Raw genomic sequence first — 576,716 nt, forward strand, 5'->3', positions numbered from 1 at the left:
TGAAGAAAAGATTCTCAGGAACTACGCCCGGAAATAAAACAGGACAGGTAGGATTGGTCCAGATTATGGACAACCGTACAGAAACCACACCAGCATTCTGTCAGTAATTACGGAAAGAAAGACTAAAATCTGAAGGATAGTTTTAGAAACTCAGTTTGGATAAGTACGATGATTTTGAATTTTACAACTGGTAACAAATGCTTGTCTAAGGAATCCGTTGAACCGCTAAGTTATCCTTGCTCTACCAGCATTCTGGAGTTGAGAATCTACTTCTTCAGATTACAGAGAAGTACAGCACCTATGAATTGAGGATAAAATGGTGCCAAGAAAAGGAAGTATAAAATGGAGAGCAAGACAAGGACATGAATTCGCACATCTGACTGCAGAGCAGTTTCTGTTTGGAGAAGTATATTTAAAATAGTTAAGACAATCAAAAACCTCTTTAACTTTTTCTCTGCCACAACTTAGCCAGTACCTTTTGTAAACCACTATGTTTCTGATGGCCCAGTGGATAAAGAATCCGCCTGTAATGCTGGAGACCTGTGTTCCATTCCTGGGTGGGGAAGATCCCCTGGAGGAGGGCACCGCAACCCACTCCTGCCTGGCGGGCTGCAGTTCCTAGGGTCGCACAGAGTCGGACACGACTGAAGCGACTTACCTAGCACACACGCCTGTTACTTTTAGAGATCGCTGTCAATAAAGAGACAAAAAAATATGGGGAAAAAAGAATATTACATTTCTAAAAGACAAACTTTGACAAAAATCATATGGGAAAGGATAACAGAAAAGGATAAACTTTCCTGGTTAAAACAAAAGTGGCTTGCTAGAATCCTACCCCTATCTCCCGTTTTATTATTTTTCTTATTTATTATTATTTTCACTTTCATTATGGTTATATTCCACATTTGTTTGAAAAGTGTGTGGTGCTGGGATTGACGTCAAAGATCCTGTGTGCTTAGTCACTAAGTCGTGTCCAACTCTTCTGCGACCCCCATAGACTGTAGCCCATCATGTAGCTCCTGTCCATAGGATTTCCCAGGCAAGAATACTGGAGGGGGTTGTCATTTCCTTGGGGATCTTCCAGGGAAGATCCTGGAATCTCCAGGGGATTTTCCCAACTCGGATCCAACCCGCCTCTCCTGCACTGCAGGCGGATTCTTTGCCACTGAGATACCAGGGAAGCCCACCAACTTCAAAGATATTAACCACAAATAAAAGAAATTCCACAATGAAACCCCAGGGTGACCAAATATGCAAAACTGATTTGGGGTAAAATTTTGATTTAGAAGATTACACTAGATCTCGTGAGCACCTTGGCCACGAAAGCACGATGGCATATTTAAACATATAGAAGAGGGGGAAAGAAGCTTTCCCCCAAAGTCAGGCGCCCTGGCAGAGAAAGTCGGAGCAGGGAGAACGAAAAACACCGAGGGCAAAGATTATCACTCGGCCGCCAGCAAGCGGAGCCAGAAGATAATGTGACAACTCTCCCGCCACGGAAGATTCCGGGAGGGATCGGGAGGCGGGCCCTACCTCGGGTACAGACTACCACTCCCAAGTCCGCCTTGGGCTCAAGGGCTGGGCGGCCAAAGAGGCTTAACGCGCAAAGCATTATGGGACTCGTAGTCTTTGTTCCCTTGAGCTCTTTGGAGGCGGGGAGCTCCTGTTTTATGTAAATACCCGGCCCTTCCAGACCCTGCTTCCTTTCCTCCCTTTCCCTCCCCCTACGTTCTTTCGCAGAGAGTTTGAAATTCCCGCAGAGCAGGCGCCCGAGGCCCGAACCCTCGCGAGAACTCAGGTCTCCGCGCCGCGATCTCCTCTCTGTCTCCCACCTCCCCGCCCTTCCCCGCCCCTCCCCTCCCCTCCCCGGTGAGTGGGACTCCGTGTGCCTGCCGGGGGTAATGCGCAAAGCCGGGCCTGCGCTGCCGAAGCGGAGGAGGCAGAGGCAGAGTCGCGTGGGGGAGGACCCGGAACCGCGGCGCAGGCACCGGCTGCGTTTTACGCGCTGAGCGGTCGGCCGGTCTGCAGCCGGCGAAGGCGCTCGCGAAGTGGGGGGTGTGTGGCTCTGATCTGGCTGGGGCGGTCGCAGGCGGAGGCCCGCGAAGAGGCAAACGGCTTCCGCGGGGCGGAGGTGAGCGCGCCCTGCCGGTGGCGGCCGTGTCTCCCGGGAGATGCTGTGACGGACTCGCGCGGGAGGAGCTCGCGCCTCGCCTCGCGCGCCCACTGGACTCTGCGGCCGCGGCGGCTCGGTCACCCGCCCTTCTCTGGTAGGGGGAAGGGAAGCAGGGGGTTGGGCCGGGGCGGCGGAGGGTGGGTCGGCGCGGCCTGGGCCCGGAGCCGCGGCCCGGCTTCTCCCGCCGCGCCTGGCCCGCCGGGCCCTCCTCGCGCCGGGCCTAGGCCATGCTTATGGCCGTTCAGCGCGCAGCGGCGGCCGGGCTCGCGGAGCCGGCGCGAGGGAAGGAAGGCGGGCGTTGGCGGGTGCGGCACGCTCCACGGCTCCGGGAGTTTGTTATATAACCTCCTCTGCCGAGCGGCGGCACATGGCGGCGGAGAGGCGCCTCGGGGTCCAACCCCTGCGCCTAACGCGCCGGCAGCCGGGTCCTCACTCTGTCCGGGTGGGCCTGGACCGCGGCGCCTCTTCTCCACGGTCTTCCGATGCGGTTGAGACCTTGGCGAGCTTTCCCCCTGGGCAGCCTGCTGGTACTTTGAGTCTCTGTTACGTTGATGGGTGCTCCGCATGCTGCCGGACGTGGCTATGATGAGTCTCGGGCGGAGAAGTTTGACCGGTGATTTGAAAAGTGCTGTGAATTGGTCCGATAAAGGGGATTTAAAATAACTGTACATCTTGGAGTGGGTATTAATTTGCCTTGCCTTGTGCCGCCTGGAAACTTGAGGACGATGACTTTTGTTACTCGTTGACTGTTTTGGGGGGCCGTGGGGAGGTTAGTTTGTTCTCATAAGTCAGCGAGGTTCAAACTAGCCGTCATTATGTTTTTTCAGATAGGCAGTTTGAGAACGTGATTGATAAGAACCTGGGTCCTTTAGAATAAAATACAGGTCTCTTGGAAATCTTAACTTCAGTTTATCCTTAAAGAGACAGTAGATTTTAAGAACTTTGTTTAGTGCTCTTTCATTGATTGAGTCTGGGAGGAGAGAAATTAGGATAGATTTATTGATTTTGGAGGATTTGACTATGGATGACAAGCCCAGCTCAAGTTAATGTCTTGAGGGATGCTCGTGTGTTAAAGCTCAATGGGAAGCCTGCGTTCTCCCCGTACTGTAATTTTTGATTCTGATTTTTCAATAACCTAGTTCCAAAATGTCACTAATTCGCAAACAGCAATAATTATTATTTTTTAAATTTCAAAGATTGTTATATAGCAGTTTGGGGATGGGCATATATTTATTTTTAATTTTAAGGAATAAAGACTTGTTTCTTTCCTAACTTAAAAAAATTCCCGGAGATTTTTCACTGTTTTCTTCAGAATAGAGTTTCATTTCCCTCGCATAGATCATCGGTCTCAACAATAAATCTTGTCTACTGTCCACCCTCAACTCTTCACAGATGTATGCTTCAGCTATTCCAGAATCATCCCCAGTCCTGGGCCCGTTTTCTTGAAGATGTGCTTTGATATTCCTTTGCTCCTGTCCTTCAGCCTGGAGTGCCATCTCTGCCTTTTCAAAGTTGCATGCATGCTCAGTCACTTCAGCCTGTGTCCGACTCTTTGCGACCCCATAGACTGGGACCTCCCAGGTTCCTCTGTTCATGGGATTCTCTAGGCAAGAATACTGGAGTGGATTACCATTTCCTCCTCCAGGGGCTCTTCCTAACCCGGGGATGGAACCCTCGCATCTTAGGTCTTGTGCATTGGCACTAGCGCCATTTTCAGCTTTCAAATCCTCCTTAGCTTAAATGCCATCTTTTCTATATACTTTCATTTATCTGTATCCCACTTCTTTCCTGGGATCTCACAGAGTATATACCTTAATTGCAGCATTTATTCTCATGGTTTATTATGTATCTCCTAGAATGTAAACTCCTTGAGGTCAGGAAGTAGGTTATCTTTGTGCCTTTGTATTGCCTCCCCAACGCTATGTTTTAAAAGTAGTTGGTGTTTGATAATTGTTGAAGTTTGAAAGAACAACTACTAAAAGACTGGAAGTTTCTGGGTCCCTGGGTAATTTACATTTGTATCATAATTTTTAGTCTTTTTTAAAAAGTAAAAATGCATACAGAATGTTTTGTAGAAATGTTTGCTCAGTAAATGCTGCAGGACAGTTATTGAACAACTAGTTTAGAGTTTTATTTTCTGTGGTGGAGTTGAGCAGCTTTCTAGGATGAGTGTATTTCACACAGCTGATTTTTGGTACTGTGTCAGTATCTTTCCCAGTACCTTTGCAGAGTTTGCTTTGCTTCTTAATATTGAAACAATGTATATTTACTTAAAAATAAGTTAGATCCAATATTGAGTTTCTTCTTTTTAATACACTTTATTTTTTAAAGCAGTTTTAAGTGGAAGGCACAGAGATTTCCAGTATTTGCTTTCCCTGCTCTAATTCATGCATAAATTTCCCCCTTATCAGCATCCCTTAGTAGACTGGAACATTTGTTACAATTGATGAACCTGTATTAACACATCATCACCCAAAGTTCCTGGTTTACCTTACTCTTCACCCTTGTTGGTGTAAATTGTCTGGGTTTGGATAAATGTATAATGGCATGTATCTACCATTATAGTATCATTCAGAGTAGTTTTCACCACCCTAGAAATACTCTGTGCTCCCCGTCTTTCCTTCCCTCTGTTAACCCCTGGCAACCACTGATCTTTTTGTCACCATAGTTTTACCTTTTTCAGAATTGTCCTATAATTGGAATCAGGCACTGTGTAGCCTTTTCAGATTGACTTTCTTCACTTTATAATTCAAATTTAAGCTTTTTCCAAGTCTTTTCTTTGCTTGATAACTCATTTCTTTTCAGCACTGCATAATATTCCATTGTTTGGATGTACCACTATTTTATCCATTCACCTTCTGAAGTACATTTTGATTATTTCCAGGTTTTGACAATTATTAATAAAACTTAAAAATATCCATGTGCAGGTTTTTGTGTTTTATATAAGTTTTACCTAACTCCGTTGGGTAAATACCAGGGAGCATGATTGCTGGATCTTATGGTAAGAATATGTTTAGTTTTGTAAGAAACTGCCCAGTTGTCTTCCAAAGTGGCATTGTACCAATTTGCATTCCCAGCATCAGTGAATGAGAATTCCCGTTATTCCACATTCCCACCAGTGTTTGGTTGTTGTCAGTGACTGGATTTTGGTCATTCTACTAAGTATGTAGTGGTACATCATTGTTTGAATATGCATTTTCCTGATGACATAAGATGTGGGACATCTTTTCATGTGCCTATTTGCCATCTGTATATCTTTGTTAATGAAGTGTCTATTAATATCTTTGCCCATTTTTTAATTGGGTTGTTTTCTCGTTGGGTTTCAAGAATATTGAGTTTTTAAAAATTGATTTTGTTATTCAACATGTCAATTCTTGCCTTGCTAGTATCTTACCATCCTAATTTATGACATGTTTAGGACCTGTTGTACGGTATTGTGACCCTCTGGAACTTACAGGAATAAGATACGATTTTTGCTTTTTGGGAATTGATAGTGTTCTGGGGAAGACTGACAAATACAAATAGTGGATTTCAAAAATCATTTTTAGGATTGCTAACATAAATGTGGAAAGGAATGAGCTCAGAAATGAGATTAAATCGGAAAGGATTAATTTACCCAGACCACACTGGGAATCTAATCCTTAAATGATGTGTGGGGCCTTGGCAGATGGAGATGGAGGAAGGAACAGCATAAACAGAAGAATGAATATGCCAGGTAATAGAAAGCTGATGAAGGAACGGCCTTGGGGAGACAAACCTGTGAAGATAGGCTGACCCTGACAGATTGTGGAGGTCTTTGATTACCTGTGACTGAAGATGTCTGTCTTTATATGCAGTAGAGGAGTCATTGGAGGTTTTTGAGAAGGGAATGACAGTCCATCTGTGCTTTATCAAGAAAATAAAAAAAATTTTCATTGATATTAGGCACAGTGTTCCTGCTCTGCTTATCTAGAACTGGAAGGAGTTGGAAGTTTGTAAAGTACTTTTTAGAGGTTGGCAATATTATGTCATCAAGGCTAGGACTCTACCTAATTTTGTACAGTACTGAACATAGCTGCTTGATGCGTTTTTGTGAAGAGAGAGATATAGATAGGTAGATGTAGATATACATATAGATGTCTTTATATAAGATGTTCTTTCTAATATACTTTTTAGAAGTTCTCTTTAGTGTGCTTAAAATGTTAACAGGTCACACTGTAAACTCAGTATATGAAAGGTTCTAAGCCAGAAACCAGTTTTTGCCCTGTATTTTCAAAATGTTTGTGTGCTCAGTCGTGTCCGACTCTTTCAACCCCACAGACTGTAGCCTGCCAGGCTCCTCTGTCCATGGAATTTTCCAGGCAAGAATGCTGGAGTGGGTTGTCATTTACTTTTCCAGGGAATCTTCCCAACCCAGGGATTGAACCCGTCTCCTGTCTCTCCTGTGTTACAGGTTGATTCTTTACCACTGAGCCGTCATAGAAGCCCATCACAGATGCAAAGGCTCACTTCTAAATCTGGAAAACTTTTTCTTTCAGTGAACATTTTTTTGAACTCCTTTTGTGTCAGAATTGACCACTTTGTTGTCAGGAAATGACCTTCTTTATTCCTGATAATATTTTTTGCTCTGAATTCTACTTTGGTGTTAATAAGTTGCTTCTGTTTTTTTTTTTTTTTTTTTTTTCATTAATGTTAGCATGATACATCTTCTGTTATTTACTTTTAACCTATCTAGGCTTTTTATCTATAGCGTAAGAACCTGGTAGCAATATGTTCCTCTCTAGGCCTTTCTGCTGTTTTGTGGTTTGTTTCCCTTGTATTATAAATATGTTATGAACTCCTGCTTTAAATAGATGATTGCCTTTTTTTTTTTCCTTGACGATTGTCTTTTAGATGATTATCTTTTGTTTTCTTTTTTGATGATTGTCTTTTAAAGAAATTTAAAAATAAGGAAAAAAAGTGTTTTGACTGTTTTTGGTGGTCTGTATTTTTTTACATAGATCCAGGTTTCTGTTTGGTAGCATTTTGCTTCTGCCTGAAAGAATTCTTTTAACATTCCTTGTGGTGTAGATCTGGTGATGATCTCTTCAATGCTCCTTTGTCTGAAAAGTCTTTATTTTACCTTCATTTTTAAAAGATAGTTTCACTGGATATAGAATTCTAGGTTCACAACTTGCTTTTTTTCACAACTTAAGATCCATTACTCCACTGTCCCTTGCTTGTGATATTTCCAGTGAGACTTCTTTGAATTATCTTTGTTGCTCTGCAGTGTGCTACTTTTAAGATTTTTTTCTTTGTCCCCTGATTAGGATGTATCTTGGTGGAGTTTCTTCATGTTTCACATGCTGAGGTTTACTGACCTTTTTGATTTGTTGCTTTGTTCAGTTCAGTTCAGTTTCTCAGTCATGTCCCACTTTTTGTGAACCCCATGGACTGCAGCACGCCAGGCTTCCCTGTCCATCACCAACTCCCAGAGTTTGCTCAAACTAATGTCCATTGAGTCAGTGATTCCATCCAAACATCTAGTCCTCTGTCGTCCCCTGCTCCTCCTGCCTTCAATCTTTCCCAGCATCAGGGTCTTTTCTAATGAGTCAGTTCTTCGCATCAGGTGGCCAGAGTACTGCAAGCTTCAGCTTCAGCATCAGCCTTCCAATGAATATTCAGGACTGATTTCCTTTAGGATGAACTGGTTTGATCTTGCAGTCCACAGGACTCTCAAGAGTCTTTTCCAACACCACAGTTCAAAAGCATCAATTCTTTGGCGCTCAGCTTTCTTTATGGTCCAACTCTCACATCCATACATGACTACTGGAAAAAAACGTAGCTTTAACTAGATGGACTTTGTTGGCAAAGTAATGTCTTTGCTTTTTAATATTTTGTCTAGGTTTGTCATAGCTTTTCTTCCAAGGAGAAAGCATTCCTTCTGCAGTGATTTTGGAGCCCAAGAAAATAAAGCCTCTCACTGTTTCCATCGTTTCCCTATCTGCTTGCCATGAAGTGATGGGACCGGATACCATAATCTTAGTTTTCTGAATGTTGAGTTTTAAGCCAACTTTTTCAGTGTCCTCTTACTTTCATCAGTAGGTTCTTTAGTTCCTTTTTGCTTTCTGCTGGAAGAGTGGTGTCATTTGCATATCTGAGGTTGTTGATATTTCTCCCGGCAATCTTGTTTCCAGCTTGTGCTTCATCCAGCCTGGCAGTTCACATGATGTACTCTGCATATGAGTTAAATAAGCAGGGTGACAGTATACAACCTTGACGTACTCCTTTCCCAATTTGGAACCAGTCCATTGTTCCATGTGTGGCTCTAATTGTTGCATCTTGACCTGCATACAGATTTCTCAGGAGGCAGGTAAGGTGGTTTGGTATTCTCATCTCTTTAAGAATTATCCACAATTTATTGTGATCCACACAGTCAAAGGCTGTGGCGTAGTCAATAAAGCAGAAGTAGATGTTTTTCTGAAACTCTCTTGCTTTTTCCATGATCCAGTGGATGTTGGCAATTTGATCTCTGGGTCCTCTGCCTTTTCTAAATCCAGCTTGAACATCTGGGAGTTCATGGTTCACATACTGTTAAAGCCTGACTTGGAGAATTTTGAACATCACTTGGCTAGTGTGTGAGATTAGCGCGATTGTGCAGTAGTTTGAACATTCTTTGGCATGGTCTTTCTTTGGGATTGGAATGAAAACTGACCTTTTCCAGTCCTGTGGCCACTGCTGAGTTTTCCAAATTTGCTGGCATATTGAGTGCAGCACTTTGACAGCATCATCTTTCAGGATTTGAAATAGCTCAACTGGAATTCCATCACCTCCACTAGCTTTGTTTGTAGTGATGCTTCCTAAGGCCCACTTGACTTCGCATTCCCAGATGACTGGCTCTAGGTGAGTGATCATACCATTGTGGTTATCTTGGTCATTAAGATCTTTTTTGTATAGTTCTTCTGTGTATTCTTGCCACTTCTTAATATATTCTGCTTGTGTTAGGTCCATACTGTTTCTGTCCTTTATTTTGCCCACTTTGCATGAAATATTCTGTTGGTATCTCTGGTTTTCTTGAAGAAAGCTCTAGTCTTCCCCATTCTTTTGTTTTCCTCTATTTCTTTGCATTGATCACCAAAGAAGGCTTTCTTATCTCTCCCTGCTATTCTTTGGAACTCTGTATGCAGATGGGTATAGCTTTCCTTTTCTCCTTTGCCTTTTGCATCTCTTCTTTTTCTTGGCTATCTGTAAAGCCTCCTCAGACAAACATTTTGCCTTTTTGCATTATTTTTCTTGGGGATGGTCTTGATCACTGCCCCCTATACGATGTCATGAACCTCCGTCCATAGTTCTTCAGGCACTCTGTTTATCAGATGTAGTCCCTTGAATCTATTTATCACTTCCACTGTATAATCGTAAGAGATTTGATTTAGGTCATCCCTGAATGTTCTAGTGGTTTTCCCTACTTTCTTCAATTTAAGTCTGAATTTTGCAGTAAGGAGTTTATGATCTGAGCCACAGTTAGCTAGCTCCCAGTCTTGTTTTTGCTGACACTATATAGCTTCTCCATCTTTGGCTGCAAATAACATGATCAGTCTGATTTCAGTATTGACCATCTGGTGATGTCTGTGTGTAGAGTTGTCTCTTGTGTTGTTCGAAGAGGGTGTTTGCTATGACCAGTGAGTTCTCTTGGCAAAACTCTGTTAGCCTTTGCCCTGCTTCATTTTGTACTCAAAGGCCAAACTTGCCTTTTAGTCCAGGTATCTCTTGATTTCCTGCTTTTGCATTCCAGTCCCCTGTGATATAAAGGACATCTTTTCTTCTTGTTAGTTCTAGGTGGTTTTGTAGGTCATAGTTTTCATCAAATTGAGGGAGAATTTGGCCGTTAGTTTTCCAGGTATTTCTGTCTTCTCCTTTTGGAGATTGAAAAGACCCTGATGCTGGGAGGGATTGGGGGCAGGAGGAGAAGGGGGCAACAGAGGATGAGATGGCTGGATGGCATCCCCGACTCAATGAACTTGAGTTTGAGTAAACTCCGGGAGTTGGTGATGGACAGGGAGGCCTGGCGTGCTGTGATTCATGGGGTCGCAAAGAGTTGGACACGACTTAGCGACTGAACTGAACTGAATACATGTATTAGGTCACTCAGCTTGTCTCATAGCTCACTGATGCTTTCTCCTTTCTTTCCTCACCCCAGTCTTTTTTTCTTACTGTGCTTCATTTTAGTGTCTACTATGGGTGTTTAAGTTACCTAATACTTTCTGTGTCTAATCTGTTAATCCCATCCAGTATATTTTCTCATTGCTAGAAATTTGATTTAGACTTTGGATATCTTCCATATCTTTCCTTAACGTGTTCATGCTTTCCTCTATCTTGTCGGATGTAGGGACTCTAGCTAGAATAACTAATCAATTTATGTTTCTTATCCAGTAATTCTAACTTCTGTGTGATTTCTAGGTCTGTTTCAGTTTGTTTTTTTTCCACTAAAGGGTCGTATTTTGCTGTTTCTTCGTGTCTGCCATTTTTCAGTTGGATGCCAGACACTGTGAATTTTATTTTCCTGAGTACTGGATATTTTTGCAGATACTTATATATTCTTGAGCTTTGTTTGGGGATGCAGCTGAGTTTCTCGGAAACAGTTTTATTGTTTTGAGGCTTGCTTGTTTTAGACCAAAACAGCCTTTAAACAGGGCCTGATTTTTCTCCCCACCACTGAAGCAGTCAGGACCTTTCTGAGTACTCTGCTCAGTGCCCATGTGTTAGGTCCCCCCCCCCCCCCCCCCCCCCCCACTCTGGAGTTACACCTGGGCCTGTGAGCGTTTTGTGGATCATGTCCAGTGACTCATTCCTTGGTCTCTGGTACTTTCCTTATATGCTTATGCTAATCATATGAAGATTCAGGGGAACCCACTGCAGATCCCTGGAGTTCTTTGTGTGGCCCTTTGTACTACAGTTACTCTACCCTGTGACTTCTAGCCACCTTTGGAGCTCTCAACCCTGTTTCAATTCAAGTAGACCCTTGGGCCTTATTTGGGTTCCCTCTCATCTCTGTGTCCTGGATTCTCTCTATACATAGTAACATTGTTCAGTCCTAGAGGTCACCTTGTTTTTCTTCTCTGTGCTACCTATTGTCCTGTTTCTGAACAACTTGTTTTCATATATTTTCTTTCTTTTCTTTTAAGGTGGGAGAGTATATTGGGAATGGAAATGACAATTCTGTTCTTGAATATTATTATGACTGAGCCATTTCTTCTACATCATAATACTTGTTTTTTTTTTTAATTAAAAAGAGTGTAACAGAAAATACATCCAGCCTGAGAAATGAACACTTATTATATTTCATTTTCAAAAATTTGATTATTGTGCACCTGTCAGATGAGTTTTAGAATCTGTGAAAGTCTTCTAAGAATTCTGTTAGGGTAATGTTGATTGAATTGCAGTGATCCTGGAACTTTCTTGCTTAATGGCCATGAACACTCCCCTGATTATACTTTGGGTAAAGCTGCCCAAAGTGTTTGGAATTTTGAAGGTTTTAGCTCTAGAGAAATGATTTTGGTTTCAAGTTTAATAGGAAAAATGTATTCACTTCAGTTTACCATTATATTCTTTTAAATCAAGGCATTAAAAGGCCATCAGAGGTGAAATCCTCTTTCCTGCCTAAATTTGTGTAAAATTTCCTTTGGTGCTAAAATGTTTAGAAGAGGGATACAATCATTTCTGAAAACATAATGCTTTCAGCATCTAAAACTTGAGCCTAGGTTGTCATGTAAATATAAGATGTTAATATAAGAGGCTGATGAATGGACAGTACTTTTCACTGACTATATGTTATAGTAATAATAGTTTAATTGAGTTTGGTTATACTTTGGATCTGTTTTGGATAAAAAAAATTCCATGTTTAATGACTGGGAAATCTCAAACATAACTTTTTTTTAGTTTTTTGAGTTAATGCTAACAAATATGTTTTTTGAGGTAGTTGATTAGAGTTTTGTTTAGAAGATAGCATTTATAGCCTGAATAGAAAATTGTAGCTAATGTTTTATTAACTTTCTGAGTAACCTTTTCAAATCTGTTTTTTCTTTTCACATAAATTGGTAGTGGGACTAAGTACTTGCCAATTATAGAATGACCAGAAAGAACAGGAAACTGGAGATCAAAAGACCAATAAATAGTCTAGTCTTTGACAAAGACTGAATCACTGGAATTCAGAAATTTATTTATTTGTAAAATGAGTGGGTTTTATTAACAGTTTGTACTGCATGGTAAAGGGTGGAAAAATAAATCACTTATTATGGAGTTAGTCAATATTCTTTGCCCCCTTTAGTGAAACTAGTAGGGTTAAAGTAAGTAAGATCGGATCTGTCCCCTAAAGAACTTTCTAGTTGGGGATACAAAGAGTCAGTTACAGAGTGTGATATAAGTGCCATCCCTGATAGGGAACGTACCAGGTTCATCAGGAACAAACAGAATTGTAACTTAACCTGGACAAGGAAAGTTTTCTGTTTTTTTTTGAAGAATCATTGTTTTAACTAAGTCCTCAAAGTTTCTGGTAGTGATGGAATCATTAACCCAGAGAAGAAACAGAATAGAAACAAATCTGTGGAGAGGAGGGAGAAAGATTGTTTCATTTTGGAAATGTTGACTCTGAGGTGTCATGGTAGCAGCCACATAGGGAATGGTTAGTCATGTCTGTCACTTTGGAAGGAATGTGGTGTTGCTGTCTTAGAATATTTGAAGCCTGGATTTCTTTCTTCTGATGATCTGATGATGAGATAGAGGATATAGCATGGCATTTTCTTTTTCTTTTTTTAAGAAGGGTGATTTCATTTCTAGTGTCTAGAAATAATATCTAATTTAAGAAAATTTCCATTTTAAACATTTTATTAATTTCTATTTGTCTCTGCTCAGTCTTAGGATGGCACTCGGGATCTTTGGTTGTGGCATGTGGGATGTAGTTCCCAGACCAGGAATCTTTAACCTGGGCCCTCTGCACTGGGAGCTCGGGGTCTCTCTGCCACTGGACCACCAGGGAAGTCCCAACATGGCATTTTCTTGATTGTTAAGTGAATATTAGTTTGATTGGCACCTTCTTCCCATCTTAGGTTATATAAATATCTCCTGTATTTTCAGAGCTTTATTTTTATTTTAGATTTGTTTTTTTAATTCTTTAATTATTGATTTTATAAAAATCAAAGACATTAAAAAAAATTGAAGCCATATCAAAACGTAAAGAGAGGAACACATCACCCCAAAGTAAGTAGTGCTAATATGTTGTATTTCAGACATCGCTATAGCCAATACCAATAGAAGATTTCATAGAGATTAGTTTTATGAAATGAAATAGACTGTAAATGTCACTTTTTAGAAAGATTTCACATACAGAATAGTTTTATGAAATGAATAAAATTAAAATAATGTTATTTTTTAGAAAATTAATTTTATAAGAAAAACTGAAAGGACAGGAATTTAGTAATTCCTGTGTTTAGTAATTTATGATAATTTCTTTAACGCATCAGTCATTTCTTTCTAAAGGTGATAGTTTTTGGTTTGGTTTGATTTTTAAGAAACATCTTTTAAGCATGCTCAGTTTCTCAGCTGTGTGTCTCTGCGACCTGTCAGTCTCTTTGTGTGTCTCTGAGTTGTGACTCTTTGTGACCTCATGGACTCTAGCCTTCCAGGCTCCTCTGTCCATGGGATTATCCAAGCAAGAATCCTGGAGTGGGTCACCATTTCTTCCAGGAGATCTTTCCAGTGAGGGATTGAACCTACATCTCCTGCATTAGCGGGTGGATTCTTTACCACTGAGCCACCTGGGAATCCGGATCTTTTAATGATGTTTGTTAACTATTGTTTTGACATAGGTTCAGTCAGGTAGTATTGATTTTATTTTCTGAGAATGGCCTGGGCTGAGGGTTAGAGTTGTGTGTAGTCCCTGCTGGGGAACCTTGTACCTCGTAAAATGACTTGTACCTGGTTGATATCATTCTCCTGGTAGGGACTCTCCTTTGGACATTAATGCCTTTCTCCCAAGAAAGTAGCACAGTGCCCTGGAAAATGGCACTCTAACAAGGTCCAGGGCTTTCCTGATTGTTCGTTGGTAGGGAATTTGCCCGCAGTGCAGGAGACCCCCGTTCTATTCCTGGGTTGGGAAGATCTGCTGGAGAGGAGATAGGAGGTCCAGTGTTACATAGTATGTAATGAGAGGCTTTTTAATCTGGTGTTTTCCTCGGGTTATCTATATTCACCCTTTTAATTTACTTCTTTCCAAACTGAAGAGTATTCAAATTCTATGGATTTTTTTCTGTATTATTTCATTCTGTACACATACACATGTACTTTTATTCATTTTGTAGCTATTAGAGGAGTGTTTAGTAGTATGTGTGTGGATGACTTGTTTTGCTCTACCAATGTGTAGCTTCTTTGCTGAAAATGAGTAGCAGATTGTCCCAGTAACTTTAATTGAATAATCCAGACTTCTGCTCTGGTTTGAAATATCCAGATATTGTCTAAATTTTTGTGGTTCTGTGTCTAAATTACTTGTTTCAGTGACCTATTTGTGCATCACTAGCATATTACAGTTACTACAGTTCATCTATTTACCAGGACTTTGACAAACCATTCTTTTTGTATCTTAGAAGTTGTGTTTGATCATTATTCTATCTGAAGCCTTGCTTTAGAATTCCCTTTAAGGAGGATCTGTTTGTGCAAAACTTAAGTTTTTGTCAAAAAATGTGTTCTCATATTTGTTTGGGGGGATCATTTCAGTGATATATAAATTATATGTTGACAACCATTTTTTGCTTAGAATTTTAAAGATATTCCAGACTTCTGATTTCTGCTGTTGTTGAAAAGTCACTTCTTTTTATTTGATCTAGAATTTACTGCTCTTCCTGACTTCAGAAAATTTGTCTTTACAAATCTGGGAAACATCTTTTAGAATATTGTCTCTTCCTTGCTGTTAGTATTATATTTTGGGGGATTCTGAATAAACATATGTTAGATTTTTTCCCTCTGTATTGTCTATAACTTTTAAATACTCATCTCTGTCTCTTGTGCTGCATTTTTTTCTCTCTACAGCTTTTCTTATCTTTTGAGTGTGTTTTTGTTGACTATTAAGTAGGTACAAAATGATTAATTGTTAAAAAAAATATTTGTTGAGTGGGCACAAAAGAATATTTGTAAATAACAAAGAATCATGATACAAAGAATACCTGTGTGCTCACCACCACGGTTTAGAAAAAGAAAGTTAATTACTTGGTGTCCCTCACTGTTCCTCTGCATCCAGGCCCCTCTCTCCTCTCACTTTGTGTTTATGGTATCCTTTGTTTTATTCAGTTTTGCCAAATGAGTTTGTATTCTTAGGCAATATTTTGTTTAGTTTTGCAGTCTTTTAAACTTTATGTAGGGCTTCCCTAATAGCTCAGTTGTAAGTGTAATTCTGCATGTATTTTCTCTACTTTTAATATACTTTGATGTTGGTCCATATTGTTGCATTGTAGCTGCTACATTCTCACTGCTCCATTGAGGTTTTTTCCCCCCTTGAGTTCTAAATTTTACTTATTTCATTTTTCATTCCAGCAGTTCTTCCCCCATTCCCCAAATCTATTTGACCAATTTTCATTGTAATTTTTAGTTTATTCCTCATTAGCAAGCTAATAAACCCTTGGTTTCTTTAAACCTATTAAACATACTTATTTTTTATTCTCTTATTTCAGTATCTGAATGAAGTCTTTGATAGGTTAATTCTGCTTGTTACTGATCATGATATCCTTGTTTTGTTATTTTGACTGTAAGTTCATTTTCTTCGAAACTTCATCTTTGAGAACTCTTGAGATTCTAGAAAATATTTGGTAGTTTCTATGGGTTGCTTGGAGCATTACCAACCTGAGACTACTTTATATGATATTTTTAACCTGAGTATTTTCTGGTATCATGCCTTGAATTCTGGGTACTAATTTGTATGAAGGGAATTTTTCTTTTTCGTGTGTAGAAACTTTAGGTTGTGGTCAAAATGAACTGCTCCTTTTCCTGCACAGAGAGTGTTTCTATCACTCACCTATTTGCTGATACAGCCCTATGGAGTTTAATGGGGTTGGGGTGGGGTGGGGGGAGGCCCTTAGCTTCCACTGGCTTTGTTAGCCCTAGGGTTTTTTTCCTTTGGACCTCAGGATGCTCAAAACAAGATTAGGGTCACCAGGACTGTATTTAGTAGCTAACCTTCAAGATCCAAGCCAGCTTTTATATCTTGCAAAATTCATACTGTTTCTACATTTGGATTTGCCAGTAATCATTCAGAAAGATATTTTTATAGTTCAGCCATCATTTTTTCTTGTTTACAGTGGGAAAGTCATTTAGGACTTTCTAGTCTTCTATATACTGGAAAGGAAAGAATTTTTTTTTTTCTATCCAGTTAAAGACATATACCACACTCAGTTCCTGAGGTGAGTTTGGCATTTTTCCTGGACTTTCTCCTCTTTTACTGTGGTGGTAACTTTTCTAAAACAGTATCATTTTTTTCCTGTTTTGTGTGTGAAGTGCTTTTTGAGAGTGAATGTAGCAATGCAATTAATTGCATTGAACCCAGTCTTCAAAGAATCTGTGTAGGATTCATGTATATCCTTTGGACATCTGGTTTAATGAATCTTTACTCTCCTCAGGCTGTTTGGGAAATACTTTCTTAGAGAATATCCCAGACCTAGAAGCACATAATATGTATTTCATAATCAGATTTTAGTTTCAGTTTATTTACTTTTGTATGGTTATCTTTTTCTTTTCTCCTTCTGGTTAGAGATAATGAAATGTCTTATGGTACAAATATATCATAATAACCTTACTTTAAAAATTATTTGCAGTGGAAGTATGCGAGACCTAACGGCACAGGTGACTAGTGGTCTTCTGCAGTTCCCAGAAGTGACTATCCAAGCCCTTGGAGAAGACGAAATAACATTAGAATCTGTGCTTCGTGGAAAGTTTGCTGCAGGTAAAATAATGTTGCTGAAAATGTACTTATTTGATTTGTAAGATTAATAATAATAAACATATACTGTGATTCCTTTAATGTGGAAGAAAAAAAAGCAGAACCCACTTAGAGTGGTCTTATATGTAAGTATATTACATCTACAACTGCATATGTAATAATTTCTACCTACTTGAGCACATTTTCATTGAATATCCTGGGATATTATAGTTCATTTTTCTTTATTACAATACCATATATTTTATACCTTTTCGTATTGAGTATCTGCATTTAAAAAGTAGAAATAATACGTGGCTGGTTTTTCTTTATAATTAGGCAGTGGTGATGAGTTTAGATTAGTACCGAGTAATCGTATGGGTAGAGAAACCTGACTGTGGTGCCCTGTGTGTGCTGTAGCCCACCACGCTCCTCTGTCCTCTGTCCGTGGATTTTCCATGCCCTTCCCCAGGGTATTTTCTCACCCAGAGATGAACCTGCATCTCCTGTACTGATAGGTGGGTTCTTTACCACTGAGTCGCCTGGAGGCCTGTAGTGCCCTAGGTGATAAAATATATTCAGGAAGTCTTATTGCTTAATTCCATTAATCTGAACAATATCTTAATAATGATCATGTTTTAAACTATGTAACATAGCAGAAAATTATACCAAAGAAACCATTAAATTAGGGATTTCAGTCTGGTGAAATATATTGCAGAAGATTTCTCTAAAAATGAATTTGATAGCCACCCTTCCTAACAGAAAGACAGTATAGACATATAGATTAGTAATTTAGCTATTTATGGAGCTGTTCTCTTGACTATTAAAGGTAATAACACTACTTCTGTTCCCTGGTGGCTCAGACGGTAAAGCGTCTGCCTACAGTGCGGGAGATCTGGGTTCAATCCCTGGGTTAGGAAGATCTCCTGGAGAAGGAAATGGCAACCCACTCCAATATTCTTGCCTGGAAAATCCCATGGATAGAGGAACCTGGTAGGCTACAGTCCATGGGGTCGCAAAGAGTCAGACATGATTGAGTGACTTCACTTTCACTTTCTCTTGACTATTAAAGGTAGTAACACTACTTCTGTTACATACTAGGCACCATAACAACTTTTAATTGAGGGAGTACTAGGTTTTTCTAATTAGGCACTTTTCTTTGTAACTGAAAATCAAATAGGTTAAGAATTTGGTCCCAGTACACAGAAAGCAAGTTGTAAAAATGAGCTTTGAACCCATGTTTTCTGGGCCCCACTGTGCCATGCTATTTTTAAAAACTCTTAACTTCTATCAGCTATAGTCTAGTATATACAGCTACTTGTTTAGATACGTGGTTCAGTTCATTTCAGTGGCTCAGTTGTGTCCGACTCTTTGAGACCCCATGGACTTTAGCACGTCAGGCCTCAATTTAGTAGTAAAAGTTACATTGTTCATCTAACTGTTGAAGGAGAAATTCCAGGGTCTAGTTCTTGATTCTTCTGTGTTACTCACTTCCTGTATATTATTCATCAGCAAGCAAATCCTTTTAGTTTTGCCTCTCAGATGAATCTCTAGTCAATTCACTTTTGTTTATTCATGGCCACCAACCAAGCATAGGTTATCATCTCCCTACTGCTGCTTTGGCCCCAGCTTTTTGTCCATTTTCTGCTTAGCAGCTGGACCGACATTTAAAAACATAAATCAGATTGTCACTGCCCTGCTTAAAATCCAGTTACTTCACATTGCATGCAGAATAAAATCCAGATAAGACTAGTCAGGAGCCACAAAGGGATTCTGGTATTTCCTACTATACTAGTTATGTCTTGTCTCCTAGATTTTGAACTTTTCAGCAACAGAATCATGTGTTATATTTTTCTAACTCCTGTAACACGTAATTTAACTCTTAATGTATAATGTAGGAAAAATATGAGTTTGGGAGTTAAGGAGACTTGGGATCCACTTTTGGCTCTGGTATTCATAGCTCCATGGGTTTTGGGCAAGTTATTCATTCATACAGTTGTATGAAAGTTTAGTTGCTTTATTTCTGTATTGAAGTGTAACAAGGAGTAATGAGATAATGTATTTAAGCATATAGCACGGTACCTTTACTGGTTATTTTATTCTTATTGCAGTAGTAGTTCAATTTATTTTACTGTTTTGAGAACCACTGTGTTCTATAAATGCTTAGATTTCAATCTGAAGATAATGAGTTATAGATTATATATGTAACAGAGCTTACTGCTATTTAGTTTTGTTGTATACAGTATTAAAATAAGCAAAATTTTTAATTTCTTTTTTCTTTTAGGGAAAAATGGACTTGCTTGCTTGGCCTGTGGTCCACAACTTGAGGTAGTGAATTCTCTAACAGGAGAGCGGTTGTCTGCATATAGATTCAGTGGAGTAAATGAACAGCCTCCTATAGTCTTAGCTGTGAAAGAATTCTCTTGGCAGAAGAGAACTGGATTGTTAATTGGATTGGAAGAAGCAGAAGGGAGTGTTCTCTGTCTTTATGACCTTGGTTTATCAAGAGTGGTTAAAGCCGTTGTTCTTCCTGGACGGGTAGGTACTGCTTAAGATATATGGCATTCTGTTTTCAAAACTAAACCCCTGCTGGTTACATGGGTGTGTTCACTTTGTAAAAATTCATTGAACTGTATACATTTATTTTTAGATTACTTTTGGGAAGTTTGTTATTTTTCATTAAAATGTTTAAAGAGGTTAAAAATATTATCAAAGCAACATAACATTTAAAGTAAAACTTTAATTGGATAAAGAAGATATATGTATATATACATACATAGTGGAATATTTCTCAGCCATCAAAAAGAATGAAATAACGCCATTTGCAGCAACATGGGTGGACCTTGAGATTTTAATACTAAGCAGATTGTCAGAAAGAGAAAGATAAATACTGTATGTGAAATCTAAAATATACAAATCAACGTGTCTATGAGACAAAAACAGACTGACAGATGTAGAGAACAGATCTGTGGTTGCCAGAGGGGCTGAGGGGAGAGCAGAGGAGGGAAGGGTTGGGAGCTCGGGATTAGCACAGGCAAACTGTTATTTATAGGATGGATAAACAACGAGGTACTGCTGTGTGGAACAAGAAACTATATTCAATATTCTGTGACAAACTGTAATAGAAAAGAATATATAGAAGGAATATATATGTGTATAACTGAGTCACTTTGCTGTACAGAAGAAATTGACACGCCATTGTCAGTCAACTATACTTAAGTAAAATTTAAATTATAGCTTATTTTTGGTTAGAGAATTACAAAGTAAAAATAATAACATGTAGTGTTCTAATCTTATATGACAGGTATCATCTAAGTCTTATTGTTAACTTCCAGTTTTATGAGGACACTGAAAATTTATAAAAATACTGTATTCATTACTATGACATGTTTTCCTTGCCTTTTTTATTTTTTCTCTTTTAATTTGAGTCTACAGCCTTAGAGTAATATGGGAAGTATGTCTTTATTACCATTTATGATTTGAGTAATACATTTAAATAGTGGGTTTCTTTATATTCACATTTATTAATTCTAACATATGTATGCCTTCTATATGCCAGATATCTTATCTGGTAGTAGTTATAGAAATCGAGTTGTTTCTTCAGATTTATTACTCCTCTTTTTCCATGGTGAGAAAATGTATACACTCACAAATACACACAGTCAAAAATCATGGAAGAGTAGATGCCTGTGTGAAAGAAGTATGCACTTAGATACATACAAAAGTATATGTAGGTTTGTATGCATATATATATATATATATGTAATGTATATAGTCTTAGACAGAATTTTTAAACTTAAAAGGGAGCTTAATGACAAAAGATAATGTTTTTATAGTGAAGAAACAGACCCAGTGGGCTAAAGTCTGAAATAATTTATAGCCTGATATCTTAAATGTACTTACCAGTGATAATGATTTTAAAGCCAGAATTATTTGGCAGTTTATTGAGTGCTTACTGTAAATCAAGCTATGTGCTAGATTTTACAAATAAGTAGATGAATTGAACTTGGTCCGTGCTGTCCGAAAAGGCTTGTAGTCTAGTAGGAGGAGACAGATTATAGGATTATAGTATGAATAAGTACTTTGATAACATTTTAGCACTCAGAACATGAAGAACACCTGGATGACTTCTACTCAAAAAGATTGGACATTTTAGGCTAAGAGACCCAGCATGTAAAAAGTCACAGTATATGGAACATTTGGGAAACTAGACTTATTTAGAATGGCAGGGAAGAGTAGAAGGAGGAAGTGGGAGCCAGAAATGGTGAGGATTGAGATTGTGAATGGCCTGTTGTGCAGTTAGAGGCCTCCTTCTAAAGTCTGTAGGTGAAATTTTTAATTTAAAGCAGAATTGTAGTGTAAAAAGCCCTTTGGTTGGGTAGTTCAGGTAAATAAGGATGATAAACTGAACTGAGGAAATGACATAAGAAATGAAGACTGTGGAACAGATTGCAAAGGTATATTCCAGAAGTGACATGGACAGACCTTGTTGAGTTTTAATTGGATGAGTGGCTGATAACAGATGAAATATAGGGGAAGGAAAAGATTGGGAGGGGAGCGATAGATATCTTCAAAAGGAGTTCAGTCAACTGACTTTTTTTTTTTTTAAAAAAACAAGGGCACAGTACCCCCTCTTAAATTTGCTTTTAACTGCCTTTAAAATTACTTAAGGTAGCATTATCAATAGCTTCATATGTATTATTTATATGTAGAATGCAGATTACTTATCCTTCACTGAAGGAATTACAGAAAACATACTTCAGTATTATAGACATTATTATTACCATAATTTAGAAAAGGAAGATAATCCATGAAATTATAGTTTTCAGAATTAGAAACACTAAAGAATGTTTTGTGTACTAATGAAATACTGAGAAAGCCAGTGTTTTGTCTGTAATATTAGGTTACAGCCTGAAACAAACTTTAACCTTACATTAACACGTAAACCACTGATAGCAAATTTTCTCTTTTCTTTCTAGGATGTTCATCAGTATTATAGTAGAAATCACCAAATACTTAATTATCAAGTATCGTACCAAATTAATTTCTGTGAATCAATAGGAAACAGAAGGAAAGCTAAGTGTAAACTAAAATATAGACTATTAGGTACAGACATTGAAAATTTGACTCATGAGATGAAAAGGGAAAATAGAACTCCATAGTGTAACTACAGTATGATTTTCTTTAAGTAATTTCAGTCCTTGTTAAATTCATCCATCCAATTAGTGTGAAAGCTTTGTGTGAAATCCATTATAATGTAGTCCTTTTAGAGGTTAGACCTCTTCAGGTTTTATGGCATAAAAAGGACTTAAAAAAAAAAACATAAACAGTAAATTTTTATGGAATGATTTATTTTTTAGTCTTCTTTGGAGAAGAGGCTATATATACTTTTACAGTAGCTGGTTTAGAGTTTTAAAGTAAGAAGCATCTAGGTTTGAATTTTAATGGCTTAATGACTGTGTGACTTGAATAACTCAGCTAAATTTTCTAAGCCTCAGAGTGTTTCATCTTTGAACGGGTGTAACTATATATAGTCCAGTATCAAAGGGTTATCGTGCATTAATTAGCATAATGTCTGGAATATGGTAAACTCTAGGTAAACATCAATTGTTGTTCCAACTGCATGTTATAATTCTTACATCTAAAGATTTCATAATGTTACTCAGATTCACAAGTATCAAATGCAGATTTGTGCTTCTCTATTGAAAATGTTAATATCTGTATAACTGGTAACCTGCTTTAACTTCAGAATTTGTTTCTTGTGTATTTGTGTTTTCTCACTTTGTTTGAGGAAAACAAATGATACATTCTGCTTTCTAGGTAACAGCTATTGAACCTATAATTAACCATGGAGGAGCCAGTGCAAGCACTCAGCATTTACACCCAAGTCTGCGATGGCTTTTTGGTGTGGCAGCTGTGGTAACTGATGTTGGACAGATCCTTCTTATTGATCTATGTTTGGATGACTTGTCATGCAGTCAGAATGAAGTAGAGGCATCAGGTAATTAATTAGTCATTCTTGGCTTAAAACCCAAAATTGAGCACCTGAATATTCTGATCCATTGGGTTGTTTTGTTTTTTTTTTTTTTTTAATAATCAAAAAAAAAAAAAAAGAGTCAAAAACTTATTTATGTGTCTTTTTAAAAATTGTTTGCTTGTATTGTTTTATTGTTTTGGGCCCCGTGGATTTTTTTTGCGTGAGTTACTATGTTTTATTGATTAAGTGTTTATAGGCTAAAGTAGTTCTTGAAAGAGAGAGGGACATGTTCCCAGATATACAACTGAATAACGTCATTCAGATTATTAAGTAAATACCAGAAGAAGGGCGGAAAGGTATAAAATCTTGATCCTTATCAGACAATATAAAATTATCCAACTATGTAGGATCTAGCATACTGTTTATGTTCCTGTGGTGAGCCTAAGATAGAAATAAAGTAATTTGATAGAAAACAACAGTAATTTAAAAGTCTTCCCGCACAAAATAGCATCTTGAGATAGAACTAGAGCTTAATTAATTAATAAGTAAAGAGAGGGCGTTGACTCAGTGGTAGAGGATCCGCCTGCCAGTGCTAGAGACCGGGCTTCTATCTCTGACCCCACAGGATCCCACCTGCTGAGGAGCAGCTAAGCTCACGTGCCTCAGCTACTGAGCCTGCGCTCTAGAGCCTGGGAGCCGCAGCTGCTGAAGCCTTCTGGGCCTGGAACCAGTGCTCCGAGGCAAGAGAAGCTGCCCACACTGAGAAGCCAGCACATCCAACCAGAGTGGCCAGTGCTCACCACTAGAAAAAAGCCCACCCAGCAGTGAAGATGCAGCACAGCCAAAACTGAATAAATAAATAAAATTTTTTATAGACTATAGAGAGAGTTTCCCCTTTTAGTACTGTTGTGCTTCGTCGCTCAGTCATGTCCGACTCTTGGAACCCCCTGGACTGTAGCCCGCCAGGCTCCTCTGTCCTTGGAATTCTCCAGGCAAGAAGACTGGAGTGGGTTGCTATTTCCTACTCCAGGGGATCTTTCCAACCCAGGAATCGAACCCGGATCTTCTGCATTGCAGGCAGACTCTTAACTGATTGAGCTAGAGGGAAGCCCCCTTTTTTTTTTTCAGTACTATGGGTGTATTTATAAATCTACTGTTCAGTAGTAGTTTGTTTTTGTGATTTATGTTACTCTTGATTGGTTTATGTAGGGAGCTAACCTAAAAACTTTTAAAAATGTGTGTATTATCTATAAAGTTTTAGGAAAGGACTATTTAACCTTGAGGACCTTCTTGATTTTTAAAATAGTCCTGTAATATTAGTGCAGATCTTTTTATTTTTGGATCAGCTAAGAAACAGGTACAAATAATCAACATTTTGTCCCAATATATAAGAATGAGTATAACTATTAAGCACTGTTGGTATGTAATAAAACTGATTAAAACTACAATATTTTGGTAAAAATTATGTTTGACAAGAAATTGAAGAACCAGATTATCTGATCAAAATTTAGATCTGCAAAATATTATGTGGAAGAGTTTGATTTGGTAGAAATAATGGCCCCAAAAAGGCACTTAAGGGAAAAAAGTTGTCATAGTGATGGAAACTACACCTTGAGATTTGATATGTATTGAGGTCTGATTGATCTTAATAAAATTTTAGGTACAGTTTAAATGAAAAGAATCAATTAGTAAGAATGGCAGTAACTAAAAATGAATTTGTGGACTATTAGAAATGATTTAGCTACTCTTTGTAAAAAATTGATGAAAGAATTAAATAGTCTTAATGGAGTTTTGCTCCAGAGTGTGTTTGGTGCATGATATCATTATAGTTGTAAGGCTAATTAAAATACCTGTATTCATAATTAAAACTCATCAGATCGAAATAGTAGAGTTGAAAACACGTTTTATTTCAGTAGTCAGTAGTTCCTTTCCACACAAGAATAATTTTATAGTGAAATTTTATAATTTATAGTGAATTTTTTCTCAATTATGAGAATTAGGAAACTGGTGAATTTTATAGCATACAAAAAGTTGAGTTTTGGGGTTTAAGCAAAATGTATATTTTTGTTTACATAAATAATTTATGATTACAATTATTTAGACTTCACTAAAACACACACAACATAGAAAATGAAGTTCCTAACATTTATCATACTATAAGTACTGTTAACAGTGTTTCTTAAACATTCCAAACTTAACAGTGTTTCTTATACATTCTTTACACACATCACTACATAAAGAGTCTGCTTTATTTTCTTGAATAACTTTACAGTATTCCATTGAATGGATTAGTTATTTTGGCAAAGTTTAATCACTTGCTATTTTCTGAGGAGAAAAATCAGAAGCAGAATGGATTGGGGGGGTACTCATACAACTATAATGTGATAGGATTTTTTCCTCTTCATTAACAGCATTGAGGGAATATACCCTTGCACAACAGTTAGAGCAGTAAATGAGCCTGAATTTTTTTTATGTAAACATTTGGGACATTCTCAAGTAGAATAATAAAAGAATTCCCACAAACCTGTTACCTAAATTCAAGTTAGTTCATATGGTAAATTCAAAATTTACCATATGTGCATCTGTTCTAGTTCCCTGTCCTCCCTTCTTTCTTTTAGTCTATTAATTTAAAGCAAATAATGATTATTTTACTACTAATCATGATGCCATTTACCACTGTTAAAAGCATTAATGATTACTTGGTATAGTGTTAATTACTAGTCCATAATGAAATTGCTGTGATTTTCTCTGAAGCATCTTTTTGTATTTGAATTGTTTGAACCAGTATCCAAACACATTACATTTGACAGTTTGCATCTCATGTCTGTTTAAATGTAGAGCAGTTCTCCCTCTATCCTCTCCTTATTCATTTATTTATTTTTAGTTCCACTGTGTTGCTGAAGATATTATTTTGGAATGATCTATGTATCTTCACATGGTGTCATTTACATTTTATATTTTCTGTAAATGTAAGTTAGCTCAGATTAGATTCAGATTTAACATTTGACAGGTATCTTTCAAAAGTGCTGACTATTTCATAATGTTTCACATCAGGAGGCACATGGTGTCTTGTTTTATATTTAGTGATCAGTGGGTTTAGGTGATGACAGCGTGATCCATCAACCTTTGTACCAGTGGTTCTCAACTGGGGGTGATTTTTTTGCTATTATTTTTTATTGTTGTTCTTAAAAGTGTCCTGTTTTTGCTAATGAAGTCACCTTCATGGAATCTGACACATCACCTCAGAGTTTGATAGCTTCCTAGATTTCTGGCACAAGATATACCAGGCTCATCTTATATACTTTCTGTTTCTGACTTGGAACCAGCCATTCTCTGAGGGGAATATTTAGGTTGTTACTCCTAAATTTGAGTAAAGAAACCATCAGCTTTATTTATGATTGTTAAAGGAAATTAATTCTTATTTACTTACTTGTTTTTGGCTGTGCTGGGTCTTTGTTGCTGGGCACAGGCTCTCTCTAGTTGCGGTGAGGCAGGGGCTGTTCCCTAGTTGCGATGCACAGGCTTCTCGGCAGCGGCTTCTCTTGTTGCCGAGCATGGACTGACTCCAGGGCTCTCAGGCTTCAGTAACTGTGGTCCCCAGGCTCTAGAGCACAGGCTCAGTAGTTGTGGCGCATGGGCTTAGTTAGTTACCCCACAGCGTGAGGGAATCTTCCCAGATCAGGGATTGAACCCGTTTCTCTCTCCTGCATTGGAATTCGGATTCTTTACCACTGAGCCACCAGGGAAACCCCAAGAAAATTAATTCTGTTAAAATGGGCAACATTTGATATGTACTGTGAGATTTTAAAAATAATACACAATTAAATGTGTTTTGAAAATTATAACATTTAAAATAAAGGTGGCTGGTTCATGTAGTCAGTATGCTTTGTTATCACTAATCTTGTTTTAATTGACCCCAGTAGTTTTCAGCTGCTGATTGAATAATGGGTGACATACTTGGTTTTATGCTATTTATAATTTGTTAATCTTACTTGTCCTATTTATTTTTTAGACCTTGAAGTTGTAACTGGTATCCCAGCTGAAGTACCGCACATCAGAGAAAATGTGATGCGAGAAGGACGCCATCTGTGTTTTCAGTTAGTCAGCCCATCAGGAACAGCCGTTTCAGCCCTTAGTTACATAAGCCGGACAAATCAGCTTGCTGTAGGTTTTTCTGATGGCTATCTAGCACTTTGGAACATGAAAAGCATGAAAAGAGAGTAAGGACAACTTTTTAATTATTTGATTTATTAGTAATTTCTTTCTGAATATACTCAATTACTAATATTTAAAGATTGGCATAAACAGGAAAAGATAGGGTAGACTAAGGATTGAATGACTACATAAGTTTCCATTGCATGAAATAATGACTTAGTATAAAAAGGAGTGACTTAGCACATCAATTTAAGTTGAGTCAATGTATTTAAAAGGAATTTTGATGAATTTTCTACCAGTCTAGTGGTTTGGACTCTACACTTTAACTGCCGTAGCACGGATTCAATCCCTGGTCAGGGAACCAAGATCCTGCAAGCCGCACGGCACAGCAAAAAAGAAAAAAAAAAAAAAACCTCAAAATCTGGCATTTTAGTCATTGTGGAGTTCAGTTTGCTAGTAAACTATGACTCTACCAAGATATCTGGTATGAATTCTTTCAGAAGTACTTTTCTGCATAACCATAATAATAATAGTAGTTCTCAGTTGACAGAAAAAAAGACTTTTCAAGAAAATGGCAAAATACTGTGTTTAAAATTTTTATGCTGTCAAAAACTTCCCCCAAATATAATTGTATTGATACTTTTTAATTGAATATTAAAATTGCTGAGGAATCCATTTTATTAATTTACCTTAATTTATTGAATTATTGAATTACCTCCATTTATTAAGGGAGGTAAGGCACTATAGGTTTTAAATCATATCTCTGTTGAATTAAATAGATACCTATTTGTCCTTTAAGCTGTCAATTTAATATTTCTTCTTTTTTCTTCCAAGTAATATCAGAATATTTTCTTGAGTAACTTGTCTTTCAAATGAGTCAACAAAATAGTCACCTTTCCAAACTTTCTGCTCAGTTTGTCTCACCAGCAGATTGGTGCCTACTTGGCAGTGTTTGTTTGATTATAAATGTTTGCCAAGTTTGAAGTGAAGGAGAAAGAGAGAGATGGAAAATAACAATGTATATATACTAGGTCTTTTTTTTTTTTTTTTTTTAAAGTAAACATTGACTGTCCTTGCACTTCCTCACGCTCAATTTTTCTGCACAGCGCCAGTGATGAAGTGACAGTATTGTTGCCTAGTAGCTCCCTATGGGAATTCCATCTTCACTGTCTTTGTTTATACCCTTTTATCAGGTCTTGTCTTTGAATTGTTCACAGAGGAATGCCTGGAGAACCTGTCTTCTAGAGGATTTTCTTGAGCACTGTCTTCTCTTCACTAATTATGCTTTTTCGAGGGATTTGTGAGAACTCTTCAGATTCTAACTCATTCTGTTGTAGTAATGGGGAAACTGAAGCAGCTGAAGTGGAGTGTTGTGGTGGTATTTCATCTCTTTCTAGAGTACCTGCTTATTGGGGAACAGTATGTAGTGGCATACATTTATATGACTGGGAGGAATAGTTCGTGCTTTAGTGATTCTAACCCTTCCCAGTTCTACCTGGGAAATGGGGTGCCATGCTCATTTTCTTGATGTCTTGTACCCTGTGTGTTTTTGAAGATAAGATGATTGTAAGAGCAGTAGTTGTTCTAACCCAAATTCTTACACATGAGGCATCTTCTTCCTTTTTCATGAAATTGTAACTTAGAAGTATGAAGTGTACTGATTTTTGTGCCTGTTATAGATACTACACACAGTTGGAAGGTGGAAGAGTTCCTGTATATGCTGTCACTTTTCAAGAACCTGAAAATGATCCTCGTAATTGCTGTTACCTCTGGGCTGTTCAGTCTACACAAGATAGGTAAATGTGATATATGTGGTTTTTAATAATATTTGTCAAGAATGGCATGGCAGTTAATTTCTTTTGCAAAACTTTATGCTATATTGCCTCTTTTTAATGAGAGCCACATAATTCAGTGAATTAGTAAGTGGCAGTTGAAATGACTATAAAAGGTAAATAATTGTTCCTATATGTTTGAGTGAGTCTGAGGTATCAGTAAGAAGAAATTGCGCTTGCTTGACTTGTTTAGATGTAATATATATTTCAGAGAGTAAGCTGGTAACACATGAGTAGGCAACTTCTCATTCCTCAGACAGTTGTTATGGCCTTCTGTGTTCTCTCATAAGAACATTTTTCCTCTTTTATAATCTCATTCCTTTTTTTTCTTTATTGTATATGCCTCTCGTTTTTATGTATCCCTACTTTGTTCTCTGGTTCTTCTATTGTACTTGTCGTTTGCAGTATATTCCTAAGGTTAATTTGGTTAGTTTTTCCTTCTCTTTCACAAGCTTTAATTTTATCTCAGTGTAGCTTTTGAGAAATCTTTCCTTTCAGTTTAATTTCCAGCTGGTTAAGCTCATTCATTTCCAGTGCTGGAACAGTGTAAGTATTGATTTTCTCTTATTTTTCTTTGATGTTTAGTGCTTTGTTTGGTGTTATCAATACGTTCTCTTCCCAAGGCTGTTCTACTTTAAATTCTAGATACCTGAATTGTGGTCAACTTAGGTTTTTGTGTTAGCTTCCCTCACTTTGAGGTTTTGTCTTAAGCTTTAGTACATCAGTGAAGGAACAATTAATTGATTTGTCACTTCTGTCAATCCTGGAGGAAAATCGAAATAAAAATATAGAGACAGCTATTGGAATAGTCCTCACTAGGTCCATATTTCCATCCAAGTGTGATGTGGGCTGGCAGCAGCTTGAATAATGTGCCTTGTGAAGACTCCATATGGTGAATAAGAAAGGACATTTATCTCAACAATTTTTGTATCCCATTTATTTTTTCTTCCAATACTGTCTAACTAAAACACACCTATTGAAGAAAGGGAGAAAGAATAAATTTTGAGTAGAGTTATAGTCTCAGTCATGTAAGGTGTCACCTATAGTACACAAACAACATAAGCTTAAGTTAATTAGAATCAATAAAAATTAAATCAGCTATTATTTCAAAGGACTACATTTTGTGAAAACAACCAAGTAAAACTAAATTCTTTATAGTAACCTCAGTTTTGTCACATGCACTCAATATTTTATGCAAATTAAACTTATTTGAGCAATAAGAGGTGCTTAATGCATTAATAATGGTATTTAGTATTTCTCCTCAGCTAATTTTTGTTTCTTTCAGTGAAGGGGATGTTTTGAGTTTACATCTGCTTCAGCTGGCCTTTGGTGACAGGAAGTGTTTGGCGTCAGGACAAATCTTATATGAGGTAAATGGTGATATGGGTTGATAGTATCAGTTTTGTTTGTTTGCCTATTTTAAGTCTTTGTTTTAAGATACTGAGATATTACAATGTTTTCTTCTACTCAAGTTAATACTGTATTCATAATATAATGTAAAAAGTATTAGATTTAGGGATCAGGACACTGGTATTTTACCAAGGTGGCAAGCTTAAAATCTTCAGGTGTAATTTTTCTCCAGAATGAGGAGATTAGACAGGACTCAAGCTTACGGCCTAGTTGGTAGCCAGGAGAAAGAACCCCGCTTCGTTGCTCTCACACAACAAGCAGCGAGCCACGGGTAGGCCTTATAGTCCGGACGCTTACAGTGGTAAGAGAGGATAATACATCCAGCATTTTAAATGACTATTTCTGGCTGAATTCTTGAGGAAGTAGTGAAGTGCTGCTAATAACCAAATAACCATATTTGGTTAGCTGTCACAATACTTTCTCTAGAACAGGCGTTTTAACCTCGTATTTGAGGGTGTGTGGTTGGGTTTTAGGGAATTCATGAAGCCCTTCAATTTTGTGTGGTATTTTTATGATCACGGTGTCCATGTTGTCCCTGAACCCCCCTCTTCCAACTCTCCAGTTCCACATCTGTGGATTCAGTCAATCTTGGATCAGAAATATGGGGGGGCGGGGGGGGGGGAATTCCAGAAGGTTCCAGAACACAAAACTTGAATTTGCTGTGCCACAGCAACTATTTATATGGCATTCACATTGTATTAGGTATTAAAAAGTGATCTAGAAATGATTCAAAGTATATAGTAGGATGTGCGTAGGTTATATGCAAGTATTACACCATTTTATGTAAGAGACTTGAGCATCCACAGATCTTGATATTGGAAGAAGGTCCTGGAACCAGTTCTTCGTGGAGAACAAGGGAGAATTATGCATCTTCTAGAGAAAATTTCATAGCTCTTGTTAAATTCTTGCAGGAAGCAATGAATAAAAATTTAAGAACTAGAGCAAGAACTTCAGTGAAAACGTAGAAGTAGGTTTGCTGGTTTAGAGAATATATGTATTTGTAATTTCATTGCTTAGGTCCAGTGTATACGCCAACCAGTAATGCATGAAGGTTCCTGTGTTTGATAACAACTTTAGAAGATTTATTGGTAATTATTTTTGAGAAAAAAAATTAGCCTTTTTATTTGTGTTTTATCCCATGTGCAAATTTTAGAGCCGCCTTCAATAATTTGTTCTCTTCAGTCTTTTAACTTTTTTGTTTTCTTTATATTGTGTGGAAATTCTTGAACATTTAATTTTAGAATAACTTTTTCTTAGAATCCTATTAAGATACAGATTGGTGTACATTTTATATTTCAGGGGTTGGAGTACTGTGAAGAAAGATACACACTGGACCTCACAGGTGGCATGTTTCCTTTGAGGGGGCAGACTGGTAATACCAAACTTCTGGGATGCCAGAGTATAGAGAAATTTCGATCTCATGGTGACAGGGAGGAAAGCATGAATGAAGGTTGGTTTAAAGCAGTTTTATTATATATTATGTGAATGCTTGATTTAAGATTTGTCTTGATTTAAGATATATGACAGGTATTGGTTTCTAGAGTTTGTACTCCTGGCAATTAAGAAGTTGGAATACTAATTGTGGGATTTATTTAGGACTGTGTGAGATCCGAGATATTTCTTGTTCTCCAGATTGTGTTGTGTGGAACTCAAGAATTGAATAGATTAAGGAAATGAGCAACCTCTTTATTTTGACCCGGCTCTCAAAACACACACACACAAAAAGGTCTCTAGTTGTGACTGGTATGAGTAGTCTCTGAATAATGTTTACTTCTGTATTTTTTGAGACATATACAGCAAACATGCTTTTGTTGTCTTGGATTTTTTGTTTCCTCTAGTGTCATCCCTTCTTCCTGGTAAATATCATGACAGAATGAAAATGGCATAGATTTTAGAATGCAAAATGGATTCAAATCCTAGCTCTGTCACTTGTTGTAACCTTTCACAAATTATTTAATATTTGTGACTAAGCCTTTGTTTCCTTATCTGTGAGTGGAATAATATATTTATACCTTCTGCAAAGGGTGGTGGTTAAGAATTGAGTGGGATAACATGATAGATTTATTCAGTTCTGGGAGTGCTTAGTGGGGGCCCTGGTTTAGCTTGTTCGTATTGGGATTTATTCTCATGTATAGCTTATTCATCCCAGAGATTTCCTTTCTCCTGGTCCCCATTTTTCATATCCAACTAAACATATCAAAACGGAATTTATGGAACTCAGTCTCTTACTCCCCACTCATATCTTTTTTATATTTCCTATTAGTTATGTCTTGGATTTTTATTTTCCTTTCTCCTATTGGTCTCTCATCTTTGTTCCTATCTTTCCATTCCACATACCATTTGGGTACCTGTCTCTCTCCCCTACCACCACCTGCCTTAGCATATAGCTGGATCAATCCTTCTCAGCTAGAAGTCTTCTACAGAATTAAGCCCTAAAGTGCAAAGGCATCCATTTTAAGTATTAATATTCTCTGGGCTTCCCAGGTGACTCAGAGGTAAAGAATCCTCCTGCCAAAACAGGAGATCTGGGTTCAATTCCTGGGTTGGGACGATCCCCTGGAGGAGGAAATGGCAACTCACTCCAGTATTCTTGCCTGGGAAATCCCATGGACAGAGGAGCCTGGCCGGCTACAGTCCACGTGGTTGGAAGAGTCAGACATGACTGAGCTTGCACACGTGTGGGCACACACACACATAGTCGCTCATACTAGCAATGATTTATTTGTGGGAGAACTTTCATTCAAATCATTTTCTATGATTTCTCCTTACAGCATCTTGAAGTTGCCAAACTGTTAACTGAAGCCAAGCCAAAGTTACTCTTTTTCTGATGAATACATTTTAATAAGGTCTTGAAATAGAAAAACAGTCAAGACAGAAGTGAATGAATCTCTTGTTACAGAATAAATGATAGAAATGTGTTTTAACAAATCAGATATGAGTTAAACCTCTTAATTTATGGGAAAATCTTCCTAATTTTATTTGTTGTATTTATTTTGATATTATTTATTCTATTTTTAAAAATTATCTCTTCTTTTAGCTCTGTCTCCTGACACCAGTGTTTCAGTCTTTACCTGGCAGGTGAATATATATGGACAGGGAAAGCCTTCTGTATATTTGGGGCTTTTCGACATAAATCGTTGGTACCATGCACAAATGCCAGATTCATTAAGGTATGATCTCTCTATCTCTGTCTATATATGTATGTATTTATATTTATAGGAATTTTTATGTGTAGTAGTTTATTGACTTAATCATTGTATAAAATTTCTTTTAGATCAGGAGAATATCTGCATAATTGCTCTTATTTCGCATTGTGGTCACTGGATGCTGTTGTAAGTAGGACTTCTCCACATTACATCTTGGATATATTAGTACATGAGAGAAGTTTAAGTCGAGGAGTTCCTCCCTCATATCCACCTCCTGAGCAGTTTTTTAACCCAAGTACTTATAATTTTGGTATGTATTTATTTAACATTACTTTTTGAGAAAAATAATATGTAAGAGTATGTATATTTGTGCTGTGTGTAGTGTATTATCATTCATTTCTCTTTATTATTAACATGTATGGATAAGTTACGACGTTAACTTGATATATGTACACAAGAAATTTAATGATTGTATGTTTTATAGAAAAATTATCAGCATTTGAATTTGCTGTAAAACATTAACTGTTTCATATTAAGTGAAGTTGTGATAAGGTTTGGTGTCTTGTTAGGATTGAAATACATGGACAAATTATTTTAAAATTTATTGTATGTAGTAATACCATGCCTTGCCTAGTAATCTGTTCTTAGGATAAATTTTGTTGTACTAATACCATCCCAAATATAACATGTAAGTGGATTTTTAAAATCTTTTTTTCTTTTTTTTTCTAGATGCCACTTGTTTGTTAAACTCAGGAGTTGTTCATGTAACATGTACTGGCTTTCAGAAGGAGGTGAGTAAGAAATAACAATTTGGACAGAGTATTTCTTCCTGAGCTGAAGTCAGATCATGGATTTAAACTTTAGTGTTACTTATATAAACTACTCTTTGATCTTAAAAGTTAGCTTCTGCTGGGTATATGAGATAACAGCTAGTAGCATCAGTTACTGATGGCAACCTTCTAGGAAGAGGTATTAGGGTGTTTATAGCAGCTTTATATGGATGTTAGTTCCTGAACCCCAAGCAAAAGTCAGTCAGTACCTTACTTTCATCCACCCTCTTAATTCTCTTCCTTCTTAAAAAGCTTATGGGTAAATGAAGTAATGCAAAGAAGGTACCTAGCACAGTGGCACAGTGACCGGCTCAGGGTGGATGAAGACTCTATATTGAAAATACTTTTCAGGAAAACATGAAGTGGCATATCCTTAAAGTGGTAATCAGCTAGATATGGGTGAATGTCATATTTATACTTCATATCAGATCTCTTTCGCATTAGACCAAGAAGAATAAACTGCAAGTTTTTTCTTTTGTGTGTATTAAGTTTGTTAAGATCTGTTACCAAATCTGTCAGCTTTATAGAAGATAACAGGGTTACCTTCTATATAAGCAATTTAAAATACCATTATCAGGAGTAGCATCTGTGACTGACAGACACTGGTTACCTCTCTTCCTTGCAAGAAGTGCAGAAATGTGGTCTTCCACAGTTTTCAGTCACTGCCTTTTAGTTTTCTTCATGTTGTTAAGTGTAAAGTAGGGTAATGGGCTTATTAGTTATTCTTAAATTTGATTGCTTGAATTAATTATTGACTGATATCTTATTAATCAATCTGTTATAGACTTTGACTTTTTTAAAGAAATCAGGACCATCTCTCAATGAAGTTATTCCTGATGGTTATAATCGATGTCTTGTGGCTGGCCTTCTCTCACCAAGACTTATTGATATTCAACCTTCCAGTTTAAGTCAGGTGAGAGATTTTTAACTCTTGTTTCTTTTGGATCATGTCATTAGCTTTCTATCACAACAAAAATCTATTACATAATTTCTTAAAAAGTAAGTTAAGTAATGTAATTCCACCTTTGCGTGTCAGTAGCTGTGGTTCTTGGATTTGGCTTAAAATCCCCCAGGATCCCATAGGTATAACTTGACACCAGGTCTGTGGACTAGTGAAAAAAAGCTGACTTAAAACTCAGCATTCAAAAAACAAAGATCATGGCATCTGGTCCCATCACTATGTAGCAAATAGATAGGGAAACAATGAAAACAGTGAGCCTTTATTTCCTTGGGCTCCAAAATCACTGCAGATGGTGACTGCAGCCATTAATTTAAAAGACTCTTGCTCCTTGGAAGAAAAGCTGTGACCAGCCTAGACAGCATATTAAAAAGCAAAGACGTTATTTTACTGACAAAGGTCCATCTAGTCAAAGCTATGGTTTTTCCAGTAGTCATGTATGGATGTGAGAGTTGTACTATAAAGAAAGCTGAGCACCGAAGAATTGATGCTTTTGAACTGTAGTACTGAAAAAGACTCTTGAGAGTCCTTTGAACTGCAAGGAGATCCAACCAGTCCATCCTAAAGGAAATCAGTCCTGAATATTCATTAGAAGAACTGATGCTGAAGCTGAAGCTCCAATACTTTGGCCACCTGATGGGAAGAACTGGGTCATTTGAAAAGACCCTGATGCTGGGAAGGGTTGAAGGTGGCAGGAGAAGGGGACGACAGAGGATGAGATGGTTGGATGGCATCACCGACTCAACGGACATGAGTTTGCGTAAACACCGGGTGGTGGTGATGGACAGGGAAGCCTGGTGTGCTGAGTCCATGGGGTCACAAAGAGCTGGACACGACTGAGCGAGACTGAACTGAACTATAGGCTAGGACACATCATGGATGCACCAGGCATGTCATGAGTAGAGGTCATAGTTGTTTTAATAAGCCCTTGGTGTGATTTCTGATGGTTTGAGAACCACTGCTTTATAAAAACTGCTCTTATGAAAGCCTATTAGTGAAGATTCCAGGTTTCTGCAAAACACAAGACAGTTACAGGAGTCAGACTTAGTCACCGGAAGCCAGGCTTAATTTCCCAATAGATGCATAAATAAAAATATTATAAAATCCACACAGTTTTTAGAGTCACAATACATTTTACCAGTCAGGAGACATTTTTAAACAGTGTTGTCTGATGACAACTTATAATTCACATTTTAACTTCTTGGTATTTGCTGGAAGTAAACAAACCCCAGGTTGTTTTTCCTTGAGAAAGAGAAAATGTCTTAATAACTCTTTCCCCTCAAATAATATTTGAATTAAGTTATTTAAATAATTGCAGAATGTAGCGTAATGAATTGTTAGGGAAGGAACCTTTTAAATATCAGATGAATTGTGAATATTGCTGCTGACGATTTACACCTGCAGTTGGAATTAATACCTAATGTCATGAAAATAAGAGAAATAGTCAATCTATTATCAGGATTTTTTTTTCCTTTCTCCCCTCCTCCCTTTTGTACTACTGTACTGAGCAAATATTGACCATGTCGTCATGTTCAGTCAGCCCTCAGTACCCATGAGGGTTTGGTTCCTGGATGCCCATAGATACCAAAATTGAAGGATGCTCAATTAACTTATATAATAAGGCGTGGTATTTGCATATAACCTGTTCACACCTACCTATGTACTTTAAATCATCCCTAAAGTACTTAATACAACATACATGCATGTCAGTAGTTGCTGGCACATATCAAATTCAAGTTTTGTTTTTTTAGAACTTTCTGTAATTTCCACCCACCCCCAGATGTTTCCTGTCTGTAGTTGATGAGGAACTGACTGGATATCTAGGTCTGCGCACCCAGAGCCCATGCTCTGCAACAAGAGAAGCCAACTGCAATGAGAAACCCAAGTACCGCAACTAGAGTAGCTCCCACTCGTGGCGATTAGAGAAAAACCCACACAGCAACGAAGAACCCTGTAGCCAAATATAAATAAATAAGTTTTTTTAAATAAGAAAAAATTAGCTGTAATTCAACCATTCAGCCATGTTAGCCAAATAGCAGTATCTTTTTGTGATTATTTTGAATCTGGTGATCCAGTCCTTGGTTTCTTTCCACTTGCATAGATAAAACATGAATAATTTCTATTTAGAAAATTGAAGTATGTGGAGGCATGCAAATATTGGCATTTTGTTGACTTTTTTCATGTATCTTTTTAAAACCTATCCCTAAAATAGACCAAATTGAGCTGAATTGTTTAGTAATGGCTAGGTAGAGGTGAAACAAAAGAGGCAAGGAAGAGATTCCTTCAAAATGTTAGAGTGGTTACCATGGAGGATGGGAGGAGTGATTGCAAGTTTCTTTTGATTGGGTAGCAGGAGACAGGGCTTCTGGGAAATACTCTCAGTCTAGACTTGGACCAGTTTCTGCAGTGTCTAGTTGGTAATTAGTTGTTAGTTGTACGTATGGTATGTGGACTTTCTGATATGTGTACTTTCCTGTATCTCTTTATCCTGCCATATACAATAAAAAAAATGATAGCATGTATACATATATTTGTTTTCAGGGTTTGTTTTGTTAATTACATATTGATAGGCTTTACTTTTTCTCTAATTGGGTTGTTTATGGAAATTCTTTATAAAATATGTAGATATTTATCCTGTCATAAATCTTACAGATAGTACCCCTTTTGTTTACTCTTCACTGTTTCATGATATCTCTTACCACATTCAAAATAATATTTTTATAGTCAAATGCATTTTATAGCTCTGACTCTGGCTTAAAATTTAACATTTAACACCTTAATGTTTCTTTAAGGCTCTAACTCATTTTCTGTGTGTCAAATAAAAAAAAAGGTTCAGTTCTTTTTCCCCCAGATTATTAGTCTAGCTGTGTTATATCATTTGTGAAACAGGACCCAAAATATTTTTTTCTCATGCTACTAAAATAATGCCTTTATCTGATATTATATGTCTGTATCAACTGGGTTCTATTTCTGGGCTTTTATCTTATCTCATAAATCTAGTTATCTATTTCTATACCATTTTAATATATTGCTTTGATACTTGGAAATGCAACCTGGTTTTTTTTTTGTTTTTTTTTTATTTATTTTTTTATTATTATTATTATTTTTTCCAGTGGGTTTTGTCATACATTGATATGAATCAGCCATGGATTTACATGTATTCCCAATCCCGATCCCCCCTCCCACCTCCCTCTCCACCCGATTCCTCTGGGTCTTCCCAGTGCACCAGGCCCGAGCACTTGTCTCATGCATCCCACCTGGGCTGGTGATCTGTTTCACCATAGATAGTATACATGCTGTTCTTTTGGAATATCCCACCCTCACATTCTCCCACAAAGTTCAAAAGTCTGTTCTGTATTTCTGTGTCTCTTTTTCTGTTTTGCATATAGGGTTATCGTTATCACCTTTCTAAATTCCATATATATGTGTTAGTATGCTGTAATGTTCTTTATCTTTCTGGCTTACTTCACTCTGTATAATGGGCTCCAGCTTCATCCATCTCATTAGGACTGGTTCAAATGAATTCTTTTTAATGGCTGAGTAATATTCCATGGTGTATATGTACCACAGCTTCCTTATCCATTCATCTGCTGATGGGCATCTAGGTTGCTTCCATGTCCTGGCTATTATAAACAGTGCTGCGATGAACATTGGGGTGCACGTGTCTCTTTCAGATCTGGTTTCCTCAGTGTGTATGCCCAGAAGTGGGATTGCTGGGTCATATGGCAGTTCTATTTCCAGTTTTTTAAGAAATCTCCACACTGTTTTCCATAGCGGCTGTACTAGTTTGCATTCCCACCAACAGTGTAAGAGGGTTCCCTTTTCTCCACACCCTCTCCAGCATTTATTGCTTGTTTTTTAATCTGTAATTTTTAGAAATTCATTGGCACTTACTCTTTTTATTAATTATAAGATGGTTTTATCCAGTATTCCTGTTGGAATTCTTTTGAGAATTTTATTATATTCACATGTTAATTTGGGGGAGAGTTGGCATTTGTATCTTTCCATTTATTTAGGGTTTATTTTTACATCTGTCATAAGAGTTAATGGTTATTTTCTAGTGAGTTTCTATTTTTATCCCTAAATGTTTTATAGTATTTTTTATGAGTAGACCATTTTCCCCATATTCATTCAGAAATGGAGTTGATTTTTGTATATTCATTTGATGCTATTAATACTTGGCTAGATTAAAATCTCTTAGATTTTTAAGGCATGCAGTCATCAGCAAATATAGGCTTTCTGCACCCCTCCCGCCAGTTTATTACTTTATTTTCTCATGCCATTTGGTGGAACCTCTACAAATTATAGAAAAATAATGGCACTACCAGACATCCTTGTTTTGTCCTTGATTTTAATGTAAATTGTTCTATTGAATCTCCATTTAGAATCATGCTGTAGTTTTGGGGTATCTTTGTCATATTTTAGCTCTCTATTCCTTATCTATTTAACTCATCTATTTATTCCTGTGATTCCTTTTTAAAAAAATCTTTGTTGTAATGAATGAAATTCATAGATTCTTAAAGTGTAAAATAAATTGTAAATAAAGTGTAATGAAACAACTTTGTTGAGATTTAATTCCTATAATTCAGTTCAGTGGATAGAGTTGTGCAAGTGTCACAACTTTCAATTTCAGAATATTTTTATCACCTCTCTCCAAACCCCATACCAGTCAATTCCTTTTTCTCCTTTTTTCCAGTCTTTGGTGACCACTAATCTACCCTGTCTTTGTGGATTTATTTGCTCTAGACATATTGTGTGTGTGTCAGTCACTTCAGTTGTTTGTGTGTGCATGTTAGTTGCTCCAGTTGTGTCTGACTCTTTGCAACCCCATGGACTGTAGACTGCCAGGCTCTTCTGTCCGTGGGATTCTCCAGGCAAGAATATTGGAATGGGTTGCCACTGATGTTTTATATAAATAGAATCAAATAATATATGGCCTTTTGTGACTGACTGCTTTGACTTAGAACAATGTTTTCAAGATTTATCCATGTTGCAGCACATATCAGAACTTCATCCCATTTTATGGCTGTGTAATATTCCACTGTATGATATACTACATTTTATTTATCCATTCTTCAGTTTCAGGGCATTTTGGTTGTTTTCATTTTTTGGCTGTTAGAAATAATGCTTCGTATACAGTTTTTGTGTGGATGTTTGTTTTTCAGTTCTCTTGGGTGTATACCTAAGTGTGAAACTGCTGGGTCATATGATAACTTTATATTTAAGATTTTGAGTAACTACCAGACTGTTTTCCTAAGTGGCTGTCTCATTTTAACATTCCCGTTAGCAGTGTATGAGGATTTTCTACACCATCACCAGTGCTTGTTGTTTATTTGTGTATAGCCCTCCTGGGGAATCAAAATGATTTTTAATCCTTTAAAATTTTGTGTTGTGAACTGGAACTTGATACCTCTGTCTCTGATCACATATCCTTTCTTTTTTTTAAAAAAAAACATGGTTTAGGAAGAACAGTTAGAAGCTATATTGTCAGCAGCAATCCAGACAAGTTCTCTGGGACTTTTGACAGGGTGTATCAAAAGATGGATAACAGAAGGTAAGATTATGATTTTTAACAATTAAAAAATACATTGTAGTTTTAAAATTGTCAATTTACTGGTGGGGGGGTTCAGTTAACTTTATTTTGAGATGATTGTGGTTCACATGCAATTGTCTATTTCTATAATTTTATCATTTCAAAAGTGTTCATAAATGGAATCCGACAGTATGTAACCTTTTAGGGTTGACTCTTTATCACTCAAAAATTCTCTGGGGATTCAAGTTGTGTGTATTACTCTCTTTACAAACAAACACTTCACACACACGCATTGTTTTTCTTTTGACCATTTGATCAGAATAAAGTTGAAGGCATCGTGCTTCTTTATTCAAAGTATTTCAATATGTTTCCTTCTAAGAACAAGGATATTCACTTAACAAAACACTTTGGAGTTATAAAAATCAGGAAAATTAATATTGATACATGCCATTATCTAATCTACAGATTCTATTGGAATATCATTAATTGCCCCACTAATGTCCTTTGTAACATTTTTAGGGAGAGGGAGTTCAGAATCCCGTCCAGGATATATTTTGTATTTAGTTTTCATGTTGTTTTACTCGCTCATAATATTGTGTAATTCTTCTTAAGCATTTGTCTTTGAAGGCCCTATTATTTTGTAGCCTGCCTCTCAGGTTGTATTTGTTGGTATTTCCTCATGATTAGATTTAGATTTTACATTTTTCATAGCAGCATCACGTCAATTGACGCGCTCCCTCATGTGACGCCCTGAGCACAGATGTTAATATTGATGTTAACGTTGCTCACTTGGTTAGGGTGGTTTTTGTCAGGTTTCTTCACTGAAAAGTTTCTAGTTTTTTTTTTAATTAGTAACCATTCTTCATTTTTCCCTTCCATATTTACAAATAAGAACAACCAAATTCTGCTGCTAATTTACGCTTTGTTCTTGAATGGACATGGAATAAAGTGGTTCTCACAAAAGAGGAATTTGACAGACTATGTAAGTATTATATAAAAAACTAATTTTGGTTTATGTTTTGAGTACATAACAATAAATTTTTAATTATTTTGAAGTTGCGAACTCTGAAGAAGTCCCAGAAAGAAACTATTTCATTTTATATTAGAGTGACAAAATTATTTTTTTGATCAAGATTTTGCAACAGATTGTTTAAATTGGCAACATGTTAGGCATATTCACAGTAACAAGTTTCAGAATTATATCTTTTGATATAAAATGCACAAAAATGCATTTGTGAACTCAACCTTAAGCTTGAAATGAGAGGACAGCCAAGTCTACAATATATTATAGCAAGCATGCAGTTATATTAATTTCAGTGTCTCACTTTTCCAAAGACTGGAGGTGGAAGAAAGAGTTCTTATAAAATAATGATCACACAGCAACATAGCACTGATTTCTAGTGAATCTGAAGTTGAATCTATATCACTTTTGTCTGTGCTCACCTCATTCTGCATTTTTTACAAGTAGAATTTGTAGCTGTCCTTTCTATATTCCTTGAGGATATTTGTCATTTGAAGCTTGTCTTTTTAAATCTCATAATGTAGAGTGATTCTATGATTAAAGAAATTTGAGATATTTAGCATTTATTATTTTAATTAAGTCAAGATTTAGTGTGTCAAAACTAACCTTGTCTTTTATTCTTGAAAGGTACACCGTTATTTGATGGTTCATGTCGTTTCATTGATCCACAGACTATTCAGTCTCTCCAGCAGTGCCATTTACTTCTTAGCAATCTTAGTACAGTCTTAAGCTGTTTTGCAACTGAGGCCCACGACATCACTGAGAGAGGTGTGCTCCTTGTCTTATGTAAATGAATATTTCATTGACTTTTGCTTCTTGACTTTGGGACAGAATATATTTCCTATGCATTAGATGGATTATTGGGCAAAGAGGCCATTATTTCTCAAATGCTTGCCTTGTTTTTTCAAATGAAAAGCTACGAATGTTATAAGATGAACCATGAGTCCATGATTAAATAAGGTTGGGAAATTGGGGATTTAAGGATTGTTAAGGCAGTGTATTAGTGGTAGAACTTCAGATTTTTTAATTATATTTAAGTTTTTATGCATAGAGTTGGTCTTCATCATTTTTCTCCTCTGGTTTTCCATTGAAACAAAATAGCTAGTTTCATATAAAGGCCTGATTTGAACAGCCTGTATTAATGATACTGTACTAGCTTGTTTTAATGTATAAATCTGATTATTGAAATTAGCTAAATGGGAGCATAGCTAATATGGAAGCATATTTACTTAAAATGTCTATTTTAGTCAGTGAGTTAGTTTAGCATTTTGGAGATTATTTGTTCAAGCTAAATTTGTTTAAAAATACATGTATATTGTTTAAAATCACCAAGTAGTTACTGTTTTTGAAAACTGTAGAGTGCCTTGATTTTTCATTTGTGGTTGATAAATTGAAAACTAAACAACTGATTTCAATTCTTTACAGGTCTTACAGATTTAAGCAATAAGTATATGGTTACCCAGCTCATCTGTCAATATGCACAAGTGGTTCTTTGGTTCTCTAATTCTGGGCTTTTACCAGAGGGCTTAGGTAAAATATTTCCTTAATCTATATATATTAATGGAAACATTCTTAAATCTTTATAATTTTTTTGTTCTATTGTTGGGGTTTCCTTTCTTCTACCACCTCTCTTGTGTTTTCTTTTATTCTTACCTTCTTTTCTTGTTTTCTCTTTGTACCTTCAGTGCTTCACCCCATGCCTGATATACAGATGTTGCGTGCATGTTTATTGTGTTGAAAAAAAGAATATTTGGCAAAACATGGCTTCTGAAGATGGGTTCAGTGATATCACCAGCTAAAATTTAGATCCATAGAAGTATGAGTTTAAAATCTAATTTTTCCATCTTTTTCTCTTCAAGGTTCTTTTAATATGGTTATTAACCAATACTTTTTGCCATCAATTACTTACCCGTTTTGTCTAAAAATTCATGCTAATACCAGGAATTAGAGAATTTGACTTTTACTACATTTGTGTAGAACAAAAGCCTCCAACTTCTTGTATTTCCAGGATTCACAGACTTACAAGTGTTTCTGCCACTGTGCATAATTACTGTTGATCTTATTCTTTCATAATTCTCTTATGAAAAATTCTCAAATTTTTTATTTGAACAGATAGTGAATTTGCTTACTTTTAGATTATAATTTGTGCCTAAGGGAGTAAAATAATTTTCTAGAATAGTTTTTCCAGGGTCTTTAGCTGGCATCCTGTTATTACAAGACTTTCTTGAGACACTCAGTTTTCTCATTTATGCATCTGTTAATAAAGGGGTGTGCAGTGTTCTTTTATTACTTTAAGAAGCCTGCAATTTAAAGAACATTATAAAATTTGTAGTAAAATATCAATTATGTAACCTTAAGTTTATGGGGAGTGTTTTGGAAATATTACTAGCTTTTCTTCCAACTCTTATAAAACATCTAGATGATGCTGTGCAGTTGTCAAGGTTATGCTACAACTACCCCGTAATTCAGAATTACTACACCAGTCGTCGACAGAAGTGTGAGCGTTCATCAAGGTATAGTACATCCAGAGCCTTCAAAAACCATTTTAGAAGTTACCTGTATAAGAAATCAAAGCTTTCTCAGAATAGAATTCATTATGTTATAAAAAAAAAAGATTAAAGGGGTGGCATTCTCAGTAAAGTATATGAATTTGTCACCAGCATGACCTACTGTTTACATCTTTATTTTGGAATTTGAATATAGCTATTTATTATTTCTAAATCTGTTAACCACATGATTGATTTATTGGAGGAGATTCTATAAGTATACATTTTTTCCTGAGAATTCTTATTCAGAAGAAAACTTGACGCAACTGTTATTAAAGCCGAAAATATATCATGTTAGTTATTTTACGTTCTTTCCATTAACATTTGTATTTCAGCACTTCATTTTTTTCTTTATTGCCTTTATCTCTCTTTTCTTTAAGTATAAGCTCCCCCTTCCGCTTAAATACATATGTAGTTGGGTCCTTTGAAATAAAGATATAAAAGTAATAAAAGAAAAAAGAGTAATGTTTTACAGCCTTGATTCTACCTTGGAGTTATAAATAGCCTTCTTCCTCAAGTTGGAATGACAGAATTGTAGAGTGGCTTATAACATTTAGAGCAATTAGTCACAAACCTTGATTTCAGGTTTGTTGTCAGAATCACTTGGAAACCTGTACAAAGTTATGCATAGTTAGAGGATCCAGAATCTAATCTAGGATTAGATTAGAATAACTAATAACTAATCTAGGATAGTGAGCATGGACTTGGGAAATGTATAAGGTGTATTTAAAATTTTTAGATCTGTTATTTCCTAAGTGTATGACCTTGAGCAGGTTGGATAAACTTTCTAATCCTATTTGTCACAAATTATAAAGTCGATATAAAGTAAATGAAAAGATGAAATAAAATATATGCAAGGCACTTCTTTCAATGCCTTATTCAAGAAAATTTCATCCAATAAGTAGTAACTGCTACTGTTATTAATATTAGATGAGGAAACAGACAAGGTCAGTATCTGCTTACCACCCATGTGTGTTCAATAATATATAATATGTATTAGGAGGGAATTAATGAGGTTTAAAAACTAGTCCAGGTGATAAAACTGAAAGTAAAACTTTTTGACTTTGAACTACAGTATTACTTTCTCTATACTGAGATGTCATGCCCTTTGGTAATTTGCTTAAGATGGTAAAAAGTAAACAGCATTTTGCTGACTAGACCACTTTCTCCCCTGGAACCTGACCTTCACTAACCGACTTGGCTAATAACCAAACTTGAGGCTTCTTCAGGGTTTATCTGACTAACTTTATTTGATGTCCAGATTTCTCATGATGGGATCCTGTCCTCAAAGTTCTTCTGCCTTTGATAGTTGAGATTGTTACTTTTAAGAGTTTGGTGCTGGTTGTTCTGATAATAATAATTAGCACTAATGCTCAATATCCTTAATGTTGCCCTTATTGCAGAGGGAAGTGGAACCCTGATTGCTTGATGATTGATGGAATGATTTCTCAGTTAGGAGATCGAGTAGAGAAGTTGTGGAAACGGGATGAAGGAGGCACAGGAAAATATCCTCCTACTAGTCTACATGTAGGTTTGCAATAACAGGATATCATTTAGTCTCAAAAGTTGGGCTGGGAGAGGGAGGAATGCCTAATTGGATTTTTCATACCTGGCATGGGCTTGGGAAAAACAGGGAGCATAAATGAATGAATATGTAAAATGCACTAAATTTTTTTTTAATAGGCGTTACTTGACATATACCTACTAGACAACATTACTGAAGCAAGCAAGCATTCTGTTGTATCCTTTAAAATTTTATCAAGTAGTTCACATATTACCAAAATCATACAATGTCAGAGTAGTAGGACCCTTATGCATCTAATCCAATCTCAGTTTCACATTTGAATTTGTTTTAAAGAAAAGATTCTTAATCTAGGACCTGTTGGTTGGATTCAGATGGTCTGTTGTTAACCTTGAAACTATGCAAAATTTTTATGTTTATTTTTCTAGAGATACAGTTCTTGGCTTTCATCAGACTCAAATGTGTCCAAGACATTCCCGAAGTTAAAGACAGCTCTAGAACATTGCTAGCAAGTGGTCATTCTCTATGAGATTTTATGTGCTGAATGGGAATGCATTAATTAATGCATTAACTTAAATTACCTAGGCCTTATGGTCTCTTAAATAAGATTTTTGTACTAATGTCTATTTCTTAGTCAAAATGCATAGTTTTATTCATAATTTATAAAATAAATAATGTGTTTGGTTAAACTGCCAGGGTTTGCTGGATAACTGGAATTTCATCTTTGGCTTTGTTTCTTAAATTTGTTAATCTGCTAACTTCATGAAGAAAGTATGCTTTAGTTCATCTCGTGGTGCCTGTGTGCTAAGTTGCTTCAGTCGTGTGTGACCCTGTGAACTGTAGCCCACCAGGCTCCTCTGTCCATGGGGATTCTCTAGGCAAGAATACTGGAGTGGGCTGCCATTTCTTCCTCCAGGGGACAAAGTACCTTTGTGGTGGTACTTAATAGAGAATGAATGAAGTTGGTTGTGGGGTTGGCTGTACCCACATTTAATAAAACTGTCTTAAGCCTTTTTTTCTGATATCTTCTGTTGTTACCTATTGCAGATATATATGTAGGAGTTTTCCTTTTTGTTTATTGTCCTTAATCCTCTTTTTTTTTTTAAGACTATTTATTTGCTACTTGATATTATGTATTCCTTTCCAAACAAAACGGATACTTCCATTGAATCATTTCCAACTGCCTTTGCCATTTCTTGGGGCCAGGTTAAACTTATTCAAGGGTTTTGGCTAATAGATCATAATGACTATGAGGTAAGTCTGTATAGTTCATTTAGAATGTTAAGCTATTGTAAACTATTAGAATTTTAGGAAAAATACATTTAATATTAAAGATATGACACAGTCTACCTCCAGAGGTATTTTAAGGATTGAGTTTAATCAGTACCTTAACCAAGCACCATTTCAAGCAATAAGAATATACAAAGATAAAATAGTTTGGAACCCCAAGAGCCTAATTGTCTAAAGAATGAAACATACAAACAATTACCAGTAGTGCAAATATAGTGATTTTTATGTTACAGATATATTTGGTGTGTTGGGTGAACCAGAGAAGCCAGAATTTGACATTGATTTATGAAATTGGTGATGGAAAGATTTTATATACTCACTTGACAAGATCTCAAAAGTATGAGGCTTTTGATAAGGCTTTTACTTAAAATAAAATATACAGTAGATTAAAGTAGATATTTTCAGATATATTTAAACTGGTTTTATTTTAATTTGCGTAGGTTTAGTATATTGCCTTTTTTTTCCCAAAGTGCAAAGCATTATATTTAATTTACCAATTTTTATTGTCATTTTTGCAGAGTGGTTTGGATCTTCTGTTTCACCCAGCTACTGCAAAACCTGTGTCATGGCAACATTCAAAGATTATTGAAGCCTTCATGAGTCAGGGTGAGCACAGACAAGCCCTCAGATATATTCAGACAATGAAGCCAACAGTGTCCAGTGGTAGAGATGTTATCCTTCACCTCACTGTTTTGCTTTTTAATAGGTAAGTACCAATTTTGAAAGTATAGTCGAACTCTTGGCCATGTATTAATAAAATGGAACTGATGAAATAGAGTAATATATATTTTGATTTGGTTGCATTGCACAGTATTCTTCATCTTTCATCATTGAGAAGAAAGTAAAGCACCTTTTACCTAGAATAAGATGAATAAAAGAAGTAATGAGTAAAAGGGGAATTAGACTGAGGTTTAAAAATTATGTCGGTTTCTACCTGGCAGTATTGACAGTTTTCTACGTGGACAGTTGAGGTTTGATTATGCTGAGGAGCAGCCAGAAATAGAGAAAGAATGAAGTTTATGCTAAGTTGATAAATTATATTCTTTGACGGTATATTCCAGTGATGGTACTCTTGATATTTTTGTTAGTCTTGCTTGGGTGTTGCAGTTCTTTAATTTTGTTGTTGCATTATAGCAATACCCAGTTGCTATAATAATTATATTTGTCATGTATATACTAACTGACAATTAAATGGCATGATTGGAAATATAGTGGTCTGGTTATTGGGTTTTCTTAATACCTAAGTAGTTGGGAAACTTGTTTGGGACTGGAATTTCTTAGATTGTAACTATTTTTATTTAATTCATACTGGTTTTTTATTGAATCTTATTGGTTGAGTCATTTTATATTTTCTTTATATATTTAAAAATTGGCCACTTTATTCACCCCAGATTGTCATTTATGAATTACAGCTCTGAGGAGAGAGGATTGAATCTTTACATTTCAGACAGATCTGCAATTTAATAATAGACTTGTTAGACATTGAGACTTACATTGTCCTCAAAAGTAATGAACTGCTAAAATATTTGTTGAAATAATTTTGGTTAGCAAAAGTATTTGGCTTAGCTGAATAAATCAAGAATGAATATAAGAACAAAAAGTTAAAGAAGCTAAAGAACATAAATGTTTGATAAATGGGTTAAAGAGTTCTAGTACTTGATAATGTTTACAATAATGCAGCCTTTATATAATGTAGTTTCAAAATTGTATTTCTCAAGTACAGTAAAGTCTCGGTTATCTAGTCTCCAGAAAAATAGCATCATTAAGTGTCCTTTACAGGAAGTGCAAAAGTTAAAACAGGACCACTCAGAATGCCATTTGTGAGATAGCATGTTTTCAAATTCAGTAAATGTTTAAAATACTTACTGAGGTGTTTGGTTTTCTAGCTGTTGTGTGAATTTATATTAATAATGATACTGCTTATTAATTAATCTACATTTTAAAATGAGAACATTGGAATAATTACTGATTGTAACAGTTGACGGTCTTTAGACTCAGATAGATCTGAATTTATACCTGAACTCTGCTACATTCTGAAATATGATCAGAAGCAGTTAAATTGTCCTTTCTGAGCCCAGGTTTCCTCCTGGGTTAATAATGACCGCTTTGCAACATTTTGAGGTTTAGTTAAATGGCATGAGCACTATTACAGTTGCAAGTAGTAAATCATTAGTAAATGGTGATGAAAGTGAAGGTTGCTCAGTTGTGTCTGACTCTTTGCAACCTCATGGACTGTAGCCTGGCAGGCTCCTCTGTCCATGGAAGGGGCCTGAAGGACTCTCCAGGCAAGAATACTGGAGTGGGTAGCCTTTCCCTTCTCCAGGGGATCTTCCTAACCCACGGATCGAACCTCGGTCTCCCGCATTGCAGGTGGATTCTTTATGGTCTGAGCCGCCAGGGAAGGCCCAGTAAAGGCTGGTAGATGGAGCCTTCTTGAATTAACCATCATTGCATCATTTGTTTAACTTTCTGGCCTAACTCCTGCCTATATCCTCTACCACCTCTTCTTTATTAAGACCATATTTCTCTTTCTGTGAAACCTTTCTGCTGGTAGCTTTTCAGTTATATGAGCTTCCTTTATGGACATACCATCACAGTTATGGCAAATAGGTTTACCTAAAAGTAATCGTGATGCACAGTACACGATAGCCTCAAAGTAACAGTTTTGATTTTCAGCTCTTAACATCACATATTCGGTCTTGGTAAAATAGAAGTACAATAGAACTGGAAAACCTTTTTGTTGAGGCGTAATCATTATCTTTATTCTTTCCACTTTCTGTGGGTTTTATTCTGCCGTACTTTTTAACTCAAGTTGGTTTCTCATTTTCAACCTTTTATCTTTACTAACATAAAAATATAAATCTGAATGTTCTGCATATTACTTTGGCATCATCCCATAATTTTTATTATTTTTTTCTAAGTATTTTTAATTTTCATTTTGATTTTTTTATTTCCTTATTAATTACTTAGAACCTTTAATGTACAAATACGGGTTTAAAAAATTCTTTTCTCTCTTAATTGCACTGTGACTGAATAATATGATCTACACATGGACATCAGATGCCAACACCGAAATCAGATTGATTATATTCTTTGCAGCCAAAGATGGAGAAGCTCTATACAGTCAGCAAAACCAAGACTGGGAGCCGACTGTGGCTCAGATCATGAACTCCTTATTCATTGCCAAATTCAGACTTAAATTGAACAAAGGAGGGGAGACCACTAGATCATTCAGGTATGACCTAAATCAAATCCCCTTATTATTATACAGTGGAAGTGACAAATAGATTTAAGGGACTAGATCTGATAGAGTGCCTGATGAACTATGGACGGAGGTTCATGACATTGTACAGGAGATAGAGAGCAAGACCATCCCCAAGAAAAAGAAATGCAAAAAAGCAAAATGGCTGTCTGAGGAAGCCTTACAAATAACTGTGAAAAGAAGAGAAGCCAAAAGCAAAGGAGAAAAGGAAAGATATGCTCATTTGAATGCAGAGTTCCAAAGAATAGCAAGGAGAGATAAGAAAGCCTTCCTCAGCGATCAATGCAAAGAAATAGAGAAAAACAATGGAATGGGAAAGACTAGAGATCTCTTCAAGAAAACTAGAGATACCAAGGGAGCACTTCATGCAAAGATGGGCTCAATAAAGGACAGAAACAGTATGGACCTAACAGAAGCAGAAGATATTAAGAAGAGGTGGCAAGAATACACAGAAGAACTGTACAAAAAAGATCTTCATGACCCAGTTAATCACGATAGTGTGATCACTCACCTAGAGCCAGATATCCTGGAATGTGAAATCAAGTGGGCCTTAGGAAGCATCACTACAAACAAAGCTAGTGGAGGTGATGGAATTCCAGTTGAGCTATTTCAAATCCTAAAAGATAATGCTATGAAAGTGCTTCACTCAATATGCCAGCAAATTTGGAACACTCAGCAGTGGCGACAGGACTGGAAAAGGTCAGTTTTCATGGAAATGCCAAAGAATGCTCAAACAACTGCAAAATTGCACTCATTTCACATGCTAGCAAAGTAATGCTCAAAATTCTCCAAGACAGGCTTCAGCAATACGTGAACTGTGAACTTCCAGATGTTCAAGCTGGTTTTAGAAAAGGCAGAGGAATCAGAGATCAAATTGCCAACATCCTCTGGATCATCGAAAAAGTGAGAGAGTTCCAGAAAAACATCAATTTCTGCTTTATTGATTATGCCAAAGCCTTTGACTGTGTGGATCACAATAAACTGTGGAAAATTCTGAAAGAGGTGGGAATACCAAACCACCTGACCTGCCTCTTGAGAAATTTTACGCCGGTCAGGAAGCAACAGTTAGACCTGGACATGGAACAACAGGCTGGTTCCAAATAGGAAAAGGAGTACATCAAGGCTGTATATTGTCACCCTGCTTGTTTAACTTCTATGCAGAGTACATCATGAGAAATGCTGGGCTGGATGAGGCACAAACTGGAATCAAGATTGCTGGGAGAAATATCAATAACCTCAGGTATGCAGATGACACCACCCTTATGGCAGAAAGTGAAGAACTAAAGAGCCTCTTGATGAAGGTGAAAGAGGAGAGTGGGAAAGTTGGCTTAAAACTCAACATTGAGAAAACTAAGATCATGGCATCCGGTCCCATCACTTCATGGCAAATAGATGAGGAAACAATGGAAATAGTGGTAGACTTTATTTTGGGGGTCTCCAAAGTCACTGCAGATGGTGACTGCAGCCATGAAGGAAAAAGATGCTTGCTCTTTGGAAGAAAAGTTATGACCAACCTAGACAGCATATTAAAAAGCAAAGGCATTACTTTGCCAACAAAGGTCCATCTAGTCAAAGCTATGGTTTTTCCAGTAGTCATGTATGAATGTGAGCATTAGACTATAAAGAAATCTGAGCGCCAAGGAATTGATGCTTTTGAACTATGGTATTAGAGAAGATTTGAGGGTCCCTTGGACTGCAGGGAGATCCAACCAGTCAATCCTAAAAGGAAATCAGTCCAGAATACTCATTGAAAGGACTGATGCTGAAACTCAAACTCCAATACTTTGGCCACCTGATGCAAAGAACTGACTCATTGGAAGAGACCTTGATGCTGGGAAAGATTCAAGGCAGGAGAAGAAGTGGACAACAGAGGACTAGATGGTTAGATGGCATTACTGACGCAATAGACATGAGTTTGAGCAAGCTCTGGAAATTGGTGATGGATAGGGAAGCCTGGCGTGCTGCTGTCCATGGGGTCGCAAAGAGTCGGACATGACTGAGTGACTGAACTCAAGTGACTGAAGGAAGGTTTGCTGGACTTCTCGGTGGTTTAGTGGTTAAGACTCCTCACTTCCACGACAGGGAGTTAGCTTCAATCCCTAGTTGGGAAACTAAGATCCTGCATGCCTTGCAGCGCACCCAAAAAATAAACGAAAAAAAATGAAAAATGTTTGCATGTTGCCTCCTGTAGTACATATATGTCTATTTCTTGTAATACTGCTAACTTTTTGTATTTTGAATACAGTATTAGGTACATAAGAGTTTAAAATTGGTATTTTTTAATGACTTTAACCTCTTATTGTAGAATAATGAGTAATTGTTAATATAGCTACAACTTTCTGTTATTTATGATTCATCTTTTCCTAATATTTTAACTTTTACACTAATGACTGGAAATTAGTAGTTGCTTGTTTACATTTCTGAATTTTTTTTTTTCATTGTGATCTCCATGATCCATTTCAAAAGACTGTTTATATTTGATTTATCATTTTTAGAGCCTGTCACAGGAGTGTTGCTAAGGCTGTCTTCTTGCTGTGTTGCCAAGAACCCCCATACATTTCTTAACTTTACTGTTAGCATGCTAGTTTTAGCCTTTTATCAATTGAAGTGATTTTCTTACTGCTTTTGTTGGCATCATGCCTTCCTGCCATGGGGAGCAGGAGAGTAGTGGGCATATGAGAGTTACTTGTTTTAAAATTTATGTTTAAGTGTTGGCCCAAAATAGAGCATCAGTTTCTTGAAGTTGGAGGTAACTATGCCTTCTCCTGCTGTGGGAGAAACTGAGAAAAATATACTATCATTTGTCTTTTGCTTTCAGGTATGCTTACTGTTATTAGATTAGTTTTTGATAAGTCATAAATAAATTAATCTTATTAATATATCTGCTCACTGGGAGTGGATATCATACTTTAAAGTGGAAAACTTGAAACATATCCAGGGACTTCTCTGATGGTCCAGTGGTTAAAAAATCTGCCTTGTAGTGCAGGGGACATGGGTTTGATCCTTGGTAGGGGAGTAAAGATCCCACATGCATCAGAGCAACTAACCCCTTGGGCGGCAACTAGAGAATCTGTGAGCTGTGAAGATCTCACATGACACAGGGAAGATCCTGTGTGCTGTAACTAAGACCTAATGCAGCCAAATAAGTATATATATGTGTGTGTGTGTGGTTTATATATATATATATACACACATTATATATAGCATATATATAATATTTTATATATGTGCGACCGCATGGACTGTCGCCTGTCAGGCTCCTCTGTCCATGGAATTCTCCAGGCCAGAATACAGGAGTGGGTGTCTGTCTGCTTCTCCAGGTGATCTTCCCAATCCAGGGATTGAACCCAGGTCTCCCGCATTCTAGGCAGATTATCTACCATCTGAGTCACCAGGGAAGCCTATATGTATGTAGTCTGGGAGAAGAGGGGCAAGAATATGGTTCTTTTTGTTTTTTGAATAGTAAGATATTTACATGCTTTTTTCTAAAATTACAAAAGGATACACAATAAATTCCCAGCCTCCTAAGCTTCCTCACAGTACCCAAACAGTGTTAATAATCTCTAGTGTATCTTCCCTAAGACATTCTGGGACATACTGAACAAATGCACATGTATGTCGTTGCCACCCCTCCCCTGCTTTAAAAAATACATGCTGTCATCCATCTGCAGTATATTTTTAAAAGTAATTTAGTTTGGAATTCATTTCCTGATAGTACATAAAGAGCTTCCTTATTTTAATTCATGATATTTCATTATGTGGATGTACCAGTATTTGTTTAACTCCCTTCGCTTAGAGAACATTTGGGTGGTTTTAGTCTTATGCCATTTCAAACACTGCTATGTATGAGTAACCACCCATTTTACACAAGTGCAAATTTATTTTGTAAAATCCTGGGAGTGGAATTACTGGGTGAAAAGTGTAAGCATTAGTCACTCAGTTGTGTCCGACTCCTTGTGACCCCATGGACTGTAGCCCACCAGGCTCCTCCGTCCAGGGAATTCTCCAGGCAAGAATACTGGAGTGGGTTGCCATTTCCTTCTCCAACTGGGTGAAAGGATATTTGCAGTTTTAATTTTGATAATGGCGTATTGCCTTCCATGTATGTCTCACTTTGTGTTATACCCTTTAGACAGACATTTATCCAGTTGGTTGGTGAAAATGGTAATGTGATTAGTCTCACTATAATAATAGTGAGACTTCTTTTTTTCATGAAGAGTTATTTTATGAAGTTAGAATTGCCAATGTTTTATGACTTTTTGTCTCTTCTATTTCAATGTTATTTAATCCTCTCACTGTTTCTGTTACTACTTTGTGATTTTTGTTTTATCATTTAAGTTTTTGATGCAGCTGAAATTTATTTTGGTTCAAGCATTTTGTAAGAAGATTCCAGAATATGAAAAAGTAAAATAGTACTATAGTACTATGAAAATTCTATACACCCATCCTACATCAGATTTAACAGATACAAGATTTTATTATACCCACTTCATCTGTTTCTTTATATTAAAATTAATGATTAGATGTTCATTCATCTTTATTATCTATTTTTCTTTCTGTAGAAATGGTGTGCTCATTTTTAACACTCCCAGATTTTTGATTTAGGGGAAAAAACTCTCTCTCTTAGATACTCAGGTTATAACAACCACACTGTCATGCCTGTCCTGGTAGAAAAAGGAATGCAAGGCAATTTCAGATGTAGATTTTTAGGTAATACCCCTAAATGTTTTACTTATTTGCACTATTGTTTTTTATGAGTTTTGTAGAATATGTAAAATATTCTAGTCAAACAATAAAAATCTTAGGGTCCTGAACTACCAACAGTGGGATTTGCTTCCCCAAGAAACTTTGTATCTACAGAAAGTTTGGGACAGTGCTGCTAAAATTTCCTCAGATGCATTTTCATTATGAATAGTAATTGCTGTAACTTCGTTCATGTATTCTGTGTTTTTTATGCATGTCAGTTATTTATTTACAAGTTGTTGTTTCAATTTTTGTGATTATTTCAATAAAAACTATAGTTAAAGCTTTTGGTAGGGGGTGCTGTGCCTGGTCTTAGTTGTGGCATGTGGGATCTACTTCCCTAGCCAGGAATGGAACCTGGGCCTCCTGCACAGGAAATGCAGAGTCTTAGCCACTGGACTATTAAAATCACAATTACCTATTCACTTAAAATTAGGAATGATGACTTTTTTTAGAAAATCATTCCTATCTACTTGCCATTTTTTATTCTACTCCTGCTTCTGCCTTGACACTTATCAGCCCTTCCAAAAATTCTACATGTGAAACTAATCATTGTTAATCTTAGTGTGTGTCTTTCAAGACATTTTGTTATTTATATAAATACATAAAGGTTTATAGGCTTTGTTTATTGGTTAATTTTTAGAAATTCTTATTATTCATGTTGTTTTAAGCTTATTTTTATTTATCAGTGTATCATGAGATAACATTGCTTCTTTTAATGACCTATTGCCCACAGAAGGATGTTTCAGCAGCCCCACTTGTTTCTAAAACTATCTGATTTGACCTAAGTTCTCCAATCAGATCTTGCTGTAGATAAGCCAGAATCTTCTAAGATTCACTGAGCTAGGTCCTCCACTTTCCCGTAAACACAGCATGCTGTTTCTGTCTCTGCGTCTTTGCTCATTTTCTTTTCTACTCGTCTTATGCTCCCTGTCACTTTCTTAAGAACCTCACTTGAATATTTCAGTTCTGTCCAGATCGCATTAGATTTTTGTCTTCTTGAACTCTTTTCAGATGGTTCCTGACTTCCGATGCCTGAACTTATAATTTTTTCAACTTTAAAATGGTACAAGGCAGTATGCATAAATGAAGTAGTAACCATACTTTGAATTTTCATCTTTTCCTAAGCTAAGTATATGCAGTGTGATTCTCTAATGCTGGGCATCGACAGTGAGCTGCAGCTCCCATTCACCCACATGATCACAAGAGTAGACAACTCATACACTGAAAACCATTCTCTAGCCAAACAACAATTCTGTTTCTTTATTTTCGGTGGAATAGTCGATAAATTACATGGAATAGTCAACATTTTATGATAAAGTATTTAAAGATGCCTTATTTTCTTTACTACTTCACAGTGATTAGTATTCAATAAAATTTTAAAGTACTTTTAAATAATATGTACATAGTACCTTTTGGGGCTTCCCAGATGGCTCACTGCTAAAGAATTCACCTGCCAGTGCAGGAGACAGGAGTTTGATCCTTGGGTCAGGAAGATCCCCTGGAGGAGAAAATGGCAGCTCACTCCAATGTTCTTGCCCGGGAAATCCCACGGACGGAGGAGCCTTGCAGGCTACAGTCCATGTTGGTTGTAAAGAGTCGGACACGACTAAGATGCACGCACAAAGTATCTTTGGGATTCTTCAGGTGGATGTCTTGTTTTGAACATTTTAAATAGCTTTTCTAAAACTAAACTTTGATAAATATTGATTTCAGGTGCATGGTGGAGGCCTGGACTTTACTGCGACAGCATTCTAATAGGTTGAATATAGAGGAGCTGCTCAAGCACACATATGAAGTCTGTCAGGAGATGGGCTTAATGGAGGATTTACTGAAGCTGCCGTTCACAGACACGGAGCAGGTAATGATTTGTCAGTGTAAACTTACATCCGGAAATTCAGGATAAGTTAGTAGCTTACAAATCTATTTTGTTCTTTCTAGGAGTGTTTGGTGAGATTTTTACAGTCCAGCGCAAGTGTTCAGAATCATGAATTCCTTTTAGTTCACCATTTGCAGCGTGCCAATTATATTCCTGCCTTGAAGCTGAACCAGACTCTGAAGATTAATCTTATGGTACAGTTGAACTTGTTTTATTACGGGGGGACAAGAAAATAGGGAAAACAGATGACTTCATTATATAAGAGCTTTGTATAATCTTGAATTTAGAAAATCCTCACTTTCTGTAGCAGAATTGACAAACAGGGTGTTGTTACTTATCCAGTTCTTTTTATATGTGCTATTTCTGTTTAGGTATCTGCCCACAGTCTTGCCAGACTAACTGCTTTACGCACTCAGGGAAAATAGCAATTGGTAGAGGACAACAGTAGGAAATAAATAGTGCAAAAAGTATGGACTTCAGGGGTTGGACTAATTGTTCATTGGCTCTGTGTGCTTGGAACACACTCTGAGCCTTGGTTTCCTTAATTGTAAAATGACAGTATCTTTTGTGAGGATGCACAGAGGTGTGTGTGATGGAACATGTTGCTTAGTAAATGAAAATCATTGCTTTTATTAGTTGTGAATAATCAAGGCTGGGAAGGAGAGACTTGGAATTTATTGATGGATAAGAATTGATGAAGCAGTTAGGTTGTGAGTATGATGTCTTTGGTTTGCAAGAATGGGTATGTAGAAAGGAGGAAGGTATTCTTGTGTATTCATAATTATATTTTAAATAGTAAATAATAGACATAGCGCCTGACATTTTTGAAGACTAAATTTTTACCAGTTATGTTATGTTCTATAGAATGATCGTGATCCTCGTTTGCGAGAGAGATCAGTGACTCGAAATTCTATAATAGACCAATATGGGAAAATTCTTCCTAGAGTCCAGCGAAAATTAGCCATTGAGCGAGCAAAGCCTTACCATCTGTCAGCATCATCAGTTTTTCGAGAAGGTAAGACTTCATTGAAAAATGTCCTAAAATATTGCACTAGAAAAGATACTGAATGATTATCTTCTGAAACCTTTGTTATCTTCTGTTTAGCTCAATTTTGCTTTGATTCATCACAGTGATGCTTTGTGGGTTTGTTTGTTTGTTTGTTTTACTGGTGGTTCTACCGCAAGAAATCAAAAGCTTCCTTGGAACTTTTAAACTTCCTAGTTTATTTAGTACAGAGTGACAGAACTCTTGATTTCATTTGAAGACTACTAACTTTTATTTATTTATTTCATTTATTTTTATTAGTTGGAGGCTAATTACTTTACAGTATTGTAGTGGTTTTTGCCATACATTCACATGAATCAGCCATGGATTTACATGTGTTCCCCATTCTGATCCCCCCTCCCACCTCCCTCCCCATCCCATTCCTCTGGGTCTTGCCAGTGCACCAGCCCTGAGCACTTGTCTCATGCATCCAACCAGGGCTGGCCATCTGTTTCACACTTGATAATATACATGTTTAGATGCTATTCTCTCAGATCATCCCACCCTCGCCTTCTCCCACAGAATCCAAAAGTCTGTTCTATGCCTCTGTGTCTCTTTTTCTGTCCTACATGTAGGGTTATCATTACCATCTTTTTAAATTCCATATATATGCGTTAGTATGCTGTATTGGTGTTTTATCTTTCTGGCTTACTTCACTCTGTATACTGGGCTCCAGTTTCATCCATCTCATTAGAACTGATTCTAATGAATTCTTTTTAATGGCTGAGTAATATTCCATGGTGTATATGTACCACAGCTTCCTTATCCATTCGTCTGCTGATGGGCATCTAGGCTGCTTCCATGTCCTGGCTATTGTAAACAGTGCTGCGATGAACATTGGGGTGCACGTGTCTCTTTCAGATCTGGTTTCCTCGGTGTGTATGCCCAGCAGTGGGATTGCTGGGTCATATGGCAGTTCTATTTCCAGTTTTTTAAGTAATCTCCACACTGTTCTCCATAGCGGCTGTACTAGATTGCATTCCCACCAACAGTGTAAGAGGGTTCCCTTTTCTCCACACCCTCTCCAGCATTTATTGCTTGTAGACTTTTGGATAGCAGCCATTCTGACTGGTGTGTAGTGGTACCTCATTGTGGCTTTTATTTGCATTTCTCTGGTAATGAGTGATGTTGAGCATCTTTTCATGTGTTTGTTAACCATTTGTATTTCTTCTTTGGAGAAATGGAAGACTACTAACTTTTAGAAAACATGTAGAATAATTTATTTCACCATCTCCTAAAAGCCAAAACTGTTAAATTTCTGCACAGACATTGCTAAACCAAATATAATTTTAACTACTCATGTTTTGTTTTCTCCAATCACTTTGCCATATTAGTCTACTTTAAAATCCTGGTGTTAGAGATGAAATTAAATACTACCTTTTTTGTTTCACAGTTTCTAGACCAAAACCACTATCAGCAGTTCCAAAACAGGCTGTAACCGGGACTGTGTTAACAAGATCTACTTTCATCAATAATGTGTTATCTAAAATTGGAGAGATCTGGGCAAGTAATGAACCTGAAAATAGCATCTCTGTCTACAGTAGGTATGTTTTTCTTCCACCTTTTACAGTCATGCTACTTGCTAATCTTCCCTGGGTTGTCAGCTGCATTCATACACAATCCAGCGTTAGCGCTTATTAGTGTATATAGGAAAAGTGTTTTGTGTTGTCTACTTTTCTTGCAAGAAGAACATTCTTTATTCTTAAATTTGAAATCAGTTATGTTCATTGTTATTGTAAATAAGCAGAAATATACATGGTGAAAAAAAGAAAGCCCCCTTCCCATCGAACCTCACCTTCTTAAAGTGTTTGTATTGATAATTTAGTCTTCTTTGTGATACATAATCAAAAGTTAAATTTTTATTTTCTCTGTAGTCCTAAAGTAGAGGAACCATCTCCTGTAGCATATTCTCTCCCAGATCCAGAGCTGCCTGAGGCATTTGTTGGAACACCAGTTACAAAGGCATCACAAAGAATTTCTAGGTAGGAATTTATTTAATCACTTTTAAAAGGCAGTGTTATCAACAACAACAAAAAAAAAAATAAAAGGCAGTGTTAGACAAGAATCACACTGTTGAGATATTTGTCTTAATTTCACTTACTTCACTTAGTAATGGTATTCTCTAGTTTCATCCATGTTGCTTACAAATGGCAATATTTCATTCCTCTTTTTGACTTAATTCCCTTATATATATATATATGTATATTATATATATGTCCATTATATATTTTTTAAGGAAGCTCCATACTGTTTTCCATGGTGACTATACCAATTTACATTCCCACTAGCAGTGTAAGAGGGTTCCCTGTTCTCCATATCCTCTTTAGCTTTTATTATTTGAAGACTTCTTGATGATAGTCTGACCAGTGTGAGATGATACTTAATAATTACACTATAATTTTAAAATTATCTTTAAAGTCTTCATAAATACTGTTTTAAATTGCTGAAGGAGTTTTTAATGCTTCCTTTAAAAAAATAATTTGGGCAGTTTTTTAGTAATTTTAAGGAATTTTACATCAGCTGATAATCTACTTAGAATTTTTGCTTAATGATTTCAGACTGCTTAAAGAAAAGCAAACTTTGTTATATTAAAATCATAAGCAAAATAAATTATTAATTTGTTTTCTTAAATCTCTCTGATTCAGACCCATGAATGAAGGTTGTTTTTTGTAAATCCCAGCTAATCTTGGTTGGCTTCTTAAAACTTACTCCTGTTTAACTGAGCCTACTAAAATGGCTTAAGTGGCTTTAGTACAGTAATACTTTTATTTTTTAAACCTATGGTTATTAGAAAAGTAAATAGTTAAATTCAAATTTTGCATCCAAGTTGGAACTGTGGTGGTTTATTTAAGAGCACTGGAGAGTGAAGAAGTGTTCATAATCACCAATAGCAGAGTACAAAAAGTATCTCTTAATGTAATGATTCTTTCTCTTTAATGATATGACCATAATTGTTGAAAATTTTTGAATATTCTGATTGAATATTCTTGGTTTGCTAGAAATCTCAGAGCTGTGCTTAGTACAGAATAACAAATGCAAAGATGCTATATTTAGAGGAAGAAAATACTTCCTGTAAATATTTCCCCACCGTATAATAAGTTGTCTTGAAGCACCTATGATTTTGGTTGGTATGCCATCTCTTATAGCAAAAATCTTGAACTTAAAGGATAGAATGGCAACGAAGGCAAAGCAGCAAGAAATTATTATTTCTGGGCACCAGATGTATTTTTCTGGTTATTCTCAGTTGAAACACATAGGTATCTTGGGGTAGTGTTTTTGTTGCTAGGAATGTTTTTTGTAAATCCCAGCTAATCTTGGTTGGCTTCTTAAAACTTACTCCTGTTTAACTGAGCCTACTAAAATGTCTTTAGTGGCTTTAGTACAGTAATACTTTTATTTTTTAAACCTATGGTTATTAGAAAAGTAAATAGTTAAATTCAAATTTTGCATCCAAGTTGGAACTGTAGTTGTTTATTTAAGAGTAGTCCTAAAGTAGAGGAACCATCTCTATAAAATAAACTATTAGGAAATTGGGACAGGAGTGACCATATGTTTATAAATGGTCCACAAAAATTGTAATCTGAAAATTTCACCTTCAAGTTTATTTATTTGTAAATTAGGTTTTTAAGCTGTTTGGACTATGCATACTTAATACAAGTCATCAGTGAGATCATTTTTGTCATTTGGTAAGAATGTCCAGGACACTGTAGGGAAAAAAACTTTGAGTATAGTCCTGGGATTCTCTTTTGCTACTAACCTCATTAATTTGAGAAAATTAACATTTCCTTTGGTTGCTAAGTGTAGTGATCAGAACCTTAAAGGTAAATAAACCGTATTCATTATATACATTACATGTAGGTGAAAGGAATTTCTGTTGATGAAAGTGAATTTCAGTGAATGGCTTGCTAGGGAAGCGTTACCTTGTTTTCTTGAGTGCTTCAATCATTAACAGTTTGTCTTCATTTGAAAATAAATGTTTGGCACATAGAGGGGCTCAGTAAATAATGGTTAAGGGAGGGAGGAGGGCCTCCTTTTGGGGGGTGGGGAGCATGATCAGAGAAGGAAATGGCAACCCACTCCAGTACGCTTGCCTGGAAAATCCCATGGACGGAGGAGCCTGGTAGGCTGCAGTCCATGGGGTCGCGAAGAGTCCGGACACGACTGAGTGACTTTACTTTCACTTTTCACTTTCCTGCATTGGAGAAGGAAATGGCAACCCACTCCAGTGTTCTTGCCTGGAGAATCCCAGGGACAGAGGAGCCTGGTGGGCTGCCGTCTATGGGGTCACACAGAGTCAGACAGGACTGAAGCGACTTAGCAGCAGCAGCAGCAGGAGCATGATCAAATTGCTATCTAGGTTTCATAATTCTCTTTTTTCACTACTGAATGAATTAGTTCTGATTTTTGAATTCTCTTTTTTCACTACTGAATTAATTCTGATTTTTTAAACTAAGGGTAGCATTACAGACAGTAATATACTTATCTGGATTTATATTTTCATATGGTTATCATATTTACCAGTGAGTATAGAAGTTTGCATAATTAAATGGGATACTAATTCTTTTTGTTTCTTCAGTATAACTCAAATATGTTACCAGGATTTTTCTGTTTATATGTATACTGTGATTACAGGCTGCTGGATTTGGTTGTTCATCCTGTCCCCCAGCCTTCTGAGTGTTTGGAGTTTATTCAGCAAAGCCCCACAAGGTCTCCTTGGTCCCTGGCATCTAGTTCATTGCCAATAAGTTCACAATTAACAGGATCACGTCAGAATGCCTCCAGGGCTTCAGAATTACATTTACTTGAAACTCCTCTTGTTGTTAAGGTAAATATTATGTTACATATCTAGCATCTAGTGTTCATAGTGAAGCTAGGAAGTTCCTTACATATAGCAGAGAGAAATAAAACTATTGATAATTGACATCTCTGGGTAATAGGGATTTTAAGCCTTTATTTTCCCTTTTTCTGTGGATGTTTCCAAAATGCTTACTGTATTATAAATTAGCCTTTTTTCTTTGAAAAATGCTTTCATGTTCATGTTGTGTTTTTTTTTTCCCTGATACCATTTTGCTATTCTTTCATCAAATGCTTTCTCATTCTTAACATTTTTTAAAGTTTTATTTTAAAATTCTAGCTCCTTCAGTAAAATTATAAAGTGTTACTCTTTCCTACTCTCAGTAGGAAATTGCTTTTTCCTTCACCCTTTCTGATAAATTACTAGCAGAGAAACCACAGCCAAACTTGTGATGACAGGTGACAGTGGACTTTACCTTCCTGTTGGAAAGCCATTTTCACATATGTTGTCTGCAAGTTCCTTGTCCAGTATTCTGGATTGAGTCCCGGAACTTTTTACTTACTTTTTCCTTAATTGTTTCTGGATATCCAGCATTTAAAGTGAAGCCAAGGAATTCTTATTTTTCAAATTGGATAAAAGATACGTCAATAAATGCTGTTCCTAAAATAATTATTAAAAGAAATTGAAATGGTGGTTGCTAAGATGAAGTTCCTAATATTTAATATCCAGTATAGTATTTCTAACTTTTTTTCTTCTATTAAAAAAACACTCACATTTTATATTCTCTGCCATTAAGTTCAAATGAAATTAAATGAGGGAGTAATTTTGTACTTGCTACCAAAAAGAATCTGGAAAAAATCAATATATTCTTATGATGGATCTAATGGAATTTAATAATTTAATAGGATCCAGTCATTTGTTTACGAGTCCTTTAGAGGAGAGGTTAAGTGAGGAAATTGTTATTGCTAACTAGTTCATCTGCTAATTATTTGTAATCATTGTAGTAAACCATCAGAATTCTCATAAGTAGTTCAGTTACTATTGGATTCATGTAATGAAATTATATTTTTTCTAAAACATTCTTAAAGTCAGTCTTATTAATTTAGATTAGCTTGCTGTAATTAAACTAGGTTCTGTTCACACAGTATCATCTCTTTCACCTACTAAAGTTTTCTAAGCAATAGTTAAATAATTTATCTTATATCAGCACTTGATTTTTGAAGTTGAACTTAAACCTGGGAATAATCAAGGTTTAGAATGATTATAGATGCAATTTTATGTTTTATGCAAATTTACGTTATAAATAGAAAGCTCCTAGTAGAATTTTGTTTTCTTTCCAGTAATCTATAATAATTTTTATTATTGATGTTTTTATTAGAGATGAGAATTTAGTCACCATTGCCACTCATTTGGCTTTGTCTGTCCTTACGTAAGTGTCTTTTACAAACGCTAATGGTGAATTCCATTTGCTGTGTGTCATAGAAAGCTAAGACTTTGGCTATGTCAGTTACTTCCTCTGGATTTGCCGAGTTCACTCCTCAATCCATCCTGAGGTCTGGTCTTCGAACAACACCTTTAGCATCTCCCTCTCTGTCGCCTGGAAGATCTCTTACTCCTCCTTTACGACTCAAGGAAACTAGAATTTCGTTCATGGAAGAAGGCATAACCACGAAGTGGACTGCTCCAGCAGTAAGTTTGATAATAGTTGGAACAAAAAGACTTCTTAATAAGAATATATTAAGCTCCTATCAATGTAAATGATATCACTGTAGATTTTTATATACAGTCTTGCAGATAGTCATAAAATCAGAAAACGTTAGTTCAGAGAGAAACTTTAGGTCCTTGGCTAAGCCAAACCTATCATTTACAGGTGAAGAAAATAGGGCTAGAAGCACCAAGTTAAATTGTCTATAACCACATAGTTATTTGATGGAAGAAATGGGACTGGAATTAAGATCCATGGTTGGTTTTGTTTGTTTGTTTTGTAATATCTTTGTTTTTTAACCTGTATTGTACTGCTTCTCTTGGTAAGTTCCTAGTTTGTTGTCTGTTTGGGAGGGTATGTCTTTAGAGCTTCACTGTAGGTTAATAGGAACCCATTGGTGGTTATTGGGCATCTTGCCTATTCTGTATTCTAGTCTTTTGGAAGTACTGATCTATTACCAATTAGAGAATCATTAACAGTCATTAACTTTTAATCATCAGTCTGAGGAGAATGGATTTAGAGTAAGTAAATTTTGATGGAGAAAAGAATTTGGAGATAAACAGAACATGGAAAGGGTGGGTATGATTGGGATGGATAAGTTAGACTTAACTGATTTTTACTAGTAAAATTTTTTTTCTCCAAACTCTTTACTTAATAGACTATAGATGACAGCAAAACAAAAACATTTATTACTGCATCTTTACATAAATGTGGAGCTCCAGCAGAAACTGAATGGCTGAAGAACAAAGATAAGACAACATCTTTCCCCCTGGATAGCCCTGAAAAGGACCATCAAGAAATGGATGTCAGGCCACAGGATACAACTTCACAAAGTTTGGAGAAACTGGATGTGAGCGTAGAAAATAGCAATACTTCCACCAGATCAGACCAGACTACCTTAGAGTATCAGGATGCTCCATTACCAGAAGACTTTGAAGATATTTTGATAGCCTCTAAGTCAGTGAGCTCTTCCACTGAACTGATTACTAATTTAACTGAACAGACTGAGAAGAACAGTGATAAAGATACATTTGAACCAGGAGTAACTCCTCCAGAGCCAGAGAAACAAATGGGTAAGGACTCATCCCAGATATTCAAAATGGCCATTGATATCCTTCAGTAAAATTTGTAATAGAAGTTTTTCTACCATAAGAAAAGCAACAGGAAATCAACAGGGTTAAATAATTACATGATCATAGCACAGTAGGTTCTAGCCATAGTACACATATCTTATTCTTTCTACTTACAAACTTTCATTCTAAGTAGGTATGAGGTTTGAGGAGAGGAGAACTTAATGTGTGTTCTATTTTCATTTGGAAATGAAATTTAGAAAAGAACAGTAATGATTAAGGAAGCAATGTCAAATATCAGTGTGACTTAAGGTCTTCCTATAGTTATGAGAAATAATACTACTACCTTTACAGACTAGATTAACTTACTCATCCAGCAGCCTCAACTTTCTAGAAAGCTGCTCAGAAAACAGGAAGTTCATTCTACTCTCCATCCGTACCTCCAAAATAATCACTAGAAGGTGAAAATAAATGTCCAAAGACCCATGAATTTATTGTCTTTATATTCATTTATCAAAAAATGTTTGAGCCCCTAATCTTGTGCAACGGACAGGGTCCGCTTTGTGTGTGTTAGGTATTAAGGATAAATAAAGTAGAAGATAAAGAATAAAAATGCACTAGATGCTAAGGATACACTAAGTAGACGTGGTACTTGCCTGCATGTAATGTAAAGTCTAGTGAGTGAGTGATAGTTGCTCAGTCATGCCTGACTGTTTGTTACCCCATGGACTGTAGCCTGCCAGGCTCCTCTGTCCATGGAATTATCCAGGTAAGATTACTGGAGTGGATTGTGGATTATATCAAACAAGTGTGTACGGTGCAGTTTGATAAATGCTATGCTGGGAGACACAGTAGGAATGAGTGGAACACAAGAAAGGGGAGAGACTTTGCTTAGAATTGGTGGATCAGAAAACTTAGTCTATTTTTATCTTTCTTACTCCTGCACAGATTTAACAAGCTTATTTAAAGATAATTCGTATCTTTAAATCTGTAAAACCAGTGTAAAAATGTGTGTCATAGTGATTTCTTTGGGAAAACATTTTCTGCCTAGGCTGAACTAAGGTTTCTTAAATGTGAATCCAGTGAAGTTTGGGTTAATGTTTTTATTTAATAAACATACACATTATTAATTGCTCTAAGAATTACAGTTCAGTTCAGTTCAGTTGCTCAGTTGTGTCCCACTGTTTGTGACCATATGGACTGTGGCACACCAGGCCTCCCTGTCCATCACCAACTCCCAGAGGCTACTCAAACTCATGTCCATTGAGTCAGTGATGCCATCCAGCCATTTCATCCTCTGTTATCCCCTTCTCCTCCTGCCTTCAGTCTTTCCCAGCATCAGGGTCTTTTCAAATGAGTCAATTCTTCACATCAGGTGGCCAGAGTATTAGAGTTTCAGCTTCAGCATCAGTCCTTCCAATGAATATTAAGGACTGATTTCCTTTAGGATTGACTGGTTGGATCTCCTTGCACTCCAAGGGACTCTCAAGAGTCTTCGCCAACACCACAGTTCAAAAGCATCAATTCTTCAGCGCTCAGCTTTCTTTATAGTCCAACTCTCATATCCATACATGACAACTGGAAAAACCATAGCTTTGACTTAGACGGATCTTTGTTGGCAGAGGCATGTCTCTGTTTTTTAATATGCTATCTAGGTTGGTCATAACTTTTCCAAGGAGCAAGCATCTTTTAATTTCATGGCTGCAGTCACCATCTGCAGTCATTTTGGAGCCCCCCAAAATAAAGTCTCTTACTGTTTCCACTGTTTCCCCATCTATTTGCCATGAAGTGATGGGACCAGATGCCATGATCTTAGTTTTCTGAATGTTGAATTTTAAGCCAACTTTTTCTCTCTCCTCTTTCACTTTCATCAAGAGGCTCTTTAGTTCTTCTTCACTTTCTGCCATAAGGGTGGTGTCATCTGCATATCTGAGGTTATTTATATTTCTCCCGGCAGTCTTGATTCCAGCTTATGCTTCATCCAGCCCAGCATTTCTCATGACGTATTCTGCATGTAAGTTAAATAAGCAGGGTGACAATATACAGCCTTGACATACTCCTTTTCCTATTTGGAACCAGTCTGTTGTTCCATGTCTAGTTCTAACTGATGCTTCCTGACCTGCATACAGATTTCTTAAGAGGCAGGTCAGGTGGTCTGGTATTCCCATCTCATTTTCCAGAGTTTGTTGTGGTCCACACAGTCAAAGGCTTTGGCATAGTTAATAAAGCAGCAGTAGATGTTTTTCTGGAACTCTCTTGCTTTTTCAATGATCCAGTGGATGTTGGCAATTTGATCTCTGGGTCCTCTGCCTTTTCTAAATCCAACTTGAACATCTGGAAATTCACAGTTCACATACTATTGAAGCTTGGCTTGGAGAATTTTGAGCATCACTTTACTAGTGTGTGAGATGAGTGCAGTTGTGTGGTAGTTTGAGCATTCTTTGGCATTGCCTTTCTTTGGGATCGGAATGAAAACTGACCTTTTCCAGTCCTGTGGCCACTGCTGAGTTTTCTAAATTTGCTGGTATATTGAGTGAAGCACTTCACAGCATCATCTTTTAGGATTAGAAATAGCTCAACTGGAATTCCATCACCTTCACTAGCTTTGTTCATAGTGATGCTTCCTAAGGCCCACTTGACTTTGCATCCAGGATGTCTGGCTCTAGGTTGGTGATCATACCATCATGATTATCTGGGTCTTGAAGATCATTTTTGTATAGTTCTTCTTGTGGTGTATTCTTGCCACCTCTTCTTGATATCTTCTACTTCTGTTAGCCATACCATTTCTGTCCTTTATTGAGCCCATCTTTGCATGAAATGTTTCCTTGGTATCTCTAATTTTAGAGTTCTCTAGTGTTTCCCATTCTGTTGCTTTCCTCTATTTCTTTGCATTGATCACTGAGGAAGTCTTTCTTATCTCTCCTTGCTATTCTTTGAAACTCTGCATTCTTTCCTTTTCTCCTTTGCCTTTTGTTTCTCTTCTATTCACAGCTATTTGTAAGGCCTCCTCAGACAACCATTTTGCCTTTTTGCATTTCTTTTCCTTGGGGATGGTCTTGATCCCTGCCTCCTGTACAGTGTCATGAAATTCCATCCATAGTTCTTCAGGCACCCTATCAGATCTAATTCCTTGAATCTGTTTGTCACTTCCACTGTATAGTTGTAATCTTAAGAATTTAGGACTGTCTTTATAAATAACATATCTTTAGAAGTTCACATACTCTTTTAATGTGCTGTGTTCCACTAAAATATTTGAATGGTAATTGTTTGATGAGGATGTTATTGGCAGTATTTTCACTCAGTTCAGTTGTTCAGTCATGTCTGACTCTTTGCAACCCCATGGGCCTCCAGCACGCCAGCATTGAGTAGCATGGAGGCTACTCCATACTCAAACTCATTGAGTCAGTAATGCCATCCATCCATCTCATCCTCTATCATCCCCTTCTCCTACTTTCAATCTTTCCCAGCTTCTAGGTCTTTTCAGATGAGTCAGTTCTTCACATCAGATGGCCACAGTGTTGGAGCTTCAGCTTCAGCATCAGTCCTTCCAATGAATATAGTATTTTCATTGATTAGTCCTAAAATGATGAGGCAGTCTCAAATAGACATTTTTATTGTTTTGTGGGGGGGATTATATAGCACAGACTTTAGAGTGAAATCAGCTAAATTCGAATCTTACTAGCTCAGCTAGTTACTAACCCGTTAAGCCAAAAGTATTAGTTACAGATGAAAGAAGGGGTTGGGGTGGGGTTTGGCCTAGGCTCAGAGAATTAGAAGGAACTGGTAGTCTGATGCCAAAGGAATAAACTAAAAGTATGCAAAAAAGCAGACCCAACAACTTATTAAAAAGTAATAAACCAAGACTGGCAGTAATTGCTAAACATTTAGTAAATATATATGTTCTTAACTGTATTATTTACAGGCACCTTAGAAGATGCAGAAACAAAGAATGGCTTAGTTGTGGAGGGTGTACTTTCGGAATTAAATCGCTTAAGCCCCATTCAAGGAGTTGAAGCTTCTCTTTGTGTACCTTCAGTCTGTGAAGAGTAAGTTTATAGAGAAAATTTCAAATATTGATAAAGTTTAATGAAGCTGTGAAACAGTAGTAAATATTGGTATTTGTTCCATGCATAGATTAGCTCTTATTTAGATCTTTGTCTCTGTCATTTCCATTTTGGTACTGTATCTGTCATATAAGAAATTCATTTGTACAGTTCAGTGTTATTTAGTAGTTATTATGAAATGATACCAGATGTTTCCTAAACATACAGAGACTTGATAAATTGAGGCAAAACTCTTTAGATCACCAAAGAATATTATTTTTGTTGAAAAACAAAGGTTTCGCTTACGGCCACACATTCTTCCATGCTCTCCTGCTTTTGGTGGTCTCAGAGTAATCCGGTATGTATCCTGTAGCACCAAGGCTGATCATAAGGGAGATGGTTCAGATGGTTCAGAGGCAGTATTGATCCTTGCCATTTGGTACTACAAGACTCAAGTTAGAAGTTACTGTTTTTCAGTGATAGCTTGAACTATTATGCTCCCAGTTCTTCAGTTTCCTTTAGCACTTACACATTCAGCCAGTATACTAGGTGATGTAGGACAGTGCTACTTAAAGTGTGTACTAGTAAAGTTGATGCCAGTTACTGAAGACTTTATGGTCTGCAACAAGATAGCAGCTTCTATTAAAATACTTATCAGTCACCTTTTTGGAAGTTAGCTGAACTAATCATTGAGGTGATTGATTGACCTTCTGGCATAAGCTCCTTATCTCATTGCAAGACTGGACACATTGTATATCAGCACTTTGGAGAAATGAATGCTGTTGTAGAGAATACAATAAAAAGTTGCAGCTTCAATTATCAAGAAGTTGTAAGGATATAATTTACTAAGATTAACCCACATAAAACATGACAATTTAAGATACTGTAAGTGCTTCACTGTAAGTTCTGAGAGTGATTTCACAGACCACCCATAAAAAAATCAGTATTATAATCGTCACCTCTCATACATTGAACTCAGTCATATTCTTCACTTCTGAGAGTGAAATCGTGGTAACTGCAGTCTTTGCCAGTCCTTCATGGAAAAGGAGGGAGAAAATAGTACGAAAGGATCATCAAGATTGTTGTTTAATTCTAAGGTTTTAAATTTTTTATTGAAAATTAGTATAAATTATAATGGTTTCAGTGGATTACAGCAACGACAAATCAAAAAGCAGTCACTTGATCAGAAACTTGGCATTCATCAGTGACCATCTAGGCAAATATTCAACATCTTGGCGAGCTGGTTCATTTTTAAATGTAAACTTATTTTGTTGTTGGTTCTTGGTTATCCTTACTGTAAACATTGTGATTGAGATAAGTCTTACAAATACACCTATAAATAAATGTGTACATATTCCAAATGCATACTTTTTCTTGAACTTTATAATTGTCCCATTTAAAAAATCAGCATGCTTTAGTTGGCTTCAGGGGAAGGCCACCTCAGAATGCAAAGGGACCACTGTCAACATCTTCCTAGAACTTTTGTCAAGTAGATTAATAGAGGTCACATTGGTCTCCCATTCTGAGTCATTTATCATACTTTTTCCAGTTGGCCTTAAGATATTGAATCTACTGAGTATATAGGGAAAATGTCCATAATATTTGAGGAATTTATTTGAAGAACGTGGCCACTGATAATTAAAAATTGACATCCGTGTAATTTATACTGACCAGCATTTTAAAATCATTTTATTTGTAGTTTAAGGTTATGCCATTGTTTTCAACAAAGTAAAATATTAGAAAATAAGAAAAACAAATACAACATTACTTGTTTCTGAATTCACTTGTAAATTACATAATATTATTCAGAATGAAGTTGCATTGTATATTCTCTGAACCTTGGTTTTCATCAGTAGAGGGAAAAGTAAGAGTTGGGGCAAGGTTAAAGCAGGTCAGAGCAGATGGGATCTTCTTAAAACACTGAAGTATATGTTTCTGTTCCTGAAGGGAACTCACCGTGAAGTCCACAGAACCTGTTTTAGACGAAGGACTGGTCTCTGTTGAAACCTGTACCTCTGCAATAAGAGCAGGTAACAATAAATGTATGTATTATTTTGACTTCAGAATCATTTCACTTAGTGTTTTGTCTAAAGAGTGTTCTATTCTTAGGGCAAAAGAATCTGGATAACAGTCCAGACTGTTACCTGTTATGCCTCTCCAGTTGTTTCCCTAGCTAAAAATAGAATTCTGAGGAAGCGTGTCAGCTATCAGAGCAGTTGGTTGCTTATAAAACACTCTGTAGTTCTAACAGTAGAAGTCTTAGAATGGTTTTTGTGGACATGTTTAAAAAGGAAAAAAGTAAATTACCAGTCCCCACCCAAGACTGTATACTTGTTTTTTGACCTTCTGGGTTTCAGGTATCTACACAGGGTTACTTCCATATTTATTCTGTGTTTGTGATAACTTAAGGCCAAGATTGGCTTATTGTTATTAGAAAATAATCACAAACGTCTGAATTTGCTCCAGGGAAGATTAACAGATGTATGGAATTCATTTGACTTTTTTTTCCCCCAGTGAGTCTTCCTTCCTTCCTTCCTTCCTTTCTTCCTTCCTTCCTTCCTTTTTTTTTGAGTGTCTCCTCTCAGTTAGACACTGGCTTTTCAGAGATGAGTTTGTTTTGCTAATTCATTTCTGCAGTGAATGTTACTGTTTTTACATCTCTGCACGTTCTGTGTCAGTGTTTCTTCAACATAGATTCCCAAGCATGGCCTTGCTAGGTCAACAGTGTGCACAGGTTTTTAATATTTTGTTGTTTATATTTTATCTTTTTGAAAAGCAAATATGTATTGTCTAAACTGAGTGAGTGGATTCTGATGAAGGAGGAGTATTGTATAGATCCCCGTAGGCTTTTCCTCTTCGAAGATGTTAGAGATGTTTTGACACTCTTGACAGTTGTTCAAGGAAACATTAAGTGCAATGCAGCCTTTCCCCTTCTGTTTGCCTCCCCAATTGTGTATATATCTCTTTTTTGTTTAGCTTAAACCATGGAAGATTAACTCTCATTTTTTTTTTAGCCGTGGCCGAAGTCCCTGGTGATAGTGGAAGATCTGGACCTGTTACCTCTGAAAGCCCTATGGTTTCTGAACATAGACTTGACCAGGAAGTAGAGTTGAACTTAAAAGAAGATCATGAAATAGAAGTTGATGTACTAAAAGCAAGTGTTGACTTACCAGAAGACAAGCCTCCAATTTCTGATGATCCTCCTGATACTCAAGAAATTCATGTAAAAAAAATAATTTTTTATTTCTTCTTTAGTCTCTCAGTGTTGGTTTAGTTAGGTTTCAAACCATAGCTCTAATGTAATGTATTCATGTATTTCGCTACTATATAGAAATCCCTTTATAAAAATCTGTGTTTGAGAAAATATATAAAATACATCATCCTTTAAGAAATTGGTTTCATGAAAACCAAAAGACTATGTTAAAGAAGTGACAGTTTTATTAATTTTCACTCAGTATCCAGTTCAGATGAAAGGTCTTTTAGCCATAAGAAAACAGATATTAGCTACTCTTGAAACATGCGTGACATCAAAACTATCCAGAGCATATATCTGAAAATAGTTGAGTACAGTTAAATAGAATTCTCTTCCATTTCCCCTCCCTTCATACTTGTGGGAAAATGATATTCTGCTGCCTGGGGTTTAACTTCTTATATACGCCAGAAAGGTGGGATTTTTTTGCTATTTAAAATGACTTACATTTCCTAAAAATCCCACCAAATCTATTTTATTATCAACAAGTAAGTTTTTCATGATAAGTGACTTTAAGGTGAAGAAAAATAATCTCTTCTAATTATTTATGATTGTATAGTAGTTGGGAAGTTTAACTCATAAAAATGTCTTGGTTGTCCATATTCAATTTCATGAGTATTCTCACTGTGAATTAGATGGATAAAGTCCCTTTTCCTTCAGCCAGGAAGCTAATAAAATTTGTGGGCATAGTGTAAATGGGAATCCTCATTTCTGGGTATTTCCAGTCTTTCAGTGAATGTGTGGGGAGTGGGAAAATGTCATTGTTTAGGTGGGTGGTAATGTTCTACCTTCTTGGTCAGGAGATCTCTCTGTTACTTTCTGCCTCCTCCTTTTTCTCCCCTTCCCTTACCAAAAGGTAAATGCAAGGACCATTCCTTCTTCCACCAAACCCTTGCAAGAGAGGTACTGAACTTGAAAGCCTTAGGAATTTCATGGTTTATGCAGCCCCAGCAAAGGGAAGAGGATTGAGTCTAGCCCAAGGGAGCTTATGTAGGTGAACTCTTCTTCAACCTTATGGGGATCATGCTGTTTAGGAAAAGTGTGGTTAGTTAGGTAATTTGGGGATTATCATTAGAACATAGTTTGGGGGTTGTTTCTTTTTCTCCGGTTCATTTTTTTTTCCTTGGGTGAGAATAGAATAAGTCCTTAATTATTGCAACTGTTAGCATCATTATAATTTTTAACATTTTTGTTAAGACTGTCTTTTTTAGCCAGGGAAATGTAGACTTCTACTTTAATTCCATTCAGAATTTCGATCTTTTTCTATCTAGTTATTTTGACTGAGTGAGAAAGTCTGATTGCTTAAATGGCTATTTTAATAAAGTAAACCCATAAGTATATGCCATATCGATGTAGTTTATGTTTAACAATTCATACACCAAGGGTGAGATGGTCTTTAAAAAAATGTATGCTTTAGGTTAAAATACATACATTAACAGTCTCTTATCTTTAATTTATTTTAGGTAATTGAACATGAAAAGCTTGAAGGTCAAGATTCAGGACAAGAGGCTAGGAATCTTTCATTTAATGAGTTGTATCCCTCAGGAACTCTTAAGCTTCAATACAATTTTGATACCATTGAGCAACAGTTTTGTGACTTACCTGATAATAAAGACTCTGCTGAGTGTGACGTTGCTGAGGTAGATGGAGAACATTTTGTGGCACAGAGCAACTTTACCTTGATTTTGGAAGGTGAAGAAGGAGAAGTAGAGACAGATGATTGTGCAGCATCTGATGTGTTAGCTAAAGCAGCTAATGCAGCCGCTGAGGAAAAACATGTATGCAGTGAGGAAAGTGAGAATCACAGACATGTTGCAAATTTGCCATCTGTCGTAACTAGTGATCAGGAGTCCCAGAGGGTAGAGACATTACCATATGTGCCTGAACCAATTAAAGTAGCAATTGCAGAAAATTTATTAGATGTAATTAAAGACACAAGAAGTAAAGAAGTTACTTCAGATACAGTGGAACAGTCCATTCAAGAAAACATACCTTTAATAAGCCAAAAGGTAATGTGTTCCACCAAGTTGGCCAACTCTACAACTAAGACTGTTCAGGAAACAAGTGCAGTGACTATAAATGTCAGTGAGGTTAATGACATGATTTCCTCCCGAACTCGCAAGAGAGTACGTGTCCAAAACCTGAATGTCAAATCAGCACAACAGGAAGAGCCAGCAGCTGTTGCTACTCCTGAGATGCTGGGGCTTTCAGTTACAAAGAAAACTAGGAAAACAAAAGAAATTGCAGGGGCTTTGGAAAGTGCCTGTTCTGATGACAAGGGAGTATCTCATAACCAGCAAATACCTCAAAATTCTGTTACTCCTAGGAGAGGAAGGAGAAAAAAAGACGTTAATCAGGACATATTAGAAAATGCTAATTCTGTGGAACAAGAATTACAAGTTACTCCAGGTAGGGAATTAAGAGGGTTAAAATCATCTCAGCTGTTGGAAGCAGCAACTGAAGAAAGTTCTTTTAGAAAAGAAGTTAAGCTTTTGTCTGCTACAAAAAGGACTCCTAGAAGAACTAAATCTGTAGAAAATCAGGAAAGTGTTGAAGTTATAAATGATCTGAAAGTCAGCAAAGTAGCAGGTCCTAGCAGAAGTACCAGAAAATTGAGAAGTACTAATTTGGAAGCTTCTGAAGGTGTAGGATATAAACAAGAGGGGGAGTCCGCTGAACAACAACTGCCTATTCAACGTAATAAAAGGGTTAAAAAGAAAGAAGTTAGTGCGTTGGATGTTATAGAAGATTCCAAGCTTGATTCCTCCCAGTTGACTATTCAAGCAGATTTTGGTACGCCTGCTACACCTAGGAAACGTGGTAGACCAAGAAAAATCAATCCATCTGAAGATGTACAATCTAAGGCTTTTACGGAAGCAAAAAGTCTCAAGAAGAGAGAAGGTCTCAGCATCCAAAGGAGATCCACAAGAAATACCCCAGCTAAAAGTGAAAATACTGATGTCGGAAAACCAACTTTAGAAGAGTCAGTTTTCATGCCAAATGAGGAACTTGCTGCAGTGATGAGCTCTAAGAAGAAACTTACAAAAAGGACTGAAAACCAAAGCCAAAAACGTCCATTACGTTCAATACCAGAGAAGTACATAGATGAAGAAACGGCACACAAAGAGCCAGACGACCAAGAAGAAAAATTGCTTGCTACGGTTGCTTTGACTCAGTCTTCCCGTAGCACACGGACTAGATCTAGCAAGGCCATCTTGTTGCCGGACCTTTCTGAACCAAAAAATGAGTCTCTTTTATTTTCTCCTCCTGTGTCAAAGATTCCAAGGAAAGAGAAAGGTACTATTATTTCTGTTTGAAGAATAATTTCCATCTCATTTAAAGTCTTCAGCTTAAACTTAAATCAGTTCAAACATGATTAGATTTTGTTAAGGCACTATTGGATCATATCTCCTAAGGTTGATTTTTGGTTACAGGGAATTCCTCTCCCTTCCGAAACAGACTTTTTTGATCTTTTAATAGTAAAATATTAATGTTTTAATTTTAAAGTTTATTTTTAGATTCAAGAATTTTCTGCTTCACTGTAACTTTTTAAATCTTATAATTAACTTTGACATAGGTTTAATTTTTTTTTAGAATAGGATCATTTCTCTTCATTCTGTCCTTATAAGTGACTTGCTTTTGGGTTTTCCCCCAGATAGAACCTTCATTTTTGTCTCATATTCCAGATGATTTGAAGTCCACAACTTCAAATTGTTTTGAAGGGAAGCAGCAGTAGAATTATCTTGACTATGATACAGAAATTATTTAAATCCTTGTTTCTTGTTGTCCATGAACTGGCAAGGCTACATGCCCAACCTCCCTCACTGATGATGTGAACTTTTAATTGTATTGTTTGATAGGTATAGTTCATGTCATCTCAACAGGAGTGAAGTCTCTTACTCTTTATGTATAGTGTAGTCTTTATGTATAGTCACTCAGGCATGTCCTAGGCTTTGCTATCCCATGGACTCTAGCCCACCAAGCTCCTCTGTACATGGAATTCTCCAGGCAAGAATACTAGAGTGGGTTGCCATGCCCTCCTTCAGGGGATCTTCCCAACCCAGGGACTGAACCCAGGTCTCCTGTCTGAGCCACCAGGGAAGCCCATGTATAAAGTGGAGATCTACATAAAGTACAGAAACAGATGTACAGTATATTCGTGCTTTTAAGATTTCTTGTTGGGCAGAATTCAGTGAGGGAGACGGTTAAGAAAAAAGATCTTAAAAGGTGCTGATAAAGCAGATTAGGGACTTGTAAGTAAAGTGGGTGACTGTTGTACTAAACTCTTGCATGTATTTTTTAATGCATTGGTGAACATCCTGTATAGTTGCCTCCTGACTTGAGGAAGGCCAAAAGATGAGTCATTTAAAAATCCACAAATTAAAATTTTCTGTCTTCAGCATTCTCTGTGCAGAAACCTCTTTAAATATATTGTATTCATGCAAGTTGTTATATTTACATAAGAGCCTAGGAAAGGATGCTTTGCCGTAGATTTGATCACTTGTTCTAAAAATGAATCTGTAGTTATTAGGAATTCCTTTTTCGTACCCCATCCCACATTTCTGAGTACATTTTGATTTTTATTTTGGTTTATTCATGCTGTTAGGAAAGTGTGGTTATGCCTGTCTTTCCATGGAGGAAAACAAAATGACCAAATACGTGAGATTTTAGCTAACTTTACTAAGCTACTATTTTAGATAAAAGTTAACATGAAAAAGGGCAATGAATGGTAGAAGAATGTCATTAACAGTTCTTTCATACTTTTCTCATGACTATCATAGCCAAACACCTCAATAATTCTGATCTTTGTTATCTTTATGTTCTTCATCCATATACATATTAACCGTAACTTTTTTCTGTAATAAAAATAATACATGCCTGCCACAGAAAATTAGAAATTAAAAATATTTAATTTAGCCATCTTAAGGACCAGTAACCACTGTTTACATCTGCTTGTTTGTATATCCTTCTAGCTGAATATATAGTTTGTTTTTTTATAAAACCCAATGTGTAATAGTTTGTGTGCATGTATACATATTACTCCTCCCGTCTGCTACTTATTTCGTGAGCATTTTTCAGATTCTGGAAAATATCCTCAAAACCCTGCGTGTTCATGGTTTCGTGTTTTGTGTTTCACAATTGATAATGTGTAAAAGTTCACATGTGTAGCATTTCAGCTCACTCACGTGCCACAGATTGCTCAGACATTCTCCTGGTAGGTGTTTGAATCATTTTCAGATTTTCTAGTATTAAAATCTTCTAGTATGAGTTAAAAAGAAGTTTGGGACTTAGATCCCTCATTTCTGCCACTTAACTAGCTTTCTGAGTCTTGTTTTCTCACCTTTATAGTGAAGGTAATAATGCCAACTCTGTAGGGTTCTTGTGTGTATTCACTACTTTAACAAAGCAACTGCTGCCAAGATTAGTTTGCTTTCTTACTTTGCGCTTAGATCATAGGTTCTACACTCTTACAATTCCTTCTTGTCCCTTGTGCCTACTAACTTTTTTAGGGAGGGATAGGAGGTACAGAGAAGAGTGGATACAGAAATCCATGATTAGAAAGCTGGAGGCCATCTTCTTTTTAATTGAAACATGTCAAACACATATCTTAGAATCACTAGCTAAAAAGAATGTAAAGTTGGACATTTCAATAGATTTTCTGTAATTCCATTACTCAGCAGCAGATATTTAAGAAGGGTTTGCTTATATGCCTGAGTCTATACTAGGGTATACATTTATCAGTTCATTTGATTCTCAGTTTAACCAAGTGTGGTATAGGTACATTATCCTTTTTTTCCGCAGTGAAGAAATTGAAGTTCAGTGAAACTGAGCACCCATGACACCCAGTAATGAGTAAGTAGTGGTGTCTTGGAGCCTATTCCCACTGGCTGATGAGAGCCAATTGCTAAATACTCAGGGATTTTTTTTGAGTCAACCACGGAACATTTATAGCACTGAAATAGGCAAATGCTGTAAGTCAGAGCTGTGTTTTTGTTGTTGTTGTTTTCCTTCCCAGAAAGCTGTTTACCAGTACATTACTACAGGACTGAATCTATAGGACTTTTGAACTTCCTAGGCCTTAAGTCTGGGCATCAGAACTTTATCCCAGGAAGCTTACAGAAGTGGGCAAGAAATTGACATACAAAGGAATGTAATCAACTCTTGTCTGGCTGATAGAAGCATATGGAAGGAATATGAAGCTAAACATTTTTGCATGTGATAAGACATTTTTGTTCCTTTGGGTGCAGAGGGAAACTCGGTGAGGAATATGAGTTTGTCTTTGAAAAGCCAAAGAAGCTATTGCTCCAGGTAGCCTGGAAGGAGAAAAATAGAATGTATCACTTTTATAGAAAGAGTATAGGTTTGTCTGTCTGTTTTTTCACCCACACAAGAGAAGAATTACTACCAGTGCCATTTATGCCACTTGTCAGCTGGGAGCAGAGAGGACTTTTATTTCTGACCTCACTCCTCCTTTTTCTTGTATTAAGAATCACATGCTTTAAGAGCAGAATTTGGCATTTTAAAGAACTCTTGATTGTCCCAGTAGATGAAATAATATTGAACTCTATAATTTGGAAATTTTCTTTCAGAGATTGGTAAATTACATTATTTATATTCTTTAAATAATAATATAACATGCAAGCATCTATAAAACACTTCCCATATACTAACATTATTCTAATCTTTAATCTTCACAGTAATGTTAAAGCACTATTATGAATATTATAGAAACTGAGGCACAGAGAGGTTTAGGTGACTTGCTTTTGATACCACAGCTTGTAAATCCAGAAGCTAGGATTTAACTTGCAAACTGGTTCAGCTGTACCCTACCACAATGATTGCATTGCTAATCACCATTAATACGGAGACAAGAATGTGATAAATATTTTTAATTACATATTTTCAACTAATTCGTAAACTGTACAATCTGTTTCTCTATATTATTACTTTTCTGCTTGCTTTCTTCCTTTTATGCTGTGGACTTTTCTGTTCCTCTTGCCTGGAACAACTGGCTCAGAATGAGCTGAAAGGAAAGAGAGTTTGAGTGTCTACTTTGTAAACAAAATCGCTTTTTAAAATAAAAATCTTGCAGCTAGAGAAGTAGGAATTAAGGAACAAAGTAGTTCAGGTTACACCGACAGGTTATACCATGGAAATATTTGCAGATTAGTTTCCTTACTATCATAATAAAGCAAATATCACAGTAAAGCAGATCACGCACATTTTTTTGGTTTCCCAGTGCATATAAAAATCATGTTTACACAATACTACAGTCTTTTAAGTGTATGGTAGTATTAAAAATAACTCATTGGAAAAATAATGCTGATCATCATCTGAGTTTTAAGTGAGTCTAATCTTTTTGCAACAGTCAGAGATCACTGATTACCATAGCAAATACAGTTAATAGTGGAAAAGTTTGAAATATTGCGAGAATTACCACAATGTGCCAGACAGACATGAAGTTAGCAAATGCTGTTGGAAAAATGGCACCGATAGTAAACTTGCCACAAACTTTCATTTCACCTTATTTTAGACCTTCAAATATGCTGTACCTCACCTCTTTTGTTGTGCCTTGCTTTATTTCCCTTAATCGCACTTCACAGGTGTTAACTTTTTTTGCAAGTTGAATTTATATGTGTGTGTGTGTATATATATATAATGAATATATATATATATATGGTGTTTTGTTCTTTGTTTCTACCTTTAGCTAAAAAAATAGAGGCTCCTGCACAGCTGCAAGAATTAGTTTCAGACTTACCTTCTCAATTTGTCTCCTCACCTCCTGCTTTAAGGACCAGGCGGAAAAACCCATTGAATACACCCAAACGTACAGATGGACTGGTAAGAAATGCATGGTTTTATTTGTATGCATGCTTTTTATTTTTTAAGCAGTGCTTCCTAGGTAAACTTCTTTAAAAACAGCAGGTGTTTATACTCTAAGACCAAAATTATCTTTTGGGGATCCTAGCTTTAAGATAGATTGGTATGTTACTCTTGGTGTATTGGCAGCTGCAGTTGAAATTGCCTATTAGGGGAAAGGTTTTAAGACTGTAGTGTCCCATAAGAATTATTTGAATGTATTTATTTAAAATGCAGGTCCCAGACCCCCTGGAGTGTCATCCACAGACCACACTTAGAGTGTGTCAGAGTTGACTAGTTTTATGTAACTAAATTAAAAATAGTTTATGGATTAAGTATAAGCTTGAGACCTTTATATTTACCAATCTTAACTCATGAGCATTTCTTGAATTATCTGCTCTGAGCCATTACTATGCAGTGACAAAGACACAAAAATAATTCAGGCAGATTCCTTGTTTTTCAGGAGTTCAGTTTAAATGAAGAGGCAAAAATACAAATAATTATTCCACAGCACGATAAGAATCATTTATACTCAGATAACGCTGCAGACAGAAGGTGAAGGAGACAGGCACTGCTGGAAGAGAGGACAGCGGATGCAGAAGCATAGCGGCCTGGCAGTGCACGAGGGTGGGGGTGGGGCTGTTTACAAGCTGGCGAACAACCATGTGCGTGTTTTAAGTAATTTCAGTGAAAAGTGAACTCTAGGGAGGAAAAAATATTTGATGGTGATCTAATCCTTACGCAGCAATGAGAGCCTTGATTTGGACAGAGGCAGTGGAACACAGCAGTGGACAATGGAAACATTCCAGAATAAGATTGATAAGATTTGGAGATGAATTGAATGTGTGGGGATGCAGGATAATGAGCTGTCCTAGATGACCAAGGTTTCCACCAAAAAAATACACAAAGAGTCCATTTGATTATTTATTGCGGTTAAATTCAGTTAGCACTGTCTGGCTATAGTCCTTGACTCAGGATAGAACTTTTTCAGTTTAAATTTTGAATATTTAATTAGCTAATATTGATCCTTCAAAAATTTTAACCCATAGGAAGATGATGGCCAATCAACTGAAACTGAGGGAAAGCAACAAGTGAAAAGAATCAGGACTGCAAAAACAAAACAAGCAAGCAGGTAAGACTTTTTCCAGGCTGTAATTTTTATTTTCAGTTTTGTTTCTTAAAATTATATTGGTGAAGACTCAAAAGAGAGAAATGAAGCTCATCAGAAAAAGGTCATTCTTTGGGGTGTTTATATGCACTAGCTTTGTGTAATTGTTAGATTTCACTGCAGAAGGTGACTTTCTTACATAGCATGAAAGTCAGTCAGTCAGTTCAGTCGCTCAGTCGTGTCTGACCATTTGCCACCCCATGGACTGCAGCACGCCAGGCCTCCCTGTCCATCATCAACTCCCGGAGTTTACCCAAACTCATATCCATTGAGTCGGTGAGGCCATCCAACCATCTCATCCTCTGTCGTCCCTTTCTCCCGCCTTCAATCTTTCCCAACATCAGGGTCTTTTCAAAAGAATCATTTCTTTGCATCAGGTGGCCAAAGTATTGGAGCTTCAGTTTCAGCATCAGTCCTTCCAGTGAATCTTCAGGACTGATTTCCTTTAGGATGGACTGGTTGGATCTCCTTGCAGTCCAAGGGACTCTGAAGAGTCTTCTCCAACACCACAGTTCAAAAGCATCAATTCTTTAGTGCTCAGCTTTATAGTCCAACTCTCACATCCATACAAGACTACTGGAAAAACCATAGCTTTGACTAGACAGACCTTTGTCAGTAAAGTAATGTCTCTGCTTTTTAATATGCTTTTTAACATAGCATGAAAAGCCCTTCTTTAAAAAGGATGAGTGAAGGGCTTCCCTGGTGACTCAGACGGTAAAAAATCTGCCTGCAATGCAGGAGACCTGGGTTTGATTCCTGGGTTGGGAAGAATCCCTGGAGGAGGGCATGCAGCCCACTCCAGGATTCTTGCCTGGAGAATCCCATGGACAGAGGAGCCTGGGGGGCTACAGTCTGTGGGGTTACAAAGAGTCTGACACAACTGCGCGACTAAGCACAGTAGGTGGGGGGGTAGTTGAATTCAACAAAGCTTTGTTTTTTCACAATGAATTTGGCGGGGGGGGGGGGGGGGGGGGGGGGGGGGGAGTGCAATGTTTCACCTTTTCTTTAGTGAAGAGGGATAAAACTATCAGTAAAAGTCATTGAAAACATAAAAGTCCTGTGATTATGTCACTATTAGCAATTAAAACTTCATCCATGGCAAAATTACTCCCATTTCAGATATATTTTGCTTAGGTACGGTTGAATTTCGTAAAAGTACAAAGTAATTCATTTTATCTTACTTTAAAAACTGATTTAATGAGAGCTTTTGACTATAATTAATACACTACATATAAATTGTCTTTGTGTATATGTAGAAAACTACTTCATATTATGAAATACATACATAGTTTCTAATTGCTGGTATTTGAGAATTCCCATTTCTCATATATTTTATGAGCCTCCTGGGCTCTCCTATGGACCGACTACTGATATTTGGCCCTTCCTTGTAAAGCAGTAGTATTTATTAATACATATGAAATATTTAAATGAAAATTCAAACGGTAATTGTTTTGAGGATCCCAAACATAAAGGATAATTTCTATCATGTGAATTTTTAACTCTGCTTCAAATTAGTTTATTTGACTAAAGTTTTATTTTACTTCTCCTTTATAAAATGAAAGCACTAGAAAAAGGTAGTATCTAAGATTTCCTCATATATTGGAAAGTGGACTACATTTTATACTATAACATGTTTATTCTTACTTGAGTTATATCTTTATTTCAGAAACACAGAAAGAGAAAGTTGGTCACCTCCTCCAGTAGAAATTAAACTGATTTCTCCCTTGGCAAGCCCAGTTGATGGAGTCAAGAGCAAACCAAGAAAGACTGCAGAAGTAACAGGAAAAACTGTTGGAAGGAGCAGGAAGAAGTTGTCTTCTTTTCCGAAGCAAGTTCTACGCAGAAAAATGCTGTAATTTTTTCAAGTTTTTTAATGTACACCTATTTGTAAAGTCATCAGAATTGTGTGGATTATTAAAATCATTAATTTGGAAGAAAATAATTTATATAAATTATTGTAAATTTTTGTAAACAATGTCTTCAATAAGTAAAGTAACTCCATATGGAGTGTGATTCTTTTAGTCCAGGCAGTTTTTTCTATTTTATATTAAGACTTCATACATTTATATAATATGTAAATATGGCTTATTGGAATGTTAAATAAAGTATACTTTACAGTAGTCTGTGTCTGTTAGATTTTTGAGAGGGGATTTCTGTTTTAATAGTGATTTTATATGCTAGTAGATATTGGTTCCATTTTCTTTGTCTATAGTTAAAAGTATTAGACCAGTTTGAAGATGACTGAACTGTTTTTTTTTTTTTTAAGTTGCTATTTTATAATTTATGCACTTTGCTTCTGTGATTAAGACTTCTAATCTTAAATTGAGGGAGGCTGTTACTATGTTGAAATTGAATTATGGGCATGTAATTTTGCCACTTTTTTGTAGTTTAACATATTTTGTGTATTCTACCTCAAATTAGTAATTTTCCAAGTAATGCATTGATTAAATATAATGTTGGCATTTCTTGTTCAGCAAGCTTAAAGGCTATTACCTTTAAAGTCTCTTAATTATTCAGAGACTAATTATCCAGGTTAGACTGACCGGTTCACTGCTCACTAGCAACTTCTTAAAGGGGTTTGAGTAGTAAGAAAGGAAATGTTTAAAAAGAAAGCTGTTTCGTGGCTATTCAGTGCACTTTGTATGTGCCTAATATTAATAGAATGAAAAGTTTGAACAAATTTTATAAACATTCTTGCTGTGAAGGAGCTTGCTACTGAATCACAGAAATCCCTTAACATTCAGGTTTTAAAATGACAAATTCTCATAAGACCTCAGGCACAGAGTATTGAGGATGGGTAAAGAGTGTGAGTAGATGTGGAAAAAGGAAAAGAAAAACCACTCTGTTTTCGGCAATGTGACTGTGTGCAATTAAGTGGTGATACTTGATGTGGGCTATAAAATTCATCAATAAATAAGTATTGTAAAATTATAACAGGTAATTGATAGTGTGTAATGAGTGGACCATTAATAATTGATTGTCTAGAAACAGACTGCTTTTGTTGGCTAAGCTTTCAGTGTTTCAGTGTGAAGCATAAGCGGTGTACCTTCTACATTATTTTTCTACCAAATAACAATACGAATAATGGGAAAATGATGAAAACGCCTGTGCCAAGTATTGACAGCGTGAGAGTAGCAGTACGAGTGCGGCCTTTTAGTCAGGTTAGTGACAGATGTGACGTTGCCTTGTTGAAAGTTTGACTATGACTTTCATTTTATTAATTTTTTAAATAATAATTATCAGACTTGTATTGAAGCTGCTTGTCCTTTACCGAATATTAAATTTATTTAAATGAACTTGTTAAATGAGTAATTTAAAGATCTAAATTAAACATAATTCAGAAAACAATTTCATTCCTTTGCACAAGTAGCACAATAAAAAAAATTGACAAGAAAAATGTTTTGTCAATAATTTTTTAAACCAATGCAGTTTGGTGAATATAGACATGTGCTATGTATTTTTAATAATGTACTTCTCCCCCTCCCCCAAAAAAAACAACAGATCATAAGCAAACAAATTTGCAGTTCTGAATGAACTCTATGTATTTTATATGCTTTTATGTATAATTGTATTTGTATAACTTTTTACAAAAATATCAGTCATTAAACTGTTGCTACAACATTTTAGGATAAAATATGAGTTATACTTATTCTGGGACCTTTAGCAATTGCCTGTCTTTGATTATCAATGGAGTAGTTGAATTTCAAGATAATTGTGAACAGTTGATCCATTCAGCGGACTTTTGCTTATTTGTTGTGGATCAAACATGAACTAGAAACTGAGGATACAAAGGAAAGTCCTTGTTCTCCAGCAGCGTATAGTCTTATGTATGTTATTGATTTATAGCCATATGTACCATGGTGATGTGAATCATCTTGGCCCCCAGAGAAAGACTGGGTACAGTTCATTCTGCCTGCACAGAACTTGAAGACTTCCTAGAGCTAGAAGAATTTGAGATGACCATAAAGGAGATAAGTAAGAGTATGCTGAAACAACATGCAAAGCCTTATTTGATAATAATTCTGAATGGGATACAGTGTAGTGATGACCTCATATCACATCTACTTTCCCACTTGTATAGTTTGCTGCTTTTACTCTCGTCCATTAATACAAAATATTGCTTTGCACATATTCAGTTGATATCAATTCTGTCCTATCCCTTAACATTCCCCTGTATTGCGGAAAATACTTTAGGAATCAGGCAGACGTGATTAGATAACTTTATAACTAGACATGAGTGTGGTTATGTCTCACTTAAGTGTAGCCACTAGTTAAGGCTTCTAAAGTGACCTAGTTTCTCAGGGAACAGATTCAAAACATGTCAGAGTTAACTTGTGATCAGTAAATTAAATGACCACATTGAAGGACACTTAATTATGAAATAGAAATGGGCAGTAAAACAATTATATAATTAGGTCCTCTTTGATTCATATCTACCACCAAAGTTGATTATCTTAGGCTGGAATAGTAGGAGGAAAGAAAATGAATTCAGAAAATGTTTTGGGGGTAGTTACGGATCACATCCGGACAACTGTTAAACTGCCTTGGTGACCTAGACCCTGCCTCGTTTTCTAACTTCATATCCAGTCTTGCTTTCACTGTGGAATCAGAGATCCAACTTGATGAGACTTCCTTTGTTGTAAGACAATGGCTGTCAGGAGCCTTGGGGGTCCGGGGGCATGCTGGGTCTTTGTTGCGGTGCATGGGTTCTTCATTTCTGTGCTTTTTGTTGAAATGTGGGCTTTCTCTAGTTGCAGCAAGTTGGCGCTACTCTAGGTGCGGCGTGTGGACTTCTCATTGCAGTGGCTTCTTGTTGCGGAGCATGGCTCTGGAACTGTGGGCTTCAGAAGTTGCAACTTGCAGGCTTTAGAACACTGCCTCAGTAGTTTTAGCACACAAGCCTAGTTGCTGGCAGAACATGAGATCTTCCAGGATTGGTCAAGGATGAAACCCATGTCCCCCAGGGTGGATTCTTAACCACTAGACTACCAAGGAAGTCCCGACTCTCAGGAGCCTTTGAGGTCAGATGAACTTGAGTTCAAAACCTGACTTTATCCCTTACCTCCTGTGTGGCTTTGAGCAAGGTTTTAAGCTCTGAGCCTTGATTTCCTAAAGTCTAAAATAGAGATGTTGGTACCTCACAGGATTGCCGTTAGAAACACTTAGTTGAAGTAATCTGTAAATTACTAAGCACGATGTTTGACAAGTAAGTACTTTCAATATTAGCTGCTATAGTTTTTTTCACCATTGTGTTAGTCACTCAGTATCTGACTCCTTGCAACCCCATAGACTATAGACTCCTCTGTCCATGGGATTCTCCAGGTAAGAATACAGGAGTGGGTTACTATTCCCTTCTCCAGGGTATCTTTCCAACCCAGGGATTGAGCCTGGGTCTCCCACATCACAGGCAGATTCTTTACCATCTCAGCCACTTTTTAAATGGTTTTATTGAGATAAATTACATGGGACACATTTAGCTCACTTATGGTGTATTATTCAGTGACTTTTAATGTATTCACAGATGCAACCATCACCATGATCAGATTTATAACGTTTTGAATCACCTCATTGCCCTAGTCCTAAACAACCATTAAACTAATCTCTGTTTCTGCATATTTCCCTGTTGTGTACAATTCATATCAATAGAATTATATAGTCTTTTGTGGCTGGCTTCTTTCAGCATAATGTTTTCAAGGTTTATCTATGTCGTATCATGTGATAAGACATGATATTTTTATGTTGTGTCATCTATGTTGTATCAAAAGTTCATTTCTTTATGGCTGGATAATATTCCATTGTATGCATATACCACATTGTGTTCATCCATTCCTCAGTGAATGTGGGTGGTTTCCACCTGTTCGCTGTTAGCTTTTATGAATCATGCTGCTATAAATATTTGTTTACAGATTTTTGTGTGGACCCAAGTTTTCATTTCTTTTGGTTATATACCTAGGCATGGAATTGCTGAGTCATCTAGTAACTCTGTGTTATCTTTCAAGAAATTGTCAAGACTTTTCCAAGCAGCTGCACCTACTTGGAAAATTTTATATTCCTACTAGCAGTGGATGAGGGTTCCAGTTTCTCCAATCCAGGCCAACACTTATCTTAATTTCATTATAGCCATTCTAGTTGGTGTGAAGTGGTATATCATGGTTTTTTGATTTGCATTTTCCTAATAACTAATGATGCCATGGATCTTTTCATGTACTATTGCCCATTAGTGTATCTTCCTTGGGGAAATGTCCATTCTGATCCTTTGTTCAATTTTAAATTGGACTATTTTATCTTTTTATATTGAGCTGTTCTTTACATTTTCTAGTTATAATTTCTTATTAGATATACAACTTGAAAATTTTCTCCCATTCAAAGGGTTATCTTTTCATCCTTTGAAGCACAAACATTTTTAATTTTGATGAAGTCCATTTTTAAAAATTGTGCTTTTGGTGTTTTATCTGTCTTTGCCCACTCCAATGTCATGAAGATTTATATTTTCTATTTTAGTTTTAGCTCTTACATTTAGGTCTTTGGTCCATTTTGAGTTGCTTTTTATATATCATATGAAGTAATGTGAAGTAATGATCCAAGTTCATTCTGTGTGTGACCATTGAGTTTTCCCAGTGCCATTCCTTGTAAAGGCCATTCTTCATTTTGGCAGCCTTGAAAATCAGTTGATCATAGATGTTTGGATTTGTATCTGGACTGTTCACTTTATTACATTAATCTGTATGTCTGTCATTATGCCAGTGCCACACTCTCTTGATCACTGTTGGTTGTACTAAATTGTGAGATTGGTGTTAATCCTACTTTTTTCTTTTTTAAGACTGAAGATTTTGGCTATTCTGGATGCCTGTCAGGTCCATATGAATTTTACAATCAGCCTGTTAATTTCTACAAAGAAAGTGGGCTTTTGATAGAGTTGGATTGAATGTACATCCGTTTGGGGATTTTTCTCCTAATAATAGGCTTCCCTGGTGGCTCAGATGGTGAAGAATCTGCCTGCAATAATGCCAATTCCTTTGATCTATGAATGGGGTGTTTTTCTAAATTTTAGATCTTTAGTTTCTTCCAACAATGTTTTGAGGTATTCAGGGTATGTTTGGTACTTCTTTTGTTAACCTTATTCTTAAGTATTTTATTCTTTGTGGTAGTAATAGAAATGAAATTTTCTTAATTTCATTTTCAGATTGTTTAAAGTGTATAAAAACAGTCTATTATTGTATATTGATTTTACATCCTGCAACCTTACTGAACTCAATTACTAGTTGTAATAGTTTCTAGTGGATTCCTCAGGATTTTCTAAGATCATATCATCTGCAAATAGCCATCATTTTACTTCTTCCTTTTCTATCTGGATGCTTTTGTTTCCTTTTCTTGCTTAATTTCCCTGGCTAGACCCTCCCATGCAATGTTGAATAGAAACATCAAGAGTAGAAATCCTTGTCTTCTTCCTGTTCTTAGAGAGTAATAGTCAGCCTTGACTATTCAGTATGATAGTAGTCATGAGTTTTTCATAGATGCCCCTTATGAGATTGAGGAAGTCCCATTCTGTTGCTGATGTGTTTTGAGTGTGTTTATCATGAAAGGGTGTTGAATTTTGTCATATGCATTTTCTACATGTTGAGATGGTATGTGGTTTTTTTATTCTATTGATACGTATTACATTGATCATTATTTTAAAGTGTACCCAAGATTTGTTTTAATCAGATATAAAGTGACAAATTCAGCAATCACTACCTTATAATTTTCAAGAGAGAGGAGCATTTCATGTAGCCATACAGGGAAGTATCAAAGGGAGAAAAGGATGCCTGGCCCACACCCTTATTGTGGTTTCCACAGGAAGGAATGGGCAAGGCACAGTAGGCAAGTTTGAGCAGTTTTAGGATTGGATAGTATAGTTTCCATGAAATCTAGACTTCAGTTGGTCAGGTGCAGCCTAGTTGTTAGGTTCCTGGTTCTGGGGTAATGTGAGTTGGGAGAAACACTGGCTTGGAGTGTGAATTAGATAAAGGAGGTGCCTGGGATGTGGCCTTCAGATTGGTTGATATGCAGGAAAGGTTAAGTTGTTCACTATCTCTATGAATTCATGGATGTCAGAGGTCATAAAATTGAAACAGTAGAAACATTTTCAGATGTTAAACCCAATCTTGCATCTCTAGGATAAATCTCATTTGGTTATGGTGTATAATTCTGTTTATATGTTGCAGGATTCACATTAGTAATGACTTGTTGAGGATTCTTGCAGTATCTTACAAGAGATAGTGGTTTGTAGTTTTATTTTCTTGAGATATCTTTGTTTGTATTTAGTATCAGGGTAATAATACTGGCTTCATAAAAATAAGTTAGGGAGTATTCCCTCTGCTATGTTTTGGAAGAGTTTATGAAGAATTGGTATTAATTCTGTAAATGTTTGATAGAATCAAGCAGCCTAGCCATTTGTTCATGAGTAGCTTTGTTTTTACTACAATCTCTTCATTTGTTATGGGTCTATTCAAATTGTTTATTTCTTGAGTTTTTCATACTTGGTGTCTAGGAATTTGTCCATTTCATCTAAATTATCTAATGTAATCAGTTGTTTATATTATTCCTTTATAATCTTTACTTTATTTCTTTAATCTGGTTTCCTTCAGTGCTGTGAATATATTTATAGTTTTTACTTTTCTGGTAACTCCCGCATCAGGTCACTCAGTTTCTGTTGCCAGCTTCCCTTCCAGTGTATGGATCTTACTTGCCTATTTCTTTGCAGTCACAGTTTTTTATTGGACAGACTAGACCTTTTAGATAATGTATTGTAGCAAATCTGAGTGCTGGTCTTCCCACCCCTCTGTAGCTTGTTATTGTTATTCGCTTATTATTTGTTGTTTTGCTGAAAGATTTGCCTTCTGCTGAAGGACTTTGAGGTTCAGAGGATTCACTGGCAAAATAACCACTTTGTCTTTAAGTAGGCAAGAATTAAGGAAGTTTCTTATAGTAAGTTACAGTATGAGGACAAGCAATATAGCAAGAGATAAATATATATACATCACCAAATTGGGGAAACACTACATCCAGATTCAAGCCACAGCCCCAGTTGGAAGATCCACAAGCAGTATAGCAGGAAATACATATCCATATACATCACCAAATTGGGGGAACACCTACATCCAGAGTTAAAGAACACTGGGAAGTCCCTGGAACAGCAATCTGGAGTCCCCGGTTTGAAGGTCTCAGGCAGTGCATCCATTCCATGGGTGAGACTTGAGAGTGCCATCCAAAGGAGTCCTGCTTTTATAGCTAAGCCTCAGGCTGGCTGGTAGTCATCAGCTTACATGCAAATATGCAGCTTTGGCTGTTGTGTTAAATGTTCGTATTTCTAGTTGGAAGTCTCAGAATGTTCACTGAACCCTGGGAACTGGCCAGATTCCCAGGGCCCAGAAAGTTTTGTGACTCATTCCCGTTACGTTATTTATTCCCTTAACTGTTGGTTCTCAAGGCCTACTTGCAGCGTTCCTGCCAGTCAGCAGTTTGGCATGTAATTCCTTTCAGGGTCTCTCATCAGTCAAAGGCCTATTGCTGTTTCTGAAGCTTGGACAAGACTACTTGTATGAACTTCCCCAACATTTATTTAGTGATTGGCTGGATTATTTCAGTGGTCTTATCTCCTACCTGGTCACTGTGGGATGGTAACAGTTTTTGTAGGGCCCCCTTTCTCTCTTGACCACACCAAACTGTGAAGTCCACTGGTTGCTCTGGTTTCAACAATGTCCAGGGGCATAAATTGCTCTACGAACTATTTCAATCAAATTCTGGTTCCTTTTAAAGGATTAGTTTCTGAGATGAGTGATTGATTTTTTTTCTGAGTCCAGGTGGGTTCCTCCCCAGCAAACCAGACAAAAAAAAGTGAAAGTCACCCAGTTGTGTCTGACTCTTTGCGACCCCATGTAACTCGCCAGGCTCCTCTGTCCATGGAATTTCCCGAGGCAAGAATGCTGGAGTGGGTTGCCATTTCCTTCTCCAGGGGATCTTTCTACCCAGGGACTGAACCCAGGTCTCCTGCATTGCAGGCCGATTCTCAACTATCTGAGCCACCAGGGAAGCCAAACCAGAGAAACCTGTACTTTAACCTGTTATCTTGAATCTGAATTGCCCTTCATCACAGCCACCTCTGTTCTTAAGAGTGCTCTTCGTGTGGAACTTCTCTAAGGGGGCAAAGGAAGTCGGTTCCTTTGGGAAGAGTTTAAGTGCCCAGGCAGGATCTCTAAACCAGGGCTCTGGATTTGTGGGTGGGGACACAAGGAAGCTACTCTGTATGATGGCCCTGCTCTAGAGCCCAGTGTTTGGTCAGTGTGGAACAACTACCTGCAGTCTTTTCAGCTTGTCTCTCCTGGAAAAGAACCACCACCCCGGGAGCCAGGGCAGGTGTGATCAGCACCCCAGTATTCTCAGCACGCTGCAACCAAGGTAGAGTCTCTGTTCCATGTGTGGAAAGTGGGTAAAAGAAGGAGCTCCCACCTCTCACCCATACTTTCCCACATGAAGCCTCAGTCACAGGTAGGAGGCGGCAGGGTGAGAAATGCCGACACTCTCCTCTCAGGAAGAAATCCCTCCTCCTGGGACCCAGGGAGAAGGAGCCCTGTGCTCTCAGCTCCAGCGGTCTGGAGTTGTCTCTCCTTGGCTGAGCTGACAGTGGAGAGAGAAGGAATAGTCTTGCTTAAACACCATGGACTCTCCTTTCTTACCAAATTTTGATAGATTTCTGGAATAGATCTTTCTTCATTGGCTGTTGCTCTTAGAATCATTTCCATTTCCTTTTTTTTTTTTTTTTAATTTTTTTAATTAATACTTTTCACCAGTTTTGGAGAGTGGGACAGTGGAGCGTCTTACGTTGTCATGTTGGGAATGGATCTCTGATGCTGTAGTTTATGCTATTAGCATAGTTGAGCATTAGATATGCTATTCTCAGAAAGTTAATATGGCTAGAGACAAGCCTTTCAAAAATTCTGAGGACCCATAACAGCAACTGTTGTCCTAACAGCTGCTAAGAATAATCAGAGAACAAAATGAATGAACGGTAAGTTATTGGCTTAATTTCTTACTAGATGTAAAGACCTGCAAAAAAATTGGATGACAGGAAAACTGTAATGATTGACTTGAATTTGTGATTTTGACTATAGAGAGAGAAGAATTCTGGGAGCAAATGTGTGATTTCCATGCATTCCAGGACCACCACCATTATACAAGACCCTAAGAACCCAGGACATACGAAGACGTTTACTTTTGACCTGGCGTATTGGTCTCACAGTGGATTTCAAAAGGATAAAGATGGTGTGTTTATTTCAGCTGATCCTGGCAGTAAATTTGCAGGCCAGGTAAATTACTTTAAAATAGCATCAATGGAAGTTGTTTGTTTTTTTTTTTTGAGTGTTAACAATATATTAGTACCTTGATTTTTTATGAAGTCCAAAAGTGTAGCTGTTGCCTAAGTAATTTTTTACACACAAGTCTGTTATTTTTTAATGTATTTACTTGTTTTGAAAAGGGAATATTGGTCAAGTCAGTTATATTTTCCTCTCTGATATAAGCAAAATAAGCCAAACTTGTGTGGCACTCGGCATTTGAGAATTTTGGTTTATTGAGTATTTACCATTTGCCATACACTATTCTACCTGGAAGTTGCTCAGAATTTGGTGTAGGGAGACAGGCAAAAAAGTGCATTCAAATGTTCCAGGTTCTATAATAATATATGTGGGATACAATGGAGTACAAATGAAAAGTGGTCATTTCAATGTGGATAGAGCTCATTAACCTGCATAAATCCATGTGTTCGTAATTTCCATTTTGAAAAAATTTCAACCATAATTTCTCCAAGTATTTTTTGTCTCCCCTTATTCCTTCTATGAGTCCAATTACATGTATGCTTGAGATTTCCCCACAGGTTACTGAGGCTATGTTCATTTCTTCCCAACCTTTTCTCTCTGTTCTTCTTGTCTACCTACTCATCTTTGAAAACTCAGCTCAAAGATTACAGCCTTTATTAAACAACGCCTAAAAATACTCTGTCAAATTGTTCTGACTTCACAAACGGACTGAAAGAATTTCATAGGTCTTCTCGGAATGCACTTTGGGAACCACTGTCCTAGAGCAATCAATAAAAAAATCAATCAACAGAAGTATAACTAATGAGTCAACTGTGGGAAAATGAAATTATGAAAGAAACTTGGAGCATGGCAGGAAAAGAGTAGGAGGGAGAAACAAAGAGGAGATGAAATAAGCAGAATACAAATTGCAAGATAGTAGAGTCAATGCCAACCACTGGTTATTTTATCAGGTGTAAGTAAACACACTAATTAGATGGTACAGATAATCAGATTGGATAGGAAAATCTGGATCCAACTATGTCATCTTAAGTGCATAAGTGCTCAGTTGCCTCCCACTCTTTGCAACCCCATGGGACGGAGGCCGCCAGGCTCCTCTGTCCAAGGGGTTCTCCAGGCAAGAATACCGGAGCGGCTGCCAGTTCCTACTCTAGGGGAATCTACCTGACCCAGGGACGCAACCTGAATCTCCTGTATCTCCTGCATTGGCGGGCAGGTTCTTTATCACTGAGCCACCTGGGAAGCCTCATATTTGTCTACACAAACACAATTTAAATATAAATAAATAGATACTCGTGTTAACACTGAAAAGAAGAAAATTACAGATGCTATACTTATATCACACAAAGTAGACTTCAGTACAATAAGTATTTCATACATACCATCCTAAGTGGGTATGTACTTACTAACAACTTCAAAGTACACAAAGCAGAAGCTGATGGACACTGAAAGAGAAATATTCAAATCTACCATTGATTGGTGACTTCATCACTCCTCTCTGAGTAATAGGGCAAACAACCCCAAATCAATATTACAGATGACCAGAACAATATTACCAACCTAATTGACAACTACAGAACAATTTTGCTACCCTCCGTTCAGCTACAGCACTACACACTTTTTTTCAAGTGAGCATGGACTTTATGGTAAATTATATTCTGGATCATAAAACTAGTCCCAATAGATGTAAGATAACTGAAATCATACAAAGTATCTTCTCTGACCACAGTGGAATCAAACTAGAAAGGAATAATTGAAAGTTATTAGGAAACTCCACTAGTATTTAGAAAATGTCTTCTAAATAATCCATAGGTCAGGGAATAAGAATACAAGAAATTAGTAAATATTTTGAACTGAATGAAAATCAAAACATTCATCAAAACTTGTGGGATGCAGCCAAATCAGGGCTTAGAGCATTAAGTGATTATATTAGAGAACAATCTCAAATCAACAGCCTAGGCTTCCTCCACCTAAGAATTTAGAAAAAGAAAAGTATAGAAAAAGCAAGAAAGGGATTAAAGAAAACTAATATAAGACAGTAAAATAATAGAAAAAAAATCAATGAAACCAAAACCTGGGAGAAAGAAAAGATACAAAATACAAAGATGAGAAATGAAACAGATATTGCTATGTATCTTACAGACATTAAAAAATAATAGAATATTATGAACAACTTAATGCCAATAAATTTAAAAACATAGATGAAATGGATACAATCTACTGAAGTCCACACAAAAATAGACAACTCAAGTATCCCTGTATCAAAGAAATTTATAGTTTAACTTCTGCTCCCAAAAGCTAAGCCCAGATGACTTTTCTATGAATTCTACTAAAGGAAGAAATAGTGATAATTCAGAAAAAAAAAAAAAATCTTGTAGATGATAGAAGGACCATTCATTTTTGAAGCCAATATTACGCCAAAACCCAGCCAAATACTACAAAAAAACACAATAGATCAATACCCTTCTTCATGAACATAGACACAAACATTATTAACAAAATTTTAGCAAATAGAATCCCCAGCATATTTTTTAAAATACATCATTATAAAGTGAGACTTTATATCAGTTTAGCATACGAATATCAATGTAATTAATCATATGAACAGAATCGGGAGGGGGAAAATATATATGATCAGATGCAGAAAAAGCAATTGATGAAATTCAATACCCAGTCATGATAAAAACTCTCAGGAAATTTGAAATAGGAGGGAGCCTCTTAGAAATAGAACTTCCCTCAAATACATAAGTAACATCACATTTGATGGTGAAATACTGAATGTGTTGCCCCTCAGAATGGGGACAAGGCAAGGAGGTCCAATCTCATTATTTCTATATAACATCCACTGCAGGCCCCAGCCAGGGCAATAAGGCAATTAATAGGAAATGAATGATATGCAGATTGAAAATGAAGAAGTATAACTACTTGCAGATAACATAATTATCTATGAAAACAGCCCTAAGGAATCTGCTGGAAAAGAGGGTGAAAAGCTACTACAGTGAATAAGTTTGTTAACCAAGGTCAATATACAAGAAGTGATAGAATTTCCCTATGCTACATGCATGCTTATTTGTATCCAACTCTGTGACCCAATGGATTCCAGCTCGCCAGGCTCCTCTGTCCATGGGATTCTCCAGGCAAGAGTATTGGAGTGGGTTGCCAGTTCCTCTTCCAGTGGATCTTCCCTACCCAGGGATTAAACCCGCCATCTCCTGTGTCTCCTGTATTGGCAAGAGGATTCTTTACCACTGAGCCACCTGAGAAGCCATCTCTCTATGCCAGCAGTAAGCAACTGGAAATTAAGATTGTAATTTATTTATGTAATTACATATACTTATAATCACATATAATTACAATAATACAATTGTAATTAAGATTGTAAAATATTTACAGCAACATCAAAACCATGAAATGGTTAAATTTACAAAATCTATGCAAAATCTGTGCACTATAAAACATTAAGAAGAGGAAGACAAATCAGAAGACTCAACATTATTAAGAAGTCATATTGATCAACAGATTAAAAAAAATCTCAATCAAAATGCCAACGGTAACTTTTTACAGAAATTAGGCTATTTCAATAATTTACATGGAATTGTAAAGGACTTACAGTAGCCAACATTAATTTGAAGAACTGAAACCCACTGTAGATAGATCTACAGTAATCAAGACAATTGATAAAGAAAATGTATATATATATGCAGTTCTGTGCTTAGTCACTCAGTTGTGTCTGACTCTTTGCAACACCATGAACTGTAACCCACCAGGCTCCTCTGTCCATGGGATTCTCCAGGCAAGAATCCTGGAGTGTGTTGTCATGCCCTCCTCCAGGGGATCTTCCCAACCCAGGGATCAAATCTGGGTCTCCCGCATTGCAAACAGATTCTTTACCATGAGCCACCAAGAAATATATATGTATATATACATACATATATAGACAATAGAATAATAATTCAGCCATTAAAAAGAAGGAAATGCCACCATTTGCAACAACATGGATAGGCCTTGGGGACATTATGCTAAGTAAAATAAGTTAGACAGAAAAAGAAATACTAAACGTGGAATATTTTTTAAAATGAACGTGATAACAGAGAACAAATTAGTGGTTTCCAGAGGCAGGGGCTTAGTGTTTGGGGCTGGAGTTGAGTGGGGTGAGACAGGTATTTGGGTGAAAATGGTGAAGGTCATCAAAAGTTACAAACTTCCAGTAAGATAAACAAGTCCTAGAGATGTAATGTATAGCATGGTGATTATACAGGTGCTTTGCTTTATTGCAATTTTCAGATACAGTATTTGGGCATTTTGTTTTTGTTTTCACAAATTGAAGATTTCTGGCAGTCCTGAATCAAGCAAGCCTAAGTCAATTGGTGCCATTTTCCCAACACTGCTCACTTCATGTCTCTGTGTCACATTTTAGTAACTTTCCCAAATATTTAAGACTTTTTCTTTCTATTTCTCATAGTAATCTGTGATCAGTGATCTTTGATGATACTATTGCAAAAAGATTATAACTCCTTGAAGACTCAGATGATGGGTAGCATTTTTGAGCAGTAAGATATTTTTTAATTGATCTATATATATTTTTAGATGTCATGCTATTGCACACTTAATAAATTACAGTATAGTGTAAACACAACTTTTATGTGCACTGGAAAACCAAAAAAATTATGTGACTCATGTTACTGCATTACTTTCTTTATTGTGATGGTTTGGAACTGAACCCACAGTATCTCTGAGGTATGCCTGGAGTTAACAATCCAACATTGTATATTCGAAGGTTGCTAGATTTTAAGTGTTCTCATTGAAGAAAAAAATTGTTTAACTCTGTGAAGTAATGGGTGTGAACTTCTGGTCATCATTTCTCAATAAATTATTCTGGTAATGATTTCTCAACAAATACATATATCAAATCATTATGCTATACATTTGAAACTATTTAATGTTATATGTCAATTCTATCTCAGTTTTTAAAAGACAGTTTTAAAAGACTGCAAGAATTGTGATAGTTGACCTTGAACTTCAAGCAATCTACTCGACAATGGAACATATCCAGGGAAACCACAAACCACTTTTAACACATTCGATCAGCCACAGCACTTTCTCCATACACTGCATAATTTTTTTTACTTTTCTTGAAATAATATGCACAGTATGCCAAAATGTTGCTTTTGCTTTTCCATCTCCAATATTAAAATGGTTATACAAAAATTCACCAATTTCTGATAAGTTTTTATAAATGCACGCTGAGATGACAGCTGTCACAAGGCAATGTAACAAAATTGTTTCAAATGAAGTTAAACACTATTAAGGGCTACTGCAATCATCTTTCAGAAAAAAACAAATGAAGCTTTGGCCAACCCAATAGAAAACACTTTGGCTGGTCTGTGTCCCTTGGAGCCTTGAAATTTTTGTCTAATTGCTGAAATTTAAAGACCTATCCCATGTTTTGTAAAATACACAAGTCCGTTACTGATGGGTACTAGCTAGTTGAAGATCTGTGGTGATCCCATGGTGATCAGTATCTTCCAAACTGACAAATCTTTTTTTGGTTCCCAGCTTTATTCCATTGGTTCTAAGATAGCATCTGAGTTACATTTCAAGTAAGTTGAATGATACTTATTAAGGTGGAATTCTTCAAAACCAGAATGTTAGATTTTAAAAGTACTGTGAAAAATCTGTGCTGAACATAATACCTGCAATTTTCTTTCCAGAAAGAGGTTTTTCATGATCTTGGCAGAGGAATTCTGGACAGTGCTTGGCAAGGCTATAATACTACTCTCTTGGCCTATGGGCAGACTGGCTCTGGAAAAAGCTATTCCATGATTGGGTTTGGTGCAAACAAGGGTATCATTCCAAATGTGTGCGAAGAGCTATTTCAAGCAATTGAGAACCGAGACAAAAATCAAGAATACCAGGTATGCATTATTCTAGAATCTCTTCTTTAAGGAAAAAAAATTTGTTTTCATTTTGGAAATTCCTTGCCTCCAGTGGAAGTTATCAGCATGTCTACTTTAGGATAATGTTAATTTTCCATACCAAAACCCTTATATCATTACAAAATCAAATAAAATGTTGAATTTTTCTGGTTCTATGGAGGCAAACCCAGGAAAAGGTTTTTTAAAGGCACTTTGAGTGTCATAGAAGCAGGCATCTTAAGGTGTGTTCTCATCTTAATTTATTTTTATTTCTAAATTAAGAATATTATCTTGTTTCTTAATTGTCCTAACAATTGTCCTTACTTTCCCTAGAAGGTGAAATGCCTGTACACAGAAAACTATAGTACACTGATGAAAGAAACTGATGAAGACACAAATAAATGGAATTGCATCCCATGTTCATGAGTTGGAAGAATTAATATTATTTGAATGCCCATACTACTCAAATTTATCTACTGATTCAATACAATCCCTATCAAAAGTCTAATGGCAAATTTCACAGAAGTAGAATAATTCTAGAATTTGTATAGAACTGCAAAAGATCCCAAATAGTCAAAACAATCTTGAGAAAGAAGAACACAGCTGAAAGCATCATACTCCCTTGTTTAAAACTATACTACGAAAAAAAAAAAAAAAAAAAAAAACTATACTACGAAACTATAATGATCAAAAAAATATGATACTACACTGCTATATTTAAAATGGATAACCAAGAAGGACCTACTGTAAAGCACATGGAACTCTGCTCAATGTTATGTGGCATCCTGGATGGGAGGGGAGTTTGGGGAGAATGGATACATGTGTATGTACAACTGAGTCCCTCGCAGTTCACCTGAATCTGTCACCACATTATTAATCAGCTATACCCCAGTACAAAATAAAAAGGTTTTTAAAAAGTGAAAAATAATTACAGTATTCTTTAGTGTCAGATACTCACTTTTTCAAAAAGTGTTTTTTATGAAGTTTTCTGATTTTATCTTTTTCTTTCAGTGGTAGGCTTTTAAATAATTTCTCTGGAATTATATTTTCAAATATTTAGGAATTCATTAAATTTTTAAATTGAAAAAAATATGGTACTGGTACAAAAACAGACACAGAGATCAATAGAACAGAACTGAGAGCCCAGAAATCAACTCATACATATATGGATGATTATCAATTTATGACAAAGGAGTGAAGAACATGCAGTGAGAAAAGGAGAATCTGTTCAATAAACAGTGTTAGGAAAACTGGCTAGTCACGTGCAAAAGAATGAAACTAGACCACTGTCTTATGTCATAGGGCTTCCCTGGAGGCTCAGATGGTAAAGAGTTTGCCTGTAATGCCAGAGACCCAGGTTCAGTCCCTGGGTCAGGAAGATCCCCTGGAGAAGGAAATGGCAACCCACTCCAGTATTCCTGCCTGGAAAATTCCATGGACAGAGGAGCCTGGCAGGCTACAGTCCATTGGGTTGCAAAGAGTCAGACGTGACTGAGTGACTAAAACTTCACTTCATCTTATACCATACACAAAATTAACTTAATATGTATTAAATACTTGAATGTAAGACTTGAAATCATTCAATTTCTAGAAGAAAGCATAGGCAGCAACTGCACTGAAATCAGTCTTAGCAATGTTTTTGTGGCTCTGACTCAAAAGTAAGGGAAAGAGAAGCAAACATAAACAAATTGGATCGATAAAATGAAAAACCTTTTGCACAGAGAAGGAAACCATCATTAAAATGAAAAGGCAGCCAATTGAATGGGAGAAGATATTTGCAAATCATACATCCAATAAGAGGTCAATTTTCAAAATATATAACGAACACATACAACTCAACAGCAAAAAAACAAACAACCCAATTTAAAAATGGGCAGAGGACCTGAATAAGCACTTATCCAAAGAATATATACAGATGACCAACAGGGATGTGAAAAGATGTTCAACATCACTAATTATTAGGGAAATGAAGCTCAAAACCACAATGAGATATTGTTACCAAAAGTGGGGTAACTGCTCGCTGCTCAAAAGCCAATATAGATGACTGCACAATTTTTTTTGTCTTTTATTTTCATGAAGTGAAGTGAAGTGAAAGTCACTTAGTCATGTCTGACTCTTTGTGACCCCATGGACTATACAGTCCTTGGAATTCTCCAGGCCATAATACTGCAGTGGGGAGCCCTTCCCTTCTCCAGGGGATCTTCCCAACCCAGGGATCAAACCCAGGTCTCCCACGTTGCAGGCGATTCTTTACCAACTGAGCTATGAGGGAAGCCCGTTTATCTTCATACTAGTTTGTTTAATTGGTTGATCCACAGCTGTTATTATATATTTACCTTTACTAGTGGGATTTTTCGTTTCCTGTAGATTCTTACTTGTTGTAGCCTTTTCTTTTTCCACTGAGAGAAGACCTATTAACATTGCTTTTAGGGTTGACTTAGTATTGATAAACTCTTAGTTTTTGCTTGTCTGGGAAGTTCTGGAAATGGAGGGGCTAGGGTCAGAGCCAGGTGTGAGCTGAGGCTTCTCCTCTCTCAGCGGCTGTCACTGCCCAGTAGGGAGCGGCGTCGAGTCCCAAGTTGCCAGAGCAGAAGCCTAGAGGGCTGGGTCCCAGACGGCTCCTGCGTTCTGTGTCTGTTCTTCCCCTCCCAGCACCAGCACCCTTACCCCCAGAGGGCAGCAGTGCTGAGACAAGAGGGGTGGAGTGGTTACTCAACTCTGGCTGGGTGTGGGGCTCCGCAGGGCAGTTGCAGGAAACTGACCAGAGTCCCAGGCAGTTTTAATCTGTCTTCTGTGCCTTGTTTCTGGGGTGAGCAAGTGTGGGCACATTCTCATGAGTGGAGTCTAGGTTGCTTACAGCCCGCTGTGGGTCCCACTGGTTTCCGGCCCCGCTAAGGCGGGGACTCATCCTACTGGTGACAGATCCTGGGCTGGGTTACCCATTTTGTTTTCATACCTCTCACTCCCTTCAAGCCGGTGATCTCTCTCCTCTTCTGTGTCCCTCCCAGGGGAGCAGACCCCAAACTGATTCCTTCTCTTCCTTTCCTACCTAATTCTTTGTGGATCTCTTCCCACGCCTTGGTTGTGTAAGAGTCTTTCAGCCAGTTTCCAACTAAATTTTGGTGAGAATTGCTCCACATGTAGATATATTACTGATGTGTGAGTGGAGGGAAGTAAGCTTCATGTCCTCCTATTCTACCATTTTGACCTTCCCTCCCATTTGTTCATTTTAAACCTGTGATGCTCTCTGAAGCTAGCTGGAAGTTCTTGGGAGGTGGGGTTTGACTGGCCAGACTCACCGAAGGGTGGCTAACAGACAAGCCAGCTTTTCCCAAGGAGGGTATAGTGGCGGCAAAGTGTCAGTATCTCAGAGCCTTTTCTCTAGACTAGTCACTCAGTTTCCTCCAGTCTTCTGTTTAGGAGGTAGGAGATTGGCTAACGTTGCTCCAAATGCATGGTAAGGTAAAGACCAATCTTTTTCTCTGCATCTGTTCAGATTGGAGAGTGAACAATAAAGAAAAAGCTTTTTTTTTCTGTTCACAATTGAGACCAAAACACACACACACTTTTGAATCTGTTTTTGGTTTATATTAAGAACTTCCTCCACATCATTAAAATTATTTCAGAATCTCATATTGCATGTGAAATTGAGTTTCACTATTTTAATATTTAGCTTTTTCCTTTGTTGTACATTTATGTTGTTTCCATAGTCCTTTTTTTTTTTTCTTTCTCCCAAAGGTGACTGTTTCAAGAGAATCCTAATTTACTTTATGCTCTTCCCTATACAGGTTACATTCAGCATGCTGGAAATTTACAACGAACAGGTAACAGTGATTATATTTTCTGACAGACAATTCTGAGTGATTCTCTGCAGCTTAAAAAATGGCAGGGGCTCCCCCCCATCCATCCTACAGATAAAGTCAACACCCATTAGCCTGGCGTCGGCTATCCAGCCCTAACCTACCTCATTTTAGCCAGGTTCCCCTTCATCTTATGTCCTTCTATCTCTACACACTCCTTGAATCAGCCACATAGGACCTTTCTCCCTTTCCACAATACGTCCTTCCCTCCTACATCTATCCTTCCTCTGCCTGGAATACCCTTCTTGGTTTCTCTGGTCTTAGAGAAACCACTGAACTTCGAGTCCAGTTCAAATGTCAGCTTATCTATAGATCCTAAAGCAGCTGGCTTCAGTATGGGGGTTGGCAAACTTTATCTTCAAAGTACAGACATAAAGTATTTTAGACTTTGAAGGCCTTAAAGTGTCTATCACAACTACTGTACTCTGCCCTCAGAGAGCAAAACTGGCCACAGCTGAAGTGTAAGTGAAGTATAAGTGTAGGTGAGCTGTGTACCAATACAACTTTGTTTATAGACACTGAGGCTTGAATTTCACATAATTTTCATATGTCACAAAATATTTTTCTTTTGATTTTTTTTCAGCCATTTAGCAAATCTGATCATAGTTGGAATATGGTTTCAGATCCCAGCTCTCTCAGTTATTAGCTTTGTGACTTTGGACAATTACTTTATCTCAGAGCTCAGATTGCTTATTTATAAAGCAGAGAATTTAAAATAAGACACAACCGGGGACCTCCCTGGTGATCTAGTGGCTAAGACGCCACACTCCCAATGCAGGAGGTCAGGGTTTGATCTCTGATCAGGGAACTAGAGCCAACATGCCGCAACTAAAAATCCTGCATGCTGCAGTGAAGATCAAAGATCCCCCATGCTGCAAGTAAGACCCAGCACAGCTAGATAAATAAATATTGTTTAAAATAAATACAATAAACTAGACTGCACATTGAGACGTAGTGCTAAGCAAACACTCGGTGTTCAGAAAGTCCTTTTTCATTCTACCCTTTCCCTTTGCCCTTACACTATAAAATTTTATTTCCATATTTATATTTCCAGAACAAAGGATTACACCTTTCTATTTGCAATACTTAGTATAATTTGGTTTAGTTTGGTTTGGTTTAGTTTAATATAGTTTGGTTTAAAATGGATGCCCCTAAGTTTTGCTGAATGGATAAATTCACAAAGGTATCTTTAATTGTAAGTTTCTTAAGGGCAGTTTCATATCCTAAGATTTCTTATATAACTCCAAGCACTATCCAAAGTCTTACACTTAATCATTGCTAAATAAACATTGATGGAATAAATCTGTCCACGTTTTTCTCTTTATATTAAGGAGAGAAAATACCCATATGCTTCCATGAGTCATTTACTATTGTTGAAGGTTGATAGCAAATTCAAATGGGTTGTTATGCTAAAGTCACTGATTAAGTTTCTATTTCTTTCAAAGTGATGGGCCTGGAAGACAGTATGACTCCTTTATCATACCAAATAGGCAGCTTCACTTCGTTACCAAGTTCAGATGGAAGGAACAGGGAAATGGCATCACATTGTGGACCCCCGACTGATACCTATTAATGAAGATAATCTCTCTGGAATTTCGTTTTCTCATCTCTAAAAGAAGGACATGGACATGCTTATAACCTCTTCATGTCTCACCAGCTAGGAGTCTGGTATTTTTCCAGTAGTACTTCAATAGTCAAAGTGAAGTTTATTAGATACTTTTAATGTTTCAGACATCACACTAGACTCTGAGGATGAATAAAACCTAAGACGTGATTTCTGCCATGGAGAAGCTTGGCGGGAGATTTTACATCCTCTCCAGACAGTAATAAAATATATCATGTATGCTGCATGAATGGTAAAAAGTCATAGAAGAGAGAGCAACTAACACTACCTGTGAGTGTTGGTGCTGTTTGTAAACAGAGGAGTTAGACTGGGTCTTGAAAGATGCTATGAGTTTGGTGAGCCAGGAGGAGGAGGGTTGGGGGCATGATTAGTACCAGCAAGTCCAAGAACATGTGAAAGCACACGGCGTTTAAGGGAACAGTGAGGGCTCTAGGTAGCCAGAGTTAGAAGCATGCAGGGAGATGAGAATGGGGGAGCATCAGGAGATGGAGCTAAACATCAGTTGCCAGAAGGCAAAGGCCCTTTGGTACACAATGGAGCATCAGCGAAAGATTCTAAACAGGGAAATAAGAGAATCAGCCTTGGTTTTAGAAGATTTCTCTAGCAGCAGAGTGAAGTTGTATTTGAAGGAGTGCCAGATAGAGGCAGAGCTAGGAGAGTCCCATAGGGGCTGAAGTGAGTGAGGAAGGTCTCATGATAATCACTGACTCAATCTCCAGGTACAACCTGGAGAGTCCAGTGCCAGGAACTGCCCTCATCTCTGGGCCCTCACACTTGCATTCTATCCGGTTAAACCTACTTAGCTTTTTTTCTAATGAGCCCTATTCAGACATATCTTCAGCCTTAGATGCCACTTGTTAACAATTTATATCGCTCAGTGGAAGTTATAGAAAAGGCTTCCTAGCTAAGGCAGAAGTTGTCACCATTTCAATGTCTTCCTATCTCTAGCTCTTCTGTCTACTGTCCTAATTTTTCTTGCCTGAATTCAATCTGTGTGTGATCTTGCCTCTGTTGCAGGAAGGGGAACCCTTTCCTGGGCCAAGAGCAGATTCTTATCTAGCCCTCAGAAAAGAATTATCTGAGAGATACATAGGACAAAGCAAAAGACATTACTGGGAAGGGGGCACCTGGGAGGAGGGCAGCGGGGTAAGGGGATCCAGGAGAACTGCTCTGCCACGTGGCTGGCAGTCTGGGGTGTTGTGGTGATGGGGTTAGTTTCTAGGTTGTCTCTGGCCAGTCATCTTGCTTGGCCCACAACTCAGGATCCTTCCTTGGAGCGTGAGCAACTCTCAGCTAAGATGGACTGCAGCATGAAGGATTCTGGGAGGTTAGTAAGACATATTATGGAGTGGTGTCTGCTCTCTCCTTTTGGCCCCTCCTGAATTCTCCCAGTTAGTTTTCTGCGCCAGCACTAAGTTCCTTATCAGGAGGGACCTCCTGGTGTGAGACAGCTCCTGCAGGTGGTTATCATTGTGTCTGGCCGAGGGCGGTGGTTTCTGTCAGTGGTTCCCGAGCAACTTGACCCTAGGACTTACAGCTACAGAATATTTGAGCTGGGAGAGATCTTAGAAATCATTTAGTCCATTCCCCTCCTCTTATGAGGAAAAAACTGGCAGTGTAGGAGACTCTCCAAAGCTCTCACAGTTAGGAGGCAGAACCAGAAGTAAGAACCCAGGTCAGATTCCCAGCCCAGACCTCACTGCATCATGTCACACCAACTCTCCTCTGCAGGGGCTCAGGCTCTAGCAGGCTCCCATAGCTCGACCTCCTGTGCCCGGGCAGAACTGGCTTTCTGGGGGGAAATGCAACATGGGCTTTCACCTGAGGCCACGGTCTAAGTGTGACATCACATAAATCTCCAATAATAATAATAATGAGATCCAAAGAATTATCTATATTCTTGTGTTAGGTTTGCCTATAGAAAATCCTGTTTGGGTTAGATAAGTTTCTTGGAAGTAGAGATTCAGAGTGGTGGCAGCATGATTTAACCTAGGCAGAACATTAGGTACTTTGAATGTTATGAACTTTTAATTAAGTTTCATTTATCACTGTTCTTAGAAAAGTAAGACTTCATTATTTAGTGTTACAAAATTTGTGACAATTCAGAAAGAGATAATTTATTTTTATGTTATCCACAAAGGAGTTGCTAATCAACTGCAAGAGTTAACAAGGTTACTAGGAGCATATTTAGGTTAATAAGAAAACAATATTTTCAACCACAAATGCTTTAAAATCACCACTGGGGCTTCCCCAGTGGCTTAGATGGTAAAGAATCTGCCTGCAACACAGAAGACAAGATTTGATCCCTGGGTCAGAAAGATCCCCTGGATAAGGGGATGGCTACCCACTCCAGTATTCTTGCCTGGAGAATTCCATGAGCAAAGGAGTCTGGCAGGCTCCATGTGGTCACAAAGACTCAGACACGACTGAGCAACTAACAGTTTCACTTTCGTTTAAAGTCAGACAACTGTAGTTGCCAACTAAAAATTTTTTCAAGCTATAGAAGCAGTTCCCCCAATATCCTACATGCAATGTATTAAACATTTCTTCTTAACTTAGCTCCAGTTACACTGTTCTCTCCAGAAGCATTTCACTGGGTGCCTACTATGTGTCAGGAGCTATGTTAGGATTTACTAGTCAACTCCCACCCTCAGGGAGTTTGCAGTCTGGTTGAACTGCCCTTGTTGTTGTTTAGTCATTCAGTCATGTCCAATTCTGTGCGACCCCATGGACTGTAGCCCACCAGGCTCCTCTGTCCGTGGGTTTCTTACTTCTGGTTCTGCCTCCAAACTGTGAATACTGGAGTGGGTTGCCATTTCCAGGGGATCTTCCACACCCAGGGACTAAACCTGTGTCTCCTGCATTGGCAGGCAGATTCTTTACCATCTGAGTCACCCGGGAAGCCCTGAAGTGCTCTAGGCACTTGAAAATAATAAAACTGAATTCCTTAAAAAAAAAAAAAAAAAGCTTCTGATTTCACTAACTACAACAGTGTTGCAGGAAGGGGGACCCCTTCCAGGGCCCGAAACTGGGCTCTTGTCTAACACTTGGAAATGAATTGTCCGAGGAGACACACGCTGACAAAGCAAGAGATTTTATTGGGAAAGGGCACCCAGGTGGAGAGCAGTAGGTAAGGGAACCCAGGAGAACTGCTCTGCCGCGTGGCTCGCAGTCTTGGGTTTTATAGTGATGGGATTAGTTTCCGGGTGGTCTTTGGCCAATCATTCTAATTCAGAGTCTTTCCTGGTGGCGCACGCATCGCTCAGCCAAGATGGATGCTAGCAAGAGGGATTCTGGGAAGTGGACGGACAGGTAGTGTCTCCTCTCGATCTTCCCCGAACTCTTCCGGCTGGTGGTGGCCTATTAGTTCCGTATTCCTTATCAGGATCTCCTGCCATAAAACAACTCATGCAAATAGTTACTATGGTGCCTGGCCAGGGTGGGCGGTTTCAATCAGTGTGCTTCCCCTAACAACTCCCCCCTGAGAGAGTTCATACTCAAGATGCTTCTTGGGAATTGGGGCGGAGGTCTCCTTCTTCTGTAACTTCTTCCTGCTGTGCCTGGGCGTAGGCCTGCCTAGCAGAGCAGAAGTCTCCCTCTACCTGATCTAAGTTGGGGTGTTTCATATCTGAAACCAGCTTTTACTCTTGTAATAACAGCAACTTAGTTTGAAACTGTCAGCGCCTCTCAGAGGTAAAATAGACAGGGGCCAAACAGGAAACCTAACAGGATGGTCATCACTGGTCCCCAGAAACAGGAGGCACTGCTGGGATGATTGGCTGGTGGTCAAGCAACAGAGCTGTGTTCTAAGAATCTTATGTTTAGTCTGAAGTTACCATCTTTCACCTGGGTGGGGGCTCTAGTTCTGTAGAAGAACTCAAAAGACATTGTTATGCATTTTTTTTTTTTTTTTTTGAGTAGGAACCAGGACCCGTCTCAAGGCTGTACCACCATTTGATTGTTTCCCCTCTGTTTCTGTATTTTTTTCTTTCTCTGATTGGCAATTGTTTGAATCTACCCTTTGGAACTCAGGGAAGGTCAAGGAGGCTGAATAAAGCCTATATTTTACAGTACAGCAGATCTGTACTCCAGAGTTGCTACCCTGCAGAGTCCTGTTCAGTTTTATTTAGGGAACAGGGCAACTATGACTGTGATAACTTTTTGTCAAAATGGGGCATAGGACCACCTCAGCTTGGAGAAGAGACACTGAATTGGAAGTATTTCTGAGTTCCAAGTCTTAGATCTGAGCGTTGTATGATTAAAATCTCAATCCCTTGGTCTGCCATTTTGTTGTAACATACCCAGTTAGTAGTAGCTAGAGAAGGGATAACTGGAGTTTTAATAGACAAAGTAAATCTCTTTCTTTTAGAAGAATAGACCTGAAATCCAGTCTGGACCTGGCACTTCAGGGAGACTTGTAGCCAGGTGGCCAGTTGTCTAGTTTTATAAAAAGTAAGGTAGAAGTTACTAGCTTCCAGCAGACATTGTTTTGAGAATGGTGGCATCTAAGCCTGACACGACTCAGAAAACTCAAGTGTTTGGCAATACAATGTCTAATCTGAAATTACACCCATAGTAACACCTGGTTATTTCCCAGGATGTCTGAACCATAGCTGAGTACTCCATTTTGACTTTTAATTGTAAATTTTTTTCTTTAATAGCCAAAGCAGATGGCACCATTAATGATGTCAGTGTTTCTCTAGGTATGAGAAGATGCAAGAATTGGGACTCATAAAATCTCTTGAAAAGATCTAACTATCTGAAGGCCTGTTCTGCCAGTTTTTCCCAGAGCACGGAACACCTCATTCTTGATCTTCACCCTGAACTCCTTTCAGGGCCGTTGGAAGTCAGCAGTTGCAGTGGTCATGATAGAATCGCTGTAGATGTAGATGGCAAGTGTCAGTCTTCAGTTGGCAAAGCCCCTTTTTGCTCACAAACTTGACCACGACTTTGAGGGGGGCATTTCATGACCATTTTATCCCATGGTGCTGAGAATGTCCATTCTCAGGTTTGGCAAAGATTTTGTCGACCGGCCTCTCAATGTGCTGTTACTGGATTAGGCCATAAAACAGTATCTAAAATTTTCTGGACCACCTGTCTTACTAGCCTCTTGGTCCAGGAAAACATTCCCTCTTGTTGCTTTTTCTCATATCTAGAGTTATACTGTCATCATCATCGATTTTATAAGGAACTATATATTATTCTATCAGAGGCCTCAGTCACACATTTGGCACTGTAAGAAATAGCAATTCTGCAAAACAGGTGAAATATAAAGAACATAGCCAGCAGTACTAGTAAAGTCACAAGTAACACTTAAGAGCTTCCATTAGATGTAGCCCAGCATATCCCAGGTCGTCTGTCTTAGTCTACTCTGTACGAATCTTTATCTTTCATGGAAATTATACATTGGCACCACCATTTATAAGGCACATAGCCCAGTTTTTTAGTGTTACTAGACTGATTATCCTTAGTATGATTTAATTGTTTTTAACACAGAGGAGACTTTAAACCTAAATTACCATAGCCTAGTGTTATCTATATAAATCTATCTCATAATTGTGGGAGATTTTTTTTTTTTTTTTGCTAAAACCTTTTTTGTTGCTCTGATTGAGCTTGAGGAATAGAAAAAGGCTCAAATTTATAGCCAGAGTCAGAGTAGGCATTATTAATTGGCCCAGTGAGGGGATCCCGTCTGGTAGTATCATAGTAACCTGAATATGACTATAATTTTTCCAAGTAAATTTCCTCAGGGCCAACCAGTTAGAGTCTTGTAGTAGAGAAATTTACCAAGGTAACCCAGAGCTAGACACAGATAATTGGCCACAAACCCAGCAATTGGATTGATTTTTAAAACTAGCATAGTATCAGGCCTATGATAGAAAAGCATTTGATTTATATACAAAGGTCTAAGAAGTCAAGAGAACACTATAAACGATCATACGAATCAGGTCCAGTATCTTGGACAAGCTGTCTACCTCTGATGTCGTTGTCTTCTCATCTTGGTGTACTGTAGTTTTTCTTGTTTGAGCATCATTTTAAGGTGAGATCAGGTCAGCTGTCTTCTCTATAGACCAGGAAGGGGCCTTTGGAAGTGGGAATTAATCTAAGAGTTAATTTCCCTTCAGTTTCATTGTGCATGAGCTAGTTAAGAGTACCTGACAAAAAGTCTTTCCATCCAGGTTGGAGACAGTCTCTTAAATTATGTCTTTTTCCAGTCCTGGTTGCAGGTCATGAGGCATCTGATCTTCGTCCAAAGATAGATTACTGAGATAAGCTTCAGAAACAAACTTAGGGTGTTCTTTAAGAATTCAATTAAATTTTGCATTAATATCACATAACAGCAAAGAACTATCCAAGAAATGAGTCTTACTACATGCAGACCTCCATGAACAAACTGGGATTTAACATTTTTTGAAATATCTTTTTCCCCAAAGTTACCCTCATTTTTATCAAATATAACCAAATTAAGGCTAGTTTTTTTTGCAAAATAGGTCTGTTTTTACTAATTTTGGTCTGATGATTTATATAACCATAATTGATTATAGACTTTTTATTTTGCTGAAACACTTATAGAATCTCAAACTGAACTTTTAATATAAAACAGGGCTGGGAAACTCACACCAAAGGCTTATCACAGATTTTGCCTAACAAATCTAGGTGAACTCTTTTCTTTTTAAGGTCTCAAAACTTCCTTGAGATTTTTATACCTGTTAGTGAGATAACCTTCCTAGCTCATTTGATAAACTTACTGGAAACCTAAGAGTTTCAAATTTCTGGAGGAGTCAGAGAGAGAGAAAATATAATTGTTTTGTTCATAACGTATAATTTTACCAAATTATTTTCATAATTAGTTTGAGAGGAATGTTTTCCTTACTCCTGGAAAACACAAGATTCAAACCTGTAATTTTTCAGATAGAAACCATAAAAATTATAAGCATATTCGCTGGTTCATTTAGTTCTTTGTTAACTTTTGTGAAGTCATCAGGTTTCTCATTAGAACACCAAGACATATCAAAATGTTAAGAACTCTATATAATTTCTAGGATATCTGTATTAGTAATTTTACCATACATTATAACGTGAGCAGATTTATTGCTCATTTGATAATCTTTTTCATGTAATTTAACCAACCAAATAAACAGTTTAATATCTCTCTTTGGGATGTTTCAGGGGCCCTCTGAAACACCCCAAAGTTAGCTAGATGTCAAAGAAACTTCAAAAGAATTCGATTCAGGAAGTTTTATCGAAAAGATCAATTAAAAGCTTTAGAACATTTGGTCAGATTCATTCAATGTTGATGGGTGTATCATTTAGCTTATTGATATGTCACAATGGGCGCAAATACCAAGGCTCAAGGTCTAGTGAAAGTCAGCTCCGCTATCTTGGACCTAATTGGCTCTAAGCAGTTTTCTTACAACCATGTCATTTTTAACAAAATCCACTTATCTAACTAATTGTAATCCAATTTTAGAAAATCCTGATCATGCATAACTCTTTTTAGTATTTTTTTCATACTTTTTTGCTGAAATCACTCTTCCTGCTTTCCTTTAGCAAGCAAGAGCTAACTTTTATATTAGCATTTTATAGATTGGTGAGCATAAATACCAGTGATAATTTCCAAAACCCTTGCTTTCTTAAAACATTTTAGGATGGCATCAAACATTATTCATTTATAGTCCCAAATCTCTTTAGTTTTTCTGTAAAAGGAAATCAGTGTTTAGTAGTAAATGTTTCAAAATCTTATTTCATTTGGAATAGACCTAATTATTTAATAGACTTCTAATACTTAGTTTAGCACAACCCTTAGAAATTCAAGTTACACCAATCTGGGGAGACTATTGTAGACAGATATTTTTAAAGAATAATTATTCTTAATAGAGTTTATATATAAACTCATACCTCATTTACATTTTTTAGAAGTTTTTTTCACTCGAGGTAATTTCTTTGTTGACAAACTTGTAATAGGTATAATATTTAACTTATATTAAACCTAGGTACAATGAAAATATTCCACTTGATGTTAATTATTCTAAGACATGTCTATATTAGATAGGTCAACAAAAAACATTAATATCAGGTATTTAATACTGAATATTTCCCAGTTCACCTGAACCTGGAATTTATTGTTTAATTTAGAATTATTTGATTTGTAAGCACTTACCTTTTTTTAAGCCAATTAAATAGAGCTCATTTACAAATTAACCTAAAAATATTACCCAGAGACAAAAACATACCAAGACATATTTAGACAGACACACTGCAAGATCTAGCTTCATTTTCTAAGTTTGGTCATGAATTAGATATTACAATATAAAATTTACTAGTTTATAAAAAAAAGCTGAAATAAATAACATTTTTAAAGGCTTTTTGCTTTTTTTTCTCAGTCTCAGGAGTTAGAGATGGTCTAGATAAGTGTTCCTGATAGCCCTGGTCTCAAGGCACAGGGAAAGAAAATCAAGCTCTAACAAAATGGTGGCAGGTCTAAATGGTAGCCAAACAAAGCAAAATGGCCATCACAAATCACAACACAGAACAGACTTAAAACACACACATATAAACCTGGCAGTCCTCATCAGACACTCTCTTAAATACAAGAATACAGTCTCTCAGAAAACCTTTTATAGAGACACAAAACTTCAGATGTCTTCAAAGATTTCAAAAGGAGGAAAGGAAGCCAGGTTGAAAGAAGGGGGAGGAGGCGGGAACGGGGGGCAAAAGGGGTGGCCTTACAGACGTCTCCTGCCACCTGCAGACACCCAGGCGTTACGGGACTTTTCCCTGGGCTTCCAGAAAAGGGAGGACTGGAACTCGGCCCTACCAGAAACCAGACCAGAAAATTCGAGTTCTCTGCCAAGAGGAGGTGATCAGTCTCCAATCCTCAGCTCAAGCTGAGGCCCTTCGACCAGATTCCTGTGTCCAGGACCGGGGGACTAGAAAAATGGGAAGGATAGGAAGGGCTAAGGAGAGGAAAGAGAGAGGGAAGGGGAGGGAGGTCAATAAAGTCTCTTGTTCCTTACCGGTTGGGGCACTCTGGCCAGTTGTCCGCGTCAGGAGGAGACCAGGGACAAAAGGGTCCCAGTTGTGGCAGCTGGGTCTGGTCCATTGGCAGGCAAGTTGGCCCCTGAGTACCCCAAGTGGTCAGGATGTCAGTCTCAGCGAAGAAGATGTCCCTTCGTGGTCGCCATTTGTTGCAGGAAGGGGGACCCCTTCCAGGGCCCGAAACTGGGCTCTTGTCTAACACTCGGAAATGAATTGTCCGAGGAGACACACGCTGACAAAGCAAGAGATTTTATTGGAAAAGGGCACCCAGGTGGAGAGCAGTAGGTAAGGGAACCCAGGAGAACTGCTCTGCCGCGTGGCTCGCAGTCTTGGGTTTTATGGTGATGGGATTAGTTTCCGGGTGGTCTTTGGCCAATCATTCTAATTCAGAGTCTTTCCTGGTGGCGCACGCATCGCTCAGCCAAGATGGATGCTAGCAAGAGGGATTCTGGGAAGTGGACGGACAGGTAGTGTCTCCTCTCGATCTTCCCCGAACTCTTCCGGCTGGTGGTGGCCTATTAGTTCCGTATTCCTTATCAGGATCTCCTGCCATAAAACAACTCATGCAAATAGTTACTATGGTGCCTGGCCAGGGTGGGCGGTTTCAATCAGGGTGCTTCCCCTAACAACAGGTTTCTCTATTTTCTTACTTGTCACTTCTCTGTTTCTTACTTATCTAAGCTATGAGGCTGTCTGGTACCTACAGAGCTTTAACCTTTATTTATTCATCCAATATATGCTTACTGAACATGTAATATATTCAAGGAGCTATAGCAGTGAAGTAAACAAAACTCCGTGCCTTCCTGAAGTTTGCATTACTTGTTTTGCCACAGGTAAGAGATTTGCTATCCAGGACCAAGAAACCCGGAGGGCTAAAAGTAAGGGAGGACCAACAGCTGGGCTTTTATGTGGATGGTCTGAAGTCAGTGCCTTGTGAGAACTATGCCCAGATTGAAAGACTGATGGAACAAGGAGCAAAAATAAGGACCACAGCTCCGACCAGCATGAATGCCAGCAGCAGCCGGTCTCACATGGTCATCACCATTCAGTTCAAGCAGGTGAGATTCAACTGGATGCCAGTGTCCCCACCTCTCACCAAGGGGGTCTGGGGATGTGTTCCCAGTAGCATTATGGGCTGCTGAGTATTATGGAGTTTTTTTAGATTTGATATATGGATTAAGATAGCTATTTCCAAACATAGACTATAGGGTCAGAAGCATAGACTATAGGGTCAGAAGCAGGAGAAAGTAAGACACTTGTCTTTTCCTGCCTCCCTCCCACCACATCCATGCCCCACTCTGGCCTAAGTGATCTCATTACCGATAGAGGGTCACTAGTAAGGTGCCAGAAATGCCCATAGGGCTAAAGGCTGTTTTCCCTCAAGTAAATTACATACTTTGAGACACAGGTTTTGACCCCCAGTTTGATGAAATTGTGGAAATAGGAGAATGAGTCTCTGGTTTGTCATGGAGAATTCCTATTAACAGTCTTTCCGTGCATCACCAATATAATGATGGTCAGCTTTCGGATCCATGAGCCTAGAGGACAACCAGATACTGAAGTGTCTTTCTGAAATTTGAAAGTCCAAGATAAAGCCTTTGAAACCATATCATCCATGTAATGCTCCACTAGCTAGAATATTTGATAAGCTAAAGCACACTTTTCTCCTCCATTCTCCTTGGTTGGGAACGATGTAGGGAATGATAGCTACAGTTATGGACAATTTGATTCAGAAATGGTTATCATAAAGCCTGGGTAAGCAATTTTACCACCCCCTTCTCCTAAGCCACAGCACTAGTAATAGATAAAATAGTAATAAATGAAGATTGTCCTGTTCTAACCAGGATTGCTAGAAGAACACTAGACCATGTATGACTCCGTTTACCAGCTCTGAAGTTGTGGGAAATAATTTACCTTTCCTGAGTCACAGCTTCTTGTTCTGTAAAATGAGACAAATAGTTATCCTCGTAGAAATGTTGGGAAGTTTAAATATTACATTAAAAAATTTTTATTTATCTTGTTTTTGGCTGGGCTGGATCTTCATTGCTATGCAGGCTTTTCTCTAGTTGCAGTGAGCAGGGTCTACTCTCTAGTTGTTCTCATTGAGATGGCTTCTCTTGCTGTGGACCACGGGCTCTAGAGGACAGGCTCAATAGTTGAGGCACATGGGCTTCGTTGCCCCACGGCATGTAGGATCTTCCAGCACCAGGGTTTAAACCCATGTCTCCTGCATTGACATGTAGACTGTTTACCACTGAACCACCAGGGAAGACCAAGATACTACATTTTAAAGAACTCTGTAAATTTCCCTGGTGACTCAGATGGTAAAGAATCCACCTACCATGCAGGAGATCTGGATTCTATCCCTGGGTCAGGAAGATCCCCAGGAAAAGGGAATGGCTACCCAACTCTAGTATTCTTGCCTGGAGAATCCCATGGACAGAGGAGCCTGGCAGACTACAGTTCATGGGGTCACAAAGAGTTGGACAGAACTGAGCAACTAAGAACACAAGTAAACTTTTAATTATTATTCACTTGATTTTACAATGTGGGTAAGATGTTACATTGATAGACTTTATATGAATATAACATTCACTCCATATTCATAGACTTTGTATGTACTATATTTACAATGAATATAAAGTGTTACATTCATAGACTTTATAGATGGTTTTCTGTGCTATTTTTTAATTTTGAATTTTAGAGGTAGGAGACAAAATTAACTGGATAAAAACAAGCATACTCTGTTTATTGGTGTCAGTAGCAATATTAGCACGTAAAGAGCCTCTTGATGAAAGTGAAAGAGGAGAGTGAAAAAGTTGACTTAAAGCTCAACATTCAGAAAACTAAGATCATGGCATCTGGTCCCATCACTTCATGGCAAATAGATGGGGAAACAGTGGAAACGGTAGCTGACTTTATTTTCCTGGGCTCCAAAATCACTGCGGATGGTGACTGCAGCCATGAAATTAAAAGATGCTTACTCCTTGGAAAGAAAGTTATGACCAACCTGGACAGCATATTAAAAAGCATAGACATTACTTTGCCAACAAAGGTCCATCTAGTCAAGGCTATGGTTTTTCCAGTGGTCATGTATGGATGTGAGAGTTGGACTATAAAGAAAGCTGAGCACAGAAGAATTGATGCTTTTGAACTGTGAAGCTGGAGAAGACTCTTGAGAGTCCCTTAGACTACAAGGAGATCCAACCAGTCCATCCTAAAGGAGATCAGTCCTGGGTGTTCATTGGAAGGACTGATGTTGAAGCTGAAACTCCAATATTTTGGCCACCTGATGTGAAAAGCTGACTCATTTGAAAAGACCCTGATGCTGGGAAAGATTGAGGGCAGGAGGAGAAGGGGATGACAGAGCATGAGATGGATGCTGGATGGCATCACCGACTCGACGGACATGGGTTTGGGTGGACTCCAGGAGTTGGTGATGGACAGGAAGGCCTGGCGTGCTGCGGTTCATGGGGTCGCAAAGAGTCAGACACGACTGAGCAACTGAACTGAACTGAGTGTATGCCAGGCATGATTAGAACCATTACATCTATTATACTTTATCCTCGTAACATCCCAATAATATGCTATCATCCTGATTTTACAACTGAGAAAAGTTAAATCATAGCTCAGAAAAGTTAAATCATTTGCTCACAATTGCAAGACAGCAAGACAACCTGTAGCATTCTTTCCCCTACATGACTACACCATCCTGAACAGTTACTTATTTTGCAAATTTCACAGTATCTTTAAAATATTTATTGATTGGGAAGTGGTTAGGGCTCTGCCCTTCCACTGAAGGGGGCACGTGTTCGATCCCTGTCAGAGAACTAAGATTCCATGTGCCACCTGATGTGGCCAGAAGAAAAAGCACTTAATGATTACAGAAATATTAGGACAATAGTTGGTATCTAATACATAACTGGAAATAACGTTACAGAAGGGAAGGGGCAACTGAGATGTTTGGACCTAATAATGTTATTGTAAAATGTCATTGTAAAGAGAATGACATTTTAACTTGCAAATTTTATTATATCTTTTTTGAGTGTGAAATACAATTCAAAAAATATTTCGGAATGTAAATGTAAAATAGATTGACTTCTCGTGTAGCCTGCTACATCTCTAATAGCATTACTTGTGGTGCTTTCCTGCAGGTTTTCCTAGACAGAGACCTCACCAAACAGTCCAGTATTAACTTGGTAGATTTAGCTGGAAGTGAAAGACAGAAATCTTCAGGATCGGAAGGAGACAGACTGAGGGAAGGATCACGAGTTAACTTAAGTTTAACCAATTTAGGAAATGTCATCAGGTAAATAATCAGTGGGCAGGTACTTATTTGTGCCATAAAAATGACCTCAAATATCAAAATTTAGATTAATCATAACCCTTGGTTCATGACCAACTAGCATCATTGGTTTATTCCTGGTCCTCTCCTAGATTTTATTTTAAACTAATTAATTGCTTTTAGATGAAATAACAAACACTAATAAAACTACCACCAAATCCAAAAAACAGTTGGAAGTAATCACCATCTTGCTCCCCTTGGAGGTGACCATCATCTTGAATTTTATGTTTTATGTATGTCCCTCCCTCCCACTTTCTTCCTTTTCTCCCCTTCCTTTCTTCCCTCTTTCTTTCTTTTCTTATTTTATCACACGTGAATATTATATTCAGTAGCACTGATTTTTGAATTTTATAAAAAGGTAAAATATTATATTATTTTCTGGATCTTGTATTTTTAAAGTTATTTAGGTATAAATTACATTATAGTAAAGTGCACAAATCTTAAATGTTCAGCTCAATGGATTTTTATATATGTATATATCTATGTAATTAATAACTAGACTGAGATACAGACATTTCCAAAACCCAGAAAACCCCCTCATGCCTTCTCCTTGGCTTTTAATCCCAATGAAAGAAATTAACCTCTGTTATCAAAGATTTATTTTTGCCTAGCTGTATTGATTTTCATATAAATGCAATCATTTATATAAGATCATTGTCTTTTATATCTGGCTTCATTCACTAAGGATTGTTTCTATGGGACTTATCCATGACGTTTTGCTTTAGCAATTATCAGTTCTTTTTCATTGTTATGGATTATTTTATTGTAGGAATATACCATTATTTGTCCATTCTTCTATTGATGGGCATTTAGTTTGTTTCCAGGTTTTAACCATTATGAATAAAGTTGTTACAAACATTCTTGCACATATAATTTGGGGAAAATAATTACTCATTTCTCTTAAGTATATACCCAGGAGTATAGTTTGTTTTTAGATTCAACATTATTAACAATATCCATCTATCTTACGTGTGGCTCTAGTTAATTTATTTTCTGTTCTTTTACTAAACATTGTGTCTATGAGATTCATCCATATTGTTATAGTAGCAGTTGTTACAGCATCCATGTTATTACTTCTTTTTCATTATTATGTAGTCATCCATTGTGGGAATATGCCACAATTTATTCCTTCATTCTCATGTTAATTGATGATTTGGTTGTTTCCAAGTTTTTCTTTTTTTTTTTTTGCTTTTACAAATAGTGCTACTATGAACATTCTCATAAAGTCACTGAGTATCAGTATACTAAAGGATTTTCTGATATCGACAGAACTGAAATTATTGTGCTTTATATATAAGGTGTGTGAATACCTAATTTTTCAAGATGGTGATAAATTGTTCTCCAAAGTTGTTGGTTCAGTTAATACTCCCAGTGGCAATGTATAACATATCCCAATAATCCACATCTTTTCTAAGGCTTGATGTTGTCAGATTTCTTGACATTTACCAATTAAATGGGCATAAACATACTTTGGGCTTCTGGGATAGCTCAGTTGGTAAAGAATCTGCCTGCAATGCAGGAGACCCTGGTTTGATTCCTGGGTTGGGAAAATCCCCTGGAGAAGAGATAGGCTACCCACTCCAGTATTCTTGGGCTTCCCTGGTGGCTCAGCTGGTAAAGAATCGGCTTGCAACGCGGGAGACCTGGGTTCAATCCCTGGGTTGGGAAGATCCCCTGGAGAAGGGAAACGCCTGGAGAATTCCGTGTACAGTCCATGGGGTTGTAAAGAGTAAGAGACGACTGAGCGACTTTCACTTTCAAACATACTTTACTATGGTCGTGAGAGTCCTGGTTACTAGCAAGCTTGAACAACATTTGATTTCTTTTTTAGCAATATATTTTCTCTCAAAAATACCTGTGCTTATGTTTTCCCCTTTATTCTATTTATTTATTGTCTTTTTCATTGATCTGTAGATGTTTTAAACATATTTTTATTACTCTTCTCTCAGGTATATGTATCATAAGTATCTTCTCCCAGTTAGTAGATTGTGTTTTCACTTATTAAAAGATGTCTATTGATGAGCAGAAGTTATGGTGTATGTTTTGCATTTTTTCATTTTCTGTGTCTTGTTTAAGAAAATTTGTACTTAAACCCTATCTATCTGGAGTTGATTTCTGTGTATAGTGTAAAGTAGGCATCCTTTTCTGCCGGGGTCCAGCCCCAGCAGGATCCAGGGGAACCCTCAGGATGAACGGCATTGGCAAATGAGAGAGAGATAGTGAGACAAAGTTCGGGGGCTGAGTCTGGAGTTTATTTTTGCACGGCCCCTTTATACCCTTAACAACATCTTTTTGGGGGAAGTGCATATTGCTTACAGACAGGTCATCTCAAAACATTACAGCAACTTGACCTTCAACAGAAACAGGATGTCACCCACATGTGTTTCGTTCACAAGAGTCTTTCTTATCATTTGGCCTTCAGCCCTGCTAACATTTTATGGCTTGCACCTGGTGTGACTTAAGCAACTTCAGTAGCCGACCCTGTTTTTCTTATGATTAATCTATTTTCTTTCTATAGGCGTCATCTCTATGGGAACTAGATAGGATTACATTTTTACAGAACAGAAATGCAAAGGATTGCAAAAACAGCAAATATAGCACAAAACAGGCTCTTAGTCTAAGAGTTAATTACCTGCAAGAAGTCACCAGCTAATCTCTATCTAAAGTATTTTCTATTAGGCACATTTGTGGCTATTATACACCCTGCGAAGGGGCCTATGCTTAATAGTTTATTTTGTTAGCGTACAGTGCTTGGGATGTTTAGAACAATCATGAGCATTTTTTGCAATGAGAGCACACATTTATCAAACAAGCCAGAATGCCAGCAAAAGGGTTTGAACTGAAGCATTTCTTTCATCCCTGGCCCCTTCATAGGGCACCTGCGTCTAGGAGATTTATTAATTAGGGTTTTAAGTTGGTCCTCATTCAGTGAAAGAGGAGCAGGAGAGCTCTCGGCAGGCAACACAAGAATCTGCAGCAGGGCAAACAAGAACAACAGCAGAAAAGGGGGGAGGATACAGGGTGGGGTAGAGGCCGAGGCCAACCTGGAGGGTCCCTTATCCTAGACGGCCTTGCCTGTCAGGTTTTTTCCTCATGACCTCGTCGTGGATGGGGTCCCAGACGGCCTTGCCTGTCCGGTATTTTCTTCATGACCTCGTCATGGGCAGGATCTCCCATAACGGCTCCCGGCACTTTTCATTACTTTTCCCTTACAGATTACCAATTTTTTTTTTTTTTTTTTGTCTCATTTGTTGAGTAGTCTGTCCTCTCCCCAGTGATCTTCTATGCTACCTCTGTCATATGTCAAAATTCAACATTTTTTAAAAAAACTATTTCCTGGCTTTTTCATCTGTTCAGTGGTCAAAGTCTAAAAATAATAAATACTTCAACCTAATCCTGGATAATGGGCTTCTCAGGTGGTGCAGTGGTAAAGAATCCACCTGCCAGTGCAGAAGATGCCAGAGACACAGGTTCCATCCCTGGTCAGGAAGATCCCCTGGAGAAGGAAATGACAATCCGCTCCAGTATTCTTGCCTGGAGAATCCCATGGACAGTGAAGCCTGGTGGGCTACAGTCTATGGGGTTGTAAAGAGTTGAACATGACTGAGCAACTGAGCACACACATCCTTGGATAATATGAAGATCTCCATCTTACGTATGTCATTGTTGACATGTATTCTAATTCTATTCTTTAACCCCCAAATATTATTATTACTGTTTAATACAGTTAGTGTTCATTCACATTTATCTATTTTTAAAATTATTTTTATTCATTCCTTCTTAAACTTCAGAGCTGCTATATAAAGCAATTTCTTTCTGATCGGAATACTCTCTAGATCCCCCTTAATGACCATTTGCTGACAGCAAATTCAGTTTTTGTTTGGTTGAAATTTCTTATTTCAACTCATTTTTGAAAGATAGTTTTGCTGGGTATATAATTCTGCTGCTGCTAAGTTACGTCAGTCGTGTCCGACTCTGTGCGAACCCATAGATGGCAGCCCACCAGGCTCCTCTGTCCCTGGGATTCTCCAGGCAAGAACACTGGAGTGGGCTGCCATTTCCTTCTCCAATGCATGAAAGTAAAAAGTGAAAGTGAAGTCGCTCAGTCGTGTCCAACTCTTAGCGACCCCATGGACTGCAGCCTACCAGGCTCCTCCGTCCATGGCAGTTTCCAGGCAAGAGTACTGGAGTGGGTTGCCAGTGCCTTCTCTGATATAATTCTAGATAAGTAGTATTTTCTTTCAGCTTATTAATGATACCATTCTACTGTTTTCTGTTGTTTGCCTAATTGCTGTTCCACTGAAGACAATCTTTTTCCCTAACTGCTTTTAAGCTCTTCTTTTTTGGTGTTCTCTAATTTAATTCTGTTGCATTTTATTTATCCTGCTTGGAATTTCTTAGTCTCCATAGCTCTGATAGTGATTTTCATCAACACTCGAAAATTCTCAGTCATTATCTTTCACATATTGCTTCTGCACATTTTTTCTTCTCCTTTCTCTTCTGAAACTTCAATTACCCTGTTTGAATCTTCTTTTCCCGTCCTCCATGTCTCCTAACCTATCTTTCTGATTTTTCCTCTCTGTGTCTCCAGGCTGCAATTTCTTTTGAACTCTCTAGTTCACTAATTCAATTATCACAGTGTCTACTGTTGAACTTATCCATAGGGTTTTTAATTTCAATTGCTGTATCTAATCCTTTCTAGATGATCATTTTGTTTCTTTTCTGAACCTGGTAGCTTAATTTTTTGGATTTCTTTTCTTTGTGATTATAATTTATCAGAGATGGGATTTCCTCCCTCCTCCCCACTCTTCAGTGCCTACACTGCTCCCTCTGAAGTACCCTGAGCGACGTTTACTTCTCATTCACTCTTGCTTGATTCTGTAGCCTCTCCGGCCCTAACTCTATGGGATCTTCCTAAGGCAATATGAGAGAAAGACCAGAACGGATTTAAATGTGCTCCCCATACCTGTCTCTACATTGCTAGCCTACCACCCTCTGCCTCAGGTCAAAACCCTTCTCTGTACACACACAAAAAGACCCTTCTCTGCAGGCTCTGGGTTTTCCTCCCAAGGTTTACTGTGTTAGTGCCCCAGATCTGGGCCTCCCTCTCTGTTATGGTTTCCCCGGGGTTGACCTTGGAGAGGGAGCCAGCTGCTCCTATCTTCAATACTCCAGTGTCCTTGTACAGAAGGTATCTCAGCTATTGGATGTTCCTTAGTGTCATGTCTGGTATACAGGGTTGACAAGGATATTTGAGGGGTGTTTCTGACTCACACACAAAGAGGCAGATTTCTTTTTGATATATTTAAAACTTTTTATTGTTTTATATTTTCTTTTCATTTAGTGCTCTGGCTGATGCAGCCATGGGGAAGAAAGTCCTCCATGTTCCCTACAGAGACTCTGTACTGACCAAACTGCTCCAGTCAGCTCTGGGTGGGAACAGCAGAACTACTCTGGTAAAGTGACTTTCCTACCACATTTTAGACTGTTTAGAGTCATGCAGATGTCATGATTGCTGTTGTTATTATCATTAAAGTTATTCTTCACAAGAATCTTGTCAGTTCTTGACAAGATTCTCAGTTTCAGCGCACTTACTGTGGAGCCTCATTTTCTTCCTTCCTAAAGTGAAGATAACGATATCGCCTTGAAACTGTGGTTATGATGATTAAATGAAATATAATGAACAAGCTTTAAAAGTTGCGAAGCTGGACAAAGATAAATGATTATTCATCAGGCCCTTATGCTCTGAATCATGGCCTCCAGGTCCATAGATGAGGAGTTGCCACATGGGCAGTCACATTCCCTCCTGTTCACGCTCAGTGATTCTGCCCACCTCCAGCCCATCAAAAAGTTTATTTTCTCATTTGAATTCTAGAACAGTTAAGCTGAAGTCAATAACAGATTTGAAACCATTTAACTGGGTACTCAGTAATGATTTATTTATTAGTCTCTGCAGTGCTACCATTCAACTGTCATTTAAATTCCTGAGGAAATCTGTTGGGGACTCAGTGCTGAGGGTTGTGTAGTACAGAGGCTAGCAGCACAGTTGTTCAAGTCAGGGCAGGTTCAGGTCCCAGCTCCACCACTTATGGGTGACCTTGGCACATTACTCTTATCTAAGCCTCAGTTTTCTGAGTTGTAAAGTTTAAACAAACCACAAGTTCCAAGATATTCCATGAATGTTAGCTGTGTAAAATCAACAATAGCAATGTGCTGTGTGTTTAGTCTCTCAGTCATGTCTGACTTTCTGTGACCCCATGCACTGTAGCCCACCAGGCTCCTCTGTCCATGGAGATTCTCCAGGCAAGAGTACTGGAGTGGATTGCCTTGCCCTGCTTCAGGGGATCTTCCCAACCCAAGGATCAAACCCAGGTCTCGCGCATTGCAGAGGGATTCTTTACCATCTGAGCCACCAGGGAAGCCCAAGAATACTACAGTGGGTAGCCTATCCCTTCTCCAGGGGATCTTCCTGACCCAGGAATTGAACTGGGATCTCCTGCATTGTAGGTGGATTCTTTACCAACTGAGCGACCAGGGAAGCCCAACAATAGCTATATATGCTATATAAAAAACAAAATCTGAAAAGAATATTTGTTTACAGATAGCAGCAATAAGTCCAGCCGACATCTGCTATGAGGAAACTTTATCAACACTAAGATATGCTGAAAGGTATGATTATGAATACTTATTATCTATAGTGGTTCTAAGTTCTAAATCTGGCAAATTCTTCTAGTACCCTTAAATTTGATGAGCTGGTGTCTTGGGAAAGGGTCCAGAAAAAAGAAGAACAAAATGATTTGTGACAGAAGAGGGAGAGAAAAGAAAATAAGTAAGAGGAGACAGAAATAGGGGCTCAGGGCCCTCCTAGCCTGTCATTCTGTCACTGCAGTCCTGGATGGGGGAGGAGCCACAGGCTCTAATTCATGGGAAGAGCATTGATCCCACCCCTGAAGTGCTCAGTTCTCTGTCTCCCTGCATTTTTCTGTCAAATAGCATGGCCATTCATAGATTCTCCTTTTGTCCTATGGGTCACAGGTAGAGAATAGTGGCAGGCAGGGAATTTTTGTGCTAATGATAAAGATGAGCATGTAAGAGGCTCCCAAAGTTGGGAACCAGCCCTGGGCCCTGCCCCTTTCCCACTGTAGTTTCTCAAATCTCCAGGCCCCACAAAGCAGGTCAGAGGTGACTCCTCCCAGGGAGGGGCTGTCCACACACATTCCTGCCTTCCCACTTGGCCCAGGAAGCAAGCCCACTCCTGGCAGGTTAGTCCTAGCAGGAGGCTGTGGCCGAGCCGAGTTTCTGCTTTTCAAGGCAGGCAGAAGTCTGCTTCCCCTGACCCTTTTGGGAAAGTGAGGGTCTGGGGAGAGGGAGGCTCTAACCAGGAGTTGGAACCCCATGGTGTCACCACCCCTGCATCCCATTCAGCATGGCCAACATGGAGAGTCCCCCTCTGAAGCTTTCCCATCAGCTTCGTTCAGGAGCTTAGAATTCTCAGCCAGCTTTCCAGGTGACTGGAGCTGGCGTGTGAAACGAACCTGGTTCCTATTCCTGTCAGGTTTACGGGCCATTGTGTCAGACAGAATCTGGCCCTACTCCCTCCGAGACCTGAACCTCCCTGCCCCTTGGTGAGCTCACACACTGAAGGAGGTGACACCTCCCTCTCTGGGCTGAGTGAAGACTCGTGAGATGGTTCATGAACCGTTCCTGGCTAAGTTCTGCCTGGCACGAGGCTGAAGCTCAAAATGACAGTTGTTAAGATGTCTTCAAGTAGTTCTCTCGGATGTTCCCTGGCCTCTTCTCTAGGGAAAGGCCTTTGCGTTTTAGGGACAAACCCTTGCATTCTCATTCCTTACTGCCAGGCCTCAGTATCATTTTGCTTCATTTGTTTTTCTCTGTTTTCTTCCAGCATCTATGCTACAAACTCAGAACTTAAGGTTGAATTTTGCCTTTAGTATTATGTGCTGTGCTGTGCTTAGTCACTCAATAATGTCTGACTCTGCGATCCCATGGACCGTAGCCCACCAGGCTCCTCTGTCCATGGGATTCTCCACGCATGAATTCTGGAGTGGGTTGCTATGCCCGCCTCAGGGGATCTTCCCAACCCAGGGATCGAACCTAGTACTCCTGCACTGCAGGCAGCTTCTTTACAGTTTGAGCCCCCAGGGAAGCCCTTAGTATGTAGAATATTCATTTTCTCTCCACTTGTCAGATCTAAACTGTTGCTAGTACTTTTTACGTGAGAGACTGTGTGATGCCGAGGAAGAAGAAAATGATCCCCAGGGGTCCTGGGCTCCAGGCCTGGATCTGTTGTGGACCCTGTGACTGGGGGCAAGCCTTGCAAACCCTGTTCCTCAGGGAAAGGAGTAAGGCTGCCAGATGTAGCAAATGAAAATATAGGATGCCCAATTACATTTGAATTTCAGGTAAAGAACAAGTCATGTTTTAGCACAACTATGTCCCATGCAGCACTAGCCAGGAGTGAACGAGGACAGCAGTCCCCAACCTTTTGGCACCAGGGACTAGTTTCGTGCAAGACAATTTTTCCAGGGACCGGGGGTCAGGAGAGGTGGGGGTGGGGAGTAGGGGTGGTTTGGGGTGATTCAAGCACATTACATTTATTGTGCCCTTTATTTCTGTTGTTATTATATCAGCTCCACCTCAGATCATCAGGCCTTAGATCCTGGAGGTTGGAGATCCTGAACTAGGCAAAGTCCAAGACCACTCCTGGCCTGGCACTCTTGGCAGAGCAGTTGCTGGCAGCCTCCAGGGTTTTTGTTGTTACAGAAACAGTAGAGATTGAAGAGATTGTTTTCATTAACCAAGTCAGCCCAACTGGGGGAGTGTGTTTGGGGCCCAGAACACATTGGGGGGTGGGCTCCAGGCTTGGGCCGAGGGGCTCATGTTTGAGCCCTGGATGCCACTGAGTCCCTTCTGGTCTTAGTGGTTTACTGGAAACTTACACAGTGGAATCTCAAGTTACTAGGAAGTAAAAAGCTCCCATTTTGACCATTTGAGACCAGTTTCCCGGCAGTGCTCTGGTAGTACTGCTCCAGCTGCAAAAGACCAAGGGCCTGAGTGTGTGTCCACCTTTGCACAGGGCTAAGAAGATCCGGAACAAAGCTGTTGTCAACACTTCCACCCTGATGAGGGAGTCCAGGGCAGAGAACAACAGACTGCTGCTGGGGTGTGGAAACAGCACAATGGCAGGTAAACTGAGTCAGGAGTCAGTGCAGGTCCAAGGCAGCAGTCACGAGGCCGGAATCGGGAGGGAGGGAGAGAGGGACACGGCCAAGCCCGGTTGCAGGGTCGGGGCTGCGGGGAGATAGGCAAATGGAGGGTGTTGCACTGGAAGGGCAGGGGCCAGGAACCCTTGTATTTAGTCTGAGGGGAGCCCTAGGGCAGGCCAAGACATCCCTTGACCTTTGTCCAGGACATTTTGGCCTGAATGTAATTCTCATGTGATTGTAAGAAATACTGGCCCTGGCCTTTTGAAATGGTCATTTTAGTCTCATTTTTTAATTGCCATTTTTATTTCGAGGCTGTTCTTTCCCCCGGGACTACTTTCTCCTTAACCAGATTTGGACAGTGGCCATTTGGCATTTGTTCTGCTGATGGCCTCCTGTAGTTAAGTGATGTTTTGGGACCCAAGAAGTGCTAGCCCCCGAACCCTCTTCTAAGACTCTACTCAGCCCTGGCTGCACGTTAGAGTCACCTGGTGACTGGGCACCACTTGGACCAATTACCCATCCCCAGGGCAGCAGCTCACCTTAGGTGGCTCCACTGGGCAGTTATTGAGAACCATTGCTTTGAGTGAAGGTCTTAGTTTTTCGTGTGGCAGCTTGAGTTGTGTGTAATTTTATGTGCATTAACAATTTAGCATAGGATTTGTGAAAAGGGCAAAATATAAAACTGTTGAAGTAGAATTGGTAAAGGTGTTCAGCATCAAAAAAGCCAGAGTGGAAGGTGGGGTGCCCTGTGCTCAGTGCTCTTAACGGAGCGTGACGCGTTGTCCTGCCCTTGGTACCTGTTCCGCCTCCCCAAGTTGGGCTCCCTCAAGCCACATGGGCCCTCTCTCTGGTGGTAGCGGCTCTTCTGACCCTAACACACACAACTTCATGGATGTTCCCCTTGAGGGCAGATTGTTGCCACCTGGCATATCTCTGGGTTCCCACATTACTCAATAAGGCTTCAGCCTCAACAAGGAACTTCCTAAATTAGAGTCTGTACCCATGTCTGGTCCAGGGTGACACTGATGGGTCACAAATCTCTGCATCTGGACAAGCCAGATGTTGACCTAAATGTTGCATCTGATTCCCATTGTTCATAAGCATAGACACAGAACTCATGAAAAACAAGTGAAGATAAATCTTTGATTCTTCCTAAATCCCCTGACTTGACAGGAATTCCCTGAAACCGTCTCACATGCCCACACAGTTGAAAAACATAATGTTGAGCTTCCTGCTCTTCCGATAAAGGATCTCTTTGCTCTAGTTTCCTATAAATTAAAAGGTGAACCTAGTCTTTTTTTTAGTTTTTTAAGAAGATTTTTTATTGAAGTATAGTTAATTTATAATGTGTTAGTTTCAAGTGTATACAAAGGGATTCAGTTGTATATAGATAGATAGATAAATGTATACATATAAATATATATAATTTTTTTTCAGATTCCTTTCCATTATATAAAATTCTTTTGCAGATTCTTTTCCATTATAGGTTTTTATGAGATAGTGAGTATAGTTACTTGTGCTATATAATATGCCCTTGTTGCTTATCTACTTTATATATAATAATATGTATCTCTTAATCCCAAACTCCTAGTTTACCTCCCACCTCCACCCCCAGCTATCCCTTTTGATAAGTTTTTTATTTTTTTTTAATTTTTAAAATGTATTTTAATTGGAGGCTAATTGCTTTACAATATTGTGGTGGGTTTTGCCATACATTCACATGAATCAGCCATGGGTGTACATGTGTTCCCCATCTTGAACACCCCTCCCACCTTCTTCCCCATCCCATCCCTCAGGGTCATCCCAGTGCACCAGCCCTGAGCACCCTGTCTCATGCATCAAACCTGAACTGGCAATCTACTTCACATATGGTAATATACATGTTTCAATGATATTCTCTCAAATCATCCCACCCTCACCTTCTCCCACAGAGTCCAAAAGTCTGTTCTTTACATCTGTGTCTCTTTTGCTGTCTCGCATATAGGGTCATCGTTACCATCTTTCTAAATTCCATATATATGCGATAGTATACTGTGTTGGTGTTTTTCTTTCTGACTTACTTCACTCTGTATAATAGGCTCCAGTTTCATCCACCTCATTAGAACTGTTTCAAATGCATTCTTTTTTATAGCTGATAATATTCCATTGTGTATATGTACCACAGCTTTCTTATCGATTCATCTGCTGATGGACATCTAGGTTGCTTCCATGTCTTGGCTATTGTAAACAGTGCTGCAATGAACATTGGGGTGCACGTGTCTCTTTCAGATCTGGTTTCCTCGGTGTGTATGCCCAGCAGTGGGATTGCTGGGTCGTATGGCAGTTTTATTTCCAGTTTTTAAAGGAATCTCCACACTGTTTTCCATAGTAGCTGTACTAGTTTGCATTCCCACCAACAGTGTAAGAGGGTTCCATTTTCTCCACACCCTCTCCAGCATTTATTGTTTGTAGACTTTTTGATAGCAGCCATTCTGACTGGTGTGAGATGGTACCTCACTATGGTTTTGATTTGCATTTCTCTGATAATGAGTGATGTTGAGCATCTTTTCAATGTGTTTGTCAGCCATCTGCATGTCTTCTTTGGAGAAATGTCTGTTTAGTTCTTTGGCCCACTTTTTGATTGGGTCACTTATTTTTCTGGAATTGAGTTACAGGAGTTACTTGTTTGTTTTTGAGATTAATTCTTTGTCAGTTGCTTCATTTGCTATTATTTTCTCCCGTTCTGAAGGCTGTCTTTTCACCTTGCTTGTAGTTTCCTTTGTTGTGCAGAAGCTTTTAATTTTAATTAGGTCCCATTTGTTTATTTTTGCTTTTATTTCCATTACTCTGGGAGGTGGGTCATAGAGGATCCTGCTATGATTTACATCAGAGAGTGTTTTTGCCTATGTTTTCCTCTAGGGGTTTTATAGTTTCTGGTCTTACATTTAGATCTTTAATCTGTTTTGAGTTTATTTTTATATATGGTGTTAGAAATTGTTCTAGTTTCATTCTTTTATGAGTGATTGACCAGTTAGTTTTCCCAGCATCACTTGTTAAAGAGATTGTCTTTTCTCCATTGTATATTCTTGCCTCCTTTGTCAAAGATAAGGTGTCCATAGGTGTGTGGATTTATCTCTGAGCTTTCTGTTTTGTTCCATTGATCTATATTTCTGTCTTTGTGCCAGTACCATACTGTCTTGATGACTGGAGCTTTGTAGTATAGCCTGAAGTCAGGCAGGTTGATTCCTTCAGTTCCATTCTTCTTTCTCAAGATTGCTTTGGCTATTCGAGGTTTTTTATATTTCCATACAAATTGTGAAATTATTTGTTCTAGTTCTCTGAAAAATACCGTTGGTAGCTTGAATCTATAGATTGCTTTGAGTAGTATACTCATTTTCATTATATTGATTCTTCCAATCCATGAACATGGTGTATTTCTCCATCTATTTGTGTCATCTTTGATTTCTTTCATCAGTGTTTTATAGTTTTCTATATATAGGTCTTTTGTTTCTTTAGGTAACTTTATTCCTAAGTATTTTATTCTTTTTGTTGCAATTGTGAATGGAATTGTTTCAATTTCTCTTTCTGTTTTCTCATTGTTAGTGTATAGGAATGCAAGGGATTTCTGTGTGTTAATTTTATATCCCGCAACTTTACTATATTCATTGATTAGCTCTAGTAATTTTCTGGTGGAGTCTTTAGGGTTTTCTATGTAGAGGATCACGTCATCTGCAAACAGTGAGAGTTTTACTTCTTCTTTCCCAATCTGGATTCCTTTTATTTCTTTTTCTTCTCTAATTGCTGTGGCTAAAACTTCCAAAACTATGTTGAATAGTAGTGGTAAGAGTGGGCATCCTTTTCTTGTTCCTGACTTTAAGGGAAATGTTTTCAGCTTTTTACCATTGAGGATAATGTTTGTTGTGGGTTTATCATATATGGCTTTTATTATGTTGAGGTATGTTCCTTCTATGCCTGCTTTCTGGAGGATTTTTATCATAAATGGATGTTGAATTTTGTCAAAGACTTTCTCTGCATCTATTGAGATAATCATATGGTTTTTATCTTTCAATTTGTTAAGGTGGTATATCACATTGATTGATTTGTGAATACTGAAGAATCCTTGCATCCCTGGGATAAAGCCCACTTGGTCATGATGGATGATCTTTTTATTTTTTATTTTTTTTATTGTTCTTTTTCATTTCGCTGATCTTTTTAATATGGTGTTGGAATATATTCTGTTATAAAAATACCAACAGTATTTTTCAGAGAACTAGAACAAATAATTTCACAATTTGTATGGAAATACAAAAAACCTTGAATAGCCAAAGCAATCTGTTAGAATATGTTCTGTTTGCTAGAATTTTGTTAAGGATTTTTGCATCTATATTCATCAATGATATTGGCCTGTAGTTTTCTTTTTTGTGTGGCATCTTTGTTTGGTTTTGGTATTAGGGTGATGGTGACTCTGTGGGAGAAGGCAAGGGTGGGATGATTTGAGAGAATACCATTGAAACATGTATATTATCATATGTGAAACAGATCATCAGTCCAGGTTCAATGTATGAGACAGGGTGCTCAGGGCTGGTGCACTGGGATGACCCTGAGGGATGGAATGGGGAGGAAGGTGGGAGGAGGGTTCAGGATGGGGTTTAAATAAATCAGATTAAGAAGGAAAAAAAAAATAGAATGAGTTTGGAAGTTTACCTTCCTCTGCAATTTTCTGGAAGAATGACTATAAGTTTATTTTCGAATTCTGTGAGTCTGTTTCTGTTTTGTATATAAGTTCATTTGTATCATTTTTTAAAGATTCCACATATAAGTGATACTATATGATATTAATATTTGTCTTTATGATAATCTCTAGGTCCATGCATATTGCTGCAAATGGTGTTACTTTTTATGGCTGAGTAATATTCCCTTGTATATATGTACCACATCTTCTTTATTCATTCCTCTGTTGATGGGCCTTTAGATTGCTTCCATGTCATGACTATCTTGTCTAGTGCTGCTATGAAGATCCTGGCCTTCACAGTACTTTCCAGGCTCAGTTAGTGTAGTTCTGTGTCCCACTCCTGCTGAGAGTCCCTTGTTTTCACTCAGAACAGAATGGCAACATTCTGCGCCTCACCTTTGATACTGCAAACCTTAAAGCTGGCCTTCAGTTTCTTAAAATACCTCCCTCCTTCCAGAGCTGCCAGCCTGTTTACTTGGGCCTCTCACTGACCAGATAAGCTGGGCGAAGCAGCTGGAGCAGGCCCGGCGGGAATGGCAGCAGCACTATGTGGCCATCGCTCAGGTGAGCTCACCACCTCTACCTGCTGAGGCCAACTACCTGGGAGGGGGATGGGGCAGCCTCACACCTTAACCAGACACTTGGTGATGCCTGGGCGGCTGACAGGTGGATAATCGGGTAATCGGAAAATATATCTATTATGTGTAATGTGTGATTGTGACAAGTGATACATGACATATGACTTTAAATTATTGTCAGAGCTGGGGATAGAATGGCAGGGCATGAAAAGGAAGGAAGCAGAGAGGCCTTGGTGCATCTGATGCATCAGGCTGAGGATAGAATTCAAAGCTGTTGAAAATTAGAATTTGGGGAAAATTTGAGGAATGTGATTGTCTTCTGGGGACTGTGTTGTGATCCTGAACCATGGATCTGGCATTCACTACCAACTCCGGATCATAAATGGGCTGTGATGTGAACTTTGTTCCTGGGCCAGGGAGATGCTTTCTCTACCTTCTGTCAACACTACACCTCATATAACCTTACTCCCCAAAGCTATGGGGACAAGCTCCAGAGTCATGGGCTAGCCCTGGAGGACTTTAGAAGTGGTGGGAGGGATCCAGTCCAGATTCCAGAAGGTTCCTGGAGCCAGAATAGATGGGAGTGTTGGGAGTGGAGTGGGGTGGAGGTCTGTGGCTGCAGGGGGTCAGGATGAGTTAGGGTCCAAGGACACTAGAGGTATGGGCATAATGTGGCTGCACACAGCAGTAAGAAATGCCAAGAAAATAACCACCTGTGTAATCTGGAGTGCAAGAGTCAAGAGGGATCCAGAGTGAAGAACCTAGGACTCTTGTTTTGTGTGGATAGTTACAACCAGAAGGACTTTCATCCTCTTTATCAGAACTTCCGGATTCAAAGCTTTCCTTGTGCCCATATAGTTTATTCCAGTTCCGTTTGACTGTCAATCCTCTATAACCACAATACCAATTACTACCTGTATTAAAGAATGAAATCCATTTCCATAACCAAGAGAGGGCGATGCCACAGGCCCCATTTGCCATCAGCACCTTTGGGGTGATGAGGTCACTGGACTGGGAGCAGTGGATGGGAAGGAACTCTGCCCTCTGTGCTGTGCTGCCCTGTCTGGTGAGGATACCCTCCCTGTTTCTCCTCCAGGAGCAGCAGATGATGAAAACCTTCCCCCACCTTCTCAACGTCAATGAAGACCCGCAGCTCACAGGGGTTCTCAAGCACTTCATTCAGGCTGGTACTTACCCCTCTCAACTCGCACCGTGGGAAGGCAGAGGGAAGACAGTCGAGAGGCACTTGCCTGCTGGCTTTGGTTCGTAAGGTCTCTGGCCGAACTGTCTGGGCCTGGACCTTCTAATTTGCAGAGTGATGTTAACTGACCTGGTACTTCCTCAGAAGTTGATTCTGGTTCTGTTCATGCCTGTTGCCCTGGGCATGTTTCTTTTTTTTTTTAATTTTTTTTTTTATGGTAAAATACACGTTACAGAAAACTCACCATGTTCATCATTTTTAAGTGTACAGTGCAATGGCATTAAGTGCCTTCGCATTGTTGTGCAACTATTTTGTGTGTGTGTGTGTGTGTGTGTGCATTCACATGCTCATGCGCACTCAGTTGCTCAGTTGTGCCTGACATTTTGTGACCCCATGGACTGTAGCCCACTAGGCTCCTCTGTCCCTGGGATTAGCCATGCAAGAATACTGGAGTGGGTTGCCTTTTCCTCCTCCAGGGGATCTTCCTGACTCAGGGATTGAACCCACGTGTCCTGCATCTCCTGCATTGGCAGACAGAGTCTTTACCACTGAGCAACCTGGGAGGCCCTGTGCAACCATTACCTGCACCCACCTCCAGATTTTTTTTGTCTTCCCAAACTGAAACTCTGTCCCCATTATGCAATAACTCCCTGTTATCCCCTCCCCTAGTTCTTGGCAACCACCATTCTACTTCCTGTCTCTATGAAATTAACCATTCCAGGTGCTTTTATAAGTGGAGTTATACAGTATTTGTCCTTTTGTGTCTGGCTTACTTCACTTAGCATAATGTCTTCCAGGTTCATCCATACTGAAGCATGTATCAGGATTTTCTCCCTTTTTAAGACTGAACAATACACCATTTTACATGTTTACCACATTTATTTATCCATTCATCCTCTGGAAAATGGCACCAGTATTTCGTCACATCTGGCTTCTGCACTCTAGCCCTATGCACACTCAGGACAGGAGAGGCTCTTGCAGGGCAGTAGTTGGGGCTGGAGATAGAAACTGACTTATACTCACTACTATATATAAAATAGATAATTAATAAGAACCTACTGTATAGCACAGGGAACTCTACTCAATACTCTGTAATGACCTACATGGGAAAAGAACCTAAAATAGAGTGGATATATGTATATGTATAACTGATTCACTTTGCTACACAGAAGAAACAAGCACAATATTGTGAGCCAATATTTTTATTGTGAGCTCCAATAAAAATTAATGAAAATTTATTTAAAGTAACAACAATAAATCCATTAAATGTTAACATAAATGACACACTCTTAAATTAAAAATATTTTCCTAAGCAAACAAACAGAAAGTTAGGAATATCACAAAAAAGGCAGAAATTAAAGCAATTATCCCCCAGGCAAGGTGATGTCCATGTAGCATCATGATTGAAAATCACAGTGAGAAAATGCCTTCAAGTGATCCAATTGGAGAGGAAATGGCACTTTCCAAACATCAGATATGTTACTAAGATCAAATCCTGAAAAAATTTGAAAGCAAAAGTTATTTCAATTCTTTTCAGGTTCATGTGATGCTGGTCAGGCAGCTTCAAATGCCATTACTCTTCAAGGTTTGGGGTAAGTGGACAGACTCAGCACCTTTGTCCAGCTTTACAGAATTGAGACCCCTGCATCCAGAGAACACTCTCAGAATTCATCTAGTCATTGTCAGGGCAGGCCACAAGCCCTGCCAGACAGCCAAGGATGAGAACTGACCAGACGTATCTCGGGACCCACTCTAATACTTATTATGGAAGATCGCATGGGAGGGTTTTCTTCTCTCACCGAAATCCCTTTTGCTGGGCTCAGTGTGTTTTCTTGGATCTGGTCTTGGGAGAAAGGGACTTATTCTCACAAATGGACCTGAGTAGATGGGGGCAGGAAATAGAGTTAAGAGGACAGGCCCAGTACGGTGGCGCGGGCCTTTCACGGTCTCACCACCAAGGGCAAAGGCATCTCTGTGCTCGGAGCCCTTGCCAACTGGACTAACACAAAGCCCAGACTTGGAGCTGATCCCTCCCCGAGGGACCCAAGGCAGGTTTATAAACTCAGAGTAGGGGGCCACACTTCTGTGGCCTCTCTCCTGGGGAGGCTGCTGCTCCAGGGTTCCGCCCCGAACTCCAGCCCCTCTGTGTCGTGACTGACCACAGATTTCCAGCCAGTAGACTCGGGGCATTACTGACCAGTCCCCCGTGACAGACCTCAGCCCTCCATAGCCCACCCCAGCCCTTGTGTGTGGCTGTATGCGTGAGTTGGCAGCAGAGGGTGGGTGGGGGGGGGGCGGTAGGGAGGGGCCTGTTGGTACTAACTCACCCTGACCTATGGCCTCTAGCCCCTTTCCCCCAATTCTTCCTGAGGATCCCCTCATCCCTCTTTCCAGACCACTCCCTGTGGGGACCCTGGTCCAAAAACCCACAGGTCTGGAATTGGCTGAACTGCAGCTGAGATGAGGTTAAAACCTTGCTCCTGAGGACCCCTGAGCCTGAGTGTGTCTCAGCTTCTCAAACATTCACAACAGCCGAGGAGCCCAGGGACATTCTAGAACAGTTAGGCCACACAGATGACATCTGTTGGGAGCCAAACTGATGCCTCTGACACTGGCCCCAAATCTTGTAACATCTCAAGTGTGGATTTGTATAAATAAAGACCAAGAAACAGACCTAAACTTCTTGGCGATATGTAGGCTTGTCATTAAATCTCCTTCCCAAGAGTCTCCTCTGAAACACCTTTCTTTCCATTTCCCTCCACTTCGTCCCACCAACTTGTGAGTCCCTGCGGGGTCCAGCTTGACTGTGTCTCCTGGCCCCAGGGGGGTGGGGAGGGGTTGGGAGTGGGGGTTGGTTCTACAAATAAACAATTGCTTTGTTGTCTCCCCTCTTGCTCAAGGCAGGGTCCCTCGCACCCACCTCTCCACCTCCACCCACTGAGCACACAGGAGCCCCATCGGATGTCCATAGCAGCTGTAGGCCTTACCTAATTGTGCAAATAAGAAAGAATTGCCTACACTCTTCACCAAAACTGTGATTTATTTGGTCACTTAGACACATTCTTGTCCTTTTAGAATTTCAGATAAACATGCTTCCTTCACGAATTCAGGTGGTAAAGTGACGGTGACTCCATACAGCAAATGCAAGGTCATCGTTAATGGGGTGCCCATCACGACCAAGACGAAGCTGCAACATTTGGTAAACTCCCCTGCAGAGCCACAGGATTTCCTATGTCCAACCAGGAGAGCTGGAGTGAGGCCGGCAGGGCTGGGCACTAAGTCTCTCCTGTCCCTCTGCCACCGTGTCCCAGTGATGATGAGGTCACAGCTGTGGACTTGGGAGACCTGAAGTTAACTCATCAAGTGTCTGGGGAAAGTCATTTCACCTCCCTGGACCTTGCTTACAAAACAGAGGGGTGAACTAGGTGCTCGCCAAGATCCTTCCAGCTCTAATGCTGTATGATATTTTAGATTTTAACAACCTGCCATGGAGGGACTTCCCTGATGGTCCAGTGGCTAAGATTCTGAGTTCCCAATGCAGGGGGCCCTGGTTCGATCCCTGGTCAGGGAACTAGATCCCACATGCTGCAACTAAGACCTGACACAGCCAAATAAATGAATAAATATATTTTTTTTATTAGTTGGAGGCTAATTACTTCACAACATTTCAGTGGGTTTTGTCATACATTGATATGAATCAGCCATAGAGTTACACGTATTACCCATCCCTGAATAAATATTAAGAAAAAAAACCTGCCATGGAGAGGGACTGCCAGCACCTTGCCAACAGTGAGCTGTCCACATCTCCCCACCACCCTGCCGGCAGCACAGGGGCTCCAGACACCTCTCCTGTCCCTTCTCCATGCTGAAGCCACAGAAAGTCTTCTATTTTATTTTATTTTTTTTAATTTGAGGATAATTGCTTTACAATGTTGTGGTGGTCTGCTGTCCATCAAATCAGTCATAATTATATATATAAAACCCCTCAATCTTGAGCCTTCCCCCACACCCCACCCATTCCAATCCTCTACACAGAGATCCTTTTAGACTAGCACACTGGAGCAAGCTACTCCTTTCTTGGAAATCCTTCAGTGACCCCCCCTTTTATGAGACCACAGCGAGCCCATCACCTGCCTCTCTGGCCTCACTGCTCTGCCTGGGCTTCCCTTAGTCACAGGACCCTTTGATGCTCAGATCTTCCAGGCCCTGGTCAACAGTACTCTTCTTGGCCTCACCAAAACTTAGCACTCTTGAAGTGTCACCTTAAATAGTGCACCTTCCCAGAGGTCCTCTGTAATCCCCAGTGTGAATTAGCCCGGTACACTCTGTGGAAGCCCTGCCCTTTTCCTCCCCATCCCACACAGGCTGTGATCACAATCAGTTTATCAAGTCCTGGAGGGGAGGGATGGGTCTGTCTAGTCCCCACTGACTCCCCCAGTGGCTGACAGAGTGCGGAATAAAGGATTAGTCAATGAAAGCACGAAAAAGCAAGAGGCCCCACTTCCCTCATCTACAGGTCTCTTCTCTGCTTGGGGATTCACGAGGTCTCGTGATGCTCGCAGAGGAGTCGGCTGACCTCACCCGCTCTGCCCCCCTCCCTCTGAGTGCACTGTCTCCTTCCTAGGACCGGATTATTTTGGGATCCAACAGCGCCTACCTCTACATCGGGTTTCCTTCTGAGCGAGGCAGTGAGGACTTGAGCAGATTTGATTATGACTTTTTCCAGCTGGAGAGAGCGGCTGCTGAGGGAGTGAGTGCTGACAAGCTCGGTGAGCAGCCCAGGCCAGGCTTCTGGCATTTCCCATGGGTGGATGTGAAAGCTCTGCTTTCACTGTGTGCAGTCCTGCTTTCCTTAAGAAAATAATCTTTGACTGTGTCAAAATACAATGTTTAGAAAATTAAGGTATGATTTTCATATAGAGTAAGCACATGTGGAAGATGTATTTAATTCATAAAATTAATTATGAGGGTAAAGATGCTAATGTAGGTTCAATCCTTGGGTTGGGAAGATCCCCTGGAGGAGGGCATGGCAATTGAAGAATTGAAGGATACTCCAGTATTCTTGCTGGAGAATCCCATAGACAGAGGAACCTGGTGGACTACAGTCGCAAAGAGTCAGACATGTCTGGGCATCCTTAAACACTTCATTGTTATTCCTAAGGAAAAGGACTTTCTCTTAATAACTACAGTACAATTCTCAATACCAGAAAATTAACATTGATATTTACTCTACGAATTTCATGCATATTTACCTAATTGTTTCAAAAATCTCCCTTTTAAAAAATTGGGGTACAGGGTCCAATCCAGGACCACATTCAGTTGTCACATCTCTTTGATGTCCTTAAATCTAGAACAATTCACCAGGTCTGTTTTTGTCTTTCATGGCCTCAACATTTTTGAAGAGTAAACATCAGTCATTTTTTTTAGGTTTTTAAGATGTTTCCTCATGATTGGATTGAGGTGATAGTTTTTTTGGCAGGAACATCAGCAAAGTGATGATATATCCTCTGTGCCTCGCATCAGAAGGCACCTGGTGTCAGTTTGTCCATTTTTGCTGGTGTTAATTGTGATCACTTGATTAAGGAGGTGTTTACCAGGTTTCTCCATTGTAAAATGAGTTATCCTGAGGCAAGAGGTAAATGCCGCCTCCCCCCACACACCGCCCCCCAAGCACACCCCAGGGTTAAGTGACTGGAGATTCACTCCCTGTGGACCGAAACTCCAAGAGAGAATAGCAGGATAATTAAGAGAGCAGGCGGGACCCTGCCCAGACCACATATTTCTCGTTCTCACAGTGAGAAGACTTCCCTGACCACACATGCGCAGAAAGACTCCTTAGAGGTTCAAAGGGGAGTGACCTTTTGCCTTCAGTCTTTCCCAGCACTATCCACACGTCCTGTACTCTTTTTCCTTCCTGATAAATACTTTACTTGCTTCCCTACTTTCTGTCTTTGTGGGAATTCTCTTCTGCAAAGCCGAAGGGCCACGGGCCTGGTCACTGTCCACTGGCCTAGCGGTGAGGATTTGGTGCTCTCACCGCCAAAACCCCAGAACCCCACTTCAGTCTCTGGTGGCGGAACTGAAGCCCCGCTTCCAGCCGCTGCAGGCTGAGGCCACCTGAGAGCAATCCTATCTTTTCAATTAATATTTTATGGGGAGAGACTTTGATATGTAGATATCCTATACCTCATTACAATTTCATCCACTAGTTTTATCATCCTTTGATTGTTGGATGATTAGTATGGATTTTTGTCAAATGGTGAATTTCTAGCTCCACAATTTCCTCTACCTTTATTTGAAAAAACAAAAGTTAGTATAAGAAATGTTTTATCTGTTGATTTGTTTATTCATTTGTTTATGTCAGTGTGGACTCAGAGTCCTGTTTTACTCAGTAAGTTATCCGTTCCTTTCATAATTCATTTTGATGTGCAGACTATCCTCGTTTTGGTCATTGGGCACCCCTTCAAGCTGGATTCTGTGTCTTCCTGACATTCTTCATCAGACACTAGCTTCCTTTCTGACATCAAAAATGTTTCAGGTGCATCTTGTGGGCTTTCAGTCCCAGTTTAGGGACTGAAATCACCATACTAATCACCCAGCTCAGGTGTCAGTCATTTCCCCAAGGAGCCTGATTACTTTTAGTAAAATAAATCAAGATCTGGGGCTATGTGTGCAAACTTCTGCCTTAATACATGTATTCCCCCACACATATTAAAGCTTTACCTATTCTGTAAAACAGTAAGTTCATACTCATACGGCCAATTCCAGTTCAATAACGCAGAGTTTATTTTAGTTTTCCCTGAATGGGCAAACATAATATGTCTGTCAATTTTCCTCCATCTGTTCTCTGGATTCTCTCCCCTCTCACTATCTCAAGCATTTGTCTCTGAGAAGGGCCTTCTCTTTTGCGTCACTAAAGGCTCTCCATGGATCATTCCATCACATGCAAGTATGTTCCACTATTTTCTGCCATAAAAACAAACCTAGAAAGCCCTACCTGGACCCACATCTCCTGCCGGGGTCCAGCCCCAGCAGGATCCAGGAGAACCCTCAGGATGAACGGCGTCGGCGAGAAAAGACAGACAGACACACACACACAGACGTTGAGTAGAAGAGGTAGCTTTTTTTTATTTTTAGGATAGCTCAGTTTTTATAGAATGAATGTTACCTCCCCCTTAAGTCACCACATATTACATCAGATATTGGTTTGTGCTTCCGTCAATGTTTTTTTTCCCCATGTTTTTCCCCTAAGCATTCATCTAGAACGTTTCCGATTACAGGGTTTATACTTAAATATCCCGTACATAATCTTCTTGCCTCAATGGCCTAACATTCTCACTCTAACAAAAACAGTGTTTCATAAATCTCAGGTATAGTGTAAACTCTTTGGACAATAAAACAATACATGGGAAGGGTTACAGTAACATGTTTGACACTTCCGAAAATAGTACCATGAGAAAAACCTGATTTTTTTTTTTACCTGAAACCACAAAATCTCAATTTACAACGATTAACTATTAAACAGCAAAAACACCTCTAAAGCAGCAAAACACCTCTATTAATAGTAAAATAATGGCAGTAAAGCTGGTTAATATAAATCTTCTATTAAAATCTTATATACCCCATTTTCTAACTTTACAAAAATACCCATAATATCCCATGTTGTTTAAAGAAAGGGAAACAATGAACAAGTAGCAGCAAGGAAATAGCAATAGTGAAAACCCTTTCAACCAAGGAGAAAGTAAACTAAAGCAGTATATCTACTTCTAAATCTAAACACCTCTACTCTTTTCTATTCTAGAACATTATAATCTTTTAAGCAAGCAGCCAAACTATACCTGTGGCCTTTTCTTTTATGGCTTGATGTTTATGGTCGTGTCCTGAGCCAGAGCAATCTTAAGCATTTCCAAAAAGGCTTGGACTTTTCCAGCGAGGCCTTATTACTATATATTATAATTTCCAAAAATTAATAGAAAGCCCAACAACAGTAAGACAGAAGGAAGAAAGGGACATACCGGGCCCCTGGGACAACCTCGAGGGGAAGAGCTGCCTTGCAGGTTCCTCTCTCGTCCTGGTGGCTCCCAACAATCTCCTTTTGTTGTTCAGTTGCTCAGTCGTGTCTGACTCTTTGAGACCTCATGGACTGCAGCACACCAGGTTTCCCTGTCCATCACCATCTCCCAGAGTTTACTCAAACTCATGTCCATTGAGTCCGTGATGCCATCCAACCATCTCTCCCTCTGTCGTCCCCTTCTCCTCCTCAATTCAGTTCGGTCGCTCAGTCTTGTCTGACTCTTTGTGACCCCGTAGACTGCAGCAAGCCAGGCTTCCCCGTCCACCACCAACTTCCAGAGCTTACTCAAATTCATGTCCATCGAGTTGGTGATGCCATCCAAGCACCTCATCCCCTGTCGTTCCCTTCTCCTGCATTTAATCTTTCCCAGCCTCACGGCCTTTTCCAATGAGAAAAGACCTCTAGCTACTCTAGCTCCTTCTAGATACATCTCCCTCTAGCTACTGCTGTATTTCAACTCCCCCACAACAACCTGGGAGTCCTTGTCCGCAGGAACATTCAGGAGCTTTGTCATTTCTCTTTGTTCATCTCTTCCCTTGCCTCAGATGGAGGTTCTTGACCACCTTGCCTCCCCTCTCATCCCCAGACCCCAGGTCACTCCCCTCAGGGGAGGCTGTGGTAGCAGGGCCCACCTGCTGCCCACCCGCACCCCCAACCCCGCCCAGTCAGGCGAGTGTGGGCTCTGCTGAGGTCTCTGGCTATGTTGAACTCCCAAAGGTGGAACATCTCACGTCGTACCTGTGCAAACTTGTCTTATAAACTCACGAGCAGAGTGTTGTGGGTGCAGCTACATATGTGCAGAATAGATCCTCCCTTTTTCCTGCACCAAACGTTTCGCTTCAGAATTTTGGCAAAATAAATGGATTTGAAAGTGACCTCTTTGTTCATTGTCTGCAAGTTACTGAACAAAACAAGTCAATAAGACTCTAATACCAAACCTGCACACCCTATATATTCATTTACTTATATACAGAGTTGAATTTCCCAGCTGCATAGTGATGTTGAATAAGCCCCTGACCCTGGTCAAAAGTGTTTAGCACCAGCAAAGACTGAGTCCTCAGCAAGGTGGCTGTTGGGCAGCTCTGAGGATTCAGACCTCAGCACAGGAAATCCCTAAATGACTGAGAGTTCTTGACAGGAGGCAGCACCAGCCAGGGTCTAGCAGGGAGATTGGCTCACCCATCATGTCCACGATCCCCTCCTCTAAGCCACCCCAAACAGAAGTAAGGACAAGTTACTTCTGTGCCAGCTGTGGTTTCAGGAGAAGCCCCCAGACCTTCCTTTAGCCAGCTGCATTATTCTTGCCCCAGGCTCCTCACTGGACAGTCTGGAGCTACCTTGGGTCAAGAACACAAGACCAAGACTGAAAATCAGAGGCAGGGAACCTCCTGTCACAATGTTGCCAAGATTCATGGGTTGGGATGGGCAAGGGAGGCAGTAACTTTTCTTCCCCGCTTAGTTTTCTTTCTTGTTTTTTAAAAGATTACACATCTATAAATTTAAAATAGAAATATTTGATGAACAGTTGAATGACTGACTGAATGAAGGAAGCAAAGAGCATGCAAGTTTATTCATGGCTGAAAGGTGTCCCAGAACCAGTCAGTGACCTCCCCTCCCTCTCCGATCTTTCCTAGGTGCTATGAACAGTGGGGATGGGAAGGCGGACCCCAGTGTCCTGGCTGTGTTCCAGGACTACGTCAAACTGATGCCACTGGTTGCAGAAGCAAATCAAATGAGCGAAGAGCTGAAGAAGGTAAGGGCAGAAAATGGTAAAATCTGAGATCTAGAAAGGACCTCAGAGGACAGATTCAATGAGCCCCTCTCTCCCACTGCCCCGAACTGGCTTCATAGTGTAGACATGCCAGATACTCTGGCCTGGAGAGGGCAGGTGCTTTGCTTGAGACCCCACAGTGAGCTAGTGGCAGGGCCTCAGTCAACACCCCAGGCCTCCCCAGTCCCAGCCTCAAGTCCGTTCCTTCTACCTCTGGCCCCCATGGCTCCAGGACCACCAAGACACCAGACCAATGCTTGCCCACCCCATGGTCACCCCACCCCAGATTGTCCTCCAGAGTCCTTCTCTGGGTGCACGCACCTTGATGGCTTCTCTGCCCCAGAGAAGGCCTGGGTTCAGATGCACTCCCTGGTGACACAGGATCCCAATCATCAGGAAACTTGCATAAGACTCAATCACTTTGGTGAGGCTTACACATGAAATAGTTCCAGGATGCTGCTGAGAAATTCTGGGTGCTTTGTCATTTCCCTTGATGGGAATTCCAAGGAGCAAGAGGTGGGATCATCTTCTTTCAGAAAGTCTGAGTGTGGAGAGGATGAAAAATAAATTGCAAAGATGGTACATGCTGAGAAATGTAGGATTATTTAGTGAGAAGTGTTTTTCTTACCAGGGACTTAATATGGAACTGAAAGTGAAAAATTTAGCTTCATCAGATTCCAGGGGCTGTGACCTACAAAAAGAGGTCACGGTGAAGGTGACCCATCAAAGGACTCATCAGGTGAGGTTGCCCCTGGGGGCTGGTGTGCAACTCCATGAGGGGTTTCTGAGGAGGTTTCCTAGGGATACAGGTTAGTTTTACGTGCTACAGCCTGTGGAGCCCCAGTGAAGGGACAAGATAGGGTCCAAGTATGAGTGGGATTCTGGGGGACCAACTCTGGGGAGAGGAGGACCCTCCGAGTTTCCCCTTCTGGTTCCTCTATCCCACACAACACCGAGACCTGGGATCTTTCCCACCCACAGGCAGTGAACACTTTCTGTTTATTTTTATCATGACTCCGAAGTTTTAGTATCCGAAGGGAGCCTGAAAATTTGTCCAGCTGAAAATGGTGTTTGTGTGAGTGTCCAAGAGAGAAAGCTACCATTCTGAGCAATGGGAAAATGCACAGTTTCGTTAAGACTCCAGAAGGTGGGCTTTCCTGGTGGTCCAGTGGTAAAGAATCCGCGTGCCAATGCAAGTGTTATTGTTGCTGTTCAGTCGCTCAGTCATGTCCAACTCTTTGCGACCCCATGGACTGCAGCACACCAGGCCTCCTTGTCCTTCACCATCTCTTAAAGCTTGCTCAAACTCATATCCATTGAGTCGGTGATGCCATCCAACCATCTCATCCTCTGTTGTCCCCTTCTCCTCCTGCCCTCAATCTTTCCCAGCATCAGGGTCTTTTCCAATGAGTCGGCTCTTCGCATCAGGTGGCCAAGTATTAGAGCTTCAGCTTCAGCATCAGTTCTTTCAATGAATATTCAGTATTTATTTCCTTTAGGATTGACTGGTTTGTTCTCCTTATAGACCAAATGCAGGGGACATGGGTTTGATCCCTCGTCCAGGAAGATCCCAAGTGCCTCAGGGCAACTAAGCCCATGTGCCACAATTTCTGAAGCCCACATGCCCTGGAGTCTGTGCTCCTCAACAAGAGAAGTCACTGCTGTGAGAAGCCCATGAATCACAACGAAGAGTAGCCCCCACTCAGCACAATGAGAGAAAGTCCGCACAAAGAAAGCTCAGCACAACCAAAATTAAATAAAATTAATAAATGAATTTGTAAAAAGCGCAATGCAGATGTCGCTGGGTTAAAAGCAACGTGTCAGAAGGGACGTTTTGCTCTCTGGAGGCTTGAGGGGAGAATACATTTTGTTGCTTTTTCAAACTTCTAGAGCCACTTACATTCCTTGGCTCATGGCCATCTTCAAAGTTATCCATATAGCATCCCTGACCCTGCTTCTGTTGCCATCTATCTTTCTCTGACCCTCTCTTCTGCCTCCCTCTTCTACCTTTAAGGCCCATGTGATTACACTGGGCCCATCTGGATAATGCAAGCTAATCTCCCTATTTTAAGGTTGGTTGATAAACAAACTTAATTCCTCTTTGCCATGTAAGATAACATATTCACAGGTTCCAGAGACTGGGACAAGGATATCTCTGAAGGTCTTTCTTCTGTATACCACAAGCTCAAACTTTCATCTCTCCTAGGAAAGTATTTTCTAAGTCCATCATTTCCTCTAAGTCATTTCCTGGGATCCAGCAAAGCTGAAGTAGATAGGTCAGCAATGAATGTAGTGCTCTTGAAGATCCTCACCAAAGCTGAGTTTGATGACACTGTCATTGGTCTTGGGTACCCAAAACCCAACCCATCAGAGACAGCATGCTGGGAAAACCATAGAAATGAATTGTTAGAGCAGCAGATGGGATCAAATATTGATGATGTACCTTTGTGTTTCCAGGTGTGGATTTGGTCAAAAGCCAAATTTATCAATAGGAAATTCCTAATGGAAGAACTTTACCAGCGTTTTCTTGATGGAGAAGACAGCCAGGTAGCCCAGGAAGATGACCCTTTCTGGGATCCTGTCGAAGTTGTTCACCTGGGTTCTGCTCACATCTGGCTCCAGTCCCTTGCCTACTGCATGAAGTTTGAGGAACAAGTGGAATTTCTGAACTGTGACGGGCTGGAAGAGGCAGTGTTGCATATTCACATAAACCCCTGCTCCTCGACAGGACAGTGGGTATCTCCACCACCCCCTTGTCTAGTTCTGGGTCATACAGAAAACTCACAGCAAGCCTGAGTTCTCCTGGAAGGGGAGAACTTGGTACCCTGAAGAGGTCACTCCTGAGACAAACAAATGAGCTCGTTCATTCATAATTTGGCCTCATCATATCTGATTTTGCCAAGGCAGCCAAATCAGCTGCCCTGGAATATTTAAAACCCCACATCCAGCGGTCTTTGAGCAGCTCACACTGCCCTAGAGGACCAAAGGAATGAGGAGAATACCCTGCAGGGGCAGGACTGTAGTAGAAGGAAACATGGACATGAGCCCAGAGAGCTGGGTCGGTAGAGAAGCCAAGGGTGCCATAGAACCTTCCACCCTCCCCCGCCCTTCCTGGCGCCTGTGAGGTCTGGGACCCACCACACACATTTGTTCTTTCCAGCATTAGTCCTCAGCCTTGCTGACCAGGCCCAAGAGCCAGAAGCAGGAAGCTTCTTTTGTAGCTCACCCTGCCTCCCTGGACAGGCTCTGTTAATTTCTTTGTTCCTTTTCTCAAGGAAGGAGCTGTGCTATCTTTGTTTCCTTATGTGGCCCCATTCTGAGGGGTTATCTGATCTTTGTGCTAACTCCACTGTATAACCTTTACTGTCCCTTCAGGTTGTCTCTGGGGCTTCCCTGGTGGCTCAGATAGTAAAGAATCCACCTGCAATGCAGGAGACATGAGGTCGATTCCTGGGTCAAGAAGGTCCCCTGGAGAAGGAAATGGCAATCCACTCCAGTATTCTTGCCTGGAGAATTCCATGGACAGAGGAGTCTGGCGGGCTACAGTCCACGGGGTCACATAGAGTCGGACACGACTGAGAGACTTACACACACAGAGGATGTCTCCCTGTTTCCTCTCTTTGGGCCAAAGGCAGTTGAGAGAGTTTTTACAAAAGCTAACACCTCTTAGCAATTCTAAGTAAAGAGGCTGGCAGGCCTGGTCTGGGTGCCAGTGTCCTCAGTGGCTAGCCGATGCAAACTTTTTGTCTTTCTGAAGAAGAAACAGTCAACAAGTGAGCAACAAAACTGCCAAGTCTTGTGACTAAAAGACTAAGATGATCAGTGCCTCGCTGTCTTTATTGGAATTCTAAGTAACTTCCTGGGCATTTTGCTACCCCAGGCTCCTAAGCTGCCTGATGGTTCTATTTCTCACTTTGAATTAGTAAAGTGGCATTATAGTTTACAGGTTTCAATCTCTGTGAGCTCAGTTGATGTGAGAGAGGTACCCTGTTGGAAAGCTGTCCAAACTGTTTTCTGAGCCTGTAGGCCTGGAATTGACTCTGGACCGTGAAGGGTTCACAAGGAGAATGACATCTGGAGAGGCTGCCTGTGGGCAGCCAGCTGGCTTTCTCTAGGTGGCAGCCCCTCTGCCCACTGGGGAACCTACCTAAATCTTCAATGGCAGTTTGGCATCCACACCTGGGTGCATTTATTGCAAGAAGCTATTATATTCCTGTCTCCTCCTTGAGATAGTCCATATCTTGAAGTACAAGAACAAAGCGGGCTCTTGTGATATGTCTCTTGAATGAGTGAATTCTACAGCTGGTAATATTACCCATCCTTTCTTCAGAGAATTTGGCTGTCTCTTAGGGCTTCCCTGGTGGCTCAGATTGCAAAGAATCCACCTGCAATGATGCAGGAGACCCAGCTTTGACTGGAGAAGGGAATGGTTACTCACTCCAGTATTCTTACCTGGAGAATTCCATGGACAGAGGAGCCTGCCTGACTGCAGTCCATGGGGTCACAAAGAGTCCACCACGACTGAGTGACTGACACACACAAGGCGTCTATGTAATCTTCACTGACATCAGTCTCACTTGCTTGGGCCCAGGGAAACCTGTGATCAATGTTTACCTCTTCTGTTTACAGAGCACGTGGTGAGGAAGATGTGGTTACTGACCCAGTGGACCTGCTGGGCAAGAGGATGGATTTCCAGATTCGCCTTGTGCAGTGCCTTGGCACCAAGTGGCTGAAGGAAGATGCGGAGAGGGGTGTTCAGATGGGGTACCAGCCTGCCCTGCTGAGCTGCTGAACGTGAACCACCCAGCCTGTGTGCCCTGATGGGAGGGGGCCTTTCCTCAAGTTTTAAGAATGAGTTGACCATGAAATTTGCTTAAGTTTTTCTGCTTGTTCAACTCCCAAATGACTATTTCCTCCTTCTGCTTAACAGAGGGAGAAGTTACATGTCCCTCCAGGTCACTGTGTACAGGTCAACATGTACTGATTCTTCTAAGTAGTCGAAGCCAAGAGTCAGGCATTTTAATTATCAGAAAGAGCATCTAGTGAACCTGTGTTATCAAAGTAGGATGATTGGGTTTATTTTCTTTTTTTAGTTGGAAACAAAAGGACTGTGTGTGACGATGTGATAGAGGCACCACACATTAGTTTAAGATATGCTTAAACTAATTAGGCTAAAAGGATACTAAAAGATGAAGCAATAAAGAAGGAGAGATTTTGAAGGACAAAAAACAAACCATAACCTCTTATGGAAAATTAATAACTTTAGATTATCTAAGTAGAAAGTATCAAAATCCTTTTCTCTTTTTTTTAGACTTTTAGTAAGTATTATCTATGTAATGATGATATCTGTGTTGAATAGCTGAGATGTTGGAGGTGGCAATCAGGAGAATCAATTGTAGGTCATCTTTTATCAACTAAATGGCAACCCACTCCAGTATTTTTGCCTGCAAAATCCTGTGGACAGCAGGCCTGGCAGGCTACAATCCATGGGGTCACAGAACTGGACACGACTGAGCATGCACACCTTATCAACTAAACAAAGCAGGCTACAGTTCTTTGGCTTATCTGACACTTTCCTTTAGAAATGTATCCCTTATGGTTTTGAATTATGGTTTCTGTTCTTTTCTCAGGTACAGAATTTATGATCTTCCAAGCACTTTATATACCAAGCCTGTATGGAAAATTGTGAATCCCCAAATTGATGAGACTGTCCAATTTACAACCTTAAATGCATCTCAGGAGTTTCTGAATTATTTACAGACAAACGCTCTCATTGTTGATTTATGGGGTCTTCAAGGTACCATGCTTACCTCCCCTTTTGCATGGTGCATTCCTCCATCAGATGTCATGTTGTGTATCTTAGGGCTGCAGAGGGAGGTTGTCAGGGTCTTGACAGCAGAGGCCAAGAGGTGTCTTCTCCTGAGCCTCTGGGTTTTGGTCCACAGTTGATTACATGGTTTAAACCTCCTCACACAACACTGAGAGTGGAGGATGAGACATTTCTTTCCTGATGGGTCTCTCCCTCACACTACAGAAGGCTGTGCTGAGCTGAGCTGCTCTCAGCTGAACCTCATGGTCACGGGTGAAGGCCACATCCTGGTGGACACGAAGAAAACTCCCCCTCTGATGGACACAGGTCAGGTGTGTTTATTTAAGTCACATTAAAAATAGATGTCACAGATGACTGAAAAAAAAAAAATCTCAGATAATAGTTGCTTGGGGATCATCAGTGTTCCCTCCCATTAAAAAGCCTCTTCCTTGATTTACTCCTGTGTATCTTGAGGGTCTTAAATCTTGGTTACCACCCACCCCTCACTGCACCCCATCCAGTTTTCATAAGATAGGAACAAGGGCCAGTCTCAAAGGATATGCAAATAATGCACACAAGACTAACCCAACTTGTTTCTGTAGAGTACATCAAACCAGATACCAGAGCTTTATCTGAAGCTGCTCAAGTTAGAACAGGAGACGGAACTGCTCAGAAACATAAACAGAGTCCTCAGAGAGGAAAATGTGCTTCTTAAAGAATCTGTTGAGAGAACCAGCTCTAGTCAACAAGGTGAGAGGCCGCTCAAATCTTGGCGTTTAAACTCCTACATTTGTGATGTGTATTTTCTTTCTAAGAAACAAGCTATTAAATGAGTTCATATCTTGTTTCAGTTTTTTTTAAAAAAGCAGAACATTTTTTCCTTGTAAGATTTCTTTGGATGGGTCCCAACTGGTACCTGATAAATGATGATGTAGTACAATGCCACCAAGATAATTAAATATATAAATATGTGGATAAATAGTTGTGGGTCAGTCACTTAGTCGTGTCCGACTCTTTGAGACCCAATGGACTGCAGCAAGGCTTCCCTGTCCTTCACAACTCCCAGAGTTTGCTCAAATTCATGTCCATTGAGTTGGTGATGCCATTCAACCATCTCCTCCTCTGCCACCCACTTCTCCTCCTGCCCTCAGTCTTTCTCAGGATCAGAGTCTTTTCCAATGAGTCAGCTCTTCACATCAGGTAGACAAAGTATTGGGGCTTCAGCTTCAGCATTAGCCCTCCCAATGAATATTCAGGGTTGATTTCCTTTAGGATTAACTGGTTTGAGATGAACAAATAAACGTTCTCTTGTCTTCCACCTTCAGCACATCAGCCTTCTAGTACCCGAAAGATCACTTGGATGACAGCACAAGGGCCAGCAGCCAGAGAGATTAATCAAATGTGCACCACCCAGCAAGCCAGCTACGACAGAGAATTCGCCAGAGCTCTTAAAGTGTTCTACCAAAGCATGAATGTGGCCAGAGGGCAGTTTCTCAAACTGAGACATTATAAACCTCCTGTAAGTATCCAGCATCCTGGGAGCCAAAGGATTATCTTTACCTTAAATATAACTCTTGGATAGAATGGCATTTCCCGAGGGTGGGGTGGGTGTGTGTTTAAGAAGAGCACGTCAAGGCCGGGAACACTGTGAGTCTGCTGTTTTCAGGCTTCCACCCATCTCTGCTCCCATTTTTCACTTTAGTGTACATCTGGTTGGTTCAAGGAGGCTGTGGCCCCTGCAGGATTGAGATTCCTGCACTTTATGACATATAGAATATCCCGGAAGTACACATTTGCTTTATTGTTATAAAACCAAAGAAATATAATTCATCACACTAAGATATTATAGGAGAAAAATCATGGTTACTTCAATAGCTACTGAAAAAGCATGTGATAAATTCAGCATCCTCCCACAATAAAAACCCTTAGCAAACTAGGAACAAAATGGACATTTCTTACTGACAAAGGCAGTCTTGAACACACAGGAAGCATAACCTTAATGGTAAATCATAGATGTCAGCTATCTTCACTTTTTTTTGACATTGTACTTTAGGGTCTAGCCAGTGTAGCAAGGCCAGAAATAAAAGGTATAAAGATTGGAAAGGGGGATAAAAAGTAATAATCATAATAGCAAACATTTATAGAACACTTGGGGGCTTCCCAGGTGGCACTAGTGGTAGAGAACCCGCCTACCAATGCAGGTTAGAGGTAAGAGACATGGGTTCAATCCTGGGGCAGGAAGATACCCTGGAGAAGGGAACGGCTACCCACGCTAGTATCTTGCCTGGGAAATCCCATGGACAGAGGAAACTTGTGGACTATAGTCCATGGGGTTGCAGAGTTGGACACCACTTGACAACTAAAAACAACAACATAATACTTACTAAGTGTTTTTATATTTACTGAGTTCTCACAACAACCAGACGGGTGTGTGTATGTGTTAGTCGCTCAGTTATGTCCAACTCTTTGCGATCCCATGGACTGTAGCCCACCAGGTTCCTCTGTCCATGAAATTCTCCAGGCAAGAATACTGGAGTGGGCTGCCAATCCCTTCTCCAGGGGACCTTCCCGACACAGGGATTGAACCCAGGTCTCCTGCATTGGCAGGCAGATTCTTTAGCACTGAGCCACCAGGGAAGCCCATAAATCAGTATAAAAACTTAAAAAGTTGTTGCCATTTATCTAATAAAAGTCAAAGATGCACCTCCCCTATAAGCCTGCAATTCAACTCCTCTTCTCCACAGAGTAAACTGGTTCTGCAGAGAACCCCTGAGGCAGAGGGTCTTGGAGTGTGGTCCTCCCAGTCAGCAGCTGCAGCATTATCTGGAATCTTGTCAGAAATTCAAATTCCAGGGTCCCCTCCCAGACCTACTGAGTCAGAATCTCTGGATGTGAGGCCCAGTCAACTGTGCTTCAACAGCCCTCTAGGTGATTCTGCCTTTGACTCGTTTGAACCACCTCTCTTGGCATGCTATGTATGTAATGGATTAATTTTTCTCCTACCTATCTGGAATGGCCCTTGTTATACACCATTCCTGAGAGAACTGGGAAGATAGTCATTCAAGTCATTTTCTGTTCTGTGGTTCAGATGGTGGTCCAGGTGAAAAATCCTGTAGAAACCCACACATGTATGCATAAGATGGTATTTTAACCATTTTCCATTACAGCCCCCCAAATGGAAATATCCTAATGCACATCCACAGAAGATAAGTAAATTATGGCACAAGTGGCCAGAAAACAGGCAAAATATAGGGCTGTTTAGAGCTGCATTGTAGGTGGCAAGAAAACGATGATCAACTTAGGTTAGTGGTTGCTTCTGGGGGTGGGGAAATGGGTGTGACCAGGAGGAAATCAATCAAGAGATAGAGTGTTTTCTTGAGCAGACATGTTTAATTTGTACCCATGCATACATTTTGGGCACTCTTTCGGATATATCAGTTCAGTTCAGTTGCTCAGTCATGTCTGACTCTTTGCAACCCCATGGACTGCAGCATACCAGGCTTCCCTGTCCATCACCAACTCTTGGACCTTGCTCAAATTCATGCCCATCGAGTCGGTGATGCCATCCAGCCATCTCATCCTCTGTCGTCCCCTTCTCCTCCTGCCCCCAATCCCTCCCAGCATCAGGGTCTTTCCCAGTGAGTCAGTTCTTCCCATCAGGTGGCCAAAGGATTGAAGCTTCAGCTTCAACATCAGTCCTTCCAATGAACAGTCAGGACTGATTTCCTTTAGGACTGACTGGTTGGATCTCCTTGCAGTCTAAAGGGACTCTCAAGAGTCTTCTCCAACACCACAGTTATAAAGCATCAATTCTTCAGTGCTCAGCTCACAATAAAGAAAGAAGGAAAAACTAGTGTGGTGAAAGACACTAAAGTAAAAAATAATCCACAACCTGGGAGAGTCTATTTGTATTGTTGTTGTTGTTGTTCAGTCACCCAGTCGTGTCCAGCTCTTTGTGACCCCATGGACTGCAGCACACCAGGCCTCCCTGTCCTTCACCATCTCCCAGAGTTTGCTCAAACTCGTGTCCGCTGAGTTGGTGATGTTAATATCCAGAATAAACAAACAACTACATATTTATTTTATTAAAATAAGAAAGACAACACGTGGCAAAACACATTGGAAAAAATGGCCAAAGTATTTGAGCAGGCATTTCACTAATCATCAGGGAAAAGAAACTAAAAGGAGATGCCCTGACACACTACCTGCCCCCTGCCCGCTCCCCATCTCTGTGAGCACTGTCACCTCCTCTTACCTTGCTCACAGGCTCCCTGGCCCACAGGGGTACCTGCAGTAGTCCCTTCTCCTATAGGGCAGGGGTATACCAGTCAACCCTATCGATGGGAGAATCCCCACCCACATGGTCCTTTGCAAACTTCAGAACGTCTACAGTATTATACCAGTCCCCAGTATTTGGATTCTCTCACCAATTTTCCCTGTTGACAATAAGTAACCAGACCAGACCTGTTCCTAGGTGAATTGTTGCCTCTGGTAGCAGCTTTCAAATGCAGCTTTCCAGCTCAAAGGGAGACCTTACTGGGCACCCCTTCATGTACACACATCATCCTTTTACTGTAATGAAGTGAGTCCACTAAGATTGAAATTGAGCGGGACACTTCAGGCCCTTCTGAGTACAAATCCCTTCCATGTTCCTCATTTCTTGTTTGGAGAAAAAGACTTTCCTCTCCTAGACCTTCCCTGAGTTCCAAAGAGCAGATTCAAGCAATTAGTAACTAGGGGAGTAAGGGAACACAGACACAAAGAAAAAACAAGCCCAGCATCATCTTTTCCATGATGGTCAGCTTAAAAGAATGTGTTGACTTATGACCCCAAACTGTGGAGATAATGCTCTATCAAATGGCCCCAAGTGTGAGGGGAATCACACTGACTGAAACCACTCACCCTGGTCAGGCACCATAGTTACCATTTGCATGAGTTATTTTACGACAGGAGGTCCTGGTAAGGAACAGGGAACTAATACGCCACTACCAACTGGAAGAGTTCAGGAAAGGTCAAAAGGTGACACCACGTGTCCAACCACCCCCCAGAATCCTTCTCACTGCCGTCCATCTTGGCTGAGCAATGTGCGCACCACCAGGAAGGACTCTGAACCAGAAGACAAAGACAACCCGGAAACTAATCCCATCACCATAAAATCCACTGCGAGCCATGTGGCAGGGTAGTTCTCCTGGGTTCCCTTTACCCTGCTGCTCTCTGCCCGGGCATCCCTTCCCAATAAAATCTCTTGTTTTGGCAACACATGTGTCTCCTCTGACAATTCATTTCCGAGTATTAGACCAGAGTCCACTTTCTGGCCCGAGAAGGGGTTCCCCCTCCTGCAACACAAGCAGTCTTAAAATTAGTAACCTGGGTCAATTAAGAACTGAATTCCTCAGCCATCATGAGGTAAATAACCATCATTGCTTTTGCTCTCTCTCCAAAAGAAGTTAGGAGATCACGAGACCATGATATACTAGTTTGCTAGGACACACAGATCAGTCACACTCAATGACAGATGCAAGTTACAAGATGATGCTCGGAGGTCTGCAACTGAGGTCTTATAGGGGAGCTGAAATCACATACTACCCCCACCCTACCCCCTTTACTTTTGCTTTTAAAACCCCTGCACCCTGGCCAGCCAGCAGGATGGCTCTGAGATGAGTCTAGGTCTCTCATCTTCAGAGCTGGCGCCTTCTTAACTAATACAAGCTTCTCTGCTCCAGACTCCATTATTTCAGCTTGTTTGGCTTCACTGTGCATCAGGCATATGAATTTGGGGTTTGACAATATCATTTTTTTCTTTATTTTTAGGAAGATGATCAAATGCTTCGGCCATTTGTACACCAACAGTCACAAATGCTAAAGGACTTTGGGGACCTACTTGAATCCAGCTTGTGGAAACTGAAAAATGATGTTGCTCTTATAGTGAAACATAAGAAAGAATGTTTACTGCATGTGGAATAGTGTTCAGTTCAGTTGCTCAGGCCTGTCCGACTCTTCATGACCCCATAGACTGCAGCACGCCAGGCTTCCCTGTCAATCACCAACTCTTGGAGCTTGCTCAAACTCATGTCCATCGAGTCAGTGATACCATCCAATCGTCTCATCCTCTGTCGTCCCCTTCTCCTCATGCCTTCAATCTTTCCCAGAGGATACACCAACTGAAAACATTTGAGCTTTGAGTTGTCAAGATTATTTAATTAACTTGGCTATCGGAGCTGAACTGTGGACTCAACCTAGTCAACCCATTTCTCACTCACACAACTTATTACACAGCTTTCAAGCAAAATTCCTTTTTATTTAAAATCATGTAAAAATGAATTCAGGCTGAAGGTGAGGTGGAAAATATGAGCAGAGAATGGTTAGCACTCTGAGCAAGAGGATCAACAGCCTGGAGCTGAATCCATGACTAATCAGTTCTGTGGTTTGGAGCAAGCGATGTCCCTTCTCTAAGCCTCTTTCCTTATCTGTTCTTCTTTAAGTTAAAGACCCTCTTTCTTCTATACAGTTTGTGCAGCTGCTGCTGCTGCTAAGTCACTTCAGTCGTGTCTGACTCTGTGCAACCCCACAGACAGCAGCCCACCAGGCTCCCCTGTCCCTGGGATTCTCCAGGCAAGAACACTAGAGTGGGTTGCCATTTCCTTCTTCAATGCATGAAAGTGAAAAGTGACAGAGTTGTCTCCTAACATGAGTAAGATTCTTATCAGTTTCATGCCTCTCACTGTATTGCAGAAATTCCATAAAGGAAATGGCTGTCCTCTTTACATGATGAATGTAACAGAACACTTATTTGTGTTTATGGTATGATTACAAAAGGAAAAGTCTTTGCCTTATTTTTGGGCTTCAGTGGAAAATGTAGTTAAATATAAAAAGTAAATTAGACAAAACTTTTGCTTAGGTAGTGAAAATCAGTAGAAACTTACCAGCTACATCCTTCAAACTAACCACAGGTATAGAACCAGGGAAAATGAATGATAAACCCAGTTATTAGCAGGACACAGACTACTTGGGAAGCACATTTCTACCACTACTCAATTATACAGACATGTCCAAACACAAATCCACTGTTCAGTTGACAATCCTTTATTATTAAACTTAGGTAGGAGTCCAAAATCAGTCAGTGTAGATGGGTGAAAAACTAGGCTAAAATAGCAAAAACTGCAGTTTCATTTGGCAAAGGCCTACACTATACAGAGAAATTCATGGGAAAGTAAGATCCCATTTGATACCATGACGGAAAACAGCAGCCACTATCTCACATGACCACCAGCCTGGGTGCGTCAGCAACACAGACAGAGCCACCCATCCCATCCTCTCATCTGCCAGCTCACTTATAAAAAATGACCATGAATTCTTCAATGAAAAAGTCAGTCAAATATTAAGTTTTCTCTCAAAAGCAATAAAATCACAAAAAGCAGCTAAGATTTGAAATTTAGGGTAAGCTAGTACAATTTCCTGCTTTTTAATGTATAGATATTTTAGATTTGACAATCTTTTCCACATATAGTCAGATAGGTTTAAAGAAGCATTTCAACATATCAAATTAAAAAGATGTTAATTCATACATTTTATGACTTCAATTAATTATTAAAATGTTTAGACTTCAGTGCTGCTAATGACACTAAATTCAATGCCACGTTCGTTGAGTCTGTCAATCAACTTTGTTCTGGAGAAAGCTGCTCCGGGTGTGAAGACTCCACCCCTGAAAGACATCAGGATGAAAACAGTGCACAATGCCCAGCTCCAGCCCCTTCCTCTGCTAGTATGATCTGCGGGACAGCTAGCTCTCAAATCAATGCAAGACTTATAAAAACCTGATTCTTGATTTCCTTATGGACTGTTTTCGGTTCCATTTCTAAAACCAGCCAAGTGAACAGTAGCTATTATTCAAGAGGAAACCAGTACCTAGCAAACCTGTCTAGACTGGTTCAGTGATAAGGAGGCTGTTTCCACAACACTGGTATGTGTGTTGGGAGGGGCACATGGAGGGTTATCAACCCAAGTAACAGTTGCTGTTTATAAAGTCAGCCCTAAGACTCGGGAAGATTAAATACACACATGCGTGTGTGCTAAGTCGCTTCACTTGTGTCCAACTCTTTGCAACCCCATGTACTGTATGTAGCCTGCCAGGCTCCTCTGGGATTCTCCAGATAGAATACTGAAGTGGGTTGCCATGTCCTTCTTCAGGGGATTGTCTCTGCCTAGGGATTGAACCCGTGTCTCTGTCTCCTGCACCGGCAGGCGGGTTCTTTACTACCAAAGCCACCTGGGAGGCCTCTAAATACACACGTGGACAAAATAAATGTAGGTGATCAATTCCTGATAGAGCATAAACAGGACAAACAGGATGAAAAAGAAGTGTTTTTTTACATGTAATGGCTACCATTCAGAAAATGCTAAATATTTTCAAAGGGTATACAAATATTTGAAGAAAATGTAATTAAGTTTCACTTCATATAATTTTTATGTTTATTACTTACTAGTTTCAGGTCATACCTGATTTGTTTCTAAGCCTGCAAGCCTATGCTTATTTGTAAAGCTGGCCTACTTTTAGGCTAACAGCTAAATCCTCCAGTAAGATAGTGCACTTAATAATTATCTAGCCAGGATGCCATGAATCAAGGCATTCACTGCCAGCTGGGTATCATTCAGCATGGATTAAGGGCTCCTGCCAATAACACTGAACTACGGGGACCTTTTTTGAGTAGCTAACTTTGGATCTAAGTTATTTTTCGAAGGAACTGAAGCCAACTTACATGGCTCTCAACTTCTGTCTCCTCTCATTTATTTCTGCACTGTTCCTAGAAGTCAGTAAGGAACTGTCTTCGCGATTTTAAGTTCACCTCTCTCTTCAGATCAAACATACTGTAAACCCAATGCCTGAAAACTGAACTAAAATAAGCTAAAATATAAATGAAAAAGATATCTTTAAATTTGAAGAAAATCAGACTTACGCCTTAGGAAGATCAGAGACATCATTTAGAAGAGTCATGGCTGCCTGGACCATGGCTATGGGGGTAGTTACATAGCCAGCTTCTGCAGAAAACCAGTGATCAAGAAAAAGAAAGTATCCATAAACTAGACATTCAACAGCACCCAAAAATCAAATGGTAGATTTTATATCTTAGTGTACAGAATTTCCTTAATACTCTGTTCATGAAATAACAGAAATAACAATTAACATTTATATAGTCCTTACTAAGTGTTAGGAACTGTATTAAGTGCTTTAAATCTATTAAACTCATTTAATCCTCTTAACAATCATACACGGTTAGTACTATTTTATATCCATTTTACAGATGAGGAAACTGAGGCATAGAGAGGTTAAGTGCCTCATTCACATTCACAGAGTTAGACAGTGGTTGAACCAGAATCACATGCGGGCAGCTAGCTCAAGCCAACACTCTTACCAACGATCCTAGATTTATTCATACATTCTGTGATCTTTGCGACCCCTTAGACTGCAACCTATTCAGCTCCTCTGTCCATGGGATTCTCCAGAAAGAATACTGGAGCGGGTTGCCATTTCCTTCTCCAGGGGATCTTCCCGACCCAGGGATCAAACCCTGGTCTCCTGCACTGCAGGCAGATTCTTTACCATCTGAGCCACCAGGGAAGCCCAACTCATACACTAAACTGACCTTTATCAATCAAATACACTAAACTTCACTTTGAAAAACAGACTCAGTTTCTTAAAGGACAACTGAGTAACTCTCAAAGAAGTCTAACTTTAAGAAGTAACTTTAAAAGAAGCCTACAAACCAGTAGAACATTGGTGTTTATATTCATGTCAAATAAGAACATAGCTTATCCTAAAAACCCAAGTGGAAATTTGAAAAAAATGCAAGATGCAAAGATATCTTTGCTATTGGGCTTGATTAAAACTGTACAACAGATGCCTGTGATCTATTAGGAAGGACGGTAATGAAATGTAACTCACAGTGGGACTGTCTCTGTATAGTTCTCTAAAATTTACAGTACTAGTTACTGAATGTTTTGGGGTGACAGTTTTTTTAACAACCTATGAAAATTTTTACCCTCCCTGGAAAAACACACACGTGCACAAATTTTACAAGCAATGTCAGGGTGATCACAGACTCCAAAGAAAGCTTGGACCACAGCCTTGAATATAATTATACTACTGTTATAAGTAAAAGGCTTTAAAGTGACCCTTGAGTATGAGCATAGAACAGATAAATATCAATCAGCCCCTGTCTTCTTATATTAAAAATTCCATTCAGAATTACTGAATCATGCTGAAAGAAAAAAAATCAGAGAGGGATACAACAATAAAACTGAATGATACCAATAATTCCAATCCTTCTTTTGATAGAATTATTTATCATTATTAACTTAAATAACTGTGCAAATTTATTTCTAAAACAACTTTTAGAAAGAAATTATGACTAACACACCACTTTATAGCTCAAGACAATATAAAACTCCCAAACGTTCTTAAGTCACATGTGAAATACCTGGTCCTTTCACCTGAGTACAAATTCTGATATTTGGTTTGTTCTTAACAGGAGAAATGTCTTGGCTGAATCCTTGACCAAAAAATGTCATCGTAAATGATGAGGCATCAATCTGAGGAAGAGAAAGCAAAGACTTTATTAAATAAATATGTCATTTCCTCCTTGAACACAATAAACATTCTATCAACATTATACTTCATATAAGACATTTTTAATAGATAACAACAATCAATATTCTATTAGAATATCCTGTCATCCTTAACTAAGCATGGAACAACAAATAATTCTTTGAAGAACCGTAAGTTTTGTTGACTGGTGTAATGTTCTGGGGACAGAGGTAGTGAGGAATAAAGCTGAGTCTTAATGAAGAATAAAGATGAATCTTAGGCTGTGGCTGAAAGAACAGCATCACTAAAACAGGCAGTTTCAGAGGAAAAGCTGGAGGTAGTTTTTATTTTCGTACAGAATATGTTACTCTGGCTTTAGATATGTTTGAGATGAGAAGACAAAAATAGCAAGTAATGGTAATATGGGCCTAGGATATAGACACAAAACTGCTCCATTTAGAAGTATAAAAATTTGATTCAAAATTAAATTATGAAAGATTTATCCAAGCATCTGTCATAATCACTAAACTTAGAAATAAGGTAACAAAGCCATGGTGAACAAATTTCTATTAAGTATAAACCAAAGGTCAGACATTATATTAGGCCCTGAGACATAAAGTATTTATAAAATAAAATATATGGCACTTCTAGGGCTTAGTTTAGGGGAAGGGGGAAGACTGTGTGTGTGTGTGTGTGTGTGTGTACACACACATACGAGATCTAGCAACAATATGAAACATGAATTAGAAGTACAGGGCTAGTTCAGTGGACAGCATTATTAAACTTACTGAGCAGGAGGCCAGGGTTTTGAATTTTGTGTGTCCTCACAGCACACATACATTCTAATACAGAAGTTTATTACAAAGAAAAGTAAGGTAGGTACCAGAAAGGAGAAATCATTATTTAAAGGCAAAACCAGACAAGGTGGCTACAAGAAATGAAAATTATAGCCCATATCTCTGATGAATATGAGTGCAAAATGAAAGTGAGAGTCAGTCAGTTGTATCCGACTCTTTGCGATCCCACGGACTGTAGCCCGCCAGGTTCCTCTGTCCATGGAATTCTCCAGGCCAGAATATTGAAGTGGGTAGCCATTCCCTTCTCCAGGAGATCTTCCCAACCCAGGAATTGAACCCAGGTCTCCTGCATTGAAGGGGGATTCTTTGCCAACTGAGACACCAGGGAAGCCTCAGCTTCCTGTGCAAAGTCCTCAGCAAAATATTAACAAACTAAATTCAACAATACATTGAATGGACCATAAGCTATAATTAGGATCTGGCCATCAAGCTAGTGATAAAGAACCCGCCTGACAATGCAGGAGGCATAAAAGACATGGGTTCAATCCCTGGGTCAGGAAGATCCCCTGGAGGAGGGCATGACAACCCACTCCAGTATTCTTGCCTGGAGAATCCCATGGACAGAGGAGCCTGGTGGGCTACCGTCCATAGGGCCACAAAGAGTTGGACACAACTGAAGTGACTTCGCACAGCACAACACAGCACATATTATACTTAAGTGGGATTTAGTTCAGGGATGCAAACATGTTCAACATCCACAAATAAGTCAATGTGATATTCTACATTAACAAAATAAAGGATAAAAATCATATAGTCATCCCAAACACAGGAAAAGCACTTGATAAAATTCAACATCCATTTATAAAAAAAAGTCTCAACAAAGTGTGTATATAGAGGGGACATATTTCAACATAATAAAGACCATATATAAAAAACCCATAGCTAACAGCATACTCAATGGTGAAAAGCTGAGAGCTTTTCTGAAAGCTCTTCTTCTAAGATCAGAAACAAGACAAGAGCACCCACTCTTGCCAGTTCTATTCAACATAGTATTTGGAAGTCCTAGTCACAACCATCAGACAAGAAACAGAATACAAGGAATCTAAACTGGAAAATAAGAAGTAAAATTGTCACTGTATGCAGAGGTCATGATATTACATATAGAATATACTAAAGGTACCACCAAAAAACTATTAAAACTAATAAATGAACTCAGTAAAGTTGCAGGATATAAATACAAAGTTAACATACAGAAATTTATTGCATTTCTATATACTAACAACAATCGGAAAGAGAAATTAAGAAAACAATCTTATTTACAATCCCATCAAAAGGAATAATACCAGGAAATAAATCTAATCAAGGATATATATACTTGTGCTCAAGAAACTATGACACTAATGAAAGCAACTGAAGATGACACATAGAAATATATACCATGTTCTTGGGTTGTAAGAACTAATATTGTCAAAATGACAATACTACCAAAGAAAATCTACATAGTCAACGTAATACCTATCAAAATACCAATGGCATTTTTCACAGAATCAGACCAAATAATTCTTAAATTTGAAGTCAAAAGACCTCAAAGAGTCAAAGTAATCCTGAGAAAGAATAACAAAGCTGGAAGTATCATCTTCTCTAATTTCAGATTACAGTACAAAAGTACAGTAATCAAAACGGTACAGTACTGAGACCCCCTGGCGGTGCAGGGGTTAGAACCCCATGGTCCACTGCAGGGAGCATGGGTTCAACCTCTGGTTGGGGAAATAAGACCCTGTAAGCTGTGCAGCATGGCCAAAAGACCCCCAAAAACCAGTATGGTATTGGCACAAAAAAGACAGACGCATAGATTAATGGAGCAGAATAGAGAGCTCAGACATAATCCCACACTTACACGTTCAATTAATCTACAACAGATGAGGCAAGAACATACAATAGAAAAGAGAGTCTCTTTAATAAACTGTGTTGGGAAAATTGGACAGCTACATGCAAAAAATCAAACTGGACTACTGTTTCACAACATATAGAAAAACAAACTCAAAATGGATTACGAACTTAAATATAAGACTTGAAACCACAAAACTCCTGAGAGGAAAACATAGGTAGTATGCTCTTTGACACTGGTCTCAGTATTTTTTTTTTCATTTATTTTTATTAGTTGGAGGCTAATTACTTTACAATATTGTAGTGGTTTTTGCCATACATTGACATGAATCAGCCATGGATTTACATGTGTTCCCCATCCCGATCCCCCCTCCCTGGTCTTAGTATTTTACTGGATGTCTCCTTAGTCAAGAGAAACAAAGGCAAAAATAAACACGTGGAACTACATTAAACTGAATTTTGCACAGTGAAACTATCAACAAAACAAAAAGACTGCCTACTGAATGGAAGAAGATATTTGCAAAAAATGTATCCAATAAGGAGTTAATACCTAAAATATACAAAAATACATACAATTCAACCAAACAATCTGATTAAAAATGGGCCTGAATAGACATTTTTCCAAAAATACATACAGGTGACTAACAAAACATGCTCAATATCAGTAATCATCAGGGAAATGCAAATCATATGATCCAGCAAGTCTACTTCCAGATATTTGAAGCAAACAAAAACACCAATTTGAAAAAATATATGCACCCCCATGTTCACTGCAGCGTTATTTACAATAGCTGAGATACGGAAACAACCTAAATGTCTGCTGATGTGTAAAGAAAATGTAGTGTGTGTGTGTGTGTGTGTGTGTACAGGTACACACACACATAGAGGAATCTTATTCAGTCATAAAAAAGAACGAAATCCTGCCATCTGTGATGACATGGATGGACTTCAAGTAAAGTAAGACAGATAAACACTGTATGTTCTCTCATTGGTGAGAACGTAAATCGGTACAGCCACCATAGAAAACAGTATGGAGGTTCCTTAAAAAAACTAAAAACAGCTACCATATGATCCAGCAATCCCACTCCTGGTCATATATCCAGAATAAAGGAAAACTTTAATTCAAAAAATAAATGCATGCCAATGTTCATAGCAGCACTATTTATAATAGCCAAGACACAGAAACAATCCAAGTGTTCATCAACAGACAACTGGCTTAAGGAGATGTGATACGTATGGTGGTGGTGGTGGTTTAGTTGCTAAGTCGTGTCCGACTCTTATGACCCCATGAACTGTAGCCCGCCAGGCTCCTCTGTCCATAGGATTTTCCAGGCAAGAATACTGGATTGGATTGCCATTTCCTTCTCCAGGGGATTTTCCAGACCCAGGAAATGAACCTGGGTCTCCTGCATTGCAGGCAGATTCTTTACCAACTGAGCTATGAGGGAAGCCCATGATATGTATATATACAATGAAATATTACTGTTATAAAAAAAGAATGAAATATTGCTCTTTGAAGCAACACGGATGGACCTAGAGAATACCATACTAAGTGAAGTAAGTCAAACAGAGAAAGACAAATATGTGATATCATTTATATGTAGAATTTAAAAACTGATACAAAATATAAACAAACTCAGATGTAGAAAACAAATTTATTGTTACCAAAGAGCAAAGGGGGGGCAGATAAATTAAGAGTAGGGTATTAACAACTACAAACTACTACACACAGAATAGATTAGCAACATGGATTTACTGTATAACAGAAGGAACTATATTCAATACCTATAATGGAAAATAATGTGAAATATATATATATGTATAACTAAGTTACTTTGCCATATACCTGAAACTAACACAATATTGTAAATCAACTACACTTCAATAAACAATTAAATCTGACCCTGTTATCACCTTCTTTAAAATACTTCCCTGACTTACTGCTTTGGCAATGACTCTTAGACCTGGGACTTTATATATCAGAATCACTCAGGGAGCTTTTTTCAAATACACGTGACCCTGGCATCTGGACATTCTGATTCAGGAGGTGTGACGTGGGACCTCACAGCAGATATCTCAGCTTTGGGAGAGAGCCCAAAACGGATGACCAGAGATGCAGGTTTGACAGGTGTAGAATGTGGCTTGGGCACTGGACTTTTTGAAGGCTCTTCAGTGATGTTAATGCACACTCAATTTCATAAAGGCATTATTCAAAATAGACAAAAGATAAAAGTAACCCAAATGTCAATGCACAGATGAGTGGATAAGCAAAATAGGGTATATACAATCAGCCCTCTGTATCCCCGATGAACTAAAAGGTTAAGATGGGAAATTTTATGTCATGCGTATTTTAATTTTACTACAATTAGAAGGAAATGGTGGAGAAGGGAGACAGGAGAGAAGAGAGAGGGAACTAAGGTAGCTGTGATGGATTTGGAGAAAAATCTAGAGTGATGCCTACGTTCTTGACTGGGCAGATGATAGTGCCACCAACTGACATGGGAAACATAGAAGGAAGAAGAGGGTCTGATGGAAAGAAGTTCAGATTTTACACGTTATATTTGAAGTGCCCAAAGCAGTCGTATTGAAGATATTGGACAGGTGACAACTCAATTTACCTACCATGGGAATCCAGGGTGTGTGAAAGTGGAAAAAGGAAGTAAGTTTGGGAGAGGGACAGAGGAGGTAAAAAGGATGAGATAATGAAGGAGTAAAACTGAAGAGTAAAAAATCTGAAATTTCTATGATGTAAAGAGAGCACAATTTCTGGAGCCAAACAGCTCAGTTCTCATTGTAGCCTGGCCATCTACTCACTACAGGACTTTGGCAAATTTCTCTGTTACTTATTTTCCTCACTTATAAAATGGATATAACACCTCCCTTAAGGAGTGTTTGAAAAGATTCAGTAATCTAATGTATATAAAGAACATAAGAATGTCTGAAACACAGTAAGTGCTTCATCAAGTCTTAGCTATTATTATCACTGCACTGAGGAAAAGTAAAAACAAAATTAAGAAAAATATTATTTTAGAGACCTAGATACAAAGGAAAGAGTTACCTGTTTTTGTGTTGGACCTTGTTTTGAAAAATAACCAAAGGAGAAGAGCCATGGGAACTAAAGGGGGAAAAAAAATACCTTTAGTTGTATTTTTTAAAATTCACAGAAAATACTTCTATAGGTTTAATTTCATAAAAACTTACTTACTTTTATGAGAAGTTGCCTTCCAATGCCAAACCTCACAAAGAATAAAAAGAAGAGTCCAGCAAACATCAGCTTAATAACAGAAGTGATGCCTCCCACAGTTACATAAGCAGCATACTGAACCTAGATGAAGAATATAAAATCAGGATGTTATGCCTTTCTTAGACCAAGTAATACAAAAATGTTAGCTACTAATAACTTACTCTATAGTCAGAAATATCAAATGAAAGCAATTTTCACTTTATGAATGTGTTATGTTCTAAAAGCTTGTTCAGAAAACAGACACTACAGGGACATTTTTTAAAAGGAATTGTTGCAAACAATAATTAGCTCCTCCTGCTTAAATACAAATATGAAAAGTTCATAATCATATACCTGAGTTTAACAATTATACATTACAGAATGTATACTCCACTTACAACCTCTTTAAGAAATTTTTTTTTTTTTAACTTAAATAGTTTCCTCTTCAAGTCTTGGCAGTGGGAATAATGACTTCCCTCACCAATTGAGGAGGGGTGGTAGGGTGGGACTCCAGAGGTAGCAAGGAGAGAAGAGAGAAGAACCCAGACATCTCCATAAGCAACAGAGAGAGTATTCTAGCAGCTGAAGCTCTCAACAGGACTGCTGGGTGATTACAACACCAGAATTTCCTGCACTGAACTTGCTTCTACTGTCTCATGTAAAAAATATATTCAGAAGGTCAGATCTGAATTGTGGGAGGAGGCTATTACCACCCCCATAAAATGCAAAATGCTCTACACTACTAATTCTTTATGCTCCCAGAAACTGAATGATGCACTATTCAACTCTTTCTCTCTTGGATTTATAAACATAAAAATCCCACATTAAGCTGATAGAGGAACTGAAACAAACTAGAATACTCTTTATTAAAAAATAAATCATATACACTTACAGGTGACTGCTCTAAATTTTCATGCAAGTAACGCTGAGTTCGCTTCACAACAGACACATCTGCTCCCAAAAAAGGAATGGAGTAACTGTTGAGTTCTCTGCAGTAAGAAATTGGCCACCTGCAAGACAGACCCATGTTGCATCTTTTCCATTTACAGTGACCACAACTTTAACTGGTAAATTTCTGAATAAAAACCTTAACTCTTGCTGAGGCAATTGATGATAACAATAATGATGGCAGATCTGCTCTTCACTAAAATTTACTTTAGTATTCATCCTTTGTTCTCTACACTTGCCCCCAAATAAGTGACAAGTTAGAACACTAGTATTCTTCATACCATGGGCACTTAACACATACATAATTTAACCATGTTTTGTACCCCAACAATTTCCCCAGATAATGATAAAAAGAACACTCATTTCAATAGCCAAACTCTTGAGTTCAGAGTTCTCACATATAAATACTATTAATATATTGATTAATATACATAAGATCATCAGATTTTTATTGTATAAAATTTAATTGATGTTTAATTTTGATACTGATGGTGAAGAGTCATAAAACTAATTTTCCCCAGAATCCAAATGTATTATTATATATGAAGTAGCTAAACTTAGTGTAACATATTAATTATATTTTATTTATCTTTGAAAACAACAGTGAACTCACTATGAAAGTCTCCAGGCTTTTTAAATAGCATATGGTATTAACAGTCAGATAAACAACAACAGGCTTAGATAAACTGAAGAACAGATTTTGAGATAATATACCTTCTTTTCAATTTTGGTCCAACAATTGGGACAGGCTTCATATCTGACTCATTTCGTAGTTTTTTCAAATTACTCTTATCTCCAAAACCATAAACTGCTGACTTCCAGGTACCATCATGAATGCACAACCCCTAACAAAATAATTCAAGAGTTAAAGAAACATGTAAACTCATACAACACTGTAAATCAACTGCACTCAAAAAAAAAATATTAAAAAGATACATGTCTTAAGGGATAATTACTAAAATGTAAAACCAAGTCATTTATAATTGATACAAAGAACATTTCATCTTATTTGAGCAAGGCATAATCTCTAATTCAATAATCTTGAGATGAATTTTTATCACTGGCTAGGCAGCAGTACCTGGAGAAGGAAATGGCAACCCACTCTAGTGTTCTTGCCTGGAGAATCCCAGGGACGGGGGAGCCTGGTGGGCTGCCGTCTGTGGGGTCACACAGTCGGACACGGCTGAAGCGACTTAGCAGCAGCAGCAGCAGTAACATTCATTAGTACAATCATATTCACTGTTTACACCCTTTTTACATACTACATATTTACAACATGTGCCCTTTCTTCTTTCCTCCTACCATTATTTATACTCTATAAACAAGCCAGTGAGTTTCACTTCATCATTTTCACTTAACTATCACTGATTGCTTTAAGCAGGAAAAAAGAAATAATAAAACCATCAGAAGATTCATGTTTTCACATAACAGCTTTGATGAAACTGAAAGGTGGAGAGATACCAATCTAACTTCCATTTTGTTACAGATTAATCACTTCTGTTTTGCTAAAACTAAAACAGAGCTAAAAGTCTTCCGAGTTTAATTTGTGAAACTATTCTCAATCTGCGCCTAGCCAATTTGACCTATTTGCAAAGATATCTTAAAATCAGGGGAAAACAGATTTTTTAAAAACCTGAGTATCTTCTTATACAAATAAGCCATTAAAAAGACAAAAACTACATCTCTTTTAAAAAACCTTTTCCTTTATTTTGCTAAAAAATAGAAAAGTGCACAGAACATAAAAGCATAATTTAATGTGATTATGAGGCTAACATCTATTTAAGCCCAGAAAGCCCTCCTTCTTTCCTGCCTTTGTGATAATCAAGAAAAATTCTTGTTTTTTTTTTTTTTTTTCAGTTTTACCACCTAAGAATTCATTTCTAGACAGTGTAGTAAATTTTGCCTGTTTCTAAATTTTATAGAAATGGAAATATATAGTGTATATTTCTTGAGTTTTGCTTCTTTTGTTCAAAATTGTGATGTCAGGATTCATCATGTGTTAGAAATACCTCTTTACTCTGCAGCTGACCATAACATTTTCTTTGATTAAAAAAATACTCAATTTAAAATTTTTAAATGTATAAAAAATACTATATAGCATATTAAAAATTTGCTGAGAGATGATTTTATAAGTTCTCATCACAAGAAAAAAAATTAGTTAACTAAGTATGGTGATAGATATTAACTAGTGGTGATCATTTTGTAATACATACAAATACTGAATTATGTTGTACATCTGAATAGTATAATGTTATATATCAATTACACCTCAATAAAAATAAATTAATAAAATATATTTCTGGGCAAAAAGAAGCCATTCCTGACCTTGAGGCCATGAAATGTCACCTTCTAAAAGCTTAGTGTTTTGCCTTATTCATTAAGGTCTTATAACCCACCTAAACTTGATTTTGTACATAGTGCAAAGTATGAGTCCAATTTCATTGTTTCTCCATACCCATCATCTCCTGAAAACTCTCTACCATAAATCAAGTGCTCATATATGCACAAACTACTTTGAGCTCTTCATCCTGTTCTGTTGACCTATTGCTATCTCCCTGCCAATATTACACTGACTTGATATTCAAGAGCATTGTTCTACCTTATTCTCCTTTAAGAAAGTGTTGCCTATTTTCAGCCCTCTGCATTTTCATACACATTTTAGAACTAGTTTGTCAAGCTGCACACTAAAAGAAAACAAGCAAAAAAAAAAAAAAAAGACCTGTTTGGGATTTTGATTGGAATTATATGGGACTATAAATCAATTTAAGGAAAACTGACATATTAGCAAAATCGAGTATTCCAATCCATGAATATGGTGGATTCTTATATTTACCTGCCTTGTTTAAGCTCACTCAATAACACTTTATAGTTTTCTTCATAGAACTCTTACACATTTTGTATCACTTATTCTTAAGTATTTGATTATTTTAATTTTTTAAAGTTTTGGCTGCAACAGTTCTTTGTTGCAGCACACAGGCTTCTCAAGCTGTGGTGTGTGGGCTTCTCTTGTTGTGGGGGCCGAGCTCTAGAGCACACAGCCTCAGTAGTTGCTATGCATGGGCTCGGTTGCCCTGTGTCATGTGGGATCTCAGTTCCCGGATCAGGGATTGAACCTGCGTCCCCTGCATTGGGAGACAGTTTCTTAACCACTGGACCATCAGGGAAGTCCCCTAAAGTACTTGATTTTTTAATGCTACTATAAATGGTCTCTTTTTCAAAACAATTCATTTTCTAACTGTGGCTGGTATATAGAAATGCAACTGATTTTTATATTTGTTTTCCATTCTAGTCTTCTAGCAATAATAAAGACTAGAGTGGAAATAAACAAAACAAAGAAAAGAAAAACAATAAAGTCAATGAAACCAAAGCTGGTTCTTTAAAGAGATCCATCAAATTGAAGAACCTTTAGCAGGACTGACTGACAGACAGACAGAGAGAGGGAGAGGGCTCAAATTGCTAAAATCAGGAATGAAAGAAGTGGCATTACCAATCTTACAGAAAGAAAAAGGAGTATAAGGAAATATTATGAACAGTTGTATGCCAAACAAATTAGATAACCTAGATGAAATGAACAAATTCTCAGAAAGACACAGTTATGGATCAAGTTGTGTCCTTGCCCCAAATTTGTATGTTGAAGGCCTAACCCCCAGCACCTCAGAATGTACCTTATTTGGAAATAGGTTGTTGCAGGTTTAACTAGTTAAGTTGAGGTCATACTGGAGGAAGTGGACCCCCAACCCAAAATTACTGATGTCCTTATACAAAGGAGAAATCTGGACACGCACACACACCATGTGACAATGAAAAAGAGGTCTGAGTGATGCATCTACAAACAAAGGAACACCAAAGAGCACCAGCAAACACCCAAAGCTAGGAGAAAGCACGGAGCTCCCTCACAGTCCTCAAAAGAAACCAACCCTGCCAACATCTTGATCATGGACTTCCAGCCTTCTATCTAGATCCAGACTGCTAGCTAGATCTAGACTTCTGGCCTTAAACACTGTTTCCCTTGTTTAATCCAGTTTGTGGTACTTTATTATGGCAGTCCTAGGAAACTAAACCAGACACAAACTACCAAAACTGACTTAGGAGTATATAGAAAATCCTAAAAACCTGTAAGAAATGAAGAGACTGAATTCTTGTTATCTCTTCACTGATTTCTAGTATATAATTTCTAGACTATAATCGTATTATAGACTGAAACATACACTAAAACGACGACTGGCACACTATTTCTGTAAAAGGTCAAACTAAGTATTTTGGGCTGTGTAGGCCACATATGGTCTCTGTTACACATTCTTCTTTGTTTTCCATTACAGCTCTTTAAATATATTAGAATTATTCTTAGCTTGCAGCCACGTAAGAGCAGGCTGTGGGCTGACACCTGCACTGGAGCTGCACTATGGAAGTGCACTATATGGAAGTCATTATACAGCACATATGGAAAACTGGCATCATCGTGGGAAGATGTACTGGACAGCACTGTCTTAAGAATATGATTTGAAACCTCTGAAATTCTTTGAATCTTGCTTTATTGTCCAATACATTGTCTATGATTCAATTTTTATGTAAAGTAATAAAGCTTAAGGGGAAAAGTAGGAGAAGGAGCAGGAGGAGACCAATCCTGGGCCAAGGGATGCATAGAATCAAGGGAGTTATCTTTGTGCAACCTTGGAAAATTAAGGCTCCATATTTTGCTTTAAGGGGAATGAGAAGACACTGCATTGACTTTGATGTTTTCAAATCTTTGGTCTGGATTAAGCCCCAACTTTGAGTCCTTATAATAACAGGACTTAACAATATTCATTGAGTGATTACTAAATGCCAACCACTGTTCTGATTTATATTCATTGACTAATTTAATCCTCAAAACAGTTATATGAAGGAGACAGTATATCATTTTGTATTACAGATCATCTCCTGCTGCTCTTTCAAAAGAAGTCTCTTTTTTTAGCTATACTTATTTTCTCATTATCTCCCTGTAGTGGACATCTGTTTTTGTCAGTTCTACACTGGTCCCCTGCAGGAAATTTTTAATTCTGCTATCCTGTCTTCTACTTACAAAACTCTGTTTCCTATTTGGAATTTGTTCCATGGTGTTCAGAAGGGCTTGCTCCTATGATCCCCCCCTCCAGAGGCCCATGACCCAGGCAGGCCTGGGCTATCTGAGTACTCCATTATACCCCATGTCTCACTGTTTGGCTCAAGAATGACCAAATAAACCAATACTTGAGTAATCTTCCCTAATTTTGCATATTCAAACTCTGCCAGCTGTTCCTGGGAGATCATGAACCTTAAGTACAATGTGTATCTGCGGCCGCCAGCACTTCCCCACCATTGAGAGAGCCTCCACTGAGGAACACAGAATCTCTGAAGAGACGCCAAGAGGACAAGGGGAAAAAATGAGCTCTGATAACATCAGAACATCCAGATCCAGCCATACTGTCTACCTGCAGACATTCGGTTACAAGAGTCAGTAAACTCCTTTGTTTTGTTTAAACCAGGCTGAGCTGGCTTTCTAAGCTCGCGCTCCCCAGAGGCCCAAGCACATCTTTCATCCTCATTTCTGTGCTTCTGTTTTAGGCTGCTGCCTCTCACCTTCCAAATGCTATTCACTTTTTAAGGTTCAACTTAATAAGGCCTTCATGAGGCACTCTCAAATTATTCAGTCCTACTATCACTTCCCTTCCCTCTGATACTCTAGTGGATATTATTTGTAACACAAATTTTAGCATGTTTTACAGAGTTCTTTGTGTTCACCAATCTGAACCCATAATTCAAAGGAACAGACCCATTACTTAAAATGTGCTCCACACCATCCCACAGTTACATCTTGATTAAAGTATTTCCTCTCCCTTATCTACATCTCCTCAGCACCAACCTTTAAAATTCAGTCCATATCCCAGCTTCTCCAAAAACTCCATGATTTCTGGCCTCCCAGGAAGATGCAGTCCCCAGTTGCAGAATCCTACAGTATTTCACCTGACCTTTTTAGTAACAATTCTCATCTCCTGCTAGTCTAAGTTATTACCTCTTTAAGGGTTTGCATGTTGTTCATTGATATGTCACACTATCTTGCACTATTACATATACTTGCATTACACAATACCTGAAATACTGAGTACTTTTTTAAAAAGAGAACAAATACTTATGAAGCCTCAAGTATAGACACAGAATTGGGTTAGACACTAATGGCAATAAAAGTACTACCACAAAACATGGTCCTATCCCTAAAATGTAATTATCTTTTGTTCCCAAATAGACCATAAATTCAGTAAGATTACATTTACATCATATATTTCCTGTATGGCCACAAGAGCATCCAACTCCAAGTTAGGCACATAATACAAACGCACTGATCTGCAGTAAGGTGATAATTTTCTAGGGTGACAACATTTCACCACATAACAATGACAAATGCTTAGTGTTAGGATGAAGGTAGCTCATTCTAATATAATGAATTGTGCAACTGTTTTAAATAAATCCTATTTTAAGTCAAAATAATTCTCAGCAATCTTTAATTTTTAAAATTAAACATAGTGACTTTCATGCCCTAAAAATTACAACTGTACATACAATTTAATTAATCTAAACCTTTTTAACAGGCAAGTATCATTTCCAAAATGTTTTTTCATATTAACTTAGAAAACATGTGACAAACAAAAACTAACCTCAGGTCCTGAACGTATGGTCAGGAAACTTTCCACAGCAGTTAGTGTACCTAGAAGAGGGGGAAAATGGTAAAAGTAAAAATCAAATAAAAATCTACCAACCCACGACAAATAATAATAAGCTATTCCTATTCATTTAGGAAACATTTTTATTAAGCTTATAACTGACATAATCAGGAAAATCTGTGCTATAACAGTATTATTAGGTTACTGTAAACAGATTTAAGGAGCAGCTAAAGCCAGATAAATTATCAAAAATAAGTACTTTAACATAAACTAACTGCTGGTACTGGCAAAATGTTTTCTAGCAGTCAAACCGCCACTGCAAAAAATCTTTTCCAATAAGGCAACAATTTAGCTCATTCATTCTGGAAGCCCATCAGTTCTCAAAACTACACCTATGGGAATTATTCTATTTTCCAATATGAAAGCTTTCAAGAAGACTCATTAGTAGTGACTTATAATAAATGTACAGAAACCCTGCCAAAGTGGGCCTTTGTGATGGCTTATTAAATAAAGTAAGGCTGTTTAATTGAAATAAAAATGTAGAGAATAAAAAAGTAGAAAACCAAGGCCAGAAAAAAAGGGGAGAAATCAATTATATTAACCATGAGAACTAATATATATGTAGAGTGGTTAAGAATTTAATTAGTCTTTGAGCTTATTGAGAGCAGTAAGACAAAAGAAAAACATAATGGGCTAGCTAATTCTTAAAATGTGATAAAACGAAATACATCCATTTCTTAAGAGACAGTATTCCCAGTTTTAATTCCAAGAAAAAATTAAAGCATGAAGCCTTAGAAAGCTGACAATGAGTAAGGTGATGAATAACTATGTCATCTACAAAGATGTTAACACCAGAGAAGAACTAAAGCCACACGAACATCTTTCTTAACACAATGAATGTCACAAAGCAGTAGCCGACATCATACTTAATAATGAAACACTAGAATCATTCCTAATAAAGAGAAGGGCATGAATTGAATAACTTTAAAATATCTGTCAAAACCAAAAATAGATCATTAAAGTCTAGGTCATTGGAGAGGATTCTGAGAGTTGTTATGAGAATGTGGCCCAAAAAAAAAAAAAAAAAAGAGAATGTGGCCTGAATATATGGCTCTGTGATCTAACCCTAAGCACAGGAAGAACATGCACCACCTAATATGTATGTATGTAATAAAATGTGAACCACGTGAATCAACAATTAGTTGGGGTATTTGCTAAAATGCTGATTCCTAGCTTTCAGTATCTGAAAAAAAGTTTTAAATCTCAAAGTAGTATTTCTCCTTTAAAAGTAAAAAAAAAGGACTTATCCAAAATAACAACTACTAAATATTTAAGAATAATCTCAATGAGAAACGTGTAGGAACATCATGAAAAACAGTCCAAGCTTTTTTAGTAAATGAAGATTTCTAGTAAGTTTTTTAATAAATGTAAATATACTAGATCCATGGGTTGGAAGACTAAGTAAGTATTTTAAAGATGTTCAATTCATGCCCTTTTCTTTATTAGGAATGGTTCTAGTGTTTCATTATTAAGTATGATGTTAGCTACTGCTTTCTGACATTCATTATGTTAACAAAGTATTCTATTCCTCAATTTCTAAAAATCTAAAATCAGTAAATGGTATGCATGTGCATTACATTTGTGGAGCTTCGTTATCAAAGCTACCTTTCTAACATAAACTGGAACACATTCCATCTTTTTAAGCTCTGGAATGGTTTATACAGAACTGGACTTACAGGGTTCAGATCATTTCCTAAAGGGACATTTTTTTGTATATGTATGACATTAGTAACTTCCATTGTTTTACTACATTAGTAATTTTTTACCATTCTTATTGTCTCCATTTTTATACATGAACTAAAAAAAAAAAGATATCAAAAACTTTGTTCAATACTTCCCAGCTTTGTTCATTAAAAAATTAAAAATTTTCAATTTAGTATGATACTTTAAGATGTAGTAATTCCTAAACAAAGCAAGTTTGAATTTATAATGCTTGCTAAAAAATTTTTCCACAACTATAACCACAACTAGATTCAAAAAATGGAGAATTCCTTCCTTTAGAACACTTATAGTACTATCCATACCTCAAAAACCAATAGTGTCAGTAGCATTTTCTAACATGCAGAGTTACATTAAAACAAAGTATGTATTTTAATATTACCCATTAATAATTATGTTTCTTTTCCCAAGCAGATTTGAGTTCATCACAATTACCAACATGAAACCACTCTATTTTAAATTCCATTATTGCTTATTGATCAATAATTACCATTCATTTTATTTCTGGTATATATTACTCCCAGATCTGCTGGAATGGAGTCAAAGCCACTGCTTCCAATGATATAAACCCCCTTTTCTGCAGCTTTCTCATGATACTTCCAATACATTAGTTCCAGAAACTAAAGATTCAAGACAAAAGATCTAAATCAGAGCTACATAGAAACATCTAGATCAATATTAAAAAACAAAGCAATTAAAAAGCAAATTTAAATTTAAACAATTTAAAAAACAAAGCAATTAAACTGTGAAAATGCTAACTAAGATGCCTCTGCAGCAAAACATTAACTGTGAAAACAGTCGGCACTTATTCAGCAAACATACCGACTCTGTTCCAGGTGAGAGATATGTTGATCTGAATTAATTCATTTTTTAGAACTATTTTTAAATGTAAAAGTAATTGCTATTATGAAAAATTAACATAAAAATATACAAAGAAAGCCAAACAAAGCTACCCCAAATCACATCTTCCTGATGAACATCATTACAAACACGTATCTGTGCGCATATATAAATAGAAAGATAAGAATGGTCAGAAAGGAGGGGATGCAAGAAGGTAATAACATCTGTTCAAATTCTTTGCCTGTTTTTTAATAATTACTTTTTAAAAACAATTTTAGATTTATAGGGGAAAAAATTGAGTAGTAGAGTGTTCCTAGGCACTCTGCACTCAGCTAACCCTATCATTTCATCTTGCACATTAATGTGTTATAATTAATGAACCAATGTTGATACATTATAACTAACTGAAGTCTATACTTTGGTCAGGTTTCCTTTGCTTTTACCTAATGTCTTTCTTCCATCCAGGATCCCATTCAAGATACTGTTCTACATTTAGTCGTCATGTCTTCTTAGGCTCCTCTGGCTGTGATGGTTTCTCAGACTTTTCTAGCTTTTTATGACCTTTACAGTACTGTCCAGGTACTTGGTAGAATGCCCCTCTATTGGAATTTATTTCATGATTTTCTCATTACTATAGTGAAGTTATAGGTTTTGGGGAGGAAGATCACAGGGGTAAAGTGCCACTTCATGATGTCATTATCAACAGTACATACTGTCTCACAAATATATGGTTACCAAAGCAGGGGGGAGGGTGGGAAAGAGAGATAAATTAGGAGCATGGGATTAAAAGATACACCACTAATATATAATAGATAAACAATAAGGATTTACTCTACAGCACAGGAACTATATCCTATAATGGAAAAGGATCTGAAAATACACATAGCTGAAACATTTTGCTATACATCTGAAACTAACACCATATTGTAAATTAACTGTACTTCAATTAAAAGAAAAGAGTACATACTATCAACATAACTTATCACTGCTGATGTTGACCCTGAGCACCGGGCTGAGCTAGTATTCTCCAGTTTCCCCACTGTAGAGCTTTCCTTTTTCCTTCTCTGTTCCCTACTATACTCCCTGGAAGGAAGCGACTGTGTGCAGCCCACACATAAGAAGGCAGGCGTTAGGTTCCACCTCTGAGGGAAGAGAAGCTACATGAAATGCATAGAATTCTTTTGCACAGGAGATTTGCCTCTTTTCCTCCCTTGCCCTTTTTTTAAACTGAGTTACTTAAATTTGCATTTTCGGTGTACACTCTTTCTGGATCACTATTAGGTTTTGATACCGCATTCATAGTACTTTACAAGGTAACTTGGAAGCTTCTCACCATTTTCTTTGTTCTAGAATATTTTAAATAAGAGTCAGTTTTTCTTACATTCATGCTTCTGACTTCTTGTATCAGTCTTGGTAAGTTACACTTTCTCATCACTTTCCAGTATCACCAACTGATACGCTCTAAGCATGTATACACTATATTGGCACACAATGACAGGACTGAGACTATAGGGACATAGCAGGTTATAGTTATAAAGCAATCAGTGTAGCTTTGTTCTTACAATACTCCACTCCTTGCAGTCAGGCAAACCTCAATTCAAGTCCTAGCTTTTCAACTTAATGGTTGTATGAGCAAGTTTTAGTTAATTCTGTTTACAGCATGCAGTAGTGATATAAATCAACACACACTATACACAAAGGCTTTGAAAGAAATCAGGTTGTTGGGGACAAATTCAGAAAAAATGAAGCGAATACCTTATCACCATGCTCTCCTTTCAAGCTTTTAATGAAATACCATCTTTAAATGCTAGGGAGGAATCATTACCTTCTAAAATATGTCTGCAAAATTGCACCATTTTTCATGTGAACAGAAGTTGTATTATTAATTCTGTTCTCTTTTCATTTTACATACCTGAGGTTCTCCAGAGATATCAATACAGCTAGTTCCATTTTCAATACATGCTTTTATTACAGGTTCTCCATAAAATCGGTACTGGGAGAATAAAGAAAACCAACAGTTTATTCTTATTTGGCAAGCTTAAATGAAGGAATACCATTGAGTTTTGGAGGTACAGTCTTGGTTATCAAGAAATCAAATATTAATAGTCTAAATAGAAAATGAGAAAGTAATATAACTGCAATATACTGACACTCACAATGTAAATAAAGGACTGATGGAATTATCTCTAACTGAAGATAAACTCAGAAGTTTCATAGAATCAATGACTCATTTGAGTTGAATTCTGAAGAACAGTAAGGATTTGCCAGGAAAAAGAAAATCCAAACAAAAGAAAAATTATATGTAAAAGTGTAAAGAAGAGTGATGCTCAAGATATCTGAAGCACAGAATATTTGAGAGGGAAGTGTAAGAGATGAGTCTGGAGAGAAATACTTGAGCCAGATCAGGAATGACTCTAAGTGCCATGCTATCAAGACTGAACTTTATCTTTTCTGCATTGCTGAGCCCTCCTGGAGGATTTGAAATAGGACAGTGATGAAAAATTTATAGCACAGACATATCACTCTCCCTGTGGCATTAGAAAACAAAACTTATGGCAGGTAAGAAATGAAGGACAAAACTAAGGAAGGGGAAGGATTTACTAAGGGTGAGATATACTTAAGAGAAAAGATTTGACTTCCTGATTAGTAGGACATGGAGGCCAAACACCAGTGGCTGTATTAGACAAAATAAAAACAGGATGAAGAGATTTGGAAGGGATAAGTTTAATATCAAACACAGTAGATAATCTGAGTGATTTTATCTCCCAAACTATTTGTTGCTTAAACTCAAGGAATTAAACATTTAAAAACTGTATATATTAGTTAATACATCAGAGTCAGTCCCATTTCAAAAGAAGCATGATGAATTTTTCCTTTTGAGGGGAGGGTAGGAGAAAAATAAGCTCCTCTGCTTCTCTCATTCCTCACAGCAAAAGATGGAGAATGGAGATGGTCTGCTTCTTCTAGACTTTAAGAAACAGGTAAAGGGACACTTAAAAGAGGGCACTGCAGGGACTGACCTTTTCAAGCAGGTTACAGGTTCCTCTCTACCTAACTCCACAGCCTTCTCTCCCCCTTCTTAAACACAGCAAATGACACAGGAATGACAGGACTGGGAAAGTGTGTTTAAGTTCTAGTTCATCCTCTGCCACTAGCCAACACTGAAATTACTGAAGCACTTCACTTCTGAGGCAACACAGCACAGTGGAACAAACAAGGGCTTTCCAGGCACCAAGACCTAAGTTCACATTGTAAATCCATCATCTACTAAATTGTATGAATTTATTTACAAATCACGGGCATGGATTACTATACTAATATACATTTTTAAACATACATAAAAGTCAAAGTTCTATTTTCTTCCTGGACTCAATGGATCACCTTAGGTAATATTTACACACATCCATCTGAAACTCATTTAGTGACTTCCTTGGCCTCCTGATTATTTTACCCCCAAATATCTCAAGCTACCAGTAGTCTACTTGTGTCTGAATCACCTGGGCCCTCGTTAAGGCTGATTATTCAGTCCCACCCCAATATCCTCCAGTAATAAGTTTTCTGGGGGAGACTCCAGGAACCATCATTATAAATAAGCCTCACTGATGACTCCAATGTACATTAGAGGTAGAGAATTGCCTCCCTAGACATTCTCCCCAGAAAATCTCACCTACTTTCTGGATTTCAGTTAAAGTATGTACGCTGATGACTTTCAACTCCTATCTTCAGAGCTGCTCACTGATGAGGTTGCCTCATCTGCAGCTTCTGTCATAAAATTCAGGATCCACAAAAGCACAGAACATGTGGCAAAACTAATGTCTCTTAGGCTTCATTTTCCTTCCTCTATTTCCTCTTCATCTTGATTTCGTCACTTATTTACAGAAAATAATTCCATTATAATTCCATTACGTATTTCCTGTCTTAACTTAAAAATATCTAGCATACACCTCAGTTTCAATATATCCAAAATCAGATTCATCATCTATCTCTCAAAAGCAGTTTTCCCCTCTCCACTTCCGAGCGCAGAAGACCATAAAGAATAATGCTTAAAAGTATTCATTCAGTCATTTTCTGTATATTTTGACATAGTGCTTGTTTATAAATGCCTGATTAGTACTACACATATCATTTAGTTCGCACGAAAGAGACCCTCACAAAGTAGAGCAACGGGTTTTAAAAAATACCTTCAAAGAAACAAATCATGACACCCAAACTAGCAAACTGGCATTTACCCTGGGAGAATAATCCATATTACAATGTAAAAACAACCTTCAGAGTGGAGGTTAAGGAGCAGAATGTTTTGGAGGCAAAAAGCTAGAGAAGATTGTAAACCATCCAACTGGAAACATCCAGAAGGTAATTAGATCCACCAGTCTGGAGTTTAAGGGGTAGGTTTTCAGTGGAAATAAGTTAATGTAGGCACCATCAGCATACAGATGGTATTGAAAGCCATGGATTTCTAATCTTTCTGACTATGACCCTAAGAAATTCATTTCACATAGTGACTCCATACACAAATGTTACCTGACATGAAAGCTTCATGAACCAATACTTACCTTTATTATGTGCAATTCATCCTATTTTCTACTTCAGTCTGTCAGATTATTTTCTTTTTACTACCTGGTCTTAACCCACTGAAATGATTTCACAAGGTTTAAAAAATACTGGCCCAGTTACAATTTCTGTTTGGGGTAATGAAAATGTTCTAGGAATAAAGTCCTGATAGTTCTATAAGACTGAATGTACTTAAAGTTACTAAAGTGTATACTTAAAAATGGTTAAAATGCTAAATTTAATGTTATATGTATTTTACCACAATCATAATCACATTTAAAAATGGTCCAGCAAATGTAAACAGAAAAGAGTTTCTAAGGCTTAAGCTCTGAGGCCTCTGGCATTCACAGAAGGATAAAAAGCTGGGGTGGGGGGTGGGGGCGGGTTGGGTGGAACTAGGAAAGGGCAAGAATTTAGAAACTAAATGAAGAAAGGAAAAAGTGATCAACTGGAACAAATGCTGAGTGGTTTGACTAAGGTGAGCAATGAGAACTGACAACTGGATTTGACAGGACAGGGATGTTGGCATAGTAGTTTCATTGAAGGCCTAAGTATAAAAGCCTGACAAGACTAGAGAGAGGAGAAGGTGAGGAAGAGGAGACAATAAGTAAAGAGAACTCTTTCAAGGAGTTTTGCTAAAAAAAAGAGGCACAGAAAAATGTGAGTAGTTAGAAGGGTGTGTAGAACTAAGGGACGTTTTTCTTTAAATGAGAGATATAATCCCATATTTGTATGTTGAGAGGAATAATCCATCAAGATGGAAAATTTGATGATAACAAGAACACATGTAACTATCAACCTGTAACTATAAAGTCTTTGAATATGGTGCCCAACAGAAGCAGGGGCAGTTTTTCCTTATAAAAGGAGGTAAGGCAAAGTCAAGGTATAATGCAGGTAAGGAGGTAGTATAAATTCTCCTGACAGGCAGGGAGAGAAGGAGGGAGAAAGGGAAGGAGAAAGAAAGAAAGACAAAGAAAGGAAGAAAGTTACCAGGTAAGAGTGAGAAAAAAGGAATGGGATGTCAAAAAGTATGAGAAAAAAGAAGTTATAAAACTGTTGCTTCAGAGAATAGAAGAGAAAATAGCCTAGGGAAATAGAACTGCTGGAAGTACTGAGACTGCACATGAGGTTTGTAATCACATATTTTAAGTGGGACCAGTCAGCATCATGATGCATTTTTTCTCCAGCCACACTGGGTTACACATGTTCAGGTAAACAGTCAGCAGGGAGCTGGAACAATCAGGGCTTGGGTCTTTCCAGAATGTGGGTAGGGAGGGACAAGTTGGTTAAGGATGTGTATAAGACAGTGATTCAAGCAACAAACCTCAGAGCCACGTTCTAAGCTAGTTAAGAACAAAATAAATTGAAATAAACAATAGAAATATATTTTATTTTATGACAATCAAAAATTTTCTAGTTTCATTTAACAAAATTATCAACAATTTCCTAAATGCTTTGACAATTAGGACTGCTTCCTCAGATCAGTAAATGTCACCAACATTCACCGTGTTACACAGACCACAAGTATCTCTTTCTCATCCAGGCCAACAGCAGCAGCCAGAGGTTCTCTTGTCAAAATATCTGGACTCAACCACGTCTCTCCCCCTCTAACACTCCTACCCTGTCCGTGGCTTGCTTGCATTAGTCTATTCTTGGTTCCCTACCATCTATTTTTTCTCTCAGAAGCCAAAGAATTTCAAAACCGTAAATCAAATTATGTCAACCTGCTTTCAACCGTTCAATAACTCTGTCATATTCAGAAGAAAAATCCAAACCCCAACCTTGACCTTTCAGACCTAACCACCTAGCTCCTGGATATCTCTCCAATCTAACTCCCCACCTCTCTGCCCTGCTCGTGCCCAGCTACACTGGCCTCTCTCACATTCCTCCGTCTCTCCAAGAACATGCTCATCTCAGGACCTTTGTATTTGCTCTTCCCTGCAACTCAATACCCTCCAATATACACACAGTTTATTCCCTCACTGCATTTAGGTCTCTCTGCAAAGTAATACACACACCGTTTATTCCCTCACTGCATTCAGGTCTCTCTGCAAAGTTCCTTGTAGAGACCTTCCCTGACCATCCACCCAATAGAGACTGGTGTGTCAATCTTTTTCTCTCTCTTCCCTGTTGTATTTTTCTTCAAAGCACCTGTCACTTACCCACTATTACATTATTTTTCTGTCTCCCCACTGGACTATCAGCTCCATGAGAGATTTTCTGTGTATTTTCTATATATTTCAATAAATATTTATTGAATAAATGAATGAGTCCTTTTAAAATATCTTTCTTTGTACATGCATTAACATATACACTGGTACAGCAGTACACAATGCAATTTTATTTTATTTTTTTTTATTTTTTTTTATTTTTTTTTATTTTCTCACAATGCAATTTTAAAAATAAATAAAAAGAAGATTGTGGATACCTGCTAACTTTTTTAGTTAACGGGTATATAGCACACAAAAAAAGCAATTTTAACTGTAGCCACTAAATAAAACAGCAACAGTCCTAGAGTCTAGCGTCACTCTCTCTTTCAGGAGACTTTGGTCGTATTCATTTGCTTCTCGTGAGAAGTAAAAACTCCTTATAAGGGGTTAAGGTCCTGAATCAATTCTTCTGTCCCTTGCCCTTATGTTTCTCTGAAATACAAAATACCAGACTCTGCTAGAAATGAATAGATTTTTTGTTCTGACACAAAGAAGGGCAGATTACTTACTGGGCCTACACAGTTGAGGACAACTGTTGCCTGTTTAGCCATTTCATCAAGTGAGGCTGGATTAGTGATATCACAAATTATTATTCCAACTTCAGATGACAGTGTCGGTCTTCCTGAAATAAAGAATAAATTGTTTTAGGCAAATCCCAATACAGTATTAGATCTCCTAGATCTTCCTTTCATAATAACCAGTGATGGCAAATGTACTAAGGGCTAACTCTTCCTCTCAAACGAAAGATAAAACTGTTTTTAACAAGGTAATTTAAAAAAGGGAAAAGATTTTGAGGAAAATGGAGTTAATGCTAAGGGTTAATAAAACATTGTTGTTGTTGTTTAGTTGCTAAGTTGTGTCTGACTCTTTGCTGCCCCAGGGACTGTAGTCCGCCAGGCTCCTCTGTCCATGGGATTTCCCAGGCAAGAATACTGGAGTGGGTTGCCAGTTCCTTCTCCGGGGGATATTCCAGACTCAGGGATTGAACCCCTGTCTGCTGCACTGAGGGGATTCTTGACCACTAAGCCACTGGGGAAGCTCCCAATAAAATAATTTATTAATGCTTAAAAGAAAATCTAACATAAGAAATGTGTAAATGCACTGAGGAAACCAGATCTGAAAGAGACACGTGCACCCCAATGTTCATCGCAGCACTGTTTATAATAGCCAGGACATGGAAGCAACCTAGATGCCCATCAGCAGACGGATGGATAAGAAAGCTGTGGTACATATACTGAATGGAATATTACTCAGCCATTAAAAAGAATACATTTGAATCAGTTCTAATGAGGTGGATGAAACTGGAGCCTATTATACAGAGTGAAGTAAGCCAGAAAGAAAAACACCAATACACTATACTAACGCATATATATGGAATTTAGAAAGATGGTAACGATAACCCTGTATGCGAGATAGCAAGAGAGACACAGATGTATTGAACAGTCTTTTGGGCTCTGTGGCAGAGGGTGAGGGCGGGATGATACGGGAGAATGACACTGAAACATGTAAATTATCCTATGTGAAAGGAATCACCAGTCCAGGTTTGATGCATGATACAGGATGCTCGGGGCTGGTGCACTGGGATGACCCAGAGGGATGGGATGGGGAGGGAGTTGGGAGGGGGGTTCAGGATGTGGAACACATGTACACCCATGGCGGATTCAAGTCAATGTATGGCAAAACCAATACAATGTTGTAAAGTAAAAGAAATAAACAATTAAAAAAAAAAAAGAAATGTGTAAATGACAACTCTATGTAAAATGCCAATTTTACAAGTTTTCAGAAGATGATTTTCCTGACTTCCTCTCCAGGAAGAATTATAAATGCAGTTCCTTATCAACTATTAAATAACTACATATGATAAAATTATGAGGTGGAGGGGAGTTAATATTAACATAATGAAACAAAACAGGACTGAAGTGTAAAACACAGTCTAGAGGAGAACATTCAGGTTCATAATAAGGAAATAATTGGAATAAACCAAATCAATAGAGTACAAAGGTTTCATGGGTCAAGGTGTATTCCCTGCAGTAACTTGATGTGTGTACTGTAAATGGCAGTTAACTAGGCTGTATCTGTACCATCTTCTTGAACAAAAAAAAAAAAAGGAGGAAATTTTAATAATGAAAGTATTTCTTCTGGAAAAGTAAAGAAAGACCAAAAAGCTCTTTGGAAAAGATTCTGTACTTGGTAGTGGCAGCAGGAGAGCTGCAGAAGAGACAGCCTACATGGTATCTGCTGTACCGACCACAAACTAGGTTCCAAATTCCCACCATAACAGGGCTCTGTGTAGAATTAGAAGGAAGTGAGATGAAGCTTAAAGAGAAGAAAGAAGAATATCCAGAACTCTAACAGGTACTATTTGTCTGTATGAAGGGGCAGTAGGGTGGAAAATTACAGTTAAAAGCAACCGACTCCTAACCTAAAGGTCTCCCTGCAACCCCAGGGCCAAGAGGTTAGAGTGTCTGTGTGTATGTGACTCCTCCTCCTCATCTGAACCCCCAGCATTTAGAATAGGACCTGACATTTAAAAGACCACTCAATAAAAACATGTTCCAATGAATGCGGAAGGAGTAAGTAAACGAACAAAACAAAACCACACCAAAAAACTTGGGGAAGGATTAATAGGACTACTGGAGAATTCTTACAAGCAAAAATGAAATTAAAAATTAAAGCCACCAGAAAAAAAAAAATTAAAGCCACAACAATGTTATCATTAAAAGTCCTAAGCTTTCTCTCCCATTTCCAAAACACGGCAAAGAGAGAGTACAAACAATGCTGAAGAAGCCAGTGCTCTACTGTTGTATCTGATCAAGTATCTAGAATTTCCAGCCTCTGAACCCTGGAAGTAGGGTACAAGGCACCCCTGCTCTAGACGGCGAGGGAGCAGAAAGGAAAAACTAAAGTTCCTGTTTCGCCCAGAGGGCATGCCCTAAGGGAGAAACTGAAGGGGGGAATTCTCTCTTTTTGTTTTAGGAAATGGGGAAAAGCTCTCTGACACCATGTGAAGCATCGCTCTCTTCTTCCTGGCCTCTAGCAGGTTTGGGGACCTCGAGGGGCACCCAAGGGAGAGAAGCGCTTATTTCAGGCGACGGGAACCCCTCAGCCGGGAGAAGGGGGCTGGGGGGTGAGAGCCGCGGCGGCGGGGCCGAGCCCGAGGTCCCGGGGCGTCCCAGCCCACCCCCTTTACCCAGCTTCATGGCAGCCCGCTCCAGCACTCGCAGCAGCTTCTCCCGGGAACGGCCCGCCACGGCCCAGGGCAGATGGGAGGTCCGCTCTGGGGACACCTGCTCCCGCGCCACCTCCTCGGTCACGAACTGGCCGGTAAAGCCAGAAGCGCCGAACACCACCAGGTGGAAAGGCCTCTGCTGGGTCGCCATGACGAACCCACAGCGATGCAAGGCCCGGGCGGGCTGAGCCCACGGCGCCTGCGCCTCAGGCAGCGACCACAGTACCGGGCGCAGCAACCGCCTCCGCCGCGGCCGCTGCGGTCTCAGCCGCCGGCGCGCCGCGCTCCCGAAGTCCAGCGCGCGCCGCCTCGCCACAGCCAGGCCCGAGGCCCCGCCCACGCCGTCGGGTGCCCGGGGGGCTGCCACGCCCACTCCTCACGGGTGTTCGCCCAAGGGGCTGCTGGGGGCCCTGGCCCGCTTCCCAGGTTGGCGGGAGCAGACGGTGGCCATCCTCCGACCCGTCGATGGTCTGGCACAGCTCTGATCATCTTTTCGCTCTTCCGTAGGCTGGAGGGAGTGGCGGCTGCAGCCAGTTACTCCTGGGTTTTTTTGTTTTTGTTTTTTGTTTTTGGCAAGAGGAGGCTGCTTAAAGCGAGAGTTGGCGGAAACCTGATGGATGGGAACTCTGCCCACGCCGAAAACCCTTATCTTTTGTTTGTTTGCTTACGAAGCACGTTACCCAGAGTGTCTGCCAAGCCAGGTGGAAGTGGAGGGTGGACACGGTATCTGGGTCCCCCTCCCAGGGCCCAGGGCCGACTCTGCAGCGCCCTCTGCCGCAGGCTCCGCCTCCACCGTCTGAGTGCCCTCCGGTCACCTCAGGGACCCTCCTTGGTGATGCACAACACAGTTAACGGTGAAGCTCCGCTTAATAAGGATTATAGTCCAGGACACAGCCTCTCAGATGCCTCTGAGGAGCTATTCTGAAGAGATGGGGAGAGGTCAGTATATATGGGACTTTAGTGAAGGGGAAGCAAGCACACATTTTGGCAGAAGGTTGCTGCTACTTAGGAGGCAGAGATGTCTCCGTTAATGATTTTAGTGCTTTTCTAGGTATGAGAAAATGTAAGAGATTGGGCTCATAAAATCTCCTCCAAATAGCTGACTATCTGAAGATCTGCTCTGCCAACTTTTCCCAGAACACAGAGTGTTTTTTGCGGGGGGGGGGGGTGTTGAAGGTCAGTGATTGCAGAGGCTAGTGATTCCATTCTTGTAGAACCAGATGGCGAGTGACAACTTTTAGTTGACTGTATGCATATGAAATGTTAGAAGAATATATGGCAAATCTTTATTTTTTAAAAAGAACTGTGGGAGCTTCCCTGGTGGCTCAGTGGTAAAGAAATCACCTGCCAGTGCAGGAGACAGGGTTCTGTTCCTGATCTGGGAAGATCCCACATGTTGCAGAGCAACTAAGTCCATGCATCACAACTATTGAGCCTGTGCTCTAGAGCCCAGAAGCGGAAACTACTGAGCCCACATGCCCTAGAGTCTGTGCCCTGCAGCTAGAGAAGACAGTGCAATGAGAAGCCCTGGCACCTCAACTAGAGAGTAGCCCCTGCTCTCAGCAACTAGAGAAAAGCCCGTACAGCAACGAAGACCCAGGACAGCCAAAAATAAATAATTCTTTTAAAAGAGCTGTAAAATGCTTAAAAACACCTTGTACATCTTAAATAGTCAATACACATTAGCTATTGTTAATAGTAACAGCAATAATTATTGAGGAATGGGTTTGTATGAATTAGGGAGGAGGAAAGGGACTTGTACTTTTCACTTTTTAACCTATTTATATTGCAATAACTTTTGTTTCTATCTATTTGACTGTGCCGGGTCTTAGTTGCAATATGTGGGATCTAGTTCCCTGACCAAGGATCAAACCTGGCCCTCCTAAGTCGGGAGTGCAGAGTCTTAGCCACTGGATCACCAGGAAGTCCCTAAACTTTTTTTTTTTTTTAACAGCAAGTATATTACTTTTATAATCAGAATTTTTAAAAAAGGAACAGGAGCTGGCTTTGAGAAGGGGCTAGGGAGCAGCTGTGGGGATCATCCTGATCATTTGTAGTCCTGCTGCTGAAGCCGGTTCCTGTTGCCACCTGGACAGGATTTTTGGTCCACTGTCACACACAATAATATGAATGAATCTCATAAACACTAATTTGAATAAAGAAAGTTGGGTAAAGAAAGAATACATCTGTATGATTCCCATTATTTGAATTTCAGAACGAGGCAAAACCCATCTATGGTGACAAGAGTCTTGGAAGGATTTGCTCTTGTGTTGAGCAGTCCCAGTTCAGGCTCTTTTCTTTTTTTTTAAATTTACTTGATTGAACTAGAGTTGATTTGCAATGTTGTATTAGTTTCTGGTGTACAGCAAGGTAATTCATTGTACATATATAAATGTTATTTTTCATATTCTTTCCATTATAGTTTATTATAAGATATTGAATGTAGTTCCCTGTGATATATAGTAGGATCTTGTTTCTTTATCTATTCTATATATAATAATTTGCATCTGCTAATCCTAAACTTCCAGTCCATCCCTCTCTCATTTCCCCTTCCCCTTGGCAACCACAAAGTCTGTTGCCTATATTTGTCTGCTTCTATGTCATAAATAAGTTCATTTGTGTCATACTTTAGATCCCATGTATAAATAACATCATGGTATTTGTATTTCTCTTTCTGGCTTATTACACTTAGTACGATAATCTCTAGGTCCATCCATGTTGCTGCAAATGGCATTATTTCATTAATTTTTATGGTTGAGTCGTATTCTATTGTATGTATGTACCACATCTTCTTTATCCATTCATCTGTTGATGGGCATTTGTTTCCATGTCTTGGCTATGGTAAATAGTGCTGCTATGAACATAGGGGTGCATGTATCATTTCAAATTATAGTTTTATCCAGATATATGCCCAGGAGTGGGATTGCTGGATCATACAGCAACTCTTTAGTTTTTTAAGGAACCTCCTTACTGTTTTCTATAGTGGTTACACCACTGTACATTCCCACCAACAGTGTAGGAAGTTTCAGGCTGTTCTTAAAGTAATCCTCTATCTGATGGATTTCCAAGGAATTCCTTCTCTCCAGGGACCAGCATAGAGGTTCATTTCAACCCCAACATAGAACCAAGAAGGGAAGATGCCTCCCCCTACAACAGAAGATGGGTTCACTTGTGGACAAGGCTGCTGACCTTCACAGAGATGGAGACCCTGTTCCTCTGAGGCTCAGGGGTGAAGGGTAGGAAGTAGCAGAGAAGGGGAGTGAGAAGGGAGAATTAAACTGTGAGTGGTTGCTAGGTAACAGCTTTTCTCCTTGACCATCAGCTGGGAGTGGTTGCTAGGTAACAAAGCTTTTCTCCTTGACCAAATTCTAGCCAGGCTCCTCTGAGCCCTCTTCACAACCAGGCTTCAACCTTGGCCTACAAAGACCTGGGCAAACACTGATGTAGTTTATAACAGCTCAAGGATATAGCCCTAGGATGACACTACACTCCCTTAAAGTGCCTGCAGGAGAAAGATCAGGGCTGCAAAAATAATCTACTGTGTGTTGCAACCAATGCCTGAAGACAGGGCTTCTGTCTCCCAGCCTCAGTGGAAGGGTAGGAGCCTGACTTCAGTAAACACTGGTTAGCAAGCCCAGATTGGTAGCACACAGACCAACTGCTTACCACGTTTTGTGATTTTTTCCCTGACTCTACTGAGTTCATCTCCCTCCCTATTCCCTCCTGATCCCTTTAATTGTCCAGACACCTCTGTTGAGTTCAGTTTACACTGGATTCTTTTCCCAACTGTAATAATGTATTGCTGATTAAAACCTGTCCTTACACATTAACTAGTATCTGGCTTTTGTTCATCTTTGATGTAGTAAACCAGAAAGAGATAAATATAGGAACATTGAGGTCATCCTAAGGGTCCATTTGCAGCTGAAAAAAGAGAAAAACCAACTTGCACTATGCAGGTGGGGCTGCAGCATTCTAGGGCCCAGCAGGCAGAAAGCAGACATGGACACGACCCATATGAGGACATGGTGTGGCTGTTATGGGTAAATGTGAAGGGGCAGAGGATGGGGAGTTGGTTAGAAGGTTTTTTGATTGCCAGAATTACTTGCTGAGCTCCAGCGAGTAAATTATGCCTCTAAACATAAGCAGAAAGCAAGGAAAGCAACAAATCCAAGTCAGAAATTCCCTCATGGGCATTTAGAACACATTGTGCTGTTAGCATACCGAAAGCTGCAGAATGGTGCAGCACAGGTCCAGTCTTTCCACCAACCTCTGCCCATCCTGCTGGAATGACTCAATGAAAAGGAATTAGTTTGGGTTAATCTTATAACAAATCAAAAGAAATTAAGGTGTTTTTTTTTTTTTTTAACCAACTAAAGTAGCTATTTCTTTTTTTTCTTCCCTTTATTTTTATGTATGATTTCCTCCTTTTTTCTACAGTTAATCTAAAGATATGTCTGTTAATGAAAAGTCCTTTGTACAAATCCTCAGAAATCTGTGCTTTATTATTTTTAACAAATGAAGTAGCCAGTGGTGCAATAAGACCAGTTATTAAATTTTCAGAGATTTTGTGAGCCAGTTGAAGCCATATTGGTCATTTGAAATCAGCCATGGTGGGAGTATTTACATTATGAAAACTGGAAAGCACTAGAAATCTGGACTTATCCCTTAAGAAACTGTTAATATTCACCAGCATATCACCAGAAACATTGTAAAAAAAGAAAAAAAAGTAAAGAATCAAGAATATTGTAGAAAGCAAGAGAAGTCTGAAAAAAGCTCTTTGATGATAAAATTAAAGATCAGTTTAAAAGAGAGGAATCTAATTTTCCTGACCCTGTCAATGAATCAGTTTGTTGTAGGCTAATTATTCAACCTCTGGTTTCTGAGTTTCCTTTGGGTAGAAAGATAATAGGACCTGATGACAAGCCCTTATTTAATAAAAGTATGATAAAGCTGTGCTGCGGTTCATGGGGTCGCAAAGAGTCGGACACGACTGAGCAACTGAACTGAACTGAACTGAAAGCATATATGTATTTAAGCAGTGATAATTTTCTATTTTGAAGTGAATGTACATGATCTTATAAGTGATACAATTTTGTCAGGCAGTGTCATCCTCAAATAATGACCTGAGGTATCCTGAGCAGTCTTTTTCAATTTGCCTATTTCTAAACTAAAAAACCAAAGATTGCAAAGACAACGTCCCATGAAACAATACATAATATCTTAATCTTCCCATATGCTCAAAAACTTAATCCTTCAGAAACATTTTACTCATATCTACCTGCCAACTGACAAAAGCCAAACAGCTTTCTACCCTTCAACAGTGAAAACAACGAGCCTTCAGAGAGATCAGAGGCCAGCACAGAAATCTCACAGGTGCTTCTATATTCAGCAAATGGCATGACATTCCTGCTGAGGCCCACAGGAGACCACCATGCCATCTATAAAGAGTACTGAGTTGATATTTTTGTACTGCTGTCATTTTTAGCATGTGATACTTGAAAAAAAAAAGCCTAAGATTAACATTGTGTGAAACTGAGAACCTACTATGTGATAGAAACCATGCACATCCCTTTTAGACACTGCTGTTGCTGCCAGCAAGTAGAGACTTTTATTAAGCTGTAGTGAACAGAAGTTCTCCAGTCAACCTTTGAGCCTTGTATTACAAAGATCAAATTTTGAAACATTGATCTATTAGGAAACTCTGCATACCACACTGCCAGTTTACTGGTAAGATGGGCAGTTAGACTGTTTGGTCTCTATTTCCAGAGGACTCACAGTAATAATAGCTACCTATTATGTACCAAGTACATGCCAGACACTTTACAAATATTTACAGCTCTGCAAGTTACACATGTAATTTTCATATTGTTACCAAACTGAACTTGGGTTGGCTTGCCCATGTGCAACAAAGCCAATGTAGTCACAATGTAGAGGATCAAGCAAGCATGGGCAGCTAATGCTCAGAAGACCTACACTCCCTGATGGTTTTCAAGGCAGGCTTTTGAAAGGCAATATTTGGGATGAGTGTTGCAATTCATGGACTTAATTTTGATTGGTTGGTGTTGAGGTAACAAGATGCTGTTTTGGGAATCTTAATCATCAGCTTTCTGGTTCCCCTCAGTCTGGGGTCTACATAATGTGGTCAGCATGTAGGCTCCATCCTCCACCTGGGTGAGGGGCTTAGTTTCTGCAGAATAACCCAAAATATTCATCAGATTGTTATATATATCCTTTGAGGAAGAACTACGACTTTGTTTTATCCCTGAAGAATTGTTTAAGCTGTCATTAATTTTCTTGCTGGACTGCTTTTCCTTTTTTTCCCTGTTTCCTCACTTCCTTAATTAGTAACTGCTCTTTGAAAGTTAGAGAAGGTTTAGGAGACTAAAGCCTTTTTTCAACAAAGAAGAAAAGAGGGACAGTGATACCTCATTATAGTTTTGATTTTCATTTCTCTAATAAGTAGTGATGTTCAGCATCTTTTCATGTGCCTATTGGTCATCTGTATGTCTTCTCTGGAGAACTGTCTTTTTTAGGTCTTCTGCTTACTTTTTGAATAGGATTGTTTTTTGTTGTTGAGTTGCATGAGCTTTTTGTATATTTTGGAAATTAATCCCTTGTTGCCTGCATCGCTTGCAAATATTTTCTCCCATTCTGTGGGGGGAGGGAGTCTTTTGGTTTTGTTAATGGTTTTCTTTGCCATGAAAAAACCTTTAAGTTTAAGTAGGTCCTGTTTGTTTATTTTTGCTTTACTTTTCGTTGAAAGACCAATCAAGAAAATATTTTAAAATATTGCTGCAATTTATGTCAAAGACGGTTCTGTGTGTTTTCCCTTAAGAGTTTTAGAGTATCTGGTCTTACCTTTAGGTCTTTATTCCATTTTTTATTTTATTTTTTAAAATGAAAATTACTGCAAAAATCCATGATGAACAAAATATGAAAATTTAAAATAAAGACAGAACCAGTGTTTCTGATTTTTGAGCAAAAAAAAAGTAGGGGTGGGGGCTCAAGATTTGTGTTGGCATGGGATGGTGGTAGCTATTAAGGCATCAGTTTTGGTCATGTTAAGTTTGGGATGTCTATGTAACATCCAGGTGAGGACTGTCAAGTAAGCAATTAGAGATTCTCTATTGCAACTGAGTTCCTGGTGGGCTACAGTCCATTGGGTCGCAAAGAGTCAGACACAACTTAGTGACTAAACAACAGCAACAGCGAATTGCAGCTCAGGGCTGAGATCTGCCTGGAGTTATATGTTTGGAGTTATTGGTGTATGTTGGTATGTAAAGCCATGTAATGTGACTGGATAATCTTATCAAGATCATGAGTATAGGCAGAAAAAGGAAGAGGACTAAGAACTGAGCCCTGGGATATGCCATTCTCTAGAGTAACCCTGTTCAATACAATAGTCTCTACCCACATGTGGCTATTACAATTAAATTTTTAATTATATTAAATCTAAAATTATATTCTAAAAATTAGTCACTGGTTTTGTTTTGTTTTGTTTTTTGGCCAAGCAGCATGCAGAATGCGGGATGGTTCCCTGACCAAGGATCAAACCTGGGCTTCACAGTGAAAGTTCCACATCTTAACCACTAGGCCACCAGGGAACCCCGACTAGCCACTTTTTGTGTGGTTAATAGCTACACGTGTCTACTATATTTTCCAGTTCACATAGAGGACGTTTCTGTAGTTTCAGGAAGTCCCACTGGCCAGTCTGGATTTAGAGGGGAGGAAGGTGAAAAGAAATCAGCAAAGGAGAATGAGAAAGGACTAGAATGGTACAGATAAAACCAGGAGAGTGTGGCATCTTGGAAGGCAACTGAAAAAGTGTGTCTCAAAGAAGACACTTGTTCCCTGAGCCAAATGCTACTATGCTCAATCATGTCCAACATTTTGTGACCGTATGTCTGTAGCCCGCCAGACCCCTCTGTCCATGGGACTTCCCGGGCTAGAAGACTGGAGCGGGCTGCCATTTTCACCTCCAGGGGATCTTCCCAATCCAGGGGTCGAACCTGCACCTCTTGCATTGGCAGGGGAGTTCTTTACCTCTGCACTACCTAGGAAGCCCTGATAATATGTTATGTAATATGTCATACTATCTTGTGCCCCAACAACCTTTGTCCTTTCACTCAATAGTTGTGATGAACATTCTTGTACATATTTCTAATTTCTTGTGTGTCCTCGTGTCCTGGATATATATCTAGGAGTGAAGTGCTGAGTTACAAGGTTGGTATATGTTTAGCTATAGTAGATACTGCTTAACAGTTTTCAAAAGTGGCTATTTCAGTTAACATTCCAATCATTTAAGAGAATGTTCCAGTTGCTCCATATCCTTAACAGCACTTGGTATTGTTGGTCTTTTAAATTTTTAAGTCATTCTGGTTGGCATATAGTGGCATTTCATTGTGTTTTAAATTTTGTCTTTACATGGTAATTATTGATATAGATGACCTTTTTGTATTTTTATTGATCATTTGCATATAGCAGTTATTTTCTCACTTGTGAAGAATGTGTTCAAAGTATTCCCTTTCCCCAACTTTTTGGTCTTATCGATGATGTTAAGTTTGATTACTTGATTAGGTGATATCTGCCTTAATTCTCAACTTGAAAGATTCCCTTTTCTCCTTTGTCATCAGTAAGTGATCTGTGGGGAGAGACTTGGAGACTGTATGAATATTTGGTTCAGTGGTGTTACCATCTATTGATAATGTTTGCCTTGATAAGCTATAACAGTGATAGTACAATGGGCACTCGTATTTTTTGGTTTCTTAGTTGGTTTATTTGGGTCTTCTCTCTTTTCTTCTTGGTGAGCCTGGCCAGAGGCTTGTTTTGTTTATCTTTTCAAAAAAACAGTTGGTTTTATTGACTATTTTCTATTTTTTTTCTCTATTTATTTCCTTTTCGTTATTTCCTTTCTTCTGCTGACTATGCTTTGTCTATTCTTTTTCTAATTCTTTTAGGTAGTAGCTTAGGTTGCTTATTTGAGATTTTTCTTGTTTTTGAAGAAGGCCTGTATTGCTTTGAACTTCCCTCTTAGGACTGGTGTTGCTCCATCCCATAGATTTTGTATGGCTGTGGTTTCATTGTCATTTGTCTCGAGGTATTTTTAAGTTTGCTCTTTGATTTCACCATTGACCCATTGGTTTTTTAGTAGCATGTTGTTTAGATCAACTGTATTTTTGAAGGGACTCCAAGTGATTCTAATAGTTTTGCCAGTTTTTAAATTGAGTTGTGTGTCTCTTAGTGACTTGCAGGAGTTCTTTCTTAACAGAGGTGCTTTATCAGAGATAAGAAAGCAAAGTGTCTCCCAGTCTGTGGCTTTCATTTTAACTGTCTTAATAGTATTTTTCCTGAACAGAATTTCTTAATTTTCAGGAAGCTCAGTTTATCATTTTTCTTTTAAGGTTAGTGCCTTTTGTGTTCTATTTAAGACAACCTTGCCTACTCCAAATCTATGTGTTCATCAAAAACTTTGTTTTCCTTTACACATTCAGGTCTGTGATCCACCTTAATTGAGTGTGTGTGTCAGACAGAGTGTCAATATTCATTTTTATACAGATATCCAATGATTCTGTCAACACTTACTGAAACAAATGCTTAAATTTATTAAAAACAAAACATCTGAAAAAATGTACGAGCCAATTGGAAAGATTTGAACACTGAATATTTGATGGTATTGAAGTGCTGATGTTATTTTTCTTAGGTGTGACAATGGTACTGTAGTTAAATATTTTAAAAACTTGTAGAGATTCCAAGTGAATTTTTTTAATGATACAATGATACAGTTTCTAGGTTGGCTTCAAAATAATGCAGAAAATATATTGGCATCACAAGTTAAAAGTTCTTTGCCAGCCCCCCCGCAACCAGGTAGAATAATTACTTCTCTCTGGATAAATTTGTTATGAAAATTAAAACTCCAGGATGAGTAAGGAGGATTATTATGTTACATGTAATAATACATATACTTATTTCCTCATGCATTGTTTCCAGTAAATTACACACCCACACCTTGCTGTCAAGCAGCTCTCAGTGGTGTTCTCAACTACTGCCTGCACATGTCAGTATTTGTATCCACCAGGGTCCAATTAGGAGAGAGAAATCACTGTGTAATCGTAACATGAAAAGTTCAAGGTAAAGAATTCTACATCACAGTCAGTCAGTTCAGTTGCTCAGTTGTATCCGACTCTTTGCGACCCCATGGACTGCAGCATGCCAGGCCTCCCTGTCCATCACCAACTCCCGGAGTTTACCCAAACTCATGTCCACCCAGTCAGTGATGCCATCCAACCATCTCATCCTCTTATCTTCCCTTTCTCCTCCTGCCCTCAATCTTTCCCAGCATCAGGGTCTTTTTCCATGAGTCAGTTCGCATCAGGTGGCCAATGAGGGACTGACTAGTAACAAATAAAGAGAACCTTAACCAGTATAGAAATAGCAGATGTAAAGACCAGCCAGTACCCATAGGAAGAGAAGCAGCGTCCAAGGAAGAGTTTCCCCTCCCCCACCCCAGCTTTAGGCTGAGGTCCAGATCTGTGCAGCTGTGACTCCCCCAATGATAGAGAAGTTATTGTTGGTGCCCGACGGTGGAAGTTTCTAGAAAGCTACCCTCTGAAGTGTGAAGGAAAAGTGTTCATGGGCAGTGGTCTTGATCACTAGAGGCACTCCACTATAAAACTGCATGGGAGTGTGGAGACACCTAGGATGGGGTCGGGGAGGTGGGGTCTGTGGGTGCTGCTGGCTGCAGGGGAGGACAGGGCGGAGGCTGGGCACCAGGGCACCTCTGAGCGCTGGAGGAGCCTGGTGCACGATGTCCCCGCAGGTGCAGGAAAACCATTGCGGAAGCGCCCTAAAGAAAGTGAAAGTGAAGTCGCTCAGTTGTGTCCGACTCTTTGCGACCCCATGGACTACCAGATTCCTCTGTCCATGGGATTTTCCAGGCAAGAGTACTGGAGTGGGTAGCCATTTCCTTCTCTAGGGGATCTTCCCAACCCAGGGATCGAACCCGCGTCTCCTGCATTGCAGGCAGATGCTTTACCGTCTGAGCCACCAGAGAAGTCCTTTTTCTTCTGTATTGTCTCTCTGACGCCCTCTATTGACAAAACTTCAGCGCCAACGCTGCAGGAAAAATTAGACCAGAATCCATTTTCACAGGCTAGTCCCAAACCATGAATAATGTGGAACTGAGAATCACTCAATCCGTAAGTGACACAATACCTAAAATAATGACTTTGTGCCGGGGAAGTATTTACTTAGATTTGGATTTAGAAGCAATAAAGCTGCCAGTCAGTGTTTAACGCCTTTTATGTGCTGTGTTTAGATTTGACTCAAATAGAGATTAGGCATTGTAGATTATTGAGCAGTAGTGTGATATGATGGGAACAGTTCTATCACATGTGGACAATTCTTAGATACCTACAATCATTGTACAGAAAAGTTTGCTTCCTCTCTCATAATTAAAGCAATTAAATTTAAAATTAATTCTTTTACCATTTTATAACACTTTATTTGGCAAAAACAAATGAGATAATGAAACCTAGTACTGGTCAGGTATTGAATATGGATATACGCAACACTGCTAGCATCTTCAGTTTACTGCAAGAGTTAAGGAAAAAAATTTAAAGAATTTTAAAATAATCACATTCCTTTATTCAGTAATTAATACCTCCAAGTATATTCTTAAAGAAATGATTCAAAATAAAGATTTACCTGTTTAAGATAGTATTATCATTATTAATAATTATACAACATATTATATTTTAAAATTAATGTTTTAGTAATATATTGACAAAATTAATGTTATAACTATTGTAAATTAATGAGATTAATAATTATAATAATTTTAGAAGTAGAATGCCCACATGTCCAATCAATAGAGAATGACTATGTAACTGAAGATATGGCAACACCAATTTAAAATGATAAATGTGAAAACTACATGAAAGCACAGAAATATGAAGATAAAATTAGGCAAAATGAAAATGAAGCAGAAAAATAAATTGTTTTTTACATCGGACTTAACGAATACTGTAAAAACCACTGACCTGTACACTTTAAAATGGTGAGCTTCATGATATGAGAATTATATTTCAATTTTTAAAAAAATTCTGAATGAGACTACCAAGATATGTAAAATATTTCTATGGTAAACTAGGAGATATTTTGCTTGTTTTCCTCCAAAGTTTAATATTTCCTATTACTTGGCAAGATTCATTATACAATAGCAAATACTATTTTTGATATTTGTTACAGTGTTTATAAGGAGTCAAGAGACAGCAAGAGGAAACTCTGGGGGCTAAGTGCTCCCCTGCCTCCCCAACATATTCCTTCAGGAAAGAAGGTAAGATTGAGTCATGAGGACATGAGTGTCAGCATTGAAAACGCTTAGGATTGTGGGATTCACAGGACAGAGGGCAGTAGGACACACCATGAGAGAGGAAAAAACAAGGCATTTTGTATAATTGATGAGCATCAAGTGCCAAACAAAACAGGTTGCTCAGTCCCAACGCCCAGTGAGAAGTGGAAAAATGCTTAATAAGTTGCCAAACATCAATGATAGAAACAGTTATCAACAGGGTTATGACTTTTAACTCTGTCAACACACATACGCCTTTAGCAAAAAGGCATTAGATCAGAGACCAAACAAGCCAACAGAACCCTTCAAACAATGTTTCCATGTTAATTATTATAACCCATACCCAAACATTGCTTCTTTATAGTCACACACATGTATCCTGACCAAAACACAACCCATTGTGACCTTAATGAGCTAATCATTTTTGGTCAGTGCTGAAATCATCACAAATTCAGGTTTAATTGTAATTTTAGTCCATAATGGAGAGTATAATTTAGAATTATCTACTAAATACAATACAAGAATGATTCTCATTTTTTTCAGCTATAATAATATCTATGTGTATTTTGTCTTCTTTGAAAATACATTGTTCATAGCAGCTTGGGTAACAAGATGACAATACAATTAGTTCCAAAGAAGTTTGTGAGTCACTTTGTCATATCTAAGCCAGTATAAGTTTATTGACATCAAATATGCAGATAAGTTTTAATATTTAATATTCTTTAGAGAAAAAAACAAAGTCAGAAACTGAACATAAATTTATAGACTTGTTAACGTGTGATGCATGCTCAGTCACTTCAGTCATGTCCGACCCTTTGCAATCAATGTACTGTAGCCCGCCAGGCTTCTCCGTCCATGGGATTCTCCAGGCAAGAATACTGGAGTGGGTTGCCATGCCCTCCTCCAGGGGATCTTCCCAACGCAGGGATCGAACCCATGTCTCTTACATTTCCTGCATTGCAGGCAGATTCTTTACCACTGAGCACCAGGGAAGCCCAGATTTGTTAATACTTGGGATTAAATTGCAGATTTTTAAGATGGGGAAAATACTCTTTCCACCAAATCCTACAGCATGATATTTTCCTTCTTTACACAAATAATTTTTTCTCTCTGTTCTTTTGCAAAGAAATCTGCCTTTTCATGCATCCCCACATTTTCTTTCTTTTCTCTATGGTTCTGCATTCCAGCCTTTATCCTCTCAGTCAGTCCATTAACACAGAAACAAATTTGGTTTGCAATCAAAATGTTTTTTTATTAAAGTTGGTTTTAGAATTTTTGTATATGTACCATTCAGTGTCACTCTCAATAAATCATAGTTATAAAAAATACCAACTTTAGGTATAGGAATGTAAAGAAACATCAGAACTTCAAAAAAATTCATGAACTCATTCCTAGTTTCAGCAAATTATGTGTATGAATCAGGTTAAAAACTATGTCCTAAAATTTTTTCTACTTTTAAAGAGTCTAATAGTAAAGAAAAAAAGGGAATAGTCATTAAGAGCTACAGAATGAGGTGAAGTATAGTAGGCTGCATTATTAGGCAATATCTTAAGTAATATATCAAGTATGAAATTTTCCCAAAAAAATTAAAAGCAGAACTACAATACAATCCATCAGTTCCATCCTGGGTATTCTGAAGAAAAAAAATAATTTGAAAAGATATATTTAGCTCTGTGTTCATTGAAGCATCATTTTATTGGCCAAGATAAGGAAGCAACCAGTGTCCATTGATAGATGAATGGATAAAGATGATGTGGTTATTCATGGAATGGAATGATATTCAGACATAAAAGAGAATGAAATCTTGCCATTTGCTACAACATGGATGAAACTAGAAAGTACTATGCAAAGTGAAATGATGGATACATATGAATAGCATATGATGTGACTTATATGTGGAAATCTAAAAAAACAAAATAAGTGAAGAAACACAACAGACTCATAGATACAGAGAACAAACCACTGGTTGCCAGGGGGAAGTGGGATTGAGTGATAAAGAAATTGTTGCAGGAGATTAAGAGTTGCAAACTTCCACTTCCCAAAGGAATGAGTCAAGGGGATGAAATATACAACATGGGGAATAGTCAGTAATAGTGTGGTAATTTTGTATCACAGCACATGGGAACTAGTCCTGTTACTTGATCATTTCCTTCTGCACAGCAATATGGAGCCACTGGGTTGTACAGCTGAAAGTATCAGGATTATGTCAATTGTACTTCAGTTAACAAACAGAAAAGGACTTGGAGTGATGAACCCCTACACAAATGCTTAGCGATTCTTCATGGGTGTGACCATTCTCTTTTCATGGGTGATGCTATGAATTAATAATGAACACTAAAAGTACATCATAGATCAGAATTAAGAAAACTCAGAAACGAAGACATGAAACTCCCAAAAGAATAAGAAAATATTGAAAAGCACACGTACATGAAATTTAAACAGAAACATGCTGTCAAATAATGCCTTGTAAGAAATGAAACAGTAAGGAGGTAGAACTTAAACACTGTTTAAAAACACTCCTGGAAAATAAATTAAGCAAAAAATTATAAAATATTTCATGAGTGTGTTAAAAGTGAAATATAATCATAAGAGATCTGATATTTGAAAGATTCAAGGACCTGAAAGAGAAAAATCAATAAAAGATGCAAAGCAAATAATAGGCATTATTGTCCAAATTTTTCCGATAATTTTAAAAACAACTTTTAAATTGTCTTTTGAAGAGAATCAAGTGCATTCACTTGTAATGACTAAAGGCAGATGATATTCTAATGAACTTACAGGGCTTTAAAGAAAAACAAAAATCTTTTGGGCATCTAGAACAAAAGAGCAAGTGACATATAACGGAACAAAAATCAGAATTCAAACTTTGTGGAGAGAAATACTCTGTGCCAGAAGAAGATAGAGCAATGTATTTGAACTGCTCAAGGAGAGAAATGATGAGTCATGAATTTTCTAGCAGGCAATAACTGGGTATCAAAGGCCCTGTCATTCAAGTCATCGTGAAAGAGCTAGGGAAATACTGTTCCCATGATCAAAAGAATGAACAGACTTCAGAAAACAGAATCCTTAGAAAGACACATCAGGACAGATGGTATGGACTAAATTCACCGTCACCTGATGTAATGAAGACTGAATGAGGGTGACATGAGAGAGGGCGTGACCTTGATGGTGGACACGAGGGTGAATGCCTGACAACAATTCATTCAGTCCTGCTTCTGATTAGGGTGATTTTCATAGGAAAATATGTTAAAAGCAACTAGATAGATGAATGTCATTTAATATAGAAAGCTTCCATAGTATATATAAAACATATATCTGAACATAATACTAAAGCTATACAATAAAAAAACTAAGCTGCATAAATGAGGTTCCTTAGGAGATGAGCAGTGAGGCCGACCCTGTTCCTTGTCCAGTTGGAAACCTCCTGACTCTGTACTGCGTCCTTCCCCTCTGAGGCCCAGGCTGAGGCCCCCAGGTCAAGGCCTTCACAGGTGTGAGAGCAGAACCTGCCACACAAACAGGAGGGTTGGAATCACTGAGGAGGCACAAAGACAGATGGAAGAAGGCTCCCTGGGCTGCGTGTGTAGGGAGTGTGCAGGCCGGGGAAGTAGTCCTGGTCCTGACCTCCCCAGAGGTCAGATCCACAGGGCACTGGGGTCTCTTTGCTGCTCTTTGCTGAAGGTGTTGTCTGTCAGCAGAGAGGGACTATGAATGTCCCGCTGGAGCAATTGAATTGGTCGTTTGTCTGGGTAGCCTTCAAGTCCCTGGACAGAGAAACTGGTGCAGAGGAAAGGGGAAGGTCTGGGGCTCTGGGGCAAAGAAGCCGAGCGCCTCTCCCCTGGAACCTGTGAGGAGCCGGGGGTCTGATGACACAGGTGGGAGGGGTGACCCTGCCCCTCCAGCCCACACTCAATACCACCAATCGTGAGATCTGCCCGGTGGAAATGACAGAGACGTGGGCAGCTGCCTTTATCCCTGACCATTCCTTCTAGATCCCCTGGAGAAGGAAACGGTAACCCACTCCAGTGTTCTTGCCTGGAGAATCCCATGCACAGAGGAGCCTGGCGGGCTACAGCCCACGGGGTCGCAAAGAGTTGGACACAACTTAGTAACTAAACGACAATGATTCTAAGCCCCCAGCAGAGCTTTACCTGTGCTTTTAATTTAAAAAATCCTTAAGCTGTGGTAATAAAAACATGGATTTATCTCAGTGGTATATTGCAACATGAAAAGTTTATGGAAGACACTGCTTCTTAAAGTATAATAAAAAAAAGTGATGTTCATGTTAAAATAAATACAAATAAATAAAAGGTACAAAAGGTAACTTGAAAAAAAAAAAAGGTAACTTGAATCCTGCCCTGTAACTCATCCCAGGCGAACCCTGATTTGAATTGTTCTCAGGTGTTTAGTGGGAGTTTGACACATAGACTAGAATCTACAGAACTTCAAACTTCAGTGTGAGAAATGGTCCCCCCAGGTAACCTAAGCACTCCACTGGCCTCGCCAGAGGCTTGGACAGCTCCCACTCAGGTTGGGATCCTTCAGTATCCTCTACTTGATGCCAGGACTACTAAGCACCACAGGGATGCCAGGCTGGGCAGGTGGGGCTGTCCTGCTTTCTGAGCACTGGGGTGCCTGTGTCTTCTTCACTCTTTTTTCCCAAACCTTTGGAACTGAGGAAGTCAATGCCATCACCTAGTGATTAAGTGGGGATGCCCTGGGCTGACGACACTGGAGGCTTGAAAGGGCAGGACCAGGTCCTGCGGATGGCGATCATGCACCACTCCAGTGGTGCTCTTCACAAAGAAACAGTTTGAACAGCATCTCCTGGAGTCAGACACACGCTGGCTCCTCCCCTCCAGTGTGAGAGCTACTGGAGGACAACACCTAGGAACCTCGGGGTCTTCTGTGAAAGGATACAGTCCCCCTGGGAGATATGCTCAGCTCACAGCATTCTCCACTTGTCTGCATGAATCATTACAATCCTCTTTTCTCCACGTTTGTGTCGGACGCAATAGCAGCTGCCTCAGTGTTTGTGCTGGTCTTCCCGAAATGCCATCAAGTAAATTAGGGACGTGAAGGAGAACATGTGCACTTGTGTGCCTTACCTTTCATCCCCCGCCTCCATATTTATGTCTCCTCCTCCCTGTCATCTTCTTTGCTGACTGCAGACCCAAGAGCTTCTCTTAAGAGGAGAAGGAGAGAGTATCTTGACATCTGGAGGGAAGAAAATGGTTGCATGTGTCCAGAGCTGTCCAGGGCAGCAGAATACCCATGTGGGGGACCCCAGGGCAGGGACAGATTTCAAAGGGGTCTCACTCAAAGCCAGCTTCCTGCCTGGACCACTCCGAGTAGCTCCACCAGATTCAATGGTGCAGAAGTGGGGTCAGGAGCCAGGGGGATGCCAGGGGGAGGAGGGCTGCAGAGAGATTTTATAAAAGATCCCAGGACACATGTGCCTGCAAGAGACCAGATCCTTCAGGACAAGAATCATCCAAAATGGGGATGCGAAAGCGCTACAAAGAGGAGCTTATGATTAGAAGAAAAGAGAAAGTGGAGAAGAGATGAAAGAAAGAAATTACATGCAGACTGGTGCTCTCCTGATCCGATTCTTCATTAGACTCGAAGTAGTAGTCTAGTGTCCGAGGGCAGCAACAATGCGGTGGCCAAGAGAAAGGAAAGCAGAGAATTAGAGTCAAGATGAGAACTCGGGGCCCTGATGCTCCTGGGATCGTGTAGCCTGCTCTCAGAATCCCTTCTTTCCTCATGTCCATGGTCCTTCCAGGGCATTGATTATTTCGTCCCTGCAATGAAGGAGTGGGTCTCTGACCTCGCACATACTTTTGCAGCCCTCAGATTCCCTACATGTGACCATGAATGAAGGCCTGTGTCATCCTGTTCCTCCTTCCAGCAGCCACTGTGTTCAGCATCTCTGTGCATGAGGTTGCCTTCCTCTCTCTCCATCCTCCTCCTCACTCCTTCCTTTCCTTATTTCTCTCTTAATTAGTGCTTCTTTCCTTTCTCCTGTCCCCCTCCATCAATCATATAGTTCGCCAATACGGGCACATTGGAGGAATGTCCATGGGTATGCTGTCACCGTCTTCAGTCAGACGATGGATCAACTAGGCAATCCATCCTTTCCATGGAGTAGCAGGCATGGGCCTGATACTGTGTGGGCCCCTGTGGGAGGGAAGCGCAACTAAGTCCACATAAGAAGCAACTGTCCTGAGCCTGGGGTGACTGGAGGCACCTGGGAGATACTTAATCCTCATGCCAACCCCATAGGTCTCCTAGTCCCTGACAGAAGATGAGAGTCAAATCAGAGGAAAAGTAAGTAGTCCAAATTCCCTTAACCTGAAAATGATTCAACACAAGTCCTACATGAATACACCATACCTGTCCATGTTTGCCCTGAACCTTAAAGAGACAGAGGGAGCAGACCAGGGCAGGCCCGAGGAAAGGTCACAGGATGAGCGTGATGGAGGCTGGGGCCTCTATAGAGGCATGTCTGGTTGGAGCAGAGGGATCTAAGATCAGCAGGGCCCTCTGGCTTTGCTATCCTGACACTGTGTCCTGAGACCTGGACAGTCACAGGTGACAAAGGTCGGCAGTGTGTGAAGCAAGCCCAGCGGCCCCTGCACACAGTCCACCAGAATTCCTGCCTTCCAGGGAGGGTTCTCTAGGGGCCACTGGATATGGACATCCCAGAAATGGAAGTACACTCATGACGCAAGCCTTGGGTGAGGTGAGGAGGCAGAAATGAGATCAAGGATACTGGAGCATACGCGGTAACCCCAGAGGACGGATCCTTTAACTCCTCCACACTGGGGGTGCCCTTTACATGAGGAACAAACAGTGAGGGCAGAACATGAATGTGATGCCATTAAAGTACAGAGGGAGAGACTTCTCGTCCACCTCCTCACACTCGGCAGAAGAACTTGGTGTCCAGGTTCAAGTGCCAATGAGAGTTTTGTGTCCCAGCAGATTATGTGCATCATAGACCAATAAAGAATACAACATCGAAATCTCTCATGCATAATACCCTCAGGGTGCTAATCAGAAACCACGCTTTCACAGTGGGCAGTAACAAAAGCATGAAAAATTGTAGGTAAATACTTTTTGCATACCAAAGGCAGAAAAGATGATTGTAGACAACACCACAGTCAAAGACCATGGACACATTTCCATTTACTCTTATATATTTAAAATACAAAGGGCTTCCCTGGTGGCTCAGTTGGTAAAGAATTTGGCTGCAATGCAGGAGACCTGGATTCAGTCCCTGGGTTGGGCAGATCCCCTGGAGAAGGAAATGACAACCCACTCCAGTATTCTTGCCTGGAGAATTCCATGGACAGAGAAGCTTGGCAGGCTACATACCATGGGGTCACAAAGAGTCGGACACGACTCAGTGACTAACACTTTCACTTTTCATTTAAAATAAAACAAAAAACCCCACACCAAATCCGATTTCTACCCATATTTCAACATTTCCCCCCAGTTCACATCCACCTTGCTCAGTCTCCAAACAAGCATGTGTAACCCAAGTGCTCCCAGGACCCGTCTCCTATTGGACCCTACCGGAGTGTTGTTCCCTACCTGTAGCATCTTCATCCTGGCTGCTGTATGTACTCTCCAGCATCTGGTCTGTAGAAATCCAAACATGAGTGATAATGTTGTTAGAAAGTGTGACCAACCTGTCTCTCCTACTTCACTTGAGGTTACTGTGGGTCTCAGAGCATCACCCTGATTTTTCCCTCCAGATTCTCAGGTCCTCCTTATGTTCCATGGAGTCAGACCACTCGACAAGACATTGGTCACAGTTGAAAAGTTCATATGAGAGAAAGATTCTGAAGATACACCTCTAAACTTCTCACTTCTACAGACCCATGAGAGCTCTTCCCTCTAAATTTACAAACCTGAAATTCCAACTGTATGAACAAACTTGAAATGTGCCTAGTGGGACTGAGCGATTGGATGAGTTTCGTGTTTTATATTAATGGAATGAGTTAATTATTGAATTAGACAACTGTGAACAGGTACTTCTGGCTAATGGCTATCACACTGTATAACACAGATCTAAAGTATCAAAGATGAAGGAGCTATTATTGCTCTTCCTGTGATTTTTCCTACTGCAGAGTAGTGTGCTGGTCTGATCTGATCATTCATTTGTAAGTATTTCCTGAACTCATGCATACAAGCCACAAATTCTCAAAGTGTAGAGGGAAAGAATTTACTCTGGTCCAACAGCTGACACTCAGATGAAGAATTTGGTGTCCAGGTGCAAGTGCCTATGGGAGTTTTGTGTCCCAGCAGATTATTTGCCATGTAGGTCTATAATAAACACAAAACCACAATCTCTTGTGCACAATACCCTTTGGGTACTCATCAGACACCAGTCTTTCAAGTTGGCAGTGACCAAAAGAAAGAGTAGACCTTACAGAAAAGATGGTTTTTGCATACAATGGAAGATGTGCGTGTGTGCTAAGTCACTTCAGTCGTGTCCCAACTCCTTATGACTCTATGGATTGTAACCGGCCAGGCACCTCTGTCCATGGGATTCTCCAAGCAAGAGTCCTGGACTGGATTGCCATTTCCTCCTCCAGAGGATCTTCCTCACCCAGGGATCAAACTCTCATCTCCTGCCTTGCAGGAGGATTCTTTACCGCTGAGCCATCAGGGAAGTCCACAAAGGAAGATAATCAATTATAATCAGAGCACAGACAGAGCTTGTGGCCACAATCCTTCTTGCTTTTAATATTAAAATATGAAATGGACATTTCTACATATATTTCCTGTTTTTCAATGTCTACATCTTCCTCAACAGCAGGTGTAACCCAAGTGTTCCCAGGAGCCCTTTCAAGTTGTATCCTACCTGAATGTCATTCCCTACCTGTATTGCATTCATTTTCACTGTCATATATGCTTTCCAAAATGCATTCTGAGAAACAAAAACATGAGTAGTAAAGTTATTAGGAAGTGTGACCCACACATTTCTCCTGCTTAACTTGAGGTTATTCTGGATCACACAGAGAAACCCTGTGGTTTCCTCCAGGTTCTGAGATCTTCCCTGGGCTCTGTGAACTCAGTAATCTTCAGTAAGACATTGGTCACAGTTGCAAATCTTCAAAAGTAGGGAGAAGCTGAAGAATAACCTTTCAACTTCTCACTTCCAGGAATCCATCTATAGTTCTTACCTCCAAGTTTACAAACCTGAAATTCTAGCATTTGAAATGTGACTAGTATGACTATGCAGTTGGATGTTTTGTTTTGTTTCCCTTTAACAGATTGGGTTAGTTATTGATGGAATTAAATTAATTGTGAACAGGTACACCCACCTAGTGGCTGCCATTGAATAGAGCAGCTCTAGAGATACAATGCCAAAGAATGCTCAAACTACCACACACTTGCACTCATCTCACACCCTAGCAAAGTAATGCTCAAAATTCTCCAAGTCAGGCTTCAACAGTACATGAACCGTGAACTTCCAGATGTTCAAACTGGATTTAGAAAAGGCAGAGGAACACAGAGATCATTGCTAACATCCATTGGATCATTGAAAAAGCAAGAGTTCCAGAAAAGCATCTACTACTGCTTTATTGACTATGCCAAAGCATTTGACTGTGTGGGTCACGATAAGCTGTGGAAAATTCTTAAAAAGATGGGAATACCAGACCACCTGACCTGCCTCCTGAGAAATCTATATGCAGGTCAAGAGGCAACAGTTAAAACTGGACATGGAACAACAGACTGGTTCCAAATAGGGAAAGGAGTACATCAAGGCTGTATATTGTCACTCTGCTTATTTAACTTATATGCAGAGTACATCATGAGAAATGCTGGGCTGGATGAAGCACAAGCTGGAATCAAGATTGCCAGGAGAAATATCAATAACCTCAGATATGCAGATGACACCACCATTATGGCGGAAAGAGAAGAACTAAAGAGCCTCTTGATGAAAGTGAAAGAGGAGAGTGAGAAAGTTGGCTTAAAGCTCAACATTCAGAAAACTAAGATCATGGCACCTGGGTCCCATCACTTCATGGGAAATAGATGGGGAAACAGTGACAGACTTTATCTTTTTCAGCTCCAAAATCACTGCAGATGGTGACTGCAGCCAAGAAATTAAAAGATGCTTGCTCCTTGGAAGGAAAGTTATGACCAACCTAGACAGCATATTAAAAAGCAGAGACATTACTTTGCCAACAAAGGTCTGTCTAGTCAAAGCTGTAGTTTTTCCAGTAGTCATGTATGGATGTGAGAGTTGGACTATAAAGAAAGCTGAGCACCAAAGAATTGATGCTTTTGAACTGTGGTGTTGGAGAAGACTCTTAAAAGTACCTTGGACTGCAAGGAAATCCAACCAGTTCAACCTAATGGAGATCAGTCCTGGGTGTTCATTGGACGGACTGATGCTGAAGCTGAAACTCCAGTACTTTGGCCACCTGATGCAAAGAACTGACTCATTTGAAAAGACCCTGATGCCGGGAAAGATTGAAGGCAGGAGAAGAAGGGAATGACAGAGGATGAGATGGTTGGATGGCATCACCAACTCAATGGACATGAGTTTGAGTAAACTCCGGGAGTTGGTGATGGACAGGGAGGCCTGGTGTGCTGCAGTTCATGGGGTCGCAAAGAGTCAGACACGACTGAGTGACTGAAGTGAACTGAACTGAGAGATACACTGATGAGGAAGGGGCATCCACCCCTCTCCTGTTTTTTTTCCTTGTTGCAGACTAGTTTGTTGGTCTGATCTGAGCATTCATTTATATTTCCTGCTTTCATCCACATGTGCCAGGAATTATGTGAGGCCTTTGTGTTGTTGTTGTTTAGTTGCTAAGTCATGCTGACTCTTTTGTGACCCCATGGACTGTCCATGGGATTTTCCAGGCAAGAATACTGGAGTGGATTTCCATTTCCTTTTGCAGGGGATCTTCCTGACCCAGGGATCAAACTCACAGCTCCTGCCACGTCTCCTACATTGCAGGCAGGTTCTTTACTGCTGAGCCCTGGGGAAGCCCCATTTGAGGCCTTGGGGGCACACTCAAACAGTAATGTCAAACAGTAATGTCATAGATGAATTCCAGGCAGGGGGCATATAAGCTGAGGTGCTGGGGTTTGCCCATTGCACCTGTGCTAGACATAATCCAAGAGGAGGGGCAGGGGGAGGGTGGACACTTCCCTTGAATCACGAACCCATCCTTCTCACCGCAGCTCTGGAAGGGTCAGGAGGTCAAGGACAAAGGTCCTAAGATGGTAAACAACTTGTATACAGAAAACTTCAAAACATTGCTGAAAGAATTAAATAAGAGCCACTAACTGGAATGATAGCCATCACCAATTCAATGGCCGTGAATTTGAGCAAACTCCAGGAGATGATGAAGAACAGGGAAGCCTGGTGCGCTGCAGCCCTTGGGGTCGCAAAGAGTTGGACCCAACTTAGCGACTGAACAGAAAACAAAATTGGAATGAAATGCCATGTTCATACTCTGGAAGTCAATATTGTGAGATTTCCATACCACCCAAAGTGATGTACAGATTCACTGCAACACCTAACAGAAATTCAGTGGCATTTTATAGAAAGGGAAATTTTTTTTTCTTAAAATATGTAGGAAACCACAGAGAACCCCAAAGAGCCAAGGCAATCTTGATAGCAAGAACAAAGATGGAGGCTTCACACTTCCTGAATTCAAAGCATATTGCAAAGTCACAGCAATCAAAAGAGTAGGGTAATGGCATTAAAACAGGCAGATAGACCCATGGACCAGAAGAAAAGCTTTCAAAGTCATTCTTACACACTGAAACAATGACCTTCACCAATGTTCTAAGACTGTACAATGGTGAAAGAATAGTCTCCAGCAATCAACAGAATGAAGAGACATCCTACAGCATGGGAGAAAATATTTGCAAATCTAATATTTGAGAAGGGAGCTAATATCCAAAATATATAATAAACTACTAGAACTCAATTGCATCATAAGGGGCAAATAATTCTGTTTTAAAATGGGCTGCAAACTTGAATAAACATTCCTCCTAAGAAGCTATTTGAATAGCCAACACACATATGGAAAGGTGCTCAACATCACTCATCATCCTGGAAATGCAAATCTAAACCACAGTGAGGTATCACCTCACACCCATTCAGATGTGGGTGTGAGTAAATAAAAAATTGTTTTAAGAAAATCAAATTGGTGAAGATGTGGATAATTGGAAATTTCGTACACGGTTGGAGGGAATATAAAATGATACAGCCATTATGGAAGACAGTATGAAGTTTCCTCAAAAAACTACAAACAGACCCTATCATATGATCCAGGAATCCCAAATCTGGTACATATCCAAAGGAAGAGAAATCAGCATCCGGAAGACAGATCTGCAATCTCATGATCACTGCAGCACTATATACTATATACTATACATGATATCTGAGATAGAAATACAGCCCCAGGGCCGTAGGCAGATGTATTGAGGAAGAAAATGTGGTGAATATATACAATGAGGTGCCATTCAGCCTTTATGGAAGATGGAGATCCTGTCATTTGCAGCATCATGAACAAAGAGGACACTATTTGAAGTGAAATAAGCCACTCACAGAAGGATGGATACTTTATGAGGCCATTGAAATGGGGTATCTGAAATAACAGTCATAAGCAGATTGTAGAAGGGTGGTTGCCAGCAGCAGGAGGAACTGGAAATGGGAGTGTTAAGTCCTGCAGGATGAAAATGTTCTAAATATCTGCTATACAAAAATGTGCATATAGTTAAAAATAATGCACTGTATACAAACAACTTGATGTTAGAGTTCCTGTCATGCGTTTTAAATCACAATTAAAAATAAGGGGAAATAAAATGCAAAGAAAAGAAAGAGGGGGGAAGGAAGGAAAGAGGAAAATGGAAGGTGTCTGGAGTGTCACAAAGGCAGCTGGAGACAAGGACAGAACAGGAGAAAGTTCCTCTCGCAGGTCTTAAAGAAGGTGCCTGTCCAGTGTTCACTCCAAGACGGCCCTGTGCTTTCTCACCCCCAATCAAGAAGGACCCCAGAGAGCATCCTACGTGAGGGCCTGACTGGGCTCAGGTGCTGTACCCCGACTCCTGATCTTGAAACCAAGCACCTGATCACCATGGGGCCTGGGTGCCTTCCTCTGTCTTCCTTCTGCTCCTCTAAAGTGTTTCCTCTTCAAGTCATGCCCAAGGATCTTGGTGCTGTTTCCACACATGAGACCACTAGCCTCATCTTTGAGTTCTTATTTACAAAGCTAAGACATGGAAGCAATGCAAATGCCCATCAACAGATTCACAGCACATGAATTCATATATAGACACTCCCACACCCATGTACACAGACTGACATCACCTAACCACCATACAGCTGCTTCCTGGCATGCTAATTCTTGGCCTCAGTTCTTTACCTGGAAAATCACATTCCATCCCCAGGTCCCGTATTCCCAGTCCCAGCAGGAAACCGGAATCGGGTGGCTCTCCATAGGAAAACCAGCAAGAAAGCCCCATCTTTCACACCTTCTAAACTTTTCTACCCGAGTGATTTGAGGATACATACCGTTTTCACTTTCTACTGAGACCACCTGCAATTACAGAAGAGAAGACACTATGAGGATCAGATCATGCTGTGGCCCATTTGCACAGGTTTTTGTTCATTTGGTGACAGTGGAAATCCAGGTGGGAAAGACTGGCAAAGTCAAGAGAACTCAGCAAGAACAGAGCAAACCTCCTCAGGCCAAACGGCATGAACTTTTCCTGGAGGATGTGTCTCCCAAGTTCATTTTTCTTGGCTATGACAAGATTATTCTCCTAGGAGGAAAAATTGCTGCAAGAATAAGAACTCACTACTGTACAGTGTACAGCTGATGTTGTCCATTGTTAATTCCCTTGGGAATCCAGTATCATGAGTTGGTAATAGACTCCTACTCCATAGTCTCCCACCCAGGGAAATTGTATGCATCATCCATGATGCACATGCTCAGTTTTTCGTATCTTAATTCCATGGAAAGAGATATAGATGAACCTTTCATCTCAAAGTAAGAAAGATGAGCTTACCTTAGAGATAGGTGAAGCTTCTTCCTCTGCTCTGTCCTTCAACAAATCCTCCGGGGGAGCTAAGCGGACACAGAGTAAATGTTAGCACCTTAGTTGTATTCATCAGAAGCTACTCAAGTAGTTTGGCTTGATGTGGACAAGGGCTGGGATTGTGTGGACATGCGTGCATGTGTACATGATCAGTCACTTCAGTCACATCCAACTCTTTGTGACCCTATGGACTGTAGCCTGCCAGGCTCCTCTGTACATGGGATTCTCCAGGCAAGAAAACTGGAGTGGGTTACCACATCCTCCTCCAGAGGATCTTTCCAACCCAGGGATCAAACCTGCGTCTTCTGTGGCTCCTGCATTGCAGGGGGATTTTTTCCTTTGAGCTACTGAGGAAGCCCTGATTGTGCGCATGTGGGTGGTTAATAAGTTTAGATTAGGCTACCTTTGGGGAATTTGGATGATGAAGACAAAAGAGTAAAAAAATGAAAACAGAGCCACTGACTTTCCATCTCTGGAGAACCTAATCATGTGAAATAGTCTGTAAAAGAGTAAACACTAAAATGCACGCTCTGTTTCACTGACAATCCCGTGACTCCTGCTGTCTGCTTCGCAGGTGAACTAAATGCTACTGTCTCCTTGTTTTCTTCCAAGATCACTTCTTCCTCCTGGATTCACAGTTGCTGCTACTGTATTTATAATCATATCTAGAGGATTTTGTACTTGATTAAAAGCAAACATCATTGGGGAACTGAATTCCATGTGAGGCAAATCATGCTATTATATTTATTCACTTTTAGCTTTCATAAGGAAAATCAAAAACAGCACCCCATTGTGGATGTGACTGGTGATAGAAGCAAGGTCTGAGCCCTTAGATTGGGAGAAAATAATAGCAAACGAAGCAACAGACAAAGGATTAATCTCAAAAATATACAAGCAACTCCTGCAGCTCAATTCCAGAAAAATAAATGACCCAATCAAAAAATGGGCCAAAGAACTAAACAGACATTTCTCCAAAGAAGACATACAGATGGCTAACAAACACATGAAAAGATGCTCAACATCACGCATTATCAGAGAAATGCAAATCAAAACCACAATGAGGTACCATTACACGCCAGTCAGGATGGCTGCTATCCAAAAGTCTACAAGCAATAAATGCTGGAGAGGGTGTGGAGAAAAGGGAACCCTCTTACACTGTTGGTGGGAATGCAAACTAGTATAGCCACTATGGAGAACAGTGTGGAGATTTCTTAAAAAACTGGAAATAGAACTGCCATATGACCCAGCAATCCCACTGCTGGGCATACACACCGAGGAAACCAGATCTGAAAGAGACACGTGCACCCCAATGTTCATCGCAGCACTGTTTACAATTGCCAGGACATGGAAGCAACCTAGATGCCCATCAGCAGATGAATGGATAAGGAAGCTGTGGTACATATACACCATGGAATATTACTCAGCCATTAAAAAGAATTCATTTGAATCAGTTCTAATGAGATGGATGAAACTGGAGCCCATTATAGAGAGTGAAGTAAGCCAGAAAGATAAAGAACATTACAGCATACTAACACATATATATGGAATTTAGAAAGATGGTAAAGATAACCCTATATGCAAAACAGAAAAAGAGACACAGATGTACAGAACAGACTTTTGGACTCTGTGGGAGAAGGCGAGGGTGGGATGTTTCGAGAGAACAGCATCGAAACATGTATATTATCTATGGTGAAACAGATCACCAGCCCAGGCTGGATGCATGAGACAAGTGCTCGGGCCTGGTGCACTGGGAAGACCCAGAGGGATCAGGTAGAGAGGGAGGTGGGAGGGGGGATCGGGATGGGGAATACATGTAAATCCATGGCTGATTCATGTCAATGTATGACAAAAACCACTACAATATCGTAAAGTCATTAGCCTCCAACTAATAAAAATAAATGAAAAAAAAAAAAAAAGAAGCAAGGTCTGATGCTGTAAAGAACTGGAATGTTAGGTCCATGAATCAAGGCATATTGGAAGTGGTCAAACAGGAGATGGCAAGAGTGAACATCGACCTTCTAGGAATCAGCAAACTAAAATGGACTGGAATGGGTGAATTTAACTCAGATGACCATTATATCTACTACTGTGGGCAGGAATCCCTTAGAAGAAATGGAGTAGCCATCATAGTCAATGAAAGAGTCCGAAATAAAGTACTTGGATGCAGTCAAAAACGACAGAATGATCTCTGTTTGTTTCCAAGGCAAACCATTCAATATCACGGTAATCCAAATCTATGTCCCGACCAGTAACTCTGAAGAAGCTGAAGTTGAACGGTCCTATGAAGACCTACAAGACTTTTTAGAATGAACACACAAAAAAGATGTCCTTTTCATTATAAGGGACTGGAATGCAAAAGTAGGAAGTCAAGAAACACCTGGAGTCACAGGCAGATTTGGCCTTGGAGTACAGAATGAAGCAGGGCAAAGGCTAATAGAGTTTTGCCAAGAGAATGCACTGGTCATAGTAAACACCCTCTTCCAGCAACACAAGAGAAGACTCTACACTTGGACATCACCAGATGGCCAACACCAAAATCAGATTGATTATATTCTTTGCAGTCAAAGAGGGAGAAGCTCTATACAGTCAGCTAAAACAAGACCAGGAGCTGACTGTCGCTTAGATCATGAACTCCTTATTGCCAAGTTCAGACTTAAATTGAAGAAAGTGGGGAAAACCACTAGACCATTCAGGTATGACCTAAATCAAATCCCTTATGATTATACAGTGGAAGTGAGAGATAGATTCAAGGGATTAGATCTGATAGAGTGCCTGAAGAACTATGGATGGAGGTTCGTGACATTGTACAGGAGACAGGGATCAAGACCATCATCATGAAAAAGAAATGCAAAAAAGCAAAATGGCTGTCTGAGGAGGCCTTACAGATAGCTGTGAAAAGAAGAGAAGAGAAAAGCGAAGGAGAAAGGGAAAGATATACCCATTTGAATGCAGAGTTCCAAAGAATAGCAAGGAGAGATAAGAAAGCCTTCCTCAGCGATCAATGCAAAGAAATAGAGGAAAACAATAGAATGGGAAAGACTAGAGATCTCTTCAAGAAAATTAGAGATACCAAGGGAACATTTCATGCAAAGATGGGCTCAATAAAGGACAGAAATGGTATGGACCTAACAGAAGCAGAAGATATTAAGAAGAGGTGGCAAGAATACACAGAACTGTACAAAAAAGATCTTCACAGCCCAGATAATCATGATGGTGTGATCGCTTACCAAGAGCTAGATGTCCTGGAATGTGAAGTCAAGTGGGCCTTAGGAAGCATCACTACGAACAAAGCTAGTGGAGGTGATGGAATTCCAGTTGAGCTATTTCAAATCTTAAAAGATGGTGCTGTGAAAGTGCTTCACTCAATATGCCAGCAAATTTGGAAAACTCAGCAGTGGCCACAGGACTGGAAAAGCTCAGTTTTCATTCCAATCCCAAAGAAAGGCAATGCCAAAAAATGCTTGAACTACCGCACAATTGCACTCATCTCACACGCTAATATAGTAATGCTCAAAATTCTCCAAGCCAGGTTTCAGCAATATGTGAACCATGATCTTCCAGATGTTCAAGCTGGTTTTAGAAAAGGCAGCGGAACCAGAGATCAAATTGCCAACATCTGCTGTATCATTGAAAAAGCAATAGAATTCCAGAAAAACATCTATTTCTGCTTTATTGACTATACCAAAGCCTTTGACTGTGTGGGTCACGATAAATGGTGGAAAATTCTGAAACAGATGGGAATACCAGACCACCTGACCTGCCTCTTGAGAAAACTGTATGCAGGTCAGGAAGCAACAGTTAGAACTGGACATGGAACAACAGACTGGTTCCAGATAGGGAAAGGAGTACATAAAGGCTGTATATTGTCACTCTGCTTGTTTAACTTATATGCAGAGTACATCATGAGAAATGCTGGGCTGGAGGAAGGACAAGCTGGAATAAAGATTGCTGGGAGAAATATCAATAACCTCAGATATGTAGATGACAACATACTTATGGTAGAAAGCAAAGAACTAAAGAGTCTCTTGATGAAAGTGAAAGAGGAGAGTGAGAAAGTTGGCTTAAAGCTCAACATTCAGAAAACTAAGATCATGGCATCTGGTCCCATCACTTCATAGCAAATAGATGGGGAAACAGTGGAAACAGTGACAGACTTTATTTTGGGGGGCTCCAAAATGACTGCAGATGGTGATTGCAGCCATGAAATTAAAAGATGCTTACTCCTTGGAAGGAAAGTTATGACCAACCTAGACAGCATATTAAAAGCAGAGATATTACTTTGCCAATAAAAGTCAAGGCTATGGTTTTTCCAGTAGTCATGTATGGAGTTGGACTATAAAGAAAGCTGAGCACCAAAGAATTGATGCTTTTGAACTGTGGTGTTGGAGTAAACTCTCGAGAGTCCCTTGGACTGCAAGGAGATCCAACCAGTCCATCCTAAAGGAGATCAGTCCTGGGTGTTCTTTGGAGGGACTGATGTTGAAGCTGAAACTCCAATACTTTGGCCACCTGATATGAAGAGCTGACTCATTTGAAAAGACCCTGATGCTGGGAAAGATTGAGGGCAGGAGGAGAAGGGGATGACAGAGGATGAGATGGTTGGATGGCATCACCGACTCAATGGACATGAGTTTGGTTGACTCTGGGAGTTGGTGATGGACAGGGAGGCCTGGCGTGCTGCGGTTTATGGGGTTGCAAAGGCTCAGACACGACTGAGTGACTGAACTGAACTGAACTGAAGGAAAATCAAATATAAATGTTAGAAAATACTAAAATCTTACTGGTTAAAAATTGACACTATCAGTCATGTGCCATTCTTTTCCCCGTCATCTTTTTGAAAACAATGTGTGCATGTCCGCTGATTGGGGGCAGTTCACACTCCCATGGGCCGTCCAACCAGAGGAACAGTTCGTTACAGAGAGGAAGACTGGAGTGAGTGCTGCTGTCTCTGACCCAGCCGTGCAGGAGGCTGGGGAAAAGGCTGATGGGCACCAGGTCTAACAATCAAATTCATTTAGACTTCTTTGCCACTGTGCCATCGGTGAGTGTTTATAGGATTCTAGCATTTCTAAGGCTTGTGGTAGTATTATCCAACACAATAAATACCTCCCTCATTCTTGCTGGGTTTGGTCAAATGCTAAACAATGACCCTAGCACTGAAAGATGTTGATCTGCATTGTCCTATGTGGATCTTCACACCTCTCAGAATCTGTGAGCTGAGCACAGTGTGCTGGCTTTCTGGGTGTGTTTCATATGCTTGACTCTGCCCAGGTTGGCTATTGAATGCCCCGACAGCTGCCCTGGGTTCTGTGAGCCACCTTAGAGTGATGGCCAGCGTCTGGGACCTCTGGAGAGTCTAGTGCTGCCAGGCATGTACACAGAGCAGAGACCCCCTTGACCCAGGACTGATGATCCTGTGGCTGAGTGATAAGTACAGGTCAGTGGTCCAGAGCATCACATTGGGACCCTCATCTGGGTTCCCATTTTGAGTTTTCCCTTTAGGAAGTCAAGAATTTGGGCCATTTTTCTCTGTCCCATCTCTCTCTGTGGAGAGAGAATAGTATCCAAACCTCTGGGAACAGCTGTGGTGAAGGAAGAATGAGGTGGTGTGTTTTTTGTTTTTTTTTAACAGAAAGTTGACAGGAGTGTTCTGTGTAAGTGGGAAATAGCTCTTGGGGGAATCAACACATTTATACACACAGAGTGACAGTCATACCTGTAACCTCACATGTGGACAGCCTGTTAGTCCTCATACACACAAGCCAACATCATCTAAATTATCTCATAGCTTCCAGGGCCTACACAACAAGTTCAATACTCTTTTGAGGGAAATGTATTTCTTTCACTAAATCCTTCAACCCTCTTTCCTAGTGGGAACCCAGAATCAGGGTGTTTCTCCAACCAAAGCAGGCAAGACAGCCCCACATTCTTCATCACTTTTTCCTCTGAAGAGCAGTGGTTTCAGAATATGTACCGTTTTCACCAGCTGTTGCATCCTCCTGGGAAGAGAGAGAAGAGGACACTGTGAGGACTCACAGATAACAGAGAACAAACTAGAGGTTACCAATGCGGAGAAGAAAAGGTTCCCCTTTCCTCAGTGCCATGAGTGTTGGACGGATTTAGAGGGTACAAACTACTTTGTATAAAATAGAGGAGCAACCAGGATGTATTGTAGAGCTCAGAAAATTAGAGCCATTATTTTTTTCTTTTTTTTTTTTAAGATTTATTTGTTTATTTAATTTTTGGCTATGCTGGGTCCTCATTGCTATGTGCAGGCTTTCTCTATTTGTGGCGAGGGAGGGCTCCTCTTCATTGTGGTGCGTGGGCTTCTCCCTGTGGTGGTATTCTTCTTGTGGACCACGGGCTCCAGGCGTGTTTGCTTCACTAGTTGCGGCTCACGGGCTCAGTATTTGTAGCTCCTGTGTTCTATAGTGCAGGCTCAGTAGTTGAGACACATGGGCTTAGTTGCTGTGCAGCATGTGGGATCTTCCCAGACCAGGGATTGAACCCATGTCCCCTGCATTGGCAGGTGGATTCTTAACCTTTAGACCACCAGGGAAGCCCGAGCCATTATTTTCTAACAACTTTTTATGCAGTATAATTGGAAAAACGCTGAACCACTATGCTATACATTTAAACTAATATAATATTGTAAATCAACTATAATTCAATTAAAAAATTTTAAACCTCTGGGGATGGCAGCATCCTGTGAACGGTGGGTACAGTTAGTTCTTTGGGTGACTTTAGGAAACCAGATTGGAAACAGGTTGTTGAGTTTATGGCCCCAGTGAAAACAGTGAAGACACCTGCAGAAAACTCTTCGACTATTCATGGAAAAACTTCCCAAGTCCATGTTGACCGGCAAATACAAAATTCTTTTTCCAGTGGGAAAATACTCTGTTTGGGGAAAAGCTATCTTCCAGTTTCTAAGTGAGGCTGTCATTTTTGAAATGTCCTTTCAACCGAGTATCTGTTGGTAATAGACTTTCACTCAACATTCCCCCGATCAAGGAAATTGTAAGTATCATCTATATTGAACATTGTCAGATGTCTGAATTTGATTGGGAAGGAAAAAGAGATTAACCAACATTTTCATCTCAGGTAAAGAAAGAGGAGCTTACGTTGGGAGTAAGTGGGATCTCTGCCTCTGTCCTGTCATTAGGCAGGTCCTCCAACAGGTCCGCAGGGGGAGCTAAGAGAACACAGAGTAAACATCAGCATGTTGGTGGTGGAGCTCAGGAACTAGAGAGAGTTCACTGCTGTGGACGTGGGATGGGATGTGGGTGGTTAGTAAATATAGACTGAACTGTGGTTTGGCATCATGTTGGTGGACTGAAGGAAGGCAAGGTGAGAAGAAAGGAAAAAGTGGGGAAAAAAAGAAGCCTTTAGTTTTCTAGCTATGGGGATCATGCTCAATAGGAAATAGTCTGAAAAACAAGGACCCCTCTTGACCCAGGACTGATGATCCTGTCCTGAGTGATAAATACAGGTCAGTGGTCCAGAGTGTCCACACTGGAACCCTTGCCGGGGTTCCCATTTTGACTTTTGCCTTTAAGAGGTCAAGAGCTTGGGCCATTTATCTTCTGCCCTATCTCCATTCGAGGAGAGAGAATATTATCAACATTTCCAGGAACAGCTGTGTGAGGGAAGAATGAGTGTACAGACAGTGAGCAGTGGTGATGAGTTGTTTTTTTTTTTTTTCTAACAGAACTTTGACAGGTGTATCATGCTGTGTGAATGGGAAATAGCTCCTGAGGAAACAGGCACTCTTCCCCACACAGAGATTCACAATCACACAAACAGGCTCACACAGGGACACTGAACTTTCATTGACACAAACCCACACCCGATGACCATTCTCGTATTTTCCAGGGACTGTGCAACATGGGGTTGCTCTTTGCTGCATGCATGCTCAGTTGCAACCCCATGTACTGTAGCCTGCCAGGCTCTTCTGTCCATGGTATTCCCCAGGCAAGAATATGGGAGTGGGTTGCCATTCCCAGTGGGAAATCAATTTCATTCACTGCATCCCCATCCCTCATTCCCTGTAGCAACCCGGAATGGGGTGAGTGTCTCTCCAATCCCAACAGGCAGGAAAGTCCCACCTTCTTCATCAGCATCAGCTAAATTTCTCATCAGCAGAGGAGTGGTTCCAACACATGTACCGTTGTCATTGTTTGTCCCATCCACCTGCAATCAGAGAAAAGAAAACACTGCGAAGGTCACAGCATCCTCTGCACTGTGGGCTCAGGTCTGCTCTCTACTGGTGACCCTAGGAAACCATCTGCAAAACCATAGTTGAGTCAGTTTCCTCAAAAGGAAAACTGTGAAGACACTTTTGGAAAAGGCTTGAGCTTTTCATGGAAGATTTTCCAAGTAAGTCCATGTTGACCAGAAAAAAAAAAAATCATTATCAAGAAGGAATGTTTTCGGGCTTTCCTGGTATCTCAGTGGTAAAGAATCTGCCTGCCACTGCAGGAAACACGAGTTCAATCCCTGGTCAGGGAAGATCCCACAGGCCGCGGAGCAGCTGGGGCCGGGCGCCACAGCTATTGAGCCTGTGCTCTGGAGCCTGGGAGCTGCAACCACTGAAGCCGGCGAGCCCTAGAGCCCGTGCTCCGCAGCAAGAGAAGCCCCCGCAATGAGAAGCCCGCACACTGCACCTAGAGTAGCCCCTGCTCTCTGCCACTAGAGGAAAGCCCCCACAGCAGTGAAGACCCAGCCTAGCTAAAAATAAATAAATACAAATTATATTTTAAAAAAGAAGGAATATTTTCCACAGAAGAAAATGCTCACTCTGCTCCCTTTGTAACTGGTCCTGCCCGTCTTTCAAATGTTCTTTGAATCAGTTATTTGTTGATAACAAACTTTTACCCAGCATTTCCCCAAACAAGGGGTTTGTATATGTCATCTATAACGTACAGTGTCACATTTTCATGTCTGAATTAGTTAAAAAGAAACAAAGAAAACTTTTATCTCAAAGAAAGGCGAACTTACCTTGGGGGTAGGCGGGGCCTTCTCCTCTGCCCTGTCACTGGGCAGGTCCTCCAGCACGGCCTTAGCTCCCTTAGGGAGCTAAGAGGGCATAGAGTAAGAGTCAGGATGTCGGTGGTGCTGCTCCGGAATTACTCAAGCCTTATCTGACTGGACGTGGGGTGACTGTGTGTGGATGTGAGGGGTTGAAAAGTATGGATTGAGCTACTACTGGGCCTCGTCCTAGGTGGACTGAAGGAAGGCTAAGTGATGGCTCAGATGGTAAAGAATCTGCCTGCAAGGCAACAGACCTGGTTCAATTCCTGGGTCGGGAAGATCCCTGGGAGAAGGAAATGGCAACCCACGCTAGTATTCTTGCCTGGGAAATCACATGAACAGGGGAACCTGGTGGGCTACAGTCCATGGGGTCACAAAGAATGGGACACAACTGAGCGACTAACACTTTCACGGAAGAGAGGCACTTGGAAAAAATGAGCAACTGAGCTTTCAGCTTTCAAGTTCATGGGAACATATTCAATTGAATAGAGTCAGTCTCAAAAAGGGCAGGCTGTTTCAGTGTGTGTCTCATGGCTCCTCCTGCCCATTTTAAAGTTCAGCCAAATTTCCATTTTTACTGAAATATTACAGGATAGTTTCACACATGCTTCTACTATATTCCTCATCTATTGATTGGATTTTTTTCACTTCTTTTATATATATATTTGAAATATACATAATATTTATCCTTGTAATAATTTATAGGTAGTCAGTTCAGTGATATTACCTTCACAATGCAATGTACCCTTCACACTGTCTGTACATAATCTTTTTCAGCATATCTTACATAACCTCTGTACCCAGTCAGAAATAACTCCACCTTCACCCCTGCTTCCACTTTTTAGTAATCACTGCTTTCTGTCTTTGATTATCTGGCTATTCTGTTTACCTCATATATATGGAATAATACTTTGCTTGTTTTTCTGTACTTGCTTGATGTCACGAGTGATATATATATGCATATATATATTATCTATCCATGTTTTAATATGTAACATATTTCAAAGTTTATTTCCTCTTTCTGGCTGAATATTATTTAACTGCAAGTATATATTATATTTTATTTATCCATTGATCACAATGCAATTTGGTGTAGGTTCCATCTTTTGATGCTTCTGTGAACAGTGGTGTACAGATTTGTGTATGGTGACACCTGACATTATATGTCAGAACTTACCCAATGTCGCAGCACAATGAGTGAACTTTAATGTAAACTTGGACTTTTAATTAATTAATAATGTACCGGCATTGTTTTGCTAATTTTAACAAATGTACTGCAGTAATGTTAGATGTAGTTAATAAGGGAACCTGCAGGGACTGGATATGGGAACTTTCTGTATTATCTGTTCAACTTTTATTTTGGTATGATTTGGTGCTAAATAATATCTAATCATATTTTAAAATCTGGAAATGAGGTTTCAGGGATAGATCTATTTCAGCTAATATTAAAAAACCAGTTAAGGTCTAAACATGACTGTGGCCATCTTAACTACTAAACATAAACTGAATTTTGAGTTTTAAATTCATCATCACTTTTATAGTCATAAAACTGCCAACTGAGTCAGCCAATTTTAAGTTTCAAATAATCTAAAAGAAGAATATGGCTTAGAATTTTTATAGTTCTTTCTTAAATATGGGACACTGAATGAGCTAGAATAATCGCTCTTGAATGAACTTAGAGTTGCTTTTCACAGTACCTTCTTCTGAGTCATTGATAGGGTGCACCCTGTTGTGTGGCCAGAAGTGGATTATTCTGGCCCAGCTAGTGGGTGATTTTTTTGACTTCAGATGAATGTTTCTTCTTTCATCCCTGAAGCAAGATCCTGGAAAATGAATTACAGCAGACAGAACTACTACCTTGATTTCAGAAGATGACAATGAAATTGCTAATAACTGGCTCACAGGCCAGTCTTTGATCCCTTATTAATGGATAGCCCAGCAGAGCCTCCAGAGTCAAAGTTGAAGTTAGTAAGATCTTGCCCTTTAGGTTTTGTGGGCAAACACCTTTGTGTAGCAGAGACATTCTAGATATATACAGCAAAGCACAGTGACCATGCCTGAAGGCCTGATTTCAAATCCCCTTTATTAGAAGCACATACCTGAGAAAGTGACGTAGATTTCTCTGTACCCTAATTCCCTGTTCTGAGATGTAGAAATGTTAATATGACCCACATATTCATATTGTGTAAAGTGGCCAAAAATGATTCATTACAGGTAAAGCCTTAAGAAAAATAAAGGACTGCTGCTTCATGATTGTTTTATGAGTATTCACTTATTGAATGCCTTCAAGAATAAGCTAGATATGTGCTAGTGGTTGAACCCAGAGAGGTGATTTGGATGGTGCCAGAGCAAGGGAGGAGGGAAGCATTCTCTCCAGCCTATGTGCAAGAAGGATGCTTTACAGCTCACAAAGAACATCTATTACTCTCTCCTCTGATCCTTACATCAGTCCAGTTTCAGGTGAAAACCATAAAAAGCAGGTGCTGTAATCCATGTTTTCAGTGGTAGACACTGCAATTTAGAGAAACTTTCCAAGAGTCACAGCTATGATGAGTGATGGATCTGGGATAGGAATGTACTTGCTTGCTGATGACAGAGTTCCCTGAACCCCTGAGAACCACCCAACACTGAGATAATGTGCTGCACCTTTGAATCAAGAGCTCCCCTCCGCATACTCACATTCTCAAATCCTTCCACCCCAGGTTTACGGGGGGTGAGACTTGAAGGCCCGAGAAGATGTCTAAGCCAAGATGACAGTCTACATCCTCTTCCAGTATGTTGCCTCCATGTTTCAATCCCTGATCCATATACAGGAGTTTCCTCCAAATAAATCCCCTCTAAAGGACCAACATCACTGACTCAATGGACATGAGTTTGAGCAAACTCTGGGAGATGGTGAAGGACAGGGAAGCCTGGTGTGCTTCATGGGGTTGCAAAGAGTCGGACTCGACTTAGTGACTGAACAACAACAAAGGACCAGAGGAAGTTCAGCTGTGGCCGTCCTCCCCAGCATTTTCACATTGTCACTGTCTCACATGACATCTTCACAATGACCAGGTGACCACCCCAAGTGACCAGTGAGTAGTCTGTTTGGTTTGAAGGGCTCTCAAGATGGCTTCTGAGCATCAGAGGGCTTAATCAGCCATCAGATGGCTTCACAATGGCCTAAGCCAAATGCCCCACTCTGCCAAGAATTATCTTCCCTTCAGCTGAGCAAACCTGTGTGGGCAGTTAATGTGAACTCACTAGGGAGGTGGCCATCTGGGCTGGTGCTTTGGTGGTTTAGGAAATCTAGTCTGTGATGCTCAATGTCTCACTGACTTTCAATATAGGTACATGTTGAGCAGCCTGGACCAAGGCCTGTTTGAGAATGGGCAGGAGATCAAGTCTTTCTTCGCCAAAATCCAGTCTGTGCTCTATAAACGTCTCCTCCATCTACAGATCCTGTAGAGGCAGGAACAGAGTACCATATTCCTTTAGAGAGTCCCCTCCATGTCCTCAGCCTGAACACCCCAGCCCATGTCAAACCTTCCCTCCTTCAGGTGCCAAATACTCATTACTTAATTTGATGGCACTGTCCCTTCTCACCACACTCCCAGGCAATACCCAAAGAGTCTATGATCCTGTCCTCATCAAACCATGGAAATCCTGCCTGGAAATTCCAGTTGCTTTCCATTCTAAAAATGTCTGCATTTCAACTGCCATTATTTGGTTTTGGATTTTGACGTCTACATTCAGAAGAGCTGAGCTGTTCCCCTTTCCTGTGATGTTTATTGCAGGGGTGGCATCAAGATTCTCCTGCTTCAATGAGAGTTGTGTGATACAGTTCCTGTGTTTCTGCTTCAGAAGAGTGTGCACAAAATTGACGAAGTAAGACATAGAATTTTTTCTTGACAGCAGAATTAAAAAGCACCTTAAGTAATACAACAAAGTTAAATAATAGATTTATGTCAATAAGTCTATATGTAGAGTGGTGGAAATGAAAAAAAATGGTGAGGAGAATATTTTCACTCAAAGTTAATCTCCCATTTGAAGGAACAGCCTTTAGAGGATCAATATAATGTACCTAAAAATAACAATTCGGATTTCCCATTTTCAAACATTCGAGGTATGAAGGTGAGAGCTTCTCACCTGTTACCAAATTTGAACCTCTCAGCTCATAGACTGACAGCTGGAATGGAAGACAGGATGAGCATCATCACATTACCATGGAAACCAGTCATCATAGAACTTTCAGGGGGAAGGCAACTCTGCCCACTCTGAGTCCACGTGCTCTGCCTAGACTAGTGTGTGTTCCCATGGACAAGTGTGGCATTTCAGAGTGAACATTTCGCTTCAAAAATTGAATCCCAGCCTCACACATTATTGCTCTCTGATTAAGAAAACAAGTTATATGAGAGGAAAAGACCTCCCCAAATACCTTTGATAAGTCAAAATTTTAGGGTGAGGAGGAACAAAACATGGGGAAGACTTTACATAGGAAGGATGCTTTACTTCTCATGGAGAATATCTATTAGCTTCTCATCTGGTCCCTGCGACAGCCCAGTTGCAGGGGAAGACAAATGCAAAGCAGGGGCTATAATCCATATTTTTTCAGTGGAAGACATCACAGTTTAGAATAACTTTCCAAGAGTCACAACAATGAGTGGATCTAGGACAGGAATGTTCTTGGTTCCTTGAGGATAGAGATCCCTGAACCCCTGATAGCCACCCAGAGCTGAGATCATGACCTAGACCCTTGAATCAAAAGTCCCCCTCACTCTTTCCCTCAAATCCTCCTTCTGGTGAGTGTTGATACCCTAGGGAGATGTCTGAGCCAAGATAACCATCCAAAATCCCATCCAACATTTTCATCCATCTTTCAGTCCCTGATCAATGATACAGGAGTTTCCTTCAGACAAAGCCCCTCTGAAGAACCAGGGGAACAGCTGCTATCCTCCCCAGCATTTACACATTGTCAGCTGTCTCTCAGGACACCTTCACAATGACCAGGTGACCACCCCAAGTCACCAGTGGTCCATTTGGCTCTCAAGATGGCTCAGAGTTCAGAACAGTCTGAACCAAATGCCATATGATGGCTCTGTCAAGAATTAGCTTCCTTTAGCTGACCAACCCTGGATGAGCTGGGTTAATGTGAACTCACTGGGGAGGTGGCCATCTGGGCTGGTGCTTTGGTCGTTTAGGAAATCTAGTCTGTGATGCTGAATGTCTCACTGACTTTAGATCTAGGTATATTTTTGAGCAGCCTGGACCAAGGCCTGTCTGAGTATGGGCAGGGGCTCAAGTCTTTCTTCACCAAAATCCAGTTTCTATAAACTCCTCATCCTTCTATAGACCCTGTAGTAACAGGGACAGAGTCCCATATTCCCTTTGAGCATCCCCTCCATATCCTCAGCCTGAACACCTCATCCCAGGACTCTCTTTGAGGACTGCAGACAGACACTCCTTCCCTGAACCAGTTGCCAAATGTTCATTCCTTAATTCAATGGCCCTGTCCCTTCCCACCACACTCCCAGGTAACAGCCAAGCAGCCTGTGATCTTGTCCTTATCAACCCATGGAAATCCTGCCTGGGAAGTCCGGTTGCTTTCCTTTTTACATTTCTCCTGCTAATATTTGGTTTCAGATTTTGACATCTACATTCAGAAGAGTTGAGCTGTAATCCCCCTTTTCTGTCTATTGAAGGGGTAGCATCAAGATTTTCCTGCTTTGATGAGAGGTGTGTGATGTTTCTTGTGTCTGTGCTCTGCAAGGGTGTGTATAAAATTGGCATTAGGAATAGCATATTTTTCTAAATTTAGAAAAATATTTGAGGCAGCCAGCTTGATAGCAGAATTTTAAAAATACCTTAAGTAATATAACAAAGCTCTATAATAGACTTATAAGTCTATAGAAAAATTACAGTGGCAGAAATGGGGAAAAAAGGTGAGAAAAAATATATTTTTTCATCCATTTGAAGAAATAACCTGCCTTTAGAGTATCAATATGAACATACCTCCAAAATAACAATTCAGATTTCCCATTATTCAAACACTCAAGGTGTGAGGGTGACAGCTTCTCATCTGTCACCAAATTTGAACCTCTCAGCTCACAGAGTGACAGTTGGAATGGAAGGTAGGATGTGCATCATCACATTACCATGGAAACCAGTCATCATAGAACTTTCAGAGTGAAGGCAGCCCTGCTCTGTGCAGACTGTTGTGTGTTTTCATGGAAAAGTGTGGCATTTCAGAGTCAACACTTTACTTCAAAAATTGAATCCCAGGACCACACATTATTACTCTCTGATTAAGAAAACAATTATGAGAGAAAAAGACCTCCCCAAATAGAGTTGCTATTGAAATGTTCAGAGTGAAGAGGAAAAAACTAATATGCTAAGAATAAAAAGACGTTTCATTCTTGGTGGAAATACCATTTCTACTATTTCTGAGTCAGTAGACATTTGTTTATCAAACAACTAAATTTTTTTCCAGATGAAAAGCAGCAATAATAAGAATTCAACTGTAAAATGTCACATTCTCTCTCTGAGCATATACTTAACAAATTACATTAATCTTTGTCTCATTCATTATTATTTTCTTTTTCTCTGAATGCGACTAAATTTGTAGACTTGATTATGTCTCAGTCTCTGTGTATTCATTAAAAAAATGTCCTTGTCATTGTTTATGCACAAGATTGTGTAGTCAATGAGCTAAAAGAATAAATAGTGTATTTTCACCAGTGAGTTGAGTGAAAATATATAATTAAATCTTTCCTATACAAAGAATTTTAGATAACCCAAAACTGTAGGATTAAATATATGTTCTGGCTCAAAATTTAACACCTAATCACACCATTCCTGTGTTAGGTCATGAAATCTAGCTTTGAAAAGTAGCAGCCCCACCCCTACCTCTGGCCTCAGTACAAGTAAAAATTCTAGAAGATGAGAGAATTGCCATGTTTAAAACAAAGCAGGTAATGTTCAAGTTTTGGAATGCTTTGTACAAATCTCTATCATTGCTGATACACCACAAAAACTACAAGTAAGAAATCAAACGGGGCATTGATGAGGTATAACAAGAATATAGATGGTGTCATATTTTCTCCAGGATTACCCTATCTCAATTGCTGTTCCTCAGAGTGACTGAACAAGGATGAAAAAGAAGAGGTAAAATTATACATCTCTAAATTAAGAATTTTATTGCATCCCAGCTTGGTAGAAAATAATATATGTGCTACCATGTATAAAATAGGTAATGAATGAGAACCTCAGTTCAGTTCAATTCAGTTCAGTCGCTCAGTCGTGTCCGACTCTTTGCGACCCCATGGACTGCAGCACGCCAGGCCTCCCTGTCCATTGCCAACAAAGTTTACTCAAACTCATGTCCATTGAGTTGGTGATGCCATCCAACCATCTCATCCTCTGTCATTCCCGTCTCCCGCCTTCAATCTTTCCCAGCACCAAGGTCTTTTCCAATTAGTCAGTTCTTTATATCAGGTGGCCAAAGTATTGGAGTTTCAGCTTCAGCATCAGTCCTTCCAATGAATATTCAGAACTGATTTCCTGAATGGACTGATTGGACTAATTGGATTTCCTTGCAGTCCAAGGGTTTCTCAAGCGTCTTCTCCAGCACCACAGTTCAAAAACATCAATTCTTCAGCGCTCAGCTTTCTTTATAGTCCAACTCTCACATCCATACATGACTACTGGAAAAACCGTAGCCTTGACTAGACAGATCTTTGTTGGCAAAGTAATGTCTCTGCTTTTTAATATGCTGTCTAGGTTGGTCATAACTATTCTCCCAAGGAGCAAGCATCTTTTAATTTCATGATTGCAGTCACCATCTGCTGTGATTTTGGAGCCCCCCAAAATAAAGTCTGTCACTGTTTCCACTGTCATCCCATCTATTTGCCACGAAGTGATGGAACCAGATGCCATGATCTTAGTTTTCTGAATATTGAGTTTTAAACCAACTTTTTCACTCTCCTTTTTCACTTTCATCAAGAGGCTCTTTAGTTCTTCTTTGCTTTCTGCCATAAGGGTGGTGTCATCTGCATATCTGAGATAACTGATATTTCTCCCAGCTATCTTGATTCCAGCTTGTGCTTCATCCAGCCCAGTGTTTCTCATGATGTACTATGCATATAAGTTAAATAATCAGGGTGACTATATACAGCCTTGACATCCTCCTTTCCCTATTTGGAACTAATCTGTTGTTCCATGTCCAGTTCTAACTGTTGCTTCCTGACCTGCATACAGATTTCTCAAGAGGCAGGTCAGGTGGTCTTGTATTCCCATCTCTTTAAGAATTTTCCAGAGTTTGTTGTGGTCACTGTATAGCATAGAGAACTCTACTCTGTTCTCTGGTGACCTAAATAAGGAAATCGAAGAAATAAGGGATATATGTCCAGGCATAGCTGATTCACTTTTCTGTAGAGCAGAAACTAACACAACATTGTAAAACAACTATACTCCAATAAAAATTATTTTTTAAAAAAAGAAAAGTATGTGTGTAGATAAGAAACTTGAGGAACGAAATAAAAAAGAATTAGGGAATATATTATGAAAAATATACTCATCTGAGGAGAGGAACAGCATTCAAAAGACAGCACTGAAAAACAGTTAAGATTTCCATTCTTGGAAAATGATGGGAACAGAGGATTTCCCTTTCTCCTGCCACCTGAGTATCTGTAAATGAAGAAGACATGAGTAAACATAGGAAAAGCCCTGAGAAAAATGCTTGTCAGAGTGTCAGTGCTATATAACTGCTCAGTTACTAAATCTGGAAGAAATACAGACACGTAACAGTTGTTGCTTCCAGATACAAACCCAGGAGAGGAAAGAAACAGATTGTAGGGTATGTTCTATGGCACCTCCTGAACATTTGTGTTATTTTTCTTGCTCTTAAAGTAATTTTTAATGAACTAACCTCCAAAATTGTGGCATTGAATACCCACTTTATTCGTTCATGGTCACAGGGCAAGAAGTTTAGACAGGGCACAGTGGGAAAGGCTCTTTTCTGCTCTGTGATTCTGGGCCCTCAGTAGAGAAGCTCTGAGCTGAGGGATCAGGACAAGTAGAAGCTAGAATCCTCTGGAGGTAACTTCACTCCCACATCTGCAGTTGAAGCAGGATTTTCTGGAGCACTTCCGTGACACCTCCCCCACGGGGCCTGGACTTCCCATGCACCAGGGCAGGCTCAGGGCAATCAGACCTCTTACTTGGTGGCTGAAAGCACCACAGGGAGTAATCTGAGTGACCATAGAGCCCTCTTGCCTTTTCAAGCAAAACCTTGGCTGTTGTAATGTGTTATTTCCAGGAGATTAAAGAAAAAAACCTGTCTGAGGTCAAGATGAATGGACAGACAAGTCCCTTTTGATAAGGTCCTCATCTTGACCTTATAAATACTTGAGGGAAAGGCAAAACTAAGCCAGAGAAAAGTCTGATTACTTGATAAGAAATGCACTGCTGATCGTCCTGTAGATTTGCCAGTTACTGTGTGACACTGGATAAATTATTTCATGATCAGGAACATCTGAATGAATGAAGTAGTAAAAAAAAAAATATTTACACATTCCCTATAATACCTCCTTATTAATACCTGATTTATCATTCTACATTTTTATGAGAAATGAGTACACTAATGACCATAAGACACAGCTTCTGGATGTTTTTATATATGAAATAATACGATGACTGTTCTTACAATGGTAAGAATATGAGGGGCTGGAAATAACATTTAGGCATGCCAGACTTCCTCTGTTAGCTTAAGATCCCACCCAGACGCCCTCATCCCTAAATACATGTGAATGGCTGTTTATTCTTCATTTTCAAACATATTTTACTGAATAAAGTTAAAGAAACTTTTTTAAAAGTAGGACTTCCCTGACGGTCCAGTGGTTAAGATGCCATACTTCCACTGCAGGGGACACAGGTTAGATCCCTGGTATGGGAACTAAGATCCTACATGGCTGAGTGGTGCAGCCAAAATAAATACATATGATTTTTTTATTGATGATATAAGCTATAGGGTATTAGGGTTGTAACCAAACCCATTAGTGAGTACCTGATATAATTTATTTCTCACTGAAAAGATTTCCTATAGAATATAATTTGCTAGCTATGTGAGAGTGTAATCAAAAAGGTCTTGGTCTCAGTTTTAAATCTAAAATTTATCAGTTATTATGTGACACTGTATAGATTATTTCATGCTTTTTGCCTGAGTATTTTATATGTAAGATTGAATTAACCATGTCACTTACTTTCAGCAATGTTCTGAGTATTAAATGAAATTTTGTTTAAATGCTAATTTCAGTTTTGGTGCATGTTAGGGGTTCAATGGAGAAGGAAATGGCAACCCACTCCAGTGTTCTTGCCTGGAGAATCCCAGGGACAGAGGAGCCTGGTGGGCTGCCATCTATGGGGTTGCACAGAGTCGGACATGACTGAAGTGACGCAGCAGGGGTTCAATAAATCAGAGCTAGTAAATAGTTGTAAAACAGTGACAATGGTAGCAACAGTAGCAGTAACAATGCTCAACAATACCTCAACAGTATTGCAAGTATAGTAGTTCAGTTCAGTTCAGTCGCTCAGTCATGTCTGACTCTTTGTGACCCCATGAACCACAGCACGCCAGGCCTCCCTGTCCATCACCAACTCCCAGAGTCCACCCAAACCCATGTCCATTGTGTCGGTGATGCCACCCAACCATTTCATCCTCTGTCGTCCCCTTCTCCTCCTGCCCTCAATCTTTCCCAGCATCAGGGTCTTTTCCAATGAGTCAGCTCTTTGCATCAGGTGGCCAAAGTATTGGAGTTTTCATCTTCAACATCAGTCCCTCTAATGAACACCCAGGACTGATCTCCTTTAGGATGGACTGGTTGGATCTCCTTGCAGTCCAAGGGACTCTCAAGAGTCTTCTCCAACACCACAGTTCAAAAGCATCAGTTCTTCTGCACTCAGCTTTCTTTATGGTCCAACTCTCACATCCATACATGACTACTGGAAAAACCATAGCCTTGACTAGATGGACTTTGTTGGCAAAGTAATGTCTTTGCTTTTTATTTTTTTATTTTTTTTAATTAATTAATTTATTTTTTCAGTGGGTTTTGTCATACATTGACATGAATCAGCAATAGATTTACACGTATTCCCCATCCCGATCCCCCCTCCCACCTCCCTCTCCACCCGATTCCTCTGGGTCTTCCCAGTGCACCAGGTTCGAGCACTTGTCTCATGCATCCCACCTGGGCTGGTGACCTGTTTCACCATAGATAATATACATGCTGTTCTTTTGCAACATCCCACTCTCACCTTCTCCCACAGAGTTCAGAAGTCTGTTCTGTACTTCTGTGTCTCTTTTTCTGTTTTGCATATAGGGTTGTCGTTACCATCTTTCTAAATTCCATATATATGTGTTAGTATGCTGTAATGTTCTTTATCTTTCTGGCTTACTTCACTCTGTATAAGGGGCTCCAGTTTCATCCATCTCATTAGAACTGGTTCAAATGAATTCTTTTTAACGGCTGAGTAATATTCCATGGTATATATGTACCACAGCTTCTTTATCCATTCATCTGCTGATGGGCATCTAGGTTGCTTCCATGTCCTGGCTATTATAAACAGTGCTGCGATGAACATTGGGGTGCACGTGTCTCTTTCAGATCTGGTTTCCTCAGTGTGTATGCCCAGGAGTGGTAATGCTGGGTCATATGGCAGTTCTATTTCCAGTTTTTTAAGAAATCTCCACACTGTTCTCCATAGCGGCTGTACTAGTTTGCATTCCCACCAACAGTGTAAGAGGGTTCCCTTTTCTCCACACCCTCTCCAGCATTTATTGCTTGTAGACTTTTGGATAGCAGCCATCCTGACTGGCGTGTAATGGTACCTCATTGTGGTTTTGATTTGCATTTCTCTGATAATGCGTGATGTTGAGCATCTTTTCATGTGTTTGTTAGCCATCTGTATGTCTTCTTTGGATAAATGTCTGTTTAGTTCTTTGGCCCTTTTTTTGATTGGGTCATTTATTTTTCTGGAATTGAGCTGCAGGAGTTGCTTGTATATTTTTGAGATTAATCCTTTGTCTGTTTCTTCATTTGCTATTATTTTCTCCCAATCTGAGGGCTGTCTTTTCACCTTACTTATAGCTTCCTTTGTAGTGCAAAAGCTTTTAAGTTTCATTAGGTCCCATTTGTTTAGTTTTGCTTTTATTTCCAATATTCTGGGAGGTGGGTCATAGAGGATCTTGCTGTGATTTATGTCGGAGAGTGTTTTGCCTATGTTCTCCTCTAGGAGTTTTATAGTTTCTGGTCTTACATTTAGATCTTTAATCCATTTTGAGTTTATTTTTGTGTATGGTGTTAGAAAGTGTTCTAGTTTCATTCTTTTACAAGTGGTTGACCAGCTTTCCCAGCACCACTTGTTAAAGAGGTTGTTTTTTTCCCATTGTGTATCCTTGCCTCCTTTGTCAAAGATAAGGTGTCCATAAGTTCGTGGATTTATCTCTGGGCTTTCTATTCTGTTCCATTGATCTATATTTCTGTCTTTGTGCCAGTACCATACTGTCTTGATGACTGTGGCTTTGTAGTAGAGCCTGAAGTCAGGCAGGTTGATTCCTCCAGTTCCATTCTTCTTTCTCAAGATTACTTTGGCTATTCGAGGTTTTTTGTATTTCCATACAAATTGTGAAATTATTTGTTCTAGTTCTGTGAAAAATACCGTTGGTAGCTTGATAGGGATTGCATTGAATCTATAGATTGCTTTGGGTAGAATAGCCATTTCGACAATATTGATTCTTCCAATCCATGAGCATGGTATGTTTCTCCATCTGTTTGTGTCCTCTTTGATTTCTTTCATCAGTGTTTTATAGTTTTCTATGTATAGGTCTTTTGTTTCTTTAGGTAGATATATTCCTAAGTATTTTATTATTTTTGTTGCAATGGTGAATGGTATTGTTTCCTTAATTTCTCTTTCTGTTTTTTCATTGTTAGTATATAGGAATGCAAGGGATTTTTGTGTGTTGATTTTATATCCTGCAACTTTACTATATTCATTGATTAGCTCTAGTAATTTTCTGGAAGAGTCTTTAGGGTTTTCTATGTAGAGGATCATGTCATCTGCAAACAGTGAGAGTTTCACTTCTTCTTTTCCTATCTGGATTCCTTTTACTTCTTTTTCTGCTCTGATTGCTGTGGCCAAAACTTCCAACACTATGTTGAATAGTAGTGGTGAGAGTGGGCACCCTTGTCTTGTTCCTGATTTCAGGGGAAATGCTTTCAATTTTTCACCATTGAGGGTGATGCTTGCTGTGGGTTTGTCATATATAGCTTTTATTATGTTGAGGTATGTTCCTTCTATTCCTGCTTTCTGGAGAGTTTTAATCATGAATGGGTGTTGAATTTTGTCAAAGGCTTTCTCTGCATCTATTGAGATAATCATATGGTTTTTATCTTTCAATTTGTTAATGTGGTGTATTACATTGATTGATTTGCGGATATTAAAGAATCCTTGCATTCCTGGGATAAAGCCCACTTGGTCATGGTGTATGATTTTTTTAATATGTTGTTGGATTCTGTTTGCTAGAATTTTGTTAAGGATTTTTGCATCTATGTTCATCAGTGATACTGGCCTGTAGTTTTCTTTTTTTGTGGCATCTTTGTCTGGTTTTGGAATTAGGGTGATGGTGGCCTCATAGAATGAGTTTGGAAGTTTACCTTCCTCTGCAATTTTCTGGAAGAGTTTGAGTAAGATAGGTGTTAGCTCTTCTCTAAATTTTTGGTAGAATTCAGCTGTGAAGCCATCTGGTCCTGGGCTTTTGTTTGCTGGTAGATTTCTGATTACAGTTTCGATTTCCTTGCTTGTGATGGGTCTGTTAAGATCTTCTATTTCTTCCTGGTTCAGTTTTGGAAGGTTATACTTTTCTAAGAATTTGTCCATTTCATCCAAGTTGTCCATTTTATTGGCATAGAGCTGCTGGTAGTAGTCTCTTATGATCCTTTGTATTTCAGTGTTGTCTGTTGTGATCTCTCCATTTTCATTTCTAATTTTGTTAATTTGGTTCTTCTCTCTTTGCTTCTTAATGAGTCTTGCTAATGGTTTGTCAACTTTGTTTATTTTTTCAAAAAACCAGCTTTTAGCTTTGTTGATTTTTGCTATGGTCTCTTTAGTTTCTTTTGCATTTATTTCTGCCCTAATTTTTAGGATTTCTTTCCTTCTGCTAACCCTGGGGTTCTTCATTTCTTCCTTCTCTAATTGCTTTAGGTGTAGAGTTAGGTTATTTATTTGGCTTTTTTCTTGTTTCTTGATGTGAGCCTGTAATGCTATGAACCTTCCCCTTAGCACTGCTTTTACAGTATCCCATAGGTTTTGGGTTGTTGTGTTTTCATTTTCATTCATTTCTATGCATATTTTGATTTCTTTTTTGATTTCTTCTATGATTTGTTGGTTATTCAGAAGCATGTTATTTAGCCTCCATATGTTTGCATTTTTAACAATTTTTTTCCTGTAATTGAGATCTAATCTTACTGCACTGTGGTCAGAAAAGATGACTGGAATGATTTCAATTTTTTTGAATTTTCCAAGACCAGATTTATGGCCCAGGATGTGATCTATTCTGGAGAAGGTTCCGTGTGCACTTGAGAAAAAGGTGAAGTTGATTGTTTTGGGGTGAAATGTCCTATAGATATCAATCAGCTCTAGCTGGTCCATTGTGTCATTCAAGGTTTGTGTTTCCTTGTTAATTTTCTGTTTAGTTGATCTATCCATAGTTGTGAGTGGGGTATTAAAGTCTCCCACTATTATTGTGTTACTATTAATTTCCTCTTTCATACTCATTAGCGTTTGCCGCACATATTGTGGTGCTCCTATGTTGGGTGCATATATATTTATAATTGTTATATCTTCTTCTTGCATTAATCCTTTGATCATTATGTAGTGTCCTTCTTTGTCTCTTTTCACAGCCTTTATTTGAAAGTCTATTTTATCTGATATGAGTATTGCGACTCCTGCTTTCTTTTGGTCTCCGTTTGCATGAAATATTTTTTTCCAGCCCTTCACTTTTAGTCTGTATGTATCTCTTGTTTTGAGGTGGGTCTCTTGTAGACAGCATATATAGGGGTCTTGTTTTTGTATCCATTCAGCCAGTCTTTGTCTTTTGGTTGGGGCATTCAACCCATTTACATTTAAGGTAATTATTGATAGGTGTGGTCCCGTTGCCATTTACTTTGTTGTTTTGGTTTCACGTTTATACAACCTTTCTGCATTTCCTATCTAGAGAAGATCCTTTAGCATTTGTTGAAGAGCTGGTTTGGTGGTGCTGAATTCTCTCAGCCTTTGCTTGTCTGTAAAGCTTTTGAATTCTCTTTCATATCTGAATGAGATCCTTGCTGGGTACAGTAATCTAGGTTGTAGGTTATTCTCTTTCATTACTTTCAGTATGTCTTGCCATTCCCTTCTGGCCTGGAGGGTTTCTATTGATAGATCAGCTGTTATCCTTATGGGAATCCCTTTGTGTGTTATTTGTTGTTTCTCCCTTGCTGCTTTTAATATTTGTTCTTTGTGTTTGATCTTTGTTAATTTGATTAATATGTGTCTTGGAGTGTTTTGCCTTGGGTTTATCCTGTTTGGGACTCTCTGGGTTTCTTGGACTTGGGTGGCTATTTCCTTCCCCATTTTAGGGAAGTTTTCAGCTATTATCTCCTCGAGTATTTTCTCATGGCCTTTCTTTTTGTCTTCTTCTTCTGGGATTCCTATCATTCGAATGTTGGGGCGTTTCACATTGTCCCAGAGGTCCCTGAGGTTGTCCTCATTTCTTTTGATCCTTTTTTCTTTTTTCCTCTCTGCTTCATTTATTTCCACCATTTTATCTTCTACCTCACTTATCCTATCTTCTGTCTCCGTTATTCTACTCTTGGTTCCCTCCAGAGTGTTTTTGATCTCATTCATTGCATTATTCATATTTAATTGACTCTTTTTTATTTCTTCTAGGTCTTTATTAAACATTTCTTGCATCTTTTCAATCTTTGTCTCCAGGCTATTTATCTGTAACTCCATTTTGTTTTCAAGATTTTGGATCATTTTTATTATCATTATTCTAAATTCTTTTTCAGGTAGATTCCCTATCTCCTCCTCTTTTGCTTGAGTTGGTGGGCATTTTTCATGTTCCTTTACCTGTTGGGTATTTCTTTGCCTTTTCATCTTGTTTAGATTGCTGTGTCTGGAGTGGGCTTTCTGTATTCTGGAGGTCTGTGGTTCCTTTTTATTGTGGAGGATTTAACTAGTGGGTGGGGTTAGACGATTGGCTTGTCAAGGTTTCCTGGTTAGGAAAGTTTGCGTCGGTGTTCTGGTGCGTGGAACTTGATTTCTTCTCTCTGGAGAACAATGGAGTGCCCAGTAATGAGTTTTGAGATGGGTCTATGTGTTAGGTGTCACCTTGGGCAGCCTGTATGTTGATGTTTAGGGCTATGTTCCTGCGTTGCTGGAGAATTTGCTTGGTATGTCTTGCTCTAAAACTTATTGGCTCTTGGATGGTGGTTGGTTTCAGTGTAGGTATGGAGGCTTTTGGACGGTCACTTATTACTTAAAGTTCCATGTAGTCAGGAGTTTTCTGGTGTTCTCAGGTTTTGGGCTTAAGTCTCCTGCCTCTGGATTTCAGTTTTATTCTTCCTGTAGTCTCAGGACTTCTCCAACTACACAGCACTGATAATAAAACTTCTAGGTTAATGGCGAAAAGATTCTCTCCCGTTAGGGACACCCAGAGAGGTTCACAGAGTTACATGAAGAAGAGGAGAGGGAGGAGGGAGATAGTGTTGAGCAGGAGGAGACAAAGGGGGACTCAAGAGGAGAGAGACAGATCTACGCAGTTGTCTGTTCCCAGAATGTTCTCCGTAGCCCAGACACCCACCAAGATTCACAGAATTGGATTGGGAAGAAAAGGAGAAAGGAGGAAATAGAGGTGTTCTGAGGTAGAAAACAGAGAGTCAAGATTGGGAGAGAAAAACCAACACACTCCTGAATAAAAATGGGAACTGAATATTGGATTCTTAAATGTTCACAATTTATATCATATATTGAAAAACAAAAATTAAAAATCTAGAGTAGAGATTAGACTCTTAAAAATACTATATTAAAAAACAAAACCAAAACACACACACAAAAATTTTTTTAAATATATATGAAGTTCAGTTTAAAAAATAGGGCTTCTCTTTTTTTTTTTTTTTGGTAAGGTTATAGTGTATTGAAAATGAAAATTAAGGAGTAGTAGAGGAGTACTAGAGGACTTTAAAAGAAATAAGAGAAAAAGAAAAATAGAAAATAGAAGAGAAAAAGGAGGAAAAAAAAAGAAAGAGAGAGAGAAAAAAAAGAATTTTCCCTAATTAAAAAAATCGTAAAAATCTATGAAAATGAAAGTTAAGGAGTGATGGGGGAGTAATAGGGAATTTTAAAGGAAAATAAAAGAGAAAAAAGAAAAAAGAAAAAATTTAAAAAAAAATTTTTTTCTTATTAAAAAAAAAAAGTAAAAATATATCTAGGAATTTCTCTGGAGCTGTTGTGGTCAGTGTCGGTTCGGCTCAGTTTCAGATATCTCCTCGTTCCAGCTTACAGTTCTCGATATCTACAGGCCTCTTCCGGTGTAATCCGTGTTTTCTACAGGGATTTTAATCTGTTGCACCGCTCTCTCCTGAAGCGGTTCCCTTTGTTTATTTGTCTTCTGTTTGCCGGTTTCTTCAGAGCCTCATTTCCGCCCTGACACAGGCGGGCGGAGGTGGACTCTTATTCAGGTAGCTAGTTCTGTCGCGCTGCTGGGAGGGGTGACGCTGCGGGGAGGGGCTGGCGCTGCCGGGAGAGGCTGGCGCTGGTTTCTCGGCCTGCGCTGCTTAGGATCCCGGCTGCTCCACATGGAGCGCGCCGCGCGCAGCTCCAGCCCTCGGGTGATCCACAAAAGCGCGGAACAAAAGGCTGCGCCTGCTCTTTGTGCCTTCCCCGTCAGAGCGGTCCAGGCAGCCAGGAGCTTGACCGGCGCACTCTCTCCGGGTGCAGCGCACCCTCTCCCTTCCACGGTCCCAATCTCGGTTTCTGCCGGCGCCAGTCGGGTATGGGGTATGTGCGCCTTCTGCCCTCTGCCCCCAGCCCGTCCCCGCCCGCATCGGTCGGGTGCCTGCGCGCTGTGTCTCGCCGCGACCTGCTCCTGCCTCCGGCGGGTCCGGGCCGGCCCGCAGTCTGCGAGCCCCTCTCCGGACTCTCTCGGTACCCCCGTTCCGCGAACGGCCGGCAGCGAGTTCGGGCCGGCCAATTTTCTCTCTCTTCCCTGCTCTCCCACAGTTCAAGCCGGCAACTCACAAAAGCTCCCTCCGATTGTCCTCAGGGCACTCAGGCCCGGACCCTGCCCCAAACAATGCCGCCCGCTCCTCTCCGTGCTGCCCCCACTTGCTGGTGGCGGATGCGGGTGTCTGGGGCACTTTTCTGCTGAGAGTTGCTTTTAGGCACGTAATCTGTGGGTTTTATTTATTGTTTCCCTCCCAGTCAGGTTGCCCTCCTAGATTCAAACACTTCCCCCAGGCCCGCCAGAGCGAGGGTTTCCCGGTGTCTGGAAACGTCCTCTAAAGACTTGCTTCCCAAGACGGATCTCCGTCCTTAGCTCTTTTGTCTCATGTTTTATCTTTTGTCCTACCTCCTTTCGAAGACAATGGGCTGCTTTTCTGGGCGCCTGATGACCTCAGCTAGCGATCAGAAGTTGTTTTGTGAAGTTTGCTCTGCGTTCAGATATTCTTTTGATGAATTTGTAGGAGAGAAAGTGGTCTCCCCGTCCTACTCCTCCGCCATCTTGGCTCCTCCCTTGTCTTTGCTTTTTAATATGCTGTCTAGGTTGGTCATAACTTTCCTTCCAAGGAGCAAGCGTCTTTCAATTTCATGGCTACAATCAACATCCACAGTGATTTTGGAGCCCAGAAAATTAAAGTCAGCCAGTTTCCACTGTTTCCCCATCTATTTGCCATGAAGTGATGGGGCCAGATGCCATGATCTTAGTTTTCTGAATGTTGAACTTTAAGCCAACATTTTCACTCTCCTATTTCACTTTCATCAAGAGGCTCTTTAGTTCTTCTTCACTTTCTGCCATAAGGGTGGTGTCATCTGCATATCTGAGGTTATTGATATTTCTCCCGGCAATCTTGATTCCAGCTTGTGCTTCCTCCAGACCAGCGTTTAGTACTGCAAGTAGTGCAAGTATACTTCTTGCACTATACTTTGATGTTGTGAATTCTTTGATTGTCTTTTTTCAAACATGATATCTTCACATGTAATGTGGTTGGCTGAAGTCTGTAAAATATTTATATCTGTAATCATCTATAGATAATCTGGAATAATTTAATAAATTGTATTTCCTTTCCTGACTAGTAAACACTATGCTCTTTCTCAGCCTGTGAGTTTATTCTCTACTCTTTTTATAAGATAGATTATCAGAGAGAATCTTTATGAGAAACAATCACCTAAAAAAAAAAAAATAATTCACTCTTGTTATTTGGTTGCTCAGTCGTGTCTGACTCTTTGGGACCCCATGGATTGCAGCATGACAGGATTCACTCTTGGATAACATTTTGTTCTCTTTTGGAAGCATGGTTAACTAGAGTAATTTTAGAAATATTCAATATGGTAGAACTGAATAATAACACATGACGAAAAACCCAGGGTATTTTTTAAAAAAGCCTTTATTTATGACTTTTCTAAGTAGAAACAGAACATTTCTAAGTAGAAATTCACCAAATAACTTGATAGAATTAATAGAAAAATAACATTATCTTACCAGCATGAAGTATTAATAGCCAACCCAGTGTTGGGACTGAAAGGCCAAAAGGATAGTACTTGATACTTGAAATTACCTAAATAGTTTACTAAATATAGACATTTATTTCTATAGATATCAAATTTATGTAATCATATAGGAATTTGAGGCTATATCTTAATTAAAATTCTACTTATGAAAGCATTTATATTGAATGAAACAGTATAAAACTAAATATTCAGTACCTGATCAGTCTTCCTTGATAAATGGTGCTTCAACAGCTGGAGAACCTACTCAGTAGAAAGGAGGTAAGATCTGCAGAAAATATAATCTGAGCTTTAGATTTTAAGTTCTAATAGCATCAAAAAGAATTTTTAAAACCTAGGAATAATCTTAACAAAGAAGATGAGAGATCTTTACAAAGTATAGGACACTTACGACAGAAATTAAGGATTACAAAATAAATGAAAATGAAAAGGTAGTCTATGCTCATCAATTGGAAAAATTAATATTGTTGAAATGTCCGTGTTACCCAAAGCAATCTACGGATTCAATGTAAGCCCTACCAAAATTCCAAAAGCATTTTCTACAGAAATAAACCAAAAGTTCTAAAATGTGCATGGACCCACAAAAGACCCAAATAGCTGAAAGAGGTTTGAGAAAAAAGAAAAGCTGGAGGCATTATGTTCTCTGACTTAAAATTATATTATAAGCTATAGTAATCAAAGCAATTGACTTTATTGACTATGCCAAAGCATTTGACTGTGTGGATTACAACAAACTGTGGAAAATTCTTAAAGAGATGGGAATACCAGACCACCTGACCTGCCTCCTGAGAAATCTATATGCAGGTCAAGAAGCAACAGTTAGAACTGGACATGGAACAGTGGACTGGTTCCAAACTGGGAAAGCAGTACGTCAAGGCTGTATATTGTCACTCTGCTTATTTAACTTATATGCAGAGTACATCATGTGAAATGCCAAGTTGGATAAAGCACAAGCTGGAATCAAGATTGCCAGGAGAAATATCAATAACCTCAGATATGCAGATGACACCACCCTTATGGCAGAAAGTGAAGAAGAACTAAAAAGCCTCTTGATGAAAGTGAAAAAGGCGAGTGAAAAGGCTGGCTTAAAACAGCATTCAAAAAATGAAGATCATGGCATCTGATCCCATCACTTCGTGGCAAATAGATGGGGAAACAGTGGAAACAGTGGCAGACTTTGTTTTCTTGGGCTCCGAGATCCCTGCAGATGGTGACTGCAGCCATGAAATTAAAAGATGCTTGCTCCTTGGAAGAATAGTTATGACCAACCTAGACAGCATATTAAAAAGCAGAGACATTACTTTGCCAATAAATGTCCATCTAGTCAAAGCTATGGTTTTTTTCAGTAGTCATGTATGGATGTGAGAGTTGGACCATAAAGAAGGCTGAGTGTCTAAGAATTGATGCTTTTGAACTGTGGTGTTGGAGAAGACTCTTGAGAGTCCCTTGGACTGCAAGGAGATCAGACCAGTCAATCCTAAAGGAAACCAGTCCTGACTATTCATTGGAATGACTGATGCTGAAGCTGAAACTCCAATCCTCTGGCCACCTGATGTGAAGAACTGACTCATTTGAAAAGACCCTGATGCTGGTAAAAAATGAAGGCAGGAGGAGAAAAGGATGACAGAGGATGAGATGGTTGGATGGCATCACTGGCTCGATGGATATGAGTTTGAGCAAGCTCCAGGAGTTGGTGATGGGCAGGGAAGCTTGGCGTGCTGTGGTCCATGGAGTCACAAAGAGTCGGACATGACTGAACAACTGAACTGAATTGAATCAAAGCAATATTGTATTGGCATAAAAACAGACACATATTCAATGGGACAGAATAGAGAGCCCAGAAATAAGTTTGCACATCAGTTATCAACTAAAGGAGCCAAGATACCGTGAAGAAAGAATAGTTTCTTCAATAAATGATGTTGGAGAAAACAGACGGCCACATGCAAAAAAGGTAAGCAGACCCCTATCTTACACCATATGGAAAAATCAATGCAAAACAGACTAAATATTTGGACATGAGACCCAAACCATGAAATTCCTAGAAGAAAATATCAGAACTAAATTCCTTGACGTCAGTCTTGGCAAGGGTTTTTTGGATTTGACACCAAAAGCAAAAATAAATGAGAAGACCACATCAAACTTAAAACCTTCTGCACAGGAAACAATTTTAAAAATGAAAAGGCAACCCATAGAATGAGAGGAAATATTTGCAAATCATAAATCTGATAATAGGTTAATATCCAAAATGCATGTAATCATGCAATTCAATGGGGGGGAGGCAATATGATATAAAAATGGACAAAGGACCTAAATAGACATTTTCCCAAAGAAGACATACAACTGGCCAACAGGTACATGAAAAGGTGCTCAGCATCACTAAGCAACAGGAAGTACAAATCAAAACTGCAGTGAGATATAACCTCATAATTGTCAGAAAGCTTATCATCAAAAAGATAAGATGCTACAAGTATTACAGAGAATGTGGAGATAAGGGAACCCTCATACACTGTTGGTGGGAATGTACGTTGGTACAGCCATTATGGAAAACATTATGGTGTTTCTTCAAAATAAATTAAAAACGGAACTACAGTGTGATCCAGTCATTCCACTTGTGAGTGTTCATCCAAAGGAAATAAAAACCGGGTATCAAAGAGCTGTCTCACTCCCATGTTCATTGCAGCATTATTCCCATTAGCCAAGGTATGTCTGTGTGTGCTGAGTCCCTTCAGTCATGCCCAACTCTGTGCGACCCTGTGGACTGCAGCCTGCAAGATGCCTTGTCCATAGGATTCTCCAGCAAGAATACTGGAGTGGGTTGCTGTGCCCTCCTCCAGGGGATCTTCCTGACCCAGGGGTCTAACCCTTGTCTCTTATGTCTCCTGCATTGGCAGGAGGGTTCTTTATAGAAGCAACCTAAATGTCCATCAAAGGATGAATGAATAAAAAGCCACACACACATACTCAATGGAATATTAACCAGCCACGAAAAAGGAGGAAATCCTTCCATTTTCAAAAACATTGATGGAATTTGGGGGGCAATGTGCAAAATAAATAAGCCAGACTACATGCTATCACATACATGTGGAATCTGGAGGGGTGGAATGTCAAATTCATAGAAACAGAGAGTAGAAAAAATGATTTCCAAGGGCTAGAGGCTGGGAAATAACAAGAGAGTGGTAAATGTTACAGTGAATAAATTACAGTGACAAGATTAATAAGGTTTCAGGATCTAATGTAAAACATGGTGACTATAGTTGATAACACTCTATTTGTAACTGAAATTTGCTGAGTAGAATTTGTATTTTCAAATACAAAAAATAAATAAATACAAAAAAGACTTAAATATTTGAAGTGATAGATGAGAATTCTTTTACCATGTATATGTATGTCAAACCACCATGACATACACTTTAAATATTCTATAATTTTATGTCAATTATGCTTTAACAAAGCTGAAATTGTAGATTTATAAATAAATCAAATTCAAAGAATGAGATTTAAAATCTTTTCACTGGCTTTTTTTCAGTCATTAGCTTAGTCATAATTTATTCTCTAAAAACATAACCAAACAAAGAAATACACTTCATATTTACTGAGACCAATTTGATCCAGACTCTCTGATAAGAACAGAAGTTAAAAACAAAATGGAAAATAAGACTTGATGGTGAATTGATACAAATTTACATACTAGCTCTGTAGAAATGGTTTTGAAAACTCTGGCAAGCCATTTGCTTAATCTGAATCTCAATTTTCACATGTATATATTTAAAATAACAAGAATGTGTTGTTGTAACCATTGAATTTGGGAAAATATTTTGAAAACTGAGAAAAACTTCTATGGAAAGCAAGTGTATTATTTGTTTTGCATGAAACAAATAATAATCTGTATTTTATTATTTTGTTACTTACTGAAGTGACAGATAAAATGTATTGATGAAATGTATTTTACACATAAAGTAAAGTCACTCTAGTCCTGTCTGACTCTTTGTGACTCCATGGACTGTAGCCTACCAGGCTCCTCTGTCCACGGGATTTTCCAGGCAAGACTACTGGAGTGGGTTGCCATTTCCTTCTCCATGCCCAAATAGCATTCAGTGATACCTGTCTTAGAAAATTTTATTATAAATAAAATAACTGTATTTTAAGACAATTATATTTTAAGCCTAATCCGCTATTTATGAATACATATTCTTTCTAACGTATTTCAGACTCTTCAAGATTTTTGTTTTGTCTGATCTTTAAAAAACTGCCAGTCCATCAGGGTAATAGGAAGAACACCGCGGTGGAGCGGTTTGGTCGTTCGTTAGAGGGGGTTCCGCCCTTCGCCCGGCTCTCCGTTGGGCAGCAGAGGAGGCGCCGCGTTCGAAGAAGTGGCCTAGGACTTGGGCAGTGGTCTCAAAGAAAATGGCCCGGACCAAGAGGACAGCTTGTAAATCCACGGGTGGGAAAGCGCCCCGCAAACAGCTGGTCATCGAAGCGGCCGGGAAAAGCGACCCCTCTACCAGCGGGATGACAAGACCTCATCGCTACAGGCCCGGGACCGTTGCCCTCCGAGAAATCCGTCCTTACCAGAAATCCACCCATTTTCTGATTCGGAAGCTGCCTTTCCAGAGGTTGGTGAGGGAGATCGCCCAGGATTTCAAAACCGACTTGAAGTTCCAGAGTGCCGCCATCCGTACGCTGCAGGAGGCTAGCGAAGCGTACCTGGTGGGTTTGTCTGAAGATCCTCAGCCGTGCGCGGTCCATGCGGAGTCACCGTCACGCCCCAAAGACATCCCGTTGGCTCGCTGGATAGGGGAGGGGGCCGGAGGGGAGTTTCACTGAAGACAGTTTTTGTGGTGTTTTGTAGTGAATTCTGTAAAATACTTTGGCTTAGTTTGTGACTTTTTTTGGTAGGAAATTGTTTATAGTATGTTGTGTTTGTACTTAAGTCGTTCCATCTTTCACTCAGGATGAGTGGGAAAAGTGGCCGTTCACAGACTTCAGTTAATATGAGCACTGTTGCTCGGAAAAGACAAGTTGTTAATATGCAAAAGGGACGAGTGATATTTCTTGCTTCTCATGATGCATGTTTTCTGTAGGTTAATGACCTGTTGGGTAATTATTATGGTACTAGAATTGATAAACCTATACTGGGTCCTTTTGCGGTAAAAGTGGTTATGACTTGATCTAAGTGTTTTTAACAGTTGGGGCTGTTAAGTCCAACCATACATGACTGTGAATGTGGGCTTTTTCAAGGGATGAAGATACAAGTCTTAACCACAGTGTAACTTGCAGTTTCCTTAAAAACAAAAAAAGTAAACCTCACAGCTATAGAATACACTATGTGCATTTATAACAGCTATTTTGTATATTGTAGTGTCAGCGTTTTAAAATTAAGTGTTTCACATTGACATGTAGTGGGGAGTCTTGTCATTAAGCTGTGTGGGATTCAGAGTATAGTTGGTTTTCTCCTAACTAGACTGCACGTTTTCCTACATAGTTAAAGTACTTTTGCACATTATACCTTGTATAAGTCCTCATTGTACCACGTGTTAACTAACCCTCTAGGTGATAATGCAAACACTGGATTGATTTGTAAGGGCCCTAGAATATAATACAAGCTATTCATACCAACATCATCTGTTACTTATAGTTAGTGCAGCTTTTCTTTGTGTTGTGGTTGGTCTCATAACTATGTTGAGTTGTTCTCTATCAAGAGGGAACAATGCTGAAGTTATTTTCCTTGTGGAGTTTGTATTATAATAATCCTTTGAGTAAACTTGCTGTGGGGCACACATAGCTTCAGTTTACAGAACCTCTGTCAGCTAAAATAGAGCTTTCTAGGTGGCACTAGTGGTAAAGAATGTGCCTGGCAATACAGGAGCCAAAGATGTGGGTTCGATCCCTGGGTTGGGAAGATCCCCTGGAGGAGGAAACAGCAGCCCACTCCAGTATTCTTGCCTGGAGAATCCCATGTAGCCTGGCGGGGGTCATGAAAGAGTCAGACAGACACCACTGAAGCGACTTAGCACACTCACTTACCAGTTAAAATGGTGTCATCTGGCATAAGTTCCAGCGAAAATCATTTCATAGAGATGTCTTTCCAAGTGATTTTAAAATTTATCCTTCTACTGAAGTTTTTAGGTCAATTATGTATGTTGACTAATTTTACAAGTGAACTTATTTACCAAAAAAAAAATACCCCAATCCATCTTTTATACTTTATAGTTAGTACACACCCAATATATTTCATATTTTAATTCCTTTAATACATTTACATTTAATTTTTAAAATACAGTTTACCACTGGTAAAAATTACTTTGTAAGAATTTCTATTTAACCGTTCTCTCTGGGTCATGTAATTTAGGCACATAGTTTGAAGAGAAGTTGGTACAAACTCCTAGTGAAACCCCAGTCAATTTAAATTTTTTACAAAGACTTGTAGGTGTTTTCGGAGAAGGAAATGGTAACCCATTCCAGTACTCTTGCCTGGAAAATCCCATGGACGGAGGAGCCTGGTGGGCTGCAGTCCATGGAGTCGTTGCGACTCGGACACGACTGAGAGACTTCACTTTCACTTTTCACTTTCATGCACTGGAGAAGGAAATGGCAGCCCACTCCAGTGTTCTTGCCTGGAGAATCCCAGGGATGGGGGAGCCTGGTGGACTGCCGTCTCTGGGGTCACACAGGGTTGGACACGACTGAAGTGACTTAGCAGCAGTAGCAGCAGTAGGTGTTTTGAATTGTTCCTTCTATCAGGTAAAAAACTGAATGGGAAAATGCAGGTGCATTTATGCAAATAGCTATCCTTAATGAAAACGTGAAATTTCATATGACCATTACTTTTACTTATTTATACACAAAACATGCTTAAATATTGTGATATGTATAAAACCATACAGAAGGTAACATTAAAAATAAATAAACCATCTGTAAGTGGACCAACAGCCTTTTATATCTAATTGTTTCACAGTATTTGCTGATTTTTTAAATTTAACTTTATGGAAATAAACAGATTTTTTAAAATGATACCATAAATTAATATTTTGTTTTGCTGCAAAAACTACTATGATTTTATCATAGGAAAAATTAAGGAAACAGACTTTTAGTTCCAATTCTGAAAACATACTAATGTTCCTCAACATAGTTAATGTAATGGTTAATACACATTTATAGCCGGAACTAATATGAGTTTTTTTAGTCATTTGGCTCAATATTTCCTTAACATAGTAGATATATTAAGAAATTTTTACCATTATTTACATTGTTTTGGTTGTTGCAAGTACAATCACACAATCACTAACATTTTATGTATTTAATTAATTAATTTATTTATTTATTTTGGGGTCTTCATTGCTTTGCACGGGCTTTCTCTGGTTTCAGTGAGCAGGGGCTACTCTTCATTGCAGTGTGCAGGCTTCTAATTGTGATAACTTCTCTTGTTCTGAAGCACAGGCTCTAGAGGTTGCAGGCTTAGTAGTTGTGGTACAGCGGCTTAGTTGCTCTGAGGCATGTGGAATCTTCCCGGATTAGGATCGAACCCATGTCTCATGCGTTGGCAAGTGAATTCTTATTCACTGCACCACCAGGGAAGTCCTATTTATAGATGTAATTATTTATTAAAATGTAATCACTAACTGACAACATAAGATTATCTCATCAGTAATTAGATATTGACATGATACTGAAACAGCTATAACACATTTTTGTAAATACTGAATTTTTAATTTTATTTCTTTGTAAAATTTGCAGCTATGATAAAAAATAGTTTACCCAAATATAAAATAAAATGAAATTTAAAATGTGGAACAAAAGTTATTTGTGTTCTAATAGATACTTTTTAAGCAAGTTATACCATCAATAATTAGGTTGCTATTATAAAATGATAATGCTGTCTTTGATCACTCTTTTGTGTTTGCTGATTGATATTACAAAATACAAACATATTTTTCTGAGGGATGACCTGGGTTTGGCTTTTTGCATGGTCAAATAGTTCATTTCCCATGTTAAAAATTTAAGGTGGCTTTGTATGATTTTATTTCATTGTGTTTTACTTCAAGGACAGAGAAGCTGTGCAGCTGCCTAGATGGGCTGTCACTTAAGTGATGTTGAGCTGCTGAAATGAGAAAAGGTCAAGACCTTGCAAAGTGTAAAGCTGTCTTCAGATTGGCCACTGCTCTTCTTCTGCATTACTTTCTTCAGGCTCTTTCTTAGGGCTTGTGATTTAGTATGTGCTGTACCTGTGTGTGTGTGATCAATCAAGTCTGTCTCTTGAGCCCCCATGAACTGTAGCCCAGCAGGCTCCTCCATGCAGGGAATTTTCCAGGCAAGAATACTGGAGCGGGTTGCCATTTCCTACTCCAGGGGATCTTCCTGACCCAGGGATTGAACCTGCGTCTCTTGCATTTCCTGCATTGGCAGGTGTATTCTTTACCAGTCTGCCACCTAGGAAGCCCTCCTGGCTACTGGGCATTACTAAAGCGGCCTCTTCCTGTAGCATTCAGTAAGATGTCTTAAGTGAGTGCTGGCTGAGATGAAGTTTCTTCCTTGATTATTTTTTTAATCTATTTTCTTTCCACTCAACAGGTTGTATTCCTTGAGTCCAAGCAGCATAGTAATCTGGCAAGAATGTACTCCCAGAGTAAGAGCTTTCCATGGCTTGAAGGAAAAAGGAGACAGCTACAACCCATGTAAGATGAGAACAGGGGCCTGAGAAGAGCTCTGGGACACCGCTGGAGTAGCCCTGAGCCTATGGTGGAAGTGCTCATTCACATCCCTGAGTTTACTGTAAAACAAGCACTGTCTCAAAACACAAAGAGAAAAGTAAAAAATAAACAGGAATCCCTGTCTCTCTGGTATTTATGTTCTAATGGGAGTGGAGAAGAAGCAGATGGTTAATAAATAATGAAAGCAAATTACATTAGTGAGGAATAAGTGTGACAGGGAAGAATAAAGCAGGAAATTGAATTCGCTATTATTAGAAAATTGAAACATTAAAAAGTAAAGTCTGGGTTGAATCAGTAAAAACTTTACACTTAAAAATAGACATAGGCTTCCCTGGTGGCTCAGTGGTAAGGACTCCGCCTGCCAATGCAGGAGACATGGATTTGATCCCTGATCCGGGAAGGCCCCACATGCCGCAGAGCAGCTAAGCTCGTGTGCCACAAACGTTGAGCCTGTGCTCCCGAGTCTGTGCTCCACAACAAGAAGCCACCCCAATGAGGGGCCCGTGCACCACAGCTAGAGAGTAGCCCCCACTTGCCACAACAGGAAAGAGCCCTCGCAGCAGCAAAGACCCAGCACAGCCAAAAATAAATAAATGAATAATTTAAAAAATAGATGTAAAGTAGGTGAGGTTACTGGGGCTTCCCTGGTAGCTGAGCTGCAAGAATCTGCCTGCAATGGAAGAAATCCTGATTTGATTCCTGGGTGGGGAAGAATCCCCTGCAGAAGGGATAGGCTACCCATTCCAGTATTCTTGGGCTTCCCTGGTGGCTCAGATGGTAAAGAATCTGCCTGCAATGTGGGAGACCTGGCTTCGATCCCTGAGTTGGGAAGATCCCCTGGAGGAGGGCATGGCAACCCACTCTAGTATTCTTGCCTGGAGAATCCCCAAGGACAGAGGAGCCTGGCAAGCTATATAGTCCATGGGGTCACAAAGAGTCAGACATGACTGAGCACCTAAGCACGGCACAGCATAGGTGAGGTTACTAGCCATATGAATAGTTCTGGGGAAAGTGTCTAAACAGAGGAAGCACATGTGCAGTCTTGGACATCTCCTTAACCTCAGGAGTGACAGATGTGGTTCATCTCATCTCTTTGCTCCAGTAGAGCTCAGCTCCTGCCATTAACTTTATCCTTGAGGTATCAGAGGAAACAAAACTCCAGTTCACTCCACTTGACAAACTCCAGTTATTCAGTCCAGAGGCCCAACTACCTCCTACCTCAGCATGAGACCAAGTTTGTTTTATCCCAAGCAGCTAAAAAGATCAGTATGAGAAGGTCATAGCTGATTTTTGGTTGAAGTGGAGAGAAAGAGATCAGAAGTAAGGTTTTAGGCATGTTAAGTTTGAGAAGTTTCTCAGACAGCCACGCGGAGATGCTCAGAAAGTATGTGGGATATCAGTTCAGTTCAGTCTCTCAGTCATCTCCAACTCTTTGCGACCCTATGGAATCACAGCATGCCAGGCTTCCCTGTCCATCACCAACTCCCAGAGCTTGCTCATACTCATGTCCATCAAGTCGGTGATACCATCCAACCATCTCATCCTCTGTCATCCTCTTCTCCTCCTGCCTTCATTTTTTACCAGCATCAGGGTCTTTTCCAATGAGTCAGTTCTTCCCATCAGGTGGCCAGAGGATTGGAGCTTCACTTCAGCATCAGTCATTCCAATGAATAGTCAGGACTGGTTTCCTTTAGGATGGACTGGTTTGATCTCCTTGCAGTCCAAGGGACTCTCGAGAGTCTTCTCCAACACCACAGTTCAAAAGCATCAATTCTTTGGCACTCAGCTTTCTTTATGGTCCAACTCTCACATCCATACATGACTATTGGAAAAACAATAGCCTTGATTAGACAGACCTTTGTTGGCAAAGTAATATCTCTGCTTTTTAATACTGTGTCTAGGTTTGTCATAACTTTTCTTCCAAGGACCAAGTGTCTTTTAATTTCATGGCTGCAGTCACCATCTGCAGTGAATCTGGAGCCCAAGAAAATAAAGTCTGTTACTGTTTCCATTGTTTCCCCATCTATTTGCCATGAAGTGATGGGACCAGATGTCTTCATTTTTGAATGTTGAGTTTTAAGCCAGCTTTTTCACTCTCCTCTTTCACTTTCATCAAGAGGCTCTTTAGTTCTTCTTCACTTTCTGCCATAATGGTGGTATCATCTGCATATCTGAGATAATTAATATTTCACCAGGCAATCCTGATAGTTCAGTTGGTAAAGAATCTGCCTGCAATGCAGTTTGATTCCTGGGTCAGGAAGATTTGCTGGAGAAGGGATAGGCTACCCACTCCAGTATTCTTGGGCTTCCCTTGTGGCTCAGCTGATGAATCTGCCTGCAATTCGGGAGACCTAGGTCCAATCCCTGGGTTGGGAAGATCCCCTGGAGAAGGGAAAAGCTACCCACTCTAGTATCCTGGTCTGGAGAATGCCATGGACTGTATAGTCCATGGGATTGCAAAGAGTCAAACACAACTAAGCAACTTTCATTTTGACTTTTCTGGCAATCTTGATTCCAGCTTGTGCTTCATCCAGCCCAGCATTCTGCATGATGTACTCTGCATAGAAGTTAAATAAGCAGGGTAACAATATACAGCCTTGACATACTCCTTTCCCAATTTGGAACCAGTCCGTTGTTCCATGTCTGGTTCTAACTGTTGCTTCTTGACCTGCATACTGATTTCTCAGGAGGCAGGTCAAGTGGTCTGGTATTCCCATCTCTTTCAGAATTGTCCATAGTTTGTTGTGATCCACACAGTCAAAGGCTTTAGCATTGTCAATGAAGAAGAAGTAGATGTTTCTCTGGAATTCTCTTGCTTTTTCTATGATCTAACAGATGTTGGCAATTTGATCTCTTGTTCCCCTGCCTTTTCTAAATCCAGCTTGAACATCTGGAAGTTCTCAGTTTGTGTACTGCTGAAGCTTATACAAAGATCCATGTATCTATGTGTTTACTTATTACCTATAAACTTGTTTTAATTTTTAATTCAATGGTTTTGCATGATTATTTTTTTATATTGCTGTCTAATGAAACTTCTACTTTATTTTGTCTAATGTGAGTGAATCAGTAATTGGCCAATTAAAAAGCTCAAATTGGCAGATGCATAGCTGACTGTTCCTTTGAGATCAGTGCTCACAGATAGATGTAAACTACAGAAAAAAATCCTCATTTGCTATTTTAAGGATTATGGTAATAAATATTTTCTAGAAATATTTAAGGCAAAAGGAGATGAGAGCAGCAGAGGTTGAGATGGTTGGATAGGGCATTCAAAGGACATGAATTTGGGCAAACTCTAGTAGATAGTGAAAGACAGGGAAGCCTGGTGTGCTACAGCCCATGGGGTCGCAAAGAGCTGGATACAACTTAACAATAGAACAACAACAATAAATATTTTCTAGAACCTAAATTTTTCCCATGGAACAAATATAATTGGTAACATTAAATATCCAGATAAACATATGTCGTATTTTCATATGTAATTCAGTCATATATGCATGTAAGTGGTATAGATCTTAGAAATACAATCCCGTATTCCAAATTTGAAAAATGTTGATCTGTACTGAAAGAGATACGGTCTTGAGTTACTGGCCAATTGGCCGCCTGAATCAATCAGTACTTACTGTAGAAAAAGACATATTTACAGCTTTTCAAGTCAAAGGTATCAAATATAGGGAATCAGACACTTATAAAATTGTTTAGGTACTAAAGAATTAAAAGCCAAGGGGAGAATTTGTAGGTTTCAAATTTTACTCATGAGTTTTGGGGCTTCCCTGTTGCCTCAGATGGTAAGGAATCTGTCTGAATTGCAGGAGACTTGGGTTCAAACTCTGGGTCAGGAAGATTCCCCCTGGAGAAGGAAATGAATAGCCACTCCAGTATTCTTGCCTGAAGAATTCCACGGATAGAGGAGCCTGGTGGGCTCCAGTCCATGGGGTCACAGGGAGTTGGACACGACTGGGCGACTAATGCTTCACTTCACTTCTCACCTCACCACTTTGTCAAGATACTATCACCATAACTACTCCGGCCTTGTAAAGCCAGACAAGTGCATGAGAAATAACCCAATATTGATGGGGGGGAAAAAGACCCGGAACTCTTACTTATAGAAAAGCACAGAGTTCTGGCCATTCAGCTGGAACCACCGTCTTCCAGTAATTCACCAAAATGACCGAAACGAAGGGAACGAGGGGACCACCTGTTATGTCTTCTCTGTGTGCTCAGTTGCTCAGCCATGTCTCTTTGTGACCTCATGGACCGGAGCCCACCAGGCTCCTCTGTCCATGGGATTTCCCAGCAAGGATACTGGAGTGGGTTGTCATCTTCTTCTCCAGGAGACTCTTCCCAATCTAGAGATGGAACCCACATCTCCTGCACTGGCAGGCAAATTCTTCACCACTGAGCCACCTGGGAAACCCTAGGCCTTCAGAAAACATGGAATTCTTCCTTTGGCCACATACATGTGAGTCTACAAGAAAGCTGATATTGCAGACATCAAGGGAATGGGCACTGTTCAAAAAGGAATGCCCCACAAATGTCACCACAGCAAATCTGGAAGAGTCTACAGTGTCACCCGGAATGCTGTTGCCATTGTAATAAACAAACAAGGGCAAGATTCTGGCCAAGAGAATTAATGTGTGATTGAGCATATTAAGCACTCTAAAACCCTAGGTTGCTTCTTGAAACATGTGAAGGAAGATGATAATAAAGAGGAAGCCATGGGACTTCCCTGGTGATCCAGTGGCTAAGATTCCACACTCCCTAGTCAGGGAGCCCAGGTTCAATACCTGCTTAGGGAACTGGATCCTGCGTGTTGCAACTAAGAGCCGGCTAAGTCAAATAATTAAATATTTAAAAGGAAAAAAAGAAGGAAGGCAAAGAGAAAGATTGTTGGGTTCAGTTGAAGTACCAGCCTGCTCCACCCAGAGACACACATTTCATGAGAACCAATGGAAAGGAGCCTGAATTGTTTGAATCCATTCCCTGTGAATTCATAGCATAACAGGCGTGAGAAAAAATAAAAGATCTGGATGATAAAAAACACATATAAAAACAAACAAACATGTACTTCTGCTCACCACTCATTTAAGTGAAAATGTCCTGAGAGAGTGAAACTCTCTCAAGGTAGAGATCCACAGTTGAATCAATCACTGTATCCATCTCTGGGGAATGGTTATGTCTTGTTTTTCCTAATGAAGATACACCGTTCTATGATAATTAGAGATAAAATTATAAGGTAGAGCTGCACCAACACATCTTACATGTAATATTTAAGAAGAAAGAAAATAATGGCTAATATATGCTAATTAAAATGAAGAATTTGCTGCTGCTGCTAAGTCACTTCAGTCCTGTCCTATCCTTAGCGACCCCATGGACTGCAGCCCACCAGGCTCCTCCGTCCATGGGATTTTCCAAGCAAGAGTACTGGAATGGGGTGCCATTGCCTTCTCTGAAGAATTTGCTGGCTATTTCTAAATGCTTAAAACTAGTAATGAGATGCTGGTGCTTTTAATTTCACTTTTCTACTACATAGTCTGTCTCTTTCTTGCCCTCAAATCATTTTCGTTGCTTATGATTATTTACTTGATGAAAATGTCTCAGTAGCCCTACATGCACTAGTTTCAGGAGTCTTCACTAATTAGATAGGAAGTACAATGAGGTACCCTTTGGAAATCTTCTGAATTCCAGACCCACATCCCTTCATAACTGTTAGCAGGATCAGTCACCCCAACCACCATAGTAACCCACACAATTGCCTGCTGGTTTCAGATCCATGAAGCACAAACTATCTAGTTAGCAGTCTCAATGCTCAAATCAATCTAAATCCTCCCATATAGGTTCAGTTGAAATTTAAAGGTGATACTTCTTCCTAATTAATGCTCTAAATATCACGTAAGACTTAGCTATGCTATTAATTCATTCACCTCTTAATTCTGGAACCAAAAGTATTAGATGGGCTATAAAAATGGCTGTGTTCTGTTACTATAAAAATATAAAAAATCAGGACTTCCCTGGTGGTCCAGTGGCTAAGACTCCACACTCCCAAAGGAGGAGGCCTGAGTTCAATCCTTGATCGGAGAGCTAGATCTTGCTACATGCCACAACTAAAGATCCCACATGCTGCAACTAAGTGAAAGATCTTGTATTGAAAACTAAGACCTGACCCAGCCAAATAAATAAGCACATGTTTTAAAAAATAAGTAAAAGGTCACTTAAGGGTGATTGAAATGCGCTTTTTATCACATTGCTTGAAAGCTCTTTTTATCACATTTTGACTGAGAATTTAAATTCCCAAACTAGTAATTTCCCACTTACAGGCTATTCCATGTTGACAAAGTCAACCAGTCCACCATCAAGTCTTGTAGTGATTAATCTTTCATACTGTTTCTTTTATAACAGCTAGTTTACCTCCCTAACTAACCCATGCCTTCAAAGGGCACATTATTCAGGGACACATAATAATTGAAGGAGTTATTTGCAATTTCATACCATGGAAAACCAGTATATATTTTCCACTTAGGACCTTCCAAAACAATCTGCAGAAGTAAAACAACTTCCAGCTGCCATTTTTGATGATCTAGTTCTTGGAAGCATTTTTGATTCTTTATTCTATTTTATTCAAGTCATGTAAAGAAGCCAAAAACCTCTAAGTATTTCAAGCAAGCAAAAGTTAACATAGAGAATTGGTACTTACAAAACCATTAGAAGTATTAGATGAATGAAAATCTCCAGATTGCTTTTTGAATTTTTTAGCTGTGATTGAAATAATCAGAAATTTACTGTTAGGATAAATGTTATAAAATGACTGGAAATCTTCACTGATTACTGAGACCTCCATGAATATTTGTGGAGTTAAGGGAGAATAGGGGCTTCCCACACTGGTAAAGAATCTGCTTGCCAATGCAGGAGACATGGGTTCGATCCCTGGGTCAGGAAGATCCCCTGGAGAAGGAAATGGCAACCCACTCCAGTATTCTTGCCTGGAAAATTCCAGAGACAGAGGAACCTGGTGGGCTACAGTCCGTGGGGTAGAAGAGTCAGACACAACTGAGGACAGCACATACAAGGGAGAATAACTTGCAGGACCTGTAATGTGTGATTATAGGACTCACCCAGAAGGGAAGGAAATAATTCCACTGAAATAAAAGGAAAAAGAAAAGACATCAATATAGACGTCCACCTCAGGGTTTTGATGTAATGAACATGGAAAATATGATACAGATTGTTGCATTTTGATTCACATTTTTATGGATACCCTCTAAATGATATAATATGAAAAATAGTTAACCTTGAGAAAGTTAGAGCAAACATTATCTCTCTTCTCGCACAACTTACAGTCTAGGGAGAAATATAGATGAGTAAGCAGAGTATCTAGGGACACTTTTCTAGATTCATGAACCGATCCTTCTCACCCCTGGCTCTGGAAGAGCCAAGAAGGCAGGGGCAAAGGGCCCTAAGGAAATAAACCACTTATAGACTGAAAATTTCAAGACATTGCTGAAAGAATTATATAAGACTCATTAATTGGAATGACATGCTATGTTCATATACTGGAAGACAACATTGTTGACATTTCCATATTACCCAAAGTGATGTACAAATTCACTGCAACACCTAACAGAACTCCAAAGCCATTTAAAAATAAGTGGAAAAAAAACATTCTTAAAATACACATGGAACCACAAAGGGCCCCAAAGAGCCAAAACAATCTTGACAGCAAAGAACAAAGGTGGTGGTTTCACATGTCCCGACTTCAAAATATTATGAAGTCTGTAAAAATTGAAACAGAATGATACTGGCATAGAAACAGGCAGATAGATCCATGGACCAGAATGAAGAGTCCCCAAATAAACTCACACATACGTGGCCAAGTGATAATCTCTGAGTATCTAAGATAACACAATGGGGAAAGGATAGTCTCTTCAATAGCATCAGAATGAAAAGGCAACATATTTGCAATCCTTATACCTTAAAAAGACAACTTATACCCCAAATACATAAGAACTACTACAACTCACTTGAAAAAATATTTTTTTAATGAACAAAAGAGTTGGATATATATTACTCCAAAGAAGACATACAAATAGCCAACAGACATTTGAAAAGTTACTCAGCATCACTAATCATCATGGAAATGCAAATCAAAACCCCAGTGAGATATCACCTCACACTTGCTAGGAAGTGTATTATAAAGAAAAAAAAATATTTAACATAGTAAAGTTGGCAAAGAAGTGGAGAATTAGAACTTTTGTCTGCTGCTGATGGGGATGTAAAATGGTGAAGCTGTTATGGAAAACAGTATGGAGGTTCTTCAAAACATAACAAAAGAAGTCCCACTTCCAGGAATATAACCAAATGGAACGAAATCGTTATAGCAGAGAGATACCTGTCATTCCATGTTCATTGCAGCGTTTTAAACATTAGCCAAGAAGGGTCAATCTCGGGTGCAGTGGGAAGCCAGAAACTCACAGGTGTGTGGAGATGGTCGCTGCATTGAGAGAACGCAGCAGGCAGAGCTCCCAACCCTGGCCCAGTCTCAGAGCACATCCATCCTTGCCCTGGACGGGCAGGTATGTTTATGTAAACTATTAATATTTCCAAGCCATTGTCTGGAGACTGGGACACATTTGTTGGCATACACTGTTCCCCAGAAGTGCTCCAGGGCTTAAGTCTGCACAGCCTAAAAAGCCTTATAAATACCCTATCTGCAACACTCCTACCTGAAAAGCCTTATAAATACCCTATCTGCAACACTTCTATTGCCACAAACAAGAGGAAAGATGAGATGGTAAACACAAAGAGCTATGAATTCCTCTGCAAGAAGCTACTCACAGGTTTGTATTTACAGACAACATCCTCCGTGTGATTTCAGGCCCTTGGGTAACTGTAAGCTCTTTGGAAGACCCCCAGGGGTTAGTCCTGTGCAAATGAGCAGCCCTAAGATTTCCACCTCCCTCAAAACAATCATTTTCTTTCTTCTAGGCCCTTTGATTCATTAGTAAGGTGACCATATGTCCTAGTTTGCATGGGACAACCCCTGTTTGCATCTACTGTTCTGGAGTAAGTAGAACAGCTCCAAAATATCCTATTTTGTCCCATAAATTGTAGACCATCCTCTCCCTTAGCCATACCTGTGTTTCAAGTTAATTCTGTCCTCTAGTGGTTAGAAAGTCTCATTACACATATCCCTAACGCAGCTGGCCCTGGAGGAGGACCCTCTGGGGTAGCATCTGTACAGGTAACATCTGACGTTACCTGCAGGGGTGTGAGGGACAAGAGAGGAGAGGCTGCCTTGGAAAGTGGAGCTGGTGTCTACACCCCAGGAGAGAGGTGAGTCCCTCCACTCCAGAGGGACTCTCATGATTATCAATAAACATCCACTGGGAAGGCAGACGGCAGGTTACAAAGGCAAAATAAGCCAGGTTCCCAGACCCCAAGAAACTTCTAATTGAGTTGAGAAGACATAGAAAAATAAACAATAGCACAAGATCAAGTGTGCCAGGCCCTTGCAGGTGTATATTTATTGAATCGTTTATTCATTCAACAAACATGAATTGAAATATCCCGAGCTCCATGCTAGAGATATTTGTTGTCTAGACTGGTATAAACTCCAGACAGAAGATGCAATGTATCAGAGCTGTGGTGGGTTCATTGGGTCTTATTCCAAAGTTGCCTTGCAAGGTTCTCATGAAATTAACTTTTTTTCTCAGTTTTACAGAACATTTTATTATTATTTTAACTTTATTGAAGTATGTGGAATTTAAAATAAGACACAAATCAATGAAACAAAAACAGATTCACATCATAAAACAGACTCACACCATAGAGCAGACTTGTGGTTGCCAAATGAGAGAGGGAGTTGGGGAGGGAAGGATTGGAGTCTGGGATTAGCGGAGGCAAATTATTACATATAGGATGGATAAACAATAAAATCCAGTTGTATAGCACAGGGAACTATATTCAATATCCTTTAACAAGCCATAATGGAACAGAGTATGAATATATACATGTATGTGTGTGTTAAGTCACTTTAGTCGTGTCTGACTCTTTGTGACCCTATGAACTACAGCCCACCAGGCTCCTCTGTCCATGGGATTTTCCAGCAAGAATCCTGGAGTGGGTTGCCATTTCCTCCTCCTGGGGATCTTCCCAACCCAGGGAGTAAACCCATGCCTCTTATGTCTGCTGCATTGGCAGGCGGGTTCTTTACCACTAGCACCACCTGAGAAGCCCCCATATATGTATGTATGACTCAATATAACTGAGTCACTTTGCTGTACAGAAGAAATCAACAACTTCACTTATTTTTGCATGATGGTAAATAGCATTCAACCTAACATACTGACCCAGGCATTGGAGAAGAATGAAAGCTCATTGGTTTGCACTGGAAGAGGCAGCTCCGGAGCTGTGATGTGGGAGGAAGAAGTGATACGGCTGGAATGGGGAGCTTTTTTCCATCCTGGAAACCTAGCCTGTCAACACCATAAGTGGAACTTCCCAGCTTACTGATCTCTGAATGCCCAAAGTGCCAGGTACTGAGTAATATTTTGGTAAATGAATAAATGCAAGAATATTACCACAACTTCAAAATATTAACTAAAGAACCCTCATGCCAACTGTGAAGACTGGGGGGCCTGAGGGAGGGCCTAGTCTAGCTGCTTAACCATTTTGAGGGCTTAATCATGTGAATTTGCTTCTCCTAGAGAATGGGGCCAAGACCGTGTTTTTGTTCTAACTCTGAACTCCGGGCATGGGAAGCAATCACCACCTCTGCTGACCTAGACAAATCAGAGGCTCTCTGGGCTCCCAGCTTCAGTGAAAAGCTGAGCTACTGTAAGTGGTGTAGATGGAAATGACAATGAATCTTTGTCCAATTTAAAATGCTGATTAACAAGCTCCCAGGGCTACCCACGGGCACTCCCTGGGGAGGTGATCCTTCTGGGGGAAGGGGTGACTCAGGTCATACGTTTGCATAATTGGGTCTACTTGCTTCCTTGAGGGTTTGAGGGATTCTTGGTCAATTGCTGAGCCGTATCTGGAAGACTCCCCGTATTCCACCTACCTCCTTCCCCTGCTGGTCACCTGTTCAGCCACTGACTTGATGGAGAAGACCTAGGTCACTCGGAATGCCCTCAGGCGCCTTCTAACCTTTCTTCTCCGTCCCCTCACCCTCACCTCTCTTCTGTGCCTCTGAGCCCTCGGTCCCTTTCTCTCCCTCCTCTTCTGGGCAGCACAGGCAATCAATCATTCCTCTCCCTCATCCTCAGTCCCTCCTCCCCACACACCTTCTCTTATCTGCACACTTCTCTTGACCTTGCTGTTCTTTCCAGTTACCTCCTCTTTCTTTTTAATTTCAAACTTACTTTTTTCTGTTTGAAAAGCATTATCTGTATATTAGAGAAATTTGGAAAATACAAAAAGGTATCAGAAGGAAAAAGATTACCTATTATTCCACAACCATGAGATGACCACTTTTAAATTAACTGTCCTGTTGATGCCTAAATTCCTGTGTCTGTAAAACGTACATCTTCATAAACTTGGTGGCATGTGCATTCACTGTTATAAAATAATTTCCCATTTAATGTATCTTGGACATTTTGTCATATGATATTGTTAAAATATATATTTTATGATTGCTATCTAAAAATGACTGTATTTAACCAATTTTTATTAGATATTTAATGTTTTTTATCTTTTTTCTTTTAAAGAGTCAGTTATTATTTTAAGAATTTTTATACTGAAGAGTTCAAAAGAGGTGAAAGTAAGTGTTACTCATTCAGTCATGTTAAACTCTTTGTGACCTCATGGACTATAGCCTGCCAGGCTCCTCTGTGCGTGGGATTCTCCAGGCAAGAATACTGGAGTGAGCTGCCATTTCTTACTCCAGGGGATCTTCCTGACCCAGGGATCAAGCCCACGTCTCCTGCACTGCAGGCAGATTCCTCACTGTCTGAGCCACCATCAAAAAATGGTAGGTTTTTTAAAATTTATTGATCTGTATTTAAAAGGAACTTTTGACAAAGATTCATTGGAAATAAGCTGAACAAGCAGGAGAATAGTTATTACTACTGAAACCTACAAAAATAGTTCCAGGACAGACAGTTTATCCAATATAATAACACCTCTAAATACTGTCATTGATATAAAACACTGGTTCTCACTTTTCTAAACACACAGTGGTATAATTAATAATATTCAATCACTTCTATTCTTTATTCAGTATATAAAAATTAAAATATCAATTAAAAATGAACATATCCTCCTCTTTAAATGTTTCTCACAGATATAATTTCAATATTTTTATTCAATAGTGGTGTGGTTTAAGAGATTTTTCATTCCTGAGTCCAACAACAATCCACCTCAAAGGGAACTGACAGTCTATAGGCTCACAGTGGAAATAAAAGAGTTCAGGAATGCAGCAACAGACATTTCTGCAATACAAAACAGATAAAATTCTTAGAAGATACATGCAATAAGCTCTGCTAAGCAGCTGGCCACAGAACTAGAAGATTTAGTAATTTTACTGGTGATTTCCATGGGACTCCAGATGTTATCAAACTCAGCCTGAACTCTCAGCTTCAGATTTGTATTTTGCTTTTCCAGTTTCACTAATGACACAAACATGATTCAAATTCCTGAGGTATTCATTATAGTCAAGGGCATACCGTACGACAAACTTGTTTGGAATTTCAAATCCAACAAAATCTGGTCTATGGCCAATGCTTCGAGGGGTCCTTTTCACCAGCAAGCTGGCAACCTCGACCATCTTTGGATTATGCTGCTGGACCAAGGATAGCAAGGTTTGCATTGTTTTGCCCATGCCAATTATATCTTCAACAATCAAGACTTTCTTTCCAGCCAAAGTTGAGAGATTATCTCCACCAGTGACTTTGATGGCGCCTGTTGACTGGTCATTACAATGGCTCTTAAAAAATCTAGTCTGATAAAATCTACAGTCATAGGAATGAACCTATCACTATTTCTGTTCGGTGCTTTAATGCAGTCCAGCAGGTCCGCAAAGAATGTATGACCCGCCTTGGGCAAACAGAGGGCCACGACGTGGTGGCCTCCCATATCCTCCATCACATCTCGGGCCAGCTTTTCCGTCCCGTCCAGAAGGAGTCCATGAGGAATAAACACCTTTTCCAAGTACTCAGCACAATGGTTAGGTGCACAAAATAAATCTAGGTCATAACCTGGTTCTTCATCACTAATCATGATGCAGGGGCTGCGCCATAACAGAGTTGGCTGGTGCACGGGCCGCGGGCAGCCTGGCAAGGAGGTGGCAGGGCAGTGCGGGGGAAGCCAGAGGGCCCTCCCAGTGCTCTTCCTAGTGTCTGCTGTTTTCTGCTGTCTTAACAGTGGCCATCATTTATTATCTATGGGAATAAATTCCTAGAAATATAACGATGGGTGTATGTCAACATTTTTCAGGCATTTGCTATTTTATCAAATTATGAGCCAAAACATTTGCATAAATGTGTATTCTCCCAACAACTCTGTATTTGCCTTTTCTGAGCACCCCCTGGGGATATTCCCTCCCTCAGTGGGGTATTGCCATTTTAGAAAGCAATTGCTTTCCCTGTGCTATACAGTAAAAGAATATGGAAAAATAACATATATATATATATATATATGTATGAATAACTGAGTCACTCTGGTAGACAGCAGTAATTAACACATTGTAAATCAACTATAATTTTTTAAAAAGTTGCTAATTGAGCAATGTTCTCTATCTCCAGGTTTTCCGTGTTTTCACCACCTATTTATTTTTTTAATCTCTTGCAGTGTGACTTCTGGTCTCAGAGCTTTTCTAATCCAAAAGTCTTTTTCAGACTTGATTCTTCTTGTTCCTTTGATTTATTTCTTAACCTCTTGAGGATCTGCGTGCCATGCAGCCTGGAGCCCTGAGGTTAGACCTCCCACTATGGGGCTCCACAGCCCTCTAGCAGACTCCTCGCTGGCAGCCTCTCTCAGTGAGCTTGAGATTCCGGACTTTGGGGCAAACTTTAATACATCCCACATCCAGATGAGTGGATGGATGGAGGGATGAATGTATCATAAACCTGCATCCTCTCCTTAGTCTCTGGCTCTTCCTACACCTTTGGCTTTCCTGTTCAGACTACAAACACCTCTGTCTCCCTCTACCGCCACCATCAATAGTCTCCTCTGCTCCAGTTGGGGGTGACATCTCTAGGGCTGGATCCTAGCTCATGTCTCTACCCAGAGACTCAATCCTGAGACCTGGACAATTCTACGTCTGTTGAACGTCTTCCTCTGGATGTCTGTCCAGTTCATCAACTCCTGTCAACAACTTTGATATCAAATTCAAAGTTTCCCTCTTTCTCTAAGACCCTCTTCCTTATTTCCTCTACTTTTGTTTGTGGCTAAATGGACCATGACACACGTGACTCCTCTTCCCCTCTTGCTCTCTGTCTAGCACCTATTGTCTACCAAGCCCCCTAGGAGAACATCTTCCTGGTGGGTTTCTCCCTCTGCAGCCTTCTTGCCAGTCTCACAGCCACTGCTTTAGCTCAAGCCGTCATCTCTTCTCTGGACAATCTCATTAACTTCTTTGCTACTGATACCCTTCGCCTAACCTCTTCCTGCTCCAATTCAGCCCATACTCTCAGTGGTTACCAAAGGCTCTTACCTGAGCCATCTCCTTGAAGCATTTCTAATCATCTAAATTATCTGCTTAAGATTTGTCACTAGTCAGTAGTTCCTCACTGACCACAGAATACCCACCTCAACCTCTTCAGCCCATCTTATAAAAACACTTTCAGTTTTAGCTCTGGTCTTCACTCTTAGCCTAAACTCCCACCCCACCCAGCAAAGCTCAATCTGATACGGTCACTCACATGTTACAGGAAGGTGCCTTACTCTTCCCCATCTATACATCTTTGTTGATGTCATTCTTTCCGATTGATTTACCATGCTTCAGGGACCAGATTAAATCTTACATCTTCCACAGAAACAGCCCTCATTCTTAAAAAAATTAAGTGACCCTTTACCTTCTGAATTCTTACATCATTTACAAGTAACATACTTGAACATCCTTGTGTAGGTTTGTCTGGCACGGAGGAAGTTTCCTGAGATGAAGGCTGGAGGCTGGAGGGACTGGGATGAGCTAATCACTACACACTCCTAGTACTTACCACAAAATGCCTTAATAATGCTAACTTTTACTGGGCATTTACATGAGAAAGCATATTGTATGCAGTGCCTCATTTAATTTTCACAGTATGTGAGGCAAACTGGTAGCTATATAGGAGGGACTTAAGGGCTTCGGTCTAACTGGAAGCAGAAAATGACAAGTGAACATGTTGTTTTTACTTAGATTTTTATACAGATTCAAGGTGGCTTTGGAGGATGCTGAGAGCAGTTATGGAAAAGAGGGACAAAATCTTCCCAGCCTACCACTTGGAAATGCAAACTGCTAAGGTAGGAGTTATTCTTATGCTCATTACACAAATGAGAAAATTGATGCTTAGAGAGGTTGAGTGACTTGCCCAAGGTCACACAGCTGACCCAGGTGGAGCTGGACCTTGAGCTGAGTCCTTGTGACGACAAAACCCAGGCTTTATGGCATCATCATTATCGCAGTACAGCTTGTCTTACCAAAAGTTTCCCTCTTTGGAGGTGGGATTTTGCTTTTTTTACAAAGTTATTTTTCCCAAATCAATGATCACAATGCTTACCATGTAGTTGGAGCCCAGTGATTGTTGTTTGAATGGATGAGTAAATGAATAGGGAGTGAATACAAAAGACAAAGCCATCATAGTAGCCTTTTTCTTTTTATACTCAGATTACTATCCTCAGAAAATCCAGTGATCCTCTTATGTCCAGAAACTCCCCTTGTCCCTTCTTGGATATAGAGTCTATGTTTGCCTGCATACATTGGTGTAAATACATTGGCTGGCCTGGTCAATGCTAAGATTTTCTGGATGAAGTAGTGTGGATATAATGATACTCATAACTACTGGATAAGACAACAACAGCATTTTAAAAAGCTAAGATTGTTGCCTGACTCACAGCTATCAAGCATCCTTTATTCCTCTAAGGGAAGGAACCATTTCCTGTAATTTTCAAAAAAGCTTATAATAAAGAGAAGCCATGTATTTAAAAAAGGCTACGATTGGCTTCTTGTTTAGCAGCTTTAATTATGTAGCTGTACAATTACTCCTTCAAGCATAACTTGGCTAGCTCTGTTACTGAATTTGATCTTTTACAACTCTGGGCTGGATGTGTGCTAAAGTGTACTGTCTATCTGGGATACAGTAAAATCTCGGGATTTTGTTATGGACTGAACTGTGACCTTCTGAAATTCTTATATTGAAGTCCTAACTCCTGTACCTCAGAATGTGACTATTTAGAAATAGGGCCTTTAAAGAGATAATAAAGGTAAAATGAAGTTAAATGGGTGGGCCCTAATCTATTATAACTGAAGTCTTTATAAGAAGAAGAGATGAAAACATAGACACAAGGACTTATCCAGTGATCAAAACTCCGTTTTCCAATGCAGGGGGCGTGGGTTCAATCTCTGGTCAGGGAACCAAGATCCCACATGCCACAAGGTGTGGCCAAAAATTAAAAGTAAGTAAATAAAAAATTTGCATGTATGCACTTCCACTTACCACCTCACTCTTCTAGACTCCCTCAAATTATATGTAATCATTTTATATTGTTAAGTTAGACTTGTTCCCATTATGGCTTGCAATTGTAATTATCTATTATTTTTTTGTCTGGCTATTGATTGTGAAAACTGATAAACATGTTTTACTATTGTGGGGAAAAAAAAATTAGGGACTTCCCTGGCACTCCTGTGATTAAGACACACTTCCACCGCAGGGGGTGCAAGCTTGATCCCTGGTGAGGGAACTCAGATCCCACATGCCACGTGGCCTAAATAAATAAAATTTTAAAAAAACAGACACACAGAAGGAAGACTATCTGAAGACAGGGAGAAAGCAGTCCTCAGCTAACCTAAGGAGAGAGGCCTCAGAAGAAATAAAACCTGCTGACACCTTGATCTTGGACTTCTAGCCTCCAGAATGGTGAGGAAATAAATTTGTTGTTTAAGCCACACAGTCTGTGGTACTTGGTTATGGCAGCCCTAGCAAACTAATACAGATATTAAGGTCTTGATGCAGGAAAAAACCTGGAGGCCATCCAGTCCATCCACCCTTAGGATTCTTGCTTTCACCACTTCACATCCCCCTCATCTTTCTAACAGTGTTTTTCTTTGAACATCTCCTCTTTGAAGATCTCCTCACCTTCATAAGATGCTTATTTCATTTCAGGCAGCTTTGACTAACCATGAGCTTTGCGGATGGAACAAAATCTTTGTTCCATCGAATTCTGAAGGCAGCTCTGCAAGTGTGCTATAAGCAGCACAGAGCAGAGAACTGGCACAGTCTCTTTGCAGGCTGGGTTCCCTGGGATGCAGACTCTGGAGTTTAGGGGCAGGATGTTTATAAAGGAGCATCCTCAAGATCAACACCTGTGGAAGAGAGGGGGCCAAAGCAGAAGTGGGCAGAGGGAGACGTGAACCTGAGTACAGCCCCAGCCACAGCCTTGCAGAACCCACAAGGGTCTCTGGCTTTGACTCATCATTGGATGTGATCTTGAGAGGCAGCTCATGGAAGCTGAGGGAATTCCTGATGCAGAAGAGACCTGTATGCAGAAGAGTAGCCTTTCAGTCAAGGTCTAGCCTGTGGAATCTCTTATCTGAGGGTGAACAATGTGAGCCTGCCATGGAGTTTATTTATGAAGCAAACTCACTCACAGAGCTTCCCTGAGCAGCTATCTCTAGGAATCTTTATAGCTCAACTAGAACTGGAGCTGGGTCACCAAGTAATCTCACCATAGCACCCCAGCAGTTAAGGCAACAAGTCTGGGCAGGCTCTGGAAGCACACCACTGTGTTTACCACAGAAGCCTGGGTTTACAAAGGACATTTGTAATTAATGTAGTCTAAGACATGCTATTAGCATATGGAAGCACATACCACTACTGGCTTTTAATGACTGTCTGTGCAGGCATGCTAAGTCACTTTGGTCATGTCTGACTCTTTGCAACCCTATGGAATGTAGCCCACCAGGCTCCTCTGTCCAGGGGGATTTTCCAGGCAAGAATACTGGAGTGGGCTGCATGCCCTCCAGGGGATCTTCCCCACCCAGGGATCGAACCCACATCTCCTGCAGCTCCTGCATTGCAGGAGGATTCTTTACTCCTGAGCCACCAGGGAAGCCCTAATGACTGTCCACTGAACCCTTAATTTTTTTTTTTATTTCTGCCTGCCCAGATCCTGGAACTCAAAGTATCTGTGAGACTAGTTTTCTTAGAATAAAATTTACAAAAATTTTAATTTTGTAACCTGTACCTGCTTCTTCCCTCGTCCTCACCAAGCGCCTCCCAAATAATACTCCACTTGCACAAGAATTTTATTAGGCAGTGACTGGGGAGACTGCACTAGACTGATTTCTTTAATAAGAGATTTGTATTGCAAAGGGCAATACATTCCATTTAATGAATTAGGAAAAAATTTTCTTTGTCTGCAATGTCAAAAGTCTTGGGAACATTTGTGTGAAACTGATTGCTTTCAATTTATTCATGTGATGTTTCTGACTCTTACTGCCCAGTGAAATGGTCTGGAAGGCCTTCCATTAATCTGGTTTTATGGGAGCAAAGGGTAATGTGAAAGACAATGTTTCTGCAGAAGTAGGAGAGGAGCCAAAGCAAACACTCCCAAACAGAATCAACCCAAATGACTGGAAGGGGGATATAAGGGGAAAAAGATAGCTGAGCATGTGGTCCAGAGTGGGACCATGCCCAGAGAATCCTGGGCCTTCTGATACAGGGAGCTTGAAGCCACATGTGCAAGCAGGGAGGGGTGATCTCTACTTGTTTTGCTCTACGACCCTGCACTCTATTTTCAAGACACACATAGGGGTCTTTAAAAAAGCCAAAACAATCCTATTACATTTAAATTCTAAAAACTGCCCTACCTTGCCCTGCCCTCCCTTCTCTTTGCTCTTCTCTTCTTTCCTGTAATCATAGGAACAGAGCCGCAGAGACCTGGACTTACAGCATTTATGCAGAGTCACCATCAATCTACATGAATCTAATTCCCACGGGCTTTGATGAAAAAACGCTTTCTGTCTGCAGCCTTGATTGGTAGATAAGAGTTAGAAGGTTGGCTCTGCTTGGCAGGGGAATTGGTGGACAAGGAGGAGGGTGCAAGCCCTGATTGGAGGAAAGACGAGGAGATGAGGGCCTGCCTCTGATTGATAGGGGAGCCTACCATTTGCAAACCCTTGACTGGTGGAGAGGAAAGAGGAGTCATGCTCTGATTAGCTGGGAGTTCTCTGGGTGTAAGCCATGTTTACCTCCGTGCCTCTGACAACTGGTATTGCCTGTTTCAAACCTCTTGTCCCCAGCTCTCCATCTCTCCAGCATGGGGTCCACTTTGCAGTCTATCTGGGTGCTAATCCCTTCTCACCCCAGAGGGGTGCTGCTGAATCCTCACCTGCCATGCTGTCAGCCTCCCCAGGTTGTAAGGAGGGCTGTCTCCAAGCCACCAACTCTGCACTTTTTTCAAGGGCAAGGGTCCAGCTTGCCCCCAATGATCACCGTTGCAGAAAGCATGACAGGCATTGAAATAGCATGTCAGTAATTCTCTTTGAAACTTACTAGAAAATATGAAAAATAATGCACCTCACCTCCTTGTCCCCATCTGTAGATTTAGAAACATTACCAAAGAAAGCAAAAGGTTTTCTCCCCAGTGCCTGACTCCTCATTGGTTTAACTGACTTTGAGGACATGCATTAACAGCTGCTGACGACAGGCTTTGTGCCCTTCCCAGCCCCCACTTCCATCCTCTTCTCCAGCGGTCCATGTGTTTTCATGAGGTCTTCAGGCTCAGATTGGTGTACCCACCAAACATTCCTCCTTGTAATCATGTGAGGCAAGAGCTGATGTCTCAGAAAGGCATCTGGAAATTGAAAACTGGGTTTCTCTCCTTTTGAGGTCTTCTGAGGCTTCTCACTTCTCTCAATTTACCCTTAATGAGAGTAATAAAACTTTTCATTTTCACAAGAGTATTTCACAGAATAACTAAAAAAAAACAAAAAACAAACCTATAGGTGACAATGTAGGGAAAAACAATACTATTAGAAATAGGAGCTAGAATATTTAAGGAGGAAAGGGCGAGGTATGGGAGGGTCCTAACCCATAAGTAACCCAAGAAAGAATGTGGTGGCTGACTGCACTTTCCACCTTGTAGCTAAGACAACACGCAGAATGTGAGGTCACGGAAAGGTTGTTGTGGAAGTTTCCCCGGGGACACTGTCTCTGGGCCTCTGGGGAAGGGAAACAGGTGCTGGGCGGAGGTCTGTTGGCTGTGTGAGCACCTTCTGAACAAAGGCTTTTGTAGACAGGTACCTCTCATCTCAGGGCTTCCCTGATAGCTCAGTTGGTAAAGGATCTGCCTGCGATGCAAGAGACCCCAGTTCGATTCCCAGGTTGGGAAGGTCCCCTGGAGAAGGGATAGGCTACCCACTCCAGGATTCTTAGGCTTCCCTTATGGCTTGGCTGGTAAAGAATGCACCTGCAATGTGGAAGACCTGGGTTTGATCCCTGAGTTGGAAAGATCCCCTGGAGAAGGGAAAGGCTACCCACTCCAGTATTCTGGCCTGGAGAATTCAGGGGGTCATCTGAATTTAATGACCCCAGTTTTCAGTTTCCAGATGCCCTTCTGAGACATCAGCTCTTGTGTTACATGATTACAAGGAGGAATGTTTGGCGGGTACACCAGTCTGAGCCTGAAGACCCAGCCCATGGGGTCACAGAGTGGGACACGATGGAGTGACTTTCCCTTTCACCTTTTCACCTCTCATCTCTTCTCACTCTCTCCTCATTCAGGCCTGCATTTGGGATTTTTGTTTTTTACCATTTTGATGTTAGCCATATGAATTTATTGTTATTTAAATGATTGATCTCTTAAGTGTTTATGCCTTGCTAGACTGAATAGTAACTAACCAGACGGGGGAAACACACACATGCTCAAAATGCATGATTTCTGAAATCCGGTTTATCTTTCATTGTTTTCCCCTCTCTTCTTACTATTTTTGCCTCTGACAAATCAAGGCTGCTTTGCAGACGTGTAGGCAGACATGGCATTTACTGTGTCCTGTATTATATCTGCTGCAGCCAGAGAGCCCTGGGGAGGGTGCTTCCCAGGCTGCACCAGGAGCCTAGCATCTGTGCACAGACTGTGGCTCTGCAGGGCCCGGCCTCGCCTGCTCCCCCACCCTCCCCTTCCTGTCCTTTTGCCAATTCATCACTCTGCACAGAAGGGAAGCGACCAGATGGATTTTGGCCACCGCTAATGTACTTCTATTTATGAGTAATCATTTTAAACAGAAAATGGGGTTTGCTGTCCCGAGAGAAGGTCAGACAGAGAAGACCAAAGCTCTCATCCTGAGAATGCACTTTCCCTGAGTGAGAACAAAAAGGTAGAGGGGCTAAAAGGTTGTTGGTGAAAAGCGGTGGCAGTCGAAAGCTAAGCCTATGGATACACCAAACAGAAAAGCCATCTTTTTTCATTAGAGGAGGAAATGAATAATTTAGTTTTGGCTAGGTACAACCACCCCAGTCATATATCTGGAACAAGGTCTCAATAAAAACTAGATGACCTAGGAGCTAAAAAAAAAAGGAGTAGTAGAGACTATATCTTCTATTTGTGTCATTGTTGTTGTTCAGTCACTCAATCGTGTCCGACTCTTTGTGACCCCATGGCAGCACACCAGGCTTCCCTGTCCTTCACCATCTCCCGGAGCTTGCTCAAACTCACGTCCAGTGAGTCAGTGGTGCCATCCAACCTTCTCGTCTTCTGTCGTTATTAGGTGGTGCCATTTGAAAACCAAGAGTAAAACACAATTCCATGAATTCAGATTGTTGACAGTCATGAGCACCTTAGGACAAACATCACACAGAGCCACATTTGGAAGGTTTTTACTACATTAATTTTTTGGCATCACATTCTAAACTCTGATTAAATTCTCATTTCTGTGTTAGACTGAACGCACTTTAAAGCCTCCAGACCAAGTTTTGAGTACTACTTGTGTGTGCCTGCTCAGCTGTGTCAGACTGTTTGCAGCCCCACAGACTGCCCGCCAGGCTCCTCTGTCCATGGGATTTTCCAGGCAAGAAGACTGGAGTGGGTTGCCATTTCCTTCTCCAGGGGGTCTTTTTGACCAACAATTTCTGGCCGCTTTCTGCCCTTTTGTGGACACGTTGATTCTAATCGCTGAGTTGATGCACTGCCTTCTGTTTACACACCAAGAAACTGCAGGTGCTGAGGGAATCCAGAAAAGGGGGCTGAATGCTGCTCCCCAGAGCTCCTGGCGCCTAAGCCACTGCTCCTCTGGCTCTCGTGAGCCCCTCCCTCTCGTCCTCGGTGTCCGTGCTATGCTGTGGCACCGAGAGGGGTCAGTTAAATTTGAATTTCAGATAAACAACCAACAATTGTGTAGTATAAATTTGTCTCATGTGAATTGTGTAGTATAAATTTGTCTCATGTGATAACTGGCGTCCTGCATTTTATCTGGCATCCCTAGGCTATGTTTAGACTGTCTGCCAGGGAAGCCTCTGCCTTCTCACCAGGCTCCCCTAGAGTCCCTTACACAAGCCCCACACACCAACTGCCTCATGCCTGTGGCCTGCAGTACGGAGTAACTGCCTCTGCTGTTTTTTCCCACATGTAAGACCCAGAATGGACTTGCCTGGTGACTCAGTAGTAAAGAATCTGCCTGCCAATGCCAGAGTCCCAGGTTCGATCCCTGAGTCAGGAAGATCCCCTGAAGAAGGAAACCCACTCTAACCCACTCTAGTATTCTTGCCTGGGAAATCCCATGGACAGAGGAGCCTGGTGGGCTACAGCCCTTGGGGTCAGAAAAGAGTTGGACACCACTGAGCAACTAAAGAGCAACAAAGACCCAGAGTAATAGTGATCTAGGGCACAAAGCTGTAGGTAATAAAAAACAGTAGGAGGAGGATGCAGTGGCACCCCCAGGAGAAATGCTCTGTAGATATTTCCAGCTTCATGTTCATAAGTGGAGAATCTTTGACTTATTCTCTTGATCTTGACCTTAAGGAAGTCACTGGAACTCCTTGGATCCTAGCTTCATTTCGGACACAACAATGCCCACCTGATAACTCTAAAGGAACATGGTTTTAAAGAGCCAGGCAATACTTACACACAAGAGCTTCTGCATAGCTAGTTTTTCCTCTTCATTTTCAGGGAAGAGACACTTTCCAAGGTTACCAAGTGCCAGGGCTTCTGGAAATGGAGTGTTGTTTGGGCGATGGATCTTGGTGATTCCAGACATTTCCGCTCTCTGCTTTGAGGCTCCGTTGTTTGGGGGACTGCAGCCGATGTGGTTTCTCTGATGACTGCCCCACTTCTCCTCCTTCCTCTTTGCCAGGGCTGGATGCAAAGTCTGGACCCCAAATTCAAAGGATCTGAGAGAGCATCTGCTGAGGCAGATACTATTAACTGAAACTCCCGATTCAATGTTGTTTTGGATACTACACATGTGTCCAGATTACTATCTTTCCTCATGTTTCAGACTTGAAGGAATGCATCAGGCTGGGGCACCAAGCCCCAGATCTAAACAACTGTGACCTGAGTTTAGGATGATGGACCACAGCACTTAGCACTTTGTTGAGAACAGACCACCTGGCAGTCTCTTCCTCCAAAGGGGCTTTGGGCAAAGTTGGCACTTCAAGTCTCTGAGTGGATTTCCACCTCTTATCCTCATGCACAGCTTCAAAGAACCTCTGCCGACCCTGATGCCACCATTGCATTTATCCACCAAATACAGACTTCCAAGTGGTCCTTCCTCCATGATGGCAAATAGAAAGCTTTTGATTGTTCAAAAGATCATGAAGTTACGTTAGAAATACATAGAAGGGGCACTTCCCTGGTGGTCTGGTGGCTAAAATGCTATCCTCCCAGTACAGGGGGCCTGGGTTTGATCGCTGGTCAGGGAAGTAGATCTAACATGCCACAACTAAAGATCCCAGATCCCGTGTGCTGTGACTAAGACCTGGCACAGCCAAATAAATAAATAAAATATTTTTTTAAAAAAATAAATAGTATAGAAGGGGAAGCTGAAGTGCAGAGAGACTAAACAGCTAGTTGTTGTGATCTCATTCATCATCCAGATTCCAACTGTGGGGACTGCCTCCCTTCTTTGCCTTTTATTTACCACCAAACTATCCTATACCCTAATCTCCTCTCTAGTGATGGTTGAACTACTATTCCTATCTTGATAATTTAGTTTTTCCAATCAAGAAAAAATGAAATTAAAGAAAAAGCAGACTGCCTATATTTATAGTTACTTTTGGACTAAGTTCCTCTCCGGACCAGAGCTTAGGCAAGGATTCTTTTTTCTTTTTCTTCCTTGTTTAGTTTGTGCAGATCTTGTCAACCCCCCAATCTTGTATTTGGAAAATAACAACCAGCCATTTATGGGCTGTCATCATTCTGATGAATGATATGAGCCTTCTCTGCTTCCTAAGTGCATATCTTCTTCCTGACCCTTGATCCGAGGCAATTAAGAAAAGCAATAAAATCACAAAACCTCACTCTTGATCAATGTATTCCGGCCAGAGGGAGATCAGGTTGTCCTTACAGAATACCTATAATTAGATTGGGTTTGAAATTTGGACTGCTGCATCAAGTAGAAAAAAAAGCATAGTCTTTTCTCTATGCATTTTTTAAGCATAGAAAAAAATCACCATCCCAACATTTCTGAAGGAGCCAGAGAGATCCACAAGCTGTGAACAGACTTAGGACTGAAATCAAGGCATTTCAAACTAGGGGCCTTATTGTGACACTTTCTAAGTAGCCAGTTGTGTAGCAGTTAGGTCTTGTACAAACAAGGGGTGGTACTTGGAAGTCACCAAAATTTTTGTGTAGCCCAAATAAGCAACAACAGTGAAAGGGAATAAAGTATTCTTATAGCAACGATTCCCTTACCACTCATGATACCTTGAGATGCTGTGAAGCTACAAACTGAACTTCTTTTTTAATAACAGTTTTATTGAGGTATAATTTATGCACATAACTGCATCTATGTAAAGTGTACAATGCATTTTGAAAGATGTATAAACCCGTGAAACTATGACCACAATCAAGGTACATTTCTATCAATTTCAGAAGTTGCCCTGTGACCTTTATAATTCATCTTCCCACCATCCTTTGCCCCTCAAGGATCTGTTTCTGTCACTATGGGATTAGTTTGCACTTTCTAAAATTTCATGTAACTGGAAACATACAACATACACTCTTTTGTTCCTGGCTTCTTTAATTCAGAATAGTTATTGTGAGACTCAACCATGTTTGTTTGTGTATCCATAGTTTGCTCTTTTTTATTGCTGAATAATATTCTATTGTGTTAGCGATGAACTATGGGGTGTTTCCATTTTTTGGCTATTATGGCTGCTATGGACTTTTGTCCATTTTATCTCTCTTAGGTAAGAACCTAGGTGTGGAATTGCTGAGTCATGCAGAGATCTGTACTTAACTTTATAAGAAACTACCAAGCTGTCTTCCAAATGGTTGGTACCATTTCCTATTCCCCCTTGTTGTGTATGAGAATTTGGTTGGTTCACATCCTCACCAACACTTGGTAGCAAGTGTGCACACATGCATGTGCGGTAAAATATGTGTAACATAAAATTTGCCATCTTAACTATTTTTAAGTGTACAATTCAGTGGCAATAAGTATATTTACAAAGTTGTGAAGTAACGCCACCAGTATCTTAAAAAAATTTTTTTTCTCCTCCAGACACAGTAAGTTTTAGCTTTTACAGTTAGACCCATATAACTTTCCTCTCCCCCTTCCCTCAGCCCCTGTTAACCATTGTTCTACTTCATGTCTCTGAATTTACCTATTAGCAGATATTTAAGTCAAATCACACTATTTGTTCTTGTTTCTGGCTTATTTCACATGACATGTTTTTGAGGTTTGTCCACGTTGTAGTATGTACCATTTCATTCATCTTGTTTTGATTTGCATTTCCCTGATGATCAATGATGTTGAGCATCTTTTCATGTATTTATTGGTCATTTGTAGATCTTCTTTGGAGAAAGGTGTATTCAAGTCTCTTGCCCATTTTAAAATTGAGTTGCTTGTCTTTTTGTTGAACTGTCAATGATCTTTCTATATTCTGTATATTAAACCTTTACCAGATATCTGAATTGCACATATGTCCTCCCTTTCTGTGGGTTGTCTTTTCATTATCTTGATAATTTCCTTTGATACACAAATTTAAAAAATATTTTTTTAGGAAGTCCTATTTACCCGTTTTCTCTTTTGTTGCTTGTGCTTTTTGTGTCATACCTATGAATCCATTCCCAAATTCATCATCATGAAGATGTACCCTTATGCTGTATACACCCCTGAGTTTTGTGGATTTAGCTCATATTTAGATTATCAATCCATTTTGGGATGATTTTTGTATATGTTGTGAGGCAAGGGTTCAATTTCATTCTTTAGCATGTGGAAACCCAGGTGTCCTGGGACTATTTCTTTCCTCACTGAATGAACCTGATGCCCTCATCATAAATCAACTGGGCAAAGAGGTACAGGCTTATTTCTGGATTCTTAATCCTATTCCATTGGTCTATGAGTGAGTGAGTGAAGGTCACTCAGTCGTGTCTGACTCTTTGCGACCCCATGGACTATACAGTCCATGGAATTCTCTAGGCCAGAATACTGGAGTGGGTAGCCTTTCCCTTCTCCCGGGGATCTTCCCAACCCAGGGATCGAACCCAGGTCTCCCTCATTGCAGGCGGATTCTTTACCAGCTGAGCCATGAGGGAAGCCCCCACTGGTCTATAGGTCTATCTTTATGCCAGCATCACACTGTTTTGGTTACTGAAGTTTTGTAGTGGGCTTTGAAATTGGGAAATGTGAGCCCTCCAATTTTGTCTTTTTTCAAGACTGTTTTGGCTTTTCGGGCCCCCTTTCACTGCCATATAAATTTTATAATTGGCGTTTCTATTTTGGAAAAATAGGCTCTTAAAATTTTTGATAGGGATTATATTCAATCTGTAGATCACTTTAGGTATTATTAACTTAACAATATTATCTCCCCATTCGATACCTTTCCATTTATATAGATATTATTTAATTTCTTTTATAATGTTTTGTAGTTTTCAACGTACAATTTTCTCTTCCTTGGTTAAATTTATTCCTAGGTATTTTATTCTTTCAGATTCCATTGCAAATGAAATTGCTGTCTTAATTTCCTTTTCTTAATGTCCTTAATTTTATTAAAGAATGTTGAATTTTGTCAAATGCTTTTTCTGCATCAGTTGGGATAATCATGAAGTTCTTTCCCCTTATCCTATCAATGTGATGAATTACACTGATTTTCTTAGGCTGAACCACCCTTGCATTCTTGCGGTAATGTCAGTCTTTTAATCATTCTAGCAGGTGTGTGGTGGTATCAGTTCTCATTTGCATCTTGATGACTAATGATATTCAGCAACTTCTCATGTGCTCATTAGGCATTGTGTATGTATACACAACACCTAATGTAAATAAATTTATCCAGTAAAGGCCTTGTATTCAGTACTGAAAGTGGTTTTCAAATGGGTTGTCATAATATGGAGTTGCATGAGATCTTTACATATTCTGAATACAAGGCCTTTACTTGATAAATTTATTGTGAATTTCCCACCCCCCATCTTCAGCTTGTTTTTTCATTTTCCTAACCATGTTCAAAGAGCATGTGTTTTAACAGTCCAGCTGATCAATTTTTCTTTTATGGTGTACTTTGTATTCTAAGAAATCTTTACTTACTCAAAGGTTGTGAAGATTTTCTCTTGTTTTAGAAGTTTTATAGTTTTAGCTTTTGCATCTAGATCCATTTATTTCAAGTTAATTTTTGTGTTGTGTGAGGTAAAAGTTTAAGTTTATTGTCCAGTGGGACACAGAGTTGTTGCAGCATTATTTGTTGAAGACGTCCTTTTCCCCTAACTGCCTTGGCATGTTAATAGATCACTTGAACACATACACAGGGCTTTCCTTTTGCCAAACCACAGTTTTGAGTATTGCAGCGTTCAGTTTTGAAATCAGGAAGTTCAAGTCTACCAGTTTCGTTCTAACAAGTTCACCGCTATCTTCTAGGTCATATGCATCTCCAAACATATTTTAAAATCAGCCTGTCAACTTCTAAAAATTGCTGGAATTCTAAGAGGGACAGTGTCAGGTCTATGGATCAATATTATTTTTGTAAAATGAATTAGCAAGTGAATTTTCTCCTTAGTGTTTTGTTGGATAGGTACTATTTCTTATTTAAATAACTGCTAGAATTTACTGGAGAAGCATCTAGATATGCAGTTCTGTGAGAAAGTTTTCCATTGTGCTATTCAGAGCTATTCAGACTTTAGATTTTGAAGAAGGCTCCTGCCAAGAAGCTTTTTACTCTTGGAAAGATCATCTACTATTAATGCCACAAATGCTAACAAGAAGCAAAAAGTAGTAATTATCAGAATTTTGGCTGCAGAAGATTCCTGTCTATCAAGGTGCTATGCAGGTGGCCTAGACGGAATTTTACGTTTATTCCTAATGCATGATACATGGTAGAAAGGAATGAACTTAAGTTTCCACCCCCATGAGTAGTAGTATTCTGTTTCTTCATTCTCCCCTCCCTTTCACAAATATATTTACCTTGTCAGATGCTAACTTCTTTAAGCTGGTACTATTTCTTGCTTTGAGAGCCCCAGCACCCAGCTCAGTGCTAGGTAAACTATAGGCATTCCAGTTTGTCAAGGTACAGATAACAACTAACACTGTCATTCATGGTACTGCAGTGTTTTTGGGGCAACAGGCAAGAGACTGAGTTTAGGTCTTAACTCTTCTTAGGACTGTGAAGAAGAGATGCCTAGTAGCCTCCACCAAGAGAGACTGAAATGCTACCAGAATTCCTTAAAGAAAATTCTTTAGCACATAAGGCTCACTAATTTATCCTTGATGTTATTGAAATATCATCTGGCACTAGAATTTGTACCATAAACCTTAGATCACTCTTATTCTTTTTGAAGATGGAAGCAACATGATAGAAGTGAATGCATAATGGATTCTGGAATTACAAGGCCTGATTTAAGGGATGTATGCTTACTGATCTAAGCATCAAATGAATAAATGTGCAAATACTATGTACACTTCATAAGTAAGTATACAAGTGTACTGAAAATGTTAGTTGCTCAGTTGTGTCTGACTCTTTGTGATCCCATAGGCTGTAGCCCACCAGGCTCCTCTGTCCATGGAATTTTCCAGGCAAGAATACTGGAGTGGGTTGTCATTTCCTTCTCCAGAGGATCTTTCTGACAGAGATTGAACCCACATCTCCTGCATTGGCAGTTGGATTCTTTACCACTGCACCCCAAGGGTAAGTTAATATTAACTGAGCCCACAGAAATAAATAAGAGTTATACAGGTCAGGTTAGTGGGAACACAAACATGTAGTCTCTCTCTGGATTGGGGTTAAATGCCACAAAGTCAGCTTCAGCAATACAGGTACTAGGTAAAAGATTTCTTTGTTCTTTTCCCAATCTTGCGTCTTCATTTCTCGATTCCTATCCCTTTCTCCACCTTACCATTTCAGCAAGACCCAATTCACATCTGTCCTTTCAAAACAAGGCCTACCTCCAAATTTTAAATCCTCTTAGCATAATACACAAATTCACAGCTCAATATAGTAAACCTCCCAGAGAGATTTGATTTTTAAATCTGAAAGAATGAATTTTTACAGTGAATTTCAGTGGCTGTTTCAGGTAGATGGGGAGATGTTTTAGAAGCACAGGAGCATTACATAGTGACCTATTAGACTACCCAAAGTAATCTACTTGCGGGGCCAGACCAACTTCTGAAATTACTTTACTTTCACTTTAAATAAAGCGGTTTTTCTCAGTACCCAAGAGGTTCAAATAAACTCTCTGAGACATTTTGTTGGTGTAGATTTTAAATTACAAGCTTGATCTGTTACCCCCAAATACAGTTTTTAAGGAAGATTAGTTACAAATCGTTGTCAGTACTTTCCAATGACAGAAAAAAATTACATGATAGTAAAACTGGATGAATTCCTTATGTGAGAGATAACAATTCTCTCATCACCAGATGGAATTACTCCAATTCATGCAATAAATGACCATTACATTTTGAAAAGTTGCCCTAGTTTTTCTAGGTGAGATTTCATGCCTATTTTAAATCAAGACATCAGTATGCTCTTGAGCTCACCTCACTCTCTATGGGAAGCAGTGAGGACACACATGGTTTTTCTGAGATACAACTGAACTCCAGAGGACCACAGTGTCATCTCAGATCTTTCACCTCTGTGTGAAGGGGCCTAGGAGATCTTCAGTTTCAGAAGTAATGGCCCTGGTGGCCAATGTAACACTACAGATTATTTAGAATTTCAACAGTGATCAAAAAAAGGAATAGGAAGGAAATTTTGACTTATCTTGACATAAAAGCGGCAGAAATCAGCATTGCCAAATTTCTGTAACTATAGATCATGAGGGTAAAACAGAAGAGGTTCGTCTATGTAGGGGATACCCACACAGTAGACTTTGTGAATGTCTCTTACAGAACCACATAAGATAGTACCATCAACATTTTATATATTTACATATAAGTTGAATACAAATTCTTAAAATTTATAATAGAACATTAAAATAATCTTCTAATAAAATCAGCCTTAAGTATAAGGAATCTAGATTTCAGTATCTTGTACACTTCTAAATAAATATCTTTGATCTATAATCCTTGAAAATATTATAGTTTATGGTGGCATGACAGAGACAAGTCAAACAGTATTATAGGTAAAAATAAAACATCAATTTAAAAATAAGCCTAAAAACACACTGGGTTGAAATTATAGAAAATCAAAACACTAAGTATACAGTAATTAAATATCAGGTATAACCAAATGCGTGCTAAATGACACAATTTCAACTTCTATAAAAAGCCCTTTAAAAATCATAAGTCTAAATAAATAAGCTGAAACACCAAGGGATGTACTGTACCAGCCAGTAACAACTAGTAAGAAAATTCTCTTTTTCTTTCAAATGATCCTAACCGAAAAACATGAACTAATGATCACTGCTAAAAAACTATAATTCATGTGTTTTGTTTCTTTTAGAATGCTATCAATGAGATTAAAAAGTTAAAGAAAGGCTTCCTAATTGTTAGGTCACTGTACTTTAGAAAAGGAAAACTGACAGATTTAAATAAAAATCAGACATTTGTCTATTTAAGATATGATTGAATTTTCATCTAATGACCCCATAATAGGTCTGAATCAAGCCCATGATATGAATGCACATTCAAGCATCTGAATGTCTGATCTGTTAATACTGAATTATATATGATGATTTAATTTCATTCACTAAAGTATTAATTTATTTTACTTAAGACCAGAATCAAAACATCTACAGCAGGAACTAATACCTTATTTATCTTTGTAGAAGGGGTCTTAGATTCTCAGAACATAATAGGTGCTCAATAGGTCTTTACTGAATTGAGCTGAATCCAGCATTCATTATAGGAAGCATTGAATCCATGATGAAACTGGCTGCCTGAGACTCAGAGGGAGCTATTCAGTTTTATCTCTAGGCCTGTGATGAACTTCTGGCTAGTTAACCAAGTTAACTGTCACTGTAACTGTCATAGTTTCTCAATTCAGGGCCAAGATTTCTATAATTCATCTGTTCCACAGTTAAGCCTTCTTGAAAGTTTTGTGCCGGCACATTTACAGTCATGTTGAAAGAATAATCTTTGTTATTCTATGTTGGGTTTTTGCTTATGACAGCTGTCTGAAATACACACACACACAAAACCATTTAGCAAGTGGAAAACAGAATCTGGAAAGAGTGCACAAAGCCTAAATTACATAGCTCCCGAGGTGAACTAAAAAAAGACACTGAACCCATAAGGAAACTCCTTTTCATTACACACACACTTATTGCGTGATGGCTGGAAGCAACGTCTTTGGACCAACAACTGTAAATCAAGAGTGTCCTTTAACCATTAGCTTGAAGGTAGCCAAAAATGGTTTGGCTCCAACACTGCCCTGTCCAGTTCTGCAAAGTGTAGCTCATTACACTAGGAAGCAGCGAGGAGGAGGTGGACATGCCGTCCAAAGACCATTCCTTCCATCCACAGTGCTCAGATCAATATCTCTTCGTTATGTGATTATTCTAAGAGTTCCTCTGGATTGCCATTTACAGTTGCTGTTTCTGATGTCTGTTGTTCCTCTGTGGGGAAGGGGCGGGGGCGCGCACGTTACAGAACTCCTGAAATAAAAGCTGCTCAGAAAGTTTCACTCTTTGATTCTCACTGCCAGCATGCCTGTCCTTCTTGAATGCTTGCTAGGAGAGGTAGATCCAGTGTTTAAGTTCTGCTATTCCCTGTAGTAACTTAGTGTAATAGAAGTCCATGTTGTCTGCAAAGTCTGTACAAACGGGTGACTCCATGTCCCCAAAAGTGCAGTATAACGCAGTTCCTCCCACACTAAGCAAAACCGTCACTATGCAGAGCAAGACCAGTAAAATACAGGAACCACCTCCAACTTCATCTGCAAACAGGAAAACAGAGTACGGTTAGCTGACACAAGAATCAAATTCTAGTGTCTTGTCTCACCAATTAAGGTAACTAGACGTTTCTAATATTAGTCCTCTACGGATAGTCCCTGATAGAAAGCTAGTGTACCAATGACTATACGAGGACCTGTTACCATAAAGATATACACTTGTGGAACTTGTGAATGCTAAAATTAAAACTAGTTCATTTATCCAATGGATATAATCACTTCCATTAAAAAAGAAGAAAAAATTTGGCAGTATATCGCAGATCAAACACATGTGGTTAAGGATTTTTATAGAAACAGGATTATGGAATTGTATTCTCCTTTGATTGACATATTTAGTTTAGTAGATCTTCATAGTTAATAGACCTTAAAAGGAGATTTAATAGTTTATACTTAGTATAGTTTTTATACATACAAATAAAAAGGATTGTATCATTTGTGCTGTGTTTCTTAGTTTTTTGGGGGGTTCTGGTCAGTTCAATACTTTTATCATCTTTTCAGGTGGCTACTGAGGACAAGTTACAGGACTTAGTCTGAGATGAGACGGTTCCTAAGGGAACTAGGGACTGTCAGTTCTAAATCCAGGGTTCCTCCTACTAAGCAACAATTCAGTACCGATAGGTACAAAGAACTGAGCACTTTATCTGGAGAAGACTGTGATAGTTACAAGCACGGTTCAGGGTAAAAATGAGGAGTGAGAACAGATTATTTCCACGGCTCCTGCCAGCTTTATAGTTGTAAAAATTTAGAAACATCTACTGCTATCACTTTATATCATACTTAGAAATTGTGTCTACACATTGACATCACTATTTAATAATGCAGTTGTTTTATAAACATGAAAAGCACACTGGCAGATTCTTGGGCATGTTTCTACTCACTCTGATTTACCTAGGCCTTAGGTAAACTTGACAACAACCTTAAATACAAGTCCAGGAGGAAAAAAAAAAATCAAACAATAGCAACAGTGTTACAACTACTGCTCTTGAGAGACACTTTTCTCCCATAGAGTTGAGAAGAAATCAACCAAAGAGAATATATTTGTAATTTATAAATATCTCCCTCAACAATCAAGGAGTATTGACTGCCACTGAAAAGAAGACAAAAACAGCAGGCTAACGAAAAACAAAAAGTCAGAAAACAAAACACTAAACAAAGAAACTGAAATGAGCTCTCAACACTGACAACTATCTGTGGGACAGGAAGGCAAGGAGATGAATTTTGCAACTGGTCACTTATTTGAGCAAATAGAATACTTAGGACTTACTTAAGAACTGATGATAGTTCACTTCACTGTGTTTCTTTATATAATGCAACTAAGTCTACATATTCTTTACAAATCCTATTACCAAACGTCTTATTGTACATTAATTCATTCTTTCGGCAAACACTGATCAAATCTGCGCCAGAGACAGTGCTGAGCACTCTACCTTGATCTAAGCTGTCGTCTATTTCTTGGAATCTCACTCTTCGCTTGGATGGTTTCTGTTGCATCTGGGCAGGATGATCTCCTACAGTATCATTCCTCTTCTTTAATATAGAGACCAATCCTTCAGCAGGAACAACCTGGCAGAAATGATAAGAACCGTCTGTTATATTATGGTAAGACACATCAGTGGTATTTTACATGTAATGGTAAGAAGGCTAATCTAATTCAACAAGTATTGGAATTCCTATTAGAGTTTTAACCATAGGAAAAAAAATATAACAATTATCAAAATTTTACAGAATAATACTTTCACTTGTATTCAGATACTGCCAAATACACACTTCTAAAATACTGATTTCTTTTCTAAAGCCTTGAATTGAATCCAGGGCCAGGCAGTGTGACACAGCATCGACTGGAAATCAGGCCTCCTTTAAAGCTCCCCTTACCTGTTACGTCATCTACAAAATGATTCCTAACTGCCCCTCTTTGCTTAATCATCAGTGCTGGGTTTTGCTTTACAACAGAGGCATTTTTTCATTCATCAGCAACTTTTAAGAAATGAATATGTGAAATTACACTTGATACCAACTTTTAACATCAAAGTCAGTGTTGTCCTCAATTTCTCTGGGAAACTACACATTTACTAAATAATGTTACAGTGCTCTAAACACTTTAAGAGCTCTTCTAGAATATCTCTCAGACCTAGTTTACTAGGCACGTATTACCATGTAGTATGCATAGTGTGGCAAACTATGGCCAGTAGGCCAAAGGCCCACTGCCTAGTTTTGTAAATACAATTTAATTGGAACACAGCCAAACTCACTCATCCACATATTGTATATGCCTGCTACGATGGGAAAACTAAATACAGGGCAGAAAGTCTAAAATATTCAATCCTTGGCCCTTCATAGAGTTTGCTATTATCTCTTTAGTTCGCACCTCTACCCCTTTTTACGCTGTCTTTCTGGTTTTCACTTGGGATACCTCTCTTCTCCCTCCACCCCACCCTTTATTTAGGATCAAAGAAAAAACAGAAATCCTTGCCATTTCGGAATGAAAAGACTCCGAGGTGCAGGGCGAAAGAGAAGAGAATTGGTTCGTGGAGCCAGGCTGGGAAGCTAGAGGCCTTACTGAAGGCCCCCTAAGCAGTAGGTTGATTCACACAGGTTGACTTGTGGTTGCCTGCTTGGACAAGCTGTAGGTGATGACATAGTTGGGCACTGTGTGCCTAACACTGTACATGTCAGTGATTTGCTGGTATCACATCACTGTAAGCTGACCACTTCCTGTAATGTCATTTATCTGATCAATGGTATAAAATACTTAATATGACTTGGAGTTCCAGCCAACCATCTCTGGTAATAAACTATACATAAATATTATAGATTCTATTAGTTCTTTTTATAACTGAAGGCTTTTTGGGTCAAATAACTCAATATTGTCTTCTACTGGGCTTCCCTGAACATGAATCTATAGAAAACATTATCTCAAAAAAAAAAAAAAATCAATGTTAGTAATTTATTCTTTTTATAGAAAATATGTATTTCAGATGATGTATTTCTTTTGAGAAAGCTAAAGTACTTTAGTGACATTAAAATGATAAGTACAAATTATGTAAAGGAATAGTTTTTCAATCTTTCATCAGAAAGCAAAACATTAAAGAGAATCTTCACAAAACAAAGAAAAACTTTACAAGTATCATGCTGAAACTGGGTACTTAAGGGAGAAAAAGAAGTCCTAATAAGTTTCTAAAGGGCAAGACATGGAAAATGGAAATTAATTTTTCATAGATTCATTTACTATCGATTTTCTCCATAAAATAGTATTTACCAAAATGATGTCACCTATCACAGGTGCTTTCAAATTGCTTTAACTACTTAGAATAAACAATTCTATTAAGAATAGCTCTGAAGAAGACCCCTAGAATTACATTACTATTAACTGTATATCATTGTGATCTGAGTTTTGAATCTGTAAATTCAAGAAACAGACCCAACAGTAAATTGAAAGAACTGCAACTATGAATAAATGGATGGTGAAAGGCCAAGAGAAACTCTCAAAATCATCTGGAAAGACACAGATGATGCTTCTAAGACCAAGAAGCTATACTCAGTGCAGGAGCTGTTAGGCCCCCACTTTAGCTCCTGCTTGGCCTAATTTGGGGTGTTTGGCTCCAGAAGTCAAGTAGTTACAGGATACAAGCCTTTCCAAGTGGCCCCACCTTATTTACCATGGGTGGCAGTGAATTTTGGCAAATTTTTGAAAGAGGGAAGAAGAAAGAGTATGTGGGATGAGCCAGCATGCTGTCTTGACACCCTCCCCACTCAACCCTTAATTCCTGGCAAAAATCTAACCACAGGCTTTACTTTCTTTTCCTTTTTCTCTCCCACCAAGAACATGTTTCAGCAAGACAGTGTTAGAAGTGAAGGAATGTGCTCTTTTCCATTACTTCCTTTCAGTATTGCTCCGGGATCTTCTCCAGGGATCCTTCTTTTTTAACTGCCCTCTGGTCCTACAGACTATAGGGATGCTGGGACCAAGTTTAGGCATAGGAGATGCAAGCCAAAAGGGAAACTCTTAGAAGACAGGTCTTTTCTGTTCTGGGAGGAGTTTTGAATAAAGGTCTTAGAACCTACCCCTAGCATGGCAATTCCTACTTACCATGCTAAGGCAATTGGACAAAAAATTTAAGAAACGACATTGGTAGAGTTTAATTTTATGGTAGAAGGGCAAGTTAGTTAAAACAAGATCATGGTGTTAGTCTGGGGTCTCATTCAAAAGTTTGCCAAATGTTTCTAAGTTTAGGGGACACAGAAATGTGTCTTCTTCAAACTACTTAAAAATTTTTTTTCTATGCTTCTACGCCTTTTAATTTTTTAATCATAATGTCAATATTAAAAGGTCAAGAAATTTTAAACCTCAAAAAACAAAGCTTTAAAAACTAAGTTGAGGTAATTCTCTGGTGATCCAGTGGTTAGGACTCCGTGCTCTCACTGCTGAGGGCCCAGGTTCAATCCCTGGTTGGGGGAACTAAGATCCCACAAGCTACATGGCATGGCAAAAAAAGAAAAAGAGGGAGAGAAAATAAAACTAAACTAAATTTAGTTTCCCACTTCAATTACCAAATTCCTTTCCTACCAAAACAAAGTATACCAAGCCTTTACACTGAGAACAAAAAGAATGTCTAAGCTGCAATTAGTGTAATTGTTATGGTACTACACTACGAATTAGTGCAGAATTAAAAAAAATAATGAAATATCCACCTGGCCTAGCTCTGCATGGGCTTCCCAAATTGCATTAGTGGTAAAGAACCTGCCTGCCAATGCAGGAGATTTAGGAGACATGAGTTCCATCCCCTTTGTAGGGAAGATCCCCTGGAGGAGGGCAAGGCAACCCACTCTAGTATTCTTGCCTGGAGAATCCCATGGACAGAGGAGCCTGGCAGGCTGCAGTCCATAGGGTTGCACAGAGTTGGACACAACTGAAGCGAGTTAGCATGCATGGTAGCTCTGTATATTTGTAAATAAATAGCTCTCCTGCACTTCCCCTCAAACATCAATGATCATCACAAACAGCATTTTAAGAATGAACTGGTTGTAAAAACAAGATAATTCTGCAACTTTGCTGGCACAGGAAATCATAATAAGACATGGAAAAAAACACTCAGACAGGCCTTGCTATTAAATCTGCCTCCTCAAAGGAGAAAATAGATATTAAAAAATATTTTATTGATCTAGGCTTTGCTCAACCGAGAACCTTAAGGCTGCCTGGTTTGCAACTAACTTGATAATTAACATTCATAAATCATATTAGCATATTACAAATAGCTTGAATGCCAGCAATCTCACTGTAGAAACACATGTCAAGTTTTCTGCTACTCTTCTTCACTGAAGCAAAAAGTCATGGTTCTCTGTTTAGTCCTTTAGATCTGGGTTCCATAATAAGAACTATAATTTAGTGAATCTCTACACTTTCTGTAAAGACATTTATATAGTATGTCATCAGTTCAGTTCAGTTCAGTCGCTCAGTCGTGTCAGACTCTTTGTGACCCCATGAACTGCAGCACACCAGGCCTCCCTGTGCATCACCAACTCCCAGAGTCCACCCAAACCCATGTCCATTGAGTCGGTGATGCTATCCAACCATCTCATCCTCTGTTGTCCCCTTCTCCTCCTGCCTTCAATCCTTCCCAGCATCAGAGTCTTTTCAAATGAGTCAGTTCTTCACATCAGGTGGCCAAAGTATTGGAGTTTCAGCTTCAGCATCAGTCCTTCCAATGAACACCCAGGACTGATCTCCTTTAGGATGGACTGGTTGGATCTCCTTGCAGTCCAAGGGACTCTCAAGAGTCTTCTTCAACACCACAGTTCAAGCATCAATTCTTCAGCGCTCAGCTTTCTTTATAGTCCAACTCTTACATCCATACATGACCCACTGGAAAAACCATAGCCTTGACTAGACGGACCTTTGTTGACAAAATAATGTCTCTGCTTTTTAATATGCTGTCTAGGTTGGTCGTAACTTTCCTTTCAAGGAGTAAGCATCTTTTAGATTCATGGCTGCAGTCACCATCTGCGGTGATTTTGGAGCCCAGAAATATGTCATATTAATTATGTCACATTAATATGTCATACTTAAGTCCTATTTTACAGATGAAGAAGTCAAGCTGAGACAGCTTAAATAGCTTGCTTACATTTGTAGCACCAGCTATTGGCAGAGTTGAATACAAACACAAGATTAAACCTCCTGCCATTTCCTTAATGTGAAAAGATCTTATTTTCCATGATTATTAAAATTTTGCTTAGTGTCATTTGTTATATATTACAATTAAAGTGAGATGAACAGAACTTTCAAATAAACCTAATAAGTTTCTTTTGTCTTTCCAAAGCACTTTATACAACAAATCCTTATCTTATAAATCACCTGAATTAAGATATACTTAAACTAATGGCTAAATCTGTCTATCCAGAGACACTGGGGAGGAGATGGTTAGATGAAAGATCATTTGTGTCATTCAATTCATCTGGAAGTAGATTAATGTCATGGCTACTATGACAGCAAATTAACATAACAAGTCACAGCTGGAGCAACAGGAACTGAGGCTAAATGGAGGAAAGTCATCTTCTAGAAAGAAACACAATGGTTATCTCCACCCCACGATGCTGCATCTTAGAACATTGCAATTTGGAGAGTGAAAAACAAATGATGATGAAGTACAGTGATACTGAATTTTTCCAAGAGTAATCTAAAAAGGAAAAAAGTTTTTTAAAATAAAAATATGAGTTTTATAATGTACCTAAGTTTCTAAATTAGGCACTATCTGTTGTTTTTGTAATTAGGTTTTATTTGTTTAAAGGGACAATTTAATAAGTATAAAATAGGAAAAGAAATGGGTAAGAATGTCAAGACACCATCCCACTTTTTAATCCCCAGTAAATCACTTAAAAAGGTAGATTCCAAAACAGAACTCCTGATTCACTTTCCCTCAAAACTGCTCCATTAGCAAATCTTGTTAGTTCCTCCTTCATAAAAATATATCTTCACCACATCCATTGCTACTGAGTCCTTCACTATTTCTCAACTGAATAATTGCAATAACTGGATCAATCTCCTTTCTCTGGCCTCTGTCTTCACTTTTCTAGTCTCCGTAGAGCAGGCAGGAAACAAATAAAATCACATCTTCTGCTCAAAATCCATTTCAAAATGTTACCACCAATTAAATTTAATTCTAGTTCCTTACCTTGGTCTACGAGGTCCTCAAGGAACTAGCTCAGCTTGTCTTCTCCACCTGAACGTCCTACTGCTCTGTTCACTGTGCTCTAGCTTTGCTGGCCCTCCTGCTGGTTCCCTCATTGCCCTCCCCTCCACCCTGGTTAGCCAGAGCCCATTCCTCCACCCTACCCAGCACGTTGGTCTCTCTACATCCCTGCATCCTGCTAAAATTTCTTCAGAGCCATTATCAATATATAAAACAATACTGTTTATTTTTATGTGAACTTAACTTATTATGTGTCTCTCCCTCTAGAGTAAGTATCATGAGGGCAGGTGAAGTGAAGTGAAAGTGAAGTCGCTCAGTCATGTCCGACTCTTTGCGACCCCGTGGACTGTAGCCTACCAGGCTCTCCATCCATGGGATTTTCCAGGCAAGAGTACTGGAGTGGGTTGATCTGTATTCACTGGTATCTCCTTAGTTTCTAAAATACAGTAGGTGCTCAATAAATATGCCAAAGAGCAAATGAATATACAAATGAGCAATTTATATAAAGCCCCTAGCCTATACTTACTCAAATAACATAGCCTTTCCCCTTAAAATAATCAAAACCAAATCTATCCTTAAAGATGATTTATTTTTCTAAGTGAACTAGGTCAAAAGAAGAAAAGAGGAGAAGGGGAAGGCTCATGGTATACAGGTGGCTGTTGGGCTTTGCAGAGAATAAAAAAATGCATTCAACAGGATCCCCACCCTTCAGGAACTTGCAATTTAGTGAAGAGGGCAATATACAAACACGTGTGTGTGTCCTTTAATAACAGGACAGGTAGACAGAACTTTGGGAGGAATGATGTTCAGGCCCCTCCCTCATCTGCAAGTCAAAGGAAAAAACATTATGGACTTTGGTGTACTTAGGAGTATATCTATCTAAAGAAATAAAAGACCTATATATAGAAAACTATAAAACACTGATGAAAGAAATCAAAGAGGACACAAATAGATGGAGAAATATACCGTGTTCATAGATTGGAAGAATCAATATTGTGAAAATGAGTATACGATCCAAAGTAATCTATAGATTCAATGCAATCCCTATCAAGCTACCAATGGTATTTTTCACAGAACTAGAGCAAATAATTTCACAATTTGTATGGAAATACAAAAAACCTCGAATAGCCAAAGCAATCTTGAGAAAGAAGAATGGAACTGGAGGACTCAACCTGCCTGACTTCAGGCTCTACTACAAAGCCACAGTCATCAAGACAGTATGGTACTGGCACAAAGACAGAAATATAGATCAGTGGAACAAAATAGAAAGCCCAGAGATAAATCCACGTACCTATGGACACCTTATCTTCGACAAAGGAGCCAAGACTATACAATGGAAAAAACACAACCTCTTTAGCAAGTGGTGCTGGCAACACTGGTCAACCACTTGTAAAAGAATGAAACTAGAACACTTTCTAACACCATACACAAAAATAAACTCAAAATGGATTAAAGATCTAAATGTAAGACCAGAAACTATAAAACTCCTAGAGGAGAACATAGGCAAAACACTCTCTGACATAAATCTCAGCAAGATCCTCTATGACCCACCTCCCAGAATATTGCAAATAAAAGCAAAAATAAACAAATGGGACCTAATTAAACTTAAAAGCTTTTGCACAACAAAGGAAACTATAAGCAAGGTGAAAAGACAGCCTTCAGAATGGGAGAAAATAATAGCAAACGAAGCAACAGATAAAGGATTAATCTCAAAAATATACAAGCAACTCCTGCAACTCAATTCCAGAAAAATAAATGACCCAGTCAAAAAATGGGCCAAAGATCTAAACAGACATTTCTCCAAAGAAGACATACAGATGGCTAACAAACACATGAAAAGATGCTCAACATCACTCATTATCAGAGAAATGCAAATCAAAACCATAATGAGGTACCATTACACACCAGTCCGAATGGCTGCTATCCAAAAGTCTACAAGCAATAAATGCTGGAGAGGGTGTGGAGAAAAGGGAACCCTCTTACACTGTCGGTGGGAATGCAAACTAGTACAGCCATTATGGAGAACAGTGTGGAGATTTCTTAAAAAACTGGAAATAGAACTGCCATATGACCCAGCAATCCCACTGCTGGGCATACACACCGAGGAAACCAGAACTAAAAGAGACACGTGTACCCCAATGTTCATCGCAGCACTGTTTATAATAGCCAGGACATGGAAGCAACCTAGATGCCCATCAGCAGACGAATGGATAAGAAAGCTATGGTACATATACACAATGGAATATTACTCAGCCATTAAAAAGAATGCATTTGAATCAGTTCTAATGAGATGGATGAAACTGGAGCCCATTATAGAGAGTGAAGTAAGCCAGAAAGATAAACACCATTACAGTATACTAATGCATATATATGGACTTGAGAAAGATGGTAATGATAACCCTATATGCAAGAGAGAAAAAGAGACACAGATGTATGGAACAGACTTTTGGATTCTATGGGAGAAGGTGAGGGTGGGATGATCTCAGAGAATAGCACTGAAACATGTATATTATCATATGTTAAACAGACTGCCAGTCCAGGTTGGATGCATGAGACAAGTGCTCAGGGCTGGTGCACTGGGATGACCCAGAGGAATGGAATGGGGAGGGAGGCGGGAGGGGGGATCGGGATGGGGAACACATGTAAATCCATGGCTGAATCATGTCAATGTATGGCAAAAACCACTACAATATTGTAAAGTAATTAGCCTCCAACTAATAAAAATAAAGGAAAAAAAAAAAAAAAAAGAAATAATGGCAGCAACTAGCATTTATTGAGTACTGCCCATGACGGGCACTGTGCTTAGCACTCTACATGCTAAAAAAGGCAGAGCCTAGACCTCGAGGGTAAACAAGAAATAAATGTGTGGGGAAAGAGTTGGTCACTCCAGAGCAGACTAACACAGAAGGTGAAGACGAGAGGTGACAATATTCGAGTAATATCTGGAGGCAGCAGGGAGGCCAGGCTGACAACAGTAACAGTTTAAGAACAAAGGAACAGCAGGAGATGGTGTTGGAAAGGTAAAGTGGGCCAGATTACCAAGTGTCTTGTATATGAATCCATTTACTATACAGCCCTTATCCTGGAGCCAAATGGAGTCATGGGAAAAGACTGACAAGCAAACATTATTTTATAGCAGAGGTTTAAACTCACAGTCTATGTGTTAGATCCAGACCAGCAGGTGTGTTTGGTTGCACCTAGAGAATTTAAAAAAGCTATTCAGATTTCTAGACAAGAAATGGGAACGTTCCCCCATCACCTACAACTGAGTCATTTCATTTACCCGTGTTGCCCGAGTGGCTGGGTGATCCTATTGAGACACTACTTTTATACCGTACTAAATATAAGACCATTTGAAGGGGGGAGAAGATGATATGAGCAATGGGGAAACTTATTAAGTAGCTACTGCAAGAGTCCAGAAAGAGGCAGTAACGACGTAAATTTAAAGAACGATTTAAATGGAAAATAAAAGGAGCTGGGTCCAAGAGACATGACAAATAAGAGATGCAGTAAGTAATCAGAAAATTTAGAGGGCAGGATAAAAAAGAAAGGCAAAGATGTGACCATCTGGCACAGAGAAAGGATAGGTAATCCCTGGATAATCCTCTGGGGCTCATTAGACACTTACATAAATCCTGGGTCAAGCATTTTCCATGGACCCTCTTACGTTATTGGAAGACTATATTTCCTCTATGGTGATGAAGCTGGGCTTACCCTGCTCCCCTTAAAACAGTCATTCAAAAACACCACGATTGCTGTTTCTATGACCCTCCTTTGTCTGAGATTCACGAAAGAGCTAACTACATGATTTTCTAAAATCTTGCTGCTTTATCCTAGCCTAGCATCTTACATTGGTAAGGGAATTCCACAGTGATTACTCTTAATGTAACTTAATCCCTGATCCCACCCAAGAGACAGAGATGACTGCTGCACAGAAGTCACTTAGATTAGTTTCTCTGGAGACAAACTCAACACCAATTCTGTGTTGTTACCTTTCTCCCCGTCAGAAAGTTCTAGGTTATGTCCTTCCCTATTTTGGTTCCTGTGAGACAGGTAGACCTAAAGCTAAGTAATGCTGCCAATACAGACAAAGGACAAGGAACATGTGTTGTCCTCTTTCAGATTAAAAGTTTTTTAAAGACCCAAGCAGTAGTAAAGGAGTGAAGAAATTATGATATTATTTCTAAAAACAAAAATCACTTGAATCTGAAGCCTTTAGTTTTCTGAACATATGACATCTCTGCCAACAGATTACACATACATATGTTAAATGAAGAAAAATGAATGGTTTGTCTCCGTATGGCATATCATGTTGCTAAAATCTGCTCATAAAGGGATCTTTGAATTACATACTATGATCATTTTCAATGTGAATAGATTAATTTTTGTAAAAATTTATCCAATACTTGATGTGCTACTTATTTAGAAAACAAAACAACTTCCTCTTCTTCACATATATAACAGCCTACTATGAGCTGAGTGGACTTTTATTATCAATAGCAGTATGAGGTTGGATCCTAATGCCTCCTTGAAGTTGTATAGCACATTTCCTCCTAAGGTTCTGATGCTAGGAACAGCTAAAGAGTTTAAAGAGAAGATAATGCAATCCTCCCAGGTTCCAGAACAAAGCAAGTCAATGATGTATTAGCATTATTAGGTTGCTGGGTAAGAGGAGTTTGGATTCTGACATTAAAATAATGTCAGTGTATTATGGGTATTGAGATAAAATTTCATCTTTTTTTGAAAACTAGGACACTCAAATTCAGTAAACAGGTAGCACTTGCAGTCAGACAACTGTTAGACTGAGGCTTCACACATATAGCATCCTTCTCTGAATTTTTAATCACTGCATCTGTAATGTCATGGCACTCAGAAGTTACATAAAAATCACTGAATGAGGGGATAAGTGAGTGAATCACTCTAACGTACAGACACTCCACATGTGATAAACTTTTTTCTTAAGAATCTATGAAATGAACGTAAATGTTTTTGATGCTTTTTGAAAACTGTAGAGAGGGGTAGGATGGGGAGGGAGGTAGAAAGGATGTTCAAGTAGGAGGGGACATGGGTAAACCTATGGCTCATTCATGTTGATGTCTGGTAAAAATCAACATAATACTGTAAAGCAATTATCCTTCCATTAAAAACAAATTTTTTTTAAAGATTAAAAAAAAAAACGTTTGATGACAGTGTGTCAGGTTCTAGGTTCTTTTTTTACATAAGAAAGAACAGCGATTTTTCGGATACTAAGCTATTATTTTACTCAGCAAAATTACTCTGGCTTTGAAAACATTTCCCAAACCTAGAAAAGTTTCATTTATACATATTTCTTTATTAATGAATTAAATTAGTGTACATGTTTTTAGTTCTCTATGAGATTTTGTATAAATTATCTCATCTTAAGAAATAATGATGAACCTGAGTGTTTAAAAAAAAACAACAAACACTTCCACTGTGCTGGTAATGGTTATCAGGGCCAAGTTCCACTGAAGTCAGAGCTGAGCCATGCAGAAATGGCAAGAGAATGAAAGCAGAGAGATATATGGCAACGAGAGAACATACCATTATATTCTACCATAAACACAGTGGTAGAAAGTGTAACAGGCTGTAAGGAGATCTGTGAGGGGCGGAGTCACTGACAAGAAATGATAAATTTGGGAGACCAGGACTCACAAGAAGAACATGGTTATATGGAGGAACACAGGCTATGAGCCTCAGTGGCTCCTGAGGGCAGGAAAAATATCCGTGAATATTATTTAGTTATTAAGAAATAATGTTCTGTATCCTCTGTTCACAAAAGTATGAACAAGTGTGGCAGAAGAGAGCCCCTCAAATGCCACGAACTTCTTCTGATTCTTCACTGTATCTTCATCACCTGACACATGGATGACATCCTAACACAGTTTCACTGAAAGCACGAAATAAACAGTGTTTGCGCTTAAAAGCAAACCCCCTTTCACCTGAACATTTTACTTAGCTCAAAACTTCATTCTTAAGGTACTATGGAAACAGTAAGCACAGTGATTTTCAAAGTTTAAAAACTTTTCCTGACACAGTTAGGCAGATTTTAATAAAGTATATTTTTTAGGATGGAGAAGGAGTATTCAGAAACAGTCTATTTAGCATTATCATAGAAAAGTAAACTAGCATTGTCAGTCATATGCAGCTTTGGATTTTAAAAACAGTACAACTTAACAGACCAATAGACTTTTAGGAAAGGGGACCAACGTGTATAAAAAGTAATTTCATAGGAAGGACGATTTTAAGATGTATGTAGCATCATTTCCAAGGAGGAAACCTAGGAAAAACTGACATTATGAGTTTGAGGAAGGACTATTCCATTTAGTTGTACAGTGTTAATTCAACAGTAATTCCCCACCATAAATGTCCAGTAAGGCAGGGAAACTCAACAGGAGCACTCTGTCCTTCTCCACAGTTTATATTTAAAAAAAGTAAAACAAGACCATACAACAAGTCAGCTTGATTCAACTTGAAAAGAAGCAGTTAGACAGTAGTAATCTTCTTGTATTAAACCTAGATTTGAATATGGTTGTGAGTTTGATATTTCCCTGTACCAGAAGTCTGATGAAAATAGAAGGAGTTCTGGGTCCAGTGTTATACTATTAGATCTATTTAAAATCTTTTTTTTTTTTTTTACTATTCTTAAAATTATGATACAAAAATTATATATATATACACACACACATATAACATTGCCATTTTAACCATTTTTAGGTGAAATTATATTTATGTTGTATAACCACCAGCAATATCTATTTCTAAAATTTTCATCACCCCAACAGAAACTCTGTACTCATTAAGCACTACTAAACAATTTTAAGGAAAAAATTGAGAAGAAAAGTCAGTTTATGGAGGATTGACTGTCAATGGCAATAAAAAGATCTAGTTAAAATAAAAAGAATGACTATTTTATCTATTTTGTGAAGAAAAAAATTTAAAAAATCATAGTTGATAGTTGACTATAAACTGCAAGAAAGCAAGCTAGTAACATGACAGTAATTATCTTAGGAAGCTCTCACAGGGTTTCATTTCCATATGTATTCTGTTGTCTATTTTGGCTTGTCTACATTTCCATCTTCTACTTGATGGTTTTTTATTTCAGTGATAATGCAGAATCAGAAAACAACAGATACAAATCAAAATAAAAGCTTACTTGGAAAAAACATAAGATGAGAGAAGAAAAGCAATTAGCATCCTAATTCTCAGAGAAATAAACAGAATTAGACGGTAACTCCATAAGGCTGGTCACAGTATTTGAAGTCAGTATTTGAAGGCTGAGTCAGTATTTGAACTAAGGTTGTCACACGCTGCTCTTTCTACTAGGCCAGGCTGCCTTTTGAAGGTGCTATAGTTTTGGTATGGTCCCCCCTGCCCCCGCCTGAACTTTAAAAAATTGTATTCTCAAACAAAGGAGGATGGTCACTTTGATATTCTCTCCTGCCCTCTTTTGGTTTTGATTAGCTTAAATACTATTTACAGAAACTTTAAAACTTTGAATTATTTGTAAAATTTGACTTAGTCAAGGAGTATTTAGTTTGTTCAAACCTAGAGCTGATAAATCCATTCAGTATTTCCAACTCTTACTGAATCTTAAAATGTTTCATTCATTGTTATAATGTTTTAAAGACTTTCAAAATACATTAGTATTAAGAAGAAACAGTAGTATTTTATCTTCCAGATGTATGACAAGAAACATAAGGTTTCCTTACAAGAATGTAACTAATCTTATCTTGTTCATAATTCCCAAGCTTGCCAAATGAAAATCGTAAAAGTATGAAAAATGAGTGTATATGATGCTTATTATACTGGAGGCATGCAATATAATTAGCTGAAGTATAAACATCATGATTATACATAGTGAGTCAAAGTTTATGCTAACTAAATTTCCCTGCCACGTTTGAGGCCAGAGAAAAATTCACAAAAGCAAGGCAATATTTAACATATATGTGCTTTCAAATTTTATCTTACTTTTAAAATTATATTTATATTAAATCTCAAATTTACCTCTGCGATCTCTATCCTTTTTGCAAGATCATCGAGAGAGAGACAGCTTTCATCAGAAGGCAGGTTCTCCTGTAGGCTATAGGATGCTTCTTCAGGAGAAAGATCTTGAAGCAAATCAGAGTCTTCCTCTTGGTTATCTTCATATGAGAGGGAATCTTCAGTATCTTTTAAGCATCCTTCTAAAAGGCTGTTCAAATAGTCGTCTGTCTCTTTACTGACTTGTTCTTCCTTATCTCCCTGTTCCTCTGGGGCCATATACACCTCTGGAAGCACTGTACTTAAATCAGACACTGGATTATTTTCACAAAGTACACTCTCAGAGCCCTCTGAGTCAGCCTGCCCCTGTGGTGATTTTCCATCACGCTCTGTGAGATCAGGTTGCTGCAGCTCATTTAATTCATTGTTCTCAAGTTGGTCTGTGGGCAACGCCTCAGAAGCATCCCGGAGTGGCAACCGGAGTTCCTTTCTTTGTGAGTATTTACCCTCAGAAATCAATGCAGGAGGTATATGATCAGAGCCTGGTAAAATCAATGGTTCTGTCACTGACTGGCTGGAAACCTTAGGGTCTTTAGCAATGTGCTCTGTTTCGGCCACGTCTTGGCAGGCCTCTGTCTGAGCCAGCTGCAGGCGGCTGTCATCCTCAGGAGCGTTCCCTGAGGAGTGGGGGCTGGACCTGCTCCCTGCCGACTCGGAGGGCTGGGCGTGGAGCTCCTGCGTGGCTTCAGCGCTGCAGAGTGGCTCCTCCGTGTGGCCCTTCCCTGCAGTTACCGGGAGGCTCCGGGGATCTGCCTGCCTGACCACCTCATCACAGCAGGGACTGCTCTCCGGGGTCTCTTCTTTACGTTGGCTCTCTTTTCCTGATTCCATGCCAAGACAAGTTTCACTCTCTGAAGATGAAGAAAAACAAGTGGTTTTAAGATTCAACACGGCGCTTTGTACAGAAGGGAAGAGAAAGGACATGAATTGTACGGTGAGACACAGTAATACTCTGCACCTCTGAAATGGAAATTCTACCTGTTGGATTATAGCATCTTTAAGTAGAGGAAATACTCTAAACATTTAGTAAGTAATCCTTTAGATATAAAAATTAACAGAGATTATTCAAAAACATGTTAAGGACAAGAATATATTGCTTAGTCTTCATTATAATTGAAAAAAGTAATTTTTCAAAGGTTTAAAAGACATTCTAAACTTTATTAGCTGCATCTATTTAAACAAATATTTTAAATATTTTAAAGTGTGGGAAAATTATTTTCAGTATGTTTATGAAATATACTGTATTATATTGTAAGAAAAACAATACTGGTTCTGATCTATCAAGGCTAATTAAGGAAAATGCTGTGCTGTGCTTAGTCACTCAGTCATGTCTGACTCTCTGTGACCCCATGGACTGCAGCCCACCAGGCTCCTCTGTCCATGGGGATTCTCTAGGCAAGAATACTGGAGTGGGTTGCCATGCCCTCCTCCAGGGGACCTTCCCAATCCAGGGATTGAACCCAGGTCTCCCACATTGCAGGCGGATTCTTTACCATCTGTGCAACCAGGGAAGCCCAATAATCCTGGAGTGGGTAGCCTATCCCTTCTCTAGAGATATTTCTTGACCCAGGAATCAAACCAGGATCTCTTGCATTACAAGTGGATTCTTTACCAGCTGAGCTTCCAGGGAAGCCCCTAAAGAACATAAATCTGTTTAAATTTATTTAAGCATCGTTAATAATAAAATCCTTAATTAATGTATTAGAAAATTACTTGTAATTTCTCAAGGGGAAGTAGTAACAGGTAGTGGTAAAAAGCAAAGCATAAGTCTTGGTACCAGGCAGAAATGGGTATGGAATTTTGATATTTCTTTCAATTTCTATTCTAAATAAAATCAATTTAAAATACTTCCCTTTGACTTTAAAATTAAACCATTAAAAACTTTCACAAAATATATACTAAATGCATACATAAATTAGTAGATCACAGAGAAGCTTGTTCATGATTCAGTTTTTGGTTGATTGTGCTACGTCACTTTAGTCACTTTCACTTCAGCTAAGTTAAAAAGTCACTGACTCTTTGTGATCCTATGGGCTGCAGCCCACCAGGCTCCTCTGTCCATTGGATTCTCCAGGCAAGAATACGGGAGTGGGTTGCCATGCCCTTCGCTAGGGGATGTTCCTGACCCAGGGATTGAACCTGTGTCTCCTGCATTGGCAGGTGGGTTCTTTACCACTAATGCACCTGGGAAGCCCTTTTGGTTGATCAAGCATTCCTAACTCCTGGCATGCTGCACTTCATGGGGTTGCAAGGAGTCAGACTTGGCAACTGAACAACTATCACAGAAGTTTTAACTTTTTCTTTCTTTTAACTTTTTCTTTTATCATATATTATTTAATTTAAAAATTATGTAAATTAAATAATATATGATGGGCCAAAGGTTAAAATCAAGGATGAAATATAGTGATGATTATATTATTATACCTGGTTTTTCATCTATTGGTACTTCAATAATTACCAATTAGCAACGGTGGCACATACCATAACAAAGAAAAGCCAGGACTTAAATGCCATCTTCTGATTTCAGAGAATCAGGGAAAGAAACTGGCAACCTCAGCTCTGCACTGCTGAGTTCGTATTACTTCTCCCAACACCTTAAGTCAAAGTCAGATGAGGAGAGGACAGGGAAAAAGAGGTCTTTCTGGGGGAGAATACAGCATTCTTTCTTTTGTCCCACCCCAAAGAATCACTCAGGGAGATGGTAAAGCTCCGCGAGATGGTGAAGGACAGGGAAGCCAGGCATGCTGCAGTCCAAGGGGTTGTAAAGAGTCAGACATGAACTGACCGTTGAACAACAACAAAGAATCGTGCAAAGTTGGGAAGGCTGCAGAAAACCATTTTAATCCCCACTAGGTTGTCAGCTTCACCACTGAGCTTGCTGGTCTGCCTCTCTGTTAAGATGGGGAAGGTCAGAGCAAAGAGGGCCCCAGTCAGCTGCAAAGGGATCCAAGCTCTCCTCTCCAAGTTCCCAGTACCCAAAGGTTCAGAAGACAGCCCTCCAAACACATCCATAGAATTCGAAGAGTAAAGAGCATAAACACGTGGCAGAGAGGCCCTCACAGCAGAGGAATGGGGTATGCTGTCTCAAGCTGAAGGTCAGTTACCTGAAGGAGCACAAATGTCCAGGAAAGTGACTTGGAAGTGAGCTCTTCCTCACTTGGTCCTGCTGGAGCCACCAACGTCCCTATAGACTAGATTCAGACCTATGCACTAATCTAGATAGCTCAAAAGGGAACAGACCACGCACCCAGCCCCTGCAGAGCCGGTGGACAGAGAAGAGCTTTGAATAAAATGAGATTTAAATGTTAAATTTGGAACGGAATAGGACTAAGTCATAAAGAATCAAAATGAGACTATTTAATAGCTATAAATTACTGAACAGTTAGAGAACCAGTCTGAGATGGCATTCTATTGTAATAGGGAAGAACAAATTCTGACTCTATGTTGGATCTGTTTCTTTTACTTTAACCTTTGCTTTTTATTGCTTTTGTTATTATAATTACCGTCTACAACTGTAAGTATACATAATGGCCTGCCACAGGGAACCCTGCCCCTCCAACCTGACTGTTAAACTAAAGTACCTTTGTTATAAGCTCAGAGAGAGACATTCTGATCCTGCTCACCTGTGAAAGGCTGCAGAAAAGAAATGAACATAACCCCTCCACAAGACTGGTTATTTCAGGAGATTTCTGCAAGACTTAGGACCTTTTTACTTTACTTCCTCACCTCCTTCCCATCTCTGTTCTATAAAAGAACCTAACATCCAGGATCCCATAAGATGGTTATTTTGAGACATTAATCTGCCATCTTCTTGGTCTGCCAGCTTTTTGAATAAAGTCGTATTCCTTGCCTCCAGCATCTCGTCTCTGATGCACTGGCCTGTTGTGCGGTAAGCAGAGAGTGGGCTTGGACTCGGTAACAATACAATCAGAAAGTGAAGTGGCCAACTATAGTTACCAGACAAAACACAATCAATTTAAGTAGTTCCTAATGAAGCAAGATAACACCTAAGTGGTGTGTAACAAAGACTTTCATTGGTACAATGTATTACTTATAAAATACTAGCCTGAAAACAGTTGCTTCATTCCACTATTAGAAACAATATAAAATATTAAAAAAATAGTAGTTTAAGATGTAAAGGGCAAAATTTTCAGACTAGATCAAGACAGTAGCTGTAATTTATGTGTGATGCCATATAAAGTATAAATGATGTTTTTAATACATATTCAGTCTCCAAATCAAACAAGACATATGCTATTTTATAATTTGTTGTATCAAATTATGCTTTTGGAGAAAAGCTTAAAACCTGTCTTGATTGGTAATGAAAAACAGTCTTCCGCCTTAGTCTTCCATTTGTCTGATGCCTGCTCTCTAGGGGCAGCTACTTTTCAATTCCTTTAGCTGTTTCTGCTCATATTTACCCTCCATTTCTAGAGAAGATTTCCATTGTTATCTATTGACTTTTCAGTTTTAGAGACCACCTACTAACTTCCTACTAAGGAAGAGAGTTAGTTCTCATGGTTCTTTAGATTCCTTTCTCCCACAGTGATGTTTTCTTTCCCCTCTAGCTCCCATTACAATTCAACATAAATCTGGGGCAAATCAATATTCAAAGTTTACAGTACTATGGCTTTGTAAGTATTCACAAGATACCCAGACTGTGTATTATGGTACGTTTTTCTTTCTCATTTATGCTGTTTTCTTTTGTGTTGATAACAGCCTCATTACTTTGTTAAAAATAATTTTAATCTATGCATCTTTGAACTCTGACAGATAGACAACTATGGCATAAGTAACAACAGATAATCTTTCAGTTTTAAGACATATTCTTCTTGAGTCCCTGACCTGGAACTCCTTTCCAGGCTTGCTACACACGTATTGTCCGGGAATTTCCTTTCCCAATGATCCTAGGAATTCATTTTGGCTCTATTTTGGAAACCTTGTATTCTCTGAATCCTAGGTCTTCCTCTTTGTTTATTTTCTCTTATTATAAGGATATTTCCTAAGAAAACGTCCATGGAAGGTAAACTTTTAAAGATTATTCACATCTGAAAGTCTTTACTCCTTCACCACTGACTAAAACTTTGGTTGGGTAAAGTTTTCTAGGTTAGAAATAATTTTCTCTCACAATTTTGAAGACACTGCTGTATTATGTCTAACTTACAATAGGGCTTCCTATTTGGTAGAGAGAGGATATAAAGGTCTAAATGCTTCTTGCACAGCTTTTTAACTTAAATTTAGAGGCACTCTCTGTGCTTCTAGTTCCCAAACCCTCTCAGGCAGAAATCAACCTTTTCCTTTTAGACACTTAAGTTTTCGGCTTTCTCTGGTATGTTAAGTTGGGCTTCCCAGGTGGCTCAGTGGTAAAGAATCTATTTCCAATGCAGGAGATGCAGGTTCTATCCCTGGGTGGGGAAGATCCCCTGAAGAAGGAAATGGCAACCTTCTCTGGTATTCTTGCCTGGAGAATCTCATGGACAGAGGAGCCTGGTGGGCTACAAACCATGGAGTTGCAAAGACACAACTGAGCGACTGAGCATGCATGGTATGTTAAGCCAGTTGTCACCCATCCATCTGCTTTCTAGCTTCTAACATTTTCTGGATGTCACATCTGCTGCTGGTTCCTTGCCAGTTCTGTCCTTCTGGCTTTCTGCCTTTAAGGGTCCCTTTGTGACATTTCAATAGCATTAAAAAAAAAAAAAGTAGAAGTAAACGGTTGATCCACTATGTTTAACCAAAAATATATTTTGAATTTTCTACAAGCAGGTATCGTAGTATGAACTTATTCCTAATGTTCTGTTAATACTAACATGAATTTCTGTTAACTGGCTTTCTTGAACCCAAAGATCTAGTAAGGTAAGTCTACTAATCCCTATTGCAGTGACTTAAGACACACTAAAAAAAAATTCTACTCTGATGAAATAAAAATGGAATAATAGTTGAATGTATGACATACTTAATAATACCAAATTAAATAGGTAGTTCTCAAATGAGAAGTTGGACTTAATCTAAGTTCTAACATGAGCTCTACAAACGCACATGCCTTTGAGTTACTCTCATTCTGCCATGAATTCTCTTTAGGGAAAAATTCCCTATGTAATTTATGGATGAGACTAAAGCATTCATGAATTAACATGCTTCTTATAGTTTCTCAATATCTCACTAATTATCATCGGGTGAAAACATTTTAGTGAATCAGGCTTGAAAAAGAAATTTTCAATGTTAATATTTATTTCAGCAGATTGATGAAAAAATGTGCCTTAATTAAGTCTGAAATGTTGATAATAGTGTAAATTAACACAACTTCTACAGAGGTTAATGCAAAACTAAAAATGTATACACTTGGTCCTCAGGGAAAAGCAAGTTAAAAACCAAAATGACATTCATATCTACTAAAATGACTTTAAAGAAAAAAAGAGACTGACAATATTAAATGTCAGCAAGGATTTAAAAGCAATTGAAATTTTCATATATTGCTGGCGGGGTATAAAATGGGACAGCAGCACTGTAGAACTGTTTGACAGTTTCTTATAAAGTTAAACATGTATCTTCCCTATGACCCTGATTCTACCTTCAGTTCTTTTTACCCAAGAGAAATGAAAACATATATCTACAAAAACAAAAAAACAACTTCCTATCAGTTTTATTCATGATATCTCCAACTTGGAAACTACTCAAATGTCTATCAACAAGTATGTGGATAAATGAATCGTGTAAAGTTAAAAGAATACTACTCAGCAATAAAAAAGAATGTATTAATGGTATATTTAGTCATAAGGGTAATTCTCAAAAGAAAGTATGCTGAGCAATTCTATTTATATTACATTCTAAAACAAGGAAAACCTACTGATAATAACAGAAAGCACTGGTGGCCTGGGACTGGAGGTGGGCAGGACTGAGTATAATAAGATTGGGAGAAAGATTTTGGAGTGATAAAAATGATCCATATTCTGACTGGGCTAGTAGTTATATGAGTGTACACAACTGCCAACACTCATCAAATTGTACACTTAAGATGGGTACATTTTATTGCATGGAAATTGTACTTCAATAAAGTTGATTAAAAAGTGGGAAGAGAATGATAAATGGAGAACTCAGGATAATGACTACCTAGGGGCAGGGAAGTGAAGCAGGTGATGGGATAGAAAGGAACACAAAGGTAGTTTTAACAGGAGGACTGACAATAATCTAGTCCCTCTGTTGGGTATAAGGTTCACAGGTCTTCATTTTTTAAATATATTGCTATAATGTATATATGTGACATATTTTCACATACAAATATTATTTAATAAAAATGAATTAAAATATAATAAAAATACATGGGCTTCAAGGTCAGAAGACAGGGTTTTAACTTTGTAGTTCTGTTTGGATAAGTCATTTACCTTCCCTGAGTTTCTTAAAATGATTTAGCCTACCTTAAATCAGTTAAGAGGAAAAGATGAAATAATATACATAAAAGTACACTGAAAATATAAATTAATATGTAAATAACTTGGAGACTTTAGTCATGGTAGATTAATTAGAAAAGTAGCAATGAATAACACATAGAGAACATTAATGGAATACTAGCCACAGGGGGTAGTGATAACATGGGGAGGAACTGGTGGAGGAAGGGTAATGAGAGCAGTGAGCATGTAGTTTTCTTACCTTGTGCCAGGTACTGTTCTAAACCTTAGTGAAATTACTAATTTAATCCCCATAAAAATCCTATGAGGTAAAAATAACCCACATTTGGAGCTTGGCAAAGGGAGGGACAGAAAAAAGTTAAGCAACTTGTCTATGGTCACACAAATTTTTCTTTTTGGCCACACTATGTGGCATGCAGGATCTCAGCTCCTCGATCAGAGATTAAACCTGTGCCCCTGCATTGGGAGTGCGGAGTCTTAACCACTGGATTGCCAGGGAAGTCTCTTAAGGTCACACAAACTTAAGTGGTGGAGAGAGGATTCAAACCAGACAAGTTTGATACCAGAAACAACCACACACAGACAAAAGCAAGTTACTTATTATATAAGGAGCTTAAGACCAAGACATATATAAAGAAAGAAAAGCAAAACTCTACACTGTAGAACATGTAAGATATTAGAAATAAGGAATATGGGGTAAAACAAAGAATATATTAAATACAAACCATTTAAAGTAATATTTTCATATTTCTATTTTTTTTCATATTCTTTCTTACATTTCTCTGTATTTATTCATAGAATAACATGTCTGGGTAGACTATGAGAGATTTGACATTTTTCTTTAAAAGATACTATTTTATCAGACTTGGCAAGATTTCTTTTCCTAGAATTTAGTTCACACCCTCCCCATAACATGGTTATTAATGAAATGTCTGCACGGTGGAATTTGATAATCCACATAACTTCCTTAGCAGAAGCATGCTGCAATTCAGTTAGAAACCAGAAGACACAGGTGCTAGTTGTGAGTCAAAGCACCAAGCAAGTGGCTTCTGTGTGGTATCTCAGTTTCCTGGTCTGTGCCACACATCCCGTGGCAGAGTCCAAGCTAGAAGCAGTGCCGAGCTATTACTGGGCAGTGTCAGACTCAAACTTGGAATAGCCTTCTTTCCAATGTGCACAACACAGAGACGTATTCACACCCAAACTAGTGACTGCTTTGTGATGTATTCCCCTAAAATGTTTATGAAGCTCATTATAGTCTGATTTCCAACATAAAAATGACCAGAAAAGAGAGACAGGAAGAACAGAATACAGTAGGATGGACCTAAGGCAACCCAAATTTGCCACATAAGAGAAGAGGGGATAAAGTAAAGATCTGAGGGGGAAAAACTTAAAAGAGAAAAAGGCAAGTGAAATTGAAGGCATCATCACTGTCATTTTATCTCTTTAGGCAACTCAGTTAAGACACGTGATGCTGCTTGTTTAATATCACCATTTTCAGGGCCAGGAATATAAAGTAGTACTAAAATCATAATACATGGAAAAATAAATGCCCTAAAACACAGTTTTAAAAATCTATCTTTAGTTTCTAAAGTTTTTATAATGTACATACATTATTACTATAAGAAAATAAATTTCTAAAACTCTTAACTTTTGACATAAGACACAGTGATATAAAACATAACTATAAATGCTTTAGAAATATATATATATAAATTAAAGTATCCCATGTTAGCCAACAAAAAAAGAAGAGAATAAATTACCATAGATAAGCTATCAAGATACAGAGCTTATCTTGATAATATCTAGATTTACAGAAAAAAATTTCTGGTAAAGTTTGTAAAAAAATTGTTGGTTTTTATATAGAAAGGATGCCTGAATGCACTAAAACCAATTCGCTTTCAGAGCTTATTTGCACAGTCTTGTCATATTCTCTTAGATACATATAATCACCTACAGAAAACATGTAGTAATTTTACGTTTTTATAAGAATTTAGATTTTATAATTTCTACTGCTAGATATCTAAAAATAGGATTATACGATGTTAAAAAAAAAACCTTGCTTTGCTATTTGTCTAGGAGCAGTATGCGCAAAAAAGCTCCTTCACAGCAACTCAGATGTAATACTTGTAAATATTATATGAGGCAGGCATTTTTAATGTCTACTTATAATTTAAAAACATACCCAGCTCTTTGGCTGTAGCTCCTCTTTCCTTTGGATCTTCAGTCACTATTAACTGCGTAAAGCATTTCCTTCCCAGAGACTTCTGGACAGCTGCTATCTAAAAAGTTTTTCAAAAAGAAAGGGGGGGAAAAAAAAAAACTTTGGGGGAAACTGTTGCATTAAGTTAGAAAGCTGAAAACAATTTGAGGAAGGTTTCATTACTTGCTAGACCAGTCCATACAACAAAACATGACACTCTACGTTTTTTCCTATAAACATTTTCAAAGAAAATCTCTTACCTTATCTTTGGATAAAAGAGGACTGTAGGAAAAAAGAGAGAGAGGAAAAAAAAGAATTAAAAAATATTATAGCAGCAAAATGCTTCCAAACAAATGTCACTGAAACGGCTGTAAAAAAAAAAATACAGCTTCTCTGGATTCTAATATTAGCACAGAACATTTCCACTGCTGAAACATTACCACTGGTTCACACAGTTCAAAGTGCAACTATATCATGTGTTAATCTTCCTAGATGGCCAATAACTAATGAAAACCTCCAAAGAAGCTATAAATACTGAGATTCAGCGGGGGGAAGAATGTCAACCTTTTGCTAATAATGTATTTCAAGAGTATTTTACACATATTAAATTTCAGTTTATTTCATTATCATCTAAAGTTGATTATGGTGGAAGATAATTTTATTCACATTTTCCACAGAAAAGGATGAAAAAAGACATAATCTGTAAATATATTTTAGGGAACACTCAAGATAAAAGAATGCATACATTCACCAAAAAGCATACACAATACTGTTCACAGCCATTTTATTCATAATATTAAAAAACTGGAAACAATCTAAATGTCTATTAACAATATAATGGATAAATAAATTGCTGCACACTCATATAATGAATTCACACAGGAGTAAAGCAGAGCAAACTACCACTGCATGTAACAACATGTAACACAGATGTAATCATGTGCAAAAAAGCTAGATACAAAAATCTAGTCTGTGTGATTACATTTATGTAAAACTATAGGACAAGCAAATACAGTGTTACAGAACTCAGATAGCAGTTACTGTCTGAGGGGGATGGGTGCTGACTTTGTACACAAATTAGGGGGCTTTCTGAGGGGCTGGACTGTTTTGATTCTTGGTCAGAGTATTAGTTACATATATGTATCTGTACATGTAAAAATTCAGCTGTGTACTTTAATATTCAAACATTTTATATTAATTTTAGGAGTATAATTTTGGGGAATTATCAAATATAAGCATAAAATTTTAGGTTTGGTTTACAATACTATCTACTGTTCACTAGTCAGAAATTCTCTAGTGATGTGAAGCAATGTGACCGAAGACTAGTTTTTAAATTATGTGTTAGCACTAATAAGGACCTACTGTATAGCATAGGGAACTCTACTCAATACTCTGTAATGACCTGTATGGGAAAAGAATCTAAAAAAGAGTAGGTATATGTATAAAAGTATAACTGATTCACTTTGCTGTATATCTGAAACTAACACAACATTATGAATCAACTATACTGCAATAAAAATTAAAAGAACATTTTGTGTTGGCAAGTTGCCTTATATTTAAAAAGAGAAAAAAAAAAAAGAAAAAAAGTCACGTCTATATTAGGTTCAATAAATATTTATTTTTAAATAATTAAAACATTTGTAACACATTAAACAATTATTAGTTCCCTGGGAAGAGCAGAAAAAGTATCTATATTGAATATTTTGAAAGTAAGAAAACAATCTCCCTTATCTATTTTTAACATTCCATTATTTAGAAGTTTTACACAGCCAAAAGTTAACCTATTTAACATGCTAAAATTAGGTTATAATGCAGAATCCATAAAAAGACTGTTTCAAAAGTTCAAACTAACACAAGAAAATTGTACATCCCAGGAATCTGCACTAGTTTAATAACTATCATGTCCCCTCACCTTTATAATTCTGAGTCTTCAAATAATAAATTAAAATATATATATTTAAGTGCTTTATTATTACTATGTTCAGTTTTAAAAATCCAACTGTTTGATACAAATCAAATAATTTAAAATTATCTGGTATTCTGATTAAATGCATTTGCATTCCAGTATTAGGCTACTCTTAAAAATGTGTTTTTACTACAATATACAAACAGTGACAGACATACAAACACTGAAAAACAATTATAATAAAAAATCCTAACATAAATTTTTCCATCTGAATCACCTAAACTCTTAAGTAAAAAGTAATCGAAATTAGAAGCTACATTTAAAAATTTATAATTAGAAGGTGCTTGAATTTTGTAAAGCAGACCTTTTGCTAAGTTTAGTGTAAGAAACAGATAAAAGCTGAGAAAGGAACCTAATCATTTTATTAATTTTAATTTCTCCAGTTAGCATTAACAAAACAAAGAAATGAATTCTGCATTTTAAATATTCAGTACTACAATGCTCCAATATTCTATTCCAATTCATTGTAAACAGTTAAGTACTTACTCTTGATGTGTTGCACAAAATTTAGCAAGCCGTTCAAAATCTTCACCATTAAATCCTTTTTCTGAATTCCTCAAAGGTGTAACTGTATGTGGTTGTACAGTTTTCCATTTTGTTTCTAAATTTGAAATATTTGTTAGTCACTAGCTATTACAAAACATGTTTAGAAGGGAAAAAATACTTAACTGGCACCACTGATAAACATTATCATGCAAAATTATCTTCCCAGCCCAAAGTGAACACAGAAATAGCTAAGTGATTGCTTTTAGATATAAGTATATATCCCAGAGATTAAATCAGCCAAGGACACCAGAAGAAATGAAAAATTTGCAAGTGTTCTTTTCTTGGCACTGGTATGAAAAACAAAATACAAAGACAAAAACTTTCTTAAAATGAGGTAAACTTGAGGTAAAAATGCTACTTTCTTTGCAACACTAACTGGACTAGAAACATCTACTTCCTGACTTAGAAAACCAGGTCAAATATATTAACTTCCTAGATAGCAACTTGTTAGACTATTGATAATTCTGCACTCTACATTAGGTAGTACTCACCCCACTGCTCTTGAATGGCAGAAAGATTCGCGAGCAATTGCTCATGATACAGTCGTTCGAGCTGAATGAATTTCATTGCTTTCTCATCTGAACAGAAAATTTGAGGAAAATAGGAATCCAGGCTAAAGAATAATGTCCTAGATCAACTGAGAATTTTGAAGTTTATCAAAAAATGAGAGGACTCTAAATATTTTTAAATTTAAACAAAAAAGTACGGTTTCTTGGTTTTGAAGTAGGTAAATTTTAATGCTGCATATCATGCAGTAGCTACCTGGTTTCTATTCTATCAGTAAACAGGAGACACAAAAAGGTTTTAATGTTCAAGAAATGCCTGCTTGCTAATAATACTTAGCAGAGTCAATTAAATATAATTTAATTGGAAATAGGACTCATATGGAATCCATAATCTGTGTCCCCCCCTCCTTTTTCTCTCCTTAAATTACATTCTTTCAAGCCACTATGTTCAGTTCAGTTACCCTCTAGTCAAATGTTTGTTTCTGATTTCAACTCCCTGTGATCCTTATTTCTCACTGAATGCTTTTTTTTTTTTTTGTAAATTAACTTGCCACAGTGATTTTTATAATTATGTGATTCGACTTTTTTTGGTAGATTTTCTTATGAACTTCTGCCTTCTCCATCTGTATCACACATTTAGCATTATACGAGGTCATGACAAGCTGTCCAACTGTCTAGCTTCCTTTGGGCCATGTTCTAAATGTTGACCCAGAAAGAAGGAAGAGAAAAAACTCATTGTTCAGCTTTTTAGCCTTCCCATGGTCACTCAGAGGTTCAGTCTGCTCTCTCATTTGTGACTTAAAGATATGCCAGGGATCATAAAATAGACCAAGGAGAAGCAGAGACAATTCTATTTTCCTCTGCTTGTAACTTAAAAATATACCAATGTTTCTCACACTTCACTGAACATAAATGTTATTTGAAAATCTTGGTAAAATACAGATTCATGAGTCTGATCCCCAGAAGCTCTGATTCTAAAGCCCAAGAGTCTGCATTTCTAGGAAGTTCCCAGGGAAGTTGATGTGATCTGCACTGCACTACCTCATACTCATCATTTCGGTAGTTGTAAGCTTCATTTCCATAAGAATTTGATTTCCTCCAGACTTAGTGATGAACAGCCACTGTCTGAAGTTTCTACCACACTTTACTAGTTTACTTGATAGGGTTCAGGATGACAACTGCTTGTCCTCTAATCTGTAGTGAAAATCAGTAAGGTTAGGAGAAAAAAGAAATCACACAAATGGGGAAATACACTTAGGATGAGTTCTCTCTAGAGTGTATAAATGGGACCTTCTCTGAAAAAATAAAAACAATTTTAAGAGAGGGAAATTAAAAAACAGAAGGAATAAATCTTTCTTTAACAGAAGTTATGGGCTTCCCAGGTGGTGCTAGTGGTAAAGAACCTGCTTGCCAATACAGGTAGACTTAAGAGACGTGGGTTCAATCCCTGGGTCTGAAAAATCCCCTGGAGAAGGGCATGGCAATCGACTCCAGTATTCTTGCCTGGAGAATCCCATGGACAGAGAAGCCTGGTGGGCTACAGTCCACTGGGTTATAAAGAGTCAGACATGACTGAAGAGACAGCACAAACAAAAGTTAACATGCAGTCTTTCTTGACAACAGTTATTCTGTTTATTGCTAATGAATAACTCAATCTTCCCTTTGCTATATACACATATAGCTATAGTAAGAGTCATGAGATTTGCTATGCATAATACGGCTGACAAACTCTACCATATGAATATTACTTCAATTGTACTTCTGTTTAATTCAAAAGAAAACACATCCAGTGGGTTTTTATTCTTTTGCAACGTGCCTTCTCCCTTCCTCCACACACAAATATTTAGATTTTGGTAAAATTAGAGCTTGTCCACAGGAGGTCAAACTTGGGTGGTTCTAGAGAATTTTCTGGAGTAACAAATTTCCTACATCTTGCTTTCTGAGATGGTTACATGGGTACATGAAACAAAATCCAGTGAAAACAACAGATCATACATTCATTGTAGGTAAATCTCAATTTTAAAAATGGGCAATTCACTAAGCATTCTTAGTGAACGCTAGGCATTTCTCCTTGTAATTAAAAAAAGGATACAGTCCTCCTCCTGGAAATAAGACTCTGCTATCTGTTAAAAACAAATAAAAAACAGAGAAAGTTAAATTAACAGTTGAATAAAAAGACAAATTTGGAAGAAACCAAAACTTTGAAACTCTCAAAGTCTTTGATATCAAACTAAGAAAACTCTTATTTAACTATATTCGCCAGTTCAGAAAAAATATGACTCTAGGCACAAGACACATTTCTGAAGTCACTCGTCTCAAGAAAAGCAAACACAGACATTCTTTGGTCCGTACACAATCTCATTCTTTCTATTCTATTTCAAGTCAAAGCAAACATCACTGATTCATTAGAGTTTAGAATAAGAACTCTAAAGAGGGAGAGAAATGCTATCGAGGCTTATAAAAGTAGAACATGAATGAAAGGGTGGCTTTATCATAAACTAAAAAACTGAAATATGTCATGTCACAAGGGATCTTAAAACCCATTTGTCCCATTAGTATTTCACAAACTACCTCCTGGGACACTGATTTTTCATTCTCTTTTGATATTTCAGAAAAGGACAGACCAAGTGTTACTAGTTGAGAGATGAGGTTTGGAATATATGCAAAGTGCTGCACAGGATAAGGGGCACTGGATGGGAGGGCGGGGTCCAGGGATGCAGCACCTGGACCCAGCTGATTCATTCTAGGGCAACTTTAAATTTAAAAATTCTTTGATTCTAAAAACTTTGGGATCCTTTATTCAGATATAGCATTTATAAATGGAACAGTAAAACCAAAAGTATACATGGAGAAATATTTGCATGAATTGACTACTGTCATACTTAAAATACTTCATTAAGTAGTTTACACTTTCAAACAGTTTGCCCTGATTTTTCCTAAGTCTCTAATGAAAAAGGTATTCTGTCTATGGATCACGATCTCTACTTTCCAGGAAGCTATCAGTACACGGAGCAATAAAGCACTAGTCAAACCTATAAATTAGAAATGAAAAAGGAATGTTTTTTTCTAAATCCCACAGTGGAAAAAGTATAGTTTTAAAGGAAATAGTTGCCGAGCTTAAAATTTATTCTATATATCTAACATTCTTCCAGGAGCAATACAATAATATAGATGGACCCAATCACCTCCCTGTAAATTGTCAGTTTAATCAATTAGCTTTCAGACTTCTGGGACAGTTCCAGTCCCATAAGTGCAACAATAAAGACAGGATCATGAAACCCAAGGCCTCAAAAGTAGAAAGGCACTTCCAGGTGAAAGGGCAGCTTGAAAAATAAATATACAGGGTGCTTCCTCGTATAAAAACCTATTCTTGGCAAGTCGAGCAGTGTAAAAGAAGGTGTGATTTTCTTGGGTGCCCCAAATGTCTAAATCCGGGAGGTAGCTTGGTAGAGCAGAAAAACATGAAGTTTGAAGGTGAATAACCTGACTGTGTTCTAGACCAAGGTTTGCCACTACCAGCTGTGTGACTCTAGACGTGTCATTTCATGTCTCAACCTTGGCTTCCTTATTTGTGAAACAGGGTCAGTAATACCTACAACCCTAGGGGACAGAACATGTGTCTAGTACAGTGCCCAGGACACAACAGCAAGTGCTTAAGATGGTTTGCACTTGCTGACTCTGGACCAGAAATGGTCTACTCTACCACTGCAGAGTAGAATCGTGAAGAAGTGAGTTGAAAATCACTTTGGGAGGGCAGTAATTTTAAGGTTTTCCTGGTTTCAGGTATCTTTTATCTACCGGGAACAAAAAGGAATTAGGAAGGTGTATCTGTTTGTCCGCAGTCTCAGAGTGGTTTCAAGGATCCCAGTGAAGCCATTTCCTGCTTGAGTCGGAGATGAGTTTCAGGACATGTTCACTGAGCACAGAGTACTTGAGAGCACTTGAACCTCTTCTCACTTCTCTATGAAAAACTCTCAAGTTTATGATTTGTTACACACTTACAGCTAACCTGCCATTATATTAACAAAGTCAGTGTATAAGAGATTACTCAATGGAGAAGGAAATGGCAACCCACTCCAGTACTCTTGCCGGGAAAATTCCATGGACAGAGGAGCCTGGTAGGGTACAGTCCATGGGGTCACAAAGAGTCGGACATGACTGAGCAACTTCACTTTCACTTTCAGTTTTTCACCAAGCACCCAGCACAATGGATGAAATATCACGATGAAAGTTTAGAACATTGTCTACCAAGGGAAAAAAAATTCTACAAGTTTATAAAAATCAGCAAGGCTTTGGACTTTTCAACAGTTCTACAGGAAACCTGAAGATATTGGTGAATACCTCCAAAATTCTGAAGCCAAAGTACGTCCAATCGAGAATTTCATAACCACCCAAGGTGCCAATCAATTGGGAAGGGGGAATAAAAATATTTCCAGACATTTTACAATATTAACCTCCCATCCACTTCTACCCAGGAAGCTACTAGAGGAATGTGCCCCTAGAACCAAGCAATAAACTAATAATAAGGAAGAAAGGGGACCCAGGTTATCTTACATGAAAGAGAGACTGGGGGTGAAGAAAAGATCCAGAATGACAGTGGTTCACCAGACATAGAGGCTTCCAGCCTACAGGGGAGCACATCAGAAATCTGCAAGAAAGACTCCTCAGAAGCCTAAACAGACTAAATATCTGGTGATTATGAAGGGGAGAATGAGACAATTGTTGAAGCCTTTGTGATTGAATTAGATACGCATAAATAGAAAGCCAACTAAACAAAAAAAAAAAAAAGCAAGATAATTATTACCTCCGGGAGAAACAAAAAGTCATGTAGGGAAGGGAAATCATCATGGTTCACTACATGGCTTTACACTTTCAGGTTAACGTGAACCTCCAAATATCCTTGTAACCAAAATTATGACCCAACACATCCAGGGGCTGGGAAGGGAACATTTAAGTGCACGGAGCAGAGAAATTCCCAGTAGACTAACTTTTAAAACTTAACGGTAAAAACTGAAAAAATTATGAGGTAGCAATACAAATTTAGAGATACTATTTAGAGCCATGGAAATAAGTACCACAATAATCAGAGTTGAGAATGACTGCTCCCAGGGAGGGAATGTATGGGGAGGGTTAAGGGACACCGTTTTTCATAGCAAAGGCTGTAAAACAATTTGACTGTGCCTATGTATAACTTTGATAAAAATACAAGCTTTAAAAATAAAAACTTTTTAAGTAAAAAAAAAAAAAAAAAAGAGATTACTCAAACCCAAGAAAAATAATTCTTTTTTTTGGCCACACTACACGGCCTGCGGAACTTCCCTGATGAGCGATCAGACCCATGCCCCCTGCAGTGGAAGTGCAGAGTCTTAACCGCCGGACCACCAGGGAAGTCCCCAAGAAAAGTAATGTTTAAATGGAATCTTCGAGAGTTCCAAGAACTTCAGTGTGGACTCTGGGACCAGACATGGACTTGAATCTTGTCTCTATGACTTATTGGCTGTGTGACTTCAGACAAGTTAAAAAAAATCTTCTTTGGTTATAATAATGTGTCATTCTGATAGTATTACTGTGAGGATTAAACGGGCTAAAAAACCTAGAATAGTGCTACTAAAACAGTATTTCCTTTTTTAGTGTTCTTAATATTGAGGCTGTTATTAGTACTGTTATGCCCATACTGACAGAGATTTACAATGGATGCTTAGAAAACAAGAATCAATAAAACATATTAAGTGCCAAAAGAAAAAAGAGAGTTCCGAGAGCTAAAAATGTAAGAATATCTGCAGTGATCATAGTCATTAATATAAAATGTCCTTTAGCATATATTCATCCATATAATATGTTAAAAATACTAACTATCCTGTAATTAACTCTCCATTAATACTTCCTTATTTCTGTCAGTGGTACTACCATCCCTCCTAACTGGGTATTCCTATAATTATTCTTCTCTGATTTCTTTATCATCCCTTTTTTCATTATCCACACCAAGTCCTTATGTCAAGATTTCAAATTCACCTCTCCGTGTTTCCACTGTCACCTTAACCTAGAAGCTATTCTCACTTTATGTTTGAATTATAAATTTCTTCTTTTACCTCTTATCTTTATCAAAAATATACACTTATATGGTTTAAAGAGTCAAATGGTTCTATAAGGTGTGTTAAGAAAGGCCCTACTGTTCATGTCCTATTCTTTCTTCAGGAGTAAGTGCTTAGGTATCTCTTTTTAAAAAAATGCTATAGCTCTAAATATTATGCTTATATTTGCTATTTCTTGATTTTTTCAGTTTTAGAAAATGGGGATTGAGTCTTTTGCTCCTTCCTCTACAAACATATATCACACACACTTTCTCTCACATATTGACCAATCCCATATTGTTATGTTGTAGTAAAAGGTAGATAAACATTTAATGTTTACCTTATTATGAGTAAGCCATAAAGTAAACTCTTAATATTTTTCCTTTGCTGAAAACTTTCTGTTTTCTCTGGAGTTTCTTTTTTTTTTTGGGTATAGTTTTCCATGCACTTACCGCTTATACAACTCTAGTCTATCTAGTTGAAATCTTCCCTCAATGTATTCAGACACACCAAATATTCAGAAATCGGAAAATGATATAAAAGTTTCTTCCCAGACCCTCTGATCTGCTCAAATAGAAGTGGGTACTATCTCCTTCTTGGTACAAAGCTGTCATCTAAGACTCTCTCTTCTCCTAGAGATCCTCTTCACCCATCTCCAGGGTAGCACCCCATTTTCTTGTATCTTAATCTTTCTGTTCCTTGGTTTACTCTCTTGTTTCGGTGGAGCACATCATATAGTGACCTCCTGAGAAAGGATGAAAAGGAAATATCACAGCCCCTGATGTAGGAACATTCCTGATATAGCTGAGGAAGTGCTAGGAGCCCAGTGTATCTGGAAAGAAGTGAATAAGAAGGAGAGTTTTAGGAATTAAGGTCTAAGAGGTAACAGGGCCAGATCATGGAGTATCTTGCCATGGTAAGAATTTTGGCTTTTACTCTGAATGTGAAAAGAAGTCAGTGGATGGTTTTGAACAGAGAAGTTTCATGATCCCAACTAACATTTTATCTGGATCACAATGACTGCTGTGTGTATGTGTGGGGGGGAGGCCTAAATGGAAATAAAGGTAAAGCAGAGAGGGTTCTATAATTAGTTTACTGCAAGAATCTGAAATAAATCTGATAGTGTCTTGTATTGAGATGGCGGCAATGAAAGAGGAAAGAAGACATCAGAATCTCCATATAGTTTTTAAATAGATTGGCAGGATCTGCTGATTGGATATGGACGTGGGGAAAAGTGAAGGATGACTTCAAAGTATTTGGTCTCAGCAACTAGAGGGATGGATATGCCATTTAACAAAAGGGAGGAAAAAAAATCAAAGTCTGATTTTGGGCATCTTAAGTTTGAAAGGCCCATGAGATGCCTCAGGAAGCTGGATGTTTAGTCTATACTGCAGAACTGAATCCTCAAGCACTCCAATGTTTAACAATCAGTAAAATTTGGAGGACTCAACAAATGACCCAGAGAAGGCATATCCAGTGAGGTAAGATATAAAAGTGGAAAGTGGGGGGTCCTAAAAAGCAAAAGAAAATGCTGCAAAAAAAAGCATGTGATCAACTTGTCAGAGCTTCTAATACTTCCAGTAGGAAGAAAACTGAGGACTAACAAGTAGATTCACACGAGCATGCAACATGGAGATCAATCCTGGCATTTACAATGCAATTCTGGTGGAGTAGTTGGCACAAAGGCCAGACTGGAGTGAGTTCAAGAGACATCTGAATATGGAATGTTACCTAGGTAGAATTCTTGCCCAATATATTTTAACCTGAATCAAATCATGAAGAAATAATCAGACAGATCCTAATTATGGGACATTTTTACATGTTCTTAACTCTTCAGACGTGTCAATGTTATACAAGCAAAAATAAACAAACAAATAAAACAGAAGGCAGGGAATTGTTCTGGATTACTAAGGATTAAAGAATGTTCACAACCAAATGCAATGTGTGCTCCTTCACTGAATCCTGGATCAGAGGGGAACTAGTTATGATGAATATTTGTGGAATAACCTGAAGAAACAAATATAGGCTCTATATTAAATAATACTAAACCAACATCTCATTTCTTGGGGTTGATAATGACATTGTAAGTTATTTAGGAGAGTGTCATTGTTCTTGGGAAACTTATGTGCATGTATTTAAGGGTGAAGTGATGTAATGCCTGAAGATTACTTTAAGATGTTTCATGGAAAATAAATATGTGGGGTAGGGTTGAGCGGGAGGAGGGAAAAATGAAAATCTGGCTAAATGTTAACAGCTATCAAATTCAAGTGAAAGGCACAGTGTGAATTGCTGGGAATTACTAAATAATGGAAAAAAAAAAGTCACTCCACTTCTCTCTGACTTGTGTTTCCGTTGAGACTAACTGACAGGATATTTTGTATTCTTGGACTACGGAAGGCAGTCACCAGCTGACTCCTGCTGCCCTGGTGTCTCAGCTTACTGCAGTTTCAGCTATCTCTTTCCAATAAGCAATGTTTGAATTAGTGACAGAGAAATACAGTTATACCACTTAATGCTTAGTTACTTTTATGTTAAGCATACCAAGTATTATTGATATGTTAAGTACTTTTACATGCAGTATTTCAATAAGTCCTCTACAATATTACAGAAGATGAAACTAAAAGCTGCTTAGTTTGTTAGCAGTAGGGTTAAGAGATTTTAAAGTAGAGCCAGAGCCCATACTTTAAAGGCACCACTATACTCTCTCATCTTCTTTGCCAGGAGAGGACAGACTGCTGAGGTATTTCAGAAGCATAACCTACAGGACTCAGCAAACTGACATGTTCCTAGGGGATGAAGGTGGAGTTTTACTTTGAGACATTAAAAAAATTAAATAATCTGCATCTGATCAAGACTATCATCTTCCTGACTAAAAATGTGATTTTCTACTAGATCTGCTTCAGCTATAGGATCACCTGCTAGTAGAAAAGGGCATTCTCCTTATATTTAATGTAACAATAGCCCAGTGACATAAACTGCTTGAAAAGATTTGGCTACACTTAGCTGTTTCTATTTACTCCAAATGTCCATTTCCCCAACTTTCTATTGAAATTCTACAGAAGACTTCAAAGAATAGTAAAATCAAGTCATATACCTTTTATTTAGATTTGTCAATTACTGACATTTTGCCAAATCTTCTCTTTTTCCCTTTCTTACACATTTTTTTCCCACTGAAATATCTTAAGTTGCAGGCATTATGTAACTTTACTCCTAAATACTACTTGCATGTGTGTCTCCCAAGAATAAAGACACTCTCCTACATTACCTTCAATTCCATTATCTCAAGAAATTTGACAATGATGCAATAGTTATTTATTATTATACAGTCAGTATTCAAATTTCTGTCAAGTTGTCCCCGAAACACATGCTTTGAGAGATGTGGGTTCAATCCCTGGGTCGGAAAGAGCCACTAGAATAGGAAATGGCAACCCACTCCAGTATTCTTGCCTGGAAGATTCCATGGATGGAGGAGCCTGGTGGGCTCCAGTCCATGGGGCTGCAAATAGTCAGACATGACTGAGCAACTGAGCCCAAAACAAAGCCCTACAATCATAAGGAACCTGTTTTGTGAGGGAGTCTTGTATCTCCCATTTGTAAAGATGATGATAATGCATCTCTAGATTGTTTGGAGAATGAAATAATGGTTAGTGTAAATATCCTTCACAAACTCAATCCATTGTACAAATTCAAAGAAGGCTGAACTGTTTATAATAGCTAGGACATGGAAGCAACCTAGATGCCCATCAGCAGATGAATGGATAAGAAAGATATGGTACATATACACAATGGAATATTACTCAGCCATTAAAAAGAATACATTTGAATCAGTTCTAATGAGATGAATGAAACTGGAGCCCATTATACAGAGTGAAGTAAGACAGAAAGATAAATACCAATACAGTATACTAACGCATATATATGGAATTTAAAAAGATGGTAATGATAACCCTATATGCAAGACAGAAAAAGAGACACATGTATAGAACAGACTTTTGGACTCTGTCGGAGAAGGCGAGGGTGGGATGTTCTGAGAGAATAGCATTGAAACATGTATACTATCAAGGGTGAAACAGATCGCCAGCCCAGGTTGGATGCATGAGACAAGTGCTCAGGGCTGGTGCACTGGGAAGACCCAGAGGGATGGGATGGGGAGGGAGGTGGGAGGGGGGATCAGGATGGGGAACACATGTAAATCCATGGCTGATTCATGTCAATGTATGGCAAAAACCACTACAATATTGTAAAATAGTTAGCCTCCAACTAATAAAAATAAACGAAAAAAAAAACCAAAAAAACAAAGAAGGCTGAAAGATTAGAAAGCTGCCTTGGTACTGGTGGTTCTCAACTACAGTTCTCAACTATGGTAAACATGTATTATATGTTAGCAACACACCAGAGGTCAAAAAAGTAGTACACATTTTCTCAAAGGCATTCTTCAAGCCCACCAAGGAGGTAATATAAATTTGTAAGAATATATGTTTTCCTGCCTTGGGACAAAAGCTATTTTACTTTTAAAAAATTATTCACTGCTTATTGCAAGTGTTTAATGAAACAGGAAGAGTGAGTGAAATAAAAATGAAGCTGCTTCTATTTCCATATATGAATTATTTTCATTTTAAAAGAAAATAAAACACAGCTCATAAAGACTTTAATCTTTCCAGAATTATCTCGTGTAAAAAACCTTCCGTATTACTGTCCTTAAGGTCTCCCAGTCTCCAGGCTCTCCGTCTTCTAGTTTACCCTCTCAATCATCAAGAATTATATTTCTAGAATTCTAATTTTGGCACCTGCATAATTAAAAGCTCTCAGCCTCTAAAAGCAAGACCTTAATGTTACAAGTTATCCAATCTTAATTCTCGTCTCTCTTCCATCTTAATCTTCGAAATAACATCCCAGTCATGTCTTGGCAAAGGCTGATCTCTTTCTGTACCAGTTCACTTTCTTTATCTATTGTGAGCCTATACATCCTGCAAAACCCAGCTCAAGAATCACCTTGTTTCTGCCTAATGTCCAAAGGACAAAGTTAATCAGGCATTTTGTGCTTTTGCTGAACCTGAAGCACATACCTACTCTAATACTTTATACAGACTTCTACCATTAGTTACCTACATAATTGTTTCTCCTATTCTACAGTGTGTGTTTTGAGGACATGTTCTTATGTAATCTATTTCCCTAGTGTCTAGCTTAGTTTTGGGCACCTTGTTGGTACTTACTAAGCACTTTCTACATTGACTCATTTGTGAACTATACCGACCCTCATTTGTACACACTAACTAAGAGAAGGGGCTTCCCTGGTGGCTCAGTAGTAACCAATCTGCCTGTAATGCATGAGACACAGGAACCGAGGGTTTGATCCCTAGGTTAGCAAGATTCCCCAGGAGGAGGAAATGTCAACCCACTCCAGTATTCTTGCCTGAGAAATCTCATTGAACAGAAGAGCCTGGCAGGCTACAGTCCATGGGGTTTCAAGAGTCGGACACAACTTATTGACTAAACCACCACCACCACCGAGTAAAAGCAGCTGGTGATTGTATGAGCCACAGACTGATGATCCAAGCCAACATGTGGCCACCAGTCAGAGATGTGCCAGATTTCCTACCAGCTGTCGACCCACGGTCACCTTCTCCTGGACGCAGCAAGGACAGGCGGAGCAGAATTAATGACAGAGAATTGCACTTTAGATTATTACAAATATTGGCCCCAGAATTTCAGTGAGGCTGCAATTGAAAGTTCAGCAAGATACCTGGTGAAGGCAAAGGGGAAGTGCTCTTGAATCCAACTGCTCAACTTCACCTCGTATAAGTGAGAACAGAGACTGCAGAACCAGCTTTGGGGCTTCTAGTTGATCGTTAGCATTGACTTCTGCAGATTCTTCATCACTAACCGCATGTGTGGCTACATGTAGTACATTTTCTTGCATTAAAGGTGTGGTATCTTCTGAAGAAAGTCCTTTGAGAGTAAATAAAATGCCTATGTTACAATAAATTTCCACCATGGTAGAACACCTTAAAATAATTATGCCTTTTAACCATAAACTTTTCAAATAAAACTGATTATATGCAAAAGAAACCTCATAGAAGCCAAAAGTTATTCTCCTCAGTTAAGATTGTGCTTGACATCTGATTCTTTGTATTAGCAATTAGTTAACAGAAGCAATTCTGTTAGTTCTATATAAACTTTTCTATTTACAATACATTATAGACTAAGAATATAATTTATATTCTTAATTAAGAATACTAAAAAAAAGAGAGATCTAAAGAAAAGTATGTAGGTTAAAATCTGACCAAAAACTTGACTCTCCCAAAGGAAAAATGAATTAACTATAATTTGAAGTCATACCTTGCCCCAAATGAAATAGCACTAAATGAGAAAGTAAATGTGGCTATTATAACAAAGGCTAAAGAAGTTAAGCCTTCTCTAAACCTCTGGAGCCCAGGAGAGCAGAGGGAATCAGATGGCCAGAGCTAATGGTCACAGAAACTTTCTTCCTAGTAAAAAAGAATAAAACAAACTTGGAAAAAAAAATCAGCGAATAAATCCTTGGCCCAGAGCTCCTGAAATAACACACCAAATTTTAAAACTCTAAACATAACACATTATAACTTTACCCTTCACTGAAATCTCAGCATGAGTTCTAATTTTCATATTGAAATTGAATAGACTGTGTGCATCTGTACTTACCTTCAGCTAGTCCATCTTGGGAAGGATCTTTCTCAGTAATAAGAGTATATGCATACCATGATTGAAGATGCCTTCGGCCTGGAGATGGCCTGCCATTTTATTTTGTAGGAATGGTATTTGTGAAAAACAGGAATGATTTTTCTGCTAATTTTCTAACTGCAATGGTGGTAATGCCAATGTAGGAAGAGAAGCTTTCTATAGAGAACTACAAAAAAACTAAGATAAATACTGTTTTCTTTCCTTTTCCTCCCAGCCACACTACTATACCCAAGACACTAAATTACATAAGACTGTGATAAGGCTAATTACCCAAATTCTATACTTCTCTTAATTAAATTCTTCTAAATTTTTCATTAAATGTTTGGTAGAATTCACCAAGGGGCTTCCCAGGTGGTTCAGTGGTAAAGAACCCACCTGCCAATGAAGAAGACCCAGGTTCAATCCCTGGGTCAGGAAGATCCCCTGGAGGAGGGCATGGTAACCCACTCTGGTATTCTTATCTGGAAAATCCTATGGACAGAGGAGCCTGGAGGGCTATAGCCCATCGAGTCACAAAGAGTCAAACACGACGGAGTGACTGAACAACAACAATAACAAAATTCACCTATGAATTAAATGTTTGGTAGAATTCATTTAATGAAAAATTAGTGTCAATCCTTCTCAGACTTTTCCAAAAATCAAAGAGCAGGGGAACAGTTTCAATCTCATTTTTACAAAGCCAGCATTACCCTGATACTAAAGCCAAATAAAGATATTACATAAAAAGTAAACTACAAATAAATTTCTCTGATGAATACAGATGCAAAAATTCTCAACAAAATACTCAGCAACTTAATTCAACAGCACATTTAAAGGATCGGACACTGTGATCAAGCAGAATTTATTCCTGGGATGCAAGGCTGATTCAACATACATTAACCAATCAATGTCATACAGCACATTAACTGAATGAAGGATAAATATCACAAGGTCATCTCAATGGATGTGGGAAAAATTATTTAACAAAATTCAATATCCTTTAATGATAAAACTCTCAACATAGTAGGTACAGAAGAATGTACCTCAACATGATAAAAGCCATATATGACAAACTCACAGATAACATCATACTCAACAATGAAAGGTTAACATATTTTCCTCGAAGATCTGGAACAAGACAAGGGTGCCTACCCTCACCACTCCTATTCAACACAGTACTGGAAATTCTGGTCAGAGCAATCAAGCAAGAAAAAGAAATGAAAGGCATCCAACTCAGAAAGGAAGATGTGAAACTGTCACTGTTTGCAGATAATATAATGTTATAGATGGAAAACCCTCAACCCTTCACTAAAAAACTGTTAGAACCAACAAATGATTTCAGTAAAGTTACAGGATATACAATCACCATATAAAAATCAGTTGCATTGCTATATACTAACAGTGAACTATCTGAAAAAGAAAAAGAAAACCATTTTATTTACAATAGTATTAAAACGACAAAGTACTTAGGAATAAATTTAACAAAGTAGATGAAAGCTATTGTTGTTATTCAGTTGCTCAGTCACATCTGACTCTTTGCGAACCCATGGACTGCAGCATCCAGGCTTCCCTGTCCTTCACCATCTCTCAGAACCTGCTCAAACTCATGTTCATCGAGTCCGTGATACCATCCAACCATCTCATCCTCTGTCGTCCCCTTTTCTTCCTGCCTTTAATCTTTCCCAGCAGCAGGGTCTTTTCTAATGAGTCAGCTCTTTGCATCAGGTGGCCAAAGTATTGGAGCTTCAGCTTCAGCATCTGTCCTTCCAATGAATATTCAGGATTGACTTCCTTTAGGAATGACTGGTTTGATCTCCTAGCTGTCCAAGGGACTCTCAAGAGTCTTTTCCAACATCACAGGTCAAAAGCATCAATTCTTTGGTGTTCAGCCTTCTTGATGGTCCAACTCTCACATCCGTACATGACTACTGGAAAAATCACAGCTTTGCCTATACAGACCTTTGTTGGCAAAGTAGCCCTCCAGGCTCCTCTGTCCACAGGGATTCTCCAGGCAAGATTACTGGAGTAGGTTGCCATGCCGTCCTCCAGGGGATCTTCCCAACCCAGGGATAGAACCCAGATCTCCTGCATTGCAGATGGATTCTTTACCATCTGAGCCATCAGGGAAGCCCATGAATACTAGAGTGGGTAGCCTATCTCTTCTCCAGGGGATCTTCCCAACCCAGAAACTGAACCGGGGTGTCCTGCACTGCAGACGGAATCTTTACCAGCTCAGTTACCTGGGAAGCCTGAAAGCTATTGAAGAAGACACAAATAAATGGAAAGATATACTATGCTCATGGGTTGGAAGAATTAAAAAATAACTACATTACTCATAGCAATCCTCAGATTCAATGGAATCCCTATCAAATTGCAATGGCATTTTTCAAAGTATTAGAAAAGGTCTTAAAATTTTTATGGAACCATAAAAGATCACATATAGCCAGAGCAATCATAAGCAAAAAAAAAAAACAAAAAAACCCAACAAAATTAGTAGCATCTGACCATGAGATTTCAAAAACTACTACAAAATTATATAGTAATCCACAATAACATAGTTGGCGTAATAACAGATGCACAGAACACTGGAACACAATAGAGCATCACAACAGAGAAATAAATTTGTTTCTAAACATTTATGGTCTTTATCAAAAATGCAAAGAACACACACAATTAGAGAAAGGATAGTTTCTTCAACAAAGAGTGCTAAGAAACCTGGTTTTCCACATGTGGAAGAATGAAATTGAACTCATCTCACTACATATGCAAAAAATCAACTTGATATGGAATTGAGATTTGATTATAAGACCTGAAACCATGCAACTATTAGAAGAAAATATAGGGGAAAAACTTCCTGACACTGATGTAGGTAAGACTGTTTTGGACATGACACCAAAAGCACAGGCACCAAAAGCAAAAGTAGACAGATGGGATTGCATCAAACTAAAAAGCTTCTTGCACAGTAAAGGAAACAATCACCAAAGGGAAGAGACAATCTATAAAGTGGGAGAAAATATTTGCTAACCATCCATCTGAAAAGGGGTTAATATCTAAAATATATAAGGAATTCAAACCACTCAATAGCAAGAAAACAATCTGATTGAACTGTTGGTGGAAATGCATATTGGCACAGCTATTATGAAAAACAGTACAAACACTCCTCAAAAACGTAAGACTAGAACTACCCTATGATCCAGTAATTCCACTTCTGGGTATGCACACAAAGGGAACAAAATCAAGAATCAAAACAATTATCTGCACCCCCAGGTTCATTACAACATTCACTTACAGTAGTTCAGATATGGAAATAACCCAAGTGTCTGTCAATGGATCAACAGCTGAAGAAAAGGTGATACACAGATAAAATGGAGTATTATTCAACTGTGAGAAAGAAGGAAATGCTACCTTATATGACAACTTGGATGAATTAGGAGGTCATCATGCTGAGTTCAATAAGCTAGGCAGAGAAAGACAAATACTACATAATTTCACTTATGAGTGCAATCTAAAAAATAAAATTTTAAAGTGAAACTCAAAGAAGCAAAGTAATATAACGATGGTTACCAGGGGCTGGGCGGGGGGGGCAGATGGGGAGATATTGATCAAAAGGTACAGAGCTGCAGTTATGTAGGATGAATAAATCTAGAAGTCTAATGTACAGGCATGATGACTCTACATAATAATACTGCGTTGAACACTGAAAATACACCAAGAGAGTAGCTTTTAGTTGTACTCATCACACAGTAATAAATGATAACTATGAGAAGAGACATGTTAATTAGTTTGACTGCATTATGTATATCAAATCTTCATGTTGTATACCTTAAATATGTACAACTTAAATAGATGAAATCTAAAATACTGCTGTGAACAAGGCTGTTCAATCATTTAAGAAAACTGAAGGTAAGGGTACCTGTGTAACACAAGTATCTTCTAGCTGCTCCACACCCCACATGCTGTATTTTTGTAACCACTGTGACTATTTTGCATAAACTGTGGATTGCATAAACAGAAGCATATCAGAGTTTGCAAGAAAACAACTGAATGGCCTTGCAAGAAGAATTATGCACCATTCCACACTAAAGAGCAGGTTTCTGTTTTCAGTGTTGTTAAGCTTTTAGGGAAATAATTTTGGGGCTTCCCTGGTAGCTCAGATGGTAAAAAAATAACATCTGCTTGCAATGTAGGAGACCCTGGTTCAATTCCTGGGTCGGGAAGATCTCCTGGAGAAGGGAATGGCAACCAACTCCAGTATTCTTGTATAGAGAATTCCATGGAGAGACCATGGGGTCACAGAGAGTCGGACACGACTGAGTGACTAACACAACACAACACATGATGGCGCAACGGCAAGCATCCGCCTGCAATGTGGGAGATGCAGGCTTGGTCCCTGGGTGGAGAAGACCCCCTGGAGAAGCAAACGGAAACCCACTCCAGTATTCTTGCCTGGGAAATCCCATGGACAGAGGAGGCTGGCAGGCTGCAGCCCATGGGGTCGCAAGAGTCGGACATGATTAGTGACTAAACCCCCACCACCAAAGAAACATAAATTGTTATCATATATGTAGTTGTGACAAGGATATATTTTACATATAAAATTCAATAGGAAAACAATAGTTGGTCAAATTCTAGCTACATCAATTTTTAAACCACTTAAAATACATCCTGATTAATTTCACATTGCTAGGATAAAAAACTCGCATTGAGAAACCTATTCGCCAAAAGTTGGAAGAATGACAGGGACATAAGGGCAGCCCTGAGTGCCCTCCCTGTTCCCAGCACTTATTAGCTACTCCTATGGCACATCAGTCAATCCTTCACTCCCCAGCCTCCCAATCGATCTCTAAACTGGGTGTTCTACCATCTTATAAAACTATTGTGAGAATTAATGAGATCGTAAATGTAAAAGGCAGGTTCCTCCCAAAGATCATCCTTAAAATAATATCCTGAGGCTTCACAGTCACTTGAATTAAAAAGGCCACAGGACTTGTAAAGCACTTCTGAGACAGCACTGTTTTTTTAATTTGAAGAAAACATTAAGAGGGAAGTGTAAATAAAGCTAATGAAGCTCATATTTCTATTGTCACATTGAATAACAGGAATTATAACAACTATGTTGGAACATCAAATTGCTTATTTATTACTCACTAATATTATAAGTTTGAACATGCCTGAACTTATTTTAGTAAAGACAATAAGGAAAATAAATACTTGCGTAACCATGAGTACTCCGAATGACTAGCATGTTTTGAATTGATACGTTCATAATGTACTAAAACATTTTAAAGTAGTCGTAACACCCACTGCAATGTTGCGAAGTAATTAGCCTCCAACTAATAAAAATAATTGAAAAAAAAAATAAATAAATAAAAATAAAGTAGTCGTAACAAAGCATTTATGTCATAACATGGAAGTTCCACTATTTTTCCATGTGAATTTCAAATTAATTATTTTTCATGTCACATTGGTCTTAAGAAGTTTTGCTTGAAAAAGTTAAGAATATGTCATCAATTAATAGGAAAATTCCTTCTAATAACATTAAAAGTTTTCTTTTAATGGTAAAGACATATTTTAATGGCAAAGATATATTTATTGTTAATGAGAAAAGCAAATCAAAACATATACTGGTACATATAATTTCACCTTCACTACAAACTGTCATTCAACATAAATGAAGCTTTCTTGTATCAGAAATGAATCTGTATGTCCAGACAGGAACAAAAAATCCTATTTGTCTTCATCTGTGGGCTACAGTTAAAACTTGCCATTAACCAATTTGGAGTTCTATTTATAAGTATATGTGGGTGGTGACAGTCAAATCATAGGCCTTCATTTCACTTAATATCTGTCAACTTCATCAAGCTCTAAAATAGAAATCACAGTTAACATGTACCTATTGAGGTTTTACACTTAAAAAATTACTTGTAACTGCCTTGGGCCAGAGATTAGAGGAGTAACTTTACCTGAGAGATTTTACTCAATTTATCATACCATAAAATTCATAACTGAATTGTGTGTCAATTTTGACACATAGTTTTATTCAACTCAGAATCTGTCTCTCATAGTGGTCAAGAGACACACCTGGGGGGGAACAGTGCTGGTACCCTTTACCTTAACTCATTAGGGATGTACTCTAACACTAAATTACTGGGAGTATTCTCCTTTAACAATCTAGCATTGATCTGCCATTTGTTAATATATTGAAGAGATATTAACTGTTTCTCTACGTGACAGGGAAAATGATGTAACTACATAACTTAAACACAAAAATCTCATAGCTAGTACTTGAGGTAGTAATTAATCAAGATAATGAAAAATTATCACAGGCAAAATGGGGTTTGAAAAGATGCTACAATGAGACATCCAGGTCTAGGTAAAGATAGCAGCAATAACTATACTTAGGATAAAACAGTGAAAGTAATGATGTAAACTAAGCTGATGGGGATGTTTGGGGATGGAAGAAAGGTTATTTAAAGGCTTAATGTATTTCACCCCTACGTTCACAGTAGAACTATCCACAATAGCCAAGAAATGGAAACAACCTAACTCCATTGACAGATGAAGGAATAAGGAAGATGTAGTACCTACATTCAGTGGAATATTACTCAGCCATAAAAAATGAAATAATGCCATTTGCAGCAGCATGGATACAACTAGAGAATATCATACTAAATGAAGTAAGTCAGAAAGATAAATATCATATGATATCACTTGTATGTGGAATCAAAAATACAACACAAATGAACCTATCTATGAAACAGAAATAGACTCACAGGCACAGAGAACTGACCTGTGGTGGTTAATGGGGAGAGAGTTGGGAGAAGGATGGAGTAGGAGGCTGGGGTTAGCAAATGTAAGCTAATATATATATATAAAACAAAGTCCTACTGTATAGGATGGGGAACTATATTTCAGTATCCTATGATAAACCATAATGGAAAAGACTATTTTAAAACACAATGTCTATTTATATAACTCAATCACTTTGCTGCATAGCAGAAATTAACACAAAATTATAAAACAACTATACTTCAAATTAAAACAATAAAAGTTCAATCATTTCAAATACTGTCTACTACTATTCAGAGTATAAGGATGCTTTCTTATACGCAGGTTAGTGTGACTTTAGAAAACAACCTGCTTTTTGTTCATGCTGGTCCCCCTGCCTGGTCAGTCAGCTTTTGAAGGGTAGAGGTATGCTTCATCACTGTGACATCAACAGTAAGCATGGTGCCTGACACACAGCACATACTTAAAACACTTCTTGGGGAAAATGTGGATTAAACGTTATGTACCACAGGGTACACTACGAGCCCACATTCACTATGCCACTAAATCCTCACAACATTATAAAGTAGGGATTAGAAATTATAGATGAAGCAACTGAAATTAATCAGAGATTAAATGAAAGCCTTGGCTTGGAAGTCAAGTGCTTGGCTGTGAATTAAAAAATCAACTGCTTTCTAGTTCTGTAACTCTAGGCAAGTCAGTCTCTTTAATCCTTTATTTTTCTATCTGTTAAACAGGAATATACCCTATATGGACTCTCCTAAGAAACTTCATTTAGATGAGAGGTAAAGAAACAGTCATGTCTGACTCTTTGCGATCCCATGGACTATACAGTCCATGGGATTCTCCAGGCCAGAATACTGGAGTGGGTAGCCTTTCCCTTCTCCAGGGGATCTTCCCAACCCAGGGATCGAACCCAGGTTTCCCACATAGCAGGCTGCTTCTTTACTAGCTGAGCCACAAGGGAAATCCAAGAATACTGGAGTGGGTAGCCTATCCCTTCTCCAGTGGATCTTCCTGACCCAGGAATCGAACCAGGGTCTCCTACATTGAAGGCGGAATCTTTACCAACTGAGCTATCAGGGAAGCCTGCCCATCAGAACAAGGCCCAGTTTCCCCCTCAGTCAGTCTCTCCCATCAGAAAGCTTCCATAAGCCTCTTGTCCTTCTCCATCAGAGGGCAGACAGACTGAAAACCACAATCACAGAAAACTAGCCAATCTGATCACATGGACCACAGCCTTGTCTAACTCAATGAAACTATGAGCTATGCCATGTAGGGCCACCCAAGATGGACGGGTCATGGTGGAGAGTTCTGACAAAACGTGGTCCACTGAAGAAGGGAATGGCAAACCACTTTAGTATTCTTGCCTTGAGAACCCCATGAACAGTATGAAAAGGCAAAAAAATAGGACACTGAAAGATGAATACCCCGGGTCGGTAGGTGCCCAATATGCTACTGGAGATCAGTGGAGAACGAACACCAGAAAGAATGAAGAGATGGAGACAAAACAAAACAAACACCCAGTTGTGGATATGACTGGGAATGGAAGTAAAGTCCAATGCTGTAAAGAGCAATACTGCATAGGAACCTGGAATGTTAGGTCCATGAATCAAGGCAAATTAGAAGTGGTCAAACAGGAGACGGCAGGAGTGAACATCGACATTTTAGGAATCAGCGAACTAAGATGGACTGGACTGGTGAGTTTAACTCGGATGACCGTGATATCTACTATTGTGGGCAAGAATCCCTTAGAAAAAATGGAGTAGCCATCATAGTCAACAAAAGGGTCCAAAATGCAGCACTTGGAAGCAATCTCAAAAATGACAGAATGATCTGTTTCCAAGGGAAATCATTCAATATCACAATAATCCAAGTCTATGCCCCAACCAATAATGCTGAAGCTGAAGTTGAACAGTTCTATGAAGACCTTCAGGACCTTCTAGAACTAACACCCAAAAAAAGATGTCCTTCTCATTATAGGGGACTGGAATGCAAAAGTAGGAAGTCAAGAAATACTCAGAGTGACAGGCAATTTTGGCCTTGGAGTACAGAATGAAGCAGGGCAAAGGTTAACAGAGTTTTGCCAAGAGAACGTACTGGTCATAGCAAATGCTATTGGAAGGACTGATGCTGAAGCTGAAATGCCAATACTTTGGCCACCTGATGCAAAGAACTGACTCTTTTGAAAAGACCCTGATGCTGGGAAAGACTGAAGGCAGGAGGAGAAGGGGACGACAAAGGTTGAGATGGTTGGATGGCATCACCGACTCAATGGACATGAGTTTGAGTAAACTCTGGGAGTTGGTGATGGACAGGGAGGCCTGGTGTGCTGCAGTCCATGGGGTTGCAAAGAGTCGGACACAACTGAGGGACTGAACTGAACTGAAATTAACACTGCTATTTATTCACAATTCCATGATCTATCTACTTTCAACTAAGAACATTGAGTTTTCAAAGAAAGATATTTGGAAACAAAACTACATTCACTGCTTAAAAAAAAAAATCTTTCCCCTGGAGAAAGAAATGGTAACCCACTCCAGTATTCTTGCCTGGAAAATTCCACGGACAGAGGAGCCTGGTAGGCTACAGTCCATGAGGTGGCAAAGAGTTGAACATGACTGAATGACTAAATGACAACAAGAGGCAGGATGAAGATTTCCAAGGTGTTCAAAAAACAGTTTGAGAGGACAGGGAATGGTGATTGACTTGATGTATTTAAGAGAATACTTGATGAGGCTTGAACTTTGAACTTCCAGTTAGTGTTAAAAGGAGTCCTCAAGCTTTTTTAATCAGCTTGCTCTGGCTAAAAGGGAAGAAACTGTCCAGAAGACTAGAAGATGTCAGTGGGGATTCCCACGTGGTGCTAGTGGTAAAGAACTCTAGGAGAAGTGGGTTCAATCCCTGGGCTGGGAAGATTCCCTGGAGGAGGGCATGGCAACCCACTCTAGTATTCTTGCCTGGAGAATCCCATGGACAGAGGAGCCTGGTAGGTTTTCTATGGTCCACATGGACACAAAGAGTCAGGTAAGACTGAAGCGACTTAGCATAAAGGTATTTTTATCCTAGATTAATAAAAAACAAAACTGTCCTTGACCCAATTGTTGACAGTCCCTCTCACTACATTGAGGCTAGATCAACTAAAGAATCTGAGGATTCAGAGACAATGAAACAAACCAAACTCCACCACTTCCTTCAGGGTGAACCAACACCCTTTTCTCTGATCGTGTTTCATCTTGCTAAGGCTGGTAAGCAGGAATTGTTCTGAAGAAGCATGGCTGGCAACACACTCAGAAAGTGTGTGTGAAATGGTCCTGTGGCAAAGCATGTTAAGTCGGACATGAAACAGAACTTTTCTTTAAACACACTTCAAAATTAGAAAATGTCAAATAGCGTAGTTTAACTATCAGGCTCAGTTTGAAGTCAGACTGCCTCGGATCAAACCCTGAGTGTCATCTGTCAGCAGTACAATCCTGGGCAAGTTACTTCTCTCTGTGCTTTTGGATTCCTCCTCTAGAGATTGAGGTTAATCGTGGTACTTAATAAGAAGATTAAATGAGATATTTCATACAAAGCAGGTATCACAGTGGCACTCACACACTAAGTGCTCAGAAAATGTTCAAGAACCTTTGTTTTTAAAACTCAGCAAGCTGCAATCAAATTAAATTAAATATGTCCGTGACAGTGAATTTGGAACTCTATGAATTGTTATTTGGTGATTTTTTTATATGTAACATACAACTTAACATTTTAACCCTTTTGAACTGTACGATAAAGTAACATTACATTCACAATGTTGTACAACCATCACCACTTACCATTTGCAGAACTTTTCATCACCCAAACAGAAACTCTGCACCCATTAAACACTAACTCCCCATCCCCCTCCTGCTTTACATCTGGAATCCTCTGTGGATGAAAAACATTGCCTGCCGTATCAGTAAACAAAGGATGTTGCGGCCATCACATCATTAGCCCCTGCAGCTGCCCAGCTGGTAAGCCCCGAGAGAACTCAGGATGGACACAAACAAGCTGCCAGCCACTGATATCAGCTACTGCAGCTTCTCCCCAATGGTGCATCCTGAGGGGATTTAGGATGGAAAAAAGTAAGATACAGGCCCTAGATAATTATGATGCATATCAAAGGAATGATTTCAGTGAGCCCAGACTCTCACATCTTTCTATACATAGAAAAGCACTAAATTCATTAACCTGAGAGGTCTAGTTTGCTTTATTTAACGGTAATTTTTCATCTGGTTTTTGTTGCAAAAACTGCTCTGTTTCCCAGTTCTTACCTTACCTCTTGGGAACAGTCTCTCTGGAAAAAGGTTGACTCCTGGGTTTAAATCCTCAGAAGGTCTGCCAAATTAAACAATCTCTCTTCTACGTTGTACTTTTTTTTTTCAAGTCAACAGCTCTACTCTACTTTCTGTCTCCATGAATTTGCCTAGACTAAGTACCTCTTGTAAGTAGAGTCACACAATGTTTGTCTTTTTTCGTTTGGCTTGTGTCACCTCAGCACAATGTCTTCAAGATTCATCCATGTTGCAGCATGTATCAGATTATTACCCCTTTCAAGGCTGAACAATGTTTCCATATATATATATATTTTTTTTTCTTCATATATTTTATAAATGGACATCTGGGGTGTTAACACCTTTTGGTTACTTTGAGTAATGCTGCCCTGAACACTGGTGTACAGCTATCTGAGGCATTACTTTCAATTATTCTGGGTACATATCTAGAAGTAGAATTGGTGGATTTAATGATAATTCTATGTTTAACTTTTCAAGGAATTACCAAACTGTCTTCCAGGAGCTCTACAGAATTTAAACTCCTTCTCAACCAACGTATCTTTATGAGGCTGCAATAGTTATGTGTTTCCCCCTCCCCCCATTTCTAAGACAAAAATAATATTACTTCCCAAAGATTGAGGTGATGATTCTTAATTAACAGTATGTCTACCTCAAAAGTTTCTATCATACAAAAATATGATACAGTAGTATTCTTCAGAGCATTTTAATTTAAATCCATGCCTCTGGACATAGTTTATGGATTCTTTTTCCTGCTTGCTGAAATTTGCTGTTGAATCCCCTTAAGTGAAATTTTCATTTCAATCACTGTATTCTTAAGTTCCAGAATTTTGGCTTCACTTCTATTAATAATTACTAAACTAGATTTTATATACAACAGATGTGAAAAAGAAATGAACTTCATGAAACTCCAAGGGAATTTAACAAATGCATGCCCATGAGAGCTCCCACAGGCTGTCAGAGAAAAAAAAAAAAAATCCCACCTGCCATATCAGTAAACACAGGAAGTTGCAGTCATCAAGCCATCACGCCATCACATTACCGCTGCCCAGAAGGTGGACCCTGAGGGAACTCAGGATAGAAGCAGGATGCACTGCAGCCACCCCGGTGAGGTACCCAGAGAGTCAGGACAAGAAAGCACAGGATACTGGTCCCAGAGAGCTGAGGTGCACACCAAATGGATGATTTCAGCAAGCCCTTGCATCTTCCCATTTGTAGAAAAGTACTAAATTCCTTAACTTGAGATGTCTTGTTGTCTTTAATTAACAGTGATCTTGTAATATTCCCACTACCTGGCCTTTGTTGCGAAAACTCCTATGTATCTTGGCTCCTCCCTTACCTATTTGGAGCAGTTCTGCAGAGCTGGATGAGAGGCTGCATCCTGGGCTTAAGTTCTCAGTTTTGTCTGTCAAAGAAAGTATGATTCTCAACCTTTAGGCTGTGATTTTTTTTTTAGTTGACAAAGATAATTATCCTATCAGACAACAATTCAATCTTGAAAACTGTGCTACTACTTGGAGTGTCTCCTAAGTGCTTGGGTTCACTCTATTATGTCTTTAATTTAATCCTTAGCCAATAGTTTATAAGGACCCAGGTTGAGAGGATTCAGGTCGCTTACCTTAGGTCACAGGGCAGCTTGACTGGAGCCTGAGATCTTAACCACGGCCCTGTGCTGCTCCCTCTAAAGGCAGAGGCTGCCACCTGAGGGCATAGGAGAATGCCTTGCCCCAGCAGACGGTAATTACGCTATAATTACGTAAGATAACCCTCTGACCCCAGGTTAGGTCAGAAAGGAGCTGACTCATTTTTCAACCTTGTCTCTCATAACACTAGTATGTAGTGTTAAGGAAAAGGAAGGAATATTTCCTTTTAACTGCTTAAATGTGTTTAGCCAACAACTGAAGATATTTAAATGTTGAACACTCTTCTATTTTCATAGCACTAACTTGAACCTTTGAAAGAGGAAATTTTGGAAGGAAGAAGGAACAAAGCATAGCAAATTGAGCATAGAAACTGCATACTCATGTATTAAAATTTATTTCTGATTCATTTCCCAAATTCATGGCCAAGACAGGCATCAGCATACACAGGCGATCTGAGGAATTTCAGTTATGCAATGGTTCTAAGAATCATAACATGAAATCACTGCAATGAAGACTTTTTTTTCAATGTCACTATAAGGAAGGAAAGACATAAAAATAGCCATAACTTTATTTTACAACAGAGGAGCCTTGGCGGGCTATGGTTCATAGGGTAGCAAAGAGTCAGCCACAACTGAACGACTGAAGACATGAAAATTACTATGAATACTTCATGACTTTTGGGGGATGGGACTCAAACAAGGCTGAAAGACCACCCCTTTCACTACCTAAATCACCTGTTTTAAGTGTTTTAGTAGGAATGTGCCATCATAGCAGTCTCTGACATAAACATATTCAAAAGAATATCCTTATTTTCTTCTCAGATGCCACGAAAGACACTTATCTTGAGAGGAAAGAACAGCACTTCTTTCAGCTTGCTTGCTTTGCTGAGCTCATTAAGAAGCAGAACTTCAGAAAATTTAACGAGCCACATGAAGCCACGGTCTGGTTCTGTAAGTTTACCTTATTATTTAAGCACCTTGGTATCCAGCCAGACTGTCTCAAACTCAGAAACCATTATTTCCTTTCTCCTTTCATATAAAAGGTTCACTGAGGGCACACAACTGCCTGAGTAACCTGAACTCAACATTTAGATTTTATATATAGCAGATCTGAAAAAGTACTTCAAGAAATGAACTTCATGAAACTCCAAGGGAATTTAACAAATGAATGCCCATGAGAGCTCCCATAGCCTGCTTCAGGGCAGAGTAAATAGAATGACTGTTGATAGTTTCTTTTTGTGGTAATGAAAATAAACTAAACTGTCTAAAACTGACCATGGTAATGACTGCATGGCCTTGTGAATATACTAAAAATCACTGAATTGTACACTTCATTATATGAGTGAATTATATGGTATGTGAATTATATCTCAATCAAGCTGTTAAAAATTTATTGGTTTTAACTATAATTCAATAAAACATAAAAAGTGTATTGATTTTCACTTGTTTTTAGGGTATTTACCTAAAGCTCCACCAGATTTAGCCACAGGGAAAACTTGATGGAATGCAGCTTGAAACCCTGTTTAGTTGACTACATCAAGGGGCTTCCACTCTCTTCAGGAAAAAAAAATTCTCATAATATAATGACAATTAGATTTTCCTGGGGACAAGTTCCAGGTTTTAGCATGTTTACAGAAATGCGGCCTCCAGAAAACCAGTAAATAATGATGTCTCCTAATACTACTACTCCAATTTTCTTCCCCCTAGTGCTAGCTACTGGATACATGAAAAATTACTACAAATTAAGCCTAATGTGTGCATGTGTGCTAAGTCACTTCAGTTGTGTCTGTTGAGTCCCTATGGACTGTAGCCTGCTAGGCTCCTCTGTCCATGGGATTCTAAAGGCGAGAATACTGGAGTGGGCTGCCATGCCCTCCTCCAGGGGATCTTCCCGACTCAGGGATTGAACCCACATCTCTTAGGTCTCCTACACTGGCCGGTGGGTTCTTTACCACTAGCACCACCTGTAAGCATAATAGTAAATAAATTCACCTTAATGTATGTTTCCAAAAAACAACTGTTGAAAGGGCACCCAGCTATAAAAAACTTACTTCAGGTTTGGGATTGAACATCATGTTTTATATGTCTTTCAAATCACATTTGAGAAGCTATTCTATTATTAGAAAAGTACTTATCTGCAAAATTGTGAGACTTTATTTATGTAGGATCTTGGAATTAAATACTGAAAAGACTAAATATGCCCATGTCTAGATCTCTAACTATAAACTCTCTGCCTTTTTAATCCTAACATGCAGAATGGATTAGCAAAACATAAGATGGAAGAAATGTTTGCAGAGGGCTTTTGCAGTACCGCAGTTAAAGATGATGTTTAAAAACAAAAATGTACCAATGTATTGCTTACACATGAAAAACTCAACAGATACACTATAGAGGAATTACCAAATTTTAATTGAGTTTAGACTGTACCATCTCGATTCAGAAATCTGAGAAATTCATAGTTCAAAAAGGAATTTTATAGATATATGTAGATGAACATCATCATTACACACATGTGGAAACTAAAATACAGAATGGTTAAGACTCACCAAGTGACCAAGAACCAGAAGTAATAAGATTTGAACTTAGGTTTTACAACTCATAATTCAGTTTTTTTATACTCTTAAACTCATTTTATTAAAGGTATATAAAATAATTTTAAAAATAATCTGTATAAAAAGTGTCCCTAAGTTTTAGAAATCATATATTTCAAATACATTAGGGATACTAATTCTACACATGTCTACTCACTGGATAATAAGTACTAAATAACTTGAAATTATATAATCACACCTAGGATAACTGGAATAAGATCATGGAAGAAATAAAAGGAGCCATCACTCTTGAAGCTATGACTGACTGTTACACATATGCAACTAGGTCTCAGTTCTTAAAAGCATCACAAGGTCACATTAGAGAGGAACAAATAACTCTTGACTTATGTTTACAGAATAAAGCAATTTACATACAAATAGTACTGTATATATCATCTGTTTACACTTAGAGGTCTTATAAGAAAATGCTTTCAAATCTCTCATCAAAATTTTTTTGGTGTTAAGTTTACTAAGAAAAAGCAAAGAAAAAGGGATCCGTTAATTGGAAAGCCAAATGATGAGTTACAGTAAAAAGTTGTCAAATTGCCGTACTGAATAACCAAGGATTTGTAGAAACTGAAAAGTTTCACATTTTACTCCAAATAAACAAATACAAATAAAAAACAGGATATGGACAGACTGACCATATTTCTCAATCAGCCAAAGAAGAAGAAGAGAGCAGATGAGACAGTCCATTTTGTCCTCCAGAGCCTCACACAGGCTGGAGGTGTAGGTAAAGTGGTGCTACACTAAGGTGTCCCAGACTAAGGTGTCCAGAACTCTCTAGACCCCACATGGTTCTGATCAAAAATAACCAGAGGCTGCCTTTTCCCATGGGTGCCTTGTCATTCAGGCAAAAAAAAGTCCATAGCTCCAAATTTTAACTGGCAAATTATATGCCAGATGAAAAATACTCTGTAACCAAAGTAATATAAAGCTAGATGTCTTACTCAACATTGTTATATGATGTATATTACTATACATCAATGAAGTAAGATGTAAAGATCCAAAAAAATCTGTGTAAGACTGGACTAGCCCATAAACTCACTGGTTAGAAATCAAAGCCAAAGTGACAACGGAAGGAAATTTTTAATGCTGATATTGGTAGAAAATGGTCTAACAGATATAGGAAAAGGCTATAAAAAGCATCTAGTGAGAAGACATATACAAAAAATGCCAACTTCAACACATTTATTGTAGAATGCTGGGAATAGCCATAAAGTGTTAAACACTCCATGGTACCCCCGTACAGTGAACACCATAGAGACACACGTCACATACATGGCATGGCACACAGCTGTGGTTTGCATGTGCTATCACAGAGCTAGCTCTGGAACATATTAAGAGAAGAAAAGCAAGAAGCAGGACAATACACACAGTATGGGATGGGAAGACTGTTTATTCTTAGTTGAAAATAATAATTAAAAACAAATACCTTGTGGTATCTTCCTTACAGTGCCTCTTTTGCTTCTCGAGCTCCTGCTTCCAGGCAGCCTGTGGTCCTTTCTCGAGAAGGGCTGTCTGTCTCTGGGGCTTTCACGAGCCATGTTTTCCGAGCTCTCACCTGCAGCCGCCTCACAGCCGGGCGCGCAGCTCTCATTATTGTTCAGACTGTCCTGCCGAAACACTTCAGGTCTGCCCATTGCACTGCCACTGCTGGTCAGAAGCTCAAGCCCATCCCCATCAAGTTGATTTTCATTTTCATCTGACGCAGAAGGCAAGCATGTTACTATACTTTCCACGCCGTCACCAGGATGACATCCATCTTGTGGTTCTATCTGCAGATTACATGCAGGAGTTTCGCTGTCATCCATTAGAGCATCTTTTGTTGAACCATTTAAGTTTCATTAAAGTCCTTCAATGTCTACAATGACAAAAAGAAAAATCTAGTTCATTTTCTGAACTCTGGATTTTCAGTGATCTTTGATCTTCCTCTTCTCCTGGACTGTTTTACTGTAAATATGGAAGAGACAGAAATGACAAAGGCTCACTCCTATTTCTACTTTTCTTACAACCCTACCCCACCTCACCTGGTTCCTGCTTGAATACAATGGTTCTAAATCCTGGGTGCATGTTTATTACCTGTGGAGCTTGTCCAATTTCTACTGTAGACCTACGAAATCAAAATTTCTGGGAACTAAGCCTAAATACCGATGTATTTTTTGAAGTTCTCAAGATATTCTAATGGTGCAAAATGCTGGGACCACCTCCTTGATGAAAGAAATTATTGGTTAAATAAGGCTGTCTGCTAAAACCAATCATTCATTTTATCCCTGGACACTTAACAGACAAGTGAAAGTTACTTGTATAAGTCCTTATATGGCCAAGCAGCAGCAATATTTACAAATGAAAACATTTAAAAATAGTTTTAAGATATATTTTTTAAAAGGTATATGGGGGAAAATTCAGGTAGCATATATTCTCATTACATACTTTACTTTCTAAAAATAAGCCCTGAAAATTCAGTACTTTAGAATTGCTAGCAAATTTCTTTTATTCAGTTTAAAATAAGAGAGTATCATGATTAACCCTAGGCTATTTAGTTTAGACTTGGAAAAAATGTAAATCTACTCCAAGAATCCTTGTAACATTTTAAAGACATACAGATAAGACTTTAAGCCTTGTATCAGTCATGTTTTTTTCCCTTCTTCTCATCCAAAAGTATATCATATTTTAAGAAAAATGATGCCAGCCAGATTTAGGTATTTTATGCTTGCCAAGTTTTGCTTCGGGTTTGAATCAAATATAATTCAACAATTTTGAGAAAAACACAGTGATAAGAATTTTGTAAATTCTTCACATTAATAAATAGAAATGCGATTTGCTCTTTAGAAACAGCAAATATATACAGTAAATAAATATTATATTTAAGTAATTTTTTTAAAAAACAGGAAAACAAAGTATAAAACAAAACATGAACCCTACACTGAGTGTATCACATGCTTTCAATTATCTTACAATTCAGTACTGCTTATCAAATATAAAAAATATCTAAATCTGGCTGGTATCCTTTTCCTTAAAGTATATACTATATTTCTTCATTAACAGATATATAATATAAAAAGTAAAATGACTTAACTTGACTAAGAATAACTTAGTTTAGACCTAAAATGAATTCAAACTAGAATATAAGTTTTAATTGAAAAGTGATTAATAAAGTATTTTCAGGATCTCTATCATGAGAAAATCCAAATTCTAATAAGAGCTTAAAAGTGCATGTGGCTAATATGGTGTCCCATGATGGATGAACAGATAAGCAAAATATAACATATTTATACAACAGAATGTTATTCAACCATAAAAAGGAATAAAGTTCCGATACATGCCACATCATGAATGAACCTTAAAAATAGTAAGCCTGACACAAAAGGATAAATACTATATGGTTTCACTTATATGTAATACTCATAATAGGCAAATGCATAGAGGTAGAAACTAGATTAGAAGGTCTGAGGGCAAGGGAGGAAGTTACTGCTTAATGGCTACAGAGATTTTGCTTAGAATGATGGGCAAGATCTGGAAAGAGACAGTGGTAACAGTTACACAACAGTACCACTGAACCGCAGACTTAAAAATGGTTAAAATGGCATATTTTTTGTCATATATTTTTACCACAATAAAAGTAAAAGTAGTGAAAATTTTATGTGGCTATGTAAGAGAAATGTCAGTTCCTAAAACTGTCAATAGCCTCAGCTGTTTTCTAATGTAAACAATGAAGTTATTTTCTGGCATGTGTCTGCAGTTGGAAGCATAAAGGTTTATTTTTATCTGAAAGAGACACAGAGATCTCTTGCCAAGGCGGAAGGCAGAAAGCGATCTGGAGCCCCAAACAACAACAGTCACCTCTCGCTGAGTCTGTCAGGTGTCAGAGGTTGTGCCAGGTGCTTCATGGATCTGATTTCTAATCCTCCAAACAGGCCTACGTGGAGGTATTCATACTGTGTTTGAGATGAAGACTCTGGGGCTCGGAAAGGCAAAAATATCTTGATTAAAATGATATTTATTCCTAGAAATAAGTGGAATTGAATCTGAAACCAGGTCTTTCTGATTTGAATCCTGTGCAGTTCAGCATAATGTCTAAGAACACAGGCAGACCAAGGCTCAATTTCTGGCTCTGCCATTTAACAAACTGTCTATGTGACCTTAGGCAAATTACCTATCATCTCTAAGCTTTAATTTTCTCTTTGTAAAAGTGAAGAACTGTAATACCTACTTCGAAGAGTCATCTGTGAGGCTCAGATGACAGGTAAAGCATGTAAGCAGAGTACCTGGCCCACAGTAAATGTTCATGAAAGTCAGCCATAAATACTGCCCCAAAAATCTCACAGATGGGCATAGTAGCAGGTTTATTCGAGTGGCTTAAGGTTCAAAAACAGAGCTTTTCTAAACCTCCTGAAAATTATTAGGTTCCTAATAACAGACTAACACCAAGCAGCATCATTTGAGAATGCTGAAGGATTGATTTATGATAGGGATATCTCAGCAAGCTCCTGGGACTTCTAACTATCTCTTTTATACACCATTTCAGATGATAAAGATATCTAGAAATTAGTGATTAAGGCTCCCTGGTGAGTATAAAATCACAAATCACATTTTGCAACTTTATCAAGCATCATGTGCCAGTTAAACTGTTCAAATCAACACTCTATTCAATTCTCACAATTTCTCTAGCACATGGCTAATTTTTAGTTCTATTATACTAATGAAGAAACTAAGTCTCATAATCTCGTCAAAGGTCAGCTAATAAATTTAGAAACAGAACATGGAATGGTTGTGATCCTGAGGCCGCACTCATTAATTATGCTCTATGGACAATGGCACTAAAGCAAGTTAATATTTCGCTCCAGCTGTGGTATACCTCAGATAAGAATCTTACCCTACAATAGAGGACACACTTCTACCAACCAAGAAGCTCAAGTTCCTGGAAGTTCTCTCTTTCCCTGGGAACTGCTGGATTCACACAATAAACAATTTATTATCTAGCCCACCTTCTTCAGTTGAGAACTTAAAAAAAAAAAAAAGATGTATATACTAATATACTATTTATGTTAAATATCTATTACCAGTAAAGTGTGTCTTATTTCTTTGGGTCTAGAGACATTTTGCCTCCTATTATTTTGTAATGATGTTTTATTATTGAGAATTAGTTTAATTCTCAAAAGCCCACTTTGTAAACTATTTTCTAATACTAATACTTTTAAGTATGAACGTCCTGTAATTATTATTAGACAATGACCAATTCTTTGTGGCTTGGTGCAAAAGTCACTCCAATTTGTCTTCTCTGACTTCTATATTCCGTAAGATATAATGTATACCTCTACGGCATGCATGCACAGAGTTTCTTCCAAATACAGTTTTCTGCAGTGTATATATGTACAAATGTATATATGAAGGAGTACGGGACTTATTTTCTACAGTTTCCCTCTGAAAAGCAGTAAGGCATACGGATTTCTATATACTCCTCTGCCCATACTCTGAGAGGTAAAGGAGACTATTACATAATATTTGGCTTCTATCTTCATTTCTAACAAATTTCATATGTAACACTTTAAGCAGTAGGATGATATTCTTAACGGGATGTCAAATTAGTATAGTCCTACTGCTTTTAGAAACAGTTATAAATTAAAGTGTTATTTTTGTCTCTTCTTCCTCCTCTTTCCTTTCCCTCAATGCTACACTGACAGCATTTCAAAAAGCTGATATGCATGTATACCTGGTACTGCGCTACATAAAAGCCAAGAGGAAATCATAGCAGGAAGCCTCAGTTAACCACAGTACTTTAAAATGTGCCCTAATATTATACTGGCTTTCCTAGTGGCTTAGTGGTAAAGAACCCGCTTGCCAATGAAGGAGATGCGGGTTCAATCCCCAGGTTGGGAAGATCCCCTGGAGAAGAAAATGGTAACCCACTCCAGTATTCTTGCCTAGGAAATCCCCTAGACAGAGGAGACTGGTGGGCGACAGTTCATGGGGTCGCTAAAGAGTTGGACACGACTTAGCGACTAACAACAACATTGGAGGTTAGAAGTACAGTTGAAATGGCAATCTAAGTTATTTGTTGTATCTAAATTGTATGTCTGTTATGTAAGAGGCCCTGTGACTGCACCAATTCTCACAAAAGAAACAGTGACACAGTGCAGTGACTGAATAGCACTGACTCGGGCATAATTTTTGCCAGTTTTTGCCTTTTTAAAGCATGATAGTAAGTGCTGCCCAAGTTTTCAGCCTCTTGTGGCAAAAGAGCATACCAAATATGTACGCTGCATAAAAGTTATTTGACATGTTGACTCCACGCTGAAGAATTTCAAGCAAACTATTCATGAGGCTTACATAAAACTTGAAAAAACTCTGAGGAAGCAGCTTTAAATAAATAGACTAACAAATCTACATTTTGTCAAAAAAACAATCTCACTCCCTGGTATGATCTGACTTCATTTTTTTTTTCTTTTACTATCTGAGTCATCAGGGAAGTCCCTGACTTCTTTTTTTTTTTAAATTTAAATTTATTTGACTTCATTTTTTGATACATCTTAATGGATTATCTGGCAAGACTAAATATCAAGTGTCACTAAAATTAAAACATTAATTTATAGGAATGGGTAAATATATAATATCAAATTTTTTTATTAAAATGCTTTAAGAAGATTTTGAGTGCCATTTTTCTGTAATTCATGTAAATGAGGCCTAAACACTACACTTACTTTTACCTTTGCAAGAAGCCAAGATTCTTCTTAAAAATTAAGATGCAACCCCAAGTTTACATTTGATGACTTACAGTCAAACCAAAAGTTAGAAGAAGACAAATTACCAAATCAATAACATATTCTATTAACCATAAATTCAAATCTGCCTACTCATAATAACTCAGAATTGAGGAAGAAATTCACTACAAGCCTACGTTGTGTCTATGAAGGTAACTACATATCACTTTACGTTTTGCCAGCTTTCTCACTTGATGTGTTCTAATACTACTTATACCTCATTACTAAACCTACAGTTTTCTGTGATTAATGTTTTGTTTAGACATATGTACCTGTAGGAAATATTTAGTATATCAGCAATCAAAAGCATGCCCCAGAAAAACAATTCTCAAAAATTCTGCAGCCCCAAATTAACAATTCATTTTTTCATTGAGATCATGTGCATACAAAATACACACTAAAAAATAAAAAATAAAAAAATTGAAGCAAAGGTTAGACTACACACACATGAAGTACTCTGATACATTCTCCATTCTGTTCAATACTATTTCTTATTTTCTTTAAATGCTACTCAAGGTCCACTAGGCAGATTTCATACCCCACTAATGAGCACCAATCACAGCAATAAGGCAGTTTCTAGGAAATAACAGAATCTCAACCTGGAGACCACAAACCGAGCACTAGATAAGTTTGCAATTATCTCCATAGTTTTTCTGAAAATGATGCAGACCATATGACACTCAGACATAAACTTCACTTAAAATGTTATCCCCGTAATAGCAATAAAATAATTTTTGCTAATTTATATCATTCCCTTCACATTAAAATTTAGCTAAAATAATACACTTGATTCAGGGTCCTTTAGTTGACATTTTCAGTTGTTAGCTATATTCTGTATCTACGTTAACCAATGGCAGCCACTAACTACATATGGCTCCTGAGTACTTGAAATATGAACAGTGAGACTAAGGAACTCAATTTTTACTTTAATTTTAATTAATTTAAATTCTAAAACAGTTGTTGATTCAATTATTGAAAAAATTATGCATGTTTGGAGTAAACTGGGTATGTGAATCTGCTTTTTCACCTAAATTTTAGGAAATTTAAATATAGATCAAACATTGCCAATAAAAAAAAGTGTCCAAATTGAGATGTGCTATATTTGTAAAATAAACACCATATTTCAAAGACTTATTGGGAATGGCAAGAATGTAAAATAATAGACCTTTAATAATTTTAAATGTTTATTACATGCTAAAATAACATTTTGATCTAATGGATTAAATAAACTATTATTAAAATTAATCCGACCTTTTAAAAATAAATTAAAAAAATTAGTTTCATCTTTTCAAACACTTTTCTAATGTTACTAGAAAACAGAATTCTATATATAGCTCACATTCTATTTCTATTAGACCATGTTGCTCTCCATTATACTGCACTGATAGTGCCACGATAGCCAAAGCCATGGCTCATAGCAAACCACTCCATTTATGATTCTTCCTTGCTAATACTATTTATTCGGTTAGCATTCCCTGAGTACAGACATTATTATCACTATAATTTAACAAGGTAAATACCTAGTGAAAGAAATATATACTAAAAGCTTTTAAAATTAATTTGTAAGTACTTGGTTATAGCCTATTTTCAGGATCATGTTGTCCCCCTTTTTGGGTACTTTCCCATATTCAAAATATTCCTGGTACTTAAGAAATGTTGAATAGTAATTGTGACAAGTAAGATGCCTGGTTCCAAATAGGGAAAGGAGTACGTCAAGGCTGTATACTGTCACCCTGCTTATTTAACTTCTATGCAGAGGACATCATGAGAAACGGTCGGCTGGAGGAAGCACAAGCTTCAATCAAGATTGCTGGGAGAAATACAATAACCTCAGATATGCAGATGACACCACCCTTATAGCAGAAAGTGAAGAGGAACTGAGAAGCCTCTTTTTGAAAGTGAAAGAGGAGAGTGAAAAAGCTGGCTTAAAACTCAACATTCAGAAAACTAAGATCATGGCATCTGGTCCCATCACTTCATGGGAAATAGATGGGGAAACAGTGTCAGACTTTATTTTTGGGGGCTCCAAAATCACTGCAGATGGTGACTGCAGCTATGAAATTAAAAGATGCTTGCTCCTTGGAAGAAAAGTTATGACCAACCTAGATAGCATATTAAAAAGCAGAGACATGCCTTTGCCAACAAAGGTTCACCAAGTCAAAGCTATAGTTTTTCCAGTAGTCATGTATGGATGTGAGAGTTGGACTATAAAGAAAGCTGAGTGCCAAAGAATTGATGCTTTTGAACTATGTGTTGGAGAAGACTCTCGAGAGTCCCTTGGACAGCAAGGAGATCAAATCAGCTCATCCCAAAGGAAATCAGTCCTGAATATTCATTGGAAGGACTGATGCTGAAGCTGAAACTCCAATACTTTGGCCACCTGGTAAGAAGAACTGACTCATTTGAGAAGACCCTGTCGCTGGGCAAGATTGAAGGCGGGAGAAGGGGATGACAGAGGATGAGATGGTTGGATGGCATCATCGACTCAATGGACATGAATCTGAGTAAACTCTGGGAGCTGGCAATGGACAGGGAGGCCTGGTGTGCTGCAGTCCATGGGGTCACAAAGAGTCAGACACAACAGAGTGACTGAACTGAACTGAAGATGCCTGCATAGTAATCTTTCTAAATAATTTCTATATGATAATATGTACAAAGGTAAGCTAGAATGTTTATTTAGTAAGAATGAAAAGCACTATCTCACAATAAGGAATTTACTCTTAATAAATTGAAAGGTCATAGAAAACTTAGGTCTTAAGAAGATAAAAAATGTAACAAAAGACATAGATGCAAACTATTACATATAAAATGGATACACAACAAGGTCTTACTGTATAGCACAGGGAACTATATTTAATATCCTGGGATAAACCATAACAGAAAAGAATATAAAAAAACAATGTATATATGTGTGTAACTAAGCCACTCTGCTATACAGCACACGCTGTAAATCAACTATACTTCAATAAAAAAATAAATTAAAAAAATAACAAAAACACAACAAATTATATAACAGATTCTTTACCAGATGAGCCACAAGGGAAGCCCAAGAATACAGGAGTGGGTAGCCTATCCCTTCTCCAGCAGATCTTCCTGACCTAGGAATCGAACTGGGGTCTCCTGCATTGTAGGCAGATTCTTACCCACCGAGCTAGCAAGGAAGCTCAAATGAAAGTGAAAGTGGCTCAGTCGTGTCTGACTCTTTGCAACCCCATGGACCATACAGTCCATGGAATTCTCCAGGCCAGAATACTGGAGTTGGATAGCTATTCCCTTTTCCGGGGGATCTTCCCAACCCAGGGATCAAACCCAAGACTTCCACATTACAGCCGGATGCTTTACTGTCTGAGCCACCAGGGAAACCCAAGAATACTGGAGTGGGTAGCCTGTCCCTTCTCCAGCGGATCTTCCTGACCCAGGAACTGAACCGGGGTCTCCTGCATTGCAGGCAGGTTCTTTACCAGCGGAGCTACCAGAGAAGCCCTATATAACACAACTAAAAGGATATAAAAAGAAAATCAAGAAAAACAAATGCTCGATTATTGTACAATGTGAAGGCAATGATTCTAAGAGAGAATGCAACAAACATGGATTTTGTTTATGCACAGAAGGCATTCTTGCAACAACCCAGAGGGGTGGGGTGGGGAGGGAGATGGGAGGGAGGGTCAACAGGAAGGGGGTATATGTATACCTACGGCTGACTCATGTTGAGGGTTGGCAAAAACAAAATTTTGTAAAGCAATTATCCTTCAATTAAAAATAAATTAAAAAAAGAAAAAAATTACTATTCGATGTACATTAGATTTCCTTACTGTATGACCTACATCACTGACTCTTTTATAATTTCTCTTTATATTTTTGTATTGAGATTGGGGGCTTGAATTCCAAATCAAACTTCATATAACATCCAGTAAACAACTACTTTCTTCAACTGTATAAAATCTGTTGCTTAATTTGTTTGCTCAGTTTATTTTTGTGATTTTTATTTTCAGAAGTCATACGGTACTATTTAAAATATCTTTAACTTTTTGATAGCACCTTTTTCCTTTTTATCCCATTTTATTAATTTTATTAAAATATTATAAGCATATAATTATAAAGAAGATACTCATTCTTAGGAGTCTGAATCTATTGTTTGTTGTTTCTGTTGACTTGATCGTGGCGAATTATTTTGTGATTTTGGATAAACTGCTCTGTAGGGATCTTGCATAGGTAGATTTAAGGATCACTTCTTCCAGACTGCTTTAGCTTTTCCCAGGTATCCCTGGTTATGTTACCAGCCAGGGCCAATTATTGTATTAATTCTTAACTGAGGAAAGCATTAATATGAACCTCAAACTTCAGAGTTAATAGACTCATGATTACAAACCCAAAAAGAAGCCACTTTCCAACAGAGTATCAAGGCAGAGACAGAAAAACTCCTTATCTCTTTGCTACTAGGCAGACACCCCCTTCCCCTAAATCTATCACTGGAGAACTGAGACCTTCGGGGTCCTGGCCGTATGTGCAGCTCTCAGTTCCAATGCCCTGTTCAGGTTCCTTGGTTTGGACTTAAGGCCTCCTTTTCTGTCCCAATGTGGCAGTTAAAATCCAAGTCTACTGGATAATTGTTCCTATTCTGTTGTCCTAAAACAGCTGCAGATTATACGTGATTATTTATCAACATTTAATGAATGCCAGGTATTACACTAACACTTTATGTATCTTATTTCATTTCATTCTCATGGAAATCCTTCTATTTTTTATTTCATTCTCATGGAAACATAAAGGGAAATGAGTAACTTGCTCAAAATTTATATAGCAAGAAAGAAGCAGGACTGAGATTTGAACTGAGGTTTATGTGAATCTGGAATATGCCCTGTTAATTACCATATACTGCCACTTTTAAAAACATCTTTCTAGTGCCTAGGCTAGTGCTAGATGCAAAGAAACCACTCAAGAATTGTCTGTTGAATGAACATTCTCCTTCAGTGTGTAAGCTTGGTATTGGAAATCCTGAGAAGAATTAAGTATTTGGTAGATTTTTAATGTGCTTAGTCACTCAGTTGTGTGTGTCTCTTTGCAACCCCATGGATTGCAGCCCGCCAGGCTCCTCTGTCCATGCGGATTCTCCAGGCAAGAATTCTGGAGTGGGTTGCCATGCCCTTTTCCAGCAGATCTTCCCAACCCAGGGATCAAATCCAGGTCTCCCACACTGCAGGCAGATCCTTTACCAACTGAGCCACCGGGGAAGCCCAAGTATAAAGCAGTAGGTAGATTACAGGATATCACCCAAACTACTGAGTAGAAATAATGTTGGATGGCACTTCCAGCTATGATTTATACTTGAATCACAATATTAAAATATTTGATGGACTAATTACGAAATTCTAATGATAGCAAGATGCATGATATTGTGATGAATAATTGTTACATTTGTCATTTGTCATCATTATCAAGACAGAATGCTTCCTTGAGAAGAACTTACAGGCTATTGGAGAGCACATGTGTATAACATACATAGTCAGACATAATGAATAAATACTTAACAGAAAAAGAGAAAACAAGGAAAAAAAAAGTTAACCAGGGATCTGTAAATTCATAGGATGATAAGTGAACATTTCCTGGTAACATCAACTGACTCCAAAAATTGAGGTGGGAACTATTTGTATGTTAAAACAGATGTTATGAAGCATGATTTAAAAAAACATAAAATTCCAAAAAATATTTAGGTTCAAATACATGCCTTCATAGAATGATTACACTTATTCTGAGGAATAACCATAACAACAGAGTGTGAGAATAAAAGCAAATATTCATACAGTCTTACTCTGTGCCCTGTATATATTGATACATTTATCCTCACAACAATCCTCTTAGGTAGTTATTATTAGCACCTCTATTTTATGGGTGAGCAAGCCAAAGCACTGATAGGTTAAGTACTTCTCAGGTCAAACAGTTGTCAGAATTGAAACTCAAACCTAGGCTGACAGGCTCCAGAGTCTGTGCTGCCTCTGATGACGACACACAAGGTACAATCTGAGCTAAGTTGCTGAAGATGAAAAGTTGGGACAAATTAGGAGGAGGAAAGGAAACTGTAATATAATTTACAATACATATAATACCAATTTATTCTTTGTCCTTAGAGAAGTCCAGTCATAGATGGAGACAGCTTACACTGGATCTATGCTAAAACATTTACAATTTTTTTTTTTTAAATGAAGTAAACACTGTATTTTTTAAAAGTATCTAATGTAGCCTTTTAGGCATCAGGGACTGGTTTCATGGAAGACAATTTTTCCACAGACGGGGGGTGAGGGGGTTGGTTTCAGGATGAATCAAGTACATTTACTGTGCACTGAATTTCTATTATTACGTTGTGATACATCATGAAATGATTCTACAACTCACCACAATGGGAATCAGTGGGAGCCCTGAGCTTGTTTTCCTGCAACTAGACAGTCCCACCTGGGGCTGATGGGAGACAGTGACACCCGAAGTGTGTTGCTTATGTCCAGTCTACTCTGTGATTTTGTTTTGGTTGCTGTCCTTGCAGAAAACTCTGCTTCACAAAAACAGGATGGTGGAAATATAAGCAGGCTTTTCAGGGCTTTTGTGGAAATCTCAGGATATTCTGCCTTGACTTTGATCTAGAACGTGTGAAGATTTGAAGGTGACTTAAACCTACTTTTAAGGCCACCATCATTTGTGATCTCAAGTAGTTGATCCTCTTCTACCATGGACAAAACTGATTCACCTGGCATCCATTCCTTCCCAGTCCAGGGGTCTTTTGTGGTAGGGGAGTAATGCTCAAACTCTTTTGAAAGCTGAGACAAGTAATAACGCATCCAGTTGGGAGAAAGAAGGCCCTGGCTCAATCCCTTTCAAAATCTCTTTAAATGTTCAAAACATCAACAATCCCAACTGTTCACTCATCGCTCCCATAATTCCAGTCTGGCTTCGAATGCAGCCACTCTATCTGCTGACTTGAACACAGCTGTCGTTCTCCCCTGAAGTGACAGACTGAGTTCTTTGAGCAGGCTGACTATGTCACACAAGTAATCAAGTTTTGCCACCCACTGTGTGTCACTGAAATACGCTGCCAGTGGTGACTGTTTTTCTAAAAGAAATCTCTGGAGTGGCTCTTGTAACTCACAAACTCTGGCCAGTGATCTTCCTTTACAAAGACACCTCACTTCTGTGTATAAGAGCAGACGTGTGTGCTCTTGTGTCCATCTCACTGAGCTGTGCTAACAGATGTGAATTATGGGCGTGTGCTTAAATGTGATCTTTTTAATCACACCCTGCAAAACATTGTTATGTTCAGGTGACATTTTTCAGCTAGCCAGCATTTCTGCATGGATGACTCACATTCAGAAGCAACCTCTTGGTGACCTGAGTAGTGTAACCAGAAAGTTTTAGTCATGGCAGCAGCTCTGTCTGTATATACCAACATCACCAATTTCCTGATATGTAATCATTCAAAGACTTGAATAGTTCTGCAGCTATGGTGTTGGCTGGCAACAAAGGTGCACATAACATATCCTAATGTACATCCTCCTGAAAAATATATGCACAAAAATAAGCATTGTTGCCTTGTTGTCAACCTGGATTGTGTACCACAGTGACTCATTAATCCTCTAATAATTATGCCTCAATATCCTCTGAAAGGAGGAACATGTGCCATCTTGTGAACTGCAGTCTCTTCTAAAAGTTCACGACAAATATCCTAAGCAGCAAGCAGGATCAACTCTTCACCAATAGGAAAGGGTTTCTTAGCTTCAGTAATGCAGTTAGCCACTAAGAACAATGCTCTCAGTGCAGAAACATTTGATGAAGTGGTGGCCTTCAATAACCGCTTCTGTTCTTCATGTTTACGCTTTTTCCTTTGGAAAATCTCCAAAGGCTTGTCCTTTAATGCAGGGTGTTTCATCTCCCTGTGGCAAAGCAGTTGTGAAGGTTTCATGACTTCAATGGATAGTCAGTCGCGACATATCATAAAAAGCAGGCTTGGAGAATGTGAATCACTTGTTTCAATGAACCCATAACTTAAGTAGGACTCTTGGTATTTTCTTTAAAATGCAGCTTTCTTTTTGTTGGTAGTCTTAGAGTCTTCTGCTGTCTCATCATTGGGTCTTTCCCCCTTTTCAAAGAAGCTCTCCAGCAACATTTGTTTTTCACTCATTTTGGTGAAGGTTATATTGTGGGCTTCCCAAAATTGTGTGAGACAAGTGTGCAGTGTGGGAAAAAGAAATGGATGGAAGTGGTACATAAAATAATGGGTGGACCACACATGGACTAAAATAAGTGTTGGATTCTGACTTAGAGCCTGCTACCAGATGTGGCTTAGTTGTCACCTGCCACTCACTCATTGATAGAGTTTTGATGAGTCTGCAAACAACTGATTTATTATGGTCTCTGAGTTAACCTCTCTGCTAATGAGTCTGCATCTGCAGTCACTCCCTGGCGCTAGCATCACCGCCTCAGCTCCACTTCAGATCATTGGGCATTAGATTCCCATAAGGAATCCACAACCTAGATCTCTCACATGCTCATTCTCATTCCTATGGGAATCTAATTACAGGAGGTGGAGCTCAGACGGTAACGGGGGCGATGGGATGTGGCTGTAAATACAGAAGAAGCTTCCTTTACTCACCCACTCACCTCCTGCTGTATGGCCTGATTCCTAATAGAGTTGGGGACCCCCATCTAGTGGGTGCTGCCTCAAATTTGCTTACTTATTGCTTTACGCTTTTTCACAAGCTATTCCAATGCAAGTATATTATTTTCCAAGGTAGAATCTAAGTGCCTGAAGTAAGAGAATGTGTTACTTCTTTTGCAACGCTTACCAGAGCAAAGCTCTAGGCGCATAACAGGTGCTAAATAATGACTGTTCAATTGAACTAAAACACTAACATCTCTTTTTCACTACCTCTTACCTAAGGAAATAAACTTAGAAAAAATGGTTACATCACTCAATATTTAAACTTTATTTAACAAAGAAGACCCCACAAATATTATCTGGTAGGAAACAGAAATAGAGGGGAAACTCTGAAAGAGCACTTTTGTCATTGAAAGATTAAATATAAGGGCAAGTCAGCAAATCTGAAAAAAAAAAAAAGCAGCATGAATTAGAACAAAAAGCAAAGATTCAATTAAATGGGGCCACTCTACCTTCTGATCCAGAAAATTTTGAGTCTGTAATTACAAATCCTTCATTTTATGCTATGTAAATTAAAGGATAAGGTTTAACTATTCAACAAACATACAGAAGAATTGTTTTAAGTTCCTTTCAAATATAGAGATGAGACAAACGGAACTAGACCAAGGTCAAATTTATTTTAATCTAGAATTTCCTTTTTTTCAACAACAATTTTACTTGAAAGTTTCATCATCTCACATTCTTAACTGGATTTCTCCACTAAAGAAAAACATATAAGATATTTCCATGCTCATTTAAAAGACAAAATGAAACCTATGGAATAAATCTGGTTCCAATAAAAATTATGACCACTCTTACTGAAATTAAGAAAATATATTATTTTACTAATAGGGCTCTCCTGAAATTTTAAAAGTAAAAGGCTAAAATAATAGAGTAACTTCAGAGGTCCAAGTGAAAGTAGCAATATAGTTTGAGAATTTGACTGATGGGTATAAAATAGTGGATGAATTACAGGACATCACCCTGACTACTACTGAGTTTCCTTGGCCCAAAGTTAGTTCAAAAGCAGACCCAGAAGAATGGTCAGAAGGTCTAGAAAGAGAATTAGAATAGGGAAGTAAAAGTAGGAGAGTGAAGAGGCTATGGGGGGGGGGCGGGGGGACAACAGATTCATAATAATAGTGCAACAGGATTACTGTTTACATTTTTATTTCATAAGAATTGGCCATTGAAGATGTTTTAACCACAAAAACATTTGCACCTGAGTCATTTTAGTACATGTTCTTTTCTTTACTAAAAGGAAGATATCCAACTTAACAATCTTCAAAAAAGCCTATACCTTTGCAACGATCCATCAACAACAGAGGGTAGGATAACTTCTAAAATGCTAAGAATTGAATTAAGAGAATTCTCTGGTGGCCAGTCGTTAGGACTCCTCGCTTTCATTGCTGAGAGGGCCGGTTCAGTGTGCCCAAAAAAAAAAAAAAAAAAAAGAAAATCCCCAAATCAATATTTTACGGAAAAAGTGTTACTTTATTTGCTCCATATTAGAACAAGACTTCCAAAGGTTTGCACTCTGGCCCAAGCTTGAATTTTGAAGGTCAAATTTCCATGGCTCCCAGAAGGCAAAGTTAAAACCCTTTAACAACATCTACTGAGAGCCAACTAAGTCTATAACACCAGGCTCAGTGCGGTGTACACTGCGGGTGGGGTAGGGTGGAGCGGGGTGAAGAGGAGCATAGGTCAAAAATGACTGAGGTGTAATTTGTGTCCAAAAGTGCTCTATTTGAGGTGACAAAGCATACATGAAAGAAAGAAATCACAGGAGAAGGCAAGCTATTAATAATAACTGAGAATAAGTCAAAAGAAAAAAGTGATAAAAAGCATAAGAGAAAAAAACATTAGGCTACAAATATTGAAATCTGAATTCTAACCAAGCCCTAAACTTGTTTGAAAAGCTTGAGCAAGAAAACCCTCTGAGCGTTAATTTCTTCAGCAATAAAATCATGGGCCCTTTAAATTCTAACTATTTATGCCATTATTCCTCTTGAATGGCTATTAAAAGAAATAATTATGATAGTCCTTAAGAACTGATAAATTATTTTTACTTAAAATTTAAAAGATGCAAAAATAGAATTTTGTTTATAACTTCAATACAATTATTAAACCAAAACAAAATTTAAAATTAATACAAGCAATAAAAACACCAATAATATTAAAATTAACATTAATTTAATATGATGTATGATGCTGCTCTGCAAAGATTAAATGTCTGTTCATAACTTGAATTTGGTGTTAACTGTGATGACACAAGGTTCCTTCGAGTTGAGCACCTCTATTTACCATGAGCACCTTAAGACTCAGCTTTCCCATCACTTTTCTCTACCAACTACTGAAAAACCTTTGTTTTTACAACATGCTATAATGTTGCTCCAAAGACGTAACTTATTAATTTTACCCTGTAATTATAAAAAGAAATTTTAGCACTGAAATCCCATAGCAGAAAGTTGTTTTATGGCAGTGTTCATGATGATCTTGAATAAGCTTATGCTTTTTTCTTTTGGGAGAAGGAAACAGCAACCCACTCCAGTGTTCTTGCCTGGAGAATCCCAGGGACAGAGGAGCCTGGTGGGCTGCCGTCTATGGGGTCACACAGAGTTGGACACGACTGAAGCGACTTAGCAGCAGCAGCAGCATATTCTTTTAGCTTATCATAAAAATGAAAATAGGAAAAATTTTAAATCCTAACATTTTTTTTCTTTTTATACTTCTCTATGTTTTATACATTCTCTATGATAAACATGAATTTTTTTCCAACTGAGCTTTTAAATGATAGCTTTATTGAGATATCACTCACATACCACAGAATTTACACATTTAAAATGTACAAGTCAACTGTTTTCAGTTAGTCACAAAGCTGTGCACATACGTCACAATAAATTTTGGAACATTTTCATCATTCCAAAAAGAACCTCCCTGCTCCTCAATATCCACATACCCATTAGTAGTCACTTTCCATTCTCTCAGCTCCCCCAGCCAGCTCTAGGCAACCACTGGTCTACTTTCTTTCTCTATGATCAATCCATTCTGAATATTTCATATCAAGAGAATCATATAATATGTAGTTTTCATAACTAACATCTTTCACTTAGCATAATCAAGGTATATCTATGTTGTAGTATATGATCAATACTGCATTTCTTTTATTGCCAAATAACATTCCATTATACTGATTTACCACTTTATCTACTCATCAGTTGATGGATATTTGGGTTGTTTCTACTATCTGGCTAATATGAATAATGTTGCTACAAACATTCTTATATAAGCTTTTGGGTTGTTTTTTTCACATCTGTTTTCAATTCTTTTCAGTATGTTCCTAGGAATGGAATTATGAGTCACATGTTAATTTGATGTTTAAGTTACTGAGAAGTCATCATGCTCTTTTCCACAGAGGGCGTACCATTTTACACTCTTACCAGCAATGTACAAGGTTACAATTTCCTCATCTACCGATATGAAGTAGTATACGTAGTTTTGATTTGCATTTCCCTGACGGCTAATGATGTTGAGCATCTTTCCATGTATTTATTGGTCATTTGTCTCTTTGGAGAAATGTCTATTCAGATCCTCTGCCCAATTTTTAAGTAGGTTATTATTTACTGAGCTGTAAGTTGTATTATTTCTGTTCTCAGAAAAAAAATTTTCTAAAGGCATTGAACATATGCTAATATATGTTTTTTAATCACTAAGAATGTGGCAAAGTTACTATAAATACTGAGAGTTATGAAGAAACTTCCCTCACTCTTGATGTCTTCCTTTGGATTCATCTCTGGGGAGGTAAACTGATTTATCAGTTTGGTAAATTTGGTAATACCTAAGCTTAACTGTCTCAGCCATCTTTCTCTTGAGTGACCCTGCCAGCAGAAAACAGACTGCTCTGCTCCGTTGTTCTGGCTGGGTAGGCCTCCCATACAGGAAAAGACAAGAGGAGAAAAGATTGAAACAAAGAATAAGAAGGAAAAATTAGACAGACGGACAATAAAGAGAGGTGAGATAAGACAGGCACTATAGTACAGATACAAAGACTAGGAGTTGTTAGAGGAAAATGAGTGATAGGCTGGCTGGAAGGGAAAAGTGTCAGAAGTAGCTAGAGGCCTACTGAAGTTGCCTTCTCAATTCACATTGCCCTCTGTTGTTGTTGTTTAGTTGCGAAGTTGTGTCTGACACTTTTGAAACCCCATGGACTGTAGCCTGCCAGGCTTCTCTGAAAGCCTGAGGGTCCTGGAGGGCTACAGTCCATGGGGTTGCAGAAGAGTCAGACATGATTAGTGACTAAATAACAACAATCTTCTATTGAAATAGGTAGGCATTGTCACATGCTGTTCAGTTCAAATATAAACTGGCACAATTTATCAGAAAACAATTTCATAACATGTTCCTGATCGCTCAGTTGGTAAAGAATATACCTGCAGTGCAGGAGACCCAGGTTTGATTCCTGGGTTGGGAAGATCTGCTGGAGAAGGGATACTACCCACCCCAGTATTCTTGGGCTTACCTTGTGGCTCAGCTGATAAAGAATCTGCCTGCAATGTGGGAGACCTGGGTTTGATCCCTGGGTTAGGATGATCCCCTTGAGAACGGAAAGGCTACTCACTCCAATATTCTGGCCTAAAGAATTCTATGCAAAGAGTCAGACACAACTGAGCGGCTTTCACTTTCAGGAGAAAGATTAAATAAGTTAGCTTATACCCTAGATGTCTAGTTCAGTTCAGTTCAGTCACTCAATCATGTCCGACTCTTTGCAACCCCATGAATCACAGCACGCCAGGCCTCCCTGTCCATCACCAACTCCGGAGTTTACTCAAACTCATGTCCATTGAGTTGGTGACGCCATCCAGCCATCTCATCCTCTGTCATCCCCTTCTCCTCCCGCCCCCAATCCCTCCCAGCATCAGGGTCTTTTCCAATGAGTCAACTCTTCGCATGAGGTGGCCAAAGTATTGGAGTTGCAGCTTCAGCATCAGTCCTTCCAATGAACACGCAGGACTGATTTCCTTTAGGATGGACTGGTTGGATCTCCTTGCAGTTCAAGGGACTCTCAAGAGTCTTCTCCAACACCACAGTTCAAAAGCATCAATTCTTCAGCACTCAGCTTTCTTCATAGTCCAACTCTCACATCCATACATGACCACTGGAAAAACCATAGCCTTGACTAGACGGACCTTTGTTGGCAATGTAATGTCTCTGCTTTTTAATATGCTCTCTAGGTTGGTCATAATGTTCCTTCCAAGGAGTAAGCATCTTTTAATTTCATGGTTGCAATAACTATCTGCAGCGATTTTGGAGCCCAAAAAAATAAAGTCTGACACTGTTTCCACTGTTTCCCCATCTATTTCCCATGAAGTGATGGGACCAGATGCCATGATCTTAGTTTTCTGAATGTTGAGCTTTAAGCTAACTTTTTCACTCTCCTCTTTCACTTTCATCAAGAGGCTTTTTAGTTCTTCTTCACTTCCTGCATAAGGGTGGTGTCATCTCCACATCTGAGGTTATTGATATTTCTCCCGGCAGTCTTGATTCCAGCTTGTGCTTCTTCCAGCCCAGTGTTTCTCATGATGTACTCTGCATATAAGTTAAATAAGCAGGGTGACAATATACAGCCTTGATGTACTCCTTTTCCTATGTGGAACCAGTCTGTTGTTCCATGTCTAGTTCTAACTGATGCTTCCTGACCTGCATACAGGTTTCTCAAGAGGCAGGTCAAGTGGTCTGGTATTCCCATCTCTTTCAAAATTTTCCACAGTTTATTGTGATCCACACAGTCAAAGGCTTTGGCATAGTCGATAACGCAGAAATAGATGTTTTTCTGGAACTCTCTTGCTTTTTTGATGATCCAGTGGATGTTGGCAATTTGATCTCTGGTTCCTCTGCCTTTTCAAAAACCAGCTTGAACATCTGGAAGTTCACGGTTCATGTATTGCTGAAGCCTGGCTTGGAGAATTTTGAGCATTACTTTACTAGTGTGTGAGATGAGTACAATTGTGCAGTAATTTGAGCATTCTTTCGGATTGCCTTTCTTTGGGGTTGGGATGAAAACTGACCTTTTCCAGTCCTGTGGCCACTGCTGAGTTTTCCAAATTTGCTGGCATATTGAGTGCAGCACTTTCACAGCATCATCTTTCAGGATTTGAAATAACTCAACTGGAATTCCATCACCTCTGCTAGCTTTGTTCGTAGTGATGCTTTCTAAGGCCCACCTGACTTCACATTCCAGGATGTCTGGCTCTAGGTGAGTGATCACACCATTGTGATTATATGGGTCGTGAAGATCTTTTTTGTACAGTTCTTCTGTGTGTTCTTGCCACCTCTTCTTAATATCTTCTGCTTCTGTTAGGTCCATACCATTTCTGTCCTTTATCGAACCTGTCTTTACACGAAATGTTCCCTTGGTATCTCTAACTTTCTTGAAGAGATCGCTAGTCTTTCCCATTCTGTTCTTTTCCTCTATTTCTTTGCATTGATCACTGAGGAAGGCTATCTTATCTCTCCTTGCCATTCTTTGGAACTCTGCATTCAAATGGGAATATCTTTCCTTTTCTCCTTTGCTTTTCTCTTCTCTTCTTTTCACAGCTATTTGTAAGGCCTCCTCAGACAGCCATTTTGCTTTTTTGCATTTCTTTTCCATGGAGATGGTCTTGATCCCTGTCTCCTGTACAATGTCATGAACCTCCGTCCATAGTTCATCAGGCACTCCGTCTATCAGATCTAGTCCCTTGAATCTATTTCTCACTTCCACTGTATAATCATATGGGATTTGATTTAGGTCATACCTGAATGGTCTAGTGGTCTTCCCTCCTTTCTTCAATTTAAGTCTGAATTTGGCAATAAGGAGTGATCTGGGCCACAGTCAGCTCCCGGTCTTGTTTTTGCTGACTGCACAGAGCTTTTCCATCTTTGTGGCTTTCTGCCACTAGGAGCCCGCGGAGGAGCAGCCCTGAAAGAACGCTCCCAGTGGAGGCGGTGCGGTGCTGAGTGTGATGCGCACCCACCTCCCGGGGAAGGAACGGCGAGGCGGGGGGCCTGGACAGTCGCGGGGATGGAGTGCTGGGTGGTGGCAGCAGCGTGCATGCTGGTGCCGGCCAGTGGCGGAGGTCAGAAGCAGTCAAATTTGGCAATTTGGTTCAACCTAGTAGGAGGGCCGAGAGGAGCTACTCCACGTTTGAGGTCAAGAGGGGCGGCCGTGAAGAGATACCCCACGTCCAAGGTAAGAGAAACCCAAGTAAGACGGGAGGTGTTGTGAGAGGGCATCAGAGGGCAGACACACTGAAACCATAATCACAGAAAACTGGCCAATCTGATCACAGGAAACTAAGCCTTGTCGTGTGGGGCCACCCAAGACGGTCGGGTCATGGTGGAGAGGTCTGACAGAATGTGGTCCACTGGAGAAGGGAATGGCAAACCACTTCAGTATTCTTGCCTTAAGAACCCCATGAACAGTATGAAAAGGCAAAATGATAGGATACTGAAAGAGGAACCCCCCAGGTCGGTAGGTGCCCAATATGCTACTGGAGATCAGTGGAGAAATAACTCCAGAAAGAATGAAGAGATGGAGCCAAAGCAAAAACAACACCCAGTTGTGGATGTGACTGGTGATAGAAGCAAGGTCCGATGCTATAAAGAGCAATATTGCATAGGAACCTGGAATGTTAGGTCCATGAATCAAGGCAAATTGGAAGTGGTCAAACAGGAGATGGCAAGAGTGAACGTCGACATTCTAGGAATCAGTGAACTAAAATGGACTGGAATGGGTGAATTTAACTCAGATGACCATTATGTCTACCACTGTGGGCAGGAATCCCTTAGAAGAAATGGAGTAGTCATCATGGTCAACAGAAGAGTCCGAAATGCAGTACTTGGATGCAATCTCAAAAACAACAGAATGATCTCTGTTCATTTCCAAGGCAAACCATTCAATATCATGCTAATCAAAGCCTACACCTCAACCAGTAACACTGAAGAAGCTGAAGTTGAACGGTTCTATGAAGACCTACAAGACCTTTTAGAACTAAAACCCAAAGAAGATGTCCTTTTCATTATAGGGGACTGGAATGCAAAAGTAGGAAGTCAAGAAACACCTGGAGTAATGGGCAAATTTGGCCTTGGAGTACAGAATGAAGCAGGGCAAAGGCTAATAAGAGTTTTGCCAAGAAAATGCACTGGTCCTAGCCAACACCCTCTTCCAACAACACAAGAGAAGACTCTACACATGGACATCACTCTAGATGTTACAACACCACAAAATGTGCACATTGTGAATCTACAGTAAATATAACTTAAAATCATAAATATGATCTCAGCTATGCCTACACACACTCCAGGGACACCAAGTACATATACAGAAACATTCACAGTTCTTGCTGTTGGCTGATGGGAGTACAGTGTTTTTATTTTTTTTTCACTCTTCTGTATTTTGCTGTATTTCTTTTCTGTATTACCTTCTGTATTTCTGTATATTTAACACACAATATTTTTCTATTCAAGAAAAACGTTATTGAATCAATGACACAACAGTTTTAAATAACTCCTAAGAATGTTACACAGTTAATCAATATATTAATACTGTTCACCTCTTTACAAATAATACAAATAAATACAAGGTTATCACAAAGTTTAGCAAATTAAAAACAAAACAAACAATTTACTAAGTGCTCTGTGTGCTTAACACTGAGGAAGGCAGTCAGTTTAACATGCATTATATCGTGTAATAAATGTGTTTTTCTTTTGGAAACTGCTTTTATCCACTATTTCAAAGGACTCTCATTGCCTTAAGACCCTATTTTAGAGCAGCAAATAATCACTGGATATATTTGCCAATAACCTACAGAAACAGGAGTTCCTACAAAGCCAGTTCTCAAGGGCACAAAGTAGAAACCTCTATGGCGGAATACTACAGATCTTAGAAATGAATTCATCTAAACTGTTACATAACTTTTCCCTATTATGTTTACCAAACCCTAGGTCAAAAAGGTTGCATTTAAAATTCTGGAAAAATGAGGAAATAAATTCTACAAAATATTTAGTAAATTAACTATAAATTAGACAAAAGCAAAAAAGGTTTTCATGGAAATTTTTTTCCTTTTCTTAAAAAATTACCTATACCTATTTGAGACTTGTATTTTTCATCACATGTTTTGATGAAAGGGCTCATTTTTACTGCATTTCACACAGTACTTAGTATAATGCTGATCACCTGTGGGCTCAAACATTAGTCAATGAACTAATAGGAACTAATGCTAAGTTCAAGGTCATTGACAGGTTACCATATTTCCAAACTATTCACCAAAGTGTATATGGACATTTTAATGTGCAGGTTCAAATGGATATCAGTAAATTAAAATCAACCTATCAATTCAACTATGATAAAGAACAAAATCATTTTAACAGTATTTTAAAACTATAAACCTAAGCTAGGAGCTCTCCAGTTTACTCTCTAGTCCCCTTTTGAACAAAAGGTAAAAATTTATTAACTCTATCATTTCAGAAGTTAGGAAATTTCAAAATGAGTTTAGGCTGATATGTTTACTTTTAATTAAGGTTTTCTCTCATAAGCCAGAGGCAGATTACTGTTCAGAAAACACTACCTTTGAAAAGCAATGATACTCCAATAAAAATCAATTAATTTAAAAATACTAAAAAAATTTTTAAAAAGAATACACTATCTGTGTTCTACATAGGAAAAACAGTGACTTAACAGACTTATGGAATACATGTTTCTTTGTGTCTCAAAAATCTGTAACGACATTATTGTCTGGTCAATTTAGCAACTATCACCCTAGTCTTAGATTTTACTGAGTATCAAAACACTCTATTCATCTCAAGTGAGTCTCCATATCTCCAACTACCAACATCCCATTGTCTGGTTCTAAATTCCTATTCTTTTCAATTCTCAATCTTTACTGTCATTACATCACTACCATTACCAAGTTCAATCAGATCAAGAACTCCAGATTCAGGAGTTCCCTTGTGGCCAACTGGTTAGCATTCTAGGCTTTCACTGCCAAGGCCTGGGTTCAGTCCCTACCTGGGGAACTGAGATCCCGCAAGTAATGCATCATGGACAAAACGAAAAGAAAAAAATAGAACAAAATTAAATTATTAAAAAACAAACCAAAAACTCCAGACTCCTGCATTTTCTTTCTTTCTTTTTTTAAACATTAGTCAGACTCCTGGCATTCTTCTCTTCAAGCACAGAATTCATGTGTCATCTCTAGCTACTTCCTTTGTTATCTTATATATCTATTGCACCCACCCTATAAACCCCAGGCCTTATCAACCTGACCACCTTCTCTGCTCTTATACCCAGAGTGTTAAAGAAAATCATAACTATGCAGATTGGAAACTATAAAAGCAGTATCCATCCAACATCAGGTGCAGCCTCAATGCTGGCCAGACAGCCTTCCTCAGTTAGCTCCCAGAACCACATCCCCAGAGCTACACTAACCTTCACCACTGGCCTCCAGTCCTCTTCCTATTCCTAACTCAGCAGTCTCAACGGGGCCACAGGTGAACAGAAGTTACCAGCTGTCGGTTGGTGATCGGGTTGTTCTCCCTTCTCATCTCAGTAGCAGAATGGTTCTACCTGCTGTTCAAGGGTAATCTCTCTGCCTGTACCCAGTTTCTTACTTTTTTTCTACTTCATCAGGAGCGTGCGTATATAGTCAACCTATCTGTGAACGCATTCCTTTCACTGGGTAGGGGAGCCTCATAAAATGCAGCTTTCCTTTATCCTGACTCTGAGTTTATGAACAACTCTGTGAACTGCCAGGAAAAATTCAACCACTAAGAATTAATCGTCTTTCTGTAAAATGCACAGATGGTAAACAAATTTTAAAAACAAAGTAACCACAGAACTGTGTAAAGGCATACAAAATAAAAGGTAAGATATTTGAGGAAGATTTGCTTTTTTAAAAAAGAATCACTGTGCCTTTTCTTATAAAATAATCTATTAAATTATTTTTGTCATAAATAAAATATTACCAAAAAACAAAGCTTATATATAGGAATGTTTATAAAACTATAGCTGCTTATAAGGATTAGTAATTTATAATCAAGCTCAAATTAACTCTGTGAGTCTTATCCTCTTCTGGGTCATGGACCCTTTGAAGAATCTGACAAAGGCTAAGAAATGTCTCCTCAGAAAAATACACATCAAAAAAGAAGAAAAATGCACATATACTACCACTAAGTTATGAGAGTTATTTCAGGTGGCTCACAGACCCCTTGAAGCCTGTTCTTGGACCCAAGGTTAAAAACTCTGTTTCCAGAGATTATATTTTATCCATGTTAAATAGGTAGATACTGTTTTCATTTCCTATAATAAAATATCTAAATAAACATTAATGATATTAATTCTTACTGTGATGTGACACAACGGTGACATGCTAATTTATATCTCCAGCATACCGAAAGTTAATAGGAAGGCAAGAATGGAGATAGGTATAAAAGTGAATATGCCTTCTCACCCTTAGCCATTCAAGAGAAATATTTTGATGGAGGTTTGGGAAAAAAAAAAATTCCAGAGTAAGGCAGCTTATTCTAGGTAAGAAATTCTTAGAAAAGAATAAAAAAAGCCAGTATAGAAAAAACCTGTCTCAGAGGAAGATAACTTGCAATGCTTTGAAAGACTGCTGATAGAATACGATTTTCCCCCAAGATATTTTATTTCAGTGGAGAATATTCCCTAAAGGAGACACATATGACAAAAGAGACACTATTAAATTTATTCTAGCAGGAATTCCTTGGCAGTCCACTAGTTAGTTAGGCCTGAGTGGTTTAACTACTGAGGGCCCAGGTACAATCCTTGATTGGGGAGCTAAGATCCCACAAACTGCATGCCACAGTCAAATAAATAAATACACACACACACAAACACATATACTGGTTGGGGAACTAAGGTCCCACAAGCTGCATGGCACAACCAAATAAACAAATAAATTATATGTATAATAAATAAATTATATATATGTGTATATATTTCTAGCACTGTCTCATATTAGTGCAAAGTTTCCCTGTGTAATAGGGAAGAACAAGTCTGACATCTTATTGGATCTATTTCTTCTACTTTAACTCTTTGTATTCTATTACTTTTGCCAGAAGTTTAGAATGTTGCCAATAGCCTAAAACATACAGGATAGCCTAATCTCAAGACTCTGATCTCTAAAGGTGAAACACTTTTCTGTTCACCTAGCATCTGTCTTGCTGGAGGATCATAGGAACACTGTGACTGGCTACCCGGAAAGCAACAAGAACAAAGGATTTCCCACCAAGAAGTTCCCAGCAACCAACCATAGGCACATGCCTTCTGGCGTGAGAGAAGACTGGCTTCCAACTGGAGGAACGGTTCTCTGGGACACTAATCCACCACCTTTTCAGTCTGTTGGCTTTCTGAATAAAGTCGCTCACTATTCCTTGCCCCAAGAACTTGTTTCCCAATTAGTATTGCTAACACTTGTACTCAAAGTTTCTTCCTGGCAAGTCCACCAGACATCAAAGGTAGGACAAGAGAGATCAATGGATTCTGACTGCTAAATGAAAGCTTCTGCCCAACTTTCATTATAGGAAAAAACACTAATTTTTGAAAAACCATGTTTTCCTTAAATTAGAATTTAGCTTCCTTCTCTCCCTCCCCTCCTCCTCCGCCCGCCAACTCTGGAACACAATTACTTCTGTAACAGAGAAGAAAGAGAGGAAAAAAGAAAGGAGTAAAAGTTTTTGTACTCCTACCACCCACCCCCCCACCCCCCACAGCCAACGTTATACTAAACCATGACCTATTCTGACTTTTGAACTTTACATGGAAGACAGAATAGGAAAAAACCAAAAGGTGAAGTTAGGCAGAATAAACTATAGGAGATATTATTCTGGATATCTTTATACACACTCTGAAGCACTGGAACAAAATGAAAACTCTCCAGCAAAATATACAGTTTTATGCAAAGTTTTATACAACTACATGGAAACTGTCATTTTAAGACAGTCTTAGAATATCTGTTTCATCACCATAGGTAAGTGTTCCTGAAGCAGAATTTTTGTTTGTAAGTTTTCTGCACACACACATTTACTCTTGGAGGCTGTCAGGGAAAGCAAGCCATATTCTCAAGGGTCAAAGACCTGTCATGATTTACTAGGGAATCCCTAGGTTTTCCCCAGGTAAACAGCTGAAAGAGGACAAAAAGGCTGTAGGTATCAAAATCCACAAAATTATAATTAACCAAGAGGGTACCTGATATAATAAAAAATTACCTCCTGAATTAAATAGTTTACTTTAGGTTAATTTGAAATAGATCTTTCTCTGGCTAGCAAAAATATGAACTCTGGTTGACATAAGACCTATTAAGTCAATTTTAAACTAGGGTTCAACCGTAAGACTAATAAGACAAACCATTTCATCTTACAAAACATTTAATTATATGATCAAAGAAGTCACATGACATTGCCTCTCATTTTGGCTCTTCACAGTGCTGATGCAATGCTATAGGTATAAACTCTAATTGGCATGACAAAGAACTCCAGAACAATTTTTTTTTTAAACTACTGAAGCAAAAGGAACGTAGTGATTACTTTGTAAACTGTTGAAGAAAATAAAGCCTAATGACTGATTGTGGATTAAGAAGTCACAAATGGATATAAAGTCTTTTCCTCATGAAACTAAACTTTGCAATTTTCTAATCAGCATAGTTTCTACAAAATTCCATTCCTCTTTTAATTTGGGTTGAACATGAGAGAGGAAATCAAGTCTGTTACTTGCCATGAATCCTTCTGAGACCTGACTTAAGAAATGCTTTTCATGCCCACAGTGGAAAAAAGAAAAATCTGATCTTTGGTGCTTCATAAGGGGGAAAAAAAAACAAAACTCCATGAGGATTCAATAAATAAAAAGCAAGTTCACAAAAATAAGTCCTTGCTGAAAAATCTTAAAGGAAGATGTTTCAGTTCATTTAATACTTTTAAGATTTAACTGTACAGTGTTAATACCTGCAGAAGAGAGAAACAGTGAACAAGAAAAACAATACATGCATAAAGTAAAAATACAAGTGGTATGCTCTCCAATATCCAGGAACAACAGTATTCTTTATGTTATTATAAAGTTCACATATTTTAAGGAAACTATTTATCTAAAAATCTATAACATAAACGGCTCTTCAAAACAAAAAAGGCTTGTTCAAAACCTTCAAACAAAAAGGTTGTTTGCCTTCATTCAAGTTACAAAACCACAGCCACCTAATTCACTGGGTTTTCAAGATGCAGCAAACATAGAAAAAATGTAATTATTTATTCAGGTAGTAGTTTAAAAAAAAAATCAGTATTCTCATAAGAGGATTTAATGAGTATGGCAATAACAAGAAAGCAAGAGAGTTCCAGAAAAACAACTACTTCTGCTTTACTAACTACTCCAAAGCCTTTGACTGTGTGGATCACAACAAATTGTGGAAATTCTTCAAGAGATGGGACTATGAGACCACCTTATCTGCCTCCTGAGAAATCTGTATGCAGGTCAAGAAGCAACAGTTAGAAATGGATATGGAACAACAGACTGGTTCCAAATCGGGAAAGGAGTACGTCAAGGCTGTGTATTGTCACCCTGATTATTTAACTTCTATGCAGAGTATATCATGCAAAATGCTGGGCTGGCTGAAGCACAAGCTGGAATCAAGATTGCCAGGAGAGATAACAATCTCAGATATGCAGATGACACCACCCTTATGGCAGAAAGCGAAGAAGAACTAAAGAGCCTCTTGATGTAAGTGAAAGAGGAGAGTGAAAGAGCTAGCTCAACATTGAGAAAACTAAGATCATGGCATCTGGTCCCATCACTTCATGGCAAATAGATGGGAAAACAGTGACAGACTTTATCTTTTTGGGCTCCAAAATCACTGCAGATGGTGACTGCAGCCAATAAATAAAAAGATGCTTGCTCCTTGGAAGAAAAATTATGACCAACCTAGACAGCATATTAAAAAGCAAAGACATTACTTTGCCAACAAAGGTCCATTTAGTCAAAGCTATGGTTTTTCCACTGCTAGGAGATCAAACCAGTCCATCCCAAAGGCAATCAGTCCTGAATATTCATTGGAAGGACTGACTCGAAGCTGAAACTCCAATACTTTGGCCACCTGATGCAAAGAACTGACTCCTTGAAAAAGACCCCGATGCTGGGAAAGATGGAAGGCAGGAGGAGAAGGGGATGACAGAGGATTAGATGGTTGGATGGCATTACCGACTCAATAGACATGAGTTTGAGCAAGCTCCGGGAGTTGGTGATGGATAGGGAAGCCTAGCGTGCTGCAGTCCATGGGGTCGCAAAGTCAGACATGACTGAGCAACTGAACTGAATCACAAGATATTGTTAATTCCTAAAATCTCTTGTGAAGTTGCTCAGTCATTTCCAACTCTTCGCGACTCCATGGACTGTAGACTGCTAACCTCCACTCTCCATGGGATTTTCCAGGCAAGAATACTAGAGTGGGTTGCCATTTCCTTCTCCAGGGGCTCTTCCCAACCCAGGGATCGAACTCAGGTCTCCTGCACTGCAGGGAGACTCTTTACCATCTGAGCTACCAGGGAAACCCTTAAAATCTCTTAGGTACAGTCAATTAAAATATCAAATGCTCCAATGTTAATAAAAATGACTAAATCTGTCATTAAAACTTTTTAAAAATTTGTCCTACAGTCAAAGGGAAAAATAATCTTGAACTGTATTTTGACAAACACACACTACCTTTCCTCTCCACATGGCTAATGATGATGAACGGGGGTGGCTGGGGCAGGGGGAGGGGGAGCCCTAAGAGATGGCAGGGAGGAGGTCATATAAAGGTAAAAAGTTTCCATCTCCAAATATGGTAAAGAGCAGAATCTGAAAACTGTGACTAAACAAATTTAAGAAATCTCAAGCTGTTATAAGATTCAGAACTTTTTAATGATGTATTTCTTTTTTTGAAGATTATTCAGATATGATTTTTTTTTTACTTTTTATTAAAGAATATTACAAAATAGTTATTTCAAATGCATTTTTAAAAAGTATCCCTTGGTTAAAAGGAAATATAATTTCCCCCCAAAGGAATGATCCATAAGTAAAGAAAAGCCTATATTCACAAGAATCTTTAAGGCCCTAAACAAAAGAACACACTCATAAGAGTACTGAGACATAAATTATTGAATGTAGAACTTCTCAATAAAAATATAATCCTCGTAGAGGCCACTTAAATTGAGCTTTTTAAAAAACTTCCAGGACTTCACTGGTGGTCCAGTGGTTAAGAATCTGCCTGCCAATGCAGGGGCTACAGGTTCAATCCCTGATCCAGGAAGATATCACATGCTATGGGGCAACTAAGCCCATGCACAACTAGAGAGTAGCCCCAGCTTGGCACATCTAGAGAAAAGCCCAGGCAGCAGCAAAGACCCAGCACAGTAAAAAATAAATAAAACTGAAAAAAAAATTGTAAATTGCCAGACTATCAATTATTCATCCTTAACTAACTAAAGAAAAAGTGGCTAAGGCTAATTTGTAGGAACAAAACAGTGTATTTCCTCTCTTATCCAACTAAAACGGTAGTAACGGATAGCCACCTGTATTTAAAAACAAATGAAAATGCTACATTTTCCTACATACTATGCATGCACCTCTCATGAAACAAGCAACAACCAGTAACTATCCCTTGCCCAAATCTGTCCTTGGTCCTTTAATACTGCACACACTGCCAACACTGTGCTAGGTCCATACTGACTAGACTTTACAGAAGGAATTTGTTTACTGATCAGATAAATTTAAGACTTATTTACACCAGAGAAGTTGTGGAGGAGGCAAGTTTCTCACATTAAATTACAATGAATATTAATTACTCCTTCAAGAACATTTTGACATTAAGTGTAAATGTAAAACAGTGCAGCTAAAACAGTATTTAGGTAAGTTTAACAGAATACAGACATCAAGATAGGAACAATGAAGGGTCATAGTAACCCACTGAAGTCTGTGAGCTGCAGAGTTACCTTTCCAGGCTATCTTTCAGTCCTAACAGCTCTGAACAAGAGATTGTTCCATGTAAACCACCATCTCTGTTGCAAAAACAAGTTAAAACACATTTCTAGTCAATATGTCAGTAGCTTTCTCTAAAAACTGCCATATTCCCTTTACAGTTTACCCAAACCACCATACACATTTGTGTTTTGCTACTACTCCCAGTGTTTTGGAGTCAAAAAACATACCCTCTTCCTTCCTAATTTCTGCTAAAAAGATTTTATCTTTCCTTTGATAACACCATCCTATAGAGAAGCACATATACAAAACTCTTAGCCATACCTGAAAGTGCTTCAGAAAATGTCTCCGACAGCAGAGATTCTACCTGTTCACCAAGAAGTTCAAACTTCTGTCTTCAGGTTCTCCCTACTTAATGCCAACAGACTTAGTAGACAAAGACTCATACAGTTCCTTGACACATTGTTGACATGCAGATGTAAATAACTGTAACAATGACACCCCAGGAAATGACTGAGCACTCTATACACCTTATGACCCTCACTAAACAAGCAGAGGGCAACCTGTTCATCCTCCTCATTATTAACACAGTCAACACCAAGAGGAAGAAGCTCTTCAGGACTTTCATCCTGCTTAGAATCATCCCAGTTTGAACATCCTGGCACTTTAGGAAAAGGATTTTTAAATTTGCCTCACAGAGTTTACCCCAGACTCTCAGGATAAGAAGACATCTTAAGAATCACACAGAAATCCTATAGATAATATGCTAGCCAATAAGGTCTTAGCCACGAGCTAAGACCAGTAGCTAGTCAGAATTCAAATGTAATGTAAATGTAAAATACACACGAAATTTCACAGACTCAGTATGAAAGAATGTAAAATATCTCATTGTTAACTTTTAAAACAGATCACTTGTTGGAATGATATATACAGGATTAAATAAAACATGTTGAAATTAATCCTACCTATTTCTTTTTTACTTTGGTAATGTGACTAAAAAACTTTAAATTGTTCGTGTATCTCTATTGGACAGTACTACTGTAGACCCACAGCCTTAATTCTGACAACAAACTTTACCACCTGGCATTTCCCAATCACAACAGTAACATAAAAGTAAAAAGAAAAGAAGTATTTTGGTTTCTTTATCAGTTAAATTGAGATAATAATAAAAAAAATACTTCAAAATAGTCAGCAGAATCATTTTGCCTGACACCAAAGAGATATTACATTACTTCAAAAAGGCAAAAATAGTACCAGATGCAAAAACTATATTTCTTAAGAAAATAAGAGGGAATATGCAACCAAGGTTTTTCTAATAAAGTAGGTCTAAATGCTGATTATAAGGTTCATCTTTAAAGTAAAACAGACATTTCTTTCATTTCTAGCACCTGGGACTTCAGAAAAATAGAATGTGTAATATTCTGTCCCTTGTGTTATTTAAGCACCTACAGCCTCAAACAAACCACTATTAACACTATAAAAACACTATAAAATATAAAAGGGGAGATACTTATAACCTAATTCTCTCTTCCAAAATCAGAAGAGAATAACACCACTCAAAAACAAAATTTAAAATGACATCAATTTCTCTAGGGCTGAATATTATGAAGAAATCAAATTTTAAGGTAAGTATTTTTACCACAATTTTTAAAAGTATATTTTAAAAGTGAGAAATTGAACCACATAGTTCTGTAAGTTAACTATTTTCTTCCTTTACTGTAATACACCTTTCTGCTTTGACTTTAACAATATTTAGACCTCCAGAGCTCCTGTCTTTCTGAATCTACAAAAATGCTTTTATAAGGAGAGAGGGGACAACTCAGTAAAAGGATGGGAGGTGGTCTGGTGTTCACTCAGGTGTTCCGAGGGTGCAAGAATAATAACTTCTAGAGAACTGTCAATGGCAAAATCGCATTTTAAAAAGAATTTTTAAAAATTAAGACCAAAGGGTTCCTAGGGCTCCACAACAGTTGATACTTTCTATGCTGTCCTAACAAATTTATCATCGGAGAAAGATCACAGTTGGTCATCAATTCCTTCTCCATTTGATATTCATCAGCTGAGTAAATCCTCAGACTTCTATTTGCTAAGTGATACATTCCTTAGAAACCTTTTCCTTGTGCATTTAAAATGCCAAGATCAATTACGCGGCCAGCAAAGTATGCAGAAAGAATGGTGCATATTTTAAAATAGGAAGTTGAATGCCTGCAGCTTCCTGCCTTGGTAGAAAGAGTGATGCTGATAAAGCTCTTGAGTATAATCCTTAAATACTGAAATCACTCTCAAAGAATTGAGGCTTCTAACACTGCCTAAGAGGTTAAAAAGACTGCCAAAATTTCCATTAGGGCATCCTATTTTTAGAGTCTTTGGAGTCTCTCTTTTAAATTGCATTCCACAGTAGGATGTGTTGGACTAAGTTTACAAAAGCAACAAAATAAGCATTCTAAGACCTTAATGTTTCCAAGCTTAGGAAGGAATGCTAAGCTTTTACATTTTTTTAAAAATCTTAACTTTACACTTCTAATAACACGCAAATAAAAATAAAAACAAAGGTAAATATTGTCCCGGAGGGAGGAATGGAAGGGAGGCACTAGATGCTTCTTGACAGCCTAAGTGGTGAGGCGAGGGCGGGGAACAGGTATGCAGGAAAATACAAATCACCCGCAGAGGTGGAGAGACTGTGGGCACCAGAATGAAAAGGAACAGAAGCGCAGAGGAAGCCGCAGGCTCCGCGGGCAGCCGGGCGAGGGAGGACTTCTGGCGCGACTGCCCTAGGGAGGGAGAAATGGGCGCGCGGCGCAGGGAGAGGCCACGGCGGCGAGAGAAAAAGAGGAAAACAGGAGAGCGGAGAAGGGGCGGAGGTGAGGGAACGGGGCTCCACTGCACCCGGAGGGCAGAGGCGGCGCTGCCAGAGGAGGACAGTGCCGGGGAAGGAACGAGGGGGTTTCCCAAAAGCTTTCCCCTCGGCCGCCAGCCGGCCGGTCTCCTGCATCTCGCTCTTCCTCTCCTTACCTGGGAACAGGAGACGCAAGGAGGGCTACCGCCGGGCGCCGAATCTGTTTCCAGCCCCGCTCGCTGACATGGCGGCCGACGAGCTGTCACAGAGGTTGCTCAGGTCTCCCGCCGGTCGGGTGGAGGAGACACCTCTCGCCTTCCCGCCCCGCCTCCTTCTCCGCACCCCTCCCGGCAGGCGGGAGGGCGGCCGGCGGCCAGCTACCGCGGAGCATAGAGCGCGGACGGCTAGAGAGGAGGTACAGAGGGCGGACGACCATAGAGTCCGAGTTCAGACACCGCCTAGACGGGCCTTCTCTCTCCCCGGCTGTCCACTCGCAATCCTCCGGCGTCTGCGCCGGCACGGAAACGGAAGTGACGGCAAAGGCAGGACGGAGAGGTCATTCGCAGGCACAGTGCGGAGTGTTTACTTCCGCCGGCCTAGTTCTGGAGTAGGGCTCAGTGGCACGTGTGGTGTACCCTGTATGGAGTTAGTCGACAATGTAACGATCCTGGTCGACCCTGGGACAGGCCTTAGAGGGTGAGAATGTGGGTCCCAGGGGCGAGAATTCCCTCTCGGCTGACGCTTTCAGCCTTTACCCGCGCTGGGCGATTTTGCGTTCTGAATTCCGTAGCGGCGAGGTGGAAGGACGTCCCGGCAGAGAACTGTCGTGGCTTGTATGATTTCCATCCTCAACTGGAGTCCGATGTGGGATTTGTAAAATCGTCCTCGCGCCTGTACAAGTTCCGCTCCGAGCCCAAGCGGTACGTAACCAGTCCGAGATTGGCTGAGACCATGGTGCGCATGCTGCGGGGAAAACGAAAAGCTGGCCAGCTAATCCTGGAGTGCAATCCAGGTGAGTCCCTCTCGGACTGCATTTTCGCGTCTGCGTACTGTCAGAAGTATGACCTCTTCGTTTAAGGAGCTTTTATGGCCTGTGTTAATCCTGAGTTCACATATTTCTGTATCAGTTTGCACTTTACAAAATATTTTGATAAAACATGCTCTTAGATTTCACTATCTTCCTAAAAGAACTTTTCATCTTACTCTTTAGTGCATTTTTCATGGACCGTAGCAGGATGCTGGGAATGCAAGATTTATAGACTTATTGAAAAATAATGTCTTTAAAGCACCATTTCCTATCATGAGCAGTCAAGTTCTGTTTAGGTTTCGCAATATCTTTGCTATTAAAATATTCGGATAGTCCTTAAGTAAGTGGTAAGCTAGAGGCAACCTTTTTTGTTTGTTTTTTCTTGAGAAGTAGTGGAACATTGTAATTAAGAGCGCAGGTTTTCCACTCTTTCACGGAATGCTTTCAGAGTCATGTAGCACCACGTACTGGTTGTGATGTTGGAGTAAAGTGACTATCTAATCCCTGGTTTCCTTATATGTAAATAAGGAGTGTAATATCTACTTTGGGGATGTTGTGAGAATTAAAATTAGATCATACAGGTAAAACATCCAATTTCTTTGAATTGAAAAAGATTATGGTGTTTCTTTTGCAAATAAACTTTTCGTTTTTTTAATGTCCTAGGTCCTGGAGTACTGACCCGAGCATTGCTTGAAAGTGGTGCCAGAGTGGTTGCCCTTGAAAGTGACAAAAGTTTTATTCCAGAATTGAAGGTATATTTTTGTTTTTAAAAATAATTTATTGTTCAGTCAGCTACATTCCAGTGTTTTAGGGAAGTAAAATTAAGCACACAGATTATTTTTAAAAAATCACTCTTACAGGCTATGCCATGAATATCTCCTTACCCTCAGTGGATGGAACATAGTAGGTATCAATGATTGCTGAATGACGGAAAGATAGGATTCAAACTTTTGTTTGCTAGTTTTAGCTCTGCTACACATGGGTGACTTTGAATGAAATGTATAACTGGTGTCTCTAGGCTTGTTTCCTCATCACTAGTGGACTGTCCTGTGCCTCTTCTTTCCTAGAATGGGCTTGGAAGGGAGCTTAGAATCTAGTTGCTAATATTAGGTTAATGGTCGGACTATGCTAATCCTGGACTTAAGGACTCAGAGGCAAGAGAAGTTCGATGTATTCTTATAAAACTGCATGGAGTAAAGGTATTATCCAAATGGATTTTTTAGTGAACTCGGCTTCGTGTATGGCTGACAAGTTCAGTAAACGGTAAAGTGGAAATTCCTGGCCTCATTGACAGCCTCTTTTTCTTTCTTTCTTTCCTTTCCTTCCTTCTTTTATAAATCATTTGATTCAATTCAGGAAAATAAAACCATACAATACATTAGATGGCTGTTTTTCTACAACTGAAAAAAATCAAGATTATAATAAGGTTATTTAATTGATGTTAAATCTGCTGAAATTCCAAAAACATGACGAGAAAAAGAACACATAAAATTGTTCAGAGATTCAAGATCTTGAATGTGATTTAGTAAACAAAGCCATCTGTAATTTCAACCTGGAAATTAAAAACAAGATAACTTTTATTTTGGTACTTAGAAGGGTGCCTACTTTTGAAGATTAACCTACATGTTCAGAGTTTTGCCAAGAGAAGGCACTGGTCATAGCAAACACCCTCTTCCAACAACACAAGAGAAGTCTCTACACATGAACACCACCAGGTGGTCAATACTGAAATCAGATTGATTATATTCTTTGCAGCCAAAGATGGAGAAGCTCTATATAGTCAGCAAGAACAAGACCAGGAGCTGACTGTGGCTCAGATCATGAACTCCTTATTGCAAAATTCAAACTTAAGTTGAAGAAAGTAGGTGAAATCACTAGATCATACAGGTATGAACTAAATCAAATCCCTTATGATTATACAGTGGGAGTGACAGATTAAAGGGATTAGATCTGATGGACAGAGTGCCTGAAGAACTATGAATGGAGGCATGACATTGAACAGGAGACAGTGATCAAGACCATCCCCAAGAAAAAGAAATGCAAAAAGGCAAAATGGCTGTCTGAGAAGGCCTTACAAATAGCTGAGAAAAGAAGAGAAGGTAAAGGCAAAGGAGAAAAGGAAAGATATACCCTTTTGAATGACTGAAGTGAAGTGAACTATAGATGTCATTAATATGTCCTGTTTACAGTTTGTTATCCTGTAACACAGTGGTTGATTTTCTATAAGATCAAAGTAACAGTCTCAAAATAATTGAATCAATGAAAAAAGGATAATTAGGGTTTGGAGAATTCCTCACACATAGTATTTCTTGAGAGAATGTAAGACTACTATTGAAAATGTTTCTGAAACTGTTAATATAAGCTCAAAATTTAAATGTCTTAACTCTTCATTCACACCTCCTCTTAGCAATAACTTGAGCTCAGCCTTTAACTCATTATAAAGTGCAGCCAAAAATGGAGAGGCTCCGTACAGTCAGCAAAAAGAAAACCAGGAGCTGACTGTGGCTCAGATCATGAACTCCTTATTGCCAAATTCAGACTTAATTGAAGAAACTAAGGAAAATCACTAGACCATTCAGATATGGCCTAAATCAGATCCCTTAGACTACACAGAGGAAGTGACAAATAGATTCAAGGGATTAGATCTGATAGAGTGCCTGAAGAACTATGGATGGAGGTTTGTGACATTCTGCAGGAGGCAGTGATCAAGACCATCCCCAAGAAAAATAAATGTAAAAAAGCAAAATGGTTGTCTCAGGAGGCCTTACAAATAGCTGTGAGAAGAAGAAAAGTGAAGGCAAAGGAGAAAAGGAAAGATATACCTATTTGAATGCAGAGTTCCAAAGAATAGCAAGAGATAGGAAAGCCTTCCTAAATGATCAATGCAAAGAAATAGAGGGAAATAATAGAATGGGAAAGACTAGAGATCTCTTCAAGAAAATTAGAGATACCAAGGGAACATTTCATTTAAGATGGGGACATTAAAGGACAGAAATGGTACAGACCTAACAGAAGCAGAAGATATTAAGAAGAGGTGGCAAGAGTGCACAGAACTATACAAAAAAGATCTTCATGACCCAGATAACCACAATGGTGTGATCACTCATCTAGAGCCAGACATCGTGGAATGCGAAGTCAAGTGGGCTTTACGAAGCATCACTACGAACAAAGCTAGTGGAGGTGATGGAGTTCCAGTTGAGCTGTTTCAAATCCTAAAAGATGATGTTGTGAAAGTGCTGTACTCAATGTGCCAGCAAATTTGGAAAACTCAGCAGTGGCCACAGGACTGGAAAAGATCCATTTTCATCCCAACCCCAAAGAAAGGCAATGCCAAAGAATGCTCAAACTACCACACAGTTGCACTCATCTCACACGCTAGTAAAGTAATGCTCAAAATTCTCCAAGCCAGGCTTCAACAATACATGAACCGTGAACTTCCAGATGTTCAAACTGGATTTAGAAAAGCCAGAGGAACCAGAGTTCAAATTGCCAATATCCGTTGGATCATCAGAAAGGCAAGAGAGTTGCAGAAAAACATCTGCTTTATTGACTATGCCAAAGCCTTTGACTGTGTGGATCACAACAAACTGTGGAAAATTCTTAGAGATAGGAATTCCAGACCACCTGACCTGCCTCTTTGGAAGTCTGTATGCAGGTCAGGAAGCATCAGTTAGAACTGGACATAGAACAACAGACTGATTCCAAATTGGGAAAGAAGTACGTCAAGGCTGTATAGTGTCACCCTGCTTATTTAACTTACATGCAGAGTACATCATGAGAAACTCTGGGCTGGATGAAGCACAAGCTGGAATCAAGTTTGCTGGGAGAAATATCAGTAACCTCAGATATGCAGATGACACCACCTTTATGGCAGAAAATGAAGAATTAAAGAGCCCCTTGATGAAAGTGAAAGAGGAGAGTGAAAAAGTTGGCTTAAAACTCAACATTCAGAAAACTAAGATCATGGCATCTGGTCCCATCACTTCATGGGAGATAGATGGGGAAACAGTGATAGATTTTTTCTTTTTGAGCTCCGAAATCACTGCAGATGGTGACTGCAGCCAAGAAATTAAAAGATGCTTGCTCCTTGGAAGAAAAGTTATGACCAACCTAGACAGCATCTTAAAAAGCAAAGACATTTATTTGCCAACAAAGGTCCGCCTTGTCAAAGCTATGGTTTTTCCAGTAGTCATGTGTGGATTTGAGAGTTTGGCTATAAAAAATGCTGAGCGCCAAAGAATTGATGCTTTTGAATTATGTGTTGGAGAAGACTCTTGAGAGTCCCTTGGACTGCAAGGAGATCCAACCTAGTCCATCCTAAAGGAAGTCAGTCCTGAATATTCATTGGAAGGACCGATGCTGAAGCTGAAACTCCAATTTTGGCCACCTGATTTGAAGAACTGACTCACTAGAAAAGACCCTGATGCTGGGAAAGATTGAAGGCAGGAGGAGGAGGGAAAGACAGAGGATGAGATGGTTGGATGGCATCACTGATTCAATGGACATCAGTTTGAGTAAACTCATGTACATATCCGTACATGACTACAGCAAAAACGATGGACAGAGAGCCCTGGTGTGCTACAGTCCAAGGGGTCGCCAAGAGTTGGACATGACTGAGCAACTGAACTGAACTGAACTGAAAGTGAAGAGCCATTCAAAGTTTTGTGTGAAATCATATATATGTCCCAGAATAAAAGAGAAGTAATTAAATAGAACCTTTGCAACCCTAAATCAGGGCCTTAAGTGGTGCTCTTAGCAAGCAGTGCTTCCAGCCACCTGAAGGCTCTCCATTGTACTAAAAACTAAAAGGATTTTCAAGGTTAATGCTTGACTCAGCATGTTTACCTAAGTTTAAAATCCTTCTCTCCCTTAGTCTACTTCCCTGATAAAATTCTTCAGATTCCACATTAACAGTGTTTCAAACAGTAAGTTTGTTTTCCTATTTGGATGTGCTAGAGATACACATGTTGCAAAGTGTGTTCTATAACAATAAATTGTCACAACTTTTGTAAATCAACTATAGTTATGGTTTTTTTTTTTTTCCTAATAGATCGAGTTATATCTCATTTGAATTTTGAAGACTATTGTTGCAGAAATAGCTGTGTGTATTCAGTAGAAGAGACATCATCTTTTGTGGTGGTTGTTCAGTCACTCAGTTGTGTTCAACTCTTTGCGACCCCATGGACTGCAACTCGCCAGGCTTCTCTGTCTCCCAGAGTTTGATCAAACTTTTGTCCATTGAGTCAGTGGTGTCATCCAACCATCTCATCCTCTGTCTCCCCCTTCTCCTCCTTCCCTCAGTCTTTCCCAGCATCAGGGTCTTTTCCATTGAGTCGGCTCTTCACAATAGGTGGCCAGGGTATTGCAGCTTCAGCTTCAACATCAGTCCTTCCAATGAGTATTCAGGGTTGATTTCGTTTAGGATTCACTGGTTTGATCTCCTTGCAGTCCAAGGGACTCTCAAGAGTGTTCTCCAGTACCGCACTTCGAAAGCATCAATTCTTCAGTGCTTAGCCTTCTTTATAGGCCAATTCTCATATCCGTACATGACTACAGCAAAAACGATACCTTTGACTAGATGGATTTTGTCAGCAAAGTGATGTCCCTGCTTTTTAATATGCTGTCTAGGTTGGTAATAGCTTTTCTTCCAAGGAACAGTTGTCTTTTATTTTTATGGTTGCAGTCATAGTCCACAGTGATTTTGGAGCCCAAGAAAATAAAGTCTGCCACTGTTTCCATTGTTTCCCCATCTCTTTGCCATGAAGTGATGGGACTGGATGCACTCTCCTCTCTCACTTTCATCAAGAGGCTCTTCAGTTCCTCTTGACTATCTGCTGTAAGGGTGGTATCATCTACATATCTGAGGTTATTAATATTTCTCCCAGCAATCTGGATTCCAGCTTGCACTTCATCCATACCAGCATTTTGCTTGATACACTCTGCGTCGAAGTTAAATAAGCAGGGTGTCAATATACAGCCTTGAAGTACTCCTTTCCCAATTTGGAAACAGTCTGTTGTTCCGTGTCTGCTTCTAACTGTTGCTTTCTGATCTGCATATAGATTTCTCAGGAGGCAGGCCAGGTGGTCTGGTAGCCCCGTCTCTTTAAGAATTTTCCACATTTTGTTGTGATCCACACAGTCAAAGGGTTTAGTGTAGTCAATGAAGCAGAAGTAGATGTTTTTCTGGAATATCCTTACCTTTTCTATGATTCAACAAATCCTGGCAGTTTGATCTCTGGTTCCTCTGCCTTTTCTAAATCCGGCTTGAACGTCTGGAAATTCTCGTTTCACGTACTGTTGAAGCCTTGATGGAAGGATTTTGAGCATTACCTTGCTAATATGTGAAATGAGTGCAATTTTGTGGTAGTTTGAACATTCTTTGGCATTGCCCTTCTTTGGTATTGGAATGAAAACTGACCTTTTCCAGTCCTGTGGCCACTGCTGAGTTTTCCAAATTTGCTGGCATATTGAGTGCAGCACTTTTAACAGCATCATCTTGTAGGATTTGAAATAGCTCAGCTGGAATTCCATCACCTCCACTTGGTTTGTTCATAGTAGTGCTTCCAAAGGCCCACTCCCTAAGGCTTTTGTGGTAAACTGTGTCTTATTTCATCTCATTTATGTCTTCAGCCTGTACTTCAGTATCCAGGTCTACAACTTCCTACCTGCATCTCCACTTAAGTCACGTAATAGGTGTGTCAAAATTATTATGACCAAAAATATATTGTTTCCATTCCCAACTTGGTTCCTTTCCCTATCACTAGTTTTTTAAGGGTCCTCTTGAAAGTAATCATCAAATACTAAATTTAGAAATAGAGTCATATTTATAGGTTGAATTGAAACAGTTAAGATAGCTTAGTAGTTTTTTTTTTTTTTGACTTATAACTTTAAATTGCAGATTCACTGAAACCTTGATAAATACCTGTGGAATTTTCTGTGCATGAGAACCTCAGTGTGCACATCAAAACCTTGCTTTCTTCTATTTGATTTTTAGTAACTTCGAATTAAGTTTGTAGAGTCTGTAACTAATACTTCGTTTCACTAGTAAGTTCTCAAGCACTGCCAGGTGAAAAACATATGGGCAGTAAGAAGATTGAGGTGTATTTTATGTCTTCTGGCAGGCAAGGAGCTTTCCTTCTGTTGCTGGCTGTGACTTTAGGAAAAATAAAGGAAAAATTAACAAGAAATTAGTGAGTGCCCTACAGAATGAGCCAAGTTTGGTAAAGGACTGACTGAACTGTTCTGGGGGAAAAAAAGGAATACTCTCTTGATCTATCTAGAAATACTCTCTTGAATCTTTCACTTTAATATTTTTATTGTTATTTTATGTTATAAAGCATCTTGCCATTTTTAAACACTAAAATTTCTAAACAATTTCTGTCTCTCTCTAGTCCTTAAGAGACAGTGTGAATGGAAGACTAGAAGTGATCTATTGTGACTTCTTTAAACTGGACCCTAGAAGTCATGGCACACTGACACCGCCCGTTATGACTTCAGATATGCTTTTTCAGTATTTGGGAATGAAAGCACATCCTTGGAAAAAAGGTGATTTTTGTCTTTCAGTAAAGAAGTATCTTATAATTTGTCAGCTTTCTTTAGCCATATACCAGGTTTGTTGAGATTTGTGTAAATATTTACATAGTACAGTTTATGGGCAGTTGCTCTTAAATTGATTATGGCTTTCCCTCACCTAGATTCAGTCAAAGCAGTTTTGTAGCGGCTAAGTTCTAGGTCACAAAATGATGCTAAGGCTTAGTTATCATTGAAGTAACTTTAAAATAATATAGTTTGTTAACCTAATTTGACTCAGTAAAGTATACGCATAGGAAAAAAATGTTAAGAATTTATTTAAATACTTTTGCTTGTGTTCTTAACAGGTTTCCCTTTAAAAGTAGTTGGGATCTTACCAATTAAAACTGAGAGAAACACACTTTGGAAAATTTTACATGACCTGTATTCCTGTTCTTCTGTATATAAATATGGACGAGCAGAACTAAATTTGTTTGTCTCTGAAAAGGAATGCCGGGTAGGTTGTTACAAGTACCTGATTAGTTTTTTGTTTTGAAAGAGTGCTGTGATTTTTATCAGATTAGTCTTAATCTGCGTGATTTTAATTTGGTCTCATGACATTTGAAAGTACCAAGGTTGTTTTAAATTTCTGTAGAGCACTCTTTTATTTTTTAAAAGGTTTTTTGTGTGATAAAATATATGTAACTGAAGTTTGCCATTGTAACTATTTTTAAGTGTACAGTTGCATGGCAGTCAGTACATTCATGTGTACAGCTATTACTAGCATCCATCTCTTCACAGAACTTTCTCATCATTCCGTTCTAAAACTGTGTACCCACTAAACAACTAATTCCCCTTCCCCCATCTCCTGGACCCCTAGTAACTGTTGTTTTATTTTCTGCCTCTGTGAATTTGACTAGTTTGTGTTTCTCATGTAAATGGAATCTTACAGTATTCCACTTTGTGCCTGGCTTATTTCACTTAACCATACTGTCTTTTTACGGTTCATCCAAATTGTAGCATGTGTCAGAATGTCATTCCTTGTTAAGGCTGAATAATAACTCTGTAGTATATTTACACCACCCCACCATCTTTCATTTATCCATTTGTATCAATGGATATAATTGACATGTAGCACTGTATAAGTGTAAAGTATATGTATAATGTTTGGATTTATTAGTTCAGTCACTCAGTCGTGTCCAACTCTTTGCGACCCCATGAATCACAGCACACCAGGCCTCCCTGTCCATCACCAACTCCTAGAGTCTACTCAAACTCATGCCCATCAAGTCAGTGATGCCATCCAGCCATCTCATCCTCTGTTATCCCCTTCTCCTCCTGCACCCAACCCCTCCCAGCATCAGGGTCTTTTCCAATGAGTCAACTCTTCCCATGAGGTGGCCAAAGTACTGGAGTTTCAGCTTCAGCATCAGTCCTTCCAATGAACACCCAGGACTGATCTCCTTTAGGATGGACTGGTTGGATCTTCTTGCAGTCCAAGGGACTCTTAAGAGTCTTTTCCAACACCACAGCTCAAAAGCATCAGTTCTTCAGCACTCAGCTTTCTTCACAGTCTAACTCTCACATCCATACATGACCATTGGAAAAATCATAGCCTTGACCAGACGGACCTTTGTTGGGAAAGTAATGTCTCTGCTTGTTAATATGCCATCTAGGTTGGTCATAACTTTCCTTCCAAGGAGTAAGCATCTTTTAATTTCATGGCTGCAATCACGATCTGCAGTGATTTTGGAGTCCCCCCAAAATAAAGATTTTGACTTAGATACATAATGAAATGATGGTCATAATAAGTTTGGTAAGAATCCATCATCTCATACAGACAGAAACTTAAAAAAAAATACTTTTCCTTGTGAAGAGAACTCTTAGGGTGTATTAATTTGTTTCTTGAAGTATAATTGATCTAAACACTACGTTAGTTCCTGATATATAACATGGTGATTTAAAATGTCTATGTATTAGAAAATGATCACCATGGTAAGTCTAGTTAGCATCTGTCATCACACAGAGATGTATTATTATTGACTGTGTTTCCCAGACTGTACCTTTCATCCTTCTGATTCATTTATATTGTAACTGAGAGCGTATCCCTGCTAATTTCTTTTACCTATTTCATTTATTCCCACACCCCCTCACCTCTGGCAACCTTCCGTTCTATCTGTAATTCTGTTTCTGTTTTATGTTTGTTATTTGCTTTTTAGATTCCACATGTGAATAAAATTATACAGTATTTGTCTCTCTCTGTCTGACTTGTTTGACATAGCTTAATACTCTGTAGATCCATCCTTTGTTGTCAAAAATGACAGGAGATCATTCATTCTTTTTTAATGCTGAGTTATATTTTGTGTGTCTGTGTGTAATATGTATATATGTGTCTATATATACATACATATTTTTAAAGAACATATCCATCTTTATTCATCTTCTTTACCCATTGAACTATCAGTGGTCACTTAGATTATATTTCTTTCTTGGCTGTTGTGAATGATGCTGTAGTGAACACACAGTTGTAGACTTTTTATTCTCTGAAATAGGGCCTCCTATAGTCCTTGAAAGTTATGTTTCTTTGCTGCTCAGAATGCTTCATGTTATTCATGTTTTAATCCAAGATAACTGGAAATGCTTATTTGTTTAAGAGCTACAGATAGGGATGGGGATTGTGGGGGACCAGGGGCCAGATAGGAAAAGATTTGATTTGCTCACCCAAATGCAAATAGTAAGTAAATGGTGACTGTCCCTGGAAAGAGATGAACTTCCCAGACAGCTCAGGGGTAAAGAATCCACCTGCCAATGCAAGAGCCACAGGAGACGAGAATTCAATCCCTGGGCAGGAACATCCCCTGGAGTAGGAAGTGTCAGCCCACTCCAGTGTTCTTGCCAGGATGATTCCATGCGCAGTGGAGTCTGGTACACTACGTTCAGTCCATATGTAGCCCATCAGGCTCACATGTTAAATGGACATCATGATATATTTCAGTATGAAAGTTTAAGGAGACTTTTACTTGAAATGGTTAAGATTTTGCATTTAATTCTCATTTTCTTTCATTTCTAGACACTATTAAGATATTACTATTACCATTGATAGATACTATTAATATCTGACAGTTGATTTTGGTGTATTTTCCTTTTACTAGAAACTAACGGCAAATCCCCAAACTCCAGGCTTGTATCAATCATTAAGTGTGCTCGGTCAAATAGCTTGTGGGATTAAGGTCCTGTGTACGGTGAGTAAAATCCTTCTAAATTTCAACACAGAGCTTCATTGTTTTTCAAAGAGGCTGCATTTCCATAAGCAGTAAATGAAGAAAAATTAAATTTCTTTTTTCCCAAGTATTTAAGATAATAGAGCACTGTGGTGATGTTTTGTGTCACAAATATGTATTTCCTTGTAAAAGTTTTTATTGTTTTACAGTGGCGATTTTACCTTTTTTAAAATTTGATAGCTAATAGTTAATTATAAAAATTTTTTCCCTTCTAGCTAAACATTTTTCTTGTTTTTAATGGCTATTTAATATCTCATTATAGAGTATTCTCCTTTTTAGTTTATTTTCTTAGGCAAGATCCAAGCTATCAAATAGAGACATAATACAAACCACATATGTAATTTTACATTTTTAAACAGTATCGTTATGAAAAGTAAAAAAAGGTTATTGTATAATTTGCATTCTTCTTTGTGTACTAAAAATCCAGTGTATATTTTACACTTAAAACCAATTCAGACTGGACACATTTTATGTGTTCAGGAGCTACATATGACTTGTGGCTACCATTTTGTGTGTGTGTGTGTGTGTGTGTGTCTGCCATTTTTAATAGAGGCCTAAAATATAAGAAAAAAATGATAAATACCATTTCTTTCATAGCATAATTTGCCCATTCTGTTTTTTATTATGGTAGATTATCCATCAAGTTATTGTTAGAAGGAATGTGTTTGTGAATATTTTATGAACCCTTGTTCTTCCAAAGATATATTTGTTTAATTTTAAAGTCGTGTACAGTGTTTCTCCACATAATCTCTTCATTGCTTTTGTCCAGGATCACCTTGAGATCTTCAGTACATACTTGGTCGTTAGAATGTAATCTCATTTGATTATAGCTTTTGTTCCGATTTTGGTTTTTCCCTCCAAAACATACCAGGTTCTTAGTTTGGATCTCTCTGTACCCTGTCTTGTTTCTATCATGCTGTCACCCTTTTTCTGTATTCCTAGAAATTTTTTTCGCCTTTGACCTTCATAGCACTGACCCTGCTTTCTGCCCATACCACATAATGCAATCTTGGTGCTGTAGTTCTTGGTTTCCCTAAAATCCTCTCTTAACCCCACTGATCTCTTCTCATTCTGTTGGCTTTTCATCTCAGCTCTTCTCTCCTCCTGACTTTTGTTTAGTTTCTTCATAGAGGCCCTCAGAGGACTTCACCTTTCAGGATAGTTTTTTTTTTTTTTTGCAGTATTTATTTTCAAAAGCCCCATGTTGACTTTTGCATTTATTAACCTCCAGAAAGGACAAGTTATTCCAGACCCAGCATTTTAAACAGTTTTCCATTACAGTAATATGTCTGCTACTGGAGGGTCCATTGTTAAACCTGGTGCCCAAGACCTTCTAGGTTTTCCTCTCCTGTGGGTTTGGTATATAGAAGTGAGGTCTCCTCTGTGCCCACTGCAGAGCCCTCACCTACTGTGGATGGACCAGGTGTGGGAGTGTGCTGTGACTGCCTGCTGCTCGTGCTGTTGTTCTGCCTTCCTCCTCTTCGCGATATTCGAGAAACTGCTGGGAATTTCACAGAGGGGCAACAATTGCATTTTTCATTCTATGTCAGCAGCAACTGCAATTAGTAATAAATTATCATTTTTCACAGTAGCCTTTCAAGCCTTACACCCGCTATTATGTCTTAGTCTTTTAAGTCTGTGTCAAATGCTGTTCTTTTGGAATTAAATGTGTGTGTGTGTGTGTGTATGAAAGTGAAAGTTGCTCAGTCATGTCCAACTCTTTGCAACCCCATGAAGCCTGCCAGACTCTTCTGTCCATGGAATTCTCCAGGCAAGAATACTGGAGTGGGTTGCCATTTCCTTCTCCAGGGGATTTTTCTGACATAGAGATCCAACCCAGGTCTCCTGCATTGCAGACTGATTCTCTACCATCTGAGCCACCAGGGAAGCCAAATATGTGTTTAATATATGTACACATATTAAGTACATTCTGGTATATATATACATACACACATATATCACACACACACACACACACAATTTTTCAGTGGGGTCATCTTTTAAAATTGCTTCACATACAAAATTGTTTGTCCCAAAGTTAGATACAAAGAAGTAATGATTCTTTTAAAAATTGACATAGTTTGTCTCCTTACATGTCCCAGCAGATTCATATCAGTGACTTTTCCACTAAAGTAGGACAGAAACATCCTCAGTATTGATCTGATAGCCCCTAAACTGATTGTGCCTATAATAGAGAAGTGCTTGCTAACTTAAGAATATATTTACATAATTATATTAAGGGCAACCGTATTTATCTAAGCAAGTAATAGAGTTACCAGTATTGGGATAGACCTTTGACCCTCCTTTTATCTAAAAAAAAAACAGAGAAGAAAAATGTGTATGATTTAACTGTCACATATTTTTCTTAAATTCAGTTAGACTTGGCTTTAATTCATTCTGCTGTATAGGCAAGCCATTTTTTAAGGCAGTAATGATGTGTGGCACTTTGTCCAAAAAGAAATGAAAGAAGTTTTTTTTTTTTTTTTAAATTTATCTTCCCTCAAGGAGCCTTCCTCATCATTTGACATGTATACCATCAAGGGACAGCTGGAAAGGCAAAGGCATAGGGTAAGAATGAATGAATACCTTTTCCTTTCTTCCTCTAAATGTAACATTCTTTGTTTTCTTTTGCATTATCTGGTATTCTGTATTTACTGAAATTTTAAATTTTAGAATATCTAGAACTTTATAAAAAATATATCTTATTGCTTTTAATATATATTCAAATTATTTTGGAAAAGAGTTGTATTTTTCAGCTATTTATACAGTGAATGCCAGCATAATTATAGGCTTAAACCCAGATTCTGTCTTCTCTTTTTAATTTTTGGATTGAAGATACATCTCAAATTTGGAAAATATGGTTATTTTAATATTCATCTAATTTGATAAACTAAAAACAAGATTTTATTTTTTCCCTTTATAACAAACCAAATTGATGATATTATAAGGTGATTTTCCATTTAGAGTATATAGAGCTACTTATAACAATTTTTGGGCTCAATTCAGAAGTTCCACTTGGGGATTAAAATGCTAATGATGCCCTAATCTCAGTGTATTAGCTCAGTCTGACATTCCCAATCGCTTCCTACTTTTTTTTTCCTCACTCTTGCCACTAAAGGAAAAAAGGAAAATTTTCAATTTTTAAATAATCCTGATTTCAGAGTAACCAGCGATCATTGTAATTTTAGTTGTATTTCCCTGTCTATAAACATAATTTATGTAGCCTCACAAAATAGGAGTGCATTTTGGCTTGGCACTGCTAGGTATTTATCCATATGACCTGAAAATGAGTAAGTCCCCTACATTTAATACACTTTCTCATTTTCTCAATGAGAGTGTCAAAAGGTAAAATTTTTTTTTGGCTAATATATTTGTTTAAACTTTTAGAGATGAAGATGAAATAACCAAATGTTACATTTCATGAGAAATTTTTATTCAGATATTTCACGTGTGTCTTAGATGTTGGTGTGTTCATAATTGTTAAGAAGCTCTTTTAGATATTTAACAGATTTTCTAAAGCACATGATCTTCATTATCCACATGGTTTGAGGTTTCCACTTTTTTGAAGCCATGTTTTTGTGTTGTTCCTGGAAATTTTTTCCTAAGCTATTAAATACAAATAGCTCTTTGTTGACATCAGGGAAGTTTTTTTTCTTCCTTATTTATCAAATGAACCAATATCTGTAACTCCAGATCTATATACAAGGTGCTTTAAGTCACCTTCAAAAACTTGTTAACGCTTTCAATTGTAGGGTTTTCCCCTCCCTAGTTAATAATTGCTAAATATTTTAAAATTTTACTGCCTTGCTTTTTTATTAACTTATTCAGCTACAAGAATTCAAAAGTAGAAACCAAAGCTGATTGAAATTTTCTTTTTTGGCCATCGTGTCTTCCACAAATAGTATTTTTGTTTACATATGTGTATGTGTACATTTATTTTTATAAAGAAAGGGATTGTTGTTTAGTTGCTAAGTCATGTCTGACTCTTTTGCAACTCCATGGACTGTAGCCCACCAGGCTCCTCTGTCCATGGGATTTCCCAGGCAAGAATACTGGAGTGGGCTGCCATTTCCTTCTCTGGGGGATTTTCCAGACCAAGGGATCAAACCCATGTCTCCTGCTTGACAGGTGGATTCTTTACCACTGAGCCACCTGGGCAGCCTAAATAAGAGATTACTAGCTAATATGTGAGATTTCCTAAGAACTCAAACATAAGGCTCCCTCTGCTCTGAGGAATTAATTTTAGGGGGGAGAAATAGCTTAACGTTACATCAAGTCATATACAGTTTTTATTTTAATCTGTACAACACTATATACTAAAGCAGGTTGGCAAACCTTTTGTGTAAAAGAGTAAATATTTTACTCTGCAGGCCACATACAGTCTATCCTTTGTGGGTTTGTTGTTATTATTTGTTTTCTAAGAATCCTTTATATATGTAAAAACCATTTGTAGTTCCGTAGTATACAAAAACAGGCAGGTCATGCTTGCTAACCCTATATTTTTTTAAACCAAATAAAAATTATAAGGCAGTAATTTTTTTATGTTTAGTATTTGCTGTTATGCCTCAAATACAGAAGAGACTCAGTATATACTAGCATCACATTTAGGATCTCACTTTCCCCTGCTTACAAGTTAATAAGCTGTTACTCTTTCATAGTGCTGGCCAGAGACACATACCCCTGTGTCCCTTGGAAAAATGTGAAATCGCTTGGTTGAGTGGTGTGTATGCAGTGGGTTTGCCTTGCAGCTGAGGAACACAGCTGGGGGCGTCCATCCCTTTTATAGCAAACCTTTTGTCCTGTAGAGGGGCGGTGTCTCATCCCCGAGGAGAATAGCCCAGGTTGAGATCGACTGGGGCCTTGCTTTGTTGGCACATCCAAAAAGAAGCTATAGAGACACTCAGGGTCTGTAATGAGTCTCTCTTCCAAAAGGTAAATTGAATGCATCAGTGAACAGTGTCTTTCACTGGCAATATTTTATGACTAATACGTTTTATTTTCCTTTCTCTGCAGGAATCAGAACAAAACCTGTGTTTTATTCAATTGACTCCTCATAGAAATTTATTTTCAGGAACCTTAACACCTTTTAACTATGATGTATTTTTTCACATGTTAAGGCAATGTTTTATGAAACGCAATGCCAAACTAATAGACCACTTACCGTAAGTAAGAATTATACAAGCAGATACAAAAGTAGCAACTTAATGTGAGAATTGTGCTTTCATGTTAAGAGCTTTGTTTTTTTATATCTTTTATGGCTTCATTAACAGTGAGGGACCATGTTTTCACTCATCTATTAATATTGCTTCAAAATACTTCCTTCTTGCTGGTACATATATTGAGGAAAATATATTTTCCACATAATTTTCCAATTAAGCTCTCCTGAGCTTAGTTTTTTCCCCCCCTTCTTTGAAAAAACAACTAGGGATGCTTAAAATTTACTTTATCTTTGTCGAGATTAATCTACTTGAAGAACTGGCTCCTTGCCACTAGCATTAGTGGTGGCATACCCACCATCTTGTCATTGCCTGTCCTTGGTTCTGTTTCCTAACCAAAGTAGGCACAAATCATTATACCACCCTAGTCCTCCTATGTGGGTCAGACTCTGTATTTCTACCTAAAGCTTTGGAGATCCTGTGAACTGCAAGGATGTTTATACCTGTGACCAGGATTCCATTCACAGTCAGAAAAGTATCAGAAATATTTTCCACCAAAACATTTTACTACAGTTCTTTACTTGTTATTGTCAGAGGCTCACTGGTGGTTTCTCGCTAGACCAATACAGAATAAGATAGTGCTTTTTTATTTATAATTATAAATTATAGGCTTATTATCTGCTTCTAGTTTATTCACAGTAATATTTACATAAAAATGTGAAAAATTATTTCCTCTTTGAAAACAGTAGTTTCTGCTGTTTGTATGCTTGCTGAACTTCTACATAAACCTAAATGGAGTTAATAATTTTTTTGCAAAGAGAGTTAAAAGGTGAAAGAGGTGGGCAGAAGAATTATTTTGAAGGACAAATGTTAAACTAGTGTTTTGCTTAAGAATCACTTAGAACACGTTAAAGCCTAAATCTGCTTTTTTCATTGCAGGCAAGCCATGAAACTTTAGGAATAGACATAGTTAAAGCTATTTATAATATGCAGGCTCTTAAACTGAATATGATTAATTTACATATATTGTTAGACATTTAAAATTGGGCTTAGAAACCACCTCGACAGCATTTACTGCCTGTTTTGTTATAAAAAAGAATTAAGTAGATTTATTTTGTATTTATTTTGCAGTTCATTGAGTCCAATTGATGCAGTGCATATATTGAAGCAAATAAAAAAACATAAAGATGTGAGAATAATAGATATGTACCCTGAAGACTTTCAGCGCCTTTTTGAAACCATAGAATGTTCGAAAGATGATACCTGTAAGTGGTTATATGATGAATTCATGGAGGATACACTCGCATAGTGAAGTGGACTGCTAAAACATTAACTGGAACTGTTTATTATTTTGAAAATTATGACACAAATGAAAAAGAACCGAGTTTGAAAAGCTCACATCCTTTCAGAAGATATCTGTTATTGTTTTGCACAACTAGGCAGATCATTTCTTCTGCCACTGATAATGGTTCATTGGATAAAACAGTGGTTGCTATTTTATTCAAATGAATGAAATGAAAATGTCTGTTAATTGTGGATTTAATCAAATTGAATTTGTTTTGTTTTAATTTCCTGTCTGTTGTAAGCATACTGGTAGTGATAGGGTATTACTAGATGAAATTTAGTTTTAGAAATTCTTTTGGCCTTATATCGTACACTGTATTTAAATTTTCCATTTTCGCTGTCAATTTTTATATCCTCCTGGGGGAGCAGAAGAGTGTACATAAACGTGGAAAGTAAACTGATTTAATTGGTTTGTTTTACTTTCCAGTTTATTGAATGTATTATCAAGTACTGTACAGTTATTTAAATTTTAATATGGTTTAAACTTTTTTAGAAATTAAAATAAGTAATAGGATTTTGTGACTTTTGTTTCTATCTGTTCAAACATAAAACTGACCCTGACTTAACCACTTTAAATTCTGTCTTGTATAGTTAGTGTACTTCAGTGAGTCATTCACTGTGTTATTCAAAAGTTTCATGCATTTTTGTTTCGTCAAGAACATCCGAAGTTAAGTCTTTTACATAAACCTAAATGGAATTAAGAATATCTGTTTTCTTAGCTCTTTGAAGAAGCTTCTACATTTTACCTGAGGCATATCTAATCTCCTCTGTTAGATTTCTTTGGTGTTATATATAACACTTCATAATACCTAAGACATTAGTAACTCACTGTAAGGCACATTAGTAATAATACTTAGCAAAACCATTTCTTCCTGACTTTCCTGCTTTTGTCCTTGGTTTACATTTCAGTCCAGCTAGAAACTCTGAGTCCTTTTTTCTCTTGTAACTCCTATCCTGCTATTACATAATCTGCCTGATCTTTATGTCTTTCAGTCTTCCTTCTCAGTCGTATGCCTTAAGTCTAAATTTCTCCTGAAACTTAACTACTTCTCTCTTATTTTCATTAATCTTGTTTATTACTGCTATATTAATCTTTCTAAAACATTTATTTCACCATAGATTCTTCTAAGGCCTTGGTTTCCTAATGAGTAATAGTGGCATTTATCAGGGTTATTGTCACGCGTGGTGGGGCTTCCCAGGTGGCATTAGTGGTAAAGAACCTGCCTGCCAATGCAGGAGACGTAAGAGATGTGGGTTCAGTCCCTGGGTCAGGAACATCCCTGGAGGAGGGCATGGCAACCCACTCTAGTATTCTTGCTTGGAGAATCCTGTGGACAGAGGAGCCTGGCAAGCTACAATCCATGGGGTCACAGAGTCAGACACGACTGAAGTGACTTAGCAGCATCAGGAGTGGTAGTGGTAAATGATATAATACAGAGTTTGAGAAAAGAAATGAACAGTTATTCACCAAAAGATAAAATAATTAATGAGGCTTAATATGTGGGGATAGTTGCTCATGGTAACAGGTGCCCCAAGAATTTTGAATTAAAGTTAGCCTTGTTGCACAGTAAAAACACAGGGGAGTCAATAGTAACCAAAGCCTCTGGAGAGGTCAGTTAAGTAAAAATTTACAACCAATATAATTATCAATTAGGCCAGTTTCAAATAAACGGCGGAGCCAGAGCCCTGATGGTGGGAGTGTGTGCTTTGTGATAAACTTGGCTGTATAGGGCAAGAAAAAGAAGTCAAGGTATAGGATGGGTCCCTATAGTTCTTAGTTTATTTTTTTGAAGATGAGACATTTAAATAGGTTGTTCAGTTGCTAAGTCGTGTTTGACTTTTTGTGACCCCGTGAGCTGCAACATGCCAGGCTTTCCTGTCCGTCAGTATCTGCTGGAGTTTGCTCAAACTACGTTCATTGAGTCAGTGATGCTATCTAACCATCTTGTTCTCTGCTGCAGTCTTGCCTTCAGTCTCCCAGCATCAGGGTATTTCCCAATGGGTCAGCTCTTCACATCAGGTGGCCAAAGTATTGGAGCTTCAGCATCAGTTGTTTCAATGAATATTCAGGGTTGATTTCCTTTAGGATTGACTGGTTTGATCTCCTTGCAGTCCAAGGGATTCTCAAGAGTCTTCTCCAGCATCACAATTCGAAAGCATCAATTCTTCAGTGCTCAGCCTTCTTTATGGTCCAGTTCTCACATCCATACGTGACTACTGAAAAACCATAGCTTTGACTATAGGGACATTGTTGGAGAAGTGATGTCTCTGCTTTTTAAAATGCTGTCTAGCTTTGTCATAGCTTTCCTTCCAAGAAGCAAGCGTCTTTTAATTCCATGGCTGCAGTCACCATCTGCAGTAATATTAGAGCCCAAGAAAATAAAATCTGTCACTGTTTCCATTGTTTCCCCATTTATTTGCCATGAATTGATGGGACCGGGTGCCATGATCTTAGTTTTTTGAATATTGAGTTTTAACCCAACTTTTCCACTCTCCTCTTTCACTCTCATCAAGAGGCTCTTTAGTTCCTCTTCGCTTTCTGTATAAGGGGTGGTGGTGTCTGCATATCTGAAGTTGTTGATATTTCTCCTGGCAGTCTTCATTCCAGCTTGTGATTCGTCCAGTCCATGACATACTCTGCATACAGGGCTTCCCAGGTGGCTCAGCGATAAAGAATCCACCTGCAATGAAGGAGTTTCAGGAGACAAGTTTAATCCTTGGGTCAGATGAGCCTGGCAGGCTACAGTCCTTAGAGTCAAAAAAGTCAGCCATGACTGAAGCAACTTGGCACACACCCATGCACTCTGTATATAAGTTAAACAGTGTGACAATATACAGCCTTGATGTATTCCTTTCCCAATTTGAACTGGTTCATTGTTCCATATCCAGTTCTAACTGTTGCTTCTTGGCCTGCATACAGGTTTCTCAGGAGGTAGATAAGATGGTCTGGTATTCCCATTTCTTTCAGAATTGTCCACAGTTTGTTGTGATCCACACAGTCAAAGGCTTTGGCATAGTCAGTGAAGCAGAAGTAGATATTTTTCTGGAATTCCCTTGCTTTTTCGATGATCCAGCGGATGTTGGCAATTTGATCTCTGATTCCTCTGCCTTTTCTATATCCAGCTTGTACCTCTGGACGTCTTTGGTTCACTCAGTGCTGAAGGCTAGCTTGAAAGGATTTTGAGCATTACCTGGTAGCATGTGAATTGAGCCCAATTGTATGGTAGTTAGAACATTCTTTGGCATTGCTCTTCTTTGGGATTGGAATTTTCTAGTCCTTTGGCCACTGCTGAGTTTTCTGAATTTGCTGACATATTGAATGCAGCACTTTAACAGCATCACCTTTTAAAAAGGATTCAGTCCTGTCAGATTCTTTGTGACCCCATGGCCTGTAGCCCATTCGCCAGGCTCCTTTGTCCACAGGATTCTCCAGGCAAGAATACTGGAGTGGGTTGCTGTGCCCTCCTCCAGGGGGTCTTCTTCACCCAGGGATCAAACCCACATCTCATGTCTCCTGCATTGGCAAGTAGGTTCTTTATCACTAGCACCACCTGGGAAGACTTTAAACATGTTACTAGGTTACAAGAATGAAGTCAGCTGAGAAAGACATGTTAAGTAAAGCTCAGAAGGATTAGCTGATGTTTTTAAGAAATGGTATGATGTCAAAAGACCAGAAAAGTACATTTTGTGGAAACTAGATAAAAAGAGCTGGGTATGGGTGCTGATACAGATATATGCAGGGAGCAAAAGATGAATTAATGCCTTTTAACTGGGAGAACCTGGGGACAGGAAGGATCAACCTGAAATAATGGACATGAAGCTAACAGGACCTGCCAGTAAAAAAAGGACTCCCAGATCTGAGGCTGGGTTATGCCAGTGATGGTTCCTTGTTCATTACTTAGAACCCTGAGCTTTCAGTCTTTACACTGAATTTCTGTCTCCCTCTCTTTCTTTTTTACACACACATCCTCTGAGCCAGAGTAATGTCTGTTCCTGACAAGAGACCTTAGCTGCATAGCTGCTTAATCTCTACATGGTGTCTCTTTCCTGGTGGGCAGAAAGAGGATTTATAAGTTTACTTGCACAAACTGCCTAGGATGGTGTCTGACAAATAGTAGGCACTCAATTAATGTTAGCTATTAGTATCACAAAAAACAAATCACCATTCTTGTTTCCTTTCCCTGTATTTTGTTTCCCTCATAGCTCAGTTGGTAACGAATCTGCCTGAAATGCAGGAGACCAGGGTTCAATTCCTGGGTTAGGAAGATCCCCTGGAGAAAGAAATGGCAACCGACTCCAGTGTTCTTGCCTGGAGAATCACATGGACAGAGGAGCCTGGCAGGCTACAGCCCATGGGGTCGCAAGAGTCAGACACAACTTGCCAATAAACCACAACTGGTATATACTCTTGAGAAATATTAGGCAGTGTCACTTCTGGCAGAGTAGAAGAGGGGATTTGAGAATGACAAAGATTTGTCAAGTGCTGTGGGCAATTGGGGAATTAAGGAAAGGCTAATACAGAGGGTCTAACTAAGAATGGAACAAAATTTACAGTTGTATCATTTTATTCTACACTACTGTGTCATTGTAGGACTAGAGCAATGGAGAAAAAAAGGACAATGAGATTAATATAAAGTGAAAGTTGTGTTTGAGGACTTTAGCTATTAGATCTGTGTGTGTGAGTGATTTGTGTTAGTGAGAAATTAGTCTGATATCACTGTCTTTCAGATGGGATGGATGCAGCCTAAAGACAGTGATGGTGGGGCCACATCTGTGTGGGGAGCAATTTGACTGGTGTCCCCAGCTTCTTACTCCTTCAGTCTACCACTATCTTTATGCCAAAGGCCACACTGCTTACAGGCTGCTCCCAGACTAAGCATGGTGAAAGTACTGAGGAAGTCCCCATTTGATGAAAACCCCACTTTGGGGGTTTTCCTGATGGTCCAGTAACGGAGACTCTGCGCTCCCAATCCGGGTACTTGGGATCAATTCCTGGTCAGGGAACTAGATACCGCACCACAACTAGGAGTTTGCATGCTTCAGCTAAAGATCATTCATACAACAGCTAATACCTGGCGCAGCCAAATAAAAATATTTAGAAGACAAAAACATTTTATTTTTTTTAATTTATTTATTTTAATTGGAGGCTAATTACTTTACAATATTGTAGTGGTTTTTGCCATACATTGACATGAATCAGCCATGGATTTACATGTGACCCCCATCCTGAACCCCCCACCCACGGCCCTCCCCATCCCATCCCTCTGGGTCTTCCCAGTGCACCAGCCCTGAGCACTTGTCTCATGCATTGAACCTGGACTGGTGATCTGTTTAACATATGGTAATATACATGTTTCAATGCTATTCTCTCAGATCATCCCACCCTTGCTTTCTCGTACAGAGTCCAAAATACTGTTCTTTACATCTGCGTCTCTTTTGCTGTCTCGCATATTGGGTTATTGTTACCATCTTTCTAAATTCCATATATATGCGTTAGTATACTGTATTGGTGTTTTTCTTTCTGGCTTACTTCACTCTGTATAATAGGCTCCAGTTTCATCCACCTCATTAGAACTGATTCAAATGTATTCTTTTTAATGGCTGAGTGATATTCCATTGTGCATATGTACCACAGCTTTCTCAAAAACATTTTCAAAGGGCAATTTTGACTTAAGGACTCCCTATTGAACCAAAACTTCCTTTGAATTTTGCTGTGTTTTGGGACTTCCTATCCAATCTTCCTGCCTTTCCTCTCTCTTTACATAGATCACCCTACAGTCACAGTCTAAAGGCTTTCCTGCCTTCAGCTCCCTTCTCTTAAAAACTTTTTACATGTCTAATCTTATCTTAGCATCTGCCTCTCTATGGACCCAAACTTGCTGAAGAGTCAAGGAATGTGAAAGTAATAGGAAGAAGAATGGTTGGAATAATTGAAGCATGTGTTAGAAAGTTAAGTCATTTAAATTCTGATAATAAGATACCAGAGATGGAGTGATTACTAATGATGCAAAGGTCCAGTACTACGTAATTTGGGATTAAGCACTTTGAAAGATATTTTGCCAAAAGGCCTTTCATTTTTGCTGGCGGCTGAGGATAATGAAGGGTCATTTGATTCATTTGAATACTCCAAATCTGGTGAGTTTAGTAGAATGTCCAAATGGAATATTGGGGACATGGCCTGGTGTCTCTGAAGAAAAGGTTTCACTAGAAAAGTAAAATAGCTGCCCATACAATTAGCTCTAGGCAAGATCATGGTGGCTAAAGATTTCTAGGAGAGCTAAAAGTTTACAACAGGAGATCCTTTTTCAGTGGTATTTATGAATCTTCTTATGTGTTTGTTTTGTAATATTGATAAATTTCCATTAAGAAAATCGATATTTTTCTCTATAGAGTATACAAGGACGCAGTAGTGTAAATGCAGAAGGTGATTGGGACCAAAATAGACTTGCTGTATATTAGCAGGGTTTAAAAATAATGTTCTTTGTTATTGTGGAATATTACCATTTGTTCTCTCATCACTGAAGTGTAGAATAGCATTTAGCAAGTTACTTATCTGGGTCTTGGTTTGTGTGTGCATGATAGAAGGATTTAACTATGTGCAAGGAGATCCAACCAGTCCATCCTAAAGGAGATCAGTCCTGGGTGTTCATTGGAAGGACTGATGCTGAAGCTGAAGCTCCAATACTTTGGCCACTTGATGCAAAGAGCTGACTCATTTGAAAAGACCCTGATGCTGGGAAAGACTGAAGGCAGGAGGAGAAGGGGATGACAGAGGTGAGATGGTTGGATGGCATCACCAACTCAATCGACATGAATTTGGGTAAGCCCCAGGAGTTGGTGATTGACAGGGAGGCCTGGCATGCTGCGGTTCATGGGTCGCAAAGAGTCTGACACGACTGAGCGACTGAACTGAACTGAATATTCTATAATTTTTTACCTGACAATGTGTTTTCAAAAGTTTATTTCCTATAGGGAGGAAAACTTCTTTTTTGTCCACCACATAAGGAGGATCTTCTAAAGAATGAAGTCAGCATGAGAAAGCATGGAAATAGGGAGACATCATTCTGATATTTGAACCCCTGGCTCCAGCTATACCTGAAGCCATGGTGGTAGTGATTTAGCTGCTAAGTTGTGTCCAACTCTTGCAGCCCCATGACTGTAGCCTGCCAGGCTCCCCTTGGGATTTCCTAGGCAAGAATACTGGAGTGGGTTGTCATTTCCTTCTTCAGGGGATCTTTCCGACCCAGAAATCAAAACTCGGAGCTTCTGCACTGCAGGCGGTCTCCTGTATTGCAGGCCGATTCTTTACTGACTGAGCCAGCAGGGAACCCCACCTGAAGCCACATAAATGTTCAAAGCAAAGGAAATGCCTGAAGTCAATCCATTTCCTATTTCATTTAAACTAGGTTGGGATGGAGTTCTATTACTTTTAATTCAGAATTCTTATATAAATACTCTCTTAACAGCACTCATCGATAGCATCCCATTCCTATATTAATACAGAGACTCTTCCTAATTTAACTACTACAAATTAGCAGGCTTCTAGCGCCAAAGAAGATGCCATGATCTTTGTTTTTTTTTGTTTGTTTGTTTGTTTGTTTTTTTTTTTTTAATTTTTTTATTAGTTGGAGGCTAATTACTTCACAACATTTCAGTGGGTTTTGTCATACATTGATATGAATCAGCCATAGATTTACACTTATTCCCCATCCCAATCCCCCCTCCCATCTCCCTCTCCACCCGATTCCTCTGGGTCTTCCCAGTGCACCAGGCCGGAGCACTTGTCTCATGCATCCCACCTGGGCTGGTGATCTGTTTCACCATAGATAGTATACATGCTGTTCTTTTGAAACATCCCACCCTCACATTCTGATCTTTGTTTTTTGAATGTTGAGTTTTAAGCCAGCTTTTTCACTCTCCTCTTAAACTTTGATTAAGAGGCCCTTTAGTTCTTCTTCGCTTTCTGCCATAAGGGTGGTGTCATCTGTGTATCTGAGGTTATTGATATTTCTCCCAGCAATCTTGATTCCAGCTTGTGCTTCATCCAGTCCAGCATTTCGCATGATGTACTCTGCATGTAAGTTAAATAAGCAGGGTGACAATATACAGCCTTGACGTACTCCTTTCCCAATTTGGAACCAGTCTGTTGGTCCATGTCCAGTTCTAACTGTTGCTTCTTGATCTGCATACAGATTTCTCAGGAGGCGGGTAAGGTAGTCTGGTATTCCCTTCTCTTGAAGAATTTTCCACAGTTTGTTGTGATCCACACAAAGGCTTTGGTGTAGTCAGTAAAGCAGAAGTAGATGTTTTCTGGAACTCTCTTGCTTTTTCGATGATCCAACAGATATTGGCAATTTGCTCTCTGGTTCTTCTCCCTTTTCTAAATCCAGGTTGAACATCTGGAAGTTCTCAGTCCATGTACTATTGAAGCCTGGCTTGGAGCATTTTGAACATTACTTTGCTACCCTATGAGATGAGTGTAATTGTGTGGTAGTTGGAACATTCTTTGCATTGCTTTTCTTTGGGATTGGAATGAAAACTGTCCTTTTCCAGTCCTGTGGCCACTGCTGAGTTTTCCAAATTTGCTGGCATATTGAGTGCAGCACTTTAACAGCATCTTTTAGGACTTGAAGTAGCTCACCTGGAATTCCATCACCTTCACTAGCTTTGTTTGTACAAAGTGATGCTTCCTAAGGCCTACTTGACTTCGCATTCCAGGATGTCTGGCTCTAGGTGAGTGATTACACCATTGTGGTTATCCAGGTCATTAAGATCTTTTTTGTATAGTTCTTCTGTGTATTCTTGCCACCTCTTCTTAATATCTTCTGCTTCCATTAGGTCCATACCATTTCTCCTTTGTCTTTCACTTCTCTTCTTTTCTCAGCTATTTAAGGCCTCCTCATTGAACCATTTTGCCTTTTTGCATTTCTTTTTCTTGGGGATGGTCTTGATCACTGCCTCCTGTACAATGTCAAGAATCTCTGTCCATAGTTCTTCAGGCACTCTCAGATCTAATCCCTTGAATGTATTTGTCACTCCCACTGTACAATCCTAAGGCATTTGATTTAGGTCATAATTGAATGATCTAGTGGTTTTCCCTACTTTCTTCAATTTAAGTCTGAATTTGGCAATAAGGAGTTCATGGTCTAAGCCACAGTCAGCTCCCAGTCTTGTTTTTGCTGACTGTATAGAGCTTCTCCATCTTTGGCTGCAAAGAATATAATCAATCTGATTTTGGTGTTGACCATCTGGTGATGTTCATGTGTGGAGTTGTCTGTTTTGTTGGAAGAGGGTGTTTGCTATGACTAGTGTGTTCTCTTGAGAAAAACTCTGTTAGCCTTTGCTCTATTTCATTTTGTACTTCAAGGCCAAACTTGCCTGTTACTCCAGGTATCTCTTGACTTCCTACTTTTGCATTCCAGTCCCCTATGATGGAAAGGACACCTTTTTTTTGGTGTTAGTTCTAGAAGGTATTATAGGTCCTCATAGAACCGTTCAACTTCAGCTTCTTTGGCATTAGTGGTTGGGGCATAGACTTGGATTACTGTGATACTGTGTGGTTTGCCTTGAAAATGAACAGAGATCATTGTATCATTTTTGAGATTGCACCCAGGTACTGCATTTTGGACTCTTGTTTACTATGAGGGGCTACTCCATTTCTTCTAAGGGATTCTTGCCCAGTGTAGTAGATACAATGGTCATCTGAATTAAATTTGCCCATTCCAGTCCATTTTAGTTTGCTGATTCCTAAAATGTTGATGCTCACTCTTGTCATCTCCTGTTTGACCTCCTGTTTGATTCATGGACCTAACATTACAGGTTCCTATGCAATATTGTTCGTTATAGCATCGAACTTTACTTCCATCACCAGACACATCCACAACTGGGTGTTAGCATGTTGCCACAAACTAATTCTGAGCCCAGAGAGCAAGTTTATATTATAATATTATAATATAACATTATAGTTTCCATAGCGAGGGTGAAAAGATAATTCAGTCTTCCCTGTAACATAGTTGCGTAAAATTTCTTTTTTTTTTTTCATTAGCAGCAGTTTGAATTTTTTTCTTTCATCCTCTTAACTAATTGGTGATTCCATGTCCTTAACTTCCTCTGCATCACTTTGTACTGGCTGTGCTTCTCACCTGAGGGCAAGCCCCTGGGGGCTCCAAGCCCTTTTGATCTCCCTCCACACTGCCCCAGGTCCAGTTCCATGAAATATCTGGTCCTCCCCATTCCCTGAACCTTGTCTCTGCCAGGTTGGTCTTGGATTGGTGAGTGAAGTCTGGATCATAGTGGTCCCAAGCAGTGACTCATTTAGCCTTTTCTCCTTGGGATCGAAGATCTGTGAATGTGGAGGGACTGCTGACAATCTCAAGACTGCCCCCAGGGAATAGAGGATGACCCCCAGTGCTCCATGGCTTTCATGGGCCTGAGACTCCTGCTTCCTTCCTTGTTCATTGAGGAAAACTAAGAGCCTTGGAAAGGGGCTTTTTAAGTGAAGGACTCTGAGTATGAAGTTTCCTTAGTCTCTGTCCACTGGCCAAGCATGGGACAGTGGGTGACCTATTTGGTAAGAAAGATGCTTTGCAGGGGGTAGGCTACTTCCCAATTCTTGAAGCCCTCTTTTTGTTCACAGTTGGGTCCCAAAGATCCTCAACACTAGGCTCAGTACTCTAAACTCAAATCAGGGATTATTTAACTCATTCCAACTTTACGTTCTGTGGCTCAACATTGAGTTATCTTGGTTTCACATAACATCTCAATAACTGAAATTCCTGGACTTTCCTGGTAGTCCAGTGATTAAGAATCCACTTGGCAATGCAGGGCATGTGGGTTCAATCCTTGGCTGGGGAACTAAGATCCCACATGCCACAGAGCAACTAACCTTTGTGCCACAACCATAAAAGCCCAAGTGGCCCCAACAAAGAGCCCCCTGAGCTGCAATAAAGGCCCAGTGCAGCCAAAAATACCCCCAAACAATAAAGAACCCCCAAAAGTTAAATCCTACGTTCTTTCTGTGCCTTAAACCTTCAGTTGAGGAGCTCGTGCCTTCTCTTGCTGGTGTACTGCTCACAGGCACGCAGCATCATACTCAGTTTCATGAAACAACCACAAGAATAGAGACTGAGACCCTGCCATTCATTCCTCTGTCAAATCTCTGCATGCTAATTATGAGCAAGGCGTTATTTAAGAGTGCAGGAAGATGGAAGTTTGCATGCCTGAAACTGTGCCCATGTTTTTTGCTTTGTAGCTATCTTTCTGATGTCCAGCATCTGCTTCTGAGATCAAAAGTTTTGAGTCCATTTTGCCATGTATGGGCCCAACTAGAGATCTCTTGTGCATAAGCTCTTGGACACTGAGCTTTTCTGGAAGCATAGATGACCTCTTGTGGTATAAGCATCTTTTTTTTTTTTTGGTATAAGCATCTTGATGAGAGTAACTAGCTTCTCTTGGCTCTTGTGGAAGTATCTGACACTTGCTCCAGGCATTTCTTGCCTGCCCTGGCTCCTGCTGTTCCTGAAGAATGAACGTGAGCAGGGAATGAAGAAAAACAAGGTACGTGGTAACAAAAGGTGCCTCCATAACTCTGCATGGGAAGGCCAGATGGGCAGAGCCCAGGTATTGCACTTTAGATACTAAAGAGGCTGGGATGTAGTGACAATGGTTTTCTCTCTTTAACACAGACCAAAATAAGAGTTTTTTAACCAAGCTGTCTCTTCCATGGAAATGTCCAGTTAGGTGAACAGTTGGAAGTGTAGGGCTCTTCTTTTCTTATTGCATCGTTGTCTGGGATATTGCTTTTTTGTTCATGGGAGGTGATGGCGCACCACCAGCCAAGTTCCAACCAGTGGGAAATGAGAAACTTATATATGCACACATTAGGAAAAAGTGAGACTTCAGGAATAGGATATTTCTCTAAGACTGAGGCAGCTGGCTTTCTGTGTCAGAGGGAAGGGAAACAAGTCATACATTAGAGGAAAAGGGATTATGTCCGGGGAGCTGGAACCATATCCCAGAATGGAAGGACTAAGTCATCTCCTCTCTGAGTATGGAGCCCAGCATCATGTTTCCCATGAGAATTCTTTTCACATGCTTTAGTGACAGGGAATATTCTATGGTACAATTAGTCCCTGGTTCTCTGGAACTCCTTATGACATGTTATTTAGTTCAGTAAGAGGTTTGTGAGTTGATTCTATGTATTATGCTTAATGCTAAGTACTGGTATGAGATGATTATACCAGTAGTGTTGGTGAATGCTCAGGCATTAACCTAAACTTATAGATGTAAAAGCTTTACCTCAGAATAACGACTCCCTACATTTGTAAGGTGAATTAAAGATTTTTAAAAATACTTTCATAGGATTTCTTCTCACCACTTTGTAAGGTATTATAGTCTTCATTATAACGTTACTTAACAGGCTTGGAAAAGTCGCCAGAGCTCACACAGCAGAACTGGGACTCAAAGTCATGTTTGTGAAATCCTCATCCACAGCTCTTTCCACTACAGCACAGCCACTGCTAGACTACTTCAGGAAGTGCCAGAAGTTTGCCTCTCAAGGTTGTGAAAGTCAAGCTATTCTTAGGGTGCGAGAATATTAACCTCAAAGATCACTTACTAATAGCAAAGGTAAAATGTACATTTACAAAGAAGAGTTTTAGCAGCCCCCACTTTTACCAGCTGATCAAACTTAGTTTCATTAGTAGCAAACAACCTGATATCATGCATGCTCTGATATGATCTGATGCAATATGAAGTGAACAATCTATAATTTGTAGTGTGTTTTTACTAAAAAACACTTAAACTTGAATCAAGTCAAACCTCTATTTTCTAACATCTAGATCTAGCCTGAATTTTATAGGGCATGCAGGGAATTGAGGAACAAGGGAAATGACACTAGGAGAAAATAACAGGCAAATACAGAATGTGGGACATTTTAACAAGAATCCTAGCTTAGAATCTTAAAAGGGTCAATGTCATGAAAAAGAAAATGCAGTCTTGTTTTATGAGAAAAAGTTACCAAAGCCATTCTTAGAATGAATATGTTTTTTGCTTGCTATTATAGAATAATTTTTTTTGGTTGCATGTCTTGTGGGTTCTTATTTCCTGGACCAGGGGTTGAACCCACACCCTTCGCAGTGAAAGTACAGAGTCTTAACTACTGGATCACCAGGGAATTCCCAGAATAAATTTTTAAAATTTGGAATCTTTGTTTTTATATAATTTTAAAGTGATTGAAAATAGCACAAATAATAATGATCATAGTTGTAACTAACATATATATTAAATACTATGTGCCAACACTGCTACATGCATTTTACTTGTTCTAACTAAATCTCCACAACAGCACTGTGTGGGAGGCAGTATTATTTTCCCCATTTTTTGATGCAGAAACTGAGGCTCAGAAGTTTAATAGACTAGCCAAGGTCATATAATAGGTATCATTACCTATTAGGAAGATCATTACCTATTATCTTCCAAAGGAGAATGGACAACCTCTTGGCTTCAGTTTTTTAATTTAAATTGGAATATAATTGCTCTACAATGTTGCATTAGTTTCTGCTGAAACAACACAACGTGAATCCAACTAACAGCAAGAATTAGCTATATTTATACATATATCCCTTCCCTTTTGAGCCTCCCTCCCACCCCCAATCCCCATCCGACACTTCTAGGTCATCACAGAGGAGAGAACTGAGCTCCGTGTGCAATATAACAGCTTCCCATTAGTTATTTGTTTTATATATGGCAGTGCTACTCTATCAGAATAATTTTCTTAGATGTGATGATATTGTTGTTTTACAGAATACTGTTTGTATTTCTGCGGAAATGCATGTTACAGTACTTAATTATGACATGTTATGATGTAAAGTGTTATGAAACGTTACGATGTCTGCAGTTTTCAAATGGTTCAACACAACTTACTTTGAAGTGTTTGAATCACTATTATAAACGTACATACATAGCGGGAGAAAATGAGCAGAAACTGCAAAATGCTAAGAAGTGTGTGATCCAGGTGGAGGGTATACAGGTGTTCACTGTGCTGTCAACTTTCTGTCTGCATTGAGAAATGATCATAATAAAATGTTAGCGGGGGAAAAATCCGCCTCTCCCTGGAGCGCCGCCTTAGGAACGAACGGTTGGGGAGCACAAATGACAGCCCACGCCTCCTCGCCCCGGCCGGCGGGGCCAGCCTTGAAGGGACCCCATCTGGGCATGCTCAGAGGCCGCACGCGCCCGCCCCGCCCCTCGGGCGTACGTGTGCGCAGAGCGCAGGCGCGCGGCTCCCGGTGGCCCACGAGACCCTAGCTGCTAGTCCGGGCAGACGCCAGAGGTGTCCGATCTCGGCGAGGATGGAGCCATCGAAGGTGGAAAAGTTCAGCACCACCGACAGGGGAAACGGGCTGCGCGCGTTGGCACCACTGCGGCCGGGAGAACTGCTTTTCCGCTCAGATCCTTTGGCGTACACGGTGAGCAAGGGGAGTCGTGGTGTCGTCTGCGACCGCTGCCTTCTCGGGTACGTATCGCCCTCGCCCATCTGAGTCCACAACAGTGCGGGGTCCGGGATTCCGGGGACGTAGCCGGGCAGCTCTCCCCGGACTCTCCCGGGCCGTGGCTGCACTAGAACTCCGCGGTGTTGCCCAGATGCCTGAACTGCCGCGGCGGGTGGCTGGAGGGACCCCAGGCTCATCGCCTGCAGCTGTGCAGGGCACAGGTGGACCCGCTGCAGGATGGGTTGGGGAGAGCCGGTGGGCAGACTTAAGAGGAAGCGTTGAGTCGTGGGTAGTTTTGCTGGGGAGCAAAAAAGGTCTGCGTTCTGGTCTATAAGCTTCGTTGGTGCAGTTGCGGAAGTCACAGTTGGCGGAGGCAGGGGTGAGTGGGAGCAGGGATGGTGTAAATCGGGATCACAGCGGAGGCCTAGCCAGGAAAGCACTGAGCTTGCAGGAGGCGGGAGACTCTTGGTGTTTACGGAGCACTTCCTGTGGTCCAGATTCTGTTGGGCGTGTTGATAAGAAGATGAACGGGACATCCTTAAGAATCCTTAAGGAGCAGATGAGTGAGTGAGATGATTAATTACAGTGTATCTGAAGGGCTGAAATTGAGATGCTTCGCAGGGGGCGCTAGTGGTAAAGAACCCACCTGCCAATAGCGACGTAGGAGACCTGGGTTCGATCCCTGGGTCCGGAAGATCCCCTGGAGGAGGGCATGGCAACCCATTTTAGTATTCTTGCCTGGAGAATCCCATGGACAGAGGAACCTAGCAGGCTACAGTCCACAGGGTCGCACAGTGTCGGACACGACTGGAGCGACTTAGCACACGCAGGCACTGTACAGTAGGACCATAGGTTATTGAGGTTCCATAGTGTGCTTTGCATTTAATAACTGTGCAGGCAGCTCTAATTCTTAGCCATCTAGCTAGATGCAAGAATTTATGTGAAAATGTTTTATAAGCCTGGACACATTGGACCAATGTAAAGAGCTATGCGACAGCAATTTATGGAAATGTGTAACATAATATTTATGCACAGTCATAGGAATTGTATTTAAGGAACAATTGTTATTGAGCTATTATAGGTCAAGGAGAAAAGCTCTGTTTCAGATGGGCAGGATGATTTTTTTCCCAGGACTTCTTTTCCAGACCTATTAAGCTGGGATTGGGATAGTGGAGGTGAGGGGGTTAAGTGCAAAGCTTAAGTCAGTAGCTTGACCATTAATACTGTTATGTCCTTATTTGGTTCATAATTGAGGAATTTATTTAATTTCATATTTTAAAGTTACTTAATTGTATTTTATTTGTTGCTTCCTAAAGTAATGATCACAGTAACAATAACAAAAATTCGTTGAGAAGAGAACACCTTGACATTTCTGTTAGCTATGTGGTTGAAAACAATTCATTCCTTTCAAGTAATGAAATGCTGAAGTCTTCAGCGTTGAAAGGTATAGATCTTTGATTCTCATTCAAACAAGTTAGAAAGCTGGGCTTTTCCTCCTGTTCAGTCCTTTGGGGGGTGTATCTAGAGTTTGAATGCAGTCCAAAACAGAGAATTTTCATTTTCTTAAACCCTACAGCATTAATTGGGGAAGATGTGGGGCATCTTGCAGATAAAACCAGACTGCCAAGATATTCTGTAGTTGGACTAGAAAAGTTTTGTAATAAATACAGTATGACCAAGTATTAATTAAATTATCAGAGCTAAACTTGAGTCACAAGACAGATGAAATCATAATCATCCGTTTTCCAAAATAAACTACAGCCCTTCGTATGTAGGGTGCTTCTTGATTTACCATACAATTCCGTTACTGCTATCACTTATTTTTCTTATTAACAAAAAGTGTAATGATTTAAATTTTTTAAAAAAGGTTTTTCATGAAATAGTATTGGGGAGTTCTCAGCATTCTTTTAAAGTTTGGAGGAAACCCAGCTCTGAAAATGGGCGGGAGCCAGGGGAGTTCCACAGTTATAATTGCACTGCAGAAGTAGTTGGAGTTGGGACTCCGGGAGTCCGTGGCCTCTGATGCTGCCTGGTAACTCTGGTTCTGCTTCATGTATTACCAGCATCCTGACAAGGGGCCCAACTGCTTGGGGAACTGGTTATTGCTGGAAAGTTGCTGTCTCAACTATGCTTCTTTGTGATGTTAGTTTTTATTTTTGGAGTGTGGGAGGGGATGTGTTGCACTGCAAGGCTTGCAGGATCTCAATTTCTGGACCAGGAATTGAACCCAGGCAGTGTTCAAATAGTGTGTAAAAGGCATTCTCTGGGTTTACAGCTGGTTTTCTGAAATATACCAGCACTAGGTACAAGTAAACTGCTGCAGTGTTGTAGACTCTTCCTGAGGGCATGAGCTTGGAAGGTGGAAAGACTAGCGAAATCCTCTCAAGGGTCATAAAACCTTGAGAAATGCCTTGAAATCAGGATTTGCAGATTCCTGGGCAAGGGCTAATGGGTTTACTGGTGGGTCAAGGACTTGGAATAAATAAAGTAGAAGGAATGATAATGAGGTGGGTTGGGAAAGATCTCGTTGGATATGACTTCCATTTTTCTTTTTTTGAGTGGGAGTTATAATTCCTGTTTCTTTTGCTTCTTCCTTTTCTTCTGCAAGGAGGTTTGGGGAAGGGCTGTATGTCAGAGCCCTGAGCCTGAAAACATTTGGTCCATGTGAATGCCACAGCAGAGGACGTTCTTAATCAGACAGCATGACCTGCTTTGTGGATAGCAGTAAGTTCTCCTTCTTCAGAGAACCTGGTGCTTGTTCAAGGGCTCAAGAACAGAGCGACCATGGAGACAGGGATGGAGGCTGGTGCCTGGACCTCAACAGTGCAGACTTCCTCTCACCATGGCCATCGTGGCTTCTACTGTTACAGTTTGTAAGGGATCCTGAGTTCCCCAAATGGCAGCACACGTCTGGGGACAGCCAGCTGGCCACCTGGGTTGGGTTTTTATTTTAGACCCTTTTGTCATGAAGGGATCACTGATTTGTTCTCATTGGAACACTCATGTTTTTCACTGCACTTGGATTTGCCTTTTCTACTTGTGCTGCGTCTCTTGAGACCGTATGAAATCTTCTGGGAAGGCACGGTATTCCTCTCAAGGTTGCCTCTGACCTTCAGAGAGAGGGAAGTGAAGCAATGGGCTGGTTAATACCTGTGGTTTGACTGCTCTTGATTTATGCTGTCATTTGAAGCAGCTGATTTCATAGATGTGGTTCTTAAACTTCAGTCTCAGAATTCCTTTAACTCTCTTAAAAATTATAAAGATTTCCTAGGAGGGTTTTTAAAAAAATGTACTTAGGACCCTGAAGAGGTGTAAAGGAAACCATAACCACATAAATAATATGGTTATATTTGTTGATTTTGCTGCTTAAAAATATAAATTGATAAGTTTTGAAATTATGTATGTTGTCCATCCATGGATCAAAAAACTTTCAGGGGACAGAAAGATTACAGAAAGTTCCAAAAAGCAAAACTTGAATTTTCGGTGTGAAGGCAACTATTTACAGACCATTTAACTTTTATTTACAACTATTTCCATACATTTATGGGGGTTCCCTGGTGGCTCAGACGTAAAGAATACACTTGCAATGCAGGAGACCTGGGTTCAATCTCTGGGTTGGGAAGATCCCTTGGAGAAGGGATTGGCAACCCACTCCAGTATTCTTGCCTAACATACATTTACATTGTATTAGATTCTAGAGATGATTTAAAGTATATGAAAGGATGTGTATAGGTTCTGTGCAAATAAGATGCCATTTTACATAAGGGACTTGAGTATCTGTGGATTTTATTATTGACAGGGTCCTGAAACCAGTTCACAGCAGATACCAACGGACGGCAGGATTTAAACATAGTAAATCATTACATTTTGACAAGGATTTTAATGAAGTGGATTATATTTTCAAAGCAAAAGAAAACTTACTGAGAAAACTTGCTTGTTTTACATTTTTGAATATCTCTTTAATGTCTGGCTTAGTAGAAGACCCACAGATTCTCACCGCTGCTCCTGCATTTAGTGTATTGTAAAATCATACTTCATTTAGCTTTTAGAAGACTCCACTGTGTACTATGAGAGGAAGAGAAGAGAACAGACGAAAAATGTCTTATTATCAAAATAGTTTTGACCTTGTGGGCCTCCTGAAAGGGCTTCTGAGTCCCTGGACCATCCTTTGAGAGCCTCTGTTATAAAACACTGTACATGTCTTATAACATTTGGAGAGTCTGGGGTTTCTTCTTTAATGTTTGTTGTGACCCACAGATAATATTTGGCTTTGGTTTTCGCATAATCTGCCAGGATGTATTGGGATCAGGAACTAAAGTCTAGAGTTAGTGCTTGTCTGTTAAGATGACTCACTTCTCACTCTGACTGGTTCTGGTTGTTTAAGAGTCAAAAGGATTTGGATGGTGATTAACCTTGATTTTCAAAGGAAAGTAAGAGCCATTTTCTACTTACTTGTTACCATAATATATGTTGATTGAAAATTATTATTCAGTAGGTAATATTTACTATCATTTACTAAGCAATGGCAGGGGCTTCCCAGGTGGCACCTAGTGGTAAAGAACCCGCCTACTAGTGCGGGAGACATAAGAGATGTGGGTTCGATTCCCGGGTTGGGAAGATCCCCTGGAGAAGGAAATGGCAACCCACTCCAGTTTTCTTGTCTGGGAAATCCCACGGACAGAGGACCCTGGAGGGCTACCGTCCATAGGGTCGCAAAGAGTCGGACACTACTGAAGTGACTTAGCACGCACTAAGCAGGGACAGGCATGATTTTAAGCACTTTACCTTATGTACTGCTTCATTTAGTTCTCATAATGACTCTGAAACAGTGCGTCCATTATGTTCCTTATAAGCACAGATAGGGAATAGAGAGCTTTTATACCTTTGTAGACTGTGAATTGGTGTGCTCCTTTGGAGGGCAATTTGGTAAGTACCTAGCAAAATTGAGCACTTTGATTATTTTGACTCTATTTTAGGGGATTCTGACAAATAAAAATAACATTGGTTGCACAAGGATACTTAGCATAGCATTTTGGTGATGAAAAGAAAGGGAGAGAGAATTTTAATGTCCATTAACAGGGACTGGTTAAATTATGCTGCAGCCATATTGTAGAATACCACGTGGCTGTTAAGACTGAAGTGGATCTGTTTCTGCAGATGTGGATGGATGTCAATAACACATTACTGGGTAAATAGAACAATGTATGTATTTGAAAATCTTTTTGTATATGTGCTTGTGTATAGAAAAGTTCTGGAAGAACATCCTTCCAGATGTTAGAATTGTAAGAATTATCTTACGATTACTTTTGGAGAATGAGACTTGGAGGGGGGGAAGATATCCCTTGATCCTTTATATATTTTGTATTTTTCAAAGCTTGTATCATTTTTTGTAATTAGAGATTTGAATAAACTTTGAGAAAATCTTATGTTTCATTCGGAATTGTAAAAGGGTGCTATTGCTTGGGATGAAGATGTTTTTGAAATGCTTGCCAGTTTATGTGTGCTTTTTTTTTTTTTTAAGTTGCATTTGAAGGAGAAAGAAATGGCAACCCACTCAAGTATTCTTGCCTGGAAAATTCTGTGGACAGAGGAGCCTGGTGGGCTACAGTCCATGGGGTTGCGAAAGTGTCAGACATGACTTAGCGACTAAACAACAGTCCCTTTCTTTGTAAAAAAATATGTATGTATACACATATGTAAACAAAAATACTGTTTGTGGAAGACATAATGCCGAAAAAGAAAGTTGCAGTCAGCTCTGGTTTCTACTTTTGAATTCTTGTAGCTGAAGAATATCTTTGCTCTTTGACTTTTGCAGAAGACAGGGTTTAGGAAGTATGCAGGTTTGTGCAAATATGCATGTATATACACGTACATGGGCTTCTCAGGTGGTGCTAGTGGTGAAGAATCCACCTGCCAATGGAGAAGACGTGGGTTCAATCCCTGGGTTGGGAAGGTCCTCTGGAGTAGGAAATGGCAACCCACTCCAATATTCTTGCCTGGATAAATTCCATGGACAGAGGAGCTTGGCAGGCTGCAGTCCATGGGGTCGAAACGAATTGGACATGACTGAGCACACACACACATACACATATAATACGTATTTTAGAATATGTATTTTAGAAGTCATGAGTTCACATCAGTAGTTTCAATTCAGATTTGTCTCCTCAGGGCTCTTTATACTTTTCTTCATTCCATAATCCTTTCTTCCTCAATGAGAACTCTGACCCTTGAAAGCCTCAGCATATTTGCTCATTTGCTCAATTCTGTATATCATCTAAAATTGTTTCAGAATTGCTTTGCCCACATTGTTACCAAAAGGACCAGGGCAGAATTTGTTTGGGATTTCCCCTTTCCTTCTACTCTGCCAGAGACTGAGAATATATCATTAAATACTGTATTCGTTTTACATTCTTTCTTTTTTTCCCCCCTTCGGTATATTTATTGGTATTCATTAGAAATACAGTTGAATTAATTTGTTTTACTTTGCTTTCAGTTTTGGTTTTTCTCCCTTATCCTTTTGATTTAATTTTGTATTTTGAATATATGAACATTCATATGCTTCCAAAACTCAAATTATAAAAAAGAGAAATGTCACCCCTTCCATATTCATACTGTTCCCCACTCCCACCCCTTGCTGGTAACCAACTTCATTGTTTTCTGGTGTATCTCTCTCTCTCTGGTAAAGAGAAACACATATATGTGTGTGTGTCTTATTTTCCATTCATATACAAAAGGCAGCATAGTGTATTTGCTCTTTCGCACATGCTTTCTTCACTTAAAGAATCTGCTGGAAATCACTCCATGTTTAGAGAGATCTTTCTTACTCTTTTTTATTGCTCTGTAATACTCCATTTTATGAATGTACTATAGTTTCTAATTTTCCTATGCTTGTACATTTAGGTAATTTTGAGTATTTTGCAGTGGTGAGTAGTGCTGTCATGAACAACCTTGCACATAGGTATTTTCATATTGTTTCAGGTGTATACTCGGGGTAAAGTCCTAGGAGTGGGATTGCTAGGTCATAGTGTGAATACCTATGAGGGTGAGGGTGGTACCATTTTATGTTTCCACTAGCAGTGTATGAATGCTTGTTTCCCTCAGTTTCACAGATTTAGTATGTAGTCAGAGTTTTGAATTTTTACCAATCTGATGGGTGAGAAGTGGTATCTTAGTATATTTTTAATTTGCATTTAAATTGTACTCTCAAAAAGTTACTGTGTGTCAACAAAATGTAACTAATTTTGCATATACTTACTATGATTGCACTTTGCAATTCAATATACCCTATACTATTAAGTTTATGTATGTTAAAGTAAAGAGCCATTTTCCTGAAAAATAATTGTTTTATCAGTAGAGTTAAACATCTTTTCATATGCTTAAAGGCCATGTTGATATCTCTTTGTGAATTATCTGTATATACCTTTAGCCCATTTTTCTGTAAGACTTTTGTTCTTTTCTTTCCTCCAAGTCTAAAACATTTTTTTGTCTATTAGAGATATTAGATTTATGTTTGATAAATATTACAAATATTTTCTTTCTGGCTGTCACTTGTCTTTTAACGTTTCTTGTGATAGAGCAATTCACACATGTTTTCTTCTAGAACTTGTTTACTGGGTTAGCCAGCAAGTTGTTTGGGTTTTCCCATAGCTGCTTATGGAAAAACCCCAAAGAATTTTTTTTTTATTAAGTACAAGGAAAAAATACAGTAACTTTACAATGGGAAAACTTGACAGGCATTATTTAAACAGGTAATCAAAGTTAGTATCACCAGTAGCAGCACAAATTGACATCATGTGCTTCTTGATATGCCCTGAACAGGACACAGCATCACTTTTGTGATATATAGATGCCAGAACATGCAACCTGAATTTAGTCGTGAGGAGACTTCAGTAAACCCAGCTGTGAGTGCATGTTAAGTCACTTCAGTTGTGTCCAAGTCTTTGTGATCCCATGGATGGTAGCCCTCCAGGGTCCATGGTATTCTCCAGGCAAGAATACTGGAGTGAATTGCCATGCCCTCCTCCAGGGGATCTTCCCAACCCAGGGATCAAAACTGTGTCCTTTGTGTCTCCTGCATTGGCAGGCGGATTCTTTACCACTAACACCACTTGGGAAGCCAACTGAGGGAGAGTCTACAAAGTAACTAGGCAGTGCCCTGCAAAAATGTCAAGGGTGTGAATGACAGGCAGAGACTGAAGAACTCTCAAAGGAATTCAGGGAAGCCTGGCAACTAAATGCAAGTGTGATCCTGGATAAAGAATTGGACATTTGTGGGACAACTGATGAAATTTGAATAAAACCCATAGATGTGATAAAAGTATTGAATCAGTGTTAATATCTTGATTTTGTTAATTGTTCTTTAGTTTTGTAGGATATTAACCTGGAGAATCTTTTTAAAGGACAGCTGAAAATTCTTTACTATTTCTTACGACTTCTAAAAAGACTGATAAAAATCAATCTGAAATTAACAATGAAAGCTTTATCTTTTTGAGATAGATAATGGATGACGTGACAGGCTGTCTGGTGTTTAATGGAATTGGGAGGTATTGGGGAGTTTTAAGTTATGTAAGATTGGTTATGTATTGATAATTTCTGAAGCAAGGTGATGGGTTTTTTATTATACTGTTCTCTCTACTTTGGGGAATGTTTGAAATTTTCTATGAAAAGGAAAAAGAAAAGGAAAGGAAAAGAGTCCTTAAGTGTCTGCTCACTCTTGGCCAGTTGTATTTAAAAATGAGACACCAAAAAGTTTTAGGTTAAAAAAATTCTGGGCATTTATTTGTACAGATTCTTTCCCAGTGGGTCACTATATATATATGGTCAGCTGGTGTCTCCCAGCTGTCAAGGCTATTCTCTGAGGCTGGTCAGTTTTTGTGGGAAGGGATTATATCATTTAGGGTTTGATCAGAGAAGCAGAATCCTTGAATGACAGAGTATATGATTATAGAGATTAGAGTTGACATGATAGGTTGATAAAGATACTGTTGTTGTTGTTTAGTTGCTCAATTTCATCCAACTCTTTGCGACCCAGTGAACTGAGCATACCAGGCTTCCCTGTCCTTCACTATCTCCTGGAGTTTGCACAAGCTCATGTCCATTGAGTTGATGCCATCCAACCATCTCATCCCCCTTCTCCTCCTGCCCTCAATCTTTTCCAGTATCAAGGTCTTTTCCAATGAGTCGGCTCTGCATCAGGTGGCCATAGTATTAGAGCTTCAGCTTCAGCATCAATCCTTCCAATGATTCAGGGTGGATTTCCTTTGGGATTGACTTGTTTGATCACCTTGCTGTCCACGGAACTCTGTAGAGCCTTCTCCAGCACCACAGTTGGAAAGAATCAATTCTTTGGCACTTAGCCTTTTTTATGGTCCAACTCTCACATCTGTACATGACTACTGGAAAAACTGCAGCTTTGACTGGATGTACCTTTGTTGGCAAAGTGATGTCTCTGCTTTTTAATACTTTGTCTAGGTTGGTCATAGCTTTAGGAGCAATTAATTTCATGGCTGCAGTCACTCTGCAGTGATTTTGGAGCCCAAGAAAATAAAGTCTCTCACTGTTTCCATTTTTCCCCATCTGTTTGCCATGAAGTGATGGAACTGGATGCCATGATCTTAGGTTTTTGAATGTTGAGTTTTAAGCCAGCCTTTCAACTCTCCTCTTTCACCTTTATCAAGAAGTTCTTTAGTTCCTCTTTGTTTTCTGCCATTAGGGTGATGTCATCTGCAAATCTGAGGTTACTGATGTTTCTAACCAAAATGATCACATGGATCACAGCCTTGTGTAACTCAGTGAAACTATGAGCCATGCTATAAGGGCGACCCAACACGAATTGGTCTTGGTGGAGAGTTCTTACAAAACATGGTCCACTGGAGAAGGGGATGGCAAAGCACTTAAGCATTCTTGCCTTGAGAACCCCATGAACAATATGAAAAGATGCTATTGTCTCTGCTTTATGTCGTGGGCCTGAAAACTTGGTAAGTCAGCAGAACTGGTGGAAAGATAATCTGATATCAAGTGGAAGAAAGGAAGAACAAATTGGAATCCAACTAGAACTAATAGGACAATTGGAACCTGTGTCTATCGTTGCCTTCCCCTTCAATGACACCGATGGCCTGCAGAAATTGCTGATGCTCTTTGCCACAGTACTGTTTGCCTTGAAGAACGTTCCGGAAGAGATACGGTGGGAATTGTTGGAGGAAAGAGCTTGCCTGCTGCCCCAGGCCATACAGTGAGCCTTTAGATGAGTGACAGTGTATACAAGCTGCAACAGTGCGTGGTACCCTACACAGACTTTCAGAATACAATGTCAGCTGCTGCACTTCTGCCCTCCAAATCTCACCATGTCTTTTTGGGCAACCTTCATCTAGAATCACACAGAGAGGGAGTTTTGGTAAATATAGTTCCAGTTTCCTATGTTGCTAAACTGCAGAAGCCACCACAGGTCACCCCTTGTCATCTATACATACTTCATTTAACTGTACTCAACTGTACTTAACAGACAAGTGCAAACTCACTCTCCCACCTGACTATCCTTTGCACAACTGAAAACACTAGCCCTGTCCCAGAAAGAGTATCCAAAATCTCTTTACCCATCTTTGGGTGATTTCATTCTTCTTAGAGCTGAATCACATTCTCCTTTCAATAGTCTATAACTTTGATATCCAGGAATTACTGTCATTCACTGAGATCCATCTGTCTTCTCCATTGCTGTATAGGCAAGTTAAACGACGATGTGGGAGGAATCATCACCTTTGCCTCTCACCAACCACTGATGGTAGCATTACACCCTCCAGAAATGCAGTAATGGTTTTGGTTCAGTGTTGAGGAGGGTAAAGGCAGTTCTAGTGGCTTCCACTTGAGCCATAAGAGCCATTACTACATGGGTTAGGGAGTGAGTGGGGATTCTAACAGCTGTTGATGATGTTCTTCCCAAATATGCATTCTAGAACTAGAGACTGTAACCGTGAGGTTGATCTGAGGGCTTACCAAGTCCTCTGTGAAATGAATCTGAGCTAAAATCCTGTTGATTCTCTGACTTCCACAAGCTTCTATTTCTGAGAGATTGGACCAAATTTTGGTTCTGGGCCAAGAATTAAGTTCTGGGCCAATGTCCGGTAACCCACCCCCACCAACATCTGTATTATGTCCTCTTCCCTAGTGCAAAGTTATCCTTGTAAATGGCTGTAGATGTCTTTTGGGAAGCCTAGGAGGAAAATATATATATTATCCATATTTGGCTCTGTGGTAGAGTTCTTCAAGGACCTGACCTTCCCTTCTCTCAAGGGGCTTTGGGTCTGTGAAATGGTTCAAGTCTGGGAATTGGTGGGAGGAGAGGGGGCCAGAGGATGAGATGGTTGGATGGCATCATTGACTCAATGGACGTGAGTTTGAGCAAACTCTGGGAGATAGTGAAGGACAAGGAAGCCTGGTGTGCTGCAGTCCATGGAGGTCGCAAAAAGTCAGACACAACTGAGCGACTGAGCAACTACAGCACTTTATTTTTTCAGTGATTGAAGTCATACTTCTGTTTGCCAGACCTAGAAGTTTTCTCCTTATATTAATCAGGTAAAACTTTAGTAGATTGCCTTTCTATTTCAGTTCTAGGGACACACTGATTAATTAGGCTATGTCAAAGATCTCTGCAGTTCAAATTTTCTGGTTACTGCTTTGGCTGTCTTTATAGTATCTACTCCCACCTTCTCTTTGGTGACTGAGTACTGTCATCCCTTCTACCATGGGGCCCCACTGTCCCCCATTCAGTTTTGGGAGCCCTGTTTGATGGCAGGAGTTCACACTTTTATTCCTGGCCTCTGGAGAATAGCCACCACTGAGCTCTTAAGGCAGGCCAGGGCTTCTCTTATGCAGGTATTTCTTTTAGCTTGGTGAATGGCAAGTTATCTGGATCCTTCCTGGGACATGGTTCAGGGTTGGGTAAGCAAGTCTTACATATTAAATCCACTCAGCATTGTGATCTCCCTAAGCCATCAGATAACTTCCTCCTCAGTGAGTGAAACTTCAGACATTGCAGTTTCATTTAGTGTAGGTCACCTTTAGATTGGAAAAGACTTGGACAGTGGGAAAGATTGAGGGCAAGAGGAGAAGGGGACAACAGAGGATAACATGGTTGGATGGTGTCATTGACTCCATGGACATGAGTTTGAGCAAACTCCGAGAGAGTGAATGACAGGAAGCCTGGCACGCTGCAGTCCATGGAACCGCAAAGAGTTGGACACGATTGAACCACTGAATAGCAACAAACTTTAGTTCAGCTCTCAGCCAACCAAGCAGACTGTTAAGAGTCATTTCCAGCTGCTTGAGCCAACCAATTGAATTCACAGTCTTGGCTCCATATCAATAAATCCACTCATATCAATACATTCAGCTCAATCCAGAATTATTGGGACTTTCCTGGTGGTCCAGTGGTTAAGAATCCACCTGCCAATTCTGGTGATGTGGGTTTGATCCCTGGTCATGTAACAAAGATCCTACATGCCATGGGGAAGCTGAGCTCATGTACTCTAGAGCCTGTGTTTCACAAGAGAGGCCCTTGTGCCACAACAAGACAGACCACGTGCTGCAACTAGAGAAAGCCCACTCACCACAGTGGAGACCCAGAGCAGCTGAAAAAAAATCCAGGGATTTCCCTGGTGGTCCAGTGGGCAAGACACCAAACTCCCAATGCAGGGGACCTGGGTTTGATCCCTCATCAGGGAACTATATCTCAGTTCAGTTCAGTTCAGTCGCTCAGTCGTGTCCAACGCTTTGCAACCCCATGAACCACAGCACACCAGGCCTCCCTGTCCATCACCAACTCCCAGAGTCCACCCAACCCATGTCCATTGAGTCGGTGATGCCATCCAACTATCTCATCCTCTGTCATCCCCTTCTCCTCCTGCCCTCAATCTTTCCCAGCATCAGGGTATTTTCCAGTGAGTCAGCTCTTTGCATCAGGTGGCCAAAGTACTGGAGTTTCAGCTTCAACATCTGTCCTTCCAGTGAACACCCAGGACTGATCTCCTTTAGGATGGACTGGTTGGGTCTCCTTGCAGTCCAAGGGACTCTCACATGCCACAAAGAAGACCCACTGCAGACAAATAAATAAAAATAAATAAATATTTTTTAAAAATCCAGCGTTATCTTTCACCTGAACCCAACACTACAGCACTCTTAGCACCCTTTCACATATGTGTTTCCCAAGTTTTTGTTGATATAAATTGGCAAAATCTTGCAGTTCTTTTGGTGTGTTATTCACCTCCAAATAGGTCACGTTTTTTTAGCTTTGTCCTTGGGGCCCAACCAGACTTGAATCTGGCCATAGATCTAGAAACCCTCAAAGGTGGTGAAAGTAGTTCCCAGAGAGGATCAGTCATCCTTTATAAGGCACTTGGCATAGGGAAGGCCTTTGCAGCTTCTTCAGGCAAAGGGAAACCAACCTCTTCAGAGTACTTTACTGGTAAAGGTGATTCAACATAATTTGGGAGTTCAAGGTGCCAAATTTCATGAGTATCTGCCCAAATGTTTGCATTTCATATTTAGGGCCCCACTCCTTACCTGTCAGTTCTCTAACTTTATGTAAGAGTTAAACACATGAGTTTGGAAATTCAGCTTATGTTGTCATCCAGTTCTTGCTGAATGTGGTCTGTGAATCAGTAGCATCTCTGCCAACTGGGAGCTTGTTAGCAATGCAGAGTTCTCTGCTGCACCACAGACTTACTGAATCAGAATATGCATTTTCTGTGTGTGACTTCAAGATATCTGTGTAACTTGTATTTACATTAAATTAAGACCATGATTTCTATAAGTACTTCTAAATTTTAAATTCTCAGCAGTCCAATAATTGGATAAATATTACATTTGAGATTATTTTGGGGATTTTTATGGTTTTTTAAACTTTTAAATCTATATATACATCTAAAATTTTTGCAGGTTAATGTTTTAGATGATTTCTACTTTCTATTTGGGAGTTCTGCAAGGAGTCTTAATTAGATGTGATGCTCCCTCTGGTGGACAGTGGATGAAAAGCATGCAGACATTTTTCAGGATGCTGAGGGGCTTGGTTTTTGGCTATTAATGCTTAATATGGGGACTTCCCTGGTGGTCCAGTGGTTAAGAATCCTCCTTGCTAATGCAAGGGATGCAGGTTTGATTCCTGGTCAGGAAACGACGATCCCACATGTGGTGGAGCAACTAAGCCCACATGCTGGAACTACTGAACCTGCACACCACAACTAGAGACTCCATGTACCACAAGGAAAGGTCCCACCCGACGCAGCGAAGATCGCAAGTGCCACAACTAAAGACCCAGTGCAGCCAAATGAATGAATAAATAGTTCCCGACCCAGGGATTGAACCCCTGTGTCCTGCATTACAGGCAGATTCTTTACTGTCTGAGCCACCAGGAAAGCCCAAAGAAATATTAAAAAAAAAAAAAATTTTTTTCCCTGAGTGATCATCTTCAGGACCCTCCCTTCCAAACTGTTCTCAACCTCTGACATTTCCCATAACGTTTGTTTTGAATTTGAACCAAAAATACTCCAACCCGAATCAAATTTTGTCATAATTATCTATATAAAACTCACCATAATGAAAGAGCGCTGGGCAAACTGATATGGTAACAGTGCCTTATTTTTTTGTTTGGCCATGCCACGAGGCTTGTGGGATGTTAGTTCCCAGACTAGGGATTGAACCCGAGCCCTTGGCAGTGACAGTGTGGAGTCCCAACCACTGAGTCACCAGGGAATTCCCAACAGTGCCTTTTTAATAATATTGATCATGTTATTCACATTGAGAGTCAAAAGATCTTGTCTGAAACTGGTAGTTGAATTTGTGATGATATGAGAGGAAAATTGTGCCTTTCATCTATTTATAGTGGAATTTATGACTATGAAATATTTTGTGCAAATAATTTCCCCCCTATGTTTTGCTGTAACGATTACTAGGATGAAAATAATAAATGTGACTGGGTGCAATGACCTTTTCTTTTATATAACATTCTGATCTTAGAACTCAAATGGTTGCTTTTCCAGGGGCATAGGTCTGTACCTGAACAGTTCCTTTTCAGTTCACCCATGTGACAAACACCTTAGACATTTTGCTTTAAAAGTAAAAGTTGTCAAAACCATTACTTCATTTGTCTGAATCCACTAAAAAATTGCCTTTTTAAAGTTAGCTTGTTGCCATTTTACTATTTTACACATGGCCTATTCATGTTCAATTTAAAATACTTAAGGGCATTTATAGTCCTAGATTAATGTTGATTTTTATTCATTACTTTGGTTGAAAATTATAATGTTATGAAGTTCTCTGGTTTGTTTTGTTATTGTTGTTAGCCATCAAGGCAAAAATGATGAGAAAGATCTCATAAGGGAATAAAGATAGATTGATAGATCAACAGATTTGGCTTCATGAAAGAACTGTCTTATAATGGGAAGCCAAGAAACTGAGGAAAATATTTGTAACACAGAAAGGCATATATCTTTAATATATAAAATTCATTCATAAATCAATAAGAGAACTGGGACCTTCCCCCTCTTTGTTGCAGTCTCTAAACAGTTGTGAGCCTCAAATTTCTCTGGGAGATTTTCTGATTCATGGGTTCTCAACATTGTCTACCCATTGGAAGCAGCTGAGGAGCTTTAAAAGAATACTGATGCATGGGTCCCACCCAGAGATTCTGCTTTATTTGGTTTAGAGTATGGTTTGAGCATAGAAATTTTAAGACTCTCCAGGTTATTACAATGTTTAGTCTGAGTTGACAACTACTCTCTTTTTTTACCATAACTAACTCCCTTCTTTGTGTCTTTAAATTCAAGGGCTAGGGTGAAATTGGCACAGCTGGGTTTAGTCAAGCTACTTAGGATACCATAAATAATTCTGCAGTTGAATTTCAAACTGGATATTTACATTAGTATGTTCCATTCATATTTAAATAATCATCATATGTGAGACAAGCATGTATTAAGTTGTATTTTTAATTTGAATGGTTGTGATATTTCTCACAAATCAACTTCATGAGTATATAAAAATTTAATTCCTGTTGGCATTTTTCAACTACTGTGTTTACTCTTGTTAAGAAATAGATGTTAATTAGAAAGATTGATGTTGTACAGGTGATCAAGAAAAGAATGCTTGGATATTTAGGAAATAGTTTCTCTGGAAAGTTTTTTATTTTTTTGACTATGATATTAGATAGTTTAGGTGCTGAAAACTTAAACATTTTACAGAAGACTTTCTTAAAGTCTATGAAACATTGGTGTTCACTCCTTGTAAAATTTACTTGTAGAATTTTTAAAAATATCCAGATGTCTGGGCCACAACTTTAAAGCCCTACAGGTAAGGCTGATGCATAGGTAAGGCTGAACTGAGAACTTTTAGGAAAGGGGTGGGGAAAGATATAAGTAAATATAAGTGAAAGAGATAATAGCTGTGGGGTATAACTAATGGAGAGATACATATAGACTCTATGCATGTCTGATCAGTCACTTCAATCATATCTGACTCTGTGACCCTATGGACTGTAGCCCACCAGGCTCCTCTCTCCAAAGGATTCTCCAGGCAAGCATACTGGAGTGGGCTGTCATGCCCTCCTCCAGGGGATCTTTCTGACCCAGGGATCGACCCCGTGTCCCTTATGTCTTCTGCGTTGGCAGGTGGGTTCTTTACTACCAGCGCCACCTGGGAAGCCCATAGATTCTGTAGCAGATCATTTTGACTATATTGGAATGTTATTTGTATGGAAGGTTATAGTGAATAAGGTTGGAATAGATTCTGGAATACAGAAGGCCTTGATGGTCAGGCTAAATAATTTGAACTCTATTTTGTAAGTATTGAGGAGTTCATAAATGTTTTTGAGTGGCGATATGAAATGTATAAAAGTTGAGAAGACTTGTGCAGGAGAACTGGTTTGGTGAATGTGACTGGGGAGAGATGTGGAAAGACTGGAGATGGGGATTCCAGTTAAGGGAAAATTTCCTTTACTTGTGTATGAAGTAGTGAAGGCCTAAGTTAGGAGGGTGTTAGAGAGCCTGGCAATAAAACAGGTCCTTTTAAGAGAAGAGTTGATACAGTTCATTGACTGATTGTCAGGTGAGGGAGAAGTAAAAGATGAATGCAGGATTTTGGCTTTAATTGTTGGAATAATGACACTAGCAGCAATGATCGTGGTGCTATTTGAAGTCATTGGTGTGGCTGAGATCCTCAGGTAATAAGTTACAGAACAAAAGATAGCACTGTTGAGGACCAAGCTTAAGAAAAATCAGTTTTCAGGGCTGGGAGGCAAGAGAAGGCTATTAAATAAGGTAATAGTGCCCTTTTGGGGGGCTTAGGTTTTACTGTCTGTGTAACATAAGTGATTTAATTCTCTGAGCCTCAATTTTACTGTTTTTGAAATGAAGGGGGCTTGAAATGAAGAGATTGAATGATTTCTGACATCCTTTTGAAACTCTTCTACAGTTCTTGAGATCATTCCTGTATTTGTTGCCTCTTCCTCCTTTTTTTTTTGTAACAGCTTTATTGAGATATAGTTCTTATACCATATCATATATTCAGTGATATAACATAAAAGACCATTTTTTCTATTTTTAACTGTGTAATTCATTGGCATTAAGTACATTGAAATGTTATGCAACCATCTCCACAATTTTAGCACATTTTCAACACCCTCAAAAGAAACCCTGTACCTTAAGCCTATCTTCTACTTTAAACAGAGGAAAACCTTAAGATTTAAACCCTTGAATTCAGCTTATTTTCTACCTGCCTTGTAACCAAATGAATTCACAGCCACCTAGAAATCACTTTCAGTTCCAAATCAGCTCCTTGCCATTTTGACCCGCTAGGTGGCAGTGTGGGAACACCAGGTAGGAAACGTGAATGGAGGACTCTTTCTCGTTTCTGTTTCTACACAGCTACAACAGGCACTACGCAATTATATCTATTTGTGGTAGTAGGTGTGGTTGCTCTGCAGGCACCCTCAGAGGACTGCAAGTCTCCCACCCGAAGACTTTGCTAAAGCCGAATACTGTCTTTACCAATCGACGGTATTTCCAGTCTCCTAAACCTATCTTCACAGTCCCCTCTGGTTTCTGTGTATCATTTGTTAAGTCCAGTCCTTTATAATTTTCATTGCTCTGTATCTTGGAATCCTGTTCAGTCTTCAAGCCAGTGTTTTCATTTTAGCTTTTGGCTCCAGTAATTCCTTGGGTCTTTTTTCACCTTTCCCTTTGCTTTTCCTTCTTCCTCCTAGTCTGAACATCCTCTGCGATAGTGATTCTTGACTTTGCTCTTGGAACCACCTGGGGAGCTTTAAAACATCCTGACACTCAAGCTACACTCAAGGTTAATTCAGGTTCTGTTAAATCAAAACCTTTGGAATTGCAACCCAGACATCATTATTGTTTAATCTCTAAATTGCCTACTAAATATTTTTGTCATCCTTTATCTTTTATACAGTCTATGAGAAATGAGCTAATTTAACTAGATCCACTCTAAGTTCATAGTATTTCAGTATTCCAAGTGATCTATGTCTTGATTTGTTTTCTTCTTTGTCTGTTACTAGTTCTTTTCATTCTTATCTGAAAATGTCTCTTTCTTTCCTGTGTTCCCACTGCCTCTGGCTTAGTACAGGCTCCTGTCTCTGTCAGTACCCCCCTCTACCCAAAGACTACCAGGAAAATACAAGCCATTGAACGAAGTGGGGTTTATTAATTCATTGCAATGAGAAAACTCACAGACCGTGGGGGAATTGTGGGGTGTCTCAGAGGATGTTGGAAAGGATTTTTTATAGGATTTGGCTTGTATTTGGCAAGTGGTTTGGAGAGGGCTCAAGGAAGTAAAACTTTGCTTGAAGTTGGATGTGGTCAGGAAGCTGGGCGATTCAGTGATTTAAATCTTACCTAGAAGGCAGGAGGAATGAATTGAGGCTACAACTATGATTGATAAAGAAGCTGCAGTCACCTGTGTTAGCCAGGATGGGGAATGTCTGATCATTTTTGTGACTTGGACATTGTTCATATTTTTTGTTCATGGCTACAGAGAAGTCTTTTTTTTTTTTTGTCTTGATCCATCTTTGCCACAGAATAGCTTTGTCTGACGATGATGCTTGTGGAATTACCTTCAACAGGGGGCACCACCCACTAGCTATGAGTGTTGGGCAGCTTCTAGCACTGTGTCTAGATGTTTTCCTTATACTTTGACATTTTCTCCTTCCCTTAGTTAGCCAAAGTTGATTGTGCCAGGCTGGCTCTGACAGTGAGGGGCAGCTTCTTTCTAGAGCAGTTTCTTAGATGACTGTATCTTTTTTATAGCTCTTCCCTCTTTCGGTTTGTTCTGTGCAGTACTGACATAATAGTCTCCCTTAATAAATGTCCCTTCAATGACTGATTCTTAGCGCTCTCAGATTAGCAAGTGGTCCTGTCTTATCCGGCCCACCTCTGCTCAGCCTTACCTCCCAGTGTACCTTCTGTCTCGGTCGGACTGGTTTCCTCTGAGCCTCGGGAGCCAGTCATTCTCCCCTTGCTCTTGCCTGCTGTCACACGTGTTGTCTTTGCTGGTTTTGTGAGTTGACGGAAGTGACTTCCTGCTCTGAAGTGACTTCCTGCTCTGACCTTTGCTTTCTTCACCTTGAACGCTGCCTCTCAGGTATTCTTAGAATGAAGAGAGATAACATGTCTGAAAGTATTTGGTACGTAAGAGGCGTTCATACTTACCGTTCTTGCTCTCCTTCTCACTGATTTCCTTCATTGATCTGCAGTATTAGGTAATATTACATAATTTAGTTCCCAAGTTGGTTCTTACCAGATTTTATTGCATTTGGTTTCAGCCTCCTTGAGGACAAGGATGTAGTCTTATTTTCCTGTGAATTTCCAGGGCCTGGCACAGTACTGAGCATACAGGAATGCTTCATAAGCGTTTCAGTTTCTGCGATTTACAGGGCTATCAGAGCCCTGTGTCTACAGCCAGCTCCTGAGACGTTTTCCTTATACTTTGAAACTTTCTCCTTCCCTTATTTAGTTAATATGCTCTGTCGGCACTACCAGTTAAGAGAGCTAGTGTATGTTGGGCCACAGGCTGAATTCTTTTTATCAAAATTATAATTCTATGTAACCACCAAGAAGTTTATATCAAAATAAATTTTAAGCCCATCAGCAGATGAATGGATAAGGAAGCTGTGGTACATATACACCATGGAATATTACTCAGCCGTTAAAAAGAATTCATTTGAACCAGTTCTAATGAGATGGATGAAACTGGAGCCCATTATACAGAGTGAAGTAAGCCAGAAAGATAAAGAACATTACAGCATACTAACACATATATATGGAATTTAGAAAGATGGTAATGACAACCCTATATGCAAAACAGAAAAATAGGTGAGTATTTAATTTACCTGTTAAAGATGACTGAAAGTTCAAAGAAAGTAAATTTTAAACATAGATAACTTCATACCAATGTACTTTTACTCTCTGCCTCAGCCTACATGTAGTCAGCTACAGAGATAATTTTAGTTTTTTTAAAAAATTGAAGTATAGTTGATTTACAGTGTTGTGCCAATCTCTGCTGTATAGCAAAGTGACTGAGTTATACACATGTAGACATTCTCTTTACAGAGATAATTTTAGATAATTATTTAATCGTGTATAATTTTTAGTGTTGATCTTTCATGACTCTGTGTCTTTGAGTGACACAAGATAATGAAACTCTCTGATTTCCTATTATTTTTATTTTTGAATGATTTTAATGATTTTTAGAGTATTTGATTTTCAGCTTCTTTAGTTTACTCTCAAATTGCTGTCTAATAAAGCAGACTTCTCTTCTGTCCTTTTTCTTTCCCTCTAGTTGTTAAGTTTGGGTCTTCTGTCCTTTTTCTTTCTCCTTAGTTGTTTAATTTTGGGCACCTTAACCCCTGGACTTTTGTTTCCTCATTCATAAAGTAAGGATAATATCTATGTCATGTGACCTTTATGAAGGTTAAGTGAAAGAACACATCTGAGAGTACCTAGTATAATGCCTGGAATATTGCTGTTTCTCAAAGCATGACCCACAGCCATCAGAATGAGCTGGCAGTGGACTTATTTTAAAATTTGTTTTTCTGTGTTTCTCAGAATATGTACCATTTTAGGTACAGTGGTGTACATTTTTACTAGACTACCTGGGTGATGTTGGTATGCAGCAAATTTTAAGACATGCTTACCTGCAGGATAAGAACACATTCCTTATGGAATTTGTCTTTTTGCCTACTTTGTCTTATTGGCACTGAAATTTGAGAATACTAGGGTGAAATAAGTATTACTTGAATGTAAATATTTGCAGCATATCTCAGTAACAGCCTGATTAAAGTTTTTACTATTTTTCTCTATGCTTAGCTCTGACTTTTTTCTTGGAAAACTTCACTTTTATCTATCTTAACTTTGCGTTTTGATTGATTTTCTTGAACCTGACCTTTTAATATTGGAGATCTATAGTAAGATCTTCTGTTGTCTTTAGTTAAGATGTACAACTCAAGCTAGCAGATGATTCTAGAAGTCTAGTTTAAAATGGCCATGTAAGAACTGTCTTTAGTCATTAATTAGTCAGTCACAGAATGAGTAACTTGATTTAAATATAACTTGGAGCCCACCCCTTAATGAGCAGGATTTAGTGAGCAGTGCATTTGTGGGTGGTCAATTTATTGGCAGGTCAAATGCTTCATGTACTACTGGTCATCGGAAATGGAGAAGCATAGTAAGTGGCAGCTATGTTAGAGACTGAGCTTAGTTTTCTGCAGCAGACTGACACCTTCTGAAACTCTTTTCTTGTATTTTGAAGCATCTCCTATTTTTTCCTTTTTCTTTCCATAGATCAACAGATTACTCAATTACCCTGTTTGTTAAAGTGTTACTCTCTTTTCCATGTACTGATAGCATATATCTTTTAGTCTGTACTACATTGTATTTTAGTTAATTATTTGAACTTGTATTTATTATATAATTTTCTGTCTCCCCGGGAATCTCTGATTGCAGGAACTATGTCTTTTAGTACTGCCAGTATATACCAATTCTGATGGTTCTCCCTCTCATATAAATTAAATTCCTCAGTCTAGTTTTCAACCTTATTTTCTTTATTTTTCTCTAGTACAGGTAAATAATTTTATTTTCCTATCTTGGAGACTGTGATCCTCTGCCTTCCTTCTAGGTCCAGCGGCCATCCTTTTTGAAGAGTGTTAACGCTCCTCTTTTCTTTCAATGTTGTCATTTGGAGAACAGCACATTGTTTTGTCTTTAAGGCTTTTGATCATGGATGAGAATGAGTGTGATGTGTGGACTCCTTTTTGGGGGAGCCGTTACTCTTTTTAGGGAAGCAGTTACTCTTTTTGAGATTAGATTTTAATATTTATTAACCTGTTTGTCTACATGTTGTGGTAAAAAAAAAAATAGCTCTGTACTTAGGGCAAGGAAATTTAAGTTTGAGTTCTTCTTCTGTTACTTGTCAGATTTGTGACTTTTCACTTGCCTCATCTGATAAGATGATAGTTCCTATCTATATCCATGGGATTATAGTGAAGATCAATTTATTATAGTTAATATTATATACCAAAGAATTATGTAAATGTGGTATATTATCAAAATCATCACTTGTATCCCTGAAATAGCTTTTAAAAAAATGAAAGAATTGGGTTTTTCTGTTTTTGGCTGAAGCATTCAGAAGTTGGTATAGTTACTTGTAGGTGAATGTCACCTATAATGTCTTTTGGATAATGAATCTGTTATTACTCATTCTAGAGGAATTTCAACCTGTTAATACTTATGTCATGCCTGTTAAGGAGCTTTGTTATCAGATACATTTTGGTTCAGGTTCTGAACCATTTATTAGAATTTTCCCTGATGCTCAGCAGGAAAGAATCTTCCTGCAATGCAGGAGGTGTGAGTTTGATCCCTGGGTCGGGAAGATCCCTGGGTAAAGAAAATGGCAACCCATTCCAATATTCCTGCTTGGAAAATCCCAGGGACAAAGGAGCCTGGCAGTCCATTAACTCACAAAGAGTTGGAGACAACTTATTGACTAAACAACAATAACAATGCCATTTATTAATTGTATGAACCTGAAAAATTACTTGCTGCACCCAGTTTCTTCATTGATAAATGGGGTTGATAGTAACAATAACAACAATAGCAACAGGACCTACCTTATAAGGTTGCTGAAAGAAAGAAATGAGAAAACCTATGATAAAGTATCCAGCATCCAGTGTGATGCCTAAGATATTATTTGTGGTTGATAAGTAAATAGTAATAGTGATAGATGGTACCACCCTTATGGCAGAAAGCGAAGACGAACTAAAGAGCTTCTTGATGAAGGTGAAAACTCAACATTCAAAAAACGAAGATCATGGCATCCGGTCCCATCACTTCATGGCAAATAGATGGGGAAACAATGCAAACAGTGACAGACTTTATTTTCTTGGACTCCAAAACCACTGCAGATGGTGACCGCAGCCATGAAACTAAAAGATGCCTGCTCCTTGGAAGAAAAGCTATGACAAACCTAGTGGTGTATTAAAAAGCAGAGACATCACTTTGCCGACAAAGGTCTGTATAATCAAAGCTATGGTTTTTCCGGTAGTCATGTATAGATATGAGAGTTGGACCATAAAGAATTCTTCGGCTGAACGGCAAAGAATTGATGCTTTTGAACTGTGGTGTTGGAGAAGACTTGAGAGTCCCTTGGACTGAAAGGAGATCAGAGCAGTCAATCCTAAAGGAAATCAACCCTGAATATTAATTGGAAGGACTGATGCTGAAGCTGAAGCTCCAATACTTTAGCCACCTGATGCGAAGAGCCGACTCATTGGAAAAGACCCTGATGCTGTGAGGGATAGAAGGCAGGAGGAGAAGGGACGACAGAGGATGAGATGGCTGGATGGCATCATCAACTCCACAGACATGAGTTTGAGCAAGCTCCGGGAGATGGTGAAGGGCAGGGAGGCCTGGTGTGCCGCAGTCCATGGGGTCGTGAAGAATCGGACAGGCTGAGAGAGTGAACAGCAACAAAATGGTGAGAGTACGTATAGAGGATGATGATATTTAACACTTCTAGAGTACTCGCCATTACAGGAACAATGCCAACGCTTTCAGCGTGCATTATGTTATATAATCTCACAAAATCTCCTGAGGTCTCTGTGAAAGTGTTAGTCACTCAGTCGTGTCTGACTTTTTGCGACCCCATGAACTGTAGCCTGCCAGGCTCCTCTGCCCATGGAATTCTCCAGGCAAGAATACTGGAGTGGGTAGCCATTCCTTTCTCCCCAGGATCTTCCCGACCCAGGGAATCCAACTCACCATCTCCTGCTTTGTAGGCAGATTCTTTACTGTCTGAGCCACCAGAGAAGCCCATGAGGCCCATGAGGTAGATATTCTTATTATTCCCATTTTATAGATAAGGGAACTAAAATTTAGATAAGTTCTAACTTGCCCTAGGCATCCAGCTAATGCTATTATTCCTGAAGTTAGAGCCCATGAACTTTATTATTAATTAAGCTTTTCTTTCCTGTTTGAAATTTGTCAGATGTCAACAGTAATTATACATTCTGTGATGTAATAAAATTGATGATAAAATAATCTCTCTTAGAGATTAGGGAAAATTGTACAGACAAGATTGAATATATAAAACCTTTCTTGTAATGTGTAACTAGCCCAGTAGTTTAGAGATTTAGGTCGAAAGTTATGTATTTTTTGTCCTTCATTATCTTAAAAACTTTTTTGTGAATAGCATCAGTTAAAATAGTGAAAAAACAATGATCCATTTATTAATATATGAAATATTATTTGTAATTAACCACAAACTACTTGGACTGCATTAAGACTTTGTTTTTATCACAAAGACCCCAAATAGCAGAATGGCTGAAAGGGGGAGAGAGAGAAAGAGAGAAGAGAAGAGAGAGATACAGATTATTATGTTTTCTGTGAATGCTCATCGCTGATATTTATAAATATATATATTTTTTCTCTGTTGTGCTGTCTTATTTGCTCCATGCTCTTGTAAAAAAAGCTGATGTGAGAGTCAAGACTGTATGAGAGAACATAATTACATAATTACACAACCTTTCTTCCCATAAATGGTCCCTTAAGCCTTTAGGTCAGCAATAGAGATAACTTAGTGGCTGTTCTTGTAAAGAACAAAGAAGTTCTATAGTTTTGTTTTTAGAGAAAGCAATCTTTGTGTTTGCATACAACAATGCTTTGGTAAATGCTGTGTATTTAAGGGAAGAATAGGGTACCTTTGGGGGCTCAGTGAGTATTTTGATATTAGTCTTAAAGCATATTTTCATGCTGTGAATGATAACTTGTGATAAACTGATGCTCTGGGTGTCTTAATGGTTGTTCTTTTCATCGCCAGTTTAGTATGACTCATTATGTAATGCTCTTTAATGTTTTGCTTGAATTAATGTGAATGTTTTATGAGAATACCAGATTTCAAGGACTTATCAACAGCTTAATTCTTAGTTTAATGTTAAAGCGCATCAACTGAGGTATACATATCATCAAGGGAGAACTCCTCCTTTCACTGCCTTAACTTAAAAAGGAACATTAGAAAAGAAGTCATGTGGGTGCAGTAGAAAATCAGTTTTGTTGCTGTGAGCAGTAAATCCTCTCTAAATGTACAACTGGGTTTTGTTTAGGTTCAAGAGAGGGCCAGTGAGATCAATCTGGTTGCGTAAGAACATATGGTCTAAGTCAGAAGAAACCTGAAATTTGGGGTAACTAGTTTTATCTCTTTGGGAAATCTACTTACAACCATAGACTCTTGGGAATCTTAGAGGTTCCCTGGTCCCCCTTTGCTTGTGGTGTAATGTTTTCTTCTCTATGTTCTTGGCTGGCAGTTTTCCAGGATCTTATTGGACATTTCTCCTAGTGAGAAATATATGACTTTGATCTTCTTGCACTTGAAATTGGAGTAATACTTGTTTCTCACTGTCTCCTAGGTTATTGTGTTTATAAAAGATGTGTAGCTTGTTACCTTAATTTCACCAGCTGAAGTTCCGTGTCTCTTAGTTCAGGGGCTGGCCACATCTTTAGAAAAAGGTGCTGCACTGAGATTGAGTAGCTGTTTATCCTATGACATGTGAGAGGATGGGTATGTGTGCCTCTGACTGAGCGTTGTGGAGAGCCTGTCTTGGTTGTTGCTGCTTATGTTTGGCCATGATCTAGGCCAGGAAAGGGAATGAGATGGCTTCCAGCCATTGTAGATGTTTAAAAAAAAAAATCTGATGGAACTTGTATCACATGGGTGCTTTTGTGTTTGACGGAACTAGATACATGACTAATTAATTTGTAAAGTGATAAAAAGTGCCTAGTATGTGCCTGTAACTTTGAGGATTGGGTCCGTGAGGAGGACTGCCATGACTTTACACATAATAGCAAGTGAGACCATCAGTAGAGAGGTTGTTTGTCCTGGCCTGATCCAGAGTGTCACGTCACCTTTCATGGCAAGCTGAGAAGAGTTAGTGGCTCACTCGTGTCCGACTCTTTGTGGCCCCATGGACTTTAGTCCGCCAGGCTCCTCTGTCCATGGAATTCTCCAGGCAAGAATACTGGAGTGGGTTGCCATTTCCTTCTCCAGGGGATCTTCCGACTCAGAGATCGAACCCGGGTCTCCTGCACTGCAGGCAGACTCTTTACCCTCTGAGCCACCAGGGAAGGCGGGATTCTCATGGTGAACTGAGAATCACTTTAATGAGAGATGGTATGGAAGTGTTTTAAGCTCCTCAGAGAAAAGATGACATGCTGATCTGAAGGTCTTTGGAGCAGACTTATTTATTAACTTTTTAAACAAATGTTTATTTCCTTATTTGTGGCTGTGCTGGGTCTTTGTTGCCGCGTGCAGGCTTTCTCTAGTTACGGTGAGCGGGGGCCACCCCCTTGTGGTGCTCAGGCGTCTCACTGCAGTGGCTCGTCTTGTCACGAAGCACAGGCTGTAGGTGCGTGGACTCCAGTAGTTGCAGCACATGGGCTCACAAGTTGCGGTTCTTGGGCTCTAGGGCACATGGGCTCAGTGGTTGTGGATCACCGGCTTAGTTGCCCTGTGGCACGTGGGATCCTCTTGGACCAGGGATCAAACCTGTGTCTTCCGCATTGGCAAGCAGACTCTTAACCACTAGACCACCAGGGAACTCATGGAGCTGATTTATTACATTCATAATCTTTGCGTAGCAAGTCTTCCCTGTTGGTTCTTTTTAAAATTGAAATTTAAAGAGATCCTTTAAAACAACAACAACAACAACAACGAAAAACCTTACTTGGATTGCTTTGAAATTTGCTTTTAATTTATCAGAAAGACCCAAAATAGCAGGATGGAAGGGCTTAGGAGAGGATTGATTGCTATATTTTCTGTGAATGCTCATTGCTAGTAAAATTTATTTTTGCTCTGCAGTGCCGTCTTATAAGAGAGCTGATGCGAGAGCCGAAGTTGTATGAGAGAGCATCAGCGCATACCTCCTGCTTTCTTTTAGACTAGGAACTAATAGCTGTGTCCAAATAGGTAGTTTGTAAGGCTTACCTTGCTAAGAGTTGGGAAACACATTTTAATACAGTGAGAAATGTGTTGCTTATTGTTGAAGCTGGTTGATGAATACATGAAGGTGCATCATACTTTACTTCTTTGTATGTTTTGATATTTTATTGTACAAAATGTTCAATTAAAAACACTGTAAGTATGTGACAGAAAATCTCACATGGAGTCTTAGGAGCTAGACTTCTAAATCTTATTAAAAACAAATGAGGAGACTTGAACTTCTGGCAGTGCTTACATATGTATGTTCTCAAGAAGGCTGAATCCAACAAAGGTTATGGCAGGAGGAATAGTTTCTGGTCCACCTGGTACTAACCAGTTTCTTCACTATTTAGCAAGATATTTATTTAAAGCCTTCTACTTGTCAGTCATTGTTCTAAGTACTGAGCAACAGCAGGGGACAAAACTGACAAAAATCCCTGGGTTGTTCTTGACACCTGCCAAGCACATTACACGTATTTTCACACCTTATCCACAGTGCCCAGTGCAATGCTAGATGGTGAGGTATACCTTCAGTGAAAATGTGTTAAATGAATAACTGTATAGGGTAAGTGTGATTTTTATTCCCACTTGACAGTTGACATCACTAAGGCTTAAAGAAGTTACTTGACTAAAGTCACACAGTTGTTAATGACGGAGCTAGATCTTAAACTCAGGTCCTTGTGACCTCAGGTCCATGCTGTGAACCATGACCTTGTACTGCCTCCAAGATACAGGATAGGCGGCTACAACTGAGCCCTTGCATGTCCATAGACACTTTCTCACCCACTATCACTTTTACACAGACGAGCCTTAGTATCTAGGTGAGTGTGTTGTTGTTGTTTAGTTGCTAAGACGTGCCTGACTTTTTTGTGACCCCATGGACTGTAGCCTGCCAGGCTCCTCTGACCATGGGATTTCCCAGGCAAGGATACTGGAGTGGGTTGCTGTTTTTTTTCTCCAATCTAGGGATCAAACCTGAGTCTTCTGCATTGGCAGACGGCTTTTTTACCACTGAACCACCAGAAAAGCCCTTAGGGTGAATATCCTGAGATGTAATTAAATTAAGTCTTCTATCATTTAAAACATCAGCTATTAGATACTCTTATTGTGGTTTAAGTTGGTTTCTTTTTCTTGTTTTAAGTCTTTAGTCTTAATCCCTCTTATAATGTTTGGTAAAATATTACTCTAGCACTATGCTCTCATAGTGGGTCTTCAATAGATGTTTTTTAGAATAAAAACCTGGGAGGGCCTAATAGCTAATTTTCTTAGTCATCTTTGTCCTCAGCTACATAGGTATGTGTGTTTACTTGAGATTCACCTTTATGTTTTTCCCATCCAGTTAGTTGATATTTGATAATTGTTTGTCTTACTACCAATACTGTAGATGTAGGTGGCATTTGTGATACAGTATAGGTATAGGCTTTTAAAAATTAAAGATCCGCTTGGTGTGTGAGAAATACTTGTTATCTCTGTTAAGCAATCAATAACTCTACCTTAGAAATGCAATACCTGGGTCAGAGGAGATATCATGGGCTTTGGAGTCAGATAGAGCTGAATTTATTCTTTTTTTTTTTTTTTCAGTTATTATGTGACCTTCGACAGGTTGCATAAATTCCATGAAGTTTAACTTTCTCTTTTGTAATATAAAGGGTTCTATAATATCTGTTGCAGTAATAATTATGTGAGTGGTTACTATATGAAAAACCAAGAATTATGGCACAGCAAGTTTAGATAAACCTGCCCTTAGGTCACATAGTCACTAAGAGTGAATATAAATCCAGATCTGCCTAATTGCCAAACCTGTACCTATTTGCTGGTAGGAAAGCCATAAAAAATAGTCCCTTCTATCAATTTTTTCAAGTAGTTTCTCTTTTAAAAAAGTTACCTGTTGGAGAAAGTTTTATAGGTAATTTGGTTCATAAGACCAGATTTTAATTTCAAAATCTAATAAGTTCCTTGATTATATTTATTCAAATGTTACATAAAGAGGAAAAATGGAGTGCATGAACACAGAAAACTCTGGGTAGTCCTCAAAAGAGACAAGATAATTTTTAGAAATGGCTTGATTTTGAGAAAGAGAAATGAGGTTTAAGTATATTAGGAATTAACCATATTTTAATGTTGGTCTAGATTCAAACAAGTAAGTCTATTTCAGTTCGTGTCAGAGGTGTCTTTAAGTGTAAGGACTTGAAGCGTGTTGTTTTTAGTAGACAAGCATGACTAGTTGGAACAATATCTTTTTGTAATCCCGCCTTTAAAAAGTTGCTGAGCAGGAGAAATCCAGAGACAAGCTGTCTTTGAAGCTTTTTGTGGCATATTTGAGAATTGAGTAGTCAAGAGCTTTGTGTCTTAATGATGTGTCTGCTTTTATGTGTAATGTTCAGTCAAATGCCAAGTTGTAAAAGCTTGCCTACCTCCCCACTCCCCATAATAAAAAAAAAAAAAGTTGTTTTTCTTCTGTATATCTGCATGGGAATAGGAGAAATAGGCTTTTGTCCTAAGAATAGAAAAAAAGACATCGAACAAATCAAATGTATTTTAGTTGGGTCTAGAACTTCATTGTAAGTTGAAACTCTTCACATAGATTGAAAACAGCACCTTGATTCAGTACTTAAAGTCAGGATATAAATGCCTTTTTGCTTAGGTCACTGGATCCTAAGTTAAATATCATCCTCTTCTAGTGTATAGTTGGGCAGCAGAGTGAAGTGATCTAGAATTTATTACTAAAAGTGTGGTCTGTGGACCAGCAGCATTAGTGCCTTTTGGAAATGTAAAATGTCAGACCCAGCCCTTAGCCAGCTTAATCGAAGTATTCAGGTGATTTGTGTGTGTCTCAGAGTCTGAGAAGCACCAGTTGAACATGAACTATGGACATGAATCTGATACTTTCTCATGTTGTGACATTGGGCAAATTATTTAACCTCCTGAGTTTCAGTTTCCTTATTTGTAGAACAGAGATAATGGTATATGTGCAGTGCTTAGAGGAATGGAGTTCACAGGAAGTGCTTCATTAGAATTAGCAAGGTATTTTTTTAAGGTGTAGGGTACCCTATGTGCAGCACATGCGTAATTACAGAGTAAAATGCCAATGTTTGTTACCATGAACCCATTATTAATTTATTAGTAAGGGTATTAAAAATAGCTTTAGGATCATATACTAGTATTATCTTTCTGTATCAGTGTTACTTGTCATGGAATAGCAAAGTGAAAAGTAGATAACTTACAACTTTTGAGCATGAATAAAATCAATTTAAGTACAAATTCACAGTAAGAACTTTAAGCATCCCATAAATCACCAGAAGGTTGTAGTTGAGGATTTGACCATCTTTGCCAAAAGTACTAAAGGCAACACCTTAAGGTTATCATAGGACTGTTTTCTTTCTACCTGAATTGCCTCTTAAAACTGTACCTTCTTAGAAAGAGGGTGGAAGAAAGGAAGGGGGAGAATGACCCGCAGACTCTCTTCCTCTCCCCACCTCTTCCTGTCTACCTTCTTTCCTCCATTAACCCTCAAGAGTTGTTGACTTCTGCTTTAGATGTTGGAATCGTCTAAACATATTAGGGCCTACATTTTATAACCCTATATGTCGAATTAAGTTTTGCTATTAATAATTGTTTAATATTAGTTTTTAAAAAGACTAGTCAAACCTCGTTACTCCCAAATTTCTATAAGAACTGTGTAAAATGTATGTCTTGTCTGTGGGGGAAAACTACAGACTGCAAAGTTTAAGTAAAAGCTGAAAGTGCCCCTTTGAGGTCTGTCCTGATGGGGCTTTATCTGTAAACCTACATTGTTGGAAATGCTTCGTAGAGTAACTATGTGGTTTCCTTTACTCATAGAACTGTTAGGTCAGTGGGAAAGAATTACAAGACAGAGCTGCCAAGTAAACTATGAAAAACGTAACAGTCAGACTTCTAAAATCTTAGATATTGGCATATCCCAACAATCTGTACTGTTCTAAGGTGTGATAGCTTAGGAGTGGATGTGATTTGAATTTAATATATTTTTAGAGAGTGTCAAATTCAGAACTAGCAGATCTATCTTCTGACCCTAACCATGGTCCTAAAGTAAATTGCTTCAGGAAATTGGATCCCAAAGATTACAATCTTTTTCCTTAGGTGGGAAATTTTGAAGTGTGTCTGTATTCCATTGGAGATCAAAGAGATGAAAGAATTTTGTGCTGATTGACGTGACAGCTGTGGATTGAGCAAAACTTCTTTTTGAAAGGGCTATCTTACCTTGAAGATTATGACTTTGGAGGAACTAAGGTGAAGCAGTAGGAAGAATCAGAACATGTGCAATTCCTTAAAAATTTATTGGCTTAAATAAAAATTTGGCCTGTGTTATACATAATTAAAAGACCCTTTACACTTTGTGCAGAAAAAAAAAAGCTGAAAGTGCCCTAACGTAGAATTAGAATATTTTATATTTTATTTCACTTTATTTAGGTGTTAAATGTGATTAAGCATATATAGGATTAGGTTGGGCTTCCCTCGTGGTTCAAATGGTAAAGAATCTGCCTGCATTGCAGGACACCCAGGTTTGATCCCTGGGTTGGAAAGATCCCCTGGGGGAACGCATGGCAACCCACTCCAGTATTCTTGCCTGGAGAATCCCATGGACAGAGGAGCCTCGTGGGTTACAGTCCATGGGGTTGCAAAGAGTCAGACACAATTGAGCAACTGACACTTTCACTTTTTTTTTTTTTTCAGGATAGGGTTACAAATAAATCTTGGGAACTTTTGGTAGGCCTATGGTATACTGAATTTAATGGCCCTACAGATTTGTTTTGTTTTGAATATCAAAACCTCAGCCTTATTAGTGATAGACCATTTGGAAAAAATGACTTTGGTGTATGGCATCAGTTGGCCTCCACAGGATTAGGCAACAGGGGCCCACTTAGTCTCTTGGCATCACTGAATGACCCCAGGCTTTCCCCTGAGGGGCAGGGCTGCCTCTCTGCAGGTTATGACATGGACAAGTTACCCCAGGAAAGAACTCTGAAGGGACTGAGCCATTTGTGTCCAGCCTTCCAAACCCACCGGTCGTGTAAGTCATAAATGGGTCTTGGAGTTTCAGTCCATATTATGTGTCTGCTATTTTAGTACAGAAAAATGTTTCTTGACCCTTACAAGACCTATTAAAAATAATGTCCTGAGCCAAAAGCAAATGAAGTTGTAAAACAATGTTTTTAGAAAAATGGTTCTGAAATAAGCCTGGAGTAGTGATTTATAGAGCTAGTCATAAAAGATTTTTCTTCCCTGAGATGAACAGAATACCCATCAACAAAAGTAACAAGGAGCCAAGATACTTTCTCCAGTTTTAAAAAATATGTATAATAAAATAAATAGTACCATAATAAATCAGATTTATTCTGAATATATTCTAGACCTAGACTACTAAAGTGTCTCCAAGATATAAAGCAAGTTAGACTTAGTTTACTGGTTTTCCTTATTACCAGAACCTAAGCAGTGTAAAAGGATTAATTAAAGCATTAAGATACATGCTAAATAAGGGAATGTAAAAGATCAATAAATATGTATTTATTAATGGAGACCAGATTGACAATAAACTCTTATTTATTAGTAATAATTAAGCTGTAAGAAAACATAGGAAATCTTTAAATAGAACTGTTTCATTTCCTCCATTCAATTGAACAACAAATATTGTCAACTGTTCCTTCAGTGTATAACTTGAATTTGAATGTTTCTCTTTATTTGCACAGCAGCTGACATTGTCTAAACAAACACACATGCATACATACAAACACAAGCTTGTTTATTTCTATGTAGCTGTATCTACCTATTGGTACACACGTACACTGTGTGTGTGTATGTGTTTTAAGAGAAGAAATGGTCTGACGAAACTTTATGTACTACATTTGGGTTTTGGAGAAGTAAACCTAAAACAGTTCTTTTTGTTCTGGCCCAGACTTGGGTATTTATTTATCTTAGAGCAGAAGCAGGGAGCATTAAAATACGTAGAGGTGGTTATGTCATCAAAGAAGAGTGAGTCCATGGTATACAGGCCTCTATATTAGCTTTATTGGGTGTACTGAAATCATGACTTTGATCTCTTAGATCAGAAATGTTGGATACGTGTCATGCATGCTAGCATTCCTTTTCCCCTGAGCACACTTGACTAACTTCCTGTGGTTTTGTGGAATTGACTTCGAGTCCCTCTTAATACATTTCTCTTCCTAGCAGGCCATTATCTTCTGATTATAGATTATAACATGAAGCCCTTTCAAACTTCTTGTATAAATGAGGGCCCTGGGCAGTGTCGTCTCCTAAGGCTTCACATACCATTATTGTGTTTAGGACTCTGAAACCTTTATGGCTTTGATCCTAGTTACAATAGCTAGACTTAAACTCTAGAATCTCTCCTCTGCAGTGGGCAGCAACTGAAATCTGTTTATTTCTGTTAGCTTTATTTTGGCTGCATGCATCTTGCCCTGCCTGCATGCTCAGTTGCTCAGTGATGTCCAACTCTTTGCCACCCCGTGAACTGTAGCCCATGAGGCTCTTCTGTCCATGGAATTTCCCAGGCAAGAATACTGGAGTGAGTTGCTATTTCTTTTTCCAGGAGATCTTCCTGACCCAGGGATTGAGCCTGTGTCTCTTGCATCTCCTGCCTTGGCAGTGGGTTCTTTACCACTAGTGCCACCTGAGAAACCCGCATCTTGCCCTATCCGTGTGATGTTTGAGTGTCAGCCAAGAATTTTGGTAGAGTTCATACTTAGAAACTGGGGGACACATGCTCTTCTCTTTGAGGCTCTCTTTTTTCGTTTCTTCCCTTCATTTGCTAGCTGTTTTAGTTGCCCCAAACCCTGGTTTTTCAAACCAGTAAGTTAAGTCTGTGAATTTTTATTTTAATTTTAGCTGTTCCGCATAGCACAAACTGGGACCTGCCTTCAGAACAGAAGTAATTCAAACCAAGCAAGCAACCTGGAAATTCACCCAGGACTATTCCCTTCTTCCAAGGATAACCCCCGACTTCGTATCTCCCCGCACTTTTGTCTTCTCCTGTGATTTTCTCTGTGCTTTTGGTAGCTCTCCAGTACCTTTGGTAGTTGATTTTTTAATATTTTGCCCAGAGTTTATAGTTGTTATGGGCAGGAAAATTGCCCCATATAGGAGCAATTACCCATGACTTTTTTGTTCTTTCCTTTTTTATGTAATTTATTTATTTTGGTTGTACTGGGTCTTCATTGCTGTGTGTGGGCTTTCTTTAGTTGTGGGGAGTGGGGGCTACTCTCTAATTGTGGGGTGCTGGCTCCCTATTATGGTGGCTTCTCTTGCTGTAGAACAAAGGCTTTAGATGCAGGGCCTTCAGTAGTTGCAGTGCATGGACTCAGTTGCTGTGTGGCATGTGGAATCCTCCTGGACCAGGGCTCAAACCTGTTTCCCCTGCATTGGCAGGTGGACTCCTATCCATTGTGCCACCAGAGAAGTCCCCTGTTCTTTCCTTTTTTAAAAAATTGACATGTAGCTAAAACACCACAATTTATTTATTTCCAATACTGCTTCAATTATACTGGACTGAAGCTCTGTAACCACTAAGTAGTAACTCTCCTCTCTTTCTTCCCCAGCCCCTGGTGACCTCGAATCTAATTTCTGTTTCTATGAATTTGCCTCTCCTAGATACTTCATATAAGTGGAATCATATAATATGTGGCCTTTTATGACTGGCTTCTTTCACTTAGTATAATGTTTTCAGGGTTCATCCATGTGGTTGCGTGTATCAACTTCATTCCTTTTTATGGCCGAATAATATTCTATTGTATGTATATATTTCATTTTGATTATCTATTTGTCAGTTGATGGACACTCACATTGTTCCAACCTGTTGGCTATAATATGTACATAATGCTGCTGTGAACATTCACAATATAAATTTTTGTGTGGACATTTTCATTTTTCTTGGGAATATGTGTAGGACTGAATCATGCATGTTTTTTTTTTATGTGTTTAATTTCTGAATTATGTATGTTTAACCATTTGAAGAACTGCCAGATTGTTTCCCAGTGTGGCTGTGCTATTTTACATTCTTACCAATATATGTGGAGGGTTCTCATTTCTCCTCATCCTTGCCAACATCTGTAGTCTGTGTTTTGGTTGTAGCCATCACAGTGGGTTAGAAATGTATTTCCTTGTGGTTTTAATTTGTACTTCCCTGATGGCTAATGTCTCCCTTATTCTTAAAATACCTAAGTCTCTTGACTTGCATGTAGTACCACACTTTCTTGGTTTCCCTATTATCTCACTATCTACTTCTTAGTCTCTTTTGTTGATTCTGCCTCTTCTGCCTGACCTTGAAAAATGGAGTTCCTCAGGTACAATCTGGGTCGTCTTGTCTTTCTGAACATTTTTCTTAGGGAACTTTGTTCAGTCTCAGAAATATCTTCTGTAGTAGAGGCAGTCCTTCTAGGCCTTCATTTTCCTTGACTTTTAGATATGATATCATGAGACTCCCTTAAGATAACCACCAAGTGACTGGCCAAATTAAAATCTGTGGTTCTAAAATTGTGAGTAGTTTGCTTTTGGTTTTCTAAGTGTTAGTTTGAACTTTAGATGAGTGTGTACGTTGGTGTGGGGGATAGAGAGGGAAGCTTTTGGGCACACTTGTTGGCAGCTGGAAATTCTGAGGATTTTTTTGGAGCACCTGGGAATTTGCTTACCTGCTAAGACCTCCTCACATGTAGAAGAGCTGTTTCTCATCTGACCAGAAGAGATTCCAGGAGTCAGTGTCATAGGTGACTGACAGGTTGCTGAGATGGTGGCCTGCTTTCTTCCCTTCTGTACAGGCTTTATTGCTTAGTGAGATTGTGGGGCATTCCTTCTGACCAGGAATCTCACTTTCTTCTCCTTTTGGGTTAAGGACAGGTGGGAGTCAATAATAAGTACATTTTTATATTCAGTCTGCAAGTGTTTTTTGTCATTTTGTGATACCAAAGGTGAACCTGAGATAATCTATTACCAAGTTTATATGTGTGTGTGTGTGTGTATGCGTGCTTAGTCATGCCCGACTCTTTGCAACCACATGGATTGTAGTCTGCCAGGTCCTCTGTCCATGGGACTTCCCAGGCACAAACACTGAAGTGGGTTGCCATGCCATCCTCCAGGGGATCTTCCCAACCCAGGGATTGAACCTGAACCCACGACTCCTGTGTCTCCTGCATTGCAGGCGGATTCTTTGCCGCTGAGCCATCGGGGAAGCCTTAGACAGATCTATTACCAAGTTTACACCCAAGTTTATAAGCCTGAGACAGATATTTGTTCATATGCTAAGTTGTGACCCACTCTTTGCAACCCCATGAACTGCAGTTTGACAGGCTTCCCTGTCCTTCACTATCCTAGAGTTTGCTCAAACTCATGTCTATTGAGTCGGTGATGCTATCCAACCATCTCATCCAATGTCGCCCTCTTCTCCTCCTGCCCTAAATTTTTCCCAGCATAAGGGTCGTTTCCAGTGAGTCAGCTCTTTGCATCAGGTGGTCAAAGTATCAGAGCTTCAGCTTCAGCATCAATCCTTCCAATGAATATTCAGGATTGATTTCCTTTAAGATTGACTGACTGTCTCTTAAAACATTGCCTGTAAATTGATGATTCTCAAATGTATGTCTCCAGTTCCCACCTCTGTCCTCAGCTCCAGGAGACTACCTGTAGGGCAGTGAAATGTCAGGATGACTGCTTATAATATGCATTTGGTTCAAATTAGAAGAGAAGGCCGTTTGTTTTCTAATCTAAGCTATAGATAGGGTGAGTAAAAAGTGCACAAAAAAGATAAAGGAAAACAAATTCCAAAGGGGGAAATAGTGCAATAAATTCTGATCTAAATATGAATTAAATTAAAACTTGGTATGCTTTGGAGCAACTGGTAGTAGCCAGAAAGGGTATTGTATTGTGACATTCAGTTCAGTTCAGTTCAGTCGCTCAGTCGTGTCCGACTCTTTGTGACTCCATGAATCGCAGCTTGCCAGGCCTCCCTGTCTATCACCAACTCCCGGAGTTTACTCAAACTCATGTCCATCAAGTCGGTGATGCCATCCAACCATCTCATGCTCTGTCGTCCCCTTCTCCTCCTGCCCCCAGTCCCTCGCAACATCAGGGTCCTTTCCAATGAGTCAACTCTTCGCATGAGGTGGCCAAAGTATTGGAGTTTCAGCTTCAGCATCAGTCCTTCCAATGAACACCTAGGACTGATTTCCTTTAGGACGGACTGGATGGATCTCCTAGCAGTCCAAGGGACTCTCAAGAGTCTTTTCCAACACCAGAGTTCAAAAGCATCAATTCTTGTGACATTAGAGCATTCTTTCTCTAGTAGCAAAAGGGTCATGACCTTATAAGCATAGAGAACGAAATGTGTAGGGAAAGAGCAAATTAGCCAACATGGCATGGTCAGGTTCTTTTGCCCCACGTTTTGTAAATGATCATGTAACAGCTGAGATCACTTAAGCACTGTGCATGCAAGTCATGAGGTACTCGCTTGGCCATGTGCAACGTTTTGTTCTGTAAGCATATGTAAGCTCCACCTGGAAAGCCCTTGTGGGTGTGTTGTGTTGTATTTTCTTCCAGCTTCTTCTTAGCTCAAGTCTTGTCTACCATGGATTCAGCAAACAGTGTGCACAGTGAGATACAGTGAGACAACTATAATCTTAACGTATCTTTTGACCCTTTGTTGAGCAATATCCTTTATTGGTTTTTACCTTTAGAATCATCCTTTAAAACAGTGGTCTTTAGAGCTGAGTCCCTGGACCAGAAGCATCCCTCGGAACTTGTTAGAACTGCAAAGATTCAGGCCACATCTCAGATCTGTAGAATCAGAAACTCACCAGGTGAAGTCCAAGTCTTGTGTTTTAACAAGTTTTCCAGGTGATTCTGATTCACATGGCAGTTTAAGAACCACTGCTACAGACAGTGCATGAAAGACACATAAAATTATGGCTACATAATGGAATGTGAATTTTATTTTATTTAAAAAATATTTATTTATTTGGCTGCACTACGTCTTAGTCTCCTTTATGCAGAATCTAACTCTCTGACCAAGGATAGAGCCCAGGGCCGCTGCATTGGAAGCATGGAGTCCAGCCTCTTAGCCAAGGAAGTCCCTGGAATGTGAATTTTAAATCTTAACAATATAGGACAAAAATGAAGCAGAGCTGAGGGAAGTTGGGAGGAGATGTAGAAGAATGGGTGCAGGTTCTGATAGTCTTGTTTTGTGAAGGAGTCATCAAAGTATTTCATATTTGATAGAACAAAAAAGAAATTGGTAGTATATCCAAAAAGTAACTAACGAACTAAAATTAGTCATATACATTGAGAGGAATAGAGAGGGTGTTTATGGCAAGTGTAAGTTAACTAAAGCATCAGTCCTATCAGATGTATCTCACAGATACCTATAGGTGATAAATGAAGCTGCTGCTGCTAAGTTGCTTCAGTTGTGTCCGACTCTGTTCGACCCCATAGACGACAGCCCACTAGGCTCCCGCATCCCTGGGATTCTCCAGGCAAGAACACTGGAGTGGGTTGCCATTTCCTTCTCCAATGCATGAAAGTGAAAAGTGAAAGTGAAGTCGCTCAGTCGAGTCCGACTCTTAGTGACCCCATGGACTGCAGCCCACCAGGCTCCTCCGTCCATGGGATTTTCCAGGCAAGAGTACTGGAGTGGGGTACCATTGCCTTCTCTGAGGTGATAAATGAAGAAGTATTGGTAAAAGTGAATTATTTAGAAAATTGAGAGTAACTGCAGGAAAACTCCTAAAATGAAATGGTTAAATATGGTTGCCTTTAGAAACAGGAGATCAGAGCCCTTGGTCCTCCTTGACTTTTTAACCATATGCTATATATTACTTTGATTACAAATTTAAAGACAAAAGAAAACATGCTTCAATTGTGGAGGAGTATCCACTCATTAAATTGCAGAAAAGGCTGCCTGTCACTGTTCTGAGTTCTTTTTCTTCTGGTTGAAAGCCTCTGATTCTTGTAATTACACATGGCACTTGTGTTTGAGCGTTAGATGAGTGGGTTTGTAGAAGTGTGGTGTGTGTGTTTTTCTAGGCTCCTGTAGCTTGTGCTGGGTAATTAATCTTTAGTTTATATTCTTCCCATGTTTTTTTATTATTTAAAGAGCATCAAAATCATTGGCAAACTAAAATCAGGCATTTTAGTTCAATGCTTACATATTTTTATAGAATCATCCATAGCATAAGACTTTATAAGTAACAACTTAAGTTTTTATTTCCCAAGATAGGTCTGAATGTTCTCCACTTTCTATATTTGAATTGGGCTTCCTGCTAACTAGCTTTTAAAGGCTAATGAGATTAAGAGTCAAATTTGGTGCCTGTGAAGTTTTTAACCTAGTTGACTTTATGAGCTGTCTTTCTCCATTTTTATAGAACTTCTTTTATATGCAAATGTAATGATCTATTTCTAGATAAGAGATAAAGTGTTTTAATCTTACTCAGGGGATCCCTGATGAGCCCCAAATGAAATCCAAGTGAAACAATAAGCTGAGCACCAGTGCATAATTGCTATACTAGCTGAAACTTTAATCCTCTCATAAAATATTTATCTATGCTTTATATCACAGATATAAAGATCTTTTCCATCGGAAGGTATATTTTATTAGTTTGCTAATTATGGCTGACATGAAAGACAACGTGTGAATGCATTCTTAGTTTTAAATATGTTTTTAAATTGGTTAAACCACTTAAAAAGCTTTATTTTGGAATAATTTTAATATTATAGAATAGTGAAGGAATAGTACAGAAGACTCACATGTCTGTTATCCAAATTTGGCAAATTTTAACTTTTTGCTACATTAGGTTTATCATATTTGTTTTTTCCTCTTTCTATACTCACACTTATACACACACACACACATATTGGCACACACTATTTTTTGAGAGTATGCTGCATACATAATGTCTGTTTTACTTAATATTTTATTGTGTCTTTCTTAAGAACAGCAATATTCTCTTATATCACCACTGTACACTCAATAAAATCAAGAAAACTTAACATTCACACAATACTTGCATCTTTAGTCCATATCGCTAATTTTGTCAATTGTTCTAATAATGTCCTTTGTGTGTTTTTCCCCTTCCCATTCAAGATCCAGGGTAGAATTGCATGAGGTTGCTATTGCTTGGTAGTTTTCTTTAACCTGAAATATTCCTCAGCCTTTCTTAGTTTTATGACACTAATATTTTTATGATGTTAATATTTTGGAATAATGCAGGGTGGTTGTTTTATAGTATGTTCCTAAAACAGGGTTTGTCTGGTGTTTCCTCATGGTGAGACTTGGATTATTCACCCCCAGCCAGAAGGCAACATAAACGATGATGTGTTCTCAGGGTCTCATGTCAGGAGGCACACAATGTCCATGTGCTCCTCACTGGTGAAATTTTGATCACCTGGTCAAGGTACTGCCTGGGTTAAGTAGGTAATATTTTTCCCCTTGTAACTTGTAAGCCAGTCTGTGGGGAAGATACTTTGAGACCATGGAAACATCTAATCCTCATCATTTTTTTTCTCCATATGTTTAGCATCTCTTTATGATTGGTTCTTGCCTGAACCAAAATTTACTGTGATGGTTGTAAAATAATGATTTTTAAATTTGTTTACCCCCTCCATATTTATTTATTTATTTTTTTAAAATTTTTATTTATTTATTTATTTATTTTGTCATATATTGATTATAAGTGTTTATTCTTTTCAAAGGAAGAGCTCCCCCTTCTTAATTACTTATTATCTGTTGATATCAGTATGTTAGGTTCAAAAAAATAAAAAGCTGATTTTATTCAGTGAGTTACAATCCATTATTGTTCTTTTTGCTTAGATGTTGAAGTTATCACAGATTTGACTAAAAGAGCCCCTTAAATCTGGCTCTTGTATTTTTGATCTTCCCTTATATTTTTTGAACACATTTTTTTCTCTGGCGCAACAGAATGTTTTAGGTTTGTCTAGTATAGTCTCCCTCCTTGAATCAGCCATTTTTATGAATTTCTTTAGCTTCTTTAAAAAAAAATTATTTTATTTTTAAACATTTTATTGAAGTATAGTTGATTTACAATGTTAATTTCTTCTGTACAGCAAAATATGTGATTCAGCTACACATATATGTATTTTTTTCACATTCTTTCTTTTATGGTTTGTCACAGGATATTGAATATAGTTCCCTGTGCTATATAGTAGGACCTTGTTGTTTATCCATCCTATATATAACAGCTTGCATCTGTCCTTTAGCTTCTTTTGATATCTTAACAACCACATCTGGACTATGAGGTAGAGAAATTTACGATATTTAGGGCTTTTTCCACCAAGGGAAATTGTGGGAAGAGGAAAAAGACCCAGATTAACGAAGCAGTTGGTAAGACTTCACCTGTTGGGGAGGTGTGTTTGGTAATGGAGGTGGTGACAGTGGAGAGCGGATGGCCAGCAGCAGAGGCCACTCTGGGGGGTGGCCGCAGAGGTGGGCCAGATATGACAGCTGGTTCTTCATGGCATGTTTTATACTTGTCACACCGCGATTCCACAAGTTCCCCTTTGCTGTAGTGCTGGCCTGTGGAGGCACTGAATGGGCTAGTGGGTGCTGGGTTTAGGATGGAAAGGCTGCCATGTTAGTGACTTAATGAACACAGGCAGATGACTGCGGTTGTGGACCACGGCAGTGTGTGGTGGCACAGTCTCTCAACAACCCACTTGGCAGGGGTAAGGGATGGAGGAGAGGGGTTAAGTACAAAGGCGCACCGCGAGAGGATTTGGGGAATGACAGAGCTTTCCTGTCTATGCATTTTTGAAAAATTATAGAATTGTATATCAAAAGAGTGATTTTAACAATATATAAATTTTTTAAAAAGGCATGTTGGGTGCTTCTTGTCAAGGTAAAGAGAAGCCATCCTACATTGTATGAAAACTCTAGTTTGTCAAACATTATGCATCTCTTGGCCTAAATGATGGAATGATACCAATTTCCCAATGCTTTAGTGATAGATGTCCTTTCAATATCTCTTCCAAACTCTAGAACTTCTTCCATTAATTTATATTTTAGTATCAGCACTAAATCGCTATGCCAGAGCAAGAGTTATTAGCAGGGTATTTGACACAATTCCAGAAGTAGATGCTATCATATTTTGGTCATCTTCAGAGTGATGGCCGTGTAGAGTTCCTACAGGTGCATTACTTACCAGGTTTGTGAATTAGTCCATTTTTCCTGAAGCAAGTCACATTGTTGGAGAGAGGATCCAAATTATTTGGTAGAACACTGTCTCCTGCTCTCTCTGTTGGGTTTGATGAGACATATTTTGTCGGGAATCCATCAGTTGGTATTTGGGCATTTCCCCTCCTCCAGCTGTATTAAATGTATAGTTGAATATTGTGAAAGTTTAAAGTTTACAATGTAATGATACATGTATATATTGAAAAATGTTTACCATGGTAAGGTTAGTCAACATATCATTCACCTCATGTAATTACCATTTTTTGGTTGTTATTGAGGGTAGTTTTCCATCTTCTCCTTAATATTATCTTGAAGGATAGTATCATCTGGAAAGCATAAATAAGAGGTTTAGCCGAGAGCTTTTCATTTTATTGAATTTATCCCTGCATTTCGTGCTTCTCACTTTTGGGGAATTTGTTTCCTAAAGCAGGAAGATACACAAAATGAAAGTCTCAAATCCCTTAAATCAAGTTAATGAGAGAGTATATAACAAAACCATCATCATTCTTTCTTTGCTTTAACATACTGGACCGAGTAAGACCTTACTTACAGTATACAGACATTCCCAATCTCTGGAGGAAAAAAGGCCCCACAGGACAATATGTTAGTGCTAAGTCCAGATTAACCATAACCAGTGGGCTGGAAAAACTGAAAGTCTGGTGGACTGCTTCCTCAACCACCACCCTAAAGCCACACAAACTTCAGTTTAACCAGAAACCATCTGGGAGAGGAGGAGCTGTTCCCCCCACGTGGAACAGCCCATTTTCTAGCCTTGTGGGGATTTATACTATTGAATATCATTTTACTCTTGTGTTGTTAATCTTTCTCTCTTTACTGACTCATCCTTTCAAGCACTTAAATGTGTTACATTGCCTTCCATCCCGAATAAAACGGCACCCCTCTGCCTTAGCCTTTTGTCTCTCAAGGCTGCTTCCTGTATTATCTTCTCTTTTTCACAAGCACAGTTCTCAAAAGCTGTGTTTACAATGGAAGACTCCACTTCAGTTTCACATGTAGGCTCTCCCTTCCCCTAGCATCTAAAGTTAAGATTTTAGATCTTTTCAGCACCTGTTCCTAGGCCATCTTTTCAGGACACATTCTTCCTTATCCTCTGGTGATCTCGGGTATCGTTGCGATTAATTATAGACTAGCAGTTCCCCAAATTATAGTTTTAGTGTAAAGAGGCCTCCCTTTTGAGAGATCTGTATATTCAGCTGTCTGCTTGATATTTCTTCTTAGATATCTCAGAGGTGAACATGTTTAAAATACTGTGTTTCTCAGTCTTCTTAAATCATCTTTCCTCCACTTTATTTCAATTATTGTTACCGCCATTTTTGCCCCTGTGGTGCCTTGGGAGGGATCTCTGACATTCTCTCTCTCTCTCTGTGCCACATCAGTCCAATAACCAGTGAATCCTACTAGTTTTAGCAATGAAGTATTTCTTCTTTTAACTTTAAAATTTTTTGGAAATGTTTTTTAAATACATGTTTATCTCAGTGTCTCTACTGGCTTCACCCTAGTTGAAACCATCATGCCATCATGCCATAACCTCTCATATAAACTACTGTAGTAGATTCCTAATTTGTCACCTTGTATCCATTTTTATTCCCCTCCTAGCTATTGTTCTTTTTTGTTTATTGGAGTATGACTGCTTTACAATGTCGTGTTGGTTTCTGCTGCACAAAGAAGTGAATGAGCTGTGTATACACATGCCTCCTCTCCCGCTTGAGCCTCCTTCTCCTGCCCCCATCCACCCGTCTAGGTCATCACAGAGCACAGAGCTGTACACCAGCTTCCAACTAGCTATCTACTTTACACATTAGGTAGTGTATATATGTCACTGTTAGCTGTCAATTTGACCCACCCTCTCCTTCAGTTCAGTTCAGTCGCTCAGTCGTGTCTGACCCTTTGTGACCCCATGAACCGCAGCACGCCAGGCCTCCCTGTCCATCACCAACTCCCGGAGTTTACTCAAACTCATGCCCATCGAGTCGGTGATGCCATCCAGCCATCTCATCCTCTGTCGTCCCCTTCTCCTCCTGCCCCCAATCCCTCCCAGCATCAGGGTCTTTTCCAATGAGTCAACTCTTCGCATCAGGTGGCCAAAGTACTGGAGTTTCAGCTTAAGCATCAGTCGTTCCAATGAACACCCAGGACTGATCTCCTTTAGGGTGGACTGGTTGGATCTTCTTGCAGTCCAGGGGACTCTCAAGAGTCTTCTCCAACACTACAGTTCAAGAGCATCAATTTCTCGGCGCTCAGCTTTCTTTATAGTCCAACTCTCACATCCATATATGACAACTGGAAAAACCATAGCCTTGACTAGATGGACCTTCGTTGACAAAGTAATGTCTCTGCTTTTTAATATGCTATCTAGGTTGGTCATAACTTTCCTTCCAAGGAGTAAGTGTCTTTTAATTTCATGGCTGCAAACACCATCTGCTGTGATTTTGGAGCCCAGAAAAATAAAGCCAGCCACTGTTTCTACTGTATCCCTATCTATTTGCCATGAAGTGATCGGGCCAGATGCCATGATCTTAGTTTTCTGAATGTTGAGCTTTAAGCCAACTTTTTCACTCTCCTCTTTCACTTTCATTAAGAGGCTTTTTAGTTCTTCTTCACTTTCTGCCATAAGGGTGGTGTCATCTGCATATCTGAGGTTATTAATATTTCTCCCGGCAATCTTGAAAACCCTCTCCTTCACCCCACCCCATTCCTGCTCTACCAGTAGATAGCTATTGTTCTTAATTTAGGGCTTAAAAATCCTTCCATGCCTGCATTCCTCCCCCCACCTCCATCTTGAGCCATTTCTTACCCCTTTCCTATTCTTTCTTTTCTTTCTAATCAAGTCCAGCTGTCTTTATGGTTTCTGTATTACTAAATTTTGCTTGAGTTCTCCTTCTTTCCATACCTACTACCAATGTCAGAGTTTAGACCTCTGTTATTTCCCTTGAATATCATCCCTGACAGAGCCTCTTAAAGGTGGTTTTACTGCCTCCTGGCTCATTCACCAGTCCATCCTCTTAGCCACCAGAATAAGTTATGTGAAATTTCTTTGGATCCTGATTTCTTATAACATCAAGACCTACTCAGTGGACATTAATCTGAACAAGCTCCAGGAGATAGTGAAGGACAGGGAAGCCTGGCGTGCTGACGTCCATGGGGTTGCAAAGAGTCAGACATGAGTTAGCGACTGAACAAGAAGTCTGAACTCCTCAGTGTGTTTCTTTGGCCCTGCAGTCCTGATCGTCCCCTCAGCACTGGGCTCATCTCCTGATTGTCTCTGCCCTGAACTTGTTTCAGCTGGATTTCAGCTTCAGACTGGATTGCCTGAAGCCAATTCTCCTGTCCCCCACCATACCCAGCAAGCTGATTCTTCTCTCGAGGGCTGTACTCAAAATTCCAGGCTTCTCCCCACATCTATACACAACACACACACACATACACACGCACACTCATGCACACCTGCCTAACCCCCCCGCGCCCTCTACCCCATCCAACTTGGCTACCTTTCTGTTTTAGATTTAGCTCCTTCATGGAATGGAACCCTTCCTTGCTCTACCTACCACCTCACACTGCATTAGGTACCCCACTCTGTTATACTTTCCAAATTAAATTACAGTTAGGCTTATGTGTTTGTTTCTTTTCTAAACAGTGAGTACCTTTATCTTTATGTCCTTAGAATTAGGCAGATGATTTAGAATTTAGATACTGAACACGTGAACATGAGTGTTCTGAGAGCTAAGGAGTATGTGCCACAGCAAAAATCAAATAATAGTACTTTTACTATGTTAGAAAAAAAATGTGTGGATATTTTCTCAAATGTAATTTTTTTACATACATTTTTCTTCACTTTCAGTTACATACTTCTTCTTAGCAAAATTAATGAATAATTATGCTTCCCAGAAGGCACTAATGGTAAAGAATCCACCTGCCAATGCAGGAGATACAAGAGATGCAAGTTTGATCCCCAGGTTGGGAAGATCCCCTGGAGTAGGGACTGGCAACCCACTCTAGTATTCTTGCCTGGAAAATTCCATGGACAGAGGAGCCTGGCCAGCTACAGCCCACGGGGCTGAAAAGAGCTGGATGTGACTGAGCAACTGAGCACACAATGACATATGTTCGAAAAACCATGGAAATAGACTGCTATGCTTTGTATGACAGGTTTTTGTTTTTCTACAGAAACATACTTATGACATGATCACTTTCTGCCATTAAAATTGTCCTAAGTTTTTAAGATGAATTAAAAAAAATTTTGTTGAAGTATAATTGATTTATAATGTTGTATTAATTTCTACTGTGCAGCAAGGTGATTCACTTACCAGTTCAGTTCAGTTGCTCAGTCGTATCCGACTCTTTGCAACCCCATGGACTGCTGTACGCCAGGCTTCCCTGTCCATCACCAACTCCTGGAGCTTGCTCAAACTCAGGTCCATCGAGTTGGTGATGCCATCCAACCGTCTCATCCTCTGTCATCCCCTTCTCCTCCTGCCTTCAATCTTTCCCAGCATTATGGTCTTTTCCAGTGAGTCCATTCTTTGCATCAGGTGGCCTGAGTACTGGAGTTTCAGCTTCAGCATCAGTTGTTCCAATGAATATTCAGGACTGATTTCCTTTAGGATGGACTGGTTTGATCTCCTTGCAGTCCAAGGGACTCTTGAGAGTCTTCTCCAACACAGCAGTTCAAAAGCATCAATTCTTTGGTACTCAGCTTTCTTTATAGTCCAACTCTCACATCCCTACATGACTACTGGAAAAACCATAGCTTTGACTAGACGGACCTTTGTTGGCAAAGTAATGTCTCTTTTTAATATGCTGTCTAGGTTGGTCATAGCTTTTCTTCTGAGGAGCAAGTGTCTTTTAATTCCATGGCTGCAGTCACAATGTGAAGTGATTTTGGACCCCAAAAAAATAAAGTCTGTCACTGTTTCCATTGTTTCCCCATCTATTTGTCATGGGGAAATAGTGATGGGACCTGGTACCATGATCGTTGTTTTTTGAATGTTGAGTTTTAAGCCAACCTTTTCACTCTCCTCTTTCACTTTCATCAAGAGGCTCTTCAGTTCTTTGCTTTCTGCCATAAGGGTGGTGTCATCTGCATATCTGAGGTCATTGATATTTCTCTCTGAAATCTTGATTCCAGCTTGTACTTCATCCAGCCTGGCATTTCGCATGATATACTCTGTGTAGAAGTTAAATAGGCAGGGTGACAATATACAGCCTTGACGTACTCCTTTCCCAATCTGGAACTAATCTGTTGTTCCATGTCCAGTTCTAACTGTTGCTTCTTGACCTGCATACACATTTCTCTGGAGGCAGGTGAGGTGGTCTGATACTCCCATCTCTTGAAGAAGTTTCCACAGTTTGTTGTGATCTGCACAGTCAAAGGCTTTGGTGTATACATATGTATACGCCACTTATACACTTATACATATGTATATATTCATATTCTTTTCCATTATGGTATCATAGGACATTGATTATAGTTCACTGTGTTATAGAGTAGAACCTGGTTGTCTGTCTGTCCTATATATAATAATTTGCCTCTGATAATCCCAAACTCTCAGTCCTTTCCTCCCCTTGGCAACCACAAGTCTGTTCTCTATATCTGTTTGTCTGTTTCTGTTTTGTAGATATGTTCATTTGTGTCATGTTTTAGATTCCACATTTAGGTGATATCATGTACAACTTTTCTTTATGACATTTCGTTTAGTATGATAATCTCTGGGTCCATCCATGTTGCTGCAAATGGCATTATTTCATTCTTTTTAAGGGCTGAGTAATATTGCACTACACACACACACACAAACACCACATCTTCTTTATCCATTCAGCTGTAAGTGGACATTTAGGTCGTCTCCATGTCCTGGCTATTGTAAGTAGTGGTGCTGTGAACATAGGGGTGCATGTATCTTTTTACATTATAGTTTTGTCTATGTATATGCCCCAGAGTGGAATTGCTGGATCACGTGGCAATTCTACTTTTAGTTTTTTTGAGGAGCATCCTTATTGTTTCCCATGATGACTGACCAGCTTACATTGCCACCAACATGTAAGAGGGTTCCCTTTCTCCATACCCTCTCCAGCATTTGTTATTTGTAGACTTTTTAATGATGACCATCCTGACTGGTGTGAGGTGGTAGCTCATTGTAGTTTTGATTTGCATTTCTCTAATAATTAGGGATGATAAGCTTCTTTTCATGTGCCTATTGGCCATTTGTGTGTGTTCTTTGTAGGGTTGTCTACTTAAGTCTTCTGCCTGTTTTGGATTGGGTTCTTTGTTTTTTGGTTGTTGACTTGTATGAGCTGTTTGTGTATTTTGGAAATTTGCCTCTTGTCGGTCACATCATTTGCAAGTATTTTCTGTTATTCCATAAGCTATCTTTTTGTTTTGTTCATAGTTTCCTTTGCTGTGCAAAAGCTTATAAGTTTGAAGAGGTCCCATTTGTTTATTTTAATTTTCTTTTAAATTTGTCTGTACTAGGTCTTTGTGTGGCACGCGGGCTTCTCTCTAGGTGTGGCTCACAGGCATCTCTCGGGGATCACGGGCCCTAGAGCATGCAGGCTTGTTAGTTGTGGTACATGGGCATAGTTGCTCCACGGCATGTGGAATCTTAGTTCCCTAACCAGGGATTGAACTCCTGTCCCCTGCATTGCAATGCAGATTCTTAACTACTGGACCACCAGGGAAGTCCCCCATTTGTTTATTTTTGCTTATATTTCTATTGTCTTGGGAGACAGACTATGATGAGTTTTAAAGTATCGATGTTTCAAGGCATTCCACATTATTTATGTTGTTCTGCATAATTCCTAGAGCAGCATGTGCTGGGTGCTCAGGAAAGATTCTTGTTGACTAATCAAGGGTATCATAACTCCTGCTAGCTGATAACGATTGGAAGTCTTTAGAGAGTTAATGTGTTTGAAATCATTTTCCTTGAAAATGAAATCAGATTTTTAGGTTTAAGATAATGTGGAAAATATACAACATGCCAGGATATACCCAAGTGTCATTTGATGTATTCTTACATTCTCTTCAATTAATGTTTTTCAGAAATTACCTTAGACCATTTAGAGTCATTGTAGACTTTTAATAATATTTGAACTCTGATATCTTCTGCCTCATGGTCGTCTTTTTCTAGGCTAACTTGTCATCTCTTGTAGCGCAGTAGTTACCCTGGTGATGATCAGGTTTCTTCCAGTCGGCATTCATTGTAAGTAAAGCAGAAACTTACTAAATTTATACTCGGCTAATTAAGAGTTTATAGTATTTCTGACATGCTGATTTGAGCTTTTCTTTGTACTGTTTAAGGCAAAGAGAAAAGGATTTGCTTAGCTAATTAAAACTAAACAAGGAGGACTGTTTAATGTACTTGAGGTGAACCAATAACTGTTTTCAAGCATGTAAAATAAACACAAACTAAGGATACACCAATTAAAATTATCTTTTATTAATTTAAGCACTAATGGATTCTCTGAGGCACAACTTCTGTCTGGTATTTGTTGAGGTTATTAAGAAATACTGATCCACTGGTATTTTTCAAACTCTTTGTTCATGACTTAGTTAGAAATACATATTATATAGCTATCCATTGTGAACACACATGTAGCTGAAAGAAAAGTTATAGAAAGCAATATTTAACCTTACCACTTATTTCTACTTTTATTTTCATATATTTCAAAATTTTAAAAAGTACTTCTAGGAACCCCCTAATTGATCAAGACTCACATTTGATGTAAGTACTTTGCTAGATTATGAATTTGAGTGCAGGGTCCATGGCTTCCTTATCATTCTGTTGCCAGATGCTAGCAGTGCCTGGCATGAAGGAGGTGCCCATTAGATATTAACTGAATACATTGGAGGTTGGAAAGATGAGTAAGAAATGAAACAGGATTTATAAAAGGAGTAGATGTTTCTGGCAATGAAGTTTTTGGATGTAATCAAGGCAGCAGAGGCAAAGCACTTGTGTTAATATTTACTTAAGATTTTTTGTTTTTGGGTAACAGAAACCAGTTCGAGCTAGCTTACATGAAGACGAATACACTAAAAGGATTCAGGGTATCTTACAGAACTGAAGGGCAGAGGTACATTTCACAACCTGGGAAGGGGTTGAAACTAGGACTGGAAAGGCTTCAAGATCCCAGGCATGTTCTGTATTGTGTCACCTGTATTTCTTTCTGCTTCACTGCTTTAGTTTTTTTTGTTTTTCTGCAGAATGGTTTGCTGTGATGCTCAGTCCACATGACAATTTATGTCCAAAGCTCCTTCTTTTATATTTCAGTCCAGCCTTTTTTTTTAAAATTGAGTATGACTTGTATATGTTAGAATAAATTAGTCTTTTGATATGTGCTGTGTGATGGATGTTAGTAATCTCAAGTCACTGCTTTTAGATTATATCTGCTCTGACACCTTGCTCTAAAATTAGTGTTTCTAATGTCTTTGTTTTGCCTTCTGGGTCATATGAAGACACTCTGTATACATGTATGCATATATAATTACTGCTTGCAAAAGTGTTAATTAATTCAGCATAGTTTTGCAGCATCCATTCCTATTACTAGGTTAGGCTATAGGATGGTTACGGAGATTAATATAATGTATTTAGAATCATTTTGCCCCTTGAAGGTTGTGGCCCTGTTCCAGCGAAGTGATCCATTGAAGCTTTGTTCATGATGTTAGCTCAAAAATTAATCTTCAATTTTCCCATACCTCCGTTTCGTCTCTGCCTGCCCCATTTGTCTCTTTCACCTCTATCCTTTTCATCTGGGATGAAGATCTTATTTCACCTTTCTTCATTTTCACTATTTGTATTCTACACGTGGGCTCAGGCTAGTGTCAGTCCTCGAAGCCTTATCCAGGACCCCCCCCCCCCACCCCCAGTTATGAGCTGACCTCAAGGAGGGGCTCTTTACTAGGCATAGCCTGGCATGCCGGGCTCCTCTTGGACCCAAGAAAGAAAAACAAGAGAGCTGGACCAGAAATTACAGTTCTTATCTTCAAGAAATGTATAGACAGATGAAGAAGATAAAATCACAAGTGTTATTAATACATCACTATAACTGTCATAACTCAAGTTTGAACATGGTACCAAAGGAATGTTTATACCAGTGCCTGTCACATAGTAGGGCCTTTAGAAGAACTTTTAGAATCAGTACATAATGAGTGTGTTCATCTGTTGTAACTTCACTGTAGAGGTAACAGCTGAGCTGATTTTTTTGCAGGATCTGTGAAAGTTGGAAGATGGGAGGGTAGTGGGTTGACATTTTTCCTGTAAGAACAGCTTGTGTGCAGGAAATAAATTGTGAGCTGGTCAAGTGTGAATGTAGCATTGGTACATGTAGCATTGGTACAAGGTAGGAGAATAGTGGAAGAGATTGGTTAGAGCCAGCTTGAGGAAGGCCTTACAGGTCATGGTAGAGAATCTGGACTTTGATGTCAGAGATACATGAGAATTTCCAGTGAAGGAGTAATGGGAGGAGATTTTCTCTTTTTAGACTCTGTGGTGAGTCTAAGCTTGGGGTGGCAAGGAATGGGCAGTATGAGCATGAATTGTAAGGTTGTTTTAAAAGTCCAGGCAAAGACACTGAAGACTCCATCCACCTAAGGGCTATAGCAATGAGGGTGAAAAGCACTTAAGTTTGATATACTTTGGGGGGATAGACTTAGGATTGTTAGCTCCAGCACAGGATCGGATTTAATCAATCTAGTCCACTTAGTGTATGGGCTGGGGGCTCAGGTTTACCATCCCCTCCCTTCTGTGTCCTCCTCTGTGACTGTCATCCTGTGTTTTCCTGGTTAATCATCCCTTAGCTATTTCTCTTGTTTTCCAGCCTTGCAGCTACTTCTTAGAACTGATTGTAAAAGTTTGGTTGGTCTTTTGGCTATCACTTACCCTCTGGTGCCACCCATTTGTGGCTGCTTGGGATACAAAAATGAAAAAAGAAAATCCAGTCTTACGGGGATGATGGACATATGCACAGTTCCATTAAATGGTGATTGATGCTCTCATGGGGGCATGGACAGAATTCTGTGGAAGATTGGAGGAAGGACCATCTAATGATCCTGGAGTCAGTTAAGGAAGAAGAGAAGAAAATGTTCTAGCTTAGTGCTGGTGGAAGCACATTTCAGATAGGAGAGAAGTTTGAGGGGTCTGTGGGATACTCAGGTGAGGGTCATCGGGAAGGTTGATGTGATGCATCAGGAAGAGCAGTAGGTCTGGATCTTGACTGCCTGCTAGGGAAACTAAACAACAACAAAATAATGACCTGGTACTACTTATAGAGATTCTGATTTAATTAATGTGGGGTGGGGACCCAGCTTGTTATGTTTTAAAAGCTACTGAGGTCATGCTAATGTGCAGCCAAGGTTGTCAGTCACTTTAATCCTAGAAATTGTGGAATGCAGGTGACAGCTGATGCCTTGGTCAGTTTGGGAACAGAGAGAATTAGAAGAAAATAGAATTAGACAAAAACCCTGATTAAGAAACACCAAGGGCTTCCTATGTGATCATCATGAAACTATGAGCCATGCCCTATAGGGCCACTCAAGATGGATGGGTCATGGTAGAGTGTTCTGACAAAACGTGGTCCACTGGAGAAGGGAATGGCAAACCACTTCAGTATTCTTGCCTTGAGAACCCCACGAACAGTATGAAAAGGCAAAAAGATAGGACACTGAAAGATGAACTCCCCAGGTCAGTAGGTGCCCAATATGCTACTGGAGATCAGTGGAGAACTAACTCCAGAAAGAATGAAGAGACAGAGCCAAAGCAAAAACAACACCCAGTTGTGGATGTGACAGGTGATGGAAGTAAAGTCTGATGCTGTAAAGAGCAGTATTGCACAGGAACCTGGAATGTTAGTTCCATGAATCAAGGCAAATTGGAAGTGGTCAAACAGGAGATGGCAGGAGTGAACATTAACATTTTAGGAATCAGTGAACTAAGATGAACTGGAATGGGTGAATTTAACTCAGATGACCATTATATTTACTGCTGTGGGCAAGAATCCCTTAGAAGAAATGGAGTAGCCATCATAGTCAACATAAAAGTCTGAAATGCAGTACTTGGATACAATCTCAAAAATGGCAGAATGATCTCTGTTTGTTTCCAAGGCAAAGAATTCAACATCACAGTAACCCAAGTCTATGCCCTGACCAATAATGCTGAAGAAGCTGAAGTTGAACGGTTTTATGAAGACCTACAAGACCTTCTAGAATTAACACCCAGAAAGGATGTCTTTTTCATTATAGAGGACTGGAATGCAAAAATAGGAAGTCAAGAAGTACCTCAAGTAACAGGCAAATTTGGCCTTGGAATACAGAATGAAGCGGGGCAAAGGCTAGTAGAGTTTTGCCAAGAGAACACACTGGTCATAGCAAACATCCTCTTCCAACAACACAAGAGAAGATTCTACACATGGACATCACCAGATGGTCAATACTGAAATCAGATTATATTCTTTGCAGCTGAAGATGGAGAAGCTCTATACAGTTAGCAAAAACAAGATGGGGAGCTGACTGTGGCTCAGATCATGAACTCCTTATTGCCAAATTCAGACTTAAATTGAAGAAAGTAGGGAAAACCACTAGACCATTCAGGTATGACCTAAATCAAATCCCTTATGACTATACAGTGGAAGTGACAAATAGATTCAAGGGACTAGATCTGATAGACAGAGTGCCTGAAGAACTGTGGATGGAGGTTCATGACATTGTACAGGAGGCAGGGATCAAGACCATCTCCAAGAAAAAGAAATGCAAAAAGGCTAAATGGTTGTCTGAGGAGGGCCTACAAACAGCTATGAAAAGAGAAGCAAAAGGCAGAGGAGAAAAGGAAAGATATACCCATTTGAATGAAGTGTTCCAAAGAATAGCAAGGAGAGATAAGAAATCCTTCTTCAGTGATCAGTGCAAAGAAATAGAGGAAAACAATAGAATGGGAAAGACTAGAGATCTCTTCAAGAGCTTCCCTGATGGCTCAGAGGTTAAAGCATCTGCCTGCGATGCGGTAGACCGGGGTTCTATCCCTGGGTCGGGAAGATCCCCTGGAGAGGGAGATGGCAACCCACTCCAGTATTCTTGTCTGGAGAATCCCATGGACGGAGGAGCCTAGTAGGCTACATACAGTCCATGGGGTCGCAAAGAGTCGGACATGACTGAGCGACTTCACTTTCTTCTTTCACTTTCTAAGGGAACATTTCATGCAAAGATGGGCTCAATAAAGGACAGAAATGGTAGGAACTGAACAGAAGCAGAAGATATTAAGAAGAGGTGGCAAGGATACACAGAACTGTACAAAAAAGATCTTCACAGCCCAGATAATCATGATGGTGTGATTATTCACTTAGAGCCAGACATCCTGGAATGCGAAGTCAAGTGGGCCTTAGGAAGCATCACTACAAAGAAAGTTAGTGGAGGTGATGGAATTCCAGTTGAGCTATTTCAGATCTAAAAGATGATGCTGTGAAAGTGCTGTACTCAATATGCCAGCAAATTTGGAAAACTCAGCAGTGGGCACAGGACTGGAAAAGCTCAGTTTTCATTCCAATCCCAAAGAAAGTTAATGTGAAAGAATGCTCAAACTACTGCACGATTGCACTCATCTCACATGCTAGCAAAGTAACGCTCAAAATTCTCCAAGCCAGGCTTCAACAGCATGTGTACCATGAACGTCCAGATGTTCAAGCTGGATTTAGAAAAGGCAGAGGAAGAGATCAAATTGCCAATATCCACTGGATCATCAAAAAAGCAAGAGAGTTCCAGAAAAAACATCTACTTCTGCTTTATTGACTATGCCAAAGCCTTTGACTGTGGATCACAACAAACTGTGGAAAATTCTTAAAGAGATGGGAATACCTGACCACCTTACCCGCCTCCTGAGAAATCTGTATGCAGGTCAAGAAGCAACAGTTAGAACTGGATATGGAACAACGGACCAGTTCAAAATAGGGAAAGGAATACGTCAAGGCTGTATATTGTCACCCTGCTTATTTAACTTCTATGCAGAGTACATCATGAGAAACACTGGGCTGGATGAAGCACAAGAGGAATCAAGATTGTGGGAGAAATAACAACCTCAGATATGCAGATGACACCATCCTTATGGCAGAAAGCAAAGAACTAAAGAGCCTCTTGATGAAAGTGAAAGAGGAGAGTGAAAAAGTTGGCTTAAAACTCAGAAAACTAAGAACTTGGCATCTGGTCCCATCACTTCATGGCAAATATATGGGGAAACAGTGGAAACAGTGACAGACTCTATTTTTGGGGGCTCCAGAATCACTGCAGATGGTGACTGTAGCCATGAAATTAAAAGACGCTTGCTCCTTGAAAGAAAAGTTATGACCAACCTAGACAGCTTATTAGAAAGCAGAGAGATGACTTTGCCAACAAAGGTCCGTCTAGTCAAAGCTATGGTTTTTCCAGTAGTCATGCATGGATATGAGAGTTGGACTATAAGGAAAGCTGAGCGCCGAAGAATTGATGCTTTTGAACTGTGGTATTGGAGAAGACTCTCAAGAGTCCTTGGACTGCAAGGAGATCAAACCAGTCCATCCTAAAGGTAATCAGTCCTAAATATTCATTGGAAGGACTGATGCTGTAGCTGAAACTCCAATACTTTGGCCACCTGATGCAAAGAATGGACTCATTGGAAAAGACCCTGATGCTGGGAAAGATTGAAGGCAGGAGGAGAAGGGGACAACAGAGGATGAGATGGTTGGATGGCATCACCGACTCAATGGACATGAGTTTGAGTAGACTCCAGGAGTTGGTGATGGACAGCGAGGCCTGGCCTGCTACAGTCCATGGGATCGTAGAGTCGGACACGACTGAGCGACTGAACTGAACTGAATTGAAGGGCTTCCCAGGTGGCTGTAGTGATAGTCTGCCTGCCAATGATGGAGACTTAAGAGATGCTGCTTTAGTCCCTGGGTGGATAATATTCTCTGGAGTAGGAAATGGCAACTTTCTCCAGTACTTTTGCCTGGATAATCCCATGGACAGGAGAGCCTGGCGTGCTACAGTCCTTCGGGCTGCAAAGGTGGGGACTTGACTACAATGCCTTAGGATACTTGCAACTTTGAGGTAGGTATAAGGATGTGTCAGCCGAGGAGAACCTACCTGTAAACATAATTCCTAAATCTTAATTGTACCCTGTTTTAATTAAGTTATTAATGTGTTTTGCATAATTCTTCCCTTTTATGATCCATGGTGAATAGTCTTTCTCCTGATACCTTAAATGCTAGATTCATGTATATATATTGTTGATTGACAGACTGATGCAAATGATAAACATTAATCCTTTGGTCATTGATGTAGAAAATCACGACCTTTAATTTTTATTAGTAGCGAATACCTATACCTGCTTCCAAGTTTATTTAAAAGAAGGCTGCATGAAAGTAACAATTTCCAAGAATCCATTTTATTTTCTGAATTCTAAGTCACCTGTCATTTTTGCCATAAATTCTTTGAGGCATGAAATAGCCTGTCAGTTGTCTATTGCTCTCAAAGTTAATGAATGGTTATCAATTTATCATGGGTAATAACCTAACTGCAAATTGTAAAGAAGGCATTCTATCACTTCCTAGCATTTTTGCCTCAAGGCTGTATCTGCCTTTTCCACAGGATATAGAGGCTCAGTGTTCCCAAAGCTTTCAACAGTACACATTTCTTACTTGAAAACCTCTTTACGCTTGGTAATGGGGCCATGAAATATTAGCTGTTTATATCTTGCTTTTTTGAATAGATTTTGCATAAATAAAATTTCTTGATGTAGGATTTCATAGTTTTACATTGAACCAGTACAGCATTATAGTTTTAGAGATATTTAATTTTATTTCCAACTCACATTCCAATCACTTATTACAAGTACAGTGTCGTGATGTTCCAGCTTTGTAGCCTCTTGGTTAGGCAGTTAATGATTGGAAAAACAGGATTGTTTCAAGGAACCTTACTTTTTAAAGGCATGCCATTTTTTTTTTTACCACCAATAAAGACAAAGAACTCTGTAACATGAGCTCTTTTAGATCAGGGATTGGACTTGACTGTATATTTATTTAAAAACACAATAAACCGAGTCCACATCTTACTCAACTTCACATTTCAGGCACTGAGCATAGTATGAAAACTCAGTACATATTTGTTGAATTAATGTGAACTGTCACCTGTACTTCCTCAAAGTTGGGTTATCTTAGGGATGGGAGGACGTTGATTTAATCTCATCACCGGTTTTTAATCCTAGCAGTATAAACAGAGGTGACTATGTAGCTACATGTGCTTATTTTCGGTTACAGACTCAAGAATTTCAGTCCCAGTTCTTTCTTTGTTAATGAGCTGCCCTCAGAACTTGCTTCCAGTCCTGTAACAGGCATTATATAAGATTTCTTTGAATATTTTCATCTATTCAATTTTGGTTCATTCAGTTGGAGCCTAGCATAGTGGCTTGCGAATATAGTTGTGATTAATTAAATTAATTAGTTAATATGCCTTGTTAGGTGGGAGACTAGACATTACTGAGATTTCTTTAAGGTGTTAGTATGTTTTCAATAATCTCTGATCAGTTATTACCATTGTGATAGATTATTTACCTGTGTCTGTTAAAAAAGCTTCAAATCCTTTTAGCTTCTGAAAGTTGGAGGATGTAAACTGTTGGGATTGACTGCTTCTTGTGTTCTTATTCCTCACTCACATGTGGGAAAGCAGGGAGAGAATTGGGTTGCCTCATCCATCTCATGTTTTGTTTGGTTCTCTTCCTTTGTTTATTGTCTCCCCAACCGTGAAATAGGTATTTATCTTGATGGAACCCTATCTTACATTTTCTTATAACTGCAGCAGAGGTGTGCACATAGTAGGAACCCCCTAAATTATCGATTGGTTGCTTAGCTGACTGATGAGTTAAGGGGTATCCTTGACAATGAAAGCATCTTCACCATCTCTGTGCATGACAGTTTCTTAATGATTGTGTATCTGTCTTCGAATCCCAGGTTCTCTCATCAACTCATTTCATATTAAAATGACCCTTTTTTTTTTTTTCGGGCAGTGTATTTCTATATACTTGTTCAGGATTTCTCTTTTTGCCTCCTGTGAACCGCGTACTCACACAGGCTCTAACGTGAGTCAGCTGGCCTGAAGCAACTGCCTTCATCCTGGCATGAACAGCCTTCATCAAGGTCTTTCAGGGAAGAGGAGCCAATGGGAAGATCTATGGTTGTGGTTCCATCAGATTCCCTCCCCCTCCCCTTGTTTCGAGATTTGGTGCTGCGTTGGGTGATAAAAATGTGGCCTGTTGTGCACACACACAGTGGAGGTTTACTGATAATGTGCTGGAAAGTTACTTCGTGTCACATCCCTGGGCTTACCTGCTCTTTGCGTGTGCTTGGCTGCTCAGTCGTGTCTGACTCTTTGCGGCCCCATGAACTGTAACCCACCGGGCTCTTCTGTCCATTGAATCCTCCAGGCAAGAATACTGGAGTGGGTTGCCGTTTCCTGCTCTAGGGGATCTTCCTGACCCAGGGATTGAACCTGATCTTACCACTAGCGCCACCTGGGAAGCTACTACACCACCAACACCACCATAACATTTTGCATTTTTCAATTATGTTAAGGAAAAAGTCACCTATTGCTGTTTTGCTAAGGGTTAAAAATCAGCTGAGAGCTGAAAAATTGATGCTTTTGAACTATGGTGTTGGAGAAGACTCTTGCGAGTCCCTTGGACTGCAAGGAGATCCAACCAGTCCATCCTAAAGGAAATCAGTCCTGGGTGTTCATTGGAAGGACTGATGCTGAAGCTGAAACTCCAGTACTTTGGCCACCTCATGTGAAGAGTTGACTCATTGAAAAAGACCCTGATGGTGGGGGGGATTGGGGGCAGGAGGAGAAGGGGACGACAGAGGATGAGATGGTTGGATGGCATCACCGACTCGATGGACAAGGGTTTGAGTAAACTCCGGGAGTTGGTGATGGACAGGGAGGCCTGGCGTGCTACGATTCAGGGGGTCACAAAGAGTCGGACACGACTGAGCGACTGAACTACCTACCTAACTAACTAACTAAAAATCAGGAGTGGTTTTATAATTTTTTCAAAAACATGTTTGACATATACTGACATGGTCATTAACTTTTGTTTTTTGACCTATTTGTGTGGTTATTATTTATATGAGTAAACTTAATATTTAATAATCCTTCTATTCCTAGACTGAACATTTTGTGCTCATAGCATATCTTTCATTTAACATATCCCTGAGTTCTTTTGGGCATCACTTTTAGAGTTTTTACAGTAATTTTTAATATCTTCTTTGTCAGATTTTGGTGTCAGTATGATGCTGTAAATATTTGACAGTTTTCTTTCTTTCTCTATACCCTAAAAAAATTTAACTTGTTTTATGTCTTCATTTAAAATTTTAAAAATGTTATATCAGGAAGGGAACTGAGAGATTTTGTCTAGTTGTCTTAATTTTACAGATGAAGACCCAGTGACTTGTTTATAGCTGCTTGATGGCAGCTGCTTGGGATGTGGAATTAGGGCTGTGCCACAGAGGCAAGGACTGTTCCTGGTAGCTCAGTTGGTAAAGAATCTGCCTGCAATGCAGGAGACCCAGGTTTGATTCCTGGCTGGGAAAGATCCCTCGGAGAAGGAAATGGCAACCCACTCCAGTGTTCTTGCCTGGAGAATCCTATGGTCAGAGAAGCCCGGCAGGCTACAGTCCATGAGGTCGCAAGAGTTGGACATGACTTAGCGACTAAACTATCACCACAGAGGTGAGGAAATAACATTTACTGAGCATTTCACTTAGGTATTTAAAACCAGTATCATAGTTTTGATGTACTCATTAGATGTGGGTTTGCTTATTTGAACATCAGGGTAAAAATCATATTGTTTTTTAGAAGCAGATCATTTACAAGAGCAGTTTTAGGTTCATAGCAAAGTTGAGTAGAAAGTACAGAGCCTCCATATACCTCCTACCCCCACTGCACGGGCTCCGCCACTGTCAACATCCCCCATCAGAGTGGTACACTTGTTATAACTGATGAACTCACACTAACACATCATTATCATCTAGAGTCCATAGTTTACATTAGGGTTGAACATTCCATGGGTTTTGACAAATGTATAACTACATGCTTCCACTAATAAAACACCACACAGAATAGTTTCGCTGCCCTAAAAATCCTATGCTCTGCCTATCAATCTCTCCCTCCTCCCAACACCTTGAGACCACTGATCTTTTTTTTGCTATCTCTATAGCTTTGCCCTTTTCAGAATGTAATATAGTTGGAATAATATATGTAGCCTTTTCTGACTAGCTTCTTTTACTTAGTATAATATGCATTTAAGTTTCCTTAGTTCTTTTCAATGGCTTGATAGTTGCGTCTGTGTGTATGTGTGTGTGCACGCATGCATGTTGAATAATATTCCGTGGCCTGGATAAAATTCTGTTGGCTTTGGATGGCTGAATGCCTTTACTGAAGACCATGTCTCAGTCTTCTTTTAATCCTTAGAATCTAGTCAGTCAGCTTACAGATGTTTACTGAAAGCTACCCAGGTATATCAGGGTTCTCCTGGTGGCTCAGCAGTACAGAATCCGCCTGCAATGCAGGAGACCTGGATTCTGTCCTTGGGTCAGAAAGATCCCCTGGAGGAGGGCATGGCAACCCAGTCCAGTGTTCTTGCCTGGGAAATCCCACGGACAGAGGAGCCTGGTGGGCTACAGTCCATAGGGTTGCAAAGTGTTGGATACAACACACGCATGAACAAAGTATATTGTCACTCTTCTTGACTCTAGTGACACAGCAGTGATCAAAACAGTCATGATCTTTGCCTGTCCTCATGGAACCTGGCATAATTTCCAGAACCTATCAGATGCCTCGTTAATGTGATTGAAATGGGTTTGCTCATGGTCCCTCAACCCAGTTGGACATTTTCTTAAGGAGTTTGCAGTCATGGTAATGTGCATTTGTTTCCACTAGGTGGCGGTAGCGTCATGTAGCCAGAGCAGTTTGCCCCGTAATTGTCACTAATTGCTTATAAATAAATACACTTCTCTTTATAATAAGTAAAATTTAAATCTGTTTATATTAATTAGAATGTAATTACTAATTAAAATGAGAACTTTTAACACACATTTCAGGATGAATTCCAGTAAGTAAAATTTCTCATTTTCGTAAGTTTGTCTTCCTTTGTTTAATAATGAAACATTTATTGGGATTTGGCCACGTGCTAGGCATTGTACTGTTGTTGGGGATTTAGAATTGAATACGATTTCCTTTTTGTCTTTGACATGTCAAAGTTTGATGAAAGAGATAGGAAAAGAGATTCAAACGTACAATGAAATGTGTACGTGTTAAGTGTACCGTTAGATGAGTGTTGACAAATGTATATACACGTGAAAGAAAGTTAGTCGCTGAGTTGTGTCTGACTCTTTGTGACCCCCGTGGACTACCTGCCAGGCTCCTCTGTTTGCGGAATTCTCCAGGCAAGGATACTGGAGTGGGTGGCCATGCCCTTTTCCAGAGGATCTTCCCGACCCAGGGATTGAACCCAGGTCTCCTGCATTGCAGACAGATTCTTTACCGTTTGAGCCACCAGGGAAGCCAGAAAGACATATATACACGTGTGTAAACCCAAATCCCTATCACGTTATAGATCATTACCGTCTTGGAGTGGCTATTTTTAAGGGCCATGTGTAGGCTGAGTTAACAGAAGCCTGTTGACAGAGAAGTAAGGGTGATCAAACCAAGCGTTTGATCACCCTGAGAGAGTAGTAACCTGGTTTCTTGAATTACTGTTTATTAATTTAAATTCAGTCCTTTTCAGTCCTAGATGTACTTTAGATCTGTGTGTGGGATTTTACATGAGCTGGTTTTGGTGGTTTTCTGTCACTTGCAGTCAGAACATCACTTTCATGCTCTCCTTAACTTTCTAAGATGAGGGACTTGGCACCATATTGCTAATAACATAACTTAGAAACAAAAAATGCTACCAACCTTAATAGCAGGTTATTGAATCACAGAGTTAAGTGTTTCAATGCTGAACACTGTAGCCGAATCACAGCAGCTAACTTCACTGAGGACTTATTCTGTGCCAGGCGCTGTTCCTCTTCTGTGTTCATCATCTCTTTTTAGGGCAGTTAGCAGTAGGTAGTTACTGTTTCCTCAGTCAGGAACATTGGCAAGGAAGCTGATGTTCAAAGAAATTATAGAACTTCCATAAGGTCATAGCTAGAGGAGTCAGATCTTGAAACCCAGGTCTCTCTGGTTCCAAAGCAGCAACCCCCCCCCGCCCCGCCCCCGTCCGCAATATATCATACTGTCTTAGAAGAAGGGATTTTTAAGATATGGAGCAGAAACACCACAAAAATAAAATGAGGACCTCCCCTCTTTTTATCCTAGTTGTGGAAGTAAATGAAGACCAACCAAACAAGACCAGCCAATGGCTATTCATTTAGTGCTTGCTCTAACAAGGGAATCAGCCATGCTTGTATTTGTCAGAGATTCAAAGGCAAATAGGGGAGTGGGAAACCTTGATAGTGGAAAGGAAGGTTCAGGTGTGCCTTGGTGGGAGACTATTTGTGTGGGGAAGCTGTAGGCAGGCTAATTAGAAGCAGGTCATCCTACGCGATTGGGCTTTCTGGATGGCTCAGTGGTAAGGAATCTGCCTGCCAATACAGATCGATCCCTGGGTTGGGAAGATCCCCTGGAGAAGGAAATGGCAACCCACTCCAGTATTCTCACCTGGGAAATCACCTGGGCAGAGGAGCCTGGTGGGCTACTGTCCGTGGGGTCACAAAGAGTCGGATGTGTCTGAAGAGTAGCACAGGCTACATTCTCTGGAAGGTGTAGTGATAGATGAAGCAGTGGAACCCAGGCCAGTTTGACTATAAAACTCATGTTCAAGTAAACTTTGTGTTTTGTTCATTTTGTTTCAATAAAAACCAACCGACCAAACAACAGCAAACTAAAACTGTAGTAGTTTCCTAGGGCTGCCTTAACAAATTAATACAAATTCGATAACTTCAAGGAAAGATGTCTTTCCTCCTAGTTTTGGAGGCTAGAAGTCTAAAATCAAGGTTTGGCAGGGCTTTCTCTAAACATTGTATTGAGGAACCCTTTCTTGACGCTTCCTAGCTTCTGGTGCTCCCAGAAATTCATGGCATTTTTGGCTCCACAGTTCCACTCTCTGCCTGTGTTGGCGTGTGGCTTTCTTCCCCTATGTCTGTGTCTGCTCTGTGTGTTCTTGTAAGGACGCCAATCACTGGATTTAGGGCCCGCCTAATCCAGTATGACTGTATCCTCACTAATGACATCTGCAAAGACCCTGATTCCAAATAAGGTTACATTCTGAGGTTCTGGGTGGCCATGAGTCTCGGGGCCACACGGTTCACTCCAGTACAACACCTTTGTGAAAAGACACTTGACCGTAAACCAGAGTCTGTTTTTGGACCGCGCCGTTCCTTTGGTATGTGTATCGGTCTTTATGGCAGTGTACTGTCTTGATTACTCTAACTTTGTAGCAAGTGTTGGCATCAGATAGTGTGAGTTCTCCAAGTTCATTCTTTATAAAAATTGTTTAGGTCCTTTGCTTTTTCATATACATTTTAGAACCCGTTTGTCTGTTCCTATAAAGGAGCATGCGGGAGGTGTTCCTTGGCTTGTGGTTGCATGACTTCAGTCTCTGTCTCCATCTTCATGTGGCCTTCTCTTCTCTCTGTCTTCTTTTCTCCTGTCTCTTTTAAGGACAGTTGTCACTAGATTTAGGGCCGACTCAGGTAATTGCAGATGGAGCTCATCTCCTGATTCTTAACCTCTTTACATCTGCAAATATCCTTCTTCCAAATAAGGTGAGTTTCACAAGTTCCTGGGGTTAGGACACGTTCATATTTTTTTAAACCCACTCTAAGAACCATGCTCAGTCTCCAGCTTAAAAAATTGTTTTATTATAAAATGCAAAACAAGGGGCTTCTCTGGCCATCCAGTGGTTCAGACTCTGTGCTTTTGCTGCGGGCGCGGGGGAGGGGGGGTGCTGGCTGGGGAACTAAGGTCCCACATGCCCTGCAGCCCAAGGAGGGGAAAAATACAAAGCAAAAACAAATCATAGTTATGCCCTGAGTATATGATGAACGTCAGGATTCATTCTTTTCTGATCTTACATCCTGCAACTACCCCCAGCTTACTGGACTCCAGCCACACTGCCTTCTTGCTGATCTTCAAACATTCCAAGTAGGCCCCTTGCTCTGTTCCCAGGGCTGGGGTTTCTTAACCTCCAGATGCTACAAGCTACTCAATCAAATTCATCTGAGTCTCTGCCTCGTGTTATTTCTTTGGAGGGGTTTCTCTCTACTCTAAATACCAACTCTATCATTTTTCATCCCATACACTGCTTTGTTTTTCTCCTAAGCACTTACCCCCATCTGATATATTACGTAATTATTTTTCTTTCCAATTTTGTCTTCATAATGAATAATGTAAGCCCCCTGGTAGTAGGGACTCTGTTGTTCTTTAATATATCCCCAACACTTAAAAAGGCATCTGGCACATGGTTAATACTTGAAAAATTTTTGAAATAATTTGAATGAATGAGTAGGTGATTTTCTTCAGTAGAGAAATAACCTTAAAAAAGGTGACTTTAATCATACTGTATTAAGACTCAGATTTTTATGTTTTAAATTTTTTTTTAATTTAATTTATTTTTTACTGCACTGGGTCTTCGTTGCTGTGTGCAGGGTTTCTCTAGTTGTGGCAAGCGAGGGCTGCTCTGCAGTCCGCGGGCTCCTCGTTGCGGCGGCTTCTCTCATTGTGGTGCACAGGCTCACTAGTTGTGGTGCACAGGCTTAGCTGCCCCATGGCATGTGGGATCTTCCCGGACCAGGGATCGAACCCATGTCCCCTGCACTGGCAGGCGGATGCTTTATCACAGGACCATCAGGGAAGTCTCAAGACTCAGATTTTTAAAAAACAGCAGCTTAAAGAATTTGCTAATTGTCAAATTTGGGGCAATTTGAGTATTAAGAAAGAATAATAACTCTGATTGTAGCATTTAGAATAGGTAACAATCCACTAGTCTGTAAGCCCTGGAGGAGAAAATGGCAACCCACTCCAGTATTCGTGCCTGAGAAATACCAGGAACAGAGGAGCCTGGCAGGCAACAGTGTAGTTCAGTTCAGTCATTTAGTTCTGTCCAACTCTTTGCGACCCCATGGACTGCAGCACGCCAGGCTTTCCTGTCCATCACCAACTCCTGGAGCTTGCTCAAACTCATGTTCATCATGTCGGTGATGCCATCTAACCATCTCATCCTCTGTCACTCCCTTCTCCTCCTGCCCTCAATCTTTCCCAGCATCAGGGTCTTTTGCAGAGTCAGCTCTTTGTGTCAGGTGGCCAAAGTATTGGACCTTCAGCTTCATCATTGTTCCTTCCAATGAATATTCAGAGTTGATTTCCTTTAGGATGGACTGGTTGGATCTCCTTGCAGTCCAAGGGACTCTCAAGAGTCTTCTCCAACACCATAGTTCAAGAGCATCAATTCTTCGGCGCTCAGCTTTCTTTATGGTCCAACTCTCCCATCCATATATTATTACTGGAAAAACCATAGCTTTGACTAGACGGACCTTTGTCGGCAAAGTAATATCTCTGCTTTTTAGTATGCTTTCTAGGTTGATTATAGCTTTTCTTCCAGGGAGCAAGCATCTTTTAATTTCATGGCTGCAGTCACCATTGGCAGTGATCTTGGAACCCAAGTAAATAAAGTCAGTCGCTGTTTCCATTGTTTCCCCATCTATTTGCCTTAAAGTGATGGGACCAGATGCCATGATCTTAGTTTTCTGAATATTGAGTTTTAAGCCAGCTTTTTCACTCTTCCTCTTTCACTTTCACCAGGAGGCTCTTTAGTTCCTCTTTGCTTTCTGCCATAAGGGTGGTGTCATCTGCATATCTGGTTGTTGATATTTGTCCCTGCAATCTTGATTCCAGCTTGAGCTTCATCCAGCTTGGCATATCGCATGATATACTCTGCATACAAATTAAATAAGCAGGGTGACAATATACAGCCTTGACATACTCCTTTCCCAATTTGGGACCAGTCTGTTGTTCCATGTCCAGTTCTCACTGTTACTTCTTGACCTGCATACAGATTTCTCAGGAAGCAGGTAAAGTGATCTGGTATTCCCATCTCTTGAAGAAGTTTCCACAGTTTGTTGTGATCAACACAGTCAAAGGCTTTAGTGTAGACAGTGAAGCAGAAGTAGATGTTTTTCTGGAATTCTCTTGCTTTTTCCAGTGGATGTTGGCAATTTTATCTCTGATTCTTCTGCCTTTTCTAAATCCATTTTGAACATCTAGAAGTTCTCAGTTCACGTAGTGTTGAAGTCTTGGTTGGAGAATTTTGAGCATTACTTTGATAACATGTGAGATGAGTACAATTGTGCGCTAGTTTGAACATTCTTTGGTATTGCCTTTCTTTGGGATTGGAATGAAAATTGACCTTTTCCAGTCTTGTGGCCACTGCTGAGTTTTCCAAATTTATTGGCATACTTAGTGCAGCACTTTAACAGCATCATCTTTTAGGGTTACATTCCATGGGATCGCAAAGACTGGGCATGCAGACATTATTATTATTATAGTCCATAGTGGTATTCAAAAAGGGTAGTCGAGTAAGGCAGAAAACAGAGGAAATCAAAAAGCCAAGCTCTACCATAGAAACAGAAATCCCCCATGTAAGTATAGATGGATGATAGAGCATCCCCATTGTGAAATATTCTCTCAAAAATGTTTAACTTGAGGCTAATCAAGCCTGTACCAGATTCAATATTTTAGGAAACACGGGGGATAGAAAAACAAGGTAAGTGCCTGAAGAGGAGAATAGTCAAGTTCAAAATACATGACATTAAATAAAGAGTTTCCCAGAACTTTTCAAAATGTCATTGTCATAAAAGAGCAGACTCTGTGTGTGTGTGTGTGTGTGTGTGTGTGTGTGTGTATGTGTATGAGTGGGTGGGTGGATTGGTGTATCTGAGAGAGAGAGAGAGAAACTATTCTTTACCCTCAAAAAAGCTAAAGAGACATAATTGCCAATTGTGATCTATGAAGTTAGATTGGATCCAGGTTGAAGGGGGTTAAAACAAATGTTCTTTCACCCACTGGTGAAATCTGAACACAAACTGAATAATAGATAATACTATATAATTGTTTATTTTCTTGGGTGGAGTAATAATTTGTGATCATACAAAAGATATTAATCTTAAGAATGTTAAGAATCACATGCTGGAGATTTTAGGGTGAAATATGATTTCTGCAGCTTTCAAGTGGATGAGCCAAAGAACATCCACGTTTATGTATGTGTGGAGAGATGAAGCAGGCGTGGCAAATTGTTAACAAACGTGGAATTAGGGGAAGGATATAGTAGTGACCATTGTATTTTTTTCCCCCCTCAACTTTTCTTTTTGAAAAAAGTGGGAGGAAAACAATTTTCTTACAAAGCTGGGAGTGAAAGAGTAGAGCTTGGTAATCCAAGTGATGATTACATGGCAATTAATTCCCCAGGGAAGATGAGGCTGCCTTGAACTGGGAAAGGATGTTGAATGAATTGACTAAGCATGAAGCTGACCTGTCCCCTGTGATTTATGATGTGTGTGTATCCGTATCGCTCTCCTTATGTGTGTATTTCTGTAGTCTATATGGCTGAAAAGGAAATATTGGAAAGACAGTCATCCTTTTATTGAGAGAATCAATCTTAAAAGACAGGTACAACAACTTTAGGTAGGTGGCCTGTGAGTAAGTTTCTCTCTCTGATATTTGTGAGAGCAGCTCTGGTGATTAGATTTGTTTTCAAAGATAAAAAAAAAATTTTTTTTCCTGTTTTTATCTTTTCATAAGCCTGAAATTTCCCTCTGGCTTTTATAGTCAATAATCAATTTTTCTGTCTTGAAGGAATTTGAATCATGCTACTGATTTTACAAGTATTCTTTTTTTTTTTTCATACTGCATTTCATTACTGAACATTAGTAAAGTTTATGGAACCAAAAAAGTATAGTACACACTCTAATCCACTTTTTTAATCACCAACCCAATTTCTCAGAAAAGACAAAACATCACAGATTTTTTTACAATTAAATCTAGTTTCCAAAGCAAACATTATAATGATAACAATGCATTTAATACTTTAGTAAAAATTTCATTTATAGGATATGGTTTTGAAAGATGTATATCTTTTTTTTAAATTACCAGCTTATATATCTCTATCTTTATTCTTTTTATTTTATTTATTTATAATTGAAGGATAACTGCTTTACAGTATTATATTGGTTTCTACCTAACATCAACATGAATCAGTCATAGCTTTACCCATGTCCCCTCCCACTTGAACATTCTCTAAGTTATGGTGTGACAAAATTAACTAGGGTGCCAATTCTAAATTGCTATTATGCAGTAATAGAAATTCCCTTTTAATAAAGCAGTGCCATCAGATTTCTTCAGCTTACAGAGGTTCATAAAATTTATCTCCATATGGTACCAATCTCAATCATAGATAAGTATTATTGAATTTTTAGAAATGAAACTTCTCATGGGAAGAGATCAAAGAGTTAGCTTGAATGGGTTTAGATAAACAGCATCTCTTGATACTATCTCTAATGTGAAAGTCATCATTTACTAAAGATTAGTACGTTGCAGGAGAAGAAGGGGATGACAGAGGATGAGATGGTTGGATGGCATCATCGATTTGATGGACATGAGTTTAAGCAAGCTCCGGGAGTTGGTGACGGACAGGGAAGCCTGGCGTACTGCAGTTCATGGAGTCGCAGAGTTGGACACGACTGTGTAACTGAATTGAACTGAACTGAACTGAATATGTTGTCCGGGCTTCCCTGGTAGCTCAGCTGGTAAAGAATTCCGCCTGCAATCCAGGAGACCCTGGTTTGGTACCTGTGTTGGGAAGTTCCCCTTTAGAAGGGGTAGGCTACCCACTCCAGTATTCTTGGACTTCCCTGTTGGTTCAGATGGTAAATGTGGGAGACCTGGGTTTGATCCCTGAGTTGGGAAAATCCCCTGGAGGAGGGCATGGCAACTCACTCCAGTATCTTGCCTGGAGAATCCCCATGGACAAAGGAGCCTAGTGGGTTGCAGGAGCCAGTCTATGGGGTTGCAAAGAATTGGACATGACTGAGCAACTCAGCACAGCATAGCACACAGTGTATTGTCTCTCCCAGATCCCAGAACTTATTGGATAATATAGCCTTTTTATTTTTGACATTCTTTGAAGGATTATGTTGTTTATATATAGTAAATTGTTGCACCTTTTCTTATTAAATAGAATTATTTCTAGAGTTGTCTCTGCTTACTTTCTGTTTGCTGCATGTAATGATGCACTCTGTTTCATAGTTTGTCCACTAATAACATAAGCCATGATTTTGGACTCCACTTCCACAAAAGCATTGGGAGACTGTGCATTATCTTCTTTGCTCTTTCAATATTTGGTCTTTGTTTTTAGAGGCAACTGATATAATTGCATCCTGGGTCTCTGATTTACCTTAGCAAATGGGGAGGTAAAGATGAAAGAACAAACCAGTTCTAGAAAGGTTTTAAAAAATGAAATAGAATTAACTGTCTGTGGTCTTGAATGAGCTTGATCTGTGGGACAATTCATTGATTATATGTTCATATGTTGTTTAATCTTAACAGATGTATAGTAATACCTTACTTTTTGTGAGTCATTTAAGTTAGTTTCTTCATGTCTAGGACTTTTTTTTTTTTTTTTGAATGTCCACTCAAAGGCAAAGCTCTAGGCTCATTTCAGAAGTGAAAATGTTTGTGAAATTAAGCCTAGGTCATTCAGACAAATTAAGTTCTTATCTGCTCTAAGCTTTCCCAGACAGATGGCTGGCTGGAAGTCCCCTCCATACTTGCACAAATTAAATTCCAAATCTCTTGGTTTGCAAAAGACTCTCTGTTCACACCTGTAGGGGTTTTCTAACTAAGCTCTCTTGAGTTCATTTCCTTTGTTAACTGTGTCAAATACTATTAGACTCTGGCCACCTTAAACTCAATTTGAAATTCAGATAAAGATTTGAGAGTAGCTTAAAAAATAGCAGAATCTTATTAGTGCTGTTTACCCCTTAGGTCAATAGTAAGAAGGGATGATTCTTATGTTCTTAAACTGTGCTGTGATTGGGGTTAGATTCATGGAAGTCAATTTTAGAGACATAGGATGCGCCTGTAATTGAAAATGTCTCCATTTTGTCTGAGTTGACTTGATTTTGTTAACAGTGCCCTTACTCACAGCCTACATTACTGTCTGTTAGCATTGATTGAATGTTTATGACATGGCAGGTTTTGTACTAAGTGTCTCTTGCTATCTCATCTAACCTTCACAACAATTCAGTGAAGCACAGTTACTTATAACATAGTCATCATCATGACCTGATGACCATCACTCCTGCTTTATAGTCGAGGAACCTGAGCCTTAAGGAGGTAAAGTACTTGTCATATATCCTACTTTGTTGAAATATGTTCCTTTTTTATCCAGTTTGTTGAGAGTTTTTATTGTGAGTGGATGTTGAATTTTGTCCAGTGCTTTTTGTTTCATGTACTGAGATGATCATATGGTTTTTTCTTTCATTTTTTGAATGTGATATACCACACTTATTAATATGCATATGTCAAAAGTCGTACTCAATGAGGAAAGACTGAAAGCTTTTCCTCTCAGATCAGTAAAAAGGCAAGGGTGCCCACTCTCACCATTCCTATTCAATATAGTACTGTGAATATATAGTAGCCAGAGCCATAAGGCAAGAAAAGAGGTAAAAGCCACTGAATTGAAAAGGAAGAAGTAAAATTGTCTCTGATTGATGATAGCATGATCTTCTAAGTAGAAAATTCTAAGAATGCCACTAAAAAAATGATAGGACTATTAAATTCAGTAGACAGGAGGAGCCAAGATGGCGGAAGAATAGGACGGGGAGACCACTTTGTCCCCTACAAATTCATCGAAAGAACAACTGAACGCTGAGCAAACTTCACAAAACAACTTCTGATCACTAGCTGAGGACATCAGGCGCCCAGAAGAGCAGCCCATTGTCTTCGAAAGGAGCAGGACTGAACTAGCCAACCTGAACAAGAGACCACATCCGCCCACCTGTGTCAGGGCGGAAATTTGACACTGAGGAGACCGGCAAACAGAAGCCAAATAAACAAAGGGAACCGCTTCAGAAGTGACCGGTGCAACAGATTAAAATCTCTGTAGGTAACACCGACTACACCGGAAGGGGCCTATAGATGTCGAGAAGTGTAAGCTGGAACGAGGAGCTATCTGAAACTGAACCGAACCCACACTGATCGCAACAGCTCCAGAGAAATTCCTAGATATATTTTTACCTTTTTTTTTTAATTAAATTTTTTTCTTTTCTTTTCTTTTTTATTTTTTCTCTTTTATTTTCTCTTAAAATTCATTATTACTCCCCCATTACTCCTTAACTTTCATTTTCATATATTTTTACGATTTTTTTAATTAGGAAAAAAATTTTTTTTTTCTTTTCTTTTTTTTTTTCTCTTATTTTCTTTTAAAGTCCTCTATTACTCCTCTACTACTCCTTAATTTTCATTTTCATTTCACTATAACCTTGAAAAAAAAAAAGAGAGAAGCCCTATTTTTAAGCTGAACTTCATATATATTTTTAAAATTTTTTGTGTTTTTGTTTTTATTATTGTATTTTTAAGAGTCTAACCTCTACTCTAGATTTTTAATCTTTGTTTTTCAGTATGTGATACAAATTTTGGACATTTAAGAATCCAATATTCAGTTCCCATTTTTATTCAGGAGTGTGTTGATTACTCTCTCCCACTTTTGCCTCTCCGTTTTCTACCTCAGAACACCTCTATTTCCTCCTTTCCCCTTCTCTTCCCAGTCCAATTCTGTGAATCTCTGTGGGTGCCTGGGCTACGGAGAACACTTTGGGAACAGACAACTGCGTAGATCTGTCTCTCTCCTCTTGAGTCCCCCTTTTCTCCTCCTGCTCATCTCTATCTCCCTCCTCCCTCTCCTCTTCTTCATGTAACTCTGTGAACCTCTCTCGGTGTCCCTCACGGTGGAGAATCTTTTCACCATCAACCTAGAAGTTTTATTATCAGTGCTGTATAGTTGGAGAAGTCTTGAGACTACTGAAAGAATAAAACTGAAATCCAGAGGCAGGAGACTTAAGCCCAAAACCTGAGAACACCAGAAAACTCCTGACTACACAGAACATTAAGTAATAAGAGACCATCCAAAAGCCTCCATACCTACACTGAAACCAACCACCACCCAAGAGCCAATAAGTTTCAGAGCAAGACATACCACGCAAATTCTCCAGCAACGCAGGAACATAGCCCCGAGCGTCAACATACAGGCTGCCCAGAGTCACACCTAACACATAGACCCATCTCAAAACTCATTACTGGACACTCCATTGCACTCCAGAGAGAAGAAATCCAGTTCCATGCACCAGAACACTGACGCAAGCTTCCCTAACCAGGAAACCTTGAAAAGCCAATCGTCCAACCCCACCCACTGGGTGAAACCTCCACAATAGAAAGGAACCACAGACCTCCAGAATACAGAAAGCCCACTCCAGACACAGCAATCTAAACAAGATGCAAAGGCAGAGAAATACCCAACAGGTAAAGGAACATGAAAAATGCCCACCAAGTCAAACAAAAGAGGAGGAGATAGGGAATCTACCCGAAAAAGAATTTAGAAAAATGATAATAAAAATGATCCAAAATCTTGAAAACAAAATGGAGTTACAGATAAATAGCCTGGAGACAAAGATTGAGAAGATGCAATAAATGTTTAATAAGGACCTAGAAGAAATAAAAAAGAGTCAATTGCAAAGAATAATGCAATAAATGAGATCAAAAACACTCTGGAGGGAACCAAGAGTAGAATAACAGAGACAGAAGATAGGATAAGTGAGGTAGAGGATAAAATGGTGGAAATAAATGAAGCAGAGAGGAAAAAAGAAAAAAGAATCAAAAGAAATGAGGACAACCTCAGGGACCTCTGGGACAATGTGAAACACCCCAACATTCGAATCATAGGAGTCCCAGAAGAAGAAGACAAAAAGAAAGGCCATGAGAAAATACTCGAGGAGATAATAGCTGAAAACTTCCCTAAAATGGGGAAGGAAATAGCCACCCAAGTCCAAGAAACCCAGAGAGTCCCAAACTGGATAAACCCAAGGCGAAACACCCCAAGACACATATTAATCAAATTAACAAAGATCAAACACAAAGAACAAATACTAAAAGCAGCAAGGGAGAAATAACAAATAACACACAAAGGGATCCCCATAAGGATAACAGCTGATCTATCAATAGAAACCCTCCAGGCCAGAAAGGAATGGCAGGACATACTTAAAGTAATGAAAGAGAATAACCTACAACCTAGATTACTGTATCCAGCAAGGATCTCATTCAGATATGAAGGAGAATTCAAAAGCTTTACAGACAAGCAAAAGCTGAGAGAATTCAGCACCACCAAACCAGCTCTTCAATAAATTCAGTAGACAAACTCTAATCTAATGTATAGCACGGTGACTATAGTTAGCAATGCCATATTGTATATTTGAAAATTGCTGAGAGAGTAGATTTTAAAAGTTCTCACCAAATACACACAAAATTGTAATTGTGTGAGATGATGGATGTGTTTACTCACTGTGGTGATCATTTCATAATATATACACATATTCAATCTTTATATTGTATACCTTACACTTGTACAATGTTATATGTTCAATGATATCTCAATAAAGGTCATCCAAAAAGAAAAAGAAATTTGTTTAAAAGTCACAGTACTCAAGTGGTAGAGCTGGAATCCAAACTCTGAGCATGACGATTACAAAGTCCAAGCTCAGCCCTCACTATGTTGAACCTGTGTATCTTAGAGCTTTTACTGTGTTGCCCTGTATCTTGATTCTGCGTCTTTGGTTAGGACTTTATGACTGATAGTTTTCAGTTTATGTGCCTGACTTTTCATTTTGAGTTCCACTCTGGAGCTGTTCTTAGGTTAGTAGTCTTCAGAAGGGGATATATATACACCTGGCATTTCATGGAAACTTTCTAGGGATTTTGCATGCAAAAGTAGTTTAAATGGTATTTAGTTGCTCAATGCACATATCTGCTTTCCTGAAATAGTTTGCCTGAGAGCACTTGTGGTTGGCTGGTCCTCCTTTCCTACCTTCCCCTTCACAAATTGCTTTTCTCCTACTTGGCCACAGAATCACTCATGCTTCTCACCCAGCATGAATCTTTCAGTAGTTGATTGCTTCCGGATGCAAAATCCTCTGGCTCTCCAAACAAAGGCACCATTTGGCAATTCTTAGCTCCTGAGTGAGACTCTATAGCAAAGCAAACAGAGCTCTGGTCAGAATCCTAGATGGGACAGGGCCTTATTTTATCTTGGCAACAAATGCACCACAGGTGTCCATGACTTATTTCTTTTAGAGTTGAACCTTGATTTCTGTGTGTATAGAGAGGGGGAGGGGTTACTGAGAAGGCAGATTAGCACATTTATTTGAAATGAAAAATGAAGTCAGGCTTTCTGAAAGATAATAAGTTTGATTTGGTTTATTGATTTGCCAGTGAGGACATGCTTAGCAGTTAGATTGTTTGGTAAGCATATTTCACAAGTAAATGGGTGAAATCTACAGTAACCAGGGTTGCAACAAAAATATATTTGAAATACTATTGGCATATATATATATATATATGTACATGTAATAATAATAATATAATATAATAATATAAATGTTATTCAACCATAAAAAGAAAGGAATCTTGCCTTTTGAGACAACATGAAGATCTGGAGGAAGTTATGCTAAGTGAAATAATCCAGACACAAAAAGACAATACTCTATGATATCATTTATGTGTGAAATCTCAAAAAGTTGAACTTATAGAACCAGTGAATAAAATGGTAGGTGCCAAGGGGTGGGGGAAATGGTGAGACCTTGATCAAAGGGTACAAACCTCCAATTATAAGATAAATAAGTTTTAGAGAGCTAATGCATAGTATGATGACTATAGTTGGTAGCACTGTATTATGTACTTAGGATTTGCTCAGAAACTAGATCTTAAATCTTCTCATCACGAAAAAAGAAAATAACTATATGAGGTGATAGAAATGTTGATTAATTTGATTGTGGTAATCATCTCACAATATATATGTATATTAAATCATTGTGTACACTCTGAATATACAATTTTTCTTTGTCAATTTTATCTCAGTAAAACTAGAAAAAATAGAATACATACATAATATATTATATATATATGTGTATATATATAATGTTGGAAATTCTTCATTAAGGTTATGATTAAAATTTAAGAGGTCAACTTAAAAATGTCAGAGGAGTACATTCTTTTAGTAGGTGCAAAAGCAAAGAACTTGAAGCACATGGTGTTTGATGGCTGTGCCCTTTTTACCTATATCAGCCTTGATCAAGACTGGTTAGAGCCCCTGTTTGTACAAGGAAGGATTTAGGACTGACTTCTCCTAAGTGTTTTAAAATTAGATTATGTATTTGAAGCACTGTAATTAAATCAATCTCAGTTGCCACATCTCTTTCCTTAGAGGCTGCCTTTTAGTGTTACATGTGAATCAATTGTATAGGAGATGGTTTCTGTTTGAGGAGTTATGTTCTAGAGCTTCCTAATAGATTCAGATTTCAAATTTTATTGATGTCTGGCTGTGTGTTAAATTCTGTTAGACACGTTGGTGGATATTAAACTTGTAGTAGATGGAGAAATGTCTAGTTTGAGGATCACACTCAAAGGTATTAAAGAGTTTAACAGTTAACTATAATCTTATTCCTTGATGAAACCAGAGCTGATTGGCAAGGGGAAGTTGAGCAAAACTTCTTATGCCAAATATATGTAGGTGAACCAAAATGTTAATGCAAGGAGTAAGAGAGTAAAAAACAAAAATGACTACAAGGAATACACAAAAAAGTAGAAATACCACAGTGTTTTCATTTAAATAAGAACATTTTAAAGACAGTGAGTTTCAAGTTTGAAGTCAGATTTTGGACCATTTTGTGTGGGAAGTTGGTAGGCAAGAATCCTAGAGAGTAGAGAAGGTAGCCTGAGGTTAGATGGACACAGTGGTTAGGTGCCCAGTGGGAATACTAGCCTTCTTTCTCAAGTCGTCAGGTTCCTGCCTGAGGTAATCTCCTATGGCCATCCATCCATTCTCTTTTTGCATTGCTTCATCCCCCAGAAGCTTTGAGGGAGTAGAACCAGTGTTTGCTTTAATGATTTTGCTTTATCGGTTAGTTATAGTATATAGCTATATCTATAAACCTCTGGTCTAGTTTCATACCTGCTTCAAAAGTGTTTTGTTTTAAAACTTATTCTCCAACTGGTCTCCAGTTCAGCATCCATACATTAGGTTATCATAAAATTGTCTTTCTTTTTCTCATTTTCTGTGTGACTACTTTTACTCTTTTTACTTTTTCTTACTAAACCTTTTCAGTTGTCTTTTAATAAACCTAGGGGGTGGGATAGGGAGGAAGATGGGAGGGAGGTTCAAAAGGGAGGGGAAATATGTATACCTATGGCTGATTCATGTTGGGGTTTGACAGAAAACAGCAAAATTCTGTGAAGTAATTATCCTTCACTAAAAAATAAATTAATTAAAAAAATTTGCCTTAAGGGCACATAATTTTTGTCCTCTGTGCTCTAGCTTTGATGGATTGTTACATTACCCCTTCTTGCCTGATGAAAAGGTACCTCATGGTATGACTCAAATAACACCTCCACTGTGCTCCCATAGTTCTTATATAACACTTCTCATATGATATAGTGCATAATTTATAAATTGGATTTCTCGGCTAATTTGTGAGAAGCATAATGGTATCTGTCATTCTTCGTTGCTTTTCTTGGAGCCTATCCCATGGTAGACTTTTTATGCTTGTCGGTTGAATGAATGGATATATGTGAACATCAAAGGCATTAAAGAGAAAGATGTGGAAAAAAAAAAAAAGCCCAATAATAGTATTATTCAACATTTATGGTATGTTTCTTATGTGCCATAATAAGTGTTTTGTGTGTACTAACTCATGGAATCCTCACGACTCCATGAATTACTTCTCAAATTTTATTTCTTAAATTAAAGACAAGTGAGAGTGGCTTAGAAACTTGGCCTTAGTTCATTCTTAATTGAAAATCCAAAGGAGCTTTAAGTCTATTTTGGCCCACTCTAGGTGACGTTATACCCTCAAAGTTAAGACTCTGGGTTCTAGAGCCAGGCTACCTGGATTCAAATTCTGGCTCTGACTTTAATTAGCTATGCAGGTTATTAGGCAAGTGTGCCTTCATTTGCTCATTTGCCAGGAGGATGACAGTAGAATGTACATTATGTGATTATTGTGGATACTGAATAAGTTAACTGTGGTCTTGGAAAAGACTCTTTCGAGTCCCTTGGACTGCAAGGAGATCCAACCTGTCAGTCTTAAAGGAAATCAGTCCTGAATATTCATTGGAAGGACTGATGCTGAAGCTGAAACTCCAATATTTTGGCCACCTGGTGTGAAGAACTGACTCCTTGGAAAAGACCCCGATGCTGGGAAAGATTGAAGGCAGGAGGAGAAGGGGATGACAGAGGATGAGATGGTTGGATGGCATCACCAACTCGATGGATATGAATTTAAGCAAGCTCCAGGAGTTGGTGATGGACAGGGAAGCCTGGCGTGCTGCAGTCCATGGGGTCACAAAGAGGCGGACACAACTGAGTGACTGAACTGAATAAGTTAATGTGTGCAACACACTTAGGCAGTGCCTATTAAAAGGAAACAGCCACTAAATGTTAAGTATTTTTATTTCACAAATGACTCTATTGACACTTTTACTTAATACAATTAAATGTCTTGAATGTCAGATTTGTGGCTGTCTTCTTTGTGAGCTTTTTCAGAGGAGAAGGCTCAACGATATAGAGAATAAGGAATATATTCTCCGTGTTCCTCACTGTTAGTTGCTCAGTCATGCCCAACTCTCTGCAGCCCATGGACTGCAACCCACCAGGCTCCTCTGTCCATGGGATTTTCCAGGCAAGGATACTGGAGTGGGTTGCCATTTTCTCCTCTGGGGGATCTTCCCAGGGATCAAACCCGGGTCTACTGCACGGCAGGCAGATTCTTTACCGACTGAACTACCAGGGAAGCCCAGGAAATCCTATTCTCCATAGGATTTAAAAATGACTCAGACCCTAAGATTTCAGTCTTGTTAATTTAGGGAAATTAAGAAGCCACTCTTTGTCCTTGTTTCAGTGTCCCTGTTGAGACACTAGAATGTTTTCCAGTTTCTTGAAGATTTCCAAGCTTCAGTGATGTCGGAAAAGGAGTGACCTGTGGTACTTTCCTCACAGGGATCTTGTGAGGGTGAATGGAAATGGCTTGGAGTGCTGTGACCACACGCTCTGTCACGTTGTCTCAAACCATGACCCTGCCCTGTAGGTGAAGTGACCTTGAAGCAAAGGTATTATGGTACTTTAATAAGTAAACATCCATGAACGAAATCTAAGAAAGAACCACCTTAGAATGACTTTTACCTGCAATGATCCTCTTTAGAGACTTTTCACTTTGCTGTGAGTCTCCTAGTGAGGTCTTTCAAAGTCTTGGGGAAAAGTTTTCTCCTCATAGGCCTGTAATATGTGAATGCTTATGGATGGCAGGCCAAGGGGAGAGGCACAAAATGGAGATTAAGGGTTACCTATAGTTTGCTTCTGCATAATGTGACCAGATTGGAGGGCCTTGTTTCTCCCATTAACAGGTGTGCACAATTCCCAACGGCCTGAAACCAAGCAACAAGCATAGATATCTTTACAACACATGGCACCAAGGGCATTGTTCCATTCACGAAGGGATTTCTTCCTCTCTCAGGAAAATACAAAAGAAGGGGTAAACCAGGACATTCAGAAAGACGGTCACAGATGAGAAGTCTCCAACCCTGTAATTATGAAAGGGATTTTGTGAACTTTTTCTGTGAAAGCTCGTGCTGCCGCTACAGGTTGTTTGAATTACCCCTCTCTACACTTCTGTATGGTAGTCAAATGCGAGGCTTTCTTTTCGAGTCACATCAGTGTCAAGATTTTCAACTTTACCTTAAATATATTTGTATTCCTATTTTAATTTAGTTTTTGTACTTAACAATTTTTTTTCATAGACATGCACTTGTTGATTTGAGGAGAGTTCCCACTGAAGTTCTGCCTGAAAGACTTCTGTACTTGACTTTGTAATTAAAAAAAAAACTACTATTGTAACCATTTGTCCTGCAACCCTAAATATCACTAAATATTTAACACTCAGTTGTTCATCAGTATAATGAGTATTATGATACCCTCTCACAGGCTTTTTGTGAGGATGAAAGAACTTATGGAGAGAGCTAACTGTAGTTCTTGGCAGACGATAAGGACGTAATATATGATAGGTATGTATCTTTGTTAGTCATTTTTTAATGATATTTAATGACATGGGACACATAATCATGTTGAATTATAAAAGTAAATTACAAAACTGTATCCTGGGCCCTGAAAAAGAAATCTTATGTATTATTTTGTGTGTGTATTGATTTTACAGTGGTTATCTTTCTAGGTAATTGCATTATTATCTTATATTTGTTTTTCTCATTATTTCACAATTTAAAAAACTCCCCATAGCCATGACTATTTGAGAGAAATTTTTTTTCTTTACTCTCTTCCTTTTTTTTTTTTTCCTTCTTCTTCTTCTTCTTTTTTTAATTAAGAATGCTGTTGAAAACTGTCATGACTGCCTACAGAAATAATGTTTAACTCTTTTTGGCCAGAGGATAAATCGAAAATACTTACCCCTCTTTAGGATAGGATGTTTACTTTGCAGGATATATTGATGACATTTGGTGGTATTGGTGAAAGAAAAATGCAGAATTAGAGGGTGGCTGGTCATTATATACCTTCCCGAAATCTATTTTGACATTTTGGAAACATTTCCACAGTAGGTTTTTATCTGTGTGAGGTAATATTAGATGACCTGATCTGCCAATCAAATTTTTATTTCTCACATGTTACATTTGGGTTAAAAGAAGATAAAATCTTGACTGATCCTATGGTAATAAAATTTCTATCAGAATTTCACATAAAAACCACAAAGTTTAGTAATGAGTGTCTTCGTGTGATGATATTAAGAATTTTAGAGTATATAACATAGCCCCTTCTTTTTAAACAATTGATAGTGTAGCTTGAATAAAATACAAAACTGGACTCAGAAGCAACCGTGGGAAATTATGCATTATTGCTAGAATAACTTAAAAAGTGTTTGGAGAAATTAAATTTTAGATAGAAGTAGACCTTTTATTTTTACTCCCGTAATTCAATTCAAGAAATGGTGACTGTAGACACTGAGATTAGAAGCTTAGTGAATGCACTGGAAGTTCTGAGGAAGTTTGAGTTCTTAGGTAGGTTACATAGAGTCTCTGTGCATACTTAAAGTTCAGTTCAGTTCAGTTGCTCAGACATGTCCAACTCTTGGCGACCCCATAGACTGCAGCACACCAGACTTCCCTGTCCATCACCAACTCCCAGAGCTTGCTCAAACTCATGTCCATCGAGTCAGTGATGCCATCCAACCATCTCATCCTCTGTCATCCCATTTTCCTCCTGCCTTCAATCTTTCCTAACATCAGGGTCTTTGCCAGTGAGTGAGTTCTTCACATCAGATGGCCAAAGTATTGAAGCTTCAGCTTCAGCATCAGTCTTTCCAATGAATATTCAGGACTGATTTCCTTTAGGATTGACTGCTTGAATCTCCTTGCAGTCCATGTGACTCTCAGGAGTCTTCTCCAACACCACAGTTCAAAAGCATCAATTCTTCAGTGCTCAGATATCATCATAGTTAGATAATTTGGGTGGACTAAAGCTTTTCCTTGGGTTATTACAAATTCTAAATTAGCAGAACTGAAGAAAATGAAATCTTCTCAGACCTAGGATATGCTGGACGTATGACTTTATATTCAGACCCATACCTGGCCGTCTATTCTTAGTGATGGGTTGTGGTGATAAGGACATTTGTCTGGCAGTCAGAAGGTTCTGGGTTGCTTCTAGCACTAACCTTAGCTGTGTACCCAGACAATCTAATTGTCTTGTTTAGGTTGTAGTAAAGTGTATATAGCATCAAATCAAATGTATCACCTTAACCATTTTTAATTATATGTTTTAGTGGCATTAAGTCCATTCATATGGTTTTGCAACCATCACCACCATCCATTTCCAGAAATCTTTTCATTTTACAAACCTGAAACTTTGTACCCATGAATAGTAACTTCCCCTTCCCCTTTCTGTTTTCTATGAATTTAACTACTCTAGTGAGTGAATGAGTGAAAGTTGCTCAGTTGTGTCCGACTCTTTGCAGCCCCAAGGACTGTAGCCTGCCAGGCTCCTCTGTCCACGGAATTCTGCAGGCAGGAATACTGGAGTGGGTAGCCTTTCCTTTCTCCAGGGGGTCTTCCCAACCCAGTGATCGAACCCAGGTCTCCTGCATTAAAGGCAGATTATTTACCATCTGAGCCACTCAACGTACCTCATACAAGTGAAATTATATGGAATTTGTCTTTCTTTGACTGGCTTATTTCACTTAGCATAATTTCCTCAAGATTCATCCTTGTTGTAGCTGGTGTCATAATTTCCTTCCTTTTTAACGCTGAGTACTATTCCACTGTATGTATACAATACTTCGTTTATCCATTCCTCTGTAGATGGATACTTGGATTACTTTAGCATTTTGACTATTTGTGTAGTGCAGCTGTGAGCATCGAAGTACACGTATCTGTTCAAGAAACCTCTTTAAATTCTGTTGTAAATATATCCAGAAATGTAATTGCTGGATCACATGGTAGTTCTATTTTTAATTTTTTTAGGAACTGCTGTACTGTTTTCCAAAGTGGCTGTACCATTTTACATTCACACTAACAGCGCATAAGGGTTCCAGTTTCTCCATATCCTTGCCAATAATTATTTTCTGTTTTTTTGCATGCACTGTGGTTGCCTGTATGTGTGATGATCAGTATAAGTTTGTCGATATGTTGTTTCAGATTTTTCTTGGATAATCTGAATGAACTAGACCAATGTTGCCTAAACTTTCTGGAGTGGGTAGTAAGAATACTTGCCCCATACCTGTTGAATCAGAATCTTCAGGCTTGAAAATCTACGTATTTGATCCTAGGTGATTCTTACTGCCAGGCAATTTGAGAAATACTGATTAGAACTTTATTTGCCTTTATTTTTGGTCAGATAGATTCATAAAATTTCAATAATCTCCCTCTTGGAGATTCATAATGAATATCGTCTTAGTAAAAGATTTGTAAAAATACCTCTCCCAAAGCTCTTTTATCTTAGTCTAGTCCAGCATTTCCTAGCTTAAGCATGAGCCCTCTTTTGAACAGCATATTTAACTTCTTATTCTAGGCTATTATGCCTTAAAACATAGTTTGGTCGTTCAGTTCAGTTGCTTAGTCATGTCTGACTCTTTGTGACCCCATGGACTGCAGTATGCCAGGCTTCTCTGTCCATCACCAACTCTCAGAGCTTGCTCAAACAGATTGTCCATCGAGTCCGTGATGCGATCCAACCATCTCATCCTCTGTCGTTCTCTCCTCCTCCTGCCTTTGATCTTTCCCAGCGTCAGGGTCTTTTCCAGTGAGTCGATTCTTCCCATCAGGTGGCCAGAGTATTGGAGTTTCAGCTTCAGCATCAGTCCTTCCAGTGAATATTCAGGACTGATTTTCTTTAGGATTGACTGGTTTGATTTCTTTGCCATCCAAGGGACATGGTTTGGTAAATATTAATTTAAACTGTTTCTTAACTCATATTCTGTGGGAAAATTTGACTGTTCTGAAAATTTTACAGCTCAAAGGTCTTACTAGACTTAGTGGACTTACAACGTAGCATAACATATTCAGGCCTTAACTATCAATTAATTCCCTGTGTGAAAGAGGTCTTTTGTCTTCTATGTGCCTACCATATCCTGTCTGCTTATAACTAAGGGAGAGTTGGTGTTTTGTTTTTTTTTAAGTGGTTTCTTTGGATTGTTTTAATTATTTTAGCCTTACATTTGTAGACTTATTTATTGTAATCTTTTGTCACTAATGAAAGAGAAAGAAGATTTTCACACAAGAGGGAGAAATATCCAGGATTCTTCTTGTTTCTGTAGTAGTCAGAGTGATTCTGGTACTACAAAATGTCCTATAACTGAGAAAAATGAAGCATAGCTTTTTGTTTGCAAAGCAGAAAGTGCTGGGTGTTACCTAGAATCAAAAAGTCTAGTACAATAGCTTCTGGCCACTTATGGTTATTTAAATTTGATTTAAATTTAAAAATTTAGTACTTTAGCAAATTCTCTGGCGGTGCCTTGGCTAGGACTCCTCACTTTCACTGCTTAGGGCACTGGTTCAGTTCCTGGTTGGGGAAGTAAAAATCCCACAAGCCTCACAGCTCAAGCAAAAAAGAACCAAAAAATAGTAGTTTAACCAAATACCTACATTTTAAGTGTATGGCTAGTGGCTCCTGTAGCTATAGAACATTTCCACCATTGCAGAAAGTTCTGTCCAGCAGTGCCCATCTAGAGGACCTGAAACATGATTATACTTTATTGTTTGACCTACATGAAGTATGTCAAAGTTGCCATGTGTCATTCATGGAGATGATTTGCTGCATGGAACCATGGAGCCAGAAAAGTTTTCTTTATATCTGAAGATAAAAATTTAGAATTAGAAAATAAACCCATTCAAAAAACAAAACAGCAACTATATACTCTTTTTTTTTTTTTTTTTCCAGTGGGTTTTGTCATACATTGATATGAATCAGCCATATAAACTCAAACCCATTCAAAAAACAAAACAATAGCAACTATATACTTGTACAAACTCAACTGTATAAACTCTTTAACACCCATGAAAAGGATTTTTCATAAAACCTTTCAAATCAATTCTTTAAACATTTTTATTGAATTTTTATACATATATAGTGCATATGTTAATGTGTATACACAATGTATATAAAATCACATATTTATGTATATAAACTACATATAAATTATATATGTACATACATGCACATGTGCACATACACAACATACATATTGATCAGTTTTTATAAACTGAAGACCACAGTGTCACCAGCATCCCATATGCCTTCTTCCTTTTGTTTTGTAAGTATTGCAGTGCTTGTTTATTTACTAACTAATGAATTATCACTTCCAAATATTAACTGAATTTGAGAAACCATACTACAAGAACATTCTTCAATTTATGAAAAAAAAATTGAACTTTGAAATAAAATTGATTTGAGGTTGCAGTCCTCTGAAGTGAATAATATCTTCAATTTGTGAGGTAAAATAGATACTTTTAAAAAATAAAATTTTTAGTGGAAGTGCTCATAATAGAATAATTATAAAATACAGCTTTTAGTTTTTTGAATAATCTTTTATTAGACATGACTATTCAGTTCAGTTGCTCAGTCATGTCCAGCTCTTTGCGACCCCATGGACTGCAGCACGCCAGGCCTCCCTGTGACTATAAGAAGTAACAAAAGCCACTATTTGTGAACATCTGAGAGAAACTTTCTTGAGTATTTAATAACTGCTCTTCACTAGTAGCAATCCTAAAGGAAATCAGTCCTCAATATTCATTGGAAGGACTGATGCTGACGCTGAAACTAATACTTTGGCCCCCTGATGCGAAGAACTGACTCATTGGAAAAGACCCTGATGCTGTGAAAGATTGAAGGTAGGAGAAGAAGGGGAAGATAGAGGATGAGATGGTTGGATGGCATCACCGACTCAATGGACATGGGTTTGAGCAAGCTCCAGAAGTTGGTGAAGGACAGGGAAGCCTGCCGTGCTGCAGTCCGTGGGGTCGCAAAGAGTCGGACACGACTGAGCAACTGTATTGAACTGATTCACTAGTAGACTTCTGTTTGGGAAACATGGAGATTACTGGTCCTCTAGAGCACTGAAACATCTATTTTGTGTACACCGAGGAAGAAAAACCTACAGAATTATCTTCAGATTTAGAATTACAATACATATTTAACAAATGAATATAACAGCTTGAGTGATTAAACGCTCCCCTAAAGGGACAATAAAAATGTTGCTATTTGTTCCAGTTGTAAAGCAAAGTTTAGAGCTCTGATGATGATGAAAGCCAAAGCATGTTTATATAGATTGTTTTATGCCTATGTATTGTTAGGGATCTGCAGCAAAGACTTTCACTAGCTACTGTAGGCTAGCTTTTCTCAGATTCTTTTTTGAAATTAGAATTCGCAAAAATTTATATCTTGAGTTCAAACAAGTATTTTTATAATTGAAAACAGTAAATAACACCTTACTACTTGTGATCTGGGATATTTTTATTCTATTCATCTTTAGTCCCTTGTTTAGATCAGTTAAAGAGTGCCTGCATTGATTTTACAACCCATTGATGGGTTGCAGCTACCTATGTGAAAATTCTGTTCTGGTCACCCACAGCAGTTGCTAATTGAGGGACTGTGACTTCTTCCTCTATCTGTGGGACTGTTGGTACAGATGCTCCTCTTCATGGATACTATTGGTTATCCAAATTCAAGTTTGCCTCTGTTAGTAAATGTGAACACCTACCACCTGTTAGACTTTGTGGCCACTGTCTCCTAATCTTACTTAACTCGTGTGTGCTCAGTCGCTCAGCTGTGTCCGACTCTTTGCGACCCCATGGACTGTAGCCCACCAGACTTCTCTGTCTATGGGATTTCCCAGGCAAGAATACTGGATTGGGTTGCCATTTCCTCTCCAGGGGATCTTCCATACTCAGGAATCGAACCTGCATCTCTTGTGTCTCCTTACTTATGTCTTCTTAAAGTTTTTATAGTGGTTTAGGGTGTGCCCACTCTCCTGTGACAGGGTGTTCATGTCATCCCAGGAAATAGCCATGGTGAAGGTAGTTTTGCTCAGAGTCTGCACTTGACTACCATCACGCCTTCCTCCACTCATTATTTTTTTAAATTAAGATAAAAAAGTGTACAATTGGATTTTTAGTATGTTTAGTGTTGTGAAAATATCACTGCGATCTAATTCTAGAAATTTTATGTCACTGTGAAATCAAACTCAGTAGCTCCTTACTTCCCCCTTCTCTACCCTCTGGTAACTATTAGTCTATTTTCTATCTCTCTGAGTTTGCCTGACAGTTCACATGAATGGAATCACACAGTATGTGGTCTTTTGTGACTGACTTCTTTCAAGGTTCATTAAATGCAGTAGCATGTGTTAGTACTTCATTCCTTTTTAAAAAATTGAAGTGTAACTGGCATATAACAGTAACTTAGTTTTAGGTGTACACCATAATTTGATATTTGTATATATTGTGATTTTATTCTTTTTTATGGCTGAATAATGTTTCATTGTCTGCATATACCACCACATTTTGTTAATACACTCATTAGTTGATGGACATTGGATTCCCCCCCCCCACAATTTCTATTATGAATAATGTTGCTGTGAACATTTGTGAGCAAGTTTTGTGTGGCCATAAGTTTTTATTTCTCTTGGGTATATACCTAAGGGTGGTATTGGTGGATCGTATAGAGATGAGGAACTGTCAAACTTTTGCACAGTGGCTGCACCACTTCATACAAGCAATGTATGAGGGCCCCAGTTTCTCCACATCCTCAAAAACAGTTGTTATTCCATTAAAAAAGTTAGTATAGCCATCTTACTGGGTATAAAGTAGTGGCTCATTGTGGTTTGATTTGCATTTTCCTAGTGATAAGTGATTCGGGCATTTTTTATTTGCTCATTGGCCATTTTACATCTTCTTTGGAGAAATGTTCAAATCCTTTGACTATTTTTAAATTGGTTTATCTCTTTATTGTTGAATTGTAAGAGTTCATTATTCTGAATAGTAGACTTTTATCAGATATATGATTTTTCAAATATTTTCTCCCATTTTGTGTGTTGTCTTTTCATTTTCTTGATAGTGTCCTTTGATGCACAAAAGTTTTTAATTTTGATGAAGTCCAACTTACTGATTTTTTTCTTTTGTTATTCGTGCATTTAGTGTCATACTTAAGAAAGTACTGTCTAATGCAGGATCACTAAGATTTATATCTGCATTTTATTATAAGAGCTGTAGCTCTTTCATTTAGTTCTTTGATCCATTTTGAATTAATTTTTGTATATGGGGTGAGGTAAAGGTTCATAGTTTTTATGCTGATACCTAATTGTGCCAGTATTATTTGTTGAAAAGGTTATTTTTTTCCTCCTTCTGTCTTTTTTTGAGACCTACTTACACTTCTGTTTATAGGAGGGAGGATGGAAATTGTCAATTCACGCTTTGGTTCAGTAACATGGATCCAATATTTCACTTCTTTTTTCTTAAACAACTTTATTAAAGTATAATTTAAATACCATGAAGTTCACCCATTTTAAATGTACAGTTTAATGATTGCGAGAGGAGAGAGAAGGTAAGGGAAAGAACCAGACCTCATTCTAGAATAACTGGTTGATACCAAAGGCTATAATTGTAGATATAGCCTATGAGACAGAATGCTTCTTCTGTTCTGAAAAATGTGTCATGCCACTTATCTTCTAGTAATTTCTTGAATGTTTCCAAGATGAAGATATAAGACAGAGCTTCTAGATTTTTACATAAAGGAAAGTCTAGGGAAGCTCACAGATTGTTGGCCTATACCAGGAAAGTAATTTCTCTGGGCCTGAGTTAAGTACATTTTTCACTGTCTTGCTCCAGCTGTCTCTCATCATTCACCCGTAAGCCTATGCTTATAAAGTCCTCTTGATGGTTGAAAATTCATTTACTGTGTGTGGTTTTATTATAGAAATGTGATCATGTGATATAGTTGCAGGAAGAAAGATATAAATAAGAGACAGTGCTTTATTGACTAGACTTTATTTTCCTATTGTTGACATCGTTTATATTTTGGCAAAAGGGAGTTGGATCTCATAAAGAAAAAATTCCCTCTGAACGTTTGCCAGAATCAGTTTACTGTCATTTCTAGTTAAAAAGGTTTTCTTTTTTCAAACTTACCATACACCTTCTTTTTGCATAGCAGATGGGAAAGATCAGTGAACTGCTATAGAGATTACAGGGTTTTTCTGTATTTTGATCTTTGATCTTAAGGCAGCTTTTAACCCTGTAGTAATCTCCCAAGAGATTTGAGGAAATATTTTGTAAAACAAAATTATGGGGACTATGAATACATAATTGGTGTTCTCAAAGCATTCTGTCAAATGTAGAGTAAATGCTTTTAAGAAATCATTATCAGCTGTTATGTTTTTTATTAAGCTGATTCCTTAGGTTTATGCCTAAATACATTATTGTAATTTAGTTTGGAATTTATTCTATTGTTAGGAAAATAGACTTTCCTTGATACATCAACAAGCAGCTGGAAAAAATCACTTCAGTGAACAGCCAAAACTCTCTAATTAAGTTTTCAGATTAAAAATTATATTAGAGTATTTTAATTTGGAATTTGGAATGGTGCTTTTGACTTTTTAATAAGCTTCAATTCTGGTTTCATAGTCTTATCTTTTAGCAAACAAGTTCATGCATTAATAAAATAAAAATTGTGCAGAAAGAGCATTTCTTCTACCCTTAAAACATGACCTCCTCCTCTCCACAAAAAGTGGGACAACTGCAAGCTTGTTACTTTTTTGGAACTCATCAGAGAGCTTAGGTTCCAGGGCTGCCCACTGGTGTGAGGCCTAAGGAGAAACAGTCCCTACAGAGAGAGACATGAGCATTTACTTACCCAGGGCAGCAATTGCTGGGCACTGGCAAGAGTTTAGCTGAAGAATTCATGGATGCTGTATGTGGGCTGGTAAGAGAATATTAAGACTTTGCAGGCTGTACTCGTAGGTAGAGTTTCTATACACTTGCAGCGTTTTCCTCTGTGAACTCTATCAGGTGTCCCCCCCAAAGACAGGTGAGACTCCTGAGAAAGCATCCTCTGGTGGTGTAGGAATTGGTAAGAAGAGCCACTGCCATAGGTGAAGCAAGAAATTATGCCAGTACACTTGTTCCCTATCTTTTGTTTCTTTTATACTGAATGAAGCAGGGGGAAAGGCAGAAAAATCACGTTGCCTTCAGTTCAGTTCAGTTCAGTTCAGTCGCTCAGTCGTGTCCGACTCTTTGTGACCCCATGAATCGCAGCACACCAGGCCTCCCTGTCCATCACCAACTCCTGGAGTTTATTCAAACTTATGCCCATCGAGTCGGTGATGCCTTCCAGCCATCTCATCCTCTGTCGTCCCCTTCTCCTCCCGCCCCCAATCCCTCCCAGCATCAGGGTCTTTTCCAATGAGTCAACTCTTCGCATGAGGTGGCCAAAGTATTGGAGTTTCAGCTTCAGCATCAGTCCTTCCAATGAACACTCAGAACTGATCTCCTTTAGGATGGACTGGTTGGATCTCCTTGCAGTCCAAGGGGCTCTCAAGAGTCTTCTCCAACACCACAGTTCAAAAGCATCAATTTTTCAGTGCTCCGCTTTCTTCACAGTCCAACTCTCATGTCCATTAATGACCACTGGAAAAACCATAGCCTTGACCAGACGGACCTTTGTTGGCAAAGTAACGTCTCTGCTTTTTAATATGCTATCTAGGTTGGTCATAACTTTCCTTCCAAGGAGTAAGTGTCTTTTAATTTCATGGCTGCAGTCACCATCTGCAGTGATTTTGGAGCCCAAGAAAATAAAGTCTCTCACTGTTTCCACTGTCTCCCCATCTATTTCCCATGAGGTGATGGGACCAGATGCCATGATCTGAGTTTTCTGAATGTTAAGCTTTAAGCCAATTTTTTCACTCTCCTCTTTCACTTTCATCAAGAGGCTTTTCAGTTCCTCTTCACTCTCTGCCATAAGGGTGGTGTCATCTGCATATCTGAGGTTATTGATATTTCTCCCACAATCTTGATTCCAACTTGTGCTTCTTCCAGCCCAGCGTTTCTCATGATGTCCTCTGCATATAAGTGAAATAAGCAGGGTGACAATATACAGCCTTGACGTCCTCCTTTTCCTATTTGGAACCATTCTGTTGTTCCATGTCTAGTTCTAACTGTGGCTTCCTGACCTGCATACAGGTTTCTCAAGAGGCAGGTCAGGTGGTCTGGTATTCCCATCTCTTTCAGAATTTTCCACAGTTTATTGTGATCCACACAGTCGAAGGCTTTGGCATAGTCGATAACGCAGAAATAGATGTTTTTCTGGAACTCTGTTGCTTTTTCAATGATCCAGCCTTAGGGCACTGTTAAAACCCCATTTGCACTTGAGGGTAGGAAGTAGAATCAAAGCTACACTTGGGTGGCATGTTGGGTTCAGAACCACAGCTGGGTAAGGGGCAGGGGTAGTGAGAAGGCCACATCCTTGAGACTCAGTGACTTTCCAAGGTTTATGCTTAATGAGAACAACAGAAAATCCCTATTCCTATCACAGAGTGGTGAGCATCGAGTGACAGGTGACAGTTGAACACTGCTGGGAGGTTGGCCAGACCGTGCAGACCTCCCTGAGGGGCAGCATAAAGGGAAGACCTGAGGCTGAGCGCGGGGCAGACACTAAGGACCAGTCCCTACTCTAATCACTTTAAACACGAGTTACCAGGAGAGGAATTAGATGCCCCAAGGATACCATGTCCACAGTAAATCTCAATCCTAGCCTGATTTCTGACTGGAGGAAAGTAAGTGAAATGTGCTCAGTCGTGTCCAACCCTTTGCAACCCCATGGAGTATAAAGTCCATGGAATTCTCCAGGCCAGAATACTCCTCCAGGGTTTCTTCCCAACTCAGGGATCGAACCCAGGTCTTCTGCGTTGCAGGCGGATTTTTTACTAGCTGAGCCATCTGACTAGATTAATTTAAACCTTCACCCTAAAAACACAGCAAAAGAAAAGAGTTATGTTGCTTTCTATGCATAAAATCTACTACCTTAGTTCTTAATCAGCTTCACAAGTTCAACTTTCAACAAAAAAATTAGGTGGCCTACAAAAAGGCAATCAAAAAACCCCCAATACACTTATTGCCAAGAGACAAAGTAGTCTACAAAATCAGATTTAGGTATGACATAGATATTGGGACTCTCTGACTTAAAATAACTATAATTACTGTATTGAAAGCTCTAATTAAAAAGGTTAACATGGATTACATGGATAGTTTTAGAAACTATAAGAAAGAATTAAATAGAAGTCCTAGAAGTGAGGAAAAGCAGCAATGAAAAATGCTTTTGATGGGCTTATCAGTATTTCTGACAGCCAAGGAAAGACTCATTGAGCTTGTGAATAGGCCAATAGAAATTACTATAAAGGAGAAAAAAATCAAAAGAAGAAAAAGTAGAGTAAAACACAAAATAGAACAGAGCATCTAAGAGTTATGGAATGATGTTAACAAGTCAAATGTAAGCACAATTTTTATATTGTAAACCACTAAAGAAACTGGAAAAAGTAAAACTATAGGAAGAAAAGACAGGTCAGGGGTTGTCAAAGCTGGAGATGAGGAAAGGTCTGACTGCAAGGGGCAACATGAGGGGATTTGGGGGTGATGGAACTATTCTGTATTGTGACTGTGGTGTTGGATGGATGGCTCTATCCATCTATCAAAATTGAACTGTATACCACAAACAGTGTGTTTTACTCTTTGTAAGTTAAAAACAACAACCAGAATGTGAGGGGAAACCAAAATGGAATACAAATGTATAACATGTCACTAAAGAGAGTGGGGAGGAAAAAAGCTCGCCTAATTAATGATGGAAGATAGTCTTTTGACTGGATGTTGTAAGGCTTAAGACAAAAAAGAGTTGCACACAAGCATTGCACTCTTGTTGGCATATTTGTTTCTCACAGAGGTCTGGATTAGCAATTCTGAAACTATATGTTTATTAGAGTTGAAAAAATAGGTACAGTAGATAAGGAGATTCAGTTTTCTGCCAGAGAAGTTACAAATAAGGAATGTGACCAATTAGAATGAACCCTGTGGTGTTGGATTGCATTCAGAAGTATCAGTATAAATTCATTCTGATTATTTTAGCTGTATATGTAAATAGATAAAGAAATAAATATAGGTGCATATGTATGTGTTCGGTAGTATATGTACATATACGGTTGACCCTTGAACAACATGGGTCCTCTTATATGCTGGTATTTTGCAATAGTAAATACTGTTTACTATAATACAGTACAGTATTTACTATACTACAGTGGTCTGGGGCTGGTTGAACATGAGGATGCAGGGGATCTGATGCTATGGAGGACTGACTGACTATCGTTATACAAGGATTAACCCCCACATTGTTCAGAGGCCAACAGTGTTTCTTATCACTGTCCATGGAGAGGGTCTATCTAGAATCAGAGATAGCCCATTGACAATGAGCATACCTGGTTCCCTTATCTTGTTTTCTAAATACCATTCTCCAGTTAATGGAGCTAGGGTTCCTTTGAGAATTGGTTGATCCCAGTACTGGATTAGAGAAAATACAAGATGAGCCTGGAGCATCTTATAGTACCAGAACTAAGAAAGTTCTTAAAAGAAGCATGTGGGCATGTCGAGAGGCATAGGAGCTAACCTGAAAGAGCTCTCAATGACCAAAGCTGGAAGAATTTCAACCATAAAATATCAGAGTAGTTTTAGACTATAACTCAGAGAATAAAGTAATATTTAGGAGTGCAGACTGATGCAAATAAATTAAAAAAGTGAATAAATGAGTGGGGAGGTAGCATATAGAAGAATTTGAATTGTAAATGTGGAAGGGATGAGGGAAGTAGAAAATTGCCATTAGAATACTATAGTAGTAATTTTCACAGGCAAGATCCGGTGATGGATGCCAAAATTAGTGGATGAAAGTGTGATTAGAAACAGGATATTTGCAGAATCTTAGAATTTCCCTTCCAAGATATTAATTACAAGGGAAAGAGAGTATCTTTACAGTGAATTAACCTGGAAAATACCACCTTAACCAAGAAAAGAGCCTCTCACCTTTGTGGTATTCTTGCCAAAATGCATAACCTCAATTTAATTGTGAAAAAACATCAGACAGATGTTAAATTCTTGATCATTTCAATGGTATCGAATGTCAAAGACAAGGAAAGACTTAAGGATTACCACAGACTGAAGAAGACTAAAGATATACAGGGTACCTAAATGCATTGTAGAATCCTGGACAGAACAAGGATGTTAGTGCAAATATTTAGTTGGATGAAATCTGAGTAAAGACTGTAGTTTACTTGATGATTTCATCAATTTTGTTTCTTAGTTTTGATAATTATGGTATGATTAAATAAAATGTTAATATTAGTGGAAATTGGATGAAGTGTATTTGGGAATTCTTTGTACTATTCAAGTTTTCTGTAAGTTTAAAATTATTTTAAAATAAAAAGTTAAAGGGACAACTGTAGGTTTTTTTTTAAACTGCTGCCTGATGACTGAGATACTATAAAAATAAAGCTCCTATCTCCAGTTAAGAAATTTAAACTTGTAAATCTCCATTCACTTTAGGAAGATTAAGTTCTTTTGCATTCTCCTACTTTTGTTTCATAGTTTTATTAAAACAAGGAAGAAGGTTTTATGACTAAATTTTCCTCTCAGATATTTTGAGATCTATGTATTTTATTTCTCAAGTTGGTGAATTTGAACATGACTACTACTAAAAACTTCTGGCCCCCCAATTTTTTAAAACTTGGCATTTGCTTCCAAGTCTTACTTGTATTGTTGATTCATGAAATGTTGAGTAACGACTATGTGACAGGTGTTGAGCTGGGACACAAGGTACAAAGACTCTTAAGGTAGGTCTGTCCCCTTGATGAAGTTGCAGTACTGGATGTAGGAAAAATTGCAGTCGAGGAAATCTCATTGTCATGGGGGACATCCTATTCTGTGTGGTTTTATTTCTTCGATCTCTTTGTTCCTTCTGTTTGGAATTTGTCTTTTGTTTAGAATCTCAACACCTTGACACTGTTACTTTTCCTCCACCCTCTAAAGCCATTTAATTCTCAATATTTTCTGATGACTTTCCTAACTCAGAGAAGAGCAACAGGTATTGTCTTGGTTGTACTTTATCTAGTATTATAGTTTCTCAGGTGATGCAGTGGTAAAGAACCCACCTGCCAATGCAGGAGGTGTAAGAGACACGGGTTCGACTTGGGTTGGGAAGATCCCCTGGAGGAGGGCACAGCAACCCACTCCAGTATTCTTGCTTGGAGAGTTCCCCGGGACAGAGGAACTTGGTGGGCTATAGTCCATAGGGTCACACAAAGTCGGACACGGCTGGAGTGACTTAGCACACACACACAGTTTCTCAGAATGCTTTTTGCTTAACAAACTACTCTTAATAAAGAAACTTTGGAGTATAAATAAAATGCCTTCACTTAAAATTCTGCTGCTCTGTTTATTTTGTGGTCTTACTCATGCAATAAGAAAATTAACTTATGAAACCTCTTTGTAGAAAAAGGCATTTATACACATTTTGCAAGAATATCAGACAAGCAAATCTCACTAAAGCTTATTCATTGACTCTAGGTAAAGAATTATGTTCAGGGGCAAAAATAAAGTATCAGTTTACCTTGATACTTCATTTAGTTCTTATCACATTAGATAATGATTTTGGAGGGGTTGATTATGATAACTCAAAACAGTGAAAGGTTGTCAAAAAAAAAAAAAAAGACTATGGACTGTTTTGTCGTGATAAGAGTATAGCTGAAGGATGTTGGATCTGGGACTCCTTTACATTATTCTCGTGTCTTACCTGCATTCTGCCAAATACTTTTACTTCTTCCTACTTTCCATTCTTGGTATATTCCATTTGTCCTTAAGCTGTTGCTATGATGTTAGTCTACTTGCTGTTAAATGTGAACCTTCTAGTTCTTAATGATGGTGTCAGAGGAGCTGTGCTGAATTCAGGTTACACATGTTTATTAAATGTCTTCTATGTGGTAGACTGTGCAAAATCCATTTTCATACGCCTTCTTTCATTTGATCTTATTTAGTTAAGCGAGACTGTGAAATATAGCTGACACAGAATACCATTTTATTGTGTGGCCTGAATCGTCTTGGGCGAAGTGTGTGGGATTACTAATGGGATTCTGGAAGGCAGTGGAAGAATGGCATAAAATATGTATAAAGTAACATACAGGAAGGCTGATAAGACTGGAAGATAAGCTTGTGTGTATGTTTTGAAAGTCACCTCTAACACTAAATGCTAGTGATGACACCGTTGCCTACATAAAATCATGATGAGTTTACATTTTAAGCTGGGGTACTTTGGATGGAAATAAATTGCTTTATTATTAATGAATCTAGGGTGAGGGTAATGTGTGCCACAGTTGTAGCACATGATTTACTTGCTGATTGGTAATATCTTGGATTCCATTATATGAAAACTTTCTTATTTACAGTTCAATCTGTAATGTATTTGAGCTAATTTTGAGCTTTGTTAGTCATAGCTTATGACTTTGTTTGCCCTTTGTCTCTTGGAAATATTCTAAGAACGATTCTAGAGTAGTCATTTATTATGTAGTGAAGTCTCGTAGAATATTGAAAACTGAACCTGACACAGTAAAGAGAATTTTTTTCTCCTGAAGTGAGCCCACTGAAGAGGATCTCTTGCTGTTTCTTGACTCTATGCAGATTACATATTTTGAGTTTTTGATAAACTGTATTTCCAGGATGTTTTCTCTTACTGCGTGCATGCCAGGTTGCTTCAGTCACATTCAGTTCTTTGCAATCCTGTAGACCGGAGCCCAACGGGCTCCTTTGTCCATGAGATTTTCCAGGGAACAATACTGGAGTCGGTTGCCATGCCTTCCTCCAGGGCATCTTCCTGACCCAGGGATTGAACCCACATCTCCTGCATTGGCAGGCAGATTCTTTACCACTAACACCACCTGGGAAGCCCCTTTCTTACTGGGTGCCCTCTAATTAACTTTTTAAAAAGCACTGAACACTAGTACCTCCCCACCTCCTTTAAAATTGTTCTGTGAGAACAAGGAGAATGATTAACTTTCTAATTGATGTATGGGTGGCATCACTGTCTAAAGTACTTTCATTAAAGCAACTTAGTTTTTTAAAAAAGATAGCCAAGTTAAATATGTAATCACTGTCCAGAGTAATTACAATGAAAGAATGGATGTAATTAGGAATTGTGTCTATCTTTTTATAACCCATCCCATAACTAATAGTTCTGCTTTGTACATGCAGTTGATAATAAGTGGCTCTGATAGTTTCCTTTGAGCAAGTGCTAAAGGAGCTGGTACTTTCACACTTATGGTCCAATCTGAGTTTGACATAACTTTTTCATTACTACTCTAGTGTGGCATCTGAGTCATACAGAGAGGTCAAAAACTTACACATAGTGTCTGATGTCTCTCTTTTTCTCCTGCACTGTAGCTGGAAATGTGGATTTTTAGGAGCTGACTGATTTTTCTAAATTTCAATAAAGATAAAGGAGACTTTGAGGTTTTTTAATGACTCCTTCTTAAGAAAAGAAGAACTAAGTAAAAATGAAGATTTAAGATTGAAGTTTCACTGCCTAGGTTGAGCTTGAACAGACTGTGGCAGAATTGGAGAGTAATTAATGTAGCAGATATATATATATAGATTTGTTCCTTTTAGAAATTGGTCATGCAAAAGGTGTGACCTTGTTCATATACCTTTTCATAAAATATTGCTAAGCAGGGTATTTGTCAGAGTTTTGATTAGTTTCTTTTTCCTCAAAAAGTTAGCATTGTAACTAAAATTATTTTGCTCAAAATAACAAGTTTGTTATGCTTGCTGAATTTGAGAATCTTTTAATGTATGCTTTACAGCTCTTTTTGTTCAGGATAAACATCTTGAAATTGGATCCAGCTCATCCTTTGCAGATGCTATTTTCCTTTCCTTCCCCTGGATGACTTTCTCTGTTCATCTGGGTCACTTTGACTCAGCTTGGATGGATGCTCAGTTGCTCGGTCATGTCTGACTCTTTGCAACCCCATGAACTGTAGCCTGCCAGGCTCTTCTCTCCATGGAATTCTCCAGGCAAAAATACCACCACCAGGAAGTGGTGTGGGTCACCACTTCCTCTTCCAGGGTATCTTCCCTCTCCAAGAATCGAAGCTGCATCTCCTGTATAGGCAGGCAGATTCTTTACCACTGAACCACTTTTGGCTCAGCTCAAGGGGAGTCTGTTCTGACCTCCCAGTGTGTACTCCACTCCCATCCCTGCCATTCCACTTAAACTGCTTTTAGCCAGGCCATCAACAGCCTAAATCCCTGGAAATGTGTTTTGGTTCTTACTCCATCTTGCTGTGAAATTTGCCAGTATTGATGTCTCTTTCTCTTACATGCTGTTTTCCTGCTCTCCTGATTTTCTTTCCACTTACATGGTTGTTGCTTCTTATTCTTTGTGAACTCTTCTGCTCATCCCACTAATGCAGATGTTCCTCAGATTATTTCTCTGGGTTCCCTTTTTTTCCCCTTATGTGTCATTTCCTCTCAGTGAAACATCTTATTTCATAACTTCAGCTATTATTTGATCCAAATGGTGGTGGTTTAGTTGCTAAGTCATGTCAGACTCTTGTGACCCCATGAGCTGTAGCCTGCCAGGCTCTTCTGTCCATAGGATTTTCCAGGCAAGAATACTGGAGTGAATTGCCATTTCCTTCTCCAGGGGATCTTCCCAACCCAGGGATTCAACCTGGGTCTCCTGTACTGCAGGCAGATTCTTTACCGGTTGAGCCACCTGGTAAGCCCTAATGAGTCTTAAAGGAGTCCAGATGAGTCCTAAATAAAATTCCCAGTTCACATCTTTCTTTTGCTTTCCTGACTCATATCTAGCTGGATTCTGGGCCCTTGCAATAGATAAGAAAAATCACTAAGATGTCCCAGAAGCCCTTTAAATTCAGTGTTTCCAAGCATTCTTTAGGGGACCCCCCCTGCTTCCTGGTCATGTCGTCTCTCTACTTGAAAACATTTAGTGCCTCTTCTTGCCTACCAGTACTGTATATTTCTAGCTTCATTTTCCATTGTACCTTTGCTTCAGTGAAATAAAAATACTTAGCTTTCTACCAGAATGTCCTGAACCTGCCTGTATCCTTTTTATTTTCTTTTGTTTCTTGCCTCCCTCATCCCTTACAGATGCTCCCACAGTTCTGATGCCAGCTTGATACTGAAACTTTGCCTGATCCAGTTAGTCTACATTCCTCTTTCCTTTTTGTGAAATCTTATAGGTTTACTGAGGGCTTCCCAGGTGACTTAGTAGTAAAGAATCTGCCTGCCAATGCAGGAGATGTGGGTTCGATCCCTGGGTCAGGAAAACTCTCTGGGGGAAGAAATGGCAACCCACCCCAGTATTCTTGCCTGGAAAATCCCATGGACAGAGGAGCCTGGTGGGCTACAGTCCATGGAGTCGCAAGAGTCGGACATGACTGAGTGACTGTGCATATACACATATTTTATTAAAACCCATTTAATGACATTACCTCATTCTGTTAATTATTCTGTATAATTATTTAGTACTTGCCTTACCTCCCCTACCAGCCTGTAATATCCATCAGGCTGGAGTTAAGACATTTTCCCTCAAAGAACCCACGCTTTGGGACTGACATACGGTGGGCATGTTTAGCCTGGTGTGGTGTCTGATTGAGGGGTTGAGCAGTGATACTTCTGACAGCTCTCAGTTACCTTTCATGTTAAGTCCTGGGCCACAGCAGGACTAATTTCTGTTCCATTTCTCAGCCTGCGTGTGAAGTCAGACTAGACTCATGTTAGATATATGTGGGGAAGCGGTTGTGGATTTTTTCGATCTCTGGCTGTTCTCACTTATTATATTATTAGAGTCATATTATTTGACACTAGCATGAACATTTTCTCCCACATTTCAATATCTCTGAAGTTAGGATGAATTTTACAGTTGATGACCTCTTACCATAGTAACTGTCAATGTGATTCATCGACTCCTGCCCAGCTTTGGTGGCTAGCTTCTCCCTGACACTCTGGCCTGCTGTCTACATGCTTCTAGCCGATGAACACTCGGAGGCAGAGAGTAGCTGTGGCCCGCGGTAGAAAGCTGTAAGACTGTAAGGGAGGGGGGTGCTGAGTAGACAAGCAGCTCATGCTCCGTTGGCATCCCGGATCTGTGTTGAGATTAGAAGGTATTCTAGTTTCAAGCCCAAAAGAGGAGATGAGTGTACTCTCTGGGCTTTGTTGTCTGCTGGGTGTCTTATCTCCAGGACCTGGAGAGCTATAGTCTTCTCTGAGTGGGCCCATAAATGAGTCAGGGGGCACTTTTGCACTTTTTCTGTTGAAAGGAGTTGGGGGGCTCCTCCACCTCAGGGCCTGATCACCTCTGCTCTTCCCAGGTCTCTGTCCAGGCCTGCTCAAAAGTCTGGACTGACTCTTGGAAGGAGTTGTTCTTGCTGTGACCAGTTTTACATTGAGCTTGTGGGTTTTGCCAATTAAATTTAATCAAATAGGATAAATTAACATTGACAAGATAATTGTTTATTTTTAAAACAGATAATTTTTTTGGTTTTATTTGCCTCTGCCAAGATGAATTCTGATGTGTTTAATGCTTGTCATACTCTGAAATAAGAAAAGTGTAATTTTGCAAACAGATATGTTGATGTGACTGTTGCATGTTGATCAAGGAACTATACAGTACATGAGATACAAAATGGTTCCATGAACCGAAGACTAGGGTTTTGCAAATAACTATTTCCTTTGAATATTTTACTTGATTTTCTTCTTATATGTCCTCAACCACTGTTTTTATTTGGTGATGTCTAGTATTTCCAAAAGCTTATTTGAATGAGTATGTATCAGTAACCTAGTTGGCTAATTAAAAACATCTCTTGATTTTGAAAACCATGTGCAGTGTGACAGATTGAAAGGGAATATGCAAAATGAACATATTACAACAAATCACCTGTGAAACCTACAGGTAAACGTTTACATCCATTAGTAAAGATGTTGGTTTTCACCTTTATTCCCAGTAGACACGCTGAGTCAGACTAGCTTACACATATTGCTTGGTAGTCACTTTTCTTGCCAAGTTTTCTTAAGGATACTTGTTTTTTCTTGTTCATTTCTTGCTCTGATTTCCTTTGAATTGAATATTTTTAAATATTCCATTTTATCTCTTTTATTGGTTTATTAACTATGTTTTACTTTTTGTTGTTGCTCTAGGATTTGAAATATTTATCTCTAACTTATCTGTTTATCTCTACTGTTAAATAATATCATACACAACATGTAATGTTTGGATGTTAAAATAGTAGTATACTTCCATTTGCCCCCTCCCATTTTTGGTGCCATTTCATCATAAGTTTTACTTGTATGTATTATAAATGCCACTGTATTTTGTCGTTTTTGCTTTAAACGATAAATTATCTTTCAAGTAAAAATTTAAAATGTGGAACAAAATTTTTTATTCTTTTCTTTTTTTGGCCAAGCTATGCAGCTTGTGGGATCTTAATTCGCTGACCAAGGATCAAACCTGTGCCCCCTTCATTGGAAGTGTGGAGTCAAAGTTTTTGTCACATAGATAGCATTTCTAGTATATCTTTGGATTTATCTGGATTTCCATCTGGTATTCTTTTCCATCAGCTTCCTTAAAATTTTTTAAGTTTCAAGTCTTCTGGTACCAAATTATCTTTGAATTTTTTTTATTTTGCTTCATTTTAAATGTTTTTGTTTGGTATAAAATTCTGGCTTGGCTTGCTTTTTCTTCTTGACAGCACCCCCCCGCCACACACACACTTTCTTTAATTTCAGCACATTAAAGATGCTCCATTGTCTTCTGTTTGCATTGTTTCTGAGATGATTTCAGTGGTAAAGCCTTCTCAGTGACCCGGGAAGTCTATATGATTTGAAACTTCCTGGCTTTTTGGCCTCATTTCCTCCTCTTACCTCCCTCCCTCATTCAGGCAGGCTGAGTGCTTATCTGGTATGGGTTTTCGTATTTATTGTTTCATTTTTATGGGCCACTCTTCTCAGATACTCTTATGTCTCCAGCTTTCTCTGCATGCACGTCATCCTATGAGAAAAGCATTCTGTGGTTACTCTCTATATAATAGTAATACCTTCCATTCTGCACTTATTTTCCTTCTGACCCAACTTAACTTTTATCCATAATGCCTTTCACTGTGTCATCTTTTGTATTGATTTGTTTTTTGTCTTGTTTCTACTATTGAATATTAAGTCCACTTAGGATGGTAACTAATGTTTTCTTTGTATTTTAGAATAGTACCTGACCCTTAATAGGGGTTCAGGAAATATTTGTGGAAATAAAGAAAAGAAAGACAGATGGATAGCAGGCTTCAGTTCATTTAGGAAGTGATGGTATAAATTTGGGGCATTAAAGATAGCTATCTGTATGCTTAAAAAACATATTAGATATCAGGGTACTTAGGAGTTCATTGTGTGGAAACCTCATAACCTCTGTTAATAATTCTTCAGCTGACCATGAGTATATTATACTCTCTGAGCCTGACAGCTGAAGGAAGAGAGTCAGACAATGTCTAAAGTCCCTTGCAACTTTTCATTCATCATTCTAAACAAGTTTATAATGAGGTCTCCTTCCTAGTTTTTCCTTCAAAAATCCATTGTAATCAGATTAAACATGTAGTAGGGAGATTAATTATATCATTTTATCTGCAGAAAACCTTTGTTGGTTTTGGATTGCCCTAAAATTCTTAAAAAAAAAAAAAATTCTTTGATCAGTCATCAAAGTTGCTTTTCCGTGTTGTTCTATCCTCTCTCCAGTATTCCATATCACCATTCCTACTCTGTATCCCATACATGTTCTACATTTTATTTTTTTTAGATGCTGTTTTTGTTCCTTCCATTAAGGATTCCTGTCTTCCATTCCTATTTGTGAAAATCCTTTCTGTCTTTCATGTTTAATATCAAATGCTATCTTTTTTTGTGACATCTTTCTCAGTGCTCAGAATTAAATGGTTGTTTCTTAATCTGAACCTCTTTTGGACTCTGTTGGAATGAAATATTATATTTGAATATGCTTAACAGATCATAGGGCCTCAAAACTTCTTACTGTTTTAAAACATTAAATAATTTCATTGTTTCTTGACATAGATAGGTATGTTGGTGTAGTGCAATAACATTGACTGTAGGAAAAATTGTGCAGCCAGTGAAGTTTTTTTAACCCCATCCTTCCTTTTCCTTTGAAGGAGTATTGACCTATCTTTCAATGTTAGTTTGTTTTTCAATTTGCACTTGATACTTTGGGCTTTGCACTCCAGCTTTCCTCTCCCTAAGCAGCGGCCTCCTCTAGATCCATTTTAGAGTTAAAAATCTCTTCTTTTTTTATATTATTGTCTTTATTTATCCTATGTTATTTACAGGTACTTTCAAATTCTCTACAATTGTTCTTAGTATATTTTATTTAGTATTTTAAATCCTATCAGATTGCTTTTAATATAGACTCTAGGGCTCTGTGGATTTCGATAAAATAAAAAAGTCACATTAAACTGTAGTTTTAAGGTCATCTTTTTCCCTATTTCTCTCATGGATTTGAAGGTTGCCTTTTTGATTTTATCATTTTATTACATTTTATTGCCTTTAGTGTTTATACAAAGGGCATCGCTTGATATCTTTTTATTCAGATTCTTTTGATAACTTTTACTGGTTTTCACATATCAGTAAAGGAATCTTTAAAAAGGGAAGGTAATTTATTAGGCTCTTTACTGTTCTTTATTGTAAGGTACCTCAAAATGTACATCTGTTTTAGCCTTATTGGTAGTTTTGTTTATTTGAACACAGTGAAATATTGATATAAATTAAATAAGCTTCTTCCTATAATTAGTAATTTAGATTAGTCATCATTAATGATGTAAAATTGATCCTTACCTATTAGATATGACAATGTAAAAATTGAAGAATGGATATTTGAGGAATTTAGAGTTAATTTCATTGAAGGATATCTTACTTTTATAAGATCATGTCTTGACATGTACAGGTATACCTTCAAGATATCATGAGTTACTTTCCAGATCACTGCAATAGAGCAAATATATCACAGTGAAGTGAGTCATAATGCTTTTGGTTTCCCAGTGCATGTAAAAGATATGTTTATGCTATACTGCAATCTATGAAATGGGCAAAATCATTATATCTAAAAAAGCAATGTACAAACTTTAATTAAAAAAATACTTTTGTTAAAAAATGGTAGCCATCATCTGAGTCCTTTGCTGGTGGAAGGCCTTGCCTTGATATTGGAGGCTGCTGACTGATCAGGGTGGTGGTCAGTGAAGTTTGGCATTGCTGTGATAGTTTCTTTAAAATGAGACAGCAGTGAAATTTTCTGTGTCAATTAACTCTTCCTTTCATGAATGATTTCTCTATAGTGTGCAGTAGCATTTTACTCACAGTAGTTGTTGTTCAGTTGCTCAGTTGTGTTTGACTGTTTGCGACCCCGTGGACTGCAGCATGCCAGGCTTCCCTGTCCTTCACCATCTTCCCGAGCTTGCTCAAACTCATGTCCATTGAGTTGGTGATGCCATCCAATCATCTCATCCTCTGTTGCCCCCTTCTCCTCCTGCCTTCAATCTTTCCCAGCATCAGGGTCTTTTCCAATGAGTCGACTCTTCCCATCAGGTGGCCAAAGTATTGCAGCTTCAGGTTCAGCATCAGTCCTTCCAATGACTATTCAGGATTGATTTCCTTTAGGATTGACTGGTTTGATTCCTGACTTTCAAGAGTCTTCTCTAATACCAAGTTCGAAAGCCTTAATTCTTTGGTGCTTAGCCTTCTTTATGGTCCAGCTCATACATTCGTATGTGACTACTGGAAAAACCATATCTTTGACTATATGAACCTTTGTCGGCAAAGTGATCTCTCTGCTTTTTGATACGCCATCTAGGTTTGTCATAGCTTTTCTTCCAAAGAGCAAGCATCTATTAATTTCATGGCTGCAGTCATGGTCTGCAGTGATTTTGGAGCCCAAGAAGATAGTCTGTCACTGTTTGCCTTGTTTCCCCATCTATTTGCCATGAAGTAATAGGACCAGAAGCCATGATCTTTGTTTTTTGAATGTTGAGTTTTAAGCCTACTTTTTCACTCTCCTCTTTCACTTTCATCAAGAAGCTCTTTAGTTCTTCACTTTGTGCCATAAGGGTGGTGTCATCTGCATATCTGAGGTTATTGATATTTCTCCTAGAAATCTCGATTCCAGTTTGTGCTTCATCTATCCTGGCATTTCCCATAATGTACTCTGCATATAAGTTAAACAAGCAGGGTGACAATGTACAGCCTTGATGTACTCCTTTCCCCATTTTGAAGCCATCCATTGTTCCATGTCCAGTTCTAACTTGTTCTTGACCTGCATACAGGTTTCTCAGGAAGCAGGTAAGATGGTATTCCCATCTCTTTCAGAATCTCCCACAGTTTGCTGTGATCCACACAAAGGCTTTGGAGTAGTCAATGAAGCAGAAGTAGATATTTTTCTGGAATCCCCTTGCTTTTTCTATGATCCAACAGATCTCCTCACAGTAGAACTTCTCCCAAAATTAGTCAGTCCTCTCAAACCCTGCTGCTGCTTCATCAATTAAGTTTATGTAATATTCTAAGCCCTTTGTTGTCATTTCAGTAATTTTCACCAGGAATGGATTCTGGGGCTTCCTGGTGGCTCAGACAGTAAAGAGTCCGCCTGCAGTGAGGAATGGATTCTGTCTCACAAAACCACTTTCTTTGCTCATCAGTAAAACACCTCCTCATTCATTAAATTGAAAGAAAAATTATTGGAGTATAGTCTCTTTGCAGTGTTGTGAATCAGTTACACATATACATATAAATGACAGAGTATTAATTAGGGTATCTGTTTGGCTGGAGTAACAGAGACCAAATTTAACAATGAGTTAAACAAGGCTGATGTTTCTTTCTCCCTCATATAAAGTTCCATGTTGGTTCCTCTGTGATGCCACCCAGCACTGGCCCAACTTCCCTCTGTATTTTTTTGTCTTCATTAAAGGTTTATCTTGAGATTGCAGCAATTCAGTGACATCTTCAGATTCTGCTTCTAATTCTCTTGCTATTTCTACCACATCTGTAGTTATTTCCTCCACTGAAGCCTTGCACCCCTCAAAGTCCTCTGTAAGTGTTGGAATCAGCTTCTTCCAAACTCCTGTTAATGTTGATGTTTGACCTCATCCCATGAGTCTTGAATATTCTTAATGGCATCTAGAATGGTGAATCCTTTCCAGAAGGTTTTCCGTTTACTTTCCCCAGATTCGTCAGAGAAATCATTAGCCTTAACAAAATGTATTTCTTACATAATCAGACTTGAAAATCAGAGTTACTCTTTGATCCAAAGGCTGCAGACAGATGTTGTGTTGGTAGGCCTGGAAGCAACATAAATCCCCTTGTACATCTCTGTCAGAGCTCTTAGGTAGCTAGGTGCTTTGTCAATGAGCAGTGATACTTTGAAAGGAAACTTTTTCTGAGCATTTGATCTCAACAGTGGGCTTTAAACATTCAGTAAACTGTGTTGTAAACAGATTTGTTGTCATTCAGACTTTGTTGTTTCATTTATAGAGCACAGGCAGAGTAGACTTAACATAATTCTTAAGGGTCCTAGATTTCAGAATGGTAAATGAGCACTGGTTTCACCTTCAAGTCACCAGCTGCCTTAGCCCCTAACAAGAGAGTCAGCTTGTCCTCTGAAGCCAGGCATTGACTTCTCATCTCTAGCTACCAAAGATCTAGATGGGATCTTCGTCCAATAGAAGGCCGTTTCATTTACACGAAAATCTGTTGTTTAGTTAGCTACCTTCATTAATTATGTTAGCTGTATTTTCTGGATAACTTGTTGCAGCTTCTACATCATCATTTGTGGCTTCATTTTGCATTTTTATGTTTTGGAGACAGCTTCCTTCCTTAAACCTCAGGAAGTAATCTCTGCTAGCTTCAGACTTTTCTTATGCAACTTCCTTACCTCTGTCAGTGTTCACAGAATTGAAGAGAGTTAGGGCCTTGGTGTGGATCAGGCTTAGGTTTAAGGGAATGTTGTGGCTGGTTTGACCCTCTTTCCATATCATTATAACTGTCTCCATATCAGCAATAAGGCTGTTTTGCTTTCTTACCATTCGTGTGCTCGCTGAAGTAGCACTTTTAATTTCCTTCCAGAAATTTTCCTTCACCTTCACAACTTGGCTAACCATTTGGCTAAAGAGGCCTAGCTTTGGGCCTGTGTTGTCTTTCGACAAGCCTTCTTCACGAAGTTTAATCATGTTTAGCGTTTGTTTTAAAGTTAGAGACATTCCACTCTTTCTTTCACTTGAACATTTAGAGGCCACTGTAGGGTTATTAGTTAGCCTAATTTCAAATTGTTGTGTCTCAGGGAATAGGGAAGCGGGAGGAGAGGAAGGGAGAGAAGAGCAGTCAGAATGCACAGACAGTATCTGTCAAATTCACCGTCTTACATGGGTGAGGTGCGTGGTGCCCCCAAACAATCAGAATTGTAGCATCAGAGATCACTGATCACACATCACTATAACAGATATAGTAAGAATGAAAATGCTTGAAATGTCGGGAGAGAGACGTCAGTGTGACACAAGAGATGTGAAAATGAGCAAGTGCTTTTGGAAAAATTGTGCTCAATCCAGAGTTGCCACAAACCTTCAACTTATCTAAAACAAATGCAGAATCTGTGAAGGGCAATAAAACAGAGCTTAATAAAATGAGTTAAACCTGTATTAGTCGTGAAGATGTAGTTGGTCCTTCCATACACCTTTAAATGCTTTACCTACTCCATTATTTTTAATTCTAGCAACAATCCCATTATTAATCCCATCTGTTAATAAGGAAATTGACAGAGAATTTAGGTAAATAGTCTCAGGTCATACAATTGGCAGAATGAATCTAGAACTCTGGCTTCTAGCAATAAAAGAGCCTTTGCCTCTCCCGTCCCCACTTTTAGGGCTTCCCTGGAAGCTCAGAAGGTAAAGAATCTGCGGGCAATGCAGGAGACCCAGGTTTGATCCCTGGGTTGGAAAGATCCCCTGGAGGAGGGCATGGCAACCCACTCTAGTATTCTTGCCTGGAGAACCCCATGAACAGAGGAGATTTGCGGGCTACCGTCTATGGGGTTGCAAAGAGTCAGGCACAGCTGAGTGGCTAACACTCCCCCCTTCTCCTACACATACACACTTTTAATACTTGGTTTAAGATTCCATCTGGAGAACAAAAGGGTTTTACTGTTTCAAATAAAAATGTTAAATGCCACTGGACTGCAGAGTTCATTTAGTTATTATTACTTATCCTCTGACATCACTTTTACTGTGATCTTGATGCATGCTTTAATTCTGTATTGCTGTTTAACTTTCTGATGTTTGTGACAAATATATTTACATCTTGAACTGTATCCATATGGATATAAATTTCCTACAGATACATTCATTAGACTGGATTTTCCTAGAGAACTTTTATTTCTTTGTGTCTCCTATGTGGCACCCAGCACAGTACTTTGACATATAAATTATTCAACAAGTAAACTTATTATAACTAAGTTTTTAGTTATAAACCCATATTTTTGTCCTTGGGAAAACAATTTTACTTTGGTGTAAAATATGCTACTGATAATAAAGATCAATTTTGAGAATGTCGTATGAGAGGAGCAGTTCTGCCCCACCCACCCCCATTTTGTATTCCTACAGTGACACATATCAATTTGTAGGTTGGAACAAGAAAGAAGTCTTAAGCTACAAATATATGGAGCATACTTTTCCTGCAGTGGGATGGCTCATGTGACTTGTGTATTCTAATTAAGCTTTTTTTGAAGCTTTGCATTCAGGTCTGCATTCTTACTTGATTAATATTCACCACTACTATTTTTATGCAGATCACATGAAAAATGAACCCTACATGCCAGGATAGCTTGCATGAAATTACTATTCATCAGCATGAATCAATAAGCCCACAAGTATAATAGTATCCACTGGGAAAAGTTAAAAAAAAAAAAAAAAAACTGTTACTAAGGTCATATAATATGAAAGAAAAAGGAGAAAAAATTCATCTTTGCATTGTAAAACATAAAAATGTTTCAAGATAAAATTAGTATGACTATCTAAGATCAAAACCAATAGATGAAGTTCTGTTATATTTTACTGCATGCATGAACCTTGAAAACATTAGGCTAAGTGAAATAAGTCAAACACAAAAGGACAAATGTGGTATGATTTTTCTTATATGAAATACCTAGAACAGGCAAATTCAGTGAGACAGAAAGTAGATCAGAGGTTACTAGGGCCTGGTGGGAAGGAGAAAGTGGAACTCATTTCTTAATGGTAATAGAACTTTTTGAGAGGGATGATTTAAAAGTTTTCAGAAACAGTGTTGATGATTGCACACCCTTGTGAATGTAGTTTAGGCCATTCAATTGTACTTAAGATTGGCTGAAATGGTAAATTTTATGTTATCTATTTTACATTTTAAAAAGCATATTAATTATTGGGATGGAAATTTAAGCATTTTCTTCAGTCTTTGAATGAAGAAAGCAACTGATTTCACAGACAGTGAACCAGATCACACCGTTGGCCCAGGGCTTTCTCTCTGCCCATGATGACCCTTGCCTGGCATGCCTCCGGGTTGTATATGGTAGACCTGTGTGGGTCAGGTGGACAGAGGAATCTAGAAATGATCAGCTTATGAGACACTGTAGTTGGAAAAGGAACTGACTGACCCAGAGTAGGAGACATGTGAATTTTTGCAAACTTGGAAGTCCTAAAAGAGTGAAAATGGAAGAAAAAGAAAACGAGGCAAGTAATGCTGAGAAAACAAGACCAGATGTGCAGTGGAGAAGGCAGCTTGCCTGGGGAAGCTGGACACCTTCCTTCTGTGCTCTGAAAGCACCCAGGTGGTGTTAGTGGTAAAGGTAAAGAATCCGCCTGCCAATGCAGGAGACAAGGGTTCGATCCCTGGGTGGAAAGATCTCCTGGAGATGGAAATGGCAATCCACTCCAGTATTCATGCCTGGGAAATTCCATGGACAGAGGAGCCTGTGGGGCTACAGTTCATGGGGTTGGAAAGAGTTGGATGTGACTGAGCACACATGCACATGCGCACGCATGTGCACACACACAAACACACCAGTGCACTCACGCACACACCAGTGCACACATGCACACACACACACCAGTGCACACACACACACACACACACCAGTGTACACACACACACACACACACCAGTGCACACACACACCCCAGTGCACATGCACACACACCAGTGCACACACACACACCAGTGCACACACGCACACACACACACCATTGCACACGCACACACACCCAGTGCACAGGCACACACACCAGTGTACACGCACACACACACACCAGTTCAGGATTGGGGTATAAAGAACACACACCCTGAAATCACCCAGCTGCTCATTCCTTTCTTTATCCTTTGTAAATCTTCCTGCACTGGACCGAGAGACCAGGGGTCATGTCCATCTCTGTATTCTCAGAGTTTGGGACATGAAAAGGACATGAAAAGTCAGTCAGATACCAGGGAGAAAGGAAGGCTGTGGTTGGCACAGACAGAATCAGCAGGCCAAACGACCACCAAGAGAGACGTGTGGAACTGCAGAAAAAAGGCAGTTAAAAATGGCTGAGGAAATACCTACATTTACTTCAGTTCCCTCTTGAAATACAACAAAAATAACAAAGGAAAAAAAAATTTTTAAGAGGAGGAGGGAGAATTGGCATAAACAGAAAACAATGTAAACAATAGGAGGAAGAAAACATCCAATGTAATTGTAGAAGCTGATTTAAAAAAAGTCAGAGAGTCGCTTCGAAGGAAAATAAAAAGTTGAAATCTAAACAGGTGATAGAAAGTGAGTGTTTGCGAACATCCTGAACCTGTGAAAGAATCTTGAAAGATGCCAACGAGCTCTCCCTGATGTTGCATAGCCTGGGAGTTGCCCCTCTGGGGGCATCAGGCATAGCTGCGGCAATGGTGCGGGGCTGAACACTGGCAGGGGTGGGATGTTGCAAGTGACAGTCTATGCTGTGTTGTAACCCCTTTGCGCACTTGAACCCCAGAGCAATGGCAGAGGGGCTTATACTCCCCCAGCAGGATGTGGGAGGACACTTTTCTATTTTTCTGGGGAATTTTGACCAGCCCTAGTTCCCATAATCAGGCTTTCCCCAAATCACTCAAGGCTTCTGTTGTCTAATTTGGTAGTCATTGAGCAATGTGAGGCTACTGAGCATTGAAATATAGATGGTCTAATTTTAGATAATAAAATTCACTCTGTATTTTAAAAACTTCATAAGAGAAAAAATATAAAGCACCTCAATAATTGATATACTGATTACATGTTGAAATGATATTTCTTTTCTTTCTTTTTTTTAGTATTTGTTTGGCTCCACTGAGTCTTAGTCGTGGCAAGAGGGATCCTTAGTTGTGGCATTCTAGCTCTTAGTTGTGGTATGTGGGATCTAGTTCCCTGACCAGGGATCGAACACAGGCCCCCTACACCAAGAGCTCAGAGTCTAAGCCACTGCACCACCAGGGAAGTCCCCCTGAAGTGATATTTTTGATATAGTAGGTTAAATAAAACATTTTATTTAAATTAACTTAACCCATTTCTTTTTAATGTTGCTACCAGAAAGGTTAAAATTACGTATTTCCACTGGACAACACTGCTCCAGAATGAAGCCTTCTACTCAATAGTTGGCTTTTGCTTACCGACTTCAAAACAGCTTTCAATATTCTACCATAGAAGGGATAGTCAAAGTTCATTAGACTTTTGAGGAAACATGTTAGTATGAAGGACAGAGACAAAACAAACTTTTTTTTTTAAGTAACTTTCTGGAAATGAGCAATGCAAGAGGAAGAAAATGAAATGAGATAACAAAAAAAGCTGTTCTGTTATTGTTAGGGAAAAGTTACTGAACCCTGTTTTTTTTTTTTTAACTCATAAAATAAGTATTTTTGGAAATTAAAGCCCAAGTACAAAAATGAACTGTGGGGCAAAGTAATAGCCTCCTAAAGATGTTTATGTCCTAATCCTGGAATCTATGACTATGTTGGGCTTACCAGGTGGCACTTGGGGTAAAGAACCTGCCTGCCAGTGCAGGAGACATGAGGCACTGTTTCAATCCCCGGGCCAGGAAGATCCCCCGAAGGAGGGCATGGCAGCCCACTCTAGTATTCTTGGCTGCACATGGACATGTAGCCTGGTGGACTACAGTTCATAGGGTCACAAAGAGTCAGATATGACTGGGGCAGTCCCCAAGAGCTATAGTTTTATTTTCAAGAAGCTGTGGCCCTGTCCAAACCTGGTCTTCTGAATGGCCAGAGAAGATATTCACACACTTGGCATGGTTTCCCAGGGAGCTGAAAGATTCAGCCCCTCTGTATCTCTGATCCACTGCCTTGTTCTAATATATCAAATCCCCACTAACAGAAAGCTTTCAAGGTTAAGTCTTCAGAAAGAGTCTTAAAATGGAAATATTAACAGGGAGAATCGTGCCCACTAAAATTTTTGCTTAGGTTAAGGAAGAGAAACGGTTATGCAGAACAGCAAAAATGGTTGATTGGAAAGAGAATCAGCCATCTTTGGTGGAAATTTGATAAGCTTTACCATTTTCTTTGTCCAAGTTCTAAAATATCCCTATTTTTATAAGACAGGACCCTCTTCTCCCAACTCTGGAATCCTGAGCCTAGAGACAATAAATCTTATCTGAGTTTAGAGAAGAAAAGATCACAAATTGGCGTGGTAGCTTTTGGATAAAAATTACCAAGAATAAATCTGGGTCAACAGTTCTAAGTTAGATTTATTAGTTTTATCTTCTCTTAGATATTATCCTCATTAGAATAATATAAAATATACCCAAACCCAAGTTGTCAGCCTTAAATTAAGACAGCATTTTGTTACAAATGCTCTTCTGCTCACTGGATTTGCCCAATATGGATTGAGAAAACTGACTCCAGTATTTAGGCTTACTCGATCCAGACATGTGTTTCTATTTACATATGTGTTTCTACCTGTGAACATATGTATGTGAACATATGTGAGACTATACATATATGTATAAATGTATTCTGTCTACATATATATGATATAGATAGAGTATATACATAAAAGCCTTCAGAATGTTGACAATGAGAAATATTTACATGATACCACACGTTATACTTTGGCCACCTGATGTGAAGAACTGACTCACTGGAAAAGACCCTGATGCTGGGAAAGATTGAAGGCAGGAGGAGAAGGGGACGGCAGAGGATGAGATGGTTGGATGGCATCACTGACTCGATGGACACGAGTTTGAGCAAGTTCTGGGAATTGGTGATGGACAGGGAAGCCTGGCGTGCTGCAGTCCATGGGGTCACAAAGAGTTGGACACGACTGAGTGACTAAACTGAACACATTAATCTATCAGTTCTTCTAGCAGATTTGTTCTAAATCTTAACCTGTGTGGAGAAGAGGAATGGTTCTCTTCTTATCTGGATTTTTCTCTGTGTCCACATACCTGAGTTGGGATATCCGATTCTTACTTCAGGGCTTTGTTAGTTTAATGGATAATGTTTTTAGCTTTTCTTAACATATTTTCTAAGAACAATCCCTAAATGCCCTCTTTTGCTCTTCTCTCATATATTCGTATATCCTTCACATTTCTCACTGTTGGCCTTGTTTATAAAATTGTGTGATGCCTCAGCTCTCAGTCTCTCAAGAGACTGCCTATTCCATTTTGTGTTTTGAAGCTGCTTCTCTCTGACTGCTCAACAGTTAAGGAGGAGCCTGGAGGTCTAAGAAGAAAAATGATTTCCAACTGGGTAGACATAGGGAGACACTTCTGTGTTACACCATTAAATCTCACATACTCCCTTTCCATGCATAAAGAGCAATTAAAGGGAATTATCTCTTTAATCACTTCATGTTTGGTATTTACAATAGCATGCCAAGAGAGGATATTTAATCCTTAAGGTTAATGGTTATGATTTTTAAGAATTTTAATCATTTGTATTTTTTAAAAAGTGCCATTTTGATTTGCTAATCCAACCTCATGAATGTAGCTGTGACTTAGTCGTGTCCGACTTTTTGTGACCCCATGGACCATAGCACCCCAGGCTCCTCTGTCCATGTGATTTCCCAAGCAAGAATACTGGAGTGCGTTGCCATTTCCTTCTCCAGGGGATCTTCTTTACCCAGGGACTGAACCTGGGTCTCCTCCATTGGCAGGCAGATGCTTTACCACTGAGCCATCTGGGAATTCCCCTGTTGGGAGTAGAATTGTTATAATTCCATTAGTAATCTTGGCTGGTGAAAATTAGCTGTTTACTCAGTTTTGCCTAGTGAATTTTAGTCTTGGCAGAGGGTATAGTCTTATGATGAGGGGCATGGATTCTGGGGTTCGAATATGAGCTGGGCTATTTCCTAGGTGGTTTTAGGCAGCTTAACTTATTTTCTCTAGCCTCAGTTTTCTCATTTGCAAAATGGGGCTAAATTTGGTACCTATCTCATTGGGTTATTATGGTGATTAAATAAGAAATAGCACAGTTCCTGGTATGTTGTTAGCACCAGTTTAATACTTATTGTCAAGAGGCAGAAAGGTGTAATCGAATTAGACAAGCATGGTTTATAATCCTACCACTGAGGTGGTGGTCAGAGTGGAGGTGTTTTTTTTTTTATACAAGATCTTTAGCAAACTGTCTAACTTCTCTGTGTTGATTTCTTCAAACTAAAAAGTTCAGTAACCTTCCTTATCAGGTGATTGGAGGGTCTGGTACAGAGCAAACTTATAAAACTGCACGCTATGCTCTTCTCTTCTCCCTTTCTTTCCAGTTCTTAGTTCCATTTAGGAATGCAAATTCAGAAAATCTTTTACTTCTCCACCCCCTTCTCTTAAAACTCAGCAAGTATTCTTTTATAACACATGTTAAGTAGTTGTCATTCAATCTGTTTTGTTTTACTGGGATCTTTTATTCTTAATGCCTGCCCTATTTTTTTGGCTAAATTATAGGAAACGAGTAGAAGGCATTGAGAAGCGATCAAGTATTAGAGAGCTGTAAGGTTTAATGTCTAAAGAATAAATAGAAAATAAAAAATAGGCAACAGAATTGCTTTCATTAGATGCTTTGTGGTAAGAAATTAAAGAGATGCCTGGTAGGTCAGGGAAATGAAATACAAGTCCTGTGTTTTGTCTTTGATTTGGTGATGGAAATAGCAACATCAGTAAACTATATGCAGGCTGGGAGAGTGCTGGAGGAACTACCCAAGGGATTGTGAAGTCATTCTTATTCACCTAGTGGGTAAAAATGCTGAGAATTTGAGGTGATCTGATGGTGATCAATCTAAGGTCATGTGCCTTTTCTGTAGCTTCTTGGGGATGTGCTGAGAATGGTAAATTCAAACCAAGATGGCTCAGCCTGGAAGGCAGTGATAATAAAAAATAAAATAAAAATAAAAATTTAAAAATTAAAAAAAAAAAAAGAAAGAGGAGGGATAGTAGTTTGTCTTTTGCAGACTTGCTTCAGGGTAGGGGTTAGGATAGGGAGGGACAAGGACTCTATGGAGAATTTGCAAGTTTCATTTTTCCCTTCGTTTATCCTGGGCAGTCAGAAAGCTGGTGTTGGGGATATGGAGCTCTGAGGATAGTGAAATATTGATGGAAGCAGCACGGTGGATATCACATGACTCCATTCTGTGTACCACCAGCTTGTTTCACAGAACTGTGTCCCCTTTTTATAATCATGTATTTGGAAACAGACACACAGACTGACTATCCTGAAGGAAAAAAATCTTAGCTAAGATAGCTCCTTATACACATCATTTCAAAATACAAATATAATGCCCAAATAATACAATAAAGAAGAAATAAATGTCAATGTATGACAAAACCCACTACAATATTGTAAAGTAATTAGCCTCCAACTAATAAAAATAAATGAAAAAAATAAAATACAATAAAGAAGAAATAAATGGAAGTTATCATAAAATAGTATACGTTGCCTTATATGAATGTTTAGGCATAATTAGAATTCATGGGAGAATTGCTGTAAATATGCAGCTCTAATGAAGACTGATAGAAATGTATGGAGTTGGTGATTCAAATAGCATGACATTGTCATCTGAAATGTTGAGCAACTCTTGGTAAAGCTTTGGCCAAAAAGGTATGAATTTTCTTTAGTTTACCTAGTAATAGCAATCCTGGAAAATTCAGCCTGTTAAATTACTAAAACAATGCAAGGATTGCTTCTGCCCATCTGTAAAAAGGAATTTGGTTCTAGACCGAAGTGTGCTCGCTGAAAGCTGTGTGGGATTGTGACATGTATGGTAGGATGTAAGCACCCTTGTGTCCTGCAGGGTGAATGCCTGTGGCTCCTCCCACCCCACCAGTTGTTGTGAAATCCTATCCACCCTCACAGCTGGCTCCCACACCTCCCAGGGATCAGTGCCAACCCTCCTGAGCTGAGCTTTTTTCCTTCCACATTTGCCAGGGGGGTTGGAAGTCCAGATAGTGATGACTGCTGTGGGCACATCCAAATCCCAAGAGGCTTCCCCCTTCTCCGTCATTGCCAAGCCCATTAAATAAGCTGTCTGCTTCTAATAATATTACCTAACAGCTAGCTTGGAAATGCTTTGTTTGTTTGGGAAGGGAACTTTCAGCATGTAGGGAAATATTGCATAATGACTGCGAGCAGAAACTCTGGATCCAGATTGCCTGCATTCCAATTCAGTCACTGCCATTTCCAAGCTGTATGATCTTGCATGGGTTACTGAACCTCTCAGTATCTCTGTTTTCTCATCTGAAAAGGGAGAGGTCCATGGAGTTACTTACCTTGTGGACTGTTGTGAGGATTTCATTAGTGGTCACGTGTCATGTGCTTCGAGCAGTTCTTGACGCTGTGTGCACAGTGTGTACACAAGACTCCTGAGAACAGTGAACAGACCTTCAAAAAGTCAGACAGGAAATCATTAAATTGTAAATATACAGTGCAGAAAATGAAATAGATCATGTATTTTGATTTTCTCTCATAGAGAATCTTTACCAGAGCTCTAAATAGATTTTAATGGATAAAATTCATCATATTCTTTCCTTTCCCTACCTTTTGGCAATGATAATAATGGTTAATAGCTAACAATTATAGAGCTCTTAACATGTACGAAGCGTGGTACTAATAGGTTTATAAGTATTGTATCATTTAATTTTTAAACAGATCTATGAAGTTGTTACTATTGACTTCATTTTTACTTATAGAAAAATGAGACAGGGTGAGTAATTAACTCAGAGAGTCATGGTTTAGAGAGTCAGACTCAACCATGCAACTCCAGGGGTCCATTCTTTTTCATCACTGGGCAGCTCTAAACAATGAAATGGACATACACAGACAGTACCAGGAGAAACCTCAAACACCCAAGCCTGTGAAAAACCTCAGATAATTGTGCTGCGTGACTAATCCTTGACGTTTTTCTGGTTGACTCTAGGATTTTTATATTCAGCAATCTGGTGAAGGTTTTGTTTTGAATGGTTTATTACTTATTGATTGATTTTTGACTGTGCTGGGTCTTCGTTGCTGCCCAGGCTTTTCTCTAGTTGCAGTAAACAGGGGCTACTCTCTCGTGGTGCACGGGCTTCTCACTGAGGTGGCTTTTCCTGTTGCAGAGCACAGACTCTGGAGCAGAGCGGTTTTGGTAGTTGTGACTCCCTGGTTGTAGAACACAGGCTCAGCGGTGTGGTGCATGGGCTTAGTTGCTCTGTGGCATGTGGGATCTTCCTAGACCAGGGATTGAACCTGTGTCTCCTGCTTTGGCAGGCAGATTCTTGACTGCTGAGCTACCAGGGAAGCCCTGGTTTTGTTTTAAATATGCATTAGCGTCTGGATCAGGACTGTTCAAAAGTACTTTCTTTAATGTTCAGTATGGTAACCAGCCAGTAGTCATATGTTGCACTTGAGCACTTGAAATGTAGCTAGTGTGACCGAGGAAGTTAATTTTAAAATGTTATTGAATTTTAATTAAATATGAATAGCCACATGTGGCTAGTATTAATGCAGGCCCAGGTAAGTAAAGGAGATACAAAGAGAAAACGCTGGACTTGCAAAACCACCACCCTGTGTTTCAGCAGGAAGGAGTCTGTTATAAGGTAGAGAAAATACATAGAGGGAGTGGGACTGATTTCTTTCTGCCTTTTTGGACATGGGGACCTCAGTGCCACGCCTTCGGAAGTATCCTTTGTTTAGCAGGTGGGTGCCCTGTGGGAAGTCCTCTGGTGTGTTCACAGGTCCTCGGCTTCAGCATCCCTGGCACTGCTGAACTGGCTCCAGAAACCTTTAATTATTGCAACATATGTTTCAGTTTTTAAGCTGGAAGAAATTTATTCCCTTCAGCCTGAAGTCAGCACAGATGGGATCTACAGCTGAGACCTCAATATGAAAGAGCTAAATTGCTGACCTTTCATAGTTGCCATGATGCTGCTGACCTCAACAGCTGTGGTTGCCACAGTATGTGGAAAGCTTTTCTAACAAAAAGCAAAAAATTTCCATTTAGAGCCATCATTGCGATTTGAATTCAAGGTAGATAAGTGAAAGGTGGTGTATGCTGCTGGCTTTATTTTAAAGAAAATCTACAGTATTAGAACAGAAGAATGTTGCTTGTGTTCAGGGTGTCCATGAATGTTGTAGTATACATTCCAATTTAAGTGTGTATTCAAACAGGAATAAATTTCTGTGACAACACTGACTATGAAATGGGGTATCTGAGATGTTTCTGTGCTTAGTACAAAGGTATATGTACTTAAACCCAGATATTTCTTATTTCTTGAGTTCTACAAAGTGGTGTCATTGCTGAATGTAGTATTATGGGATATTTTGGGTATTCAACATTACAATTGCAAGATTCATCTGTTATTGCATGTAGCTGTAGTCCGTTCATTTTCATGGCTGTGTGATATTCCACTGTATAGGTTATATCACACTTCCTTCATTCTCCTGTCAGTGAACTTCTGGGTTACTTCCTGGTTAAATGTTCTTTCAGTTGATTATACTTTCTGTTGTGTTATTGTTGGGAGGTAGCAAGGATGGGGCATAGATTATCCACCTCTGAGAAGGAGAGAACAGTAGGAAGAACAATCTGGAATAAACGATATATTTAAAATAAGGAGAAGAGCTGGGAACTAACATATTTTATTTTTTGGGTATCTGAACTGTCACATATGCCATCTCATTTACTTCTCAAAACAGTCATGTGAGAAATTTTATTATCTTCATTTAGTAAGTGAAGAAATGGACCTACGCAGAGGAAAACCAACTTTTCCAAGATCACACAGCTCGTAAGAGCTGGAGCTAAATGTTCAACCCGAGTGCTTTCTGACTTAAATCCTTTATGTTTTCTATACATAGGGCTGACTAGAACAGTCAGGATTACATGACCATGAGAGGAGACGAAGTATAAATGGAAAATATAACAGTATACTGTCAGACTCTGTCACTTAAAACAACAAAGTCAACCTAGCACCAGGAAATTTGATTTTAAGGTGGGCTACTAAAGGAAACAAAAGGAGCTTTCTGCTGCAGGCTCTGCGTATTGCTCTCCAGCACAGGGCTTTCTGACTCTGTCTTCTGACTTGGACAGTGACTTATCCAACCAGCTCTGTGGTCTTAATCTTCCAGAAATTTACCTTCTGTCAGGGATGAACCAAAAAGTCATGTCATCCCAGGGTTACCCTTCATCAGCCACTCAATCAGAGTGAAGAATAAATTGGCCCTGTTTATCAGCAATCTGCCATATGAGGTTTTTTTTTTTTTTTCCCCAATGGTGAGTCTTTACGAAAAATTGGGATAGAATTGGGTGCCAGGGACTTCCCTGGAGGTTTAGTGGCTAAGACTTTGTGTTGGTGACCCAAGTTCGATCCCTGGTCAGGGAACTAGATCCCATGTGCTGCAACTAAGACCTGGCACAGCCAAATAAACTAAGTGAATAAATAAAATGAATTAAAGAGAATTGGGTGCCATCCTGGCATATGAGAAAACTTTGTTTTTTTTTTCGGTCTATAGCAGTTTTTGATGGCTACTGTGCAACTCATAGTAAAGTGTAAGTATGTATTCAACTTTTATTTCCATGATTTTAAATTATTGACTGCTACTGCTAGCCCAGGGATCACACAGCCAGGGTGATTGTGCATCTGAATAGAGAAAAATCTCTTTGGTAAACAGAGGCTGGAAATTGCCATTGCTCTTTGCAGGTGGCTGTTGTACTTGTTCATGTTTTATTTAGGTGTTTAGCAGTGCCATTTGAGTTTTTAATTAAAGTTGTGCCTGCACTTCAGTTGTTTATGAAGCCTCACATAGATTTAATCATCAGATCCGCTTGATGAGGATTTGCAAAGGTAAGCTTTATTGCTCCACGCAGTGGCTTCCAGCCTCTATCTGGAATGTAAAGGAAGCATTGATTCATAAGAACATTACAAATAGCTCAGTGATCATTGGAGTATATTGAATGGAGATGAAATGCAGAAGTCTATTACAGACACTCTGTCTCTATTAACCTCTCTAACCTTCCATTTACTTTGGTGGATAGAAGGATTTGTGCCCTGAAATCATGGAGATATCACGTGTTCAGATGTGGGATTATCTTTAAGATGGTGTTGTTAATCATTTTAGCACATCAAGACTGAGTTTAACTGGTTTTGAACAGTTTTGCTTCACATTTTATTATGGTATTTCATAAGTTTGGAGAATAGATAATTAGGAAATGTCTTGAATTTACTCAGTAGGATGAAAAAATATCTGTATTTTGTTATTTACTGTATTTAGAATTTCAATTTTAATTCCATATATATTGAACTAATGTTCCTATGATTGCAATAAAAATACTGCATTTCTGTTTTTGCCATTCATTTGGAAAAAGAAAGGATGGATGAACGTAGTGTGCACTGTTTAGAGAGGTTATTTTTTTCTAGGGTAGAATGGATTATAATAATGATCTTAAAATAATATTTGAGTTTCTGGGCTTTAAAAACATTGTTACTGGGATGTTTTAAAACTTTATATGGTTATTACATACATTATTTTTAGAGTTTAATATTATTAGTGTTTTCTATTTTAATGACTCTTTTTGGTTACCTAGAAATATTTTCTTTTTTTAGCTCTGAAAGTAAGCTTTGGTTTGAAAATGATCACTAAATTAATCTAAGTATGTCTTAAGATACTGTGATATTGATATTCAGATGCCCCAAACATTTTTAAAAAAACTAGTATATTCATTGAGTATTACCAGTTTCTTTTGACTTACGAATGCAATTTAATTTTGTGACATTTATGAATTTCAGTTGTTTCTGAAAAAAAGGCAATGGTGGGTATAAAGCAGTTTCTTTCCATGCGAATGTTTTCATTTTTCAGTATTTCCCAAAGAATACACTCACAGATACCATGTAATTCATAGTCGGTTTTTCCTTTTCTGCCCAGGATAACTAAATGAATAAAATTAAAATGTATTAGTTTTTTTATTGCATGGCTAGTATTTTTCATTTTGCTTCTTTTGCTTTTTTCTTTTAAATCTTAAGTTTTCCATCTAAACTGCAGTAGCCTGAGAGTGGCAAGAATTTGGAAGTGGCTAGAAATTTATACTGTATCAACATTAGAAGTCATCAGTTCAGTTCGGTCACTCAGTCGTGTCCGAGTCTTTGTGATCTCATGGACTGAGCATGCTAGGCTTTCCTGTCCATCACCAACTCCCAGACCTTGCTCAGACTGAAGTCCATTGAGTCGGTGATGCCATCCAACCATCTCATTCTCTGTCGTCCCCTTCTCTTCCTGCCTTCAATCTTTAGAAGTCATAAAATAGCACAACTATTTTATGTTGTCAACCATGTTATTGTTTCTTAAAGTTATCTAAATACCTCAAGGACTTTTAGCAAATGGATCTGAAATGAAAACTTGAAGTGCAAGTCATTTCTGGTGTAGTTGCAAAACTTAGTTATTAAAAAAAAAAGCACTTGACATACTGTGTTTTAGTTCCCTTGTTAAATTATTTTACAGCTGAAGACTAAGCTTTGTGAAGGCAGGTACTATTTTTGTATTGTTTGGTGCTTATTTCTCACTGCCTAAATAGTATCTGGCTTAATACATAATTGTTAAATGAATAAATCAAAGAATGACGTCTTAAACTGACGACATAAATTTAGTCACTTAGGAATCGAACCTTTTTTTTAGGATTGAAAGTGTGAAAGTGTTAGCCGCTCAGTCGTGTCCGACTCTTTGCAACACCATGGACTGTAGTCCACCAGGCTCCTCTGTCCGTGGGATTCTCCAGGCAAGAATACTGGAGTGGGTTGCCATTTTCTTCTCCAGGGGATATTCCCGACCCAGGGATTGAACCCGCATCTCCTGCACTGCAGGCAGATTCTTTACCACTGAGATTATGTACCTTAAATATGGGCTTCCCTGGTGGTTCAGATGGTAAAGAATCTGCCAACAATGCAGGAGACCCGAATTTGATCCCTGGGTTGGAAAGATGATCTGGCGAAGGGAATGGCTACCCATTCAAGTATACTTGCCTGGACAATTCCATGGGCAGAGGAGCCTGACAGGCTACAGTCCATGGAGTCACACAGAGGAGTTTCTTTGCCTTTTATTTCTTAAAAAAAAAAAATAATAATTAAGGGGGAAAAAGGCAATGTTGAAAATTATAGTATAAAATATGACTATAATCTTAGTGGTCTTGTTGAATGGCTTTTTAAAATTAATTTTTTTATTGATATATAGTTGACTTACAATATTAGGCTCTTTTTAATCTGAGGATTAAAAACTTCAGGGGAACCTAGTCATGGGAGGCAGCCCATACTTTTTGAATTTTACCTCTGGGAACTTGACCAGGTTCTTACAGTAAATGTTGGAGAAAAATTCCCTCATGCTTCAGGCAGGGGGAGGGGAAGAGGAGCCATTCTGAAAAACACCAGAGCAGTTTGCACTTCCTTACAATGCTTCCCTCAGAAGAAATTAGTTTATCATATCCTAACCTGCTGGAGTGTTGCTGGAGCCTAATGGACCTGAAGGAAGGGAAATACCCACTCCAGTCAGCTCTAGTAGATGGGAAATACTAACCTCCTCTCTGCCTTCCATGTGGGAAGAGGGAACTATCCAACTCCAGTCCACTCTAGCCATTCTCTCACCTAAAGAGACAGAATAAAACCCCCCCAAGAAACACTTGTGATGCACTTTTGATGTTCACAGTCCAGAAGCACTGGCTCATTAAAAGGCAGAAACCTAATGAGGAGACTGCTTTTGCCCTACGACTCACTTTTGCCCTACGACTCACTACTTCATTATTAAACGTCTATTTACAGCAGTTCCTTTTACCCAGGACATCCTATCCAGCTATCAAGAAGAAAAAATCAATAGGCATACCAAAAGGGGACAAACACAGTTTGGAGAGAAAGAAGTGTCAGAACCAGATATAACAGAGATATTGGAATTACCAGACTGGGAATTTAAAACAGCTGTGATGGATATGCTAAGGGCTCTTATGGATAAAGTAGACAGTATATAAAAACAAATGGACAGTGCTAGCAGAGAGACAGAAATCCTGAGAAAGAAACCAGAAGAAATGCTAGAAATAAAAAGTTGCTGTAACAGAAATGATTCATTTCTTTAATATCTACTAATATTACTATCTGCTAATATCTACTGGATATGGTTGAGGAAAGAATATTACTCACTGCTAAAATGGAATGATCTACGAAGCCATGAAAGACATGAGGTACTTAAATGCATATTGCTAAATGAAAGAAGATAATCTGTAAAGTCTGTCTGTACAGTACAACTCCAATTGTATCACATTCTGGAAAAGGGAAAACTGTGGAGACAGAAAAAGACCCATGGTTGCTATGGGTTGAGTTGAGGGGAGGGGTGAATAGGTGGAGCACAGGATTTTTAGGGTGGTGAAAATATTCTGTTTGACACTTTAGTGATAGATATATGTTATTGTACATTCATGAAAGCACAGAAAATGTACAACAGCAAAAGTGAACCCTAATGTAAACTGTGGACTTTAGGTGCTTATAATGTGTCATGCGTGTAGATTCACTGATTGTAACAAATGTGGTGTGGAGGGCGTGTTGATATGGGAGTGGCTATGAATGTATGGGCGGGGCACGGAGTATATGGGTGATCTCTGTACCTTCTCAACTTTGCTGTCATCCTAAAAGTGCTCAAAAATTTGTTATAAAAATAACATGAAATTAAAACAGTGTAGCATGGGAGAAAAAATATCTGAAAGTTGATTTATCTTTCAAGATATTTTTCTTGAGTATTTTCATGTCATAACATTGCTTCAAAATTGTTGTTGTTGTTTAGTTGCTAAAGTCGTGTCAGGCTCTTTGCAAATCAATGGACTGTAACCCAGCAGGCTTGTCTCCATGGGATTTCCTAGGCAGGAATACTGGAGCAGGTTGCCATTTCCTACTCCAGGAGATCTTCTCGACCCTAGGGATCAAACCTGCATCTCTTGCCTCTCCTGCATTACAGGTGGATTCTTTACCTCTGAGCCATCAGGGAAGCCCATAGTCAGCCTTTTATCACAGGTTAATTGAAACCACTGGGCTACCTGGTGGTTCATGCAGTAAAGAATCGCCTACAATGCGGGAGACCTGGGTTCGATCCCTGGGGCAGGAAGATCCCCTGGTAAAGGGAATGGCTACCCATTCCAGTATTCTTGCCTCGAGAATTCTATGGACAGAGGAGTCTGGTTTGCAACAGTTCATGAAATTGCAGAGTCGAACATGACTGAACCACTAACACTTTTCACAATTCAAAGCACAGCTATCTCTGTGTGTACCTTTTGTTTCTGCAACTGAGCTGCAATAAGACCCATTCAGCTTAATAGTGTACGTGGACATTTTGCAGTCATGTCAGCTCCCTGTTAATGCGCTTCACCACATGAAGTCAGTGGAATAGTCTCAGCCTTGTTCACAAAGCCCTGGTCTCTCAACTCCCCTTGTTTAATTTGCATTTTCTATTTTTTACTCATCACTTTCATTTCAAAATTGCTCCACTGAAGGGAAATTGTGGTCTTTAAAATCAATTTGAATTTTTTAGGAATAGCAACTTATTAAGAAAATAGTAATTGTTTCACATGCTGTGTATAGTCCTAGGAACACTATTGTGCTTTAAAACTTTTTTGCTTTTATTCCTCCTTGACTTTCCCCTGATCATGAACTCTCCTTCTATTCCTGATAGCATTTTTGTACCTCTGTTCTTTCAGTCTGGGTGCCTTTTAGGCCCACTGTAAGGCTATACTGTTACCTTTACCAATAATTGTTAATCCTATATTGCATGCTTCACTAATGCTTCACTAGATGTTTTAAACTTGAAGCTTCGTGTTGGTGAAATAAATTAGACCTTCCTTTATCAGTGTTTTCTCAAATGCATTTACAAAAAATGATGGCTACCAATTTAAAATTCTCAAATGGTTACATAATTGGTTTAGTGCATATGCATGATCCTTAGTGTTCAACTCTTTGAGACCCCCATGGACTGGAGTCCACCAGGTTCCTTTGTCCATGGAATTTTCCAGGCAAGAATATTGGAGTGGGTTGCCATTTCCTTCTCCAGGGGATCTTCTGACCCAGGGATAGAACCTGCGTCCCTTGTGTCTCCTGCATTGGCAAGCAGATTCTTTACCAGTCAGCTACCTGGGAAGCCAGTTGGTTTAGTAATTGATTACAACTCTGTATTTCTTCTGATTAGCTTCTTTTGGACTCTATTTAATATGACATAATACTATATGTTGTGTGTGTGTGTATATGTGTATTGTGTCCTAAATTTTATAGGCCAGGGATGAATCAGTTTAATATATTTACCATCTTCTAAAAAGCAGCATCATGACAGCTTTTATTTCATGTGATATGTTAGATTTTGCTGCTTACTGTTTCAAAGATTATATATCTTGAAAGCAAAGAGGCTTAATATTCAAAATAATTCTTTGCAATTCCATTTCAGATAAGACTTTTTTTTTTTTACAGGTTAGAATAGTGCTTTTCTACTATTAAGGCAATAAGAATTACCTAAAGGTATTTTTAAGATGCAGGTTCAGATTCCATAGTTGTGGGATACTGTTAAGCTCCCAATTGAAGCCAGGCTTCTGGTACTAGCAGTTGTCACCTTCTGTCATTTTGGGAGGAGGATATTATCAAGAAGGCTTCTTTCAGGGATGGCTGAAACCTCCTATCACCCAGATGTCCTCCCAGTGGGTGGGTCTTACTGTGAAGACAGAAGATAGGTTAGTGATTCCTTAAGGATTTTTCATGCCTATAAGGTCCTTTTGCCTTCCATCTGTATGACCCCACCCCTCAAAGGAGAAGGGGCACCTCATTTGAGGAGAGGCTGGACCCATTCTTTTAACTGACCTCTGAATTAAGAATGTCAGGAACTTTACTTGTGTTTATAATATATGTAGAGGCAGACTTACATTTTAGCTTGGAGACATAGGCTTGGCATGACAAATGCAAGTAAAATTTAATGAATCTAATAATTTAAGTGTAGCAGACAGTCCCATTTAATAGAAAACTTCAGTAAATCTTTTTGAAAAGTGAATATAATGAATTCCTTGTTGTTGCTGTTCAGTTGCCCAGTCATGTTCGACTCTTTGTGACCCTGTGGACTGCAGTATGCCAGGCTTCCCTGTCCACTGTCTCCTGGAGTTTGCTCAAACTCATGTCCATTGAGTCAGTGAAAATGAATATAAGACATTCTTTTTTTAAAAAAAATGATAATTCCCTAATTTTCATTCTTGTTAGTGTTTCTGTTGTTGGCTTTAAAAAAAGAAGTGTTGTTCTATATGGGCACACATTTTCACATTTTTTTCAAACTTGCTGCATAAATCATAAAATGGGAAAAGCATGGTGGTGTACACTTTTTTCCCTTAGAATACACTAAGTAATTTGCATGGTTACCAGGTGAGAATTTGGTTTGCCCTAACTAAGCATTTAACATAAAATTGCGAAAACTGTTTTGTGTTTGTTGAAATATTTGAATGAAGGTGGAGACCTTTTCTTTTTCACTTTTATCTTTGAAATAGCACAAGTTTTGAGAAGCACAAAATACTAAAATTAGACTATTCAATCTGAAATTTGCCTGTTGACCTCCAGGAATATCATTATGGAAAAATTTGTCAGTTTTCTTTTAAAAATCTCAACCACTATTGGTCTTGGCAGTCTAGTGGAAAGTACTTCTCTATGTAAATGCACATATTCGTTTAGCAAATATTTATTCACTGTGTAAAATGTGCAAGGCAGTGTCTCCCACACTGATGAGGTTACAGAGCAGTACCAGATGCGGTTCATCTTTTAAGGAAATCCTCATTGCCTTTAATGCATTTATCAATCAGTCTGAGTTCACTGGTCTTCCTTCACAGTGTGAGAAAATCTTTAAGTCTTCTTATTTGATTTGATTGCAGTTTGTCTATGGTATTTTACAGTAAAGTATAGATATACTTCGTCTCTCTTCCCCACTCTGTTACCAGGCAGTATCTTTAATCTCATCAGTGAGATGATGTTTATCCTCTGTATCTGTCATATTGTATTTCAATAATTTAAGTGAATTATTTAATATCTTCTTTTGCATATAAGTATATCCTGGGTTCACTAACTTTCAGTGCTTTTGTCTCTAACAAAATTAAGAAATCTTATTCAGATTGCATTTAAACCCTTTATTTTGAGAGCCTTTCTTGGGACTCTGTAAACTTCTAATTTGCATGTATTCTTTCTGTCAGATAAAGGCTGCTCTGCTGTCTAGTAGTGTGGAGGGAGAAGTGAGAGAAATGTTTCAATGAGTGCAAAGGACAGGCTTGTCCCATTTCCACGACAGGACATGAGGCCTGGGCCTGGGGAGGTTAGAATCCTCCCAGTGCGATGGAGCCATTGTGTGGACATTCTGCTGCTTTCCTTTTCTAAAGGAAGAACAGAGCCATATTCATGTCAGAGGTAAAGAGCTTTCTTTGCCCCAACAGTCTCTCCTTCTCAGACTTTAGAACAGAGATGAACTAATCAGAAGAGTCAAATTATGTCATCTCTTGGTTGTCTTTTTTTTGCTCCCTGTAACAGCTTATTGAGATATTCACACACTGTACCACACTGTACCGTTTACTCATTTAAAGCATATAGGTTAGTGGGTCTTAATATATCTATAGAGTTGTGGAACCATCACTGTAGTCAATTTTAGAACATTTAATCACTCCAAAAGAAATTCTGAACCTCTTAGAGGTACTTCTCGCTTCCCCCACCCTCCACTGCTCCCACCCCAGCCCTTTGCAACCAGTGGTCTACTTTCTTCCTCTTTGGATTTGACTATTCTGGATATTTTGTATCAACGGAATCATACAGTATATGATCTTTTGTGACTGACTCCTTTCACGTAGCATTATTTTTTCAAGGTTCCTCCACACTGTAGCATAGCAATACTTTATTTCTTTTTTATGGCTGAATAATAGTCCATTGCATGTCTACATCACACTTTGTTTATCTACTTATCAATTGGTTGACGTTTGTTTCTTTTCACTTTGGAAATGTTATGAATAGTACTGGTATGAGCATTCATGAACAAAATTTTGTGTGTTGCAGGTTTTCATTACTTTTATCTGTGTGTTTAGGGGTGGAATTGCTGAGTAAACTCTTATGTTTGAAATTTTGAGGAATTGCCAGATAGTTTTCCAAAGTAGCTCTTTATTGTTTTTTGAAGACATTTCTTCCACCTGTTTTCACTTTCCCTGTCTTGATTCAGGTCTTGATGCCTCTTGCCAGACTGTAGAGACTCACTTGTAAGCAGTGGCGCAGAGGCTAAGAGTATAGGTTGTGAAGTCAGATGAAATCAGTGCCTAGCATGTGACAATAGAAAGTTACTGAACTTCTGCCTACCTCAGTTTCCAGCTAAAGAATTATATGTTCCTATCTTCCATGCAGTTAGATGGGGCCATGTGACTTATTGTGGCCAGTGAGATGTAAAGAAACATTGTGTGTGATTTCCAGGATGGATCTTTGGAGGGAGCTTACTGAAGGGGATTGTGTTGGTCTGTCGCTTTTACTTCTTGCTGCCTGGAACTGGATATACTGTTTGGTGCTCTAGTAGCATCTTGGTTTCACCAGTAACTATTTGAGGGAGCTGGATGCCTGGTCATCATGGATCTGTCATTCCAGGTCAAGCATCCCAATTTCCTGCCTTCGTTTACATGAGAGAAACGATAGACCCCTATGTGATCAAGCCACTGTAACATTGAATTTTCTAGATACAACCACATCTGTTTTGAAATTAATTTTACTGCCACCCACCTTTCCCTTACCCTGTGCCTTTCCAGTCTGTAGGTTTTATTCATGAACTGGCCCCTTCATATTTTTACAACTTTATCTCTTGCTGCACCATGCAATTCAGCCACAAGGACTGCCCTCTAGCTGACATCTGTGCATCTTAAGTGCTGTTCCCATTGTCTGCAGTGCCGACGTCACCTTTTAACCTCATTAATTCAGCAAATTCTTACCTGTTCTGTAGTTTTGATTTCGTTGATCATTTATAATGAGTTCTGTTCTAATAACTCTTTGTTTCTAATCTTGAGTTTTCCTGGATCTTTGTTACATGTTTTGATTAAAACATTTGTCATTTTGCATCAAGGCTATTTTAAGAGTAGAATGTAGGTAAAATGAGTGTGGCCTCTGAAGTCAGCTAACATCCAGTTATCCATCAATACTGGACTTGTAGCTACATGTGGCTCTTTTCTACCCTAATCTCACTAAATTCCTTACCCTTTCTTAATATTGTTTCCCCTATCCTTTCTTCTCTATCACCTGGAACGTGCTTTGTCATCAGCAAAACTTCAGGCAATATCCTGAAGGTCTTCTCTGAATCTTCTCTTCTTGTTGCTCTAAGTGAAATCTGACTGCCTCCTAAGGACAGTGCTTCCTGTCCTTCCAGGTAGTGGCTGTTTTTTTTCTCATATCCAATGTTCCTTGGTGTCTAGAGAAACTGCATGTCTTTCTTGCTCCCATTGCTGCTTTTAGATCATGTCTCTTCTCCTTCGAAGTTACCAGGTCCTTGGAAGCATTTGCCTTTATATCCCTGTCACCTCACCTTCCAGTTACTCCTTTACATTCATGGCTCACTTTTTCTGTCTTCATCATTACTCTTTGTGTCATTCTTGGTGTAGTGAATATCCACCCAACACCTGGCCTCTTCATCCCCATTTCTTATTATCTTTCCCTTTTTCCCAGTTTAGCTACCTCTTCCTGTGGTCATACTCCAGAACCTGTGGTGACCAATAACTATTACTTCTGGGTTCAGTATCTGGATTCCCTCTCTCCACCTACTACTGTCTTACAGGTGGCTCACACAGTACTGATACCACATAATAAGTGGGACGGTAAACATTGTTGCTGCTCTTGCTTCTCTCTTTCTATTGTAGCATCAGTCGTTCTTGAAAGTAAGAACTGTATCTTATTATGATCCCTATTTCTACAGAACCTACCATAGTCCATTATACAAAACAGTTCTTAGTGATGTTTATGGGCCCAGTAAAATAAAAAGCAGTAACAATAGGAAGAATTTGTCTTTCAAAAGATCCTTTATCAGAAAAAAAGATAATTAAAATTTGCCATTTAAATATCACATGGTTTTAAAAAGCCATTTGAGTAATGACATTTCAAAAATTGTTTTCTTTCTCATTCCCTGAGGGGGAAAATAGATGTTATAATTTATTGCCATTGGGATTCTCTAATTTTAGTCAAGGTTGATCAATTATAAATTTCCATCATCCAAAGATGATTATAACTGAGCTATAAATAGGAAGATTGCTTTTTAGTAAAATGAGTCAGCTTACCTGAAAAGAATTAATTATCTTTTCAGTGTTAGAAAACTTTTTACTACTCACTTAATGAGTGGAAAGGAGAGGGGAGTGGATGTGTTAAGATTTTCTCAGCCTTTCTTATAATCTTTGTAGAAAAATAGAAGTATTCGATGCCACTGTATTATTTCTGATTTTTTTTTTGAGATAAGAGAAAGATATGTAAAAGTTTTTTACTTATTTGGGTTGGATGTTGACTTTCTAGAACGTTTAAAACTAATGTGTACCAACAGTTTTCCCAGAAGCACTAGTTTCATTATCAGTGTATTTATGTGTGGTTGCTCATTATATCCATGAATATTTCAGTAAATAACCTCTACTTATATTGCTATTATACTTTTCAATAATTTTTCATAGTTAGATATATGAAGGTCTTGAAAATGATTGGGAAAAATATTCCAAGGATTTATAAACATTCAAGGTTTTATAAAATTCTGAATTTCTGTAAGGTTAAACTTTTTAGTATATTAATATGTTTTTTACCCAGCACTTGAGGTATCTCAAATAGTATCTGGAAACATCTTTTAGAGTTTGCCATTAAAAAATTCCCTAGGTAATAATAACATGGTTAAGATTATAAGGAGCCCTTCCTATAAACCAAGCACAGTAAGTTTTTCCCATATTTTGTTTAATTCTTGTTATAGCCATGTGATTTTGGCGTTATTATTATTCCCACTTTAGTGCAGTGGTTTAGAGAAAGTAAACTGAAAATTCAGTTCCAGGCCATATGGCTTCATTGTCAATGATTTACCTATTGTATTTTTCTTGTAGTGCCTAATTGAGGAATAAATACAGACTTGATCTGTGAGAAATTAACTTTAAATCATGCATCCAGCCAAAAAAAAAAAAATAAATAAATCATGCATCCAACAAGAGCTCAAACTCAGTAAATGTAATCTCTTTAAAAGAAAACACAGCTGAAAATGGGCAAATTATATGAATAGGCAGTTCACACAAAAGAAACCATGAATGGTGAATGGGCTTGCAAAGATGCTCAAGCTATATTTATCAAGAGAATACCCAGTAAAAGCACAATGAGATAATATTTCACACCCATCAGGCTGACAGAAAGTAAAATGATTGTCAACAGCGTTGACAAGATATGTATTTAAAAGAACTGTGCTGCTGCGGAGAATTCCATGGACAGAGGAGCCAGGTAGGCTACTTTCCATGGGGTCCCAGAGAATTGGACATGAATGAACAAATCACACACACACACACACACACACACACACACACACACTGCTGCGGGAGTGTGAATTTTTACAACAGCTTTGGAGAGCTGTTTGTCGACATGTAAAACATTTCAAGATGTGTATTCTTATAACTCAGCAATTCCACTTCTACAAATATGTGCTCTAAAGCAGCAAAAGTCAAAGTGGAGTCCTGAAACTTCCGGGCTTTCCCCGAGGAACTTTCAGAGGATCTATAAAGTGAAACCATTTTTATAATAATGTTAAGATAGTATTTGCCTTTTTCATTCTAATTTTCTCATGATCATACAGTGAATTTTCTCAGAGGCTCCATGATAACTGATTATTCAGCAGATGGAGTTCAGAAACATTGATGAGAATTCAGCTGCATTTATTAAGCCATACACTTAACAGATTTGCATAAATACGTAACAGTGCCACTCACCTCACTAATTTATTTTTGTTTTGTGAAATATAGTTATTTTCATAAAAATATATCAACATGTAGTAGAATTGTCATTTTAAATGAATTAATAAGTATTTTTAAAATTTCTTAATTTTAGTCTTTAATATAGGAAATATGGATAGATGTTACCCACATACGTGAAACCTCTTTGGAGTCCTTCAGTAATTATTTTTACATTGAATTTGTATTATATATTGGAGTATAGTTGATTTACAGTGTTGTGCTCATTTCAGGCGTATGGCAAATGCTTCAGTTATATGTATACATATATCGATTCTTTTCCAGGTTCTTTTCCCATAGAGGTTATTACAGATTATTGAGTAGAATTTTCTGTGCTGTACAGTAGGTTCTTGTTAATTATGTAGTAGTGTGTGTATGTTAAGTCCAAAATAGTTTTGAAAATCATTGTATATGTGTACAATCCAAGTGTTCACCATAGTATTGTTTATAAGAGTAAAATAATAAACCCAAATGTCCATCAATATAGATATGATGCCAATTTTATCAATGTGGAATGGTAAAATAAATTGTGATATATCTTTATATATATACACATACATATACACACATTCATCCATATTTCTCAGATATTCTTTACCTTATGTGTCAAAATGTTTTTGAGACTGTATTTTTCTATTTATAAGTGCACAATAAAAATAAATGCAAAGTTTATTAAAAATTAAATATCAGTTCATAGCATTGCAAGTTTGTTGACCTTTACCCAGAAGTGTTAGCCACTTAGTTGTGTCAGACTCTTGACAAGCCATGGAGTATAGCTTCCAGGCTCCTCTGTCCATGGAATTCTCCAGGCAAGAACACTGGTGTGGGCTGCCATTCGCTTCTCCAGGGGATCTTTCCAACCCAGGGATTGAACGTGGGTCTCCTGCATTGCAGGCGAATTTGTTACCTTTTGAGTCACCAGGGAAGCAAGGTAGAAGCAGAAGTGATATCAAACAGAAGCTACTCCATTTGACTAGAATGCACGATAAGCACCTTTTATAGGACCTGGTTTTTCCATGAGTAATGAGGATCAGGTGTATTCCTTTACAAGCCACTAGCCAGAACTGGGTAACAAGGTCTGCTCTCAGAAAAACCAGTGTCCATGGGCATGAGATTTTTACTAGTTCAGACCAGTGATGATTTATGCCCCTCGAGTTGGCAACCTGCTTGCTCTGAAATCAAAAGATCTCTTGTATTTCAACAAATCACAGTTCCCTTGGCAGGGAGGAGTGAAGTGGTTGTTGGGTAAGCAATGCCGCAATGCCTTACATTGCTTACCCAACATACAGTGCATTACCCAAAATACAGTGCCTACTGTATGCCCAAACAAGTGCTTGGCATCTGGAAGGGACCCATTACATTTTTGCTGAAGAAGGAATTGGTGAATGAATGACAGGGTCAGTTTTCAAAACAACCTTTGATATCTCTCATAACTCAAAGATTTTTCCATTTGCATCTGAAATTTTTTTAAAAGTGGTATTTTGACTGGCTAACTCCAAGTCAAAGTGAAAGATCATATAAGAGAATAAAGAAATTTTACTTTATATGGGTTAACTTCGAGTTGAATAAATCAGCAAATTCTTAGTTGCAGCAGATGAGATCTAGTTTCCTGACCCAGGATTGAACCTGGACCCCCCTGCATTGGGAACACAGAGTCATAGCCACTGGACCAACAGGGAAGTCCAGATAAGTCAGAGAAAATAATAAAAAATGAAACATCAGTTGAAGTTGAAACTTGTGTTCAGAAAATGACTGAGTAGCCCAAATTTCATTTGATTGAACTTTAAAAAAATTTTTTCATATTGTTCCTTTTCAGAAATTATTGTTTTATATGTTGAAAGATATTAACTCTAGAAAATGTTTTAAAATATACTATGATAACATAGATATCTTTCATTATTTTAAATTATCAGGTTCTCATATAGTATCTAAGAGTAAAAATATTTTACTTTTTAATACTACCATTTGTAGCAAACACCAGTTAAAAATAAAATCAATTAATAAAATATAATTTCATTTACATTTTGTTTAAACAAAGTATACATTTGTGTTTACTATTCCCAACATAGTAATAAATTGTAATTCAAATTCAATCTCTTTCTCTGTGTCCTGCCTTAGACCAAGAACAATTTAAAGTCATGAAATAGTAGTACATATTGGCTTTTCATTATTATGCTTATTTGGTTATGGAAGTAAAATAATATTATATAAAATTGGAAAAGAGGAAAAAAAGGGAAAATCACCCCAATTTGTATCACTCAAAGAAAAATTTAAACAATTTGGTCTATTTCTTTTCTTTTTTTCCCCCTCACATTTCAAGAACTTAATTTCATAAAGTATATGTAATGTGAAAAATCTGTTCAACTTTCTAGGTAGCCTTTATTATTATTATTATAGATTAGAATAGCTTACAACTTTAAGGACAGAGAATTATATGTATTACTATCATTTGTAGAGCAATAAATGCAGCAGCTAGGATTAAAGTTTGCTTCTTCTAGAGCTTTTATGCTCAGTTTACCTTCTCTATTCCATACCTGTTTGCATACTGAGAAATTTCAGGGCAAATGAAATTGTCTTCTTGTACATTTTTAACTTCCATTTTGGTCCATTGTCATAGTTTCTCCTGTCTTTTCTCTCTAGACCTTTTTTCATGTTGAACACTCTGGTAGTTCTCTCCCCTTCCTATACCTTCTCGAAGCAAAATTTTTATTCCCAGAAATCTCAGCTAAGTTTTTAGAGAAAAATAATATGATTATCTGATTAAGGTAATTCATACTGAGTTGCACATAAACTGTAGTCTGAAGTCTTTTGCAGTGGTGCGTACATTTTATCACAATGTGCTGTCAAGCTCAGAAAGGTTTTTGATAAGTATAATAGTGAGTGTAATATTGTGGGGCCATGAGAGAGTCTTGTATAGCACCTACTCGCTATAAGAGGGCCATATGGGCATGAAAACCCTTACAAATCACTCCTGTTAACTATCATTAGCTGGCTATCAGCTGATGATCATTCTCTTTAAAATATCTTGGGAATTAATAATTATAATGAATTGACTGGTGAAACATTTAATTCTCTGTCTTCTATGGGCTTGTCTTTTAAGGTTTCTTTGGGACTAGGTCTGCAGAGTGGTTTTCTTTTTTTTTTTTTATATAAACTTAAAATGCCACTTTATTCAAAATTGAGAATGAGTTATTTGAGATTTCATTATTGCTTACTTCCAAGAGGACTTGAGGAAATTTAGAGTTAAAAGTTAAATAAAGTAATATGCTTAATTATAAAATATAACAGGAAAATTTTAAAGTAGCTAGAAGGGAAAAATGGTCTCTAGGCCTCTGAAATGAACAGATTAATACGATTAGATGGTGAATTTGCCTTTTGGATTTCTCACTGTTGGAGCTAAAATGGAAATATGCTGCTGTTTTATTTTTTAACTAGAGGAAGGATGATTGATGATTCATTCATACTGATAAACTATACTCTGAATTTGAAACCAAGATGAACATCTTTTGCCATTTTGAAGGCTTAGGTTATAGTATATTAATGAAAATATTGACCAGATTTTCTTGTACCTTCTTTGAAATTTTACCTATGGTGCTTTTATTTTTATGATTATGCAGTATGATATTTATAATAGCAATACTTATATATTTAAAGCATATCTGATTTCAGTCTTTAGGCCAAAGCATTTTTTTCCTTCATCCTGATTTAAAACTATTTTAGATTTTAAGATGACTTAGGGAAATTGAATGTATTAATGTCTCTTAGACTTATCAGAATTGTATTATCCGACTAGGCCAAAGAGATTTCCTATTTAGAAACACAAATGCTGTCACTGGAACAAATCTCTCTTCAACAATTCATTTTGGTCATAGCTTTCTTCACTTATGGGTCCTCTGCCTAAAAAGCATCTTTAAATCTCCAGGTTTCAATTCTTAGCTGTTAGAATGACCCATAGCACAGCTCACAGTATCCAATTTTGTAGAGAAACATAAAAAGAGTGTTTAAATCTGTACTCTTGCAAAAATGTTAATTTCTCCTTAACCTGTAATAGATATTACTTTGCATAAAGCAAACAGAATTTAAGGAGCTATCATTGCCTTTTAACATTACTGGAGATATAACAGCCTTCTCTGACTTTAATTTCCACAAATGAAACTTTCGTAAAACATTTTTTGCTGCTTGAATCAGACCACTTTGATATTAATCATTCTGGTCAAGTTAAAAACAGTAGCAAATACAGACTTTAGTGAATGTAAATTGAGCAGTGAAACACTTATGATGTGAGTCAAATTTTGAAATTAGAGGCAAGTATTATGGGTACATGTGGGTTTCAGAAAAATGGTGAATTGTCTGTGTGCTTGAAAGGGATGATCAGATTTGTGGCATTTGTGGATTTTGCTTTTTTAGCAACCATGGAAGCGGCGTGGGATTTTCACCCATGGCATAGAAATAGGCAAAATTATCTTGAGACTTTGAAAATATACTCAAAAGCCTCAGTTTTCACTCTATGCTCCAATACTTTGTTAGCAGACACTTTATGTAAGTTATCTGGTGTAGCGTACCCCACACTCTTATGAATAATCACTCATTCTCACTTTACAGAGCAGAAAATTGAGGCTACCAGGGGATACAAAGTTACACTGCTGGTAGGGCTTGGGTTTAGTGTTTCGGTCCTTTCCACCTGCTTTAACAAAATGCCACAGACTGGCTAGTTTATAAACAACTGAAACTTTCCCCCACAGTTCTGGAAGCCAAGATCAAGGTGCCAGCATGGTCGCATTCTGGTAAGGGCCCTCTTCCTAGTTCATAGCTGGCACCTTCTCACTTTGTCCTCATGTAGTGGAAGGGATAAGGGATCTATCTCTCTGGGGTCTCTCTTATAAAAACATTAATCCCTTCATCAGGATCTTACAGTAGAGTACAGGTCTTTGGCCTCCTTAAGTAGATTTGTTCCTAGGTATTTTATTCTTTTTGATGCGATGGTAAATGGAAGTGTTTCTTGAATTGCTTTTTCTGATCTTTTGTTGTTAGTGTATAGAAATGCAACTGATTTCTGTGTATTAATTTTGTAACCTACAACTTTTCCAAATTCATTGGTGGTTCTAGTAGTTTTCTGGTAGCATCTTTAGGATCTTATGTGTATATTATCATGTCATCTGCAAACAGTGACAGTTTAGCTTCTTCCTTTCCAATTTGAACTCCTTTACTCCTTTTTTTCTCCGATTGCTGTAGCCAGGACTTCCAAAACTATGTTTAAAAAAGTGGTGAGGGTGGACATCCTTGTCTTGTTCCAGATGTTAGAGGGACAACTTTAGGAGACCAAAGACAGTGAAAAAAGAAGTTTCCGAGTAAGGTGGTCAGCCTGTCTTGACTAACTTGTCTCAAATACTTTACTGTGCTTTTCTCTAAGAGCTAATGTGGGTTTAAATTACTTGTGTTTCTTCAAGGATGTGATGGTGCCTGTGAATCACAGATTCATTTTCCCTGAAATGTTAACCATTACATTTTCTTGTTTTGTAATTTAAGTATTAGAAATAGGAAATAAAGTGATAGGGACTATAGAAAAAGGAATCCAAACCAATTCTGTTTTCCTGTGATATAAATCTGTATTATTTTGATCACCTCTGCTGTTTTGTATTAAAAACCATTGGATAGTTAGGTGGATGGTGGATATGAATCTCTTTAATTTTTAAAAAGGCCTTTGGGCCCAAACCAGCACAATTACCATTTCCAAGCAAAAATGGAGGATCCCTTTAATGTGTTATTATAAATATTTATGCCTAAAGGAGTTCTTTATGTTTAGCATTTTCCAGTGTATTTTATTTGGCCAGAGTAGATGTTATACTATCCTTGAAAAGAATGACATGATGTTATTTGGGATAATCTCTTTTTCATAGTGTAGAATTTCTTTTGCTTCAGAAATTTCCAGGGAGAAACAGCCAGAAACTTGGTAAAGTGGCATTAACGTTTCTAATGAATTCTGAGACTTAAAAGAAGTTTACAAACATAAAAATTCTGTAAATAAATATTTCTATGGGATTTTTGTTTTAAAAATTGTATTTAGACTTCCTTCACTTATTTTGGCTTTCTCCATTTAAAAACAGATGGAGAGTTTTTATTCTTTATTCTTAAGAGTTTGCTCATGACATTCACTATTTCTCATACATCATAGAGCACCTTGGGTCTTAATTATATAAAAAATACTTGAATAGGAATTCTGTTCAGAGAATCTTTCTTAAAACTTGTATAAAAGCCTAGTGTACTAAATTAGACATCCCGTAAGTCAACACTCTTTAGCAACTGTACGTGGTACAGGCTTTACTGCATGTGCTCTGGTCTTTTTCTTAGCTCAGACTTCTTCCCAAAGAAATCAGCTACAAACTACATTTCCACAGTGATCAGCCACAAATTAAAATCCAGGCCTTGAGATACTCGTTGTGCAGAAGATCCCTGGGCAGGGGTCTTCCCTGTGAGTAAGGAGGCTTTACAGACACACACTAGTCTCTGTGCTGCTTCTGATCACACTGGGCTCTGCTCCATCTAGATGAGTGTGCCTCAGCAGGTAGGAGGGTCACCTGGCTTTTCTGTGGTGTCCGAGCCTTTGCCTGTAGCTGACTGGTCAATGGTGAGCCAGTTACCTTCCACAGTGAGAATGGACTTTCAAGAAGACATCCAACTGCTAGACATACTGGGAAACTTCTAGGAGATCAAGGAGTATTCCTAGGGAAAGACCCTGTGTAATAAATATATTACCTATGAATGTGTTGCAGATGTACTCTTTTTTTTCCTCTAGAGGAAGTTTAAAATGGATTCTGTAGGTGCCTGGGCTGGGTGAAATTTGTCAGTCAGTGGAGTTTGTTTGTTTTTTTTTTTTAATTTTTTTATTAGTTGGAGGCTAATTACTTCACAACATTTCAGTGGGTTTTGTCATACATTGATATGAATCAGCCATAGATTTACACTTATTCCCCATCCCGATCCCCCCTCCCATCTCCCTCTCCACCCGATTCCTCTGGGTCTTCCCAGTGCACCAGGCCAGAGCACTTGTCTCATGCATCCCACCTGGGCTGGTGATCTGTTTCACCATAGATAGTATACATGCTGTTCTTTTGAAACATCCCACCCTCACCTTCTCCCACAGAGTTCAAAAGTCTGTTCTGTATTTCTGTGTCTCTTTTTCTGTTTTGCATATAGGGTTATCGTTACCATCTTTCTAAATTCCATATATATGTGTTAGTATGCTGTAATGTTCTTTATCTTTCTGGCTTACTTCACTCTGTATAAGGGGCTCCAGTTTCATCCATCTCATTAGGACTGGTTCAAATGAATTCTTTTTGACGGCTGAGTAAAATTCCATGGTGTATATGTACCACAGCTTCCTTATCCATTCATCTGCTGATGGGCATCTAGGTTGCTTCCATGTCCTGGCTATTATAAACAGTGCTGCGATGAACATTGGGGTGCATGTGTCTCTTTCAGATCTGGTTTCCTCAGTGTGTATGCCCAGAAGTGGTATTGCTGGGTCATATGGCAGTTCTATTTCCAGTTTTTTAAGGAATCTCCACACTGTTTTCCATAGTGGCTGTACTAGTTTGCATTCCCACCAACAGTGTAAGAGGGTTCCCTTTTCTCCACAGCCTCTCCAGCATTTATTGCTTGTAGACTTTTGGATAGCAGCCGTCCTGACTGGTGTGTAATGGTACCTCATTGTGGTTTTGATTTGCATTTCTCTAATAATGAGTGATGTTGAGCACCTTTTCATGTGTTTGTTAGCCATCTGTATGTCTTCTTTGGAGAAATGTCTGTTTAGTTCTTTGGCCCACTTTTTTATATCCTTTCCAGGGAACTTCTTTCTACCTGGAAACTGCCTATATTATTTTAGGGCAGTTTCTGAACAGTAAGGATGCTTTTCCCCCTCAGATAGCCAAGAAGGACAGATGTTCCCTTAAACAGTAGTCTGCTGCTGTTGCTAAGTCAGGTCAGTCGTGTCCAACTCTGTGTGACCCTATAGATGGCAGCCCACCAGGCTCCCGTCCCTGGGATTCTTCAGGCAAGAATACTGGAGTGGGCAGTTGTTGGTATTTAAGGGAACTATTTAATTCCCTTTCTTCTTTTATTTCTTTTATAAGTATTTTTATTAGAGTATAGTTGATTTACAATGTTGTGTTGGTTTCAGGTGTATAGCAAAATGAATGTTATACACATACATGTATTCACTCTCTTTTAGAGGCTCTTCTCATGTGGACTATTACAGAGTATGAGCAGAGTTCCCAGTGCTATACGGTAGGTCCTTATTTGTTGTAGTTTTCAGTCGCCAGGTCATCTCTTTGTGACCCTATGGACTGAGCATGCCAGGCCTCCTTGTCCCTCACCATCTCCAGGAATTTGCCCAAGTTCATGTCCTTTGAATCACTGATGCCATCCAACTAACTCATCATCCGTCACCCTCTTTCCTTCTGCTTTCAGTCTTTCCCAGGGTCAGGGTCTTTTCCAATGAGTTGGCTCTTCACATCAGGTGCCCAAAGTATTGGAGCTTCAGCTTCAGTCCTTCCATAGAATATTCAGTGTTGATTTCCTTTAGGATTGCCTGGTTTGATCTCCTTGGTGGCCAAGGGACTCTCAAGAATCTTCTCAAGCACAACAGTTTGAAAGCATCAATTCTTTGGTGCCCAGCTCTCACACCTGTACATGACTACTGGAAAGACCACAGCCTTCACTATATGGACCTTTGCTGGCAAAGTGATGTCTTTTCTGTTTAATAAACTGCCTAGGTTTTTCATAGTTTTCCTTCCAAGGAGCAGTTGTCTTCTAATTTCATGGCTGCAGTCACCATCTGCAGTGATTTTAGATCCCACGAAAAGAAAATCTGTCACTGCTTCCACTTTTCCCCCTCCTACTGGCCATGAAGTGATGAGGCTGGATGCCATGATCTTAGTTTTTTTTTATTTTGAGTTTTAAGATGGCTTTTTCACTCTCTTCTTTCAGTCTCATCAAGAGTTTCATTAGTTCCTCTTTGCTTTCTGCCATTAGAGTGGTTATCATCTGCATATCTGAGGTTGTTGAAATTTCTCCCAGCAATCTTGATTCCAGCTTGTAACACATCTAGCCTGGCATTTTGCATGATGTACTCTGCATAGAAGTTAAATAAGCAGAGTGACAATATACAGCCTTGACGTACTCCTTTCTCAATTTTGAACCAGTCCATTTTTCCATGCCAGGTTCTAACTGTTGGTTGTTGACCTGCATACAGGTTTCTGAGGAGACAGGTAAGATGGTCTGGTATTCACATCTCTTCAAGACTTTTTCACAGCTCGTTATGATCTCTGTGTGGTCCACTGGAGAAGGGAATGGCAAACCACTTCAGTATTCTTGGCTTGAGGACCCCATGAATAGTATGAAAAGGGGAAAAGATAGGACACTGAAAGATGAACTCCCCAGTTCTGTATGTGTCCAATATGCTACTGGAGATCCGTGGAGAAATAACTCCAGAAAAAATGAAGAGACAGAGCCAAAACAGAAACAACACCCAGTTGTGGATGTGACTGGTGATGGAAGCAGGGTTCGGTGCTGTAAAGAGCAGTATTTCATAGGATCCTGAAATGTCAGGTCCATGAATCAAGGCAAATTGGAAGTGGTCAAACAGGAGATGGCAAGAGTGAATATCGACATTTTAGGAATCAGCAAACTGATTAGGAATGGGTGAATTTAATTCAGATGACCATTATATCTACTGCTGTGGGCAGGAATCCCTTAGAAGAAATGGAGTAGCCACACAGTCAACAAGAGAGTCTGAAATGCGGTTCAGTTCAGTTCAGTTGCTCAGTCTTGTCTGACTCTTTGTGACTCCATGAACCGCAGCACGCCAGGCCTCCCTGTCCATCACCAACTTTCAGAGTCCACCCAAACCCATGTTCATTGAGTTGGTGATGCCATCCTACCATCTCATCCTCTGTTGTCCCCTTCTCCTCCTGCCCTCAATCTTTCCCAGCATCAGGGTCTTTTCCATTGAGTCAGCTCTTCTCATGAGGTGGCCAAATTATTGGAGCTTCAGCTTCAACATCAGTCCTTCCAATGAACACCCAGGACTGATCTCCTTTAGGATGGACTGGTTGGATCTCCTTGCAGTCCAGGGGACTCTCAAAAGTCTTCTCCAACACCACAGTTCAAAAGTATCAATTCTGGGAAAAAAAAAAAAAAAAACCAAAGGGGGGGAGGGAAACCAAGGTGGGGGGGAAAGTATCAATTCTTTGGTGCTCAACTTTCTTTATAGTCCAACTCTCACATCCACACATGACCACTGGAAAAACCATAGCCTGGCCTAGATGGACCTTTGTTGACAAAGTAATGTCTCTGCTTTTCAGTATGCTGTCTAGGTTGGTCATAACTTTCCTTCAAAAAAAGGAGTAAGTTTCTTTTAATTTCATGGCTGTAATCGCCATCTGCAGTGATTTTGGAGCCCAGAAAAATAAAGCCAGCCACTGTTTCCACTGTTTCCTCATCTATTTGCCATGAAGTGATGGGACCGGATGCCATGATCTTAGTTTTCTGAATGTTGAGCTTTAAGCCAACTTTTTCACTCTCCTCTTTCACTTTCATCAAGAGGCTCTTGGATGCAATCTCAAAAATGACAGAATGATCTCTGTTTGTTTCCAAGGCAAACCATTCAACATTATGGTTATCCAAGTCTATGCCCCGACCAGTAATGATGACGAAGCTGAAGATTAATGGTTCTATGAAGACCTACAAGACCTTCTAGAAGTAGCACACAAAAAATATGTTCTTTTCATTATAGGGGAGTGGAATGCAAAAGTAGGCAGTCAAGAAATACCTGGAGTAACAGGCAAATTTGGCCTTGGAGTACAGAATGAAGCAAGGCAAAGGCTAGTAGAGTTTTGCCAAGAGAACACACTGGTCATAACAAACATCCTCTTCCAATGACACAAGAGAAGACTCTACACATGGACACCACCAGATGGTCAATACTGAAATCAGACTGATTATATTCTTTGCAGCCAAAGATGGAGAAGCTCTATACAGTCAGCAAAAACAAGACTGGGAGCTGACTGTGGCTCAGATCATGAACTCCTTATTGCCAAATTCAGACTGAAATTGAAGAAAGTAGGGGAAACCACTAGACCATTCAGGTATGACCTAAATCAAATCTCTTACAATTACACTGTGGAAATGACAAATAGATTCAAGGGCTTAGATCTGATAGACAGAGCACTTGAAAAACTATGGACTTAGGTTCATGACATTGTACAGGAGGCAGTGATCAAGACCATCCCCAAGAAAAAGAAATGCAAAAAGGCAAAATGGTTGTCTGAGGAGGCCTTACAAATAGCTAAGAAAAGGAGAGAAGGAAAAGGCAAAGGAGAAAAGGAAAGATATATCCATTTGAATGCAGAGTTTCAAAGAATAGCGAAGAGAGATAAGAAAGCCTTCCTCAGTGATCAATGCAAAGAAATAGAGGAAAACAATAGAATGGGAAAGACTAGAGATCTCTTCAAGAAAATTAGAGATACCAAGGGAACATTTCATGCAAAGATGGGCACAATAAAGGACAGAACTGGTAGGCACCTAACAGAGGCAGAAGATGTTAAGAAGTGGTGGCAAGAATAAACAGAACTATACAAAAAAGATCTTCACAGCCCAGATAATCACAATGGTGTGATCACTCACCTAGAGCCAGACATCCTGGAATGTGAAGTCAAGTGGGCCTTAGGAAGCATCACTATGAACAAAGTTATTGGAGGTGATCTAATTCCAGTTGAGCTATTTCAAATCCTAAAAGATGATGCTGTGAAAGTGCTGCACTCAGTATGCCAGCAAATCTGGAAAACTCAGCAGTGGCCACAGGACTGGAAAAAGTCAGTTTTCATTCCAATCCCAAAGAAAGGCAATGCCAAAGAATGCTCAAACTACCATACAGTTGCACTCTTCTCACACACTAGCAAAGTAACGCTCAAAATTCTCCAAGCCAGGCTTTAGCAGTACATAAACTGTGAAACTCTAGATGTTCAAGCTGGATTTAGAAAAGGCAGAAGAACCAGAGATCAAATTGCCACCATCCATTGGATCATCATAAAAGCAAGAGAGTTCCAGAAATAGATCTACTTCTGCTTTATTGACTATGCCAAAGCCTTTGACTGTGTGGATCAAAACAAACTATGGAAAATTCTTAAAGAGATGAGAATACTATACCATCTTACCTGCCTCCTGATAAATCTGTATGCAGGTCAAGAAGCAACAGTTAGAACTGTCTATGGAACAACAGACTGGTTCCAAGTCAGGAAAGGAGTACATCAAGGCTGTATATTGTCACTGTGCTTATTTAACTTATATGCAGAGTACATCATGAGAAACGCTGGGCTGGATGAAGCACAAGCTGGAATCAAGATTGCCAGGAGAAGTATCAATAACGACAGATACACAAATGACACCACACTTACAGCACAAAGCGAAGAAGAACTAAAGAGCCTTGATGAAAGTGAAAGAGGAGAATGAAAAAGTTGCCTTAAAAGTCAACATTCAGGAAACTAAGATCATGGCGTCTGGTCCTATCACTTCATGGCAAATAGATGGGGAAACAGTGAGAGACTTTATTTTCTTGGGCTCCAAAATCATTGCAGATGGTGACTGCAGCCATGAAATTAAAAGATGCTTGCTCCTTGGAAGAAAAGTTGTGATCAACCTAGACAGCATATTGAAAAGCAGAGAGATTACTTTGCCAACAAAGGTCCGTCTAGTCCAAACCATGGTTTTTCCCGTAGTCATGTATGAATGTGAGAGTTGGACTATAAAGAAAGCTGAGCCCCAAAGAATTGATGCTTTTGAACTGTGATGTCGGAGAAGAGTCTTGAGAGTTCCCTGGACAGCAAGGAGATCCAACCAGTCCATCCTAAAGGAAATCAGTCCTGAGTATTCTTTGGAAGGACTGGTGTTGAAGCTGAAACTCCAATACTTTAGCCATCTGATGAGAAGAACTGACTCATCTGAGAAGACCCTGATTCTGGGAAAGATTGAAGGCAGGAGGAGAAGGGGATGACAGAGGATGAGATGGTTGGATAGCATCACCAGCTCAATGGAAATGAGTTTCAGTAAACTCCGGGAGTTGATGATGAACATTGAGGCCTGGCGTGCTGCAGTCTATGGGATTGCAGAGTCAGACAGTCGACTGAGCAACTGAACTGAACTTAGCACAGTCAAAGCCTTTAGCATAGTCAATGAAACAGAAGTAGAGTTTTTTTCTGGAATTCATTTGCTTTCTCTATGATCCAGCAACTGTTGGCAGTTTGATCTCCGGTTCCTCTGCTGTTTCTAGACCTAGCTTGTACATCTGGAAGTTCTTGTTTCACGTACTGTTGAAAGGTTGAAGGCATAACCTTTCTAGCATGAGAAGTGAGTGCAATTGTTCGATAGTTTGTACATTCTTTAGTTCTGCCCTTCTTGGGAATTGGGATGAAGGTTGACGTTTTCCAGTCCTGTGGCCACTGCTGGCTTTTTCACATTTGGTGACGTTGTAAGTGCCATCCTTAGTCGCTCAGTAGTGTCCGACTCTTTACGACCCTCTGGACTGTAGCCCAACCTCTGTGCATGGTGATTCTCCAGGCAAGAATACTAGAGTAGGTTGCCATGCTCACCTTCAGGGGGTCTTCTCAGCCTAGTGATTGAACCCAGATCTCCTGCATTGCAGGCAGACTCTTTACCGTCTGAGCCACCAGGGAAGCTCACTTTAATAGCATCATGGTTTAGGATTTTAAATAGCTCTGCTGGAACTCCATTGCCTCCACTAGCTTTATTCGCAGCAGTGCTTCCTAAGGCCCACTTGACTTCACACTCCAGCATGTCTGGCTCTAGGTGAGTGACCAAACCGGGTCATTAATATCTTTTTTGTACATTTCTTCTGTGTATTCTTGCTATCTCTTCTTGGTCTATTCTGCTTCTATTAGGTCTTTACCATTTTGTCCTTTATTGTGCCCATTTTTGCATGAAATGTTCCTTTGATATCTCAAGTTTTCTTGAAGAAATCTCTAATCTTTCCCCTTCTGTTACTTTCCCGTATTTCTTTGCACTGTTCATTGAAGAAGGCCTCCTTGGCTCTCCTTGGTATTCTCTGGAGTTCTACATTTTTGCATAAATCTTTCCCCTTTTCCCTTGCTTTTCACTTTTCTTCTTTCCTCAGCTATTTGTAAAGCCTCCTCAGACAACCACTTTGCCTTCTTGCATTTCTTTTTCTTTGAGATGGTTTTGGTCAGTGCCTCCTATACAATATTACAAACCTCTCTCTGTAGTTCTTCAGGCACTCTTTTATCAGATCTAATCCCTTGAATCTATTCATCACCTCCACTGTATAATCATAGGGGATTTTATTTATGTCATACCTGCCTGGCCTAGTTGTTTTCCCTGTTTTCTTTAGTTTAAGCCTGATTTGGATAGGAACTGATTATCTGAGCCACAGTCAGCTCCAGGTCTTGTTTTCGCTGACTGCATAGTGCTTCTCCATCTTCGATTGCAAAAAAATATAGTCCATCTGGTTTTTGTATTAACCATTTGGTGATGTCCATGTGTAGAATTGTCTCTTGTGTTGTTGTAAAAGGGTGTTTGTTATGACCAGTGCATTCTCTTCACAGAATTCTCTTGGCCTTTGCCCTGCTTCATTTTGTACTCCAAGGCTAAACTTGCCTGTTACTCCAGGTATCTCTTGATTTCCTACTTTTGCATTCTAATCACCTATGATGAAAAGGACATCATTTTTTTGGTGTTAATTCTAGGATGTCTTCTAGGTCTTCACAGAACTGACCAACTTCAGCTTCTTTGACATCAGTTGTTGAGGCATAGATTTGATTTATTGTGATTTGAATGGTTTGCCTTGGAAACAAACCGAAATCATTCTGGTTTTTTTTGAGGTTGCACCCAAGTACTGCATTTTGTATTCTTGATTTTTTTATTGTTGATTATAAGGGCTACTCCATTTATTCTATGTGATTCTTGACCACAGTAGTAGATACAGTGGTTATCTGAATTAAATTCACCCTTCATGGATCACTGCCTTGTCATGGTGAAGGAGCTTGCATAACTCAAGGAAGCTATGAGTCATGCCTTGTAGGGCCACCCAACATGACGGGTCATAGTGGACAGTTAGGAGAAAACATGGTCCACTGGAGGAGGGAATGGCAAACCACTCTAGTATTTTTGCTGCGAAAACCCCATTAACTGTGTAAAAAGGCAAAAAGATATGACACAAAAAGATGAGCCCCCCAGGTTGGAAGGTGCCCAATATGCTACTGGGAAAGAATGGAGGACAAGTACTAATAACTCTGGAAATACTGAAATGGCTTGGCCAAAGCAGAAATGACACTCAGTTGTGGATGTGTCTGGTGATGAAACTAAAATCCAACGCTGTAACGAACAGTATTGCGTAGGAACCTGGAATGTTAGGTCCATGAGTCAAGGTAAATTGGACATGGTCACACAGGAGATGGCAAAAGTAAACATCGACATATTAGGAATCAGTGAACTAAAATGGATGAGAATGGGTGAATTTAATTCAGATCCTTATTAGTTATCTATTTTTTATATAGTAGTGTATATAGGTCAATCTCAGTCTTCCAATTTATTTGTTTCATTTCTTAGAGACACCGGTTTCCTCTATATCCACATACAGCTGACCCTTGTTGACCCTTGAATAACGCAGGTTTAAACTGTATAGGTCCACTCATACGCAGAGGTTTTTTTTTTTTTTCCTTTACTAAATACACTCTACAGTGTTACATGGTCTGAGTTTGGCTGAATCTGTTGATAGAGAACCTTGGATACATGGGCCACACTATTAAGTTACAAACAGATATTCGCCTCCACGTAGGGTCAACACCCCTACACCCTGCATTGTTTAGGAGTCAACAGTATAAATTTTTAACTTGTATACTAGAAGAACAATTAATTTTGCCTGACTTTTATTTCTTTTCCATACTTCAGTTACATAGGCTATTGGAGAAATTAATTATGAGCCAACTTTTACTTGGAAGAGAGGACTTCACTTATGCTCCATGAATCACTTTCTCTGGGGCACTGAGCAAGCTGAGAAGTTTCTCTGAGTTGACTTTGTGTTCAATAACATATCTGAGTTTATATGAACAAGTGATAAGGGATCCCTTTTTGCTTTTTTGCAGTGGGATCTAAAACTTCCATTTATTTTAGTATACAATAATATATCTTCTCTAGCATACTATTATTTGTCTCTTGAGGGGAAGAATAGATAAAAATTAATCAGTTTGCTGTTACTGATACATTCCTAACCTGTTTCTTTAGATTCTTTTTTATTCAGAAATTCTAGTTCTAGATGCACTCTTGAAATAATCAGTTTGCAAACAGGATGTTTGTGTAGTCTGTGAAAGCTGTTTTCCTCACTTCTGTACTCCTCTGAGATTATCATGTTTGGCCTTATACTATTCCCAAATTTTGTCTTCAAATTTAGTTTGTATTTGTTGCTTATACAAGAGGAGGAGAACCAATTAATTTGGAATTAGAAGGAAACTTAACTCCTGTTCCTTTGCAGTGCTAGAATTTCCTTTACATCATGTCTGTAAATGTACGTACCAGATTCTCCTTGAACATGTCAGAAGACTGAGAACTCCACTGTCTCAGGGCATTTCTTTTGAATTTTGAGCTGTTGCCACAAAGATCTTTACCTTTAGACAAAATCTGCCTGTCTCTACCTTCCATTCAGTATTTCTTGTTTTAGCCTCTGGAACTGCCTAGAATAGGTGATCCTTTTTATTTAGGGGCTTCTAATTAATGCTGCTTTTTATTTGACCTGTACATTTCTGATTTTTTAAAGAAAAATATGAATTTTTCAATTAGAAATGATATGTTGATTTTTAAGAGAAAGAGAATGTTTTCTTGAACTGTCTGGAGGCTGTGTTTCTAATGCTTATTTTTCTCTCCCTCTGCTGCCCAGGTTTTTTCTCTGTAGGGAAACCTTCCTAGTATGCTATTACTCTGAACCTTACCCAACAGAGAAAAACAGTAACTCTTCAAAGGCTCACTGGTTCCTCTAATCAAAGACACAACTTTTCTCTTGGATTCAGTTGACTGTTTGTTTTTGTTTTTTATTTTTTTTGAAACTTGAGAAGTTAAGTTTATTTATATAGTTATATGATGTGTAAAAATAACCCCAAACATTTAAATAACTCATATTAAAGAATTTTTCTTTATGCATCAAATGGCAACTAAATTATCCAAGTACTTTGAATCATCCTGCTATTCATTTTGTCTATGCTAAAATTCATAAAAGTCTGTGGTTGAAAGCTATGGAGAGGGAAGGTGAGACTTTAATACCTGCTACCAGGTTCACCACTGACCTTCCTGGGTGTTTTGATTCTGCTTGTTATTTTTAAAAATTGAGACGAAACATTTTATATAGTTGGGGATCTTTATTTGCAGGCAGCAGAAATAACCTCTGAGCAACTTAGACAAGAAAAAAGGAAACGAGGAGAAATCTGAGGAGCCAGGTCTAAGGAAAGGCAGGATTCAGAAGCGCCCCTGGGACCTTGTCCTTAGGAGTGTTCTTGCTGAAAGCATTCTCTCCCAATTTTGGTGGCAGTTCTCCAGTTGGCTTGACAGACTTTCTGCCGGATATCTTTTGCAGTTTAGAACTTCTGTTTTCAAGTCTGTTGGAAGTTGCCTTTGTTTTCTCCCACAAATATACTGATTTAATTAATTCTTGAAGCCTGTAGTGTTTTTTTTCTGATAATACTTTTGGTTTTGTTGTACCTTTCCAGGTTGGGGAGTGATGGTTAGTTTTTCCTATTTCCTACTTACTCTGTCTTTTTTTTTTTTTTTTTTACGAGGAGCGTTAAAGAGATTAAAAAGTTATACCACTGCAATCAATGTAAGCATTTAAAGCTATAAATGTTCCTTTTAGTATTACTTTAGATTACATTTTGAGTTTTTTTTTAAATTATGTAATCTATTTTCTAATTTTCATGACAATTCTTCTTTGTTGAATTATATAGAGGTAAGCTTTTAAATTTCCATAAATATGAGATTTTACTGGCTTGATTTTTGATGCTGATTTCTAATCTAATTCTTTTATTGTTGGAGATAGTTTTATATATATATATATATATATATATTATTGATTCTTTGTAATTTTTGAGATTTGCTCTGTGGCCTAGTACGTGGGCGTATGTTGTAAAAGGCCAGTGAGTGCCTGAGGAGAGTGTGTGAATACACATGCATATAAAAGGTGCAAGGTTCTGTGTGTTACATGAAATCAAATAAATTGTAGAGCTCCTCCTTCTTTATCTGCTTGATCTATGACTTCCTGAAAAAGACTTGTTATAGTGATAACTGTTATGGTGATATACTGGTATGGTACTTAGTATATTCCAGGTACTATTTTAAAGGCTTTACTTGTATTAATTTATTATGTATTCCTCATTTTTATCTTAGATCTATTACTTTTACTTTACGTATTTTTAGACTGGGTACACTTTTTGCTGGGTACTATTACCTGGTGGTTGGAATCTCTTAATCTTTGTGTATTGACTTATTCATCTCTAGTAATATTTTTAACCTTAACGTCTTTTTTTTTTCTGATACTGATATAGTAACACAGGCTTTTTTCTATTAGTATTAATTAAATTTTAATATTAATGTTACTATTTGCCCATCATATTCTTCTCATCCCAAATTTGTGTGTTCTTTTATTTGAAGCGTGTCTCATCAATTGCCCATGGGTGGATTTTGCTTTGATCCAGTTTTGTCTAATAGTGGTAGTGGAGTATGGTCATTAAAAACAAGGACTTTAAGGCCATATTGTTTGGATTTGGGTTGTTGTTTGGGATGTTGATATCTGACAGCTGTAAATCTACACTTGGGGGAAGGAGGTGTTTGACTTTGCTTTATTTAGACCTTTAACCTCTCCCAGTATTATATGCTCCTATCTGTGTTCTCCTGTGAGTGAGGTACCTGATATATTCATGTTTTGATTCTCTGTGGTTTTTGTTCTTAACCTTTCAGTGTCACCTGCCGCATCGCACTTTATGGTGTGTTTCCTTAGTCATCTACTTCTTATCTCTTGAAAATGTGTTGAAGTATCTCTTAAATGAGCATAATAAAACTGTTTGCTTACAGAATTGTCTGAAGTGAGTCAATAGATACAAAGAAGTTTGAACCATACCTGGCACATCAGAAGTGCTTAGAAAGATTTCTTCTTATTTCATTACTGATATTAGTATTATAGTTTGACTTTTAATGCTCTTGGCCACCTTGAAAGTATCTATAGTCCTGTCTGTTATTTATCACTGTGAATTGCATCATCAGATTTATTGGTTTTATTTTATAATGTGGGCTTCCCTGGTGGCTTAGGGGTAAAGAATCTGCCGTCAGTGCAGGAGCTGCAGGAGGCAGGGGTTTGATCCTGGGTTGGGAAGATCCTCTGGAGAAGGAAATGGCAACCCATCCCAGTATTCTTGCCTGAAGAATCCCATGGGCAGAGGAGCTTGGCAGGCTACAGTCCATAGGGCTGTGAAGAGTCAGACACGACTGAAGTGACTTAGCATGCACACACAGTCCTGTCTATTATTTGTCACTATGAGTCTCATCATCAAATTTATTGTTTCATTTTATAATAAAGTATTTCTTTGTTTTGACTTTTTTCTTCCTCAGGCGACCTAGGGGGACATAACTTTGGTGTATCTCAATTTAGCATGTTGAAAGTAGTAATTGAATTTAATGGAAATTAAAAATCATTTCCTAGAAAGAGTACATTACAACTAACCTACATGATAAATTAAAACTTGGACAGTTTTTATATTTGAAAGGCATAGGATACTTTGAGTTAGTTGATAGACTGGATTCTGAATTTTGTATGCAGAGATTAAAAACTCTATTAAAGTGATTTTTTTTGCCTAAGTGGGAATCTCTGTATTTTCATTAAATTTATGTTAAAAAGAACATTAGTGGTGGAGATTGTTAGACAACAATGTGAATGTTCTTAATGCCACTAAAACTATGCACTGGGGAATATGTGTAAATCTATGGCTGATTCATATCAATGTATGACAAAACCCACTGAAATTTTTGAAGTAATTAGCCTCCAACTAATAAAAAAAAATAATAATAAATACAAAAAAAAACCAAAAAAAAAAGAAAAATAGTTAAAGTGGCACATTTTATGTTGCATATATTTTACCACAATTTTTAAAAAAGAACACTAGTTTTTTTAAAAAAGTCACTAGTCTCACACTGAAAGAAGAAGTTCACCACTGTGAAAATCTAAGTCTCATGGACTATACAGATGGAGTGAGTGGAACATCTTGGTGTCAGCATGATGACTACATTTTCTTTCTTTCCTCAGCCATATATGATTCTCATTCACTTCCTAATGTGAACTTTATTTTTTAACTTTATTTTTATTCTTTAACAGGAAGGAAAAGCTGATGCGATGCTCTCAATGCCGAATCGCCAAATACTGTAGTGCTAAGTGTCAGGTAAGAATTCTGCTGTATATAAGTTCTCTACTCTTAAATTTGTTCTCCGTTAATGCCTGTTGAACTGTTTCTTCATAAGCTTTTATTTCTTGTAACGTTGTTTTCTTTCAACTTAAAAATCATATATGTATATGCAAAAATTATATATATAATATATAAACTCTATATAGTATATAAATATATACATGTATATGTGTGTATATATATGTGTCTGACTGTTTGTGACCTTGTGAACTGTAGCCCACCAGGATCCTCTGTCCATGGAATTTTCCAGGCAAGAATACTGGAGCAGGTTGCCATGTCTTTCTCCCAACCCAGGGATCTTCCCTGGATCTTTCTGATGCAGGGATCAAACCTGCGTCTCCTGCGTTGGCAGGAAGGTGCTTTACCAGCTGAGCCATCTGGGAAGCTCGTATGTCACTGAAGAAAAGTTAAATGTTCACTCCTCTCCATCTTCTTGTCTTCTTGACCTTAATCCCATTTACCAGAGCTAACCGCTGTTAAGTTTCTTGTGTAACTTTGAAGCATTTTTTGTGCAAACACAGTCATGTATCTTTATCTTTTGTTTTAAAAAGCAGATACAGGTTATTCTGGCACAGATTCTTGTATACTTTGATTTGTCTTTTCATTGAATAATCTATCTAGAACAACTTTTGTTATCATTTTGTTTACTCTATTACATGGATGTACCACAATCATAATTTCCCCACTAATGAATGTATGATTTTTTCCCCAATATTTGGTATTGCCGGGAGTATACCAATAAACATCCTTTTGTGCACATTTTTGCACACTTGTGCAAATTAATTGTAGGACAGAGTCTTCCACATTATATTGATTAGTAAAAGGATATATATAGTTTGTATTTTTAAAGATAATGCCTAGTGCCTTTAATTTGCAACAACTGACAGTCTGTGAGAGTACTGCTGTTCACATCTTTGAAATTCTTTAAAGGATGTATAATTAACATTCAACACGACCTTTTCTTCTAACCTTATGATTAATCACTTAATAAGAAATGTAATTATGCTCTAATGAATTGTGTCATAATAAAAAGTCTTAATTGGAGGTTTTGTGTTTGTGTCACTTGTCACCCACCTTCCATCCATACATTTTGCTTCTTATTTTGGTGTGTGCGTGTATGTGTATGTGTACATGCATACATGTACACACATGCATACATACACACACACATGTGAAAATTCCTCTTTTCCTCCTTTTAAATCTAGGCTGTGCTTATCTGAAGGATTTTTGCTATATCACTTTTTACTTTGAAAGTAATTTCTCCAGACTACAAATAGAGTATGTTCTAAATGGAAAAGAAACTGAAACATAAAAAAATTAGAGGACCCATTTTAATAATATTCTGCCGTCAGTCCAATTAAATTATCTCAGAGGAAACACTTAATCTCTCTGGGCCTTAGTTTCCTGTTTTGTACTACTAGTAAGAGCTCATAGTATTAGACATCTACTATATGCCTTGCCCTATTGTATTCTATTTATTCTTAACAAGAATCTTCAAAGGACTAACTATTATTATTATGCTTATTTTACTATTAAGGAAACTGAGGTGTAGAATAGCAAGCAGCCTGCCAGACATTCTATAGTTTGTAGGCTCTGCAGTTTGTTAAATGAATCCAGGTAGTCAGAATCCAAACTCTTAACGTCTCTTCTAACCCTAAATTTCATTCTTGCTCTAACATTCTGATTAGCTGTAGCTTTCCATTTTCTATTGTAATCTCGTTTTTATCCCTGACCTTTATTTTATTTTTAATAAGGATGTACATCCTTATGAGTACATCCCCAAGGAATGCAAACAAAAAAAAATACAAGAAATAGGTTAGAAATAACATTTTCCTAATAAAAATAAGGAACATGAAAATCAATTGAATGTGCTATACCTCATTTTGTAAACCAAAAATTCTATCAGAATTTTAAAGATGCCAGAGTTGTATAAGATCATGAGCAATAATAGCAACAAAAAGCAAAATATGAAAACAAACCCACCCCTTTTCTGCAAGATAAATTGTAGAAAGACTGTCCATGGTGATGGTTTAGATATTTTATTCACGTGAAACTGAGCTGCATGTTTCAGGGAACTTCGAGTTAAGAAGACTCCATATAGAACAAATGAATTATCCTGTTACTTGATACAGATTTTCTCGATAAGCTTCCTTTGTGTTCTCAATGACCTGAACATTTACTTTTATTTTCCCTTGTTTTTATGAATGTTTTCCCCAGTGCTACACCCTCCTTTTATAGTACACTCGAGAAACAAAAAAGCAAAACCCATTATCTGATTAGAATGAGTAGAGGCAGTCTGGTGGGTAGGTTTGTCATTTTGATTCATTACAGTGCGTGTATTTTTACCACATATATTAGCTGTTTACTGTAGCATTAATAATAATGTCATCGTCAGATACTGTAGAAGGTAATGGGAAAATAGCTAGTAAGATGAAAGATACCATCTATAACACAGTTAGTGCATATGTTTGTGTGTGAGGGGTGGGGGACGGAGTGTGTGCCCAAAGCTGGTGTGGGAGTCAGAGGATGGCCGGAACATATGCATTTAAACTGCTCTGTTAAACTCACCCTTAAGGTACAGCATTAAACACTGTAATTATTGTGGATACCTACAAAGGAGCACAAAATTAAACTGACAAACTGAACTATGAACTGTAATGAACAAGAGCACTTGGAATGGAAATTGATAGAGAAGATGTGAATTCATAACATAAAATCTATAATACGTTTACCCGAGGGGGACATGACTTTTGTTCACCAGCTTAGCATTTGATGTGTGGGGCCATTGCATCAGTGAGTTGTCCACAGGAGGCCGAGGTGTTACTGGGTGTAATGTCCCCTGAGTCCATAAGAAATATATCAGTGGCATCAGTTTTCACACCTCATTTTTAAACATAAGTGAAACCAGGATGCATTTGCATTATAAAAGTTAGCATACTATAGATTAATACAGAGTAAAAAGTCTTCCTCCAGTGTTCTTCCCCCATTCCTACTTCTGTTTTTCAGAGGTAATCTCTTTGTTTTGTGAGTGGAGAATATACGCTAAAACTGTTAGTATGTGTTTCATACATAGTATACACATATGTACATATTTACTGCTATGCACAAAAATGTTTATATTCTTCTGTGTAGACTCTGTTATGGGGTGTCAGATATTGTAATAGATGGGTTGTGGCTTATATATGGGATCCAGTTTTATATTTATATTGGTGTAATCAGAATATCACTGATGGTTATGAGTCAAAGAGGAGGAGCAGGCTAAGTTTTCTTACAAAAATTCTCAAAATTTGTAATATTGATAGCAAATAAACCAGTTTCAGACAGGTTCACCAATTATTACTTCATCTCTGATAGATTTAATTTGATTCACAATATGTACATTTCTAATTGAATTAAGTGCCGAGCAAAATAAGCAGCTAGGCACCACATCAAAGCAGTTTATCTACTTTTTAAAAGTACTATATTAGCAGGAAGAGGCTCTATTTTATGTTGGTAATTATAGAGCTCTTTAAAAATGTGAATTATATTTTTGAGTTTGCATTTGATGTTTAGTTGTGGAATGATTTGATTCATTTTTGATGAATCCCACATTAGTGAGCAGGGTGATTTAATGAGTTGTCAAACCCAAAATGATGGTAATGAAGAAAGCCAGACTGGGCTTCAGGCTGCTAGGATATACACTGGGTGCTCTGTAGAGAAGTTGGCTTCATGTCTAATTGTGAACAAAAAGGGAATACTGTATCAAGGTTAAAATTATTTGATCGTGTTTAACTTCAGATTTCTACAGCATTCTGCAGGCTTGAGCTTTTCTCATCTCACTTTATGTTTGCCCGTGGAATGATCCCCTCTACTCCCGTGGCTTCAACTGGCATCTGTGTGTTAATTTTTCTCAGGACTCCATCTCCAGCCTCTTCCTTTCTCCAAGCACCAGACCCACATCTCACGGGAACCTCACTTGGTGTCTCAAGTCTTGTGTATCTATACCTGAGTGCATTATCTTCCCCCAAACCTGCTTTACTCTGTGGTTTTGAACATTAGTAAATAATCTCACCAACCACTTAGCAGTCCCAGGTGCCATGGTGTCATCATCTCTGATTTACATTCTTCTTGACCCCACATCCCATTCACTACCATGTTCTGCTAATTCTACCACCTGAAGGTCTGCATTGGCTCACTTCTCTCTAGCTTCTCTACAACTACCCTTGTGCACGTTACCATGATCTCTTTTCCAAGGTTAGCTGCAGTCTTTAATCTCTTGCCAGCTTCTATTTTCTACACAGGAACCAGAGTGATTATTTTTTTCTAGGGAAAGTGTTAGTTGCTCAGTTGTGTCTTTGCGAAGTGGACTCTTCATGACCTCATGGACTGCAGCCTGCCAGGCTCCTCTGTCCATGGAATTCTCCAGGCGAGAGTATTGGAGTGGGTAGCCAATCCGTTCTCCAGGGGATCTTCCCAACCAAGGGATCAAACCTGGGACTCCTGCATTGCAAGCAGATTCTTTACTCTCTGAGTCACCAGGGAAACGCCAGCATAATCTCTCACTCGCCAGTTTTAGACCCTGGCCCTCCTTTTCCTCAGGATGAAATTCAAACTTGCAGACTTTACTGTGTTTTTACTTCAGGACCTTTGGCTGTTTAAGTTCCTGGACCTAGACCAGAAGTCTCCCCCTAGCTACTGAATTTCTATTTATCCTTTAGAACTTCGATTAAGTGTCACTCCCTTCTTTCCTAACCCCCTGAAACTAGTTTGTATTCTGCAGATGTAGTATAATTTGTTGAGTGAATGAATGAATGAATGAATGAATACCTTTCATTAGTGATAATTGTTGAATTAGATTTTAAAAATTACAGCATCTCTAAATAATGTCTGTAGTAATATTTCTTTTTAATGGAAATATAAATAACATTTAATGCTGTGTTAATTTTAGATGTACAACATAATGATTTGATAGGTGTATATTTGATAGATCATCATGATAAGTTTAGTTAACATCCATTACCACATGTAATTATAATGTTTTTTATTGGGATGAGAACATTTAAGATCTATTCTTTTATCACTTTCAGATATACAATACAGTGTTGTTAACTATAGTCACCATCCTGTACGTTACATCCCAGGGATTATTTAATTCTTATAAATTGGAAATTTGTATCACTTGACCATCTTTACCTCCTCCCTGGTCTCCTGCCTCTGGTAAATACCTACCTGTCTGTTCTCTGTATCTATTAGTTTTTTTTTTTTTTTCTGACTCCATGTACAAGTGAGACATAGTAATATTTTTTGATTCACCAGTGTAGGTATTAACTATTAACTTCCTGCTCTGTTGGACAGGGAATGTAGCTTACCTATGTTGGCATCTCCTTCCTGTCTCTCTTCTTATATAGCTATGTCAGGATCCTCCATTCTTCCAGAGTTTATCCAACAGATATTTATTGAGTACCTGCTAGCTAGTCACTGTTCTAAATTGGGATTAAGGTGGTGGGCAGTTAGCAATGACCAAGTAAACAAGGCCCTGGCTTTTATAAAGTTTATAGGAGTGAGGAGGCAGTCACAAATGCCATGATTGTATTAATATAAGTGAGTATGATTTGGCCGAGTATTAACTTGCCATTACATGGGTGGTTACAGAGGGACTTCCTGTAGAGGTGACATCTGGCCTGGAATCTAAAAGTACCTAGTTTTGGAAATGTCTGGGAACAGATTTTTTTTTAAATTAATTAATTTATTTTAATTGGAGGCTAATTACTTTACACTATTGTAGTGGTTTTTGCCATACATTGACATCAATTAGCCATGAACAGATTTTTTTTAAGTGAAAGGAACTGTGAATGTAAAGGCTTTGAAGTAGGAAAAAACTTATCATTTTAGAGGAATGAAAAGAAGCTGAATGTAAACAGATTGATGAATTCATATGAAAAAATGAAAATGATATTTTATACATATATAAAAATAACCTTCCAACCCCTATTACAAAGGATTTTCAACACCAAGAGTGAACCCTAGTGTACACTGTGGGCTTTGGGTAATAATGTTGTGTCAACATAAGTTCATCAGTTTTAACACATGCGCCACTGTGCTGGGGATGTTGGTAACAGAGGAGGCTATATGTGCGTAGGGGCAGAGGATACATGGGAACTTTATGTACTTCCCTCTCAATTTGCTGTGAACTTATAACTGCTTTAAAAATTAAGATCTTAAAAAAATTAATTGTATGGAAAAAAAAGCAGTTGCAGTTGAGACCAATGAGTTAAGACTTGAAGGACTTGATCACTCTATTAATTTACTCAGCAAATAGTAGTGCTGATGCTAGGACTTTTCTTGACTCTGACACAGTATTTTTTTTTTTGCCACTTTATTTATTTTTAATTGAAAGATAATTGCTTTACAGAATTTTGTTTTCTGTCAAACATCAGCCATAGGTGTACCCATGTCCCCTCCCTCCAGAATCTCCCTCCCATCTCCCTGACACAGTATTACTGAACAAGACACAGAAAATCCTTGCCTTTATGGAGCTTTCATTTTCCTTATGAGACAGATATATAATATTGTCTTATTTTTATGCCTAAAATAAAGGGGGTAAAAGAAAATGATGGGGATTAGGAGTCTATTTTTATATATGTATGCGTGTATGTATATACATATACACATATATACATATACCTATCTATATTTATCTTCTCTCTATATATCTCATACATAACACTGAGAAAGAGATATATCCATATCCATGTCTATAGGGATATAAATATTTCTCTGTCTAAGACCTCTCAGGAGGTGGCATTTGAGTGGAGACCTAAAAGAAGTAATCAAGACATGTGAATATTGGAGAAAGAAATTTCAGGTTGGATGTACATCAAATGTAAAAGCAGGAATGAATATGGTGTGTTCAGTGACGGAAAGGAAGGCCAATCTGGTGAACCAGAATGAACAACAAAGAGAGTTATAGAGATAAGATTAGAGAGAGAGGAGGAGTCAGGTTATGAGGCAGTTGTTTTCTATGGCTAAAAATAAACATTCTGTTTTCTGTGTGATGGGCTGCTACTATAAGGTTCTGAGAAGGGAATGGGGATTAGTAGTATGGTCTGATTGAAATTTTAAAGAAATTTTTCTGGCTGCTGTGGGAACAGGTTATAGGAGGCAAGGGTAGAGACAGAGAAACCAGTTAGAGGTTTCTCTATTTGATTATAGTAGTCTGGTTGCTATATGATGGTGGATAGGACTAGAGTAGTAACAGCAAAGAGAACTGGTTAGATTTGAGATATCTTTTGAAGGAAGAGCTGACTGAGTTTGCTCATGGATGCTCATTCATTCATACATTCATTCAAGTTGAGAACTCAGCTTGTGTCAGGCATTGGTCTAGTCAAGAGCTCTGATGGCTTGGATTAGAGGGGTAGCAGTAGAGGTGGTAAGAAATTATTGAATTTGAGACATATTTGGCAGGTGTAGCTAAAAGAGTTTGTTGATAGATTAGATGTAAGAGGTTAGACAAAAAGAACAATCAGATATACAACTTTTAAGTTTCTGGCTGGAGTAACTTTGGGTGAATGGTGGTGCTAATTAGTGACTTACAGAAATCTTAGTGAAAAGCAGGTTCCAAGAGGAGAATTATAATATACAAATGTTTAGTCTGTACCCATTAAACATCTGCTTGGAGGTATTGAATAGGCAACTGGATATTCTTGCTCAGATTGTGGGGGGATTAGACTGTGTGAAAAAAAAGTAGGGGAATTGATCATGGGGATCAGAAAGAGAAGAATCAAGAGTGATTCCTTGGCTTTTGGCTTTAAAAACTGGGTAGATGATTCTCTTTACTGACATGAGGAAGCAAGTGTAACAGACCCAGTTTTAGGTAGAAAAAAAAAAATCTGCTTTTGCTGTTAGAATTGTGATAACTATTATATGTCTATTAGGTTAAATTTCTTTTTCTCGTGTTTGTAACTTTAAACATTGTGTGCAAGCCTCCATCTATATTTTATCAATTCTAAATAGTATCTCTTGATTCCTACTTTAAAAGTGAAGATATTAGTATTCCCACTCTTTCCTCTTCTCTATCACTCCATTTTCCATAGTTTGCTAGTTGTACCTTTACTCTTATGTTGTCAAGGTTAATGATAATTGCATGCTGTTCTAGAACACAAAATTTAAATTTAAGTATTTTAATTTTAAAAATTCAAAATCAGTAAAAAGTTACAAATAAGTGATTTCAAAATATCACTTTCTAGATTCAGATTCAGTGCAATCCTACTCAAAGTCCCAAAGATTGATAGTTGATTAAAATTTATGTGATAAAGTAAAGGACTTAAACTGAGTCGTTTATTAAAAGGAGAGCAAAGTTTCAGGGTGTAGAGCCCTTGATTTAAACACTTATGCTAAAGCTGCGGTAATGAAGACAGTGGTTTTAGGATAGACATACGGTGCAATGAACAGAATGGAGAGTTCAGGAAGAGGCCTTGTTCTGTGTTCTTTCTGTGATAGGTAGTTGTGGCTGCAAGAGGGGACTCGGAGAAGCTCAGGAAAAACAGTTTATTATACTCATATATCTAGAAACAGGCGCATGAATTGCCACATGGCATCACATGGGGGGAGCCTCAGAATGGTCAGGAGGCAGAAAGGAGAAGAGAGGGGGAATTAGAGGCTAGCGCTTTTATTAAGGTTTCCGCAGGAAAGGTGAGGAAGTGTAAGATAAACAGTTTCAGACTGGCTAATTTGAATAATTCCAGGGAGATTTGAGTTATAAGAGTGGTCTCTAGTTGCCTGGTACCTGACTCTGAATGTTAAAGCAGATGGAGAGGTAGGTCTGTGATTGGTTAGTTTGCATATCAAAGGCATGCTCCCTGCTGAGCCTTTTGCTGTCTATTCCTAGGTGGTACTAGTGATAAAGAACCTACCTGCCAATGCAAGAGACATAAGAGATGTGGGTTCGATCCCTGGAGCAGGAAGATCCCCTGGAGGAGGGCATGGCAACCCACTCCAGTATTCTTGCCTGGCAAATCCCATGGACAGAGGAACCTGGTGGGCTACAGTCCACAGCGTCACACATTGTTGGACACGACTGAGGTGACTTAGCACGCATGCACGAGAACTGGCTAGCTCTGGGATGGGTAGTCTCTCTCCAGCCAGAAAGGTTTTTAAGATGTCGGAACATCATAATGTATAGAACAATTTAAAAAACATAAATACAATCCCACACATATATAGCCAGTTTATTTTCTACAGAGGTGCCAAGGTAATTCAGTGTTGAAAGGATAGTCTTCTGTGTGTGTGTCTGTCTGATTTAAGTTTTTTAATCCTAATATTGAAAACAAGCTGAAATAAATGAATTCAAGCATTCATCAAAATGAAAACATACACCACATAAAGAATTAATCAGGAAGATGATCTTCAACAAATAGTGACAGATATGCATATGGAAAAGAATTGATATATATATATACAGCACTCTCCCCCCCCCCCCCAAAGTCTCTTATAGATTACAGGCTTAAATGTAAAAGCCAAAGCTATAAAACTTATAGAAGAAAACTTAAGAGAAAATCTTTGAATTTTCTAGGTCAAGTTTCTCAGGCTGGACACAGAAAGCACTAACTATATAAGACATATAGATAAAGTGGACTAGATCAAAGTTGAAAATGAAAAGGCAAGCCACAAGCTGGGGAAAATGTTTGTAATTCATATATATCCAACCAAAGAGTTGTATCTATACTTTTTAAACAGTGCTTGCAATTCAATAGTAAGATCATCCGGAAACGTGGACAAAAGATTTGAATAGACGCTTCAGTGAGATATACAGAAAAAAGGCTCAATATCATTAGTCAGAGATATCATATCATAGATATGAAAATGAAAACCACAATGAGATTCCATTATATACCCACTAGAATGGCTAAAATAGTAAAGACCGACGATACCAAGTGCTAACAAGGAAGTGGAAGAGCTGGAACCTCATACTCCGCTGGTGGGAATGTGAGATGTTCTAACTGCTTTGGAAAAGTATGGTGTTTTCTAAAAGTGTTAAATGTATACTTACCAACTAACCTAGCATTCTACTCCTAGGTAGGTGTGTGTGTATTTGTATTTGTGTGTGTGCGTGTGTATACACATACATATACATGTAATTTACTGTTTCCCAACCATAAAGTACAACTGTTTATGCATACAGCAACATGACTGAATCTCAGAAACACTTTACAGAGGCAGTAAAGCCACATGGAGAGTAGTAGTGTGTTCTAGAACAGGCATAATTAGTCTGTAATAATGGAGACCAGATCTTTGGTTGTTGGGGATGGAGGGCTTGAATGTGAAGGCCCACAAAGGAACTTTTGGGAGTAATAACATTCTATATCTTAATTTAGGTGTTGTTCACATCAAACTATACTCTTAGATGGGCACATTTTACTGTAATATAATTATATCTTAATCCATTCTTTAAAAAATATTGCTCACTCCACAACTATTAAGTAGTTGTGATCACTAATAAAGTGATCATAACCTTAAGCCACTCAAAGAATGAGACTGTTGTTTGAGGAAATCATTATAACGGGGTAAAGGTGAGGGAAGGAAGACCAAGCAGAAAGTGAAAGCAGTGATCTGGATCAGAGATACTTTTAGCATTGCATTCAACTCTACCACTTACTCAAAATCATGCCAGTAGTAAGGAGATGTTTTGGGATGCTCTTGTATAGAGATTCTGGTTAGTACTTTCTTCTTCAGTCACTCCTTAATCCCATTCTCTGCCCCATACATTGTCTTCAATTCCAGATTCTTGTTGGAGTTCTGCTTGGCAGGAGTTGAAGATTTTGAAGGTAACTAACTCAAAAACTTACCTACCACTTTGAGGCAGCCTCATTTGCCCTGTTTCTTTAGCCTGTCCTCCTATTCTCACTTTCTGACTTACAGAAAAGAGATTAAACCCTTCATCCTCTGATGGCCCTTCTGGTTTACTTTGGGAGTTAAAAACTTGGTAGATTACTTGTGTTGGGGAGATAAAATGCATGTGCCTCTGCCATGTTCCACTAGAACTCAGCATTGACATTTCAATTAACCTACCATGGAGACTTCTTTCAAGGAAAATTGGAAGTGTGTAGAGAATTATTTATTTTGCCCTTCCAGATAAAATGTATCAATTGCATCATTCCACCTTGGTATGACTTCTCAGTAGATCAGAGGTTGGCAAACTTTTTTGGTGGAGGGCCAGATAATAAATATTTTTTATTTTTTTATCAATGATAAAAGATCTATGATTCTGTAATATCCATTCCTAACAAATATGTGAATTATGTCAAAAAGGCATGAAACCTCCTTGTGCATGCTTTGTGGATTGTAAGATTTCTGTCACAGCTCTACAACTCTGCTGTAGTATTATGAAAAGAGTGAGTGTAAGCTGTGAATGTGGCTGTTTCCATAAAACTTTCCAAAAATAGGTGTCAGAATGGATTTGACCTGAACCTTGTACTAGATGGTGATTGACTGACTTTGGGACACATGTTGTTATTTATTATGAGGTTCCTCAATTAGCCAGGAGACTGTAATCCCCATTTTCCTAAGGAGTAATTATTTATTTATTTTGTCAACTTCTTGTCCCGTGACCATCCTCTTGCCTTACTCTGTCTTTATATTTGGCCCTATCTGTCTAATTTGATTAAGGCTGTGGGAAGGCACTCTTGTTCTACATTTTATATAGCATCCAAAAAGCTTTTAAGGTGATAAGTCTAATGTCTATCACGAGGTCTCTAGCGTGCTCTAAGGAGATTTTATGCAAGATTTTAATCAATACCTGTCAGTCAACTGTAACTTGTTACACAGACTGCTTAGCTTTCCAGTTTTCTTTTCCCAGATTCCAGCTTTTCAGGTCTTCAGGCATGTGTCAACCTGCAGTTCATTAGTGTACTACATTTGAAGCATGAAGAGGATATTATTTATTTGCCATTAAGAGATCTGCAAGTGAATGGAATACTGTTGGGTCTTCTTTCTTTCCTGCAAGTCACATGGCAACTCAAATATCCTAAGTTTTGCTCATAGGAGACAAACTGTAGATGATTGTGCATATTAATGGTTATTAATTGTGGCTAATAGAGGTTATCAATCACAAATGAACTTGTTGAATAAGCTGGCTTAAAAGAATTCATTTTCTTTTTTCCACAGTTTAAGCCAGTTTCCTTCATCTTTAAATGATCCCAAATCTGAGGAAAATACCATTCCAAATTTTCCTAAGTCTCACATGAGGAGGTTTCAGGGGCTTTCGACATGGCACTAGTGATAAAGAACCCACCTGCCAATATAGGAGACGTTAGAGACATGGTTTTGGTCCCTGGGTTGGGAAGATCTCTTGGAGAAGGTCGTGGCAACCCACTCCAGTATTCTTGCCTGGAGAATCCCATGGACAGAGCAGCCTGGCTGGTATAGCTGTAGTCCATAGGGTTGCAAAGAGTCGACACAACTGAAGCTTATTTAGCATGCATGCACGAGGAGGTTTCATGCCTTTTTGACATAATTCACATATTTGTTAGAAATGGATATTACAGAATCATAGATTTTTTTTTTTTTTTTTTATCATTGAGAAGCTGCCTTAGAGATGGTTGAATCCAGTCTGGTTACAGAATAAATGTCTAGTGAGCCCTTAGTTGTAAATTAGATGTATTTTACCCAGGCTGGGCTCACTATATATTGACCCTTCCCACATGCTATCCCACAAAATAATAAGCTGCCCTAAAATGAGTATTTAATCCAACCAAAATTCAATGTTAAATAGTATTTAAATGGGTTATTAAGCTGTAGTGGCTTTGTGTCCAACTCAGGGATAAAAGCATTATGATAATAGTGTAAAGGTTATTTTGTGTAAGAAAGAAGAAATAAATGGATGTTTTCTTTCTGTCCTAACATTTCATCAGTCCTCTCCTTTCGTAATTAAGCAATCAAGACCATCTCAGACTGGTTAGAGCAAGAATTGTTAGGGATTTTCCTGATCTTTTTGGATGGCCTAAATTTAAAATAAACAGTGGTAAATATATAGTAAATTACATCTCCTAAGTGGTACTTATTTTAGAATAAATCATCAGATATCTATTGCACACCTCTTATATGCATGATACAGTCGTGTCCAACTCTTCATGACCCCATGGACTGTAGCCCTCCAGGCTGCTCTGTCCATGAATTTTCCCAGGCAAGAACACTGGAGTGGGTTGCCATTTCCTACTCCAGGGGATCTTCCTGACTCAGGGATCGAACTTGCATCTCCTGCATTTGCAGGCAGTTTCTTTACTACTAGTGCCACATGGGGAGCTCAAAAATAAAATAATAATATTTAAAAGTTGGTGAGTTTACTGAGTCTTTGTGTTACAAAAAATCTCTTTGGTGTTATAAAAGAACTTATTGAAGCATTTTTTTAATATTTGAAAATTAATCCATTTAAAGGATTATTGGAGTTACAACCAGGTTTTCCAAAATAAACAAACATTAAGAAGTTGTGTTTATTAATAGTGATTTTAATTTTTTCTTGTTCATATAAAAATGCTTCCCCCTGAATCACCATTAACAGATATAAGAAAGATAATTATGTTTGCTTCTATTTATAAATATAATGTATGATATTTGTAAAAGATAACAGTATTGGGAAACTATACAGGGGAGAACAAAATTGGCTTTTTGTTATAGGAAAAACTGGAAAATTAGTGCCAATTTTCTAATATTTTAACAAATCTACAGTGAGCATTCTTCAGCTTATTTATGTATATCATTTAAATTAGGGTTAGTCACATTATAATATTACTTCTATGCCAGCAAAATGCACATTAAAAATTCTGATGTTCTCTACTAAACCCTCATCAGAAGGATTAGGGAAACATAATTCTAATGACAAGTTAGAGAGCCCTCACTTGCCTACACCCTAGAAACTTTTGAATACAGTTATTTTCATTTATCTTTAGCACACTAACGGGTCACCTATGATATTTTGTGTCTATTAGCATTTCTTTGATCACTGTTTTTTTTGTATTTTTTGTTTATTGGCATTTCTTTTTTAGGCATAAATTATCTCTTCATGTCTTTCACTTTTCGCCCCCTAATTTTATGGAAATATTCACCCTTTTTTTTAGTTATTCTATAAGACCTCCTTGTATTTTGGAGACATTTAACACTATCCACATATATAGTTTAGATTTTGTTTTTCTAGTTTGTTCTTTACTTTTCAACCATATTTGAGGTGTTAGGTTTTCTTGTTTCTGATATACAAGTTATTTATTTTTATGTTGGTTAGCATATACATCTTTTCATTTATCATTTCTAGGTTTTATGTCCAGCTTTAGAAACTCTTTTCCCACCTCATTATTATAAAAATGTTAATTCCTGTAAGGCAATAGTTTAATTATAAGTATAGAATAGTATTTTATAGTTTTAATCTATCTTGTGTATATAGTGACCTCCTTTTTAATTTAGCCTAGCTCAGTGGTTTTTCAACGTTGGCTGCACTTGAAATCTGCTGCAGTGATTAAAAACAATTTAGACATCCAATTCTATCTCAGCAGTACTGTGAGACACTGTGGGATGTGTCCCAGGCTGTGTATTAAAATATTTTCTTATGTGTGTGTTGAATGTGTAACTGTAGCATTGTTCTAGATCTTGGGTTTTCAGCTCTTTCAGGCCTAACTCCATCTTTCTAAGACAGTTATTTTATTGTCCTCTCTACTATCTTGAAATGAAATTTCTTAGGTAATGCAGTTTACCTAGTTACATATTTCAAAATTCAATATCAATATAAATGCCGTAACTAGAACATAAAGGAGAATGAACATTAAAATAACTTAAAATAATATATACTTTTGTGTGTAAGTGCTCAGGCATGACTAGACTAGAAGACATAATTAAGAAGTAATTAAGACATAATTAAGAAGTCATATACTTGTACCTGTACAGAGTCACTGTGAAAAGGGAAGTTGCAAAATGCAGATCAGAAAATGTGTTTTATTTGTTAATACACATACCAAAACTGTTTTTGGCTTCAGTGATATGCTTTTGTGAAATATTGAATAATTGTAGCATTTAATTCTTAAATGCAATCTTACCTTAATTTCCCTAGAGAATTCAGTGCTATTAAAGCTATGTAAAAATGTTGTTGTATAAACAAAGGAGGTTTCCTTATAGGCTCAGATAATTATAAACAAGTTTGTCACCTTTCTAGAATGTCTGATCAGACATTTACAAGTCTTGTTGGATTTGGAACAATTCTTCATTGTATGGAACTGTCTTAAGCATGCAGTATGTCTAGCATTTCTGGCTCCTGAGCAGTAAGTACCCATGGTGCTCCCCAAGCATTGTGTGAAACAAAAATACCCTCAATAAAATGCCCATACAACTCCCAAGATTAGGATTACTCCCGCTGAAAACCACTGGGTTTAGTTCATCAGTTTATGTGCTGAGTCAATATAAATACTATAAAACATATGAAAATGTATATACTCTGAAGTTGTTTTTGAGTTATACACGTACTTATACATGGAATTGAGTCAAAGACATCTTAATTTCTTTTTTGCCCTATCTAAAATTCTTCTCTCCTTGCCTTTGTTTCTTAATTCAGTATTTTAATTTCCTTTGTCTTTCATGCTAATTTGTGCTTATTATACTTTATTGTTAATTTTCAACTATGAGAACAGAAAACATTACAGTTAGTGTTGTGAATAAAATCTTAATTGTACCCTGTATTTGTAGTAATAGAAGAAAATAGGAAAAAGTAGTTCAAGGGCTTATCAATGAGAAAGGGGTAGATATGTAATGTGTATGTGTCCTTATGTAATGTGTCCTTGAGGTCTCCATCTGATGACTCAGATGATAAAAAATCTGCCTGCAATATGGGAGACCCGGGTTCAATCCCTGGGTTGGGAAGATCTCCTGGCGAAGGGAATGGCTACCCACTCTAGTATTCCTGGCTGGAGAATCCCATGGACAGAGGAGCCTGGCGAGCTGCACTCCATGGTTAAAGTTTGTAGAGTGAAGATAATGCCTAATGTTTTTGTATGATTGTGAGTTTTTCTTCAAAGTCAAATGCAGTTGCTTAAAAGATTTCTTTTTAAACCTTTTCTGGTGGTTTGCTTCTATTAGTAAGCCTATGGTAAGCCTACAATTAATGTTTTAAAAACATGGTTTTTAGTATCATGGTTTCTAGTGGTATGATTACCTTCCATATTTATGTAGATCTGGTTTAAAGTAAAAATAATGAACTTCTTTTTTGCTGAAGCAAGTGGGAAGATAAGTACGTTGTCCAATGTTTCTGAGCAGCGATCTAGGAATAGCCTTAAGAGATATATTGTCTACTTTCTAATTATCACTGAGAATAAAAACTCATTTTAATTATGTTAAAGAAATAAAGTCATTTTTGACAAGAACTTTCTAAAATTTAGAAGCTTCATTCTAAATAATGTCATCTAACAGATCTGTTGGTTTATTACCTGGGGTACATGTTATAGTTACTTTTCCCTGGTAAGCTTCCAAAAGGCTGAGCTGCTCAAAACTGGAGGTTTTAACATGAAAGTTATGGGTGATCTCTAATATTTAAGTGTCAATTAAAATCTGCTCTTAAGATTGTTTAATCCATTATCTCAGTCTTATTTTACTAGTTGCAGTTCTTTTCCAGCCAGACACTTTGAATACCAAATGAAAACTCTTGCACCAAAGCTATGGTTTTCTCCTCAATCAATAATAAAAAATATCCATGCTCTAGTCTCCTGTTAGTGAGAATGACTGTGAATTTGTCTGCTTACCCTTCCTCATTCAAAGACCAGCTGAAGGAAAGAAAGTGTATACGTATCTCTGAGTCAGTACACTCCAACCTGACTTCCCAAAGGATGGCAATAACAGTAACGGGAAACTCTGTATTAACTTATTTATATAAGTTTTGTAAATACAGAGCATTTTAGAACTTTTAGT

General features: G+C 38.8%; 7 protein-coding genes, 2 non-coding genes and 1 pseudogene across 13 annotated transcripts in view; 7 read left to right on the plus strand and 3 right to left on the minus strand.

Moving 5' to 3' along the window:
* Positions 1-1,906: 1,906 nt before the first annotated feature.
* Positions 1,907-85,745, plus strand: AHCTF1 (AT-hook containing transcription factor 1). Of its 3 annotated transcripts, none has more exons than XM_043924722.1 (36): positions 1,907-2,267; positions 16,984-17,111; positions 19,369-19,622; positions 22,905-23,085; positions 27,074-27,281; positions 28,896-29,012; positions 30,334-30,418; positions 31,758-31,908; positions 33,496-33,628; positions 33,733-33,914; positions 34,334-34,395; positions 35,219-35,347; positions 40,856-40,946; positions 41,818-41,907; positions 42,574-42,714; positions 43,372-43,476; positions 44,366-44,459; positions 45,896-46,019; positions 46,176-46,232; positions 47,122-47,268; positions 47,823-48,010; positions 57,026-57,170; positions 57,251-57,382; positions 58,053-58,203; positions 59,627-59,777; positions 60,108-60,215; positions 62,866-63,058; positions 64,511-64,714; positions 65,392-65,806; positions 69,726-69,849; positions 71,794-71,888; positions 72,861-73,069; positions 74,560-76,393; positions 80,805-80,938; positions 82,006-82,088; positions 83,791-85,745. In XM_043924722.1, the coding sequence occupies exons 2-36, from the start codon at positions 16,991-16,993 to the stop codon at positions 83,978-83,980; spliced, it is 6,828 nt and encodes a 2,275-aa protein (XP_043780657.1). In that variant the 5' UTR covers positions 1,907-2,267; positions 16,984-16,990; the 3' UTR covers positions 83,981-85,745. The 3 variants fall into 3 exon arrangements, with proteins under 3 accessions (XP_043780657.1, XP_043780656.1, XP_043780654.1); XM_043924721.1 differs by having other exon boundaries at positions 2,135-2,267; positions 71,794-71,876; XM_043924719.1 differs by lacking the exon at positions 1,907-2,267 and adding an exon at positions 2,336-2,700.
* LOC122708329 (kinesin-like protein KIF28P) lies at positions 85,079-156,599 on the plus strand. The gene is made up of 23 exons (XM_043924723.1): positions 85,079-85,285; positions 93,275-93,469; positions 99,187-99,390; positions 103,179-103,214; positions 114,747-114,971; positions 118,068-118,222; positions 123,603-123,714; positions 124,860-124,927; positions 127,356-127,465; positions 132,654-132,760; positions 133,871-133,961; positions 135,513-135,567; positions 137,051-137,174; positions 138,600-138,744; positions 143,684-143,802; positions 144,452-144,559; positions 146,278-146,552; positions 148,450-148,584; positions 149,451-149,617; positions 149,855-149,963; positions 150,234-150,403; positions 151,003-151,148; positions 155,441-156,599. Exons 1-23 carry the CDS (start codon positions 85,079-85,081, stop codon positions 155,591-155,593), a joined length of 3,216 nt encoding a protein of 1,071 aa, XP_043780658.1. The 3' UTR covers positions 155,594-156,599.
* Positions 156,600-156,691: 92 nt separating this feature from the next.
* SCCPDH (saccharopine dehydrogenase (putative)) lies at positions 156,692-186,657 on the minus strand. The gene is made up of 12 exons (XM_043924724.1): positions 186,314-186,657; positions 183,633-183,745; positions 178,275-178,355; positions 176,013-176,142; positions 173,738-173,787; positions 167,781-167,911; positions 167,011-167,128; positions 166,101-166,220; positions 165,954-166,010; positions 160,105-160,216; positions 158,584-158,665; positions 156,692-157,331 (listed from the first exon to the last, which is right to left on the minus strand). The coding sequence occupies exons 1-12, from the start codon at positions 186,501-186,503 to the stop codon at positions 157,226-157,228; spliced, it is 1,290 nt and encodes a 429-aa protein (XP_043780659.1). The 5' UTR covers positions 186,504-186,657; the 3' UTR covers positions 156,692-157,225.
* Positions 186,519-250,439, plus strand: LOC122708331 (histone H3.3C-like). 2 transcript variants are annotated; one of them, XR_006345123.1, is made up of 3 exons: positions 186,519-187,291; positions 198,599-198,686; positions 250,185-250,315. XR_006345123.1 is itself a non-coding variant. In XM_043924725.1 (2 exons), exons 1-2 carry the CDS (start codon positions 246,021-246,023, stop codon positions 250,290-250,292), a joined length of 411 nt encoding a protein of 136 aa, XP_043780660.1. In that variant the 5' UTR covers positions 245,947-246,020; the 3' UTR covers positions 250,293-250,439. The 2 variants fall into 2 exon arrangements, 1 of the variants encoding a protein (XP_043780660.1); XM_043924725.1 differs by lacking the exons at positions 186,519-187,291; positions 198,599-198,686 and adding an exon at positions 245,947-246,323 and having other exon boundaries at positions 250,185-250,439.
* Positions 250,440-262,802: 12,363 nt separating this feature from the next.
* LOC122707413 lies at positions 262,803-264,996 on the minus strand (annotated as a pseudogene).
* A 15,351-nt stretch (positions 264,997-280,347) lies between these two features.
* CNST (consortin, connexin sorting protein) lies at positions 280,348-374,552 on the minus strand. 2 transcript variants are annotated; one of them, XM_043923073.1, is made up of 11 exons: positions 374,420-374,552; positions 340,406-340,834; positions 322,680-322,885; positions 312,958-312,988; positions 310,851-310,937; positions 310,300-310,414; positions 308,108-308,129; positions 307,830-307,926; positions 298,203-299,089; positions 284,421-284,556; positions 280,348-282,978 (listed from the first exon to the last, which is right to left on the minus strand). In XM_043923073.1, the coding sequence occupies exons 2-11, from the start codon at positions 340,782-340,784 to the stop codon at positions 282,773-282,775; spliced, it is 2,166 nt and encodes a 721-aa protein (XP_043779008.1). In that variant the 5' UTR covers positions 340,785-340,834; positions 374,420-374,552; the 3' UTR covers positions 280,348-282,772. The 2 variants fall into 2 exon arrangements, with proteins under 2 accessions (XP_043779008.1, XP_043779009.1); XM_043923074.1 differs by having other exon boundaries at positions 340,406-340,923; positions 374,420-374,530.
* Positions 374,553-374,704: 152 nt separating this feature from the next.
* Positions 374,705-393,074, plus strand: TFB2M (transcription factor B2, mitochondrial). Its single transcript, XM_043923075.1, has 8 exons — positions 374,705-375,255; positions 375,934-376,022; positions 382,662-382,815; positions 383,148-383,296; positions 385,932-386,021; positions 388,566-388,628; positions 391,074-391,222; positions 392,348-393,074. Exons 1-8 carry the CDS (start codon positions 374,946-374,948, stop codon positions 392,523-392,525), a joined length of 1,182 nt encoding a protein of 393 aa, XP_043779010.1. The 5' UTR covers positions 374,705-374,945; the 3' UTR covers positions 392,526-393,074.
* A 13,744-nt stretch (positions 393,075-406,818) lies between these two features.
* SMYD3 (SET and MYND domain containing 3) overlaps positions 406,819-576,716 on the plus strand; it is a 709,727-nt gene continuing 539,829 nt past the window's right edge. Inside the window, exons 1-2 of the mRNA XM_043923815.1 lie at positions 406,819-407,075; positions 559,715-559,778. Of these exons, the coding sequence (XP_043779750.1) occupies positions 406,912-407,075; positions 559,715-559,778 (228 nt within the window). The 5' untranslated portion in view covers positions 406,819-406,911. The remainder of the gene's footprint in view (positions 407,076-559,714; positions 559,779-576,716) is intronic.
* LOC122708386 lies at positions 438,325-438,451 on the plus strand. The gene has a single exon (XR_006345167.1). It is a non-coding gene; the product is annotated as a small nucleolar RNA SNORA18 (small nucleolar RNA).
* TRNAC-GCA lies at positions 467,339-467,410 on the plus strand. Its single transcript has one exon. It is a non-coding gene; the product is annotated as a tRNA-Cys (tRNA).

This window comes from Cervus elaphus, chromosome 14 (genome assembly GCF_910594005.1).
Source record: "Cervus elaphus chromosome 14, mCerEla1.1, whole genome shotgun sequence".
NCBI lineage: Eukaryota > Metazoa > Chordata > Mammalia > Artiodactyla > Cervidae > Cervus > Cervus elaphus.

What these genes read in the sequence shown, in the direction of transcription:
- SCCPDH (XM_043924724.1), bottom strand. Translation starts at nt 186,503, where the DNA reads ATGGCGACCCAGCAGAGGCCTTTCCACCTGGTGGTGTTCGGCGCTTCT. An exon ending in AAAATTTAGAGCAGTCACCT is followed by an intron (nt 166,221 to 167,010) that starts GTAAGTGTATAT and finishes TTCTTCATCTAG; the next exon opens with GTTCAGTATGCTGCTTATGT. An exon ending in TACTCAGGTGAAAGGACCAG is followed by an intron (nt 158,666 to 160,104) that starts GTATTTCACATG and finishes GGTTTTCTGCAG; the next exon opens with AAGCTGGCTATGTAACTACC.
- LOC122708329 (XM_043924723.1), top strand. Translation starts at nt 85,079, where the DNA reads ATGAGTGGACCATTAATAATTGATTGTCTAGAAACAGACTGCTTTTGT. An exon ending in TGGAAACAGCACAATGGCAG is followed by an intron (nt 127,466 to 132,653) that starts GTAAACTGAGTC and finishes CCCTCCTTCCAG; the next exon opens with AGCTGCCAGCCTGTTTACTT. An exon ending in CTGATGGACACAGGTCAGGT is followed by an intron (nt 149,964 to 150,233) that starts GTGTTTATTTAA and finishes GTTTCTGTAGAG; the next exon opens with TACATCAAACCAGATACCAG.
- LOC122708331 (XM_043924725.1), top strand. Translation starts at nt 246,021, where the DNA reads ATGGCCCGGACCAAGAGGACAGCTTGTAAATCCACGGGTGGGAAAGCG. An exon ending in AGGCTAGCGAAGCGTACCTG is followed by an intron (nt 246,324 to 250,184) that starts GTGGGTTTGTCT and finishes TCCACTCAACAG; the next exon opens with GTTGTATTCCTTGAGTCCAA.
- TFB2M (XM_043923075.1), top strand. Translation starts at nt 374,946, where the DNA reads ATGTGGGTCCCAGGGGCGAGAATTCCCTCTCGGCTGACGCTTTCAGCC. An exon ending in GTTTTATTCCAGAATTGAAG is followed by an intron (nt 376,023 to 382,661) that starts GTATATTTTTGT and finishes GTCTCTCTCTAG; the next exon opens with TCCTTAAGAGACAGTGTGAA. An exon ending in GGATTAAGGTCCTGTGTACG is followed by an intron (nt 386,022 to 388,565) that starts GTGAGTAAAATC and finishes TCTTCCCTCAAG; the next exon opens with GAGCCTTCCTCATCATTTGA.
- CNST (XM_043923073.1), bottom strand. Translation starts at nt 340,784, where the DNA reads ATGGATGACAGCGAAACTCCTGCATGTAATCTGCAGATAGAACCACAA. An exon ending in AAAGGATAGAGATCGCAGAG is followed by an intron (nt 284,557 to 298,202) that starts GTAAATTTGAGA and finishes CATTTCTGCCAG; the next exon opens with GTTGTTCCTGCTGAAGGATT. An exon ending in AGACGACAGCTTAGATCAAG is followed by an intron (nt 282,979 to 284,420) that starts GTAGAGTGCTCA and finishes TCCTGTTTGCAG; the next exon opens with ATGAAGTTGGAGGTGGTTCC.
- AHCTF1 (XM_043924722.1), top strand. Translation starts at nt 16,991, where the DNA reads ATGCGAGACCTAACGGCACAGGTGACTAGTGGTCTTCTGCAGTTCCCA. An exon ending in GGAGGAAAGCATGAATGAAG is followed by an intron (nt 31,909 to 33,495) that starts GTTGGTTTAAAG and finishes CTCTTCTTTTAG; the next exon opens with CTCTGTCTCCTGACACCAGT. An exon ending in GTACCTTCAGTCTGTGAAGA is followed by an intron (nt 69,850 to 71,793) that starts GTAAGTTTATAG and finishes CTGTTCCTGAAG; the next exon opens with GGAACTCACCGTGAAGTCCA.